This window comes from Balaenoptera acutorostrata, chromosome 11, assembly GCF_949987535.1.
Source record: "Balaenoptera acutorostrata chromosome 11, mBalAcu1.1, whole genome shotgun sequence".
NCBI lineage: Eukaryota > Metazoa > Chordata > Mammalia > Artiodactyla > Balaenopteridae > Balaenoptera > Balaenoptera acutorostrata.
This window is the reverse complement of record NC_080074.1, coordinates 46,019,411-46,596,126: the sequence shown is the minus strand read 5'-3', so window position 1 is coordinate 46,596,126 and position 576,716 is coordinate 46,019,411. Positions and strand designations below refer to the sequence as shown.

General features: G+C 37.1%; 2 protein-coding genes and 1 long non-coding RNA gene across 3 annotated transcripts; 2 read left to right on the top strand and 1 right to left on the bottom strand.

The window, feature by feature from the left end:
* Nucleotides 1–97,900: 97,900 nt before the first annotated feature.
* LOC130709275 (uncharacterized) lies at nt 97,901–139,624 on the bottom strand. Its single transcript, XR_009009798.1, has 3 exons — nt 139,091–139,624; nt 100,795–101,028; nt 97,901–98,304 (listed from the first exon to the last, which is right to left on the bottom strand). It is a non-coding gene; the product is annotated as an uncharacterized LOC130709275 (long non-coding RNA).
* Nucleotides 139,625–139,764: 140 nt separating this feature from the next.
* On the top strand, nt 139,765–551,789 carry TRHDE (thyrotropin releasing hormone degrading enzyme). The gene is made up of 19 exons (XM_007195005.2): nt 139,765–140,830; nt 152,500–152,773; nt 284,905–285,031; nt 371,656–371,810; nt 374,593–374,706; nt 394,329–394,466; nt 440,372–440,437; nt 459,125–459,190; nt 459,864–460,051; nt 465,248–465,336; nt 478,870–479,003; nt 479,110–479,165; nt 514,113–514,260; nt 516,134–516,231; nt 516,698–516,805; nt 536,517–536,684; nt 537,223–537,363; nt 543,526–543,607; nt 548,850–551,789. Exons 1-19 carry the CDS (start codon nt 139,923–139,925, stop codon nt 548,991–548,993), a joined length of 3,204 nt encoding a protein of 1,067 aa, XP_007195067.2. The 5' UTR covers nt 139,765–139,922; the 3' UTR covers nt 548,994–551,789.
* On the top strand, nt 316,873–317,724 carry LOC103006083 (FXYD domain-containing ion transport regulator 6-like). Its single transcript, XM_057557483.1, has one exon. The coding sequence runs from the start codon at nt 316,875–316,877 to the stop codon at nt 317,160–317,162; it is 288 nt and encodes a 95-aa protein (XP_057413466.1). The 5' UTR covers nt 316,873–316,874; the 3' UTR covers nt 317,163–317,724.
* Nucleotides 551,790–576,716: the final 24,927 nt, after the last annotated feature.

Genomic DNA, 576,716 nt, shown 5'->3' with positions numbered 1-576,716 from the left:
AACAAAAAAAGCACTGCTCTGAACCCAGCCTGAACCATAGAATCATCAGGGGAAGCTGTTAAAATGCTGGTCTCTAGGCCTTGCCCCAGGCCAGCTGAGTCAGAATCTCTCAGGGTGGTCACTGGGCATTGGTACTCAGATGAAACCAACCAACCAAGCAAACAAACAGAACTCTCTGGATTTTTCTAATATGCAGCCAGGGTTGAGAACAAGTAAAACTGGGAAAACCCAAGACCATTCTGATCTGGGAGGGGGTAATGTGTGTACTTGGAGGAAGTATTTGGGAACTGAGATCAGGAGACTCCATGGAGAGGATCAGCTTCAGCTTGAAAAACTGTTCAACCCCATCTTCTGCTAATATCAGGGAGCTGTGAGATTGAAGCAGCATCCACAGGCCGGCGATACTGCCATTTGAGTATGTGACTCTCTGATGGGACACATTAGCCATGTCCCTCACTCTCTGGGGAGGACCTTTCATGATCTAGTGCATGTAGTTCATCCTGAGTTGAACAGCAGAAGTGGCACTCACGTGTGCCTGGACGGTGCTGAGTCCTATCCACACTTCTCTGGTAGACATTCCCATTTTCAGTGGCGCTGAAACAGAAGGAAGGTAACCTGGAGAAACACCTGGAGGTTTGGTGAGGTTATGCAAAGGGCAGCACCTGGACTTGGAGGACATGGGGCTAGACCATGTTGAAACTCATCCTCATTATATGAAGAAAGGGTGTCTCAACAAAATCAAATGCTGAGCACTAGGTGAACTGTTTGAGTGGAGCCTTTGACGTGCATTTCTTTCCACTGATTAGTGGTTACCATGGTGATTTTGAAACAATGCTTGATGCACCTGGACATATATTAGGACTTGGCTCTCCAGTTGGGTGGAGATGAGATGTTCTTTTTAAAAGAACATTTACGTGTGAAAAGATTAGAAATTTGATACATAATAAGCACTTAATAGAGGTTAGCCTCTATTAAAAAAAAAGAAAGCATTTAAAATTATAAATTGTTGCAGAATTGAGTGTGAAAAGAAGCAATACAAACAAAGATGCTGGCAATGTTTCCCCGTCTACCATCGAATTTTAAATGGCAGAACTAATTTTTTATTTTTAATGTGGTAAAATGAATTTTAAGAGTGAATTCAAAAAGATTTTTTTTGCAAACAACGTTTAGGTTTTTGAAAAATTTATAGTGATAAAATTCATAAAGATGATAATAGTCATGCTTTCATCTTAATAGGGTGATAAAATAGCAAGATGTGCATTTTATACAGAATACATCTAAAGAAAGACATGAAAACCTTACTAGGGGAACTTGGGGATTACTGAATCCTCCTCAGTGTCCATGTGTAACCATTATCAAATAGAAATGTTTTCAGCCTGAGCAGGAGATTGAATTTTCATGAAGAAGGAACCTTAGGAATTTCACAGGTGGTGGTGATGCTGAATAGGAGAAGAGAAATCTCTGTTCCGTGTGCCAAGTGGGCTGCCATTGAGATCAACAGCACCGTGCTTTCTAAAGCACTGCTGGATCAGGTCCTTATTGGAGATCAAATTAGGCTATTATGAGAAAGAGTCCTATTTAATGAGAATATAATTATCCTTACTGTGACTAGTAACAACCATAATACGAGTGACAGAGTGTGTGAAGCAGCTGCTGGCTTGGTAATCAGGCTGGGAGTTCTCTCCTGCCTACTCCCCTCGACCCTTAGTTTTCTCAGCTACACGCTAGGATAGTCATTTCAATGGATATCATGGAGTTTTGGCAGAAACAGTCAATGAACATGGTGCAGAAAATAAAAGTTTTTAAACTTTTAATTAAACTGGGGAGAGGATGAAGAAGGAATGTTAACTCTTGACGTAAGAGGCTAAGCTTCGATGAATTAGAAAACTCCTATAATGTAATAGTATGCTTTTTTCAAGTTTTTTTTTTAACCAAATGAAAATGTAGGATGCCCATAACTTTGAATTACAGATAAACAATGATTTTTTAAAAGTGTATCCCATGCAGTAGTTGGGATATACTTATATATTTATGTTTGGGGCATACTTATACTAAAATAAAGGGCATTTGTATTTTATCTGGTGACCCTAAACAGTGGTCACTTATGAAGTAAGACTTGAGCAAAACCCCAAAGAAGGTTTCTATGTGTAAAATATTTTCTCCCATTTTCTGCTCTAGTGCCTGAAATGCTACTCTTTTTTTTTAAAATTAATTCTTATTGGAGTATGGTTGCTTTACAGTGCTGTGTTAGCCTCCACTGCACAATGAAATGAATCAGCCATACACAAACACATATCCCCTCCCTTTTTTTTTTTTTAACATCTTTATTGGAGTATAATTGCTTTACAACGGTGTGTTAGTTTCTGCTGTAAAACAAAGTGAATCAGCTATACATATACATACATCCCCACATCTCCTCCCTCTTATGTCTCCCTCCCACCCTCCTTATCCCACCCCTCTAGGTGGTCACAAAGCACCGAGCTGATCTCCCTGTGCTATGCGGCTGCTTCCCACTAGCTATCTATTCTACATTTGGTAGTGTATATATGTCCATGCCACTCTCTCACTTCGTCCCAGCTTACTCTTCCCCCTCCCCGTGTCCTCAAGTCCATTCTCTACGTCTGCATCTTTATTTCTGTCCTGCCCCTAGGTTCTTCAGAACCTTTTTTTTAAATTTAGATTCCATATATATGTGTTAGCATACGGTATTTGTTTTTCTCTTCCTGACTTACTTCACTTCCCTCCCATTTAGAACACCACAGTGCAGTAGGTAGAGCTCCTTGTGCCCTACAGTATGTTCCCATCAGTTGTCTATTTTATACATAGTATCAATAATGTATGTGTGTCAATCCCAGTCTCCCAATTCCTCCCTTCCCACCCCTTTCCCCCTTGGTATCCATATATTTGTTCTCTACGTCTATGTCTCTATTTCTGCTTTGTGAAATGCCACTCTTAAACCATTTCTATGAGTTACGGAATAAATCCAAGATGTCTTTGTTTAAATGCAAATGTGTCACACATTATCACATTATTTTATCTTGGTTTACCAGAGACTCATGTTGTGAGTCCCCTCTATACTATAGCCTCCGAGAGCTACAAAGAAAGTCTCTTGTGACCTGTAGGCTTAGCTCTGTCCATTTGTTAACTAGTCCTGACAAAGACAGACAATTTGTTTGAAGTCTTAGAATGACCAGCAGTGGGTTCTGGAATTATTTTTGTGGTCATGATCTCAACTTTTGGGGTGCCTTGGCTTCTTTTTTTAAATATTTATTTTATTTATTTATTTGGTTGTGCCGGGTCTTAGTTGCAGCAGGTGGGCTCCTTAGTTGTGGCATATGAACTCTTAGTTGAGGCATGCCTGTGGGATCTAGTTCCCTGACCAGGGATTGAACCCGGGCTGCCTGCATTGGGAGCGTGGAGTCCCAACCACTGCGCCACCAGGGAAGTCCCTGCCTTGGCCTCTATTTAGCAGTTTTGTGCCCCAGAAACTGCAATCACTCACTCACTTACCACACATTTGTTGAGTCTCTCTCTGCCTGGCCCTGTGCTTATTGTGGATAAGAGGACTGATGTTAATGGTACTGCTGTTTAATGAGTTTACAGTCAAAAACATCAACAACAGATAACTCTGCTACAATATAGGGGCTACGATAGAAGCTGGCTCTGGGTGACATGGGAGTATGTGAGATGAGCCCCCAAACCAGATTGGGGTTATTAGGGAAGATGATGTTTTAATAGAGTTAAGTGATATTTAGGAATTGGCCAGGTGAGGGGAGTGGGAATAGGAAGGAATGGGTTTCTAAGCAGGGATTAGCACACGTAGGAAAACAAAAAGGAGAGAACACCATGTGTTCAGAGAGTTACAAGTAGTGGCTTACGCTGAGATCTAGGGTGTCTATTAGGTTTGGGGCACAGGGTGTTGAGGGGTAACTCTGGACTAGCAGGAAGTAGTAGTCATGAGGGTGTCTTTGTCGTGGCGAAAATTCTTCACCAGCATTCCCATGTTAAATTGAATGACTAAGCTTCTGTCTCAGTTTTCCCTTCAGCATTCTTGGCAGTTTTCATGGCGACTAGAGTGTTGTTCTAACTCCTTTGGCAGGAGCTGTATCATCCTGCTTGGCTCTTTTCTAGTCTGTCCTCTGTCATGATGGCAGTGGTGGTGATGGTGTGTATGTGTGCAAGGGGAGAGGCTTAGGAGTGAGCTAGGAGCCTATCCTGAATTACTGGATTGCGTCCTGATACCAACATAGTATTGAGAAACCCAACACAGCATCCCACATACCTTTCATGTGTTTTCACTGGTTTACTGCTTGCCACTACGTTCAATTTACTAGACTGAAAAATCTTTGTTACTGTTGATGAATTAACTGATACTTAAACTGATCACCCACTTTGGAAACTAGAGATTGGACACATTAACACTTTTTAAGGAACCAGCCTGTAGCTAGTTTCCTTGACCCGGTCCCATGCAGATCAAGTTTCCTATAAGGTCTTGACCTCTGGCATCTTGTCATACTTCAAAGCTGAGTGTCTGGAGCAGCCAGGTGAGAAACAGTGGGGTGGGAGCAGGCCCTTCATTTCTAGAGGGCCGCGGCAGGACTCAGTAGGATGACAGTGGTTTTTGTCAGGCTCTCTTTGTTGCTCCCTCTCTCTCTCTGATCTCCCTGCTATGGTTCTGGATGGTCTGTCTCTCTTGGTATCACATCCAGCTATTAGCTTCAATTAATTGCTAGCCGATTGCTCTACTGTTTTTGATAATGCCCTAGGCACACCTTACTCCAAGGTCTAATCCAATTAAAGTCAGACCTTTTTGCCTAGGTAGTCTTCCAGGCCTTCTCTGGCCCCAGGAGGGTTCCCCTTAGCCTTTTCTCTTCCTGGTTCTCTGTTAAACTTTTGGCCAGTCTAGAGTTTTACCTATGGCTGTCAGGGAGCTACCAGCCTCTTAATTGCTCACCACCAAGATTTCCATTGTTTTCGATAATGCCCCCAGGCTTGAATTCACCTCTATGTTGCAGATAAAGTCAGTCCCCTTACAGAGAGCGACAGAGCTCTCTGTTCTAAGGCCTGCCTCTCACTGGGAGAATGTCCACACTGCTGTTCTGGAGTTGGGGTCAGGGACTGAGGCCCACTTCTCTCAGGGGACAGTCCAGTTCTACAAGTGGGCACAGGGGATGTGTGGCAGTGCCTGGTGTTCTCGGCTTGCCCCCCCTGGACATTGTGGAGTGTCCCCCTTATGAGAGAGCTGAAGTGAGGGTGACCAGGTCCCAGCATTTTCCACCTGCCATGCCTGCGGTGGAGCTTCTGCATATACTGGTGGGTGCTGGTGGAGGAAGAGCGCCTCAGACCACTGTGCCTCTCTTTCTTGGAATAGAGTTTCTGCAGTGCAGATCAGGGGACAGGGGATGGGTGTGATAAATGCCGACAGACTCCCCTTTCTAGGGAGAAATGAGCCTGGAAGCTGGGGAAAAGGGAGCCCTGTTTTCTTGGTTGCATCTGCTTGGAGTAGAGCTTCCATCACACTGAGCTGTTCTTACTAAGATTTATTGGATTTTCTCGAATAAATGTTTCTCCACTTGCTATATGCCCTTAGGGCAATTTCCACAGACTTTAAATTGTTGTTGTTTTTTAATACAGTTTTCTCCAGCTACAGTTGTTTTGCTAAGGAGAAGTTCCAGAGAGATTCTCATATGACCATTCAGAAGTGTTTCTGTTTTATATCATTTAAAAAAATGGCGTGGATTCTGTCTTGAGGAAGAACCATAATCTATTCAAGCTCTCTTTTTATTTTGGGCATTTCAGTTACAACATTTATAAAAATACTGTGGTGGTCATCAGTGTAGTTTGATCTTTGCATAAATCTGGAATTATTTTTTAGGATTGGTTCCTTGAAGTTTCATAGATGGTTCTAAGCTAGCAGCTGGCTTGATTCCTACTGACGGTCCACGTGGACTTGATGGTGAATACCATTTTTTCTGAAATTCTGTTTTTACAATATTAATTTTATATTACAGCTGAAAGAAGACCCCTGGGCTCCTCCTGTTTCAAAGATCCCAGTCCCTTCTGTATGATGCATTTCATTCTGTTTCCTTTAGGAAAGCCTCTTTCAGTCTTCAGCTCATTTGGGTAGCAAAGGTGAGTTTTGAAGTCAGTAAGTGATTAGACTTCTGTAGTTCTGATAACTAATTCCTTCCAGTTCTAGAATTTCTCTTTGATATCTTTTTTTCTCAGCTGTTCCCCCAGTCAAGTAGTACCCAAGTATCTTAAACAAAAAAACTTAAAACATATTATTTCCATCAAAAGTAAGAATTGTTTTTTCATAGGTTTGGGGAGATGAACTGGGGACTCCTAAAAGTAAACTTTCCTACTTTAAAACTTCCTTTAGGACATTCCTGGTGCTAATCATATTTTTAAATTCTTCTCTCTTATCGTCAGGTATTTATCACTACTAGAAGTGGGCCACAATAATAAGGAAACAATTTACAATAGGACTGTGTGCTACTAAGTGTATTTAGGAGTGAGGTGTACTTGTGCCTTACTTATATAAGTGGCTAGACTAAATTGAGAAACCAAATTTCTTGTCTTGTTTAAACATTCAAGAAAACATATATATTCAGCAGTAACCCTTGTCCATATTGCTTACTCTTGGACTGTTTTAACAAGCTGCATTCTCTTTTGATTTCTAAATTATTGAGGAAATAATAATATAGCAATGATCTTCACAAAGCGCCTTTTGTCTTGTTGGCACCCTATTCAAAAACCTTCAGTGTCTATAGGGTATCATCACTTACTCGGTCACATTACACTGCGGATACTGCTCTAAGCTGATTGTTCACAACTCCCTTGCAGAAACTCTCTTCTCAAGCTAGTGTGGTCCTTTCATTTTCTCTGAGGATGTAATGTCCAGGCTCACCTCTTATTCCTGCTTTGCCGCCTCCCCACCTGGATTGCCTCCCTAATCTATTTCCATCTGTTACTCCTAATTATCTTTAAAGGCGTAGCATAATAACGTGGGGAAGCTAACTTTTCCAGATATGAATATATTTAAAATGAGGTAGAGCTAAGTCAATTGTACAGAAGAAAGAGGTAAGCAATAGATATAAATACATAGAAAATTTGGTGTCTGAAAATTTGGTGGCTTTCAAATTAAATGGAAAAGATTGGGTTATTTACATGGCTACTCATTTGGAAAAAAAGGAAAGCTATAATTTTACCTCATCCTTGTGCTAGCAAGGAACCTCTACTGGTCAGGACTCCTGTTTCCATGAGAGGATTTATTTCTATAGAGTAACCCTCCTGGCGTCTTTTGGTTGTGGCCTCACTCACACCTCCCTGTGGAGGAAGGTGTGACTTACCTGATTGAGGAATTTGGGGGAAAGAACTAAGCAGGCCCACTTTGGCTCCTTTAGGGCTCCTCTCGTTTGTGGAAAGCTCTGTTCTTGGGATGTGCAAGTTCCATTCTGCCTTGCTACCGTTAGGGAGGCCTGCAGTTGCCCAAATCTGCTGGAGCTGAGAAGTTTACTTAAGGGGATGTCGGGTGGCCAGAGGCCAAACTGCATTTTATAATTTAATCTTATCTGCAGTAAAGCTGATGCAAAAATATATGCTTCTCTCTGATAACAGCATCTAGTTATCAATTGGCTTTGAACTTGGAGTAGGAAAGGAATATGATTATTTATGAGTTTAAAATCTCAGTATCTAAACCCTGAAAGCCATGAAAAAGAAAAAATAGAATAAAACTGCTGTCCATCAAGGCTCAACGCTTCTCTCATCCTGGTAGTGATGAAATCTTTCACTTTCCATCTCCCGACACTACCCATTGCTATCTGTCACTTGGCATTTATCTGTTGCTGTGTGTTTTTATAGCTTTAGTTGTGTTAAGTAGTCTTCCCTAGGAAGACAGTGTTGTCGTCATCTTTGAGCACCTGAAGTGCTTTCCAAAGAGTAGATGCTCAATAGATTTTGAGTGATATCAGTTGTGCTGAATAGCTCTTTTATGATCGCTTCAAACTAGTTCCTGATACCGGGACTTCTCTTAAATAATAATGTTATTGAATTTGTTTTGTACTTTAGAATTTTCAAACTGCATTTCAAATGACATGGGCTTACTTTATTTAATCTTTAAAGAATCCTATGAGATGGGAAGAACAAATCTTATTTCCATTTCTTAGATATGACAGAAAGATCTCAGAGAGGTGAATTACTTGCTCAGGGTCACGGTGTTTATAAATTACAAAATCCAGTATTTCTAATTCCTGGGAGATAGATCTTTCATCCTGCCACAGCTGTCTCCTGTATGATGGTGAAAACCTCAGGTGGCTTTCCAGAAATGTAAAGAATCCCATAGCATTAGAAAATACATGACATTTCCAAGCCCCAGTTGAAATTTGATGTGAAATTCCATCTGACATGTTTGTAGCAACTTTAATTATTTAATCAATTTGGTAACAGAATATTTAAAGCAGCCACAAAAATCATGGGTCATAACAAATTTCATCCTTAAGTCAGACATTTTGCACCTCAATTTTCACTCTTCAGTTCTGTTTGTGAACTAATTGGCAACACTTGATGAAAATTTAAGATCGAGACAGACGATAACAGGTGGAGCAATCACATCTTCACAAGGAACTTAATTTACACACACACACAAATACACACGCATATTCATAGGCTCGGATCCTGCCAAGAAAAGAGCCCCAGCAGTGCGGTTAGCTACAATTATGGCTAAGTGGCATAAAGCAATTTTGGCATATCATGGTGCCCAAAGGAATCGCAGTGATCTCTCAGTTCTTGGTCTTCCAAGCACGTTTCAATCTCATATGAATTCATCCTTGCAAGTTTTCTTTTTTTCTGTTTCGTTTGTCAGAAAAGTAATTTGACTGTATCCTGCTACTTGTTTTGTGATCTGGGGATGTCATGAAAGCAGCTCTCTTGCAAGCTGGACTAGAACAAAGTGTGTCAGTGTGATTTATAGGAATGGCTGTGATTCTGCTTCGATGCACAGACAACTACATTTATGACAGTGTATATGCACAAATGCCTTTTTACAAGAGGCTGAGATTATCTTAAATGCTTCCATAATTACATGGTTATTATTGAATGAATAAAAGCAGTCTTTGATTACTTTGTGCCTTCTTTTTGGTGACTGCTGACATGAATTTTTCTGGCTTGACAATCGCAGGAAATAAATAAGTAAGTACAAGAAAGCCTCTCTGAGTTCAGATTAGACTACAGACCTGGCTGAAAAGAGTCTGGGGACTAAACATAATTTTTTCCAGCACGGGATTTGGAGTGTACTAGGTACACTGTTTGAGGTAAGATGTGGGATGTGTACTAAGTAAAAAAACTCAAAATTGGTGATAAGTCCTCATAGTTCATTCTTTCATTGGGCAAGATTGAGAGGAAAAAAAAAGACTTTGTTATTGCGAAATATTCTATTCAGCTCTTCAGTCAGTATAGATTAGGAAGAGGACACTGTACTTGAGCCATCCAGTAATTGTTTAATTTTGAAGCTAATATAGTTTCGAATAGAAAATGGTACATGTTTAAGAAATTTCCACTGCTGTTTCTCTATTTCCAAAAAATCAGTCACTCAGCCTGGCATCTGTATGTTGTTTTAAAGCAAGAAGATTAGTGTTGTGCTGTCTATTCATGGAGAAGAACACCTGTGTTTCCCCCTCTTCAAAATAAAAGCTGATTATAAATAATAAATGTTCACTGTAAATGAACAAACAAATTCAGACTATACTACATATATATGGAAGGTAAATAGTATGTAACAACAATTGCTAATATTTTGGCAGATATCTTACAAGACATATAACTATACAGTCACAAACACAAGCATATTAACTGAAATTAGATCAAACAAAATATGTGATCTTTTTTCATTCATTGATGTATTATGGTCATTATCCATATCAATAAATATAGATTTGTATTATCATTATTAATGGTTGCAAAGTATTCCAGTGTATGGATACTCCACAAATACTTTACTTCTCCATTGATGGATTTTAGCTTATTTTCAGTTTTGAGTTTTATAAACAACACTGGTCCAAAGACACAAATGTATATGTATCATTGTACAATTCATTCAATAAATTTTTACTGGGTGTTTTCTAGGTGCCAGATAGTATTCTAAGTCCTGGTGATATACCAGAGAATAAAATATTTAAGACGTCTGCTTTTATGGAACTAACATTCTCAGGAGGAGGTCAAACAAATAAGTAACCGAGATAATTACACATAGTGATATGTGCTTGAAGAAAACAAAATAGGTAAATATGGTAGTACCTGAATGAGAGAGAGACGTAACTTTAGCTAGTGTAGTCAAGAAAGACTTATCTAAAGAAATGGGATTTTATCAAAAACCTGAACAAAAGGAGCCAAGAAGAGAGAATTTCTCAGGCCATTGTCTCAGCCCTAATTTGGGATGAACTTGAGTGTTTGAAAAACAGAAGCATGATTGGTACAGCTCCAGTGCACCGAGCTGCAAAGAGCGAGTGTCAGAAGAAGAGGAAGAGGGCTTCCCTGGTGGTGCAGTGGTTAAGAATCTGCCTGCCAATGCAGGGGACACAGGTTCAAGCCCTGAGCTGGGAAGATCCCACATGCTGCAGAGCAATTAAGCCTGTGCGCCACAACTACTGAGCCTGCGCTCTAGAACCCACGAGCCACAACTACTGAGCCCGCGTGCCACAACTACTGAGGCCCGTGCTCCTAGAGCCTGTGCTCCGCAACAAGAGAAGTCACCGCAATGAGAAGCCCGCGCACTGCAACGAAGAGTAGCCCCCGCTCACCGCAACTAGAAAAAGCCTGCGTGCAGCAACGAAGACCCAACACAGCCAAAAATAAATAAATAAATTTATTAAAACACACACACACACACACACACACACACACACACACACACAGAAGGAGAAGAGGAAGAAAAAAGAATGGAGAAGTCCACAGAGATTGATCCTTTAGGGCCTCGTGGGCTACGATTAGGAGTTAGATTTTATTGTAAGTAGGATTTTTTTTTTAAAGTTCTCAATGCTGTTTGGGGAAATTGTGTGGTAGAGGTGCTGATTTTAGGTGAAGGAGCAAGGGAACCACTCATTTATTCAATCCATTTTTCATCAAGTATTTATGGAGCAATTGTCTCATACCAACCATGTTCCAGGCCATAGAATATAGGGGATGCCACTCATTCAGTAATGACCAAAACAGAGGAAGTCCCTGCCCTTTTCAAGCTGACATTCTAGCTTCCTAATGTCAGGTAGAAATGTATGTGAAAACTAAAGCAGGGTAGTGGGGTGTGTGTGTGTGTGTGTGTGTGTACATGTTATTTTAGGTAGGGTGGTCTGGAAGCTCTTTTAGAGGAGATGACACTTGACATAGATCTACAAGAAGTGAAAAGTAAGCCAAGCCAATAGGTGAGGGATAATTGTTCTGGGCAGAGGAAATGGTAGGATCAGCAAGGACAATGGTTTTCTTCTAAACGGAATGGGAAGAGATTGGAAGGTTTCGAGCAGGAGAGCGACATGATATCACATTTTTTTAGGAAGGTTACCTTAGCTGCTGTATGAAAAGGGAAGTAATGGAAGTAAGGAGGAGAGTTAGGAGACTCTGAAATTAGTCCAGGCAAAGATGATGGTGGCTTTGAGGTGGGTGATAGTAACAGAAGTGGGGAAACATTGTCTGCTTCAGAATGTACTGAAAAGGAAGAGCTAATAGGATTTACTGATGGATTGGATATGGAGTCTTTTTTTTTTTTTTTTTTTATAAATTTATTTATTTATTTATTTTTGGCTGTGTTGGGTCTTCGTTTCCGTGCAAGGGCTTTCTCTAGTTGCGGTGAGCGGGGGCCACTCTTCATCGCGGTGCGCGGGCCTCTCACCATCGCGGCCTCCCTTGTTGCGGAGCACAGGCTCCAGACGCGCAGGCTCAGTAGTTGTGGCTCACGGGCCCAGTCGCTCCGCAGCACGTGGGATCCTCCCAGACCAGGGCTCGAACCCGTGTCCCCTGCACCGGCAGGCAGACTCTCAACCACTGCGCCACCAGGGAAGCCCCTGGATATGGAGTCTTAGAGAAAGCAGTCAAGCTAGAATCCAGTGGCTTTGCCTTATGTATATGGTGAGTGGTGGTGCCAGTTTTGAAAATGTACAAGACCAGGAAAGAAGAAGTTTTGAGGAGGAAGATAAGAGTACATTTTGTATACGTTAAGCTGTAGATGCCTATTAGATGTCTACGTGGAGACGCTGAGTTGGCAATTGAATATACAAGCCTGGATTCAGGGCAAGGGTCAGGTCTGGAGACATAAATTTGGAGATATTAACATTTGGAGGATATTTAAAGCTGTAGCAGTAGATGAATGCATGTAGGGAGTGAGTAAACAGAGGGAAGAGAAAATGTCTGAGGAAGGAGTTTGGGGAACGCTGACGTTTAGAGATCCCATGGAGAGAAGTGCTAGTAGGAACGGCCAGAGGTAGGAGGAAGCTCAGGAAGTTGTGGTATCTCAAAAGCTAAATGAATAAAGTATTTGAGGAAGGAGGCAAGATCAACAGTGTCAAATGCTGCTGGGGAGTCAAGTAGCAAGAGGACTGAGAATTGACTGTTGGGTTTAATACTGTGAAGTTCATGATGTCCACGAGGTTTTTGGTAGGAGGTGTGGATGAAAGCCTGAAGGGAGAGGGTTTGAGAAAGAATAGAAGTGAGAAAATAGAGATGGAGGTTATAGACAATACGTTTTTTTTTTTTTTGCTATAAAAGAGAGCAGAGAAAAAGCTAGAATAGGATGTGGAGTAGAAGAAGGTTTGTTGTAATTTGGTAGTCAGATTTAAAGATGAGAGAAATTTTAGGACTTTGAGCATTTACTTTAAAAAATACAATGTTTTGATTAAAGGGCTTAATTTTGGCTTCAGTGTTGGGGTCAGATCATGAGAGTAGAAGTAAGATTAGTCAGGAAGCTATTTGCAGGGATGCAGGGAAAATATGATAGTGGTCTGGACTACAGTGTGGACAGTGGAGAGGAGAGAAGAGGATGGATCTGGGATAGATTTTGGAGGTAGAGTTGAAAAGACTTGTTGAGCTGGCTGTAGGAAGTGAGAGAAAGGAGAGATCAAGGATAATCAAGTTTCTTTCTGGAGCGATTAGGTATCTGGAGGTACCATGTAGTAAGATGGGAAAAATTGGGAGATTGATAAGTTTTGTTGGGAGTATGAGTTTTCTTTTTGTTTTGCTGAGTTTGAAATTGCAATTGACACATTATTTTCTTGGGAGAAATACTTTGAAGAGGAACTGCTAAGTCAAAGTGTTAATTTTTTAATATATACTTCTAAACTAAATCCTCTAACAGTATTTGAGATGGTCTATTTCTCTACATTCTTGTCAGCTTTGGATATTGTCAATCTTTTTAATCATTGCTAATCTAATGGGTAAAAAAATGATATTTCAATGTACTTTATGTATTTGACTATAGTTAACACCATATACCCTATATATTTAGGGTTTTATTTGGGGGGGATGGGAGAGTAGGATCATTACTTGTTGTTGTTGTTGTATGTGTGTGTGTGATTGTCTCTTTGTGTCCTTCAGTAATTTTCATTTTCTTATTGATTTATGAGAGTTATTTGTATATTACAAACAATAATCATTTCCCAAATATGTTGCAACTTTTCATTTGGGTTGTTATTTATTGTTCAGTCTTATTTGTGGTGACTATTACTTTTGTAATATAAGAGGTTTCAATTTTTACAGAGTCAAAACTATCCATTTTTTTAAAGTTCTTGCTTCAGTGTTATGTGTATGTAACCCAGATATCAGTTTCTCTTTCAGAATTAGGTAAGATTTGTATAATCCTCTATTCCAAGTCATGGGTGAAGCCTTTCCTAAGACATCTGCAAATTCCTGATGGCTTATATCTTATAGTGTTTTCTGAGATCCTGTCACACTAAACTTTTGACTTCATGCGTATCTGATTTTCTGAATCTGTTTTCTTCTTTTTATTCTGTGCTAACTTATTCACCATCCCCTGACTTCCTCAAAAGCCATTCACATAGGGGATTGTGCCTTATTATTTTTCCAAATGTCCAGTCAATGCCTCAGGTACTGAATACTGCTCTGCCAACTTAAAATAATAATGCATGTATGCTTGGGTCTAATTCTAGACTCTAGTTTATACCATTTGACCTTACAGTCTAAAATGTGCTTTTAATTGTATTAATTTTATAATTCTTTATTAATTCATTTAACATATTTTTTGATTAACTACTATGTACCAATCACTGTGGTAGATGCTAGGAACACAGCAGTAAACAAGACAAACATGATTTCTCTCCTTGTGGAGTTTAAATTTTATTGGGAAGTTACAAATAATTAAAGACAGAATAATGTTTTGAAAATTAAAAAAGCCAAGGAACAAATAATTAGGTTGAAGTGGTAATAATTCAAAGTCTGCTTTATAGAAGACGGTCAGGAAAGGGTTCTGAGAATTTGACATGAAACCTGAAAACAGAAGGATGAGAATGACCCCGCCATTGGAATTGTTTCATCAGGGCAGAGATGAGGTGAAGGCAAAAACCCTCAAGCAGCACTTCAGTCATGTGAATTGAGGGGACATGATTCTTCTTTTTTTAAAAAATTATTGAAGTATAGTTGATTTACAGTGTTGTGTTACTTTCAGGTGTACAGCAAAGTGATTGTTTCATTCATATATATATATATATATATATATATATATATATATATATATATATATATATATATTCTTTCTCAGATTCTTTTCCATTATAGGTTATTACAAGATCTTGAATATAGCTCCCTGTGCCATAGAGAAGGTCATTGTTGTTTATCTATTTTATATATAGTAGTGTGCATATGTTAATCCCAAACTCCTAATTTATCTCTCCCCCCCACGTTCCCTTTTGGTAACCGTAAGTTTGTTTTCTATGTCTGTGAGTCTGTGAGTCTCTTTCTGTTTTGTAAATAACTTCATTTTTTTAGATTCCACATATGTGATATCATATGGTGTTTGTTTTTCTCTTTCTGACTTACTTAGTATGTTAATCACTAGGTCCATCCATGTTGCTGCAAATGGCACTATTTCATTCCTTTTTATGGCTGAGGAATAATCTCAGTAATATACCGCATCTTCTTTATCCATTCATCTGTCGATGGACACTTAGATTGCTTCCATGTCTTGGTTATTGTAAACAGTGCTGCCATGAACACTGCGGTGCATGTATCTTTTTGAATTAGAGTTTTCATCTTTTCCTGATATATGCCCAGGAGTGGGATTGCTGGATCATATGGTAACTCTGTTTTTAGTTTTTTAAGGAGCCTCCATACTGTTCTCCATATATTAACTCGAACTTCCATTTCTTCAAGAGGCTATGTATTTTTTTTTATCATATTCAAGATTTCTCAAATCAGAAACCTAGCTTCAATATAACATATGGAAAAAGTTTTCATTTTCCAATTATTTCATTGTTTACTTCAGGTGAACATGTAGCATAACCAGAGGGAATGCCCCCCAACTAAGGAATAAATGGCAGAGAAAAGAGAAAATACACATTGAATTTATGCAAAAATCCTGTCCCCCAGAAGAAGGAAAAATAAAAGCGTGGCATAAAAATGACACAAAAATAGCACAATTGAGAAGAGATAATTCAAGTAAAGAAAGAAGTGTTTAATAACTAATTTGACCTCTAAAGGAAATTAGAGAAATCAAGAACTCTATAAAGCAAGAGATGAAAGATGAGATGATATGACCTAAGAAATGAATAAATAAGAAGAAAAGAGAAATGGCAAAGGAAGTTCGGAAATTAAGGAAAAGAAATATCATCGGAGAAATCAGAGCATCTGAAGCAGTGAAAAGCAAGCGAAACGTAGAGAAAACAAAATCCATAATGTAGAAGACAGGCTTGAGAAAGCCATGTCGAAATAAAGAGGAAAGGGACAATGAGAAAAAAATTAAAAGGGAAAATAATGGATACGAAGTAAAAGCAATAGAAATCCAATATTGTCAATTAGGACACCTGAAGTAAGCAATGAAACAGTTGGAAAATGAAAAATTTTTCAACATGTTCTGCTTCTATGGCTCCCATTGACTACTTCCCCTGGGAATTAAACTAGAAGTCTAGATCAGTCGCGGCTCTTATAGTGTGGTCCACAAACCATCTGCATCGGCATCATCTGGGCACTTATTAGATATGTTAATTCTTCGACCCCCACCTGAGACCTCTTGAATCAGAATCCCTGGGGTGGGACTCAGCAGTCTGTATTTTATGAAGCCCCCCAGGTGATTCTGAGGCATACAGAGTCTGAGAGCCACTGGTTTAGGTGTGTTTTTTTCCCCTCCCAGTGGCTTCTATCCTATTTATGTTCATGTCACATTTCTAAATACTAGAATTTGGGGGCGATATATTTGAAATGCATTACACTGTTCCCTTGGTAGCGTCTAATGTTATGTTGCTGTTTGAATAGAACTGTTTACTACCCTGGCATTCTTTCTCATATACTTAACATCAGACATTTTTCGGTTTGTTTTAGTAAACACAAAATCCTTTTTGGTTTCTCTCATCTCTCATTTACTGTACCTTTTATGTCTCATTGGCTGCAAATTGTACCTGTGTTTTATGACATGCTCATCTCAGTTGCTGATAGGCATTGCTATCCGTAGTATGTGTTCTCCATTGTAGCAAATAAAATTTCTTCACACTGATCCAAATTTGGAGAGACATTTGTGACACTAACTACACATCAGTATTCTGTTATACACATTTAAGAACCAATGGTTTATGTTATCTGTCTCGTTATATTAATTTCTGTGGTGGGTAAGGAGAGAACTAGGGCTATGCCCCAACATGTTGATTTTTTTTTCTGGATTATCTAAGAATGAACTTGAATTGTTGTACTGAAAGTTTAGCTTTTTGGATTTGAGAAAATATCCTTCTTTGTTGGGAGGGGGTTTGGTTTGTTCCTCTATTTAAGAATGAGTTGGGGACTTAACCTCATGGCTCAGTGGTTAAGAATCCACCTGCCACTGCAGGGGACACGGGTTTGAGCCCTGGTCTGGGAAGATCCCACATGCAGCGTAGCAACTAAGCCCGTGCACCACAACTACTGAGCCTGCGCTCTAGAGCCCGTGAGCCACAACTAGTGAGCCCACGTGCCACAACTACTGAAGCCCGCGTGCCTAGAGCCCGTGCTCCACAACAAAAGAAGCCACCACAAAGAGAAGCCTGCACACTGCAACAAAGAGTAGCCCCTGCTTACCGCAAATAGAGAGAGCCTGCACGCAGCAACGAAGACCCAACACAGCCAAAAAAAAAAAAAGTAAAGGTGTGTAGTTTTCTTAAAAATAAAAAAAAGAATGAGTTGGCTAATGATGTAATGTCAAATTAAAAGAACCCCTATATGCATGGGTTATAAAGGGACCTGGGAAAACTTTCCAGGCTGATGGGTATGTTCATTATCTTGATGTGTCAATGTTTTCATGGGTGTGTACATATATCAAAACTCATCGTGTTGTATACTTTATATATATATAGTATGTTGCACATCGATTATACCTCAATTAAGCTGTTGAAAAAGCCCCATGAATTTTTGTAGGCCTGTCAATATAGTTTGCCTTATAGTATAATTTGTGGATGTGGATCATTGGTTCTAACTATGGCTCTTTGTAAATTTTACCTGTCTTCCCACCATTCAGGGCAGAGAAAAAATAAGGCAAACTGTGGTGTCTTTTCTAGGCCTATCGTTACGATTTTGAACTTTTTCTGATATACAGTGAAAGGAGAAGCTACAAGTGTTAATGGCTAACTCAACATCCACCCTAAATCCTTCTTAGTATGCGAACACTGCATTCCCAGATCTCCAGAAGTCAGTTTTAGATAGGACTTGTGTTTCATCAGTGAGATGCTATTGCATGAGACTTTGATTAAAAAGTGAACACAGGCAGGAGAGGGAGAGTGTGAGGGCAGAGGTTGTGGGGAGAGGTGACACGGTTCTGGAGCCAGCATATGAGAGGGTGACCCCCTAATGTGGCAGATGGTTTTCCTATCAGCTGCTTCCTGTCACGGGGTGGTGCCACTGTGTTCCCAGGGTGTCCATGTGTCCTGTGGTGGCAGTGTCCTCAGTCATGGCAGAGATAGTATGGTTTTGCAGTCATCAGTAGTACAAATGGACTCTTGATTTGTTACCTTTCTGTAGTGGTGGTGGTCACTTTCTCAATCACAGCAGAGGCAGAGTGGTTTTAAGGGCTAAGAGTCAGTCCTGGGATATTAGCATGAATCCTGCTCCTCTACCTCTATAAAATTTATGGAAGCACATAGTTCCCTATAATAAAGACTTTCTGCTTAAACTGGTTAAAGTGGATTCTGTTGTATGCGGCTGAGACCTGAGTGATAACCTGAGTAATTAGTACCAGAAGTGGTTATAGACAATAAAACAGGAAAGAAATGGACTTGATTTTGTTTAAAGGCACTTGCAGCACAGAATGAGCAATTACTTAAGTACTTAAGCAATTACCTCTGGTCATCCACTGTGATAGACCACTATGGAGGACGTGAGGAAGAAAAGGACTTGGGAGTGGGTTGTTTTGTTTTTTTATAAATTGTGCCGGTGAGCTATGAGAAAAAGGTAGGCTCAATATTTTACATTCTCAGCCCTAGCAACCATCTGAGAATCAAAGAATTTTTACAACTGTCCTTAAAGAATCTCTCATCTTTTGTAGCCTCAAGACTAATTTAGATGGAAATCAGATGGAAAGTCTGATGCTGCGGATTGTTTGTTGAATTATAAGGTAGGTTGAATTGACAGTTTTTCCATTTATTTTTCACAAAATTGAAAACATTGACTCAGAAGTTGGACCCCATCACTGAAATGATATCATTTAGAAAGACTTGGATAAATCTGTATACTCTGTACCCCAAACCTCACCAAGTCCTCTATTGCTCCTCTGTTGCCTAATGATGTTGACCTTGCTTTGCTTGAAGACCCTGTAACAACCTTTTGTGAGGCAAGTCCCTTGCAAAGAAATATCAGTTCTCTTCTTGTAGCACCCTCCCTACCCTTATTGCTTCCACACTTATAGCCAGATCAGATCTCTGCATGTCCTAGGGAACAATTGCAGCATCAAGCCCTAGAGGAAAAGGCTTACAAGCAAAAGGAGTTAAATGATTTTGCTAATATATTTATAACAGCCAAAAGCTGGGGATTATTTGTGGGAAATAGATTTTGAAGATACTAGACCAATGCTGTGATGGGGTGAATTTATTGGTATGGACACAATTACCAGAGATTTGGGATTCAATGTGTAGTCTGAGCATCTGAGAGTGTTTCTGTGGTCTGATGGCTGATTGACTCCTAGACTTAATGGTGGCTTAAGCTAATAAAATTGAAATGCCAGAAATTCCTTAGTATCATGAAAAAGAAGAAATTTAAGTATTAGGGAATTAGGAATGTTAGAATGGATTTAACGTGTGTGATCAACTCGACTGCCCCTAACTATGTCTCTCAAGATCACTCAGATCATTGATAAATACATCGATGTGAGATAGCCATGGCCGTTCTCTATAGGTTGAAAGTGAAGACAGAACATGCCATTCAATCAGAATCCCTACTTTAGTGGGAATGATGGAATTCTATGTAGCAGAGGCCAGTGTGGCATTAACTATGCCAGAATGGCTGAGCATGGTTATCTCAGTAGGTAGAAGTGGTTTGATGGCAGAAATTTTTAGTGGTGACTTACTGATCTTGGGGCCCTAGGAATGAAATAGATGGGCAGCTCACTAAAAACTCAAGGTCTGGGAACAGAGGCCTGACTTGAGACACCATGGTAATCACGGTCTCCCTACCAATTCCCAGACCTAAGTGAGTACATAGACCCAGAGCCTTTTGAGTGAAAGGGCATCATTGTTTGCTCTCCCTGCAACTTTGGATTCCTCCTTCTTTATTACAACAAGAAATTTCTGGGATCTTTATTCATCCTGGACCACCATTAAATACAAATTTTCAGTCAACCAATGATCAGTATTCTTGAAGAAAGACTACCAAAACATCACAAGTACATACTGTAAATCTTCCTCCCATTGCTGATAACAAAGGGATATTTTATGGGGTAAAGAGAGATACTGGACCTTTCAGTGACTATTGATACTGGTTTTGAGATAGCACTAATCCATGGGGACCCAGTCACCACTATGGTTTACTGGTCAGAGTGGGGACTTACAGATTCTAGTGATAAACAGAGTTTTGGTCAATGTCCACTGCAGACTTTTTTTGGTAGGTCCATGTGTATGTATTGTGTTTTTTTCCAATTCCTGAGTATAGAATTTATATAAAATAAATTAATATATATATAATATGTATAACTACATGTATATTCATATATGTTCAATATATTCAATAAGTAGCAGAATTCAAACATGCCACATTGTCTTTGGCAGGTAGCTATTCTCCTTTTGAGAAACAGCTCTTGGTGTGCTATTAGACTCTAGCAGAGACTGAATATATAACTGGAGGACACAGATGTACACACAGACTGAGTGCTGAATTCATGCTTCTCATAAAACTGAGTGGTGTCTGATTTGCTAAATCATAAATTAGGGCATGTCTAGCAGCACTCTATCATCACGTGGAAGTATAATATATGCCATAAGGTTTGTGCAAGTCTTTCTACTCCATTCTTCCCTCAACCCAGCCCCAGGACCTCATGGGAAGTTCCATATAACCTGAGAAAGAAAAAAATTCAAGTCTGTTTATGGATGGTTCCTCATGATATGTGGCCTAAGCTGGAAGTGGGTTGACTGCTGAAACATCACAGCTTTGCACAGGGTATTATTGAAAGACAGGGGGGGAAGGAAATCCTCCCAATGGGCAGACCCTATGTTCTAGTGGTGTACCTTGTCCAGAGTGAAAGATGGTTGAATGTAGTATACATTTTGATTCATGGGCAATGGCCAGTGACTACTGGGTTGGGAAATACAAGATTGGATGGGTTGGGAAATACAAGATTGGAGGATTTTTGACAAGGAGGTTTGAAGAAGAGATAAGTTGATGAACCTTTCAGATAGACCCAGAGGCTGAGTCATGTGTTCTTTTATTTTTCCTTAAAAAAAAAACACACTTTATTAAGGTATGATTGATATGTAAAAAGCTGTACATATTTAATGTGTATAACCTGATGAGTTTGGGGGTAAATATACACTGTGAAGGCATTACCACCATCACTTCCCCAAAACATATTCATCACCTTCCAAAGTTTCCTCCCACCCCTTTTATCATCATCATCATCATCATTGTCATCATCACTACTATTTTGTGGTAAGACTACTTAATATGATGTCTATTTCTTAGCAAGTTTAAGTGTAAAAAGTGTATTAAAGGACTTCCCTGGTGGTCCAGTGGTAAAGAATCCTTCCTGCAAGGCAGGGGATGCGGGTTCGATCCCTGGTTGGGGAACTAAGATCCCACATGCTATGGGGCAACTAAGCCTGCATGCCACAACTACTGAGCCCACATGCCTCAACTAGAGAGCCCTGCATGCCACAAACTACAGAGCCCACATGCTCTGGAGCCTTCGTGCCACAACTAGAGGGAGAAAACCTGCAAGTGCACACCACAACTAGAGAGAAGCCTGTGCGCTGCAGCGAAGAGCCTGCACACTGCAATGAAAGATCCTGCATGCTGCAACGAAAGACCCGATGCAGCCAAAAAAAAAAAAAAAAAAAAAGTGTATTGAGAACACATACTTAATATGTTCTTATCTACTACTTTTTTTTCACTTTTTTTTTAACCACACTTAAAAAAAAAAAGGAAAAATGCACAATCTCTGGAACACAAGAATCAATGGTAGAAATTTAAAGAAAAGATACATAACCAAAGAACACAGTGAGATATAAAAAAGGGTTCTCTCTTTTTTTGTGTTTTGTTTGTTTTTCTTCTTCATCTTGCTATAGAGTTCCTCTACTGATAAGTGTATAAAGCATACAAAGTATACGGTACAAATTATACAGTATTGATAGCTGTAGGTACTAGTCTTACAGTAGATCTCCAGACTTATGTACTGTATCTTATTTATCCTGAGCCATGTGTTATTTATGACTCCCACTTTTCGAGAGCAGGTTCTCAAAATCATGTGAGCATCATGGTCACTCAGTGTATGACAAAGGTAATCTTTCTCCAGCCACTCCAGTGTTTGCTCATTGGGCTAAAGAACAAAGTGGTTGTGGTAGCACTGATGGAGGTTCTACATCAGCTCAATGACATGAATTTTCTTCCACTATACTTGAGATGCAACTAAGTGTCCAAACTACCAGCAACAGAATAATGCCCAGGTGATAGATTATATTAAGCCACTTCCATCATGGAGAGATCAGTGATTTTCCTCACTGGAAATGGATTACTCAGTCTGGATTTGGATTTGCCTTCTCTGCTTACTGTGTTTCTGCCAGCAAACATCTGAGGACTAACTAAATAGCTATTCACAGTATCCAACACAATACTTTTTCTGATTAAAGAACTAATTTTAAAGCAAAAGAAATAAGGCATCATGTTCATACTTAGGAGATTAAATGGTAATATCCATTCAGAAGCAGTTGTCCTTAAGAAATGGTGGAATGAACCACTGAAAGCTCAGTAATGGCAGCACCTAAGAAATAACACCTTGTGAGATTGGAATGCTGCCTTATAGATGTGGTACTTACTCTGAAACTCTGACCAACATATTTCTCTCATCGCTGGAATAATAGGGTCTGAAAACAGAGTAAGAGACTAGGGAATGGTATCTCTTACTATTACACCAATGTAGTACCGAATGACCTACTTAGAAAATTTTGCTTCTTATTGCTGAAATTTGGGGCTCTCCTAGGTTAGAGCTCTTGTATCTAAGAGAGGATTGCATCCTCCAGCAGATACAAGAATTTAATTGGAATATGAGACCATCAACTGGCCATTTTAGGAAAAGGAGACTAATCTTGTTTTATCTGCCATAATTGATCCTAATTATCAAGGGGGAAATAGAGAGATGAATATGCCTGGAATGCTAGTAATCCTCTTGAATGCCTCCTATGACTACTTGTCTACAGCTAGAAAACTGTACCTGATAGCCATGTTGTGGAGGTTGTTTTGTTGTTTGGAAATACAAGTATGGAAAGTAGGTTGTATATGGATGCCAAGTATATAGAAAGTAGCTTTATAAACAAATATTCCAATCTTCTTCTAGAATCAAAGGCTGAAAAACTTAAAGATCACATTTCCTAGGCTCCCTGTAGGTAGGGTTCTGGACATGATTTAGATACATCAAGCAGAAGCATTTTTATGATACGTTGATTAGTGATTGAGTCACACGGGTAAAGAGGCAGGATGTAGGGCATCCATTTTTGTTTGTATGGATAGAGAAAGACAGAGGGTGCATGGTTCTGGGGTCATCTGTTAAAGCTTCTTAATTCAGAATGTGGCTTCCTGATTCAGCAGGTTCCTGCAGAATCAGCTTTCCTGATCATAGCAGAAGCTGTTTGGCTTTGGGAGCTGTCCAGATTCAACCCCATTTCTACTGATCTTCCAACAATTTTGTAAGAACTTAATTTCCTTCATCAAATCCTGTTCCGCTTCAAGTAACTAGAGTGGATTTTATTTTCTGCAGCGGAACCCTGTAGAATATATTTCCCTCTAATTTGGAGATATTAGTGGGATCTTTTTTTTTTCAGAAAAATTTACACTTACCTTCAACCAGGCTGTACTATACTCTTGAGAAGGTGAATTATGTAGATTACTGGCAACTTCTTTTAATTTAGTACAAATTTAGACAGTGTTTCTCAAATGTTGTGCTCTCAGGTTAGGACCCTGTCTTGTTTACAGGGTTGTTAAAGGTTTCTTTACTTATTTTGTTTCTTTCTTTGAAAGTTGTTTCCAACAGAAAAATATATCTTTAATAATTCATTCAATAAAAATCTTTGACTGATTTATTCTAAAGTTATCTTAATTTCAAGCTCAGTTTATATTCTGTTATTCAAGCTGGCAAGCTATAACCATGTCTTCCTTATCTATTTGGGGATTCCTTGAATAGGAAAACAGATATACAGATATGTCTAAATCTAAAGATATCATTTCAAATTATGTTAATGGGACAGACTTTAAAAAATAGGCCTAAGTATTCAATTTTACAAAGCAGGGACAGCCCCAGTGGTTCTCAACCTTGGCTGCACATGCAATAATCTTGGAAGATTCTAAAAAGTGAAAATGTGAGGACCATACCTCAAACAAATCGAATCATTCTTTTAGGGATGTGTGATTTTTAAAACCTCCCCCAGATGATTGTATTAGTCTGATCAGGCTGCCATAATATCACAGACCAGGTGGCTTATGTGACAGGAATTTATTTTCTCATAATTCTGGAGGGTAGAAATCCAAGATCAAGGTGCCATCAGGGTTGGTTTCCAATGAGGCCTCTCTTTCCTGGCTTGTTAGATGGCCACCTTCTCACTATATCTTCCCTCAACCTTCTTCTGTACACTTGAGTTGAAAAAGAATCTCTGGTGTCTCTTCCTCTTCTTATATGGATACCAATCCAATCAGATTAGGGCCCCACCCTTATGACCTTGCTTAACCTTAATTACTTCCTTAAAGGCTTATCTTTAAATACAGTCACATTGCAGGGTTAGAGCTTCACCATATATATTTTGGGGGGACACATTGCAGTCTATAGCAGTGATGATTGGCAACCACTCATTTAGTGGAATCATTTGGTCATGGGGGCTGGATTTTAGGAAATAGGAAAAAGCAGACAAGTCAAAATGATATACCAGGTTTAGTTTATGTGGCAACCTGGCAACTTCTGTTGGGTAAATGGACAGAAATAGCACTAAATAGGGAAAGGAATGAGATGGGGGCAGGAGTTGGTCAACCAGAATATTTAGTCTGATTGTAGGCTCAACTCTAATGCAAACTGGCATAAGGTGTTTGAGGCATTATATCCCAGAGTGGGTTACAATATGGAGACTTGTTTAGTGCTAGGGTTCTTTTTTTTGTTTTTAACATCTTTATTGGAGTATAATTGCTTCACAATGGTGTGTTAGTTTCTGCTTTATAACAAAGTGAACCAGTTATACATATACATATGTTCCCATATCTTTTCCCTCTTGCATCTCCCTCCCTCTCACCTTCCCTATCCCACCCCTAGGGTTCTTAAAGTCACGAATCCTGAAGTAAGTAACAAGAATTTGAGAATCAGGGTCCCACTTCAGTGATAGGAGCAGTAGGAAATTGATGTGTGGTCCTGTGAACTGGCTTTCAGGACAAAGTTCTTGACCTTGCGTGAAAACTGGAAAGTAAGTCTTGAGTCCTCAAGAGCCAACCAGGGCACACCTGGGGAGGTTAGAGAGAGAGCCTGAAGAAGACGAAATCAGTCCCTATGGTTAACTGATGTGGGAATAGCTGACTGTTGTTAAATCTCATTTGTTGGTGGAGTGAAGAATTCTTTTTAATCTTTGATATGACTTTCATTGGTCTGGTATTTAGAGCAGTGGTTCTCAAACTTGAGCAAACATCAGGATCACCTGGAGTGGTTTTTCAACCATGGATTGCTTGGCCTCATCCCCAAAGTTTCTGATACGATAGGTCTGGGGTGAAGCCCAAGAATTTGCACTTGTAACAAGTGTTCAAGTGATACTGGTGCTGCTAGTTTGGAGACCACTTTGAGAATCACTGATCCTGTTTGCATGTAGTAGATATTTTATTTTTCATGTGAACACTCTAAAATGTAAATCTGCCTCATATATGAATGCTTGTCTCTGTAATTTCTTTCTCTTTCTTTTGAATAAATAGCTAAATAGCAAAACTCAGAGAAGGCAGGAGAGTAACTTTTGATAATGGGAGACAGGGTGCTATATAGATGCTCAGGAAGCTAAATCCAGCCTAGGAGCTTCTGAGTAATGGGAAGAATCCTCCAGCTACCACTCAACTGAGAAGTTATTGTTTCTCCCTAAAGCTAGGGAAGTCAATAGAACCTCTTCCATCTCAACAATGGCAGCATGTTTTAGCAGGTTTTACAGGCACTGTTCAGAGAACATATTATCAGAATTATTTGATATAAGTTAACTTGTGTTTGTTTTGCCTCCATTCCCCTTTTCACCTCTAAACCACCAAAGGTAGACCCCCTTTGAAGAGAAGGTTAGGGATTTAGAGAAAGCAACTTTGGAGAAAGAGGCCTTATCCAATGTCCAAGATTAAAAGAATGGGATTAATTTTGTTGGTCTAGGAGTTTAAAGAAGAGGAGACAAGACCCAGGGCCTCTGCTTACAAATGAGCCTGTCTGCTTTGTGCAAATGCAAGGGCTGCTCTATTAACATGGCTGAGGTTTAAAACATTACTGGATAGTTTTCTGATAGATGACAGGAAAGTATCATGAGGAAAGGGCCTTTTCCTAACTTTCATGAAGTCTCCATTTGGCTAGCAGGCCCCCCAAATTATCTCAGGTTAAGGAAGAGAGGTGAGACAAAAACAGAGAAGAGTAGAATGTGGTGTGACAGTCCAGATGCCTAGGCCCCATTCTTGGACTGTGCTCATACTAGTTTTTCTGCTCAGAAGTTGCTGAGTAAATGGTCTGAGAGGCGGACCAATGAGAGGGACTCTCTCATGCTCCAGAGCTGAGCAGGACCAGCGAAGCCACACAGATCCACTGCCTTGGGACAGCTTACCAGAAGAGGGTGTCCAGAGTGACTAAGAATTACATGGCTTATGTCTTCCAAGATCTCGCCTACTGATTGTCCTGTGTCTGAGTCATGCTATTACCCTGCTCATGTCTGACCACTTGTTTACCAATTTTCTAGTTGTTCAGAATGTGAGACCTTAGGCTGCCCATATTCAGAGTCATCAAGTGAGTGGGAGTGATATCCTGTGTGAATGTTTAGTCTTCTCATAGCCACTGTTCAGCTACCCTGTGAGGATGCAACACCCATTTGCACTCTTAAGCCACAAGAGGGCCCTGGACATTGGTAGAGCAAAGGGGGTGGGAAGGACACACTGTATCTCTACCATTGGGCAGGGTCAGGGCACATCGGTCCTTTCTAAGAAAGGCAGAGAGAGAGGAGGGGATAGCTCTGTTATACACAGAGAGCCACATTGCCAGTGTCTTGGTATTTCATTCATTCATTTAGTAGCAAAGAGAATAGAAATATTTGGTTCTGTTGAAGTACAGGTAATGTACTGACCTTTGCGTGATTACAGACGTAAAGACTGACAACCCTTCGTGAGGGTGAACATTTATTGAACAAACTTATTACATGCCAGACACAATGCTAAGCCTTTGACGAGTATTATGTCATTAAAATTTCCAGCAACTGCATAAGATATTATTTTAATTTTCTCATCTTAAATATGGGAGAACTGAGGTTCAGGTCATGTAATCCACCTAAGGTCACACAGCTGGGGACAAGTGGAGCCAGGCTTCAGGTCTGCCTGACTCTAGAGCATTACGCTGACTCGGCTGAGTAGAGTTATGCAATTACTGTATTCCAGTAGAGTCAGGGGTGTGGCTAACATGACACTGACTGGTATTGATGAGAGAGGGACACAGATAAGAATGGGAGGTGGGAGTAGGAAAGGAGGTTAGCAGTCCAGAACATGAAAGGACAGAGTGACGTGGAGTAGAACCAAACCTGACATCATACCGTGGCATCCTAAGTCCCACAAGATGCTTCACACACACACAAAGGGTTCCATTGTCAAATACACTTACTGGGTGCTGCAGAGGCTAGCTGCTTCTTAAAGATGCACAGTGTAGATTAGCTTATTACCAGAACCTGTTTAGTGTTGGTTTTACCCAACATTTTTCAAACATATTTGGCTGTAGATCTCTTTTATGTGTAACAACAAATTTTCCAGCATGGTCTACTTGGTCTAGTGAAATGAGATTACTTGTCAACTGCAGCAACGCACTCAGGCTATATCAGAGTATTATCTTTTGTTATTGTATTACATTTAAAATTTTTACTTTTAAATTTATATTTAGACTCCTGACTAGTGAACTATAAGTAGTTCATTCCAAAATAAGTTATTTGAACTGTTTCTTTTATTGTCTCTATAATACTTAGTTAAATAAGTAAATAATATCTTAAAGTATTAGTAATTAGAAATACATGTTTAGGGGTCCCAATGCCATTTGCAGTCATTATTCTGGTGCCACAGTTGGGCAGAATCAGGTAAGATGGAAATGGTATGACTTTGTAGCCAGATTGACCTGAAACTGAAAGCTAAGAGAGGTTGGTGTGACCTGATAATGGGTATAAAGGATTATCATTCAGGTGCTCACCACTTATTTAACTAAAGATTTTAACTGACATTAAAGAGAAATGGTACAACTTCCTATGATGCAGAATTCATATAAGGAAAACTATGCAAATATGAGTTTAACTAAATAGGAAAGTTTGCAAAACCTAGAACATAGGACACTCTTGTTATTGTCTCTCCAGAACTTTCCTTTAAGGACCTAACCTCTCATCCCATCCACATTGTTCCTGTATGTGCTGTCATTCTATTATAACCCTGTGGTCATACTGAGGTGATTCAAGACTTCATTGAGATTTAAATAACTTTTTATTATGAAATAATTATAAACTTAAAGATTTACAAGAATAGTACAAAAAAACGCCCATATACCCTTTATACACATCATGCAGATTCAATAATTGTTTCCATTTTGCTACATTTGCTTCTCTCTCTGTGCTCATGCACACCTATTATTTTTTCCTGAAAGCTGGATATCCACATGCAGATTAACGGAATTGGACCCTTATTGTACTCCATCTACAAAAATGAACTCAAATATGGATTAAATATTTAAGTGAAGACTTGAAACTGTAAAACTCCTAGAAAAGCTCCTGAACATTCATTCACCTTGGCAATGATTTCTTGGATATGACACCAAAATCACAGGCAACAAAAGCAAACATAGACAAGTGGGATTATGTAAAACTAAAAAGCTTCTGCATGGCATAGGAAATAATCAACAAAATGAAAAGACAACCTACAAAGTGGGAGAAAATATTTGCAAACCATATATCTGGTAGAAAGTTAATATCCAAAATATACAAGCAACTTACACACTCAATGTCTTTGATTTTCTTTAATCTGGAACTCTTCCTTAGCTATTTTTAGCATGGCTGACTTTTTTGAAGAGTACGGAGCAGTTGTTTTAAAGAATGTCTTTCACTTTGAGTTTGTGTGATATTTCCTTATGATTAAAGTAATGCTTTGCTTTTGCAAGAGTACTACATAATGATCTTGTGTCCTTCTTGGTGCTTCATATCAGAAGGGACAGGATGTTAGTTTGTCTCATTATTGGTTATGTTAACTTTGACGTTTCATTAAGATCACATCCATTAGGTTCGCTACTGTAATATTACCATATTTCCCTTTGCTATTACTAGGTATCACCACTTCAGGTAGGGAATAAAGCAGTACATTAAGGAAGAACAAATTAGGACTGGTACTCTCAATTCATCTGATATTATCAATACTCATCTAGAAACCTGGCCTGTAGCACACAGTATCAATGACACTGAGCATGGGTATTCTTTTTCTGTCAATCAAACTACACAGGCAACCCGTCAAACTGCTGACTTGAAGGGTCCTAAAAATACCCCCATTAGAGCCATGGGTGTGGCTACACTCAGATGTGGGATGGGTTCACGTGGCTCACACCAGATTATGGACGTTTGAGCTCCTACGTACGCCTATGTTGGGAACAGAAAAACTGCTCCAAATAGAACCAGCCCAGCTGTACCAGGAATATGGGATGGATATCACTGGAAATAGGCCTTCTGTTACATTCTGGAGATTAAAGGATCGTGACTGGTTTGGCACTGATGGTTGCACCACACAGGTATTTGTCGGGTAGCCTTGAATGGGACCCAATGGTTATGTAGCACAAATCTTCCACTTGGCTGGTTGGGCTGCTGCACCTTGGGTTTTCCTGGGCACAGGGGAGAATCTGTCCCACAGTAACAAAAATTGCCAACCTCCCTTTTCTCAGGACCAGATGGGCATGTTCTGATTTCCACTGGTACGACCATGTGGCCACTGTCTTTGTCCCCTCGACTGGCCTGGAGGACATTATAGCACACATAGAAGCCCTTGCTACATGCACCCAGCAAGCCTCAAGTGATAGTCAGGAAAGCCTGTCTTTACTGAACACTGATATGTCTCTATTGAGGAAAGCTGTCCTATAAAATAGGGTGGGCCTTTGATATTATTACTTCTTGCAAGGAGGAACCTGTGTCATTATCCAAACAGAATGTTGGGGGGTCATATCTGATGAGTTTGCTAATATATCATCTTTATTAAATCATGTGAGGACACAACGGAACCCTCTGAATGACCCGACCGCCAATGTAAGGGACTTAATAAATCAGATCATGGGGCTGTTGGTGGGAAAAATTGTCACTTATGTTGGGAATCATTATCCTAGTCTGTGTTTTCTCTTGCATGTGCCTATATGGTTACTATGCCATCTCCCTCCAATGCAACCACTTCCATGCTGGTGGAACCCCTTGCTGACTGCTCAGGACATGTTGTATCAATAGAAGAGGGGGCTTATAAGATTATAAGAGCCGGTCCCGAGGGGTGGAGTGTTGGAGGAGCTTATGGAGAGGATGTGACTGCTAGTTGACCTATGCAAGCTGGACCCAGGTAACCTGAGGCTCTCTTCTCCCTCCTGTCCTTGGAATGTATGTTCTGCCCACCATTCCCAAATGAAAGCCATTTTCAGAGATGTAGCCTAGAGAGAGCAATGTGTTGTTGAAACCATCTAGAATAGACAGTACATGTGCTTGAACCCAATTAAGGCCTCTGTATCAACTTTGAGGATTCTGGTGGACAGGCACAGAGGTCTACTCACCTTGTGGCCGTTCAAGACAAGCCTTGTACCTAAGTTCCCTTGTTTGTTAAACTTGCCAGCTACCAGTCTAGGGTGGTCTGCCTCTTTCTTGGGTCTCTTCTTGCCCTTGGTGCATGGAGGCCAGTTTCAGATTTCACCCAGGGAGCTCCTGAGGGTGTGAACTAACAGCGTATTGCCTATCAGAGTGTCCTAGGTCTGCCTCAAACGGCCTACGCTCTGTACTCTCGCTCTGTGTGAAATATGGCTGGCCTGAGAAGGCTGGCTTCAGTCAGGCTGAGTGACTCTGCAGTTGAGGCAGACCCTAAAGGAGCTGACAGTTGGAGGCTGTCTGCTGACACCCTCCCCGTACCTGGGTAGCAAGTCCTTCTGGGCGGTTCATCTCTGCATCTACCACACCAAGATTCTCAAAAGGCGAGTGATATGTATTTCTGTGAGTAAATATAAGCTGTCCTCAGTTAGTTAAAATCAATTGTGTGCATTAATATAGTGGTATGTTTTTTTCTAAAGAGCTGTTATTAAATTTATGATGCATGCACAGCCAATGTCATCTTAGAATGGAAAAAATACAGCAATTGAGATTGAGTCGTTAAATGAAAAGTGGTCATTAACTTGTTTGAAAAGTTCCTGTCCTATTCCATTTATTTCATGAAACATAAAGGAACTTTGAAAACTTTACTTTCAAAAGAGTTATGTCTCATTCAAAGGAAGTGATAGTCGCAAAACCCAAATGGTCATTTTGGTATTTTGATACCAAGGTTCTTATGGATTTATTTAAAAGAACGAGTTGAAAAATACCTTACAGAGAGGCAGAAAGCATGCAAGAAGAACAAGATAAATAATGGAAAATAAAAAGTTTTTTTTCCAGTGGTAAGGAAGGTTGGACAGTCCAATACATCATGGTGACAAGTGAGTGTTGATAACAATAAAAGATATTCTTGGAATGGATATTCCCACAATTCAAGTGACTGGCCTTAGTCCAGGTCTTTATTTCTAAGTCTTAAAAATGATATGTGTCTGAGCATCACCCAAGTTTTTTTTTTTTATTGGAAATTGCTATAACTAAGAACAGATATGATTGGAATTTGGAAGGCAGTATTTATCATTGCTAAATTGGATTGCTTATATTTATAGTTCTTTCAAAAGTACCAAACATGGAAGGTTTCCACTTGCAACAATTCTACAATATTGTATGTTAGCTTAAAAAATATGAGATGAGGTAATTTTGAGACTTGATTTTATAAATACAGCTTGGCAAATACACATTGTACCTGGAAACCTGCTACCAAGAGGCCTAATCAGTTCAGGTCATTCAGTGGCATTTATCTAGGAATGTATACAAAACACAGGCATTTAGAAGAGGAAATAAATAGCTATGATAAAAATGCTCCAAACCCCAGTCTAGCAAAACTATGACCAATAGGAATAAAATTATGAAATTCTATAAATATTATCATAGGTTAAAGATACATTATAAATTCTACACATGTGTAATAAAGACTAAATGCCAAAATGTTTTCTACAAAACTAGGTTTATAGAATGCCACGATGAGGTGTGGGCTTAGACAATGAAAAGATTTTTTCTCTTTTAAAAAATGAATATTTTATACTGCATAGCTGCCTGAAACTTCAGTTATTGAACTGTGCCCCAAATGTGTAAAATGATGAACTATCATCAACCAGCAATCATGACTTCTAGGCCTATGAAAGGAAAATAAACATATACAAAGGAATACTTAGAACTGTGTTTTAACCTTACTCCATATTGAATTTTGTTAAAGTAAGCTTCAAGATATATACTCCAGTCATTGACAGGGGAAAAGACCACTGTTTTCTTTTGCAAAGGAAAAAACAGGATGCTTTGAGGGCTAAGTCTGGCGGCTATAATTGCCAAATATATAAATGGAAAGTGTTAAATAGTTTTTTGAGGATGGTTGTTAACATCCATTTCAGAAAATGAGCAATTTTAATGATGTTAAGCACCATTAATTGAAATGTTTGTGCCCTTGCTTTGATAAATTTGCCTCACTGACTTGATCCAGAAACTTTTTAAGTTAGATAGCTTATGCTTCTAAGTTGAAAAATACATAGGAGAAGTATTTATTTTGGCTTAGTTTAGCAGAATGGTGCTGTAAGTAGAATACTGTACTGTGATCAGGAAATTCAGGCTCAGATAGTGAATCGTCAGATAATATATTGCTATCATAAATAATAATATTTAAAATAAGAGTAATGGCAACAGCATTGATAATATCAAACCCCAAATTTAAAGTGCCAAAAGGTATAATAATTAATATATAAAAAATATAAAAACTGATTTAAAAACTATAAAAACTGATTTAAAAAAGTCTTGCCCAATAGACCAGGCAAATAAAGCTAATAATATAAAGGTGCTTACTCTTATAACTGTTGTAAATAGAAACATCTCAGCAACAGAGGGGAACAAAATTAGTGTAGCCTGTGGGTCTGATACAAGATTTGATAAGAGATGAAAATTGAGGAATATTAAAACAGAGGTAGTTATCTTTCTGAGTGGAGTGGTTTCAGAATGGCTGATAAGAAATCTTACGCACCTGGAAAACAGATCACACTTCAACATCAGTTTAAAAAGTTACTACTTCTAGCTACTTGTCCAGGATATTTATAACCCCAGTAGAAGATATTATAATGTATCTGGCCAGTATTGTTAAATTGACTTGAGAACAGATTTGCCTGAACTGCAAAAACAAATATAAAATACAAATCCAGGGCAAGAAATATACAAATGTTTCTTTAAAATAAACAAAGGAAATATCTTTGAGACTACTTATCATGAGAAATTGACTACAGACGTAATTTCTACCAACTGAAGATATATAGAAGCCACAATTTGGAAGGTTCCCAAATGTCGCTGAAGCAATATGGCCTTGAGAAGAGACAAATTAGACAGATGGAACCATGCAAATGTCACCTATTGGAAATCTGAATGGGAGGTGACTGATGTAATAAAAGCAGCTTGTAACCAGAAAGGTCAGGTCCTGACTTATTGCAGATTTCTGGTACAGGAAGTTCATGACAGTACTTGGACCTGGTGCAGGATATGTCATGAGTAAATCAGACAAATACTGGATTTAAGAAGACTTGAAAACAAGTAACAATTGTAAATAACATGGTTTTGATGTCACTAAAATTTAGATCAATAACATTTTACATATTTTCTATAAACCATGGGCATCAGTTTTGTCATAGAAGATTTGTCTTGTTGAGAGGGAAATATCTCCATTGATGAGCTTCAAGGGTGTTAATAATTATTAAGGAATAAATGATTAAACTATTATAGAGTTTATTTGCCTTTAGGTACCTCATTTTCCATCTAACCCACCACCCTCCCACACCATCTTTACTATTCCCAGTTCCATGTCTTTGCTAATGCTCTCTGCTTTTTATTTTTCTCTCTACCTCCCCATTCTACATATCCAAATCTTACTTTCACGTGCTTTCACATACCACTTTCTTCATGAAGCCATTTCTAATCATCCCTAGCCAGATACAATCTCTTCCTTGTTTGAAATTTACAGTCAGAACTCATTTATGGCCCTTTTGCTCATGTTATAGCTCATTATGTACTTATACTATTTCCTTATTAAAATATAAATTCCTCAAGGGAAGAGTTTAATCTGAATCATTCCTATTTTCTCTGCAGCAGCTAACAATATCTGATACATATAATAAGCATTTGTTAAATGATTAAACATATCATAGTCTAATTTCCAAATAATTAATAAACTAAGAAGTATGATTGAGTCTACTCATGCTTCTTCTAGTTACTTCTAGGATTTATAAAGGTCTCTGCCATTTGTCTCTTTGCATTAGGTTGTGCTTACTACCCATGAAGTTCATGGAAGCACAATGAATACTATCTAATACTCATGACTTCATTCTGAAGTTTATTTGTCCTTTTGTTAGCTTCAGCCTATGTAAACATGCATCAAGGTACTAAGCTGTATCTTTTGTTAAAAAGTTAGTTTGTTTTTAGAGCCCAGTTAAATTTTTAAAGCAGTTTATGTACTTTTGGGTCAAATAGGGCATGCAAAAACATTTGTGTCACCTGCATATTATTTTTTTAAAGCATTGAATAGTTGCCAATATTTTAATGTTGGAAGAATTCACACTTAAAAAACTGCCCTAGATTTTTGGCATTTCTTGAAAAATTAAATCTGATGATACTCTGTCCCCATTTTTTCAGAGCCACCATCTCTTGGATTTGAATATGGGGACATGGAGTGCTTTCCAGTTTTGGACTCTTCCCATCAGGTCCCTATCACTCACTTATGTTCTTTATTTGGCCATTTTAGGTCTCTGAGTTCATTATTCCTATTTTAAAGCTTTTTTTGAAAAGATAGGGTGTGGCAGAGACTACTGGCTGTTCACTGAAGTTGGTTTCTTTGTCCTGGGCATAGAGCTAGACTATTTTTCCTAGCTTCCTTCGCAGTTATGTGTGGTCATGAGGTTGAGTTTAGCCAATGAATGAAGCTGAAGGAATATGTGCCACTTTCCAGCCTCCTCCATGCAAACTTTCCATGCAGACTTCTCCACTGTCTTTCTCCTTCTGAGAGCTGGATGCAGGTGAACCTAAGTCCCTATGTATTGGCAGAGCCACAAAATTGGAAGAGCCTGGGTCCTTCAGTGACTCTGTAGGAGAGCCAACCTACTGGATTTCTGTGGCCCTGTTATGTGAGCAAGAAATACATCTCCTTGTTTTTTTTAGTTTTTTGTTTTTTTTATTTTTAAACTTTAATTAAATCCAAGAGATTGAATAATATAAAGACATTTTTCTAGAATTGCACTGTGAATTCTAATCTTTTAGTTTACAATTGTTGGAGTCCTATATAGGTTTATGGTTTGAAGTAGACTAGAAGAAGAAATATATTTCTCTGGTAAAACTTTATTCATTTAGGTCTCTTTGTGATGGTGGTTAGCCCAGCCTAGATACTCCAGTACCCTAATGACCTGGTGATTGTTTATGGCAGCTGATCCTTGGTAACAAACGTCAACTAGGAAGTGGAAGAGTGAGAATGAATGGCTCATCTTTCCTGGTGGTGCAATTGGTTCTGAGTGCCCGAGTTACTGGGCCTTGTAGATAAAATCTGGTAGTAGAAAAGAGTGAGGGAGAGAAATGGTGGGTTATTCCTGACCTTTAAAATGCTTTCTACTCAGAGAAGCTCTATCATCAGCATCATTACAAATCTTTACTGGGCACCTGGTTTAGTGCTTTGAGTTCATCTCCAAAGTCAGTAGAATGATTTTGAATTTCTCTGCTAGATTTATTGAAATTTGTTGAGAGAGAGAGAGAAAAAAAAAAACAACCCTCAGTTTTGACTTCCATTGTGCAGCTTCTTTGGGAGCCCTGGGCTAGTCAAATCATTTCACCACGTCTTTCTGAATTACTAGGTTGCAAGCAAAATTAATTTAAATTAAGTATTTGATATTTATTATAGTTTGCATATTAGTTTTAGTCAAATTTTGAGGCCATAAAATTATTTACATACAGCATGGCTTAGAATTATATAGTTATATGCTAACAATATATTGGTCCTAGCATAATCATTGTGTAGAGAACATCATACCCACTTATAAGATTTGAAGCATAATTTTAACTGACCAGACACTAGTTTCTATGATCATTGTCTTTGAAGTATTTATCAGGGCAGGTTTCTGTGGGGAGAGACTTGGAAATTTCCAGCTGCTCTGCTTGCTACTGTGCAGGTATCTTTGACTTGGGGGATAAGGACAGGGAAGCCAATCTATTTGACCTTTGATGCACTGCACATGGTCATAATGTACTTGATGGCATACCATCCCCACTTGTACTATTATTTTTATAGTTTGCTTAATGCCGGTCCACTTTATGACATAATTTCCAGGAACACATTGCAATAAAAGCGGAGTATACCTGAAATCCTTTAAATGTAGAGTTTGGATGGAAAGATCTTATATCTGTCAAATTGAGAGCCATCCGGTGAGGCCCATTAAATAATAACAGCTTTGGGGGTGAATGCTATTTTAGAGTCCTGGGATGTTAGAACTCAAAGAGAACTTTGACCCTTGGTGGGGCTACCGAACTTACCATCCTTCTTTGAAATTTCCCCCATAGTTCCTGCTGAAGAGATAGAACTGGGTTCAATTTACCTTACTCCTTTGGCCAACACTGAAGTAACTGTCCATAACAGGAATAGACAGTTGATTTAAACTGAACCAATCAAATTATCTCAATCTCTTTTGCTTGAACTAAGAGCTCTAGAGACTGAAGCAGATAGTTGGAGGCTCCAGAGATATTTGTTGTTAGAGAATGAATGGTAATTATAAGTAATTCTACTAAGAAAGAGACTCAGGACTTAAATAGGTACCAAAATGTTAGCTTTGTTATTAGTAAATCTAAGCTGGAAAATATCATCTGGATCCAAGGCCACAATGGGCTGGCTAGCTTCCTACTCCTTACTCCCTGTAGTTGAAGTTTCCTTCCAGTTGCAGAAAGAGCAGCTAGAATTCTATAGGTCTCCAGCCCTGGAGGCAGGGGCTGCCTGGATGAGCATTCTGTACAGAGATGACAGATCCCTGGAGGAGAGCGAGCACCCAAGGGTTGTGGACAGGACAAGCCCCCAAAGAAAAATAATTAAGAAGATCCTGGGTTCTACACCCACAAGGACCCTCTTCTCAGCCTCACCAATCAAAGAAGTCACTCCCAGAAAAGAAATGAGAGAAAGGGGTAAAGAGGGAGGGTGTATTTCCTCTCTAATATTCCCTAAACAGGGAAAACTTCCAGTTTTATAGACCAAGACAGGAGTCTGGGGAGTGGGGGAGACTTATTTCCCCAATATGGCCTTGGTATCACGTTAGAAGCCAGTGTTCTGGGGAGTAGGAATTAGGAGTCTCCAGAGAGAGAGAAAACATAGGGCAGGAGAAAAAGTGGGGGAAGTAGTTGCCTAACATCTCTATTCCCATGAAGCCAGCCTCTTCTTATTATGGGTTCTATGAGGGCCCTCCAACTCGATACAACAAACCGCTATTACTTAACTTGATTTAAGAGCTTGCCTCTCATTTTAACTAAACCCTTCCTAAGACACTAACTAGCCTTTAGTGATTTAGAAAGTTTATTATGTGCTAAACACTGTGGTATGTACCTGATAATCTTTAGATAATTTGGTGAAAGGCTGGTTTGTTATATAATGAATGTAAATAAAGATCAAGTAATTAAAGATCTAATATTTTAAAGATTTAGCATTTTAATAGCTCCGTTTGCCCCAATATAGACTTCTAGCAACTGTGCAGAACATGGTAAGCAGCCCTTAAGAAAAATTTCCCCCCAAAAAACCATGTTCATGTGTGCAGAATTATTAAATGCTTTCTTCAGAAGAGATGTAATGCCACAGAATTGCTGTGAATACATTTGTAATAGTTCTAACATTTATTTGACATTATAAAATGGTCAAGTGTAGACAAAAAGATCATGATAGTAGGTTGAACCACATAAAATTTTCTTTTCTTTTTTTGGTAGGTGGAAATGGTCGAATATGGGCAATTTTCTCTGAGTCAGCCCTGTTATACACCGTAATAGTGTTAATGGTTTTGTGTATCTGAGAGATGAAGGGTTTCTTTATTCAGAGAACTGTTTAGGTACTAGTCTAAAGTCTAGGGAAGTGGTTCACAAACCCCAGTTCATAACTAAGTTGAAACTTTATGGGCAAAATGAAAGCAATAATAATAGTGTGAAGAATTTTTTTAAAAAAAGTTAAATTTCTTCAACTTAAACATCCTGAGATTACAGGATTTTGGAGAGTTAAACTATTTTTTCTTTCATAAAATGATGTTATAGTAGATGGTACTTTTAAAATTTACTTACTTGGAAAGAAATAATGGCAAGTGCATATCAGCCTTCAAAATTGTTTTCATATTTTATTATTCTGTGAAAATCCAGATGTTCAGGAACCACCCCAGGGCACAAAATAACTGGAAAGAGTATGACACAAGTGTAGGCAAGCAGGGAAAATCGAAGACCTACAGGCCATCCATTCATTGTGGATTCTTTATTCTTTCATTTATTTAGGTGAAGACTTGCAGAGCACCAAAGGTTATTTCTTGCTACCCTTAGGGGATGAAGGTCTTCGGTGCCTGGGGTCTTCTCTGCTGCTGTCCCCTGTATCTCTCCTTTGCTTGATAAACAGGTGTAGCTCCACCCTGTAATCCATTGTCAGGGCAGTATCTCTCCTGCTGCTTCTCCCCTGAAGCCTGAGCAAGATGATTCCAGAGAAGTTACCATTCTATCCTTGGTCGGTACCTCCTACCTTCTCTTCTTCCCCAGCACAAGCACCTCTCTCATTATCGTGGATCTCTAAAACAGTTGGCATCAAATCAGAAAATAGTGTTCCTGTGTCTCAGCTAACAGGATCTATCTTTGACTGAATGTTTATGGCCCTGCTCTTCTCCACTCCTCCAACTCTGCGCCTAGTAGAGCTGGGATAGTAATTGTAAATTTAAGTGCTTGTAAGAGTGCAATAGGCTACTTAAATGAGGGAGATGGGCCAGGTGTAAACAGAGACTGTTGGGCACTGTACGTGACCTTGGTATCTTTCCCATCTATCTAGCCCAGACTCGCATTCCTTTGTCTGTGCTACGAGCTGCAAATCTCGTCCCATAAAGGTCAAGAGAAAAGCCTTTGGTGACAGACAGACCTGCCATTCAAGGAACTTACATTCCTAGTCATTTTTTCTCCTGTCTAAAATGGGGATTATAAAACTTAACTTCACTGTAGCTACTTTTATTATGCAGGGTCTTTATTATTTCACCATCTCAAATGTTCTGGCCTATTTCACTGCTGACCTCATAATGGCAGGACGTGGTAAATAGGCAGTGACCGGTACTCTAGATGCCCTGGTAGGAAATATGTGATTTGAGAGTAGGAGAAAAATCCAAAGGGAATTCAAGGCCAGTGACTTTGGTAAAATTTCTTGGAAACTAGTGATCTGGGATGTGAAGGGATATCCCCTCCAAAGTACTTCTAAGAAGGAGGCACATTGCATTGTGGGGCACATTGAATTTTGGAGGCAACATAGCCCACATTTGGAATCTATTTACTGAGGGAGCCCCTAAAGTTACCAGGTATGAATGAGGCCAAGAGTAAGACCAACCTTCAGTGCAGAGCTCTGTCATTTAGTCCTTATGGGTCAGCAGCTCCAATGGCGCTTGAAATATCTGTGGCAATTTGGAATGCCCTGTGTAGCCTCTAGCAAGCCCTTAGAGGAGCATGATATACAAAGCAAGCCTGTAGTATTTGGAAGAAAATAAATATTATACTGTTGAGAAACTGCTCTTGGCGTGCTAATGGGCCCTGTTAGACACTGAACGTCTGACCATGTGAACTTAGTCTCCAGCGATGACGTAGGTGTTTTCTACTCCACCAGGTACGAATGTTGTCTTCCATCATCAGGTGGGAATGGCATATATGAGATCACACCTACTCATGTTCTATTGGCACTAATAAGTGTTAAGAGCCTGTGGCTCACATTCCCAATAAACTTACTTCCATTGCAGTGTCATCTCTCTCTCTCCTCACAAGTGCCCTCATGTTGAGTTTTCTGTAACTAGCTAACTGAAGAAGCAAAAGTTCAATTCTAGTTTCCAGATGGCCCTGCCTTACAATAGAGCGTTGGAAAAGTGACCTGCTGTAGCAATATAACCCCACAGAGGGTGTGGGCCTGAAGGACAAGAAGGAAGAGAAATCCTTCAAGTGGGCAGAAATTTGGAGGATATAACTGATTTTCCACTTTGTTTGTGTGGAAGCAGAGATGGCCAGAATCATGGGTCTATACCAATTCACGGACAGAGGCTAATGGTTTGGCTGGATATTCAGGGATTTAGAAAGATCATAATTGGAGGATTGGTGATAAGTAGGTTTGGGGAAGATGTATGTGGATAGACCTCTAGTAATGGGCTCAGAATATAATATTGTTTATATCTCATGTCAATATTCACATTAGTGCCCGTTCTGTGAAAAAATTTTTTTCTATAACCATGTGGACAAGATACTTTTATCTATAGATTTTATTAAGTTACTAGCCACCCCAGTGCTTGAACAATGGGCTAGTGAGCAAGTGACTGTGGTGACAAAGATAGAATTAAGGTATGGGCTCCAAGACGTAGAATTCCCTTCACTAAGTCTGATCTGGCTAATGCCATAGTACTGTGTCCAGTCTGCACCATATTGAACAGAAATCTGGTAGCCACCTAGGGGCAGGTCAGTTAGATCAGACCCTTTCTGTTTTAGAAGGAGAGGCAACTTGTTCTCACCGGAATAGTTATTTTTTCTGGATTTTGTTTTGCCTTCCCTGTTGCCATCTTTCTGCAAGCACTATCATCTGTGGGCTTTCTGAATGCCTTAACCTCTGTTATGGTATTCCATAGAACACTGAATCTGACTAATTTTACATAAAAAATTAAGACAGTGGATGGACTTTCATGGAATACACTGATCTTAACATGTACTCCATTACTCACAAGACAGATGGCTCTTTTTATCAGCTTTACTGAGGTATAATTGACAAATAAAATTGTAATGTATTTAAAGTATATAACGTGATGATTTGATACACATACACATTGTGAAAGGATTCCCCGCCATCGAGTTAATTAACACATCTATTACCTCATGTATTTACCTTTATTTTTGGTGAGAACATTTAAATTCTGCTATCTTAGCAAATTTCAATTATAGAATGCGGTGTTATCAACTATAGTCGCTGTGTTATACATTATATTCTCAGACCTTATTCATATTTTAGGTGAAAGTTGGTACCCTTTTACCAACCTCTCCCTATTTCCCTCATCCCACTGCCCCTGGCAACCTCTTTTCTACTTTTACACTCCACGTCTATGAGTTTGACTTTTTTTTTAGATTCTATATTTAAGTGTTACCATGCAGTATTTGTCTTTCTGTCTGGCTTATTTCACTTAGCACATGCCCTCCAGGTTCATTCATGTTGCAAGTGACGGGATTTCTTTCTTTTTTTTTTTTAAGGCTGAATAATATTCCATTGTGTGTATGTATATACATATACATATATATATATATATATATATCACGTTTTCTTGATCCGTCAGACAATGGCTTTATAGGACGCTTAACAGGCTCTGTTGAAGACTGGTTAGTGTGGATCGTGGTAGAAGTGTTATGGCTCTGGAGCTAGTCACTATTGCAGTGGATTCCTGATTCGATAGGCAGCTTCTTCATTATACAGTTCCTTGATTTTTGTCAGGACCAGCACCTTCCTTAGAGTCCAAGTTCTGTGATGTAATTTTGGGAGTCACTCCATTAATCCCAGCCTGCATTCAGTTTCTGCAGCCCTCCTAAAGACTAAGTCACTTAATATCCTGTAATAATTTCCGTACTGCTTCAGTTAACTAGAATGTATTCTATTTTCTGCACCTGAATCCTGTCTGATACAAGCAGGAAAAGTCTCTCTGCAAATCCTAAAACTATGTGGACTCCTGACTCCATGCACAGGTAAAGACAATTTTAACCTGTGCCTTTCAACATGTAGCATTTTGAGAAAGTTTCTATAACAGCTGATTATAATGTACCCTGCAAATATTTCATTGTTGTCTTAATACCAAGCAAATTTGGGAATGGTGAAAAAAAGTGTTGGTATGAATTCTTTGGGAGTTTAAGTAAAAAATGTAAAGTTAAACTAGCAATAATAATGATGTTTACTTATTATATAACCATGTGGACAAGTCACTGAATATTTTGTAAATTCAGAATAGCAATTTGTTCTCTTAAACATGTCATAAAACTACTGGAGATGTTAATGTGGTATTTTTGTGACTCATGACAGCGTGCTACAGAATAGAAGTATAAACAAGCCTTAATATAATGTGAAAATCATCTCTATTCATTAGTTTTTAAAATCAGTGACTGACATACTTTCTGAAAACAGAATCCTCCCACTGAAGTTCAGCAGTAGTAAAAGCTGTCTGCCTACAAGTCTCTAAATAGAAGCTTTTCTGGGTTAGTTTTATAGATTGGAAAATTTGGGGGAATTTCAAAACCCAGTGAAAGCACTTCCTGAAACTCACCTGGTGCATCTGATGACCTTTTCTCACCATTATCATCAAGCACTAGAAGTTTATAGTGTCGACTTGCAAATGACACTTTTGCAAATTCATTGCACTGTTTTAGAATTTTAAAGATTAGTGCTGTGTGAACCTGGATGATCTATTATTAATAGCAGTGCTTCTCAAACTGGGGACTTGTTTGGCAGTGTAGGGAGGGGCCTGAATTTCTGCATTTCCAACAGGGTCCCAGGTGATGTTGATGTTTTTGGTCTGCAGATCACACTGAGTAAGAAGGATTTATAAGCTAAAATTTAAAATCTCAGTTTTTTTTTTTTTAATTAACAGCAAATAATCGGATTGATTCCTTCTTCTAATTCAGACATTATTTGGCTACTACACTTAATCCAGTCTCAGTGTCAACTCAGGATAAATATTTAGAAATGAAGAAAAAAGGCAGAGAAGTTAAGGTAGTGATTTAAAATACTGGCAGATTTTCAACTCTGGGCTAATTTTAAGGCTTTTCTTTCTACGTTGCAAAACTCTTCTATCATCTACTTAATAATGTGGACTCTGGAGTTAAGACCTGGATTTGGATTTTGGATCTACCTTTAGTGTTGTTGTATGAACTTGGCAAGTTAAAAAAATTCCTAAGCTTGGTTTCCCCATGTGGTTGTCATAGTGTCATAGAGTCGCAGTGAGGTTAAAAGGACAATACGGTACTATGTTTAGTAGAGTGCCTGCACATAGAAAGTGCTCAATAAATAGTACCTGCTTTATTGTTATTATCTTCAATGAGCAAGTGAGCCTGGATCCAGTTTGATTGTGACTTTTATTGGAATAGGAATCCTTGACTAAGAATCTATTGGCTATAAAAATAAATAAAATAAAATTCAGGAAAAAAAAAGAACTGCAAAAATCAAAAACAAAAACAAAACAAAACAAAAAAGAATCTATTGTCTATAACAGTTAATGAGGTTGCTTTGTGAAAACTAGTCCATCACCATCATCAACATATCATCATGTTATTATCAAATAAGAAGCTGATAGTTGCATATAAACTACTTTACCTGGAGGAAAAATTGTGAGTGTCAAAATTGGATAAATGTCATTTTCAGATTATTTGTAATTGGAGGCTGTCTCATTTATAACTTTTGGCTTAGATCTTTAAGTATCAATATAATTATTTTTGTCATTGTTATTAATATATAAGGAAAATAAAGTATGTATATTTTGTCTTTATGAATATTTAGTTGGTGTATTTGCCCTAAAGCTGTGTAATGAGTTCTATAAACATACAGATTAATATTCAATACCTTAAATGTTCCATATTTATCCAGCATGTCAGACGCTTTCATTTCAACCTCAGAAACTTTTTTTTTCCATTGAGGAGGCATTTGTACAATTGTTCATATCTGTAGAACTTCTAACACTGTATTTAGGTAAAATTACACTTCAGGATAATTGCCTATGTAATTAACATTCAGGAAGAAATTATTTATTCAGGAGAACATTTCACAATTCAGTTTCAGTCTGTGACAAAGGCTTTTTTAATGTTAATCTTATGAAAAAAAAATGGAGCAAATAGTAAAGGCCGTGGATTAATGCAAGAGGCAGCTATTTATAGCATAACATTTTCCCTCACTGGGAATTACCTATTTTCTACCAGAGAATCTAGGCATGTTTCAAATCTCACTGGGAAGTATGGGGTTGAGTCTTATATTTTGTGCATGTTAGATGGTTTCACATCAGGTGACTAAATAAAAGAGTAAAATGGTTACAAATACATTTCTTGTTGAAGCTTCAAAAGAGAAGAATAAATGCATATTATGGTAGGGTTAAAAATGATCAAGAATATATAGAAAATAAAAATAGGAGGGGTATTTTTTCAGTCTCAATTCTATGGAAATTTTCTGCCTTGGCTAATAATTTTTTCAGAGTTTATGAACAGGTTCACACCTCCCTTCCCATCAGCTAGCTGTTAATTTCGGTAACATAGTAACATCTCTTAAAAAAACAAAGGAACTATTTCTGTAGCATATCTATTATTGTGGAAATTGGTGAAAGTGTGGGGAGACAAGATTAGTCAGAAATATTGTCATCTATTATTTGTATTTTTTTCTGATTACAGAATATTATGTTGAAATAAGATTAAAGATTGACAAACACCCAACAGAACATTAAAATGTATGGGAAAGTTATTTTCTAGCTGTATGATAAAAACTTAAAATATTCTTTGTCTTTAATCATTCTTAGATATAATTTAGAAGTTTGAGTTTATTTGAAAAATAAATGTATGAATAAATACTTGTGTAGAAAGATTATTGATGATGATACAAAGAAATGAGAAAACATATATGCTTATTTAATTATAATATAAAAATTCATCAGCATTGCCACTACCTTAGTCCACTCCAACGAAATCTTTTGTCTGAACAATTACACCAGCTTTCTTTCTGGGCTCCCTACCTTCATACTTGTCCTATTGCCCACAGAGCAGTCAGAATTAACTTTTTTTGTTTGGCTGTGCCTTGCATCATGTGGGATCTTAGTTCCCCGACGAGGGATGGAATCCGTGCCCCATGTAGTGGAACTGCAGTCTTAATCATTGGACTGCCAGGAAAGCCCCAGAATTAACTTTTTTTTTTTTTTTTAAAGAGTTAGCTTTTATTTATTTAATTTATTTTTTATTTTTGTCTGCGTTGGGTCTTCGTTGCTGTGCATGGGCTTTCTCTAGTTGTGATGAGCGGGGTCTACTCTTCCTTGTGGTGCGCAGGCTTCTCATTGCGGTGGCTTCTCTTGTTGTGGAGCATGGGCTCTTGGCACACGGGCTTCAGTAGTTGTGGCGCGTGGGCTCAGTAGTTGTGGCTCACAGGCTCTAGAAGGCAGGCTCAGTAGTTGTGGTGCACAGGCTTATTTGCTCCATGGCATGTAGGATCTTCCTGGACCAGGGCTTGAACCCCTGTCCCCTGCATTGGCAGGTGGATTCTTAACCACTGTGCCACCAGGGAAGCCCCAGCCCAAGAATTAAATTTTTATTTTTAAAATTTTTTAAATTTTAACATCTTTATTGGAGTATAATTGCTTTACAATGCTGTGTTAGTTTCTGTTGTACAACAAAGTGAATCAGCTATATGTACACATATATCCCCATATCCCCTCCCTCTTGTGTCTCCCTCCCAACCTCCCTATCCCACACCTCTAGGTGGTCACAAAGCACCGAGCTGATCTCCCCGTGCGATGCAGCTGCTTCCCACTAGTTATCTATTTTCAATTTGATACTGTATATATGTCAGTGCTACTCTCTCACTTTGTCCCAGCTTACCCTTCCCCCTCCCTGTGTCCTCAAGTCCATTCTCTACATCTGTGTCTTTATTCCTGTCCTGCCCCTAGGTTCATCAGAACCATTTTCTTTCTTTCTTTTTTTTAGATTCCATATATATGTGTTAGCATACAGTATTTGTTTTTCTCTTTCTGACTTACTTCACTCTGTATGACAGACTGAAGAGGTCTGTCCTCTACCTCTGTAGAGGTCCATCTACCTCACTACAAATAACTCAATTCCGTTTCTTTTTATGGCTGAGTAATATCCCATTGTATATATGTGCCACATCTTCTTTATCCATTCATCTGTTGATGGACACTTAGGTTGCTGCCATGTCATGGCTATTGTAAATAGTGCTGCAATGAACATTGTGGTACATGTCTCTTTTTGAATTATTGTTTTCTCAGGGTATATGCCCAGTAGTGGGACTGCTGGGTTATGTGGTAGTTCTATTTTTGGTTTTTTAAGGAACATCCATTCTGTTCTCCATAGTGACTGTATCAATTTACATTCCCACCAACAGTGCAAGAGGCTTCTCTTTTCTCCATACCCTCTCCAGCATTTATTGTTTGTAGATTTTTTGATGATGGCCATTCTGACTGGTGTGAGGTGTTACCTCATTATAGTTTTGATTTGCCTTTCTCTAATGATTAGTAATGTTGAGCATCCTTTCATGTGTTTGTTGGCAATCTGTATATGTTCTTCGGAGAAATGTCTATTTAGATCTTCTGCCCATTTTTTAATTGGGTTGTTTGTTTTTTTGATATTGAGCTGCTTGTATATTTTGGAGATTAATCCTTTGTCTGTTGGTTTGTTTGCAAATATTTTCTCCCATTCTGAGGGTTGTCTTTTCGACTTGTTTATATTTTCCTTTGCTGTGCAAAAGCTTTTAAGTTTCATTAGGTCCCATTTGTTTATTTTTGTTTTTATTTCCATTTCTCTAGCAGGTGGGCCAAAAAGGATCTTGCTGTTATTTATGTCAAAGAGAGTTCTTCGTATGTTTTCCTGTAAGAGTTTTATAGTGTCTGGCCTTACATTTAGGTCTTTAATCCATTTTGAGTTTATTTTTGTGTATGGTATTAGGAAATGTTCTAATTTCATTCTTTTACATGTAGCTGTCCAGTTTTCCCAACACCACTTATTGAAGAGGCTGTCTTTTCTCCATTGTATATTTTTGCCTCCTTTATCAGAGATAAGTTGACCATATGTGCATGCGTTTATTGCTGGGCTTTGTATCGTGTTCCATTGATCTATATTTCTGTTTTTGTGCCAGTACCATACTGCCTTGATAACTGTAGCTTTGTAGTATAGTCTGAAGTCAGGGAACCTGATTCCTCCGGCTCCGTTTTTCTTTCTCAAGATTGCTTTGGCTATTCGGGGGCTTTTGTGTTTCCATACAAATTGTGAAATTTTTTGCCCTAGTTCTGTGAAAAATGCCATTGGTAGTTTGATAGGGATTGCATTGAATCTGTAGATTGCTTTGGATAGTAGAGTCATTTTCACAATGTTGATTCTTCCAATCCAAGAACATAGTATATCTCTCCATCTGTTTGTATCATCTTTAATTTCTTTCATCAGTGTCTTATAGTTTTCTGCATACAGGTCTTTTGTCTCCTTAAGTAGGTTTATTCCTAGGTATTTTATTCTTTTTGTTGCAGTGGTAAATGGGAGTGTTTCCTTAATTTCTCTTTCAGATTTTTCATCATTAGTGTATAGGAATGCAAGGAATTTCTGTGCATTAATTTTGTATCCTGCTACTTTACCAAATTCATTCATTAGCTCTAGTAGTTTTCTGGTATCATCTTTAGGATTCTCTAAGTATAGTTTCATGTCATCTGCAAACAGTGACAGCTTTACTTCTTTTCCGACTTGGATTCCTTTAATTTCTTTTTCTTCTGTGATTGCTGTGGCTAAAACTTCCAAAACCATGATGAATAATAGTGGTGAGAGTGGGCATCCTTGTCTTGTTCCTGATTTTAGAGGAAGTGGTTTCAGTTTTTCACCATTGAGAATGATGTTGGCTGTGGGTTTGTCATATATGGCCTTTATTATGTTGAGGTAAGTTTCCTCTATGACTACTTTCTGCAGAGTTTCTATCATAAATGGGTGTTGAATTTTGTCAAAAGCTTTTTCTGCATCTTCTGAGATTATCATATGGTTTTTATCCTTCAGTTTGTTAATATGGTTGATCACATTGATATGCGTATATTGAAGAATCCTTGCATTCCTGTGATAAACCCCAGTTGATCATGGTGTATGATCCTTTTAATGTGCTGTTGGATTCTGTTTGCTAATATTTTGTTGAGGATATTTGCATCTATGTTCATCAGTGATACTGGTCTGTCGTTTTCTTTTTTTGTGACATCTTTGTCTGGTTTTGGTGTCAGGGAGATGGTGGCCTCACAGAATGAGTTTGGGAGTGTTCCTCCCTCTGCTATATTTTGGAAGAGTTTGAGAAGGATAGGTGTTAGCTCTTCTCTAAATGTTTGATAGAATTCTCCTGTGAAGCCATCTGGTCCTAGGGTTTTGTTTTTTGGAAGATTTTTAAACACAGTCTCAATTTCAGTGCTTGGGATTGGTCTGTTTATATTTTCTATTTCTTCCTGGTTCAGTCTCGGAAGGTTGTGCTTTACTAAGAATTTGTCCATTTCTTCCAAGTAGTCCATTTATTGGAGTATAGTTGCTTGTAGTAATCTCTCATGATCCTTTGTATTTCTGCCGTGTCAGTTGTTACTTCTCCTTTTTCATTTCTAATTCTATTGATTTGAGTCTTCTCCCTTTTTTTCTTGGTGAGTCTGGCTAGTGGTTTATCAATTTTGTTTATCTTCTCAAGGAACCAGCTTTTAGTTTTATTGATCTTTGGTGTTGATTTCTTCATTTCTTTTTCATTTATTTCTGATCTGATCTTTATGATATCTTTCCTTCTGCCAACTTTGGGGTTTTTTGTGCTTCTTTCTCCAGTTGCTTTAGGTGTAAGGTTAGGTTGTTTATTTGAGATGTTTCTTGTTTCTTGAGGTAGGATTGTATTGCTGTAAACTTCCCTCTTAGAACTGCTTTGGCTGCATCCCATAGGCTTTGGTTTGTCGTGTTTTCATTGTCATTTGTTTTGAGGTTTATTTTGATTTCCTCAGTGATCTCTTGGTTATTTAGTAGCAGATTTTTTAGCCTCCATGTGTTTGTGTTTTTTACAACTTTTTTCCTGTAATTGATATCTAGTCTCATAGTCTTGTGGTCAGAAAAGGTACTTGATACGATTTCAATTTTCTTAAATTTACCAAGGCTTGTTTCATGACCCAAGATATGATCTATCATGGAGAATGTTCCATGAGCACTTGAGAAGAAAGTGTATTCTGTTGTTTTAGGGTGGAATGTCCTATAAATATCAATTAAGTCCATCTTGTTTAATGTGTCATTTAAAGCTTGTGTTTCCTTATTTACTTTCATTTTGGGTGATCTGTCCATTGGTGAAAGTGGGGTGTTAAAATCCCCTACTATGATTGTGTTCCTGTTGATTTCCCCTTTTATGGCTGTTAGCATTTACCTTATGTATTGAGGTACTCCTATGTTGGGTGCATGAATATTTACAATTGTTATATCTTCTTCTTGGATTGATCCCTTGAGCATTATGTAATGTCCTTTTTTGTCTCTTGTAATAGTCTTTATTTTAAAGTCTATTTTGTCTGATGTGAGAATTGCTACTCCAGCTGTCTTTTGATTTCCACTTGCATGGAATATCTTTTTCCATCCCCTCACTTTCAGTCTGTATGTGTCCCTAGGTCTGAAGTGGGTCTCTTGTAGACAGCATATATATGGGTCTTGTTTTTGTATCCATTCAGCCTGTCTATGTCTTTTGGTGGGAGCATTTAATCCATTTACATTTAAGGTAATTATCGATATGTATGTTCCTATAACCATTTTCTTCATTGTTTTGGGTTTGTTATTGTAGGTCTTTTCTTTCTCTTGTGTTTCCTGCCTAGAGAAGTTCCTTTAGCGTTTGTTGTAAAGCTGGTTTGGTGGTGGTGAATTCTCTTAGCTTTTGCTTGTCTGTAAAGGTTTTAATTTCTCCATCAAATCTGAATGAGAGCCTTGCTGGGTAGAGTAATCTTGGTTGTAGGTTTTTCCCTTTCATCACTTTAAATATGTCCTGCCACTCCCTTCTGGCTTGCAGAGTTTCTGCTGAAAGATCAGATGTTAACCTTATGGGGATTCCCTTGTATGTTATTTGTTGCTTTTCCCTTGCTGCTTTTAATATTTTTTCTTTGTAGTTAATTTTTGATAGTTTGATTAATATGTGTCTTGGCGTGTTTCTCCTCAGATTTATCTTGTATGGTACTCTCTGTGCTTCCTGGACTTGATTGACTATTTCCTTTCCCATATTAGGGAAGTTTTCAACTATAATCTCTTCAAATATTTTCTCAGACCCTTTCTTTTTCTCTTCTTCTTCTGGGACCCCTATAATTCGAATTTTGGTGTGTTTAATGTTGTCCCAGAGGTCTCTGAGACTGTCCTCAATTCTTTTCATTCTTTTTCTTTATTCTGCTCTGCAGTAGTTATTTCCACTTCTTTGTCTTCCAGGTCACTTATCCATTCTTCTGCCTCAGTTTTTCTGCTATTGATTCCTTCTAGAGGATTTTTAATTTCATTTATTTTGTTGTTCATCACTGTTTGTTTGCTCTTTAGTTCTTCTAAGTCCTTGTTAAACGTTTCTTGTATTTTCTCCATTCTGTTTGCAAGGTTTTAGATCATCTTTACTATCATTACTCTGAATTCTTTTTCAGGTAGGCTGCCTATTTCCTCTTCATTTGTTTGGTCTGGTGGGTTTTTACCTTGCTGCATCACCTGCTGTATATTTCTCTGTCTTCTCATTTCACTTATCTTATTGTGTTTGGGGTCTCCTTTTCACAGGCTACTCGGTTGTAGTTCCCATTGTTTTTGGTGTCTGCCCCCAGTGGCTAAGGTTGGTTCAGTGGATTGTGTAGGCTTTCTGGTGGAAGGCACTGGTGCCTGTGTTCTGGTTAGTGGGGCTGGATCTTGTCTTTCTTGTGGGCAGGGCTGTATCTGGTGTTGTGTTTTGAGGTGTCTGTGAACTTATTGTGATTTTAAGCCGCCTCTCTGCTAATGGGTGGTTTTGTGATCCTGTCTTGCTAGTTGTTTGGCATGGGGTGTCTAGCACTGGAGCTTGCTGGCCATTTGGTGGAGCTGGGTCTTAGTGTTGAGATGGAGATCTCTGGGAGAACTCTCACTGATTGATATTACATGGGCCTGGGAGGTCTCTGGTGGTCCAATGTCCTGAACTTGGCTCTCCCACCTCAGAGGCTCAGGCCTGACAGCAAGCTGGAGCACCAAGACCCCAGGTACTTGGGGATTTTCTTGCCTTTTGGGAAGTTTGAGTTCTTCTGCCAGCATTCAGTAGGTGTTCTGTAGGAGTTGTTCCACATGTAGATGTATGTTTGATGTATTTTTGGGAAGGAAGGTGATCTCCACATCTTACTCCTCCTCCATCTTGAAGGTCTTCTGGCCCAGAATTAACTTTTAAAACCTAACTTTGGTTATATCCATAGGCTCCCACAACTACATCTATCCACCTACCAGTATCTGTGTCACTCCAATCTCCTTTTCCTCCTATTTTTTTGGATGAACTCTTTATATCCTATCCAAAGCCAACCCTCCGCTTGTGGGTGAGATGCTAGGAGATGCTATCTCATTTCACTTACTAAATAAAATACCCCAGATATTCTCCCTTCTTTCTCCAGCATCATCACTTTATCCTTCCCATTGTGTCATTCTTATGAGAATATCTACCCAAAGCCCCCTCTTTCTATTGTCCCATTTCTTTGCTCTCATTTACAGAAAACTTCCTCTCCATGGTAATTTATACTCAGTTCCTCCAGTTCTCCCATTCTCTCTGAATACCTTCCAATCAGGCCAATACCCACTATTACCTTACTGAAACTATTTTTATTAAAGTTTGGCAATGACCTCCACATTGAAGAACTCAACAGTCAATTCTTAGCCCTCATCTTAACTGAGCTATAGCCAGAATTTGGCACAACTGATTATTCCTTACTCCTTGAAACAGTCTCTTCAGTAGGCTTCTGGGAATCACAATTTCCAGTTTTTCTCCTACCTCACTGGCAGTTTCTTCTTAGATTCCCCTACAAACAGTCATGTCTTGTTTCCTCATTTCTTCCAAATCTCTGCTTAAATATCACATCACAGTGAGGTCTTCCTATTTCACTTGTATTAGGATTCTCCAGAGAAACAGAACCCATAGGATATATATATATATATATATATATATATATATATATATATATATATACACACACAAACATGTTTATATGTGTATATACACGTAGGATATATATATATATATATATACACACGTTTATATGTGTATATACATGTAGGATATATATATATATATATACACACGTTTATATGTGTATATACATGTAGGATATATATATATACACACAGGATATATATATATACACACACACACACACACACACACATGTAGGATATATATATATACACACACATAGGACATATATATATACACACATATATATATATATACACATTTCTACAAGAGACAGAGGGAGAGAGATATTTATTATAAGGAATTGGCTCACATGATTATGGAGGTTGACAAGTCCCAAGACCTGCACTTGGCAAGCTAGAGACCCAGGAGAGCTGGTTGTGTAGTTCCAGTCTGAGTCAGAAGATCTGAGAACCAGGAGATGGTCTATGTTTCAACTCAAAGGCAGGAGAAGATCAGTGTCCTAGATCAAGCAAAGCTGGACTTTAGGCAGGTGAAGTTTTCTCTTACTCAGACTTTATTATTCTATTCAGTTCTTCAACTGATTGAATGAGGCCCACCTGTATTAGGAAGGGCAATCTGCTTAATTCAGTCTACATATTCAAATGTTAATGTCATCCAGTTAGACATACTCAGAATAATATTTGACCCAGTGTCTGGGCAGTCCATGTCTCAGTTAAGTTGACACATAAAATTAACCATTACACCACCTAGTTTAAGATGGCAGCCCACACTGGCACACCCTACCCTTTTCCTGTCTTGTCTCCATAACACCCATCACCATCCACATATTGCTGTGCTTCACTTATTCACTGATTGGGTGACTGGTCCTTCCATGGGGTAGTCCCATGAGGGCACAGAATTGTGTGATTGTTTATGACTGTACCTCCTGTTCCACAGCAGTGTTTGGCACATAGTAGATGAAAATTAAATTTATTGAATGAGTGAACAGGTGTCACCGCCTTGCTTAAAACTTTTCAATGGCTTTTTACTGCATTTAAAGTAAAATCCAAAATGTTTACCGTGTTCTGCAAACCCAGTGTGGTCTGCTCATTCCTTCATCTCTAGCTTCCTGTGTTCTCTCTCATGATCTCATAGATCTCATGCTCTATGAGGTCAGGGATCATGCTGTGTTATCCACCTCTAAATCCTTAGTGCCTCGCACAATTCTCGGCACACAGGAAACACTCAGTATATATTTGTTGCATGATGAAGGCTTGCAAGTTAGAGGTTGTATAACCAGAGGCAGCCTGCCATTTCAACTATAATTCAGTGTGTGGAAATCATCCATCCACAGTGAATTATAATGTCAGCATCTGATCCTGAACTTCAGTATTGTGGGGGTACTGGGATCTGAGCTAGGACACCTCGCTAGAAAGCTCTATCTCTGCCTGAATTAGGTATGTGGCTTTGGGTAAGTTCTGAATATCTGTGAGCCTTACTTCTCTCCTAATTTATACAATGAAGAGATTGGACTGGATCAGGTATTTTCCAAATATGTTCTGTAGAGATGAGTGTGTGGGGTTGCCTCAGGCCCCATTCCCTGCCTTTGACCAAAGGGACTCCAGTCCCATATGGTTTTTAGAGTAATAGGTTCCCACATACGATTTCATGTAAAAATGGTCATGGGAGGTATGCCAGTGCTTTAAAAAATAGCTAAAAAAAAACCATTGGACACACCAGAGGAAGGTCAAGCTGCTCTCAGCTCTGACTTTCTGTGATATTAAGTGCATTTGGAAGTCAAATGAGAGGGGAAGGGTTGAGTGCCATTGGCTGGGAGGAGAGTTCTCAGCCAGATGATACCTGGGTGGGGCCTGTTGGCAAAACTGTGTGGAAACCATGTGTGCCAAGTAGTGGTGGCTTGTTGGAGGGACAAAAAGAGACCACATGGAGGGTAAGAATATGATATGGATTGGGGCTAGATTGTGCAAGGTCTTGGATGCCATTGCCCACAAACTTCTGTAAATGTTAAGGAGTCACTACAGTGGTCTAAACAGATGACTTGATAAAAATGGCCTTTAGAAAGATAAGACATAGCACACTAGCAGGCCACTCCAGGAACTGAAATAAGCCTTCAAGAGGCAGGTAATCTGATTAAATTACTTTGTTTATTGTTCATTCAGTGATTTGAGGGCTTGCCATTTAATTCTTGAATTATGTGAAGATTCTCCTGGTCTCTGTACACCAGTGCATTCTGATTAGGGAGCTAATACAATTTTGGTGTTCAGATTCTAGTAGGAATTTAAATTCTAGAGAGCTAGTCTGTTTGAGATTCCTTCTTTTTTGTGCTAAATGTCATCAATTGTGGTAAAATTAAGCTTGAACTCCTTATAGTCCTTTTAGTGTTTGTCTGCGTGTATCTTTTTTGGTGAGGAGGGGGTGTTCGTCTCTCATCTAAATACAGGGTGCCCCTGAGTAGTTTTACTGAAATCCAAGGTATTCTGGATGAATAACAGAGTGACCTGAGAAGCCCTCTGATCTCTAGTATATTGATGGATGAAGATGTATTTCATATTGACTGTGTTCCTTGAATGGAATAGGAACAATGTCATCCCTAATCCATTAAGCTGACATCTCTTGTAATCGAAAGCCAAACGGGTTTGTGTAGTAAAGATTGCTTGTGGATTTGTGTATGTGTTGAGGAGAGGCAAAGTGAGGTAGAAGAAAAAGTGAGGAGGGAAGACTGGAAAGTAGTTGTTGCAACCCCAGTGTGTTTAAGGGGCTTGAACTCTGACATAAGAGGGCTCCATTGAGGGAGCGGCCCACAGATGTGGGCTAGAACAAATACCTGCTGCCTGAGAATATAGGCATCTCATTTTTTTTTTTTTTAAACTTTGGGTTTATTTTATTTATTTATTTATTTATTTTGGGGTGTGTAGGGTCTTCGTTTCTGTGCAAGGGCTTTCTCTAGTTGTGGCAAGTGGGGGCCACTCTTCATCGCGGTGCGCGGGCCTCTTCACTATCGCGGCCTCTCTTATTGCGGAGCACAGGCTCCAGACGCGCAGGCTCAGTAATTGTGGCTCATGGGCCTAGTTGCTCCGCGGCATGTGGGATCTTCCCAGACCAGGGCTCAAACCCGTGTCCCCTGCATCGGCAGGCAGATTCTCAACCACTGCGCCACCAGGGAAGCCCCCAAGGCATCTCATTTTGAGTTACATTTCAATTGTGATAAGGGTTTATATCATTTATTATGAAATAAAAAATTTATTCCCTGAGCCTAAGTGGAGAGTATTGACTACTGGGATAAAAGAATTAAGATGATAGAAAGTTCACTTTGGGGATGGGATTGGGAAGTGCAGGGAATGAAAAGGACATAAAATGGAGAAATCACTTTTAGGGTCCAGGTTGTGTTATTAACACCTAGTACAACCGTGAAGATGCAGTTGTCTGAATTGACAGCCCAAATTAAGCTTTAGGTATTGATTAATTCAGTCTCTGTGTGGCTTATCAGACTTGCAAGGGTCTGGCTGCTGAGTGGAGAAGACAGAAAAATAAACAAATGCCTATAATACAGGTAGGGGCTAATTGTATAGGCTATTTTTGAGCGCACAAGGGCAGCACCTAACCCAACCTTGTGGGTGTGGGAAGCATTGGGAGTGGCTGTGAGCTATACAGAATATTAACAGGGAGTTTGATGTAGGACAGTGATAAAGGAAGACTTCCTATTTATATGCCATTAACTACATTAGTTTAGTATTCCTGGAGATTCTCTGTCTCTGCCTCTGTCTCTCTGTCTCTTAATGTGGAGGAGATCACTGTGAGAATGGAACTATGGAAGAATAGAAAGAGATGCAGTGGGAGTAGTAAGCAGGGTCCAGATTGTGAAGGTCTCATAAAGATTAAGGAATCTTAGTCCGTGAAATGGAAATAATTAAGGGAGAAAAATAAAATGCTACAGCTGTAAACAACAACAAAAATAGTTGTAAAATCCAAATCCAGGAGCTTGGTACTTAACAATAAATGTTTTTAGAAAACAATTTTAGGGGAGCAGAGAAAGATTTAAAAAAATGAAGTAAAAAAGTGGAATAAAGAGAGGTCTATATTTTGGGCTGTTTTTTAAAATTAATTAATTTATTTTATTTTTGGCTGTGTTGGGTCTTGTCACTGTGCGCGGGCTTTCTCTAGTTGCAGCGAGCGGAGGGCTACTCTCTTTGTTGTGGTGCGCGGGCTTCTCATTGCGGTGGCTTCTCTTGTTGTGGAGCACAGGCTCTAGGCGCATGGGCTTCAGTAGTTGTGGCATGTGGGCTCAGTAGTTGTGGCTTGTGGGCTCTAGACCGCAGGTTCAGTAGTTGTGGTGCACGGGCTTAGTTGCTCTGTGGCATGTGGGATCTTCCTGGACCAGGGCTCAAACCTGTGTCCCCTGCATTGGCAGGCGGATTCTTAACCATTGTGCCACCAAGGAAGTCCCTTGGGCTGTTTTTGATGTTAGTTTCTCCTCCAGTTTAAGCTGTTGAGCTCCTAGTTAATTCCATGAATTATCTCTGGCAGTACAGGATTTGGAAACACAAGGGATCTCTCTGGGACCTCTCTAGGCTCCAGGCCCTCTGAGATGAATTTCAGATGGATTACAACAGGGGCCACCTCAAGTACTTGTAGGAATGGGGTAGTTAACCTAGTGGAGTGCAACGTGCTAGGATGGAACAAACTGGGATCAGCATCCCCCAGTAAAGGGAGAAGCAGCTGCTCAGCTCCAGCTGATTGCTGCCATACAGCAACCTTGCCCTGGTGTTGCCACAGCTTCTGTTTTGTAAAATGTCGACAACTAAGTAAAATTTCCTCTGGTCCTTGTCTTTGCTTATATCACAGATACCGCATATCATTTGTAATGTTAGAGTCATAAAACTGTGCAAGCTATTATGAATTTTCACTAAGAAATAACCAACAGTTCATAAAGTTTCCATTTTTAATAACTCCAGAACACTGTCTTATTAATTTTGAGTGAGAATATAAAATGCTAAGTGGAGCAGATATTTGCATTGGCCTCAACATTGCTGCCTCTTTCTGCAAGCAACCTATATGGGAAGCCAATTACTTATGATGGTTGCTAAACCAGATTTGGAGTGTAATTTGCATCCATCTCTGTGGTAGACCTAGGTCTTGGATGTGCCCAGGCTCTACGACTCTCCTTTTTCTATCGGTGTTTTGCCTTGTCCTCTGACTGTTGGTTATGGCCAGTGGGAACACAAGTTCTGAGGGAAGAAGAGTAGGGTCATGGTATTTATTCCCTTGGTTGCCTCAGGGAGTATCTACATCATAGAGTTGCTGAGACATTTAAACGATGTAAACTTAGTACAGTCCCTAGCACGTGTAAGCTGTCAACAAAACTTCTTATAATTAGTTTTTGTTCTTATAAACATAATTGATGTGGTTTAAGAAGTCATATAATATTTCTCTGTCTCTCCTGTGGGAAGTGGATCTTCCAAGGCAATCTGCTTTCCCCAGCTCTCTTTTTGGATTTTGGTACTCCATCCATCCCATCTTCTTTTGAGTCTAATGGGGAGGTTCATTTTAGCTTCACTGCTTCTAGTTTCAGATTTCTGCTATTCCCACTCAGAGGGTAAAAATGAATTTCTTTTTGAATAAACCCCCCTAGAATTGTCTTAATGTGAGCATGACATCCACTTCCTGTTGGAACCCTGACTATTTGCCATCTCTTGCTTGGACTACTGCTCTATCTCCAGTCCTGTTTCAGGCAGAACCAACATAACATGCAGTTCTGAATAAACCACTTCCCTTCTAAATATCTCTCACAATCTACCCCTTTAACTTAGCTTCAATTTATATCTTCTATTTAACTCTTTTTTAATTATGACTTTACCTATATCTTTACCTGTCCTTGTCTTTCTCCAATCAGGTGGAACTAGAGCCTTACTCTTAAGCAAAGCTAACCTCCTTATTTGAGTGGTGAATTCAAGCTTTCCTCCCCGCAGTCCTCTGAATCAACAACTTCCATCTTACCAAATTCAGTGGTTAATTCTCTACATCTGTCTCATGTTCTCTCTTAGGAGCATTTGAGTCAGTTGATTAATTCCTCGTTCTTGAAACACTTTTTTTTATTGCCTTCCTTTTCAGTACACTTCCCTGGTTTTCTTTCTCCTTCATTGTCTGCTTCTTTTCAGTCTCCTTTAGTGGCTTTTCATCTTCTTTTCTTCTAAATATTGAAGCACTTCAAGGCTCTGTCCTTGCCTTCCTTTTTTATATAGACTCTTCCTCTGGGTAACCTCACCCATTGCCTTGACTTCAAATAGCATCTTTATGGAGAAGATTGCCACATTTATCTTCTGAGACTTGAACACTTCCTTAAGCTCTAGACTTCTATACTTAATTTGCTATTTGGCATCTCTACCTAGACATTGCATACTTATCTCAAACTTAACAAGTCCAAAAGAGAACTTTTTATTTACTACTTCTGCTAATTTAATTCAAAACTTTCTCCTTTATTTAATACATATTTAAGACTCTAATTTTTCCTATAAATACTACTATAGCTAAATTCATAAATGTTAAGTAATGATTCATTATTTTCTCTTCTAAATATTTTCTAGGATCCTTTATGAATTATTTTTGATCCATGAATTGTATAGAAGTTTATTTCAAATATTTCAAGTATACGAGTCTTTTGGAATTAAATTTTGTTCTTCATTTCTAATTTTATTGCATTTTAGTTAGAGAAGGTGGTCTGGATAAAGATATCCAATCATTATTTTGTGTTGAGATTTCCCTTGTGGCCTAGTGCATGGTAAATTTTTATAAATATTTGTTGTTTGCTTAAAGCAAGAGAGAAAGACTCCATGGTGCAGATTGCGGGAGAGTACCTGTAAAGCACGTGATTCTCTGAGGGGCCCCAGAAATATCAAAAGTCTGAAGCTCATTTTATGTTAATTTCTTGGCTTTGGGCTTCTGGATACCACATACTACACAAGCCTGTTGTTTTGATTTCTCAGAAGAACTTTTTTGGTTGTTCACCTGCTTAGAGCTCAGTAAGAGTCAAGTTCCATCACTATCTCCCTGTGCTGGTGGGTGCAGTTTTTCTAGACTACCCTTGAACTGAGCTTACAATGCTTGGAGTGCCCTGGGTTTACAAGATTATCTCAGTAATCTCCACAACACACAGGCCAGATGCATTCTTTTCTCCTTGCTTGCGTGTAAGATCCTAAACTGGTTTAGTATGATTTAAAATTTTTTAATTGATTTTTAAAAATATATTTTATTAAACAATTTTTGACAAATATAATTGTATATGTTTAAAGTGTACAATGTGGTTATTTGATATACATATATATCCATTGTGGAAACATTACCAAGATCAAGATAATTAACACACTCACCTTACATAGTTAACTCTTTTTTTCTGTGTAGTGAGAATGCTTAAGATCTATTCTCAGAAATTTTCAAGTATATAATACTGTATTGTTAACCATAGTCATCATGCTGTACATTAGATCCTCAGAACTTATTCTTCTTAAAACTGAAAATTTGTACTCTTTGATCACTATCACCCCATTTTCTCCTCCCCCTAGCTACCGGCAATCACAATTCTATCCTCTGTTTCTCTGAAATTGGCCGTATTTATTTATTTATTTATTTTAGATTCCACACAGAATTGATACCATACAGTAAATTTGTATTTCTTTATTTGGCTTATTTCATTTAGCATAATGCTCTTCAGTTTCATCTATGTTGTCGCAAATGGCAGGACTTCCTTCTTTTTTATGGATGTATGTATGTATATATATACATATGTATATATACACAATGGAATATTATTATATATATATAATAGATATATGCTTCATTTTCTTTATCCATTCATCCTTTGAAGGACACTTAGATTGTTTCTATATCTTGACTATTGGGAATAACACTGAAATGAACATGAGGGTGGTGCAGATATGTCTTTGAGTTGCTGATTTCAAGTCTTTCCAGATGTATACCCAGGAGTGGGTTTGCTAGATAATATTGTAGTTGAATTTTTAATTTTTTGAGGAAGGACCTTACTGTTTTCCATAATGGCTATACCAAATAACATTTCCACCCACAGTGTTTATAAGGGTTTCCTTTTCTTCACATCCTTGCCAACATTTGTTATCTCTTGTTTTTTTGAAAATAGCCATACTAACAGGTGTGAGGTGATGATATCTCATTATTGATTTTGACTGGCATTTCCCTGATGATCAGTGATGCTGATTGTCTTTTCAAATAACTTTCCCTCACCTGGTTCTTTGTTAATGCATTTCCATACATTCTAGTACACCAAAATTTTACTTATTCTTCAAAACTCATGTCAAATGCTGCCTCCACTCTGAAGCTGTGAAATTACTCCTTACTTTATGCTACTAAAGCACTGATTCTTTTTTTTTTTTAGGACTCTTTTTAACTGCAGTAAAAAACATAACATAAAGTTACCACTGTTGTACAAAGATCTCTAGAATTTTTTATCTTGCATGATTGGATTTCTATACCCACTGAACAACATCTCCCCATTTCCCCCTCCCCCCAATCCCTGCCAACCACAATTCTACCTTCAGTTTCTATGAGTTTGATTACTTTAGATACTTCATACAAGTAGAATCATGGAGTGTTTTTCTTTATGTGATTGGCTTATTTCACTTAGCTTACTGTCCTCAAAGTTCATTCATCTTGTAGCATATGACAGTATTTCCTTCTTTTATAAGGGTGAGTAATATACATTGTGGATCACATTTTCTTTATCCATTCATTCTTTGGTGGACATTTAGGTTGCTTCCACATCTTGGCTATTGTGAATAATGCTGCAGTGAACACGGGTGTGCAAATATCTCTTTGAGATTCTGTTTTATCTTCTTTTGGATAAATACCCAAGAGTGGGATTGCTGGATCATATGCTTGTTCTATTTTTAATTTTTGAGGAGCCTCCATGCTGTTTCTTTCCATAGTGGTTGTATCATTTTACAATCCTACCAAGTGTATAAGGGTTTTTATAAGGTCTAATTTCTCCACATCCTCACCAACATTTATTATTTTCTGGTTTATTTGAAATAGTGTTCATCCTAATGGGTGTGAGGTGATATCTCATGGTGCCAAAGCACTGATGATTGTTTAATTCTGTCTTGCACTTTATTTAGTTGTTTACATGTTTCTTGCTTCCCTAACCATAGAGTAAGCACTGCCTGCTAACAGTAACCTCATAGTGTCTTGTTGTAGATGCTCAATGCATACTTACTAACTTAATTCCTATTGGCAAGTAAATAATATTATACATCTTATTAATTATACCTCTGCTAGCATATATAGAAAGGGTTTATCTTTTTAACACCAGCCATACCCTTTATTTTTTAAAGTAGAGGAACATGGACTATGTTTCAATATTATTCCTTTTCCCATGGAATTTGATTGACTTGTGGTGGAGCTATTCTATTACTATTCCAAAATAAAGATTTTAAAAAGAAATAAATATAATTATATCATAATAATAAAGTAATAGCTTTAAGATAATATTATATGCTATAAATTAATGCCTAAATGCTTCCTTATATGTAATGTGTATACCTATATATAACAATGTATGTGGGAGAAAGTATTTTGCATATGAAAAATTGGACCTACTAACTAATGGCAACTCATAGTAAGTGAATAACCTTCTTGAAAGCAACTGGAACTACATGATTTATTGAACACAGTGGGCTGAAAAGAAGACTTTTTACCTTTTTTCTTTTAGTGTTGTACTCTAAGGTCCTCAACATTTTCTATTACAGCTTGCTAAAGTGTGTCAATAAATCTTTACATTTTACTTGCAAGGTTATTTTATCTTCCTCTTGGACATCTGCTCATACCTCATCCTTTTGAGAACTTTTTAAAGGCTGTTTCCCCCCTAAGATTGCCTGCTACAGCTGATGACTGAAAAAGATATGTACAAAATAGAAAGTAGAAGAACAGCATGGCTATTACATATGGTCCAGTCATATTAGCTTCGATCGAAAGTGCTTATTCTGTTTTTTACCCCTAATGTCACCTGGTCCGCGGAATCTGACTTTAGGAGAGTAAAGCACAAGTGCAGTGAGACAGTTAAAAGGTCATAGTTACATTTCTTAGGGCTTGAATGCAACCACATCTAGAGGGACAAGCTCAAGTACCAAGTGTCGGTATTAGTGGCAGAAATGCACAAAGATTTGTACATTGTGAGACAAAATTCCGTAACAAAAAGGAGAGCCACTTTAACATATGGTTAAAATTCAATGTTTATAAAAGTGATTACAAAAATAAAACCCCAACAGAAAAGGCCTTGATAGATTTTAAGCTATTCCAGCACAATGTTTGTGTTCCCCTTTATTAGTAGAATAGCTTGGTAGCTGTGTGCAACATGACTGAAGGGGCTGGTGTATATCGCATCGCTCTTGCCCTTCTCTGTTCCTGAGTATCCAGCCAGCTAGGATGTCACTCCGGGCCTTCCATTCTCCACAAGCAGTGAGGTCACATTAACATGAATATCTGCACCTTGCTGCTTGGTGGTGCTCACCTGCACAGCTGTGGGGTCACAACGTTTTCCTGCTCCCATTGAAAATCGCCCCTGTTGATTTCTAGGCATCTCTGGGAAAGTTCTCAGCAGATCTGAAGAGCAAGATCATTAATCTGCTGGTGTCTCTTTGCTGTCTGCTGCCTGTGAGTCACCCGGGGAAGCATCTCACCACTGTCACTTGCCGGTGCTGTGCTGAATGTCTCAGTCCCTTCTGTTGCCCTTTCCCCAACTGTTCCACATTTTATCACTTGGGCTCCGCTCAGCCTGTATAAGTCACAGTCTCAAGGAGTTCCTCCTCAACACAGCCCCCTCCAGCTCCACCTTCAACCTTCAGCTATTCTCCAGTCTCCACCTTCTAAATCCTACCCCTGCCCTTTACACACACACACACACACACACACACACACACACACACACACACACACAGTCCTCATGTCCTTCATGCAGTTCTGGCACTCAAAGGCCAAACCTCTCCAGCCAAAAAACAAGAGTCTTTCCTCATTTCAACTTAAGCAAGTGGGTTGGGAGGAGGAGGAAGAGGGCATGCTCTGTATAATTGCAGTCATTTGCTCTGGTTCCGCCATGAATATCCAACCTGATATTCATGATATTAGAGAAAGGGGAAATCAGAGTGAAAGAGGTTAAATAGGGAAAGGGGGGTATAAAATAAGAAAATAAGAAGAGACGAGCTCAGCCACTGCAGTTTCTTGGAAGGTGAAAGGAAATGAAAGGGGCACACAGCAGTGGTGAGAACAGAGGCTGGGTTTCATGTGCAGCTCTACCACTTATGTGACTTGGGGCAAGTCACCAAAATCCTCTGCACCTAATTTGTCTCACATTCAAATTGGGAATAATCATAGTATCTACCTCACAGGATTATGTTGAGGACTGCATTAGTTAATATACGCAAAGTACTTGTTAAGTGTTATGTAAGTATTGGCCATTATTAATTATTATTATTATTTGCCATTGAGGCTATACATGAATTCTAGATTCTATATCTTTGTCTCAATCAGGAGTTAAATTAATCTATACGTATCTGTTTTGAGGCCACAATCCATGTCTCTCAGAAATACTTGTGTTCAGCAGGCCATTAAAACAACCCATTCTGCCCAGGGTCTAAATCCCCAACCCAGCTCACCAGGGCTGCTCTTATGGCTTCTCTGAATTATCTGAGCTCCTGGGCTCCTGCCTTTCTGCTTTTCCAAGCCTGCTATCTCTGTCTCCCTTGACCTTTCCAAATCAACCCCCTTGTCTATTTCTCATCATGGGTATCTTCTAGGCATCTTCTGCTTAGCTGGACTTGTAGTCTTGGCCTCTCTGAGTCAGTCGTCTCCTGTTGTCAGTGGTACCCTGCCATGACAGGGTCGGATATTTGGAGACTAGAAACAGATGGATTATGATGAGTACGATATATTGTGCCCTTGCTCATCTCGGTAACAGGTGGCTGCTCAGCCAGCTGGGCTCTTTTTGAGAACATTCTCCCAGGCCTTCTTCTGACCATATGCACTCCAGTCCAGACGGTGACATGGTTCTCTAGAGTCCTGAAGCAACTTAACGGGAGATGGCAGAGCTCTACTGATTTTGCCTAGGGTCTAATACAAGCACTGGCTTTTCAAAATTTTACTTTCTAATTCAGGAAAAAGGAACAAGCCTTATGTGAAAGTCATGTTCACAATGTGGTTTCAAATTCTCTCACAGGAAGTCTAAATTTATGTGATTAAATAAGCAGTCATAAATGCCAAGGCAAGAAAGCAAATTAATTTGTTTTTACTATTGGAAAAGAGTAAAGATGACTTTGGATAATCTAATGTATGAGGTTATTCACTTTGTGTCTCTGATTTCCCTTTGTAAAGATTCCTGCTACATTAAGATGGTGGCAAACGTATTTGTTATGTTAAGATACATTGAGTACAGGTTCACCTCGGTCAGAGATGTTGGCAAGTGTGTCACCTAAGGTTAAAACTCCTTTACACTGTATTCTGGAACTATCCTACTTTCCAACAAATTGTGGCTTATAAGAAAGTACATGTTTGCTTAAAGTTCTCTCTGCTTATCCAGTGCTTTCTGATGCATTTATGCAAGTGTTGATTAAACCCTTCATGTTGCTTGAATGCTTATGATAGCTGAATTGTTGGTTAAGGAAATCAAGGAAAAGTGTTCCAAGACCAAGGCATAGACATTTTTGTGGTTTAAGAATAAAAATAATATGACATCATTTAAGACTGGTTAAGAAATTTATAATAACCACAAAGGAATTAGCTTCTGGACTTTTCCCAGCTAATTAAAATATTTTAACTACTTAAAATCTTGATCTTAATATTTAGATATGAACTTTGGAATATCTAGAACCACAAAGATTCTAAGTTCTAGAAGATAAATTTAAATTACATATATATATTTTTTCTGATAGAGTAGCATACCTATTTTATGGATGTGTGTATGTACCATTGATCTATGACATTAAAAGCTTCAGTAATGTTCTTCTCAGTAACATGGCTCCGAACTGAAACATGACAGAATTCTGATGGGGGCCTCCATCATTTCCTTGTTCATCATCAGTGTTAGATATGCCTCCTATTTCCATTTCTAACCCCGGAGATTAAGTTCGGTGAAGAGGAAAAAAAAGTTAGGAAAGGGAGGAAAACCAATGAAGGACAGAAAAATCAGGGCAGCAGCAATAATACTGCCCAAATAATCCTCAGTATTTTGGAGGATCACATTTTTAAAAAGGTAAAATCATGATCTTCATACTAATATAAAATGAACATGTGTCAAAGATTTTATTTAACTCATTAACTAATGAGGGAACCAGTAAGATGTTACAACTGGTTAAAAAAAGAGTTTAACTTACAGAGATTTACATTCTCTATTGGACAAAATCTCTTTGTCTTTGTGTGAAGAGGATTCATTCACACTGACTATGGGCAAGACACATTTTCATCATGATCAGTTTTCTAAACAGGCTAGTCAAAGATAACCAAAAGTGGAGATAACCCTAATAACTGAGCTAGGCCCAACACCAATTTCTTTCTTTTTTAAAAAATTATTTTGAAGTCATTCACAATTTTTCCTGACATTTGTATACATAATACCTATTATGAACTGAATTGTGTCCCCCCAAATTAATATGTTGAAGCCCTAACCCCCAAAGTGAATGTATTTTGAGATAAGGCCTTTAAAAAGGCAGTTAAGGTTAAATGAGGTCATAAGGGTAGGGCCCTAATCCAATATGACCAGTATCCTTATAAGAAGAGGAAGAGACATCAGGTTTTCTTGCACACAAAGGAAAGACCAAGTGAGGACACAGTAAGAAGGTGGCCATCTACAAGCCGAGGAAAGAGGCCTCAGGTGAAACTAAACTTGCCAGTACCTTGATCTTAGACTTCGAGCTTCCAGAGCTGTGAGAAAATACATTTCTGTTGTTTAAGCCATCCAGTCTGGTATTTTGTTACGGCACTCCTAGAAAACTAATACAATACCTAAATCCCACTATAATATAAGTAGAGCAAAAAATTTCAAAGGGAGTACTGCTTTATTCCCAAATGAATGAAACTGTGAAAACTTAGAAGCTGACTGACCAGATAATTGATACTGATCCATTGGTGCCACCTCCCTGCCAGCACATTTGTCCCCTCCCACTTAAAGGAATACTATGGAAACAGGAACCCTCCTTCTCCTTACTTCTTCCAGAGACAGCTTTGCCTGTCAGTCCAGCACCCTCCTCTCTTATTCTCCATTTCACCCTCCTCACCTCCCAACTCTTCTTCTCTCTAAAAACTTAGCCTTTCCCCAGGGTCTAAGCAGAGGATAGGCACCAAGGTCTATAGGTTATATGTCACTAAACTGAGTTGTCTTGGATTTTGTTTTAATTTGGTTTCTGTTTGAAAAAAGAAAGAAAGCAAACAGAATCTTGTTGGCTGCTATTCACTACCCAGTGAACCTTGAAGGTCCACCTCAGAAACAGGTCTGAGAGCAGCCCAACCCCCGGACAACTTCCGATCGTAACTGTCCTGAAGATGTTATCAGCACAATCTGAAACTCTCCTTGTTATTCTTCAAGACTTCAGGTTCTTTTGGTACCTGCCTGAAGCCATCAGCATCCTTATTAGGCCTTTGCCTCTAGGCTCTTTTTTTTTTTTTCTTCTCTTCAACTCCTTCCTTATAAACCAAGAATTTTGAAATCTTCTAAGGGGATGTTTCTGAGCTCATAATGCTTTTTGCCCTAAAAGTTTACACTGATAGAAATTTCAGTAACACTTAAAAAAACCATTATAATGGGAATAGCAGGGTAAGCAAATCAATGGACCCTAAACAACAGTTAACTGGTGAAAATTATAAAAAACAGTCATTTAAAGTCTCTGTGAATTATCCTGAGGGTATACAGCGAATGAAGAAGCATGCATTTAAGAAAATCTTCTAAATCTTGGTAAGAACAGCTAGAGTCTCTGGTATTTCAACTACAACCTGCTCCATCACCACCCCTGTGTTATGAAAATCTACTTGGTGTGCTCTAATCTGGGCAGGTGTGGTCAAGGAGGTGGGAGTTCCCTTTCTCCCCAGCTCCCAGTCTGGGGGTACAGTTTTGTCCCCAGAGGGGCAGGCTGCCAGCATTTCTCACCTCTCCTTCCCCACCAGCCCCAGCTCTATTCCAGACAGGCAACTGCCGAGAGGACCAGGTCACCCTTACCCCATCCAGCCCCCATTCATAGGGTAGAAAATCTATCCCAGGTGTGACAGGCCTTGAATACTGGGGCCTTAATCACCACCTCCCCAGCAATCTCATATAGTAGAAGTTCCACACCAGCAGTGGTGAACTGAGAAGTCCAGAGGCTGTCACCATAAAACTGAATTTACTGAAATTCCTGAGAGCCAGTTGAAAGAATTACATATAAGTTGAAGAAAACAATTGATATTGTCATGATATAACCCACATTATATGGACCACCTAACCAGGAACTGAGGCAGAAAAGAAAAATCTTTATATAACTAATACTGTTTAGATCTTCTTTACTTCTATATGCATATTTACTATGCTAAAATTGCAAAATCAAGGGCAAATTGAAAAGTGAATGAAAACAATAACAGCTTTTATAATCCTTGGTCACTCATATCTATAACCAGGCATTTATATTTTTAAATAATTTAAAACTTTATACACTGCAGTCATGCAGATGGAGAATAAATGAACAACCTTGATAATTTTAATACAGTTTGTGGGAAAGTGCCTGAGAAATAATGAAGGGTTAATGCACTTAATAATCTCATATTTTTTGGAGAGGGCATGCTGGTCTCCTGATCTCTGCTGTAGCTCTCTTTAGAGAGCACTGCCTTCTGAATGCTGAAACACAACACTTCCTGCAGTGTAAAGTAAAACCATTAGTTCTCTTTGACCCTATTCCAGGATAATTTGACTAGAAATTAATAACTGTCAACTGGAGATATTTTGCTGGCACTAAGGCAAAATGATGCGTGATTCCTGCTTTGGGTTACTTACGTTGTACACATTTACGTCGGAAGAGTAAGTTACTGGCTGGAGTGGGGAAAAGGATCTTAATTTTCAAAACAATTATTGTTTTTTCTGAGGTCATGAATTTGGTTTTCTAGATGTTTTTGATGTTTTAAAGTGCTGTCTCACTTAATAGCAAAGGTTTTGGTTTTGGTGACTTTGTGATAAAGGGTTCAATGTTTTACATTGAACTGGGTTTTAACAAAACATTTTAAACAAAATTATCCCATGACTACAATATAAAGCAATAAAAACAAACAAACAAACAAACAAGTCCGTGACACATGTTTACCAACGCTGAATGTACTGGCATTTTCTTGAAGAAAAGAAAAATAGACACTGTAAGATAAAGTTTCAATTGTGATTGAAATCATGTAACTATACTTTTTGTCCTCTCAGATAATTTATCTTCATCCTACCCCTGGCAAAAGAAGCAAGTTATTTTTTTCTTTCTTCATACACATTCTCCTGTGCTATTCATTTACAGTGGCAATAGTCTTGAATCTCTGAAAGCTTTGGAGACATCTCAGGGAGCAAGAGTTTTTATGTCTTTTGACTTTTTCATCCCACCAAATTCTCATTCATTGAGTGCCTTCTTTATGTTAGGTGCTTCTGGGATGTGACCTCACTGATCTCCTAACACTTTGAGGTGCTATTTTAATCTTTATAGGAGAAAAATAAGGCTCACAGAGGTCTGGTAACTGCCTAAGGTCACAGAGCTAGTAATGGGAATCACATGGGTTAGAGCCAGCTCTGGTTCCTAAAGTCATTGCACACTTTCTGCCATGATATTCAACAACTGTTTGCCCATCTTCAACGCTCTTACCAAATTGTTATGACAGTAGTGTAGTCTGATATCGCTCAGCTAGATTCTCAGGGCCCATGAAGATTTAGATAATTTGGGCTCATGAGGCAGGTTTGTTTTGTGTCTTCAGCAAGAGTTTAAAAGGACAGGTGGAAATGTACACGTGGCCCAGCAGTGCCCTGGAATTCATTTGGATGGTGGCAGTGACACCTGAATTCCCTGGGGGCCTCAGAAATGATTGGAGACTGACAATCTGGAAACTAAGTGGCAAACTTTGAACACAGAAGAGGACTGTGGTTGTGCTTATATTTCACTTCTGAATCTTCCACTCCAATTGCACTTTAGCCAGAAGGAGAAATTTGGATGGGCTACTGATTTAGGTGGAAAAAAGTTTGGGCAGTGCCCCAAGACGTAGCTGGGTTTGCGTTTCATCTCTGCTGTTATTACTAAATGAAATTAGGCAAGTTAGTCAATATGAGTCTCCTTCTTCATTTGTAAAATGTGAATAGCAAAACTTGTTTCTCTGAATTATCATGGGGAACTATATAATTAGGCTATATAAAGACTAGATAGTTGGCACTCAAATATCACTAGGCTTCCTACTTCCCAGAAATCCAGCGAATAAGGACAGTCAAGGAAAGACTGCTTGGGTAGATTTTGTACTTGATTCTATGAGACTCTAGTCTGGCAGCCAGGGACTCATGGGTAGCTACTAAGGCGTGCCAGCTCTGTAGTGTTTTATAACTTACCAAGCATTTTCAACCCATTACTTCATTTGATTCTTATAAAATCCTTGTGGTAGGGGCATGATTGGCACTTTATATGTCCACTGTTTAAACCCCATTTAATACAGATGAGGGGACTGATGCTCAGAAAGGTCACACAGCTTAGTTAAAGTCACAGAATTGTCAGGTAGAAAAGCCAGGAGAAAGGCCACATTTTCTGTCTTCATTAGGCGGTCTCTCCTGAGAGGTAGGGACATGATAGTGCTATAAGGTTCATGGCATTCAGATCAACTTGAACCCACAATTCCTACTTCTCTCATTCCCTTGTGAAATATGTGCTTTAAATATAAACATACCTTTTAATGGACAATGCAGAATATATTTTCGTGATATTTTTGTAAGCTTGACAATTTATGCTGATTGATTTGTTGTATCACCAAAACAAATGTCATTTCTATACTTTCAATTACCATTTGCATTTCCTCTAAGGTTTTATACCAGTCTAGTCATCTAATGAATTAAATCTGTATTTATTTCACTTCAGAAAGGTGAGAGAATTTCCTATTATAAATAATTTAACTGAAAAAATTTACATAAATTGAATTCTGACATTTTATTTTAATGGTATTGGCCATGTAAAATAAACAGCAACCTAACTTGATGGGGGTTTTTTGCACTTTTTCGTTGAAAAGATTTTAAGGTAATATTATTTTTTTTTTTAAGTAAGATTGCATTAAGGGAATTATTCAGATGAGCAATTATAGTTTTCTGATTTCATTACATGTACCATAAATGATTTCTTTTGGCATGTCTGTTGGTGTGCTTTGCTACCTTAAGAAAACAAAATAGGAAGAGGATAATATTTACTGATAAAAAACATTGAAAAAAAAGCACTCAAATGAAGGTGTAGGGAAGGTAGTCATATACACAGTATCTCTACCATTTCCCACTCAGGAAATCAGACCTGGTAATGCACTTTGATTCTTCCATTCAATTTCAGCCTGTAGCCATAATGAATCAAATTACTCTATAACCTCATTAATGCTAAGTAGCTCTCTTTCTAGCCTTTGGTTTCCTAAATAACTATCCATCCACGTCTTGGTTAAGGACTTTCCCTAGTGCCTTTAGTAATTAATGGATGGTAGCATTCTTCAACAGATTCTTAAAAAGCCAGAGATCATTTACTGTATTTGGAAAAAGCCAGTGGATGTCTGACAGGACATGAGAATTCCTTACATCTGTCAGTCTCTTATTTGGTCACCAATGTATAGCATGTCAGTTAGATGGTCTCTGTAGGAGGAAATAAGCATTGTTAATCTCTGTAAAAGCCAGAAATTGCTGCTCCATCAGTCCAACTTAACAGCTGATTTTTATGCTGGAAGAAAAGTGCATATACATTTAAAGTAGCAAGATCTCTGCAGATTCAACAGTATGCTAAGTGAGAGAGAGATGCTTTCGTTGCACAATATAATGAATCAGATACATGAGAAGCATAAAAAAAATTTAAAAACATAAGCTTAAATGTCAGATTGCAGAACAACTCAACTTTTTTTACTATGTTTGATGGGAAACTGTTAGAACCAAATATTGGACTTATCTTGCAGAAACCCAGAGTCAAATATATTCATTACTCATTTGTCTGCATATTATTAAAGTAAACTTTAAAATGAGTTTTAATTTCCTTTGTCTACAACAAAGAATGTGCATATGATTATGAACCATGATATAGCTCAGTTCATTATATAACAATGGCCAAAAGAGTAGTCTACTACATCAGTAGCCCTGAATTTTACTTTCATTCATAGGTCAATAATGAAATTATATTATATATCTATTCAAATAAAGATACCAATGTAAGCTATAGGCAAGATAGGTTTAGGAAAAAATGTGAAGTTACTTTCTATATCATCATTATTTTATGTCAGTGAGTTTTTTTTTAACATCTTTATTGAAGTATAATTGCTTTGCAACATTGTGTTAGTTTCTGCTGTATAACAAAGTGAATCAGCTATACATATACATATATCCCCATATCTCCTCTCTCTTGCATCACTCTCCCATCCTCCCTATCCCACCCCTCTAGGTGGTCACAAAGCACCGAGCTGATCTCCCTGTGCTATGCAGCTGCTTCCCACTAGCTATCTATTTTACATTTGGTAGTGTATATATGTCCATGCCACTCTCTCACTTCGTGCCAGCTTACCCTTCCCCCTCCCCGTGTCCTCAAGTCCATTCTCTATGTCTGCGTCTTTATTCCTGTCCTGCCCCTAGGTTCTTCAGAACCCTTTTTTTTTGAGATTCCAGATATATGTGTTAGCATACAGTATTTGTTTTTCTCTTTCTGACTCACTTCACTCTGTATGACAGACTCTAGGTCCATCTACCTCACTACAAATAACTCAGTTTTGTTTCTTTTTATGCCTGAATAATATTCCATTGTATATACGTGCCACATCTTCTTTATCCATTCATCTGTCGATGGACACTTATGCTGCTTCCATGTCCTGGCTGTTGTAAATAGTGCTGTAATGAACATTGTAGTACATATCTCGTTTGGAATTATGGCTTTCTCAAGGTATATGCCCAGTAGTGGGGATTGCTGGGTCGTACGGTAGTTCTATTTTTAGTTTTTCAAGGCACCTTCATACTGTTCTCCATAGTGGCTGTATTAATTTACATGCCCACCAACAGTGCAAGAGTGTTCCCTTTTCTCCACACCCTCTCCAGCATTTATTGTTTGTAGGTTTTTTGATGATGGCCATTCTATGTCAGTGAGATTTTAAAAGCAAGTAATTAAAAATTTTATCACTGTGGTTTCTGGATCAGGTATAAGTTTGGTTAAACAAGTCTGATTAACATTCAGCTTTTATAGCTGCATATAATTATCAGCTTTCAACTAAACGAGTTAGGAGTGCTATCACTTTGATACTCTTCTTCTAGAATAAAATACCAAATACAGTGTCATTTCTCAGACTGCAGATTCTTCCCCTTTCTTAAATTTTCATAATGCCATTTTTTTGTTACTCTCCAATTTGAATAATTCCCTGTGTTAGTTTCCTAGAGCTGCCGTAACAAATTACCACTAACTGGGGGGTTCAAGATAACAGGAATTTATTCTCTCACAGTTTTGGGAGCCAGAAATCTGAAATCAATGTGTCGGCAGGGTTTGTTCCTTCCAGAGACTCTAAGGGAGAATCCGTAGCATGCCTGGCTCCCAGCTTCTGGTAGCTGCTGGCAGTCCTTTGTGTTTCTTATGGCTGTGCATAACTCCAGTCTCTGGTTCTGCCTTCATATGGCCTTCCCATCCGTGTCTCTGTGTCTCAAATCTCCTTCTGCCTTTTTCTTATAAGGACTCCCATTGTTGGGTCTAGGATGGCCTCATTTTGAGCCCCTTAATGTAATTATATCTGCAAAGACTCTTTTTCCAAATAAGGCCACAGCCACAGGTACCATGGACCAGGACTTGAACATATCTTTTTGAGAACCACTATTCAACACACTACAATCCCTAATGCTCTAGTTCCATGAACTGGTTCAAGTCTAGCCTAAGTTTTATCAGCAGAGAAGTAAGAGAATCAATCACAATGAAATGAATTCTTCATAAAGTCAAATGAATTAAATATAGATAATGGCCTTTTGTTCTGAGATTACTCCTTCTTAATTTCTTCTTGTTAAAATGTGATGATAATAATAGATGGCAATTGTTTAAAAAACTTTTTTGGGGGGAGGGTCACATTTTGGTAAAAACTGTACTAATGTAATAAAGCTCCTAAACTGATTCTTCATGTTCAGGGAAGGATCTCACCTGGCTCAGCCTGGATTATGTTCCTTGCCCACACTTGAATCAATCGCTGGGACTGTGAGTGAGGTACTATGATTGACCCACTTGGGTCACATGCCCAGCACTGAGGCTCACATGATAGGCCTATTGCTAGCAGGAGGTGTAGACAAAAATAAAACATATCGTTAGTCCTCTGCTATTGGGACACTGAGCATTGCTAAAGGGCATCACAAAACCACTTTGGTTTTGTGCACTACAAATTCATGGGATTCAGTCCCAGGTCTTCACTGATAGTCTGTGGTCCTTTTGCCCAGTTTGGTATTGATTTTGTACATTCATTCACTGGGGACCTGCTGAGATGTTGTGCTTGATGCTGGGGATATAACAACAAATAGTTTGCAGGCCCTTCCCACAAATAACTTGTGGGCAAGAATGATTTTAAACATTTAATTAAAATATAACTACACTTACTGGGGTATGGGAAAAGTACCATTTGCAGAGATGAAGAAATAACTAACCAAGCTTGGAATAGGTTAAGATTTACAAAGGAAAGGATAACTGTGGAGTGGGCCTTCCAGGCATAGATAATAAATGAGATGTAAAAAGGCATGGGCGTTTGAAAGGGCACCACATGTTTGCCCTTTAGGATGGTTTAGAAAAAGGATGTGTGGTGGGGAAAGTGCCAAATGAGGCTAGAGGCTACAGAGTGGAAGCCTAATATGACTTGGATTGCATCTTTTAGCAAGCCTCTTAAATGTCTCCGCAGCCTCCAGATTCCCCTTTTTCAGTCCTGAAAGTTGTTATCAAGTTATTCTTCTTAAAGTTTGCTTTGCTCATTTTCCTGCTGAAAAGCTAACATAGACATCCATGGCCTAAAACATATAGTCTAAGTTTGTCACTGTGTTTTAGGGTTAATACAGGTGAAGCTCTTGAGACAATGCTTGGCACATGACAAGGGTCCATTTCATGTTAATTACTCTTGTGCTTGTTGTTAGCCTGGCATTCCTGCACTCTCCAGGCTATTCCAGTTTTTTCTATCATTTCCCACTCTGTCCAAACCAGGCTACTCACTGTTCCCCAAGTACTTGTTTCTCTCCACCTTTGTTGATCTTCTGTATTATCTTCATGGGTTGGAATCTTAGCCATACGTCAAACTCCCACTCAAAGGTCATCCCATTTCCATTAGAAAATCAGAAGTTATTTCTCCTTTCTTCTCATAGTGTTTTGCTTGAACTTCTTTGATGACATTTAACATGGAGTCTTATACTGTAGTTATTTATGCACATGGCATGTTCTACATCAGCTTGGCTCTAACTGGTTCATTTTTATTTATCTGCTTTCTCTTCTGCCAAGGAATGTTACTGGATATTTTTGATGGGGGTCTTCTTGTTGCCTTTTCTTATTGTGAAAGACAGTAATAGATAGGATTGTCTCTAAGAGAGTCATAAAGAAATCTAACAACTTTTATTTTTTTATTTAAAAATGTATAATTATTGATTAATTTTTTCCCCTGAAATCTTTAACTAATGCACCAAGACAAGAAAATGAAATGAGGAGCAAGGAACATTGGAAAGGAGGCAGCAAAATAATAATTGTTTGCAGGAGATATGATTATCTAATTGGAAATATCAATCCAGTTTATTTGTGAGAATGAACTGAAAAACTGTTGGGATTATTTAGAAACTTTAGTAAGGTAGTCATGAACAGACAATACTTTTACAATATGCTTGTTAGAAAATATGTATGTGTATGTGTTTGGGGGGAGGACAACAAAATCTAATAGTACTAGCAACAGAAATAGAAAATGCTTGAGAATAATTCCAAAAAATGTTTAGGACTATGAGAATAAACAAACCCAAGAATTACTGAATAATGTGGAAGAAAACTTAAATAAGTTGGAAAATATACCAAGTTCCTTGGCACTTCTTAATATTGTGAAACAAGCTAATCTACCAATTTAAGACAAGTTCAATTAAAATTTCAGTGGTTTTGTTATTTATTTATCATTAGACCTTGAAAATGGTTCTAAAATTCATCTAGCAGACTAGAGACTTTTGAAAAAGGCCATTCAGGGTGGGAATAGTCCTACTCACTACTAAAATATATTAGACAGCTATATTCAAAATAGCATTGAAAAGGTGCAGGGGTAGGGGCACAGATTAATAATTTAGAGGAAAAAGTCCAGAAACAGACCCAAGAAGATGAAAGCATTTAATATTGTAACCATGGCTTTTACAATGAACAAAGAAAAGTTGAATTATTTCATAAATGGCATTAGGACGACTGGCTAACTTTGGAAAAAAATGATTTTATAGCACCAGAACAGCATATGTTCAGGTATCTTCTAAATATCAGTGACTTAAAACAATGACAACCATTTTATTATCTCTCACAGTTTATGTGGGTCAGAAATTTGGGAAGGACGCAGATGAGTGGGTCTGGCTCAGGTTCTCTCAGGCGGTTGCAGTCAAACGGTGGTGCTTGGATCTGGAATAGTTGGGTATCGAAGCAACTGGGCTCTGCCCGAGCATCTCCAGTCTCAGGGCCTCTTGATAGGATTTCTCCTTATGAGCTAGTCTGGGCTTCTTCACAGCATGGAAACCTTGGGGGCTAAGATTGCTTACTTTTTTTTTACACTGGAGTTTAGTTGATGTACAATATTATGGAAGTTATAGCTGTACAATATAGTGATTCACAATTTTTAAAGGTTATATTCCATTTATAGTTATTATAAAATATTGGCTATAGTCCCCATGTTGTACAATATATCCTTGCAACTTATTTTATACCTAATAGTTTGTACCTCTTAATCCCCTACCCCTGTATTGCCTCTCTCCCTTTCCCTCTCCCCACTGGTAACCACCAGTTTGTTCTCTATATCAGTGAGTCTGCTTCTTTTTTGTTATATTCACTAGTTTGTTGTACTTTGTATATACGTTCCACATATAAGTAATATTATATAGTATTTGTCTTTCTCTGTCTGACTTATTTCACTTAGCATAATGCTCTCCAAGTCCACCCATGATGCTGCAAATGGCAAAATTTTATTCTTTTTCATGGCTGAGTAATATTCCATTATATATATATATCTCACATCTTCTTTATCCATTCATCTGTTGATGGACACTTAGATTGCTTCCATAAAGATTGCTTACTTTTTTGGCATAAAGAATTATTTATTGACATTAAAATTTTACACATCACTGTATTATAAGGGTCTTTTCACACTGTGGAGGTTAAACTGACATTTAGTGATTATAGAATTTTATACTGCTATAGTGACGGTGACATAGATTTTTGCATGCTCTGGGAGCATACTTTAAACTTAAGGGTCTACATGTAATGTTCACCCCTGCTCCCCCGCTGTTCAACCCACACTGACATATAAGTCAGTGACTGGAGATTTTTGTTTTAATATCTCTGATTTATTATGATTAGTAATTGGTTACATTGGATTCCTTAAAAATATTTAGGATTGTGCTTTAGGTTAAAAAGATAAACATAAATGTTTTCTTGAATATGAAAATATGTAGCATATCAGTCTAAAAACAAAATATTACCCCAATAATTATTTTTTAAAAAACGAACGTTTCTTTTAATTGTGGGAAAGGGAAAAAAATGTTTGGAAGGCTCTAGGTGTGAAGGCATTTCTATTTTCAGTTTCCCAGAGCTGTAAAAGTTATTAGATTATGTTCAGACTGCTAACACATTGGCTGAAGTCTTAAGAGCAAGTATTATAGCAAGCAACACAGAAGTCGAATTCCTTTAGTGACTGAGCTGTGGAAGTCACATAGTATCTCTTCTGCCACATTCTATCATTTAACACTGAAAGACAAGCCCATCCAGGTTCAAGGGTAGGGGCCATCGACCCAGTTTCCTGATGGGAAGATAGTCAATATCATTGTAAGTAGAGCATGTGGGATGGGAGGTATTGTTCCAGCCATCTTTGGAAAATACAATTTGCCACATTCTGTAACTTGTTGCTGATTGAAGCCTCATAGAATAATCTGGGGGAAAGTTTCCCCATCTCTCTACTCTGAGAGCCAGCATCATAGATCCATGGTTTTCAAACTTTAGCATGTGTCAGAATCACCTGGAGGGCTTCTTAAAACACAGATTTCTGGATCCCACCCCAGAGTTTCTGATTCATTATGTTCTAGGAGTAGGAGGGTTAGAATTTACATTTCTCATAAATTCCAAGGTGATGCCGGTGCCACCAGTCTGAGGACCACTTTTGGAGAACCATTATTCTAGATGATAGCATTTGTTCTTTGCTTACTACTGTCCCTTAGATGAGTACTGTGGGTCATGTTAAAGCAATTTTTTTCTATGTATTGAATCACTCTTCAGAATTATTCTAGACCCCATCTGCATTCATGGTTGGCCTGATTAGAGGGCTGACAAAATTAAGAGGGATTTTCAGTCTTTGTGAGTCTTAGTGGGCTAGTCTGCATCCATCCCCTCTGGAGTGGCAAGGATTCTTGAGTTTTTGGTGGAAGGGAATATCACAGAAGATAATTGTTGTTTTCCGACCACTTAAAAAAATTTTTGCCTCAGGTGCCAATGATGAAACTTCTTCACCCGGGGGGCTGCTGATAGCCTAAGACAAGTTCTATTCACATAGGTATGGATGACATCCTTGTGGGGTCCTGTGTGACAAGGGTTTCTTTATTGCCAAAAACTCTTTATCAAGTCAGCATAGTGACCTGAGAAACAAATTAGAAGAGGCAGTCTGGGATCTCATCAAATTGAAATATTCTTATAATCTCCTTTCATGGCTTAAAAATTTCAAGTATAATTAATCCATGTGGGGGAACCCGAGTATAGCTGTAAAATCAGAAAATGAGGACAGATTGTACAATATAGTCTCCTGAATTTGGTGTTGATTTCTTGGAGGCTCAGCATCCAGAGGACATCTGGAGATATATTTTCCCTAGTTTTGCAACCCAAGGTTAACAACTCTGAATTTTATAGAAACCAGGATTCTCTGACAGTAAAACTTATGCACAGTTGACTTAAACACTCAAACCAAATAAAGCAGGCACAGAGGAGTGTCTTTTCCCATGACTGTTCAAGGACAACTTTGAATATTGGGCTCTGATACTTGTCTGTATTAATCTAGGATTATAGTCCTGTCTAGCTGGACTAGATAAAAAGTTGTTGAACTTTGTTTTAAAAGGATGAATAATTTTTAAAAAAATTTTTATTTATTTATTTATTTATTTATTTATTTATGGCTGTGTTGGGTCTTCGTTTCTGTGTGAGGGCTTTTTCTAGTTGCAGCAAGCGGGGGCCACTCCTCATCGCGGCGCGCGGGCCTCTCACTATCGCGGCCTCTCTTGTTGCGGAGCACAGGCTCCAGACGCGCAGGCTCAGTAATTGTGGCTCACGGGCCTAGTCGCTCCGCGGCATGTGGGATCTTCCCAGACCAGGGCTCGAACCCGTGTCCCCTGCATTGGCAGGTAGATTCTCAACCACCGCGCCACCAGGGAAGCCCAGGATGAATAATTTTTAACCTCAAGTTATAGAGCTATTAGCTTAATAGAAATGTATCTCCTACCTATTTGCCTATCTATTATCTATCTATATCTATCTATCTATCTATCTATCTATCTATCTATCTATCTATCTATATCTATCTGTCTGTCTATCTACCTGCCTTAGTCAGTATATTCAGCAAAATGAACTCAGTAAGATGTAGATATAAAATATCTTAATTTTCTCCTATAATAATCCTATAATTTTCACCCATATCTACAATTGGACAGATTCCATTGTTTTCTAGTCTCTTCTAGGTATACAAAGTTCACTTTAATGATTCTATCTTATATCCAAAGATATTCAAAGCCCTACCTATTCTCTAATTTGCCCTTGACCAGGGAGTGATCCTTGCTAGGGAAGGGGGAGGAGCCTATCTTCTTCCTTCCCCTCTTTTCTGGGCTACTGTGTATCCTTTGGGGTGTTCAGGTCTGGCAAGAAGAATAGGAAAAGGGGAAATTAAGTAGCACTGCTATGGTCCTCCCTTGATGGCTTCTGTATAACAAGTACTCAAATCCTGGCTTCCCTAGAGGATGTGTGTGTTTGTTCTTCAAGGGCTACATGGGAGAGTCTCCACTGCATCATCCTGACATGGGACACGGACTCCTGCAAGACCTCTCCCATGTCCCATCAGCCTTGGACCCCAGTGGTACAGCCTAGAGCCTCTCACTGCTGGGGCTCCCTTGCCTGTCAGGCAGTCGCTTTAGTTGTCTTCTGCGGTGTTCCCTCCCACTGGAAACTCAAGCATCCTCAAATCCTTGCCGCTTCAAGTGGTAGGGGTGCAGGCTAGTGCACTGACCCTGCTCCCTCATTTCGCTTTATTTCATTCTAATTCCTTTGCCCCCGTCCACCTAGGCATGGGTGCAGATCACCTCATGTGCTGTGTAAGTAGATATCCCATTGGGAATTGTGATACTAGTCTATCTTCTTTGCAAGCATTTCCCATCCCTACAAGTGGCTTTTACCTCTATCATTCTCAAAGGTCCCTTTTCATAACAAATACTTTGTATTTCCCTCTTTTTCTTTTATTATGAAATGAAACTCAGAGATGATAAAATATCATAAAAGAACATAATTTTAAAAAAGAACATAATTTAAAAAGCAATATGATACTTTAACTATAAATAAAGGAAAAAAAAGGAATGTAATTTATAATAAAATAACGTGTAATGCATATTAATATGTAAGTGCTCAAGCACGATTATACTAGAAAACATAACGAAGTAGTCAGATGCTTGCAGCTACTTATGATGAATACTTGGATTAAAGATAAAAAAGTCAGAAGCCATTCTGTATACAGGCAGGAAAATTAAAGGGCAGAGAAGCAAGGGAACCCTAATTAAAACTAGTGAAATGTTAAGTAATGATAACCTGACTTATATGTAAATGATAAGAAAAAAAGGGAAGAGCCTTTGACAACGTACGATAAGAATGCCATGGCAAATTACAAACTGTCAAATGGAGAAAATGAATTAGCGAGGAGCTAGTCTTAGTTATAAGTGTAATGTAAAAATAATTTCTTTCATATGACATAGGTTGGGTCAGTGATGAAATAACAAAGAAAACATATTTCCTATCTTGAAATGCTACCACATGTCCAAGCATGTATTTGGTAGTTGAATGTCTGGTAAGACATGTTAAAAGTATGGAGGTGTGAAGCAAATCTTCATTGGGTGGGACTCTCCCATGCTTTGAGGATGTCTGACACACCTGGCTTTTTCCCACCAAATGCCTGAAGTGTCCCACAAACATAGCAAGAACAACCAAAAAAAAAAAAAAAATCTCAAAATTTCCAGAATGCTCCCTTGTGGGAAACGTGTCTTAAAATCTTTTTTTGTTTGTTTTTTAAAAATTAAGCCAGATTATCTCTTTGATGCATCCCAGTAGGAACTGCTTTTGCTGAATTAAGCTTTAGTGTGGTGCCACTGGTCTACCCTGAAACTTGACACTGCATTTTCAACAAATGTAGTATTGAGGATGCTATTCACATCACAGAGGGTCTTCTGTGCAGGAAATGAGATGTATTTCTTTGTGACTCAATACTGGGATACTTCAACTTCTCTTGAGTACTATTCACTTTGAGTCATGTACTACTCATGTTTTCTTCTTCGTGTTGGGCAAATGAAAGCTTAGAGTCAAATTTTTGACCTATGTTCACAAGCTGATGGGATGGCATAGAATGCCTTGTATGTACTAATTTCGTTCTTAATTTTTAACTTATTCTCTACTGTCTTTCCTCTTTTACTTTTATCGCTTCATGAATGTATCTGTTTTTTAAAATACATTTATTTGTTTATTTTCGGCTGCGTTGGGTCTTCATTGCTGCATGCGGGCTTTCTCTAGTTGTGGCGAGCAGGGGCTACTCTTTGTTGTGGTGCACGGGCTTCTCGTTGCAGTGGCTTCTCTTGTTGCGGAGCATGGGCTCTAGGCGTATGGGCTTCGGTAGGTGTGGCATGTGGGCTCAGTAGTTGTGGCTCGTTGGCTCTAGAGTGAAGGCTCAGTAGTTGTGGCGCACGGGCTTAGTTGCTTCATGGCATGTGGGATCTTCCTGGACCAGGGCTTGAACCCGTGTCCCCTGTGTTGGCAGGCAGATTATTAACCATTGTGCCACCAGGGAAGCCCCCTGTATCTGTTTTTAAAATAAATATTTTCCCCTCTTGGAACAAAATAACTCAAAATTACCAGTTTTAAGATTGCAGACTGAACACATACTATAATCTCCCCATCCTTGCACCAAATCCCTTCATAACTGTGGTTGCAGATAAGAAAGGCAGCTTTGGTAGACCAGAAGCTGTGAGGATGGAAACCATTAAAAAGCTTGGGACCTTTGCAGGTGATGTCTATCCAAGAAAGGACCATAGAATGCAGAGCCCAGGGATAATGGGTGTGGTGCTATGGGGAGGCCAGCTGGTCAGACTGATTTTTCAATATCACCTAATATTCCACAACAATTGCTATATATCACCAATTGGACTTCAGTGAATGCAAAATATTATTTTTGCTTGGAATTTGGTGTCAGAACATCAAGACCACGTGGTTCCCCACTGGAAGGTTGTTGGGAGGGATTACTTTTTTTGTGTAGTACTAAGTTCTGTGTCCTTAGGAAAGAGTGGGTTTCTCTGTAGATTTTCATCACACTGGTGGTTTCCCTAGATTGCCATCATGAGCTGCTCAGACAAAGACAGCAATCAATAAGCTTTACTACAGTAACAACAAAACTGACTGATAGGATGGAGTGTCATACTAATGAAGATTTTGCAGCATATGTATCTTATAAGCCATCTTAAAATATTAAGGTGGGTCATAAACAATCTTAATGGTGTGATTATTAGTCATATCTCTCCGTTAATGCAACTACATATAATGGTTACATTTTACTCATCTTCATTCTTTTTCTTTTTAAAAATCCTGTTAGCTCCCTCAGCATTTCAGCATTTAATTCTAATGTTTATTCTATTTTGTTTATTAATGCTAGGTGTAAGTAATTTTAGGTTTTCTTTGATGTTAATAATTTCCCCTGAATTTAAGTCAACTTTCCTATTCCTATTGGTAATTCTCTGTAAGAAATTCTGCAGAGAAATACACCTCTTCCTAGTGAATAATAATATAACAGTAGGCTGTGTGTCATATAGCAAAATGATACAGTTGACCAACTGTATCAGGAAATGTTCTCTGAAATCTGAATGACTCTGCTGGCTCTAGTTAGGGAGGAAGTCTTGTTGTAAAAAGAATTTTCTCTCTGTGAAGTCTGTTGGCTCAGGTAAGGACTGAATGTGCAACCTTAGCCCCCCACCCACAATAAGCATCACACCCTCTAACCAAGTGAATTGCTTATATAACATTTATTACTATTACATACAGTAATCTATTCTTTATTAAAAGCCTGATGCCACAGCTTTTTGCATAGTGTTAATTTGGCTCCAACTGTCTTGGGAGGTAGGGAAAAAAACCTGTGGAAGATAGAAGACAGCCAGGAAACAGGAATGCGTAATAGGATGAAGTGTAAGTTAGCTTTAAACACAGGCACTGAAATTCATTCAAAAGCTTTTTGTCTCTGTTTGGAAAAAACAGCTGTGTTCGTTTCCTTATGTAAAAGGTGAGTTATTAAGCATCTGATGTAGTAATATATGAAAATTTAAGTGTATTGTGTCTTTTTTTTTTTAACTTCTTTATTGGAGTATAATTGCTTCACAATGGTGTGTTAGTTTCTGCTGTATAAAAAAGTGAATCACCTACACATATACATATATCCCCATATCTCCTCCCTCTTGCGTCTCCCTCCCACCCTGCCTATCCCACCCCTCTAGGTGGTCACAAAGCACCGAGCTGATCTCCCTGTGCTATGCGGCTGCTTCCCACTAGCTATCTATTTTACATTTGGTAGTGTATATATGTCCATGCCACTTTCTCACTTCGTCCCAGCTGACCCTTCCCCCTCCGCGTGTCCTCAAGTCCATTCTCTACGTCTGTGTCTTTACTCCTGTCCTGCCCCTAGGTTCTTCAGAATCATTTTTTTTTTTTTTAGATTCCATAAATATGTGTTAGCATACAGTATTTGTTCTTCTCTTTCTGACTTACTTCACTCTGTATGACAGTCTCTAGGTCTATCCACCTCACTACAAATAACTCAGTTTTGTTTCTTTTTATGGCTGAGTAATATTCCATTGTATATATGTGCCACATCTTCTTTATCCATTCATCTGTTGATGGAGACTTACATTGCTTCCATATCCTGGCTATTGTAAATAGAGCTTAAATGAACATTGTGGTACATGACGCTTTTTGAATTATGGTTTTCTCAGGGTATATGCCCAGTAGTGGGATTGCTGGGTTGTATGGTAGTTCTATTTTTAGTTTTTTAAGGAACTTCCATACTGTTCTCCATAGTGGCTGTATCAATTTATATTCCCACCAACAGTGCAAGAGGGTTCCCTTTTCTCCACACCCTCTCCAGTATTTATTGTTTCTAGATTTTTTGATGATGGCCATTCTGACTGGTGTGAGGTGATACCTCATTGTAGTTTTGATTTGCATTGATCTAATGATTAGTGATGTTGAGCATCCTTTCATATGTTTGTTGGCAATCTGTATATCTTCTTTGTAGAAATGTCTGTTTAGGTTTTCTGCCCATTTTTGGATTGGGGTGTTTGTTTATTTGATATTGAGCTGCATGAGCTGCTTGTATATTTTGGAGATTAATCCTTTGTCAGTTGCTTCATTTGCAAATATTTTCTCCCATTCTGAGGGTTGTCTTTTCGTCTTGTTTATGGTTTCCTTTGCTGTGCAAAAGCTTTTAAGTTTCACTAGGTCCCATATGTTTATTTTTGGTTTTATTTACAGTTCTCTAGGAGGTGGGTCAAAAAGGATCTTGCTGTGATTTATGTCATAGAGTGTTCTGCCTATGTTTTCCTCTAAGAGTTTTATAGTGTCTGGCCTTACATTTAGGTCTTTAATCCATTTTGAATTTATTCTTGTGTATGGTGTTAGGAAGTGTTCTAATTTAATTCTTTTACATGTAGCTGTCCAGTTTTCCCAGCACCACTTATTGAAGAAGCTGTCTTTTCTCCGTTGTATATTCTTGCCTCCTTTATCAAAAAGAAGGTGCCCATACATGTGTGGGTTTATCTCTGGGCTTTCTATCCTGTTCCATTGATCTATATTCCTGTTTTTGTGCCAGTACCATACTGTCTTGATTACTGTAGCTTTGTAGTATAGTCTGAAGTCCAGGAGCCTGATTCCTCCAGCTCTGTTTTTATTTCTCAAGATTGCTTTGGCTATTTGGGGTCTTTTGTATTTCCATACAAATTCTGAAATTTTTTGTTCTAGTTCTGTGAAAAATGCCAGTGGTAGTTTGATAGGGATTGCATTGACTCTGTAGATTGCTTTGGGTAGTATAGTCATTTTCACAATGTTGATTCTTCCAATCCAAGAACATGGTATACCTCTCCATTTGTTTGTATCATCTTTAACTTCTTTCATCAGTGTCTTATAGTTTTCTGCATACAGGTCCTTTGTCTCCTTAAGTAGGCTTATTCCTAGGTACTTTATTCTTTCTGTTGCAATGGTAAATGGGAGTGTTTCCTTAATTTCTCTTTCAGATTTTTCATCATTAGTGTATAGGAATGCAAAAGATTTCTGTGCATTAATTTTGTATCCTGCTACTTTACCAAATTCATTGATTAGCTCTAGTAGTTTTCTGGTAGGGTCTTTAGGATTCTCTAAGTATAGTTTCATGTCATCTGCAAACAGTGACATCTTTACTTCTTCTTTTCTGATTTGGATTCCTTTTATTTCTTTTTCTTCTCTGATTGTTGTGGGTAAAACTTCCAAAACTACGTTGAATAATAGTGGTGAGAGTGGAAAGCCTTGTCTTGTTCCTGATCTTAGAGGAAATGGTTTCAGTTTTTCACCATTGAGAACGATGTTGGCTGTGGGTTTGTCATATATGGCCTTTATTATGTTGAGGTAAGTTTCCTCTATGCCTACTTTCTGGAGGGTTTTTATCATAAATGGGTGTTGAATTTTGTCAAAAGCTTTTTCTGCAGCTATTGAGATGATCATATGGTTTTTCTCCTTCAATTTGTTAATATGGTTTATCACTCTGATTGATTTGCGTATATTGAAGATCCTTGCATTCCTGGGATAAACCCCACTTGATCATGGTGTATGATCCTTTTAATGTGCTGTTGGATTCTGTTTGCTAGTATTTTGTTGAGGATTTTTGCACCTATGTTCATCAGTGATATTGGCCTGTGGTCTTCTTTTTTTGTGACATGTTTGTCTGGTTTTGCTATCAGGGTGATGGTGGCCTCGTAGAATGAGTTTGGGAGTGTTCCTCCCTTGGCTATACTTTGGAAGCGTTTGAGAAGGATAGGTGTTAGCTCTTCTCTAAATATTTGATAGAATTTGCCTGTGAAGCCATCTGGTCCTAGGCTTTTGTTTGTTCAAAGATTTTTAATCACAGTCTCAATTTCAGTGCTTGTGATTGGTCTGTTTATATTTTCTATTTCTTCCTGGTTCAGTCTAAGAAGGTTGTGCTTTTCTAAGAATTTGTCCATTTCTTCCAGGTTGTCTATTTTATTGGCATAGAGTTGCCTGTAGTAATCCCTCTTGATACTTTGTATTTCTGCAGTGTCAGTTGTTACTTCTCCTTTTTCATTTTCAATTCTATTGATTTGTGTCTTCCCCGTTTTTTTTCTTGATGACTCTGGCTAATGGTTTATCAATTTTGTTTAACTTCCCAAGGAACCAGCTTTTAGTTTTATTGATCTTTGCTATTTTTTCCTTAATTTCTTTTTCATTTATTTCTGATCTGATCTTTATGATTTCTTTCCTTCTGCTAACCTTGGGGTTTTTTTGTTCTTCTTTCAGTAATTGCTTTAGGTGTAAGTTTAGATTATTTATTTGAGATGTTTCTTGTTTCTTGAGGTAGGCTTGTATTGCTATAAACTTCCTTCTTAGAACTGCTTTTGATGCATCCCATAGGTTTTGGTTTGTGTCTTTTTCATTGTCATTTGTTTCGTGGTATTTTTTGATTTCCTCTGATTTGTTCAGTGATCTCTTGGATATTTAGTAGTGTATTGTTTAGCCTCCATGTTTTCTTTTTTTTACAGATGTTTTCCTGTAGTTGATGTCTAGTCTCATAGTGGGGTGGTCAGAAAAGACACTTGATATGATTTCAATTTTCTTAAATTTACCAAGGCTTGATTCGTGACCCAAGATATGATCTATCGTGGAGAATGTTCCATGAGCACTTGAGAAGAAAGTGTATTCTGTTGTTTTAGGGTGGAATGTCCTATAAATATCAATTAAGTCCATCTTGTTTAATGTGTCAGTTAAAGCTTGTATTTCCTTATTTATTTTCATTTTGGATGATCTGTCCATTGGTGAAAGTGGGGTGTTAAAGTCTCCTACTATGATTGTGTTACTGTCGATTTCCCCTTTTATGGCTGTTAGCATTTGCATTATGTATTGAGGTGCTCCTATGTTGGGTGCATAAATATTTACAATTGTTATATCTTCTTCTTGGATTGATCCCTTCATCATTATGTAGTGTCCTTCTTTGTCTGTTGTAATAGTCTTTATTTTAAAGTCTATTTTGTCTGATATGAGAATTGCTACTCCAGCTGTCTTTTGATTTCCATTTGCAGGGAATATTTTTTTCCATCCCCTCACTTTCAGAGTGTATGTGTCCCTAGGTCTGAAGTTGGTCTCTTGTAGACAGCATATATACAGGTCTTGTTTTTTTATCCATTCAACCTGTCTATGTCCTTTGGTGGGAGCTTTGAATACATTTACCTTTAAGGTAATTATCAATATGTATGTTCCTATAACCATTTTCTTCATTGTTTTGGGTTTGCTATTGTAGGTCTTTTCCTTCTCTTGTGTTTCCTGCCTAGAGAAGTTCCTTTAGCATTTGTTGTAAAGCTGGTTTGGTGGTGCTGAATTCTCTTGGCTTTTGATTGTCTGTAAAGGTTTTAATTTCTTTGTCAAATCCGAATGAGATCCTTGCTGGGTAGAGTAATCTTGGTTGTAGGTTTTTCCTTTTCATTACTTTAAATATGTCTTGTCACTCCCTTCTGGTTTGCAGAGTTTCTGCTGAAAGATTAGCTGTTAACCTTATGGGGATTCCTGTGCATGTTATTTGTTCTTCCCTTGCTGCTTTTAATATTTTTTGTTTGTATTTAATTTTTGATAGTTTGATTAATATGTATCTTGGCGTGTTTCTCCTTGGATTTATCCTTTGTGGGACTATCTGCACTTCCTGGACTTGATTGACTATTTTCTTTCCCATATTAGGGAAGTTTTCAACTATAATCTCTTCAAATATTTTCTCAGTCCCTTTCTCTTCTTCTTCTGGGATCCCTATAATTCGAATGTTGGTGCCTTTAATGTTGTCCCAGAGGTCTCTGAGACTGTCCTCATTTCTTTTCATTCTTTTTTCTTTATTCTGCTGTGCAGTAGTTATTTCCCCTATTTTATCTTCCAGGTCACTTTTCCGTTCTTTCGCCTTAGTTATTCTGCTATTGATTCCTTCTAGAGAAATTTAAATTTCATTATTTTGTTGTTCATCATTGTTTGTTTGCTCTTTAGTTCCTTTAGGTCCTTGTTAAATGTTTTTTGTATTTTCTCCATTCTATTTCCAAGATTTTGGATCATCTTTACTCTCATTACTCTGAATTATTTTTCAGGTAGACTGCCTATTTCCTCTTCATTTGTTTGGTCTGATCTGTTTTTGCCTTGCTCCTTCATCTGCTCTGTGTTTCTCTGTCTTCTCATTTTCCTTAACTTACTGTGTTTGGGGTCTCCTTGCAGGCTGCATGTTTTTAGTTTCCATTGTTTTTGGTGGTTACCCCCAGTGGGTAAGGTTGGTTCAGTGGGTTGTGTAGGCTTCCTGGTGGAGGGGCCTGGTGCCTGTGTTCTGGTGGATGAGGCTGGATCTTGTTTCTGGTGAGCAGGACCACTTTCGGTAGTGTGTTTTGGGGTGTCTGTGACCTTATTATGATTTTAGGCAGCCTCTCTGCTAATGGGTGGGCTTGTGTTCCTGTGTTTCTAGTTGTTTGGCATAGGGTGTCCAGCACTGTAGCTTGCTGGTCATTGAATGGAGCTGCATCTTATCACTGAGATGGAGATCTCTGGGAGAGTTCTTGCCATTTGATATTACATGGAGCTGGGAGGTCTCTGGTGGACCAATGTCCTGATCTCGGCTCTCCCACCTCAGAGACACAGGCCTGACACCCGGCCAGAGCACCAAGACCCTGTCAGCCACATGGCTCAGAAGAAAAGAGAAAAAAAGAAAGAAAGAAAGAACGGGAAGATAAAATAAACTGAAGAAGTTACTAAAGTAAAAACTATAACAATTATTGAAAATTAAGAAAATTTAAAAGTAATTAAAAAAAAGAAAGAAAGAAGAGAGCAAGCAAACCAAAAAAATCAATCCACCAATGATAACAAGTGCTAAACACTACACACACACACACAAAATCGACAGAACCCTATGATAAATGGTAAAAGCAAAGCTATACAGACAAAATCACACGAAGAAGCATACACATACACACTCAGAAAAAGAGAAAAAGGAAAAAAAAATCTATAAAAAAAAAGGAAGAGAGCAACGAAATCAATAAATAAATCTACCAGTGATAGTAAACTCTAAATACTAAACTAAGATAAACATAAAACCAGAAACAAATTAGCTGCAGAAAATTAACCCCTAGTCTACATTTGCTCCCAAAGTCCACCGCCTCAATTTTGGGATGATTCGTTGTCTATTCAGGTATTCCAGAGATACATCAAGTTGATTGTGGAGATTTAGTCTGCTGCTCCTGAGACTGCTGGGAGAAATGTCCCTTTCTCCTCTTTGTTCGCACAGCTCCTGGGGTTCAGCTTTGGATTTGGGCCTGCCTCTGCGTGTAGGTTGCCTGAGGGCATCTGTTCCCCACCCAAACAGGATGGGGTTAAAGTATCAGCTGATTCGGGGGCTCTGGCTCACTCAGGTTGGGGGGAGGGAGGGGTACGGACCCGGGGCGAGCCTGTGGCGGCAGAGGCCAGTGTGACATTGCAACAGCCTGAGGCGCGCCATGTGTTCTCCCAGGGAAGTTGTCCCCGGATCACGGGACCCTGGCAGTGGCGGGCTGCACAGGCTCCCAGGAGGGGAGGTGTAGATAGTGACCTGTGCTTGCACACAGGCTTCTTGGTGGCTGCAGTAGCAGCCTTAGCACTTCATGCCCATTTCTGGTGTCCATGCTGATAGCCACGGCTCACGCCCGTCTCTGGAGCTCGTTTAGGTGGTGCTCTGAATCCCCTCTGCTCACGCACCCCGAAACGATGGTCTCTTGCCTCTTAGGTAGGTCCAGACTTTTTCCTGGACTCCCTCCCAGCTCGCTGTGGTGCACTAGCCCCCTTCAGGCTGTGTTCACGCCGCCAGCCCCAGTCCTCTCCCTGAGATCCGACCGAAGCCTGAGCCTCAGGTCCCAGCCCCCACCTGCCCCGGCAGGTGAGCAGACAAGCCTCTTGGGCTGGTGAGTGCTGGTCGGCGCCGAGCCTCTGTGCGGGAATCTCTCCACTTTGCCCTCCACACCCCTGTTGCTGCGCTCTGCTCTATGGCTCCGAAACTTCCCCCCTGCACTACCCACAGTCTCCGCCCGCGAAGGGGCTTCCTAGTGTGTGGAAAGCTTTCCTCCTTCACAGCTCCCTCCCAGAGGTGCAGGTCCTGTCCCTATTCTTTTGTCTCTGTTTTTTCTTTTGTCTACCCAGGTACGTGGGGAGTTTCTTGCCTTTTGGTAGGTCTGAGATCTTCTGCCGGCATTCAGTAGGTGTTCTGTAGGAGTTGTTCCACATGTAGATGTATTTCTGATGTATTTGTGGGGAGGAAGGTGAGCTCCACTTCTTACTCCTCTGCCATCTTGAAGGTCTCCCCTCTGTATTGTTTCTTTTTTTCTGTTTATCAGAAGCATGTCATTCATCCTTGGCAGATGGGAGAGCTCTTACTGTATTTCTAAAGAAACCAGGGAAATGAACAATTTCTTTTGTGGTCTTGAGGTTTGGCACTTGGCTGTCTTATTGTCCAGTGTTTCATGGTGTGCCACCACCAACAACAAAAAGAACCAGAGTAAAAAGAGTATTTTTTCCCCCTAGGGGCTGGAGAAATTAAAGCTCTGAGGGGGTGGGAGAGTTCCTCAGAGAAGAAGAGAGCAAAGGCTGACTGCTTCTTGGGTTGTGGAGACCAGTGTCTCCCGAAAGTAGCCTAGGAGGTGTCATAACTCCCAGGGAGAGTGCTTTAAGGGTTGTCACATGGGCAGTGATGATACGGATGCTACCTGCAGAGCAGTCCGCCTTGGCATGTGAGTGGGTATGATGAGCATCTCAACTGTGACCAAGATCTTTCCTCCTAAGAGAGGGATGGGAGCTCTTTAAAATGACTGACAGTGCTGACCATGGCAAGTGGGGGCCCAGAGGTAGAGCTGGTTTGATATAATAAGGAAAGGTGACATTTCTTAGCACTTTGAGCATGAGGGGCAGTGATTACACTATCATGCACACCTTACCTTGTTCACTCCTGAGAGTTTCTAGGGGAATTGGTACAAAGGTGTGGAAACGGTCCTTTTATTTTGTGAAAACTCTTTAAAAAAGGGCCAATTGACTTTAACTGCAGTGTATTTGAAGTGACAGTTATATTAATAAATAGATTATATAAGTCAAATAGAAATTCCTTCTAATTAGTAGAAATTCAGGTTGCAATCTGCAGCTTATCATATAAAACAAATAGACTGTAAACCTCATTGCTGATTTGTGAATTTCCAGAGGCCAACTAGTAATTGTTCGACTTACCGTTCTAAAGAATGTACCCAAGTGACAAATAGAATCATCATTTAAATATGCTGAGGCTGGCATAATTCAATTTGTTATGGAGTTGGTGTAAACTATTAAAAAATACTCTAAAATGGATGACAAACATAACCTCTGATTGAATTGGCACATGCTTCAGAAACTGCAGATTTTTCTTATAATTGTATCAAGAAATAATTAGCTGAAAAGATGACAATGGAACTTAAGATTAATGATAACATCAATAAGCTATTTGAACTCAATAGGCTAAGAAGGAACACATGGAACACAGCAATTAAGCACATTTGGTTTAAATAAAGCACTCTTACTTGCCAGGAAAATTACCCACTGCGTTTATGTTTCCATTGGGAAATATTTCTTGGGATTGGGACAACCAAAGCATTTCAAAAACAATGGGAATAATAACCGAGTTAAAAATACTTCAGAAAGAAAGAAAGGAAGAAAAAAGCCCTCCTGGCCATTATTATCTTAAGTTCTTAGTAAAATAACAGAGTGGATATTAAGGGAAAAAAAGTATTATATATGCATCAAGAGAGCAGTGAAAGCCTGGGTGATAAACAGCATGGGCTTATACAGAACAGATCATGCCAGACATATTCAATTGCATTCCTTTGATCAAATTACAAAGTGGATGAAAGGAATTCAGTAGGTATAATATATCTGGACTTTACTGAATCATTTGATTTATGCCTTATGAAACTTACTTAAAATTTTAATTAAAGTTAGCTTACCTATTTACACTAACACATAGCCTGAAATAAACTCATAAATTAAAAAAAGGAAGATGAGATTTAGCAGCAAAATATATGAGTTAAAGAAGAGGGAGGTGGAAAGCTCCAAAATGGGCACTGGAGAAACAATTTGTCCCTGAAGACCAGGAGAACTATTAAAAGAGTAGAAAGGTGAGATGCTAATACAGAGTTACAGAATGGAATGGAATTCTCAGTATTCATTTTCAATTTATTTATTTATTTATTTATGGCTGTGTTGGGTCTTCGTTTCTGTGCGAGGGCCTTCTCCAGTTGCGGCAAGCGGGGGCCACCCTTCATCGCGGTGTGCGGGCCTCTCACTATCACGGCCTCTCTTGTTGTGGAGCACAGGCTCCAGATGCGCAGGCTCAGTAGTTGTGGCTCATGGGCCTAGTTGCTCCGCGGCATGTGGGATCTTCCCAGACCAGGGCTCGAACCCATGTCCCCTGCATTGGCAGGCAGATTCTCAACCACTGCACCACCAGGGAAGCCCTCAGTATTCATTTTAATGGATCTGGAAAAAATGGATATGTTTGCAATACAAGAAACAGTGTAAATAATTGTCAGTTTGTAGATGTGCTAGCAAGAGGGTCTCTGGTCTGCCACCACCTGATAGTTTTGTTCCTAGAAAAATTTTAGCTGTCAAAAGTTGTGTTATAAAACCTGTTGTGTCAGTGAGAAAAAGGGCCTCAGGTCCTAAAGAGTTTGAAAATTACAATAATGAAATATTTCATCTAGAATGTTTAACAAATATTGCCCCAGATCCCACCTCGGTTTTGGTCATTAATAATAGGCTTTGTGTTCTCATTACCATTAACCCTGCCATTAGCACAGTGCTTCCATACATTCCATTCATCCTTATTACCCCATTATGATAAAGAAAGCAGCTGTTGTAACAGTTGCTTCAATTCTTTTTCTTGCATGAATGTAAGAAACATGAATGTGTTGGTGTCCAGGCATTATCCTGATATAACTGATAATCTGTGTTTTGCAAAACATGTTTTCCAGTTTATCAATCACATCATAACCAATTCAGAATATGAAAATTCACACTGTTAAATAAAACCTGTGTATGATAGTAAATTGTTTAGAAACACACCCAAAAGGCATCTCATTCAGGGTAACTGGCTATAATTTTCAGTAGTTGCCGCTAGGTGGTGAAATCCTATGATGCTATAGTGCAGTGACATTCTCACAACTTCCAGAGCTCCCCACTCAGAGCCCAAAGCTTTCCCCAGAGTGGCTGATAGCAAAAGCTCTCAGAGCACCCTAGCAGGATGACCCATTGACCTTGTCAGGGCAGGGAGGTGTGTTTTCCCTCTACTCTCCTTGCTGTAAAATTCTCCCCAAACCCCAACATATGCTTATAAAAGTTGGCTATGCCTTATAAACTGCCAAAGCTTATAAACCAGAAAATATGGTAATGTATTAAACAGATATGTACTCTTTTCCCTCCAGTAGCACAAAACTGTTTTTAAGGCAAGCATATTGTTACTATGAATCATGATTCTGTTTTTATCACTCTATAGAAATGTAATTGAAAAATAACACACTGGGGTTATTTTAGGGCCAAGAATTAACATAAAATGTAAAAAGAAAATGGGTAAAAGAGATGATATTTTCATTTTTGGAATTTGGACATTTATCAACACTTGGAAGCCAGAAATCTGTTGTTGCCATGGAATTAATTCACATACTAGACAGAATTTTAGCTGATTAAGAGTTTTGACTGGTTTTGAGATTAAAATTAAAAGTAGATAAAAATATATGTCTATTTGACAACCAAGAACAAACATGAAAATTAACAAGAAAACATCAAACCCCAAAACAAAGCATTTCATGTTTCACTAGTCATTGAGATGCCCACAGTATTGGAGATCAGGTTTTTACTGACTCTAGCATATATTTACTTTTTTTTCCACTCGAATTTTACAGTTAGCATAGTGTAATGTGCACAATCACCAGGGTCATGGAGGTGGGATATATTATTCAGTATTTACAAAATTTACTTGTCCAAGGAAACACGCCCCCATCCCCTTTTGGAGGAATATCAAGTTTGATGAGATTTCTTTTGTCCAACAGCTGGGAAAACCAGCTCATTATTAAGTCCGCAGCCAAAGGTAAGGGTGGCCCATGAGGCCATTCCTGCCTTAGATGCCTTTGTCTTATCAAATTAGACAAGTGGTTTTCTTAGAGTCCAGACAATGCAGAACCTGGAGTCTCCAGGGAAACCAACTTGTTATGGTCTGTAGATGGTTACCTCTGAAAAAACTACAAGATTTTTGTGCCATAGGGTCTTCTGGGCAGGATATTTTTGGCTTGGATTTGGTCACTTCCTTAGTGAATACACTGCTCACAATTAGGTGGTAGATTATGTCTGACTTAGGAGGCATCACATATATTAAGGAGTTAAATGGTGTGGACAGTTGGACTGAGGCTATGGAGTGATGGCAGGGGATTATGATCATATAATCAGACATAAAGTAGAATTTTTGTGAAATAGGAAGACTTTTATTTTGCGCGGGAAAACTAAGTAATGTGCCTATTAGTTAGACCAAGGTAGACCTAGCCTGAATAGGAGCCATTACTAGAAAGAAGACTACCAATATTTCTATATTGAGGAATAAAAAGAATTCATGAGTTGTCCACTGGATGCTTGGTAAGAATTTATTTTAAACTGTACTTGGGATTTTGGTTTTATTCAGGTATAATGTGGTCAACAGATCAGGAGATGATCGCCATTGAAAAGATAGTTTGTTATAGTTTCCAAGAGAAGAGAAGAAGCCATCCTGTGTAGGGCCACATGAGCAAGCACCAGGACCAGTCAGGAGTAGAAGAAGCAAGGGTAAAGCATGAGCAAAAGCCTCTATTGTGGTTTTCCAAAGAATGAGTGGGTGAGGCAGGATAAGCAGCTGAGCAGGTATTGAATTGGGTAGTTTGAATAAGTGGCTGGGCTCTGGGGCATGAGGGTAGTCCCTAGTTGTCTGGCACCTGGCCCTGGGGTGATTAGGGTAGAGGAATATTGCCTCCTGGAATGTAAAAGACAGATAGTGGAGATGGTCCTGAGTTTGGGCTCTGGATTGGATAATTTGCATGTGAAAAGTACACTTCCTGGAAAGTAATTTGCTCTCTCTAAGGACTGGCTAGCCCTGGCAGGGCAATCTTCCAGTCAGCGAGGCTGCAGATGCCAGAACTTCAGGAATACAAAAAAATAAAGAAATACAGTTAATATAGGACTCTGGAATGAGGAGAAGGGTCTAAGTAGTGAGAAATTTAAGAGCTTAGCCCCAGTATTCTCTTTGCTATAACTCTAGCGTTCCAGGGAAGCTCCCACCTCAGGGCCTTTGCATTTGCTGTTCTCTTTACTTAAAGCATTCTTTCCAAACTTATCTCCATGGCTTCTTCCCTTATTTCTTTCATACCTTTACCTAAGTAACACTGTTACAGTAAATCCTCTACCACTCTACTTGAAATTGCACCCTTCCCAAAGGTCCCTCTACCTTCCCTGCTTTATTTTGCTTGATAATATCACTCTGTGACATATATTTTACTTGTTAATTTTATCTTCTCCCATAACTAGAGTGCAAGCCCTATAAAAGCAAGGGTTTTTTAAAATATTTTGTTCACTACTGTATCTCTACGATCTTGACTAGTACCTGCACATGGTAGGTATTTAATAAATATTAGTTAAATGAATGAATAAATGAATGAACAACGATGTTCAACATTAAACGTAAAGCTGTTTTATGTTCCCTGAGACCTCCAGTAGCACTCTGTTGTCCACACAACCTTGGGTAGTGGTGCTTTGAACAAGGACCCAGAAGTAGAGTCCAACTTGGGATGAAGTGGTACAGAGAGAAAGAGGTATAGTTCCAGGAGGAGGAACCACTGATAGGCATCAAGAATTAAGCAAAAGAAGGAATTCAGAGTAAATCTGAAGAGTGAGAGGTATCCAGGAGAATTGCAAGCAACTATACCCCAATTCTCAGGGGGCAAAGAGGGATTTGGATTTCTCAAAGCATGTGGCATGAGCAATCAAATCATGTTTTCTGAATATTAAAAAAAAAAAGTGACTCTGAGAACTACAGGGCTGGGGTACACATGGGTTTCAATGACAATGCAAGACAGTCTTTGGTAAAAGAAACATTTAAAGAAAAAATATTTAAAAATAAGAAGGAAATCTGACTTTCTAAGATAAGTATAATTCACAGAAGAAAGGAAGCACATTGCGTTTTGTTGAAGAGTAAGGAGACAAGGCGATTACTAGCATCATTCTCTGTACTTCCTTGACGATGTTCTCAGTGCATTTCACTGATACATAAGAAACACAAAAGGTCAGCATAAAATTTCAGTTTGTGAGTCAACAGTGCAGGGACATATGCAATAACGCAGCAGCCTTTAGATAAAGGAGAACACTGCTATTGTTTCTAACTGCCATGGCAAAGTTATTCCCTTTTACACATTTTCAAGATTCCACTTTGCAGGTATTTTTCCCCCTGTCAGTGCAGTACTTGCTTTGTTTTGTCACCTAATTTTTCAATCACCTACTTCTAGCTGATAATGAAAGAAATGAATAATATCCTGAGTGTATGCTCAATTCCGTGCTTGTATTTCCAGTGGTAGGAACTACTTGTACATAGCAATAGCAGATCATTTCTCTAAACTGAGGATAATTTAAGTAATTTTTATTTGTGATGTGACAAGTGTACTGTATACCTGTGGAACAAGGAAACACTAAATTTTATTGTAAAGCTTGCTGATGAGATACAGTATACTTCAAACACATTTTAGTGTAAGTAAATAAAAGAAATAATTTTTTCTGTAAGTGATACAAAGAAAATATTTAAGCGTTGAGTAAAGCCTTGTGATTTTTATGTTCACAGCTTTGTCAAAAAGATGTTATCTTCCCAGCAGCGTCGTGTTATCAAAGATGCAAACCTTAAATCAACAGCTGTTACACCCCCGGCAAGTTATGAATTTTTCCTGATTTGTAGCAATCGTTCTTTTTACTTCTCTTCTCAGTCAAGCAAGGAAATTAAGGTTGTTTTCATGTAGAAGATACACACATTGTGGCTTAGTATCGCATATAATCCACATCTCTTACCTTTTAAGTTAAATTGCTATTAAGTTGAATGTGGTCTGAGGGCTCTTTTTGATTAATACCAGAAATATTGTTAGTAAATAGAAGGTAGAGACAACATTATTTACATAAAAGTAAAGAGAAGATAACACAGACATAATAACAGGCATCATTTTATGATTTTCATGATTTGTATGATACTGATACATCAAAACAAAATGAAAATAAAAGCGAAAAAGATTTATGGTAGTAGAGGAGAGAAACTGCTGCGGTTTTAAGTGCTCATTTATTTATTTATTTGGCTGCGTCAGGTCTTAGTTGCACATGGGATCTTCCTTGAGGCACGTGGGATCTTTCGTTGGGGCGCGTGGTTTGTTCGTTGTGGTGCGCGGGCTTCTGTCTAGTTGTGGCGTGTGGGTTTTCTCTTCTCTAGTTGTGGCGCATGGGCTCCAGGGCGTGTGGGCTCTGTAGTTTGCAGCACACAGGCTCTAGTTGAGGCATGCGAGCTCAGTAGTTGTGGCGCGCAGGCTTAGTTGCCCCGCGGCATGTGGGATCTTTGTTCCCCGACCAGGGATTGAACCTGCGTCCCCTGCATTGGAAGGTGGATTCTTTATCACTGGACCACGAGGGAAGTCCCTTAAGTGCTCTTTTGAAAAACATCCTCTGCCTTAAAAACATCAGAGAAGGTAATCTTTTGGTGAGTTTAGATAAACAATACTTTGAAGTTACTATCCACTTCTTCACAAGCTAAAAGTGACCTGGTTGTTCTTAAAATTGTTTGCCCAAATGAAGAATAACTAACATTTGTTAAGTGTTTATAAGCATTATTTATTGCACTAAAATGCTTTCTGTAGAGCAGCTGCTATAATACTGACTACTCTGCTGCGCTAAGTGCTGTTAACAGTCCCTGTTTACTGGTGAGGGAATTGAGACCCAGTGATCAGCACAGTGTCCAAGGTCCCAAATGGTGGAACAAGAATTCAAATCCAGGCCATTAAACTCATCAGAAGGAAGCCTCAACCGATGGAATTCTTTAAACATTTTGTAACATGGACTCCTGATTACAGGGAAGAATGTCTCCGGGGAATTCAAGCATCCGTTGGCAGCAGCCTCTTGTTCTTGTTGGGGGTAATTTGCTGAAGTATCTATGGGTTACTGAGGTTTATTTTATCTCATATACACTATTGCAGTGGCTACTATGTGCCAGGCACTATTCCAAGCACTTTATAAATATTAACTGTATGAGTTAGGTCCTACTACTACTACTACTATTATTAGGTACTATTATGAGATAGGTACTATTATCTCATTTTATAAATGAGGAAATGGAGGCATGGTTTAAATAACTTGCACAAGGAAACGTAGGTAATAAATGATACAGATTTGACATGAAGTGTTTGGTCTTATAGTCTGCACTCTTGACCACACTACACTAAGGCTGCCTGACTGTATCATCAGCTATTGCTTTAACAAACCACCCTGAAACTCCATGGTTTACAATAAGCGTATACTTTTCTTGCTCACAGATCATCAGGTTAACCATGGTTTGGCTGGATGGCTCTGTTCTGGGTCAGATGACCTTTGATCCAGGAGTGGGTTGGGTTCAGCTCTGCTGCATATGTGTTTTTTGAGGGGCTTATGCTCAAGGGGAGCATCTACCCAGGGCACGCTTTTCTCAGGCAAATCAGCAGAGTGCTGCAGCCAAGCCCAAACTGCACAAGCATATTGAAGGCCTATTCGCATCACATCTACTAACATACCATTGGCCAAAGCAAGTTGGGTCCATGCACAACCTCAGGAATTCAGGAAGTACATTCTTCCCACCTTGGGAGGGAGAGGGTCGTGAACGTTTCCTGCATAGCAATCCCAGTGATCACTCTCTACCCTGGTCACCACTCAACCAGATTTTGGAGTGGGAGTGTTTATTAGTTAAGGTTACTCTAGTGACTAAGTTAGATACGTCCCCAAATCTCAATTGTCTAACATAATAATAGTTTATTTTTCACATGCGTGGCATTTGGACAGCATTCCACATGTTCACTTATGAACTCAGCTAGGTCCTAAGGTATCCTGTCGCTACCTTCCTCTGTGTTCTGAGACCTCTTCATTCAGCCAGCAGATGCAGAAGAGCTGGCATGAAAGCTCATTATGGATGAAATCTGGAAGCCACATTCATTACCTCTCCACATTTTATTGGCTGGAACTCAGTCACATGGTCACTCCTACCTCCATGAAATAGAGTCGTGAGCTCAGAAAAAAGGATACATGGATTTGGTGAGAACATCTAGCCGGTCATTGTCATAGATGGCAAAGTACTGTTGAAAATGCAAAGGCATCCAAGTGACTTTACAACAAAACATGAGTATTTGAACTTGTGCTTCATGTTACCATAATATAGCCTAAATCAGGAAAGCTTAGATGTATTTAATCTATCTCTAAAATCAGGATAAAACGTTAGTATGAAAATCATAGCTTTTTTATAATGGAATCGATAAAATATTGGCTTTTGGGGGGGAATGAGGTGGGAAGAATGGTCATGTAAAAGGAGGAAGCCATCTCTACCGATTCCTACCTAAATTTGACCTGTAAAAATGAGCTTGGAGTCTGAAAGCTAGAGTTTGCATCAGAATGAAGCAGTCAATATATGCAAATGGGAAGTTTTGAAATCCCAAAGCAGAGTATGAGTCATTGGATGAAAATATTTTGTGACGGCATGATTTTTCTGGAGCCATTCAGAACAGACATTTCTCTTTGGCTTTATGAAAGTGTACTGATATTTTGCAGGGTTTGAGATAAGTCATACCTTCCCAAATTAATCTTCACTGTTTCTGAGGACCGTGGCTAGTTAAAACTCTACATCGTTACTTAACCTCATGGTTTTTCTTTTCTTTCCCTCTTTGTGTATTTTTAAAAATAAAATTACTCATATAAGACAGGTGGAAGATGAAAGATTAAATCTATTCTTCCATAGTGCCAAATCGAACTCAATTTTGAGGCAGAGCTGTAGCTATACTATGAAAACAAGTATTCAATTAAAGACGTTATTCATTGTATGACTCACCAATTACTAATACAATTATTATAACTCTTGTTGCCATGAGAAGTTCAATTACATTACAGCAAAATTACTATAGAATACAAAATTGATATTACTTACCTTTTCATCTTGACGAATTCAGAGCACCTAAATCACATCTTGTAGCTGTCAGTTTTCAGTCATTATTTATGTCAGATGTATTATTGACTGAAGAAAGCCAGATTTTCCTTCTTCCCTTTAAAACACTTAGAATAGCTGCTTTTGTATCTTGCATTTTTGACAAGTACTTTTTGTGTCAAAAACATATTATGTCACAGCATAAATCACTGCTTCGGTCCCTGTATGCATGATTTTCTAAAAGGAGATAAAATCTGTTAGATTTCTTTAAAGTGAAAAACCCATAAAACAAAAACAAAATGAAAAAAAAAAAGTCTTCCACATGTCATCCACAACATTTTAGTTCAATTTATAGCATTTGCTTTGCACAAGTTATACAGCAAATTTAATTGGGAATGAGGATGAGGCATTTTTGTGTCAATAACATGATAATACTAACAGCAACTCTAATTACGGGAATTCAGGCTTTCATTGATTTTGTTGTTCTCCTGGGAAATTCTGTATCTTGTACCTTAACAAAAGGAATCTTGCAATGTTGTCAAAACTTAGGTAGTTTTTTTTGCATCGTTCGTTTATTTGGTTTAGGTGGTCCTGAGAAAAGTTTCCTTATGTTCTGTCTCCCTCCTCTTTTAAGTGAAATTGTTGGTTCATGGGAAATAACTGTTCTCTAGAGTTGAAGCAGCTGGTGCCTCAATATCCATATTTTGAAGCTGAAATAGCACAGTAAGATCATTGTGGATAGAAAAGAAGGAAATAAATCAGCTCGTGAGATATTATCATTCACTTTACATCGTGAAAAACAAATACAGCTGTCATATTCTAACATTCACCATAGATAAATTGAAAATGTATATCATTATTTAACACAGTGAAAAAAGAGAGACTATCTCTGACTATGCGATGTGCAGTATTTTGATAATGTGTCTTATTAAAGCAGAGTAAATTGGCTACTGGATGGTAAAATTGCAGAGTTTATCAAAGTGCTGAATCAGAGACTCAATGTATAGAAAGCAATCTTACACATTTATGAGTGAAGAACGTGTTGGTGTTTATTAATCTCCGGAATAGGTTAGAGCAGAATGTGGCATTTTAAAAATATAAAAAGCTATCGAATTAGACTTTTATTTTTTGTCTTCTGAGTGTCTCTCATTTCCTTTGGGAAAAGGACTCGATTTCTTTTGAGGAAGTGCTTCTCCCATTTATATGGGAAGAGTTGTTGTCATTTTGGGGCAGGAACCTGCGTTTTTGACGTTAGTGACTGCTCCGGGGGGTGGGGAGCCATCACAGTATTTCATCCTCTTTCCACAGTGGATGTGATTCAAGCTGGGGACAATAGGAATCAGTTCATCTCTGGGATTTTTCTTCCAACTACAGCTGGGAGCTGGGAGCAAAAGTACTTCCATAGTCAGTCTGCAATAGGAGGGAATAAGGCCAACGTGCAGGAAGAGCAGAGAAGAGAGAAGAAAGAATCTTGTTTGTATTTGAATTCTTGTGTCCAGGCTCTAAAATCCCAGAAGTTGCTGTGCTAAGGTTTGGTCCTTCATTTCTGTGAGACTTTGCAGTATCTTTGCAATAAACACTCTGCCTCTTTTTTCCCCTTACTTCTGGAAGTTCAGCTTAAACTTCTATCACTTTCAACCAAAGGAATAAAGGAATCCTGACATTATATATATATATTCAATATATACATAAGGAATGTTTTATAGAATATTTATTTTTCCTCAAGGTCCCCAAATATAAACTTTTATTTTATTTCATTTTGATATCTAGTGAGAAAACAAGTTTCTAGGCACTCATTTGTGCATTCATTTATCAATCAACATTTATTGAGATCTCCTCTATGCTAGGCACTGTTCTAGGTGCTGGGGATATGATATTGAAAATGAAACAGGCAAGATGTCTGCCTTCATGGAGCTTATGTAAGTAATGACAGCATACAGACAGTAAACATAATCAATAAGAAGGTAATATAGTATATCAGAAGGTGAAAAGAGCCATAGGGAAAAAACACAAAACAAGGAAAGAATTTAAATGTGCTGGGGTAGGGCTACAATCTTAAGTCAGGTGTGAGAGAGTCCTCAATGAGAAGTTGAGACCGAGCAGACTTGAAAGAGATGGGGCTCTGAGCCATGAGTAGGGCGACCATATTCATCCAAATGGGGACACTTTTAAGATTGTGTGTGTTAACGCTGGAATATCAGGCACAAATGGGGACTCTCTCAGGCAAACCAGTATACATGGTCATCCTAGCTGTGGGGGGATCTGGAAGTAGAGAATTCCAGGTAGAAGAAAGGGCAAGTACAAAGGCCCTGAGGCCAGAGAGTGCATGGCTCTTTCAAGGTCCAGCAAGGAGGCCACTGTGGCTAGAGCCAGGTGAGCAAGGGAGAGAGCAGGAGGAGGAGAAGAAAGGGAAGCATTTCATGAGGGGTCCTGAAGGCCATGGTAAGGACCTCGGTATTTACTCTGAGAGAAATGGAGAGTCATTTTATCATAGGAGTTCCATGACCTGACTTGCGTATTAAAAGGATAGTAGAGTGTAGGTGGTCAAGAATAGAAGTAGGGATTTCACTCAGCTGCTTTTGTAATAACCCAGATGAGGGGAGATGGTGAGTGGGACTGGGTGTGGTCATAGTAGCAGCAATGTGAGAAAGTGGTCAGATCTTTGGTTTATTTTAAAGGTAAAACCAACAGTATTTTCTGATGGATTTGAAGGTGGAGTGTGAGAAAGAGAGAGAAGTCAGGGATGATTCCAGAAGGGTTGGCCCAAGTAACAGAAGGTTGCAGTTGCTATTTCCTGAGATGGGAAAGACAGTAGAAGGACCAGGTTTTAGAGGAAAAGATGAATTAACCATTGGACATGGTAAGTTTTAGAAGTCTATTAAATAGCCAAAGTAGTTTCCCAAAATAAAACCAGGCTGCTGTCATCAGAAAGAAAGAAGTGTTGAACAGGTCAAATCTGAGGACATAACAGCCATCACTTCTAGTAGTAACTGTCTAGTAAAGGAAATGAGGTTTGTCTGTCATGGCTTATTTTTAGTGAGCCTAAGTTGGGATCCTAGTAGTGTTTCTTTTCTGAATTCTCCAAATCTGTTCTTCCAATTATTAGGTGTAGAATCTTGCTATAGTTTTCAGAAGATGACATTTCTTTCTTGAAGACTGGAACTACTTTTGCATATGTTCTCTTCTATAAAATTTCTTGCAGTGCTCTGGGATGTATTTCATTGTAACTCATAAAATCTATGTGTTCTTCTAGGACCTCCTCACCTGGAGATTCCATTTTCTTAAAGTTCCTTTTACCATCTTTTCCATTTTAAAATCACTTACTTGTTCTGTTTTATTTTAAAAGCAATACGTGTACATTATGGAATATTCATGGAATACATATGCACAGCAAAAAAAAAAAATGAAAATCTTACACCTAGAAATAACAACTGTTAACATTTTAGTGTATGTCCTTCCCATATTATTTCTATGCACATACATATATATCCTTCCCATATTATTTCTATGCACATACATATATATCCTTCCCATATTATTTCTATGCACATATATATGTCTGCTTATCTATTTATCATCTATCTAAAATTGAATTATGTTGAAAACATTCTGTTCTTGTAACTCACCATTTTCACTAATATAAAGTCATCTTCTTGACAGATAAAATGGAGGCATAATAACAATTAGATAGTTCCATGTTCTCTCTGTCATCTGTTAACCTTATACCATCTGCCCTTAGCAGAGGGCTTATTGCTTCCTTGTTTTTGCTCCAAACAATTTTAAAAAATCAAATTTATTTTTATATTATTTTTCACACATCTCAATTCAATCTAGAATTTATCCATTGCGACAATTTCTAACAGATCTAAGCCACTCTCTTACATTTATTTGTCTTTTATTATATGCTGATAGTTATATACATCTTCTTTGGTGAAGTGTCTGTTCAAGTCCTTTGCCCATTTCTTAATTGGGTTATTTTACTGCTGAGTTATGACATTTCTTTATTTGTTCTGGACACAGGTCCTTTGTCAGATATACAATTTAAAAATATTTTCTCTGAGTCTGTAGCTTGTCTTTTCATTATTTTAACAGTATCTTTTATAGAGCAATTAAAAATTTAATGAAGTCCAATTCATCAGTTTTTTATGGATTTATAACTGTGTGTCATATCTAAGACCTCTTTGCCTAATTTCAGATCATGAAGAATTTCTCTTATGTTTTCTTCTAAAAGTTATATAGCTCTGTATTTTATTTTTATATCTTTGATCCCTTTTGAATTAAATTTTGTAATAAGTGTGATATTTAGATCAAAGTTCTTTTTTTAATGGATGTCTAATTGTTCCATTTTATGAAAAGTCTATCCCTTCTGCACTGAATTGGCTTTCCACCTTTGTAAAAAGATCAGTTGGCCATATTTGTATGGTTCTGTTTCTGTTCTCTCTATTCTGTTCCATTGACCTATGTGTCTTTTCCTTTGCCAGTATCACACTATCTTGATTACTGTATTTTATAGTAAGTCTTAAAATTGAACAGCATGCTTTCTCATACTTTATTCTTCTTTTTCAAAATTGTTTTGGCTATTCTAGTTCCTTCACCTTTCCATATGAATTTTAGAATTAGATTGTCTATAGCCAAGTAAACATTCTTCTGGGATTTTGACTGGAATGCTTGCTTTGAATCTGTAGATTGATTTGGGGAGAATTGACATCTTTACTAGGCTGTGTCTTCCAATCCAAAAACTTTAAATGTTTTGTCATTAATTTAGGTTTTCTTTGATTTCTTTAATTAGTGTTTTATAGTTTTCAGAATACAGATTCAGTACATATTTTGTTAACTTTATACCTAATTATTTCTTTTTTGAGATATTTTAAATGGTATTACTTAAAAAATTTTGATTCTAATTGATTATTGCTATTACATAGAAATATATGTATTATTAACCTTGTATCCTGTGACTTTGCTAAACACTTATTAGTTCTAAGAGTTGGGGTTTTTTGCCTTTTTTCTGTAGATTCCTTTGGATTTTTCTACGTAAGCAGTTGTGTTATCTGTGAATAGGGCCAGTCTTATGCCTTTCTTTCCCATCTGTAAGCCTTTTGACTCTTTATTTTTTGCCTGATTGATCTGGCTAGAAGTGATGAAAGTGGATATATTTGCCTTATTATTACCAAACTTACGGAGAAACCATTTAATTTTTTCACCGTGTAATTATGATATCAGTGATAGGGTTTTTGTAGATATTCTTTACCAGGTTGAGGGAATTCCTATCTATTCTTAGTTTACTATGGGTCTTTATAATGGATGTTGAATTTTTTCAAATGTTTTTTTCTGCATAAATTGATGTAATCTTATGGTTTTACACTGTTAATATGATGGATTACATGGGTTGATTCTTGAGTATTGAACTAGCCTTACATTTCTGAGATAAATTCCACTTGACTGTGTTTTATTATTTGCTTTATATATTGTTGCAATTGATTTGCTGATATTTTGTTGAGTATTTTTGCATCTATTTTTATGAGGAATATTGCTCTATAGTTTTCTTTTCTTGTATTGTCTTTTCTAGTTTTTGTATCAGGGTAATGCTGATTTCATAAAATGAGTTGGGGAGTGCTCCCTCTTCTCCTATTTCCTAGAAGAGTTTGCATAGAATTGGTGGTGTTATTTCTTCTTTAAATATTTGTTATAATTCACTGATGAAACCATATGGGCCTGGAGATATTTTTCTCACAAGGTGTTTCACTGTGAATTCAATTTCTTAAATAGTCATAGGACTACTTAAGTTGTTATTATGCATAAAAAAGTTCATAGTATTTCCTCATACTTTCAATTGTCTGGAGTGTTATCTGCTTTATCATTCCTACTATTACCAAAATATTTCTGATTCATTCATTCCATATTTCATTTCTGATACTTTGTGTCTTTATTTTGGTCGGTCTTTATAGAGGTTTATGTATTTTATTGATCATTTCAAACAACCAGTTTTTGGTTTGAGAGTCTTTATTGTTTTTCTGTTCTCCATGTCATTGGTATCTGCTCTTATCTTTATTATTTCCTTTTGATTGCGTTGGGTTTACTTTAATTTTTTTTCTTTTAGTTTATTAAGTTAGAAGCTTAAATGATTGGTTTAAAACCTCTCTAATACAAGCATTTAATGCTATAAATTTCCCTCTAAACACTGCTTTAGCAGCATCCCTGATTTTTTGACATGTCAATTTTTATTTTCATTATGATCAAAATATTTTCTAATTTCAATTGAGAATTTCCCTTTGAATCATGGATTACTTAGAAGTGTGTTGTTTAATTTCCAAGTGTTTGGGTATTTTCTTATTGTCTTTTATTAATTTCTAGTTTAATTTCATTATGATCAGAAAAATACTTTGCATTATTTTATTTCTTTAACATTTGTTTAGGTATTTTTATCTTGGATATGATATATCTTGACAATATTCCATGTTTAATTGGAAACAACATGTATTCTAATGTTGTTGAGTGGAGAGTTTTATAAGTGCCAATTAATCCAGTTTGTTAGTGGTATTTTTCAGTTCTTCCAAATTCTTGTTGATTTTCCGTCTACTAATTCTATCAGTTTCTGAGAAAGAAGTGTTGAACTCTATCTGTAATTGTAGATTTGTCTATTTTTCCTTTCAATTCTGTCAGTTTTTATTCTTCATGTATTTTTTTTGTTTGTTTTGTTTTTTATTTATTTACTTATTTCTTCATTTATTTGGTTGCACCGGGTCTTAGTTGTGGCAGGTGGGCTCCTTAGTTGTGGCTCACAGGCTCCTTAGTTGTGGTTCCAGGGCTCCTTAGTTCTGGTTCACCAGCTCCTTTAGTTGAGGCATGTGGGCTCCTTAGTTGCGGCATGCGAACTCTTAGTTGTGGCATGCATGTGGGATCTAGTTCCCTGACCAGAGATTGAACCCAGGCCCCCTGCATTGGCAGCGCAGAGTCCTATCCACTGCACCACCAGGGAAGTCCCTCTCCATGTATTTTGAATATCTCTTGTTAGATACTCACACTTTTTGGTTTGTTATGTCATGGTGAGTTGACTCTTATCATTATGTAATGTTCCTCTTTTATCCTGTTAATCTCTCTATTCTAGGTTTAATTTGTCTAATATTAACATAGCAATACTAGCTTTTTTTTGACTAGTGTTTGCATAATATATCTTTTGTTTCCATATTTTTATTTTATTTATTTATTTATTTATTTATTTATTTTAGTTTTGGCTGTGTTGGGTCTTCGTTTCTGTGTGAGGGCTTTCTCTAGTTGTGGCAAGCGGGGGCCACTCTTCATCGCGGTGCACGGGCCTCTCACTATCGCGGCCTCTCTTGTTGCAGAGCACAGGCTCCAGATGCGCAGGCTCAGTAGTTGTGGCTCACGGGCCCAGTTGCTCCGCGGCATGTGGGATCTTCCCAGAACAGGGCTCGAACCCGTGTCCCCTGCACTGGCAGGCAGATTCTCAACCACTGCGCCACCAGGGAAACCCTGTTTCCATATTTTTACTTTAAATGTATCTATAGCATTATATTTGAAGTTAATTTCTTATGGACCGCACATAGTTGGATCATAAAGTTTTTCAATTTTTTCTGACAATCTCATCTTTTGACATTTTGAGATCATTAAACATTTAATGTAATTATTGATATATTTGGTTAGAAGTCTACCTTTTTTTCTGTTAGTTTTCTCTGTTTTTCATTCCTCTGTTTCCCCTTTCCTGCCTCTGTTTGGGTTATTTGAACATTGTTTTAGTGCTCCATTTAAATTTTTTGATTATATTTTTTAATATATATCTTTGTTTAGATTTATTTTTAATGGATGTTCTAGGCATTATAATATACATATTTAACTTCTTATAATTTATTTAGAATCAATATTTCAAGCAGGGTATATAAATCTTAACACAATATAGGTAGCTTTATCCTACCCATTTGTGATATAATTGTCATATATACCACATTATTGAAAACCTGTAGATAATGTTATAATATTTGCTTTCAACTATCAATCATATTTTAAGGAACTCAAGAGGCAAATAGTATATTACATTTACCAAATTTTTTTTCATTTATGATACTCTTTCTTTATAAATAATGTTCCAAGTTTCCTCTGGTATCACTTCTGTCTGAATAAGTTTCTTTAGCAATTCTTTTACAGCATGTCTACTGGCAATGAACTCTCTTAATTTTTCTTCACTTGAGAATGTCTTTATTTCACCTTCATTCCTTAAAGAGGTTTTCAATGGACATAGAATTCTGGGTTGACAGATCTTTTCTTCCAGAAATTTCAAAACGTTGTACCATTTCCTTTTGGTCTCTATGGTTTTTAATGAGAAATCCACAGTCATTCTAATTGTTGTTCTGCTACAAATAATATGTCATTTTTATCTAACTACTTTCACGATTCTCTTCTTTAGTTTTTAGTAGTGAGAGTATGGTGTGTATGAGCATGGATGTAGAGATACCAAAGGTTTTTTTTTTTTTTTTTTATCCTGTTTGGGAGTCACCAAGCTTCTAGAATCTGTATGTTTATGCCTTTTACCAAATCTAGGAAGTTTTCAGCCACTACTTTTTCAAATATTGTGTTCTGCACTACATTCTTTCTCTTCTCCTTCTGGGGTTCTGATGGAATGAATATTAGACCTTTCGGTATAGTTTCATAGATCTCTGAGGCCCTGGTCAGGTTTTCAGTTGTTTTTCTCTCCATTGCTCAGATTGGATGGTTTCTATTGTCATTAATTTCACTGAATCTTGCCTCTGTCGTCTCCATTCAGCTATTGAGAATATCCAATGAGTTGTAAATTTTGGTTTTTGCATTTTTTTTGTTCTAAAGATTCTATTTGGTCTTCTTTACATCTTCTATTTCATTGCTGAGACTTTCTATCTTTCCACTCATTTGAACAGTGTTCACCCTTAATTGTTGAACATTTTTATATCTTAAATTCCTTGTCAGATAATTTCATAATTTGTGTCATCTCAGCATTGGCATCTGTTGATTGTCTCTTCCCATGCAGGTTGAGATTTTCCTGGTTCTTCATATGTTGAGTACTTTTGGATTATAACTTAGGCATTTTGAATATTAAGTTATGAGACTTTGGGTCTTGTTTAAATCTTACAGACATTGTTGATATTTTTATATAGCAGCCAGTTGACCTACTGGGTTCAAGCCATTAGTTCCAGTTAGCTTTCTATAAGTTGTGGTTTCAATGCCAGTCTTGTCTCAAAACATTTGCTGAGCTATGTAAATTTGTCCCATATCCAGTGGCCAGTCTGGGACCTGGATCTCTCAGTTCAGTTATCAAATCTTTGGTATGCTGTTTAGGGTCAGATCCATGTGTGTACAATTCCAGGATGAGTCCAGGAATTCATAAATAATCTTATGGTGTTGCTTTCTCAAGCTCCTCCCTCTCCATTATCTCCTCAGTATTTTAGACTCCCTGTGGCTCCCTTTTATAGTCCTCTGGCTGGAAAGCTGGGGTTTTATTATCCTCCTCTGCCACATAGTTCCTCTAACTGTACCTAACTTCAGGACCAAACTGAAACTTGTACCAAGTTTTCAGAGAATTCCCCCTGTGGTCATCTATTTTCATCTGGAGGACACAGAGAGAAAAAAACAACAGAGTTTCTTGTTGCCTTCTTGGAACCACAGCTCCTCTGGTCAGAGAGGAAAGTTCCTCTTCCTCAGTGTGTTAGGTGCCTGTGGACTCCTGCTGCTATGACTGTTGCTGCCAGTAGTCTTTTTTGCTCTTTGATCTTGAACTAGAGGGCTTCTTATTGAGATCTCTCTATCCACACCAAAGTATACATGAGGTTCTTGGCCTGCCTTAAAACCAGGCTGTGGGATTCTGGAGGAAAAAGAGAGTGAAACTCACTGCTGGTTCAGGGGTGATTTGAATCCCTATCTTCTTCCCAAATCTGCCTGCTGCTGTTCACTTTTAAGAGTCCTCAAATATCTGTTTCATTTATATTGCCCTGGTTTTATTACTGCATTCAGTGGGAGAGACAGGTTGGAGAATGCCTATTTCATTTTATTCAGAACCCCCCATATTCACTTCTTGACAGTGGTTGGTTAAAGGAATAACATTTAACTCAACTCTGGTCAATAAGATATGAAATGAATCCTACCGCAGGGGTGGGGTGGGTAGGGTGTCTCTTGGTAAAGTTTTATCACTACCAAGAGAGACACACAAGAACTGATGCTTCGTTTATTTTACTTCTGAATGTTGTTGTATCAAGATGTAACATCTGGGACTGCTACTGATGTTTTGCTACCAGTCTTGGGATAAAGGCAACACACAGATGACAGTGCAAAAACATGAAGAGAACCTGGGTCTTTGATGACATGACTGAGTCCGCCCCACTTCAGAACTTCCTCTGATGGCTGATACATATTTTACTTTAAGCCTGTTTGAGGTTTGCTGTGAGGCTTTTACTTGCTGCCAAAATATCTTAAAATACAGTATTATTCTTTCTATAATTTGTTCAAGATTTTTTTGTTTTTTGTTTTTTGTTTAATCTGCTCTCCACACAGAGCAGCCTCTGTAGTCATCTATTTTTTTAAACCTCTGCTGTCCAATAAGATAGCTGCCAGTCACGTGTGGCTATTGGGCCCATAAAATGTGGCTTTTCTGAATTGAGATGTGATGTATAGTGAAAAATATAGACCAGATTTTGAAAACTTAGTTTAAAAAAAAAGGTAAAATATCTTGTTAATTTTTACATTTAATACTTGTTGAAATGATAATATTTTGGAGATATTTTAGTTATAAATATGCTACTAAAATGAAATTCACTTGTTTCTTTTAAGTTTTTAAAATGTGGCTACTAGAAAATTTAAAACTACATACATGGCTTGCATTATATTTCTACTGAACTGCACTAAATCCCAATTTTATTATATGTGCTGCCAAAGCGAGCACTGCACTAAATCCCAGACTCATATATCCAACTGCCTATTCAACAGTTCTACCCGGAAGTAATAGGCATCACAAACTTAGCATGTCCAAAATCAAATTCATAAACTTTTCTTCAAATCTGCTTTTTCTGTAGTCTTTCTCATCTTAGTAAATAGTAAGTCAGTCCCTTAAGTTGCACAGGTCAAAACTTTAAATTTGTCCTTGGTTCCTTCTTTGTCTTACATTTCATACCTATTGTTTCAACATTCAAAAAGTATTCATTGGGCTTCCCTGGTGGCGCAGTGGTTGAGAATCTGCCTGCTAATGCAGGGCACACGGGTTCGAGCCCTGGTCTGGGAAGATCCCACATGCCGCGGAGCGGCTGGGCCCGTGAGCCACAATTACTGGGCCTGCGCGTCTGGAGCCTGTGCTCCGCAACGAGAGAGGCCGCGATAGTGAGAAGCCCGCGCACCGTGATGAAGAGTGGCCCCCGCTTGCCACAACTAGAGAAAGCCCTAGCACAGAAACGAAGACCCAACATAGCAATCAATCAATGAATCAATTAATCAATAAAAAAATAAATCTTTAAAAAAAAAAAAAAAAGTATTCATTATCCAGACGCACCCACCGCACTCTCTTCTGTATTTCCTCTTGAATTCATCTACCGTCACGTATTGCCTGTATTACTGCAACTGTCTCTATTTTAAACAGAAACCAGAATGGCCCTTTTAAGAGGTAAGATTCTGCCACTCCTCTGTTAACAATCCTCCAATGGCATAACTTCTCACTCAAGAGTAAAAGTTAAAATCTGGATCCTGCTACCTCTCTGGCCTTATCCTCTGCAGCTCTCTCCCACATTCACTTCACTCCAGTCACATGGACTTCATGCTGATTTTAACTTGTCCAGCGAGTTCTGCATGGTCTTTGCACTTCATGATCCATCTACTTGGAATGACTTTCTTCCAGATATCCATAGAACTTGCTCTCTTATTCCCTTTGGCTCTCTACCCAAAAGTCATCATCAAATCCCTCTACTTGGCCTTGCCATCTGTGGTATATTTTAATAATAATAATATCATTTGAATTCATGGTCTCTAGGATATTTTTCTAATGGTTTCTCAGTGTGCTCCCACAGTCAGGTGTATAGGGTATGTATGGCATACAGTCCTACCCTGCCTTCCTTCAAATATCTTTGTTCATTTAGAATACATTGTAGTTTCCATCATTTCACATCATTTTCTAAGCCTTGATGTTTAGAATGAGGTTCTATTTATCACACTATGTTATTAGATTTATTTTATTATCCATTGTTTACACATTGGTATATAGATATCTGAGACTATGATGTTACTGTTCCCTTTCCTAGTGACTTTCTCATGTGACCTATTGGACCTTCACTATCATTTTATGTCATCCTGACATACTCTGTAACAGTGACTTTCAAACTGGGGCGCACATAACCCTGGAGGTACATAAGCTTTTGCAAAGGATATGGTATTAGAGGTAGGTAGTTCAATAGAAATGCGTTGTGGGTTCTATTGTAAATGTTGCATTTGACAACACTGTTTCTAAGTCCAGCTCTAATATATCTCTTCTTTGGCAGTTAATTTCCACTTGGCCTCTCATTATAGATGAAAGTAATAAATATCCATGGGTACATAAACTAATTGAAAAATAAAGGGCACCTTTATTGAAATGAATTTTCAGTAAAATTTTACTTTTTTTTTTTTACTAATTATAATAATTTTTAATATATTTGTTTCAATTGATAATGTACTAAAAGTTATTTTAATGATAATTCAATCCAGAAGGAAGGTTGTCATACTTAATGGTCTCATAAAGTTTTTGAAAATTAAAAATATAATTTATATATATTTTATTGAAGAGAATATGACAGGTTGATCAATAAGAGACTTTCAAGCATAGCAATATATTGCATTAAGATCAAATTCTTTGGTGATTGGAGAATGAAAATGTAAGTTCAGAGAGAAAAGGGAATATGTAAGATTTCTGACTGACAAAGGAAAGCTTGTTCATGTATTCTTCAAATTATTATGGCATTTGGATTCATTTGACTCAGATTAAACATGATAGAACAGTTCTATTTTGAAATGTCATTATTTAAAATTCACAAGAAATTATATCTTTTGCAACCATTTATACATATAATAAAATTTTTAGATGTTAACCCAACAGTGTGAAGGGGATGTCAGTAATTTAAAAAATTCTTTTACAGGGTTCAGGAAAAACTGATGGTCTAGAGTAAAAATTGTCAAGTTTTATCTGGGCATTTTTTCCCCCAACTCATCCTATTCAATATAAATTTCTCTTGAAGAAGTCAGACGGTGTGTAGGTCAATATCTCACCAGTTGTGTGACATAAATACATTCCTAACTCACCATATCTGTAGTTTAGAAATCTAAATTCCATTATTTGATTTTATACCTATATTTACATCTATATCTATCTATTTAGCTACTCAACCACCATATACTACTTTTTTTCTCCCAAATCCCAACCTTCATAGAGAAAAAACAATGAAAGTACTCCACCATTCTGTAAGGCTACAAATCCTTAAGTTTTCTCCCCAAGATTTCATAGTCCCTCCAGAAGTCCCTCGTCTCTTCTGTGGGAATCTTCCATTCTCTGACCCCTATAAGAAGCAGCAGGATATTGCTTTCTTTTCAAAAGATTCACCTTTACTCATTTGGGTGTATTTATATATCCACACATATGTCAATATATCCATTTATCCATATATCTGCATATCTATATACATTCAGTATTCAGTATCTTTTCCCCACATTTCATGCCCCTTCATAGGAAATTATTAAAAAATTTTTCTATGTATGTAAATTCATACACACACACCTACATATATTTAGTTGAGGTATCTTTATACAATTGGGGGCATAGTATATATTCTGTAGACCTGCCTCATTATTAACTACAACAAAGTACAAAATACCACACTGTATTTAACCATGTCCATATTGGTGGTCATGCAAGAGATTTTCAGTGTTTAGTCTCAGTCACAAGGTTCCAAAGAACATTCTTGTGAATATATCTTCTTGCTCATATTTGATTATTTCTCAAGGATAGATTCCTATAGGTGGTATTACTTGCTCCAAGACTACACATTTTAACTTTTAATGGATGTTATACTCCAAAAACTGTGCCATTTTACATTCAGATAACAATGAAAGAAATATGTGTTTCCTTATACTTTCATCAGAATGCATATAATCAACTTTTATAATGTTTTGCCAATTAAACAGGCAAAGAATGATTTCTTGTGGAAATTTTAATTTGCATTTCTTTGACTTCTGGTGCATTACTCTGTGAAAAGTAGCATGCACTTAATTTGAGTTCCAGCAATGCTAACTTATTATTCTTTCTCCCTCAGGTCATATTTATCTGCTCAGTATTATTTGGATATGGCTTTTGATCCCCCTCTGACTCCTAAAAAACATATTTTTCAGTTTCCTGTTCTGGATCATTTCCTCTTTTCTATTTTTGTCTTCATTTTTCTTGATAAACTGTATAGAGAGGTCTTCCTCAAGCCTGCTTGCTTTCACCTCAAGCAGCTGACTTGCTTAACATAGCTGGATATTGCTTCTGGTAAGAACAGAAACCTAGGACACTCCCTGAAGGGCCAAAGGAATAATCACCTCACCTTCCATTTCCATTCCTCCTGCTTTGGGTTAGTTTCTTACACTTTTGTTATTAAGTGTTAGAAAAGTCATCTTCTTCCTTATATTAAGGTGGTGTTTTTGAAACTTTTCCACTTAGTTGCTTTTATAAGCAGAGAGGAGTGAACTTGGAAATAATGATTTGTTTTCTTATTTCAAACCTCTGAGTAAAAGTAAAATTGAAGGTACAGGAAAATTTGCTGTTTTATTGTAAGTTCTTTTACACTCTGACAAAAGTATCTTGGTTCAGAAACATTGTATTAAGTTGGAGGTTCAAAATCATGATTAATTCAGTTCAATCCAATTTTACAAAAATGTATATATTGCATGCTAACGTTTTATTCAGTTGTTATATAGGACCTAGGGGAAAGTTTTGACTTTTGCCCTAGTAGATCCACTGAAAGGGTTGCAGGGACCTCCAGTGGTCCATGGACCACATTTTGAGAACCATTAATTTAGAACAATGGCTCTCCATCTGGCTGAACATGAAAATCATTTGGTTACTCTGTGTCTCAGCCTGAGATTTTGATTCAATTAGTTTGAGGTAGGCCTGGCCATTGGTATTTTATCAAAACTTCCCAGGTTATTTTAACATGCAGCCAGAGTTCAAGATAGTGCTATAGAACATAGCATGGTGTCTTTTGCATTATAGACACTCAAAATCTATTTTGAGTTTATATTGAGAAACCTGCAAGCACAAAAATATTTAAAAGACATGTAAATTACATAATACAATATTAGGTCATATTGTATAGACCAGGCTTATTCTGTGTGGAGAATGAGCCAGAGCAATTTCAAGAACCTCTTTCTTGGTATTGCAGATACCAGAATGGTGTTTTGGAGCCTCATTTTTGTTAGGTACAGACCACTGGTATTTATCTGTCTATCTATTTATCTATCTATCTATGCATGTTTGTATATGTAAAACTAATGGAATGAATATTTAAATCAAAGAGAGAAATGCTTATTCACATGCATTTTCATATTGCTTACATTAAAAAATGAATCAATATTATAAGATGCTTTTCCTAAGTCATTATGAAACTCCCTCTGACTTCTCCTGAGACCATCCTTTTTAGAGGATAAATCACTGGAAATATATTAGACTATTAGGGAAGGAGAGCAAAGGCAGCTTTAGAATTTACTAGTTGTATAGTTTTTTCCCCAACTCTTCAAATATGAGAGAGGGTGGAATTGTTATTGGGCTCTCCTTTGGTCACTTTTCCTTGTAAGATCTATTGTGCTGGGGGCATTTCAAGAGTAAAGAGAGGACCACGGATGGAGTTCATAAGAGCATGATTAAGGTGGAAATTCTCATAGTTAATGCTTTTACCTTGGTAGATGTGAAATATGAATGTTTTGCTAAGAAACTAAGCAGTTTATATATTTGGAACTCTCATTAATAGATATTAATATTCTTATTTATTACATTGATGGGTACATTTATTAATTCTTTGGGTTTTAAAATAAAACACTGAATCACTAATAAGTTCAATTTAAATAAGTGTAATATTAATGGAGACAGAGGAGTTGAGTTCTGGTTTTCATTATTATTTTTAAATCAAAAGATAATTAGAATGTATTATAGGCCTAAATATAAAAGATCAACTATAAAACTGCTAGGTAAAAACATAGGAAAAAATCATCATAGCTTTCAAGTGGGCAAAAATTTCTTAGGTAAGACATTAAAAGCACCAGTCAAAAGATTTTTTAAATGATAAATTGGATCTTATTAAAATAGAAACTTCTAATCTTCAAAAGACATTTTTAAGTAAAATGAAAAAGTAAGCCGTGGATTAGGAGGTAATATTTACAATCTGTGTACCTGACAAAGGCTTTTATCCAGAATACATAAACTCGATAATAAGACAAATAATCCAATTAAAAAATGAGCAAAAGACTTAAGCAGAAACTGCATAAAAGAAGATACATGAAGGTTATTAAGGACATAAAAAGATTTCAACGCTATATGTTATCAGGGAAATGCAACTTAGAACCACATGTTCTGCCACTACACACCCACTGGAATGACTAAAATTAAAAAGACTAAGCAAGTGTTAGAATATGGAACAACTGGAACTCTCATATGTTGCTGGTGGGAATGTGAAATAGTCTGGCAGTTCCTTATAAAGTTAAATATACACCTACTGTTTGATCCTAGGAGCCATTCCACTCCTAGGTATTTACCCAAGAGAAATAAAAGCATATGACCGCATACAAAGACTTGTACATGAATATCCACAGCAGCTTTATTTGTAATAGTTAAAAACTATAAACAATCCAGATGTCCATCAACAGGTGAGTGGATAAACTATGTGTAATAGAATAAAAATAACTACTAATACACACAACTGCCTAGATAAATATCAAAAACAGTATGCTGAATTAAAGGAGCCAGAGACAAAAGAATACACACTTTATGCTTTTATTTAAGTAAAATTTTAGAATAGACAAAACTAAAATATATGGATGGAAAGCAAAATAATGGTTGCCTGTGCCTGAGGTCTGGAGAAAGAGGCCAAGGGAACTTGTTGGGGTGATGGAAATGTTCTGGACTTTAACTGTGTTGGTTATACAGTAGTGAATTCATTTCTCAACATGTATCAAACTTACACTTAAAATGAGTGCTTTTTGTATTTATTTTGCATATAAATATGGCTCAATTTTTAAAAACACATTAGCATACATAATAAATGTTATAGAAGTTCAGAGATAAGAGAGATCATTAGGGGCTGGCAGTTTAGAATGTAGAAATGTCAGGCCTGGCGAAACTCCGTGAAAGGCAGCAGAAGATGGCAGGAGGATCTCACTGGTCTGGGAGTCAGATAATCCAGCTTTGAAGTTGCTTTCTCTCGTCTAAATTTTGTTTTTTTGGATTTTAAGGGGCTGAAAGATGTTTCTCTGTTATGCTAAAGGTCAGAGAGTAATTTGGAACTGGATAAAATGAGAATTCATTGTGCATGGTCAGAAGGCAACTTAAAATTTTTTTCTAATAAGTTGCAAACAGACTCTTAGAGGATAGTCAGATAATGTGTGACACTAAGCTGCTCTGAAAAGGTATCAGAGGCTTCTCAGTCTAAGAAAGTCTTCAGAGTGGATCTGAAGACTTCTTTCCTTTTAGCCAGAGAAAAGGCCAAAGATAGTCTAAAAGATTAATGTTAAAGCTAAAAATGTTTGCTGCTGTTTTTATTTATTTTGCTTTTGCCCAAAATGGTCTGTGACTTTTTAACATAAGTCACAGCTTTAAAATTGTTTGATTTTTATTGCATACTTTCCCTTTCTAAAGCATAAGATTGCTCAAATGATCTGTTCTTCATAGGAAAGCCTCCCTGCCTCTCTCTCATTATAATTTATTTTTTTAACTTTTTATTTTGAGATAATTGAGACTTGCATGCAGTTATACAGAAATAATGCAGAAAGATCCTGTACATCTATCACCCAGTTTCCCCCAACATTAACATCTTAGACAACCACAGTATAATATTAGAATTGGAGAATTGACATTGAATATAATCAATCAACCTATTCAGATTTTACCAGTTTTATACACATTCACTTGAATGTGTGTATATGTGTGTATTTAATTCTATATGATTTCATTACATGTGTAGATTCATGTGACCACCACCTGTCAAGATACAAAACAGTCCCATCACCACAAAGATCCCTTGTGTTGTTCTTATATAACTGTGCCCACTTCCCTCCTGCTTGCCCTTACCCTTGTATGTAACACCTGGAAACCATGAGTCAGTTCTTCACTTATATAATTTTGTCATTTAATGTATGTTGCAGAAATGAAATCGTATGCAACATGAGAGTATGCAACCACTTGGGATTAACTTTTTTTCCACTCAGCATAATTCCCTGGAGATAATCCTAGTTGTTGTGTATATCAATAGTTCATTTTTTTTAATTGCCCAGTTCCAGTCCATGGGATGGATATATGACAATTTAACTATTCACCCCTTGTAGGACATTTGGATTGTTTCCGATGTTTGGCTACTATGAATAACACTGTTCTGAACACTGATATACAGGTTTTTGTGTAAACATATATTTCCATTTCTCTGGGATCAATGCTGGAGAGTAGAATTGCTGTGTTGTATGGGAAGTGCATGTCTAGTTTAAAAAACCCTGCCAGTGTAACAGTATTATCTTACATTCTTACTAGCAATGTTATGAGTTATTCAATTTCTCTACATCCTTGTCAGCATTTAGTGTTGTCACTTTTTAAAAATTTTGGCCATCTTGATAGGTGTGTACTGACAACTAATTGTGTTTTAATTCACATTTCCCTAATGGCATTGCATTAAGGCTACACATCAACTTGGGGAGAACTGACATCTTTACTATGTTGAGTCTTCCAATCTATGAACATGGTATGTCTCTCTGTTTATCTAGGTCATCACTCACTTCTTTCATTAGCATTTGCAATTTTCAGCAAGCAGAGAGTGTGCATATATTGTAAAGTTTATACCTACATATTTTATTTTATTTTTGAATGATTGTAAGTGTATTTTAATTTTGGTGTTCGTGTGTTTATTGCTACTCTATAGAAGTGACATTAATTTTTCTGCATTGATCTTAATCCTGTGACCTGGATGAAATAACTTTTTAGGTTCTAGGAGTTTTATTTTTATAGAATCCTTGGGATTTTCTAGATAGTCATGTCATCTGCAAATAGGAACAGTTGTATTTCTTCATTTCCAATTTTGTATGCCTTTTATTTCATTTTACTGCCTTAATGCAGTGGCTAGAACTTCTAGTACTATGTTGAAAAGAGTGGTGAGAACTGAATCCTTGCCTTGTTTCCTATCTTAGAGGAAAGCATTCTGTCATTCACTATTAAAAATGACAGGTATAGTTGTTTTTTAGATGCTCTTTATCAACTTGAGGTAGTTCTGGTCTATTCCTAACTTGCTGAGAGTTTTAAAATTATGAATGAGTATTGGATTTTGTCAAATGCTTTTTCTGTATCAGTTGATACAATCATCTGTTTTCGCCTGCTAATTCCTCCTCATACTGTAAGTTGGGGGCTTTCGATGATGAGGCTTGCTATGAAAATGGACTCTTGGTGGAAAGCTAGGTGTCAGTCATGGCTAGGAAAAAGTAAGAGTACTGGAGGAAAATACAGATCAAAGATTGCATTCATAATAGTACAGGAATTTCCTACTGTACATTAAAGTTGAATAAAGTATTGAATTCTTAATAAATGACAGCATAGAAAAGGATACATATATGTCTGAGTTCTGGAGCAAAGGGGATGTATTACCTATTAAGATACAAGAGGCATGACTTTCTGGGATTCACTGTGCCTTAAGTGCAGTAGCTTCATTTCGATAATTAATATTAAGCAATAATATTTCTTCAACTTTACAGGGACCTACAATCTGTTCATTCTACCTCACTTTCATTGTCTTTAACCTTTATGTCCTCATTTTCCTCCCTACCAGTTTTGATTCCATGGTCTATGTTTAAAATTGCTCCCTTGCCAATACCCTTTATCTCCCTTGCCCCACTCTCCCTCCATGGCCGTTGCCTGACTCTGAATCCTATTAAATCCAACTCTCCAACTACTCCAGGCCTACACCTACATGGCAGAGAGTAGCTTCAAAAAACTTTAAATTTGTGTCCACTCAATAATAATAATGCCCAATAATCTCAACGCCCAACATTTCCATTTTCTATTTTCTATTTACTCACCCTCTCAGATTACTGTAGCATATTTTTACTTATTTCCTGAAAGGTTCAACACCTTTTTTACCCATCTTTACTCAGCTGATGACCTTGCTTCCTATTTTCACTGAGAAAATAGAAACCATTGAGTGAGAATTTTCACAAGAATCCACCCATTTTCACAATGTTCCCACTTAACCATCTTCCTACTGGTTCCTACAGATCAATTGTCCTCAAATCAAGGCCCTCCCCTTTACTTCTGGAACCCACCCCCTCCCACCCATTCTAGGACATAACTCGAGCAACTCTTCGCATTCTCTCCTACATTAAGATTTTCTCTCTGACTGCATCATTCCCATCAGCATGTAAGTATGTTATAATGAACTCCAACTTTCCCCTTGAAAAAAACCCCATCTCTTAATCCTATATCCTCTTCTGGATGATGCTCCAATTCTCTACCACCCTTTACAGAAAACCACTGGAAATATTTGCCTGTACTCACCACTTACCACTGCTCTCTTCCCATTCACTCTTGAACCCTCTCCAGTTAGGCTTTGCTGCCAGCGCTCTCCTGATCTCGTTCACGTGAAGGTTACTAATGGTCTTCACATTGCCGAATATCATGACCAATTCTTGAACCACATATTTTTTTTTAATTTAAAAAAATTTTTTTAAAGTTTTATTGAAGAATAGTTGATTTACAATGTTGTGTTAGTTTCTGCTGTACAGCACAGTGACTCAGTTATATATATATATATGTATTCTTTTTCATGTTCTTTTCCATTCTGGCTTATCACAGGATATTGAACATAGTTCCCCGTGCTATACAGTAGGACCTTGTTGTCTATCCATCCTATATATGATAGTTTGTGTCTGCTAATCCCAAACTCCCAATTCTTCCCTCCCCCACCACCCCTCTCTCTTGGCAACCACAAGTCTGTTCTCTACGTTGGAACACGTAGTTTTGATGATCAGCAATGCAGGCACGAAAATCTGATCTTGCCTTTTCCTAAGTCTTTGTGTTATCAATAAATGTCAATTCCAACCTTCTAGCTTCTCAGATAAAATGTCATAGTGTCAACCTTGAGGTCCCTCACACGTACCCCACGTACAGTCCTTTAGAACACCCATCACCTTTCACCACCTCTGCTGCTACCACCCTGGTCTAAGCCACAATCATCTCTTTCACAACAGATTATGTCATGCCTCACCTCAAAACTTTCTAATGGTTTTCCATCACTCTCAGAATAAAAGCCAAAGTCTTTGCAATAGCCTGCAAAACCTTATCCAATCTTGCTTCCCCATTATCTTTCTGACCCCACCTCTTCTCCCTCTCTCCCTAACTTAACGCTATTCTAGCCACACAGTGCTCTTGCTTTATCTCAAACACACAAGCCACATTCCTGTCTCAGGGCCTTTGCTCATGATGTTCCCTCGCCCTCAGTTATCTATATACCTTACTTCCTACAGGTCTTCATTCAAATGTAAGGCCTTCCCTGTCATATATAATATTGCAACCTATTTCCTGGGTCCAGCACTCTCTATATCCCTTCTTTTACCTTTTATTTTACTTAAAATTTTTTTCATTGTCTGTCCCCCCATTAGAATGTGAGCTCCATGAGATCAGGACTTTTAATCAGTCTTGATCACTATGCCAAGAACAGTACCTTGCACATAGCTGTTTCTTAATAAATTTTGCTGAATAAGTGAATGAATAAATACATAAATAAAAAACAAGGCCGATAATCTTGGGACAATTTTCAGAAAAGTAATCTTGTGATCTAATGCTTGCATTAGTGGCTATGCTGAGGAGAGATCACTGTAAGTCGGGGAACACATCCCAGCCCCTTCCTTGTGGTACCCAGAATATCTCAGGAGAGCTGCAGTCCTTTGAGAGCTGCAGGGCTGATCCAGGGCCAGAAGAACAGAGTCTCAGGATCGTCATCTACACAGAGATGTGGCTTCCTGAGAGTGGCTTCCCTGGATGAAGTCAAGTAACACCATTCACACCAGATGTGTGTGAACACTGCATCATGTGAAATGATCAAAAATGTGGTATGCAGTTCAATTTGCAATACTTCTTCACTTTAGAGATATCGAAGGGAATGAGGATATTAGCAATGGTTTTCATGATGCCACAAATAGTGCTGCCTAGCTGCTCTGTTTTCATCAGCACCACCACCACCACTACCACCGCCACCATCATCACCATCATCATCATCATCATCATCATCATCATCATCATCATCATCATCATCGAATCAGAGTGATTATAACGAGGAAAGCACCGGGCTAACTAATAGCATATTTCCCAAGTTTCTGTGAGGCAGATTCTGGCAAGAAAACTAAAATATCTGCCTCAAAATAACTTGGGGCCATTGTTTTTCAGATGCTTCTGATTGATGAATGTTGCTTGAGGTCTTAGTCTCCTTGATTGTTGTTGCCTTCTTTCTACCTCACCTGTCATTACTCAAGAGTGGTGGCTATTTTAATTGTAGTCAAGGTAATTTGAATTTAGATCTTCTAAGCTTCTTCTCTTTTAACAATTTCCCACATTCCTGACTGGTGCTGTTTAGAGTGGCAGACTGTTTCACAAGCCTGACTTAATGCAGGGGAAGATGGTTTAGAAGGTTAAAAAAAAATAAGAGTTAAAAAAGGGGTAAGTTTACAGTCCTGATTTCCTTTCTTTTTATGTTTTAAGTGAGAGGTTTGAGTACTTTAGATTATAGGGCAAGAACAATTGTTGGAGGTCCACTTCTGTTTAATTAGTTTCAAGGACAGTTTTGATCAAGAACAGTTCAGAGAAGAAAGGAGGTCCATTTCTGTTTAATTAATTTCAAGAACAGTTTTGATCAAGAACAGTTCAGAAAAGAAAGGAGGATAATAGTGATAAAGAAGAAGGGACGTTAAGACTGCTGGGGGATGAAGGGGGAAGAGGGTAAGTGTGTAGTGATTCTTTTCTGTCTCATCAGATGCTACTTTGTCATGGGGGTGGGCAGGGTGAGGCAAGGGGATTTTATGTTTAGAATCGGTTCTTACAGTAGGGTGAATGCTGCTTCCAAAATAAATTAAGGAAGAAAGGGAGGAAGAAAATGAAAGAAAAGAAAAAGAGAAAGGTAGCTGCAGACTCTATTCTCAGAATGTTTTTTGCTGTGTTTAAAATGGGTGCATGGAATATGTGAAGGGAAAAGTGTGGATAAGCATGCTCCAGGATGCCAGGAGAGCAGATAAAAACCCAAACGGGTTGTGAAAAAATTGGTTGGTTGACATCATATGATTAGTTCACCTTCTTTGCCACCTTCCTGATGCTCTTATTACTCTTTTCCAACCAATGTTCCTTTTCTGGCTTGTGTAACTTTAGAGCTGTGCATTGGAAGTTTAAAAGAGTACCAATGAGGATGGAGTTTTTTTAAAAAAACATTTTATTTTCAAATAATTTCCAACTCTCAGAAAAGTTGCATGAATAGCATGACAAACTCCTGAATATCCTTCTCCCAAATTCAAGTTTTGCCAATTGTTCTAACAATGTCCTCGTAACAAAAGGTCCAATGCAGGACCACACATTATATTCAATTGTCATATCGCCCTAGCTTCCTTCAGTCTAGAAGAATTCCTCAGTCTCCTTGACTTTCAAGATCTTGACATTTTGGAAGGTCATTTTGTTGTAGAAGCTAAATTTCTATTTAATATTTCCTCTTGATTATAACCACGTTATGATTTTGTTCTGAAATATTAGAGAAGTGATGTTGTTGTATTCTTCTCATTGTATCCTATCAGGTGGCACATGATATTGATTTGTCCCATTGCTGGTATGGTTAACTTTGAACACAATTCAGATGGTGTTTGTGAAGTTTCCCCACTGTAAAGTGAATTTTTCTTTTCCTTCGTAATTAATAAACATTTTATAGAAAGGTACTTTGAGACTGTAAGATCCTTCCTCATCTTACTTTCACCCACAATTTTGGCATTCATTGATGTGTCTTGCCTGAATTCCTTCTATATTTATTAGTTGGACTTCTAAGAAAGAGGTTTCTTTTCTTTTTGTATATCTGCTTACTTATATCAGTGTGCATTCATGGATTCCATTGTATTCAGTAGGTTATAATCCATTACTTTCTTACTTATTTTGATGCTCAAATTGTTCCAGATTTGGTCAGTGGGAGCTCTTTCAAGGTGGCTCCTGTGTTCTTTGGGCATGTGCCCATCATTCTTTTGAGAACTTCTTTATTTTCTGGCACACGAGCATATTGAAAGCTCATCTTATTCTTTCCCTGACCCACCTTCACAATCTCCAGTGAGCCCTGAAAAGATGTATTTAGAAACCAAGACTTGGGCCTTAAGTTTGCTCATTGCTACTTAGGTTCTCTTAGTGGATACACACACACACATACACACAAACACATTTAAATATCTTTATTGATATATCTATATCCATATCTGTAAAACTGTATGTTTACAACCACTTTTTCAGTTCTAATTCAATGATCCAAGACCACAGGGTTCATCTGACCTTTTCCCCTTTCCATATTTATACCTTCCTTCTCTAGCACTAAAAATCTTGACTTTCTATCTGTAGCCAATCACCTAATTCCACTGGGCTTCTAACCTGCTCAGAAGCCCACCCTGTATGGGCCCCGATTCCCACTAAACTGCTTTCCTGCCCACTCCGACATCCACTTTGTGTGGGCCCTGACACCCATCATACTGCTTTCCTGCTGCAAAGAAAGGAAGGCAGCCATTACCATCACTTTTAACTGAACTTTCTGCATTGGCTGGTTATCTTGGCATCACAGGAACACAGTAGTGAATTGGTAGCAGTGTTATTAAAACAGCATATGGATAGTTTACTCAAATTCAATTAAGTATTGTATATACTGCACACATTTTATACTTAGATCTGTGTGTACATATTGCTGTACATAGGAATGGGTACACAGAACTATGGTTTACTGCCTTTTATGGGTGGTTTAGGGAGCTTTTCAAGGGAAAATTTGACCATAAGTGCTTCCTACCTTATAAGCTTACTTCAGAATGTAGCTCCTGCATAAAGTATGATTGCCACTGTGTGGCCTAAACTGTCTCAACATCTAGTCAAATTCTCCCTCTGGGAGAACACGTCACTTTGGTTTCCAAAACTAAAGCTGAGAGGATCAGAAGCTGATTCTAGATCTTACTTACTTACTACTGGCTTATTCAGGGAAAATGATATAGTTTGTGTTTGTTAGTTCATTACTTCTAAAATGTAGAAATGCTTTCAACAAGTACTCTGATGCCACGTCTCTAGGCCAGAGCTAGGGGAAGGGCAGGGTCTTGGCTATAGGACCAACTCCAGTAGGATGGCTCACTGAGGCCACACATAGGAGCCCAAGCTGAAGAGCACCCTCCCTAGGCATGGAGGCCAAAGAGTGCTGGGCAGGGAGGAGAAGAGAAGCCTTAAATCAGAGAGAGAAGTAATAGGGGCCAAGAAGCTGCTGACAAATACTGAATGGAGCATTCGTTCATTCAACATGTACTTATTAAGAATGCAATATATTCCAGAGACTTTGCTTGCTTTGCAGAGACATAAATGAATATACATGTCTTCTACCCTGAAGAAGCTTTAATTCTAGTAGAAGAGAGTCATGCCAACAGTTGAAATACAGGATAGCTCAGAAGTCTTGCTACAGTTTTTAGATTTGTGGATTTTGCTAGCTCTTGCTATATTATTTTCCATAAAGTTTATACCAATTTATAATTATAAAGTTGGAAAGTAATTTCTAAATACTACTTTTAAAACCCATTTCATACAATATATTATGTCTAAAGGCACAGTTTAAGAAGGATTTAGATAAGAATTTTGACTTTCCTAGGATATTACCTCCCCACAACCCTGCCCTGAGCTGTTAAATAAGTACTGTACCAAGGAAGAGGATAATGGTTTTCTGAGAAGAAGAAAACACAGTGCCCAGTGGCTGTATTTTTCTATATCTTGATGGTCCTGGACTGGATTCCAAAGGATATGAAAATTATCTTTCAGTTAAAGCATCTTTCAGTTAAATTGTTATTTTGTTTACTGTTCATTATCTATAATATTTTTGAATGGCTATTGGGTAAATGAAGGGTATTCAGTTTGCTTCAAGTTGTCTGGACTTTACAAAATCAGGTGATAATTTCAGAAGACATTTCTCCCCAGGAGATTATGTGACTGCCAGAAACCTATTCTGAAGATTAGGAAGAAATTATAGATTCCTCTTAAGTGGTTATCAATAAATAAGAAATGATGTCTGTGACATTTACCATCTGCAGAATTTGATTTTTTAAAATGGGATTTGGCTCTTTCCCCTTTACTTTTACATATTTTGTTGTATATTAGTGAGCCTTCTCTTAGAGTCACTTCTCTTTGCTGACACACTTTCAGTTCTATAGAGTTTGTGGGCAAAAGGTATTAGAAAAACAAATAAATCACCATGAGGTGCTATATATTACCTTTGCAAATAATTGCTTGGGCAAGAGCTCTAGACTAATAAATGAGGGCATGTGTATAATTTAGAATGTTTTTCTTTTTAGAACCAATTGCCTGGGAATTGAAAAATTCAAAGTGCTTTTTCATGGTGTTATTGTTTGAATTAATTAAGAAAAATTTCACTTCATTTGGACCTGTTTCTGTCTTCTCAATTTGTCCTCCTGAGGAAGAACTGGAGAGTGTGGCACTTTGGGAAAAATTTAATTAAGTCAGCTCACCATGGAACACTAGAAGATAAAATTCCTCAGGCCTGATCCTTTTTGGAATTGTAGAAACTGACAGGAGGTGAAGATCTGCAGCCTCCCCCGACCCCCAGGTCTGCAGAACAGAAGCTCCCCTCTCCAGCAGGCAGGGATAGGAAGGCTGGTAAGTGATGCTGAGGTGGGGACCACAGTTCGTTCTCTTCTTTTAATGCCATTTCAATTTGCTAATATGTATAAGGTGTGTCAGGAGCATTAACATTTTGAGCCTTAGGCAATCAGATCTGAGGGCTCATTCTGTTCAATTCATAATATGGATTATATTTTATAGTGTTGCTGGGACTTGATTATTTGCACATCCTAGAAGGTTAGCTCCTGCTCTGAACATTTAGAAGTGAACTGCTATAGAACTCTGAACATTAAACAGAGATTTACTATAGGTAAATCTCATAGAAATAAAGAAATGATCCTATAATCATGGTTTTAGAATTACATATTTGGATGACTATCACATCACAGTTTAATTTGGCTATCATGGCAAGCACTGAAAATGAAAGAGTAACACAGAGAACTATTTGTGTACCTTGGAACACTGCAGCTTAGCCTAGTGACTAATCATACACTTTTATTCAGACCATATGGAAACACAGTATACCTCTTTCTTCTATTTATATCTAGCTCCATATCTTTTGAGGTAGATATAGATAAACAAAGACAATACACCATACACCCAAATAAGACATGATGATCACAGAAAGTATTTGTAAACATTAATGTTAACTTGTGGACATATATTGATTTTAAATACATCCTTTACTTTAAATAGCTTTGATTTTCTGTCTAGAAGACAAAAGAGAACATTAATAGCTATCACTTACTAAGTTTACCTAGTTGAATGTTAGCGCCTCTAAAAATGAGACTAAAAAAAGTAAATATTCATTACTTTTTCACACTGGAAGATTAAAGGAATAAATAATCCTTTGAAACTGAAAATGAGATTCTCAGAAATGTCAAGAAAATATTTTGCTCAGTCTTACTTTAAGAGGAAGTGAATAGAGATCACAAAAGCCTTTTGACATTAAAGTGAAAGGCTGTTGTTACATAATATAACCCAATTAATTAGGATCTGCTTAATTTGGAATCTGTAACAGAGAAGATATGAAATGTGTTTTGCTGCTTTGTAACTTGTTGTAAAAAACCCATCTATTTAAAATGAATACAATAAAAATGAAGAGAGGCTAAAATTCATCCTTGGAGTTAAACTGTGTGGCAAATGGAGGTACCACTTACTTAAATATAGTGCAGCCCCTACCTTGCCAACAGTAGCACGTGTGTCCAAGGAATCTTGTGGATGGCACTATACAGCAGTTTATTCAACTTAAACTGAAGGAAGACACACCTTTATTATTAACAAGCTGAAGCTGAAGCTTAAGTGGAAAAATGGTTGCAAGTTTTCATGGTCCCCAGATTAGAAAGTCCTTTAGCTAGGGTTTTTTGGGGTTTTTTTTGTTTGTTTGTTTGTTTTGATTAAACTCTAAGAACACTGACTTGTTCAATGGTAGCTGTGCAAAGGTTAAATGGAAAAAAAAAAAGGTTAAATGGACTATAGATTGAATGTTGTCATTCTAAGGCACCTTTTGCTCCTGTACCAAATCCACTGGAAACTAAATGTGTATCAGAATATGTCATGGAGAAATTCAAATATCAAAGGGTACAAAAATTAATAATTAAAAAGCATTTCCTGAATTGGAAAACACAACTTATTACTTTTAGAGACAAAGCATAAGACTTGTTCAAGTTAAAAATGACTAGGGAGTTGAATTCTAAGGTTTTCGCAGCCTTACATACTGATAGCGTTTGGCTGCTTTGGTTCTATACTAAGATTTTAGCAAGCCTATAACAACACTTAAAATTTTTTTTGTTCTTGGTGTGCTTCCATCATAGATAACTGATAGCTTATAACATTCAGGTTAGAGGTCAAATCTGAGCTGAGGCCTTATTACACATCCAAGGAAAATTACTCTTTGAATAACACATGGTACAACCTTCTACTCCTAACAGGGAAGGAAGAGTTCAGATACGGACATTTACACTTTCAAAGCGACCAGACTGTACATGATTTTCACTTGCTCTGAAATGACGCCATAAATGCAATTTAGAGATTTATTTTTTCATCATACCACAAAAAAACTTAGCAATAAATTCTAAAATGTTTAGGTGTTTTAAAGAGGAGAAACTATTCTTTTTTGTTTAGCTATTCAAAAGCTTTTTATAGCATCTCCAATATATGGAGTGTTAGGGAATATATAACACATTTCCTGTGTGTCTCTAATAAAAGAAAGCTTTCGACATACTATACTGACTTTTTCCTTATTTCCTTATAACTGCAGCATCATAAAAAATAAACTGAGTAAGGTAACTCAATGCAAATTCAATCTGGTGTTAGAAGTAAGCTGCAAACAAGACTAAATCAGATATGTGAGTTTTTTCTTAACAGGATTAAACAGTGTTTCAAATAACCCAGAATCAATTCTCATAGGACACTATTGTAGAAATGATGATACTGAGTTAAGAAAACATTTTTCTTATGGAAAAAAATCACAAGTCAGAGCTTGCCACTTATGTTATCCAAGATAACTTTGGTGATTATCCTGTAAATGAACATTGATTTTTGTGTAGACTCCAATATTTCCAATCTCTGAGAAACAGTTTTGGTGTCTGGAATGGCCAATTGCAGAATTACGGCAAATATCTTCTAGTGAAGTGGTTGCTTCTCTGAGAAAACAAAGAAATTGCTTCACAGCTGAGTTTTACCACACTACTTTCTAAGACTAGCTTTTTTTTTTTTTTCCACACACACACACTGTATTTTATTTTTACAAGAGATAGATAGACTGACACCAAGCATTGTACATGGATGACCACAACAAAAGCAACAATGATTGCAATTACCAAACATGAAACACACTTATACTATGTAAGACTAGCTTTGACACAGTAGAGGAAAAGAAAAAAAAAACCCAAACTCAAAACCCTATACTGTATATTTATCGTTACTGGCTAACCCACAAGGTGGCACTAAAGAGAAAAGTGACAAAATGAAGATCACAAGCAACTTCTATACTAAATCAATTCTATTATGAGAATTAAACCTATTTTATGACATGATCATCCAAGTTTTAATATGCTAGTAACTCAAAACATTCATATTCACATTCGTTGCTTTTTTCCTACAGACTGTTTTGGAGTAAAAAAAAAGTTTCATTTAATCAAGCAGCCAATTATATTTTCAAAAGACTTAGTAGTTTGAATATTTTTGTGTAGTTCTTTTGTGGGGAATTTTTTTTTCCAGATGCAGACTTCACAACCATTGTGTGGTTATAAATTATGACCATTTTTAAAATGTTTTGTATAGTGCCTAGCACTTAACATAAATGTTAAAAAAGACCGATTTAACACTATAATATTTATAGTAAAATGATGTATTTAGACTTTTAACAAGCATACCTTGTTTTATTGTGCTTCACTTTATTGTGCTTCACAGATACTGCGTTTTTTACAAATGGAAGGTTAGTGGCAACCCTGAGTCTATCAGTGCCATGTTTCCAAAAGCATTTGCTTATTTTGTGCCTCTGCGTCACATTTTGCTAATCCTCACAATATTTCAAACTTTTTCATTATTATGATATTTTTATGGTGACCTGTGATCAGTGATATTTGATGTTACTGCTGCAAAAAGATTACGACTCGCTGAAGGCTCAGATGATGGTTAGCAATTTTTAGCGATAAAATATTTTTAAAGTATGTATTTTTGTAGACATAATGCTATTGCACTTAATATACTACAGTTGAGTGTAAACATAAGTTTTATGTGCACTGGGAAACCAAAAAAATTGTGTGATTTGCTATATTGTGATATTTGCTCTTTTTCGGTAGTCTGGAAACGAACCTGCAATATCTCTGAGGTATGCTTGTTTTTGTAGTAATAGCATATAAATAATTTTTTTAAACCACCAAGAATAAGGCATTTTAGCCAAAGTCTAATTGTTTGAATTCCAAAAATAATTCCTGGATCCCCAAATACATATTTCACCTAACTTTCGAGGCACCTGGAGAATACTTCCTGGATGTGAATGGGGAAATGTCCTCAGAAAACCACATACAGAGAAAGAAAAAATGGTATGACATTGGTGTAGCCTTAATATATAATCCAGAAAGTAAAGAGGCATGGAGTATCCTTAGTTATAGTGCCATGTGGTGGAAAGAACTGGGTCTTCTCTAGCAAACACCTCTGGTTATGAGCAAGAAGGAGGTATAGATCCCAGAAGAGGCTATTCTTCAGTTCATGATTAAGAGATAATGTTATTCATGCACAGGCCTAAAACTTAAAAGGAAATACTATGATTTGGTTTTTTTTTTTTCCCTTGGTTTCAAAGTAGGAATTCAATGAGTTGAAAAACAATGCAATTTTAATTTTTACAGTTATTGTGTAATATACATACTATAGAGCTTGTGAAATATTTTCTAACAGAAGATGTACTTCTTACTCAGAAATGAGTGCATCTTTGACTAGAATACTGACTCATTAAAACTATGTATTACGTATTTTATATTATTAAAAATAAAAAATACTGTAGGTCAAGATCAGCTTTCAAAAACTCATGTACAGGTACATGACCTCAAGATTAGTGACATTTCATTATCTAAAAGAGAAAAACTTCACCCTATTTATCTTTATTTCTTTATCAACCCATTTACAATGATCATTTGCCACTCAAATTTTAAAAAACTATTGTAATTACCTCATTTAATGAGTTAATTTTATTTTATTTTTTATTTCATTCTTAAATTGAGATTTAATTGACACATAACATTGTATGTTTAAGGTGTACAATGTGTTGATTTGATACATTTGTATATTGTAATATGATTACCACTGTAGCATTAGCTAACACCTCTGTCACTACACATAATTATCATTTCATCTTGTGAGAACATTTAAGATCTAGTCTCTTAGCAACTTTGTGGTATATAATACACTATGTAATTACCTCACTTAAAGAGCTATACACATTTATATATCAAACAAATGTCTGTGTATGTTTAGTGATGCAGGTTTTAAGAGATAATATGTTTTATTATTAAATGGAAGAAGGGTGAATAAATGAATGGAAAAGGGAAAAAAATTGGATTAGAACATACATATGGAAGAAATACAACAGGATACTTTATGTCTTTATGTGACTTTAATAACTATATAAGTGTACATTTGAAGCAGACACTTTTCATGGTTTGAAAGAGGTGAGGCGCTATTCTAATCATGCAAGTTTGAATTGTCACATAAGCCTGGGTCAAAGATACATTTATTAATGCCTTCAAGAGGTAGGATTTCTAAGGCATATAAATTGCTTGTTCTGCAGAATGAAAATAAACTACAGTCAACCTCAACTACTTCATTCTCAATCAAGGATGAATAATGCTCTCCTTTTTTCTTTCTATCATTACTTTATAAAATTATAATTATTATTCTGCTCAGGGTCATACTACCTTTTCTCTATTCATTTCATTTAATAAACACTCACATAGCACTTATGTGCCAGGCACTGTACCCTCCAATGATGGGGGAACCACAACTGTTTGATTCAATGCTATACCTCCAGCACTCTGCCTGGAACTGACTTCATAATTTATGCAGCAAATATCAATTATGCAATTGGATAGTTTACATCTGGCTTACCTTTCAGGAAGTACTATGGCATAATGGTTAAGTGTGTAGATGATGGAGTCTGGAATTCTGGCTCTACTAATTAAATGACTTTGGGCAGGGTATTTCATCTCTCTGAGCCTATGCTTCCTCATTTGTCAAATGGGGGAAATAACAGCATTGACCTGATGGGGTTATTTTCATGATTAAATAAGATGACATAAAGTGCTTAGACAAATACTTGGTGCAAGGTAAGCCCTTGAAAAATCTTAGTTATTGTTGTTGTTATTATTATTATTATTTTCTTCCTGCCATATATATCTAGAAACATGGATTTGAACAACTTAAATTCATGGCAAAAACTATATTGGGTGTATATACTATTTCTATTTCTTGAGCTACTAGACAAGTTGACTAGTTCAACAGAAACATCTCTGGAAAGTTACCCAGTTTCTATTCTGATTTTAGGATTTGGTTTATGTTATGTTTGTAGGTTTCATGAATAAACTGTAAACATTTCCATGATGCATTCTTTGCCTTTTTATGAAGCTTTCTTACTGAGATCATAAACCAAAAAGCCCACAGTGAACACCGAAGAGTTTTAACCTAGCATTAGAACCCCCAAATAACAATACAACTTTTTTGAGATCCTAATTCTCTCCTCTCTGGATATAACATTTAATTATAGAACTGGGAATAGTACTATGTATATTTGATTATGCTTTTCCTTATATTTGCCATCTAGAGAGGCCCTTTTTATGTTGTAATACTTGTTCTGTTTTAGCATAATTATGAGACTTTACTAGGTCTAAGAACATGTAGTAATACATTAATAGGTTAGGGAATATTTTCCCTTTAAAACAACTTTATAATTTCAGATTTTTATGTGAGTAAAGAAGACATAATCACATTTAGATATGATATCAATTCAGATGAATCTTTTTAAATAAACAGAAGTCAGATAGCTAACAGTTAAATCAAGGTGTTAATTGTAGTTAGCAAACTGTAGACATTATGGAATTGCACTGTCTCAATTATGGCTAATTTTAAACAGTCCTCTTTCCATCATTAAGCTCTTGAGGAAGGTTCTATCTAGAAGGGTATTTCTTTCTTTTTTTTTTTAAATTAATAGTAATCTTTTATTTATTTATTTATTTTTATATTTATTTTTGGCTGTGTTGGGTCTTCGTTTCTGTGCGAGGGCTTTCTCTAGTTGCGGCAAGCGGGGGCCACTCTTCATCGCGGTGCGCGGGCCTCTTCACTATCGTGGCCTCTCGTTGCGGAGCACAGGCTCCAGACGCGCAGGCTCAGTAGTTGTGGCTCACGGGCCTAGTTGCTCCGCGGCATGTGGGATCTTCCCAGACCAGGGCTCGAACCCGTGTGCCCTGCATTAGCAGGCAGATTCTCAACCACTGCGCCACCAGGGAAGCCCTAGAAGGGTATTTCTTAATGTTACCCTTTAACAATGTCAACAGATGCAGTGGTCAAATGGTATGAAATTTTGAAATTATGTATTATAAAATATTAGAAGTGTGCAATATTGTGAGTTTCCCCAAATTAAAAATTTCATCAAGTTATTACCATCTCAAATTTCGAACTGCTTTTAGTGTCACAGGGCAGCACCACTTTAGCTGGTGAACAGAGATTCCCACCATTCACTGTCAGCATTGGTCTCCGGTTGTGTGGGGTCTTCAGGGACACTTCCCTCTCATAAAATAGATCAGTCCTGTTTCCCCTGCCAGAGTAGCAGGGGCTGTTTTCTTTTCTCCATATGCTTTTGCTGGTACAGGGTATTTTTACGAAGTCTCTTTACCCATTAAACTTTGAGTTTTGAATTGATTTTTTTTGGCTTCTCAATGGAGAATATTAATTAAAAATCCCTGACAGCATAAAGAGACTGTTGTATTAGCTTTGGAATTTCTTTTACAGAATTTGAGAACTGAAAGAGATCTCGGAGGTTACCTAGTCTATTTAACTTCTGTACATGAACCCATCAAGAAACTGAGTCAGGTAAGTAGGTTAGGATAATGCAGGGAGGTGAGGGCAGATTTGTATCTAGTTCTTTCTCCTGAGCCAAGCTGTTTCTGAAAGTGAAGTGCTAATCACACTTGAAGGGGCTGAGTATCAAAGGACACTTCAGTTGTGCCTCTTCCTACAAACCAGTGGGAAGAGAAAAAAAGCAGTTCAAGTGTCAACAATCAAAGAGTAAAGCCTCTGAAGCCAGCACATTCACTGAAAATAGTTCAGTTTGATTAGTCATAGGACTTAGGTGTAGATTTAATTAATAACTTCTGTTTGGCCTTATGGATATTAAACATTCAGACTCTTTTCACTTTTACAAGCACCTAAATCAAATATGGCCACAAAATGGCTTTAAAGACATTTATTAGCTAAAGAAAATAATCATAAATTCTCCCAATAATAAACGTGTTTCTGAGAGGAGCATCAAGCACTTTGGAAAGTCTTACTCCCCTGCATGGCTCTAGCATTGACAAAGTCAAAGTCTCTCCGATTTAGTCATCTACACGCTGAAGGCAACTTCTTTATAGGAATACTAGTGAATCATCTCTTTAAGATTTTTGTTAGGTACACCATCTGAAATTTTCCCTTTTTTTTGTTTTGGTTTGAGGAGGGTAGAATAGACATTCTCTAAAAAATAAAATTAAAAAGTTATTATACCAAAGTACTTGCTTCTTAGAGGTACATTATGTACTTTCAGATATTAACAAAAGAAAAACTCACTGGGACCCTTCTGTAACATTGATATGAGAGGAAGAAATATTTACCCACTTGACCTTGATATTGAGTTTATTGGCTAAATTTGCATTTTAGGGGAATCAGTGTTTTAATAAGTTGTGTTCACTCCAGGTTAATAAGCTTGTGTCCACTCCACTTAGGTCTCAAAAATAACCCATCCACTAATTTAATCATAGCCGGTAGAGACTTTACTAATTGGTAAATATATTTTAATTCTGAAATCTTAGAGAGTTGCCTTGTAGAAATTTTCAAAAGTACACGGATAAAATACAAAGAACAGAAAAAAGCCTTCTTTGAATCTTTTCTTGACTAATATCATTTTAGAGAAAGGTCTTAAAGATCCTTTAGTGGGTAACCTCTTCATTTAAGTAATGGTTCTCAGACTTCTGGGGGGTGGTTCCAGATCCCTCTTATAATGCAAGTGAGTTGAATCCATGGACTTTAGATCAATAATCCTGAACTGCTGGATTAGTACCCTAAGGTCAGAGAAGTTTGGTGAGCTGCTAAGAGTCACACAGCTCTTTTTGCCTGCCTATATTGTTTCCTGATTCTGTGAAAACAAACTAACAAACTGCGACTCCTCAACTCTTAAAATGTATATAGGCAGATATATATGGACAGCAAGAGCACAGAGATTTAAAAACAGAGCATAAAAAAGTAACTTGAACAGAATGTGGCATTTCCCTTGGTCTGTTGCTAACGGCCCACATACAACATGCTTAAGAAAAAAAAAAAACAAAAAACAAAAAAACAAAACACCCTGGCACTTCGTTTTGTCATCATTTAAAAATGATTCAGGGTATATGCCCAGTAGTGGGATTGCTGGGTCATATGGTAGTTCTATTTTTAGTTTTTTAAGGAACCTCCATACTGTTCTCCATAGTGGCTGTATCAATTTACATTCCCACCAACAGTGCAGGAGGGTTCCTTTTTCTCCAAAAGACCCAGACGTAGAGAACGGACTTGAGGGCACAGGGGGGTAGGGGAAGCTGGGACGAAGTGAGAGAGTAGCATTGACATATATACACTACCAAATGTAAAATGGATGGCTAATGGGAAGCTGCTGCATAGTACAGGGAGATTAACTCGATGCTTTGTGACGACCTAGAGGGATGGGATAGGGAGGGTGGGAGGGAGGCTTAAGAGGGAGGAGATATGGGGAGATGTATATATATATATATATATATATATATATATATATATATATATGTATATATATATATATATACACATATATATACATATACACATATAGCCGATTCACTTTGTTGTACAGCAGAAACTAACGCAACATTGTAAAGCATTTACACTCCAATAAAGATACGAAAAAAAATGATTCAAATGGACATTTAGAATGTATGGCATTGGGAATGTATCCCATCTGGGGATAGATGGCAAAGAGCTTCACTGAACATAGGGCTGTGTTTTCAGTAGTTTTCGGGCTGAAGTTGGTGCATATTTTGGGCTCTTGTCTTTGGTCATGCTTTTAAAGCTAAACACAATACCTTAATGTATATTTTCAGGACTCCAAAGCCGGTGGCATTAAACATTCCTTTTTGTAAGAAAATAATTAGGGACATGATTTTCTTTTAATGCCTTCAGGATTTGAAGATGTGAAAGAAATGTGTAAAAAGGAATTACTTCATTCTCTTTTTATTCTGCACTTTTTAAAATTGATTCTGAAGCCCATCACATTTTGTTTCATTAAAAACTAGAGACTCCTGCCTGTGAGCTGTTACCTTTGGAGTGGCTGTTTTCTGAATATTGTTCCAATTAGAGTTCTTCACCCAAATTCTATGGGCTGGATACCCCATATACTCATACATACTCTGCACTATAATTTAAAGCTTCTACAAACTTAGACAAGAATCCATAACCAGCCAATGGTATATGAATCTGTTTTGATGAACCTGCTGTCAGTGGACACTTCCTATTGATAACTGTTCTAAAAAAGTTTAAACGATTTTCATGATAACACTGAAAACAGCAAAAAAAAAAAAAAAAAAAAGTAATTGTGGCTAGGTGAAGTGAAAAACTGACCGATCACGGAATATACTTGTTCACTGTTCTCATTCTAAAGTAATGGGGCTCATGTCCTCAGCTTTTCTCAGTCTCAAGTTTGTGGTCCCGAATATTACACTTTAGGTATTAGATTTTAATCATTTCCTCAATCTAAAAACAGGAATTTTTCGATGGGAAAAAACCCATCTCTATTCTTTAGCCTTGACTTCCGGAGGATTCTAATGTTTCCTTGCTAACCCTTATTTTAATACTGCACACCTGGACACAGCACACAGTATAATATACGTAGTCAGGCTTGGGAGAATTTATTTCAATTTACATACAATCCTCCAAATCCTCTGGCGAGCTTGATGTGAAACCTGAGACAGCTATGTCTCCCCAGCCGGATCTTCCTTTGCTTCTTGGCGTCAATAGCCAAAGGCTCCAGCGATGCCTCAGGGGAAGCGCGGTGGGGCTAAAGAGTCCGGAAGAGGGGTGACTGCGGGGCTTGTTGCGCTGACGATTTACAGGGTACTTCGTGCACGCGGCTCAGCTACCCCCTCTACGGCTGTGTGTGTCTGGTGTGACAGAGCGGAGAAAAGCTCTCTAATCTCCCAGCGCCTGCCTCTGCCGCTCAGCCGCTCCCCTCCCTCCCGCCTTCCCAGTCTCCTCGCGCTCTCTCGCTCGCTCCTTTGCCTTTCTCGGGGAGTTTCAGTCCCTGAATGCAGCCAGAGTAGCTCTGGCAATCTAGACCTGGAGCCTGTGTGTACACGCTCACGCACACACGCGCGCACACACGCACACTCACTCGCACACACGCACTCAGGTTCTCCGCACGGGGATACACAGCAAACCCGGAGCTTCATCTACCTGAAGGGGATGGCCCGGCCGGACACTTCCTGCTCACTTGTCATCTCCGCAGGTCAGAGCAACGTCGGAACTAGGGAGGCTCGCCGTCCGCTGTGCAGCCTCACGCTGTATGCCGCCACCTCTGCTTAAAGTGTCCAGGCTGGAGGAGAAGGCTTCTCCAGGACAGATTTCCGGCGCAGCTCTGCGGCCCTGGCACTTCACTGGGCTGGTTCACCCCGGTCTCTTCCTCTCGGCCATCCTCTCGTCCCCGCCTGCGGGGTGCATGGCTCGGGCGCCTCCGCTGCTGCCGCCGCCGCCACTGCTGCTGCGAGCACATCCCGCCCAGAGGACTGAACGCCGCCGCTGGAGTGGGGAGAGAAAGCGGCAGCCCTAACTTCCTTCTCCATCGCTCCCTGTACTTGCCAGCCGAGGACCCGCGGGAAGGCTCCCGCGGAAAGCCAGGCGAAAGCTCGGCGCAGGGGACTGCGAGCTAGAAGCCGCAGGCGCACAGGGGCGGGGGCAGCACGTGCCCCTGAGCCCGGCGTCCGCCGGAGAAGTAGCGCGCGTTGGGGCTAGCGAGACGCTTTCCAAGTTGGGCGCGTCCCAGAGCTCGCCGCCCCGCGCCTCCGCCGCCCGTGTCCGGAGAGAGGCGGGGCTGATGGGAGGCGCCGAGGTTGCTGTCGCCTACGGCCAGAGCCCGTCTTAAAAGAAGCCGGGCCAGTCTCCCCAGGGTCCCAGCTGGAGTCGCGCCCTCCGCCCGCGTGCGCTCTCTGATGCCTGAGCTGGCGGTGGCCCGGGTGGGCCGCCCGCGGGGGGTGCCGGAGGGGGCGGGGGAGGAGCAGGAGGCGGCGTGATGGCCCTGGACGGCGAGCGGGGGGAACAAGAGGAGGAGAAGAAAAAGAAGAAGAAGAAAAAGAAGAGGAAGAAGAAGAAGGAGGAGGAGGCGGGGGCTAAGAAGAGCAGCTCACCCTTCGCGGCCACGATGGGGGAGAACGACGCCGCGCTGCGGGCCAGCGGCAGGGGCCTCTCGGACCCGTGGGCGGACTCCATGGGGGTGCGACCCCGCACCACCGAGCGCCACATCACTGTGCACAGGCGGCTAGTGCTGGCCTTCGCTGTGTCCATCGTGGCGCTGCTCGCGGTCACCATGCTCGCGGTGCTGCTCAGCTTGCGCTTCGACGAGTGTGGGGCGAGCTTACCGCCCGGCGCCGACGGCGGCCCCGCCGGCTTCCCGGCGCGCGGCGGCAACGAAAGCCTTCCGGGTTCGGCCCGGCGCAACCACCATGCTGGCGGAGACTCCTCGCAGCCCGGGGCAGGCGGGGAGGCCAACCCTGAGACCCCGTCCGCCCGGCCGCCGTCGGAGGAGGCGCGGGAGCCGTGGCAGCCGTGGACTCAGCTGCGCCTGTCGGGCCACCTCAAGCCGCTGCACTACAATCTGATGCTCACCGCCTTCATGGAGAACTTCACCTTCTCCGGGGAGGTCAACGTGGAGATCGCGTGCCGGAACGCCACTCGCTACGTCGTGCTGCACGCCTCCCGTGTGGCGGTCGAGAAGGTGCAGGTGGCCGAGGACCGGGTAGCCGGGGCGGTCCCGGTGGCCGGCTTTTTCCTCTACCCGCCAACCCAGGTCTTGGTGGTGGTGCTGAATAGGACCCTGGACGCGCAGAGGAATTACAATCTGAAGATCATCTACAACGCCTTGATCGAGAACGAGCTCCTGGGCTTCTTCCGCAGCTCCTACGTGCTCCACGGGGAGAGAAGGTACGGAGGGAGGCGGTGCCCGGCACCGCCCCACCCAGCCAGGCTGTTCGAAACCGCTGGGCAGCCGGCCACCCAGGGACCGGGCTAGCTTCGGGTACCCGGGAAGCGAGGGATGGGGGAAGGAAGCGAAGGTGAGGCATGGCCATCACCCAGAACTCTCGGGGTCTCCCAGGTGCCTGGGCTCTCCCTGCGGCCAACTCCACAAACTCACTCACCAGTGCCAAATGCCACTCCTCTTCCAGGCTGGGACCCCCTGCCCCGTCAAAGTTCCTTAGCCAGCCTGGGACACACAGCATTTTTTTTTTTTTTTTTAAGGGTAGTGTGTAATCTGAGCGACGTCGGGCCACGGTGACATCAAAAGCCTGCCTAGTTACCATCGAGGGAAAATTCGTGAGCCCCAGAGGCAGGGCAAGATCCTTCCCTCCCCCACCATGCCCGTTTCCGGAAGGCACAGAGTATTGGATAGGCTCTGGCTCCATGAAGTTTTACAGAACTGGAAGTTGAGATTCTGGGCAGTAAGAGCCAGTCCCAGAGTAAGGGCAGGTGGGTGGTGGTGCTGGCGGCTGCCATGGCCAGTGCCAGCGAGAAATGTTCTTGCCGGTGCTGCCAGCTCTCTCCTAACACAGAGTGACTCCAGTTTGTTCACGAGTTACTGCCTCTGGAAATGACTCCAGCGGTGAAAGGGGGAAAGCTAACCGTCAGTCTCAAATGCCTTGTTAGTGAGTGCCTTTGATGCTTTTTAGATTTGGGCAGTATTCTGTTTCTTCTTATCTTTTTTTTTTTTTTTTTTTTTTGAGAGGCTGTGGGGCTTTCCATCACTTGTTTAGAGCTTAGACTTCAGAGTCCAACAGAACTGGGTTCAAATCTCAGCTGCAACTCTACTTGTGGTGAAGGCTTGAGGAAGCTGATTAAGCTAAGTCACCAATTCCTGACAATAACAGCCTCTAGTGCTTAATGAGCATCCTGTATTAACTCAATCTTACAAGAAGCCCATGAGATAGATGCTATCAACACTCCCTATTGTACAGATGGGGAAATGGAGGCACCAAGAAGTCGAGTAACTTGTAACATCGTGAGCCAGCAAAGCAGGTTTTAGACTCAGGCAGTTTGGCTGCAGAACCTATACTTTTAGTTTTAACTTGGGGAAATAATAATAATAATATCCGCATAGGATTGTTGCAGGTGTCCACGAGTAAATGCATTGAAAAGCCCTTCACTCTGTACTTGGCACATAGAGTGCCCACTCATGTTATGAGTGTCCTGTGGTATAAGCTCTCAAACATGTTGTTGAATGAATAAACAAGTGATTCTTGCTTTTTTGCCCTAGCTCATTGCATTTAAAATAACTTTGATTAATTAAATGGCTGTAGGGCCAGGGAATAACCAAAATGAACTTAAAAATGAAATCAACAACCTTAGGAGTGGAGGCAGGTTGGAGATTAGTAATGATGCCACTGGCAGAGCCTCCCCTGTTCTCAAGAGAGTCTCACAACAGCAGAAAACTTGGGATCAGAGCAGTCCAGGGCTCCTGAGGTCAGCAGGTTTGGCAGTGGAGAGCTGGGACTCAAACTTTGGTTTTCTGATCCCTAGACCAGGGCTTATGATGTCTGGAAACTCTCAGAAGAAGCTGATATAGCATAAGAGATTAGGGAAATTTCAGTGTGTTATAAGAGAACACAAAAGTGTTAGTATTTATAGAGTCCTGTGGTGTAGCCTCATCTAAATAAATTGTCCGGTGCTTTAGTGGTTGTATGATAATTGAAGTCTCCTATAAGTGAATGTATAAATTATTCACTTTCAAACTCCTAAGATCAGATGTGGATAATTTAAACCCCCTCCCACCACTTTCTCTGACATATTCTAAAGAATACAGATTAAAAGGATTAAAAAGAAAATCCACGATCATATCAAATTTGGGGGAAAAGCATAGAAGGCACATTTGCATGTTATGTCAAAATGTCAATAGTGGGAGTTGCATATCATTACTGATAAATCTTGCTGTGGTGAAATAAATACTTCCAGAAAGTCCTGGTTTTTGAGCCATGCCAAAATATATTTGGTGGAACTGAGCTTGTTTTGGTCAGTGCTTTCAAACGAACAGGACTCTTAAAAAGACCAGATGTTCCTGCTTGACCCATAACTGATTTCTTGTACCCTAGTGCATATTTGTATTCAAACTATCTCGTTCAGTTTTCCCCAAAGATGGTTGAGAGTTTAACCTAGTGCACATGTGGCTAAACTCTGCATCGCAATAATTGTGCAGGATTTGCTGTTTCTGGAGATCCCAGGATGATTTTATTTCTAAACAGCCTCTTAGAGAAAGTACTTGTTCCTCTTTTTTCCCCTTCATTCCAAAAGGACATAAATGCAAACTCTAAATTTTCATTTGATTAGTGATTAAATATCTTGGTCTTTAGTTAGTCAGAATTTTTGCCAATTTATCAGATAATTTCTGGAATGAAAATAAATATTTAATCTGGCAATGGGGAGTCACAATGAGCAACCTGAAATATTTAAAAAGAGCTATACTACCATTCAGTCCACCTTACTTAGTCTATGTGGAAACAACTTGTTAATAATCAATCTGATTCTTTGACTCACTCCTCAGAGGTCTGAGAGATGTAATTTGGGTCAGGCAGGAAAATTAGACTTCACTATGTGCTGTATGTCTTTGACCCTTTGAAGGTTCCCTGGTTTTGTTCTATAGGGAAGACTTACCTCTCCTGGTTCCCATATTACAATAAAGGTTGGAAGACAAGCTCCCAGTTAGAACCCAAGGCTTCTCCACTTGAGGCACATCTTTTATTCTCAGTTAATCATTTGGCTAAAGGGAAATTCACCACTTGTTGAATATTGCAAATAAATTCTCTTAAATTTGAAATGCTTACACACAGCAGTAAGTTACCTCTGTTAGGCAGAATATATACTCCCTTTTCCCTCAGGTAGGTGGGCAGCAGGCAGACGCGGAGGGTGTGTATTCATGCCATAATATCCTACAGTAGAATATGCTTGCTTAGAATTAGGCAAAATCTTCATTTACCTGAAGTAATTGCCACTTTGGGGCAGCCAGATGGCGAGCATACCCGTGTTCAAAGTAGGGTACCTTAATTTAGATCCAGATGGCCGGATTGAACGAGGAAATTTACCCAAAGTAAATGAACATTTTATTCACTTTCAAAAGGGAAACTGTTTTTCTGTGACAAACTTTGGGTCTGTGACATGCCACAGTGACAGAAGACAGGATGAAAAAAGGAGGTCTTTTTCTGTCAAGGGTTATTTAGAGAGAAACCATGATCTCCAAGTAAAATGAGAAGATAAAATTGTGGTTCTCAAAGAGAATTGCCAGAAACTCCTTTGCAAAAATCTTGTGGAGAGCATAGAGGATTTTATGGGTAGTCATTGAGCATTTGTGGTATTAGCATACATGGTTTGGTGCCTTGTACTTTTTCTGGAGTGAATTAATAATCATGGTATTTAATAAAAACAAGAAAACCACCGTGTTGTTTTTATGTTGAAAGCAGCCCCATTTCTCCACTTACTCTGCTGAGGAGATATCTTTACATGAGCAAGTTGGACTAAATGGCTTTTTGCCCTTCTAAAGAGGGCTCTGAACTGAAAAATCTGGGAGAATGGTTTGTTTCTTTGAAAACTTTTTATATGATTCCTTAATGGACTTAGCTCATTGTTTTCTTGTCACTGCACACATAACCATATGGCCAAACTGAGTCCAGTGTTGGATTTTGGTCACAATTCAAAATGCCACCAGTAAACTAAATCTAGAAACTATTGGGGGAAAGAAACTTTTAACCATTTAATAATCACTTATTCAGGGAGGAAAATCCATACAATTGGTGTTTGTCTTGCTGTGCTTTTGATCACCTTGGATAGTAATAAAGTATACCTTATTTATGAAAGAGTTAAATTAATTTGCCTGTATTTTTATTTATTCAAAACAACTCTAAACAGGGCCTATATGCTCTGGATCTCTTTCAAGCAAAGATAGACCTGTGACTGGTTTCCCTGTGTTGGATCTGCGTAACATATTTATTTCCTCAAATCAGTTTTTGCCACTGTGTATGTGGATGGGCTTGAGACAACAGTACAAGGCAACAGTTTAGGTTTGCTTGAGGATGATGATGACATTTGGACAATATTTATCTCTTTAAGAATAGGACTCACTTCTTTAAGCATGGCTTTAAAGAATGGTATAAAAAGAGTGAAGAAGAAATAGCCTACCTTTAACACATAAGTGTTTGACAGTCTGTAAAGAAGGGTATCCCTCCGTAACCCAGGCTCATCCTCCTACCCACCAGCCATGATCATCACCTTATCGTCCTTTTAATTCTTTGTGTCTCCTTTACATCCTTTCAAACTTACAGTAGTGGCTGGGTTCTTCCAGAGTTTCTCAAAGACCCATGCAATCCTGCTTTTTGCCACTAGAGAGTGGCTGCTCTCTCCAACAGAATTTTGCTACATAGGATTTGAGAGAATATAAAGATGCAAAACACTTCTTGCCCTTCCTAGTTCTTTGGACAATCTGAAATGATTCACAAACAGGCACAGCTGGATGGTGGTGAGTGGGCTGTGAGAGTGAAATAAGACTGACAAGATCTTACTGAGTGGGGCTGAATTGAGGTGGAGGGTCCCAGGCTCCCCACTCCTGCCCTCCTTGCCCCCAGGTGTGCCTTCTCAGTCTCTGAATAAACAAGGGGCCCCAGGGTTTAAGGAGCTCTGGCAACAGTTGTGCAGGGACAGGGGAGAATGGATTCCTCCCAGTGCAGACCTGTGTTGATTTGCCGGGTGAAGTTTTAGTTTAATTATTCGGATCTTTCCTCATGACTACACACTCAAAAAAAAAAAAAAAATCATAGGATGGAAAAAGAATGAAGTTGTAAAATTGCCACTGTTGGTTACTTTTTATCTCTTTAAGAATAAGGGAGCCACTTTTAGTTGTGTTGCTGGGTGGAAAGGTGTGTGTGTGTGTGTGTGTGTGTGTGTGTATGTTCAGGGACTCTGGAACCAGACTGCCTCGATTTATGTCTTGACTCTGCCGTTTATTAGCTTTATGACCTTGGCCAAGTTTCCTAAATGTTCTGCGTCTGGTATTCTTATCTGGAAAATGGGGACAATGATATCCTCTTTCATGGGGTTATTTGTGAGGATTACATGAGTTAAGTAATAAAGCACTTAGAATGTGTGACAACTGGTAAGCACGTTTGTGGGTATGAAATATGATTATATTGTTATATGACTGGACATCTACTCTTCGAGCTGGTACAAGGTCATTTAGGCTCAGTGTTGTTGCCTTAGGTTTCCCCTTACTAGCAAGACAGTGGGAAATGGTCACTGTGGACATCCCTTCCACTGCTGTTTGTTTTGTCCCCCTAAGCAGAGTTCAAAAGATGGGGGAGAGGAAGAAGCAGAGCCCTTCCACAGTGAAGAAGGAAGAGAAGAGAAAGGCTGTGGTATTTCACAGCTAGAGAAACTCCATGCTTGGTCCAGACACTGAGATGGAGAGGGTTGAGGGAGTGGGAAGAGAGTGTGAAACAAAAGGAACTCACAACTCTGATTATGGCCCTGCTCTCTGTCAGCAGTAAGAAAAGAAAAAACCAGCTACCAAAGGGTCAGGAGGGTGCCCTCCTTGTCACTGGAAGCTAGTACAGGAAAAGAAAAGCTCCCAGTACCAAGGGAAAGGCAGCACATCAGTCGTTAGATACTGTTTTCAAGACTTTGAGTTCCACCAGTAGTAGTACTTTATAATACTTACATAATACTTTTTCTCTTTCCACTATTAAACAAATGAATCGCAGACACTAGTTTATTTATTCTTATGAAAACCTAATATTATGGCACAGGAAAGTAATTTTAGTGCATTCGTAATACTCTTCATCAATGGTGATCAAGTACTCAGTGCTCATTTTCGATAACAGTATTTAGTGCATAAAAATGAAAACAATTATGAATTTTATGCTCTGTTTTTATAACACGATTATTCACATGTGCACCACTTCCTACATACATTTTGCTGGCATTATTGCATTATGTTTTTAGTTTACTAGAATGGTTATTTAAAAAACAATAGACTACATGCTTGCTTATAGCACTGAATATTCAGCAGGAACACTTCTCTTCTGAAATGGCAGAGTTTTACTGACTCATTGAAGTGCATAAAAACACACAGTCTAAACAACGACCCATTTTGGCTTAAAATGTTTTGTCATTGAGTAATAATTTGCATTTTGATTAACAACCTTAACTTTAAATGGGACGTGTAACTTCCATGATCTTGTAACTTTGTTCAGTTTCTGAAAACAGTAGAATAGTAGCTGGATGACCCACTGGATCACTTCTTTCGATCTTGGGAGTTTTTATTACCAATTTTAAACTATTGCAACCGTAGGCAAATTGCAGTTGCAATAGAAGCAAGTTCAAAGAGCAATTTTCACTGTGCTGTATGTGTGGTCTGCATAGATGTGGCCAAAATGGAAACTTCTCAAAAACGCCTTGCCATTTTTGAGGTTCTCTTGGTTTTGGTGGGCTCCTCAATGAAACATGAATCAATCTGAATGCTAGCAGTGTTATGCAAATGTTTGTTTCTTCTGCATATTTTAACTTTATGAAAAGGCAAACAAAATAATGGAACAGAAATTGTATCATATACTGTAATTTGTTGGCAATATCAACCAACGTTAATGCATTACTTCTGCTGAATCTTATAATGACTTGACACAAGTAGCTTGCCTAGTGAACTTCCACAGAAATAAGAAGAAATCAATTCTCTGTATCCTTAAGAGGCAACATAGAGCTTTAAGCTCTACTTCTTAGCTCAACCAAAATGTCAAATAGACAAGTTGTTAAGAAGTCAAGTAATTTATTTTAGATGGAAGAGGATTAAAATACATGTATATTATTCATATTTTTCTGGTTATGCTAAAGTGACATTCTTGGAATAACACTTCCAGGATGTCACTTTTGGAGGTGGAATTTTTTTATGATAATAGAGGGATTCCTTAAAAGATAAAAATGATTTTGTTTGAGAAAGCAGGAGAAGAATAGACAACAAAATGCTTTTCCCCATTACCTTCGGCCTCCTGCTGTTTTATTTTACTTCTGGCTGTATTTACATAGGTATTTCACATCCTTACTCTATATTAAAATGTTCTCTATTTTTAATTAATTTTTTGTATTTTTTTCTACCTGGTGTACTGCTACCACCTCAAACTCCACCTCAAATTTGCTCAAAAACCAAACTCATTATTTTCTGCTCCAAATCCCTTTCTCTAGAGGTCTCTGGCGTTTTAACCGACGGTAAGCAGGCAAGAAGTCTCACTTCCGCCAATTGAAGGCAACCATAAAATATATGCAGCGAAGACAAGATTATGTTTTTGAAATCCAACAGACACTGTTGCTTGTTGGGGGCACTGAGCCTGAAACTGGCTCTCTCTGTTAGAAAGGAGACTATCAAGGGTGAGAGAGGTGTTCGAGGTAGACGGGCAATACTGGGCTCCGAGAAAATCGGAACCTGGAAGAGAGCGGACAGGGTGCGACCTTAATATGTGAGTAAAAACTTTTTTAAAGGTTTATTTCTGTGCTACCAGTAGTCAATTGGCTCACTTCTCCATCTGTCTGTGATCCTTACTACCCAGGAATTTACGCTTCCTCCTTCATAAAGCCTTCCTTCAGTTCTTAAGACGGGTGGTTCTCAGAGGGGTCAGTTTTGCCTCCCACGGGATGTCTGCGATGTCCGGAGACGTTTCGGTTGCCACAACGGGGGAGAGGGGGTGCTACTGGCATCTAGTGGTAGAAGCCAGGAATGCTGCTAAGCCCAAGATGGCCCCGACAAAGAATAGTTATTCACCCTCGTATGTCAGTAGTGTCGAGAATTCCACCACTGAATCGCCAATACTTACATTAAAAAAAAAAAAATCAGTAGTGCCGAGGTTGAGAAACCTTGCTTTGGAAGATGTAATTTCTTCATGCATTTTCCCTCGTTGTCGTGGCTTTTTGTACGATACCTGTTTAGGCATATGTTTTATTTATTTTATCAGAGTATAAACTCTTTGAGGGAAGGAAGCATATCTAGTTATCGTTTTCTCCCCAGTATTGAACACTCAAAAATGGTGACGAAGAGAAGCAAATGCATTATAGATCTCGTAGCAAAAAGCCGTTTAGCAGTAACGTAATTTAATATTTTAAAAACATCTCATCAAATTCAGGGAATATTTTATTTTTAATTTTTGTTCAGTTATAGGATCTCAAGCTTGGAAAAGACCCTAAGTGTAATCTAGCCCAACTGCTCTTCTTTTCCAAGGGGCTTGTTTTGATTTGCTAAATACTGAATTGAAATTCAGTTGCAATCGTCCTCAGGTGCCAGACTGTGAAATTGGTATTTCCTCATTTAGACATTATCAAATATATGCGGCCCTCAGTGCATAGATATATACTGTGTGTAGGAATTCATTAAGAATATTAATTGCAGAAAAAGTCACTAGATGATCTTTATAGTTCCTTTCAACTCTGAGAATTGGCGATTTAAATTGCTAGCCTTACTAACATATTTACTTACTATATGAGGCAAAAAGAGACTTGAGCACAACATGATTCTTCTGCATAAATATTTGGTTTATTAATTTCTCATTAGCCCAGAGGTATTTAGATCTTCTACATCTAATAAATTCCTACCCTTTAATTAATACCAAAGACACCTTTGATTTTTTACTTAATGACTAATACATTCTAAGTACAGCCTCTCTGTTGAACTCTTGCAGAACTTTCCCCTAGTATTATTAGTTGTTTCTTATGTATTATATATATTTCCCTTTTCAGGTAGATTGCAAAGACCTTAAGGACAAAAATGGTTATATCTTTTAAAAAAGAAATCCTACCACACACCTAATAGAGTGAAAATCACACTTAGCAGACAATATGTATTTGCTCAATGAATGGAATTAGATTTCTCAGATACTTGAACGTTAAAAGGGAACACTTTTCCTCGTACATTAAATTCCATAGGTATCTTTTAAATAGCCTCAGTAGAGAAATATGAAGCTCAGTGGACATTTTAATAAGAAAGATAAGATTCAAGAACATATGTAAGACAAAAGCATGTGAAAATTGTAAATGGGTGCATCTTAATTAAAAGTTACTGACACTCCGTTAAGCAAGAACTATATTACTATCAGTAGAAAATAGGAAAAATATTACCAAGATGCCTGCAAGTTTGGAAAGAAGAACCTTTATTACCAATAGTCAAATTAAAACATTGTTTATAAATTATGGCTAAAGATGAATTTTACTGTTTTTGAGATACAATTACCTTTTACTCAGACACAGAAAATGTGAATTCTAGACCCAGCTTTGCACTAATTGCCTGTGTAACTTTGGATAAATCACTTAACCCTACTGGAACTACTTTTTCATTTTAGGAATTTATGAGAGCTGGACAATTTGTTTCTAAGATTGCTTCCAACTTTAACCTTATATTTTTCTGAAGATTTATAGTTAAAACTTCTTTCCTATACATTACCCCATTTTATCATCTCGACAGTTTTGTAAGGGAGGCCTAGAAAATATTGTTTTCCTTCTACTAATGAAAAAATAGACTCAGGTAGTTAAGTGATTTATCCAAGCCTGGTATGCAGCAGCCCAGTACTATTTCAAGATAATTCTCAATTCCCCTCTCTCAGAGTAAATATACAATTAATCTTTAAAATGTCTTATTTTTCTCTGTTTCAAAACTAAACTTTTGAAAAGTAAGCCCTCAATAATGCATGTAAGCTTCATAATTTTAAAAAAGTATAAACATTTACATTTCATGGTTTGAGCCAGGGGTAGCCAGTAAGATTCAATACACATGTCAACACCTACTGATTGGTAGTAACTGCCTGAAGTGCTATGCTGAGAATAATTTTAAGGCCAAGTTTTGGCTCAGCGGGAAAGCGTGCCATGTGAGATTAACCATGAACACTGTGAATGATGGAGAGGGGAGGGGTGGCAGAACTACTATGGGGGAAAGAGCCTTTTAAAGAAATGACTTGTAGCACTCAGTAATGTTTTATGAAGGGTCTGTTATTGACTTATGTCCAGTTTTAACTAGTATTATTTTAAAAGTTTAATTAGTTTATGTCATGAATGTTTTCATAAGTAATGGCCCCATTTTTAAGTTAAAAGTGTGTCCTTCTTCAAGTACTTAGTCTGAGTGTCTTGATTTGTAACCATAACAGTGAAAGAATGTAGAGGGTGCTTCTGGAGTTTTAATGAGATGCAACTTTGCAGCTTGATCTGAAAACTTGAGGGCATTAAATATTATATATGTATATATATGCACACACTGATGTATTTATTATATAGATATTTATTATGTTAATTTACTTTATTATATTAACATATAATAACATGTAATTTATATAGTAAATATATATTATGAGTGGTAAAATCCAATGGTGTCTGGATTATTCTATGTAAATGTATATTATAGCACTTCAAGAAAGGTTGAAGATATTGTGAATCAGTGGCTGCTGCTTATTAACTGCCTTCTGGGTGCTGTTCATCTATTCACAGTGATGGGAGCTTTACATCCCCTTTTCCATTCTACTAAGCTTTACAATGCTTTTTAAGTTAGGCATGATTATTTCCTTTTAAGCAATGAACATGTACACCTTAGGGAAATTTAGTAATCATCCAAGATGATACGGCTAAGAAATGTTGTGGAGCCAGGATGCAGACCAAGTTTTGTCAGATTTCAAAATCCTTTTCCTTAACAAAATCAGGCCATGTCTTACTGAGATTTGAGGACATAGATGTTTCTCAGTGATGGTCTATGCCCTACTTGTATCTGATGACAAGTTTTGGATTTTGATTTCATTGTCTTTACTGGTTGTACAGTTTCAGAGAGGAGACTGAGGCATACCAAAAAGGAGAACCATTATTTTCCAATACTTGCCCATATGATGATGAGTTGTTTTTCTGTAAAGTGTAATATTTTGTCTAATAAGCATGGCTCTGGGTTTAGAGAATTTCCTTTAGTTGAGAGCAAAGTTCCCTGAAGAATTTTCATTGTTGGGGAAATATGTATGAAGTATGCTTCCATGCTATTCATGCACTTAAGTTTGATTCAGAAAAAAACTGTCTCGTAATTTGGCTAAAGCATATTATTTTATTTTATTTATTTATTTATTTAAAATCACACTCCCCCTGTTTTAATCTGTCCCTCTGCCCGTCTGTCCATCCTCCACTGTTTTTTTTTTTTTAAAGTAGAGGGAAGGATTATTTATTTATTTATTTACTTATTTACTTATTTATTGACTGTGCTGGGTCTTTGTTTCTGTGCGAGGGCTTTCTCTAGTTGCGGCAAGCGGGGGCCACTCTTCATCATGGTGTGCGGGCCTTTCACTATCGCGGCCTCTCTTGTTGCTGGGCACAGGCTCCAGGGGCACAGGCTCCAGATTCACAGGCTCAGTAGTTGTGGCTCACGGGCCCAGTTGCTCCGCGGCATGTGGGATCTTCCCAGACCAGGGCTCGAACCCATGTCCCCTGCATTGGCAGGCAGATTCTCAGCCACTGCGCCACGAGGGAAGCCCCATATTATTTTATAAGCAGAAGCATATAAAGTGGTTATAACTTAACTCAAGCCACAAATGTAATTGAGAATGCCATTTTCTTTTTTCCAGGTTCCTTGGTGTTACTCAGTTTTCGCCTACACATGCCAGAAAGGCATTTCCTTGTTTTGATGAGCCAGTCTACAAGGCTACTTTCAAAATCAGCATCAAGCATCAAGCAACCTATTTATCTTTATCCAATATGCCGGTGGAAACTTCCGTGTTTGAGGAAGATGGATGGGTTACGGATCACTTTTCACAGACCCCTCTCATGTCCACGTATTATTTAGCCTGGGCAATTTGCAACTTCACATACAGAGAAACTACCACCAAGACTGGGGTTGTAGTAAGTATTTCAAGCTTAATGTTGTTTCTGGATAATGTACACTGATTTCTGGATTAACAATGAATCATTTCTATTCTCTTCACAACTTACGTAGCTGAATTCTTTCCTTAATCCTTGGAAGGAAAATTATCTTCCTGGTTTCAGAGTCAGAGAGGAGCTTCTCTTCTATACCCAGCCCTCTTATTACTTTAATCACCTCCCCACCCCTGCCATTCCTGTCCTTCTTCATTGCCTGAGTATCTTTGGAACAGCTATTGTCTGTTATGGGAAATTGCCTCTTTTTATTTATATGATGGTAAAGCTTCTTTTTACTGTAAAATATTTCAAATATACAGAAAATGTGGAGAATAATATAATAAACTTCTACTAGCCAGCTGTATAGAATCTAAACATTTTACCATCTTTGCTCCAGTCTAATTTATTTTTTGAGAAAGTAAAACATATTGGATAGAGTTGAAGCCCTCTGTGGACACCTGTCTGATCTCATTGCCTTGCCTCCTACCTCCTCCTGCCTTGCCCTGAATTTGGATTTTGCTATTTCCATGCACCTTATCACACAATTATTAAGTATATTATTAATTATTAAGTATAAATTTATTTACAATACATTCCATGCTTTAAAATTTCATATAAGTGGTTTTATATTATAGATATCATTCTGCAACTTTATTTTATTTTATTTTTTGCTTAAAATTTTGTTTTTGTGGTTTATCTGAATAGAATGGTTGAGTGAATATATCAAAATTTGTCATCCTCCTATAAATGAACATTTTAATTTTTTTCTGATTTTCATTGATTAACAACAATGCTCAGTGAACATTTTTGTACATAAGTTCTTCTGCCAGTGTGCTAGAATTTCTGTAAGGTACGAAGCTTCTCTTAGCCCATAGCACGCAAGTATATAGAAATATGTACTTAGAGAAGGGTGATATAAGGGAAGCCTAGAGAATTCACTCTTTGTGTTAAATTTATAACAAAAATCAGTTGGATTCTTTAGGATCATTACCATTTGTAACAGCATGGTGTTCTAGGCACTCTTTACATGCTACTGTATTGCGTTAGTCAGATTAAGTCAGGTCATGCCTCTTAAGAACTTTTTCCTCATTTCAGTGGCCTACACAATAAATATGCATTTATTTTAATTTTCATGTCAACCCTAAAGCAAGGTATTATAATTCTATTTTTCCAAGTGAATAAAGTAAATTTAGATTTAAAGAGATGAAGTAACTTTACCAGAGTAAAAAGTAAGCAAGTGGTAGGGCTGCAAGAAAATCTTCTATTGGTCTGATCCCAAATTTGGGGCTCTACCCACCCTGCCCCCCTCCCCATGCCCTAGGAGCTCTGTTTCACCATTTCACCTGTGTGTCGATATGAGAATTCAGGTAATGATTCTGTCCATCCGGTGGCCATCGTATTTGGTGTTGCTCAAACATAACAGAAGAAGTGTACAGAAATCTATATTCTTATTCTGTAGGAAGTTCATAGCTCCATAACAGCCTAAATATTGAATAATGGGTTTGGCTAAATAAATTTTTCTCACTGTTACTTTTAATTTAAATCACTGTGGAACCCATTTAAAAAATAAAATCTGCCTGCATACAAAATTAATGCCATTATTAAAGAACTGTGTATAGTGAATTAATCTACATAATCATTAAAACAGTACCTTAAATGCTGGCTGTAGAAGGCTAGAAAAAAGATATTTTACTCTTTTGGACTTATTTAGTATGTTGAATTCCTCTGATGTTTGTTGATGTCTCCTAGGGATACTTCAAGGCTATACATGTTGGACCATACACAGAAAAGGAATACTAAGACATATCATTCCCTTTTACATCTTCAAAAGTTGATGACTGACTACTTGATGTGGGTCTGTTAGGAGCATAGGATACACTGGAAGTGTTTTTCCTAATATGATTTCTTTAAAATATCCTAAAACTATTCTCAGCTGTACACAATTATGCTTGTTGCTAAGTGATCCATATTTAAAACCAGATACACTCTAATTATTTAGATGTGACTTTTATTAGAGTTAAGAATTCAAGTAATTAGTAAACATTAAAAAATTCCTACTTATTTTTATGTAGAAAAGATAAAACATGCTACCAGAGAACATTGAAAGGTCAACTGAAATAAAAATTTGCTCTACAATCTAAAAATACTAAGAATAGTAAAAAGGAAAACAAAAATTGCTGTTGGGAACCCTTGTTTATCAACTGTGGAACTAAAGTATAAAACCTGGTTTTCTGGGGAGACCTTCAAGTTGGCGGAGGAGTAAGACATGGAGATCACCTTCCTCCCCACAAATACATCAGAAATAACGTCTACATGGGAACAACTCCTACAGAACACCTACTGAACGCTGGCAGAAGACCTCAGACTTCCCAAAAGGCAAGAAACTCCCCACGTACCTGGGTAGGGCAAAAGAAAAAAGAAAAAAAAAAAGCCAAAGAATAGGGACAGGACCTGCACCAGTGGGAGGGAGCTGTGAAGGAGGAAAGGTTTCCACACACTAGGAAGGCCCTTCGCAGGCAGAGATGGCGGGTAGCAGGGGGGGAAGATTCGGAGCCACAGAGGAGAGTGCAGCAACAGGGGTGCAGCAAAGTGGAGAGATTCCCACACAGAGGATCGGTGCCGACCAGCACTCAACAGCCTGTGAGGCTTGTCTGTTCACCCACTGGGATGGGTGGGGGCTGGGAGCTGAGGCTCGGGCTTCGCAGGTCAGATCCCAGGGAGAGGACTGGGATTGGCTGTATGAACACAGCCTGAAGGGGGCTAGTGCACCACAACTAGCCGGGAGGGAGTCCGGGAAAAAGTCTGGACCTGCCTAAGAGGCAAGAGACCATTGGTTCGGGATGCACGAGGAGAGGGGATTCAGAGCACCGCCTAAACGAGCTCCAGAGACGGGCGCGAGGCGCGGCTATCAGCACGGACACCAGAGACCGGCATGAGATGCTAAGGCTGCTGCTGCCTCCACCAAGAAGCCTGTGTGTGAGCACAGGTCACTTTCCACACCTCCCTTCCTGGGAGCCTGTGCAGCCCTCCACTGCCAGGGTCCCGTGATCCAGGGACAACTTCCCTGGGAGAACACACGGTGCACCTCATGCTGTTGCAATGTCATGCTGGCCTCTGCTGCCGTAGGCTCGCCCCGGGTCTGTACCCCTCCCTCCCCTCCGGCCTGAGTGAGCTGGAGCCTCCTAATCAGCTGCTCCTTTAACCCCGTCCCGTCTGAGGGAAGAACAGATGCCCTCAGGCGACCTACATGCAGAGGCAGGGCCAAATCTAAAGCTGAACCCCAGGAGCTGTGCGAACAAGGAAGAAAAAGGGAAATCTCTCCCAGCAGCCTCAGGAGCAGCGGATTAAATCTCCACAACCAACTTGATGTACCCTGCATCTGTGGAATACCTGAATAGACAACGAATCATCCCAAAATTGAGGCGGTGGACTTTGGGAGCAACTGTACACTTGGGGTTAACTTTCTGCATCTAATTTGTTTCTGGTTTTATGTTTGTCTTAGTTTAGTATTTAGAGTTTATTATCATTGGTAGATTTATTTATTGATTTCGTTGCTCTTTTTTTTTATAGATATATATGTTTTCCTTTTTCTCTTATTCTGAGTGTGTATGTGTATGCTTCTTTGTGTGATTTTGCCTGTATAGCTTTGCTTTTACCATTTGTCCTAGCATTCTGTCTTTCCGTTTTTTTCTTTCTTTCTTTTCTTTTATTATGTTTTACTTTTTTTTATTTTTAATAATTTTTTTATTTTAATTATTTTATTTTATTTATTTTTCTTTCTTTTTTTCTTTTTTTCTCCCTTTTCTTCTGAGCCATGTGGCTGACAGGGTCTTGGTGCTCCAGCTGGGTGTCAGGCCTGTGCCTCTGAGGTGGGAGAGCTGAGTTAAGGACATTGGTCCACCAGAGACCTCCCGGCTCCACGTAATATCAAACAGCGAAAGCTCTCCCACAGGTCTCCATCTCAACACTAAGACCCAGCTCCCCTCAATGACCAGCAAAATACAGTGCTGGACACCCTATGCCAAACAACTTGCAAGACAGGAACACAACCCCACCCATTAGCAGCGAGGCTGCTTAAAATCATAATGAGGTTACAGACACCCCAAAACACACCACCGGCCACCGTCCTTCCCACCAGAAAGACAAGATCCAAACTCATCCACCAAAACACAGGCACCAGTCCCCTCCAAAAGGAAGCCTACACAACCTACTGAACCAACCTTAGCCACTGGGGGCAGACACCAAAAACAACGGGAACCACGAACCTGCAGCCTGCAAAAAGGAGACCCCAAACACAGTAAGTTAAGCAAAATGAGAAGACAGAGAAACACACAGCAGATGAAGGAGCAAGGCAGTGACCCACCAGGCCAAACAAATGAAGAGGAAATAGGCAGTCTACCTGAAAAAGAATTCACAGTAATGATAGTAAAGCTGATCCAAAATCTTGGAAATAGAATGGAGAAAATACAAGAAACGTTTAACAAGGACCTAGAAGAACTAAAGAGCAAACAAACAATGATGAACAACACAATAAATGAAATTAAAAATTCTCTAAAAGGAAACAATAGCAGAATAACTGAGGCAGAATAATGGAAATGTGACCTGGAAGATAAAATAATGGAAATAACTACTGCAGAACAAAATAAAGAAAAAAGAATGTAAAGAATTGAGGACAGTCTCAGAGACTTCTGGGACAACATTAAATGCACCAACATTTGAATTATAGGGGTCCCAGAAGAAGAAGAGAAAAAGAAAGGGTCTGAGAAAATATTAGAAGAGATTATAGTTGAAAACTTCCCTAATATGGGAAAGAAAATAGTCAATTAAGTCCAGGAAGTGCAGAGAATCCCATACAGGATAAATCCAAGGAGAAACATGCCAAGACACATATTAATCGAACTATCAAAAATTAAAGACAAAGAAAAAATATTAAAAGCAGCAAAGGAAAAACAACATATAATATACAAAGGAATCCCCATAAGGTTAACAGCTGATCTTTCAGCAGAAACTCTGCAAGCCAGAAGGGAGTGGCAGGACATACTGAAAGTGATGAAAGGGAAAAACCTACAACCAAGATTACTCTACCCAGCAAGGACCTCATTCAGATTTGACGGAGAAATTAAAACCTTTACAGACAAGCAAAAGCTAAGAGAATTCAGCACCACCAAACCAGCTTTACAACAAATGCTAAAGGAACTTCTTTAGGCAGGAAACACAAGAGAAGGAAAGGACCTACAATAACGAACCCAAAACAATTAAAAAAATGGTAATAGGAACATACATATCGATAATTACCTTCAATGTAAATGGATTAAATGCTCCAACCAAAAGACACAGACTGGCTAAATGGATACAAAAACAAGACCCATATATATGCTGTCTTCAAGAGACCCACTTCAGACCTAGGAACACATACAGACTGAAAGTGAGGGGATGGAAAAAGATATTCCATGCAAATGGAAATCAAAAGACAGCTGGAGTAGCAATTCTCATATCAGGCAAAATAGACTTTAAAATATAGTTTGTCTCATATGATCACCTCAGTAGATGCAGAGAAAGCTTTCGACAAAATTCAACACCCATTTATGATAAAAACCCTCCAGAAAGTAGACATAGAGGGAACTTACCTCAACATAATAAAGGCCATATATGACAAACCCATAGCCAACATCATTCTCAATGGTGGAAAACTGAAACCATTTCCACTAAGATCAGGAACAAGACAAGATTCTCCACTCTCACCAATATTATTCAACATAGTTTTGGAAGTTTTAGCCACAGCAGTCACAGAAGAAAAAGAAATAAAAGGAATCCAAATCAGAAAAGAAGAAGTAAAGCTGTCTCTGTTTGCAGATGACAATGTACTATACATAGAGTATCCTAAAGATGCTACCAGAAAACTACTAGAGCTAATCAATAAATTTGGTAAAGTTGTAGGGTACAAAATTAATGCACAGAAATCTCTTGCATTCCTGTACACTAATGATGAAAAATCTGAAAGAGAAATTAAGGAAACACTCCCATTTACCATTGCAGCAAAAACAATGAAATACCTAGGAATAAACCTACTTAAGGAGACAAAAGACGTGTATGCAGAAAACTGTAAGACACTGATGAAAGAAATTAAAGATGATACAAACAGATGGAGAGATATACCACGTTCTTGGATTGGAAGAATCAACATTGTGAAAATGACTATACTACCCAAAGCAATCTACAGATTCAATGCAATCCCTATCAAACTATGAATGGCATTTTTCACAGAACTAGAACAAAAAATTTCACAATTTGTATGGAAATACAAAAGACCCCAAATAGCCAAAACAATCTTGAGAAAGAAAAATGGAGCTGGAGGAATCAGGCTCCCTGACTTCAGACTATACTACAAGCTACAGTAATCAAGACAGAATGGTACTGGCACAAAAATAGAAATATAGATCAATGGAACAGGATAGAAGGCCCAGAGATAAACCCATGCATGTATGGTCACCTTATTTTTGATAAAGGAGGCAAGAATATACAATGGAGAAAAGACAGCCTCTTCAATAAGTGGTGCTGGGAAAACTGGACAGCTACATGTAAAAGAATGAAATTAGAACACTCCCTAACACCATACACAAAAATAAACTCAAAATGGATTAAAGACCTAAATGTAAGGCCATACACTATAAAACTCTTAGAGGAAAACATAGGCAGAACACTCTCTGACATAAATCACAGCAAGATCCTTTTTGACCCACCTCCTAGAGAAGTGGAAATAAAAATGAAAATAAACAAATGGGACCTAATGAAACTCACAAGCTTTTGCACAGCAAAGGAAACCATAAACAAGATGAAACGACAACCCTCAGAATGGAAGAAAATATTTGCAAATGAAGCAACTGACAAGGGATTAATCTCCAGAATATACAAGCAGCTCATGCAGCTCAATATCAAAAAAAAAAAAACCCAATCCAAAAATGGGCAGAAGACCTAAATAGACATTTCTTCAGAGAAGATATACAGATTGCCAACAAACACATGAAAGGATGCTCAACATCACTAATCACTAATCACTAGAGAAATGCAAATCAAAACTACACTGAGGTATCACCTCACACCAGGCAGAATGGCCATAATCAAGAAATCTACAAAAATCTACAAACAATGCTGGAGAGGGTGTGGAGAAAAGGGAACCCTCTTGCACTGTTGTTGGGAATGTAAATTGGTACAGCCACTATGGAGAACAGTATGGAGGTTCCTTAAAAAACTGAAAATAGAACTACCATATCACTACTAGGCATATACCCTGAGAAAACCATAATTCAAAAAGAGTCATGTACCAAAATGTTCATTGCAGCACTATTTACAATAGCCAGGACATGGAAGCAATCTAAATGTCCATCAACAGATGAATGGATAAAGAAGATGTGGCACATATATACAATGGAATATTACTCAGCCATAAAAAGAAATGAAACTGAGTTATTTGTAGTGAGGTGGATGGACCTAGAGTCTGTCATACAGAGTGAAGTAAGTCAGAAAGAGAAAACCAAATACTGTATGCTAACACATATATATGGAATCTAAAAAAAAAATTTTAAAAAGGTTCTGAAGAACCTAGGGGCAGGACAGGAATAAAGATGCAGATGTAGAGAATGGACTTGAGGAAACGGGGAGGCGAAGGTTAAGCTGGGGCGAAGTGAGAGAGTGGCATGGACATATATACACTACCAAATGTAAAATAGATAGCTAGTGGGAAGCAGCCACATAGCACAGGGAGATCAGCTCGGTGCTTTGTGACCACCTAGAGGGGTAGGATAGGGAAATGGGAGAGAGACACAAGAGGGAGGAGATATGGGGATATATGTATATGTATAGCTGATTCACTTTGTTATACAGCAGAAACTAAGACACCATTGTAAAGCAATTATACTCCAATAAAGATGTTAAAAAATCCAAAAACAAAAACCTGGTTTTCTTTTTTTTTTGTCACCCCTTGGAAATTCAATCCATTTTCTTTTTATTGTCATTCCTCTTTATTACCGAGAACACATGGGAATGACATTTCTGAACTCTTAACATCTAAAAGGAGTTGAAATTTAGCTTTAGAATATTGGGTGTGGGATGGTTATATGAAGTCCAGGTGATCATTTTGGATGAAATGATCCAAATGATTTCATCCATTTCAGGTGAAATCCAAGCCTGTAGACATGTTTTGTTTACCCATCCCCAAAATGTCTTAACATTTTTCTAATCAGTTGTCAACATTTAGAAATTGCGAAATTGCTCATAACGTGATTTATATCTGGCTTCTCTTGAAAAATTGGAAAATCCCTTGACACCAGGCTCACATTCTCACTTGGCAGTATTTGTTCATTCATTTATTCCTTCAACAAACTATCACAGAGTTTAGTGCCATAAAACAACCGTTTTATTAGTTTCAAAGTTTCAGTGGGTCAGGAATTTAAAGGACCCAACGGAAACAGTTTGTCTTTGCTCAGAGATGTCAGGGGCCTCAGCTGGGGAAACTTGATGATTGAGGTTGACTTGACAGCTAGAAGCCAGAATCATCTGGACCATATTCACTAATGTGCCTGTTGATTGTTCTGTCAGTCTTCTGGGATGTTAAATAGGGCTTTTGGCCACAGCATCTATGTGTGGCCTTTCCATGTGGTCTGGGCTTGCTCAAAGTCTAGTGGCCTCAGGATGGTTGGATTTCTTATGTGGTTGTTCAGAGCTCCAAAGATGAGTGTTGTTTTTTTTTTTATAAATTTATTTATTTATTTATTTATTTATTTTTGGTTGTGTTGGGTCTTCGTTTGTGTGCGAGGGCTTTCTCTAGTCGCGGCGAGTGGGGGCCACTCTTCATCGCGGTGCACGGGCCTCTCACTATCGCGGCCTGTCTTGTTGCGGAGCACAGGCTCCAGACGCGCAGGCTCAGTAGTTGTGGCTCATGGGCCCAGTTGCTCCGCAGCATGTGGGATCTTCCCAGACCAGGGCTCGAACCCATGTCCCCTGCATTGGCAGGCGGATTCTCAACCACTGCCCAGGGAACCCCAGATGAGTGTTTTAAAAGAACTAGGTGGAAGCTGTATGACCATTGGTGACTTATCCTCAGAAGTCGCACAGCATCACTCTATTGCATTCTAATAATTACAAGTGAGTCATAAGGATGGCTTTGTTCTCTAGAAGAGGGCATAGATCCTACCTATTGATGGGGAGTGTCAAAGAATTTGTGGGCTTGTTTTAAAATCAATACAGTCTGCTCTCTGGCCACAAATTATTTACATTCATTCCATGTACAAAATACACTCACCAATAGGTCTCATTCCATTACAGCTTTAGGCTGAAGTTTGAGGTCCAGGATCTCACCGTCTAATTTAGGTCTAGGTGCAGATGAGACTACTTGGGTTTGGTTTCTTGAGCATGGTTTCTCTTGCTCTGAAGACCTGTTAACTAAAGAGATCCATTATCTATCCTTCTTGCCCCACAACAGACAATGGTGAGATGGAAATCCGATTATTGCAGTAGATCTTTCCATTCAAGAATGGAGAAAATGGGAGGTTATAGCAGCCTCTGGCCCATAGCAATTCTGAAGTTCAAGTGGGCACATATTGGCACTTCCTTAATTATGGCTCAATGCTGCTCCCTGTTAAGTTGTTCTTCCTGGCACTTGGCCCTGCCCTTTGAGCTCTTAGCTTTTTTTTCTAAGGCATCTTTTCTTTTCCAATTAAAAAGTAGTTTATGTCTGCAATTAAATAGCCTTCTCAGCTTGCTTCCTTCCAGTAAAAAGTAGGGGGTTTCAAAAGCCTATTTTTCTTTTGTATTGGTTCTTTTGCTTTAAGTCCAAACAGGTATAATTATGTTAAAAACTGTTGGGGGCTTCCCTGGTGGCGCAGTGGTTGAGAATCTGCCTGCCAATTCAGGGGACATGGGTTCGACCCCTGGTCTGGGAAGATCCCACATGCCGTGGAGCAACTAAGCCCGTGAGCCACAACTATTGAGCCTGCGCGTCTGGAGCCTGTGCTCGCAACAAGAGAGGCCGCGATAGTGAGAGGCCCGCGCACCGCGATGAAGAGTGGCCCTGCTCACCGCAACTGGAGAAAGCCCTCACACAGAAACGAAGACCCAACACAGCCAAAAATAAATAAAAACAAAAACAAACAAAAAAAACTGTTGGCTTTTTATGTATCAAGTTACATCCATTCCATTAGACAAAACTACATATACAAGTCTCTTTAAGATGAGACTTTGTTTACCTTGAGGCTTTGCAGAATAATGCCCATGACATTTTTAGATGCTCTATTATTTAACAGAGAGGGTTTATGAGGCACACCCTTAAGATCCTTAGAAAACCTTTTGTATTTTTAAAAAGGTTTATGGGGCATCACTTTCAGAGTGTCTGAAGTCTTAACAGTTTCTGAAGTCACATCCTTGGCTTCATCATGTGTTCCTGACAGTGACCTGCATTTTTTTCCTAAGGCCATTTCTTACTTTAAGAATATTTTGCCATCTGGAGAGGCTGGGCAGCAGGAGAAAGAGTCTTAATTTCAAGCTCAGCAAGTCCTGGCTCTTTTCTGTTTCTTCTAAATTTTGATTGGAAACTGGACAGTTTGTTCTTAAGCTCATCTCTCTGGTTTTGCATTTTTTCATGGCCAGTAAGAAGCCAGGTGGCACTTTCAGTGTTCTGCCTGGAAATCTTCTTAGCTAGAAAATGCAGTTCAGTAGTTATATTTCTTATTTTCCATGGTACTGCAGGCAACAGGGTTGCCAAACTTTCTTCCACTTAATAACAAAGGTCCCCTTTCCTTCAGCTTCCAATACTATTTACCATTATAGCCTTCAGGCTATCACCAACAGCTTCCTCAAGGGCTATAAATCTTCGGCTAAAGGATCCTCTCAAGGATCTTCCAGCCTTTGCTAACCTTCCCAAGGCCAATAAAAAAAATTACCAATTTTTACGTCCATTGGACTCTGTGGGTCAGGAGTTTGGACAGCATAGAGCAGGGAATGACTCATCTCTGCTCTTCGATGTCCCAGCTGGGAAGGCTCGTCTCACTGGGAGTGCTTGACAGCTCGGGGCCAGAATCATCTGGGGGCAATCTTTACTAACTGTGTTTACTTGTTGTTGGCTGTTGTCTGGGCTCTCACTTGGGGCTTTTATCTGGAGCATCTATGAATGGTCTCCCTATTTGGCCTGAGCTTCTTTGCAGCCTAATGTTGTCAGACTTGTTACTGGTGATTCAGGCCTCCAAAGGTGAGCGTACCGAGAGATGCACACTGCCTGTTCATTCCATTATAAATGGTTGTATAGAATGTATTAGTCACCGTCTTTTTTTCCCTCTCTTCCTTTTAGCAAGGCAGAGGCTGTATTATCCTTTCAGACCTAGCCTAAGAAGTTAACAGTGTCACTGTTGGTGCATTTTGTTACTTACAAACTTAGATTGGTCCGGATTCTAGTGGAGGGGACATAGTCCCCATCTTTCAATGGGAATAGTGTCAAGGAATTTGAAGGCTCATTGGAAAACCACCACAGTTGTTATAAGTATTATAGAGATTATAATATCACAAGCATAGTGCCCGACACATTGTATCCACTCTGTTGATGACAGTTAAGTTGATGATATATTCAGAAGTCATAGAAAGGAGTAGGGATATGTAAGTTTGAGAGGTAGATGGAATCTAGATTATGAAAGGGCTTGATGCCTGGCTAAATTTTAAAATTATTATTCAGTTAACAATAAGATCCACTGGAAATTTAAGAACTGGAAGCATGATATGTATAATTTTTATAATCTCCTGGAAAGAAGCATGCAAAATATGTGGACATGAGGAGACTGGAAATGGGGGTCCATTTAGCTAAGAAAGTCTGGACTAGGGTAATTATAATTCAAATGGATAAGATGGTGTAGTTATGAAAGACATTTAAAAGAAAGAATTGGTAGGACTTGGTGAGGGATAAAAGATAGGAAAAAGTAAACATTGGGGAAGAAGAAGAGCAAAGAGTCAAGAACGACTTTAATGTTTAAGGTAATAACACCTCTATAGTTTCTGTCCTCCAGGTTCAGTATGTATTCTGAACTGGTTATCACAAGCAATGAGAGTTTTCGTTTTTTTTGGCCAATTGGATGCACAACCTACACTACTTGAGTTCCTCCTATTATATAACTGATTATATAGAATTTTATTAGTCAGCATTTTTTTTAATTAGCAAGTGATAGAAATTCAATGTGAGCTTAAGCAAAAAAGGGAAATTTATGAGAAAAATGTCAGAGTATCTCAAAGAATTCCAGGTGAGGGGTGGGCCTGAAACTTTGAGCACTTTGAGAAACTTGGGAATCCTTTTTCAGGTCTTTGTCAGTGCTTCTTCTGCTTTGCTTTACTCTCTCACTGTGGACAGGCTTCCTCTGTTCTTTGAGTCACATGGTAGAATGTTGCTGTCAGAAGTTCCCAAGTTTTGCATATTGACATGCAGGCCCCAGAGGGAAACTGACGTTTATAAATTTCCAAACTCATGGGGAGTGTATTGATGGTCCTTGTTTGAGTCATATGATCATCTCTGGTCACTGTGTCTAGAGAATGCACATCACAGGAACATGACATCTTCTGCTTCACCTTGTGAATGGGAATATACGTTACCAAAAAAACAGGAGTTTCTAGAGGAGAGATGCTGAGCAAAAAGCAACTGCTAGTGCCATAAACATATTTTTCAGGTTTTTTTTTGTATGTGTGGACTGACTACAATAGGAAGGATACACAAAATTTACAGTGATGGTGTATGTGTACATATACCTATACCCAGGAAAGTATACACACTCATACATGTGATGCACATTTCTGATGCTAGGGTTCTAGTGACATTGTGTATACACACTTAAAACATGTGATTATTCAATGTAGTTTCCTACTGGAAATAAAATTTAGGTCTCTTTTTAACAGGAGTAGAAGAGTGTAGGTTAATGTACTCTAAGCTCTTAAAAAATCCATGATAAAAAATCCAGTTAAAAAAAGTCCATGGTAATAATAGGGGTCCTTTTGTTTCGATTGCATTACAAATATAGTAATGGTCCATAGAGAAAGAAAAAGAAGTAGTGACAAAAGAGTTGGGTTACAATTTATTTAGGAATATAAGTGGAGGCTTCTTGACTATCCCTAGAAGAGATAATCCTCCTCCTTCTCCCTACTCTTAGAAGACTTTGTACACTTATCTCTCACAGTCATTGTCTGTCTGTTTATAGTCCTTTCTTGCTGGCCTCTTTGCTCCTCTGGACTGTGAACTCTTTGAAGTCAGGCGCCATACCTTACTCATCTTTGTAAAATCAGCCATCCCTATTGTATATAGAAAATGAGAGGTACTCAGTGAAAGTCCACTGGACACCTAAATAAGTGAATTCCCTTCGGAGAAGTCACAGTGTCAGGAGTTTCCAAAACCTTGTGGTTAGGTTAATATATAGGGCGTGAAAATTCATGAGAAGTAATTTTGACCAATATTGAATGTAAAATAGTGAATGTTGCAATAGAGGTATCTTCACTTTTTAGGCACTTTGTTGGAAGATGTTGTTAAGGAGAGCTGAGTACTGAGAGGTAAAGTTTTACTGCCAAACAGGGAACTGGATTCAGTGCAGAGTCGAGTCTCTGGAGGATCTAGTACAGGGGAGGAGAAATGGGGGTGTTTCTTATAAACCGAAAGACCAGCAATTGTCTCTGTCCTCTAACAAGAAAGGAAAGTCTCTGAGTGCTGTTGACTGGCTGGTGATAGCTGGGCTATTGGCTAGGTGGCCCTGGCTGCCACCTAGGTGCCTGTGATGGAATTTTGGTGCCCAACTCACCTCTGCTGCATGAGGGCTATGCCTGAGGCAGGCTTGGGTCATCCAGTCAGATCTGTACTCTTGTCAGCAGGCTATGTGGTCAGGTCAGTAGTTTATTGGAGTCAAGGAGTTTGAGAAGTTAAAAAGAAAAAAAATGTAATTGATGAACCTCCTTAAATTTCATTAGTGTGGTAGGAATAGAGCCAATGGGTTCTGTTAAGGAGTGAGTGTAGAGTGGACAAATGGATGTAGTGATTGTAGACTATGTCCTTAAGAGTGCTAGTTAAGGGAAAGGATAAGAAAATACATGTATGCAGAGCCTGGTGCAAGTGATTTTTAGATATAGGAGTGCTGAATCTGTAGAAGAGAACAACAACAACAACAAAAAGTTTCCAGACCGTAGCCGAAGAGCTACCAGATGTTTAGTAGTTTGTCTTTGTAGGGGAAATATCCAACACTCCTTTGTACCTTTCTGCAAGTTTTAAGAACCCAGGAATAGGAATAGAGAAAGCAGATGTGGGAGATTCAACCTGGGAGAATGACAAGACACACGTGGCCAGCAATCAAGAGGGTACGACATCTAGAGTGACAATGAAAACATTGTTGAAAGTATAGGCCATGGTTTCCAGAGAGGCAAGGGAACCCAAAGTGGGAGTGATAGTCATGGAAAATGGATTGGGACAGATGAAGAATAGAAGTCACCATGAGAATAAAAAGTCAGAGTAGAGTGATGAAGTGGATGAGGTAGAAAGCTGTCATAGAAAGGAGGTTTCAGATTTCAGGGTGAGTTGGGGGAATTTTAACTGCAGTTTAATTGAGTTGGAGGAATGTTATTGCAAAGTTGGATGGATGAAGGGAATTGACGTTAGAATCATGGAGGGAGCTGAGATAAAATAACGGCAAGGCTGTATTGGAACAAACATCAAAACAATTGAGGGGGAATCCTTGAGAATGTTAATAAGAAAGCTGTAGGCAGGCTTCAGACTTTTGAAGTGTGAGTATCACACTTGGAGGCCTAGATGGGGAAGAGAATTAGTGAATTCCATTAACTTCAAAAGAGAAGAGTTTTTTCATAAAGGTGGAGGAATCATGGTATAAAAGTAGCAGTGGAAGAGTCAGGAAAGTGCTCATCCCTCTCTGGCTCTGAGGGTGGATGAGAGAGGATCTAACTATAGATGAGAATGTGAGTAGAAGTAGCAGGAGTCAGGGGTTTGTGTAAAGGCTAAGAGCTGTTGATAATGAAGATTATTTACACAGAGGGTAGAATGGTAGGCTGGAGGGATGTGTCAACAGCGGAAGGGGGAGAGGACTGAGTAGGCAGAATTTAGTTAGTGGAGGAGCTTATAGAACTATCCAGCTCCAAGGTTCCCATTGGGGTGTTGGTGTAATGGTGTGTGCCTCAGCAAATCTCCATCCCCTGGTGGCTGGCCTGGGCTGATGGTAGATTAAGTGATGAATGATAATGGGTTTTGTTGCATAATTCACGATTTATCTACTGCCCTGAGGTTTAAGAGTCTACCTATTGAAGAGGCTAATAGAGGCTGAAGGAAAAAGGTTTAAATAAAAATAAGCAGAACAGTTTAGTCATTGTAGAGTACCCATGGCTGTAGTATGTTTAAACTTGATGATGTGTGTGATGGATCACGTGGTGCGTAACCAGGTCCATTCTCTCTTGGTAGAGAGAAAGGAGGTGATTCTGGTGGTGATCCTCTTTCCCTCAATCTTACTGCTAAAATTTTGGGTGGTTGCAATGGAGGCCACCAATCCAGTTGCCTCTTAGGTATGGTCCCGGCATATCTAGAGTAGCATAATAGCGTATAATCTGTTAATCTGAAAGAGTTTGCTTTTCCTTTCTTTGCTGTGTACTTTCCTTATAACTTAAGATTTATTATTGTTATTTTTGATCTTACTTCTTCTTTTTACTTCTAGTTCTTTAGGACTTTTACTTTAAAGAACTGTTTTGCCCAATCCTTTATAATCTAAGGGAGGTAGAGTATTTTGTAATATTGAGGAAGAAAGTGGTGAGAGATGAGGTTGGAGATTTATGCAGGGGACAGATCATGGAGGGATTTGTATGTCATTGATTTTATCCTTTAAGAAGAGGGAAGCATTAAAGGATTTGAGCTTGGGAGGGCTTCAGATCGTATCAGGAGTTTTCTGTAGAAGCATGGGGATAATACGAAATGTCTTATCACCTTTCCCAAAAGACTCTCAGTTCCTTTTGTCCATTATTTACCTGACCAGGATCAGTTTTCCTGTTTGATTAAAGCTGTCATGATGGTCTAGCTCAACTTTCCTGAAGATCTAGGAACAGGAAGTAAGTGGAGGTATGGCAAACAAGTGGAGAGTCTTAGATCATGGCTGACACGAAAAGAGTATCCAAACTTTTGCATCTGGTCTCAGACATAAAATGTGCTTCAGTTCAGAGAAAAAATCTCTGGGTAATCATGATATAAAACAAATGATGAAACTAAATTATATTCTAAAGATTGATGTTACTGAGATTCAAATGATTCTTACAGGATCTGATGTCAAATTTCAGAGACTAACTAGGGTATTTGGTCGAGATATATTAATATTTCTGGGGGTGGAACTTGCATGAAACAAAGAGGAAAATTCTTTGCTGAAGAATCAAATACTATTCCTGGAAGGTCTTTGTATTCAGTTGGATATATAAAGCTGAATATTCAGAGTGGAAGAAGACATCCAAGTACTAATAGAACTGTCTGTCTTTAGCCCCTGCCACCTACTAATGTTTCTTGACTTCCTTTTCAGACCAGATGGCAGGAGGAAACGTGCTGGGTCTGTGAAATACTGCTATTTTCTGATTAGGTTTAATTGGGGGCGGGGGGATTGGTGAATGCCTAAAACTAATCACTATCCAAATGTACTGTTCACATGCCACTGAAAAGTATTTATTTCTTATATTTCTTAAAACCATAGAAAACCATTGCTTTATCCATTCACAAATCTGTATTAGGCAACTGTGTTCAGTACTAAACTGAGATAATTGGAAAATCCTAGCATAGTTAAGATGACCAAAGAGAGAACAGACTGGGCAGAATTCATAAGAAGTTCACAAAGATGTAAGACTTTGAGTGACAGAGAGGAAAAATTCTCAACTTTTTGCAGTTAATCAATCAGCCAGTTAGTCAATCAGTTAATCAAAAGCAAACAGTAATCAACCAGGTTAAATACTGCTGTAAACCAATGTATAAGGTATAGATTTCATTTCCAAAGGGTTTAAGAGCCAGTTGATTAGACAAGATAAACACATTACCACATACTGGATGGTACAAGGCAGTATTTTATAAAGGAAAGGTAAATTCAGTGCTATGTTAGATGACAAGGAAGAACAGAGAAGGAGATCAATGTGGACAGATACTTATTGAAGAGTATTGGAACTTGAGGGAGGGGTGAATATGGGAAGGTGAAAGGCAAATTAGAGAGCCTTCTTTGTGAGATGAAGAGAGTGTCTAAGGAAGGGATGACCATGGAATTTTCTTCAGAGTGAGAAGATTAATATATCACTTGGTTGGTTGTAAGTACCTGAAAGCAACTCAGGAAAACTTAAGCAAAAGAGAAAATCAATGGTGGGATCCTGGCCAGCTCACCGGAAAGAATTAAATAATTATGTCTTGGGAAGAACAGACTTGAGCATCTAGACAATAATTACCAATTACCTATCTTCTTGGGGCGCTGTCATCCGAATGTTTTGGCTGCAGTCCTCAAATTCCCAGGAGAGAGAGAGGGAGCAATTTGTATTGCCTGAATAGAGTGCCCATCTCCAGGTATGATGTAGATTCTGGGATTCCTTCATAGGGGCAGATGGAATCTGGGGAGGGGTAATTTCTCAAAGGAAAACCAGTATAACATTATCAAGAAAGGGAAGAAGTATATCCTTTCAGCAATCATCAGATAAATATATATTTCATTTATTGAGTACTTAGCAGCTGCCAGGCACTGTTCTGTTTAATATTTCATTTAATGTTTTGAGGCAAGAACTGTTGCATTTTCTAGATGAGGAAAATGAGGCACTGAGAGAGCGAATACCTAGCTGGCCCGTGGTTGCGTGGCTCACAGTGGCAGAGCCAGCATTCACACCCAGGGAGCTGAGCTCCTGAGCTGGGCTGGATCCCAGGGAAGATGAAAGGTGGAGTCACAGGAAGGGAAAGTGAATAGGTGGAGTGGGGTCAGAAAGACAAGTTTAGATTGGAAATGGAAAGAAGTCAGGATCCCCAAAGGATAAGGGAATGACATGATACAAGTGCGGTTTAAGAAATATTAATCTTGAAGAAGCATGCCAAATACATTGGAAGGGAAGAAAGCCTTGAGTTTTGAAAGCCCATCTCCAGAAGGTCCTGGCTGAGTGTGGATAATGGTGCTTCAGACCTGGTGAAGGCAAATGCATTGACTGTTCTTATGTCTTTTTCACATGGCAGTGAAGCTTTTTTTTTTTTTTAATGTAACTCCATGAAGTGCTGTACTTTAATTACTGAATTACGATTTTAAAGAATATTGGTATGACAAGAAAGAATTACCCCAGCACAAGAGCTTAACTGTTCTTCTAGGCAATTTTAGGTTTCATTTCTGCCACAAAGCCTTGCCCTAGCTAGATTCTTTCTCTTCTTTGAACTGTAATAGCCCTTTAATTATAACTCTCTTTGGATCATTGTCCTAATAAATTTATTATGTTGTTTTCTGCACATCTTTTTTTTACTTATGAGATTGCAAGATCTGTGAGGATAAGAACTTTGCCAGCAAAAAACACACTCATATACTGTATTATACATATAATCACACAACACATATGTATATATTCTGGGCAGCTTACAGAAATTATATGTTTAGTATATACTATATACTCCGTGGTATATAGCATATTTCCTTGCCCATAGCAGTCAGTCAGTAAATATTCAAGGCATGGGTGTTATAAGATGCGCTTGAAGGAAAAATCAGTAAGTCTTGCTGAGTGTGTTGATTTGGGTGACAAGGGAATAAAAGTAATCAAACAAAACCTCAGGGTTTCAGGTTGCTTGACTGAGAGGACAGTGCTTTAGTACTGTGTCTTTACTTCTTCGTTTTTCTCTTCGCTTTCTTTCCCCTCCTCTCTTATTTTCTCTCCCTCTTCTCCATACAGTTCTAAGTTCAGGTGGAGGCTTGGCCAGAGTGAGGCATTTCATGTGTTCTTCCCCTCTGACTTAACACTACACACGCCTGTCATGCCAGAGAAAGAAAATGAAGACATACAGTGTTCTGTTTTTTTATATGGTAAATTTATTATATATGTCTCTCTGATGAAATGTAAATCTTTTAAATGGCAAGTCAGGCTGAAAGTTAGGTTATCTCCACACATGCCTAGAATTAATGCAGATGTGTCTCTGAGCATTTCAGAGAGGAAAAAAACAATCATTTGAATCAGGAACCCTTTTCCTGAATGGAGAAGTGTTCTTATTTATTTATTTTTCAGTAATTCATTAAACAATGAGAAATTTCATCAGAAGGACCTCGTGGAAATGTCTGAAATGCTCATGGTGAGAGCAGTTCTTTTACCTCCCCTTTCCCTAGGGCAGTGGTCCCCAACCTTTTTCGCAACAGGGACCGGTTTCGTGGAAGACAATTTTTCCATGGACCAGGGCAGGGGGTGGGTAGTTTCAGGATGATTCAAGTGCATAATGTTTATTGTGCACTTCTATTATTATTACATTGTAATATATAATGAAATAATTATACAACTCACCATAATGCAGAATCAGTGGGAGCCCTGAGCTTGTTTTCACTTGCCACTCACTGATAGGGTTTGGATATGAGTCTGCAAGCAGTCGATTTATTATGGTCTCTGTGCAGTCAAACCTCTCCGCTAATGATAATCTGTATTTGCAACCACTCCCTAGCGCTAGCATCACTGCCTCAGCTCCACCTCAAATCATCAGGCATTAGATTCTCACAAAGAGCGTGCAACCTAGATCCCTCGCATGCGCAGTTCACAGTAGGGTTCAGGCTCCTATGAGGATCTAATGCTGCCACTGATCTGACAGGAGGCGGAGCTCAGGCGGTAATGCGAGCGATGGGGAGCGGCTGTAAATACAGATGAAGCGTGGCTCGCTAGCCCGCCACTCACCTCCTGCTGTGCGGCCTGGTTCCTAACAGGCCACAGACTGGTAGCGGTCCGTGGCCTGGGGGTTGGGGACCCCTGCCCTAGGGACAGGCAGTGTGAACAACGAGTGCGTGGGGTAGTCATCAGCCGAGAGTGGAGGGATTCTATTACATGATGTGTGTTTTCCAGGAAGCCATAACGGAGTCAAGCGCAGGTTGGGCCAAGAAGGATAGTGAAAATAGAATTGGTATTTAGCAGATGGGGGTTAGATTTTGGATTCCATCACTTACTAGAGGCAGATATCTCAACTAGAGCCACATTCTCTGATATGAATGGGATAAAAATGCATGCCTGGTAATACTGTTGAGAAACTTAAAGGAGACAATGGGAGTGAAACATCCACCACAGTGCTGGGCACATAAGGATGTTCAATGCACGGCAGCTATACTGACAAGGCTAAGTTTCTGTCTCGCTAGTGAGTAAGCTAAGGCAGGCTGGATGGAGAAGGAGCACAGGAGGGTAAAATGGGAGCCTTTGTGGCAGCAGCTTAAAAAAGATAGTTTTCAAAGGCCAAGGAGGATTATTCAGAGGGGGAAGACAAGAAACACTGCTATTTCATCTTGACACCCCAGCATAATGCCACTGTGAAAAAGTGTTGCAAAAATTTGTGGTGGTTATTTTTCCTGGGATTACCAACATTGTGCAAGTGACTTATAAGCTCGTTATTAGAGGAAGGAAGAAGGGTGTGAGGGATATTTCTCTGTGGTACTGTCATATGTGGGAAGATGGAATCTTCTTAGATTTATAGAGGAATTGCTCCTGGAGGTGGGGGGTGGGAAACCAGGGAAAGAAAGGTATTTGAAGACATGGAGATCCTATGTCTATTATCTATGTTCATATATTAAAAAATAAAGTTATTTCCTACTACTTATCAGGATATGATTTAAGGTGGGTTGTAACAAAAGGACATAGAGGTTGAAAGATGGAAAAGATGGAAGAGATTTTCTGCACTATTGGGGCATCATAAAATTATTCATTCCTTCACCAAATTGTCTTATTTATTACTTTATTTTAAAATAGCATTATTTTATTAATCATTTATTATGTGTCAGACACTGTTCTAAGAACTTTACATGGATTAGCTCATTTAATCTTCATAATAATTACCTTAGGGAATTTTTGGTAAGTGGTCTTACTGCAGAGCCCATGCTCCTCACTGCTACGCTGTACTGGCTCACAGATGTTAAGATTGGATGTCTACAGGGCAGACACAGGGCTGTGCACAATAAGCATGGCCTCTTTCTTCACAGAGCTTATGTCCTAGCTAGATGTGAGCTGCTTCTCAGAGACTGTGTATTTGGGCATTCTAACCACATGTCTGTAGGGGAAGGGGTTCTTTCAACACCCTTTGAAACAGTTTCTCAACCTTCGGCACTGTTGATTTTGGGTTGGATAACATTTTGTTGTGGAGGTCTGTCCTGCGCATTATATGATGTGTAGCAGCATCCCTGGATTCTCCCCGGTTGTTGCTAGCAGCCCCTCCAGTCATGACAACTGCAAATGTCTCCAGACATTGTCAAATGGGCCCTGGCAAAATCACGCCTCATTGAGAACCCCTGATCTAGAAGAATGACATAGTGATTGATGACTGTATGAAAGCTATGGAGATGACTCCATCTGGAGGTGTGCAGCCAACTTGGAGCAGGTATTCAAGAGGTGACAGAGGGCTCATCAAGACTCCTTTCACTAACTGATATCTACTTACTTCTTCAGATAAATGTGCGCACAAATGCAATTAAGGGAAATCTAGACTACATTATTAGAGACTTTGAGGTTCTGGATGGGAAATGGATTAAGAGACAAAGTTTTTCATAATTAAAGGACATAGCTCACCATGTAGAAAGAACAAATGAGCAGGAACTTTTTATGCTGTGTTCTGTAGTCAGGCATTGTTTGGCTGTTTTAAGGATAGTCTGAGTCTTGTTCAGTTTGCGGTGTTTCCAATGTACTGTTTGATTGATATTCACTTAGTCTTCATATTCTAGATGTAGGAGACTTGGTGGAGACTCTACAGCAGTGGTTCTTAAACTACATGTTCATATAAGAATCACCTGTGGACTGTTTTTCAGGTTCACATTTATGGGTCCTACTGTACAGACATGGTGAATTTGAACCTTCAGACATGGGGGCTCGGCTTCGAGAGGATATTAAAAGTGCTCAGATATACACTCCTAAATGAGAAACATGGACTCAGGCTTCTCATGCTTCTTTATCTGGGATGATCTTTTGTGACTCTGCTCCCTCCTTTTGAAGGCATATCCTGAAAGTCACACATAAAGCATTAAAAAAAAATTTCCCATTGGCCTTATAACTTTCTTACATGCTATACCTAAGTGCAAAGGATGTTGGGAAATGTAGTCTTTATTCCATAAAGCCATGTGTTGAGCTAAAAACGAGGGGTTCCAAAACTGAAGAACAAGGGGATTGAGCATTAGTAGACAATTAGCAGCCCCTGACACAGATTATTATCATTAAAACATAATGAGAACATTGGACATTTATTGAATATTAAATGTGTCAGGAGCAGTGAAAAGCAACCATGTGATGTTGCTGTTACCATTATCCTTATTTTATAGGTGAGGAATTGGAATCTCGAAGGGCCTACCAACTTGATCCTTGTCACATAGTTGGTGGATGTTAAAGCTAAAATATTCAATGGATTCTGTATACAAGCATTTTCTATGAGACAATCTAATTACACTACCTCAATTGCCCCAATGAACCTAGTAGTTACAGATTTTAGATTCTCTAGCTTTAGATATGAAACATGTTTGACCGTTATTGATAATAGTAATGTCAATAGTCCTTTCTCCTTCAGATTTTATTAGAATTTTACTACTATATATATTTAATTTAGTATCTACTTTGTTTTCATAGTTCTAAATGAGAACAGAAAAATAGTACCATAAGATAGGATAGCTGCAGAGAGAGCCTGACACTATTTAGTAAATTTGGCAACATTTTCAGTTTATAGTGCCCAATAATCCAGGGGATCATTGATAAATATTAGGAAATTTTGGAGTGGCAGTGATCCCACCAGAGTGTGATTCATAGAAAATCTGAATCGGACTTATATAAATATATAGGCCTCTCTCCATGATAGCTAGTTCATGAATCAAGTAGGATAATACCTGGTTAGGCTTATTTATCCTCTTGAGATGACCCAAACAGCAGTCTCTGAGAAGTCTTAGTGCAGTCTGTCGGTAATCAAAAGGCCAGTTAATAAAGAGTTCCTCATAACCAGGTCCAAATCTGAGATGGTTATTCTCATCAAGAGTCTTTCCTTAGATTTCTTTTGACTCCCAGTATCACTGAAACAGATTATACACATAACTGAACCAGGAATGTTTTAGGAAATTATTAATATAAGGAATATATTTTTCCAAGTCCATGACTGACCTTTTAAATAGTAAGTCATTCATGGCATGCTGGTCTCTTTAGGGAAGTATTTCCTCTGTAAGCAGTTGTATAGGGTTGTAGGTAAGCAGAAATCAATCTTATTGTCCCATGTGTCTGTCATCTTATCCTGTGGTTAGATAAATATTCTGAGAGAGAGATTGAGATTAACTTTTTATTAGAATACCCCACCAAAAAAAAAAAAGAACCAAGACTCCAATAAAATCAATGTCCTTTTGGTAGTTTTTGTTCAAAAGTATCCAAACCTGAACAATAACAACAGAATAACTCTGACAAAGTTTTAAACATGACACGTGACATTCTCATTAGAAAATAATAAATGTTATTCCACAAATTAGACTAAATCATTTTCAAAAGTTTATCCTTTCTGAAAAAATAGATTACTAAATCCCACTGATAGGCTCTAGGCTCAGTCATTCTGGACAATTACTGAGGAAGATATTGGAACATTGTTGGTGCTCATGATATGATTTTTGCAAATGAGATCATAGAGGCATAAACTGCCATTGATGACAAGGCAAGTAATTAATCACCAAATGATGACTAAGAATCCCAGAGGATTTGGGCTGCAAGAATCATTTGCCTCCTCAGTAATAGGTCCTAATATTTTCAGTAGGATATACCCGAAATGTGTGAGGACAGTTGTATCAGGATGTATCTGCAACTAGAGAAAAGGAATTTCCCAGTCTGGTTTCACATAGGGGCAGGACATTACCAAGCCAGGCATAAAACCCCAACAGAGATGAGATTTTATTGCTGAAGATGCAAGGTCTGTCTAAAGGTATAGATGCAATCTGGCAAGAGTAAATCATTTTCTCCAGTAATTTTACTGGTTCCACTGACTCTGTGCCTAAAACTCCTTTCTTTTCAAATATGGCTACATTACACTCCAAATACTCCCTGCATACACTCCAAATCTTGGAAGACATTCTTGGATTTCCCTCTTGGTATTCTTCCCCTCTCTGCCTTGGCTGTTATTACTTTTTAGCCCATTTGGATGTGACATCTCCATCTTACAAAGAACTCCATCTTGTTGGGTTACTACTAGTGAGAGACACTGGTACTAAACAGGTCCTGTGCAGTTTGGGTTGTTCTGTCATCTCCCTTTTCCCTGCTTCATGGCCTAGAGTTTGTCCTCCTGGTGGATATCTAATTGAAACTCTCTTTTGGTTTCCTTCTAAAAAAATTATGAGATCAGATGTCTAAATCTAATATTTTGCAGGAGAAACAAGTAGGCTTTATACATATTTATCTCTTATGAATGTTTTCCATATCAGTAATATTCACTGAAAACACACTAAAGGACAGTATTCATCAAACCCCCCCATCAGTTTTTGATTCCGTGTCAGAAAGTAATTGTGGACTAAGCATAATATTTCTGTAAATAACAGCCTAGAAAATGCTTTTTGAAAATCTTCATAATGCTAACATTGTTAAATCAGGGAGGGTAGGAATCATTTTATGATACACACAATTCCAGTACTCAGCCATGTAAAGCAGACTTTTGCCCTAATTTCTCATTTATTTTAAATTTACATTAAATGACTTGGCAACAGTACTAGAGGAACAGTACATATTTCAGCTGTAGCAAACAAGAAGATAAGTATTCTTCTCTGTGTAGATGTTAGGATTTCATTCATTCAGTCATACAGTAATGTTCACTCACCAAATATTTACTTGAATTTTCCTATGTTCCAAGCACTGGGAACAAAGCAATGAATAAAGCAGATAAAACTTTATAAAGCTTACATTCTATTTCACTGGGGGGAGATTGACAAGAAAATAAAATACATAATATGTGAGATTGTGATATGTGCTAAGGAGAAAAACAAAACAGGGAAAACAGTGATGCAATTTAAAATAGGGTGATTAAAGCCTCTCTGAAAATGAATATTTGAACGAAGGCTTAACTGTAGGAGTGAGAATTGGGGTATCTGGGGAAAGGATTCCAGGCAGAGGGAACAGACAGTGCAAAGGTGTTGAGGCAGGGGAATGCCTGGAGTGTTCCAGGTGCTGGAAGAAGAGCCCTGGGGTGAAGAGGAGAATAGTAGATGATGAGGTCAGGTGTGTGTGTGCGTGTGTGTGTGTGTGTGTGCGCACGTGTGTGTGTGGTGTGCTGTGTAGGTAGGGTCTTACGGGTGGTTATAGAGACTTTTGCTTTCAATCTGAGTGTGATGGAAAGCCTTTGGAAGATTTCAAGCAGAAGAATGACATATCAGACTTATATTTCAATAGGGCCCTTCTGGCTGCAGTGTGGAAATATACTACAGTTGGGTAAGGATGGATGCAGAGAGACCATCTAAGTGGTGACAGTGTGTGGGTAGTGGAGTGTAGCAAAGTAGTGGAATATGGGCTATATTTTAAAGGTAGAATTGCTGGGATTCATGATATATTGGCTATGGGTTGTGAGAAAATGAGAATTCGAGGAATACTCTCAGTTTGTTTTATGCTGAGATGATACCTACAGTTTCTGTGTTATACAGGGAATGGCTGAGTTAGTTGCTCATTGTCATCAGAGAGAACAGTTCTGAATTTGCGCAACTGAAACTAAAATCGAAATGTTTCCATTTTCTGAATGGATAATACTAAATAACTCTACCCAACAAGGTAATTATTTGAGCTTTTGAGAGTGCATTTTGCAGCTAACACATTTTATGTGCACCTATAAAAATGTAGCTTTTATTGAAAAACAAATGCTTTATGGTCAAGGTACTTATTATGGTCATGCCTGCTTCTTCAATATTATATGGTGTAGAACTCTTGGGATTCAACCAATAACTGCCTGAAGGCAATAGAAGTAAGGTTGATCACATATTTTTTGCTTTCTTGAAATTCCTCCTCTGGTCCACATCATTTGAGAGGACTGAGAGAGAGTACAGGTGAGCTCTCAGTGTAGAGACTCTGACTTCCGCATTTCTTGGTGGCTAAAGCACATTTATTTCTCCTAGTCCATTTCTCCACAGTTCCATAGTCTGTGCACGCATCAGTGAATGTGAGGACAAATTGCCTGTGACCCAGCATTTGCCAATGACTTCCTCGGGCAATTGATATCTGCGAGATCACTTAATGGGCATGTTGACAACCCACTCCTGTAGGTGATTGGGTGTGTATGGCATAGAGGAAGGGTTTTTTTTTTTTTTTTTTAATTTATTTATTTTTGGCTGTGTTGGGTCTTCGTTTCTGTGCGAGATCTTTCTCTAGTTGTGGCAAGCGGGGGCCACTCTTCATCGCGGTGCGCGGGCCTCTCACTATCGTGGCCTCTCGTTGCGGAGCACAGGCTCCAGACGCGCAGGCTCAGTAATTGTGGCTCACGGGCCCAGTTGCTCCGCGGCATGTGGGATCTTCCCAGACCAGGGCTCGAACCCGTGTCCCCTGCATTGGCAGGCAGATTCTCAACCACTGCGCCACCAGGGAAGCCCAGAGGAAGGGTTTTAAGCTTGATAGATTCTGGAACTGATTCTGGTTCTACTACATATTAGCTGTGTTATTTAACTGCTTAAATAAGTGATTTCATTTCATCTAACAAGCTTTTATTATGCATGTTAGATGAAATGAGATTATATATGAAGTATCTGGCATGCAGAAGATGATTTTTCTTCAATCCTTGTCTGTTTCTGCAGTGTATTATACTGTCAGAAAGTAACAAGCCCAGTCCAGGCTTTTTATCGGTAGCTGTAGAAATTCTTTCATTGAGTATAATTTAATGTTATGCACTTATTTTTTTTTTAAGGGTGGAATTTAATCTTTATTTACAGGACACTGCAAGATATGAAATTCCACATAGAAATAAGAAACCCATTGAGAGGAGAAGCTTCATACAGTATGTACAGTTTGGAACTGTTCAAGTATAGTTTCTTTGTAAAAAGTGCTATAATAACAAACCACTCTGTAAAAAGAGTTCTTAGTAGAGAAACAGTAAGACAAACTTCTACCAAACATAGTACACAACAAACAACTTTATGCCTCAGATGTACAGTCTAAAAGTTGAAGGTCCCAGCAGTGCCATCCTGAACTATGCACTTATTCTTTTTTTTTTTTTAATTTTATTTATTTATGGCTGTGTTGGGTCTTCGTTTCTGTGCGAGGGCTTTCTCTAGTTGTGGCGAGCGGGGGCCACTCTTCATCGCGGTGCGCGGGCCTCTCACTGTCGTGGCCTCTCTTGTTGCGGAGCACAAGCTCCAGATGCGCAGGCTCAGTAGTTGTGGCTCACGGGCCTAGTTGCTCCGCGGCATGTGGGATCTTCCCAGACCAGGGCTCGAACCCGTGTCCCCTGCATTAGCAGGCAGATTCTCAACCACTGCACCACCAGGGAAGCCCTGCACTTATTTTTAAAAAAATAGAAGGTGATACATAAAATATTCAACTAAATATTATATCTATATTTCTAAAAGCTGTTATGTTACCTAAACTCTAACTGTGAAGACTAGGTGATACATTCCTTGTTTAATTCTAGTACCATGAAGTGGTTTCTCTAGTCTAATATTATTCCTTTTCTTATTTGATTGAGAAGAAACTGACGTCTCAATTTAGTATCTAGTTGCATAATTTATCTTATTTTACCTGTTGATAACTCTAGTCTACTTCCTTTTAGTTCATTTCTTTGTTCTTTGTTTAACCTTAGAACTCATCACACTGAGTTTATTTTTTAATCAACTTTATTAACGTATAATTTAGGAACAATTAATGGCACCCATTGAAAGTGTAAATTTCATTGGGTTATGACTGATGTGACACTGCTGACACAGTGAAGATACAGATTGTTTCCATCGCCCCCAAAATGTTTCCTAATGCCCCTCCCTTCACCCAGCCCCAGACAACTACTATACTGAATTTAACTTTGCAAGCCTTTGCAAAGTCATTTTTGAGGTAAAAGACATATGACACTGTTTGGAGAGACACAGAGGAGGTGAAGAAGAGGAGACAATGAGCATCTCCTCTTTCAAGATGTTAGATTGTGAAGAGAAAGTCTACGAGAGGTAGTCAGACACAAATTAAGAGAGAATTTTTAAAAATAAAAAAAAGACTTTAGCATGTTCATAGGCTAAATGGAAAAAAGCAGTGGAGAGGGAGATTGCAAAGCTACTGGAGAGGCTGGCGACCAATGATGAAAGAAATCCCGAAGAGTTGAGAGGGGCTGGGATGAAAGGTATAACTGGGGGAATAACTGGAAACAAGAGGAAAAACAGCTTTTCCCCAAAAAGTGGAGGTGAGGTGGTACAAGATAAAGCAAACAGGAATATTACTGTATGTGGAGACAAAGAGTTGAAGATTTTATATCAGCTGGTTCAGCTTCTTGAATTAAGTGCCAGAAACGTTCTTGTGTTGAGAGATAAGGAGAAGTGAGAAGGTACCCAGGCAAAATAATGAGGCTTTGCAATAGCAGCTGTGGAGGAGTGGGCGAGTGGGAGAGGGAGTTGTCTTGTATGACAGAGATCACTGAGTGGTCCTAATGTCTAGCTGACACTGGAGGTCAAGACTTCATGGAGACTCTTTTTGACTCTTTTTGAAGTATGGTTTTCTCAGGGTATATGCCCAGTAGTGGGATTGCTGGGTCATATGGTAGTTCTACTTTTAGTTTTTTAAGGAACCTCCATACTGTTCTCCATAGTGGCTGTATCAATTTACATTCCCACCAACAGTGCAAGAGTGTCAAAAAGAGTCATGTACCAAGATGTTCATTGCAGCTCTATTTACAATACCCAGGACATGGAAACAACCTAAGTGTCCATCATCGGATGAATGGATAAAGAAGATGTGGCGCATATATACAATGGAATATTACTCAGCCATAAAAAGAAACGAAATTGAGTTATTTGTAGTGAGGTGGATCGACCTAGAGTCTGTCATACAGAGTGAAGTAGGTCAGAAAGAGAAAAACAAATACCGTATGCTAACACATATATATGGAATCTAAGAAAAAAAAAAAAAGGTCATGAAGAACCTAGGGGTAAGATGGGAATAAAGACACAGACCTACTAGAGAATGGACTTGAGGATATGGGGAGGGGGAGGGGTGAGATGTGACAAAGTGAGAGAGTGGAATGGACATATATACACTACCAAACGTAAAATAGATAGCTAGTGGGAAGCAGCCACATAGCACAGGGAGATCAGCTCGGTGGTTTGTGACCACCTAGAGGGGTGGGATAGGGAGGGTGGGAGGAAGGGAGATGCAAGAGGGAAGAGATATGGGAACATATGTATAACTGATTCACTTTGTTATAAAGCAGAAACTAACACACCATTGTAAAGCAATTATACTCCAATAAAGATGTTAAAAAAAAAAAAAAAAAAAAAGACTTCATGGAGAAACCAATCTCATGGTGATTTGTTTTTTTTTTCAGTTGCTCTTTGTGGCTAGGCTGTAGCAGCAAAGGACGTAGAAGATGAGGTTTTTCAAAGCTGGGGAGAAGTTGCAAAGAAGGTGTAGAGGAAGGACAGGAAAATCAGGAAGAGTATATAATAGAGTAGTTATGCACCATGGGGTTTAAATGGATTAGGAACGTGGTCAGTCAGGAGACAGGATAGGGTGAAAAACAGTTCACTTTCTGTCAGATCTGAAGCCCTACAAAAAAGGAGTGAAACACCGATCATTCTGATTTGTTGCTTGTTAATTTAATGCAGTTTCCATGAAAACAAACTTATCGGTTAGAGGAGACCTTATGCCTAGTGCAGAAATAATAGAAGATGCTGTGACACACAATATTCCAGGGTGTTGGACTGTGGAATCTGGAACCCTGTTGCCTGAGTTTGAATGCTGCTTCCTCAATTTTCTAGCTGTGTGACCTTGGCCAAGTTACTTAACCCCTAAGGAAACTTAAGTTTCCACACTTGTTAAAGGGAGACAATAATAGTGCCCAATTCATAGTGTTGTTGTGCAAATTAAGTGCTTTAATATGTGCTAATAGGTAAGTCTAGATATTATTATTAGGAGTCAGAAAACCTGGGTTCAAGTCCCATGTCAAAATTCAGAACCTTAGATCTGAGACTATGGGCAAATCATCGAACCATTGCCAGTTGCTTTTTACTTACCTCTTTTGTAAAATCAGTTTAATAATCTTTACTGCATATGCTTTAGTGACAATTGAAGGAGATAGTATACATGTAAGTCCTCTGCGACTCTGAAATACTATACAAAATAAAGAAGTCTTATTATTCCCACATAATATACTACATTGTGTGTCCAGTTACGCAGGAATTATATAAAGTAATGAATGTGAAAATGCTTCAAAATGTGAAATGTTTACATAAATGTAGAGCAGCATTGGGAATTGGAAATGTTTTTAGGTTTTAATTATAATAATTTTAATTATATATTTGATTATATTTTTAACCTACAGCTCTGAAGAAAAAACTAATTAGAGGAAAGGGAGCCATTTAAATTCCTAATTAAAATGAAGTTTTTGCTTTCCGCATGGATTTTATTTCCTTCCTTTGCCTTAGCATGTGGAGTTGAAATTTGACAGTACTTAATCAATACCAATTTCAGTTGATCCTGACCTTTAATGGTATTGAGTCCAAGAATTTATTCATGTATAGAATGTTGTAGGTTCTTTTAAAGATTTGTGACAACTCTGTGTTTTAGCTTCATGGATCATTATTGGAGGATAAATTATAGCATTTGTTGTCAGGAAGGGTCCCTCTACTTTCTTTTCCCTATTCCAATTAGCTGGCTTTTATTTATTTATTTTTTTTTAAAGGATTTTCTTATTTATTTATTTATTTATTTATTTATTTATTTATTTTTGGCTGTGTTGGGTCTTCGGTTCGTGCGAGGGCTTTCTCCAGTTGCGGCAAGCGGGGGCCACTCTTCATCGCGGTGCGGGGACCGCTCTTCATCGCGGTGCGCGGGCCTTTCTCTATCGCGGCCCCTCCCGTCACGGGGCACAGGCTCCAGACGCGCAGGCTCAGCAATTGTGGCTCACGGGCCCAGCTGCTCCGTGGCATGTGGGATCTTCCCAGACCAGGGCTCGAACCCGTGTCCCCTGCATTAGCAGGCAGATTCTCAACCACTGCGCCACCAGGGAAGCCCCAGCTGGCTTTTATTAAAGTCGGGTTTATTGGTCTATAAGTTATAAACAGCAATATTCACCCTTTTTAGGCGTATAATTCTATGGATTTTGACAAATGCATACAGTCATGTAACCACCACCACAATCAAGATATAGGATATTTCTATCACTCCCCAAAGTTCCTTTATGCCTCTTTATGGTCAACTCCTTCTCCTGACCTCCAGCCCCTGGCAACCACCGATATTTTTTCTTTTCCAAATGTTTTGTTTTTTCCAGAATGTCATTTATATCAATTAGCTATTTTAAAATAGTGTCTGGAAACCTCTTACTGGGCTTCATTACTAATTACACCCTAATTTATTCATCATCTATGCATGTGTGGTGTATGAATGTATGTGTCTGTGTATCTGCCTGTGGAGTGGAGATGGAGCTAATGAGTCCACAGATGCAGGTTTCATTATATACAGCACCTAGTGTGAGAAGTGCAATTGTCATAGGTGGGCTCAGTGCATTAACATTGCTGAAAATGCAGGGAAAGGAAGAGGTTGTCTTTCTCAGTTCCTACTCAGTAAATATTGTTGACTATTCATCAAATCATCATCATCAAATCATACATCCAATCATACATCATACGTGTATGATGTATCATACCTCATCAAATGTATGATACTTTAACGGAACATTAATGAAATTGCTAACACTAATAACTGCCATGGAGAAACTCAGTTAATCTGTATGATAATATAATAATAAGGGAATTTAATTATATTTCGTCCATTACACTAGCCAATCTGGAGTGCCATGCTTGAGTCAGTACATTTTGGTAGGTGTCCAGTAACACAACCAGAGAAAATTGAAAGGCTTATATAAGCTCTTCCCATAACATAGGGGGGAGAATGAAACCCATTATTTAACTGTCTGCTATGATAGCTTGGAGTCATTTAGTACCTTCCTTGGAAAAAGGCTTCTTTTTACTCTTCTTTGTTTTTTTTCTTCCTATTTTCTTCATGAGGACTATTATATAGATTTTGAAGTCTGGATTGTAGCATTAGTATAGATGTAAATAGATGGGGAAGCAAAGTGAGCCAACATTTGTTGAGTGAGATAGACACTTTAAATACCTCTCACTGAATCCTCACACAAACCTAGAAGTAGGTATTTTTATCACCATTTTACAGGTAAATAAATCCAAAAGGAGCTTGCCCCGGGTCATACAGCTAGTAAAACCAGGTCTGCCTTCAAAGGCTGTAGTCAAAGCACCTCACCTTGCTGATTCCCCTTCTTGCTGCTTATTATGCTGTATGATGACTTTTCAGTGTCATCACTTAGGCTCCATTTATCTGCTGGCTAAATGTATTGATATCGTTCACAGCACATCACCTTTATGATTGTGTGCAGTTGTTCAACAAATAACAGGAATTGCCTTTTATTTTCTATATTTAGGAGTTTAGAATGACTTATAATAAAGATGATGACCTAAGGTCAGACATTTCCTGTAAAGTGATGACCAGACCTTCTCCAGCCTGCTATTAATTATGACCCAACAGCACTCAGCCATTGCTTTAAAAATAATAAAAAAATAAATAACACAACAAATGATACTCTGGTTATTATGTAACAGTGTGGTGGGTGTTAAAAAGGTAATATTTGTAGCATGTGACTATTTCCTGTTACTCCACTTCAGAGCAGGTGCACACACTTTGCGGTAGGTCATGAATTTACCAGATTTCATTAAGCTATGTTATCCTCTCAAACCTTAATAAAATTTCATGAAGATTATAATTCTGTGAACTTTTTAAGGTTATGCCACTTAAAAAAATATGAGATAAACATCAACATCAACTTCTTAGGCTAATGAGAAAATATTGTTCCAGAAGTTTTAATAAGTAATAAAGTAGTGACCCATACGTCTGCTGTTATTTCCCTTTCTCCTTTTTTTTTCTCCATCTCTATGGATATACGTGAAGAAACCTCTATCTAGTTTTAGAGGGTCTTGAAGCAAACAGATTTTTTTTCTTTTAAAGGAGGCTTGTCTTTCCTTCCCTCCCTCCCTCCCTTCCTCCCTTCCTCCCTCCCTCCCTCCCTTCCTTCCTTCCTTCCTTCCTTCCTTCTTAGCCATTTGAAATATTTTTGCTCTTGTAAGACTTTAGATTATCTTCAATTAGATTAGAAACATTAAAATTCTTCTGAGCTATCAAATTTTATGATTTTATTATTTTGGGCAATATTTATAGTTTCAAACAACTAGGTCAGGTAGGCAGATAATTTTGCTACTCTTTTCCAAAACCCAAAATATTTGGCTACTTCCAGAATATTGACTGATTTAAAAATATTCTACAGATTTTGTTGATATTGTAGAGCACCTGAAAGACCAGATATTAGCACAGGTTTCTGTATAGTCTCTTTGTACTTTTCCCCTTTTCCCTTACCTTTTAACTTTAGTTAAATTTATTTAAATTAAATAAATTAAATCTAATTTAAATTAAAACATACAAAATATTTGTAATACTTGTTAAATGTTCTAATGAATGTTTTTAAAAGGTTCTTTTATGAGAATAAAATATAATTGTGATAGTATAAGATATAGGCAGAATATATATTAATTGTACTGAAATTAATCCTACCATCAAAAAAGCATTATTTTTCTTTCTGTTTGTCAAAATCGAACTTCGTACAGTTTTATCATTGGAAAAATGTTCTCATAGAACTAGGGCAAACTTTTTATTTTTAGATGAAGTGTGGAACTCTCTAGAAGAAATAATTTTAATAAAGGATGGAGTACAGCGCACAAAACCGTTGGGGGACAATTAATTATCCGTGGTGTTTCTACAAGTCTTGTGACAGATTTTGTTTTGGACTATCTTTTCAAGGATGTTGGCATAGCAAACAGCTTTAGAAGCTAGAGGTAGTGCCTCCTAGGGAAGAAGGCAGATTTGTTTCCTGACCAGGATAAATTCCCTCCGGGACAAAGGGTAGGCAGCTTTGCTTGCAGTTCTCTTTGGAAGGTCGGCAGTTTCCCGAGCTTGGGACCCACTGTGTGTGCAGCCTCTCTCTTGGCCACTTTGTATCATCCACGTTGGACTTGGGGCCAAGAACTCATTTGAACAGGAAACTCATGCTGCCTGCTTTTCTATGGGAATAAACTCCTTTGCCTCTGACCCAGGCATGTCTTTGCCAAAATCTATGAAACTGTGGCAGGCTAAACTGTTAGCTTGCAAGCAGGATAAAATTTCTGACCCTTCTCAGTTTTTGACAAAAACCTATTTTATCACACGTGATCTGAATGTGAAAGACCAGAGCATCAGGTATTTCTTAAAAAAAAAAAAGAAAAGAAACAAAAACACCTTACAAATTGCAAACTTGAAATCTGTTACTCCTGATTTCTGGTTGATTTTGCAAATTAAATGCACTGGGAATGAGTTGTTCCTATATAATATTTACCTTATAAAACATAATCCACTATGGCAGCATTTATCATAGACACGATACATGAATATGAAATTAATTTTATTTGCATAAAACTGCTACTGTTTCAAATGAATGTCATGGAAGGAAAAATGGTAGTTCTGTGGAACCCTTCGCCCCTACTAAGAGTTGCAGGTGAAATTTATATCTGAATTGTAGCAACTGCATAAAAACATTTCAGAATTTTAAAAAGTAAAGATGCCCGGTTACTGTGATCTTGTTTTGCTTTCTGGTATTGTGTCTTTTTTTTTCAGACTCAGCTCCACTGATTAAATGAAGGAATTAGGGATTAGGATTTGAAATGTGGTTATGTTTAAACATTTTTTTAAACATTACTTTTAGGATCAGTGTTCAGACAATGAGGTGGCAAGTTTGTACTCACTGAACCACAAATACCTGTTAATATAATTCATATTTTCATTGCAAATTGACCAAACTAACTCGGTATTACTTATTTAAAAATAGGAAGGTATATCTACATAATTTACATTAGGATGGTGTCTTAAAGGTTAAGTTTATTTAGAGTATTTTTACCCTTAGGTTTTTTAATTGAAATATAGTGGAAGTCCACTATGTTAGTTTCAGGTATACAACATAGTGATTTGACATTTACATACATTATGAAATGATCACCATGATAAGTCTAGTAACCATCTGTCCCCATACAAAGTTACTACAGTATTATTGACCATATTCCTTATGCTGTATATTACTTCCCATGGCTTATTTATTTTATGACTGGAGGTTTGTACCTCTTAATCGCCTTCACTTATTTCACCCCCTACTCCTTCCCCTCTGGCAACCACCCATTTGTTCTCTGTGTCTATGAGTTTATTTTTGTTTTGTTTTGTGTGTTTGTTTTATATTTTAGATTCTACATGAAAGTGGTATCATATACTATTTGTCTTTCTCTGTCTGAGTTATTTCACTTAGCCTAATACCCTCTAGATCCACCAATGTTGTCACAAATGGCAAGATTTCACTTTTTTATGGTGAAATAATATTCCATGGTATACATATACTGCATCTTCTTTATTCATTCATATATTGATGGACACTTATGTTGCTTCCATATCTTATCTATTGTAAATAATGCTTGAATGAATATTGATATGCATATAATTTATAATTAGTGTTTTTGCTTTCTTCGAGTAAATACCCAGAAATGAGATTGCTGGATCACATGGTAGTTCTATTTTTAATTTTTTGAGGAACCTCCATACTATTTTCCATAGTGGCTGTACCAATTTACAATCCTACCAGGAGTGCATGAGGGTTCCCTTTTCTTCACATCCTCACCAGCCCTTGTTATTCATTGTCCTTTTGATGATAGCCATTCTGACAGGTGTGAGGTGGTATGTCATTGTGGTTTTGATTTGTGTTTCCCTGATGATTAGTGATGCTGAGTATCTTTTCATGTGTCTGTTGACTATCTGTATGTCTCCTTTGGCAAAAGGCCTTTTCAGGGCTTCTGCCCATTTTTTAATTGAGCTGTATGTTTTTTATAAGTTGAGCTGTATAAGTTATTTGTATATTTTGGATCTTAACCCCTTATTTGATGTATAATTTGCAAATATCTCTTTCCATTCAGTAGGTTGCCTTTTCTTTTTCTTGATATTTCCTTTGCTCTGCAAAAGCTTTTTAGTTTGATATAGTCATTTGTTTATTTTTGCTTTTGTTTACCTTGCCTGAGAAGACATATCCAAAAAATATTGTTAAGATCCATGCCAAAGAGCATACTGCCTATGTTTTCTTCTAGGAATTCTGTGGCTTCAGGTCTTACATTTAAGTCTTTAATCCATTTTGAGTTTATTTTTGTGTGAAAGTAGCCAGTTTGATTCTTTTGCATGTATCTGTCCAGTTTTCCCCATACCATTTATTGAAGAAACTGTCTTTTCCTTATTGTATATTTTTGCCTCCTTTGTCCTAGATTAATTGACCATATGAGCATGAGTTTATTTCTGGGCTCTCTGTTCTGTTCCACTGATCTATGTGTCTGTTTTCATGCCAATACTATACTGTTTGGATTACTATAGCTTTGTAGTATAGTTTAAAAATCAGGGAGTGTGTTACCTTCAGCTTTTTTCTTTCTCAAGATTGCATTGGCTATTTGAGGTCTTTTGTGTTTCCATTAAAATTTTAGAATTATTTATTCTAGTTCTGTGAAAAATGCCTTTGGTATTTTGATAGTGATTGCATTTAATCTATAGATTGCAATGGATAATGTGGACATTTTAACGATACTAATTCTTCTAATCCATGAGCATGTTATATCTTTACATTGGTTTGTGTCATCTTCAGTTTCTTTCATCAGTGTCTTATAGTTTTCAGACTACTTGTAGTCTTTTACCTCTTTGGTTAGATTTATTCCCGGGTACTTTATTATTTTGGGGTAATTATAAATGGGATTGCTTTCTTAATTTCTCTTTCTGATAGTTCATTGTTAGTGCATAGAAAAGCAACAGATTTCTGTATATTAATTTTGTGTCCTGAAACTTTACTGAATTCATTTATTCATATATATTTGTTCTAATAGTTTTTTTGTAGCATCTTTAGGATTTTCTATATATAGTATCATGTCATGTGCAAGCAGCAACAGTTTCACTTCTTCCTTTCCAATTTGGGTTTCTTTCATTTCTTTTTCCTGTCTGTTTGCTGTGGCTAGAACTTCCACTACTACGTTGAATAAAAGTGGTGAGAGTGGGCATCCTTGTCTTGTTCCTGATCTTGGGGGAAATGCTTTCAGCTTTTCACCTTAGAGTATGATGTTAGCTGTGGGTTTGTCCTATATGGGCTTTATTATGTTGAGGTAGGTTCCCTCTATACCCACTTTGTTGAGATTTTTTTAATAATAAGTGGATGTTGAATTTTGTCAGAGCCTTTTTCTGCATCTATTGAGATGATCATATGATTTCTATTTTCAGTTTGTTAGTGTGGTGTATCACATTGGTTTGTGGACATTAAACTATTTTTGCATCCCTGGGATAAATCCCACTTGACCATAGTGTATGATCCTTTAAATGTATTGTTGTATTTGGTTTGGTAACATTTTGTTGAGGATTTCTACATCTATGTTCATTGGTGATATTGGCCTGTAATTTTCTTTTTTTGTGGTGTCTTTGTTTGGTTTTGGTATCAGGGTGATGCTGGCCTCATAGAATGAGTTTGAAAGTGTTCCTTCCTCTTCAATTTTTTGGAATAGTTTGAGAAGGATAGGTGTTAACTTTTCTTTAAATGTTTGGTAGAATTCACCTGTGAAGCTATCTGGTCCTGGACTTTTGTTTGTTGGGAATTTTTAAATTACTTATTTAATTTTGTTACTGGTAATCAGTCTGTTAATATTTTGTGTTTCTTTCTGATTCAGTCTTGGGAGATTGCACTTTTTAAGGAATTTATTCATTTCTTCTAGGTTGTACATTTTATTGGTGTATAATTGTAGTAATCTTATGATCCTTAGTATTTCTGTGGTGTCAGTTGTAACGTCTCATCTTTCAGTTCTGTTTTTATTTATTTGGGCACTCTGTCTTTTTTTCTTGATGAGTCTGGTTAAAGGTTTATCAATTTTATTTATGTTTTCAAAGAACCAGCTCTTAGCTTCATTGACCTTTACTATTGTTTTTTTAGTCTTTATTTCATTTAATCCTCCTCTGATCTTTATTGTTTCTTTTCTTCTATTAACTTTGTATTTTGTTTGTTCTTCTTTTTTTCTAGTTCCTTTAGGCATAAGGTTAGATTGTTTATTTGAGATTTTTCTTGTTTCCTGAAGTAGGCTTGTATAGATATAAACTCCCCTCTTACAACTGCTTTTGCTGCATCCCATAGATTTTGGATCCTTGTTTTTCTATTTTCATTTGTCTCCAGGCATTTTTTGATTTCCTCTTTATTTGTTGACCCACTGGTTTTTAGTAGTGTGTTGTTTAGACATGATGTGTTTGGGTTTTTTGGCAGTTTTATTCTTGTGTTGATTTCTGGTCTCATGATGTTGTGGTTGGAAAATATCCTTGATTTCAGTCTTTTAAAATTTATTGAGACTTATTTTGTGTCCTAACATGTGATCTATCCTGGAAAATATTCCATGTGCACTTGAAAAGACTGTGTATTCTCTGTTTTGAGATAAAATTTTCTGTATATATCTATTAATTCAATCAAATCTACTGTGTCATTTAAGGTCAGTGTTACTTATTGATTTTCTGTCTGGATGATATATCCAGTGATGTAAGTGAGGTGTTAAAGTCCCTTCCATTATTACTGTCAGTTTTTCCCTTTATGTTTGTTAACATTTGCTTTATGTATTTAAGTGCTCCTCTGTTGGGTGCATATATATTTTTATAATTGTTATATTCTTGTTGGATTGATCTCTTTATCATTATGTCTTGTTACAGCTTTTAAGTCTATTTTGTGTGATATAAATACTGCCACCCAGCTTTCTTTTTGTTTGCACTTGTGTGGAAAACCTTCTTCCATCCCCTCACTTTCAGTCTGTGTGCATCTGTAGATCTGAAATGTGTCTCTTTTAGGCAGCATATATATGGGTCTTGTTTCTTTATCTATTCAGCCACTCTATATCTTTTTATTGGAGCATCTAGTCCATTTATATTTAAAGTAACTATCAATATCTATGTATGTATTGACATTTTAAAAGTTGTTTTTTGATTGTTTATAGTTCTTTTTTGTTCCTTTTTCATTCCCTTGTCATTTGATGACTGTCTTTAGTCTTATGTTTGAATTCCTTTTGTGTGTGTGTGTGTGTGTGTGTGTGTGTGTGTGTGTGTGTGTGGTTTTTGGTTTTTGGTTACCTTGAGGTTCTTATATAACAATATGATATTTTAAGTTGATTATTTTAAGTTGATGATCTCTTAAGTTCAAATGCAATCTAACCACCATACATTTTTACTATTTTTACTCCCCCCTCAATGTTTAATGTGTTTGACATCATATTTTCCATCTTTTGGTTTTGTGTATCTCTTAACTACTTATTGCAGATATAGATGATTTTACTACTTTTGTCTTTTAACCTTCTTACTAGCTTTATAATTGGTTGGTCTCCCCCCTTTACTATATGTTTGCCTTTACCAGTGAGATATTTCCTTCCATTATTTTCATATTTCTAGTGTGCTTTCTCTTTTCTGCTTAGAGAAATCTCCTTAACATTTCTTATAAAGCTAGTTTAGTGGTGCTGAACTCTTAGCTTTTGCTTGTTTGTCAAACTCCATATCACTCCTTCAATTCTGAATGATAACCTTGTCAGGCAGAGTATTCTTGTTTGTAGGTTTTTTTCTTGTTTTGTTTTTTGAATATATCATGCCATGCCCTTCTGGACTGCAAAGTTTTTGCTAAAAAGTCACCTCATAGTCTTATGAGAGACTTCTTGTATATAACTAGTTGCTTTTCTCTTGATGCTTTTAAAATTCTCTCTTTATCTTTAATTTTTGCCATTTTAATTATAATGTGTCTTGGTGTGAACCTCTTTGGGTTCATCTTGTTTGGGACTCTGCTTCCTAGACCTGGGTGTCTGTTTCCATACTCAAGTTAGGGAAGATTCCAGTTATTATTTCTTCAAATAAGTTATCTGCTCTTTCTCTCTTCTTTTTCTCCTATAATGTGAATGTTAGTATGCTTGGTGTTTTCGAGAGGTCTCTTAAACTATCATCATTAAAATTTTTTTTCTTTTTTTCTGTTCAGCTTGGGTGATTTCCACTACCCTGTATTCCAGATTCTGTTCCAATTCTGTATCATCCAATCTACTGTTGATTCCATCTAGTGTATTTTTTCATTTCAGTTATTGTATTCTTCAGCTTTGTTTGGTTCTTCTTTATATTTTCTAACTCTGTTGAAGTTCTCACTGTGTTCATCCATTCTTCTCCTGAGTTCAGTGAACATCTTTATGATCGTTACCTTAAACTCTTTATCAGGTAGATTACTTATCTCCACTTCATTTAGTTCTTTTTCTGAGGTTTTGTCTTGTTCTTTCATTTAGAACGTATTCTTCTATCTCTTCATTTTGCCTAATTCTTTGTGTTTATTTCTCTATATTAGGTAGGTTGGTTACATTTCCTGGTCTTGGAGAAGTGACCTTGGAGATGTACTATGAGGCCTAGCAGTACACTCCCCTCTGGTCACCAGATCTATATGCTCCAGAGGTGTGCCCTATGTGGATTGCATATGTCCTTCTGTTGTGGCAGGGATGACTACTTTGGGTGTGCTGGTAGATGGGGCTGGCCACTGGCCCTGTTGGCTGCGAGGCTGTGCCTTGTGCAGTGGCTGCGGGTCCACTGGAGGGTAGGGCAGACTCCCTGTTTGGCTCTTTGGGTGGCCATGGGAGGCTCAGGGCTAGTGCTGGCTCACTAGTGGCTGGGGTGAGTTCCCTGGAGCTAGTGGGCTAGAGCGAGGATTCCAAAATGGCACTTGTCAGCACTGGTATTATTGTGAGAGAATGAGCTCCCCCAAATGGGTACTGCCAGGGTCTCTACCACCAGGGGGAGTCCCAGTTGCCTCCTGCCTCTCTAAGAGGCTCTGTAAGATCAGCAAGTGGGTCTGACCCTGGCTTCTTTCAAACTGCTGTCTCTGCGTTGGAACTCAGAACATGTGAGATTTTGCACACACCCTTTAAGAGTGGAGTTTCTGTTTCCTGCCCTCTGAGTCTCCTGAACATAGCCCTGCTGGTTTTCAAAGCCAGACATTCTGACGACTCATCTTCTTGGTGTAGGAACCCTGGGCTGGGGAGCTTGATGTGGCTCAGACCCCTCACTCCTTGGGGAGGACCTCCAAAATTGTGATATTCCTCCAGTTTGTGGGTTGCCAACCTGGAGGTGTGGGTCCTGACTATACCACATTTCTACTCCTCTTACCTGTTTCACTTCTTTGTCTTTAGTTGTGGAAAATCTCTTCTGCTAGTCTTCAGGTCATTCTCATAGATATTTGCTCTGTAAGCAGTTGCAATTTTGGTGTGTCTGTGGGAGGAGGGAGTTCAGGGTCTTCCTCCCTCACCGCCTTGGCCAACTCTGACCTTTGCTTTTTTAAAGGATATTTCTTTGTTCCATTTAAAGGAAAACTGTGTCTTTTTATTTTTTATTTTTTTTAAGTTGACTTGTTTGAAGGTTTTCTCAGCTACTTCCCTCAATATCTTTCATTTGCTTAGTCTATGTGAGGAAGATAAGCCATTACCTTAGTCTTTGGTGAGATTAGGAAGTATTTCAAAGTGATATTTATGGGTTGCTTTCTACTAATTTTGTAAGAAAAAAAATGAACAAACTGATAAGTCTTACACAAGTTCCTCAAGGTGGCAATATTTTATGAAACAAGTAGTTTAGTTTTGTAAAGTCCATATACACTTTAGATTATTTTCAAGCAGCCATCTGTACCATAACTCATGACTTCTTGTGCATTTTTAATCAGCATCTAGTTATGCATGGGCCCAGCGTTATTGCCGACTAAATACTTAAAATAGTAAAGTGCTGCAGGATATTAGGACTCGTAGCTGTAGAATTATGGTGTGTACTTTTTCTCTGTACCTGAGCAGATGATCTGCAAATCAGGGCCTCTCAGAGGCACATCTGCTGAGCTGCCAGAGAGTGTGGCTGGCAACAGAATCCCTGGGCTCGTGTTTGTGGCTACCAGGGGGCCTGGCCTTCTTGTGGTTCAGCCTTGGGTTCTCCCATTAGGGATGACGGCCTTGTGCACTCTCACCCCTGGCTTACTCTGACCAGCCTCTCAGTACTGATGGAAGAGGAGAGCTGGCAATGCAGCATTATTGCCATGTAGCCTGATTTTCTGCAGCATTTTAATTGCATTGTGTGGCCTTGGAATTATGGTTGCCTTAAATGGATATGTAACGATTTTTTTCCTCCTTTATGTGTAATTTAGCTGGGAAAAACAGAACGCAACTAAATTTCATTTCAAACAGAAATGTGTTGCACCAGCTGTGGATTGAGGCCTGGCCTTGATTTGCAAATTTTCACAGATTCAGAAGATGTTCTGCCAGCAGCCAGTGTAATAGCTGGGATATGGCCAAAGAGCAGCTTTTCATCGAATATATTATATTCCAGCTTCCGAATGAACAGATCCAAGGAACTTTTTCCTTGAGAAGACATTGATATATTTACAGGGAGTGACATTATACACACATAAATCAAGAGCCCTGGCAAGAAAATCAGTATTGCAGGTTTTAGTTCTGAGTCATGGATTTGTTATATGACTTTCAGATCGTCACTTATGCTGCCCCACCCTTCTCATTTTAAAAATGAGCGCATTGCCTATAGAACAGGTATCACTGGGAGCCTGACAGCTACCATGGAGTATGGCTAATACTTGGCGCTATCATTCTTTTAATAATAAACATTTTCAGTAAAGTATAACAAATGTCAAGAAAAGTGGCTAAGTCATATGCTTATGTCTGAATGAATTTTTACAAGGTGAAAACAGGCATGTAACCACCACCCAGATCCAGATCAAGAAATGGAATCACCAACACCTAAGAAATCCCCTTCAGGCTTCCTCTTAGTCACTAATCCTCTTTCCCAAAGAAAAGCACTATTCTGACTTATAACAGCATACTTCAGTTTTTGTGTGTTTCTTAACCTTTCGTGAATGGAATCACCCGTATATGCTCTTTGTTTCTGACCTTTCACTCACGTCTGTAAAATTCATTCATGTCTGTAAAATTCATTCATGTCGATACGTGTGGCAGAATTCCATCATATGAATGTACAGTTGATCCTTGAACAACAGAGGCTTGAACTGCATGGGTCCACTTATATGCGTTTTTCTTCAATATATACATGCAGTGCTACATGATCTGCTGTTGGTTGAACCTGCAGATGTGGAACCATAGATACAGAGGTCTGACTAAAAACTATAAGTGGATTTTCTTTTCTTTTTTTTTTTCAGTTAACAACAGCCTGTATTTATTTATTTATTTTCTAAAATTTTTATTTATTTATTTATTTATTATTTTTGGCTGTGTTGGGTCTTCGTTTCTGTGCGAGGGCTTTCTCTAGTTGCGGTGAGTGGGGGCCACTCTTCATCGTGGTGCACGGGCCTCTCACTGTCGCGGCCTCTCTTGTTGTGGAGCACAGGCTCCAGACGCGCAGGCTCAGTAGTTGTGGCTCATGGGTCCAGTTCCTCCGCGGCATGTGGGATCTTCCCAGACCAGGGCTCGAACCCGTGTCCCCTGCATTGGCAGGCAGATTCTCAACCACTGCGCTACCAAGGAAGCCCCTATAAGTGGATTTTCGACTGAGGGAGAGTCGGTGCCTCTAACCCCCATGTTGTTCAAGGGTCAAGTGTACCACAATTTATTTATCTATTTAAAAAACAAGAGTGCATTGGATTAAATAACTGTAGTCTCTCCTTGGTCTAAAGATTATAACTGTATGATCATTCAGAGAAATGTTGTGATGTATAAGTTACACGGTTATCTTGGACTAGCTCGTATAGGATAGCATTTAATGCAAACTCAGATTCCTGAGAAAGTAGGTTATGGCAACTTAAAAATAGAGGGGTTTGACATAATACATATCAAAAGAAGAGTTACATATATTTTGTCTTGCTCTGTATGTTAAATTCATTAAGCATGTCATGTATCCCCTGCTTTTCGAAAGTTTGCTTTACAGCACTTTGCTTTTATGAAAGATCTACATTAGTACCTGTTTTTGCTAATTGAAAGAAATCCAAGGAGGATATTCACTTTCATGGAAAAAAAAGGTGAAAAGTGGAACTAGCACTCAGTGTTTGTTTCGCAGCGAGCTCTTATAGAGGCAGCACACACCCTGAGCTGGAAGACTGGCACCACCAAGCTCCTTCCCTGGAAACTATACTCAGTATCTTGGCATCAAGCCGCCATAGCTTTCAACTGTGTCTGTGAGCATCTGTGCTTTATCTCGATTTATTTTGTACATCCGTTAGCAAGATGTGTTCTAAGGTCATTGTTTTTTCACTTTATGCTGTTTTGGCTTACGAAAGTTTTCATAGGAATGCTCTGCTTTCAAATAGCAGGGGAACCCTGTATTGAGTGTCAGACACTATACTAGGTACTTTCAATTTTTAAAGCAACCCTACATGGTATTATCATTTCTTTTTTTTTTTTTTTTTTTAATAGATGAGGAGACTGAGTCTCAGAAAGTTTGTTAGTTGTCTGTTTTTATACATGTTCTAAGTAATTTAGCCTGTTTAATCCTGCTTTTTCTACTGTATCCTCTTAATGAATTACTTAGGCATGATACTTGCATGCCTGGAACTTATATTCTGGTGAAAGCTGGAGCTACAAGTGGGCAAAGCAGATCAGTTAAATTAAAAGTTTAATCTAGTGGAGAAAAGTTGTATTAGAGGTATGGGAGCTGTAGGTACATGGAGGGGGAATGCCAATGGCAGCCTGTATAATGAGGAAGGGGTTGCAGAAGCGTAGGGAGTTGGAGGATGGAATGGGCAGAAAGTATTCAAGGCAGAACAATGGCATGTGTGAAAGTGTGGAATATTTGGGAATGTTGCTATAGTAAGACGTCAAGGTGAATGTTAGGGGTGGGGTGGCAGAAGTAAGGATGTGTTAGGAGTGAGGCTGAAGAAAGGCAAGGATAAGAGCATGGAGGAGTGGGTTTTCCTCCTAATGAATTTTTCTACGTAGGGGATGTGTAGCCACCAAAAGGCGTTTTTTGTCATGGAAAACATCATGATTAGAGGTAGTAGAGCATTGTGGTGTCACTGTCCTTTAGCCAAAGACATAATCTGTAAGGGAAAAATTGAATTTATTGCTTATTACAATGAGGGACAATCCATGCTATTGGCAATAAGGGGACATCTCAGTAAAACGGTGTTAGAAAGGACTTACTAGATCTGGGTGATTTGGGGGAGTGTCCAAAAAAGTGGGGGTTCATTCTGGATTGGGGTCTATCAGGAAATAGGAGTAATAATATGATTTGGTACCTTAATCAATCTTATCCATAAGAAGTGTAGACTAGAGGGATTTAAAGCTGTAATTGGTAGAGAGGCAGCAGTCACTCATGTTAGTTGGAGAGGGGGATGTTTGCTATTTCTGTCATTGGCACAATGACCTTATTTGTGTGTGCGCTTAGACCTGATTTTGAAGTGGTCTTGGGTTTGGTCTCACTTCATCACAGTCATACTGACCATGGCTGATGTTGGTGTACTTTGAGATTATTTATACCAACAGCAGAACACTGTGGCCTAACTGTGAGTTTCAAGCCAATTTGCAGATGTCAGGGGCTGCTTTTCTGTTTCTCAGTGGTTAGGAGTGCAGTGTATGAATTCAGACTGGTCTTTCTTGTATCCTGGCTTCATTATGTCCCAGCTGAGTGAACTTTGAAAAGGTATTTATTTTCTTTGTGGCTCAATTTCCTTATGTGAAAATGGGATGATTTCAAAGAGTTATGAAGAATAACATGTATGCACTCAACATAGGAGCACCTAAATATATAAATTAAATATTGACAGACTTGAAGGGAGAAAGAGACAGCAATACAATAATAGCAGGGGATTTCAGTACCCAGTACCCCACTTTCAACAATGGATCATCCAGACAGAAAATCAATAAGGAAACGTTGTATTTAAATTACCTGTTAGACCAAAAGAACTGAACAGACATTTACAGAACATTTCATCCAAATGTAGCAGGATACACATTCTTTGCCAGTGCACATGGAACATTTTGTAGGATAGATCATATGTTAAATCACAAAACAAGTCTTAATAAATTTAAAATGATGGAGATCGTATCATGCATCTTTTCCAATCACAATGGTATAATTACTGTATGTTAAATTAGATAAAACTAGTTCGTGAAAGATCCATTCACTGAAAACTATAAGACACTGATAAAAGAAATCAGAGAAGACACAAATAATTGGAAAGATATTCCCTGGTCATGGATTGAAAGAATCAATATTGTTAAAATGTCCATACTACTCAAAGCAATGAACAGATTCAGTGCAGTTCCTATCAAAATTCCAATGGCATTTTTCACAGGGATAGAACAAGTAATCATAACATTTGTATGGAACCACAGAAGACATTCTTGAGAAAGAAGAACAAAACTTGAAGCATCACACGCCCTGATTTTAAACTTTATTACAAAGCTATAGTAATCAAAACAGTAAAGTACTGGCCTAAAAGCAGACACCAAGATCAATGGAACAGAGGAGAAAGCCCAGAAATAAACATACACAAGGATGGGCAATTAATGTATGACAAAGGAGCCAAGACTGTACAATGGGGAAAGGATAGTCTTTTCAATAAATGGTGCTGGGAAAACTGGACAGCCCCATGCAAAAAGAATAAAACTAGATCACTATCTTACACTATAAACAAAAATCAATGAAAAATGGATTAAAGACTTGAGTATAAAACCAGAAATCATAAAATTCCTAGAAGAAAACTAGGAAGTAAGTGCCTTAACATTGGTCTTGGAGATGATTTGACACCCAAAGCAAAAGGAACAAAAGCAAAAATAAAGAAGTGGGACTACATCAAACTAAAAACCTTCTGTGCAGCAAAGGAAATCATCAACAAAATGAAAAGGCAACCTATGGAATGGGAGGAAACATTTGCAAACCATGTATCTAAAGGGGTTAATATCCAAAGTATACAAAGAACTCATACAACTCAATAGCAAAAATTAAACAATCCAATTAAAAATTGGGCAGAGGAATTGAATAGACATTTTTCCAAAGAAGACATACAGATGGCCAACAGACACATGAGAAAATGTTCAACATCACTAATCATCAGGAAAATGCAAATCCAACCCACAATGAGATATCACCTCACACCTATCAGAATGCTATCATCAAAAAGACCACAAATAACAAATGTTGGCGAGGATATGGAGAAAGGGAACACTTGTGTACTGTTGGTGGGAATGTAAATTGGTGCGGCTACTATAGAAAACAGTATAGAAGTTCCTCAAAAACTTAAAAATATAACTACCATATCCAGCAATCCCACTGCTGGGTATATACACAAAGGAAATAAAAATAATATATGGAAAAGATATCTGCACTGCCATGTTCCTTGAAACATTATTCACAACATTATTCATTTAGGAAGCAGCCTAAATGTCCATCAACAGATGAATGGATAAATAAGATGTGGTATAATTTGCAGCTACATGGATGGACCTAGAGATTATCATACTAAGTGAAGTAAGTCATAAAGAGAAAGACAAATACCATATGATATCACTTATATGTGGAATCTAAAATATGACACATGAATTTATCTGTGAAACAGAAACAGAGTCACAGACATTGTGAGTCTTGGCAGCCACAGGTCTATGGAGAGGGAGGGGAAGGCTTGGATTGGGAGTTTGGGACTATCAGATGCAAACTGTGTAGAATGGATAAACTGAAAGGTCTTACTGTATAGCACAGAGAACTATATTCAATATCCTGTAATAAACCATAATGGAATAGAATATGAAAAAGAATATATATGTATATGAATTACTTTGCTGCACCAGAAACTAACACAACATTGTAAATCAACTACACTTCAATTAAAAAAAAAGAGATGTGGTGTGTATATATATATATATATATATATATATATACAATTAAATATTCAGCCATGAGAAGGAAGGAAATTCTACCATTTGAGACAACATAGATGGACCTTGAGGGCATTATGCTAAGTGAAATAAGCCAGAGAAAGCAAATATTGCACAGTACCACTTATATGTGGAATCTAAAAAAGAAAAAGTGGTTGCCAGGGGGTTGGGAGTGGGGGTGGGGGAAATAGGAAGAGGTTTGGTTTGTCAAAGTATACAAACTTTCGGCTATAAGATGAATAAGGTCTGAGGATCTACTGTAAAAAATGCTGACTAGAGTTAGCACTGTATTGTATAAGAGACATTTGCTAAGAGAGTAGAACTTAAATGTTCTCACCCCCCCCCCAAAAAAAAAAGATATGTGAGGAGATGAATGTGTTAATTAACTAGATAAGGAAAATCCTTTCACAATGTATATGTAGAGTAAATCATCATGATGTATACTTTAAAGACCTTATCATTTTATTTATCAATCTTTCCTCAATAAAGCTGAAGTTTAAAAAAGGTGTATGAGATAATATACATAAAGTGTTTGGAGCAGTGCCTGGCATGTGGTAACGTCTCAATAAATGCTGCTATTATTATTATTATTATTATTTTGGAAAGATTACTCCATCAGAATGAAAGAGGATAGGTGTGAAGAAGGAGAGACAAGGAAATGATTAAGAGCATAATTCAGGAACCTCCATGAGAGGTAGTTCTCTCCTGAACCAGTGCAGCAGAAGTAGGCGTGGAGAGAGGGCACAGTGGGTGAGAGCTAACCCTGGAAGACTGGGTCACCCATGGTTGGGTGAAGGGAAGGAGGGGAAACAGACAATCTCCCTGTGGTTCTGGTTTGGATGAATGGGTAGGAAGTGAGGTCATCACTGAAGATGGGGAATACAAGAATAGAAAAAGCACACTGAAGGACACATTATGACCAGATAGAGATGTTCAGCAGGTTGCCAATGATACAGGACTGAAACTCAGGAGAGAGGTCAAGTGCCATAGCCTGTGTCACTTTCTGATCTCTCATAGAGGGGCCAGCTGTCTAGGTGAGAAAAGAGGTGTCACTGACCTTGCCCTCGGTGCCTCCCTTGGCTCCCCTCCATAGGACTGTGGGAAAGGGCTTCAATTATTTCATATGCAGTGTCAAGCCTAGACCCACCTCGTTCACTCTCAAAAGTTATGGATTTGTCTTAAATCAACAAACATGAAATTTTTCATTACCAAGATCTTGTCAGAGACTTTTAGCCTTGAACTCTTTTCTGCACAATACATAATCAAAAGCTTGAATTGGAAAAATAGTACGTATGGAATGACTGAAATGTATGCTGCTTATAGATACTTTCTTAGATATTCTTTCTATGTATCTACGTATCTACGTATCTATCTACCTATCTCTCTATCATCTATCTTTTTATTACTCTGCACGTAAAATTTGCTAAGTTACTAGACTATTTTATATTTAGTAGGATTGCTTTTACTGAATTATGATTTGGCATTATGCCATCAGCCTGCTTTGGGAAATATACGAAATAGCCAAGGGAAGCATGGTTTATTGTTTTATTCACTGTTTTAATATTGTGGAGAATCAGGGTCTTTATATTGCATCAAAGGGAGTTTATGAGGACTCTCGGGGGAAAATATCTCTCAGACATCAGTAACATATTTTTTTCCTTGATATGGTGAACTGGGTAGCTGATGATGTTTCCCTCTGTGCGCCGGAAGCTCGGAGTAAAATATATGGTCTTGAATGAAGCATCTGATTATTATGGCATGTACTCATGTACCAATCATACCTCTAGTTTTATTTTCTTCTACTTTTATTTTTCCTTAAACACAATCTTCTTAATTGTTCTAGTCTTGTTGTAACGGTAGCTTGCTTCAGTTCTTGTTTGGAATGAGGAGTGTATATGCACACTGGATCATGCACACACAGAATCATATATTTTTTAGTAGCGTTAGTGGAGTGATGTGGACAAAAGTATCCTTACTCAAGTGAAGTTGACTCTTCTGTGTGGAATATAAAAGCAACACCTTAATTTCTATCACTTTGGAATTTTACCTTGATGACAAGAATATATTTAAAAAGGGAAATATGCAATAAAATATGGATCAGCCCTTTGGCCCATATGTAGACTATAGTAGGAAAAGCTCTGAATTTGAAATTAGAAGATGATAGGATTTCACCTTCCTTAGTCTGTTACTAGCTCTGTGGCCTTGGACAAGCTGCTTAATAGCTATGGGCTTTGGATTTCTTGGTAGAGTGAGGATGAAATTACCTGCTCTACCCACCTTACCTTTCTTGCAAAGATTACATTAGATAATGCATGAGCCTCTGTGAACTGTAAAAAGCTACAGGTAAGATCATTATCCGAGCTTTGATTCCATAGGGAGGATATTTTAACTTCTTAGTCAGAAGGGTGTCTACCTTAGCTTTAGAATAGGAATCACCAACTCCAATGCTGCTGTGAATAAGCAAGATGCAAGAGAATGAAAACTGTGATTCTCAGCTGTTTTTTGGTCTCAATTTGGAAAGATTAGTAAGAGAAATACTTAACCTACCTCTTAATTTTATAAAAGGAAAATGCAACTGACATGTAGCCATAGTGTGAGGGGTAATAGGAAGTTCCAGAAGCTGAGGCCAACAGGAGAGGGCAGCTGCCCTGCGCTGGAGGCAGCTACTCTTCAGTGCTGGCTAATGGCTTCCAGGCAAGAATGGGGAGCAGTGTTAGCACACAATGTTTTTTTCAAGAGAATTCAGAAAATTACATTTTTTCTAATTAGTAAGTTCTCCTAATTTATAAATTTTGGCAATTAACTCAAATTTTTAAAAAATACATTGAGTGGATTAACACTATTCAGGAAAAACAACATGATATTCAACCTTTGGGCTACTAGTTCATGATCTCTGCTCTAGAAACTTTTCAGAGGTCACCTTGTGTTTGAGGCTATATAGACCCAGGGAAGAATACATTTGTATGTTGTTACTTTTAGAAAGTAAATGTGCATCTATTTTACCAAGCGTTTGAAGCCTTTTCTTTAGTGAATATTCATTAAAGTCTATACGTGTTCTAAATGTATTCAGTTTTGTTTCTAAAAGGCACTCTTTACTGTGAATGCATTACAGAGGTATATGTTAAAATGCAAGGTTAATAGTTATAAAGTACAAAAGTAGCAGTACTTAACAATTATTTGTAAATAATGTACCATTTTGCTTAGTGTTGGTGCTCTCTGCCTATTTGTAGGTAACATAATATTATCAAAGAACAGTAGTCCTGGAGGCTATATTCCACTAACATCAAAGGAACTGTTGACTACTCATTTTATTATAATAGTCTCTATGGCTAGGAAATCACAAAATATCAGGGAGAAAATGGAATGCAATTTAATCACCTAGGTTATATATAAATACAGCCAATCCTTATTGTTCACAGATTCTGTATTTGCAAATTTGTTTACTTGTTAAAATTAATTTGTAACCTCAAAATCAATACTCATGGCACTTTCATGGTTATTCTCAGGCATGTTCAGAATGGTGAAAAATTTGAGTAACCTGACATAACTGTTCCCAGCTGAGGTCAAACAAGATGATGTTTTGCCTACTTGTTTCAGCTCTTGTACCATAGACAAGTGTCCTCTTCATGATCTATTTAGTGCCAGTTATTTTTTTCCCCTGCATTTCTGGGCTTTTTGTTAGAGATTTCACAGTTTAAAGTGGCCCCTAAGCATAGTGCTGAAGTGCTGTCTAGTGTTTCTTAGCACAAGAAAGCTGTGATGCGCCTTGTGGAGAAAATGTGCGTGTTAGGCAAGCTTTGTCTGGGCACGAGTTATAGTGCTGTTGACAGTGAGTTCAATGTTAATGAAAAACATGTAATAAATAACTTGTCTTTAAGTAGAAAAGGACATAAAACAAGGCTGTATATTGCTTGGTTGATGAAAATGTGACCAAGGCTTGTAGGAACCTAATCCTATATTTTCCCTAGGAGCAATGGGTCAGTATTCATTAGTTCAGTGTTTGCAGAACATAACTACTGTGAATAATGAGAATAGACTGTATATGAAAATATTGATTGTTGACTATTTGTTCAATACGTACACAGACTTATAGATACCTCTCAAGTATTGAAAGAAGTATCTGACAAATTCAGTAATAGCTCCATAACTTGTAAATGAGTTTTTAGTATTTGAGATATCCATGTGCATGTATCATATCAGCAGTAGATATAGGGGATGCGTGAGCTGTGGGTAGGACCTTAGCCTTGTTACTGATTAGCTGTGTGATCTTAGACAAACTAGTTTCCCTGTCTTGGACTCTATTTTCTCATCTCTGAGACAATGAGAGGAGTGCAAATTTCCAAAGTTCTTTCCAATTTTAAAATTATATATGTCTACGAGAGTATTAATTTAGCACTTAGGTGGTTACCCATGATCTTCAGGGTAGGGGAAAGAGAAAGGTTACAAAGATGTGTCTCTATAAAGTACAATACCTATAATTAAGAAGGTCACAATCAATTTGGGGTGACTCAATAAATTTAAACAGTAAACAATATGAAAAGAAGTATAATTAAGAGATAAATTAGGTCCTATTGAGTAGTGGTTTTCAACCTGGATGTGGATGGTAGAGTGTGGCTTATTAGAATTACCTGGTGAGGAGCAGAATTTTTGAGACTAACTACACATAACCCTCTTTTCCACTTTGTGCTGTCCCTCTGAATGTGTTCTAAAATAAGATTTAGAACCCTTGGTGATTAGTGTTGTATGAGTTTCTAGAAAAGGACAACAGTCTGTTTGCTGCTGTTCTCACGGTTTGGCCTTCCCACAGCTCCACTTACATGGTCACACATCGAAAGGGCTGTTCTTTTGCAGCCATGTTTGTTCCAAGTGCTCCTGGCTCTGCCTTCTCACCCCAGTTCCACAATTGATTGGATTATGTGAGGGCATCTGACCCAAAGGAAGCCAGTTCAGTGGTATGGGTTGGTGCAAAAAGATGAACTGGGGCAGTCAGATTTCCCCTTAGCAACTTTGAACCAGGAAATAATTATGAAAGGAGGCAGATGTGGGAATGAGGCTGAAAGTCATGATGTAGAGAGAAGTTGGGTTGGTCATGATGGATCTCTTGCAAGACAAAATTATAAGAGAGAAGAGAGATAGAGATAGAGACAGGGATGGGGTTAGGCATAGGGATAGAAATAAGGAGAGAGAAAGAGAGAGTCGGGGAGGGAGAGGAAGGAGGAGAAGAAGGAGAAGAAGAAGAAGAAGAGAGGGGGACTTTCAAGCTGGCAGAGGAGTAAGACGTGGAGATCACCTTCCTGCCCACAAATATATCCGAAATATATCTACATGTGGAACAACTCCTACAGAACACCTAGTGAATGCTGGCAGAAGACCTCAGACTTCCCAAAGGCAAGAAACTCCCCACGTACCTGGGTAGGGCAAAAGAGAAAAGGAAAAACAGAGACAAAAGAATAGGGACGGGACTGGCACCTCTGGGAGGGAGCTGTGAAGGAGGAAAAGTTTCCACACACTCGGAAGCCCCTTCACTGGTGGAGATGGGGAGTGGGAGGGGGGAATGCTTCAGAGCCATGGAGGAGAATGCAGCAACAGAGGTGCAGAGGGCAAAGCGGAGAGATTCCCACACAGAGGATCAGTGCCAACCAGAACTCACCAGCCTGAGAGGCTTGTCTATTCACCTGCCGGGGCGGGCAGGGGCTGGGAGCTGAGGCTCGGGCTTTGGAGGTCAGATCCCAGGGAGAGGACTGGGGTTGGCTGCGTGAACACAGCCTGAAGGGGGCTAGTGCGCCACAGCTAGCCGGGAGGGAGTCCAGGAAAAGGTCTGGAACTGCCTAAGAGGCAAGAGACCATTGTTTCTGGGTGTGCGAGGAGAGGGGATCCAGAGCACCGCCTAAATGAGCTCCAGAGACGGGCGCGAGCTGCGGCTATCAGTGCAGACACCAGAGACAGGCATGAGATGCTAAGGCTGGTGCGGCAGCCACCAAGAAGCCTGTGAGCAAGCACAGGTCACTATCCACACCTCCCCTCCCGGGAGCCTGTGCAGCCCGCCAATGCCAGGGTCCCGTGATCCAGGGCCAACTTCCCTGGGAGAATACACTGCACGCCTCAGGCTGTTGCAATGTCATGCCGGCCTCTGCCGCTGCAGGCTAGCCCTGTACTCCGTACCCCTCCCTCCCGCTAGCCTGAGTGAGCCTGAGCCTCCTAATCAGCTGCTCCTTTAACCCCGTCCTGTCTGGGCGGGGAACAGACGCCCTCAGGTGACCTGCATACACTGGCGGGGCCAAATCCAAAGTTGAACCCAAGGAACTGTGCTAACAAACAAGAGAAAGGGAATTTTCTCCCAGGAGTCTCAGGAGCAGTGGATTAAATCTCCACAATCAACTTGATGTAGCCTGCATCTGTGGAATAACAGAATAGACAATGAAACATCCCAAAATAGAGGAGGTGGACTTTGGGAGCAACTGTAGGCTTTGGGTGACTTTGGGAGCAACTGTAGGCTTTGGGTTTGCTTTCTGCATCAAATTTGTTTCTGGTTTTATGTTTAACTTAGTTTAGTATTTAGAGCTTATTATCATTGGTATATTTGTTTATTGATTTGGTTGCTCTCTTCCTTTTTTTTATATATATATATATTTTCCTTTTTCTCTTTTTATGAGTGTGTATCTGTGTGCTTCTCTGTGTGATTTTTTTGTCTGTATAGCTTTGCTTTTACCATTTGTCCTAGGGTTCTGTCTGTCCCTTTCTTTTTTTTTTAATTTAGTATAGTTTTTAGCACTTGTTATCATTGGTGGATTAGTTTATTGGTTTGTTGCTCTCTTCTTTCTTTTTTCCTTTTATTACTTTTAAAGTTTTTATTTTTAATAATATTTAAAGATTTTTTCTATTTTAATAACTTTATTTTATTTTATTTATTTTTCTTTCTTTCATTTCTTTGCTCTCTTTTCTTCTGAGCCTTGTGGCTGACAGGGTCTTGGTGCTCCAGCTGGGTGTCAGGCCTGAGCCCCTTAGGTGGGAGAGCCAAGTTCAGGACATTGGTGCACCAGAGACCTCCTGCCCATGAAATATCAAACAGGGAATGCTCTTCCAGAGATCTCCAACTCAGTGCTAAGACCCAGCTCCACTCAATGACCAGCAAGATACAGTGCTGGACACCCCATGCCAAACAACTAGCAAGATAGGATCACAACCCCACCCATTAGCAGAGAGGCTGCCTAAAATCATAATAAGTTCACAGACAGCCCACAACACACCACCAGACGCGGTCCTGACCACCAGAAAGACAAGATCCAGCCTCATCCACCAGAACACAGGCACCAGTCCCCTCCAACAGGAATCCTACACAACCCACTGAACCAACCTTAGCCACTGGGGGCAGACAGCAAAAACAATGGGAACCACGAACCTGTAGCTTGTGAAAGGAGACCCCAAATGCAGTAAGTTAGGCAAAGTGAGAAGACAGAGACATACACAGCAGATGAAGGGGCAAAGTGAAAACCCACCAGACCAAACAAATGAAGAGGAAATAAGCAGTTTACCTGAAAAAGAATTCAGAGTATTGATAGTAAAGATGATCCAAAATCTTGGAAACAGAATGGAGAAAATACAAGAAACGTTTAACAAGGACCTAGAAGAACTAAAGAGCAAACAAACACTGATGAACAGCAAAATAAATGACATTAAAAATTCTCTAGAAGGAAACAATAGCAGAAAAACTGAGGCAGAAGAACGGAGATGTGACCTGGAAGATAAAATAGTGGAAATAACTACTGCAGAGCAGAATAAAGAAAAAAGAATGAAAAGAATTGAGGACAGTCTCAGAGACCACTGCGACAACATTAAACACACCAACATTAGAATTATAGGGGTCCCAGAAGAAGAAGAGAAAAGGAAAGGGTCTGAGAAAATATTAGAAGAGATTATAGTTGAAAACTTCCCTAATATGGGAAAGGAAATAGTCAATTAAGTCCAGAAAGCACAGAGATTCCCAAACAGGATAAATCCAAGGAGAAACACACCAAGACACATATTAATCAAACTATCAAAAATTAAATACAAAGAACAAATATTAAAAGCAGCAAGGAAAAAGCAACAAATAACATACAAGGGAATCCCCATAAGGTTAACAGCTGATCTTTCAGCAGAAACTCTGCAAGCCAGAAGGGAGTGGCAGGACATATTTAAAGTGATGTAAGGGAAAAACCTACAACCAAGATTACTCTACCCAGCAAAGATCTCATTCACATTCGATGGAGAAATTAAAACCTTTACAGACAAGCCAAAGCTAAGAGAATTCAGGACCACCAAACCAGCTCTAAAACAAACGCTAAAGGAACTTCTCTAGGCAGGAAACATAAGAGAAGAAAAGGACCTACAAAAACAAACCCAAAACAATTAAGAAAATGGTATAGGAACATACATATCGATAATTACCTTAAATGTGAGTGGATTAAGTGCTCCAGCAAAAAGATACAGGCTCGCTGAATGGATACAAAAACAAGACCCATATATATGCTGTCTTCAAGAGACCCACTTCAGACCTAGGGACACATACAGACTGAAAATGAGGGGATGGAAAAAGATATTCCATGCAAATGGAAATCAAAAGAAAGCTGGAGTAGCAATTCTCATATCAGACAAAATAGACTTTAAAATAAAGACTATTACAAGAGACAAAGAAGGACACTACATAATGATCAAGGGATCAATCCAAGGAGAAGATATAACAATTGTAAATATTTATGCATCCAACATAGGAGCACCTTGATACATAAGGCAAATGTTAGCAGCCATAAAAGGGGAAATTGACAATAACACAATCACAGTAGGGGACTTTAACACCCCACTTTCACCAATGGACAGATCATCCAAAATGAAAATAAATAAGGAAAAAAAGCTTTAAATGATACATTAAACAAGATGGACTTAATTGATATTTATAGGACATTCCATCTAAAAACAACAGAATACACTTTCTTCTCAAGTGCTCATGGAACATTCTCCAGGATAGATCATACCTTGCATCACAAATCAAGCCTTGGTAAATTTAAGAAAACTGAAATCATATCAAGTATCTTTTCTGACCCCAATGCTATGAGTATAGACATCAACTACAGGAAAAAATCTGTAAAAAGCAAACATATGGAGGCTAAACAATACACTACTAAATAACCAAGAGATCACTGAAGAAATCAAAGGGGAAATCAAAAAACTACTTAGAAAAAACTGACAATGAAAACACGACGACTCAAAAGCTATGGGATGCAGCAAAAGCAGTTCTAAGAGAGAAGTGTATAGCAATAGAATATTACCTCAAGAAACAAGAAACATCTCAAATAAACAACCTAACCTTACACCGAAAGCAATTAGAGAAAGAAGAACAAAAAAACCCCTAGTTAGCAGAAGGAAAGAAATCATAAAGATCAGAGCAGGAAAAAATTAAAAAGAAATGAAGGAAATGATAGCCAAGATCAATAAAACTAAAAGCTGGTTCTTTGAGAAGAAAAACAAAATTGATAAACCATTAGCCAGACTCATCAAGAAAAAAAGGGAGAAGACTCAAATCAATAGAAATAGAAATGAAAAAGGTGAAGTAATAACTGACACTGCAGAAATACAAAGGATCATGAGAGATTACTACAAGCAACTATATGCCAATAAATGGACAACCTGGAAGAAATGGACAAATTTTTAGAAAAGCAGAATGTTCCGAGACTAAACCAGGTAGAAATAGAGAATATAAACAGACCAATCACAAGCACTGGAATTGAAACTATGATTAAAAATCTTCCAACAAACAAAAGCCCAGGACCAGATGGCTTCACAGGCGAATTCTATCAAACATTTAGAGAAGAGCTAACACCTATCCTTCTCAAACACTTCCAAAATATAGCAGAGGGAGGAACACTACCAATCTCATTCTATGAGTCCACCATCACCCTGATACCAAAACCAGACAAAGATGTCACAAAAAAAGAAAACTTCAGGCCGATATCACTGATGAACTTAGATGCAAAAATCCTCAACAAAATACTAGGAAGCAGAATCCAACAGCACATTAAAAGGATCATACACCATGATCAAGTGGGGTTTATCCCAGGAATGCAGGGATTCCTCAATATATGCAAATCAATCAATGTGTTACACCATATTAACAAACTGAAGGAGAAGAACCATATGATCATCTCAATAGATACAGAAAAAGCTTTTGACAAAATTCAACACCAATTTATGATAGAAACCCTCCAGAAAGTGGGCATAGAGGGATCTTACCTCAACATAATAAAGTCTATATATGACAAACCCATAGCCAACATCGTTCTTAATGGTGAAAAACGGAAACCATTTCCACTAAGATCAGGAACAAGACAAGGTTACGCACTCTCGCCAGTATTATTCAACATAGTTTGGAAGTTTTAGCCACACAATTAGGGAAGAAAAAAATAAAAGTAATCCAACTCAGAAACGAAGAAGTAAAACTGTCACTGTTTGCAGATGACATGATACTATACATAGAGAATCCTAAAGATGCTAGCAGAAAACTACTAGAGCTAATCAATGAATTTGGTAAAGTAGCAGGATACAAAATTAATGCACAGAAATCTCTTGCATTCCTATACACTAATGATGAAAAATCTGAAAGTGAAATTTAGGAAACACTCCCATTTACCATTGCAGCAAAAAAGAATAAAATACATAGGAATAAACCTACCTAAGGAGACAAAAGACCTGTATGCTGAAAACTGGAAGACACTGATGAAAGAAATTAAAGATGATACAAACAGATGGAGAGATATACCACGTTCTTGGATTGGAAGAATCAACATTGTGAAAATGACTACACTACCCAGAGCAATCGACAGGTTCAGTGCAATCCCTATCAAACTACCAATGGCATTTTTCACAGAACTAGAACAAAAAATTTCACAATTTGTATGGAAGCACAAAAGACCCCGAATAGCCAAAGCAATCTTGAGAAAGAAAAACGGAGCTGGAGGAATCAGGTTCTGTGACTTCAGACTATGCTACAAAGCTACAGTAATCAAGACCACATGGTACTGGCACAAAAACAGAAATATAGATCAATGGAACAGTATAGTAAGCCCAGAGGTAATCCCATGCACATATGGTCACCTTATTTTTGATAAAGGAGGCAAGAATATAGAATGGAGAAAAGGCAGCCTCTTCAATATTCAATAAGTGGTGCTGGGAAACCTGGACAGCTACATGTAAAAGAATGAAATTAGAACACTCCCTAACACCATACACAAAAATAAGCTCAAAATCGATTAAAGACCTAAATGTAAGGCCATACACTATAAAACTCTTAGAGGAAAACATAGTCAGAACACTCTATGACATAAATCACAGCAAGATCCTTTTTGACCCACCTCCTAGAGAAATGGAAATAAAACAAAAATAAACAAATGGGACCTAAGGAAACTTAAAGGCTTTTGCACAGCAAAGGAAACCATAAACAAGACGAAAAGACAACCCTCAGAATGGTAGAAAATATTTGCAAATGAAGCAAGTGACAAAGGATTAATTTCCAAAATGTACAAGCAGCTCATGCAGCTCAATATCAAAAAAACAAATAACCCAATCCAAAAATGGGCAGAAGACCTAAACAGACATTTCTCCAATGAAGATATACAGATTGCCAACACACACATGAAAGGATGCTGTACATCACTAATCATTAGAGAAATGCAAATCAAAACTACAATGAGGTATCGCCTCACGCCGGTCAGAATGGCCATCGTCAAAAAATCTACAAACAATAAATGCTGGAGAGGGTGTGGAGAAGAGGAAACCCTCTTGCACTGTTGGTGGGAATGTAAATTGATACAGCCACTATGGAGAACAGTATGGAGGTTCCTTAAAAAACTCAAAATAGAACTACCATAGGACCCAGCAATCCCACTACTGGGCATATACCCTGAGAAAACCATAATTCAAAAAGAGCCATGTACCACAATGTTCATTGCAGCTCTATTTACAATAGCCAGGACATGGAAGCAACCTAAGTCTCCATTAATAGATGAATGGATAAAGAAGATAAGGCACATGTATACAATGGCATATTACTCAGCCATAAAGAGAAACGAAATTGAGTTATTTGTAGTGAGGTGGGTGGACCTATAGTGTGTTATACAGAGTGTTGTAAGTCAGAAAGAGGAAAACAAATACTGTATGCTAACACATATAAATGGAATCTAAAAAAAATAAATCATTCTGTAGTACTTAGGGGCAGGACAGGAAAAAAGACGAAGATGTAGAGAATGGACTTTAGGACATGGGGAGGGGGAAGGATAAGCTGGGACGAAGTGAGAGAGTGGCATGGACATAGATACACTACCAAATTGATAACAGATAGGTACTGCGAAGCAGCCGCATAGCACAGGGAGATCAAGTTGGTGCTTTGTGTCCGCCTAGAGGGGAGGGATAGGGAGGGTGGGAGGGTGGGAGGGAGACGCAAGAGGGAGGAGATATGGGGATATAAGTATACGTATAGCTGATTTACTTTGTTATACAACAGAAACTAACACATCATTGTAAAGCAATTATAGTCCAATAAAGATGTTATAAAAATTAAAAAGAAGAAGAAGAAAAAAGAGTAGAGAGAGAAGGGGTATGGGAAAGAAAGGAATCTGGTCTATAAAGAAGACAGACAGAGAATAGATGCAGAAGAACTGAGTCACATTAATGGAAGAATATATTCATTGTAAATCCCAAAGTTCAGCTCTATCACATAGTTTTGTGCTAAGACCAACATATACTGTAATTCCTGCCCTTCCTCCTACCAGGTTGTTCAGTACTTCCTGCGTATGTTTATCCTTAGAGTAGCCTCTCTGGTTGTATCAGCCCCTTAGCACTGACTTTCTCTTCCTTGGAACCAAGGTGTCTAACAAAAGAGAGTAGTGAACCTGGAATAATCAAAATATTCATGTTTAATGAATACCCACTGGATACTTTCTATTTGTTGCATCAATTTAAAACCAGCAAGATACTGAGAGACATCGGAGGCTCAGCGGGGTTAAACAACAGACACGTGTAAATGTGTCAAAGCCAGGACTAGAACCTGCATCTCCCTCATGTGACAGTTACTGATTTTTATATACTGACCCTGTGGATGTAGAAGAGGCCTCATGCAGGAAGTAGGGGTGCTGGTGATGGGGAGGATATACCATTTGTTGATCAAATGGTATCTGTTGCCTGTTACTATGAGTAGACGTGCATAAACAACAATTTCATATTGAGGATAACTTCCTCCTGAAAGAGTAGAATTTTTTTTTCTCCTGTGAATCTCTGCAGACCTTCATTTACATCTCTAGATTTTTGTATCTGAAAGAAGCCTCTTACATAATCTTCAGTATTATTTTATAAAACTCCTTAATGGGTCATGCTAGTTAAGTGATATTTTTTCATCTTTCTGTCATCAACATCATTCTAGACCTTGGGTATAACTTGACATTTCAGAAAACATGGGTGATAATAATGGTAAATGTACAATAAGTTGTGCTTCTAAAGGTGTTGCTCATCAGTTGGGAGCTCTTGAGCTAAAATATTCCTCTCAGGGATAGCACAAGAAAGCAGCAAATTGTTTGAAACAAAATGAAAAACAAATTAAAAGAGAAAAACAAAACAAAACTCAGCGGAATTCTTTTGGCATAAAACATTGCCCATAGCCATTTGCTCCATATTTTTAACCTGAAAAAACTCTTCTTATTGGTTATGTAGACATAACATTGTTATTTTAAAAAAGGCTTAATTCTAAATTAAATCTTATTTTCTTCAGTTTAAGCCTGCACACTCCAGTTTTCTTCTCACGAAGGCACCATTATCCAACAGGATAATTGTTAAACATTTTTTCATGCACTTTAAAGCACTGCACACTAAAGAGATTTAGATTTCATCTTCAGAGATTTACGTATTTTTACATGTTTATTTAAATCCCAGAAAGGAAAAACCTGAGAAAGAAAATCAGTAAAACAAATGAACATTTTTGTTTACCAAACAGCATTTTGTAAAGAAAAACGACAATGGCAATTGTTGTTGTTGTAACTGGAATTTGATGCTTTAGGAGCAAAGAAGCTATGCAAATATAACGAATAACAAAAACAACAAAATAAGGGATTTTTTCCCTAGGAACAAGAAGCTAGGAAAAATACAGTATTGTCTTTTTACCTATATTTTATCATTTTTACCTATATTTTATCATTTCCCGTACCTGTAAATCTCTGCTGTTTTCAGTCTTTCAAAGATTATAATCAATGATTTTGAAGCCAAGTCCTTGTCTGTGTGAAGCACCACAGTGAAACCTTTTCATTATAAAGATGAGTTTAATTACTCTATTTTATTTTATTTTTTTTAAACATCTTTATTAGAGTATAATTGCTTTACAATGGTGTGTTAGTTTCTGCTTTATAACAAAGTAAATCAGTTATACATATACATATGTCCCCATATCTCTTCCCTCTTGCATCTCCCTCCCTCCTACCCTCCCTATCCCACCCCTCTAGGTGGTCACAAAGCACCCAGCTGATCTCCCTGTGCTAGGCGGCTGCTTCCCACCAGCAATCCATTTTACGTTTGGTAGTGTATATATGTCCATGCCACTCTCTCACTTTGTCCCAGCCCACTCCTCCGCCTCCTCATATCCCCAAGTCCATTCTCTAGTAGGTCTGCATCTTTATTCCCGTCTTGCCCCTAGGTTCTTCTAACCATTTTCTTTCTTTCTTTTTTTTTTTTAAAGATTCCATATATATGTGTTAGCATACGGTATTTGTTTTTCTCTTTCTGACTTACTTCACTCTGTATGACAGTCTCTAGGTCTATCCACCTCACTACAAATAACTATGTTTCATTCCTTTTAATGGCTGAGTAATATTCCATTGTATATATGTGCCACATCTTCTTTATCCATTCATCTGTTGATGGAGACTTAGGTTGCTTCCATGTCCTGGCTATTGTAAATAGTGCTGCAGTGAACATTGTGGTACATGACTCTTTTTGAATTATGGTTTTCTCAGGGTGTATGCCCAGTAGTGGGATTGAGGGATCCTATGGTAGTTCTATTTTGAGTTTTTTAAGGAACCTCCATACTGTTCTCCATAGTGGCTGTATCAATTTACATTCCCACCAACAGTGTAAGAGGGTTCCCTTATCTCCACACCCTCTCCAGCATTTATTGTTTAGATTTTTTGATGATGGCCATTCTGACTCGTGTGAGATGATATCTCATTGTAGTTTTGATTTGCATTTTTCTAATGATTAATGATGTTGAGCATTCTTTCATGTGTTTGTTGGCAATCTGTATATCTTCTTTGGAGAAATGTCTATTTAGGTCTTCTGCCCATTTTTGGATTGGGATTTTTTTTGATATTGAGGTGCATGAGTTGCTTGTATGTTTTGGAGGTTAATCCTTTGTCAGTTGCTTCATTTGCAAATATTTTCTACCATTCTGAGGGTTGTCTTTTTGTCTTGTTTATGGTTTCCTTTGCTGTGCAAAAGCTTTGAAGTTTCATTAGGTCCCATTTGTTTATTTTTGTTTTTATTTCCATTTCTCTAGGAGGTGGGTTAAAAAGGATCTTGCTGTGATTTATGTCATAGAGTGTCCTGCCTATGTTTTCCTCTAAGAGTTTGATGGTGTCTGACCTTACATTTAGGTCTTTAACCCATTTTGAGTTTATTTTTGTGTATGGTGTTAGGGAGTGTTCTAATTTCATTCTTTTATATGTAGGTGTCCAGTTTTCCCAGCACCGCTTATTGAAGAGGCTGTCTTTTCTCCACTGTATATTCTTGCCTCCTTTATCAAAGATAAGGTGACCATATGTGCGTGGGTTTATCTATGGGGTTTCTACCCTGTTCCATTGATCTATAGTTCTGTTTTTGTGCCAGTACCATACTGTCTTGATTACTGTGGCTTTGTAGTATAGTCTGAAGTCAGGGAGCCTGATTCCTCCAGCTCCGTTTTTCTTTCTCAAGATTGCTTTGGCTATTCGGGGTCTTTTGTGTTTCCATACAAATTGTGAAATTTTTTGTTCTAGTTCTGTGAAAAATGCCAGTGGTAGTTTGATACGGATTGCATTGAATATGTAGATTGCTTTGGGTCGTAGAGTTGTTTTCACAATGTTGATTCTTCCAATCCAAGAATGTGGTATATCTCTCCATCTATTGGTATCATCTTTAATTTCTTTTATCAGTGTCTTATAATTTTCTGCATACAGGTCTTTTGTCTCCTTAGGTAGGTTTATTGCTAGATTTTTTTTTTTTTGGTTCCAGTGGTAAATGGGAGTGTTTTCTTAATTTCACTTTCAGATTTTTCATCATTAGTGTATAGGAATGCAAGAGATTTCTGTGCATTAATTTTGTATCCTGCTACTTTACCAAATTCATTGATTAGCTCCAGTTGTTTTCTGGTAGCATCTTTAGGATTCTCTATGTATAGTATCATGTCATCTGCAAACAGTGACAGCTTTACTTCTTTTCCGATTTGGATTCCTTTTATTTCTTTTTCTTCTCTGATTGCTGTGGCTAAAACTTCCAAAACTATGTTGAATCATAGTGGTGAGAGTGCGCAACCTTGTCTTGTTCCTGATCTTAATGGAAATGGGTTCAGTTTTTCACCTTTGAGGACGATGTTGGCTGTGGGGTTGTCATATATGGCCTTTATTATGTTGAGGAAAGTTCGCTCTATGCCTACTTTCTGGAGAGTTTTTATCATAAATGGGTGTTGAATTTTGTCAAAAACTTTCTCTGCATCTACTGAGATGATCATATGGTTTTTCTCCTTCAATTTGTTAATAAAGTGTAGCACGTTGATTGATTTGCATATATTGAAGAATCCTTGTATTCCTGGGATAAACCCCACTTGATCATAATGTATGATCCTTTTAATGTGCTGTTGGATTCTGTTTGCTAGTATTTTGTTGAGGATTTTTGCATCTATGTTCATCAGTGATATTGACCTGTAGTGTTCTTTCTTTGTCTGGTTTTGGTATCAGAGTGATGGTGACCTTGTAGAATGAGTTTCGGAGTGTTCCTCCCTCTGCTATATTTTGGAAGAGTTTGAGAAAGATAGGTGTTAGCTCTTCTCTAAATGTTTGGTAGAATTCGCCTGTGAAGCCATCTGGTCCTGGGCTTTTGTTTGTTGGAAGATTTTTAATCACAATTTCAATTTCAGTGTTTGTGATTGGTCTGTTCATATTTTCTATTTCTTCCTGGTTCAGTCTTGGCAGGTTGTGCATTTCTAAGAATTTGTCCATTTCTTCTAGGTTGTCCATTTTATTGGCATATAGTTGCTTGTAGTAATCTGTCATTATCCTTTGCATTTCTGCAGTGTCAGTTGTTACTTCTGCTTTTTCATTTGTATTTCTATTGATTTGAGTCTTCTCCCTTTTTTCTTGATAAGTCTGGCTAATGGTTTATCAATTTTGTTTTTCTTCTCAAAGAACCAGCTTTTAGTTTTATTGATCTTTGCTATCGTTTTCTTCATTTCTTTTTCATTTATTTCTGAAGTGAACTTTAAGATTTCTTTCCTTTTGCTAACTTTGTGGCTTTTTTGTTTTCTTTCTCTAATTGCTTTAGGTTTAAGGTTAGGTTGGTTATTAAAGATGTTTCTTGTTTCTTAATGTAGGCCTGTATAGCTATAAACTTCCCTCTTAAAACTGCTTTTGCTGCATCCCATAGGTTTTGGGTCCTTGTGTTTTCATTGTCATTTGTTTCTAGATATTTTTTGACTTGCTCTTTGATTTCTTCAGTGATCTCTTGGTTATTAAGTAGTGTGATGTTTAGCCTCCATATGTTTGTATTTTTTACAGATCTTTCCCTGTAATTGATATCTAGTCTCATAGCGTTGTGGTCGGAAAAGATACTTATATGATTTCAATTTTCTTAAATTTACCAAGGCTTGATTTGTGACCCAAGATATGATCTATCCTGGAGAATGTTCCATGAGCGCTTGAGAAGAATGTGTATTCTGTTGTTTTTGGATAGAATGTCCTATAAATATCAATTAAGTCCATCTTGTTTAATGTATCATTTAAAGCTTGTGTCTTCTTATTTATTTTCATTTTGGATGATCTGTCCATTGGTGAAAGTGGGGTGTGAAAGTCCCCTACTATGACTGTGTTACTGTCGATTTCCCTTTTTATTGCTGTTAGTATTTGCCCTATGTATCGAGGTGCTCCTATGTTGGGTGCATAAATATTTACAATTGTCATATCTTCTTCTTGGATTGATCCCTTGATCATTATGTAGTGTCCTTCTTTGTCTCTTGTAATAGGCTTTGTTTTAAGGTCTATTTTGTCTGATATGAGAATTGCTACTTCAGCTGTCTTTTGATTTCCATTTGCATGGAATACCGTTTTACATCTCCTCACTTTCAATCTGTATATGTCCCTAGGTCTGAAGTGGGTCTCTTGTAGACAGCATATATACGGGTCTTGTTTTTGTGTCCATTCAGCCAGTCTATGTCTTTTGGTTGGAGCATTTAATCCATTTACATTTAAGGTAATTATCGATACCTATGTTCCTATTACCATTTTCTTAATTGTTTTGGGCTTATTATTTTAGGTCTTTTCCTTCTCTTGTGTTTCCTGCCTAGAGAAGTTCCTTTAGCATTTGTTGTAAAGCTGGTTTGGTGGTGGTGAATTCTTTTAGGTTTTGCTTGTCTGTAAAGCTTTTAACTTCTCCATCAAGTCTGAATGAGATCCTTGCTGGGTAGAGTCATCTTGGTTGTAGGTGTTTCTCTTTCATCATTTTAAATATGTCCTGCCACTCCCTTCTGACTTGCAGAGTTTCTGCTGAAAGATCAGCTGTTAACCTTATGGGGATTCCCTTCTGTGTTACTTGTTGTTTTTCCCTTGCTGCTTTTAATATTTGTTCTTTGTATTTAATTTTTTATAGTTTGATTAGTACGTGTGTTGGCATGTTTCTCCTAGGATTTGTCCTATATGGGACTCTCTGTGCTTCCTGGACTTGCTTAACTACTTCCTTTCCCATATTAGGGAAGTTTTCAACTATAATCTCTTCAAATATTTTCTCAGTTCCTTTCTTTTTCTCTCCTTCTGGGACTCCTAATAATTCAAATGTTGGTGTGTTTAGTGTTGTCCCAGAGGTCTCTGAGACTGTCCTCAATTCTTTTCATTCTTTTTCCTTTATTGTGCTCTGCAGTAGTTATTTCCACTATTTAATCTTCCAGGTCACTTATCCGTTCTTCTGCCTCAGTTATTCTGCTATTGATCCCTTCTAGAGAATATTTAATTTCATTTATTGTGTTGTTCATCTCTGTTTGTTTGCTGTTTAGTTCTCTAGGTCTTTGTTAAACATTTCTTGTATTTTCTCCATTCTATTTCCAAGATTTTGGATCATCTTTACTATCATTACTCTGAATTCTTTTTCAGGTAGACTGCCTATTTCCTATTTCCTCTTCATTTGTTAGGTCTGGTGGGTTTTTGCCTTGCTCCTTCATCTGCTGTTTGTTTCTCTGTCTTCTCATTTTGCTTAACTTACTGTGTTTGGTCTCTCCTTTTCACAGGCTGCAGGTTTGTAGTTCCCATTGTTTTTGGTGTCTGTCCCCAGTGGCTAAGGTTGGTTCAGTGGGTTGTGTATGCTTCCTGGTGGAGGGGACCAGTGCCCGTGTGCTGGTGGATGAGGCTGGATCTTGTCTTTCTGGTGGGCAGGTCCATGTCTGGTGATGTGTTTTGGGGTGTCTGTGGCCTTATTATGGTTTTAGGCAGCCTCTGTGCTAATGGATGGGGTTGCGTTCCTGTCTTGCTAGTTGTTTGGCATAGGGTGTCCAGCACTGTAGCTTGCTGGTCTTTGAATGGAGCTGGGTCTTGGCGTTGAGTTGGAGATCTCTGGGAGATTTTCGCTGTTTGATATTACATGGAGCTGGGATGTCTCTTGTGGACCAGTGTCCTGAACTTGTCTCTCCCACCTCAGAGGCACAGCCCTGACACCTGGCTGGAGCACCAAGAGCCTGTCCTCCACACGGCTCAGAATAAAAGGGAGAAAAGAAAGAAAGAAAGAAAGAAAGAAGAAGATACAATAAAATAAAGTAAAATAAAATAACGTTATTAAAATAAAAAATAACTATTAAGAAAAAAAATTTTTTTAAGTAAAAAAAAAAAAGAAAACAACCAAAAAACGGACAGACAGAACCCTAGGGCAATGGTAAAAACAAAGCTATACAGAGAAAATCACACACAGAAGCATACACATACACACTCACAAAAAGAGGAAAAGGGGAAAAAATAATATATCTTGCTCCCAAAGTCCACCTCCTCAATTTGGGATGATTCGTTGTCTATTCAGGTATTCCACAGATGCAGGGTACATCAAGTTGATTGTGGAGATTTAATCCGCTGCTCCTGAGGCTGCTGGGAGAGATTTCCCTTTCTCTTCTTTGTTCGCAGAGCTCTGGGGGTTCAGCTTTGGATTTGGACCCGCCTCTGCGTGTAGTTTGCCTGAGGGCATCTGTTCCCGCCTGGATACAACGGGGTTAAAGTATCAGCTGATTCGGGGGCTCTGGCTCACTCAGGCCGGGGCGAGGGAGGGGTACGGAGGAGGCGGGGCGAGCCTGCGGCGGCAGAGGCCGCCATGATGTTGCAGGAGCCTGAGGCGCGCCGTGTGTTCTCCCGGGGAAGTTGTCCCTGGGTCACGGGACCCTGGCAGTGGCGGGCTGCACAGGCTCCTGGGAGGGGCGGTGTGGACAGTGACCTGTGCTGCACACAGGCTTCTTGGTGGCGGCAGCAGCCTTAGCATCTCATGCCCGTTTCTGGTGTCCACGCTGACAGCCGCGGCTCGCGCCCTTCTCTGGAGCTCGTTTAGGTGGCGCTCTTAATCCCCTCTCCTGCGCACCAGGAAACATAGAGGTAAGAAAAGTCTCTTGCCTGTTCCGCAGCTCCAGACTTTTTCCCGGACTCCCTCCCGGCTACCCGTGGTGCACTAACCCCTTCAGGCTGTGTTCACGCCGCCAGCCCCAGTCCTCTCCCTGAGATCCGACCGAAGCCTGAGCCTCAGCTCCCAGCCCCCGCCCGCTCCGCCGGGTGAGCAGACAAGCCTCTCGGGCTGGTGAGTGCTGCTCGGTACCGATCCTCTGTGCGGGAACCTCTCCGCTTTCCCCTCGGCACCACTATTGCTGCGCTGTCCTCCGCGGCTCCGAAGCTTCCCCCCTCCGCCACTTGCAGTCTCTGCCCACGAAGGGGCTTCCTAGTGCGTGGAAACCTTTCCTCCTTCACAGCTGCCTCCCACTGGTGTGGGTCCGTCCCTATTCTTTTGTCTCTGTATTTTCTTTTTCTTTTACCCTACCCAGGTACGCGGGGAGTTTCTTGCCTTTTGGGAAGTCTGAGGTCTTCTGCCAGCATTCAGTAGGTGTGCTGTAGGAGTTGTTCCACATGTAGATGTATTTCTGATGTATTTGTGGGGAGGAAGGTGATCACTGCGTCTTACTCTTCCACCATCTTGTAGCTCCTCCAGAGTTTAATTACTTTAAAATGAGGAATTATTTAGTGAAATTGACAATACAGCTAGCCAGTTCTTTTTTTAATAGTAGGTTTGGGGCTTTTTGGTTCAATTAACTGGATAACTACCTGTTGTGCAATTCACTTTGCTTCTACACAAAATTTGATTCTTGGTTTATGGGACTGTAAACCAAGCATTTGATGTAGTGTATTCGATGAAGTAACTTGCCAATTTGTTTGTGGGCATGGGGGTGAGTCTTATTCTTGTAGACCACTCAAAACAATTCTCAATCCAGTTCTCTAAGTAGTTGACATTGTTAACAATTAGAACACAGAGACAGAGCAACTAGAACCTTTGGAGAGGTTTCTGCTTTCTTCTTAACCACCAACCGTTCCATGTTATGGGGAAGATATTCTTTCTTTTGTTATTATTATTTTTAAAGAACACCTATACAGTTCAAAAGCAGAAGGCACTGACTTGTCAAGACACTAATACTATGTCCCCTCCTGGCACTTTATGTTACTGTGTTCTGGTTTCTTTATCTCACCAGCCTTCATCTATAAAATAATAATGTTTGGATTAAATAAAATTTAAGCTTAGGGGATTCATAACAGAAAAATGAAGAAACCAATATCCTGGACCAACACAAGTTTCCTAACTTTTAACCTTACGAGTAAACACAAGGACCTCTTCCCCCAGCAAACCAACATCCTTACTGCCTTCATCTCATTAAAGAGTGTATTTTAACACCAAAAAAGTAGGAACTGCACTTTCAGAATGACAGACAATTTTTCACATTGAACAAATGAAGCTTTGTGATAACTTGGCACATTGCTCTGACTTTTCTCACTTTGACTAAATGGTGAATACACTGAGAAAGAGCGGTAGCAACCTTGCGACCCTTATCTGGAAACTCCGGCTTAGATTATTACATATCTCTAGCTTTGTGTCTATCCTGAGAAGCTCTAAAGTTCTTTGATTTTATGATTCTAAGTTTTATTCCTTTAAGCATACATTTATAGACTAGAGAAAAAAATAAGTTCTATTAACAGATTTAGATTTTGGGGGATACTCTTTGTGAGGACTTTTATCTTACTCATGTTTTTTTTGTACAAACTGAAGGTTATTTCAGAAAATGGCTTGAGCTGACCTGTCCAGTGAGAAGGAAGGGCGCAGAGGATGGAGACATGGAACAGGAACTCTAATTAGTGAGAATGAAATCTGAGTGGGGGGTCCCTTCCTTATAACACCTTAATTCATATTAGGACTTCTACAGAGAAAATGGGGCATAGGGGTGAGACCTGAGGGCTGGGCAGTTGTAGGAGTCTGGTGTAGATTTCCCAAATTAATAAGTAGTGGGTGAGAAAATGAGCCAATGAATGAATGAATAAATGAATGAATGTTCTTTCTCACATCATTAAGTCTTCTTCCTGGTTAAAATACTTAGGTTAGGTCCATAATGGTCTAAAACTATTCATATTTGGGACATCATTACGATTTAATGGATCATTTAGTAGAAAACATTGAATCACCAGACTGACGATAGAGATTTCTTTTCATAATTCAACATAGTATTCACAGTGACATTGTCAATAGAGGAAACTGCTCTGAGACCACAATGAAGAGATGTTCTATATCATTTTAGGGGTGATTTATTTATTTATTTTTCTGCTTGCAGACTTGAACAATTTTTTTTTTTTTTCATTTGAAGCTCCTTAAATCCCAGATGAAACTACCTCTTCGCAGTTGTTCTCTTTTACGGGATTAATTTTAAAAGAGAAAAAAAGGTGTAGCATAAAATTAACACCTAAGCTATTTGATTACATATCAGACTGGAAATATAAAAGAACTAACTAGCTTTGACTTTCAAAAGATTGCTGTGGGAATTTGTTCTGCTAAGACTTCGTTTTGTCATTGGTCTCTCACTTACACATTTGCTCCTCAGTTTTCTCACTAGGAGTGTGTACAGGGCAGTCAGCCCAGTTTCAGTAATTGTCCTTGCTTGGCTTTTACCTAATCAACACCAGTCACTCTGGTTTTTGCATACTGACAAACATTGTAAATGGCCCAGGGGTATCAGAGAGAAAAACCTGGCTTACCAGGTTTAAACAATGTCAGGTTATGAACTATATCAACCAAAGTCAAAATATTTAAATCTGAGTCCCCAAAAGTACATTCTGAGTTTGATGCTAGCTTGGTGTACTTCCGTTTTGCTGTGTACTGACACATACTAAAATTAGATCTCTACGTTGATAGGCATTGATACGGTGGGTGAGGTGTTCAGGGACAGTTAAGACAGAAGCTGAGTGTTACGGACACATTATAAGTAATTGCGTAATTTGGAATTTATTTTTTGTGGTAGGTCATCTTACTACAATTTAATGGTTCAAATTTAAGTTTGATCGACATTCTTTTCATAAACAGTGTTCACATTGTCTACTGATTTTCTTTTTAAAAGCTTGTTCATAAGTCTAAAGATAGAGATATTCTTACGTTCACCTTTGGATTATCGATGATTTAACTCATCATGGTTTTAGGAAGATAAAATAGGAAACCGATTTGTGTTTTTAAGATTTGGGGGGCCTTGGGGGGCAGCATGCAGATCATCTTTATTCTAGATACTTCTGAGATTTTAGTACATTTCCACCATACTATATTTTAGAGAGAAACTATAGTATACTTGCATCATAAACCAACTGAGCCAGAAAAAATTTTGCTGAAATGGTTTAAAATGAAAAGATTTAACTTTATATGGAGTGAAATAATTTTACAGTGAGGAAAAGTTTCTTTGTTGCTAACTTTCTTTGCCCTGTCATACTGTTAGTTTTCTGGTGGCATAATTTCAAAGGATTTTCCTAATTGACATAATCCTAGTTGAGTAAATAATTTATTATTTGTTTTAGCTTATCCTATAATATCTAGTTTATTTTAGCAGCTAAATCACATAAGCTTCTGTATAATGACTTATCCTTCTGGCATCCCCATTTTTATCTGGTCTCATTTGTCTGATGTCATTGAAAATAGGTCTGTATAAATATACAAGAAATAGTTTCAAAGTTTTATGGACTTCTTATTCATTCACTTCATTACAAACATACTTATGGAGAGTTTGCCATATTCTTAACTTTTGCTAGACTCACGTTATAGTGCATGCTTCCCAGCTCACAGTCACCTGATTAGGAGACAGATAAGAAAACCAGTGTTTATCATACACTGTCTAATGTGATAAACCAAGCAGAGGGCATTATCGGAGCATTAAAGGTATATTCTTATTTTTGATATTAAATAAAGTGTTGGTGGAGTTCATCCACTTCAGATAAACCAATCCTTAAATGTTTATATAGTTGACAACAAACTCAACAATTTTAAAACAAGATTTAGGCTACAGGAAAATCTGATTTTATTTGGAGACATGAATTAGGTATATCTAGTGCAAATCATGGGAAATCAGAGAATTACTATAGTGATAGTAAATGGTTGAACCCATTTTTTTTCCCCTTCCTATTGGTAATGCGATACCTTTTTCTATCAAGTTTTTGAAGTGGATGCTGTCCCATATTTTAAAAGCAAGCAAGTGGAACTTCTTAAAGAACATTGATATCTTTGGTTTTTGAGGAAATTTCTGGCTTATTTCAATTTTGTTTCACTATTACAGTACAGGTTGCATTGATAGATGGCAGAATCATGTATCTCCATTTTAAAGAAGAATACATGGTGGGAGTAGAATATTTTCTTTGATTATTGTTTAGACTATTTGGATGGACAAAAAGGCTCTTCTCTGGTTTATACCATGAAATGATGGCTTACTTATCCCATGCTAGCTCCCTCAGAGAGGAAACGGGTAATCTTGGGGCTTGTTACCCAAAGGAATCATTTGTCTTGGATTCTACCAGTTTTTCATCTTCAGAATTCAAGAACACTGGTACCACAGGAGGGGTGGGAGTGGGGGAAGCAAGAGACACATAAGGAAAGCAGAGAGATGAAAGTGGGATTCCAACAAAGAGAAATGGTTTAGCTGTCAGTGCAGTGTAATAAAAATGAACTCAGAGTAGGCAGTGCCCATTTCCCTCATCAAGACTAGCCCCAAGCACTGCTTTAAATAAAACATATTTCTTTTCTTTCCCATTTCTTGCTCGCTAACTTAAAGATAAATGACTTGCTTGTAAGTGCAGTGAAAAGGAAATAAAATCGGTAACAGGCAGTGCCCAAAATGCCCCAGCTGCCTAACTGTCTGGCCTTGAGCAATACACAGTTTTTATGGAAAAGTTTGACTGTTCTGCAGTTAAGGAAACAAAAGCAACTCTCCCCCACCCCTGCCCCCCCCCAGTTCTCAAAAAATAAAAGCAAAGAAAAATAGGAAACCAACATCAAAGCTTAAAAAAGGCAAAGCAGTTCAGAATCCCGCATGTAGTTGGTCCTGGGAGTAGCTCAGAGCTGGGGGGCGCAGCTCAGCGCTCAGCCTCCAGTGCTGTTCTCCCAGGCGATGGGAGAGCTCCCGGTCCTGCTCCGCCAGCCAGGGGTCAGCCACTGGTAATTAGACCCACGGGGGTTTCTAGGTAGGCAATTGGATAAGCAATTAAATAGTTTGTGAGCAGCAGTTTGGGGCACTCTCAACACTTGGCAATTAGGCAGAACTGTTACTGAAATGGCTAGGTAGTTCAACACACTGGCGCAAGACATGTTAGTGTTAGGAGGTAGAATAAAAGCACTTTTCGAGCAAAAATCATACCCTATTAAAAATGATAGGAACCATTTAGTATCTCCTCTTGTGCCTAACACTAAGCTTAGGTGGTTTACACCTACAGTTCCTTTAATCTTTAGAACAGTGCTTCTCAAACTTAGTGAGCATCTGATTCATCAGGAGGGCTTGTTAAAACACAGATTCCTGGGCACCACTTCCAGAGTTTCTAGTTCAGGAAGTCAGGGGTGGGGCCTGAGAATTTGCATTTCTAACAAGCTCCTGGATGATTTTGCTGCTGCCTCTGTGAACCACGTTTTGAGAATGAGAGCCTATATAAAACCCTCTGTGGAAATGGCCACAGTAGCAAACTTTGGGCACCTACGGTGTGCCAGGCACTTGGCTAAACAGTTCACATCTATTATCTCATTTCATCTTTACAAACATATTATTGGGTATCATTTCTCCCCTTTAAATGTGGAGCTTTGGGCTCCCACAAGCCAGAAGACTTGGCCAAAGCCATAGATATAACAGTGATGGCGCCAGGATTTACATGCTCTGACCATCATACCACAGCACGTCCGGATGTCTTGTCTTTACATATAGCTTGACTCAAATTTTTCACTTGTTCCTGTGTCCCAGGTAAAGAATGGAAAAAGCCTCTGAAGACGATTAATATTCTTTATTTACTTAGCAGGGACTGTGCAAATATAAGACAGCTCTCTCAGTGAATTTTACTCTGATATAAGGACATTTCGTCACTTTGTCCTCAGAATGACGCATTATGTCTGCTGTGGAGGTGCTCATGCGTCATTTTGCTTTACTTCCAATGTCCAAAATGAACTGTGAGGTGCAGACTTGCCGGAAGGTGGCTGAGGAAGCTGGGCAGAGCTTCATGGAAGAGGTGGGCCTTGAGCTGAAGAGGTTGGTGGCCCTAGGTTCATGCGACCATAAAGGGGAACAGGTTATGGGGAACTCTATCAGATGGGCATGCATTTATGTACCTGCAGTGGGGAAAATGGCCCAGTCTGAGGGGAAGGTGTGCAGGAAGAAGCAGAGGGATAGGGGCGATGAGTCAAATATGGATCAGTTTGATGGCCAGGATGTGAAGTTGCATTTAACAATGATTTGACGAACTGTATACAAGAGAAAAATTGAGTTGAGATGAACGAACTCCTTTCCTGTACTCTTTTCTTCTTCTTTAATTATGTCTCTTCCGCAACTAATTATTTATTGCAACGATAGCTGCTGAGCATTTACTACATGCTAGGTAGCAGGCTAGGCACTGGTCTAGAGTGAGGCTGAAAGACAGACAAGACACTGCACTCAGAGACCTTCCAGTGGAGCCCCTTGCTACTCAATGCTCTAGCAGCAGTGGCATCAGGCATCATCTGGGAGCTTGTTAGATATGCATAGTCTCAGGCCCAGCCTAGATGTACTGAGTCAGAATCTACATTTAAACAAGACTCCCAGGCAATTTATGTGGACGTTAACGTTTGAGAAGCACTAGGCAGTTCAGCTTTTAACACTTTGCCCTGTTCTTCTCATTCACTGAAATTACTGTCTGTGAAGGGTAGTCTGATTTAGGAGAAGACGAATACATTTCCTGGAATGATCAAAGTAAATAAGAACATATGAAAAGGCAAAGGACATTAAATCCCTGACTAATGGTTGTTAGGTGCTTGATTAAATGTCTCTAGTAATGGGGAGGGCGCTCGTTACCTGTTTATCTCTTCTTCAGCTCCTGACTCAGGGCCAAGCACTATGATGATGCCCAGTGAGGACTGATGGATTGTTCAAATGGTGGAGAAACTAATAAAAATTAAATCAGAAAATATAGGTTGTTTCTGAGTGTTTACCAATATGTATTCATGTCTTACTATGAGATCTAAAGCCAGAATACAAACTGTAAAGGAAGCTGCTTTTAGCAGATTTGAAGGTTGCCTGAATATGGAAATGTTAAAAATTAGGAATTTGAAATTGGAGAGAGTGATAATCCAGGTGAAGATAATTGAGGTCTAGTTTTAGAAAAGAAGGTGGTTTGGGGAGATATTGTGAAGAATTTGTGACAGTAATGGGATTAAAATAATAGCTCTGCACTACTGAAGAGTTCTTTTTCTATGCATTAAAAATGGATAAACATGGGCTGAAGGGACCCAGTAGGTGGAAGTTCACAAACCTCGATGATTAGGTGTGTATTAGGTCAGTAATGCATGCCTGTGCCATTAGTAAATCTTGTTTGAGCCTCTTGCCTATGTAGCCTGAAGATGGAAATACACTTCTGAAGATGGAAATGGGGACAAAAATATCAACACACCAGACTGAGTTAGTGATTTGGGTTTGGAATTGAGATGAGCTGTTACTTTGGATCTTGGTCATCTGCGTACTTTTTTCCTGGGGTGGATAGACTTCCTATTGGAAATTATGTTGCTCAAGAAACATAGGTGTTTTTTTTTTAAAAAAACACATTATTGCACTGTAAAATTCAAATTTAAGCGACAGTGCATGGAAAGAAGTGATGTTTTATGGTCCAGCTATTTGGGGGTTAAAATCAACCTTTGATTTTCTATAGTTAGTGGAATGGGTATAATTTTAGGTTTATTGAGAGTCCTCTGAATGGCTTTCCTAATTACTCTCTCTTCTTTTAATTCTTTTAAAGTGTAAAGAGAAAAGCAGCAGTGGCTTCCGCTGCTAGAATTGTATTTCAAGGGGCACGGTGTAAAATAATGGCATTACAGTGCTCACAGGGAGCAAAAGTCTCTATGTAATATATTGTTCAGCAAATCATTCATCATCATAATTGCCATAGTCGATACTTTGCTCATTTGTAGATTTTTCCTTTCTTGCCAGAAAATTTCTTCAGTAAAAATGATTTAAATAGTAGCTATAGGGTTCGATCGTATTCTTCAAGATAGAACAGGAGCAAGAACAGTGTATTTTCCAAATCCACTCCCACCTGAATTCTAGTTCATGGTGATCACACATTCCTTAGGAGCTTGCCAATCACAGAGCATTTTCTTTATGTTCTCTTGGGGGCAAATTCCATGTCTTGTCAAGAGATTTCAGGGAGTAGACCCTATTAGTACTGTACAGTCCTTACATGCCATTTTGTAGCTATTTTAGGAAAGCTTAGCCTTTGAGCTGCAGACATTAAGTTCAAAGGAACCACGGGGCACACATATATGATATTAGAAATTACTTTGGCATTTAAGCATCTATTATTTCAGTCTTTTCTTTTATGGGCCAGAGAGGTAAAGAAGATAGACATTAAAACAAGCAAGTGACTTGGCAGTAAACACCAGCCTTGGGTGCATGTACTTGGGTGTGCATATATCATATAGACCTTCTCCCACCTCCTGCTAGCCACTGCCCTGCACATACACAATCACACGCTAGAGTGTGAACAACTGGAGGGCAGGGACAGTGTCATAACCATGTGGGCTTGCCCCAGAGAGTCTCACATGTAGGCATGTAAAAATAGACATTTATCAAATTGAGCTTATTGAATTAAAAAAATTTAATACATTCAGAATATTCTGTTTTATATCTCTGGTGACCATATTTTGAAGCCAAAAATTGGAGACGATTGTTTGATGAGTGGGCAGACTATTTGAAATCAGAGCTGCCTTGAAAAACCCAGGGTGTACGATTGCCATATCTTTATTTCTGTTAAAGAATAGATTCATGAGAAATTATTTTTAAAATGCTGAGTGAGCAAGTGGGATAATACACTTAACACATTAAAAAAAGGAGCAAAATTTGTAAATTCAATGTGATTTTCCTTAGACATAAGCACATTTAGTGTAGTCAGGAATGGAAACAGTTACGTAGAATGTGGGGAAAAAGCATTTATAGTGACTCTGGAAATGCAGTTTATTTTAGGTGTCAGTAAAAGGGGAAAAGAGTTTTAACATTTGTTAAGAACTTATATTTGTTATCTCCTCTAAAACCCTGGAGGCAGGTTTTATTATACTTCTTTTACATAGGGAAACTGAAATTCAGAGGGGTTATTTGACTCAAAAACCTATGCTATTTCTACTCCACACTGTCTTAGGTTAAAACACTGTAAAATCTTATAGGCCAACCCAAGAGAATTAACAGCTAATAGAATCTCTCCTGATCCTCAAACTATCTGTGTTAATTATCTATGAATGAAGATCATGAGAATTTCCAGGGTGCTCTTTCCTGATATTTAATCTCACTAATATCTTCTAGACTCAGCTCAAGGATTGCCCTCTTCAGGAAGCTTGTTTGTTCTGTGTCTCTCAGGCTGGGTTAGGTGCCTATTGCATGTTACCATACTGTATATTAGTTATTGCTGCATCTGTCTACACCAAGGCACTCTGAGATCTTAACCCCTTGCTACTCAAAGCAGCATCAGCATTACCTGTAAGCATGTTAGAAATGCAGAATCTCATCCTGGACCTACTAAATGAGAATCTGCATTTAAGGAAACCCCCGAGTGATTTGTATGCACTTGGGTTGAGAAGTACTGTCCTAGCACATGGTAAACATGCATGCGAGCAAACAGATGCAACAATAAATATTTAAAATACATGTAGCCCAGTTCTCTGAGTTTTAGAAGAGTGTGGAGTACTCACTTTGGAGTGGCAGAGGCATGTGCTGAGAGAGGTTCTATCCTGCTCCTGCAGTTGCTCTTTTCGGGCAGGTCTGAGCTGCCTGGCTGGAGAGAGAGAGAGTTAGTCGCGCTTCTCAGGCAGGGCAGACTAGCTACAGGCACCCACCTGTCTAGTGCTCTGTCCCAGTACATCCCAGGCAAGAGCAAAGGGCTCTCACTACAAACATGTTTTGATGCCACGAAGAAAGGAAGGGAGATGTAAATCTAAAGCTTCATTTTCAGACCTCCTTCAGAGACAACGAATAGTTCTTCTTCTTAATTATTAATGGTGTTACCTTGGTGGTATTTATAGATTATGATCAGGTTCCCTCCTTGAAGCTCATTCTCTAGACTGTATAAATTTAGTTTTCCTGAGTGTGTCTCATATGTCTTTTCCTCCAAGCCAAGCCTGAAATGCATTCTATTCCCCTTTGCTTGCTCTGTGATTTATGTGCATTATTCCTAAACAGCTGGACTTAGAAGAGTTCCTGCTTATGGTCTTTGGCTGGTTTAGGTTCACTGCTGCCTGCCTGGTTTTACATGATGTTCCTAATATGCATAACTGAAAGTTACATTGAAATTATTATTATGTTTTTATTGTCAGCCCAGTGCAAACGTTTAAATGTAGTAAGGTGGATAAATACGCCGTTTTCCTGCTGCATGCACTTGGCTATGGCTAAGCATGATACTAACAACTTTTTTAGGGAGGAACTTGAGATCTGTGAAAACATATCAACGAAAGCAAATAAATCCTCAAACAGATCCCAGAAAAAAATAACTTGTAGAAATTTCGGATTTGCAGGAATTTTCTGCTAATTGGAACTTAAAAATATGTTTCAGATGACTTTTTGAATACGTGTCACTGTGCCTACTTCTGTTTTCACACAGAGTGTTGGAAAGGAATGCATTTTCTTTTTCTTCGCTATACTTATTTATACGATGGATGCCAGCTCTTTCCTCTGAAGCTTTTTGTTGACAGTTTGGGGCTGTATTCTACCATCTTGCCTCAGGCAAAAATCCTGTTGTTTTCTAATGAAGGATGGTAGTGAAGATTGCTTTTCTTTTTGGCAGTTATGCAAAAATTCCTGATTGATTTTGTAGATAGATTGTGACTTCTTCAATCGGGTATTTCCTACTTGTGGCACTTACCTGGTAAATTTCAAATAATTCAAGGACAGTGAAGAAATAGATGCTTAATAGCTACACTGAACTTCAGAATTTGGAATTATTGAAAGCAGAGGAAAGAAAATATTTGAGTATCAGTGTGTGAAGGTGACAGAAGAAGTAGTGGGTCAAGCGAGTTGGAGAGTGTAGGTTCTAGCTTTGGATCTACCATGTACTAGTTATATGACTTTGCCCAAGTCACCTGTTTATACTGAGGATAAATTTCTTCTGCTTCACAAGTCTCTAAGGAGAACTGAGTGGTTGATGTATGTAAAGCCTTTGGCAAACAATGATGTACCATAAATATATTAAGTAGCAGATGATGATGAAGATGCAGCTGCTGCTGCTTATGGTGATATAACTCATGTCCTATGAGGAAGATGTATTCTAAATGAATTTTGTGAACCTACAGCATCTCTTTAGAAAGACATACTAACAGAAGAATAGTAATGCACAGTTTTTTTTCTCTAAGAATGCCAGGATTGAACAATCAACACAGTTTTTCTTTAAAGAGGGAAAAGCCTTTAAACTTTTTCTCTATTAAAGTTAGCCTTACGCTTATTCATAATGGCCAAAACCTGGAAGCAACTAAGATGTCCTTCAGTAGGTGAATAGATAAATAAATTGTAGTATCTCCAGACAATGGGATATTATTCAGCACTAAAAAGAAATGAGCTATCTAGCCATGAAAAGACATGGAGGAATCTTAAATGCATATTACTAAGTGAAAGAAGCCAATCTGAAAAGGCTACATGCTGTATGATTCCAACTATATGATAGTCTGGAAAAAAAAAAAAAAACCCATGGAGACAATAAAAAGATCAGTGGTTGCTAAGGGCTGGCAGCGGGCAGTGAGGAGAAATGAACAGGCAGAGCACAGAGGATTTTTAAGGAAGTAGAAATGTTCTGTATGGTATTATAATGATGGATATAAGTCATTATACATTTGTCAAAATCCATAGTATATACAACACCAAGAGTGAACACTAAGGTAAACTATGGCATCGGGTAAAAAAGAAATTGGCCTGACATTGGAGAAAATGATCATATTAAATATTTTCATCTTGGAAAAGTGTTTTAAAACCTTCAGAATTAGCTGAATAGGAAGAAGTTAAGATTGGAATCAGAGAGAGTTCTAAAATTAGTGCATTGATCTAGATGAGAAGTGGTGAGGGGCTGGATTTAGAGATACCAATAAGGATGGAGCCAAGAGGCAGTATTAAAAAGCTATTTGGAAGGTAGAGTCAACAGGATTAAAAAACTATGGACAAATAATATCCATTAGTAAAAGATGAATCTGAAGTTTACAAAGGCAGTTCTAAAAGAATCTCCTAAAAACAAACAAAATATTGTACTTCTTGAAAATCCTGAGCTGGTAAGTCATGGGTATATGTTCAGAAGGAGAAAATATTTGAAAAATGTTTTGGAAGAACTAGTCTGTGGAAGTGGTAAGCTACAAAACAACAGGAAATAGATAAGTGGTAGAAAGTATTGAAACAATTCAAAATCAGTGTTCAAGATTTAAATAAGAAAAGACCTTAAAAACTCCCAAATTTCTGTGGATCTAGAGCTATTTGAAATAAAATTGGAGCTCATTTAGAGAAAGAATTGCCAATATTTGATATTTGTCTTCCTAAATTTTTAGCATGTTTTATTGTTATATTTTGATTCTATTCACTTATTTGCATCATTATATAATAATTTAAAGAAAACTGGGGATATAACCTTTTTCTTAGATTGGAAAATACTTGAAAAGTATGGTATAAGTGAAACAAGTTAATTCTACCAGAGCTAAATTCTACTTGTTTTAGTTCTCAACTAATCATTTCTTTTTAGATGTGTATGTCAAGCTAATTTTCTGTGTTTTCAACTCTCAGAGAACAGAATAGGTTTTCAAGAGGAGAAAGTTCCCTGTATCTACTGAAAAAGTGTATTTCTCCCAAAATAATATCTTTGAGAGCACTCTAGCTTCTAAAGAAAGCAAAAATGAAGAGAATATGGTTCATGTAAGTGATTAAGATGTGGAATTGGAAGAAGCAATCTTTTAAATTTTCATTAACTAGTGAAGTAGGCAATTAATGAATAAAGATAACACCATTGGAGCATAATTTATGTATTTTATAAGTAGATTTAACTAATTCTCTGAGGAAGAGTTAGTTCTATTGTATTTCTTAATATTAGAAGAAGATGGAGTTGGACATAGAGGAAGTAGAACACATTCATTGATTTTCTTTCTTCATTATAGTGGCATGTAATATAGTTCCACAGATGTGATTCACAGATAGAGATTTTTTTTTTCATTTTTTTGAACTCAGCCATGTAGCAACTAGGCTTTGAGATATGTCTTAGTCATTCTGGGCTGCTATAATAGAATACCATAGACTGGGTGGCTTAAACAACAAACATTTATTTCTCACAGTTCTGAAGGCTTGGATGTTCAAGATGAAGGTACTGGCAGATTTGGTGTCTGGTGAGGGCCTTCTTCCTATATCCTCACATGGTAGGGAGAGGGAGAGAGAGAGAGAGAGAGAAAGAGAGAGAGAGAGAGAGAGCTAGCTCTCTAGTCTTATCTTATAAAGGCACTAATCCCATCATGGGGGTTCCACCCTCATGACCTCATCTAAACTAATTACCCGCCAAAGGCTCCAACTCCAAATATCATCATGTCAGGGGTTAGGATTTCAACATATGAATTTTAAGGGGAACACAAATATACAGTCTATAATAAGATATTATTTAATTTCAATGAAAATGCTAGTAATCATCGCCACCATATAGCGTTTATTATGTGCCAGGCACTATTGCAAGTGCTTTACATATAATACTAACATCCCATGAAGTGGGTTTTATTACTGTCTCCATTTTGTAGATGAGCAAACTGAGGAGCAAGGAGGTTATATAACATAGTTAATAACTGTCAGAATCAGGATTCTAATCCAAGCAGTCAGGCTCTAGAGTCTATGCTCTTAATCACTATGCTATTTAAATAACATATATTGGGGATATCAACAGGAGTAACTCAAAGAAGAAATCAACGAAAGTCACTTCTCCATGTAACTATTGATTTGAAAATTTAAATATTAAGATTTACATTATTCTGACTATGATCAACAGCAATCCAAGTTTTCTTGTCTTAGGCCAGGTATAATTGTCAATATTGTTATTGTTACTTTAAATTTAATTTTATGTACCCTCCTGCTTATGGTGCCAAGAGTTTATGTTGTCAGTGTTAAAGGTAATTCATGTCTGATGATTGGTACTCCTTTTAATTAATATACTTTCTTGTAAGTTTTTTTGAAGCAAAAAAAAGTAGTATGACTAGTACAATTAAGGATATGATGTAGGGAAACTTAAAGGATCTAAAGAAAGGTTTAAACTTCCTAAAGTATCTTCTTGCTCATTGATTCTAAAAGAAGAGAGCCCTTCTCTCCTTCTCCAGCCAGTGGTTCTCCAGTGGTTGGAGAACCACTAGCTAGTTATAACTTGTAATAAATCATTTATATTGTGTTGTTTTCACTGAAAATTTACCTTGTGATTTTTATTCTTGTCTGTCTAAACCAGCTTTATAATAGGATCATATTAATCTCCTTTGACTATATTAATTACTTTTCTTATAATTTGTTTTCATTGAACTCATTAATATTACCTTTTCAGTACAAGATTTACTAAATATATAGGAGGCAGATTATATGGGCTACTTCTTTATTAATATTTTAATAATTTTTTTATTGGAATTTATTGTAAGTTAAACACTGACCCAAATATATTATTGCTTTTGTAGGCGTAAAGAGCTATTATTTGAGTCCTATTATGTGAACATAAACTTCTTAAGCCTCAGTTTCTGCCTTTCTAAAATGGGTATAATAATAGTACCTATCTCCTAGAGTTAAAATGAGATAGTGTATGTGCAGCAACAAGCCCAGTGCCTAGCAAGTAAGTGCTTAATAAATGTTATTGATATATTTATCACATGTAATATCTTATTTAATCTTTACAACAAGGTGAGATTTATTTATCCTCACTACTGAGAAAACTAAAGCCTGAAGAGCTTAACTAATGCCACATAACTGATAAGTAATGGACCAAGCACTGGTGCCCATAAAATTCATTTATTCATTAATTCCAATCAAATTTTCAAGTCCTACTGTGTTTCAGGCCTTTGGGTTAGGTTCTGGTGATAGGATGATGGAAATAAAGGGGCCTCCCATGCAGGTGGGCAACACGAGCAAGGGCTTGTTGGTGAAGACAACGTGGTTTGGGGGTGCGGAGAATTGCAGGCAGTCTGATGCTGTTGGCGTCCAAAAGGCAAGCCAATCAGAGAGAGTGGTATGGTGTCTGGACTGCCTCTAATGCATGTAGAGTTAGGTCGGAGTAGAATTGGAAGCTGTGCCCAAGTCCCCATGTGGAGGTCTGACCAGCTGCAGTCCTTGTGTCCTCCCACTCCTGGCTTGGTCAACCATCATGAGGGGCACTTTTCCTACAAGTAAACACCCCTGGCTGCACGTCTGTCCCTACAGGTGCACCCCCCAGGTAGCATGGTCCACTCTTGGGAGGAAGGATCAAAGAAAAGTCCAGTGTTGGCCTTGGAAATGGCTTCTGGGCCTAGTGGTATATAAATGTGTAACAGCTACATTTCTGAGTATAGTCCCTACATGCATGGTGGTTGATATTTTTATTTACGTTAATGAGTAAGATGAAACTGAAACAATGAAGTGGAACTTCACTCTCTCCTCAATGACATGGGTGACTTCTTTGCTAAATTATATAATAGTTCTTGAATACTAGACAGATGTTTCTGTAATTTTTTATGCCTATGCGTAACAGCTAGAGACACAACACATTTCTAAGTTTAATCTACGTTATTAACATTTTCTTCAGCAGTTTCTTATGCCTAAAGAATTGAGAAGACAATAAGTCAAGTCCTGATGTATAGCATTTGCTGATTTTTGTGGTGTAAATACTGTTGCCATGGCCAATTTCAGGCTAATAACATGATGTCACTGAATGCAGATTAAGAGAAGCACAGTAGCCTACCATTGTACTTCTATGTATGTATTTCTATGTATGTATTACTATCATACATAGTAACTTGAATAAATGAACTTGAATAAATAACTTCAAGTTCATAAATAATAGTGAAATAATTAGAAAGTGAGGAGTTTTTAATGTTTATTAAATAATAAATATAAATAATGAATATTTACTTTGTTTTCAATATAACTTTTTAAGTTTATGTAATTTATTTTAAATAATGGCCATGTTTAACATCCAGCTTGCAAAATTTCTGCAAATTTAACAGTGGACTTTTGTGAACCATTAGGAGCCAGTTCCAGAACACCACTGTGTGTGCTGTTTGGACATGGAATTCTGGATCCTTGGGTATCTGGAGCATTGTCTATTGTCTATGGGGTGGGGCAATGTGTGGGCTCCACCTTGTCACACCCCCCTGGGCTCCAAGGATTCTTCATCCCTTGGGGAGAGACTCAGCTGGAGAAGAGGAAGAGCAAGGTCCTCCAAAGCCTGGGGCCAGTGTAGAAGCCCTGATGCCTCACATTGAAAGACAATTGAGGCCAGATCACAGGATGCCTTCTAGTCTGCTTTCTGTGCTTCTCAAATAGTGTCAAGTGTTCCTCAGTTGAAGCGATAGAATTAGCATAACACATCTTGATATAACATCAATTTGACTCAGATGTTGGAGAGGAAAACCCATTATTTTTCTATTAAAATAAGAATGTATATATCACAGAGTAGTATGCAAAATTTGCATATATTTTTCAAAGAAAATGCCATGCAGAACAGAAATTTCATGCTTGAGGTGGTCTGTTTCTGGATACCTCTAGAAGATTCTATCATTCTTCTCTCTATTATGGGTCCTTCAGTGGACTTTGAGACCTATCAATATTGTAGGAGCTGGCTCCAGCAAACCCCTGTCTGGGATGTTTGAGCATGAGCTTCTGGGTTCTTGTATATCCCCAATAAAGAACGGATGGAGAGCCATGAAGGAAACTAAGATTTGAAAGATCTGTGAGGGTTGAGAAGTAGAGTTCTTTACTCAAGTCTGACTTTAATGACTGTACAAGTTGTCTCCTCACAAAAGCATACAGCCAAGAGGGTGGAAATGCAGGCCAAAATCCAGTAGGCACACCCTTACCAAGTGTAATCCTTCTGCCCAGATAAAACCAATGTCGTCCCCATGTTGTATTTTGTCTAGTTGTTCCTCTAAGAGGAGCATATTTAAGTTAATTCATTCTTTAGGAGAGAGTACCATTTTTCAATATTCTACCTGGAGATGCCCCACTTTTCTCAAAAACCAGGACACCCTGTGTGCTAGTGTGTGTTGCAGCTGTATTTCTTGTTTACTACTGAATGTCTAGTAACTAACTTAGAGCCTGGCATGTAGGAGGTACTGAGTAAATATTTATTGAATAAATGAATGAATAGATGCAATGACATGGTGAGATTTGTATTTCACATAAATATCTTTTGGCAAGCTGTGTAGAAGATGATGTATTCGTTTGCTAGGGTTGCTGTAACAAAATACTACAAACTGAATATCTTAAGCAACAGAAATTTATTATCTCACAGTTCTGGAGGCTAGAAGCCTGAGTTCAAGGTGTTGGTACCCTCTGAAGGTGCTAGGGAAGGATCTGTTTTAAGCCTTTTTCTTAGCTTCTGGTAGTTCCTTGGCATGTGGCAGCTTAACTCTGGTCTCAGATGTCATTCTCTATGTGTACGTGTCTGTGCCCAAATTTCCCCTTTATATAGGAACACCAGTCACATTTGATTAGGGGCCCACTTATTCCGGTATGACGTCATCTTAATTGATTACATCTGCAATGAACTTATTTCCAAATAAGGTCACATTCTGAGGATTAGGACATCAACATAGGAATGTTTGAGGGACATAAACCCGTAACACATGGATTCAGAGGGACAAAACTTGAAGCAAGGAGACAAGTCCACGTGAGAGATACCGAAGTTCTGGAATTGGGTAATAAGAATGGGATGGAAACAAGGATCTTTCCATTCTAAAATCAGTACTATATTTATTCAAAGATGAAGTCATGAAGGTGTTATTTTTGTTGAATACTGTATGTTATTTTTTGCTGTGTAACAAATTATCTCAAAAATTTGGTGGTTTAAAACCACAACATTTATTGTCTCACAGTTTCTGTGGGTCAACAATGTGGATGCAGTTTAACTGGGTCATCTGGCTCTGGGTTTCTCATGCAGCTGCCATCAAGGTGCTGGCAGAGGCTGCAGTCATCTCAAGGCTTGATTGGGGAGGAGCTACCTCCAAGTTACTGCCATGATGTTGGTGGGGTTCAGTTCCTTGTGGGTTGTTGGACTAAGGGCTTCAGTTCCTTGCTGGCATTGGCTGGAGGCTGCTCTCAGTTCTTTGTCATGTGGGCCTCTCAGTAGGGCAACTCACAACATGAAAGTTGGCTTCATGAAAGTGAGCAAGCTAGAAGAGCCCGGTAGGGTGCAAGGCCGAAATCATAATCTTTTGTAACCCCGTCTTGGAATTGACATCCCATTATTTTTGCCATATCTGCCTATCAGTGGCATGTTGCCGGGTCTAGCTAATACCCAAGAGGAAGTGATTACACAAGAACCTGAATACCAGCAGGCAGGGATCACTGGAGATCATCTTAGAGAGGCTTCCCACACATATGCTTTATTGTTTGTAGTAGTTGAGCAACTTTTTAAAAGTTTATATGTGTCAGTCATCTTGGAATTTTTCTTTTTTTAAAATTTTTATTTTATATTGGAGCATAGTTGATTAACAATGCTGTGTTCGTTTCAGGTGTTCAACAAAGAGATTCAGTTATACATGTACATGTATCTATTCTTTTTCAAATTCTTTTCCCATTTAGGTTATTATAGAGTACTGAGTAGAGTTCCCTGTGCTATTCAGTAGGTCCTTGTTAGTTATGTATTTTACATATAGTAGTGTGTATATGTCAATCCCAATCTCCTAATTTATCGCTTCCCCCTTTCCCCCTAGTAACCATAAGTTTGTTCTCTAAGTCTGTAAGTCTGTTTCTGTTTTGTAAATAAGTTCATTTGTATTTTTTTTTAAGATTCCGCATATAAGCGATATCATATGATATTTGTCGTTCTCTGTCTTACTTCACTTAGTATGATAATCTCCAGGTCCATCCATGTAGCTGCAAATGGCATTATTTCATTCTTTTTAATGGCTGAGTAACATTCCATTGTATATATGTACTACATCTTCTTTATCCATTCATCTGTCAGTGGGCATTTAGGTTGCTTCCACGTCTTGGCTACTGTAAACAGCGCAGCAGTGAACATTGGGGTGCATGTATCCTTTCAAACCATGTTTTTCTCCAGATATGTGCCCAGTAGTGGGATTGCTGGATTATATGATAGCTCTATTTTTAGTGTTTTAAGGAACCTCCATACTGTTCCCCATAGTGACTGTACCAATTTACATTTCCACCAGCAGTGTAGGAGAGTTCCCTTTTCTCCACACCCTCTCCAGCATTTATTATTTGTAGATTTTTTGATGATGGCCATTCTGACTGGTGTGAGGTGATACCTCGTTGTAGTTTTGATTTGCATTTCCCTGATGATTAGTGATGTTGAGCATCTTTTCATGTTCCTCTTGGCCATCTGTATGTCTTCTTTGGAGAACTGTCTATTTAGGTCTTCTGGCCATTTTTTGATTGGTTGTTTGTTTGTTTGTTTGTTTTGATATTGAGCCGCATGAGCTGTTTGTAAATTTTGGAGACTAATACCTTGTTGTTTGCATTGTTTGCAAATATTTTCTCCCATTCTGCGGGTTGTCTTTTTGTTTTGTCTGTGGTTTCCTTTGCTGTGCAAAAGCTTTTGAGTTAAATTAGGTCCCATTTGTTTACTTTTGTTTTTCTTTCCTTTACTCTAGGAGACGGCTCAAAAAAGATATTGCTGCAATTTACGTCAAAGAGTATTCTGCCTTTGTTTCCCTCTAAGAGTTTTATAATCTCCAGTCTTGCATCTAGGTCTTTAATCCATTTTAGATTATTTTTGTGTATGGTGTTAAAGAATGTTGTAATTTCATTTTTTTACATGTAGCTGTCCAGTTTCCCCAGCACCATTTATTGAAGAGACTGTCTTTCCTCCATTGTATTGTCTTCCCTCCTTTGTCATAGATTAAGTGTCCACAGGTGTGTGGGTTTACTTCTGGGCTCTCTATCCTGTTCCATTGATCTATATTTCTGTTTTTGTGTCAGTACCATACTGTTTTGATGACTGTAGCTTTGTAGTATAGCCTGAAGTCAGGGAGCCTGATCCCTCCAGCTCTGTTTTTCTTTCTCAAGATTGCTTTGGCTATTCAGGGTCTTTTGTGTCTCCATACAAACTTTAAGATTTTTTTGTTCTAGTTCTGTGAAAAATGCCATTGGTAATTTGATAGGGATTGCATTGAATCTGTAGATTGCTATACTGTCCAAGGCAATCTACAGATTCAGTGCACTCCCTATCAAATTACCAATGGCATTTTTCAGGGAATTTATTTCTTTAATCCCATTAAGGCAGTAGAAGACCTCTGTTTGCTGGTTTAATTCTCTGTGTATATATGCTTTGCCACCTCTTTTCTGCATCACCCTGGACCACTGGAGAAATAGTTAATTACTCTGATTGCTGACAATGGCATTGATCTTTTCCATCTGAGAATTCTGCCATGTGATAACTCTTTAATGGATGCAGGTCATCTTTTACTTTTGGGTGTGTAATATTTTAAAAAGATTGTTCTGGAAGCCGTTACAAATCTTAGCAAATTTAAGTAGGCTGAGAGGGTCAAATCTCTCTGATTTGTCTTACTCTTCCTATTAGAAAGGCTAGGACTTCTTTTCCAGATTAGATGTTGTTTAGAATAATTTCACGATGGAAACATAAACTTGGAATGCTTCACATGAAATCTGTGGTAGCTTCTATGATAATTTTTAAATTAAAAATGTGTTTAAGTACACTCCAATCAACATGCATTCTTCTGAGATCAATACACTCAAAGAAGTATATTGGTACTTTGATGGATCTATATGGCCAAAATAATATCAACCATATAAATTTTCTGGAATTTTTCTTGACTTTAAATCATTTATTTTTATATTTGTTTTGCATTGAAAACATTTTGTTTAGTAGAGGTCTTTTTCTCTAATAGCTATTTTTCCAGTAGGATATGGTATATGGAAAGTTTGATTTTTTGTTTCCCTATTTCATGGTTAATGGATTTTGCTTTTTCGAGCTGAATTGTATGTCTTTCCCCTCTGACATGTTTAGCTTCAGGGAACATAGTCCCCTCTGGTCCATTAATATTAGCAATCATCAGTGATGTAATCCTGTTTCATTTCTACTATGGATTTTATATGGTAGTTATGATTTCTCATACCTAAAGTTGAGTTTAGCTAAGTGTGCATTTTTACCATCTTTTCCTATGATTATCTTTACATTCCTAAAAATGCTAACCACATGTATCAGAAATTCATTTACTGACACAAATATTCTACAGTCATCATGGAAATACCTAGTTTTATTTCTAATCTGCCTGACTTTATTTTATTTTATTGGCCTTATTAGACAAATAGGTGTTCTTTATGCTTCTGAAATTTCTAATCATTATATGGCAATCTTGAAAGGAATGTCACCAGAAATGCTGTAATTAGAGTGACTTTATTTGATGCCTGGGAACAATGAATGCAAACATGGTTCAGTATTTCTTTTCTCTGTTTTACTTTTAGTAAGAGAATTTCCTTAAAAGGTAATTGGCATACTCCTTGGCTCTTTGTCTCTTTTTGGCTTGTAGACAAATACACACCCTTACAGTATCCTGAGTAGTAGACCCTGCTTACTTTACACTAAGGTCTAAAAATATCGGTTATTGTTGAGGATGGTAACTTGTGACTATAGCTAATTGCATGTGCAGTTTTGGTCAAAAAAGGCCAAGCTGTGTGGCCTTGGGATTGACTTTGGTGCAGTAAAAAGGGCACTTTGAAGTGGACTTAGAAGTTAGGAAACCTGGTTTAGGTCTGGGCCTGTTATTTCCTAGGTGTATGATTATAAATGAGTCACTACTTCGAGACTTCATTGCCTCATCTATAAAATGGGAATAGCTGTCATGCATTTCTTATGCGTGGCATTAGTTATAAACCAGAATATGCTTGTTCTTATACAAGTCTAAAAGGTAATAAAAAACAGAGATACTAGATTCAAGTCTGTGCTGCCATCTTTTGTCTTCAATTGGTGGTATATACCATTTTTTTTAACAGCTTTATGGATATATAATTTACATATCACAATTTTTGCCTTTTTAAAGCATACAATTCATTGGTTTTTGGTATATTTACAAAGTCATGCAATCATCACCATTACCCAATTTTAGAACATTTTCAACACCCCAAAAAGAAACCTTGTACCTATCACCAGTCACACCTCCATACCCTCAACCTTCCTGCATCCACTCCAGTCCTGGGAACCACTAATCTATTTTCTCTATTTATAGTTTTGACTATTTTGAATATTTTATATAAATGGTGTCATACAATATGGTCTTTTGTGACTGGCTTCTTTCACTGAGCACTTTTTGAGATTCATCTATGTTGTAGCATGTATTAGTAATTCATAAACTTCATTCCTTTTCATTGCCAAATAATATTCCATTGTATGGGTATACCACTTTTATTTATCCGTTCATCACTTAATGAACATTTGGATTGTTTACACTTTTTGGCTGCTATTAATAATGCTGTTATGAACATTCATGTATAAGTTTTGTATACAGTATGTTTTCATTTCTCATGGGTGGATACCTAGGAGTGGAACTGTCGAGTCATATGGTAACTCTGTGCTTAACCTTTTGAGGAATTCTCAACTGTTTCCCATAGTGGCTGCTCTATTTTACATTCCTACCAACAGTGTACAAAGATTCCAATGACTCCACTTCTTTCTCAGCACTTGTTATTGTCTGTCTTTTTTATCATTGCTTTTCTTGTAGGTGTCAGGTAGTAACTTGACATTTCTTAATGTTTTGATTTACTTTTCTATAATGGCAAAAGATGTTGAGCATTTGGCCATTTGCATATCTCCTTGGGGAAAATGTCATTCAAATACTTTGTTCATTTTTTAATTGGATCATTTGTCTTTATAATTGAGTTGTAATAGTTCTTTCTATATCTGGTTACAAGTCCCTTTAGACATATGATTTGCAAATATTTTCTCTCATTCTATGTGTTGTCTTTCATTTTCTTGAAGGTAAAAGCATACAAGTTTTTAATTTTGATGAAGTCCAATTAGTTTTCTCTTTTGACCTTTATATTTGGAGATCATATCTAAAAACCATTGACTAATCCAAAGTCATGAAGATTTGCTCCCACATTTTCTTCTAGGAGTTTTATAGTTTTAACTCTTACATTTAGATCTATGATCCATTTTAAGTTAATTTTTGGATAGCGTGTGAAGTAGGCTGCAACTTCATCCTTTTGCTTATGGATATACAGTTTTCCCAGCACCATTTTTTGGAAAGATAATTATTTTCCCATTGAATTGTCTTTGCACTCTAGCCAAAAGTTAATTTACAATAAGTATAAGGGTTTATTTCTTGACTTGGAATTCTATTCTATAGATTCATACGTCTATAATGCACAGAAATCTCTTGCATTCCTATACACCAGTGATGAAAATTCTGAAAGAGAAATTAAGGAAACACTCCCATTTACCACTGCAACAAAAAGAATAAAATACCTAGGAATAAACCTACCTAAGGAGACAAAAGACCTGTATGCAGAAAACTATGACACTGATGAAAGAAATTAAAGGTGATACAAACAGATGGAGAGATATACCATGTTCTTGGATTGGAAGAATCAACATTGTGAAAATGACTATACTACCCAAAGCAATCTACAGATTCAATGCAATCCCTATCAAACTACCACTGGCATTTTTCACAGAACTAGAACAAAAAATTTCACAATTTGTATGGAAACACAAAAGACCATGAATAGCCAAAGCAATCTTGTGAAAGAAAAACAGAGCTGGAGGAATCAGGCTCCCTGACTTCAGGCTATACTACAAAGCTACAGTAATCATTTTCCATACTCCATGTACTTTTTTCTTTGGAACAACAACTTACTCCTTCATTTAACCTACACAAGAGACATGCAGATATGATTTTACATCTTATCTCTCCACCTATTCTTTTTTTTTTTTTTTTTCAGTTTTCAATTGTTCTTTCTTTTTTTTTTTTTCAAACATCTTTATTGAAGTATAATTGCCTTACAATAGTGTGTTAGCATCTGCTTTATAACAAAGTAAATCAGTTATACATATACAATATGTTCCCATTTCTCTTCCCTCTTGCATCTCCCTCCCTCCCACCCTCCCCATCCCACCCCTCTAGGTGGTCACAAAGCACCGAGCTGATCTCCCTGTGCTATGCGGCTGCTTCCCACTAGCTAGCTATTTTACATTTGGTAGTGTATATATGTCCATGACACTCTCTTACCCTGTCACATCTCACCTCAACCCCTCCCCATATCCTCAAGTCCATTCTCTAGTAGGTCTGTGTCTTTATTCCCGTCTTGCCACTAGGTTCTTCATGGCCTTTTTTTTTTTTCCCTTAGATTCCATATATATGTGTTAGCATACTGTATTTGTTTTTCTCTTTCTGACTTACTTCACTCTGTATGACAGACTCTAACTCCATCCACCTCATTACAAATACCTCCATTTCATTTCTTTTTATGGCTGAGTAATATTCCATTGTATATATGTGCCACATCTTCTTTATCCATTCATCTGTCGATGGACATTTAGGTTGCTTCCATGTCCTGGCTATTGTAAATAGAGCTGCAATGAACATTTTGGTACATGACTCTTTTTGACCTATGGTTTTCTCAGAGTATATGCCCAGTAGTGGGATTGCTGGGTCGTATGGTAGTTCTATTTGTAGTTTTTTAAGGAACCTCCATACTGTTCTCCATAGTGGCTGTATCAATTTACATTCCCACCAACAGTGCAAGAGTGTTCCCTTTCCTCCACACCCTCTCCAGCATTTATTGTTTCTAGATTTTTTGATGATGGCCATTCTGACCGGTGTGAGATGATATCTCATTGTAGTTTTGATTTGCATTTCTCTAATGATTAATGATGTTGAGCATTCTTTCATGTGTCTGTAGGCCATCTGTATATCTTCTTTGGAGAAATGTCTATTTAGATCTTCTGCCCATTTTTGGATTGGGTTGTTCGTTTTTTTGTTATTGAGCTGCATGAGCTGCTTGTAAATCTTGGAGATTAATCCTTTGTCAGTTGCTTCATTTGCAAATATTTTCTCCCATTCTGAGGGTTGTCTTTTGGTCTTGTTTATGGTTTCCTTTGCTGTGCAAAAGCTTTTCAGTTTCATTAGGTCCCATTTGTTTATTTGTGTTCTTATTTCCATTTCTCTGGGAGCTGGGTCAAAAAGAATCTTGCTGTGATGTATGTCATAGAGTGTTCTGCCTATGTTTTCCTCTAAGAGTTTGATAGTGTCTGCCCTTACACTTAGGTCTTTAATCCATTTTGAGTTTATTTTTGTGCATGGTGTCAGGGAGTGTTCTAATTTCATACTTTTACATGTTCCTGTCCAGTTTTCCCAGCACCACTTATTGAAGAGGCTGTCTTTTCTCCACTGTATATGCTTGCCTCCTTTATCAAAGATAAGTTGACCATATGTGTGTGGGTTTATCTCTGGGCTTTCTATCCTGTTCCATTGATCTATATTTCTGTTTTTGTGTCAATACCAAACTGTCTTGATTACTGAAGCTTTGTAATATAATCTGAAGTCAGGGAGCCTGATTCCCCCAGCTCCATTTTTCGTTCTCAAGATTGCTTTGGCTATTCGGGGTCTTTTGTGTTTCCATACAAATTGTGAAATTTTTTGTTCTAGTTCTGTGAAAAATGCCAGTGGTAGTTTGATAGGGATTGCATTGAATCTGTAGATTGCTTTGGGTAGTAGAGACATTTTCACAATGTTGATTCTTCCAATCCAGGAACATGGTATATCTCTCCATCTATTTGTATCATCTTTAATTTCTTTCATCAGTGTCTTATAATTTTCTGCATACAGGTCTTTTGTCTCCTTAGGTAGGTTTATTCCTAGATATTTTATTCTTTTTGTTGCAATGGTAAATGGGAGTGTTTTCTTAATTTCACTTTCAGATTTTTCGTCATTAGTGTATAGAAATGCAAGAGATTTCTGTGCATTAATTTTGTATCCTGCTACTTTACCAAATTCATTGATTAGCTCTAGGAGTTTTCTGGTAGCATCTTTAGGATTCTCTAGGTATAGTATCATGTCATCTGCAAATAGTGACAGCTTTACTTCTTCTTTTCCGATTTGGATTCCTTTTATTTCTTTGTCTTCTCTGATTGCTGTGGCTAGGACTTCCAGAACTATGTTGAATAATAGTGGTGAGAGTGGGCAACCTTGTCTTGTTCCTGATCTTAGTGGAAATGGTTTCAGTTTTTCACCATTGAGGACAATGTTGGCTGTGGGTTTGTCATATATGGCCTTTATTATGTTGAGGAAAGTTCCCTCTATGCCTACTTTCTGCAGGGCTTTTATCATAAATGGGTGTTGAATTTTGTCAAAAGCTTTCTCTGCATCTATTGAGATGATCATATGGTTTTTCTCCTTCAGTTTGTTAATATGGTGTGTCACATTGATTGATTTGCGTATATTGAAGAATCCTTGCATTCCTGGGATAAACCCCACTTGATCATGGTGTATGATCCTTTTAATGTGCTGTTGGATTCTGTTTGCTAGTATTTTGTTGAGGATTTTTGCATCTATGTTCATCAGTGATATTGGCCTGTAGTTTTCTTTCTTTGTGACAGCTTTGTCTGGTTTTGGTATCAGGGTGATGGTGGCCTCGTAGAATGAGTTTGGGAGTGTTCCTCCCTCTGCTATATTTTGGAAGAGTTTGAGAAGGATAGGTGTTAGCTCTTCTCTAAATGTTTGATAGAATTCGCCTGTGAAGCCATCTGGTCCTGGGCTTTTGTTTGTTGGAAGGTTTTTAATCACAGTTTCAATTTCAGTGCTTGTGATTGGTCTGTTCATATTTTCTATTTCTTCCTGGTTCAGTCTCGGCAGTTTGTGCATTTCTAAGAATCTGTCCATTTCTTCCAGGTTGTCCATTTTATTGGCATAGAGTTGCTTGTAGTAATCTCTCATGATCTTTTGTATTTCTGCAGTGTCAGTGGTTACTTCTCCTTTTTCATTTCTAATTCTATTGATCTGAGTCTTCTCCCTTTTTCTCTTGATGAGTCTGGCTAATGGTTTATCAATTTTGTTTATCTTCTCAAAGAACCAGCTTTTAGTTTCATTGATTTTTGCTATTGTTTCCTTCATTTCTTTTTCATTTATTTCTGACCTGATCTTTATAATTTCTTTCCTTCTGCTGGCTTTGGGGTTTTTTTGTTCTTTTTTCTCTAATTGCTTTAGGTGCAAGGTTAGGTTGTTTATTCGAGATGTTGCCTGTTTCTTGAGGTAGGCTTGTATTGCTATAAACTTCCCTCTTAGCACTGCTTTTGCTGTGTCCCATAGGTTTTGGGTCGTCGTGTCTCCATTGTCATTTGTTTCTAGGTATTTTTTGATTTCCCCTTTGATTTCTTCAGTAATCACTTCGTTATTAAGTAATGTATTGTGTAGCCTCCATGTGTTTGTATTTTTTACAGATCTTTTCCCGTAATTGATATCTAGTCTCATAGCATTGTGGTCGGAAAAGATACTTGATACGATTTCAATTTTCTTAAATTTACCAAGGCTTGATTTGTGACCCAAGATATGATCTATCCTGGAGAATGTTCCATGAGCACTTGAGAAAAATGTGTATTCTGTTGTTTTTGGGTGGAATATCCTATAAATATCAATTAAGTCCATATTGTTTAATGTATCATTTAAAGCTTGTGTTTCCTTATTTATTTTCATTTTGGATGATCTGTCCATTGGTGAAAGTGGGGTGTTAAAGTCCCCTACTATGATTGTGTTGCTGTCAATTTCCCCTTTTATGGCTGTTAGTATTTGCCTTATGTATTGAGGTGCTCCTATGTTGGGTGCATAAATATTTACAATTGTTATACCTTCCTCTTGGATCGATCCCTTGATCATTATATAGTGTCCTTCTTTGTCTCTTGTAATAGTCTTTATTTTAAAGTCTATTTTGTCTGATATGAGAATTGCTACTCCTGCTTTCTTTTGATTTCCATTTGCATGGAATATCTTTTTCCATCCCCTCACTTTCAGTCTGTATGTGTCCCTAGGTCTGAAGTGGGTCTCTTGTAGACAGCATATATATGGGTCTTGTTTTTGTATCCATTCAGCCAGCCTGTGTCTTTTGGTGGGAGCATTTAATCCATTTACATTCAAGGTAATTATCGATATGTATGTTCCTATTCCCATTTTCTTAAATGTATTGGGTTTGTTATTGTAGGTGTTTTCCTTCTCTTGTGTTTCTTGCCTAGAGAATTTCCTTTAGCATTTGTTGTAAAGCTGGTTTGGTGGTGCTGAACTCTCTCAGCTTTTGCTTGTCTGTAAAGGTTTTAATTTCTCCATCGAATCTGAATGAGATCCTTGCTGGGTAGAGTAATCTTGGTTGTAGGTTTTTCTCCTTCATGACTTTAAGTATATCCTGCCACTCCCTTCTGGCTTGCAGAGTTTCTGCTGAGAGATCAGATGTTAACCTTATGGGGATTCCCTTGTGTGTTATTTGTTTTTTTTCCCTTGCTGCCTTTAATATGTTTTCCTTATATTTAATTTTTGACAGTTTGATTAATATGTGTCTTGGCGTGTTCCTCCTTGGGTTTATCCTGTATGGGACTCTCTGTGCTTCCAGGACTTGATTAACTATTTCCTTTCCCATATTAGGGAAGTTTTCAACTATAATCTCTTCAAAAATTTTCTCAGTCCCTTTCTTTTTCTCTTCTTCTTCTGGTACCCCTATAATTCGAATGTTGGCACGTTTAATGTTGTCCCAGAGGTCCCTGAGACTGTCCTCAGTTCTTTTCATTCTTTTTTCTTTATCCTGCTCTGTAGTAGTTATTTCCACCATTTTATCTTCCAGGTCACTTATCCTTTCTTCTGCCTCAGTTATTCTACTATTGATCCCATCTAGAGTATTTTTAATTTCATTTATTGTGTTTTTCATCATTGCTTGGTTCCTCTTTAGTTCTTCTACATCCTTGTTAAATGTTTCTTGCATTTTGTCTATTCTGTTTCCAAGATTTTGGATCATCCTTACTATCATTATTCTGAATTCTTTTTCAGGTAGACTACCTATTTCCTCTTCATTTGTTAAGTCCAGTGTGTTTTGAGCCTGCTCCTTCATCTGCTGTGTGTTTTTCTGTCATCTCATTTTGCCTATCTTACTGTGTTTGGGGTCTCCTTTTCACAGGCTGCAGGTTCGTAGTTCCCGTTGTTTTTGGTATCTGTCCCCAGTGGCTAAGGTTGGTTCAGTGGGTTGTGTAGGCTTCCTGGTGGAGGGAACTAGTGCCTGAGTTCTGGTGGATGAGGCTAGATCTTGTCTTTCTGGTGGGCACGTCCACGTCTGGTGGTGTATTTTGGGGTGTCTGTGGCCTTATTTTGATTTTAGGCAGCCTCTCTGCTAATGGATGGGGTTGTGTTCCTCTCTAGCTAGTTGTTTGGCATAGGGTGTCCAGCACTGTAGCTTGCTGGTCGTTGAGTGAAGCTGGGTCTTGATGTTGAGATGGAGATCTCTGGGAGATTTTTGCCGTTTGGTATTACGTGGAGCTGGGAGGTCTCTTGTGGACCAGTGTTCTGAAGTTGGCTCTCCCACCTCAGAGGCACGGCCCTGATGCCTGGCTGGAGCACCAAGAGCCTTTCGTCCACACGGCTCAGAGTAAAAGGGAGAAAAAATAGAAAGAAAGAAAGAAAGAGGCTATAATATAGTGAAGTAAAATAAAGCTATTGTAAAGCAAAGTTATACAGACAAAATCTCACCCAGAAGCATATACATATACACTCACAAAAAAAAGGAAAAGGGGAAAAATTAATATCTCCTGCTCCCAGAGTCCACCTCCTGAATTTGGGATGATTCGTTGTCTATTCAGGTATTCAGCAGATGCAGGTACATCACGTTGTTTGTGGAGCTTTAATCCGCTGCTTCTGAGGCTGCTGGGAGAGATTTCCCCTTCTCTTCCCTGTTCGCACAGCTCCTGGGGTTCAGCTTTGGATTTGGGCCCGCCTCTGCGTGTAGGTCACCTGAGGGCGTCTGTTCCCCGCCCAGACAGGACGGGGTTAAAGGAGCAGCTGCTTCGGGGGCTCTGGCTCACCCAGGCCGCGGGGAGGGAGGGGTACAGAGGAGGCGGGGCGAGCCTGCAGCGTCAGAGGCCGGCGTGACGTTGCACCAGCCTGAGGCGCGCAGTGCGTTCTCCCGGGGATGTTGTCCCCGGATCCCGGGACCCTGGCAGTGGCGGGCTGCACAGGCTCCCGGGAGGGGAGGTGTGGAGAGTGACCTGTGCTCACACACAGGCTTTTTGGAGGCGGCGGCAGCAGCCCCAGCGTCTCACGCCCGTCTCTGGGGTCCGCACTGATCGCCGTGGCTTGCGCCCTTCTCTGGAGTTCGTTTAGGCGGCGCTCTGAATCCCCTCTCCTTGCGCGCAGCGAAACAAAGAGGGAAGAAAAAGTCTCTTGCCTCTTCGGCAGCTGCAGACGTTTTCCCAGTCTCCCTCCCGGCTAGCTGTGGTGCGCCAACCCCTTCAGGCTGTGTTCACGCCGCCAGCCCCAGTCCTCTCCCTGCGATCCGACCGAAGCCCGAGCCTCAGCTCCCAGCCCTGCCCGCCCCGGCGGGGGAGCAGACAAGCCTCTCGGGCTGGTGAGCGCCGCTCGGCGCCGAGCCTCTGTGCGGGAGTCTCTCCGATTTTCCCTCTGCGCCCCTGTTGCTGTGGGATCCGCGCTGATAGCCGCGGCTCGCGCCCTTCTCTGGAGTTTGTTTAGGCGGCGCTCTGAATCCCCTCTCCTTGCCCGCCGCGAAACAAAGAGGCAAGAAAAAGTCTCTTGCCTCTTCGGCAGCTGCAGACTTTTTCCCGGACTCCCTCCGGGCTAGCTGTGGTGCGCTAACCCCTTCAGGCTGTGTTCACGCCGCCAGCCCCAGCCCTCTCCCTGCGATCCGACTGAAGCCGAGCCTCAGCTCCCAGCCCCACCCGCCCCGGCGGCTAAGCAGACAAGCCTCTCGGGCTGGTGAGTGCTGCTCGGCGCCGAGCCTCTGTGCGGGAACCTCTCCGCTTTGCCCTCCGCACTTCTGTGGCTGCGCTCTCCTCCGTGGCTCCGAAGCTTCCCCCCTCCGCCACCCGCAGTCTCTGCCCGCGAAGGGGCTTCCTAGTGCGTGGAAACCTTTCCTCCTTCACGGCTCCCTCCCACTGGTGCAGGTGCCGTCCCTATTCTTTTGTCTCTGTTATTTCTTTTTTCTTTTGCCCTACCCAAGTACGGGGGGAGTTTCTTGCCTTTTTGGAGGTCGGACGTTTTCTGCCAGCGTTCAGTGGGTGTTCTGTAGGAGCAGTTCCACGTGTAGATGTATTTCTACTGTATCTGTGGGAAGGAATGTGATCTCCGTGTCTTACTCTTCCGCCATCTTCTCCCCTGGCGATCTCTCCACCTATTCTTGATGAACTTACCCAATTCTTTGAATTTATTGCTAATTTGCTATATGGCTTACTCAAGTTTGCATCCTTCCATATGCCAGGAGAGAAATCTTTGACACAACCTTTACTTCTTAAACATCTGTCCTTCTTTGGTGGATGGCCATGGCTGGAGGAAAGCAGGAAACAGGACAATTATGCTAGCAGTCATAGCGATGATAGCTCCCACACTTTTCTCTGTGCCAAGCATTTTATGTATTATATCCCAACGTATTATATACTATATCATATAACATAGAACACAACATATTTTGTTATACTCTTCTTTTTTATGGGAAAATGAGGCTTATGTAGGTTAAGTAACTTGCCTAAGGCCATACAGCTAGTAAGTCATAGAATATCAGACTGATACCAAAGTCCATGTTTTGAACCAGTGCCTGTCTGTCCTGATGTATGGGCCCAGAATTCCAGTGGATGGCTGATATGGCTAGTTCTACTTGGCTAGGTTTTCATCCTGCAGGTACCAAACTATCTTATTGAAATTGCTAATGAGAAATGAGGTTTGATAGAAAAATGGGAGGACAGATATATTCTAAAAATTAAAAATGGATGTATTTTCTGAATATGTGAATGGATGTTAAGAAATAAATCTGATAGTCCAATTGAGAGAGAACATGGCAAAATCTCATAGCATCCTCATAGCAAAATTTAGAAAAGGTAAAATTACTCTGAAGGGCAGGATCATGGTCAATGTCACTATGAGAGTTTATAATAAAAGAATCCAGACCTAGCCAAGCAGAACTAGCCATTTGCATACAATTGACTGTGAACTTGAAGGAAAAATTGTTGTGCAATCTTTAAACATGTTTGTATGTCTGTTATACATACCTTGTTCAACTAGTAGCAGATCCAGAAGAAAAGGTTAGAAATTTTTCAAAATTTCTACAAGCTTTCAGATAAAATATTTCATGAACTGGAACAAATCCTTAGAAAGGAATGAAGCCCTGGGAAGTAGGCATCCTATGTATGATAATCAGACACGCTGAGGAAGCAAGCAAAGTTAACAGCAATGAATATAACTTATGTCCCACAGGGTTAAATAGGATCACAGGTTGGTCTGTAAAGTAAGTTCTGCTATGTTACAGAAGTGTAGATTACAGAATATCTGCAGCTAAAACTGTTATTTACTGTAAATGGTGCCAAAGCTATTTCTTTAATGGATGCATGAAAAATTCTGACTGGGTGTCCAAACAGTGGCAAGAGTGTAGCTCCTTTTTAACTTGCAGGGATGTGACCAACTGGCAGCCATAATAGAAAAAGCAGTACAATGCCTACAAAGTCTTAGAGAAATAATGAAAGAGGCTTTTGTTGCATCTGTCCTTTCCTATATAACTTCATTGATTTTGCCTCTTCAATATCTCTAGAGTCCCGGCACCTCTTTTCATCTCTACCACTACCACCTCATTTCAAGATACTTCTGTCTCTCACCTGGGCTATAGAAACATTTTTTATAATTGGTCTCCATTCTTGTTGTTTCCTCCGATTCATTCTCTACATTGGAGCCTCCCTTTTTAAAGCCCATCAGTAGCTTTCCATTTTACTTAAAGATTAAACACCTAAGATAGCCAAATAGCCAGGCACCTTCTGGAAACCCCTCATTTCTCCCACCTATATCTTGCATCTCCTTTATACTCTCCAGCCTAGCCATAGATGTGGACTTACTACAATCTCTTACACCATAGTTTTGAACATGCTGTTCCTTTCACCAGTTTAACTCATTCTCTCCCTACAGATGTTGGCTCAGGGAAGCTTTCTCTGATCTTTCAGACTAGGTCAGATTCTTTTATTATAGACTTTCATAATAACATTGACCGTGATCCTATCCTTCAGAATAATTCCATTTTTGTGTGATTTTAAACTTAACATTTGTCTCCCCTGCTGAGTCATAACCACTAGGGATGTTGTGAGTTTTTGCTCATAATTGTAACTCCAGCATCTAGTGATGTTCATGACATAAACTAAATGAATCTGCATATCCAGTTTGGAATTAGTTAGAAAAGAAAGAGATTTGGCCAATGTTTTCTTAATTGTGTCTGTTTTGCCTACTTAGAATATTACTAATCCATATCAGAACAGGTTACTGTTCACCAAGATGTGACAGACAGAAGTTGGTCAATGGGTGACTTCTTATCTACATCATCTAACCTTTCCATTAAAAATAAAAAAATGGGGACTTCCCTGGCGGTCCAGTGGTTGTGACTCTAGGCTTCCACTGCAGGTGGCACGGGTTTGCCCCCTGGTCGGGGAACTAGGATCCCACATGCCGCACTCCACGGCCAAAAAGAAAAAGAAAAAGAAAAAACTGGAAAAGGCAAGGAAATAGACTCTCCCCTAGAGCCTCCAGAAAGGAACACAGCCCCTGGTGACAACCAAATTTAGCCCAATGATACGTCTGATTTACAGAACTGTAAGATAATAAATTATTTTTAAAAATAATAAAAGAATAAAAAAAAACGTAAAGCAGCATCAGGTATTAGAAGGCCATCCAGGTGGCATGTGGAAAGGGTGGTGACTGATCATTATTTCATTTCTTATTTAGCTGTGATCCCTCCCCTACCCCCTCATTTTTATATAAATTGCACTCTTTCAAGATGGAGATAATTACTTTTTCTTCACTGATACTTTTGCATCTCTGCTTAAAAGTAAGATACAGTAATCATAGTCTTCCTATGTAGATATGAGCTGAGCAGTTGTCGATTTGTGTGTGGTTTTGAGTTGCTACGAAATGAGTCACAAACTTTAGGATTCTCCACATAGATTTTCGTTAAACACTAATTCTTATCAAATGTTTATTGCTGCTCTATTTTGAGACTTTCTAAGATTTTCTGTGTGTTTTTATAAATGACTACTAAGAATTTTATTAAAAGTGCCCCTTTAACAATGATAATAGTTCCTTTGGTAATCTTGCAGAAAATTATTTTGCACGCCCATTTTAAAGATTATTCTAGTTTAATACTGAGCTTGAAATGGAAACAAAGTACTTGTCTCTGAGAAGATTTGACAGACTCTATAGCTCTTTGTACTATCTTTCTACTTTTCTAAAAAATTGCCCAATAAAAACCACAAAGAGAATAGTTTAACTTTTTCACAGTGGAGCTAGGATGTTTCCTCCTGCAATTGTGGATTTGTTTGTTGTTGACTTAGAAAAATGGAATATAAATTAAATTTCATTTAAAATTTATTGACCATATTAAAATACATTAAGATTCAATATTTGTGAACAAAAATGACCCAGCAAGGCAGTGAGCGGAAGAGCAAACAGTTGGAGTTCTGTAAGACAAAACTGGCATGTTTAGTCTCTGATCACTCATTCACTTATTCATTTAAAAACATTTGTAGGAGATTGATATTCAGAATATACAAGAAACTCATGTAAACCAGAAAGGAATATACAGGAAATATAGAAGAAAAATTATTAAAGGACATAAATGGACAATTTACAGAAGAGGATACATGAATGTAAATAATAATAAATAATTATAAAAACAGCCAACATTTATTGAGCACTTCTTTGTATCAAATTTTTTTTCTTGGTGCTTAATTTTTAAGCGTTTAATTCCTCATAATAGAAGTATTATTATCATCCCTACCTTACAGAGGAAGCAACTGAGTCACAGAACAATTAATAATATACTTATAACTACTTGGATACTAAGTGGAAATCTGGCTTCAGATCTCTCATACGTATATGAGAATTCTAGTTGTCAGAGATATGTGTATTAAAGTAATAACCAAATAATACCTTACAACAATCAGATCTTCAAAGATGTGAAAATCAGATAATATCAAGTGCTGGTGAGGATGGAAAAATGAGGGGAGCCCTCTTCCACTATTTGTTGGAGTCTAAGCTGGTGTGGCTGTTTTAGGGAGCAGCGGTAGTTCTTAGGGAAACTGGGTATGCTAACCCTGACATCCTGGCAGTTCTACTTTTGCACATGTTCCTGAGAGAAACTATCAAGTCAGTGCATATGGAGACACGCAGTAGGATGCTTATTGCATTGATGTTGGGGATGTGAGGAGTTGAATGTACCATAGGAGTCCTTTTCTAGGGAAATGGATACCTTGGTATATTTATAGGATTATACTATGGAATGCTTGGAAGAAATTAACTAGATTTTATATTTAAAAACATAGATAGATTTCAAAATAGTTGAATGAACAAACAGTAAAAGTTAAAAAAAAAGAGAATGAGATTGTAACATAATACCATTTATAAAAAAAAAAATACACACACATATAATATTGTGTGTTTTCCTGGATATACTTACATGTAAAAACAGGTATGGCGGGTGGATAGAAAGTGCATAAGAGTAGTTACCAAGGAGTGAGGAATGGTCTTGGAAATAGGGAATAAAGGGGAAAGCAATAGGACATGGGGCAGGGGGAGGGGGAAGCCGAGGCGAAGTGAGAGTAGAATGGACATATATACACTACCAAATGTAAAATAAATAGATAGATGGTGGGAAGCAGCTGCATAGCACAGGGAGATCAGCTCGGTGCTTTTCAACGACCTAAAGGGGTGGGATAGGGAGGGTGGGAGGGAGGCTCAAGAGGGAGGGTATATGGGGACACTTGTATGCATATGGCTGACTCACTTTGTTATACAGCAGAAACTAACACAGCGTTGTGAAGCAATTATACTCCAATAAAGATGTATCAAAAAAAATCAAATCTAAAACAGAAGAGGAAACTTTCACAGATCACTGATGAAAGCATGGCATGGCATAAGCTCCGTGTGGGCCAAAATCTAGTCTGCTTTGTTGGTCTGTCCCTTGAATCTAAATCAGTACCTGGGGTATAACAGGTGCTCAGATAAGTAAAATGGGAATGAAGAATGAATGTATAAATTAAGAAGAATGATCTATTCAGTTCCATGTGCCTGAGAACCAATCAAAATTAGTGTCCCTCTACTAATTTCTTCCTTTATAGTTAAATACATGTTACATATAGGCACCAGGCCAGTTGCTGGAGATATAAAAGTGTACCAAACACATTACCTGCCCCTTAGGGGATCTTAATATATTTGGGAAGACTGAGTGGAAAACTACTAATAGTGTCAAATGTGATGAGTACTGTATGGTAGGAGTTTGCAGATTGGATTGGAAGCACAGAGGAGGAATGCCTGGACAATCGTGCATTTGTTCATTTGACCAATGCTGAGTTGAGTTCCTGCTTTGTGCCAGTTCCTCTTTTAGGCATGAGGATACAATTAGGAGCTTTCTTGGAACTCTTATTCTCCTGGGGAGACTGGCATTTATCAAATAACCACATCAAAAAACTGAAGGTGCAGAATCGCAGTTGTGCCACGTGTTCTCTCTGATAACTTATAAAAAAGGACGAAACCAAACCTTGATCTAGATTTGGATTCCAAGGATGGTTTCCCTAGAGAAGGGATGGGAAAATGCATGAGTCTTAAAAGTCAATTAGAACGTGGTCACGGCTATGGTGGAGGGTATAGGTTGGGGGCAATATCAAGATTAAGTGAACAGTTTATGCACAGCTGGTTAGAGACTGACTACATGGACCTCCTAGACCCTTTTCCTCCCAGAAAAATGAAGGTTTGAAGACAGAGGTTATGTCAGCAAATTTGTATTCTGAAAAGAACTGTCTGGCTACCTTGTGAAGACTGGATATAGAGGGGAAGGAATGAAATGGAAGTTTTGAAGTTATTAACAGTAGTTCAGGAGAGAGATGGGATCACTTGACTTGGATGGCAGTGGATATGGAGAGAAGTGATGGATTAAAAGTCTGTTAAAAAAGGTAAAATTAAAAGGGCTTGGTTGATGGATTAGATTTGGGATAGTGTGTTGTAGTGGAAGGGAGATCAAAAGTGACCTGAGCAGGATAAGGAAAAACAAAGCCACATCAGAAGCATTGCAGTAAAACTATGAAACACCAAACTCAAGGAAAAAAGCCTCAAAGGCAGCTGGAGACCATTTTGTAAGATGTATAATGATATCGTGGTTAAATTAAAAAAACATAGTTTTGGAGATGTATATGGTATGAGTGAAGTGACATAATGTCGTGTGATTTCCTTTAAAATACTTAAGGTGAAAAAAGAAAAAGATAGATGAAGCAAATTCTTGATAATTGTTGAATCTAGGAGATGATAATACAGGGGTTCATTATACTGTTATCACTGTTTCTTTCTGAAAATTTAAAACTATTCATGTTTAAAAAAAATAACCAGAGAGAAAAGAAAGATCACCTATTGAGAAAGGAATGACAAGTAGACATCTCATCAGTGACAACAGAGCCCCCTAGATAGTGTGATACAAACTTTCAAAATGTTGAGAGAAAGGTAAAGTTGTGTCCTAACTGGGCTTCCATATTCTGATATGAGTGAATGCAAAATACAGACATTTCCAGAGAAAGAAGGACTGGAAGAGTTTTCTGTTTACAGACCATTGTGAAAAGAATGACTATAGGATATACCCCAGGGAGAAGAAAATTTAGCCTAGAAAGAAAGAAGCAACAGTGAAGCAAGGATTGGTAAACCTGTTGGTAAATTTAAATAAATACCACCTGTGAAATAATAATAATGACTAACTTTGATGATGTAAAAAATGACTTATAACAATAGTATAATATGAAAATGAAAATCCATAACAGCTAACATATATACTAGCCACTTCTCTCAGCCCTTTCCACGTAGTGACTAATTTAATTCTCATAATTCTCAAGCAATTACAATTAGCATTTTTATCATTAATTTAATTTTTCTGATGAAGGGACTGATGCAGAGTGATGGTTAGTAACTTACCTATTAAATGTTAGGAAGAGATAGAGCCAGGATCTAGATCCAGGTAGTCTAGCTCCAGACATGGTCACTTGAAAACCACACTATACTGAATGTATAGTGTATTCAGGTCCTTGTTCTCAAGGCACGTAGAGATACAGATTAACATTAGACTGTGTAAAGTCATCATGCACTGACATTTAAGTGCAACTACCGAAAGAGTAGATAGAAATATTAGATTATACAATTTTGAAATGACAAAAAGGATAAAAATGGAACAGAGAAAAAATGATAGATCTACTTAAAGCAGGAAAGGAGAAAAAAGAAGCAAAGTAAAAGCAAGATGGATAACAAACATTGAAAAACATAGTAGAACAGAATAGGAGTCTATCTGTAGCTGTATCTATACATCTGTCTACAGTAAATTTACCTATTAAAATATAGAATGAATGAAGTTGTTTTTGTTTTGTTTTAGTTTAAATAAATTGAACAAAAAATTGGATAAAGAAGTAAAATATGATTCTGTGCTTGACAGAAGATGCATCTTAAATATAAAGCCCACAATTTTGAGTGTAAAAGGAAGGATAAAGTCAGTGATATTTGGTGAAATATATTTTAAGGCATTCACATTATTGAGGCTGAAATTATAAGAGGATTTCACCTGGAAGACATGAACCCGTATGCACCTAATAATATTGACTCAAAGTATTGATATATGAGGCAGAAATTGGCAGAACTATAGATGGACAACCAAATCAATGGGCTTGTGGGAGATTTTAATATCTTTCTCAGGAACATAAAGCAAAAAACCTAATAGAGGTTTAGAAGATATAAACAAAACAATATTAATCTCCATATATTTAGAACCATTTACCTAAATATTAGTGGTTAAACATTGTTTTCAAGCATCTAGATCCATTGCTTACCAATTTCATTAATTACTGGTCTAGAAAAAATCTGAAGAAATACCAAGAATCAGTGTCAAATGGGTCAGGCTTTTGGCAATAATGTTGGATAGGAATAATAAAGAAAAGTAACCTGGAAATCACATACATTAGGAAGTTAACAACATACTTCTAAATAATTTATGGGTCAAATAGAAAGTTATGAAATATTTAGAAATTAATGAAAAATGAGAACACTGCTTATTAAATTTCATGGATGCAAGTAAAAGCTATACTTAGAAGGAATTTAGAGCCTTAAAGAATATAGTATAAAGAGCCTTAAGGATCAATATTAAAACATGAATGATTTAAAATTCATCAGCTGATCATTTTATTGAAACATTTAGAGAAATAGCAGAGTATAATGAAAGAAGCAGGAAAATAATAAAGATAAGATTAGAAATCAATGATATAAAAAACTAAGAAATAAGAGAAGGCTTAATGAAGCCATAAGAGAATTCTTTGAAAAGACTATTAGACATACCTCTGACAGTTTTCATCAAGAGAAAAAAGAAAGTACAAATATTATTAGAATTAAAATAACTCTAGATGGAGAGATTTCAAAAATAGAGAATATTATAGAGAAATTCTTTCTCATGCTTTTAAAACTTAGATGAAACGCATAATTTTAAGAAAAGTATGAATTATCAATAACCATAGATATAGTGGATCACTAATCAAAATCTGTCCTCTCACACACAAAACCACCAGGTTTACACAGTTTTATAGGTGTGTTTTAGTTAAAACCCTATCTGGGAAAAGGTAAATCTTAAATGAAAAGCTTCCCAACATCTAAGTAGGTTACCCCGCCCCCACCCTCGCCCCAGGAAAGCAAACGGTTAACACTAGAAAATTTATTATTATGATTCACTACCCTAATGGAACACAGGAAAAAAAGAAGAAAAATATCATCTGAATAGATACGATGAAAGCATTAGAAAAATGCAACACTATTCATGACATAATTCTTGGCAAACAATGAATAGAAGGGAATTTCCTTATCTGGCAGCAAGAATTATAGTTGGTAGTGAAACAGTAGAAGCATTCCAAATAAAGCGAAAAATAAGGATGCCTTCTTTCACTGCTTTTTAAAAAAATTTGGCATTGTTCTAGAAATCTTGACTGAGACCAGCCAACACAAAACAACGCAGAAAAACTATTAGAGTTATTTCAGACAGTTGGCTAGTTTCAAAGTCATTTTACTAAAATCAGTAAGTGGCTAATATCAGAAACAATAGCTTAGAAATATGATTTTTCAAATCCCATTCACAGTAACAACAAACCATAAGGTATCCAGAAGTAAATCTAATAGAAGATGTGCAAAGCTTATATGAAGGAAATTGATAAACTTAAAAATAGGATAAAGACCGAAATAATCAAGATATATTCCTTGGGCATGGGTGTTAAGATCTAACATTTGAAGGTGTCATATTAACATGCAAATCTAGTGCAATTTATCCAAGTCCCCAAGAGGATTTTTTTTGTGTAAATGTGGAAAATGATCCTAAAATTCATATAGAATAATAAGGAAGCTTTGAAAAAAATTAAGGAAAAGTACTGGTCTTATTAGACCTCACAGTTTATTACCTATTTATTTTTTTGAAAATTAAAAAAATTTTTTATTTATTTTTTGGCTGTATTGGGTCTTCGTTGCTGCGTGCGGGCTTTCTCTAGTTGCAGTGAGCGGGGGCTACTCTTTGTTGCGGTGTGCGGGCTTCTCATTGTGGTGGCTTCTCTTGTGGAGCACAGGCTCTAGGCGCGCGGGCTTCAGTAGTTGTGGCGTGTGGGCTCTAGAGTGCAGGCTCAGTAGTTGTGGCACACGGGCTTAGTTACTCCGCGGCATGTGGGATCTTCCCGGACCAGGGATCGAACCCGTGTCCCCTGCATTGGCAGGCGGATTCTTAACCACTGTGCCACCAGGGAAGTCCACAATTTATTATTTAGTTTTAGTGATTCCAGAATGTGCTGTTGGCCCAGTGATAGACATACTGACCAACAGAAAACAATGGAGATCTAAGTGTGTATGAGAACTTTGTATATGGAGAGAGGCATTATAAATCAGTTGGGAAGGCAGGACTCTTCAATAAATAGTACTGAGACAATTGATCATCCACATAGAAAAAAATAAAATGAGATCACCATTTCCCATTATTCACATAAATACATTCTGCATGGGTTAAAGCTCTGACTTTGAAAAGCAGAAGTTTAAAAATCTTAGAAGAAAATATAGGAAAAAATATTTTTTGACCTTGAGGGCAATGAAAGATTTCTTTAAAGAGACCCAGAAAGCAGAAACCCTAAAGGGAACATTTGATATTTGACTACATTAAAAGTAAAACATTTTATTTGATCAGGAACATAATGTACAAGACTAGCACAGACTAGGAGAAGATTTTTGCAAATCATACACAGGCAAATGACTACTGTCCAGAATATACAAAGGACTACTATGAACCATGAGAAAATAGGTAAATGATCCAATGGAAGACTAGGCAAAGGAACAGGGCAGTTTGCAGAACAGGAACATATAAGCCAATATACATTTGAAATGGTGCTTAACACCCGCATTACTAGGATGATGCAAATTACAACTAACAACAAGACACCATTTCATAACCATTGATGAACATACATTTCAAAATTTATGAGGATGTGGGGAAGCAGGGACTATCATACATTGCTGGTGGGATGTAAATTGGTATAGCTCCTTTGAAGAGAAATTGGTAATGCCCATTAAAACGAAGGACAATTATAACATGAATTGAAAATCTACTGAAGCCTGTGCTTCATGGCCATGGTTAATTCTAGAGTGGGAGGGAGGGGCGTGGTAAGAAGGGGTGTATTGCCTCAATGGAATTGTAATGTTTTACATGGTTAAAAAATATCTGAAGCAAATGGGGAAAAATGTCAACATTATTTAAATCTGTTGGGGGTATAAGAATAATGCACTTTTGTACTGTACTTTTCTCTATGATTGGAATATTTTGTGGTTTCTTTAAAGAAAGAGTTGAATGGAGAGGCTTGAGGACTGAAATGAAAGTTTTCAGGACACTCATAAGTAGCTCTTCCTGGAATCTATATCCACGTTGCTCACATCCTTACTTATTTTATATTTTTACTCAAATACCACCTTCTCAGTGAGGCTTTCCATGGCCTTTGACATTTTCTAACTCCTTCTGATTTACTTTAATGTTGAACACTTATTACTGTTTAACATGCTATATATAATTTGTATTTATTTGTATTGTTTACTATTTATAGTGTATTATTTGTAGCATTTATTTGTATTGTTTGTATTTATCCATCTTTCCTACCAGAATATAAGTTTCCATGGTAGGGATTTTTATTTGTTTGGTTTACTTTCTAGAAGAGCAGCTGGTACAGAGTAGACTCTCAATAAATATTTATTAAATGAGTGAATGGACAAAGGAATTCTGAGTTCTGACCCCTAGGTAGTGGAAGGCTGCCTGCAGCATTGAAAGATCCACAAGAGAGGGTTGGTGCATGAGGGATGCTGTGTTTGAACTGGATGGTGCTGAGTTGGAGGAGAAGGTGGCATACATAAAAGTAAGGTCAGCAGGTTGCTGGAAATCAGGGAATAAAAGGACAGATGGGACAAAACGAATTGAAACTGAATCCAACTGAGCCCTGAGCTCCTGTATTTACAAGTAGATGTCCTTGGGTGTCAGTCTTGCTGAAGAAATTTGACCAGGCATAAAACGGATGGCTTAATAAGGAAATTCTCTACATTTATTCTATCTCACTTAAAAAAAACCCAAACAAACTGCAATTCAGTTTACTACAAACGATGTACTCTATCTCAGAGAGGGATTAAATGCTACCGTTTTACCTATGGGGTGTGACAGTATTAAACAACTTTTACTAGTTTCCAGACATTGGATCTGACTCATCTGTTGTTTATAGTTTATTGTGCAGGGGAAAGAAAGATTAGTTTTTTGAGTTAAAAATAATAACAGTCATGTTGAATGTATCTTCATTGAAGACTTTGATGTTGAAAGAGATTTAAGGAATAAGGATATATATGTTTTCCTGTGTGTTAGGCTTCTGCTAAATATTTCTTTCCAGTCTTGAGGCTTGCTTGCTGTGGGGCTGAATGAACTAAAGGTTCTTAGGTGACTCTAGGCCAGTAGTTCTTCAACTTTAGTGTATATATAATTCAATTGGTAAGTTTGTTAAAATGAAGATTTTAGGGGCCCACGGAGAGAGGTGATTCAGAATTTCTGCAGTGTATTGACCCAGGAATCTGAATTTTAAACAATTACTCCAGGTGATTCTGCTGCAAAGCATAATGAGACAACACTTGGAAAATAATTGGTGTAGATGATTCTTATACTCAATCATTTCACTTTTGTGTGTGTGCACCAATTACACGCAATAATGTGTTATGTGCTTGGTAATAATATATGTAAGTAAATCAGGTGTGCCAACATTAGCAGATTGAAAGCTGTAAATAATTATATCTGCAACAGAAAGAGAAGTACAAAATATGCTCTTATATGAAGCTGAAAATCTAACACAAATCAGTGTATTAACTGCCATGAAGATAAAAAAAAGTCATACTAGCTTCCTATTGCTGCTGTAATAAATTACCAGAAACTCAGTGACTTAATGCCATACAAGTTTATTCTCTTCCTATTCCAGAGGTTAGAAATCTAAAATGAGTTTTTACAGGGTTGAAATCAGGGTGTTGGCAAAGCTGCTTCCCTCTGGAGGCTCTGGAGGAGGATCTGGTCCTTGCCTTTCCAGCGCCTAGAGCTGCATGTCTTGCATTTAGTGATTTATGAGCTTTTTCTCCTTCTTTGCATCTTCAAATTTCTCTCTGCTTCTGTCATCCTATTGCATTCTCCTTTTCTGTAGTCAAAACTCCTTCTGCCTCCCTCTTAGTAGGACATTTGTGATGACATTTAGGGCCCACCTGAATAATCCAGGATAATCTCCTCATGTCAAAATTCTTAATTTAATCACAATCAAAGTCCCTTTGGTAACATTCACAGGTTCTAAGGATTGGGACATGATATCTTTGGGGGGCAAGGTCTGCCTCCTGCCCTTGTACCACCTGCTCCAGTCATGCCAGCTCCTTCCCCACCCCGCTTGGAGCCTCCTCTTTATGTTTATTGGCTCGTGCATCTGGGTTCTGGCTCCTTGTTTCTGTCAGAGTTTTGTGTGTATTTATTTTCCTTTTTCTTTGCAAAAAAACCGGTATCTTCCAAATTTTAAAGAAGACTAATACTCTTGGGCTTTTAGCTTCTTGTTTACAACATCCTTCCCTCTTTGTATCGATGTATTTTTCTTCTACATAGTGTCAAAAGCACCTGCTCCCTTCTGCCCGGCTTGTTTTGTATTATTGATTTGTATGAAGAACCCCCAAATCAAATTATATTCACATAGGCAAATTAATACAGCTGTAATGGTGGAGAGTTTAGTGACAACACATCATTGTTTTGCAGTTATTAAAGAAAGGGACTGATTTTTTTCAGTTAGGTGAAAGGAAAAGTAAATTTGTTATTGTTATTAGAGTGAAATTTTAAAGGCGTGAAATAATTTCTGTGTCTTCCAAAGTTCTTAATGTACTCTTTCAGTATGAAATTTTCTCAGAGAATAACTCTGGCAAGCCAGAAGGTTTATTTAACTTAACATACCAAACTACAAACGTCAAATCAGAGCAAATGTTATTCAAGTCTTTATTTAACAGGTGTGCTACAGCTGTAAATTTTTTTTTTTCCCTTTGCTGTATGGTGTAACTACACACGGTTTCACATAATTGTATAGCAACGACCACAATTCATTTTTTTTTTTTTATAGTTTTCTTTCAAGACTTTTTTTTTTTTTTAATAGCTACTTTATTTATTTATTTATTTTTATTTTTGGCTGTGTTGGGTCTTCGGTTCGTGCGAGGGCTTTCTCTAGTTGCGGCAAGCGGGGGCCACTCTTCATCGCGGTGCGGGGACCGCTCTTCATCGCGGTGCGCGGGCCTTTCACTATCGCGGCCCCTCCCGTTGCGGGGCACAAGCTCCAGACGCGCAGGCTCAGTAGTTGTGGCTCAGGGGTCTAGTTGCTCCGCGGCATGTGGGATCTTCCCAGACCAGGGCTCGACCCGTGTCCCCTGCATTAGCAGGCAGATTCTCAACCACTGCGCCACCAGGGAAGCCCCCACAATTCATTTTTAACACAACAAATAATTAAAACAGTCTAGAAGAAAGGCACTAGAGAAATTTAGTTTCACTGTCCTTTAAAATGACTCAGTGACTATAGAAAACCTTCTTTTCAGATTCTTCATCTACAAAATCAGAATTCACTGCTGAACACCATACTGATTCTACAGGTATTTTGTAAAGATAAATAAGAAAATCTGTGAAGTATTTTAAATTATTAGAAGAAAGTCTCCAGAATTATTTAGTGTAAAATTTTATATTTCTGACAACTGCATGTGTTTACTTATTTGCATTATATTACAACTGTATGTGTATTTTTACTTTTCCTTTGAAATCTTTAATACAGTGAAAGTAGAACATTATACGTAAGAATTTGAATAGTTGTTTGCTTCTCTTCACTTCCATGGTTCTCTGTCCCTGTTCTGATGAATCACCATCTCTATGGAGAGAACTTCTTTGAAGAGCCATTGTAAATTAGGTCCACATTGATTTTCTCAATGATTAGACTTAGTTGCTGTATCTCCCCACTGGACTGCAAGCTTCTTGAGAGAAGAGACCATGTCTCTTTTGCTTACCTTTGGACAGTCAGCACATGACCATTAATATATGCTCATTAAATAGTAGCTAACTAACTAAATATCCCATTGATGACATCATTTAACTGTCTTTGATATTCTAAGTTGCACAGCTATCAGAGATAGTCAGTTTGAACTTATCTAAAGTTTCCTGCCATTATGACTCCTTTCCCAAGAATATTCTGTCCTAATAATGGCATATGTCTGGCATATATCAGTGCCACCTCTCCTACCCCTAGCAGCACAGATGGCATTTCACAGATCATGGCACTTTCTCCTGACAAGTGCAGATGTGGTCTCAAGTTTCCTCCTGACGTGTCCTCTAAGAAGCTACTCTCAGTTGTCAGAATAAGTTGAAACTTAATTGCCATCCCTGTTACTGTGAGAAAGTGAGATGACCAATGGGATTGATGGTATCTGCCTTTAGTATTTCCCCCCTTCTATGATCAAAACACAGTTGACCCTTGAACAATAAGGGGGTTAGGGGCACCGACCCCTTGCACAGTTGAGAATCCATGTATAACTTTGGACTCCCCAAAACTTAACTACTAAGAGCCTACTGTTGACCCAGAAGCCTTACTGATAACAGTCAATTAACACATATTTGGTATGTTATATGCATATCTACATGTATTTCATGCATTCATGACATGTCTAACCTTTTTTAAAGTTTTTGGATATTTCTAGACTATGTGGTTCATGGTTTTTTTTTTCAAATTGTTGCAATCTCCAAAAAATTTTCCAACGTACTTATTGAAAAAATTTCGAATATAAATGGATCTGTGCAGTTCAAACCCATGTTGTTCAAGGATTGACCGGACTTAAAATCCTATAAAAAGATAAAACAAACATACTTTAAATATAGAGGGTCCATGAAACTACAGAGTAAAGGCCACTGAGTCAAACAGAAGCCCCCTAGGAATACCTATTTTGGGCATTTAAGTTTTCTATGGGATCAAAAATATGTAGCTCCTAAACCTTAGCTCATTGCTGCTGTGAATTCCCACAGTGGTGACGCCATAAGATCATTTTTTCCAAGGCCAGCTTCTTCTATTTCATATTGGCTGGCTACTATAGTTATGTCTGTCTGATCAGTACCAAGTTCATGGACAGTTCAGGGAAATAAAAAGAGGAACACTCGATTAAAGGATGGAGAATGACAGCTGAGCAGTTGGTATGTATTTTCAAGGGAAGCGAAAAATGTCAAGGAGTTAAACTGAGTGAAGATTAAAAACAAAACCTTTTCATTATTTTCTTTTCAAAATAAGTAGTGACTAGATGAGAACAATTTAGGCAAATTAGTATGATGCACCAGCCTCTCAGGGTTAATATGATATATAGATAATGATAAACTATTATCCCCGGAAGGAACTCTGAACTGAGACCCAGAGAAGTTAACAGACTTTCCCAAGTTGACAGTCGTTACTGAGAAAGCTGAGTCTCACATCCCTGTGTGCCAGTTCCTAGTATAATGTCCTTTCTACTGGACTTAATGTGCAGTTTGGTTTATATTGGTTGTAGGAAGAAGCTACGCAGAGGGAGAGATAAAGCCTGGTTAGCAATTTACATTTTCAGAGCTGGGCTCTTATCGTGGAATGTCAGAAGAGCAAGTGAAGCAGGTGTAATAAAATTATATTTCATTGCTTTTGAGTGATAACTCTGTTTTTGAAGATTTAGTTTCTATGTTATGATTAAGTAGAACCTAGTTGCTCTAAAAGAAGAAAACAACTGTGATTTTTTTCACAGTATAAAATGAATTATTGCACAGCCAACTCTTGATTAACAACAAAGGAATTATCCAGTTTGTGAAATATTTTGGACTTCCCCCGCCCCCAACCCCATCCTTCAGCTGGTCTCGCTTGTTCCAACTGGGCACTGGAGTGAGACAGGTACAGATAAGGTGAATGATTGTTCATTACTAAGAATGTGACTACAATTGGCTTTATTTGGTAACTAAAGGACTTGTTCAATAGAATGTTAGGACCAATTGAATAAATCTCTCCATTTCTCTGCATCCCTTCTGCCATCTCTCCAGTCCAAACCACCGTCAACTTTCACTACAATAGTCTAACTTATTTCCTTTGTTTGATCCTAGTGCCTCCTCATCTATCATCTATACTGCAGCTAGCATCATCAATTAAAACTTAATTCTGATTATGTCATTCTGTGGCTTAAAATCTGTGACTTGCCTATGCCTATAGGAGTGAATTAGTATTCTACCATTTGGTTTACAGGCCCTTCTTTAATTTGGTTTGAAGTTTTCTTTACGTATCCAGTCTTACCTATCACTATGTATCTCTTCACTTTTCTAATTTTATTTCTCTTGGATGTCTTCACAAGCGTCCCCCTATACCTCAGTTCACCTGGTATAGGTCACTGACGTAATCTTTCTGACATGCAAAAGTAATTTCATCATTTTCTGGCTTAATATCCCCCCATGAATTACCACCAGTATTATAATTAAATCCTATTATTTTCTGTTGCCTTTAAAATCACTTATCATTTGGTTAACATTGTTGCCTTAGCACAATGACACTTTTGTATGGTTAGAACTAATAGATAAAAATCTTTGCCCTCATGCAACTTACATTCTTAGGAAAAAGGCAGTCAGAAGCAAAATGAATAAGTAAAGCATACCTTTTGTTAAATGGTGATAAATGTATGGGAAACAATAAAGCAAGGAAGGAGAATAGAGAGTCCTGGGGTGGGAGGGAGGACAGCTCAGAAAGCAAAGATATTTGGAAAAGTACATCTAAAGGAAGAGAGGGAATGAGCCATGGAGATATCTAGGGGAAAACTCAAAGCCTTGATGAGAGAATCTCTCTGGCATGTTTGAGGAATGCCAAGGAAGCTAGTGTATAATTGGCGTAAGGTTAGTGTGGAGCAAAATGGTAAGAAATGAGACAGAGAAGTAAAGGGGATTAGGTTTTTATAGGGATTTGGGAGCCCTTGTAAAAACTTGGACTTTTACTCTAAATGACATGCGAAGCCACTAGAGGACAAAAAGAAGAGTGGTATGATTTGATATTTATTTATTTATTTATTTTTAAATTTTATTTTTGGCTGCGTTGGGTCTTCATTGCTGTGCGCGGGCTTTCTCTAGTTGCGGTGAGCGGGGGCTACTCTTCGTTGCGGTACGTGGACTTCTCATTGTGGTGGCTTCTCTTGTTGCGGAGCACGAGCTCTAGGCGCGCGGGCTTCAGTAGTTGTGGTGTGCGGGCTCAGTAGTTGTGGCTCGTGGGCTCTAGAGTGCAGGCTCGGTAGTTGTGGTGCACAGGCTTAGTTGCTCTGTGGCATGTGAAATCTTCCTGGACCAGGGCTCAAACCCATGTCCCCTGCATTGGCAGGCAGATTCTTAACCACTGTGCCACCAGGGAAGTCCCTGATATTTATTTTAATTGGAACTTTGTTGTTGTTGTTGTTGTTGTGTAGAGAAGAGGCTGAATGGAGTAGGGGATGAGGCATCAGTAGGAAATTAGAGCACTCATCCAGGCAAGAAATGAAGGAAGCTTGGACCAGCATGGTCGTGGTGGGGTTGTGAGAAGTGATTGGATCCTGGGTGTATTTTTAAGGTAGATCCAAAAGGATTTGATGACGAGTTGAACCTGGGAGTGTGAGAGAAAGAGGGAAAACAAGGATGGTTTTGAGGTATTGGGCTTGGGCAGCTGGATGGAAAGGCTTCAGGAGGAGCAGGTGTGTATGTGTGTGAGTGTGTGTGTGTGAGACAGACAGAGAGAGAGAGAGAGAGAGATTGGTATTTGGATTTTAGACGTGTTAATTTTGAGAAGCTTATTAGATATCCAAGTGGAGTTGTCCAGTGGGCAGTTGGAAGTCTGGAGTTATGGGGTAGGTCTTCAGCATCTAAATAATATTTATAACCATGGGACTCAATATTGTCTTTAAGGGACTGAGTGTAGACCGAGAAGTGATGTCTATGGATAAAAATCTGAGATCCTCCAACATTAAGAAGTGAGAGGGATGAGAGAGAGGATGAGGATGAATCAGCCAGGAGGCTGAGAAGGAGTGGTCAACCAGATAGAAGGAAAGTAAGATAGAAGCCAAGTGAAGAAAGTGTTTGAAAGAGGGGAAATGATCAACTGTGTCAAATGCTGCCGATAGGTTAAGCATGTTGAGGACTGGGAGCTGACGGTTGGATGGTTGGATTTGGCATCCTGGGGCCATAAGTGATGCTGATGAGAGCAGTTTTGGTGGAGTAGTGGGGATGAAAGCCTTGTTGCGGTGACTTCAAGAGAGACCAGAAACAGGGAGTATAAATGGGCAACCACCCTACTTATACCTATTGTCTCAGGGTGTTAAGTGCTCTTGTTCATTTTGAAGGTATTCTAGTTTGCATGTTAACTTACGTGTTAATTCTAACTATATAGGAAACTCTTTCAAGGACCATGGCTGGAAACCATAGCTGGAGGAACTGTGGTCAACAAAGATTTTTCTTAAACATAGGAAATGATACAGGGTATGTGTTTGCTGATGAAAAGGATCCAGTATGGAAGCATAAATTGGTGATATGGGAGATAAAGGGGAGAATTTTGAGAATAATGTCTTCAAAAAGGCAGGAGGGGTAGAATGTGGAGGGTTTGGCCGTGGGTAGGAGCTCAGTCCTTTGTAATGGGAGTCCATTCCATTACATTACAGGAGTTCATTGTAATGGGAGGGAAGGCAAAATGCAGTTACATTTCTTACATCGTATTTTGCTGTTGATTTATTTGTTTGTTTCTCCACATACTGTGAGCTTCTTAAGAGCAGTAAGAGTAAATGTTTTGTTTATTTTCTGGCAGAAATTTCTATTGTTCTATTTCTACTCTCTAATACAATGCCTGGCACACAGCAGGCGTGCAATAAATGTTTAAATGAATAAATGAAGACTCTGTGCTAATCATGTGTACGTTTTATCTTCTCACTCAGATTGGATCATTTCCATCAAATCTTGACAACCAGATTGATTTAATTGTGCTTCTCTTGTCTGGGCCTACAGATAGCTTGACTAACAGGTAGAGCTGATTGACAGGAATGGCTGTGTTTCTACTAAAATCAATGATGCTCCCTGGGAGTAAAATCAGTGACCTTTTGCTGCATTATTTTGCAGTGGTCCTGGTTATGGTTTTTTTTTTTTTTTTTTTTTTTAAAGCAATAAAAACTTTATTGAATTTTAAGTAAAAAATTGTGCAACAAGTTATGATAATCTATAAAACGTTACTGAAGCATCTAAAGAAAAACTTAAGTAGAAAGTAAACTATATTTATGGATAGGAATGCTCAATATTGTAAATATTTTAATAACCCAAATTAGTCTACAAGTTAAATAAAATCGCAACCAAAATCCTCACAAGAATTTCTTGGAACTTGATAAAGTGATTTTAAAATTCATATGGAGGAGCAAATGCTTAAGAATAACCAGGACAATCTTAAAAAGGAAGAAAGCAATTGTGTGATGCATTCAACTAGATATCAGAACAAAGTATAGAGCTAAAATTAAAATAGTGACAAAGCAGCATGCATGATATAGCACAAAATGGATTAATCATACATACCGGAGTGAAGTTCTGAACTTTTCATTCTGGAAATACGGAAAATCCGGAATTTTACTAAGGTACGTGTGGTAATTTAATGTATGATAAAGGCCAGCATTACAAACCAGTGGGAAATGATAATGAACTCAATGTTTTGGGTAAATGAAAAGGTATAGAAGTAGAGTCCTATCTCAAATCATTAAATAAAATAAATTTCAGCTCATCTAGAAACTTAAATGAAAATATTAAGTATTAGTAATGAATATGGTGGAGTGTTTATGGTCTGGGAGGAAAGAAGGCCTTAATTAGCAAAACACAAAAAACAAATGCCATAGAGGAAAAGATAGACAAGTTTGTCTAAATCGAAACTAAAAGTAAAGTGAAAGAGTAATCATTACCTTGGGAGCTCATATTTGCAATATGTATAACAGATAATCAATTAATATCCAGGAAAATGTGAGTATATTACATAATTTATATGTATATACCCTTCAAAATCAATAAGCTAGAGACAAACAACCCAGCAGAAAAATGGGCAAGGGATATAAACAGATAACAAGAGGAGACTTAACTGACCAATAAACATAACAATATGTTCTGTTTTGCTGACAGTCAGAAAAATAGAAATTAAAATAAAATGATTTATCAGTTTTTGATCTCACAGGGAGGCAAAATGTAAAATTTTAATAATATCCACTGTCAACAAGGGTGTAAGGCAACATGTGCTCTTTGCAGAGCAGATGGGAGTGTGAATCAGCACAGCCATTTGGGTGGACAACTTGGGAGGCTCTGTTAGAAGTGAAAATGTGCAAACCTTAGCTTTGTTTACAGAACAAAAAATTGGAAACAAGTTGAATGGCCATTACTAAGCAGAGGGGAACTATGGAATGAAGTAGATTTTTATATACTAGCATGACAAATGTCTTAAGTCATGCTTAAGTAAACAAGGAGAACAAAAGATCAAAATAAACAAAAAAAGAAGATTGCAAATTACTACATTACAGTATGATATTTTGGAAAAAATACAATGAAAATCAAAACTGTGTAATTTTACAAATGTAAATACAAGAAAAAGTTCTAGATATACGCCCATGAACTTCATAACAATGTTACTCCTATGAAGGAGGAAGGGACCAGGGCAGAAAAGGGCCAAATATGGAGAGAGACTATATCCTGGGATGTCTGGGACAGTTCATATACATTCTTTTTTTTTTTTTTTTTTCTTGTTTTTTTTTAATTGAAGTATAGTTAATTTATAATATTGTATTAGTTTCAGGTATACAACATAGTGATTCATTATTTTTATAGATTATACTTCATTTAAAGTTATTGTAAAATAATGGCTATATTTTCCTGTGCTGTACAATATATCCTTGTAGCTTATTTATTTATTTTTATTTTTTATTTTTTATTTTTTTTCAAACATCTTTATTGAAGTATAATTGCCTTACAATAGTGTGTTAGCATCTGCTTTATAACAAAGTGAATCTGTTATACATATACAATATGTTCCCATTTCTCTTCCCTCTTGCATCTCCCTCCCTCCCACCCTCCCCATCCCACCCCTCTAGGTGGTCACAAAGCACCGAGCTGATCTCCCTGTGCTATGCGGCTGCTTCCCACTAGCTATCTATTTTACATTTGGTAGTGTATATATGTCCATGACACTCTCTTACCCTGTCACATCTCACCCCACCCCCTCCCCATATCCTCAAGTCCATTCTCTAGTAGGTCTGTGTCTTTATTCCCGTCTTGCCACTAGGTTCTTCATGGCCTTTTTTTTTTTTTTTTCCCTTAGATTCCATATATATGTGTTAGCATACTGTATTTGTTTTTCTCTTTCTGACTTACTTCACTCTGTATGACAGACTCTAACTCCATCCACCTCATTACAAATACCTCCATTTCATTTCTTTTTATGGCTGAGTAATATTCCATTGTATATATGTGCCACATCTGCTTTATCCATTCATCTGTCGATGGACATTTAGGTTGCTTCCATGTCCTGGCTATTGTAAATAGAGCTGCAATGAACATTTTGGTACATGACTCTTTTTGACCTATGGTTTTCTCAGGGTATATGCCCAGTAGTGGGATTGCTGGGTCGTATGGTAGTTCTATTTGTAGTTTTTTAAGGAACCTCCATACTGTTCTCCATAGTGGCTGTATCAATTTACATTCCCACCAACAGTGCAAGAGTGTTCCCTTTCCTCCACACCCTCTCCAGCATTTATTGTTTCTAGATTTTTTGATGATGGCCATTCTGACCGGTGTGAGATGATATCTCATTGTAGTTTTGATTTGCATTTCTCTAATGATTAATGATGTTGAGCATTCTTTCATGTGTCTGTAGGCCATCTGTATATCTTCTTTGGAGAAATGTCTATTTAGATCTTCTGCCCATTTTTGGATTGGGTTGTTCGTTTTTTTGTTATTGAGCTGCATGAGCTGCTTGTAAATCTTGGAGATTAATCCTTTGTCAGTTGCTTCATTTGCAAATATTTTCTCCCATTCTGAGGGTTGTCTTTTGGTCTTGTTTATGGTTTCCTTTGCTGTGCAAAAGCTTTTCAGTTTCATTAGGTCCCATTTGTTTATTTGTGTTCTTATTTCCATTTCTCTGGGAGCTGGGTCAAAAAGAATCTTGCTGTGATGTATGTCATAGAGTGTTCTGCCTATGTTTTCCTCTAAGAGTTTGATAGTGTCTGCCCTTACACTTAGGTCTTTAATCCATTTTGAGTTTATTTTTGTGCATGGTGTCAGGGAGTGTTCTAATTTCATACTTTTACATGTTCCTGTCCAGTTTTCCCAGCACCACTTATTGAAGAGGCTGTCTTTTCTCCACTGTATATGCTTGCCTCCTTTATCAAAGATAAGTTGACCATATGTGTGTGGGTTTATCTCTGGGCTTTCTATCCTGTTCCATTGATCTATATTTCTGTTTTTGTGCCAATACCAAACTGTCTTGATTACTGAAGCTTTGTAATATAGTCTGAAGTCAGGGAGCCTGATTCCCCCAGCTCCATTTTTCGTTCTCAAGATTGCTTTGGCTATTCGGGGTCTTTTGTGTTTCCATACAAATTGTGAAATTTTTTGTTCTAGTTCTGTGAAAAATGCCAGTGGTAGTTTGATAGGGATTGCATTGAATCTGTAGATTGCTTTGGGTAGTAGAGACATTTTCACAATGTTGATTCTTCCAATCCAGGAACATGGTATATCTCTCCATCTATTTGTATCATCTTTAATTTCTTTCATCAGTGTCTTATAATTTTCTGCATACAGGTCTTTTGTCTCCTTAGGTAGGTTTATTCCTAGATATTTTATTCTTTTTGTTGCAATGGTAAATGGGAGTGTTTTCTTAATTTCACTTTCAGATTTTTCGTCATTAGTGTATAGAAATGCAAGAGATTTCTGTGCATTAATTTTGTATCCTGCTACTTTACCAAATTCATTGATTAGCTCTAGGAGTTTTCTGGTAGCATCTTTAGGATTCTCTATGTATAGTATCATGTCATCTGCAAATAGTGACAGCTTTACTTCTTCTTTTCCGATTTGGATTCCTTTTATTTCTTTGTCTTCCCTGATTGCTGTGGCTAGGACTTCCAGAACTATGTTGAATAATAGTGGTGAGAGTGGGCAACCTTGTCTTGTTCCTGATCTTAGTGGAAATGGTTTCAGTTTTTCACCATTGAGGACAATGTTGGCTGTGGGTTTGTCATATATGGCCTTCATTATGTTGAGGAAAGTTCCCTCTATGCCTACTTTCTGCAGGGCTTTTATCATAAATGGGTGTTGAATTTTGTCAAAAGCTTTCTCTGCATCTATTGAGGTGATCATATGGTTTTTCTCCTTCAATTTGTTAATATGGTGTATCACATTGATTGATTTGCGTATATTGAAGAATCCTTGCATTCCTGGGATAAACCCCACTTGATCATGGTGTATGATCCTTTTAATGTGCTGTTGGATTCTGTTTGCTAGTATTTTGTTGAGGATTTTTGCATCTATGTTCATCAGTGATATTGGCCTGTAGTTTTCTTTCTTTGTGACATCTTTGTCTGGTTTTGGTATCAGGGTGATGGTGGCCTCGTAGAATGAGTTTGGGAGTGTTCCTCCCTCTGCTATATTTTGGAAGAGTTTGAGAAGGATAGGTGTTAGCTCTTCTCTAAATGTTTGATAGAATTCGCCTGTGAAGCCATCTGGTCCTGGGCTTTTGTTTGTTGGAAGGTTTTTAATCACAGTTTCAATTTCAGTGCTTGTGATTGGTCTGTTCATATTTTCTATTTCTTCCTGGTTCAGTCTCGGCAGTTTGTGCATTTCTAAGAATCTGTCCATTTCTTCCAGGTTGTCCATTTTATTGGCATAGAGTTGCTTGTAGTAATCTCTCATGATCTTTTGTATTTCTGCAGTGTCAGTGGTTACTTCTCCTTTTTCATTTCTAATTCTATTGATCTGAGTCTTCTCCCTTTTTCTCTTGATGAGTCTGGCTAATGGTTTATCAATTTTGTTTATCTTCTCAAAGAACCAGCTTTTAGTTTCATTGATTTTTGCTATTGTTTCCTTCATTTCTTTTTCATTTATTTCTGACCTGATCTTTATAATTTCTTTCCTTCTGCTGGCTTTGGGGTTTTTTTGTTCTTTTTTCTCTAATTGCTTTAGGTGCAAGGTTAGGTTGTTTATTCGAGATGTTGCCTGTTTCTTGAGGTAGGCTTGTATTGCTATAAACTTCCCTCTTAGCACTGCTTTTGCTGTGTCCCATAGGTTTTGGGTCGTCGTGTCTCCATTGTCATTTGTTTCTAGGTATTTTTTGATTTCCCCTTTGATTTCTTCAGTAATCACTTCGTTATTAAGTAATGTATTGTGTAGCCTCCATGTGTTTGTATTTTTTACAGATCTTTTCCCGTAATTGATATCTAGTCTCATAGCATTGTGGTCGGAAAAGATACTTGATACGATTTCAATTTTCTTAAATTTACCAAGGCTTGATTTGTGACCCAAGATATGATCTATCCTGGAGAATGTTCCATGAGCACTTGAGAAAAATGTGTATTCTGTTGTTTTTGGGTGGAATGTCCTATAAATATCAATTAAGTCCATATTGTTTAATGTATCATTTAAAGCTTGTGTTTCCTTATTTATTTTCATTTTCGATGATCTGTCCATTGGTGAAAGTGGGGTGTTAAAGTCCCCTACTATGATTGTGTTGCTGTCAATTTCCCCTTTCATGGCTGTTAGTATTTGCCTTATGTATTGAGGTGCTCCTATGTTGGGTGCATAAATATTTACAATTGTTATACCTTCCTCTTGGATCGATCCCTTGATCATTATATAGTGTCCTTCTTTGTCTCTTGTAATAGTCTTTATTTTAAAGTCTATTTTGTCTGATATGAGAATTGCTACTCCAGCTTTCTTTTGATTTCCATTTGCATGGAATATCTTTTTCCATCCCCTCACTTTCAGTCTGTATGTGTCCCTAGGTCTGAAGTGGGTCTCTTGTAGACAGCATATGTATGGGTCTTGTTTTTGTATCCATTCAGCCAGCCTGTGTCTTTTGGTGGGAGCATTTAATCCATTTACATTCAAGGTAATTATCGATATGTATGTTCCTATTCCCATTTTCTTAAATGTATTGGGTTTGTTATTGTAGGTGTTTTCCTTCTCTTGTGTTTCTTGCCTAGAGAATTTCCTTTAGCATTTGTTGTAAAGCTGGTTTGGTGGTGCTGAACTCTCTCAGCTTTTGCTTGTCTGTAAAGGTTTTAATTTCTCCATCGAATCTGAATGAGATCCTTGCTGGGTAGAGTAATCTTGGTTGTAGGTTTTTCTCCTTCATGACTTTAAGTATATCCTGCCACTCCCTTCTGGCTTGCAGAGTTTCTGCTGAGAGATCAGATGTTAACCTTATGGGGATTCCCTTGTGTGTTATTTGTTTTTTTTCCCTTGCTGCCTTTAATATGTTTTCCTTATATTTAATTTTTGACAGTTTGATTAATATGTGTCTTGGCGTGTTCCTCCTTGGGTTTATCCTGTATGGGACTCTCTGTGCTTCCAGGACTTGATTAACTATTTCCTTTCCCATATTAGGGAAGTTTTCAACTATAATCTCTTCAAAAATTTTCTCAGTCCCTTTCTTTTTCTCTTCTTCTTCTGGTACCCCTATAATTCGAATGTTGGCACGTTTAATGTTGTCCCAGAGGTCCCTGAGACTGTCCTCAGTTCTTTTCATTCTTTTTTCTTTATCCTGCTCTGTAGTAGTTATTTCCACCATTTTATCTTCCAGGTCACTTATCCTTTCTTCTGCCTCAGTTATTCTACTATTGATCCCATCTAGAGTATTTTTAATTTCATTTATTGTGTTTTTCATCATTGCTTGGTTCCTCTTTAGTTCTTCTACATCCTTGTTAAATGTTTCTTGCATTTTGTCTATTCTATTTCCAAGATTTTGGATCATCCTTACTATCATTATTCTGAATTCTTTTTCAGGTAGACTACCTATTTCCTCTTCATTTGTTAAGTCCAGTGTGTTTTGAGCCTGCTCCTTCATCTGCTGTGTGTTTTTCTGTCGTCTCATTTTGCCTATCTTACTGTGTTTGGGGTCTCCTTTTCACAGGCTGCAGGTTCGTAGTTCCCGTTGTTTTTGGTATCTGTCCCCAGCGGCTAAGGTTGGTTCAGTGGGTTGTGTAGGCTTCCTGGTGGAGGGAACTAGTGCCTGAGTTCTGGTGGATGAGGCTAGATCTTGTCTTTCTGGTGGGCACGTCCACATCTGGTGGTGTATTTTGGGGTGTCTGTGGCCTTATTATGATTTTAGTCAGCCTCTCTGCCAATGGATGGGGTTGTGTTCCTGTCTAGCTAGTTGTTTGGCATAGGATGTCCAGCACTGTAGCTTGCTGGTCGTCGAGTGAAGCTGGGTCTTGATGTTGAGATGGAGATCTCTGGGAGATTTTTGCCGTTTGGTATTACGTGGAGCTGGGAGGTCTCTTGTGGACCAGTGTTCTGAAGTTGGCTCTCCCACCTCAGAGGCACGGCCCTGATGCCTGGCTGGAGCACCAAGAGCCTTTCGTCCACACGGCTCAGAGTAAAAGGGAGAAAAAATAGAAAGAAAGAAAGAGGCTATAATATAGTGAAGTAAAATAAAGCTATTGTAAAGCAAAGCTATACAGACAAAATCTCACCCAGAAGCATATACATATACACTCACAAAAAAAAGGAAAAGGGGAAAAATTAATATCTCCTGCTCCCAGAGTCCACCTCCTGGATTTGGGATGATTCGTTGTCTATTCAGGTATTCAGCAGATGCAGGTACATCACGTTGTTTGTGGAGTTTTAACCCGCTGCTTCTGAGGCTGCTGGGAGAGGTTTCCCCTTCTCTTCCCTGTTCGCACAGCTCCTGGGGTTCAGCTTTGGATTTGGACCCGCCTCTGCGTGTAGGTCGCCTGAGGGCGTCTGTTCCCCGCCCAGACAGGACGGGGTTAAAGGAGCAGCTCCTTCGGGGGCTCTGGCTCACCCAGGCCGCGGGGAGGGAGCGGTACGGAGGAGGCGGGGCGAGCCTGCGGCGGCCGAGGCCGGCGTGACGTTGCACCAGCTGGAGGCGCGCAGTGCGTTCCCCCGGGGATGTTGTCCCCGGATCCCGGGACCCTGGCAGTGGCGGGCTGCACAGGCTACCGGGAGGGGAGGTGTGGAGAGTGACCTGTGCTCACACACAGGCTTTTTGGAGGCGGCAGCAGCAGCCCCAGCGTCTCACGCCCGTCTCTGGGGTCCGCGCTGATCGCCGTGGCTTGCGCCCTTCCCTGGAGTTCGTTTAGGCGGCGCTCTGAATCCCCTCTCCTTGCGCGCAGCGAAACAAAGAGGCAAGAAAAAGTCTCTTGCCTCTTCGGCAGCTGCAGACCTTTTCCCGGTCTCCCTCCCGGCTAGCTGTGGTGCGCCAACCCCTTCAGGCTGTGTTCACGCCGCCAGCCCCAGTCCTCTCCCTGCGATCCGACCGCAGCCCGAGCCTCAGCTCCCAGCCCCGCCCGCCCCGGCGGGGGAGCAGACAAGCCTCTCGGGCTGGTGAGCGCCGCTCGGCGCCGAGCCTCTGTGCGGGAGTCTCTCCGATTTTCCCTCTGCGCCCCTGTTGCTGTGGGATCCGCGCTGATAGCCGCGGCTCGCGCCCTTCTCTGGAGTTCGTTTAGGCGGCGCTCTGAATCCCCTCTCCTTGCCCGCCGCGAAACAAAGAGGCAAGAAAAAGTCTCTTGCCTCTTCGGCAGCTGCAGACTTTTTCCCGGACTCCCTCCGGGCTAGCTGTGGTGCGCTAACCCCTTCAGGCTGTGTTCACGCCGCCAGCCCCAGTCCTCTCCCTGCGATCCGACGGAAGCCCGAGCCTCAGCTCCCAGCCCCGCCCGCCCCAGCGGCTAAGCAGACAAGCCTCTCGGGCTGGTGAGTGCTGCTCGGCGCCGAGCCTCTGTGCGGGAACCTCTCCGCTTTGCCCTCAGCACCTCTGTGGCTGCGCTCTCCTCCGAGGCTCTGAAGCTTCCCCCCTCCGCCCCCCGCAGTCTCCGCCCGCGAAGGGGCTCCTAGTGCGTGGAAACCTTTCCTCCTTCACGGCTCCCTCCCACTGGTGCAGGTGCCGTCCTTATTCTTTTGTCTCTGTTATTTCTTTTTTCTTTTGCCCTACCCAAGTACGGGGGGAGTTTCTTGCCTTTTTGGAGGTCGGACGTTTTCTGCCAGCGTTCAGTGGGTGTTCTGTAGGAGCAGTTCCACGTGTAGGAGTATTTCTACTGTATCTGTGGGAAGGAATGTGATCTCCGCGTCTTACTCTTCCGCCATCTTCTCTCAGAGCCCTCCTGGTTATGGTTTTAACATGAATTTACTATTTACTTCACCTTGAACCTTCTGAAAACTATCTGTTCTCCTCAGTATCCACTTGGCACTCATGGCTTTCCATTCATACGGCATGCATCATTATCTGTTATTATCTAATTTACCTTTATTAATGGGAAGCTCTTTGAGAATGGGGATTACATTTTCATTGCTTTTTGTTCCCAATAATGCTTTGTACCATCTGTGGTTAGAGAACATGTCTTCTTCATCACTTAAAAATGCTTAGTCCAGGCCCTGGTGCAAAGCAGATGCCAAATAAATATTTGTTGAATGAGTGAATGCAGGAACGAATGATTCTTGTCTGTGGTGTATGCTATTGGTGCACAGACCAGATCTCCTTTCCTGTTTGGTGTGCTTATCACCCAGCTCTCACTCTTTTGCTTCTAACAGTTCACACCTGACCTCTTCTCCCAAGGACTCTCCTTGGACCACAGGAGTTGCATCATCCAGATCCTTCAAGAACAAGTTCATGGGATTTTATGCCTTCTCCTGGGTAACCAGTATCCAATGACTGAGATGCAGGAATATGGAAGCTCTCTTACCTCAAGGCAGCACAAACTCACCAGTGCAATTTACACTCTAGAGCTCCCTGTAGGATCAGGCCGAGGCCAGGACTTCACTTGAAATTACACCCTTGCTTGGCTTTTTATGCTGCCTTATATTGTTTTCCTTGCTCCCTTGTAGGTTTGTCCTTGAGAACACTTCCTTGATAAATCACCTGTACACTCATACTTTCCTTAGGGTCTGTTTTTTGGCAACTTAAGACATTGCATGTTTATAAGCAGTTGATGTCAGGGGTAGGGGGTCCTAACCACTGTCTCTCTGAGAGTGGTAGTTTCTGCTGTTGCAGGTGGTGTCTCCTGACAGTTTCTGGTTTTATAGTCCTGCCAACCAAAACTGTAGGCAACTGTGAACCACATTTGATATTTCATTTGGTTGTCAGATGGGAAGTCGTTTCACAATTTCAGTAAATAATTGTTATTGAATTTAGTAAACATCTTATTGGATTACAGGTCTTTCTAACAAAGTCAGAATGTGTTTTCCTTGACTTTTTGCTCTTTTTGATTACACACATCTCTGTTGTCTTTCTTTAAGCAAGAATAATAAAGAGCTAATTGTATAATCAATTTTTATATGATTGAGTACAGCTCTCTTTTGTCTTCCTGTTGAATATAAAGATCCATTTCTACACACCAAGTAAACCATTTACTTTTTTAGTGATTTACAAAGAACACAAACTCCCTTATCTGTAAAATGGGATTGGAAGTAATGTGTTTTAGAACTGAAAAGCACTTTGGCAACCAGCTGGTGGCTAACACCTTCATTTTATGAATGAGAACACTTGAGACCCAAAGAGGTTAAGTAATTTGTTCAGTATCTCCCAGCTTGGTTCGTGGCAGAGCAGGAATAAAACCCACCTCCCAGGCTCTCCACTGCTCCACAAAATACATATTTCTTATTCACAGAATTGATATGAGGATTAGGGACCGCATCTGTGAAAAACAGATTTAGCCTTTGGAAAGAAAGATGCCAGATAGCTTTATGAAAGCTTTAAGAAAACTAATCTCATTTTAACCTTTTCTGTACAATTGTTAGTTTTGTTCAGTTTTATGTTATTTGCCTCAGGCTCCTTTTTGGCCAAGGACTAGATAATATACAATGCTTGACTTGAAAATCAATATTAAGTATCCAGATTGTGTTAGAAATATGACTGACTTCAGCTGGTTTTGAAGCCGGGAACGGTTGCAGACAGCCTTCCAAAATGGCAATCATTTATGTACATGAAAAGTTTTCTATCCTACTTTGCATATTGGGAATAAGGACAATTGGATAGTTGCTTCCAAAGAAAAGAAGAAGCCTAAATTATTTTTTTGTTCAGCCTGGTAATACTTCCAAAGCTTGTTGCAATGTAACTTTAACAAACCATGAATTTTCTCTCCTGCCAAGCCACCATATCCCGCCTGCTTTCAGCATAGTCAGGAAACCGTTATACTAATCCACCGTACCTTCCTATCTCTAGCAAGCACATGTAAGTGATAACTTTGAATATTTATTTTGATGCAATATAAATCTTCTCTCTGTCAACTTGTAAAGCTGGGAAACTGTGACTTGCTCAACTTGGTTACTTTAATTGTTTAAGTTTGGTTCTTTCAGCCGCAGCATGCTTTGATAAATGAACAAGAATGCTGCTTAATATTCGTAGTATTCAAAGTGATTTGTATAGGCTCATATATGCAGGGAAGATAAAATTGGAGGATCAAGAGGCTAAAGTAACTTTTCTATATATTTTTAATTAGGTACGCTTATATGCAAGACCTGATGCTATCAGAAGAGGATCCGGGGACTATGCTCTCCATATAACAAAGAGATTAATAGAATTTTATGAAGACTACTTTAAAGTGCCCTATTCCTTGCCAAAACTAGGTAAGAATTTTCTTGGTTATTTTATCGTAAGGGCCCCTTGAAGGTGGAATTTCTTCTTCATGCATTTATTTGAGACATCCAGAAACAGGAAAATTCTAAGGGTTGTATTTTTAGAGAAGATGAGCACAGAAAACAGTTTCTTCTGAAGAGGTAAAATAAAATTCAATGTTTTTGAGTCTTGCCAAAAAGTGCTCATGGGAATTGAGAAAGGCATTACGTGAGTTTAAGATTCCAAAAGATAACCCAAAGAGCTAATTTGTTGAATAAGCACTATGGAGGGGTGCTTGCCAATATCTCGTTTAATCTTCACAACTGCTCTGTGGGTAGGTACCGTTAGAACATTTTCCACATAAGGGAATTGAGACCTGGGAGTCTTTCATTTACTCAGACAGCCAGTAAGAAAAGGAGTTGGGATTTCAAGCTAGGTCTTGATGACTCCCAGAACTATACAATATTTTACACTAAGAAGGCACTCATTGATTAGTTTCTATTTCCTAATTCTCACATGTCAGCCCTGAATGTATTAGTCATCCATTAGATTATTTTTGTTCAGTCATATTTTGAGTACACAGTTACAGTAAATAGAATAAAAACAAGAGAGGAGGAAAATTGCAATGATGGAGATTGTGTTCACCATGAATATGTTTACATTTCTTTCTTTTACAAAGTGAGTAGGTTCAATAATTATTTGTTGAATGAATACATGAATGAGTTCTGTTATCCTAATTCGCATGAAGCTGCTGCTTTTACAGGGAGTGAACTGAGATGTTCCAGGAAGTTAGAAAGGGCATATATATACCCATTAGAAATGCTGAAGCTTTTTTTTTCTTCTCAGAAAACCTGTTTTGAAATATTAATATCACAACCGTTTTTTGCTCCTCACCCCTCGTCCCCCATCCATTTTCCTTCTCAGGAGTGTTGTTAACCAGCATCCACATAAAAGTTATCACTCATTGACAAAAATAAAGTGCTTACCTGGTCAAAAGTATTAGCATTTGAACTGCAGGTTCTTGTCTCTGGAGATGGGCCTATTTCACTAAAGTACCTGCCTGCTGTGTAGCTTTATTGGTCTTATAATCAGTGATTCACAAAGTAGATAGAATGGTTGATATTGTTATCAGTGGGTGTAGCATACAGTTTTAATGAGTGATATTACAAAATTCTGAGGTCTTTTGAAACATGTGCTCTTAGAATCCCTAAGATTTCCTTTCAAATTTCTAAACAAAATTTTATTTCAAATAGGATCTATGTTTTGTTTTGTTTTGTTCTTCCTTCTTTATTTTCCCCTCTACATCAACTTCCCTATTAGAATCTGTTACACTGAAATCTCCCTGGTAGGCACCCAAGGCAGAAAGGAAGTCGTGACTTCATTTGCACGGGGGTGACACTGTTCTCTACACCAGGTAAAACGGGCTGGGAACTTCTCAGCTTGACCCTAATGCAAAATTCACGAGTACTTATGTTGCATGTTCAGCAAGAGAAATAAAATGTGAATCTTTGTCCCCTTCAGACCAGTAATTAGTAGAGGAACCCAATTTATAACTTCAGGGGGTTCCATGTGACTGTCAGCTTGCAGCAGGAAGCATTTCTGTTCCTCTCTTTCACTCACAATTGAACTATGCAGTCTTTCATCTGTAGAAGAGAGCTTTGTTCACTGTTACTATTACTTGTTAAGCTACCTTATGGTGCATATAATTGAATGATTTGACTAATCCCAGCACACTCCTTTTTATGTATCTAGGGGAGTTTCCACATCCCCTGCACTTTGTAAAATTTCTCTTGAAGTTCTACTTATTTAATATACCTTTAAATATTTAGAGCTATATGTTAATGGATTTATAAATATACTTTCTAAATGCTCCCTACATAAAAATTCCGAAGCACAGAAACATTTTGACAAATCCTTACTTTCTACTGTACATTACAAATTATATTTTCAATGAATTCTATGGACATTAACTCAGTCTTTGTACATGATGAATATAGATGTATCCTAGATATCAGCTGTATCTGCCTTGACTTTTTAGATCTAAGATGGTTTCCAAGACACCTATTCTTCCCTCCCTCCCCCTCCCCCTTCCTTCCTCCTGTCCCTTCCTCCCTCCTTCCTTCTTCCTTTCTTCCTTCCCTCTTTCCTCTCTTCCTTCCTTCCTTCCTTCCTTCTTCCTTCCTTCCCTCATTTATTTAATAACCATTTATTGAGTACCTCACATATGCACTTTTCTATGTCATTGGGAGGCAGCTGCAAATAAAAGAAGGCAAAAATCACTTCCCACCTGGGGCTTAACATTCTATTAGGTAGAGCCAGACCTTTAAGCAATTAGTGATCCACATAGCATGTCAGATGGAGATAAGTGCCATTAAAAATAAAGCTAGAATGGAGGGATAGGAAGTGTGGGGGCACATGGGGCATGGGGAAAGGCTGAATGTTTTAAATGAGTGAATATGGAAAGCTTTATTGGGAAGCTGACTTTTGGGCAAAGAACTTAAGGGAGTGAAGGAGTAAGCCAAGTGGATACCATAGGACGAGGACTCTAGGCAGAGGCAACACAGTGCCCAGATGTTGAGATGGGAACTTTGTTCATGTATTTGAGGAACAGCAAAGAGGCAAGGAGGACTGGAGTGGAGTGAGTAAAGGGGTGAGAAATAGGAGATGAGGTCAAGGAGTAGTGGGTAGGTGACAGATCCTGTAGAGCCAGCAGGCTGTGGTAAGGACTTTGGTTTTTTTAATTGTTGTTGTTGTTTTGTTTGTTTGTGTTTTTGAGGGGGGTATGATGGAGATCTATTGGTCAGTTTTGAGCAGAGGTATTACATAATTTGGCTTCTGTTATAAAAGGGTCACTCTTGTCACTAGGTTGAATACACGGTAGGGCAATGGTTCTCCACTGAGGGGTGATTCTGTCCCTCAGAGGCACTTGGTAATATCTGGAGGCATTTTGTTTTTCACAGCTCAAGGGGGACTGGTGGAGTGTGTGCTATTGCCAGGGAAGCTGCTGAACATCCTACAATGCACATGGCAGCCTCCTACAACAAGGAGTTATCTAGCCCAAGATATTAATAATGCTGAGATTGAGACATCCTGCTGTAGGGGGAAAGGGCAGAGTCATGAAAACCAGTTAAGAGGCTATGGCAAAATTCAGGGAAAATTTGATACTGCTTGGACTGGGGTATTAAGTGTGAGGTAGTCAGAAGTGGTCTAATTCTAGGCATATATTGAAAGTAGAGGCAGCAAATTTGCTGATGAACCAGACGTGGGATTTGGGGGAAAGAGCCGTACCATGAGTGATTCCAAGGTTTTGCGCCTAAGAACTGGAAGGATGGAATTACCATTTACTGAGAGAGAAGGATTGTGGAAAGAGATCATTTTAAAGACTGATACGTCTATTAAACATTTAGGTGGCAACTTGATGTCTGTAAGAAACTCAAGTAGACAGTTCAATTTACAAATATGGAGTTTGGCTGAGTAATCCAGCTAGAGATATACATTTGCCGGCATTTTATGATGTATAAAGCTATGAGGCTGGATGGGATCACCAAGGCTGTGAGAGCAGGTAGAAAAGAGAATAGGAGGGACTTCCTGGGTGGCGCAGTGGTTAAGAATCCGCCTGCCAATGCAGGGGACACAGGTTTGATCCCTGGTCCGGGAAGATCCCACATGCCGCAGAGCAACTAAGCCCATGTGCCACAACTACTGAGCCTACACTCTAGAGCCCGCAAGCCACAACTACTGAGCCTGTGTGCCACAACTATTGAAGCCTGTGCGCCTAGAGCCCGTGCTCCACAGCAAGAGAAGCCACCACAGTGACCGCAACGAAGAGTAGCCCCCGCTCGCTGCCAACTAGAGAAAGCCCGCGCGCAGCAATGAAGACTGAATGCAGAAAAAAAAAAAAAGAGAATAGGAACCGTGTAGCAGTTAGAGAGATTAGGAGCTGGTAAAGGCTACTGAGAAGAAGCAAGTGATTAAGGCACTAAAGAAATAGGTATATTAGATGTTCTGGGCATTTGGTGAAGAAAGTATTTCACAGAAAAGCAGATGATAAATTGTAGTAAGTCAAGATAGATGAGGACTGAGAATTGATCATTCATTGAGACTACCGTGTGACCTGGGCAAGAGCAGTTTCAGGTCAAAAACCTGATGGGTGTGTTCAAGAGCAAATGGGGTGGATGCTACAACTAGAGACAGTGAGTACAGATCACAGATCAGCGTTTCTGAAAATTCTCCATGGGGAGGGTTCTGGAAACAGAGGGAAGGAGAAATATTTGTGTTCTAAAAATACTCACTTCTTGAGAAGAACTGTTTCTGTGAACAGATCACACCCTTACCTCACAGGTTGTCCCGTCCCAGATGTCAAGGGAGTTGTGGAACTTGCCTCTTTTTTTTATTTGCATTAGAAAACCCCAAACAGACCTCCACCAGTTGGCCTGACTCTACTGGTGCTCTGCGGGGATGTGCGCATATGTAAATGTCAGGGCATTACATTGCAAAAACCCCAAACAAACCCTTAAAATGTAATATTGAATCCTTCTTTTCTTAAAAATCACTTTGCTGTTCTGTCATAAACTCAGCAATATCTGCTCTCTTCCCAAATTTTTTTTTTCATTTCTAATTCTGAATAGTCTTAACTTTCTCTGCCATTGTATCATCTTATGCTAGCTCAGCTCTAAGGATTTGAGTTTCCGCTCCAAGTAGTTTATCAGAGTAGTTCCCTAAGAGGAATTCTGATGCTTGCAGTTGGGACAATATTGATTCTCCTTGTTGCATAAGGGTATTCCTTTAACATTTTAAAGCCCAAATAGGCAGGAGGGTGTGCTGTGTAAGGATTTGTTTTTAAATCTCTCCATTAGGTAGTTAAAACTATTAGTAGGAGGTTTGTAGAGATTTTCTCTTTCTTGTTGTTAAGTTGTAATGTGAGGTATAGAACCTGCTTGATACAGTACAGCAAGCCTTTCTATAGCTCTGTGCCCTATTTTCATGAGAACTCTCTGAGGCATGGAGGTTTACTTTAAAAGAAGGTTGTTATAGACTTATAATTAACTTATCTTTCCTCTTATCCCCAAAACTTACTGACCACAACTACAAAAACAAATGAGTTTGTGTTTACTAAATGTGGGCCACTCTTAAGGGCTTCGTACGTTCTAACCCGTTTAATCTTTATTACAGCATTTTGAGGTAGTGGCTGTTATTTTCTCATTTTCCAGGTGACGAAATTTCGGCACTAAGTGACTAAGTAATGTACTCAGATCACACAGCAGGAATTAGTGGATTTATAATTCAAACCCAGGTTCTCTGGCTCCAGATTCTTGGGATTCTGATGAAACAGATTCCAGGAACTTTGAGAATTCAGAGATTAAAATATGGGTCACCTTAATAAACTAGGTAATCTAATTGCTAGAGGAATAATGTAGTAACTTTTTTGTTAATTTCATATTGATGTTAAAAAGTAATATATGGTCCTTATAGAAAATTTGTTAAAAAAATAAATAAGCACATGTCTTATAACTCATAATTTCATCAATCAGAAGATATATTTGAGTATTTTAAATGTTTTTTCATGATAGTTTTTTTTTAATAAGTCAATTAGGTGGCAGATAAAGTGACTCAGATTTGTATTGGAATATTTTGTTATTCATCCTATTTAGATTTCAATTAATTATAATAGTTTTCAGTTTTCTTTTGCTGCTACTTTGTAAATCAATACGTTTCATAAAGGAGTTTGCTTGATTGCTTCTTTTCAGGACACCATGCTTTTATGAAGAATTTGTTACTTCCTTGGCACAGTGCTGTAATTGTAGTGGGAGCACAGGTATTTTGTAACAAGAATTTATGGCTTCAAGGAGGTTGTGATTTCGTTAAGGAGAGAATATGATATTTACAGGAATTAATGGATTAGGGACTCACTATATAGAATATAATCAAGCTCCAAAGTTTTGTGGGGCAAAAATGTAGAACCATGTAGTTAAGAATGTGGGATCATTGCACGATGCTGTAGGCATGAAAGGGACATAAAAAGAAGCCTTACCTTTACTAAAGTCCTGAAAAAAGAAACAAATTTAATCAGAGGTGGAAAAGAAAGGGGAGAAATGATTTTGAGAATTGTGTGGTGGGGAAAGCCATGGATACCTTAGGCTCTATGTATCATGTTGATGGAGTCTATCTATTTTTCTATAATGGAATAGGTAAGCTATGGGATAAATTGCCCTATTGAAGTTCATGAATAAGAGAGGCTAGCTTGAATGACTGAGTTTTGTTTAAGCTATAACAGATAGATCCATTTCTTTATTGTGGTGATGATGATGGAGGTGATGATGATGATGATGTTGATGGTGATGATGATGATTTGCTATTTGCAAGTAGTAAAGCTTTGGAGTTTTTTCCTTCAGAAAATATTTGTATTGACTGCTATACATTTCACTCTCTGTGGTTATGTATCTTTTTTCTTTAAGTAATGGGTATATTTGTTGTTTTTAATTTGAGGTGATAATCATATAATACTATTCTCATTTTAATTATACCTCTCATACTTGAGTTATTATTTGAGGCTTAATTTTTTTAAATGATGACTTTTCTTACCTTCCTTTTGATTAGGTAAATATTGAGTGCTATATATATGTTTTGTTGATAGCCTCAAGTTAACACTGCTTTTTAAAATAAAATCTCTAGAAGCTCTTTATATAGTCTGGTCTAATTATGTATAATGTCTGTTCACTCCCAAGATGCTTCCTTCAACCAGAATCCCTAAAAATGTTTGAATATACACTGGAGCTATTTAATGATGTGGTTTCTTGGTGGAGACGAACATAAGGATCTCTGTAGCTTAACATTACTAGTGCATTTCTTAGGAAATCAGATGAGGCAGTTCTTTGCCTTCTAGTTTACCAGGTACTTTAGAGAAATAAGTTTCTTCAAATGACTATCCTTTCCCCCCTCTTTGGAATCAAATAACTATAGTCTCCCAATTTTATGAAGGTAATTTATTTCTGAAAAACCCTTCATGTGGTGATTTTCTCATCAACCCAACAGTTATCATGTCTTTTAATGGAAAATATTTTTTATATGTTCCTACCCTTCACTCTGATAACCATTTGTGCTGAAACACCACCAAACCCTGTTAAAACAGACACAGTTACTTCAATACTTAACAAGTATTTTAACACAATTTAGCAAGGCATTTCCCCCTTCATTAATTATTCTGTAATATGGCCATTTAACTGTTCTTGTTAAGCTGTTTTGCAGCTATTACATGCTATACGCTTCCAAGACTGTACTAGCAAACAAAACATATATATGATGCTCAATGTTTATAATGTTCAGTTACTAATACAAAAAAAGAAATAAACAAATCAATGCAAACAATGCCTTTTAGTGGGAATGATGCATAAGATTATTACTGCTATAAACTAGCAAACCACAAGTACACTGGGTGGAGAATTTTATGCAACACAAACCAGCTGTAGAACTGAATTAACTAATTAATTCAACAGCATTTATTGAGTAGTTACTATGTATATTGTAGTCAGCAACAGTGGCCTCTTCCGCTAGAAGCTTACAGTCTAGTTAAAGAGAAGTTTTTTTATTATTTAGCTAGTTTGCCAATATTGTTACTTGTTCAGTTTGTTTACCGCCCTCCTCCCTCCTTCTCTGGTTTTAAGAATTTCAGAGCTTCACAACTTTGGACTTACTCCTAAGTATATTTTCACGAATTCAGTCAGGGTTTTGTGAAATAGTGTTTATCCTGAAAATGAATGCAACTTTAGAAAGTGCTTAACTTAATCAGGGCTTATTTATAGATGCCTCCAAGGCATTGTTTTACATATTCCAACAGAGGTATTTGGCCCTGACAACTTTGCCATTAAGCTAGGAAATAACTACTTTCAACATTTTCCTATGTAGTTATTGCACGAGTCTTGTGCCATATGCTCTGCTCTCTTTCCTATTAATATGGGTCGAGTGGTGTTGGTCCAGTAATGGACACCTCCTCGTCTTGTGCACCTGATCCCATCCTCTCTCACCTGCTCAAGGACATCCCTTTAGCAATTCTCTCTTCTCTTTCCTGGATCTTCAATTCTCCATCTTTGTTGGGTCTTTCCCCATCAGCATTAAAAACGTAGTGCTATTTCTCTCAGCCTAACCACACACATGCACACTGACTGCAGCTACTATATCATTCTCTCCTTTATTTTACAGCTAAACTGCTTGAAAGGGTTGTCCGTCTCCACTGACTCCAATTTCTTGCTTTCCCTTGTCTCTTGAGTGCACTCTACATCAGGCTTTTGCCCCCAACCCTACACTAAAACTGCTGTTGTTGAGTTCAGTAATGCTTCTACATTGCTAAATCCAATGGCCAATTCTCAGTCTTCATCTTGAGCTGTCAACAGCATCTGACACAGTTGTTCTCTCCAAATCCTTGAAACACATTTTTCACTTGTCTTTGAAGGCAACACATTTTCCTGTTTTGGGGGTTTGTTTTTCTTTACTGGATGTTCTTTCCGAGTCTAGTTTTTCCTCCTCTTCCCCTCTCTAGCTGCTTAATACTGGAGTGCCCCAGGACTCCGGTTTTGCACCTCTTCTCTTTGATACCTACGTTGGTGGTGACCTCATCCAGCCTCATGGCTTAAATGCCATCTGCTGATGCTGGATTCCCAAATTTACATCTCCAGCCTGGTTCTTGCTCATCCATTCCAAATTTCTACATTCTACTGACTATTTGATAGCTACATTTGGATGCCTAATGAATATCTCAAATTAACATATTCATATTTAGCTTCAGATATTAAACCACTATCTTGCTCCTTCCATAATCTTCCCCATCTCAGTAAAGGGGAGCTTCATCCCTTCGAAAGTTGTTCAGGTAAAAAAATCCTTAGACTTGTAATGTTTTTCTCTCATGTTACTCATCTAAACCATCAACAAATCCTTTTGGTTCCACATTCTGAGTGTATTTAGAGTCTGATCACTTCTCCGCATTTCCAAAGCTACTACTCTCATTCTTGCCTGGGTGAAGAGTTCAACATCACTGAGATGTGAAGTTAAAGTGGTATGAGAACGTGAGATACTTGAATTTACTGAGTTCTTGGGAAGGATATTGGACTTACCTGGTGGTGTTGCACTCCTGCTCAAACGTTCCAGTGGCTTCCCATTAATAATAGAGTAGAATCCAGAATTCTTCTTTGGCCTGCAAGACCCTTGAGGATCTGGCCACTTGCTGCTATACTCCAACTTTATCTCCTACTTCTCTCCTTCTCACTCTGTCTGGTTCAGCTGCAGTACCATCCTTGTTTATTCTCCAACATACCAAGCATGTGCCAGCCTTGGGTCTTTGCATTCATTCTTCCCTCAGCCCAGAACACTTTTCCTTCAGATATGTGCATGACTGAAATATCACCTTTTCCAGGGAGGTCTTCTTGGATCCCCCTACTTAAATTGCAGCCTTGCCAATCACTTCCCACCTCTCTTCCCTGATTTACTTTTCTCCATAGCACTTTCTATTATCTTTCTTAATATGTATTTTATTTATGTTTTATTTTATTTATTATCTGTCTCCAAGCTACCTCTCCTCCTTTGCCAAACGTGAATGTTCTATGAGAACAGACATTTTTTTGGTCTGTTTGTCTTCTGCTCTATTCTCTCTGCCTAGAACAGTGCTTGGCCCAAGGTAGGTAATCAATAAATTATTGTTGAATGAATGAGTAATCGCTGACTTCTTTCTCTTTTAACTATCTTTACCACACTAGAAAGGGGAAAAAGGCAAAGCTTTGGCTACTTTGTGAATGAAATAAAATATGATTCTTTTTAACAGAATAAACAACGAAATATTGGTGATGTTCATTTAAACTACCAAGGAAACTCTTTTTTTGGTAAATACAAGTGAAAGAGGTGAAAGTTGAATTAGTTGTAGTTGCAGCCACTTTCCGATTAGAATTTATGTAAAGGAAATATTTGGTGAAAAATGGGTGAGTTGATACCAAGAAGAAGTATTGAGCTTTTGGTTTATTATCTTGGCGACTCTAGACTGAGGCTATTAAGAGGCCATACTTCGTACCTGGGATGATTTTGCTATCTGAAAATGAAATAAGTATCTAGTTGTCTATGAGCTCTTGTTGTTCTTGGAAATGAAAACAACATTTACTCATGGATTTGATAACGTTGTTAAATACCTGTTATATACTAGATACTGTTCTATTAGATACTGAAGAATCTGCAGGTAACCAAAGAGACAACAGTCCCCATCCTCATTGGGCTTATATTTTAATAGGGCAGAGAGGCAAACAATAAAATAAGTATATAATGTTAGAAAGTGATAAGTACTCTAGAGAAAATAAAGCAGAGAAGCAAGTGTCAGAAATATTGGTGGGGGGAGGGGTTGAAGTTTTAAACAGGTTGGATGGTCAGGGAATGCCTTGCTGAAAATGGTGACATTTGATTCAAAATCTGAAAGAGTGTGGGAACTCTAAGGAAGAGGGTATCTGACTTGTTGAAGAACCAGTGTGCCTGATGCAGAGTGAATGAGACAGAGTAGGGTGAGATGAAGTCTGAGAAGTAACTGTGCCAGGTGATGAAGGATCCTGTTGGTTAGCCATTGAATGACATTCACTTTTATTTTGAGCAAAGGCATTGCTCTAGTGGCTTGGGCTGCCATAACAAAATCCATAGACTGGGTGGCTTTAACAACAGAATTTTATTTTCTCACAGTTCTGGAGGCTGGAAGTCTGAGATCAGAGTGCCAGTATGGTTGAGTTCTGGTGAGAGCTCTCTTCCTGGTTTGCAGACGTCCACCTTCTTGGTATGTTTTCCCATGGCAGAGGGAGACAAAGCAAGCTCTCTGGTGCTTACTTTTATGAGAATACTAATCTCATCATGAGGGCCCTATTCTTTTGACCTCTTCTAAACCTGAATACCTGCTTCTTAAGGTCCCATCTCCAAATACCATCACATTGGGAGTTAGGGCTTCAATGAATGAATTTTGGGGGATATAATTCAGTCCATAGCAGGCATGATCTGGCATGACTTACATTTTTAAGGGATCACATTGGCTGTTTCATGAAGAACAGGTTGTTGGGGGAAGGGGAGTCAAACCCAAAGCAGAGAGAAACTATTATATTAATCCAAGAAATTAATACTGTATCGGACCAGAGTCATAGCAGTGGAGGTGGTGAGAAATGGGCAGATTCTGAATATTTTGAAGGGAGGATCAACAGAGTTTACTACTTTACAATAGGACTTCAAATGAAGGTTTGATGTCAGTTTCAAGTACAGTTTAGAAAATTGTGACAAGTTTGAAAAACGAGGTTTCTTTTCTCCCCCCCGTGACTTACTTTTTCTGTGTAGCTACAATGAAAGGGAACAATGTTTTTATGCCTCCTTCTCTTTTTCTTGGTCATTTGAAATTAACGTAGCAAGATAAATAATTTGTATTTTCTGTGTTTGCTAGATGGAGCAGCTGTATTTAGAACAAAATTGTGGTTGTAATAATCCTCTTCTGAGAGTGAGTTACTTCCTCCACTGGCCGTTGGTCAATCTGGAATTAATTATAGCCAAATTGCTATCCAAAGCCCTAGAGAAAAGGAGGACCATTTCATTAAGGTCTAGGCTGGGGATTACTGCTGACAGAAGCACTGCCAATCAGGCAGTTTTAAAAGAAAGGTGACTATTGCCATAAACTTGAGAGCTAAAATAGCTTATATTGAGATCAGAAGGTTTTTCCAAATAGCTTCATTTCAAGAAACTGAGACTGAGGGATAGTTATGTAAAGTAAGGTTAAGTATCTAAAAGTCAATTAAGGCAAAATGCTCTTAGGAGAGAAAGAGTCAAAATACATTTTTTTTTTCTTTTCTTTGTTCCAGTGTAATTGTGATAGTGTTCCTTTTCCAATTCAGAACTTTTCAGATGTTTCCACTGTAAAGATTTGCCATGATTACTTATTGATTACAATTTCTAAGGTTTAGGAATTCTAAGTGGTAATCATAATCAGGGCATCCCTTTGCCGTTGGCCTTAAAGTCTTTTGATCTTATCAGATAATAACGGGTAATAAACATCCTTGCTGTAAACTATAGAATATCTACTTATAATTTTGTAAGGTGAGAAGCAGATGTGCTATTGTAACCTGAGTGAGGTGTACGTATTTTGTTCACTCCCTTGTCAAATATAGGAGACAAATCCTCAGCAAACCATATAAGATTCAACGTGGATGGATATTGGGAGATTATTACAAAGTAAAAAGAATGTTAGAAAAAAAATTCTAGCTAATGTAGAAGTGATATAATCATTTGAATGAAGTATTATCACTGATTCACTTTATTATACAGCAGAAACTAACACACCATTGTAAAGCAATTATACTCCAATAAAGATGTTTAAAAAAAAAAGCTGAAAAAAAATGCCATTCTCATTAAAAAAAAAAATCAGCTATTTTTTAAAGTTTTAACATTATGACTTTATCTACCATGACACTGGGGGATCTAGGATTGAGACTAAAACTTTTTTTTTTTTTAATTTTATTTATTTATTTATGGCCGTGTTGGGTCTTCGTTTCTGTGCGAGGGCTTTCTCTAGTTGCAGCAAGTGGGGGCCACTCTTCATCGCAGTGCGCGGGCCTCTCACTATCACGGCCTCTCTTGTTGCGGAGCACAGGCTCCAGACGCGCAGGCTCAGCAATTGTGGCTCATGGGCCTAGTCGCTCCGTGGCATGTGGGATCTTCCCAGACCAGGGCTCGAACCCGTGTTCCCTGCATTGGCAGGCAGATTCTCGACCACTGCGCCACCAGGGAAGGCCCGAGACTAAAGCTTTTTGAGAGATTTCAAATGTAAAATGGACCAGTGGTCCATCTTTTAGTCTCAAAATTATTCATTCCTGTCTCTTTGAGAATCTTGATGCTGCTGCTTATGGACTTTGAAATGTAAAGCAGACTGAAGTGTAAAACAAACTTTAGTAAGGGAGGTTGCAATATACAAGCAGAGCAAATCCAATATGGTAGTTGTAAATATTACAGGTAGTTGTAAATATTACGCCTTAAAGCTTAGGGCGTTTAAGCTTTTTAAAGGGTAATTTTGAGAGCCGTTGAGTCCCAAATGCCATTTTTCAGTTGGAGGAATTTTAATGGTTTATAACTTAGATGTATTCTTTATTGGCTTTATTATTTTTCCTTGTGGGTTCTATATTCGTATGGGAAATAATTCATGAGTGACCTAGAGTGTGTCTTCAATAGTATAAAATAGGATGGTTTTAGCTTTTAAATAGTTTAGCAATTCTTTTTATTTTACAGGCAGAAAAATATTCACTAAGCTGTAAAATAATTGGTAGGTTGATAACGTTTAGGATCATTTAGCTTCTTAAGTACATTGAGATATAACCTGTTAATTTTTATTAATACTAATAAGCCAGCTGGTAAATGGTATGAAACTTGATGAGCAAAATTCCTCTCCTGGGCAGAACCAATACTCCATGTCTGTAGCGGAAATTTGGATATACCCCAAATCATGAATTCTTATTGCTATGGATTGACTTGTATGTCCCCCAAATTCATATGTTGAAGATTTAATTCTCCTTGTGACTGTATTTGGAGACAGGAGGTAATTAAGAGGTAATTGAGGTTAAATGAGGTCATAAGGGTAGAGTCCTAATCCATTAGCTTTGGTGTTTTATAAGAAGAGGAAGAGAGAGAGATCTCTATCTTCCACATGAGGACACAGCAAAAGGTGGGTGTCGACAAGCCAAGAAGAAAGGAAGAGAGCTCTCGCTAGAACCTAACCATACTGGTGACCTGAACTCAGATTTCTAGCTTCCAGAACTGTGAGAAAATGAATTTTTGTGGTTTAAGTCTATGGTATTTTGTTATGGCAGCCCAAGCTGTCTAACACTTCTGTGCATGGGTTTGAGTCATTTACAACGCTGTTTGCTTAGGCTGAGGTGGGGATGACAATGAGGAATAGGCCAAAATAAAGACTGTAGCAACCACTTGAATTATGCAGGCCTTTCCATTACCATTCTATTTTGCTTCAATTACTTTGACTACTTAAGAAGAAATTATTGCTTTACCTTTTAAAGTATCGTTACTTTGCCTCTCCCTCTTATCTGTAGTGAAAAAAATCTGTGATTAGAAAGAATTTTAATCATGTAAAGAAGTCTCCATAATCAATATCATAGTGGTCAGCAAACTTTCTCTGTAAAGGGTCAGGTAGAAAATATTTTCAGCTTTGTGAACCATATGCCATCTTGGCTGCAACTTTTCAACTCTTGCAAGACAGTGGCAACCATAGACAACATATAAATTAATCAACATGGCTATGTCCCAATAAAATGTTATTTACAAAAACATATGACTGGCCAGATTTGGCCCATAGGCTGCAGTTTGTTGAATCCTATATTACTCGATAACCTCATTGTTCAACAACGTAAAAATTACAAATCCCTCAAACCAGCAGATCCTTATTAGGGATTTGTTTTTTTCTTCATTTTTTATAAATGCTTAAGAATTAAACTGAATTGGTACATTCAAAATACTTGGTACACTTTGTTCTTCTTAAGGGCATTTGTTTTGATCCTAAGTATATAAAGAATATGTACAGTAATGGAATTTAAATTTGTATTAATAAACAATAATTATATACTATATTATTTATACACTATATATCAATTTATCAATATATACCTTTAAAAACTAAATACAGTATATTTGTATACAATTTATTTATTTATATATACTGATTACATACATATTGACATCTTATATATCACACACTGTATTCATATCCTATATTCACATGAAGGCTTTATATCAAATACCCTTATATAATTTATTTCACATTGTCACCGAAAATGAGTAATGTCTGGAAACCTTGATTTTGTCGGTATTAAGATGTCCATTTTTCTCTGCAACCTCTAATTTCAAATTAAGAAAGGAGATAGTAGAGAATGGCTGAGATTGAGAAGAGGAGAGTTGTGAGATAATTGTCTTAGAGGGTGGGAGAGCAAAATCATAACAGAAATACAGTATGATTGCTGCACAGCAGAGGGGCCCACTTAACTATATGGTCATAAATGTAAAACTTATACCATTAGCAAGTCAGTGCAGGCACGGGATAGGCATAGAGTAGTATGGAGGTTTTGCTGAGTGAGAATGATGGAGAGAGGGCCAGGGAGTTGAAGAGAACAGGAAGGAAATTATTAAATAATTGCAGTGATGCCCATATCATCTAACCTGGGTGAAATGGGGACCTAGGATATGAGAGGAGGAGTGGCTGTGAGAATGTGTAGAATTAATAGGTTGGAGATCCCAGAGAGGAGGGTGAAGTATTGTTGAAGCAGAAGAAGTGGCAGAACAAGGCTGTACAGATAGGATGTTACAAGCAAGAAGTGGACTGCTTGACATGAAGACATTTCCGGGTGGTACAGTTATTGGGAATGACAATGTCCAGCGTATGACTATGGTCTGGATGTGGTCGATGGAAAAGAACACTAGAACTAAGGAGATCAAGGCCTCTCAAGCGTTTTGAAGGATTATCCATGTGGCTATTGAGACATGCAAGAAGGATGACAGAAGAGTGGTGGAAACAAAGTCAGTGTTTCCTGATCATCAATGAGGCAGCACTTAATGAAATGCGATGCCTGGGAGGCAACAGCAGATGAATTCGGGAAACAGGCGGTATCACTTACTCAAAGCTGGGATTTTTAGGAAGGTGGTATAAGTAGCTTTAAACAAGGATGACACTTCCAGGCTTGTATGTTGTGGGGTGTGAAAGAAAAATCACCCCCATTTGAGGAGTGTCCTTCAAGATATAGCCAAGTTTCAATTAGAGCTAAAACACTCAGGAAAGAAACAAAGAAACAAAACAAAACACTCAGAAAAGAAATTAAGGAGATAGGAGAATTTGCTAACGATGCCTAGGGAGTTCCAGAGGGTAGAATGAAAGAGCTTGGAACAGATGTGAATTTGAATCGGATTAGGGAATGTACACATACAAATATGGCAAAGACTCAAGTTGTTGAGAGATGCCCTGGATGCTTGGGATTATGATGGTTGAATAGGCTTCATTGTCTGTTAAGAAAAGCCAATAATCAAATCTAATTATGACTTTCTTCTCTGTACAATTGTTTTCTTAGGAAATTTGTTATTCCTAAGAAAAAGAAGAGTTGTGTTGGGAAATGAGAGGGGTAAAAGTCACAAATACATGCTGCTCTGTGGATTTCCTTTAAATCCTGTTGAAAGTGGCATGTTTAGAATCTACCTGTTATCTGAGCTATGAGTCAAATTGCTCAGTGTTTAGAATTTGAGAGCTCAGGAAATGTTGTCTTGCCTCATTTATTAGACACTGGTGACTGTTAACACATTTAAGTTAAGCACATTAATAAGGTAGGCCTGAAAATAGTTCATCTTAACATTTCTAAGTCTATGCAGTTAATTGTCTAAACTAGTATTTCTTAAATTTTACCACCTTAAGAGCACCAATGGTTAGTGTATACCTAAGCACATTCACACAAGCCAGATGAATTACTAATTGTCATTCCAACCCATTCATTCTCTCCCAGTGAAGCACTGCAGAAAGCAAATGTATGGGAATTGTATCGATATATTAACCCTGATTCAAACAGAGCAAAGACTTATTAATAGTAAACTTTAACACTTTCATGAAATTTGTAGTAATATCTTTGTAATACTTGTGACACATTTCACATCTGAGCTCAGCAATCTGAGATTCACTGTCTAGGCTCAGTAGAAAAAACATGTCAACTATAACACAGCACTATACTGTTCAAAATAAATCAACCACTGTCTAAGAAAGAGGATCAGCGTATTTCCTTTTCTGTAATCATTTATTTGTAGTTTTTTTCATCTCTTATCTTCAGTGACTGATATGTTTGACAACAGATACACAAAATCTGACACTGTCAGAGCAGACCCTCAATTTTGCTATTTGCTAGGTTTAAAAATGTGACAGATTCTGAAACATGAGATGTGTTCCCTGAAATTGACTGTTTGCTTAAGCGCTCTCCTTCCCCACCGTTTCCTTGTTCCCCCTTTCCTTCTCGGGAATAACTGCATCGCAACATGAGGGCCACCTTCTTGTGGCCCAAGTTCTGAAAAATGTGGGCCGTGTAGGCATGAGGCTTACTAAGTCACCTCTGACCTTCTGTGAGCTCTAACTTATTTGACATTTGTGATGTTAAACAGGTAAACATTCCCACCATAGAACCCTTGTTTCCCCCACCAAGCCTGCTCCATCTTCCATCTTCTTCATTTTAACAAATGGCAGCCCCAGGTAGAGGGATGCTTAGGTAAACTATTGAAGAGTCAGTCTTGATTCTGTCTTCTGTATAGCCTTCATGCAACTCATCAGCAAGTCCTCTAGGCTTCTACCTTCAACATGTATACTGTGTTTTACTCATTCTCCCTATTTCTACTGCTACTCCCTAGTCCACGTCACCATCTTCTTCCTCCTGTATTATTGAACCAGCCTCTAAACTACTCTCTCTCTTGCAACTTTTTTACAACCTTCCCTGCTGCCCGATTCTATTGTCTAAACAACAACCAAGAGTGAGCTTTTAAAAATATAAATCACATTTACATCAGTCTCTCCCTGTATGACCAGGCCACCAAAAATGGCTATTCTCTTGCTCTCTGTACATCTCCTGCTCGACCAGTCCCTGCTTCACCTACACCGTACTCATATGACCGACCTTCCCTCTTAATCATGGAGCCTAACCAGTAAATGCTTATGTACTTGACCATGGCTCCAAGTAGTGATTGCTCTAATCGTCAGATCAGAAGAGCTCCACTATGATAGTTTATCAAAGGGGAAGACATATGCCCAGTGAAGGTCATTAGCCCGAGGGGCTAAGAGGGACATGCCCCTCTGCTGGTTCACCTGGTAACTGATGAGCTAACCTGAGGTCAGTTCCCCCTATAACTGGTAGCTCCCTCTCCTGCCCCAGAGGGAAGGCTGCTGCCATGTCCTGCCTGCAGTCTGCTGTCCACGATGGGGTGTCAATCCAAGACCTTCTTTCTTCATACGTGTAAGATCCCCCACCTATTAAACCACTGATGTCTCTGTCACTGACTGCAGGGCTCTTTCTTCAGTATTAATGCTGGGCAAGTACAAGGCTTGCAGGGCTGCGTGGTGCAACCCAACACTCCCTCTGTTGCTTCCCATCAAATTTAGAACAAGTCCTTATGTCAGCCTATGAGGCCCTCCATGATCTGACTCCTGGTTACCTTTCTGACCGAACCCACCATTGCCTTTGTGCTTATTCCTCTCTATTTATATGATTTTTTAAATGCTTACTTGAATACACCAGTCTCATTTCGTCCTTTAAATTATTGCTCCTTCAGTCTGAAGTGCTTTTTCACTAGCGACATATTTTGGGAATATGTTCAAATGCCACCTCCTATCAGAGATAGACATTCCCTGATGATCTTATCAAAAGTAACTACCCATTAGATCCTATCTCCTTGTCCCTCTTTATTTTTCTTTATAGCATGTATATATGCATTGTATTGTATATTTTGCCATTTATATAATAATGTCTACTTATTCAACTGGAAATTTCCTAAGGGCAGGAATTTTATCTTGTTAACCATGTATGATTTCTCAGTGCCTGATGTAAGGGAACAAAACTTGCCACCCCCAAATATGTCTCTTTGTCTTGAGGATTATTTGGGGCTGATTGTCTTTAAGAAACAAAAGGCTCAGGAAGAGCTTTTACTTCCTCCACTTTACTGCCTAAAAGAATTTAGATAAAGGGCCTGTTCCAGGAAGAGGCACTATCACCATAAATAACTAAAGTATAATATGAGCTAGGTGTGGTAGACTGGGGGAAACTTAGCTCTGCCTCTTTGATCAAAGTCCTCTCTGGGTCCTATTGACTTTGCATGGCCCAGCAAATATTTATTTACTAGCAAACTTTTGTTCACCAAACATTTGCTCTTTTTCATCTTCCTGTAGTTGCCTTTCTTTCTTTTGAAGTCCCAAACCCCTACCCTCTTCTCCTTCTCTCAGATGGCATAATAAGCTTCAATTGTCTAACTTGTCCTTGGGCCCCATATCTTTATGGAATCCCTGAATGCGTGTAATTAAAATTTGATTTTCTCCTATTAATCTGTCTAATGTTTCTTTAATTCTTGGACCAGCCAGAAGAACCTAGAAAGGTAGAGGAAATTATATTTTCCTCCCCCATCCTGATGTACAATAGATGCTCAATAAATATGTACTGGATAAGTGAATTATTGAAATATCAGTGTTTGATTGTAAATTACCCCTAGTTCACTATTTTTTTCTTTCTCTAAGTTTAGACAGTCTCAATTATTTTAAGTCAGCAGAACCCAATTTAAAAATTAAATCTGAAATGGGATAGGGCGGAGTCAAGATGGCAGTGTGGGAAGACAGAGTTCACGTCTTCCCACAACTAGGGCGCCTGCTGGACGCTGGTGGGGCACCCTGACGCCCAAGGAGACAGGAAGAACCCCCAAGCGAACCAGTAGGATGTGGGGGAACTGAGGGGGGAGGAGAAGTGGAGGCCAGACAGGACCAGCGCCCTGAGGGGTGGCTTAGAGGGGGGAGGGGTTCCCACGCCTGGAGGGGCCTTCTGGGGCTCAGATCAGGGGGAGCTGGCCCAGCGTTTCCCCTGCCCAGTCGGCTGGGGAAGTCTGCCTGGCTCTGGGACCGGGTCCTATGCCCTCAGAGGTCCCCTCCAGACCCAGTTGGGCCTAGGGATGTAGGAGGGAGGCCAGGAGAGAACAGAAGAAGCAGGCAGCAGGGGCCCTCTAGGACCAGAGGAGCGGGAAAGGAGTGGAGGGTGTTTGCCCTGCCCACTCGGGCACGGGGAGCCTGCTGAGCTCCCAGGCCAGTCCCCCATCCTCCAAAGCCCCCTCCAGGCTGAGTGGGTCCTGGGGACATAGGAGGGAGGCCAGAGAGATCAGGAGAGGCAGGTGGGACAGGACCTCTGGGACCAGAGAAGCAGGAGAGGAGCAGAAGGCATCTGCCCCACCTACTCGAACCCAGGAAGCCTGCTGGGCTCCCAGGTGGGGTCCCCCACCCTCTGAGACTACAGGTGGGAGGCACGCCTGGGCCCCTTCTGTTCCGTTGGGCCTAAGTCACACCCCCCACATCCCCCAGGGCCTTTTCCAGCATAGGCCCCACCCACTGCCCAAACCTTGTCCCTACTTAGGCCCTGCCCTCCACAGCCAAGGCCTTTTCACCTTTTTTTTTTTTTTCTCCTCCTCTTTCTTACTATTGTGGTTCCATTTTACCTTCCGATTGTTGTTTCATCTATATTTTTATTTTTATATTTTTTCTAACATATCCATTAGTTTCCTAGTCTAATTTTGTTTTTTACTTTCTTATTGTTCTCCTTTTTTTTTTTTTTTTTGCTGCGCCATGCAGCTTGTGTGATCTTGGTTCACAAGCCAGGGATTGGACCGAAGCTCCTGTGGTGGGAGCTCCAAGTGCAAACCACTGGACTAACAGAGAACCTCAGACCCCAGGGAATATTCATCTGAGTGAGGTCTCCCAGAAGTCCTCATCTCAGCATCAAGACCCAGCCCTACCCAACAGCCTACAAACTCCAGTGTTGGAAGCCTCAGGCCAAACAACCAGTAAGACAGGAACACAATCCCACTCATGAAAAAAAGGAAAAAAAAAAATGAGATGGCAAAAAAAACAGTCACACATGAAGGAGCAAGGTAAAAACCTACAAGACCAAATAAATAAAGAGGAAATAGGCAATCTACATGAAAAAGAATTCAGAGTAATGATAGTAAAGATGATCCAGAATCTCAGAAATAGAATGGAGGCATGGATTGAGAAAATACACGAAATGTTTAACAAAGATCTAGAAGAACTAAAGAAAAAACAAACAGAGATGAACAACACAAAAACTGAAATGAAAAATACACGAAAAGGAGTCAAAAACAGAATAACTGAGGCAGAAGAAAGAATAAGTAAGCTGGAAGACAAAATGGTGGATATAACTGCCGAGGAGCAGAATAAGGAAAAAAGAATGAAAAGAATTGAAGGCAATCTCAGAGATCTCTGGGACAACATGAAACACACCAACATCAAATTATAGGGGTCCTAGAAGAAGAAGAGAAAAAGAAAGAGCCTGAGAAAATATTTGAAGAGATTATAGTGGAAAACTTCCCTAACATGGGAAAGAAAATAGTCACCCAAGTCCAGGAAGCACAGAGAGTCCCATACAGGATAAACCCTAGGAGAAACACACCAAGACACATATTAATCAAACTAACAAAAATTAAATGTAAAGAAAAAATATTAAAAGCAGCAAGGGAAAACCAAAAAATAACATACAAAGGAATCCCCATAAGGTTATCAGCTGAATTTTCAGCAGAAACTCTGCAGGCCAGAAGGGAGTGACAGGATATACTTAAAGTGATGAAAGGGAAAAACCTACAACCAAGATTACTCTACCCAGCAAGGATCTCATTCAGATTCGACGGAGAAATCAAAAGCTTTCCAGACAAGCAAAAGCTAAGAGAATTCAGCACCACCAAACCAGCTTTACAACTAATGCTAAAGGAACTTCTCTAGATGGGAAACACAAGAGAAGAAAAAGACCCACAAAAACAAACCCAAAACAATTAAGAAAATGGTAATAGGAACATACATATCGATAACAAACTTGAATGTAAATGGATTAAATGCCCCAACCAAAAGACACAGACTGGCTGAATGGATACAAAACAAGAGCCATATATATGCTTTCTACGAGAGACCCACTTCAGACCTAGGGACACACACAGACTGAAAGTGAAGGGATGGAAAAAGATATTCCATGCAAATGGAAATCAAAAGAAAGCTAGAGTAACAATACTTGTATCAGATAAAATAGACTTTAAAATAAAGACGGTTACGAGAGATAAGGAAGCACACTACATATTGATCAAGGGATCCATCCAAGAAGAAGATATAACAATTATAAATGCTTATGCACCCAACATAGGAGCACCTCAATACATAAGGCAAATGCTAACAACCATGAAGGGGGAAATCAACAGTAACACAATAATAGTAGGGGACTTTAACACCCCACTTACACCAATGGACAGATCATCCAAACAGAAAACAAATAAGGCAACACAAGCTTTAAATGACACAATAGACCAGATAGATTTAATTGATATTTATAGAACATTCCCCCCAAAAGTGGAAGAATACACTTTCTTCTCAAGTGCACATGGAACATTCTCCAGGATGGATCACATCTTGGGTCACAAATCAAGCCTCGGAAAATTTAAGAACATTGAAATCGTATCAAGTATCTTTTCTGACCACATCGCTATGAGATTGGAAATCAATTACAGGAAAAACATTGTAAAAACCACAAATACGTGGAGGCTAAACAGTGCGCTACTAAATAACCAAGAGATTGCTGAAGAAATCAAAGAAGAAATTAAAATATACCTATAAACAAATGACAATGAAAACACAACCACCCAAAACCTATGGGAAGTGGCAAAAGCAGTCCTAAGAGGGAAGTTTATAGCAATTCAGTCTCACCTCAAGAAACAAGAAAAATCTCAAATAAACAATCTAACCCTATACCTAAGGCAACTAGAGAAAGAAGAGCAAAGAAAACCCAAAGTCAGAAGAAGGAAAGAAATCATAAAGATCAGAGCAGAAATAAGTGAAATAGAAATGAAGAAAACAATAGCAAAGATCAATAAAGCTAAAAGCTGGTTCTTTGGGAAGATAAACAAAACAGATAAACCCTTAGCCAGACTCATCAAGAAAAAAAGGGAGAGGATGCAAATCCATAAAATTAGAATGGACAACCATGAAGAAATGGACAAATTCTTGGAAAGGTACAATTTTCCAAGACTGAAGCAGGAAGAATTAGAAAATATAAACAGACCTATCACAAGTAATGAAATTGAAACTGTGGTTAAAAATCTTCCAACAAACAGAAGTCCAGGACCAGACGGCTTCACAGGCAAATTCTATGAAATGTTTAGAGAAGAGCTAACACTGATCCTTTCAAACTCTTCCAAAAACAATGCAGAGGGAGGAACACTCCCAAATTCATCCTATGAAGCCACCATCACCTTGATACCAAAAGCAGAAAATGATATCCCCCCAAAAAGAAAATTATAGAGCAATATCACTGATGAACATAGATGCAAAAATCCTGAACAAAATACTAACAAACAGAATCCAACAACATATTAAAAGGATCATACACCATGATCAAGTGGTATTTATCCCAGGGGTGCAAGGATTCTTCAGTACATATAAATCAATCAATGTGATACCCCATATTAACAAATTGAAGAATAAAAGCCATATGATCATCTTGATAGATGCAGAACAAGCTTTTGACAAAATTCAACACCCATTTATGATAAAAACTCTCCAGAAAGTGGGCATAGAGGGAACCTACCTCAACATAATGAAGGCCATATATGGCAAACCCACAGCAAACATCATACGCAATCGTGAAAAACTGAAAGCATTTCCACAAAGATCAGGAACAAGACAAGGATGTCCACTCTCGCCACTCTTATTCAACATAGTCTTGGAAGTCCTAGCCATGGCAATCAGAGAAGAAAAAGAAATAAAAGGAATCCAAACTGGAAAAGAAGAAGCAAAACTGTCACTGTTTGCAGATGATATGACACTATGCATAGAAAATCCTAAAGATGCCACCAGAAAACTACTAGAACTAATCAATGAATTTGGTAAGGTTGCAGGATACAAAATTAAACCACAGAAATCTCTAGCATTCCTATACACTAACAACGAAAGATCAGAAAGAGAAATTAAGGAAACAGTCCCGTTTACCATTGTAAGAAAAAGAATAACATACCTAGGAATAAACCTACCTAGGGAGGCAAAAGACTTGTACTCAGAAAACTGTAAGACACTGATGAAAGGAATGAAAGATGACATAAACAGATGGAGAAATATACCATGTTCTTGGACTGGAAGAATCAATATTGTGAAAATGACTATACTACCCAAAGCAATCTACAGATTCATTGCAATCCCTATCAAACTACCAATGGCATTTTTCACAGAATTAGAACAAAAAATCTTACAATTCGTATGGAAACACAAAAGACCCCGAATAGCCAAAGCAATCTTGAGAAAGAAAAAACGGAGCTGGAGGAATCAGGCTCCCCGACTTCAAACTATACTACAAAGCTACAGTAATCAAGACAATATAATACTGGCACAAAAACAGAAACATAGATCAATGGTACAGGATAGAAATCCCAGAGATAAACCCACACACATATAGTCACCTAATTTATGACAAAGGAGGCAAGAACATACAATGGAGAAAAGACAGCCTCTTCAATAAGTGGTGCTGGGAAAACTGGATAGCTACATGTAAAAGAATGAAATTACAACACTACCTAACACCATACACAAAAATAAACTCAAAATGGATTAAAGACCTCAATGTAACACCGGACACTAGAAAACTCTTAGAGGAAAGCATAAGAAAAACACTCTTTGACATAAATCACAGCAAGATCTTTTTTGATCCACCTCCTAGAGTAATGGAAATAAAAACAAAAATAAACAAATGGGACCTAATGAAAGTTCAAAGCTTTTGCACAGCAAAGGAAACCATAAATAAGATGAAAAGCCAACCCTCAGAATGGGAGAAAATATTTGCAAATGAAACAACGGACAAAGGATTAATCTCCAAAATATACAAACACCTCATGGAGCTCAATATCAAGAAAACAAACAACCCAATCAAAAATTGGGCAGAAGACCTGAATAGACATTTCACCAAAGAAGACATACAGATGGTCAAGAGGCACATGAAAAGATGCTCAACATCACTAATTAGAGAAATGCAAATCAAAACTACAGTGAGGTATCACCTCACACCAGTCAGAATGGCCATTATAAAAAAATCTAGAAACAATAAATGCTGGAGAGGATGTGGTGAAAAAGGCACCCTCCTGCACTGTTGGTGGGAATGTAAATTGATACAGCCACTATGGAGAACAGTATGGAGGTTCCTTAAAAATCTAAAATAGAACTACCATATGACCCAGCAATCCCACTACCGGGCATATACCCTGAGAAAACCATAATTCAAAAAGAGACATGGACCACAATGTTCATTGCAGCACTATTTGTAATAGCCAGGTCATGGAAGCAACCTAAGTGTCCATCGACAGATGAATGGATAAAGCAGATGTGGCGTATATATATATACACTGGAATACTAGCCATAAAAAGAAGCGAAATTGAGTTATTTGTAGTGAGGTGGATGGACCCAGAGTCTGTCATATAGAGTGAAGTAAGTCAGAAAGAGAAAAACAAATACCGTACGCTAACACATGTATATGGAATCTAACAACAACAACAAAAAAAGGTACTGATGAGCCTAGTGGCAGGGCAGGAATAAAGATGTAGGCATAGAGAATGGACTTGAGGACACGGGGTGGGAGGGGTAAGCTGGAGCGAAGTGAGAGTAGCATGGACCTATATACACTACGAAATGTAAAATAGATAGCTAGTGGGAAGCAGCAGCATAGCACAGGGAGATCAGCTCGGTGCTTTGTGACCACCTAGAGGGATGGGATAGGGAGGGTGGAAGGGAGGCTCAAGAGGGAGGGGATATGGGGATATATGTATGCATATGGCTGATTCACTTTGTTGTACAACAAAAACTAACACAGCATTGTGAAGCAATTATACTCCAATAAAGATCTAGTAAAAAAATTAAATCTTATTTGAACTCCAATATAGACAAAAAAAAATGCAAGCAGAACTTTTTAATGGAGTGGGGGATTGGTGGGGTATCCTTCACTCACCCCTTTCTTCAAGAGGTGCAAACTGAAGTATTACATACTTACTGTTAATAGGAACATTTTACCAGTCTAGACTTGAGCTGTTTCCAAATTAATAGAAAAATTAAACTCCAAGTATTACCTGAAGACCAGTGTTAGAAAAATCTTCACAGAGTGGCTGAGGAGAATCTCCTAAACATTAGATCATGAAATTGAGTATTTAAGAGAAGAATATCTAATTCTTGTTAAGAAACCATTTTATCCAGCAAGTGGGTCAAGTTCTAATTTCTGGACTAATCCTATGTGGAACTTGATAACTGTTTGCTTATTTAATAATGATAATAATTATAAACCACACCTTTGCTGCTTAATAAAATAAAGGAAATAGGGATGATTTATTTATTGTATTATTCACATAGGAACATAAATGTCAAAGCTGTGAGTTACTAGCAGTTTTTTTTAAATCATGAAAACCACTATAATTCATGGCAAAAGCTAAAATTTGCAAGTAGGAAGTTCAAATTAAATCCAGTTTGTAATCGACAAGACATATCAACTGCAAAAATAGCTTCTTTTCAGCGGATTTTAGAGGACTCCTGCACAAGTTTAATTTAAAAAAAATTCTTTTTATTCTTTATTAAAGTGTAGTCATTCTTATGACTTTAAAAACAAACTACTTTTTAAAATAAGAGTGAACTTTCAATGATATAGGACTGACACACTTCTAGGTTCTTTACTGCCTCTGTATCTCAGTTGTCTGTGGTCTATTTTAAAATGTAGATGAATAAGCTATCAAGGGAGAAAATGGAGTGCAATGATTTCAGTTTTAATTTCTCACTCAACCACTAACTCACTCTTTAATCTTGGGCAAAAATCTCCCTGGACCTCAGTTTTTTAACCTAGTAAACGAGAATCTTACTGTTTGTCATTTTCATTTTTTGTTAGCATATTGACAGATGAATATCAAGCCTTTTGAGTCAGAAAGTGACTTATTTGGTGAATATAGATGAGAGACCTATGGAAGTGTGTTAAATTCTTCTGTTCAATTAAGCAGATATGTCTTCCTCTGTATTAGTAAAATGAGTCATTTTAAATAGTGAAAATTGACTTATAGGACACTGTAGCAGAAAGTATTTTGCAAGGTGTTCAAGTTTATTGGTATTAATTTCCTGGTTTTTGAGAGTTTTTCCATGGCAATGTAGAAAACTAGTTATTGGTATTAATTGCTTCTGGTATGAGTAATTCTTTTTTTTCCAAAGGAGAGATACATGTTAGACTACACATATATTTATTTAACATGGAGGTGTAAGCAAAATCAGATTTCACATATTGACAAATAAAAACTCTCAGGATAAATGTGTTTGTTATACACTTCAGCAGCTATGCACCTCAAGAGCTTCCATTTAACAAGTATTGCATATTCTCAAACCTTGGGTGAGTGAGGATTTGGCAGAGATACTGGCAAAGATGTCTTTCAAGTTATTACTTTATATTTCTAAGTAACTTAAAAGTAAATCACAGCCCTTGCTTATAGTGACGATTTTAAGTAAACCATATCAGGACCGGATTATAGATTACATACATTTTGTTAGATCGCATGTCTGATTTCACTGTATATTGTATGCTATTCAGATTTGAGGGAATAAAAAAGTCTTAATTAAGGAAGCTATGATTACTGAAACATTTTGCATGTTGAGTAATGTTCTCTTGAATCTTACCTAGAGCATTTTATGTCTTTATTTGAAGAAAGTAATTTTCAATTAGAGAAGGAGAACATTAATGGACTAAAATAATTTCTATCTTGAATTATTATATTTTGTATACAGTTAAGATAATCTGCTGAGAATATTTAGGCGATTTTTTTAATATAAATTTATTTATTTATTTTTGGCTGTGTTGGGTCTTTGTTGCTGCATGCGGGCTTTCTCTAGTTGCAGCGAGGGGGGTCACTCTTCGCTGCGGTGCGCGGGCCTCTCATTGCAGTGGCTTCTCTCGTTGTGGAGCACGGACTCTAGGCACGCGGGCCTCAGCAGCCGTGGCTCATGAGCTCCAGAGTGCATGCTCAGTAGTGGTGGCGTACGGGGCTTAGTTGCTCTGCAGCATGTGAGATCTTCCCAGACCAGGGATCGAACCCGTGTCCCCTGCATTGGCAGGCGGATTCCCATCCAGTGCGTCACCAGGGAAGCCCCAGGAGATTTTTAAAGATAAAGTATTTTGGGAAGTTTCTACTCAGTCACTTTTTTCTTTTTTTGTATGCATACCACTATTTTTCAGCTTCACTTTGTTATAAATGACATATATACTAGGGAAAAAATTAACATTCAGAGAATACATCGTAGCCTTTTTAGTTTTTATTTTTAAGTGATATTATTTTTTAAGTGATTTTCGGCTTTTGGGGGGGTTGTCTTTTTTTAAGGCAGACCTCCATGACAGTTATAATTTTTCCAATGTATCATTGGGAAATTAATACATACCTAATACTAAGGACAGCAAAAGTGATAGCTGACATTCACTGAGGTCTTACTATATATGAGGCATTTATTAAGCATTTTACATCTATTTTCTCACTGAATTCTGATCTCCTTGTGTGGTTAGTATTACCATTATTGTTGCCAAAATTCGGCCTCTGTGTACCGGGGCCGGATTAAATCTCGGAGACAAGAGTTTTGGGTGAAGTAGAGAGAAATAGTTTTATTGCTTTGCCAGGCAAAGTGGGCCACATCGGGCTAATGCCCTCAAGACTGTGTGCCCGCCCTGGAGGAGGTAGTGAGGAGTCTTACAGTGTTCAAAGAGCAGGGCGTGATCGGCTCGTGGACGTTCTTCTGATTGGTCGGTGGGGAGGTAATGGAGAGTCAGCATCAACAATCTTCTGGTTCCAAATGGTTTGGAGGGTCTACGTGCTTGTGGGCAGCATACAGTTAACTTCTTCCACCTGCTGGGGGGTTCAGTATCTGCAAAATAGCTCAAAGGATATGGCTCAGAATATTATCTATAGTCTTTGAGGAAGAACTAAATGTCCTTGACTTTGTTTAATGGCCAAAGTATTATTATTTTGTCTTGCTTGACTGTTTTCCTTCCTTTCTGCATTTTCTCACTTCTCTGATTAAATTTATTCTTTGACTAAAGTTTTTCTACAGACGAAAAGCAGGTGGAGGACATGGGTGGAGGTCTATTCTGGGAAGGCCTTGTAGGGTTCTCCTCGATTACATTATCCTTATTTTACAGAAGGGAAAACTGAGCCTTGAAAAGGTTTAGTGGCTAGAGTCACTGTGGTACTGTGATTTATAATAAGAAATATATATTTGGTCCTTGTTCCTTTCTGACACAAAGCTCCTAAAACCCTTAGGATTCCCTAAGTGTTGAGAGCGATAAAGTGTCTTTTGTTATGTTAATAAGGTGACTTCCAGCTGACACCTAGGGATGGGGGCTGGTTGCCAGACAACCAACCCAGTGATTAGAGGGTTGAACTTTCAGTCCTACCCGTTGACCTTTGAGGGGAAGGGAGGAAGGGGGAGGGGAGAGGACCTGGAGGTTGAATCAATTACCAGTGGTCAGTAATTTAATCAATCATGCCTATGTAATGAAGCCTCCATAAAACCCAACAAGGACATGGTTTGGAGACATCTGGATTGGTGAACATGTGGAGATGGGGGAGAGTGGCTCACGTGCAGAGGGAATGGAAGCTCTGTGTCCTTTCCCCATGCCTTACCCTGTGCATCTCTTCCATGTGGCTGTTCCTGAGTTATATCCTTTTATAATAAACCCATGATCTAGTAAGTAAAATGTTTATCTGAGTACTGTGAGCTGCTCTAGCAAATGAATCAAACTTGAGGAGGGTGTCCTTGGAACCTAGCCAGCTGGTCAGAGGTAGAGGTAACAACCCTCATTTAGGATTGACACCTCTGAAGTGGGGTGGGGGCTGTGCGGGGTGGGGGGGGCAGTCTTGTAAGTCTGAACCCTTAACCTGGAGAATCTGGTGCTATCTCTGGGTATATAGTGTCAGAATTAAGTTGAATTGTAGGGCACTCAGCTGGTGTCCTAGAGCAGGGGTCCCCAACCCCTGGGCCACGGACCATTACTGTTAGGAACTGGGCCGCATAGCAGGACATGAGTGGCGGGCGGGCGAGTGAGCGAAGCTTCATCTGCCGCTCCCCATTGCTAGCATTACCGCCTGAACCATCTCCCCCGCTTCCCCCGGTCCGTGGAAAAATTGTCTTCCACGAAACCAGTCCCTGGTGCCAAAAAGGTTGGGGACCTCCGTACTAGAGAACTCCTACTTGGTGTAGGAACCTTCTCCGCCATCACTGGAATTGGTACCAAAACCTGTTTAGTCACATTCACAGCAAGTGGAAAAGTAAGGATTTGCCCCCAAACAGTGTGCTCTAGAGACTGCAGCTGACCATTACACATAGAAATTGAGGTTTTCCTTTAAACTGGAAAATGGCAGTTTAAATATAAGAAAAGTTTAAGATCACATTCACATTAACAACAGATTTTATAAAAGCAGTAGGAATATCATTAATAAATCTTTGAATCTGTATTTGGTGTCATTTAATAATCTACTTGAATCATTTTATGTATTATCTTAAAATAAACTTGACAAGTGCTCTTAAAGTTCAGTTGAAAGAATAGAAATAGATGAGCAAGAATGGACCACAAACATTTGGAAAGAGAATAGTAATGGGTGGGGCTGAGGAGTGCTTTCCTTTCTAGACGTGGATGAAAAGCTGCTAAGTGGAATTGTTGGCCTGAGATAAGTAACACTTTTTTTTCTTTGTTTCAGTCTTTTGGTTAAGATGGTTACATTTACTTATTTTCTTGACTGAATTCTATTATACTTATCTTTTAATGAGATTTCCTTATTGCTTCCCAAATAAATCTGTATTAGTTTGCTAGGGCTACAGTAACAGTACCACAAACTGGGTGGCTTAAGCAAAAGAAATTTTCTTGTCTCACAGCTCTGGAGGCTAGAAGTTCCAGATCAAGGTGTAGGCAGGTTTGGTTCCTTCTGAGGGTTGTGAGGGCGAATCTGTTTCGTGCCTCTCTCCTAGCCTCTGGTGGTTTGCTGGCAATCCATGGTGTTCGTTGGCTTGTTAGGAACATCACCCTGATCACTGCCTTTGTCCTCACATGACATTCTCCGCATGTGCATGTCTTCCTTCTGCATGGGTCTGTCTCTGTGTACAGACTTCCTCCTTTTTAAGGATATCAGTCATATTGAACTAGGGCTCCCCTAATAGCTTCATCTTGAGTTGATCATCTGCAAAGAACCTATTTCCAAATACGGTCACATTCACAAGTACTAGGGGTTAGGATTTCAACATTTTTTTTTAGGGGACGCAATTCATCCCGTAACACTATCCCATTCTAGTTTTGACGATGCTACATTTCCTATGAAGGATCCCCACTGACATATTCAGCAGGACACACTTTCATCCTTCACGTCCTAAGATAAAAGGTGATTAGTACACTTGGGGAGACTGCCTGATTCAGTGGGAGGGTGGAGGTTCAAGGTGCCTACAGTCTGCCTTGGAGCTGAGAAACAGTTGTAAGCTGATGATTGCTTCTTCACTAATCTCCCTCTGCTTCATCCAACCTCATTATTTTGCCAGTTTTTACCTTCTCATTTGGTAGTTCTGGTATAAGATCATATACTCAGTTTACTTAAGTCCAGAAAAAGCTGGTGCCTATGATGGGAGAACAGAAGTAAGTAATATGTAATCACCCCAGACACCCCTCCCTGCCACATACCATCTTCTCTCAGGAACCTGAAAATCTAGTGATATAGGCAAAGAAACACATGATACAGAATGTGGCAAATACTAAGATAAAAGTTTGTTTAGATAGTTGCGAGAGCAGAGAAAAGAGAGGCACTTCCTTGAAGACAAGAAGAGATGATGATTGAGCTGAGTCTTGAAGAATGAAGGGGAAGTCAAGAATAGGAAGGACGACCTCACACCGTGTGGAGAGAGCTCAGAATCGGGGTGGGAATCCGATTGGGGCCCTTGCCGGGCTGAGGGTTAGAGTGGGGGGTCTCCTACCCAGAGAGTCATTTTCCTCCCTCCGTCCCCAGACGCCATGGAGGTGGCGCTGCTCTTCCTGTGTGGCCTGCTGGCCCCGGCGGTCCTGGCCAATGCAGCTGAGCAGGAGAAAGAAAAGGACCCTTTTCACTATGACTACCAGACCCTGAGGATCGGGGGATTGGTGTTTGCTGTGGTCCTCTTCTCGGTGGGGATCCTGCTTATCCTAAGTCGCAGATGCAAGTGCAGTTTTAACCAGAAGCCGCGGGCTCCAGGGGACGAGGAGGCCCAGGTGGAGAACCTCATCACTGCAAATGCAACGGAGCCCCAGAAAGCAGAGAACTGAAGTGCAGCCCTCAGGCACAAAGAACCTGAAGGCAGCTGCTTGAACCTTTAGATGCAAATGCTGATGCTTAAGAAAACTGGCCACTTCAGCCACAGATCTTTCCCCAGGAGAAGCCAAGAACTTGTGTGTCCCCCGCCCTCTCCCCAACCCCTAGACACCTGTCCTCAACTTAATGATGCAACCTCTGCCTCCCTGCAGCCTGTGGTCTCGTCCACCTCCTGTGACGTGTGTCTGTGTGTGTGTTTGTGTGTCTGATGACTGTGGTCTTCATGGCTGCTTGTTCGTGGATGACACTGTATTTTAGTGAACCTGGCCCCACTTTCCTGGGCAGGAGCTCAGCCATGTGGCTGTCAGCTCGTCTCTGCTCTCCATGGCCCCATCACCTTCCACTCCTGGGAGTCTGCTTTGTCCCTAAGAGACCAGTTCCTTCTCTTGATTTAGGGGTGGATGGAGGGGTTGGGCACAAGCGGGAGTCTCCGATTGGCTTGGGACTTGGGAAGGTTTACATCACCTTCGTTATCCTTCTGCATGGCCCGTCTTCACTCCTTTTATAAGAACCTTGCTTCCATATTTGTCCCTGGACCAGGTCTGTTCCGAGGTCCCTTGGCAGTGAGAGGTTCCCAGCAAGGAGCTGATGAGCCCGCTTTCCCCTCGGGCAGCTACACCCCTTCCCTGGTGCCCATCTGCCCCACCTCACTCCGCCCCTGGGGAACGTGCCCCTTGCATATCTTCTCAGCAATAACCCCGTGGTCTCTGGAACCCTACCCCCTTCTCCAGCCTTCCCTGCTCCCAAGACGCCCATCTCTAGCCCAGCTCATCTGGACTCAGACTCCTGTCCCTGACCTGGGGCTCTGGCAGGTGATGGCTGAAGGGGTGCATTCAGCTGGGGCCAGTGCTCTGGGGAGGGGCAGCTGGGAGAGCAGGGGTCCTTTGCTTCTCTGCCCACATCCCATTGGCCAGGCAGCAGCGGGGGCTCCTGCACCCTCTGCTCGCCTGTCACTGGCCAGAACGGCAAGTGCAGCGTCTGTGCTGCGGGTTAGGGACCCGGCAGGGCTCCGCGCAGCCCTGCTGGGGGGGGGAACAGCACGAGGTCGAAGCTGGTGAAGAGAGTGGAAAATCAGACCCTGCCCCTCCCGCTCATCGTGTTCTCGTGGAAACTAACCAAACCGTGCCGCTGTGACCAGGACTGCTGTTCTCTGTGTCGTGATGTCTCCTCAACAACGATGAAAGGAATAAAAATACCACTTGCTTCCTAAAAAAAAAAAAAAGAATAGGAAGGACATTCAGGTAGACAAAATAATAAAAGCAGACTGAATTATCCTGTTCTCAGCCTTCTTTTCATTCAGTGCACCTTTGCATTGTTTGCTGTGTAGCAAGTTCTAAGTGCTTGACATATATGATTTTATTTCGTTCTCATAGCAACCTGGTGAGACAAATCCTAATAGTTTCCAATGAGGAAACTGAGAGATTAAAAACTTGCCCAGGGTCATTGGAGTTCAATCCCAAATTGGAACCTAAATATTCATACTTGCCTTAAAGGAAAGATGGGTTTTAAAATAAGGTCCCAGAGCGGATTCCCAGGAGCCTGGATTGGACACAGGAGTAGGATAGACCATATCCAAAGATGGCAGAGTTTCAAGCTGAAGGGTAATCTAGATTCTGGAATGAAGCCAACATTGAAATTCAGCTAGGAAGTCCAAGTCGGACTTGCATTGCAGAAGATAGTCAGAAAAGTAGAACCCAATAGGACAGAAACCAGAGTTACCAGAACAGATCATGGGGGCTTGGAGTGGAGTGAAGGAGGTAGGTCCTAGTTGAACTTGGTTTGAGCAGGCATTTCTGATTTTGACTATGGGTAGAAAGGAAAATATTAAGGAGATGAAGTTGACTCATACTTGACTTCTGTGCTATTTATAGCTAAGCAGGATGCACACAAACATATGTGTGTGTATGTGTGTGTGTTTCTATAGTATCTGTACTCAGTGTGTTGTACTATCTATGTGCCAGACTACCTGGGTTAAGTCTTAGCTCTGCCATTTCCTAGATAGGTGACCATGGGCAACTTAGTTATTCTGTCAGTGCTTCTGTTTTCTTGTCTGTAAAATAAGGATAACAATAGCATCTACATGTAAAACACATAGATCAGTGCCTAGTATACAGTAACTTCTCAATTAACAGTAGATGATAAATTCTTCAAGGAGATTGTAATGAGGGAGACAGATCTAAGTAAAGATATTTAGAGTAGAATCTTAATGGTCATTTGTTGAGTGCCCCCTATGTTTAAGGCATGTGCTAGGAACATTTAGGAGTTATCCCGTTTCATCCTTAAGATATCACTAGTTCTTTTTTACAGAAGACAATACTGAGACAAAGAGAACAATATATGAGTATAGATGGTAGAACACTATCCCAGGACACTGTAATGTCTCTATCTGGCGGTAGGTATGGGGGAAGGTCACGGAACACCTCATGGAGGTGTTAATTTTTATCTACTGACTTGAAAATATTGTATATAACTTGTCTGTTTTTGTTCATTCAAAATGATCTCTATGTAGATCAGAACTCTAGTTGCTATTGTTTGAGATGTCTCTACTCTCTTCAGTGGTCCTCTTTCATGATTTGATTTGGTTCTCTAGTTGTACATTGGTATATCGTATCTCTAATACTCAGTTAATTCCTAATTATACTTTTCCCCAAAGTCATCTCCTATCTTAAGCCTAGCTCGCTGAAGTCTACTGTTATTTTTCTTTTTCTCTACTGCATCTGTTCTCCGTGTGTGCTTGGACCACAGAAGGGAAAATAAAAAACAAACCAAAGAAACAAAACACTCACTTGGCTAATTCACAGAGGTTTTATGCAGATTCATTCAAAGCCTCACACAAAGTCCTTTGTGATGTTTCTAAAAGGGTGAATGCGCTTGGTCAGTGTAAAGGAAAACATAACATTTCATGAGGATTATATTTGCAAGCAAGTTGGCAGTCTGGCAGATATGGTGCAGTTACTGAGGGCAACATTTTGGGGTATAAACATCAAATAGATGGTCAGTGTCCTTGTCTTTAATTCATATCACTATTACCTTTGCAGGAACCTTTGCTTTGTAAGACTTGCCAACTGCAACAGCTCTTTTTTTGTCTCATTAACTCCTCTCAATATTCAAACATTACTTTGCTTACTGGCCCATAGCACTTTCACTTCTCTCCTGCTTAAAAAAAAAAAAAAAAGAAAGAAGCTTAAGTAAGTTACTTGGCTGTTTCACTAGAAAGCTTTCAGGGATGCGGGACTCTGAAGGCTTCTGTATAAAATAATGTGTAATATTATTTCAAATACTGTGTTTACAGAGCTCATACTGCTAAGGATTAAAGGAATGTGCTGTGACAAATCTGATTCTGAGTAGGATTGCCTTCCCTAAAATAGATCAGTAGAATTCAAGTAGAACTTTTGATTTATGAGAATTAGGGCTTCCCAGGGCATTGTATAGTGCTCTATATAATGACAACAGATTGTTGTTTCCACTGAGACTCCCAGTGGAATCCAGCAAAGATCTCTCTGTTTGCAATATCATTGCTTCTGAGCAGGGACCAGGATATTCAGGCTTCTTCTCATGTGAGAGGCACACAGCTTTTGGAGGAAATAGAATTTTTTCTGGTAGGTGTTGGTTGCCCTAATGAGAAATGAGTGGAGGTGTACCTGGATGTTTTGGGTGAGGGTGAATTTTTCTCCTCCTGAAGGAAACTTTAATGTAACTACTTCTCCCAAGTATTATTGAAATAGATTTTGCTATTTTAGAGAGTTCTAAAGTTCTCCCTCCTACTTCTTTGTGAGATGCATATTTATTGCTTTCATTTTTTTCTACCAGAATTTGGATTTTTTCCATCAATTAACAATTTTGAAATTCTAAAAATCCATTCAGTTGACTATATCATGTAGTTTTACTTGTCTTAAAAAATTATTAAAGAAATGGTGCAAATAGGTATGAGACTTTTCACTATAAGCATCACACAGATCATGGCTAAGTGTGGGGTTAATAATTTTAAAAATTTTTGATAATTTGTTTTTGATTATAAAACAATGATATCAAAGTGTACAGAATGTCCCATTTTTGATTGAGGTGTCATTAAAATCATATATAGAAGGATGCCAGGTAGGAGTAAGATGGTTCATTTTTTGTGCAGAGAATGAATGATAAGCTGCTCCATGACACTTGGATCCCTCATCAAGGCCTTAAAGAGTCGGGAAAGATTGGGGGAATGAATTGCCAAAGATATTTCTTTTAGAGAGCTATTGTGCTGTCGTGAGTCACCATTCCACTGACTTTAGGAGAAGGATGGTCTGTTCCCTCCCTCTCAGAGCTGGTTTGGGAAGACTTAAGTGAGGCGACCAGAGCTCTAAATGTGTCTTCTACAGTTGGAAACCATAGAGGACTTATGTTTTCTTACATGTGGGAAAAACTAAAGCAGATCTAAGACTGAGGTCTGCCTCCTGCCTGAGAAATCTGGAGATGATGAAAGTTGACACATTGCTTTTTGACAAAGAGTGCTGATGTGTTTTGATTGACTTGTACTTGCAGAGTTTGTCAGGGCACATTTCCCATAGACTGAATATGGGCTACACAGGAGAAAAGTGGTATGGAATCACCTGAGGATTTATCCAAAGGTTATCGTCAGAGAAAAGAGTCTGGAAATGTACCATTAATAGCCAGGGCTTAAGGAAACCATCTCAAATGACCACCAGGAATAGAATCACATGTGCCCTGCAGGAATCATCCTCTAAGTCCACAAAGTACCTCATCAAAAGTCAGCTTTCATTATTTGCCAGGTTCAGAGAGCACAAAGCCACTCATGCAAGTAAGTACAGTTTTGTTCCCTTAACTCATGTACCTCAATCCCTTGACTCAACCTCTTGTTTGCCACACACAACTTTAATCCTGGAGACAGGCTAATTAGCAGCTAGTGAAAGGGGAAGACATTGCATATAGGGAAGTACAATAGAGTAGAATAGCAAAGGGATCAAATGGGAGAGAAATTGAGTAGAGAGTGTGGAGTAGAATAGCAAAGAGATCCCTTTCAATACAGCAGACTCCAGACCAAAGCAGGCTAAAGTTAATGAGGGTGGGTGGGCGGAAGTGAAACAATTTAATGCTAATTGAGGTTTAAAACTTATTGTTGTCCAGGGCTGGATATCCAAAACATGAGACCTATTGCGATTTTTATCTAGGACGAGGAATATTCATTCCACTAAATAAAGTATAAAATGAAAGTGGGAGACAAATATTATTTGTGTTTTGTTTGCAATGAATATGTTTCTGTTACAAAAACATCAATGAAATATTAAATAATGTTAAATAAAGATACATCTTGGAATTTCCCTTTTTGGAAACATGATGAGATAGATTATTTGGACCAACCTTTGCAGTGGAATAATAACAACTAAAAATGCTCCATAAAATAGAAAAAAAAATTTTTTTAAGCACCAAAGATCTAAAAAGACAGTAAAGATCAACCAAATTAAAATGTAAATAAAAGCTGGAACCAGAAGGTTAAGAGGATCATTGAATCCCCCACTTTTCTCTGAGGAAGTTTGCCAAATGAGTTAAATTCAAGTGCAAATAGGATAACGTGGACAGGAAACAAACCTGGGACCCACTTGAGGTGGAGAGTCTAAAAGATAGCACTCCTCTTGTAGAGTTGGGAACCCCAAGGAATGTGGGAGGAGTAAAGGTAAACTGGCCTCATTCTTCCAGTACAGGTCTGTAAGGAAGATCATCTTGATGCTCTCCAAAGCAGAAGTGGAAACTCTCAGAGAGGTTATAGCCACAATCTGGTTCTCATGTGTATTTGAAACCCAAATTTACATATGTTGATGGCTCCCCAAAATCTGAATTCTGTTTAATTGCTTCTGAACTGGGGGTATCCTTAAGGACCTGATAGAAGGAAATTAAAAGCTTTTCTGCAGAAAGTTACCTTCATGTTAGCCTCAAAGAGTATCTATAAATATTTTTCTAAGGAAAATTACTCAGTAACACTTACTAGCAATCACAGAAGGAAATAGGGTATCAATAGCAAGAACCAACTAACAAAACATAAAACAAAAACAAATGTGCAAATACTATAGTTATTGTAATTATAGTTATAAGTTATAAAATAGTCATGCTAACAATGTTCAAAGAAATAAAAATGTCTCTGAAGTTAGAGCATTCTAAACATACCCTAGCATATTTGAAAAGGAAACAAATATATGTTTTAGAAATGAGAAATCCAATAATTGAAATTAAAAACTCAATGAATCCGTCAGAATAATTATCCAGAAAATCAGTCAGAATAACTTTCCAGAATTTAGCTTGAAGAGGCAAAGAAAAGAAAAATGTATATATGAAATATTTATATGAAAGAAACATTAAAATTCATGGAGGAGAGAAAAAGAAAGTCTAGTATATGAGGTATAATACATGTCTAATTGGAGTTCTAGAAGAAACGGAGGGGAAGTATGGGGAAGAGAAAATATTTGAGGAGATATTGGCTGCAAATTTTTCAGAACAGAACAATACAGTCTGTGGACTCAAAATGCCCAACAAATCCCAAGCATGATAAATAGAAAGGACTACACACCTGAATATATCATATTCAGTGCACCAAATACAAGTTTAGATCTTAAAAGCAGCCAGAGATTTAAAAAAAAAAAAAAAGATTGTCTTCAAATTGGTAACAGACTGACAGCTAATTTCTTAATAGTAGCAATGAAGTCAGAAGAAAGTGGAATGATATCATTATTGTTCTGAAAGGAAAAATACCCAGAGAATTGCATACCCGGAAAATGTCAGTAAATGAAAGACATTTTTCAGGCAGACAAATACTGAGTTCGTCATCAACAGACACTGTCAAGTGGAAACGTCAAAAAAAAAAAAGGTTGGGAAGATCTTATTAATGTCAGAAGGTTTTCCCACTGTTTCTAATCGACTCTCATGCCTCAGTGTTATCAGATTTAACCATATCACTTTACTAACTGATTGAGTGTGATTGGAAGTGACATGTCACTCAGAAGTGATACTTCTGAGCAGAATTTTTAAAACTGTTGTTCTCGATAGGAGTTTCTCCTTTAACTTTGATCCTGAAATGAAGAGTACAGTAAACATAGCTGTAGTTGATCCACCATACACATAAATGTGAGAGAAAAAGAAATCTTTGTTGTTGCAAGCCAATGAGATTTTGTAGTCATCAGTTATTGCAGCATAATTTAGACTAAAATTTCAATCCAGATGTCATTCAGTCTGAAGGAAAATAATCCCAGATGGAAGGTCTGGAAAACAAAGAGAAATGACAAGAAAAAATTGGTAAATACCTAGGCAAATATAAAGTAACATTAATTGTTTAAAATAATAATAAAAGTGTATCATGAAATTTAAAATAGAAATAAAGTAACTGGTAGTGATAACCTATCTACTGGGAGAGGAATAAATGTGGTTAAATTGCTCTAAAGTCCTTGCCTTATCCAGGAAGAAGGCAGAAATTAAAGAACTATAAAACAATCCAAAAACAGGTCATCACAAGTTGATTTCCTGAAAAGAATAATAAAATTTACAAATATTTGTTGAGATTAATCAAGGAATAAAAAATGAGAATGTGCAAATAATCCATGTACAGAATAAAAAAAGAGTATCACCACAGGTACTGTATATGTTAAAAATAATGTGAGGCTTTTATTAATATTTTATGCTATTAGTTTTGACAGTTTAGTAAAATGGACAAATTCCTAGAAAAAATAAACTTATTAGTGTTGAGAAAAGTTTAGAAATATATGAATAGTTCTTTATCTCTTAAACAAATTGAATATGCTAAAATGCTCCTACAAAAGAAACTCTGGTTCTAGCTGACTTTATTGAACTCTATCATATTCTAACAAATAGTAAAAAAAAAGAATAACATCAATTTAAAAAAATTCTTAAATTCAATAGAAAAGCAGGAATGCTCCCCAATTTATTCTATGAGGCCAGCATAACTTTAAAATCAGAACCTGACATGGCCATTATAAAAGGGAAAATTGCAGATATTTCTCATCCATGAACATAGATGCAAAAATCCTAAACAAAATAAATAGCGAGTATAAAGTACAGCACTACAAAGTTGAGTTTATTCCAGAAATGTGAGATTGGTTGAACATTTGAAAATCAGTCAATGTGAACATGGATAATAAAAGAATACAAAAGAGAAAATATATTATTTCAATAAATGGAGAAAAATATTTAAACAAAATCAGTATATAATTCATGACAAAATTTTTTTGCAATCTAAGATCAGCATTTTTAATGTGATAAAACTTCATTTGCAAACATCGTATAGCCGAATAGAACTTAATGATGAAACATTGAACATTTTCTTTTTTGGGTCAGGAATCAGATAATGATGCTGGCCAGCTGTCCACCACTTCTATTTAACATCACACTGGAAGCCTTAGCTGGCGAAGTAAGGCAGAAAAAAATCAAAAGATGCAAGGATTAAACACAAAATACAAAGTTGCCATTATTTACAGATGACATAATTCTACATAGAACAACCAAGAAATTCAATTATTATGATTAATAAATTTAATAAGATTGCTAGTACACATTCAAATACAATAATAAATTGTATTTATATGTATGTGTGTATATATATATATATATATATATACACACACACACACACACACACACACACATACACCAGCAACATAGCAGGTAAAATAAAATAATACATTTTAGTCTAGTTTAAAAAATATGAAGTACCTGGGAATAAATCTAAGATATATGAGTTCTGTGGAAAAAATATAAAAATTTATATTAAAAATGACCCAAATAAATTTAGAACAAAAACATTAATAGAGTGAAAGTCTTAATTCTGTCTCAATTGATCTGTAGAGTCAATGAATTCTAAACCAAATCTTAGCAGACTCTTCTGTTCAACTCAACAAACTGGTTCAGAAATTATATGGAAGTTGAAAGAGTCAAGAAGAGAGTCACAAACTCTTGGAAAAGCGTTATGAGGTGAGGGAGAATTGCCTTATCAAATAGCAAGATATTTTGTATCACATATAAAATATATGATAAAATATATATCAAATATATTATTACTTTTTCTATCTATGTTATCCTACAATAATAATAAAAGACATAGGCAATAAAATCCATGCATGTCATTGCTACTTTGGTCTAAGATAATTTTACAACATAATGCTTTTTTGATTCCCTTCAGCATCTGAGGATATTTTGCAAACTATAGAATGATAGGTCTCTAGACTTTGAGGGTAGAAGAGAACTTGAAGGTTGTCTAGTGCTGTATTGCCCAATATGGCAGTCAATAGACATAGGCGACTATTGAGCTCTTGAAATATGGCTAGTTTAAATATGGCTAGTTAAGTATGCGCTATAAGTCTAAAATACAAACTGAATTTCTAAGATTTGAAAAAATAATGTAAATACCTTATTAATAATTTTTATATAAATTACCTGTAGGAAAGATGTTTGGGATATATTGGGTTAAATATTATTAAAACTAATTTTACCTATTACTTTTCTAAACTTGGCTACTAGAAAATTTTAAATTATATATTCGCTCACATTTTATTTCTAATAGATAGTGCTGATAAAGACCATTTACCAATGAGAAAATACATCCCAAATATAGTAAACTACTTGCCCCAAATTTGTCTACCATAACCAAAACATGCAAAACCTAAAACTTTCCTGAGGGTCTGGAAGTCAGGAAAAGATCCAGAGGACCACAGTCCTCCACAACTCTTTATAGTGCTACACGATTGTGGTAAAAATACAAAGGATGTTGGCCTTGTCATACAGACATGGGTTCACATCTCAGCAGCACGACTTAGTAGTTATTCATAAAGTTATTTAATTTAATCAGGTCTCTTTTTGTCTATAAAATCATATAATATTACTTAATTCACTGGGCAATTGTGATAATAAAATGAGATAAGCTACATGCCAGTTCTTAGCAAAGTGACTGTTTTTGAATAAATCTTTTAAAAATTAATTCCCTTTAGCATTTATATGAACTGCCCCTGTCATAGTAGTTTCCGTTTGCTTATGTATTGTCTTAGGGTTGAGGCCTATTATATTTTTGTATTTTTCTTTTATTCTTTCTATAAATGGATTCTAAGTTGTTGTGGGCATATCTGTGAGATACATGCTGAAAGAAAGTTTCAAAATATGAAAAATTATTTCAGTGACCAGGGTCAAATTTTAAAATCAACACTTCATAAAATATGTCTTTTATAAACACAGAAGATACTAAGTTTGGTAATTACCTGGCTTCCTCTAGTAGCCTTTTGGGGGAACAGATTCTCTTGTGGTTACTCATTCTGTGTGATATTGCCATTCCCTTATGTTGGTTGGTGTGATATTTTATACATAGGGAAGTGAATAATTGCATGATTTTGACCAGGATTATAGCAAATTGGTGACAAAGCAAAGCTCAAATTTCTTTTTCTTTTTCTTTTTTTTAATTTTTACTTTTCTGCCGCGCTGCGTGGCATGTGGGATCTTAGTTCCCCGACCAGGGATTGAACCCGCGCCCCCTGCATTGGAAGCGTGGAGTCTTAACCACTGGACTGCCAGGGGAGTCCCCAGAGCTCAAATTTAGACTTAGAATTTTTTAAGGAATTAATGAAACTGGTTTCTTTATAAACTAGAAGCGGGGAAAATAAAAGTATCATATTGGGGGAAATCAGGTATCCATGGACACCTTTGGATAAATTTGCAAGACTAGTAAAGATAGACAGTGAAATTCATGGGCTGTAGTACTAACCCAGTATTCATTGTTAGCTACTTGATGTGATTGTTCATTTGCATAGAATTAGAAGGAAGAACAAAGAAAGAAAGGTTAAAAAGACATGAATAGATTTTAGTTTTAGACAATGAATTTAAGAAGGCAAAAAGTTTCTCAGTAACCACCGTCTGTCTAGAAGCCTAGAATTAAGAATGGAGTATGGTAATTGAATAAGGTCAAGATGAAAGTGACTTAGTTTGTAGTTAGGTGAGTAGTAGGGACCAGCATCTTGGCAGTAAGGTTGTAAAGCACTGTCATAACCTACAAGAGACGGGTAGCTGTAAAATTGCTTTCCGTCTAAGTTTTAATATGGATAGTGTTTAGTTTTGGTAAGAGACATTGGGATGTATTAAATGATCCCTCCTTAGTATCTTCTGGGGTGAGGAGGGGGAGGACATAATTTATTCATTTACTACTCTCTGCTGATCTCTTTACATACATTAAAACATTTAATCATTCCAATAGTTCCTGTGAAGCTGGTGTTAAAACGCTTTTATTTTTAAAAATTAGTGAGGGTCTGAACAGGCTTTGAATTTAGTTATATTTGTCTGATTCTGAGCCCAGTGCAATTGACTCTATGGCAGTTTCTCCTACTATTTATTAGTTCATGAATCTGTATTTCAGGATTTTAGCAGTGGAGTCCTTTCCATAAATGAGATCTCTGCATGTGATATAATGCTGCCTCACACTGCCCAGCCTCTCAACACCTTGCTTGGAAAACCACTTCTATAGTTCATTCCTTTATTATTTAGTTCTTAATTCTTTTGGTTCTGCCGCTAACATGTAAAAGGCAAATGTAGTAACCACATGGAGGCTGGAACATGACTTTAATAGTCTTAAATTTCAATTGTGTTTTCCCAATAGATATATAATTGGAACCAGTGGGAGATTAGCCTTGGTGAAGATTATAGATTTAGACTCTTATTCTTGGAATTTCACATCAGCTTTGGCTTATTTGATTACTCTGGTTTTCTTTTCTGCCCTGTGCAGTCTGGGGCAAACCAAGACATTACTGAGTCTTCGTAAAACAAATTGTGTTTTGCATGTTGGAGTTACTATAAGCAGTGATACTATCGGTATCAAGTATTTATAATGATGATTTTGGATTTGAAACTCTTTTCCAAGGAAAGGAAGAATACTGGAGAGGTGGTCTTTAGTAATGTTATTTACTGGATTTTATTTGTATTAGTGCTCTGTGATGGATTTTTCCACCTTGTTTTCCAAAATCTCTAGGCAGTGAGGTTCTATTTGGTGCATACAATTTATATTGTTATTGAAGTTTTTTTTCCTGGTTTGATTCCTTAGTTTCCTAGATGACATGACTTCTGACTCTAATCATCTAAATAAGCCTTTGATCTAGATAAGCATAATTTCCTTCCCACAAATATTAATAATATATTTTATTCTTATAAGTCTACTGACCAGTTTTCATGAGTCTTTCTCATATTTTTCAATATCTTTCTCAATTACATGGGAACATTCACTGTGTATATTGTTTACCAAATGTAGTAGAAAAATGAAAATTTCATATATGGGAATTATCTGGAAATAGACTGTGAACTCAGCTAGGGTATCTTGTGTTTTCAGATGTCCTAGGTATTATTTTTAAAGATATTTCAGAACTTATGCTAAAGTTTAAATCTCTCTATAATTCCTACTTTATTAACTCTTGTTATGAAAAATAACTGGCAGAGAGAGTGTGTTGCTCAATTTCTTTGAGGCATAAAGATGTGAATCACAAATAATTCTCAAGAGTAACTTTTAATTCCCACATTTATTCAGGCATGACTCAAAAGTTTTTATTACTTCAGTGTTTCTCTTTTTGTACTCTATTGTAGTAGCAGAATGTAAGATAAATACTTTCATGGATGATTGAAAAATATGTGATACTTACTTGAAAAATGCCTATTTACTCTTTTAGGTAAATGCATATTTAAAATATTTAAAAGCTGTCAACTGCATATAAAATTTCTTAAGTCGAATATGTTTCATGGTTCTGATGACAAAATATAGTACAACATAATTGAATCTGTATCTTTTCCTAGGTAAACTTCTTTCTCTTCCAGCTCTGTTAGAAAAAGTGAGCAAAATGGATTTTTTAAAACTTTCTATAGAGACTGGTGAATTAATTTCTCTATGTTTTAAGGGGAAATCAAAGTAATAATAGAGCAACTTTCATCGGAGGTGCTCAAAGCTCTTTACATTGTCTCATTAATCCTCACACCAATAATGGGAAAACATTATTGTCCCAGTATTTCAGGTGAGAAAAAGAAAGTATCAAGAGGTCTTCTTGTTTCAAATCAGATGCTGAGTCAGAGATCAAGTCTATAACAGAATTTTGTCTTTTGTTTTTTGCTTCCAAGAAACATTGCTGTCTCCTATGCATTTTGTTGCTAAAGAAGAAGAAAATGCTTCATTATAGTCTCTATTTTTTTTAAAAAGTTATAAAGGAAATACAAGGATAATGATGATAAGCAAAAGTTACTTTATTTTCTTGGAGGATAAACTAATTGAGTAGAAGTACTGCTATTTTGACTTAAATCTGGCCAAGGAGACACTAAAGGGAACGGATAGGAAGTAACTCTCGGAAAAAGCAGCTGTGTCATCCAAGAAGTAACCAGAGAAGAGGTATTTGAACACATCACAAATCAAAATTAGTAGATGAAAATCTGTGTAGAATTCTTTTGATAGAGACTTAAGAATGAGTTGATGAACAAAGAGGAATGGAAAATAACTCCCAATAAAAGTCTGATGGTATAATCAGTGTTTAAAGAAATTAATGGGTCTATCCAGGAAGCTCCTCAATGGATTTGTCAGAGAAAAGATTTAAAAGGATGTGCACAAAAAGATGTAAGGAGAGGTGGATGACCACGGATGATGATAGAAGTAATAGATGACATTTGCTGAGCACTTTCTACAACCACACTGTGTTTTAAACCTCACAACATACTGTAAGTTGGATGCTATCGTTATTTCATTTTAGAGATGAGACAACGAGCTTCAGAGAGGTTAAGCAAGTTTGCCTCAGGTCACACATGAATATAGAAGAGCAGCATGGACTTAAATGAACTCGGTCTGAAAGGTAAAAACAGATTTAGATGAGGCTTTTTAAAAGAAAAAAAGTGGTAGTAATCATCAAAAGGGCAAATTATGTTTGGGGCAAGCAAAGAAAGAGAGTAGCTGGTACTCCTTGGGTCAGATGGCAGGAAGAAGAGAAATTTCTCAACTTCAATTCTTCCTTCCTTTTCTCTATGAAGGAAAATAATCCTCAGACCAATGAGAGAAACATTTATAAAGAAAAATTAGACATCCTGGATTGAGGAGATAGGAGACGAATAACTGCTCCAAACAAGTTTAACCTTTATGGTGGAAGGTGCAGGGGCTTTGGAGTCAGCCAGATGTAGGTTCGAATCTTGACTTCTGCCACTTTCTTGCTTTAGAACTTCAGCAGGGTATTTAACCTGTCTGGGTCTCAGTTGCCTTATATAGTAATTAGGAAAAACACACTAGCTTCTGGAATTTAGGAGATTAAAGGCGGTGACTGATATGAATAAAAGGTCTGGTAAATTGTAGCCACTTAATAAATTAATGTTACTTGCCTTACATTTCCTTCCCAGACCTTGATGACTTGTGTCCCAGTAAATTCCAGTAGAATCTGCTAAACTACTATGGGTATATCTTTGAAAAATCATGGAAAATAAGAATGGAAATGGAGAAATGTCCCGTTTTCCAAAGAAGCATAAAGGCAAATTAATAAAACCACAGCCAACAAATCAACAAATTAAAAAAAGGTACAATTCTAGAATCCATTATTTCAAAGATTGCCATCGTGAACTGTAGAGGAAGTATCATCTCTATTAAGAAGTGCCCTTTTCCTGGCCTCTACATTCTGCTGTGTCTTACCCTTACTTGACCTCATCTGTAGATTGAGGCCCACCTCATATCCAAAGGTCAGGTATGGAAATAGGTTGAATGTAATTAAGGAGCTCTAGCTTAGAACCCTGAAAATCAGGATCCAGGTAGTCCATCCCTAATTTTGGAAACTGCAGCCTTGTCTCGTTTAATGTTCTTGATTCTTTAATTGCGAGGCCACTCCTAGTATCCTAATTTTCATAGGATGAGGATCAGGAGCTGAGGGGACAATCTTAGGGCAAGATTGGGACTCATGCTGGAAGGTACAAACTGTATACATAAGCAAGTCCAAGGGACTTGGGACCTTTCTGATCCAAGCCAGCATCAGGTACACTGAGTCCACATGACGAGATACATACTAATACCCATGGTTCTCTGCATTAGATGGGTTCTCATTCATAGTAAGGGGAACCTGAATAATTTTCTGGGAGCAGAGTTCAGTCCAGGAGAAAAGGTCCTGAAAAAAACCCAAGGGGATTAATGTGCCATCTAAGTAGACTCAGTTCAATTCCACCTGAGATAATTGCATAGAGCCAGTCACACAAACTGGCCACACAGAAGATATGTAGGGAGACTCTAGATCAATTTCTCATGTACTGAGATTGTCTCCAACTTTGGCATGTCAGATGTGGGGAAGTAGATCCCAGTCTTTACTGGAGAAACAATTCCTAATATACTCTCAGGCTAGGTTCTCAACTTGGTCTGAGGGCTGGGCATGGGTCTGAGCCTGTAGGTGTAGACTTTTAGTACATGTAGCCTGATTCCTGTATGTCTTATATGTCCAATATCCTATATTGGATTCCTTTTTTTAACAGACTAACTTTGGGATTAGTACAATTTTTATACAAAATATGAACTAGAATGACTGTTCAAGTTATCTATACTGCATAACAAAGGAAGTCAAACTCAGTGGTATCATGCAACAAACATTTTGCTAGGATCATGGATTGTGTGGCTTGTGTCTGCTCCACAATATCTAGCCTCAGTTGGGAAATTCTGAGGTTGGGGTGACTCTTGGACTCATTCGGGAGCTTCTTACTCACATGTCTGATAACTGGCTGGTGGGGGCGGGGGGGATTGAAGGCTGGGCTCAGCTGTGACTGATGACACAAGTGTACATACACGTGACCTCTCTGTGTGGTTTGGCCTTCTCATTGCATGGCGATTGGCTCTGAGAGGTATTGGAAAAAGGAACACATAGAAAGAACCTTCCCAGAGACAAAGGCAGGAGCTGTAGCTCTTCCTCTGACTTGGTCTCTGAAGTCATGAAGCATTATTTTGCTACATTCTATGGGTGATAAGAGGGTCTCTAAAGCCAGCCTGGGTTCAAGGCAGTAGGGAATTTGCGAGATCACATTGTGGAAGATCCTGTGGGCTGGGACATATTGTTGTGAGCATTTTTTGAAAAATGCAATCTGCAACAGTGTCCCGTTTTGGTTCTTGGACAATGAGTAAAGTGGGAAAATCTAGAGAAATCTTTGCGTTATTTCCTGCTAGGTATGTACGCTTCTTAAGGCTCATCTATGGTGGTAATGGCAGTTCCATTATGACTTCAAAAACTTCATTGCCTCAGGACATTTTTGTAAAAGCTATGATAGGTATGTATTCCAATACTCAATTAAATAGAAATGTTGTGTAAACCAGAATGCCAAATATTTTATGGTACAGAGACAACAGATATATATGTCCACCCTTATTCCTTAGTATTGACATAGATTTATTGTTATAAAGTCTTGTGTCTTTTTCATAGCTACAATGATTCATTATCTCTCATCTTGAAACAATTGTTTTAAAATGTTCTGGGGCTGCTACTGTTCATCTCTTATATTATAATTTTTATCTCTACAAATAGTTTCTTTTTCAGGTGGGATTTTATGTTTCCTAGAAATAGTGACAAGGGTATGAAAATCTCGCCAATTTTATAGTGTACTTTGAAACAATGGCAGGAGTTTGAAAATTGGTTAACTAGCAGTTAGCATTATGTTGAATTGGAAAAGGCTAACATTTATTACAACTTCTACCGTTTAATCTTTGCATTCCCTGTGTAATCTTCTGAGTCTATATTCATCAGCAGTGAAAGACAAGATACTATGATCTGGTTATATACAGTGCCAAGTGACTGAAAGATTTTGATTAGCAATCTATCTTTTCAGTTCTTGCCAGTGATTTATTCTTGGAGAAAAATGGATTAAGATAGGAATAGTAAAAAAAAAAAAAAAATTATGGCCTCATAACTGAATAATACAAAATGGTATTATTTCAATATTTTATCTTCAAAAACAACTGGTTGTTTTTATTTTACTCTTCCTGGTATAAATTACTTTCTGGGGAGAAAGCAAATGTGTCCAAGAAATAGGTATCTATCTCTATAATGTCTTTGGTTTCTTGACCCCCCAGGTGAAGTTAATTTAAACTCACTTAAATTGACCCTCAAAGTTCTTGAAGCTCTGGTACCATCCTCATTTCCAAACTTATTTTTCACGAATCTCCTTTAGATTATCCTTCCCTATGGTAAAACTATACTATGTGTCCATGATCGCCATCTTCAGTTTCCTCTTTTTATACATAGACTCAAATCATTTTTCCATTTGAGATACTTTCTTCTCTAAAGACCACCAATCAGAAATCCTGCTCAATTTTCAGTGTCTGGTCCCCACTTACAAGGTAGCAAGCAAAGCCTAGGAATCAGACACCAAGGTGATTCTGATAGAGGTCGTCTGTCCACCACACTTGGAGGAACTCTGCTTTATGGACTCTGGTTGGCAGAATAATGGTCCCCTAAAGATATCTTCATCCTTACCTCAGGATCTATGAATATGTTATGTTAAATGGGAAATTAAGACTGAAGATAGAATTAAGGTTACTAAATCAGTTGACCTTTAAGTAGGGGAATCACCCTGGATTATCTGGGAGTGTTGTATGTAACCACAAGGGTCTTTAAAAGTGGAAGAGGAAAGCAGAAGACAAGTCACTAAGAAAAGGAGATGTGACAATGGAAGCAGTGCTCAGAGTGGTGCAACATGGGAAGGACTAGATCCATCCCTGCTGGTTTTGAAGGTGAAGGAAAAGAGCCATGAGACAAGAAGGTAAAGTGGCCTCCAGAGGCTGAAAAAGGCAAGGAAACAGATTTGCACCTTGTATTAGTTTCCTCGGGCTGCTGTAACAAAGTACAGAGAACTGGGTAGTGGTGTTTTTTGTTTTTTTGTTTTTTTTTTGGCTGCGTTTTGTCTTCGTTGCTGAGCGTGGGCTTTCTCTAGTTGCGGCGAGCGGGAGCTACTCTTCATTGCGGTGCACGGGCTTCTCATTGCGGTGGCTTCTCTCTTGTTGTGGAGCGTGGGCTCTAGGCGCGTGGGCTTCAGTAGTTGTGGCGCACGGGCTTAGTTGCTCTGCAGCATGTGGGATCTTCCTGGACCAGGGAGCGAACCTGTGTCCCCTGCATTGGCAGGCGGATTCTTAACCACTGTGCCACCAGGGACGTCCCGAGAACTGGGTAGTTTATTAAAAAAAAATTTTTTTTTCACATCTTTATTGGAGTATAAATGCTTTACAATGTTGTATTAGTTTCTACTGTACAACAAAGTGAATCAGCTATATGTATATATATATATATATATATATATATATATATATATATCCCCATATCTCCTCGCTCTTGAGCCTCCCTTCCACCCTCCCTATCCCACCCCTCTAGGTGGTCACAAAGCATCGAGCTGATCTCCCTGTGCTGTGCAGCTGCTTCCCACTAGCTATCTATTTTACATTTGGTAGTGTATATATGTCAGTGCTACTCTCTCACTTCGTCCCAGCTTACCCTTCCCCCACTGTGCCCTCAAGTCTGTTCTCTACATCTGCGTCTTTATTCGTGCCCTGCCATTAGGTTCATAAGAACTGGGTAGTTTAAAACAACAAAAATTTATTCTCTCAGATATCTGGAGGCTAACAGTTCAAAATTAAGATGTTGGTAGGACCATTCTTGCTCTGGAACTCTGGGTAGAATCTTTCCTTGCCTCTTCCTACCTTCTGGTGGTGGCCATTGATCCTTGGCATTCCTTGGTTTGCAGCTGCATCACTCCCATGCCTGCCTCTGTCATCACATGGCATTCTTCCTGTGTGTCTCTGACCTTATGTGGGATTTTCCTTTTCTGAAAATACTAGTCATATTAGATTAGGGCCTATACGGATGAACTCTTCTTAACTTGATTACATCTGAAAGGACCCTATTTTCAAGTAAGATTTCATTTATAGGTACCATGGGTTAGGATTTCAACATCCCATTTTTCAGGCGATCACAATTCAACCCATAACACCCTTAGAGCTTCCAGAAAAGAACCCAGCACTACCAATGCCTTGCTTTTAGCCCCGTGAGGCCCAAGTTAATCAATTTGTTTTAAGCCACTAAATTTGTGATAATTTGTTATAGCAGCCATAGAAAACTAACCCATGGACTAACTCAAACGCTGTCTCATCTGTGAAGTCCCTTGTCTCCCCTTGCTAAATTCCAACTCTCCTTCCCATACTAACTTGTGTATACTTTTCTAAATAAATATTAACCACTAATCATCTCCTTTTTACTTTGTTATGCTTGGATCCCTCTAATTCTAAAGTTTTTGAGGGAAGAGCCAATTTATTTCTCATCTTTGTATCTCCTTGAATGACTAGCACCCAGCAGCTATTCAATAACTATTTAGTGAAAGAGTGTTAAATTCTTTTCCAGAACATAATTCCTATTGTCATAGTGTCAAGGAGTTCTTCCAAAACAGCTATTTTTAAAACTAAAATGAGAGAGAAGAAATCTAAGAAAGAGGAAAAAATCCTTTAAAAATTTACTATAAAACCATTTTATAGTAACTTTTCAAGTCACTATAAAAACTTTACTCCTGTAAGAGAAATGAAAGCAATACTGGCCTTGTGTTTTACATTAAACTTTATTGTGGGTTTAGAATATCTTGATCAAAAAAAGCAATGGAATATGCATTTTGTTGTGGTTAGTGTGGCTTAGACTTACCCGAGTGCTTTTCAAGTGTAGCACAGGAAGTGTTGGCACTCAATGGACCAGCAAAACCATCCGTGTTTTCCCTTGAAAAGTTATGCTGGATCTGTTTTACTTCTCTGTTTGGTTCACATTCTGCAGCTAATGCAACTTGCATATTCCTGGTTAAATATGCCTACAATATATAGTTACTGTCAAACTTTGTTTTATAGTTCCCGACTATTTCATAGTACATTTAATGTTTTAAAATTCTTACTTATAGAAGAGTTTGAGAAAGTTTTTAACCAGATCGTCTGCATGTATGTGTGTTGGCTTCATTTAGTTTAGCAATTCTACTGTTATCAAATCAATTGAGTTTCTATAATTTGCCTTCAGTTAAGATCCTCACTTCATGACGGCTGATGGAAAGGCTCTTGAAAGAAATTTTGATTACAAGCAAGATTGAAAATAAATGGAAAAACAAGATTTTTCTCTTCTCTCAATTCTCAGCAACATGAGAAGTTTCTGTGCCATTTTTCTGCTTCCATCCCCAGTTGAAAGAAACCATTTTAAGAGGAAAACCTTGACACTGCCTCATATTATCCATGGAAAGAATTTATTTATTTATTTATATTTTAAAATTTATTTAACTGTTTGCTTTTTACTGTGGATCTGTGATAAAAAAAAAAACATACTTGGATAACAATAGCAACAACAAAAATTTTTGCTAAAGAAATTAAGAAGCCCAGGAACCATTAGAGCTACCGAAACTTGTAGATATAAAGTCAGAGGATCTAGAAAGGAAAAGTAAGACACTAAGCGGTCACGCCAGTAAACACTGATGATGAATCAAACAATCAAGCTAGTGGTAGGGATGGAGCTAACATTATTAAGGAATCATTTGCTATAGTGTGAAGTAAATGCAATTACATGGCAAGTGAATATAGTATGTATAACCTCTCAATAATTCAAGACTTATATGGTTTTAAAGTACATAGTGATGTAGTATTGGTACATGTTTGATTGTACATGTTTGATTGACTGAAGAAATAATTACATTGGCACATGCTATTTTCTCATTGAATATAATAAATTTTTTAACGTATCTTAATGGGCAAAATGTTTTCATAGAAATGTGTAATATATATGTTGGGCTTTCCTTCTCTACAGGTTTATAAATTGCAAATTCTTTTCTTTTTTTAATTGAAGTATAGTTGATATACAATACTGTGTTAGTTTCAGGTGTACAGCATAGTGATTCAGTTTTGAGTTTTGTTTTTTGTTTTTGTAAATTATATTTCATTATCGGTTATTACAAGATATTGGGTATAATTCCCTGTGCTATACAATAAATTTTTGTTGCTTATATATTTTATGTATATTAGTTTGTATCCATTAATCCCATACTTCTAATTTGCCCCTCCCCTTTCCCTGTCCCATTTGCTAACCATAAGTTTATTTCCTATGTCTGTGAGTCTGTTTTGTATCTAGATTCATTTATATTATTTTTTATATTCCACATATAAGTGATACCACACAGTATTTGTCTTTCTCTGTCTGACTTATTTCACTAAGAATAATATTCTCTAGGTCCATCCATGTTGCTACAAATTGCAATATTTCATTTTTTTTTATGGCTGAGTAATATTCCACTATCTATCTATCTATCTATCATCTATCTATCTCACATCTTCTTAAGCCAATCGTCTGTTGATGGATTCTTGATTGCTTCCATGTCTTGTCTATTATAAATAGTGCTGCTATGAACACTAGCATATTTGGGGTGCACGTATCTTTTCAAATTAGAGATTTCATTTTTTCTGGATATATACCCAAGAGTGGAATTGCTGGTCATATGGTAGTTCTGTTTTTAGAACTTTGATTGGCTACTTTGATGGCTACTGAAAGTAGCCATAGGAAATATGTAAATGAATGGATGTAGCCAGATTTGGCCCTAGAGGCTGTACTTTGCCCAACCCTGATCTAGAAGGTGGGATAACCAGGAGGACTAGGCCCTTTCTCTAATTTGCATATGAGTGCCATGGCGCCTGAGCTAAAAGGGACCCTGCTTGTGTTCACTTCTTGGAATCTCTCTACAGCCCTTTAACCTCTCTGCACCCTTTCCCCAGGGTCCAGCCTCTCTTTGTCAGCTTCTGGGTAGAGCTGTAAGTCATTTCATTCTGCCATATTTCACACTGTGTAGGATGATTTCCTGTTAGAATAGCTCATGAAGGATATCATGCCAGAAAACTTATTTTTGTTCACTCTTTCAATCTCAATGACAGTTTGCTTCATCTGTGCCCCTGGCTTTTGTGTGCATGCATGGGTGGAAAGGGTGGGAAAGAGTAGGGAAAAACATCCCTCCATAGGATATATCACTCTCCCACATGATTTTATGCACCATTATTATAATGCAGATAAGACTAGCACGAATGGGTGGCTTTTAATATATTGAGACAACACAAAGGGAACATACTAACAAATAGAGCTCTCTGATGATAGAATAGTCTGCCATCTGAGGTTGAGGACTCCCTTTCCCTTTATGTATTCATGTATAGCTGTATGGCCATGTGTTCGAGAAGTTGTGGAGGCCATTCTTTTATTAGGTCAGAAATTATATAGACTATTGATATCTAAACCTCATAGCTGGGTACTGTGGGGCTGCGGATACAACCAGAAACATCACAATCTACCTGTTTATATCTTTGTGTGTGTTTTTTTTTTAACATCTTTATTGGAGTATAATTGCTTTACAGTGGTGTGCTAGTTTCTGCTTTATAACAAAGTGAATCAGCTATACATATACATATATCCCCATATCCCCTCCCTCTTGTGTCTCCCTCCCACCCTCCCTATCCCACCCCTCTAGGTGGTCACAGAGCACGGAGCTGATCTCCTGTGCTATGCGGCTGCTTCCCACTAGCTATCTATTTTACATTTGGTAGCGTATATATGTCCATGCCACTCTCTCAATTCGTCCCAGCTTACCCTTCCCCCTCCCCTTGTCCTCAAGTCCATTCTCTACGTCTGCATCTTTATTCCTGTCCTTGAATTATTTGGATATATTGCTTATTCACAATATAAATAATAAAACTTTTTAATAAAAAAATAAACCGCACAACGGTGCCAGATTGGCTATGTCTAAATGACCTGGAGAACTTGGGGAAACTCATATTCCCTAGGGCATACCTCCAGAAGTACAGTAGCTTTAGGGTGGGGTTAAGTGATCTGTTTGTAAAGCACCACATCATTGTTAAACTTTCTGACAACAGAAAGTTTAAAGAAAAAAATAAAAGAAAAACAAATGTTAGCAGTAATCCCAACAGCCAGATATTACTGCTGTTAACATTTTGGGTTATACTATTCCTCATATATTGAATCAATCTTTACATATTAAGTTATAACCCTTATAAATTTGTCTTGATATATTGGGGACACATTTACAAGTCAACACATAAGAACATATGTATCTATGTGGAAGTTTTTGATGACAACCACAGGATACTGTAGGATTTGGATGCATTCAATTATTTAACCAATTCTATAAATTGCCATTATAAAGAATGTGATAAGTGTGATGGTGAGCATTCATGTTTATGTTTATGATATATATAGACAGATTTATGTATAAGTAACTAAATATATATATATCTGTATTTATGAACTTGCTGGAACGCCTGTGGATAAAATATTAAAAAGGACCGAGCATCCTGTCTTTAGCTGACAAAGGCTACATTAGATTTTTAAAAATATAATAACTTTATTGAGCTTTATTTTTTAATAGAACAGTTTTTTAAACTTATTTTGTTATTAAGAGGAGGGGGTGGATGCTGTAGAGGCAATTGAAAAATATCTGTACAGTTCACACACCAGACTATTCACCTATTTGAAGTGTACAATTAAATGGTTTTTACTATATTCATAGCATTGTGCAACCATTACCAACACAATCAATTTCAAAACATTTTCATTAACCCAAAAAGAAACATTTCCTTCATGACCCTTTCACTCCTAAACCTAGGTAACTACTAATCTACTTTCTACCTGTATAGATTTGCCTATTATGGACTTTTCATAAAAATAGAATCATACAATGTGTGGTTTTTGTGGCTGGCTTCTTTTAGCATATGTTTGCAAAGTTCATCCAGTGTTGCATGAATCAGTATCTCATTCATCTTTATTGCTGAATTATATTCCATTGTATGGGTATATCACATTTTATTTATCAGTTTATCAGGTGATGAACATTTGAATTGTTTCCACTTTTTAGCTATTATGAATAATGCTGCTGTGAATATTCATGTACACTTTTTTCTGTGGGCATATATTTTTATTTATCTTGGGTATATAATTAGGACTGGAATTACTGGGTCATATGGTAACTCTGTATTTAATGTTGTGAGGAATTGCCATACTGCTTTTCAAAGGGATGGACCATTTTACATGCCCACCAGCAGTGTGTGAGTGTTCCAGTTTTTATATGTCCTAGTAAACACTTGTTAATCTATTCTTTCAATTATAGTCATTCTAGTAGGTGTGAAGTGGAATCTGGTTGTGGTTTTGATTTGCATTTCCTTGGTGGATAAGGATGTTGAGCATCTTTTCATATACTTATTGGCCATTTGTATATATTCTTTGGAGAAATATATATTTAGGTCTTTGCCCATTTTTAAATTGAGTGGTCATTTTATTATTGAGTTATAAGAATATTTTATTTTATTATTATTATCTTTTTTTAAATTCTAAGATTGTATTTTCTTTTTCCCCTTTTCTCTCTTTTTTAAAAAAATAAGTTTATTTATTTATTTATTTGGCTGGGTCTTTGTTGCTATGCACAGGCTTTCTCTAGTTGCGGCGAGTGGGGGCTACTGTTCATTGCATCATGTGAGCTTCACATTGCGGTGGTGTCTCTCGTTGTTAAGCATGGGCTCTAGGCACGTGGGCTTCAGTAGTTGTGGCACGCAGGCTCAGTAGTTGTGACACACGGGCTTAGTTGCTCAGCGGCATGTGGGATCTTCCCAGACCAGGGCGAGAACGTGTGTCCCCTGCGTTGGCAGGTGGATTCTTAAACACTGTGCCACCGGGGAAGTCCCAAGAATATTTTATATATTCTAGATACAAATCCCTTATAAGATTCACAGATATTTTCTTCCATCCTGTGGGTTGTGTTTTCACTTTTTTCATGATATACTTTGAAGCATAAATTTTTTTATCTTTGATTAAGTCTTAGACTATGTTTTCTTTTGTCCCCTTTGCTTTTGGTGTCATATTTAGGGAGGTTTTACTTAACAGAAGGTCACTGTATTTTCTTCCGAGAGCTGTACAGTTTTAGCTCTTACATTTGGACCTATGATCCATTTTGAGTTAACTTTGGTGCATGGTGTGAGAAGGGGGTCCATTTTGCATGCGAATATCCAGTTGTTACAGCATCAGTTGTTGAAAAGACTAATTTCCCCATTGAATTGTCTTGGCAACTTGGTCAAAAACTAATTGACCATAAATGTTAGGGTTTATTTCTGACTCTTCATTCTATCCCATTCATCCATATGTCTATCCTTATGCCAGTACCAGAAGTGTTTTGATTTCTGTAACCTTGACTTGGTTAGTACTCTAACTTTGGTTTTCTTTTTCAAGATTGTTTTGGATATTTTTGGTCCCTCAAACTAACATACGGAATTTAGGATCAGATTGTCAGTTTCTGCTAAAAAGCCATTTGAGATTTTTTTTTCTAGAGAAGTGTAGACAAAGAGTTGGAGTCTGAATTACTCTGGAAGCAATGGACCACCATTTCAGAGACGGAGCAAAGAAGGGGCAATGATTGGATTTGTGAAGTTTTTGTTTCATTCACTTTTTTTTTTTTTTGGCCTCGTGGAGGCATGTGGGATGGAACCCACGCACCCTGCAGTGGAAGTATGGAGTCTTAACCACTGGACCGCCAGGGAAGTCCCACCAGTTGAGATTTTGATAGAGAATGGTTTGAATCTTTAATTCAATATAGGGGGTATTGTCATCTTAAAATTGTCTTTTGATCCATAAACATGAGGTGTCTTTCCATTTATTTGGTCTTTAATTTTACTCAACAATGTTTTGTAGATTTTGGTGTATACATTTTGTATTTATTTTGTTAAATTTATTCCGAAGTAGTTATTCTTTTTTATGCCATTGTAGATGGAATTATTTTCTCAATTTCATTTTTTGGGTTTTTCATTACTAGTATATAGAAATACAATTGACTTTTGCATATTGAACTTATTTCTGGTAAAACTGCTGAACTCATGTATTAGTCCTAATTGTTTTTAGCAGATTCCTTAGAATTTTCTGTATAAAAGATCATGTCATCTGCAAATAGACTCAGTTTTACTTCTTCCTTTCTAATATGATGCTTTTAATTTTTCTTTTTGCCTAATTGCTTTGGCTATAACATCTAGTACAATGATGAATAGAAGTGAAGAGAGTGAAGATCCTTGTCTTGTTCTTGATCTTAGTAGGAAAGCATTTAGTCTTTTACCATTAAGTATGATGTTAGGTATGGGGTTTTCATAGGTGCCATTTATTAGACTGAGGAAGTTCCCTTTTATTATTATGTTTAATTATGAAGTGATGTTAGTTTTTTTTCAAGTGCTTTTAATGCTTCTGTTGAGATGTGTGGTTTTTGTCCTTTGTTTTATTGGTTGGTGTATTACATTACTAATTTTTGGATATTACACCAACCTTGCATTCCTGGAATAAATCTCATTTGGTCATGGTGTATAATCTTTTTTATATATTTATGGATTTGCTTAACTAGTATTTTGATGATTTTTGTGTCTGTATTCATTATAATTCCTTTAATTTTGATCTCTTGTCTGGTTTTGACGTCAGGGTAATGCTGGCCTTATAAAATGAATTGGGAAGTGTTCCCTCCTCCTCTGTTTTTTGGAAAGAGTTTGTGATAAATTAGTATGAATTCTTTAAACTCTAGTCCAATGAAACTCAGGCCCTGTTGTGGGATTAATTTAAGGCAGTCTTTGAGGTTTGTTTTGACCCTAGGAGGGCTCTTCTTAGCTATTTCTTTCTCTTATTCTCTATGGTAAACAAATTGGCCTATGGTTTAGCTTGTTGCTCTTACGGAGCTACGAGCCTCCTTTTAATTGCTTACTACCAAAATATCCATGGTTTCTGAGACTATTTTTAGGTTTTGATTTTTCCCCATTCTGTTTCAAATAAAGAAATCTATGGGGATAGCTTCTGAGTAGTCTGTTCTCATAGCCTGCCTTTCCCATAGGCAAAATCTCTGAGCCACTGTTTTGGAATTGGGCCTGGGGATGATGACCTGCTTCTTTTGGAGTAAAACCCCTGTTTTATGAGTAAACCCCTGCTTTATGAGAGTGGTTCCAGGCAGGAGCAATAGCCTCTAGTCTTCTTGGCCTGCCCCTCCCAGTATGGAACCTCTGCCCTATGAGAAAGCTGAAGCAAAGGCAATTGGGGCCATGGTGCTCTCAACCAGCCATACCTGGGGTCAACCAGCCATACCTGGGGTAGAGACTCTACCATACAAGTGTCACTGGGTATAGAAAGGAAGCTTCTGATCTCTTTTTACACATGCCTGGGATTTAGTCTCTGCAGCGTGGAGCTGGGGGTGGGGAGAAATGCTGCCATCCTTTCCCTCTAGGAGAGACTGTGTTTGGGAGCTGGTCGGAGAGAGTTTCCTGAGCCTCGGCTTCTTGGTCACAGGTGACATAATGGAGTTCCCATTATGGTGACCTGGGGACAGGAGTGAGTGAGTGGTTTGTGGCTCAGGTGCCACAGACTCACACTCTTCTTACTGAGAACTTAGTAGATTTTTTGAAACAAATGTTTCTTCATTTGTTATATATCCTTAGGGCATTTCCAAAGATTTTATTTTTGTTGTTTCTGTCATTCACACCGCATCTGTTTTGTTGAGGAGTGGATCTGAGAGCTCCTTATGTCACCATTCTGGAAATATTTGGAATCCCTGGATTGGACTTTCGGTTACTACTGAAATTCCTATCAAAAATAAATGTTTTTCAGTGATTCTTGTGATAGGCCAGTTTAAGGGAGCCATGGACAAAATGACCTCATAGGTTCTTTCTAGTATTAAGGTCCTATATTTTAATGTATTCCTCTATACCTCTTAACTTCCAGGCTACATCAGTTATGGGAAGAATCAAAGGCTCTGGTAAAAAATGAAACAAAACAACAAAAAAACCAACAACAAACTCTGTCTACCAAAGCACTCTCCATCCCCAACAGCCTCACACTTTGTGGGAATGAATCCCACTTCTTGTCTCCTTCTGTTGCCCCCTTCTACTCCAGAGCAGAAGAAGAAAAGTAAGATGTGGTCTTTGGACTATAGAGCAAGGATGGCAAGTTTAAATAGCTTCATTACGCCTTCACGGGTCACATGTGTAATAGGAATTAGAGAACTGGGCACTGAGGTAAACTGGAGGAGATATGCCACCCTTTAAGAGTTCTTACTCATCAGCAGAGGATTGTTTCCAGATGGATGTCATTCCTGTCATTCTTCAAGAGATCTTGTCATTCTTCAAGAGGAGCCAGAAATTCAGACTTATTTTATATGAGAAAGCACTGAAATTTTAAACTGCTGACAACTAATTAAAAAACAAACCAAAAACAAACCTGTAGGTCAGCAAAACATGACTGTCATCTGTATCTGACAGTCAGATAAAATTAGAAACCACTTTGATAATCCATCTTCCCAAAAGGATGGAAATCTTTCCTCAAAGTGCAATAGCTTAATTAATCTTGTAAGAATGGATCTTTATGATATGAGCTCATTAGTATTGGTGTTCTTTTAGGTTGAGAGCTCCCTGAGTTGGGGAATTAAGCCAAATTCCCCTAAAATGGGGTCGAGAGCTATTCAGGAATGAATGATTCTCACCTCAGTCTCTTCTAAATCAGGTTATTATATGCTTCTTCTAATTTTATGACATTAATAACATTGTCCTGCTTTTCTTGCATTCATTCAAAATGCACTTGATTTAATTTTGTGGATACAATACTTGAGTGAAAATAGAGTCAAAGTTGGGCATACTTTTTTGGTCAATATTTCCCCACTCCATTGTTGCACTGTGTTTGCTCTGAATGAAGTGGTATTAGGAATTTTTTCATGGTTCTTTTGGGATGCAATGTAAAAATTTATTTTTATCAGCTGTTACAAGAGAAACATATAATTTTGAACTAATGACCTGATAGATAAGGGAATAAATAGCTGCAATATAAAAAACAGTTCCCAAGGACATAATTATGTTATTACTAGTAAACAGAGAGTTTCTGGTTCATTAAGTAGGAAAGGCAAAAAATAAGTATAGTTGATATAAGGTGAAATTTTAATTTTTTTACTTGTCCACATATTTTCCCCTCTGACCAATAAAAACAAGAGGGAGGTTTTTTACACTAAATGAAAGTATAAATGATGAAGCTTCTCTTAAAGTCAGGGCCATGAGTCTATCCTCAAGTGTTTTATTATGTGAAGTTTGACCTTTATTTAAAGAGCATCTCTGTTTGATGATAATTGATGGTGCTTTGAGTGAGAGTTTATGACAGTACTTCTACTTATTAAAAATATTTTCCTTAAGGTGAAGATGCTTTTTAACTTTTGTCCTAGCTTAACCTTTGGAAATGCCATGTCAGTTTAGCTGCATTTATAGATTTAATTAACATGGTGTGGGCTTTTTTCAGGTCATTAATAAAGATATGGGGTATGACCAGACTTATTTCCAATCCCGATAATTCACCAGCGTTTTTTCACTAAATCATTGACTCTTCCTTTTTGTCATGTTGATTTTTAGTGTAGTTTGATGATCATAATTCAAACCCATTAAAATTTTAAAATGTCCTGTATATAAAGACATTATCCTGATTACTTCACTGGGATTATTTCTGAGGTGTTTCTACAAAATAATGATGTTTTGTTTTGTCTTGTTTACTCAGGCATATGCCATCTGCTAGGCTTCACAGGGTTCCTGTGAGGTCAGGCCCGGTAATAAGACATGGCCCGGGTACAAGTATTAATGCTTCCTTTACTTATATTCCAAGAGAATCAGTCCAACATGCCTTACAGAATTAGGATGCTTGAAAGTTCAGCAAAGTTGAGGTATTGAAGAATAGAGAGCTATTTCTCTAAATTTTCTTGCTCTCTTGCTTCTAGAATCCCATTCTGTTTGACACTATCAAGGAAGAATCTGGACAGGTGTAATGCAGTATGAACTCCCATCTTAAGTGTGATAATCAAACATTCCTGTGAAGCTCACAGATTCTATTATATTAACATCTAACATTTTAACATGTAACCCCCTATCATCTACATATTAACTTTATGTGAATATCTCATTGAATAAACACACCATGAAACATACCCTCCATTATCTATTTTCTGATATTTATAATTTTGGCTTATGCATGACCTAGTTAAATTAAGCTAAACATTTACATCACTTTGTATTTGAGGGAGGCAGTACAGTATCATGAATAAAAGCTAGACTGTTTGGGCCCAGTCCTACATATACCACTAATTGGCTATAGTATGACCTTGGGCAAGTGAATTACCCTCTCTCAGTTTCCCTGTATACAAAGTGAGAATGATAATAGTACCTTCCTATTAACTTGGGTTGTGTGAGGGTTAAACAAGTTCATATGAGTAAAGCACTTAGAACGTTGCCAGATGGAGAGTGAGCATTCTATGAAAGTAATTATGATTGTGTCTTCTTCTAACCTCCCCTTAGCTCTAAGTCAGTTCAGAGTCTATCCTTCTCTGGCCTCCTGTCACCCATTTCTCAGCTGCATGTCACATGGTAACACTTCATGTAACACTTCAGGTGTTAAATCAGCCCTGTTACACCATTCTCATGTCCTCAGGACCTCTGTAATTATTGTCCAAAAACATCAAATAAGAAAAATATTAGAAGTCAGGTTCAGGCAAGTTTTGAACTACCGTTGTCCCTTTCTACTTATATGGTTTGATAATTTTTATGGAATAGAGCATGGTAAGAATCTTCAGAAGTCCATTTTTAATTCACCTTTATACACATGCAAAATTGACTCTACTCAATTTTTACATATATGTTTTTGAGAATAAGCTGACATCTGACATGAGTTTTTGACAAACTTTTTATTCTGTAGAGGGATCAAAAATATATTTCCTCTTTAAATTCATGTTAAAAATGCTGGATAAGACCTATTAAGCATGCATTACATGCTAACACATGTACTGACTTATTTAATCTTTTTAACAGTCCTATGACATATATATTCATATTATCCTGCTTTGACCAAAACAGGAACCGAGGCTCAAAGAGACTCAGCAGTGGCAGTAAATGGCAGATTCAGGATTCAATTCTAGGCAGCTGGCCTCTGGCATCTGAGGTCTACACCCTTCCACTAGTCTCTTAGTGGGAGCTACAGTGTAGTTAGAACATCAAGAGTAGATCTCAGCGCAGTGTCTGTCACAAATAGATGCTTGGTGAGTATTTGTTAATAATGGCAATCAGGACCTCAATTATTAGGACTCAGATGACATTACACCTTTACCCTGACTATGAAGGGTAGTGTGCACATGCAAAATGGATTTTAATCCAGGAACTAGTAACAAGTGACTCAATTAATAAACGATACACACTTGGTGATGTTTCTGGGGTGAGGGATATTCATGTTTGTTATAACTTTCTGAAGTTAGGAAAATTAGGGAGGATCAAAACATTGCTTGGCTCAGTTCCATGTTATTGCTTTAGATTTTAGAATATGTAAGGTGATAAGGGCTTGCAGAAAAAAAACAGATAAATGTTAACCTCTTGCAGTTCAGAGTGGCTATGCTGTGACAGGTTCCTCTTACTTTATTTTGGTTGTTGTTGGGGTTTTTTTTCTCTTTTAATTGACACTTGTTCCTCCTCTCAGATAAAAAGTTTTTCCTTTTTCGTCATCGAAGTTATGTAGTCGTTTGCAAGAAAAAAGGTAATTTGTTGTTTGGCTGAAGCAGAAATAAAATTGCCTGATGATGACTTTTCAATTTTCCCTATATTCCCTTTGCTTCCTTCCCTCCTGCCCCCACGATGACTGACTTTTCTCTGTCTGCAGAAGCCACCTGTGACAAGTCTCTCTGGATAAGGTAGTCCATCATTGCTCTACACAAAGTTGTTGACATCGAGCAGGACAGGCAGGGAAGGGAAAGCAACAGGAGGTGTGGGAAAAGTCTGATGAGAAGTACAGCTTCCTATTAATCCTCCTAGAGAAGAAGAATCTCTCAAAATCTCTTTAAGTGGTTTACTGTTACGAGAAGCATCATAAAATATGTTATACCGGGTTCAAGTTTAATGAAGAGAGCTGTTATAGATGCATTCTCATTTCCAAAGAACTAGAAGCTATTTCATTCCTATTGATGTTGTTAGGCCAAATTCATCATGTACATGTTGAATCTAATCACCAAATTACAGCAATAAACAAGATAATAAAGCCAGTGCTTGCAAGAATAGAAAAGAACAATAATAATTCAGTGGCAGTGCTTGAAATATATATATAAAAAGAAATAAGTTAATTTGCATGAGAGTCCTCTTCTTTTCTGCCACCCATTTTCCTTGAGTAAGTTTGGGAGTAATAGACTAGAATTCTCTAGAACATTCCCTGTAAACACTAAGCAAAAGAGAGGGTGGCTTAATTGAAGCTGCATGTCTCCTTATGTTCTTTATAATTTTTGAGGTGTGTTTAGGACAACATTCCAGCTGGCAAAGAGGGTCGAGTTCCTAAATGATGCTGGGATTATTAGAGATTTATGGGTTGGCATTCTGCCTCATCCCACCCCTCTACAGGAGATTTATTAAGGTGCTTAATAACTATTATTCACAATGGCTTTTAAATGTGATTAAGGCTTTTCACTCGGTCTGAGGAAAATAATTCTATTATTAAGCCATCTTGATGGAGATCCTCAGTGTTATGTGATAACATACAGAGAAGATTTCTGCTCAAAAGAGGAAGCAGAGATGCTTGGGTAAGTCTCACCTATCTATGTGGGTTTGCAATCTCTGGAAGATTTGCTGCTGTCATTTCTTTACCACTGAGTCCCTCCTCAGCCTACAGAGGTCCGGCTCTCATTCCCAGTAGTCCACTGAAACTGCCTGGCAAAGGCAAAATCACCAAATCCAATAAGCACATTTTTGGTACTTATCTCACTGCATCTCCTTGATGCATTTGGCATTACTGATCCTTCTTTCATTCTTGGAACTTTATTTCCTTTGATAGCACTGTCTCCTATTTCTCCTTCTTCCGCTTTGATTAATGCTTACTGAATCTCCCCTCATGGATTATGACTCATATTTTTGCAACAGATCCAAACAGAATTCAGCTTCCCTGCTCCCAATTTTGCACCCTCGCCAGCTCCAGTCTCTTCCCATGTATTTCATATCTCAATTGTTTGTACTCCTATGTAGCAAATTGGCCCTAAAGCCATAAACATAAGGAGAGTATTTTTAGACTCTTTCATCTTGCTGTCTCCATATTACTCCTCTGATTTTAAATCTTAAATATTTCTTAATTCTATCCACTTTTCCACAGTTCTGTTAATATCACACAACATAGGGACTCACTTGTCACTGATTTTCTTGCCTTCTGTCATTTCTAGCTCAGATCCATCTTTCAAACGCCATATAGGCAAATCTGGCGATGCTATTCTCCTGCACCCTCCGTTGGTTTCCCATTGCCCATAGGATAAAATCCAAATTCTTAGCCTGACATGAATCAAGGTCCTCCATGGTTTAGTACTGACTGCCACTACAGCTTCATTTCCCCATGCTCTGCTACATCTACTCTACTACAGTAATACCTTACGACTCTTTTTCCACCGTACTGTGCAACTTTACCCCTTGTGTCTTTCTTTTACTATTCCCTCTGGGTGAGATGCCTTATGCCTTCTTTTGCTTTTTGTCCTACCCCTGTTTTGTCTTTAGGGGACCTACTCAAGCATCATTTACTCTAGGAAACCTTCCTTTGACTCTCTGATTGAATTAGACACCCTCTTTTTGTGTTTTCTTGGCATCCTAGGTATATTGCACTTATTATGTACTTAAACTATTTGTTTTAATACCTTTTTGAGTCCTAAGAAACAAGGGCTTGGATTATTATTCAACTTTGTTTTCCTAGGATTTAGCATAGTATCAATAGCTCAGTATGAACATAGCAATGTTAATGAACTGCTAAAAATAAAAAAAATTTTTTTGAGTATCATTAGGAAAAATGGAGAACCATTTGGAACCTTTTGCGCATATATATATGTATATTTATATTATATATATATACTTTAAACCCCTCTCTAACATTGTAATGTACCTTGGCAATGCTGCCAGGAAGAAAGGCATCTTGTTTGGTTGCTATGTAGGTTCTCTCTATAGTTCTGGATTTCCTACTAACAAGTAGATAAAGGAGTTATTCATTATAGTTGGGTGAGGCTGCGACAGAAAGAGAATGGATTCCAAGAGAACACTGGTCCTTGTGTGACTTACTGTGATCAGGATTTACATGTGATTTACATATCAATTTACTCAAATATTCCATAGAATGAGGTAAGTTTTCAATTAAAAGGGCCGTAAAGATTGTCTAGTTCACCCTCTTATCTGACTGAGTGTGCCGAACACAGAGTGTGGCACTTATTAGGACTTGATTAAATGCTAATTTATTTCTTTCCTCCTTTTGTATATAATGAAAATGGTGACATCAGTTTAAAATAAAGAAACTGAAGTGCTTTGGTCTTGAGTCACATGGTTTCTTTCTGGCAAAGGTAAAAAGCAAAGTGCTTCTGATTTTCATGGCATTCCTCTTTTATATCATGTTCTAATTTCAATATTTTTAAAAGAATCCCAAAGATGAAAAGTTATCTTATAAATACAGATCCTAGCATATATAATCTCTAATCTTGGCAGCTTCAAGTACAAATTCCCTTTTTTTGATAGGGCTGTAAAAGTCTGTCCTTTATCTGCTCATATATGTCATTTAAGATGTCAAATGTAGTTTGAGGTGCTACTTACATTTTCTTTGAAAAAATAATTACCTAATATATCTTTAGTAGTTAAATGTCCTTGGCATGCCCAACATTTTTTTAAACAGGCTGATGAGAGAATAAAGTAAGAGATGATGGTGGTTCTCTCAAATATTGGACCAAGAAAGGCATCCAACTAAACTTCGTTTCATTATTTTAACAGCAAAAGCTTGAAGGGTTTATAAAGATGTATTTAAGAGTGCAGAAAAGTATCTGTTCTCTTAATTGTTGGCCTAATTGAGGGGATTTAGAGAAAAGTGTGAGGTAGTATTTAATAATTTAATGGGATTAAAGCTAAATTATATTATGAGTGCCTTTTATCACAGGCTAAGAAATGTGGTAGTCATCCTGGAGAGAGAGCCTTTGGAGGTTATGGAGTTCAAGATCCCATAGTGAAAGAATTGTGTTAGGAAGGACGGCCTGGTTAGGAGAGATTGGATATCACCTTAGACCTTTTTTCTATGCTGTTCTTAAGTCCTTTATGAAACTTTGCTTGTTTACTGGTACTCCAGCACAGTAATAAGCAGTTTTCGTAACTTTTCTTTTCTCTTTTTTCCCACTCAGCTATATAATTTGACTTCCGTGGTTCTTTTCAGCTTGCTTAACTACTCCTTTTGTGTTTTTTTAGTCCTATGTGACCTTTCTCAAAGGTACCTTCTTGTTATTCTCTAGATAGCTTCTGAGATGACTTTAATAAGTGATTGTTCAAGGTTTAAAGAAAAAAATACTCAATGACCATTAAAATGTCATACATTGAGAGTACTGTGTGCCTCCATTAGAAAATTTTTTCAAACTGCTTCACAGTTAAAGGAAATGATACAATTCAGTGCCGTTAAACAAAGGTGGAGAGGAAGTATGGAACTGAGGTTGTTTTACTATATCTTCTTTTACAAGGGAAAATAAATTCTACCTATATAATACAGCCACTTTTCTCCTACTCTCAAAGGCTTATGATGAGAAATTTTGCTGTGTCCATAGGTGTACTTATCAGTAAACACAATCAAATGTCTCTCCTGTCTCGTTTTGAGATTGATTGCTTGCACATCTCATGTTCTTCAGAGGCACTCCTGAGACGTTTCCGCATCCTCTCTTGCTGCCTACCTTATAAGCTGCATATATTTTTTCCATAACATATTTCAAAGCTGCCCTGTCTAACATTTATTTCTGATGCTTTACTGAGTTTGTGTCAGGCAGAGGTATGCCCTATGGAAAATAATTAACTGTGGCCAAATATATCATTTATCTTAAGCTTTTAAAGGAAGGGTTCTTAGGAGATTTCCAGTGATTTATCTCAAACTCTAATTCAATTTATGATTGACTCTTTCTAGATCAGAGGTCACATACAGGCAAGCTATGGGCCAAATACGGCCCACAGACATATTTTATTTGGTCTTAATGGTGTTATAAAACCTTTGAATGAATTGCTAATATTTTACGGTTGAGGGATTTCACATAAAAAAACAGATTACTAACCATCTTGAAAAATTAGAATATCTGGTAACAGTGAGTCCGCATGCCCATGTGGGCACTGATTGATTAGAGCTGAAGTTTTTAGAATATGAGCTTTTTCATTATTCACAAGTCCCTATCCTATTTCATCCCCATTTATATTCCTTCTTATCCCAGTAGACTTTTTAATTGGTCTGTGGTCTACACTAGTGCTCCTCAAATTTTAATTTCCATATGAATCACCTGGGAACCTTATTAAAATTCAGATAGCCATTCAGAAGTGGATGGGGCCTGAGAGTCTGCATTTCTAACAGGTTCCCAGTTAAGTCAAAGTTGCCATCCCAGGACATTTTTTTTTTAAATAAATTTATTTATTTTATTTATTTATTTTTGGCTGCGTTGGGTCTTCGTTGCTGCGTTCGGGCTTCCTCTAGTTGCAGCGAGCTGGGGCTACTCTTGTTGCAGTGCGCGGGCTTCTCATTGTGGTGGCTTCTCTTGTTGCGGAGCATGGGCTCTAGGTGTGCGGGCTTCAGTAGTTGTGGCTTGTGGGCTCTAGAGCACAGGCTCAGTAGTTGTGGCGCATGGGCTTAGTTGCTCCACGGCATGTGGGATCTTCCCGGACCAGGGCTCGAACCCGTGTCCCCTGCATTGGCAGGCAGATTCTTAACCACTGTGCCACCAGGGAAGTCCCCATCCCAGGACATTTTGAGTAGTAAGGTTTTAGACCAATGGTCCTCAAAATACAGGTGTTGACCAGAAGCTTCAACACCTAACCAAATCATGACCTCTGGAAGTTGTGCCTAGCAGTCTGTTTAATGAAACCCTCCTGGTGATTCTAATGCACACTAAAATTTGAGAACCACCATTCTAGTCTATGTTATGTAGGAACACTGTTTGTAAAATCATCTAAGTTGGAGGTTTGAAACCCTAGCTGGACGTGAGAAATCATTTGGGAAACTTCCAAAAAGATTGATGCTTGAGCCCCATCCCTAGAGATTCATACAGAATTGGTCTGGGGTTGAGGCCCAGCCATCAGTATTTCCAAAGCTCCTCAATGGATTCTACTGCAATGCAGAGCTGAGAACTAAGGAGACTTTCTTGGCACATTACCTAGATGTACAATATCTCTCTTGTCAGAAAAAAATTATAACTCTAACACTTTTAAGTCCATTTGTCTTTTGCTATGTCCTCTGTAAAGCAAAACAGCTTTCCCCCATCACATTCTTAATGATCACTGGGTCATTTAATCAAATATGATGATGTAGGGGAACAAAACTTTGCCACCCCAAAATATGTCTCTTTGGCTTGAGGATTATTTTGGGCTGTATGTTTTTAAGAAACAAAAGTCTCAGGAAGAGCCCTTATTTCTTCCCCTTAATTGCCTAAAAGAATTTAGATAAAAGACTTGTTCCAGGAAGAACTATCACCACAGATGACTAAAGTATAATGTGAACTAGGTGTGGTAGACTGGGGGAAACTCAACAAGGTCTGTTTGATCAAAGTCTTCCGTGTCCCATTATCTCTGCATGGCCCCAGCAAACTTTTGTTTACCAAACATTTGCACTCTTTCATCTTCCTGTAAATTGCCTTCCTTCCCTTTGAAGTCCCAGACTCCTATCCCCCTCTCCTTCTCCCAGGTGATATATAGCCTTCAATTGTCTAACTTGCTCTTGGGCCTCCTAGTCTTATGGAGCTCCCATATGTATGTAATTCAACTTGATTTTCTCCTACTAATCTGTCTCATGTCAATTTAATTCTTAGATGAGCCAGAAAAAACCTAGAAGGGGAGAGGAAAGGTTTTTTCCTCCGCAACGGTGTTTCATAAATCATCTCTTCACAAATGGACTTGTTATTTTAAAAGCTTGTCTCAATATCTCCTTGCAGAGTACATTAGGCTTCTGAGCTCTATGGATCAGGAAACATTTCTTTTTAATTCTTTTGACATAACTTAATAGATTAGGTTGTACATTGCACAACTCTAGAAGGACACCGTTCATGTTTGGAGCCATCATAGATTTGTAGATTTTTTAAGACTGTTTTCTGGCACATGTCAGTATAGTGCCTTGAGGAAGAGGTGGCTTTTTTGTAATTTGTATAGTGATGTCATTTGGGTTAGCAGTAGGGCTGTATTTAGTCTAACAAATAAGACCACTAAAAATTCATGATAAAACAGATTTCCCTCAACTGAAAAACATTCTGAGTAATCAATAATTTGGCAAATAAGCATTGGTTCAGTTTAGTATCAGTGTTAAACAGTTAATACGTTTTCATTAGCTTCCATAAACTTGGGGTGGTAGTGTTCCAGTAAAAATTTATTTGAAAGTCAGATCCTAATACCTAATACATTTGACTTAGAACTGTTTTTAAAAGTTGTGCTGTGTTCTGAATTATGACATTATTAAGAAATAATACTTAAGGTCACTAAAGCATCTTAGATAAGTGAAGAGCTATTGTAGGTTAGCCTAATGATTTGAACCACAGCCTTATAGAAAGCAATCTAGAAAAAAAAAAGAAAGAAAAAGAGACATATTATCAACTAGTCATTTTGTTTGCCTTTGGAGATAATGGAAATTTTTTTATGTTCACTTTTCGTGAGTATATGTAGGTATAGAAGAAACAACAGAGTAACTTAAGCTAACTCTGCAAATAGAATGGGTCCTTTGCCTTTGGGCTTAAAGTGAAAGTGACTGTCTTGTAATGCCACTTTACCACCTGCTGTTGCACTCAGCCAGAGTGGAAATGAAACGTTTGTATATTGTAGCAGTCAGTACCTTGCCATATATATTTTCTTAATTTGAGAATGTCAACAGAGCATGGTTTGCATCTGATCCCAAGTTTCCCCTTTTCTCTAAGGATTAAAATTCATTTGTTCTTGTTATAGGGTGTTTGTATATGGGGGAGAAGGTTTTGATGTTTTTCATTAACACCAGATACTATGCCATACTAAAGAATGCCGGCTCTCAGCTGACAACAAAATTATGTTTAAAATAGAGACTGAACTATGTTTTTACACGAACTCATTGGCACTTAAGCAAAAGCATTTAGAGCAAGTTTACTCAGTCCTGACTGTACAATTCTATAAGAGGGGATTAAACATTTGTGGAAATCAACATTGGTAGTCTAGAATAAAATCTGTAAATAATATTTATGTCTTCCTAGCTATTAGCAGAAGTCCATATGATCTGAAATTTCAACATTATTTTCATTGCGTTGCAGACACACTGCCTATATTGTTTTGTTTTGTTTTTCTTCAAAAAGCTTTTTAAAACAATAGACTTAGTTCAGACTGCTCATCAGGAATAAAAAGATAGACTAGGGCAGGCATCATCTTTTTAATGTTTCAGGGCTTTGGGTACTAATCCCGACTACTTTTGACTTATTGTTTGGCATTTAATTGAGTCCTATTTCCATCAATATAAAAACAGAACAGGATGCAGCATAGAGTAGAGATTAAGAACATGGATTCTGAAGCTAGGCAGCCTAAGTTTTAACTGCTGGGATGATTTAAGGAAGTGTATGCTGTTAATGGAAAGGAACTTTTGTATCACTTTTCCATTACTAGCAAAAATGGACTTTTGAGGTTAGCATTATGAAAATAATTTGTTCTATTTGTACTATAAAATTATTTTCCCTTTCTCTTCCTCTTATTCCCCCCTCCCCTTTCTGACTCTCCCCCTTCTGGTTCCCTGGATTTATAATCATGGTTAATGGAACACCATAATTCGATTCATTACCCATTCATTCAACTAGGTAGCATGGTCTATGCCTCTTTGGTGGGTTTCTTATCTTCAATATTTAATTAATTAACAAGTACTGTCTGTTTCCACCTCTGAAACACTTTTGTATTTTAGTTAGGATTCTATTACTTTGAACCAGTCTTTCTGCTTTTATTTTCCCTCTACCTAAAGCAGTGATTTCAACCCTTGCTGTACATTAGGGCCATGTAAAGAGTAAGGAGGCCGAGTTCCCTCCTTACAACAATTTGAAGAGTTGGGAGAAGCATGAGGCATTAATATTTTTAAAGGTTTCCCAGGTGACTCAAATATATGACAATATTTGAGGTCTTCTGTTCTAAATGCTCCTTTATAACAGTGATTCTCAAAGTGTGATCACCTGACCAGCCGCATCAACATCACCGGGAACTTGTTAGAAAGACAGATTCAGGTCCCGCCCCAGCTCTACTGCATCAGAAACTCTGGACTTGGGGCCCAGAAATATGTATTCTAACCAGCCCTACAGGGGATTCCCATGAATGCTCAAAGTTGAGAACTACTGCTTTATGGCAAAAATCTCCTATTTTTCTTTTCCTGGTTGTGCACCACCACTATAAAACTTTTGAGCATGTTCATCTCTATGTAGCTATATTTATTTAGTTTTGAAATAGTACACATAATACTTTCAGTAGCTAAATTTCAAGACACAATATACACTTCAAGTGAAGTTCAAAGTGAAGTTTGTTAATGAGAATGGATGTGAATCAATAGTGCAAGTATTCTTGTTGATAAATTTGTTTTCTTTTCGATTTTTTTGTAATACATAATTATATCGGTGTTTTCACCTTACAATGCAGTTGGAATAGAATGAATGGAGTGTAGTGGTTGGGGGATCTAAGCCAGTCTGCCAAAGTTTGAACCCCATCTCTGCTAATACCAGACTGTCCTGGGCAATTAACTTAATGTCTCTGTGCATCAGTTTCTCATTTGCAAAATAGAGCTATGAATAGCATCTGTCTCAAAGAATTGTCAGGATTAACTGAGTTATTAATACATATAAATCACTTAGAAACTGACTGGCCCTTATATGTGCTCAAAAATGGTAGTTATTCTTACTTAGAATTGAAAGACTGTCAGCTCTATCTTTTTTTTTCTGTTTTTTTTTTTTTTTTGGTGTCTTTGTATTATTAGTATGAACCTCAATCTATTATTATTTTTTTTCCAGGTGTCTTTTTAAGTCACCTATTTATTTTGTGAGGGTTGGTTTAGTTACACTAGATAATATAATCCATAAATCCATTTAACTGGGTGCTTCTGTACTGTCACATGCCCTAATCCCTTGAAAGTGAACTAATGAGAAAGATGTTTGTCGTTTTGATGTCTATGGAACTTCTGCTCTCTTTTGATGGACCTTGATAATTCAACCAGGGAGAGTATCTGTATCAGACTAAAATAAATACAAATAAAAGTTCTAATTTACTTTCACACCTTCATGGACAGTCTTATACAACCCCTGGGGGAAAGCACCCTGTCTTAGAAGATTCACGTCTCAAATTTTAAGCTATACATGCATCATTTGAAGATCTTGTTAAAATGCATATTCTGATTCACTAGATCTGGAGCTGGTCCTGAGATTCTGCTGCCTAATTGCATTAAATATGAGAACATACCTAGTAGTCAACAATTGATGAAACTTGAGGTGTGGTAGAGATCAGGAGGTTAGGAGTAAAACCAGCAGCAAAGTTACAGTTAGTGTATTTGTATAGCTAATCTGGAGACCTTGAGGCTAATTTTTGGAAAGTATTATTAGCTATTATTATTATTATTTTTTTAAAGATTTGTTTATTGATTGATTGATTGATTGATTGCTATGTTGGCTCTTCGTTTCTGTGCTAGGGCTTTCTCTAGTTGCGGCGAGCGGGGGCCACTCTTCATCGCGGTGCGCGGGCCTCTCACTATCGCGGCCTCTCTTGTTGCGGAGCACAGGCTCCAGACGCGCAGGCTCAGTAGTTGTGGCTCACGGGCCTAGTTGCTCCGCGGCACGTGGGATCTTCCCAGACCAGGGCTCGAACCCGTGTCCCCTGCATTGGCAGGCAGATTCCCAACCACTGCGCCACCAGGGAAGCCCCAGCTATTATTATTAAATATGACGCCTGGGGATAAAACTCAAAATTGTGGTCTGGTTTTCATACCTCCATCTGCCTGAACTTACATAGGATGAGATACAAAGCAGTCTACTTCTAGCATGAATTTAGAATGATAGACTCATAAAATTTAGAATGATAGACTCATAAAATTCAATGAATTCATCAAACTTCAGCTAATTTCTATTATATATAGTGTGTATATGTATTTTTGTAATATTATATAGAGTAGACACTTATGTACACTCAGTATGTATATTTATATAATGTACACATATTATCATATAATAAATACTTATACACACATATACACACATACACACATATATACATACATACATAATGCCCTGAGATCCAGAGCGGTGGATACAAGTTCCTTGAGGTAGTTACCTCTTAGAACATGCCAAACACTTTGTAACATTTTCTGCCCAGGCTGTAAGGTGGTCAGGCTCTAAGGATGCCATCCCCCACCCAGCAGTGGAATATCCCAAATGCTCCTGCAAAACATGAGCTGTAGTGTCCTTGGACCTGTACCTTTTAGTGTAACACTCCACAGAATGCTGGCTTTCATTTTAATAACGATTCAGACAGGTTCCAAGACACAAGTGCAAAATTTGCATAGTGTTTTAGGAGGACAAGAAGAAACAGAAATCATGAGAAGGGTGTTACCATTTTCTGCATGGTAGTTTCCCTGCTGCACGTGTACAGTGATCAGTTACACGTCGTGTTGAGCTGTAGAACCCTCATGCTCTATTAACTGTAGTGTTAGGAAAATGGCTTCTGGCAATTTTCAATTATGTCAATTCTCTGAGTATTTACGTTAGGAACAACATTTTTATGATGGGTACAAAAAATATCCCCTCTTTTCAGCATTTCCCCATTAGAAGTACAAAATATTTTCTTTCCTATAAAATACACTTTAGGAGTATAACTTAGTGATGTGCATTAGATACTGGAGCTTGGAGAAGTAAAGGGTTCAGTTCAATCTCTGGCTCATTATTAGTTCTTCCTGTATTTCATTTCTTGATCTAATGTAAATTGAACTAGGGAATATTTGCAACACTAGTAATGGGTTTTGAAAAAAAAAATCATTGAATAGAAGCTCTCAGAAACTCTTCTGTAGAAAAATTTGGAAAAGGCGGTTTCTTTATACTCTCAGAAGATATTTATAACAAAGCATCAGGTACTTTCAGTAATGAAAGACGTGGTTCATATTTTGATCAATACCTCCCATCAGATACATAATTCAGCCTGAATGGGACATGACATTCATTTTCTTCATGGCGTTGAGTGACCTGATGCTGTTTAAAATGGTAAATCTATATGTTTGGGTTATACGAAGGTAGAGGCTCTTAGTAAAACACCAAGGGCTAAACTGATACGGTTCTATTTTAGTTCTCTTAAAGGCAAATTAGCTTCGAATTAATGTTAAAGTTTAGTAAAGTAACACAGTGTCACTGCGTTTTCTGTTTCTATAATTGTGCTATTTTTTAACTCTATTTTCTTCCTTTTTCTCTCTGCCTTCATTACCCCAAGCACCATCAGAGATTTCCCTTAGGAACCTTTAAAATTCACATTTGGAATCTTCTGTTTAGACTACTATAGCTCTCTGAAAATTCATCCATTGTTTAGATGCCAGTTAACATCAGATAATACTTTGTACTGCAATAAGAAGTGATTTTAAAAAATCAACAACTATTGGGCTTCAGTGATTTTTTTTTTCCCTCTGGAGCTTCAGCAAGTATTTGATTTTTTGCTTGAAAATAATGCTAGACAGTTTTAAGCTAAACATCCAACATTGGTTCCTTTGAATGATATATTTGCATTTTTTTATTGAATGGTGTGTCTATTACTAGTACAGTTTATACTAAGAAGAATTGGCCTTAAGGAACAATGAATCTTTGTTTCCGCTTTACCAAACTTACATAAATTTCTTTTAGGAGCAACCACTCTGTACTCAGACTGTCTGAAGTGCATATGAATTTGGAAATATATTTTACTGACAACTCCAAGTTTCAAGAGTTAAGAATGCTCATTTATAAACAGTACTATTTTTATACTCTCTTCTGCTGGAAATGTGAATCTGTCAATTAAAGAGTGTCAAAGAGCTATCCAAGCCTCTAAAATGATTCCCAGCTACCTCAGACTTTTGAAACAAAAAAGACTCCTGAGTTCCATGCTGTGGGATGGGCCCAGTCCAGCAACTAACACTCATTAAATAGCTGATTAATGAAAGCCCCTAACAGAGTATTGGTTTTTTCCCTCCTTTGGGTGATGATGCTAACACATATAATTAGACTTTGTGTTGTATCTGTGTAAGCAGTTCTATAATTCATTTTGAAAATCTGTTGAAAATGATATCGAATGGTAAGTTAGTATTCTTTAAAAGCATTAATTAATATTTAACTACTTCAGTGTATAATATCTGTGTTTTATAAATAAACCTAAGATATTCATAGACACTGTCGACTGCATTAATTAATACTTAACTACTTCAGTGTATAATATCTGTTTTATAAATAAACCTAAGATATTCATAGACACTGTCGACTCTTGCCTCACTACTGTAGAATGATGTGATGTCACATTTCTGGCTTCCCCCCACCTCTTATGACAGTGCCTGTTAGTATCCTTTGTGGGCCTGCTTCATTTGCCCCCTTCTTCTGCCTGTTTCTTAAATCTCAGTGCTCCTCAGATATCTTAGTCTTTTTCTATGCTCAGCATGGGTCATAGTCTACTATATACATGCTGATGACTTCTTAAATCTGTTCCCCCAGCCCAAACCTCTCCCCAACACATCAGACCTCTATATTCAGCCTCTTACTGGATATCTCTATTTGGATGTTCCAGAGGCAGCTCAAACTCAGCACGTCCCATACAGGATTTGTCACTATATGCTTCAGCCATATTGATCCAGTTTTTGTTTACTGCAAGTTCCATGTTCTCTCTCACTTGTTTGCAGACACCCTTAGCCTGAAATATACTTTCCCTCCAGCTAACTGAATAAATCTCACAACTGACTTTCTCCAGGAAGCCTCTCCCAGTTCTTAGGTTAAGATTTGGGACCTCTTTTATATGGTAATAATGACAGTAATATAGTAACATTGTTGTAGTAATATATTATAGTAATATAATACAGTAATATTATAGTAATATAGCATATTTACCAATATAGTAAAAGTGATAAAGGTAATGATGATGATGATGATGATAATACTCTATTAGTTTCTTATTGATGCTGTAATAAATTACCACATCCATAGTGGCTTAAAACAACATAAATTTATTATCTTACAGTTCTGTAGGTTGGCAGGTTGACACTGCTCTCACTAAAGTCTTTTCTTTAGGGGAGAATCTCTAAATTTTCTTGCCGTTTCTAATTTCTAGAAGCCCCATGTTCCTTGGCTTGTAACACCCTTCCATCTTCAAGGCTAGCAATGGCCTCCAGGGTCTTTCTCTCATTTCCTCACTCTGACACTGACTCTTCTGCCTCCTGCTTTTCAGGACCCTTGTGATTATACTGAGTCCACCTGGATAATCCAGGATACTCTCCCATTTTAAGGTCAGCTGATTAGCAACCTTAATTCCATTTGTGGCCTTAATTCCCCTTTGCCAAGTAATCTAATATATCTACAGGTTCTGGGAATGAGGGCATGGACATCTTTGGAGGGGCTTTTTGTCTACAATAGCTAACAGCTATTGAGAACTAGGTATTGTTCCAAGCATCTCACTCATAGTTGTCAAGAACTGAGAAGAGTCTGAGATTTTATCTTACCCTATTTGCAAGCTTGACAAGTCAGCCTGTCATTGTTTCTTGAAACTTGGTGGAAGACATGAAACTCTGGGATTAGAGACAATAAAACTTCATTCCTTTAGCTATAGCAGTAGCCAGAGTATCAACATTTTTTGAGCCAGTTCCCTGAGCCCCAATTCCCAAGAGCAACGCAAAGAGGTCCAGGTGATACCTGCATACGCAATGGATTATATAATAGGTGAGGAACTCTGACCCTGAGGGATCTAGTTATTTTATAAATTATGGTATGTACTCCTGTCCTTTGCTTTTCAGAGGACACTATCTCTGTTTTTTCTATACAAATATCCTTAAAAAGATAGTCTGGAACAAAAACCAGTCAGTATCTGTGCTCTTAAGACATACAGAAATGTGAAAGATACTTGAGAGTTGTGTTCCAACAATAGCCCTCGCAGTAACGCTGTGAAATAGTAGCAATTATAATCATCTTCTTTCTACAGGTAAGGAAAATGAGGGGCAGAAATGATAAGTAACAAGCCTGCTAAGTAGCAGGATGGAGTTTTGAACCTGGGCTACCTGACCTCACAGCCCATGTTCTTAGTCTCTGCTCTGTGCTGCTTCCATCATACCATGTACTCAGGTTAGCGCATGTACTACCCTACGGTTTCCTTCATGTGTGTCTATAATATGTATACTTTTAAACTTGTTTGTATTCCCCATTGGTTTTTAAACTCCATGAGGGTTTAATGGGACTGTGTCTTATCCAGTGTTCGGATCAGTCTGGCCTATGTTAGGTAATGAATAAGTATTTTAGGAATAAATGAAAAAATATAGTAAACGAAACCTTCATAGAAAGGAACCTTACTTACAACCTACATTCTCTTAGATAACACCAAATCTTTGTTATATAACAAGCATTAGTCAAGTTGGCCTGTCACCAAATGATGGCGATAGGAATCATTTAGTGTGTTTTTGATGTTTATGCCTAATCATGTCCATTAAAGTGAAGACCGTAAGTTTTGAAAGTGCTTGAGAGAAGATGCAAAATGTGATGATGGCAATCAAAGTAGAGCTAATTTTAAAAATTAAATGGGTGAGAAAATGACAAACGTTCCTTGTGCATATGGGATAAGTCCTTTGGCATAAAAATTCTTTTTCAGGGAAAAAAGGAATTAGACAAACCATGAAAAGTGTTCCTCCTTTGCAATTGACAGTAATCAGGAAGTGTCGAGGAAAAGTGATTGCAGAAATGAAAAAAAAAAAAAAGTCTTTTGAGTGTGTGCAGGAGCATCAGCAAAAACATTGAGTGCATATTATGGCCTAATGCTAATTCAGGAGAATGCTAGGAGTTTGAGAACTTAAATGCTAAGCTTGTGAATACAAGTGGTACTGATGAAAATTCTGTTACAGGCTAAAGTATGTAGCTGAAACTAATCTTTTTTGATGGAAATATGCCCAAATAGAAAGTCCATCAGGAGAAAGTGTGTTCTGTTTTAAAGCTTTGAAGGACCGATTCACTCTTTTTTTAAAATTTTTATTGGAGTATAGTTGATTTACAATGTTGTGTTAGTTTCAGGTGTACAGCAAAGTGAATCAGTTATACATATACATATATCCACTCCTTTTTAGATTCTTTTCCCATATGGGTCTTAAATTTGGTGGAAATGTATCCAAGGATAGCAAAGCTTCAACTCCTCTTTGTCAAATGAACTTAAAAACAGCCATTCAGTACCTAATCTGTTTGTGAGGAAAAACAACTTCAGAATATTCACTTGAAAGGAAAACATTGGTTCTCATTTTATAAATACCAGTAATAGATGACTTCTATGAACTTTATCTTGTCAATATTACTATTTCAAATGCAATTTATATTTATACTAGTCACATGTGGTAATTGTCAGAGCAAGGAGATTTAGTTTTTAATACTTAAGCATGACTGCTTATGTAAATAGTATCTTCAAGTGCCAGTCATGGCATAATCAAAACACAACTTTTTTTTTTTAACCTGCTATACCTTTAAAACTTATTTAGGGTCCCTGAATAATAAAATGGGAATGTCCTATGACTTTCTTTTTATAGTTTGTTCTTAGGTAAGTCCTGTATTGCGTTACATCATAAGCAACATTTTCAATTCAGAAATCAGAATGCCTAGCATAACACATTAGCCAACATTTCATCTTTGTTAGAAGACAAGATTCCTCCTCTCTCAAGCTAAGGCCTGTCATGAATCTGATTCCCCAAGGTGAGGATGAACTGGAAAGATCCCAAATAGCGATGGCATTGATTTATCATGTTTTGTGCTTAGGACTAAGTGCTTTAAACGGACCATCTCATTGAATCTTCACAACAACCTGCAAGGAAGTTATCCCCGCTTTTTCAATGAGGGGATGGAAGCTGAGAGAGATTGAACAATTTGTTTGAAGTTCCGTAGCCAGTAAATGTTAGACCTGGGTTTGGATCCCAAGCAGTGTGGACTCTAAAGCTCCAACTTTTAACTGCTGTGTCTACTGCCCTCTGCCAAGAAGGGCAGGGTTGCAGTGCTGGGAAGGTAACGTGGATTGTGATTGAGGTGCTGCTAGGACACAGCATGGAAGAGAGTATTGAGGCTGAAATTTAAAGGGTGAAGGAAACAGAAGGAAGAGTTAGTGTGTAAGTCTGGGGATTTGAGAGCAGGATAGATCTGGGGTGGAAGAACCAGGGCAAGGTTCAGAATGTGTCTGTCAATCTGGAGGGAGTGCCTCTGAGTGATACTTAGCAGAGAAGTTTAAAGGAGCAGAAGAGCACTTCACACGGCAAACAGTGAAACCATGGAACTGGTGACCAGAACTGCAGAATTTCACGTTCTTTCTTGGATGGAACTTGGTAATGGTTACGTATCTGTTTGGTTTGTGACATCAGGCAAAACTAGTTGTAAGCTATATTCAGCATGACTTGTCATCAGAGGGGAAATGATTCTGGACAACGAACTCTGCTGATCTGTGAGCTCAGAATCTGACTGTGGCAGGGAGGAGAGGCCTGATATTGCACATGGTTTTTTTTTTTTTTTTGCTAGTGATTATTTAATAATGTAGAATACATTAAAGTCTATTTCTAGTTTATGAAGTTATACATCAGAACATTGCCCCTAATGCTGGAGACTGGATTTCGGTTTGTATGTATTATGAGACCCTGCTTGATGATTCTTTGAACATTTCCACGTGGTTTCAGGGTTCCTTTTAGCATGGTGTTGTTAGGGTAGTGGGACATTTTTCTTGGTGACTGACCTTCCCCAGAGTCCAAAAGAGGAAGCTGCAAAGCTTTCTTAAGGTTTAAGCCAGATTACAGGGGAGAGGATTATTCTAGAAGGAATAGTACATTAGTAGCTGTGGAGGGGGGACTATCAATTAACAGTCTACTACTAAGGTGCTTAGGTATTTTCCTCTGGAGCTCAAAGAGAGCTATCTGGGCATGTGGGTGGTGACAGATGACATTGGAGTGGGTGAGAACACTCAAAGAAAACTAGTAGAATGAGTTAAAACACATACACACACACACACAGAGATGGAAATCCTAGAACTCTGGTTTTCAAAAATCAGATGACAAGAAAATAAAACAAACAAACAAGAACAAAAACAACAAGAAGAAAGGCTAATCTGAGAAGTGGAGGAGAAACACGGATATCTTTCTATGACAGACCCTAATTAGCAGTGTGATAAATCTCAGCAGTATCAAAAAAGTAAGAACTCAGAGGTCTCCATGAGATTTTGTGCTCTTAGTTAGCGAGAGCTGTTTCAACATAGTGTTAAAGATAGAAGGTAAATTCTAGTGCACTGAAGGGAACAAGTAGAGAAAGTCAGATTTTTATGGTGATTTATGTAATCACATTCACTAATATTATATGAATATTTGTTATGTGCCTATAGTTTTAGGACTAGCGTAATTAATTGGGAGCAGACTCCTATGCATAATTTTAACCAGGATTTTCTTTAAATTTCCAAGTAAATTTGACTCTGAAACATTTGAGTTTTCTTACTTCTGTTTTCAAGGCATATTAAAGAGTTGTGGTTGCACAGGTTAATGCATATAGCCTCATGACAAATTATTTTGCAAAAATTGAAACAATTTAATTCAGTGTAAATAAATCTTATTATCTTCAAAGTTAAGCAAAAGAATATTTCAGTTACTGAAGATATTAACAGCTTCATTGAGGTATAGTGACATACAGTATGCTGCACTTATGTGAAGTGTAAAATCTGATGTTTTAACATATGTATACACCCATGAAATCATCACCATAATGAGCGTATCCATCACCCCCAAAAGTTTCCTGTTGCTATTTTTTTTATTTATTTTTTTAATCGAAGTATAGGTGATTTACAATGCTGTGCCAATCTCTACTGTACAGCAAAGTGACTCAGTTATACACATAGAGACATTCTTTCCTGTTGCTATTTTTAATCCCTCCTATCTGTGTCCCCAGGTGACTACTGATCTTCTTTTTGACATTATAGATTAATTTGCATTTTCTAAAATTTTATGTAAGTGATATGAATCATACAACATATATATTTTTTCTTCCTTTTTACTCAGTATAACTATTCTGGGGCTCATTCATGTTGTTGCAAGTATTGATAGCTCATTTCTTTTTATTGCTGAACAGCATTTTATTGTATGGATATACCACACATTATCCATTCATCTATTGATGGACATTGGAATTATTTCCAGTTTGGGCGTATTGGAAGTAAACTGTTATGAACATTTGTGTACAAGTCTTTATGTGGATATATGCTTCCTGAAGGTGTTCTTAAAATATAGAACTGTTTATGAGATAAAGGTATAGAGCAGAGAGACACAGTTAAATTATCCCTCAATAGTTGTTAGAACAAAATCCAAGTTTCTTCAGTACTTTGATAGAAGGTTATTATGTCTGTAGTAGCGTAATCTAATTTTTTAAATTTTCTTTTTTTTTTTTTTCCTTCTGCCAGCCATAGACATGGTTCCCTGTATTTTTTGTAAAGCCTGTGAACATCTGAGAAGCTGCCTCCTGTGCTTGATCCCTCTGTGTTTTACTCTGTTCTCAATCACTTTATCTGAATCTGACTCCATTTGCTCAAGAGTCTTTGTCTGAGTACAGGTTTCTGGTAACTGACTGTACTGCTGAACTGAATGAATAAGCATTTTCAGAACTCTAATGAAAAACTGATGAACTCATAAAAGTGCTAACAAAAGATCAAGATGAAAAAAAAAATTAATTACATGGGACTGAGTGAACTGATGAGGATGAGTATAATTTTTGTGACTTTCTGTCTGAATTAAAAAAAAAAAATCCCACAAGGACTCAGAGGCAAAGAATATACAAATCAATTTTCACTGCAAAGTAAAGGAGCTGTTACAGTGGAGGATTACTGGACTGAATGTCAATATTATGGCATAGTATGAGTGTGTTTCATGTTTGGTAATTGCAATCATTGTTGCTTTTGTTGTGGTCATCCATGTACAATGCTTGGTGTCAGTCTATTTATCTCTTGGAAAAATAAAATACAGTGTGTGTGTGTGAAAAAAAAAAAAAAAAGAGTATTGGTCTGGTTGAAGTACAGCTTCTTTACTCGGGTCTGACTTCTCTGCCCTTAGACCTCTGGAAACCAACCTGTCATCAGCTGCCTACTTAGGTCACCATTGCCTGAGATCATTGGCACCAACCTTCAGCTGCCCCCTCACCACACCTCCTTAGGCTGCTAGTCAGGTTTTTGCTGTCTGATGACTGCCCCTGGCTGTACCTTCTTTATTCCAAACTCTTAGACTCGCCTCTGGCCCATGCCTGGAATTTTCTCTCTGTGCCGTTTGAGCCACTCCATATCCCAGTGTGAGGCCTGATTTGTTGACTTAGTCTTGGGGACCTGACTACTCTCGGCTCTTGGAGAACTTCAGCAAACAGAAGTGCCTCTGTTTTGCAACAGGCTTGTTCATAAGTCCCCGTGTTCCTACAAGTAAATGGCCCCAGACCTGCTACTGCTATTGCCATCTGCTGGTGGCAGGCAGAGTTGGCGCAATGTTGTTCTATTGCCTAGTTTGTTCACATTTAAGGAAGGTCTCAAGGTAAAATCTTAAGCAGAAGTATGTCTGTTTGTTATGTACTTGCACTCTGTATAACTCTCACATCTATACTCTTCTCCTTTATATGCTTCAGCCACACCAACCTTCATTCTGTCCAATATGCTAGTCTCATTTCCTCCTTAGGGCCTGTGCATTTTTTGTCCCCTCTTCTTAGAACAATATATCAATACTTCCACAGATCTTCAGACAGCTAGCTTCAACCATTATTCACATCTCAGGTGAGATGTGATTACCTTAGAGATGCCTGCTTTGACCACACTCCACCCATTTCACCTTACCAGTCAATCACTGTCTTACTCTATTATTTTTTGGTAGCATTTATCATTTACTAAATTTCTTTCATTCATTTATTACTTGTTAATTAACCTCCTCTTCCTATGCGCACCCACAAATAAATATAAGTGCCATGAGAGCAGGGAGCAAGGAGCTTGGATGACAGAACAAACAATGCTTGTATTGAGCAAAAGAGATGCTCAATAAATACATACTTGCATAAATGAATGCATATAGTACCTCTGTCTGCCTGTCGAAATCCTATTTATCTTTGGAAGTCCAACTCAGATACTATCTCTTTCAAGAACTTCTCCAACTAAATCTGTTTTCTCTCTCTTTCACAGGACTTTTTATTCTTTATTTATTTTTTCTGTTAAGCTGTCATGTTTCCGTGTAGTGGATACAGGGGCCATACTTGACTTATCTTTAGTCCATAGGTCAGAAGCACAGGTAACAACCTGGGCTTGGGACTGGCTTTTGAAGTAGGGATGGAGAGTGCAGTGTTGTAGGACTGAACCCTTAACCTGTGGAATCTGATTCTTTGGGTAGATGGTATTGGAATTGAGTTGAATACTGGGTCACTCTGTTGGAATCCAAGAATTACTTATAGATGGTGTGGGACAAACCCTCCCACGTCCCCACCCCACATGCACACATGTTGAAATTGGCTCCAGGAACCTAAGAGACTGTCCCTCATTCCTTCTTCCTTCTTTCTTTTCTGAAGCAATCATAATTCTGAATCTGGTGTTTATCATTCCTATATGTGTGTGATTGTGTGTGCATTTTACCATGACTATCTGTCTGAGTATATGTGTGAATGTGTGAGTATCCATTTGCAATCTATGGTACTATTCTGCTTGTTTTTAAGTAGTATATGGTAAGGGTCATTCTACACCTTATTTGTTCCCTCAACATTATGTTTTTCAGATTATCCGTGTTGATACATGTAGTGTTAGAATCTAGTGGTAAGACTATTTCAGTGGTTGTATGGTATTCCTTTTTAGAATTATTTCACAGTTTCTTTGTCAGTTATCTTGGTGGAAGGCTTGTCGTTTTCTCTTTTCACTCTTACGAAGAATACTGCAGGAAACATTTTTGTACCATTATTTTCTTAGCATCCTAGGGAGTTAGTCCAGGGTTTACATGGGGAAGTGGAGCCAGGTTGCCTGGGTTCGAATCCTTACATTGCCGCTTGCTAGCTTACCCAAGCAGCATTGAGCACCAGCTATATTCAGTGCTTCTGCACGTGCATGCCCTACCTCAGCCCCTGGCAACAAGTTGTCAGCTTGGCTTAGATGCCTTTGGCTCCGGTGGACCCTGCTGGATCCAGTTCCCAAATGCCACTGCCTGCGGCTTCACATGCAATCACTGCTTTGCATTTATGTACCATTTCTGGTCCATGGAGAGGTTTATAGAGGTTTATTTTCAAGCCTGGAGATGATTTGCAGTTTTTCCTTTTAATATTTTACTTATCATTGCTATGTGTTTGAGCAGAGGGAGTGCATCAAAGCATGTACTTACTGTGTCACCTTAGGCAAACGTTGATAATACCTCTACAACCTTTTAAAATAAGCACAAATCTTAGAATCATCTAATCATAGATTTTCGGAACTGGAAGGGATTTTAGAGATCATGATGTCCAATAACCTTATTTTATAGGTGAGAGAATTGTGGTCTTGAGAAATTAAAGTGATTTACTGATGTCATATATTTAATTAATGGTGGAGACAGGACCAGAACCAGAGTCTGCAGGTTCCCTCAATAGTCCTTTTGACACTACATCTACTTTTTTAGTTTTCTCTATCTGAGCTATATTTACATGTAATATTTTATTTTTAACAGAACTCAAAAAATACATTAGAATTAAGCAATTAGAAATATGACATGTCAGATTTTTAAACTGATGTGAGACATTTTCTTTTGAACAATATTGTGGTAAAAGCAAGAGTACAGCATTTACTGCACTGAGCTGAATATATTTTCATTAGAAGGCACAATGCCTTTTGACTCTGTAGATTCCTGCTGCATTTGGTTTCCTTGACTTTCTGCAACTTATTAGGATAGGCCCATCAATACTGGTGCTGATACTTCCAACCTCCTACCGCACTGGGTCTGAAAATGGACTGTGATGGATGGATATGGCCAGCATTGACAGTGATAGCCTATATTTCTGCTGTCACGTAGAAATGGCAGGTAGTTTAATTTAGAAAAAAAAATTACTGAGAAAGAGCAAGTATTTCTTCTAATTAGGATTTCTGGACTTTTGTCGGATATGAATTTAGAATCTGACATGTTTGTTAAAGCCTTTGGAATTGTTTTATTCTATTTCTAGATCTTTTAGCTGTGCCTAAGCACCCGTATGCTGCTATGGAGAACTGGGGACTAAGTATTTTTGTGGAACAAAGAATACTGCTGGATCCCAGTGTTTCATCTATTTCTTATTTGCTGGATGTCACCATGGTCATTGTTCATGAGATATGTCACCAGGTATGAGAAAAAGGATCAGGTGTAAGTATAATTGCAAACTATCGAGAACGTAGAATGATTTCAAATACTTAGATTAGGAGCTAAATTATTCTCCTCCCAATTAAGTTTTAATTGTATAGAGCACCGTGTAGTTCTTTTTGGAAGATAGGTTGTCCTTCTCAAATGACGGCACAAACGAAGGCAAACACACGGATCGTATTGAATAAGTAACTGTCATTCAGTTTAGTGGAGGAGTGAGATGGCACTGCTACCCAGCAGCCTCTTTGGAGACCCTATCCACTCACTATTCTTTGTCAACCTTGCTCTATTTTCTTGTGATGATTGGTGTGTATATATGGTGAGTGCAGTGATGGCAATGATTTATTGCATTGCTGAAAGATGCAGCTGAGTTCTGTGTACATGTCAAAATTTGCTTTTGCTGAAATCAATTTGTTATTCCCCTTCTCCCATCACACAGACACTTAGGAAGTCTTTCACTAACTCCGCGACAGCCTCTTTGTTCTCAAATGATTGATATTTTTTTGTCTTGGCATGTTTAGAAATTCATATGTAAATTAGCCAGCTTTCTCGTGAAGCTAAGATAAAATTAATTTCATTTTGATTTTATGTACTTTCTTACAATGAGCAGAAGGTATTACAGAGATTTCACAATGCTTATTAGAATCTTGATTCTAGTGAAAAAAAAACTGAAAATAAACGTTCGTGCTAATAAAAAGCAATCCTTGTCCTGATTACCAGAAACTATGGATAGTTTTTAAGTGGAAACACCAGAAATCTCAGTGTGATACTGTACAACTTCAATTTGTTACCAACCCAAAATCTTTTTAAAAAGCTTGAAAACCTTAGGAAAGAGTGAGGTGGAAAACGTTGTCAGTAAAAGAGGCTGAACAGCTAAATGATAATACATGAATAGGGACTTCGTGATAAATTGTTCTAGGCCATATGACCATTTACCTATGTGTCAGCCTTTTGCAGTGAACCTGTAGATGTTTGTACCTGTCATGCTGGTCAGCTTGGGCATGTGTTCCTTGCTGCAGAGACTTAAGGGGATCCATTGCAGAGATAACCAGGGCTCCTCTATTGTGCTAAAAATGGTTTCCAGCTAAACATACAATTCTTTGACGCAAATCAATGTCCTTTTTGAACGTTCCTAGAAACGAGTTACATGTAGAGTTCTGTTGAAATAAGAACACACTGATGATAATTGTTTCTAGAACTGGATTTCATTTGTTCCAGATTCTCAGTTACTTTCTTGTTCTAGCTTAGTGGTGCTCGGCTACTTACTATGAGGAAATGAGCCAGAAGCTGGGAGAAACACATAATAATTTCCACTATCATTGCCAAATTATTTTCTACATTACCGTTTCTCCTCACCTATTTATTGCCACAATTCTTAAGACAGGCTTTCAATTTAAGGGAGAAGAAACATTACTTTCTGATCAAGAACAGAAAATGTTTTAAATATCATTTGTTTTGTGGTCATCAGCATATTCAGAGTTATCTCTTATTTGTATTTCTATTAGAGATCCTCTTGAGTAAGTGATACTTTATTAATATTGAAATGCTCAGCCGCCAAGCTCTTTCCTCTAGCTCCTAAAGCTGTAAAGCTATGATCTGATACTTGTCTGACTGCCTTTTCCTTCTGCTTCTTAAATAACTCACTCCCACTTAGAGTCTTCACACTAAGGGTTACTTACAAATGCCTATAATCCTCTTGCCTAAGGCTTTCTCATGGCTCCTTATCATTAAAGTCTGAGCTCAAATGTCATCTGCTTAGAGAGAATCTTTTTGTTTTTACAGTCTAAAGTGACCCGTCCCCCATTCCTATCACACTTTAATAAGATCTGAAATTGTATTTTTCATTTGCTTATTTTTTATTTTCTATCTCACCTCATTGTCCCTTCCTCCACAATAAAGTGTCAGCTGCCTGAGAAGGGACATTGTCTGACTTCTCATCATTAAATCCCAAGTCTGTAGGATAGTTCCCGTATATAATGTTTTTTTTTTGTTTGTTTTGTTTTTTAATGAAAAAAGAATTCCTTTAAGCTTTGGTGAACTCAGCAAGGATTTCAGAGTAATGTATCCTGATCTAATCAAAACACCAATTATAAATTACAACATTATTTTCCTGAAGGGATCTTAGAGATTTTTTTGGTCCAACCCTCATTATCATAGAATCATGGAGAGTCAGGTGTGCACGAGCATCTTAAAGCCCTTATTAGTTCCTTCAGTCAGCCAATGTCGTCTGTGAATTGCCTCTGCCACTGGAAGGCGCTGCTTCAGTACTTCCTGTGATGAGCTCACCACTTCTCGAGGTAGTATTTTCCATCTTCATCCATTTCAGTCTGTTAGAGGGTCTCCTGCATTTTTAGCAATGTCTACCAATCTACAACCCTAATTTCCATCCATTAGTACTGATTTGTCCCCTGTAGGGCCATAAGATGCAAGCCTTTTCTTCTTCTATATACTAGGTCTTCAAATATTTGAAGACAGCTGTTGTCAGTTTTTTTACCCTGAGCCCTTTCTTCTCCAGGTTAAATTTTCTTGTTGTGTTCCTTGAACATTTTATTTTTGTTCTTCCCTGAATGCATTTATAGAAAATTAGTGTCATCCAAGTAGTCAAATAAATCAATGGTGTTGCCACAACGTATTTTAAGATCACAAAATCAATTGGGGAATGAATTCCAGTTGTGATAATCATAGTTTAATACATTTAATTTTAGATAAAATAATTCTGGGATAGATGCGATTTTATCTGATGCCCATTCCTTTGTCACGGCAGTGGTTTGGTGACCTCGTGACTCCTGTGTGGTGGGAAGACGTGTGGCTGAAGGAGGGATTTGCTCACTACTTTGAGTTTGTTGGTACAGACTACCTCTACCCCGGCTGGAACATGGTAAGTGCACTTTTTAATTGTTTGGAACTCTAAGTGAAAGGTTGATCCTGTGTTACATTGGGCTTATCTTATCATCAGACGTGACTGAAAATACCAACCGATGCATGAAAAAAAAAAATTAGCTATCCAATAAAGGAAAAGTAACCCAAAATGTAAACAGTAGTATTCCAAAAGATTTTTGTTTATTAGAACTAAATAGAATCTGATTGGTTATACGCTGATTTCAAAATGGTACAAGTTTTCTAACTAGAAATATTTTAGATTGCAGTATTTGAAAACAAAGATAAATTATCCCTTAAAATAGAGAAGGTAACAGTAATCAATAAGTTATATTTTAAGTGTATAGGATGTTTCAATATATAGAAAAATGAGAACTTAATATTTCTTCAATGTGATGAACTCAAAAATTAGCGAAAATTTTTGATGCATTATTGCTGTTTTTACTTTAGGATTAAATGATTTAATAAGAGGTTACTATAAAGAGTTGTACACGTTATACCCATACCTGTACGTCAGAACCTGAAGTAGGATTTGTTGTACCTTAAGCAGTGATGTTCTAGAACATCCTAGAAGAAAAAGTGGAGGGAGGGTATGATTTCTATATGTCATTTAATGTAAGTTTTTCATTTGGTATAAGCTTCCATTAATCAGTAAGTGACTATGTTATTATGGAATAGAACCCAGGGTATATGTTGTTTTGGAACTTGAATTTTAAATTTATTTTAAGTGGCACTATGTAAAAGTTGCAAAGTACTGACATTTGTCAACTTCCAGAAGCTCAAAAGCTTTCACCTGTGACATAGCATGAGTGATAATATATATTTATTTCACACCACTCTTTTTTGATGTTTAAATTATTATGTGATTATCTAGTTATCTGTCATGATTACAAGTATGATCTGAATAGTATTTAAACCAAGGTAAAATATAAAGATGTCTGTAAGTCATGATATAACTTCTCTACCATAAATTCAGCCAACTCCTGCTGAGTAAGAAAGGTGATCTTACATATCTCAGAAGAAATGTTACAATTGTAATATCATATTGATATGTTTGAATTATCCAGTTTTGCTTATATTTTATAAAGGCAGCATGGTTCATTTGCACAAATGTGTGAGTTAATTTTACTTAGCCTTATGTATCTAGGTATGCATGTATATATTATACAATTTAAAAAATCTTATTTGAACTCTTTTATTATGGCATTAAAATTAATTAAAAATGCCTTTAAAGAACTTTGAAGAAAAATCATCAATACCATCAATATTAATTAAGTAATTTTTAAACAAATATGACATTTGAAAACTGAAATGTTTAAGGATATTTTAATATTCGTAAAACTATCTTTTGGTTTTTAGTTGACTTTCAACCAAATTTGTTTAAAATTATCATTTAGTTTTCACTATGTTGTGGATTATTACTGATTTATAATTCTATTATGTTTCAATACTAAAAGATGTTAGTATTACAAATGGCATATTACTCATATAGGTAAGTTTTTCTTTTTTTTTCAGCTCATTCAGCTATCTATGACAAAATCCTTTCTATTCATCATTATAAAAATACATCTTAGGTTAAAAAGGAATCAACAGAATTATACTAGAGGTGAAAACTGACAGCTTTTGATGGTTTTAGCATGGCAGTGAATCCCAAGTTTCAATGTCCTCATACTGGATTTTGTCTTTGAATAATTTTGTATATTCCTTCATTATCTTTATCAGTTAAGTTATAAATGGAGAACATTTTTATAAGAAATATTGAAAATGAATATAGAGTGTAAATAACACATCTGAGACTTTGTCCTTAACAGAATACATACCATGCACTGGAAGTATAAAAACCTTGGGCTGGTAGGATATTAATCCATATGTTATCATCAAAAATAGGAATTAATGATGGATTAAACTAAGAAATGAAAGAATAAGGTCCATCACAATTAATTAGGCAATAGTGAAAACAGGTTATATTATTTTGTCTCCTTATGTTTGGATTTTAAAGATTACAAATACTGTCTGATCATTGGCTGCTTTTGCTTTTTTAGTAGTTTTTTCAATTTAGGTTGTAGAGTACCTCAATATACTAAATTTATAAAACCTATAAGAAGAGACTCTAAACAAATTCTCCTCCAAGGATCGTTAATATCTTCTTTGCAAACAACATTTTAGGACTAAGCCACATAAGTAAGAAACGATATTAAGTGACTTTAAGTCTGTGTCAGCACTATTTTTCATAATGGCATCAGCAAAAGAGTGAAAGAAATACTAGGAAGAACACAGAGTGATGGCTGTGTTAGCAGTAACTCGTACTGTTGTGATAAGCACAAAACCTCACCTAGGAGAACAAGGCTTGGGCTTCACTAGAACTTTGCCTAAATTAGAAAAACCAGAAGTCAGGCTTGTGTCAGAAGTAAAGAAATTCAGGAAGCTGACCTCTTTTGCCTCTAATGTCAAAAACAGTGCTTTAATTATTTTTAGACACCAAGGCTCAAGCACTGAAATGCAATTTCAGTTTGCTAGGGAGATTACTATGACAGTCTACCTTCGATGGAATAGCAATAGGGAAGCCCAGAATTACACTGTATTGTTAAGGAAGCTCTTGTTCTGATTTAGGATAGTATACTTGTGTAGCCTGCTTAACTGTTAGTAAAATCTTAGGTTGTATATATATGTGTGCATGTGTTTACAGTCAGTTTCTGCTAAAGCAATAATCAGTTTTTACATTAAAAACACTACATGGAATAAAAACTACTATAAAATTTTGTTCCCCAGTAAACTGATCAAGTATACCATTTTATAGATATGAGCCTTTACAGGTAGTATGATATAAGGTCAGGAAATGGATAGGCAAGAAGAAATTCAGATTCCAAGAAAGGCATTTCACTTCTTTGACTCACCCTTAATATTTGAGAAATGGGGGCGATTATACTGACTTGGTAAGCACACATAATTTTTGTGAAGATAAAATAACTTTTGAGGTCTTTGAAATGCATGAACCGCTATACAAATGTGAGTAGGTATCATGGACCTGGAAAATAATAAATGCTCCATTACAAAGGGGCATTGATTTTATGTTTAAATACCCTAACATTTCCAACCCTAGCGATCTATTTTGACACCCTAGATTTCTAACAATTATGTATAGATTACAAAAAGTTTTCTGTAATCTTTGTATCTAGACTTAGTCTCCCCAAATCAATGCTTATCTATATTGGCAATGTGGACTATTCTATAGGAACATAAGCCTTATATCATGTTTCATTCATCAAACAGAAGTGTCAAGATCAGCAGAAGCAACTTCTTCAGCTCAGGGCTGGGGTTAGATTTCATAGGTTGAGTAGTCCTTTTGCTTGATGTTGTTTGATAAAAGTTGGTTGTTAATGACAACATTATTGGATGATTAAGTTACAGTATGCTGTTGATGGCCATCCAAAGAGAGAAAAGAAGAGACTCATGCTGCCTAGTTACTATTCTTCAACAATTCTTTATCATTTAAGTTTGAAAAAGTCTATGATAAAAGAGCTTTAATACAGGAAAAGGATGAATAGTAAAATGATACCATGAAGAACTCCTTATTTTACAGACCTGGTGCCGATGCAGGCAAAATCATATCCCTTGTGCATATTGCACAGGTTTTCACTATAATTTGTATCTATATGATAGGTGTAACCTTTAATTTCCTGAATGTAGCCTTGTAAGGACGTACTTGCTATAATGAGAATTATTCAACATGAGTGTATGTTCTTTTTTTTTTTTTTTTTTTTAAAGAAATTCACGTTCATTTATTTATTTATTTATGTATGACTGTGTTGCGTCTTCATTTCTGTGCGAGGGCTTTCTCTAGTTGTGGCAAGTGGGGACCACTCTTCATCGCGGTGCGCGGGCCTCTCACCATCGCGGCCTCTCTTGTTGCGGAGCACAGGCTCCAGACGCGCAGGCTCAGTAATTGTGGCTCACGGGCCCAGTTGCTCCGCGGCATGTGGGATCCTCCCAGACCAGGGCTCGAACCCGTGTCCCCTGCATTGGCAGGCAGACTCTCAACCACTGCGCCACCAGGGAAGCCCGAGTGTATGCTCTTTTATTAAATGATTTGGGATGCTAAGGAGGTTTACACAGCAATAACTTTATGCACTGATAAATTCTGCAGACTGGGAATTCTTCCTAAATTTTTATGAGGGCACATACCTGGGCATAAAGATTACTATTAATAGAGAATCGTGCAACTAAACTTCATTATGCTAAATACTTAGGATATCTCAAAGTGTATTGCCCAAAACTTTGATAAATGTTCTCAATTGTTTTTATCATGGGCAGGACTAAAATAGTAAAAGTGAATTCTGCCATTAGACTCAGTATCATTTTAATGTGCTCCAACAAAAATTGCCTGCTAAATTTAATAGGCATTGCAATAAAATTACCTTTACTTCTTAGATTATTTTGTTTTTATTCAAAAAAGAAGTTGAGAAAATCATTGGTAAACTGAAATAGATACAGAGTTTATTGAATTCAATTTTTTTTCCAGTTTAAATGTAAAGATATACTGCTTAATTATTCTAAACAATAATAAACACTCTACTACTCAAGAGAAGGAAAAATAGAAAATTAGAGAGAGAAAACATTGTTTTGGTTAATATTTTACTTGTTCAGCTATTCATGTCTTAAGTCCATCTTTGATTTAATGTCTGTAGGGAAAAAAGCTTTCACATGCTTTTCAAAGTTAGTTAATATACATTTTGACAGTAGTTGGTACATTGGTACTATTGCCTGTGATTCATCAATATCAAAATATATTTGCCCAGGAGGGCTATGGTGTCAAAGATAGACCATTTGGAAATTAAATATTTATTTTAGAATCTTACTTTATAAATACTGAATACCAAATAAATGTGTATATGTATATACACATACATCATATATATGTGATTTTCCATAGAGTTGTATATTGTCTATTATGATAAAAAAATCCACATATAGTATTCTACTCCTGAGAAATCAGTAAATTAGAAGGTGATCCAATTGTTTTCAACTGGTAGATGATATTTTATTCTCAGATGACTGACATATTGAATGTGAACCTTTTAAAAGCTTCTTATGGCTAGTCCCAAGGGTCTGTGGTATTTTTGATCCTTCTCAGTAGCTTAAAAGTGACATTTACATTGAAAGACTAGAAGAAAAGTAGGAGTGCTCGCTTGGGTCTCCTGGGGGTCACGGTCTTCAAAATAGACTTCTTCTTTATGCTCTCCCTTTACTCTTCCCTCCAAACCCCTCTGCAAGTCATTTCTCTTTGTGCTGAAAACATCAACTTTTGTTTTTTAAAGAAGAGAAAAAATTTTTTTTCTCATTTGAGAGGATCTGGGGAGCTGTAGCCTTCTATTCTGGGAGAATGGGTTGCTTTTTCCTTATCATTAGTTGTTAGAAAAGTTTGGGGCTTTGGTGGACAATAGGCCTATAACAAACACAAAGAAAGTCCACAGGGGAAGTAAGAGCTGCAAAGAGAAGAGCAGCTGGTACCATTAGAGGAAAGGGTCTCATAGAATTCAGGTCTGAATTCTGAGTAAATATAGGAGGAGTTCTGAGGTGCATAGGCCCAATGCATTGAGAATGAGACTAACACTCAGAGTATACAAATTAGGATAATCCAAAAAAGGATGTCCATGTTAAGAATCAGCCCAGAGACTTGGGTTCTAACTAATGGTGACTGAAGAGATACCAAGAATTTCTAGCAAAGAAGAACAGTGAAAACAGGAAGTGCACCTGTTATACTAGCGTGTTAAAATAATTCTCACTAAGGCTAATACAATAACTAATTGGGTTAATATTTTCTCATTTTAGGACTCTGTGCTTTATACAAGCGATCTTACTGACGCTCTGGTAACCCTGTTATGAATATCTATTATAATGAATAAGGCCAGTCATTTGTTAACTGTTGATGCACATTAACTGACTTAGAAATTTTTGGCACAAATATATTTTTGAGGATAAAACAACAGTTGAAGTATTTCTAATATATTCATACATTTGTTTTGTCTACACTTACAGTTCTTATATAAGAATCAAGACATTGTTGGCTTCACAGTTGTTTGGGAAATTGAAACTTGAAAAGCTTGTTATCAAGGTGTGTTAAGTCTCAGAAAATGTAAATCTGCTTCATTTACTGCTTCAAATGGAAGATCAGGTTTTATTAAGTAAGATATCTTTAGAAAGGGAAGAAAAAGCAAACATAATTCATTCATATTCACATATATTCACATATACTTCTATACATTCAGGTACATGTCTAGGAGGTTCTTCTTAGTCACATTACCTCATTTTTTTTTCTTTTTTTTTTTTTACTATGTGAATTTTTAAAATTTAAAACAAAGCTGCAAATTGAAATTTCATGTATGTTCTTAAAGGATGACTTTTTAAAAAACCATTTATATTCAGAAAGACACTAAGTGTTTCAGGTTTTGTATATTTTAAACTTGGAGATAAAAGATAAATGAGCATTCCCTTCAGAATAAAGTATTTCTTCCAAAGACTGTGTTCAGGTTTGCATGGTGTCAAGGTCTTTCTGCATTTCCTTAGGAATTTCAAAAGCAACCAATAAATTGACAGGATTAGACGCTTCCTAGGAAGAAAACTCTTCTGAACCTGGAGCCTAACAATAATGCAAGGCTGTCCTTTCTCACATCTAGAAATAATGTAGGAAAAGTTAACCCATTCATTCCCTTTTTAGGTAAGAGCAGTTTGCAAGCAAAATATTCCAACTTGCTAAAAATGGTCAGACATCACTTGATAAACAAAAAAATTGATGATGCCAAAAATTTATATCAAAATGATGAAATGTTCTGTTAGACATCATTGTTCTCAAATACTTGTGATTTGCAATAACAGATTATACCAATTTAATCTGTCCCTTTTACCACGCTTGGTAAAAACGTTTATCTTCTTATGATAACATGAATTGTTCAACACTTGATATCATTCAGTATCATCTCAGATATGTTAAAGAGAATTTGCTTTGCAAAATCTGTAACATGAACACAACCAAAAAGGAAAGCTGGGGACTAAGAGGGCAACCAAAGAATAATTCATTAATTTTCTAATTATTAATCATCCTTAACCAGGCAGCTCTATGCTTTAAAAGATATTAGAACACACTCATTTCTAAGCAAGGAGTAATGGTCTCAGTCCATAACACTTTATGGGACTTTTTTTTTTTTTCCATTTCATCAAGGTTACTTTAACACTCTTCAGATGTTGCTAGACAAGGATGTGATAAATGAAAGTAGTGAGTTCAAGTGATATGAGTCAAAAAGTATAAAGGAGCTTCCTGTCAAGAGAAAGCAAAAAGCAATAATTTGAGGTTGATGAGGATTTTGCTTCAATTACTCCAGTAACACTTGCAATAATAAAGACTTACGTAGCATTTACTGTGTACCATTAAACACTTTACGTATGCTAATTCGCTGTGAAATAGAGTAAGACCTTCTGATAGGTATCTTGAGAGTAGGCATCTTTGCTGTCATTTTTCTTAAGAGCCTGAGAGTGTGGTAATGTCTAGACTACCATACAGGCCATCACTCAGGCAGCTCTCTTCAACCATGAATCCAAAAAGATGATTTGGGGTAGAACATGTTTTGACACTGAGCTGAATAACCTCTGTGGATCTACCGTTCACAGATTTAAGTAAGCCCCTTTTGAAACTATTTATATTTTTAGCTTTTTACCTTTCCCTGGGACGAATGAAATAAAATTCTTTCTAATGATTGGAGTGTTATCTTTGTCATATTTGTCTTTAAAAATGAAGACATGTGGGGATGCTTTCTTTTCTCTAAGAACCTACTTCAAATCCACCTGTGTCCAATTAACTCCTTTAATCATTTAAAATTGTCTCTTCTCAAGATTTTATTTATAGTTCAGTGATGTCTTTCCTGAGTGCTGTTAACATTAATTTTATATAAACTAGTTTGATGGATTGCTGCCACTTTTTTGCCATTCCATTCAGTTATACATTTCATTCATTCTGTTTAATTAATTCATTCAAAGAATTATCAAGTACCCAAAATGAGACATTCATTTTGCTAATTTCTATGGAATAAACCTCATGGCTTATTAGCAGAGACCTGCTATATATCAGCTTCTTATACACACTGTATTTTATCTTTAGTGTGGTGGTTTCAGTTAGAAGGTGTGGGTAGATTGTGGAATTTTTTTTTTTTTTTTGCTCTTAGTTGACCAACCATGCCTCTGTCAGAAGTTGTTTTGTTTATGCAGTAGCTCAACAACACAGATCCATAAACTCAATCAGACTGTTCATATTCATAGATATGTTTGGAAAATAAAATTTAGCATAGTAAGTCTCAGAGGATTAGCCAAATAATGGAACAGGAAGAAAATTTAGCTACCTATTATTATTTTTATATTACATGGATCAAACATGTTCTCTAATATTTGCTTAGATTTACAGTAGCTATTTATTTTTATTTAGAATTTGAGTATCTTTCTGCTCAGTTAAGTTCTGTTCTTTCCCTAAGCTTCGCAGCTTTGCTTGGAAGATAAGTGCTTTGAAAAGAATATTTCTGTACTTTTGGTTGTAGTGGTGCTTGTGGTGATGGTGCGATATTTTCATCTATTTATTATTTATTTCCCAAGTTTTCTGATTAAAGAGAAGGTTAGTTTGATTGCTCCTAAAGAGCAAAACTTGGCATTAATTACATTCTCTTCCCGACTGTCCACTCGATCAGTCCAATGTGAAGGACGTTAAACACAATACAATGTTGAAGATGACTAATTAAAAATAAAAACTCTCCGTGTTTCTTTGTCTTACTTTTTAAGACCATAAGGTGCTTTTCTTGGAACCTTTGGCTTCTTCTGAGAGATGATGGTTTATATCACTTCCTAGGCCTGAAAATGATTTGGCTTCTCACAACAAAATGATATTATTCTATTAGTAGCTAAGCATTTTGCTGGCATTTTTAGGGCCCCTAATTTACAAAATATTTCCAGGGATTAATCTATATTGACGCACTCATTTTGCATTATGTAACAAACATTTTTTGGACGCCCAGTCTTTGCAAGTGTCTCTGTTAGAGACGAGGAACACACCTGAGTATGAACACCAGAGTCCTCAGAGTCTCATAGATCTATTTTACCAATTAAGTTAAATTATTTTTTGTCAGAGTAATGCTACTTTACAGTTTCCTAGAATGAATCGATTCCTTATTTCTACCTATCCCGTGGATTAATGTTTTTTTTTTTTTTGGCCGCACTGTGTGGCATGCAGGATCTTGGTTCCCTGACCAGGGATCGAACCCACGCCCCCTGCGTTGGGAGTGTAAAGTCTTAACCGCTGGACCACCAAGGAAGTCCCAAATTTTTGACTCTCTTGACACTTAATAGCTGTGTGGTCTTGTTTCTTCATCTTCAAAATATGTATGAAATACCTGTACTGTTTTTGTCACAGAATAGTTTTAAAACTCTAAGACATTTTTCTTCTTCTTCTTCTTACTACAAATATTACTATTACTATTAGGTACTTAAGTATAATGGTATTACTCTTAGGGTCCAAAATATGTTTTCCAGTGGAGTATCTTGTGAATCACATATTAAAAATTAATAAGAGCAAAGAAATTGCCTTCACATAATACTTTTGAGTACACCTGTTCCATTTCAGAATGACTTTGGAATGCTAATATTTTAATATTTTTGCACTTTATAAATGGATTGCTAGTCCAGATTTTGCATTTTGAATAGTAAAGATTTTCTTTGCTAATTTTATAATCAGTCTGTAAATGTTATAGTAGCTTACTTTGAGTTACAGTAATATATAGGGTCTGGGAATAAATGTGGACTTTCCTTTCTGAATTGGTTAACTTTTTGGACCATAGCACTCTATGTATTCTGGAGTTGTTTGTTATGAGTTAGTAAATCTTTTAAATTTGAAAAAATTAATGCTTTTTATTTTCATTGGAACTATACAGACTTCTGTGATCTGGCAACAAGTATAAAGTTTTATTTAGCTAGATTATTTGATGAACTGATCATTTATATCACTAAATATTGAAATTAAAGTACAAAAATGTTATTTAATAAATTTCATTATCAAGTTAATAAAAAATTTTGTTACAGAATTAAGGTCATTTGAATTATTATTTATTTCATAAATTGAAATAACATAAAATAAACTAGCTACTTGGTAATCATGTTAATGACTTCTGGGAGTTGGCTAGCCTATTTTTGGAATTATTCCAGACCTGAATGGTATAAGAAAGTTTCTATTAAGATTTAAGTAGAAATTGAATCTGTTTAAGATGATTAGTCAGTGTGTGTTTAAAAATACTCTGGATTACATTTTATCAATCAAATATTATAGGGCCTTTTTAGCTTATTATTGATGTGTCTGAAAATATTAGCAACTTCTTGTGATGGATGTGAGAAACAGGTGAGTATCAAAAAAAACCTGGCAAATTTGATTTTATTGAAATGTCTTATCAGCTACTCAAAACAATTAAGCATAGAGATAGAGGAAAAGATTCTTACGCCAAAGTAGAGAGAGGAGTATTGAAAAGGTGAAGAAGCTTACCTCTCTATGCAGAGGATGCTGAAGTGACATGTACAAGAGTGGGTATGAGTTCATGTTAATTAGCAAAGAAGAGGAGGTAAATCTCCCCCACTAAACAATATGCTTCATCAGTTAAGGACTGTTTATTTACCATCATTTCTCAGCATTTAACCCAAAGTATAGCATCTATGAGGAATTCAAATAATAAAATTCTGGTCAAAAGTTAACAAAAAAAAAAAAGAAATTATGGGCAATGAATAATTTATGAAAGATTATAAGCAGTTTCTATGTCTATATAAGAACTCATTCATTGAAATAAAAAGGATATTGAGCTTAAAAGTATATAAAACTACATTGGATAAGTGTTTGAAGGAAAACAGAAGGAAAAAATGTCAAGAAATCTGAAAAAATATATGATGTGAACATTTTAAGAGGGTTATATAAAAGCACATGGCATATGGTGATTGTTCACAGTGATTTTTTTGGGCTGCTAGAATCAGAATGAGCTATGTAATTAGACAACCTGTTCATAATTATTACTGTGATTGACATTATTTGAAGCACATTCAAGGTTGTTCTGTAAGACCTAGGATTATCATAATTAATGAATATGTAAATGACTGATGGTGACTTCTACCATATCAATATTGCTATATCTTAAAGGTTCTTGAGTAAGTATGCAGAAGGCTCAGAATTTGGTTGACTACATCGCAGTACATTTTGTGTTTCATCTTAGCATTTTCCCTTAGCTGTGTCACATCTTGGATAATATTAGACATGACACATTCAGGCTGGATATTACAAACAAAACATAAGGCAGCTGAAGGATGTAGTCATTGAAGAGACTCACAATTTAACCCACCTTCTCTCTGTGTTAGCCATGTTTGAGAGTATATCAGTTCATAAAAACCTGTGCAGGGAGTTATTTGGGGTTATGAGAGCCTTATAAAGTCATCCAAGATAGTCTTCTTATAGAGATATAATTGCTTTTTTAGTTAGTGCGTTGACTAAGGCATCTTAAAGCGTTTGTGGCTTGGCAGTGAATGAAATGTAGTTGATAGTTAAAAGAAATAAGAGCGTATAGAACACATTTGGTTACTTATTGTAACGCTCATGTGAAATCACAGAATAATGCTATATCAATAGAGATCTGCGCAGATAATTATGTTCATGTACCACTTACTGTAAAAGGTTATGTGGACAAAAACAGAGGTAAAATTTTCAATACAGTGCTTGTTTTATTATAGGCATTAATGGTGATTATTTCTAAAATTATTCTTTAATGCCTACTGCATATATGTGTGTTTACATAAGTGTGACTTTAATATAAGTGGTCTGTTTTAACAAGCTGCACATGAAAATGATTATCAACATCTTAGGCATGTGTATTTTAAACATGAGATTTTGAAATGTTAATTTTTAAGAAATACTATATAGAAGCAACACTTATTTTCACTACATCTTTAGTTTTATTTCATTTATCAGTATGATTTAGCTATCTACAAAATGTTAACTAATCAGCTAAATAATGACATTATATTTCACAAGTACATCTAGCTAACTTTCAACTGAGTAAAGCTTAAAATACTTTTGGACATTTTAGAACTTTATAAAAGTAGGATGAAATATAAACTTACAGAGTAAAATTCTTTTAATATTTTAAGAGACTTGGAATCCAAATAATTTATAATTTTTACAAATATGGCATTGTGTTGTGTGTTTACAAAAGATGATAATTGCAGCGTCACAGAGATACCATATCACATAAATAAAACCTGATGTATATTTTCCTCCAATATGTTTGCTTTTCTTGTTTGAATTTTTGATTGTATTCCTCTCCTTTAATTTGTCCTGATTTGAATAAGTCATGAAGAACAAGAGTGAAAAAGCCAAAATATGCAATGCTAGGTATACCTGTATCCTTGTTCTAGTCTTATGCAAGCAAGGGGTTCAGATTAGTAATGACTCATGTGGCATTTTGTTTAACCTATGAAATCTTAAAAGGCTTTATCTCATGGTAGTATAGATTTCCAAAGACACAAAATATGAATGACATATCTAATTTCTTCTCTTTATGATAGATCAGTTGAAATTGAATCAACATGGTCATAGACACTGAAAGCATTCTTACCCATAACGTTCCCTCTGTTCTCTACTCCCATAGTACTTTGTTTGGTTACTAATACGTTACCCATCAAATAGCACAAAGGATTTGTACGTGTGTCTATCTTCCCTATCATAATGGGAGTTGCTTGGAGGCAGGAATTGTGTCCCAAGTTCGTTTGTTTCCCCAGCCTCTAACATATGGAGGTTGCGTGTACAAAGCAATCAGTAAACATGTGTGGAATTAGATTGTATTGTTCAAATAATTTTTGTCAGACATTCTTGTTCATTTGACTCTATGGATTAGAAAAGTGCCTTTATATTCAGGAGGATGTTGTCAATATTAAAAACTGGAATAAGACATTGCTTTAAATAAACTAATGAAAATACTGAAAAGGAAATATTTGTATCTATTTGGTTATCTTTATGTGCATCTACATACATATCTATATTTATGCCTATGTTTATATTTATGTCTAAATCTATATTTGATTCATACATTTTGGAATTTCAAAGTAAATACCTTGTTGGATCACCATTGGTCATCACAAAATTGAACTACATTTTAGAAAAATAATGGTATAATATTTTGTGATCACAAAGATAAAGCCCATATTGTGTGCTATTTTTGCATAATTGTGCTGTATTGTCCTATTTTGTTTCGAGTTGCTCCTCACTCTAATCCGCTTTCCAGTATTCATAGTCATCTTTCTAAATGTAGGTCTGGTGATGTCACTTCTTAATTCTAGCTTCCTAACTTGCCATGGAGGATCTTGATAATTCTGTTCTTGTCTGTCTCTATGCACTAATCACTAGTCATTTACCCCATTATACTCCCTGCCTTCTGCCACGCAGAACTCTGGAGTCCCCCAAACAGGTCAGGCTGTTTCATACCTCTATGATTTTCCCCAGATATTCCTTTCTGTCCAAAATGCCCCTTTCTGTGGTATTCTCCTAGAGAACTCAATCCCCCTTAAAGATTCAACTCAAACTATCAATTCAGGAGCTTTCCTTCCTTTCTCCAGGCAGAACAAATCACAGCCTTCTCTGTGTAGTCACTCTATATCCTGAACCTACTTCCATTTCTACACATAGTAGGTGCTGTTTCAATATTTGTTTTCATCTTTGTCTCTCTTTCTACTAGGATAAAATCTCTGAAGGTTGGATCCATGTTTTTCTATCTTTTTATCCCCAGAACCAGACATACCATTTGGGATATAGCAGGTGCTCAATAAATATTTGTAGAACAAATTATCTTTAATCTTCACAACCACATATGTTTACAAATGAGGATGCTGAGGTCTGAAAAGATTAACTTGCTCAAGGTCAGACAGCTAGTGAATGGCAGATATTTTTCTTACAGTCTAGGACTCTTTCATCAATTTTGCAGCAGTGTTCCTGTCTTTTCTCCCAGGAATAACGAAAGAGCCATTTATATTCAGACCCATCCTCCTAGATATGTGGAATCTAAAAAATGGTACAAATGAACTTATTCACAAAACAAGAGTAGAGTCACAGATGTAGAAAACAAACTTATGGATACCAGGGTGGAAGGGGGGGAAAGATAAATATAGGAGGTTGGGATTGACATGTACACACTACTATATATAAAAGAGATAACTAATAAGGACCTACTGTATAGCACAGAACTCTACTCAATACTCTGTAATGACCTATATGGGAAAAGAATCTAAAAAAGAGTGGATATATGTATATGTATAACTGATTCACTTTGCTGTACGGCAGAAACTAAACAACATTTTATTTTTTTTAATTTATTTACTTAATTTATTTATTTTTGGCTGCGTTGGGTCTTCATTGCTGCACGGGGGCTTTCTCTAGTTATGGCGAGCGGGGGCTACTCTTTGTCGCGGTGCGCGGGCTTCTCATTGCGGTGGCTTCTCTTACTGTGGAGCGTGGGGTCTAGACACATGGGCTTCAGTAGTTGTGGCTCGTGGGCTCAGTAGTTGTGGCTCGTGGGCTCTAGAACGCAGGCTCAGTAGTTGTGGCACACGGGCTTAGTTGCTCCACGGCATGTAGGATCTTCCGGACCAGGGCCCGAACCCATGTCCCCTGCATTGGCAGGCAGATTCTCAACCACTGTGCCACCAGGGAAGCCCATAACACAACATTTTAAATCAACTATACTCCAGTAAAAATTTTAAAAAAGGAAATTAAATTTAAAAAAAAAAAAAGAAAATTGAGTCCTTGTGGCTGCTCTGATGTAACCCATGTCTGCCCAGAGAAAGTTTTTCCGCTCTTTTCATGCCTGTGAGCGCCTCACCACTTCTTGAATTGGCTCAGGCTCTGCTCTCATCTTTTTTGTCTGGTTTGATGTATCTGACTTTATTTGATCTCGATTCAAATTACTTGATCTTTTTCTTTCTTTTCTGATGAGAAGAGTCAAAGTGTCTGCCTGGTATTGCTCTTCACTAAAATTAGTCAGCCTTTCTATAGGAACTTGCCGACAGCCCTCCCTTCCAATAGTACTTCCTCTTTTCCCACCATCACCATGAATCTTCAGATCTTGACATGTTCAGGCAGAAGCCATTTGGAGACATCAAGGAACTGATTTTTTCAGGTGTATTTAATGATGTGTTAAGAATTTTTAATAATTCCCTTCACATATATTTCTAAATACCAGTGTATGAAGTGTTAATATTGTAAGAAATAATTTTTAAAAAGAGTTGCTTCTCTCCGAGACTTCGTTTATATTTGTATACAGATTACTGTTTCTTGACAAAAGTTGTTTAGCACTTGCCCCTTATCTTAGACCTAGGCTTTTACTTTCAGTTGCCTGTGACATATTGCTTTTTAAATGTTCACTGTCACGTTCCTTGCAATATGTTTAAAACTCATCTTTTAACTTGCCCTCCAAACCAAAGTTTTCTCCACTTCTCCATTTCTGTCAGTAGCATGCCCCCTACCTTTTAAAACATTCTGTCAATCTAAAATCTTTTAAAATTCCGTCACGTCATTCCATGTAGTTATTTGTTAGTACTTCCTCTTCATCATCCACTAAGGGGACCAAGGCATCAATGTCAGTTGATTGTTCATTCAAAATATCTCTCAGAATCAAAAGTTCTTCAGCAACACCTGTTGTAATACATCATCACCGTATCGCCTCTTGGTACAATAGCCACTTCCTGTCTCCCGTTTCTGCATACATCAAGCCACTCTGTATAACTCAGATAAGTTTATTTTCCTAAGACACTACTCTTATTATGTCATTATGTCTGCTACTGCCTGTTTATTAAGACCAAACTCTTCAACCTGACAACTGAGGATTCAAACAGACGAGCTTTTTTTCATGTTTCCTCTGCCAGGATTTGCCCTTTTAAGCTGCTTCCCCCATTCATCTGAGTAACCTTTCATCCTTCAACAACCCACTTTAATGTCACTTCCTCTGTGAAACCTTTTCTGAACTAATTAATCATTTCATCCTCTGCGTTTTTATAACATCCATCATATTATAATACAGATAGCTGTTTACCTGTCTTTCTCATCTACTTTTGAGTTCTTTCAGGTTGTGGACTAGATTTTAGTCATATGTTTATTCCCAAAACACAGTACAGTATCTGGCATTGAGTAGGAATTTAATACATGTTTGTTAAATGAATGAATGAATAAAACAATAGTGCCTTTCTTCTTTTCCATGTGTTATTCTCAGCTCTGAGCATTCACTCACACTTTGTTTACTTTTCTGAAAAGTCTTTACACTGTTCTCCAAAAATTCAAACACAACATATTTTTGAAAATAGTTCAGTACAAAATGACACACATATTCAATATTATTAGAACTGGTTAAATGTAGGCATGTATGCAACATCTCCAAGAGGTGTCTGTATTAGAGTGGTAGGATTTATTGTTACTGTTAACAATAAACTTCTTGTAAACAGATGTTAAAGTTCTCCATTTTACCTTATTGTTTTGCATTTTGAAAGTTGTAGAATGGCCTATCATGGTGTCCTTAAAATATAGAGTAGAATAAAAACTGTTGACTATGCACCATAAATATATTCTTCCCTGTACACAAACACATGAGCATGCACGCAACTTTAAAGTTACTTGAAGGATCAGATCAAATTCTACCTCTTCCATTAAACTTTCCATAAATAATTCTGTTTTATCGTGTTTTGTCTCAAAATTCTTTAGCATTTCTAGTGTGTAAGAGAAAACTATTATTTTGTTCACTGTGGCGGTTTTGTTTGATCTTTTATCTCACGTAAGAGCCAGGATTTCTTTTACTTTATTTTTAAACTTTCATAGTCTCAGGTCAACCATAAGCAACTAACCAACACTTAATAATTTCTGCTGTAATCGTTATTGTTGTTGTTGATGAGGAGGAGGAGGAGGACCCTAGCCTGGGACTGACAAACTAAGATTATTTCTTCTTTTATAGTGATGCGGGTCTTTTATAAAAAATTAGCACCTTCTCTCCTGAAAACTCTTTGTAATTTTGTTAAATTGGGTTTGCCTCTGGTTAGAATTTTCTTTTTCTCCCCCTCAATTTAAGTTATTGTCTCTTCTGAGCTTTGTGTGTATCTTCTGCCAGGCTTTTCTTTCTTTCTTTTTTGTTTTTCCTTCTCTCTCTCTTAATCTCTCTTAATGCCCTTTTTCTCAATTAGGCAATATCATCCTCTCCAAAAATGTAGAAGACGAATCTTTTGCTAATGACCTAACACTACTAAATTTAAACTCTCCTTTTTGAAATTCCACTGACCAAAGGTTTGTTTTTATTTTTCTCCAGAAGCATGAAGTAATATATCATGTATAACTTATATTTTCTTAAACGAGAAATTTCATTTTTGAAATTTACCTTAGATTTCATGGCCATTGACTTTATACCATTTAAAAAAATCACATCTCTAGCAAACCAAGATATGTTTACTAGATTTTAATATTGATCAATATATATTTATTGTTGCTAAATATTAAAAATTAGGATTCAAATAAATCATTGTGTTAAGTTCATTTTACACTGTGATTTTTGATCAGATGTTTGAGTGACATAATGGAGCAAGCAATCACTATTTGAAGAGGTGAATATTATTTGACCTTCAGAATGGATATCACACCTTCAGTTGGTAGTTTTTATAAATAAAAATGTTCATTGATCAAGTTGAAGTATCATTATACATTTCATGATTCCTCTCATTAATTCCAGTGTCAAATAGCTTTAATGTGCATTTTAAAACTGAATGACTAACAAGATTGCATACTGGCTTAAAATTTTTATTTTGGAAATACACAATTTTCTCTTATTCTCTAAATCTAGGCCATTTGTCTGAGATCTTGTCTTTGCTTTTTAGCGGACTTAAAATGAGCAATGTAAATACCAATTTTTTTTAATTTAAAAAATTTTAAATCACAGGGTCCAATTTCAGTCTTCTTAATCTTCTTAATTCATCTTGAATTAGGAACTCGATTTAAGAAGAAATACAGTATCACTTTGTGTAATATTTGTCACTTAATTCATTGTAAGTTTGTACTTTTTATTGTGGTCTCTCACCGTCTGGAGCATCCTTCTGGGACTTAGAGTGACTTTTGGTTCAGTCACTGCAACAAAGTCCTTTTTGATGGAGCACTGACGTGAAATTCGTAGACCGAAAAAAGAGGACCAAAGAAATTAGATATATAGTCCACAGACTATAAAAATAAGCTAGTAGAAAATAAACCTTACAGTATATAGTTGGATGGCCAGTTAAATTATTGATTAAACATACTACATTATTGAGCAAGGGATGATGAACAAAAATGTTTCTTTAAAGCCAGATTTAAATTAACACAAACGTATGTGCCTAGTTAACTATTCTTTTCTTAGTATATTTATTCTCTTTCCAATTTTTAAAGTCCAGGATTGGTGTACTCTCAGCTTGAAATTACAACTCACTCAGAAATAAAGTGCAGTTTATCTGCTGGCCCAAAATTTGGAGGCTCCAGGAATGAGTTAAGAATTAGCTAGAGCAATTAAAGTGTTGCAGTCTTATCTCTATAATGATACCTCTCAGGTCCCAACTATCTAAGGGCTATTTAGCCCTTGATATCTCTTGCAACTTCTTTTTCCTCTCCTTCTCCCTCAGTGAAGGCAGGAGACTAGGAGGACTAATAGCTGCCAGCATTTTTATTAACAGAACCTAAGCTGTTTCTTTAAAGCAGGCTTCTTAAAGCAAAAACAACAGAGAAGTACGTTTTTCTTTACAGTTTATTACTAACATTACAAGTCAGCTTTTATTAAAGCGAATACTAATGTCTCAACAATGCACAGAAGTCTCACGATTTTGTTTGCTTTCACAAAATGGATTGTTGCTACCTATTGCTCTCCACTTTCTGAATTCACGTATCACATCCACATACACAGATATTATAGTTTGATGTCAGTAATGCCTTTTATTATTTGTGGTGGTCTCCTGAAATTCTTTTAGAAAATAAGTGTGTGTATGTGTGTGTGTGTGTATTAGAGAGAGGATAAGTGAGAAAGAGAGAGGGAAAGAAAGGAGGGAGGAACAGAAAGAGAGGGAATGTGTTGTTTAAATGGACTAGAAATAAGAAATAGCAATGGAACTCTGAAACTTAGTTATTATTCTTATATTGGATTAACTATAAAAAGGTTATTTGGGACTGGAATTTTAGTTTTGACCCTGCAGAACACATAAACAAGCTCAGTCAGTTTCATTTATGTGCCCACGCTCCAAATTTGTTTTAACCACTGTTAAAACATAGAGTCCATTGTTTCTATCTATTTAGGGCCCATTGTAACCCATTGATTTTGTTTCATGTTGTGCTCAAGTCAACCACTGTTATTTTAGAGTGACTTAAGGAGCATTTTATTTAGCGGTTTCTCTTTAGAGTTAAGTCTCACCATGTAGGTTGATGACCATCATCAATTAAGTAACACACATTCTGTTCATATTGTCACACATATTCCGTCATAACCAGGAATCACCTATGATGTTGTTCCATCTACTATATTGCAGGAAAAACAGAGGTTTCTGACAGATGTTCTACATGAAGTGATGCTGCTTGACGGCTTGGCCAGTTCCCATCCAGTATCACAGGAAGTGCTACGGGCAACAGATATTGACAGGGTGTTTGACTGGATCGCATATAAAAAGGTGGGAATAGATAAGACCCAAGTGCCAATTGGATATTTCACTATCCTGGGGTAGCCAAACTATTTCATGCTAGATGTATAATATCTTTCTCTTCTCCCTGGCAAATAGAAATGGGCTGTGAGTTAGAAAACATAGAGTCACTAGGTTCATGTCATTTTATGAGTTAGGGTTTTGCTTTATAAATCAGTAAGATGGAGATGAATGTTTGCCAAATAATGCCTAGAAATATTGGAAGTATTAATGAATAAATCTTTGGAGTCTTGATATGAAATTGCTATACAAATGGTGTTATGTCAGTTTTTATTATTATTAATAAGAGAGCTGACCTATATAGTGACAAATTATTTCCCACCAATGTCCCTTAAATACTTATTTTGTTTGGCTGCTGCAAATGGGTATAGGCAGTGACCTGACATATGTATTTTATAAACATTATTTAAGGGAGATTTGGGGAATTAAGCATGTTTCCTGGATAATAAGCATAATAAATGAAATCTTAAAGACTGGACTTTGAATGGCAAAGATTTTGGACCGATGACTAGACATCTGTAGCAATAAGGTATATTATGAATTTTTTTCCATTGTTACTTGGATTAGGATTTTTCCTTATATCTGTCCCTTTGTTGTTCTAATTTTAACATGAGCATGTACATCTCAGTGTATAACACTTAGCAGCCACTTAATAATTGTTAAAATAGTGTTAAAATCTACTTTGTCTTTGGTGCAGATTGAATTGCATTTATTAGAATTTCTATATAAATACTCTATTGATTTAATAACGTTTTAAGCTTAAAAACAAGTTGCTAATATTCTTTCTGAAAAACAAGATATTCCTCTTTATAACTAGAGATCAAATGATTCATCAGAATTTTTTGGTGCAGTAATTTGGTTGTTTGGTTTTGCACCCAGGAAATGACTATCTCAATGGTTATTAGTTAATATTGTATGCTATTAGTTAACATTGTATGCTATAATATGTAAAGATGCAAATTGTGTTAGAAAATCTTTTCAAGTCACTGATCATTGCATTGGCTCAAAAAGGATAATTTTTGATGTTTTATAAAGATAAGTGGAAGTGTAGTACCATATTTAAAGTAGGTAGTGTTAATATATTTATTTTAAATGTTAAATAAATATTTAAAGTACATATTCACTTTTATATATGATTTTTTTTTTAATTAATTTATTTATTTATTTATTTTTGGCTGTGTTGGGTCTTCGTTTCTGTACGAGGGCTTTCTCTAGTTGCAGCAAGCGGGGGCCACTCTTCATCGCGGTGCGCGGGCCTCTCACTATCGCGGCCTCTCTTGTTGCGGAGCACAGGCTCCAGACGCGCAGGCTCAGTAATTGTGGATCACGGGCTTTGTTGCTCCGCGGCATGTGGGATCTTCCCAGACCAGGGCTCGAACCCGTGTCCCCTGCATTGGCAGGCAGACTCTCAACCACTGCGCCACCAGGGAAGTCCAATATATATGATATTTTTTGGCTAGATTTTGCTGGATGCACATCTGGTTCACTCAACTGTATTGATTCTTAAAATATAATGCAGAAAGTAATTTATTAAGTTAGCTTGAGATGCATTTGGAGACATGTCTGTGGTTATTTCCCACCTAACCACCAATTCTAAAAGACTATTTGTAAATACCAGTATTATTTCTGCATGAATAATATCAGGAAAATATTACTTTGATTAAATATGTTATAGATGTGCTTTTACAGGTAAGTTAACATTTATTCCAGATTTCATATATTTGGGTAATTTTTAATTCATTCAAGAAGGTTAAGAATTAAAACAGTAGGAAAGAAGGAAGTTACAATGATTATTATTTTACCCTCTCTACATTTTGGTGCAAAGGCTTACCAGTTTACAAATGTGATTCATGAGCAAACTGTGCCGTGACGCTCAGGGTCATCATCATAAAGGACACTGGCTTATTTGTCTCTAGCCATGTACCTTTATTTTTTAATTTTTTGAGGAATAACTGACAAATATAATTGTATATATTTAAAGTGTACAATGTGGTGATTTGATACACATATACATTGTAGAATGATTACCAAGATCAAGATAATTAACACATCTGTCACCTCATCTAGTTAACTCTTTTTGGAGGTGGGGAGTGAGAATGCCTGAGATCTACTCTGCAACTTTGAAGTATGCAGTACTGTATTATTGACTGTAGTCACCATGCTATACATTAGAGCATTAGAATTTATTCTTCTTATAAGTGAAAATTTGTACCCTTTGACCTATATCACCTCATTTCCCCCTTCCCCTAGCCCTTGGTAATCACTACTCTATTCTCTGTTTCTATGAAATTGGCTTTTTTTTTTTTTTTTTTTTTTTAGATTTTGCATATAAGTGATACCATACAGTATTTATCTTTCTCTGGCTTATTTTACTGAGCATAGTGACCTCCAGGTGAATCCATGTTGTCACAAATGGTAGGACTTCCTTCCTTTTATGGCTGAATAATATTCAATTATATATATCACATTTTCTTAATCCATTCATCTGTTGAAAGGCATTTAGATTGTTTTTATACCTTGGTTATTGTGAAGAAATGCTGAAAGGAACATGGGTGTGCAGATATCTCCTTTAGATACTGGTTTAAATTCCTTTGGATATTTAGGATTGGGATTGCGAGATCATATGGTAGTTCTATTTTTAATATCTCGAGGAACCTCCATACTGTTTTCTGTAATGGCTGTACCAATTTACATTCCTACTGACACTGCGTAAGTGTTCTCTTTTCTTCACATCCTCACCAACATTTGTTATCTCTTGCCTTTTTGATAATAGCCATCACAATAGGTATGAAGTGATATATCTCATTGTGGTTTTGATATGCATTTCCCTGATGATTAGTGATGTAGAGCATCTTTCCATATAGCTATCGGCCATTTGTATGTATGTTGGAAAAATGTCTATTCAGGTCCTTTGCCTATTTTTTAATTGGATTATTATTATTATTATTTTGCAATTGAGTTGTATGAGTTCTTTATATATTTTGGATATTAACCCCTTATCAGCTATATGTTTGCTAATGCTTTCTCTCATTCTTCACGTTGCCTTTTCAATTTATTGATTGTTTGCTTTGCTGTGCCAAAGCTCTTTAGTTTGATGTAGTCCAATTTGTTTATTTTAACTTTTGTTGCCTGTGCTTTTGATCTCTTATCCAATAAATCATTTCTAAGACCAATGTCAAGGATCTTTTCCCCTATATTTTCTTCTAGGAGTTTTATGGTTTCACATCTTACATTTAAGTCTTTGGTCCATTTCAAGTTCATTTTTGTGAGTGGTGTAAGATAGGAGTCTGGTTTCATTCTTTTGCATGTGGATATCCAGTTTTACCAACACTGTTTATCGAAGAGACTAACCTTTCTCCACTGTGTGTTCCTGGTGCTCTTGTCAAAAATCAGTTGACCACATATGTGTTGATTTATATATGGAATCTTTGTTCTGTTCCACTGGTTCCATGTACCTGGTGCCAGTACCATAATGTTTTGATTACTGCAGCTTTGTAATATAGCTTGAAATCAGGAATTGTGATGCCTCCAGTTTTGTTCTTTCTTTCTCAGGATAACTTTGGCTATTTGGGGTCTTTTGTGGCTCCATAGGTTGGAGCTCCATACAAATTTTAGGATCATTTTTATCTATTTCTGTGAAAAATGCCATTGGACTTTTCATAGGGATTACATGGACTCTCTAGATCATTTTTCGGTAGTATGGAGAATTTCACAGCATCAATTTTTCCAATCCAAGATCATGGGATATCTTTCCATTTATTTGTATCTTCCTCAATCTCACCAGTGTTTCATGGTTTTCAGTGTATGTCTTTCACCTACTTGGTTAAATTTATTTGTAAGTATTTTATTGCTTTTGATGCTATTGTAAATGGGAATGCTTTCTTAATTTCTCTTTCAGATAGTTCATTGTCAGTGTATAGGAAGACAAATGATTTCTGTATGTTAATTTTGCATCCTGTAACTTTACTGAATTAATTTATTAGTTGTAACAGTTTTTTGGTGAAGTCTTTAGGGTTTTCTATATATAAGGCCGTGTCATCTATAAACAGAGATAATTCTACTTCTTCCTTTCTGATTGAAGGTCTTTTATTTATTTACTTTTTTCTTGCTTAGTTGCTGTGACTAGGACTTTCAGTACCATGTTGAATAGAAATGGCAAGAGTGGGCATCCTTGTCTTATTCCTGATCTTAGAGGAAAGGCTTAGCTTTTCACAATTGAGTATGATGTTAGCTGTGGGCTTGTCTTCATTCTAGCCATGTATCATTATTCTTAAGTACCACTGGAAATACTGTCCTTACTGAGTTTTCAACTGATGATAGGATCTACACATTTTTAATGAAGACTTATCAAGAGAAAATTTTCTTTTTAACAACTATATTGAGTAATAATTAAAATACAATAAACTGTACATGCTTAAAGGGTACAATTTAATATGTTCTGACATATGTGTACCCAGTGAAAACATCGCCACAATCAAGTTAATGAACATATTCATCAAAAGTTTCCTCATGCCTCTTTGTAATACCTCCTCCCATCCCTCCTCACTCCCCCATTGATCAACTTCTCACTGTAGATTAATTTTCATTTTCTAGAGTTTTATGTAAATGGAATTATACAGTATGCACTCTTTTTTGTCTGCCTTCTTTCACTCAACATCATGATTTTGAGGTACAATTCATGTTGTAGAATATATGGATATAATATAATTTGTTCTTTCACCTGGATATTTGTTTTTTTCCAGTTTTGGGCTGTTACAAATAAAGCTACTGTGAATATTTTTGTACAGGTCTTTGTATGTGTATCTGCCTTTATTTCTCTTGGGTAAATACCTAGAACTGGAATGTCTAGATGATGATAGATATGTTTAATGTTTTATGACACTGCTGAACTGTTTTCCAAAGTAGTTGAACCATTGTACCATGGTACATTCTCATTGAAAGTGTGCCAGAGTTCTTTTTCCACATCTTCACCAACACAAACTAGGTATAATCAATTTGTTTAATTTTAGATACTGTAATGGTATCTCATTGTGATTGTAATTTACATTCCCCTAATGACTAATAATATTGACCATTCTTTCATTTGTATATTCTCCCTTATATATCTTCCTTGGTGAAGGGTCAATTCAAATCCATTGCCCGTTTTTTTTAGATTGGGTTGTTTTCTTATTATTGAGTTTTGAGGATTCTTTATATACTTTGAATGCAGGTTATCATATATATGATATGCAAATAATGTTTTTCCCAATTTATGACCTACTCTTTATTTTCATAGCAGTATCTTTCTAAAAGCAAACTATTTTAATTTTGATTAAGTATGTTTTATCATATTTTTTTAAATTGATAGTTCTATTGGTGTCAGAGTTAAGAAATCTTTGGTTAATTTAAGGCCATGAAGGTTATTCTTTTGTTTTTTCTTCTAGAAGTTTTATAGTTTTAGGTTTATATTTAGATCTATATTCGATTTTGAATTAATTTTTGTATATGGTGTGAAGTTTGAATTGAATGTTTTTCTTCTTTTTGCACATGGGTATCCAATTTTTCAAGAACCATTTCTTGAAATGTCTGTTATTTACCCTGTTGAATTGCCTTTGCACATTTGTTGAAATCAGTGAACTATGTGTGGGTCTATTTCTGGACTGTTTATTTATTCTATTGATATATTTATTTATCTTGGCACCAATACCATACAATCTTGATTACTGTAGCTTTTAATAAGCTGTGAAATAAGGTTGTTAGTCCTCCAACTTTGTTCTTTTTTTTAAAGTCTTTTGGTTATTCTTGATCTCTTGAATTTCTATATGAATTTTAGAATGAGTTTTTCACTTTCTATAAAATTCTGTTGTAATTGCACGGATTGCATTACATTTGTAAAATAATTTGGGAGCATTGACACCTTAGCAATACTGAGTGACCCATGAATACTGTATACTGTTCCATTAATTTAGGGCCTCTTCATTTTCTCTCAGCAATGTACTTTTTTTTTTTTTAATGTTGAGTTTCTTTAGGAGTTTTTGTTTAAATTCCTCTACTTTTTTTTTTTAATTTATTTTTTTATTATTTATGGGTGTGTTGGGTCTTCGTTTCTGTGCAAGGGCTTTCTCTAGTTGCAGCAAGTGGGGGCCACTCTTCATCGCGGTCCGCGGGCCTCTCATTATCGCGGCCTCTCTTGTTGTGGAGCACAGGCTCCAGACGCGCAGGCTCAGTAATTGTGGCTCACGGGCCTAGTTGCTCCACGGCATGTGGGATCTTCTCAGACCAGGGCTCGAACCCGTGTCCCCTGCATTGGCAGGCAGATTCTCAACCACTGCGCCACCAGGGAAGCCCAGCAATGTACTTTTCAATGAATAAATCTTTCATATCTATTTTCAGATTTATCTCTAAGTATTTCACATTTTTAGGCTATTTTACATGGTATTCTAATTCCCATTTATGACTTTTTGTTGTTCTATATAGAAATACAATTTATTTTTGTATACTTATCTTGTGCAATGTTAAATAGAAGTGAGAGCAGACATCCATGTATTGTTCTGGATTTTAGGAGCAATACATTCAGTCTTTCACCATTAGATATGATATTGCCTTTAAATTTTTATAAATACTCTTTATCAGGTTGAAAATGTTACATTCTACTTCTGCATTGGTGAGCGTTTTAATCCAAAATGGATGCTGATTCTATCAAATACTTTTCCCCATCTATCAAGATGATCATATTTTTGTTTTTGTTATTTTAGTTTGTTAATATGGTGAATTATATTGATAGATTTTTCAATTTTAGGCTTTCTTTACATCCCTGGGACAAATACCATTTGGTCATAATATATATATATTTTTTGCAATGCATTTTATTTTATTTATTTATTTTTTTAACATCTTTATTGGAGTATAATTGCTTTACAATGGTGTGTCAGTTTCTGCTGTATAACAAAGTGAATCAGCTATACATATACATATATCCCCATATCTCCTCTCTCTTGTGTCTCTCTCCACCCTCCCTATCCCACCCCTCTGGTGGACACAAAGCACCGAGCTGATCTCCCTGTGCTCTGCAGCTGCTTCCATTAGCTATCAGTTTTACATTTGGTAGTGTATATATGTCAATGCCACTCTCTCACTTCATCCCAGCTTACCCTCCCCCCCCACCCGTGTCCTCAAGTCCATTCTCTACATTTGCGTCTTTATTCCTGTCCTGCCCCTAGGTTCTTCAGAACCACTTTTTTTTTTTTTTTTTTTAGATTCCATATACATGTGTTAGCATACGGTATTTGTTTTTCTCTTTCTGACTTACTTCACTCTGTATGACAGTCTCTAGGTCCATCCACCTCACTACAAATAACTGAATTTCATTTCGTTTTATGGCTGAGTAATCTTCCATTGTATATATGTGTCACATCTTTATCCATTTTTATGTGTTTTTATATACATTGTTGGATTAAGTTTGCTAAAGAAATGTTTAGAAACTTTGTGTCTATGTTCATGAGGAGTATTGGTCTTATAGTGTTCTGTTTTTGTAATGTCTTTGGTTTTGTTCTCACTATAATGCTAGCCTCACAGAATGGAAACTATTACCTCCTTTTCCACTTTATAGGATAATTTATGTAGAATTTATATTCTTTCTTTGTTAAATATCTGATGGAATTTACCAGTACAGCAACCTGGGCCTAGAATTTCCTTCATGGGAAGATATTTAATAATTTAAGTTCATTAATGTATAGTGAGTTATTCAGGTTATTTATGTCTTCTTGCGTGAGCTTTCATAGTTTATATCTTATCAAGGATTTGGCTCATCGTACATGTTATATTCTTTTATTATCCTTTTAGTAATCACATAATCTCTAATAATGTCCCCTCTTTTATTCCAGATATTGTTAATTTTTGTCTATCCCTTTTCTCCTGATTAGTCTAGCTAGAAGCTTTTACATTTTATTCTCAAAAATTCAGCTTTTGGTTTAATTGATTTCTGCTCTTACTTTCTATTGCATAGATTTCCTCTCTAATCATTATTATTTCCTTCCTTTATATGCTTTGGATTTAAATTGTTCTTTTTTCCTAGTTTCTTAAGGTGCAAACTGAGGTCATTAATTGGAGACCTTTCATCTAATTCAGGTGTTCTAATTCAGGTGTTTATTCTATCAGTTTCCTCCTAAGTGTACTGCTTAGGGCATGCTCTAGATTTTGAGATATAGAAGTTTCATTTTCATTCACCTTAAGATACTATTTTCCCATTTGATTTATTAATTGTTCCATGGGTTATAAAAAGTATGTTATTTAGTTTACAAATATTAGAAGATTTTCCAGAAATTTTTCTGTTATTCGTTTCTTATTTAGTTTTATTGTGGTCAGGGAAGTATATTCTGTATGACTTGAATCTTCTTAGAGTTACTGAGGCTTATTTCATGGCCCAGAATTTGGTCTCTGTTGATAAATGTACTGTATGCACGTCAAAAGAATGTGTATTCCACTGTTGGCTGGAGTGTTTTATAAATGCCAATTAGGTCAAGTTGGTTGATAGAATTGTTCAAGTCTTCTTTATCCTTATTGATTTTCCGTCTACTTGTTCATTATGCTTTCTTGATGAGCCCTCATTGTTTGGATTCACCTACATGGTGTCAAATCAAACTTCTAAAAATGTGGTGAAAAACAGTGGCCCAGGTACCTGCTGGCATGTCTGAAAAATAATCTTCAGTGCGAATGTGGAAAAACAAAGCTCAGAACAATTTGGCTATAATCTCAGGGGCTTCAGTTTGATAATCTCTATATCAGGCCTTGATGTATATTTAGAGTTTTAGACTACTTCTCCAATTCGGCTTCTCTCAGACTCTTTCTGTCAGCAATTAGTATGTGGGTAATATACAATAACCAATTTAACTCTGTGGATGGAATGGATCAACTGTGTCATTCTGGGATGTGTATGACAGGTAATATAGATAATTGTACAGCCATAATATCAACTGCTAACATTTATTGAATGCTTACTCTGTGCTAGGCACTGTGTTAAACTCTATACATTCATTAACTCACTTAATTCTCATAATCCCCTTTAGGGGTTTTTATTTCATTATCCTCATTTTAAAGATGAAGATATTGAATCATGGTCAATCCAAGGATATGTTTCCCAGGGAATCAGGTTCCAGAGCCAACGTTCTTAAACACTGTCATATTTGATCAATAAACTTGGCTGGAACATTCATTCCAAAATCATTTGTAAGCCCCAACTTATGTTCCAGGCACTGTGTGCTGAGTGCTTAGGATATAACAGTAATAAGACACAAAGGAGGAATAGCATATAAATAAGTCAGTGTAGTCGCATTTGAGTATTAACAGAAATGTTTCCATTTTAAATGTAGAAACTTAACTCAAACTATCTTAAACATTAAAAAAGAATTTGTTGACTGAAAAACTGGTAAGTCTGAAGCGTTGTTATGTTTAGGAATGGTTGGATCCATGCATTTTAACAATGTCATCAGAAATCTGCCTCCCATTGATTTCTTGGCTCTTTGTCTCTGACTTAATTTCTAGATGATTCTTAGATAGGTGGCCTAAAAGAAGTTTAGGTGGATAGAGTCCTCAAGCTTGTGATCCTAATGAGCTTGGGGAAAGAGTAAACTGCCTCCCTCACGACAGAATTCGTTTCTCCCCAAAGCTATGATTTGTTCTGATTAAGTAATAGAGCGCCATTGGCCAATCCCTATGTCCATGGGATGGACAGTCCCTATGGACATTCTGAATGGCTAGCATGGGTCATAAGCTCATCCTCTGGTGGGAAAGATAGGTCATACAATTGACAGGTCCAATGGGATCACTTGAAGTAGGGTTTCCCAAAGAATATGATGGCTGGATAAAGGTAAGAACTTGGAGGACCTGTTATGCAACACTAAGAAGTCTGAACTTTATCCAGCAGATGAAGAGGAACCAATGGAGCGTTTCAAGCAAAGGAATAACATTGTATAAATAAATTTGTATTCTAGAAGGAACATTCCTGTAGGTGTGGTAGAGATGGAAGTAATATGATAGATCTGGACATTTCAGAAAAGATTGTAGCAACTAGAGTTGTAGCATGTAGCCCATTTTTTTTCTTTTGATTGTCACTTCTTGCCACTGCTCTTCTGTGCTCTCCTCCCTGAAGATCCCTGTTAGTAGGCTACATTAACCTCTGCCAACAGTCAACCTCTGATTGCATCAGTGCTTTGCTTGCTTATCATCTCTTGTAATTATTCCCTTAATAATTATTCTAATTATTCCCACTTCTGTTTTTTGTAATTTTTCCTGCATAGTAATTTTATTACACTTTAAACAACTTTTTATATAGAACTGTATTATAGGGGTAGAGAAGATTATAAAGAAATATAGGTTAGGAACCAACAAACCAGATACTAATTTCTGTGGATTTGAATTTAAGAACCAAGTGCTTTTGAAGAAATAGTGAGTGATGTTCAATATGGACCGTCTCAAGGCCAGTATTAAAAGAAAAAAAAAAAACCAACTCCTGGGCTTCCCTGGTGGCGCAGTGGTTGGGAATCTGCCTGCTAATGCAGGGGACACGGGTTCGAGCCCTGGTCTGGGAAGATCCCACATGCCGCGGAGCGGCTGGGCCCGTGAGCCACAATTGCTGAGCCTGCGTGTCTGGAGCCTGTGCTCCGCAGCAGGAGAGGCCACGATGGTGAGAGGCCCGCGCACCGTGATGAAGAGTGGCCCCCGCTTGCCACAACTAGAGAAAGCCCTAGCACAGAAACGAAGACCCAACATAGCAATCAATCAATCAATCAATTAATCAATAAAAAAATAAAAAAATAAAAAAATAAAAAAAACCAACTCCTAAAATTACATATATATTTTTAGAATGGGAAGAGAAAAAAATGAGAACTAGTTTTTTAAAAAAGAGAGAGAGAGAGCTAGAGTTACATCCTGGGAAAAAACAAAATTTCCATTTTAATAGTAGGTTGAAAATGAGGATGCTTTTATCGTAAAAGTGCAATGGAAACAGGAAAATACTGTCCATAGATAGGTAGACTGGAAGAGCTGGATTGAGAGAGTCTCTTTACTCTAAAAGCACAAAGGGAAATAAGAATCAATGACCCAGTGACCTGGATGATGAAAGTGAGCGAATGCTCATTAAATTTACATGTGGTACCAAGTTGGAGAGGATTGCTACAAGCTTGGGGGAGAGGAACAGATTTCAAAATGACTTAAGCAAATTTAAAGAGGATCCTTTAAAAACAAGAACACTTTTCAGCAGTTCTTATAACAAGTTTGATATACTTTAGAGACCAAATGAAATTACATAGAGTAAAAGGAAAGAATTGGCAAGCAGAGAAAAACCCACAAAGGGTCATAGCGAATACAAATAAAAAAAGTGGGGGAGTGGAAATTCAACTTTTGTTATTACTCTACCAACGTATTCCAGACTTAATTTAAAATTCTTTTATGGCTAAAGAGGAAAATATGTATGATTTCTATTATCTTTAGAAGTGAATATGAAAGGGCCAATCCGCCATTTGCATCTTTTGTCCCTTCTGATACCAGGTTCCCCACCCACAGTGTGGTGTCAGCCAAGCCACAGTTAGTACAGCGAGAGAGCCCATACTAACTCTAGATACAGGACAGTGTTACTCTGTAGAAAAAATAAATAAATAAATAATAATAATAATAATAATAGGACGGTGTCTTCTTTCAAGAATATAACCCATAAAACATATGAAATGAAAACAGTAATTATACTAAGAGTCACAGTAAAGCACATCTTTCATTTAACAAGCATTTATTATGTACGAGGCATTTTGTGAAATGCTTTGCATGTATTATCCCATTTACTCCATACAGAAAACTTGGGATTTGGCATTTTTAACCCATTCTACTGATGAGGAAACTAAGACTTAAGAAGTTCAGTGATTTCCACAGGGGCAAACATCTAACAAGTGAACAAGCAGGATATGAAGTCAGATCTGTGTAATTCTAAATACTGGGCTCTTATATATAAAACTTTTCATAAATAAATATATTTCAAGGCAAAATACGATATGAGCCGTCTCAGTGGATGGCAACTCTAAGTTCTCAGGCCACATTTGAGTCTCTCTTTTTCTCATCCTATTCATCAGGAAATCTTATGGTGTCTGCTGTAAAATATTTCCGGAATTTGACTCCTCCCCACCATTACTGTTGCTATACTGGTCGGAATCACCACCATAGTGCCACAGTAGTTTCTTAAAAGCTCTCTCTGCTTCTAGTCCTGCAACCCTACAGTATATTTTTAACCAAGCACTCAAAGTGATCATTTTTAAAACCTAAACCAGAGAGTGCCACTTCTTTGCTAGAAACCCTACAATGATTCCCCACCAAAATTAGAATAAAAGATAAAGTCTTTATAGTGACCCATGAGGCCCTACCTGATCTCCACTCACCCTATTCTTCCCAAGTCCTCCATAGACCCCTGACCCTTATTCTCTTATCCCTCTGACTTTACCTCTTCTTATTAGTATCCATTCACTCATGGTAATCGTGCTCCACCAACTCTTCTGCTTTTCCTGAAATCCAACTAAACTCCCTCCCACCCTAGGGCCTTTGATCTGGGAATGATGTTATTCTGGATATCATCATAGTTCTAACTTGTTCTCCTTGAAAACTTTATTTAAATGTCACCTTCTCAAAGAGGCATTTAAAATGTCAGCTGACACCCTCACTCCTTTCTTCATCCATTTTTCTTATTCTGATCCACATACCGTTTGATCACCTTCAAATGTGTAATACAGTTTATTCATTATTATGTTTATTATATGATCTGGCTTCCCACTTTCCCCCATTGAGTGTGAGCTTCACAAAGGGAGGGATCTGTGTTTGTGATTTTCACTGTTTTCCAGTACTCATTATGCTGCCTGCATATAGTAGGCACTTAATAAGTATTTGTTGAGTTAAATTAAAGTAAATGTCAGAAAAGCAATATAAGCAAAACACTGTGGTGTTTCAGAGGGAAAGATACCATCTGTTTATAGGAATTAGGAAAAAGACTTGGCACTTGAAATAGGATTAAAGAGTTTCAGATGTAACGCCATATGAATTCTGGAGGGGGTGGGGGAGGAAGAATTTGTTGCCCATTCACTCTGCTTTCTAATGGGTTCTGTCACATGTGGCCTGACCCCACAGCCCTGGACCACCTGGGACCCTTTCCTGTCAGCTCAACTCTTCTCCTGCTGTCTCTACACTTTCCTGCCTCAGGCACAGTCAGCCTCCTGTTCTGCAAATCTTCCCAGCTCTTACTCTTCTAAACATGTCCTTTGTAGCCTTTGCTTTCTCAATTCACAGTCTACTACATACAGGCTCTCAAATGAATGTAACGTTACTGTTTTGTCCTCTTTGACACATTTGTACATACTTTACAGGTTCTGGTATATGATATATATTGTTTTTGTATTTTAACATCTTTATTGGTGTACAATTGCTTTACAATGGTATGTTAGTTTCTGCCTTATAACAAAGTGAATCAGCTATACATATACATGTATTCCCATGATATATATTGCTAAACTAGCTCTTGTGGTCATTTCTGTAAAACAGTTGGGCAATAGGCTTTTGGTCAGGTGTATAATGGCAATAATACTAGTAGTAGGAAAAATAGTATCAATCGTTCTTTGAGATTTTATTTTGCCACTGGACATCCACATAATTATCTCATTAAATTTCCTATCCTTGTAAGGTAGATATTATTGTCTTCAATTTACATAAGAATAAATAGATGTTCTTGGATTGGAAGAATCAACATTGTGAAAATGACTATACTACCCAAAGCAATCTACAGATTCAATGCAATCCCTATCAAACTTACCAATGGCATTTTTCACAGAACAAGAAATTTCACAATTTGTATGGAAACACAAAAGACCCAGAATAGCCAAAGCAATCTTGAGAAAGAAAAACAAAGTGGGAGGAATCAGGCTCCTGGACTTCAGACTATACTACAAAACTACAGTAATCAAGACAGTATGGTATTGGCACAAAAACAGAAATACAGATCAATGGAACAGGATAGAAAGCCCAGAGATAAACCCATGCACATATGGTCGCCTTATTTTTGATAAAGGAGGCAAGAATATACAATGGAGAAAAGACAGCCTCGTCAATATTCAATAAGTGGTGCTGGGAAAACTGGACAGCTACATGTAAAAGAATGAAATTAGAACACTCCCTAACACCATACACAAAAATAAACTCAAAATGGATTAAAGACCTAAATGTAAGGCCAGACACTGTAAAACTCTTGGAGGAAAACATAGGCAGAACACGCTATGACATAAGTCACAGCAAGATCTTTTTGACCCACCTCCTAGAGAAATGGAAATAAAAACAAAAATATACAAATGGGACCGAAATTTAAAAGCTTTTCACAGCAAAGGAAACCATAAACAAGACGAAAAAACAACCCTCAGAATGGGAGAAAATATTTGCAAACAAAGCAACTGACAAAGGATTACTCTCCAAAATTTACAAGCAGCTCATTGCAGCTCAATATCAAAAAAAACTAACAACCCAATCTAAAAATGGGCAGAAGACCTAAATAGACATTTCTCCAAAGAAGATATACAGATTGCCAACAAACACATGAAAGGATGCTCAACATCACTAATCATTAGAGAACTGCAAATCAAAACTACAATGAGGTATCACCTCACACCAGTCAGAATGGCCATCATCAAAAAATCTACAAAGAATAAATGCTGGAGAGGGTGTGGAGAAAAGGGAACCCTCTTGCACTGTTGGTGGGAATGTAAATTGATACAGCCACTATGGAGAACAGTTTGGAGGTTCCTTAAAAAACTAAAAATAGAACTACCATACGACCCAGCAATCCCACTACTGGACATATACCCTGAGAAAACCATAATTAAAAAAGAGTCATGTACCAAAATGTTCATTGCAGCTCTATTTACAATAGCCAGGACATGGAAGCAACCTAAATGTCCATCGACAGATGAATGGATAAAGAAGATGTGGCACATATATACGATGGAATATTACTCAGCCATAAAAAGAAACAAAATTGAGTTATTTGTAGTGAGGTGGATGGACCTAGAGTCTGTCATACAGAGTGAAATAAGTCAGAAAGAGAAAAACAAATACCGTATGCTAACACATGTATATGCAATATAAAGGACAAAAAATGATTCTGAAGAACCTAGGGGCAGGACTGGAATAAAGACGCAGATGTAGAGAATGGACTTGAGGACACGGTGGGGGAAGGGTAAGCTAGGACGAAATGAGAGAGTAGCATCGATATACATACACTACCAAATGTAAAATAGATAGCTAGTGGAAAGCAGCCACATAGCACAGGGAGATCAGCTCGGTGCTTCGTGACCACCTGGAGGGGTGGGATAGGGAGGATGGAAGGGAGACGCAAGAGGGAGGAGATACGGGGATATATGTATATGTATAGCTGATTCACTTTGTTATAAAGCAGAAACTAACACACCATTGTAAAGCAATTATACTCTAATAAAGGTGTTAAAAAACAAACAATCAAACAAAAAAGATTCCACTGGGGAGATCAAATAAAATATTATATGCGGGGGGGAAAAAAAAAAAGAGTAAACAGAAATCCAGGGAGTTAATGCTGTTCTCAGGCTTCTAGGTGTCAGAGGTAGGATTCTCACCTCTCTGTTTCTAACTCATGCTCTTTTCACTCTACCAGGATACTTTCTTTAACTAATTGCCTATTATGCCACTGTTTCAATAGGAAATATGATTTGGGTTACAGTCTTTTGACATATACTAAAGTTAGAGATTTTCCCTGAACGAAAAAGTGCAGTGTTTTTAAATAAGTACTATACTGGCATGCAAATAAAAAATAAAGGTTATAAAGTCTGGGAAATAATAATCAATGGTTATGATCATCTCATAAGGAAAATGTGAACAAGCTTAAGAGATTGAGGAAAAGTAAGCAAAGAAGAGAGAGCCAGAGAGAGAAATGGAGAGAGAGAGAGATTGATTTAGAAACAATTGGAGGTAAATCCTATCAGAAAAAGCTAAAGAACTTACAAATGTCTACTCTGGAATGTAGAGGGCTCAGAGATGACTTAATTATTGGCTCTAATATATAAATGGTCATTATAGGAACACTGTTCACCACTTCTCTGTCAACGTCAAGGTCAGAGTAAGATAAATGGCCTTAAATTTTAAGGAGAAATTTCAGTTCATCTAAGAAAAAACTTCTTGACATAAAACAAATTAAACATTTCAATATAAACCACTGACAGTGATAAAATCTGCATTCTTTGATATTCTTTAAAGATAAAATTAAAAATCTGCTCCCAAATTAGCAAACTAAATTGTAGGACTACTAAAAAAGTTTCTCCTGAATCTTGCCTCCATAGTATATCATAGTCAAATAATGTAATATAAAATACATAATTTATTAGAAATTAATTTTGCATGCATATGTTTATGTTTGTATCATTCAATTTCTCCCTTCTTTTAAAAAATTTTTTTAAAATTTATTTTATTTATCTATTTTGACTGTGCTGGGTCTTCGTTGTTGCGTGCAGGCTTTCTCTAGTTGCAGCGAGCTGAGGTACTCTTCATTGCGGTGCCGGCCTTCTCATTGCGGTGGCTTCTCTTGTTGCAGAGCGCAGGCTCTAGGTGCACAGGCTTCAGTAGTTGTGGTACGTGGGCTCAGTAGTTGTGGCACATGGGCTTAGTTGCTCCGCGGCATGTGGGATCTTCCCGGACCAGGGCTCGAACCCATGTCCCCTGCATTGGCAGGTGGATTCTTAACCACTGAGCCACCAGGGAAGCCCAATTTCTCCCTTTTTATTTATTTATTTATTTATAAATTTATTTTATTCATTTATTTTTGGCTGTGTTGGGTCTTCATTGCTGTGTGCGGGCTTTCTCTAGTTGTGGTGAGTGGGGGCTACTCTTCATTGCAGTACGTAGGCTCCTCAGTGCTGTGGCTTCTCTTGTTGCAAAGCATGGGCTCTAAGCATGTGGGCTTCAGTAGTTGTGGCACGTGGGCTCAGTAGTTGTGGCTCATGGGCTCTAGAGCACAGGCTCAGTAGTTGTGGCACATGGGCTTAGTTGCTCCACGGCATGTGGGATCTTCCTGGACCAGGGCTCGATCCCATGTTCCCTGCATTGGCAGGAGGATTCTTAACCACTGCACCACCAGGAAGTCCCCTCTCCCTTTTTAATAAATGTAGAAGTGTGAATGATAAAAGAAGCAAACTACTTGCTTCTTAGGTAAAATGGGAAAGTTTAGAGATAAGTCCCATCCATCTCTGAATCATCTGTTGATATCTGTAAAAAAAATTATGAAAAGAATGTCTAGGATATAACTTACTTTAGTGGCTCTCTTTATTACCAGTGAGTCTTGTCTTTGCCTTTGGCCTTGAAATAACCATTATTCTAGGCCAGAGGTGATTTTAAGACATCATGTAAAGGAAATGCTTTTTTGCCCTTGTAAAGAAAATGTATATGGTGGGAGGAGATGATTTTATTGACATTTCTGTGATAAATGCCTTTACCACTTACTGGTAAATTATTAATTTGTGCATTTTGCTGATGGAGGCAAGCTTTCTTTTGCACATGTGTTTGACTGATTCGTCACCATTTGAATGATTGCTTTCTTTTTTTCTTGCTCAAATCTTAATACTTAAAACAGCTTGCTTTTTTCTTTCAAGTCACTTGTACTTCGCCCTGTTAGCTGTTCTTCTCTGATTTATTTGATGAAATTGAAAGAAAAACTATGTATTTAATGAAACTAGGTAGCACATACTCAGTAGTATAAGGAACGGATTAACTCTGTTCAAAGGATTCTTACCCTCTCTTGCCCTGCTTGTGTCTCATTGATTTATTATTATCAACTAATGATTGAATATACTAGTTTTGAATTCCTCTGTTGCACACAGTTTCTTTTTTACTTTGCTGAAATGCTTAAGAAAGTGCAATGTTGGTTTTGACTTTATCCTTCTGTTCTTTTTGTGAAAGCCAGAGTGGTGATCACACAATACAAGAAGCTTAAGAGGCAAAGCTGTGTATAAGTCTTAGCTTGCAGAACTTGGCTATAGTGAGATCCCACTTCTAAAGTAGCTTTATGAAATATTTTCACAGCTACAGTTGTTCTTAGTGTTTTGCTTATGCAAAAAGCCTAATTCTAATGACTTCTGCAATGGTTCACTCATGCCAGACTTCATCAATAACCATAATTAGGAATAAAAAGTACCATTTCAATAAGTATAAATGGTAATATACAAAGAGTACTCCATTCCTGTAACTTGCTCACCCTGCAACTGTATGTGACTTTAATTCCATTAGCCTAGGAGGCAGCTACAACGCATCTCAGAAAGGAACGGGGCTTCTGTTAACAGTACAAGTTCAGTTCAGTCAGGAGACTTATGAATCTCAAAGTTTTATACAGGATATTCAGAGAGAAATAGCAACTGAAGATAGAACCTAAAAAGTGTTGGGAATCAGCCAATGCATACTCCCCTAGCACATAAGGAGATTACAATATTTTGAATAGATTTTCTGGAATAATGGGATTCTGTGGTAGTTAGGAAAAGGACAAGTAAAGTTAGGAATAAATTAAGATTTAAAGGATGAACAAGAAAGGCAACTAGAATTAAGGGTTGACATTTTGACAAATGGGAAGTAAAGTAGAAGGAAAAGGAGAACAGAGATAAAACTTCATTTTTACAAAAAGCATGCTTAGAGAAAGTGAAGAATAAAAATATTCACAATGTAAGTAGTTTATATACTTATAACAATAGAATAGTTTGGAAGAAGTTGAACTGAATGAATTTTCCAGTAGAATAATCATGATTGGGTACTGTTTTAGCATCTGATGGATTCACTGTTTTACTTACTATAACAGCCTCCCATTTTTAATCAACCACCCATGTATATTGATGTAATATAGAAATCTTCAAAAGCCCTATATGGTTACCAGTCTTAATATAAAGTGCAAAAGACTTATCCCCCAATTATTTTATCATTAGCCAAGTATTAAACAATTCACTCTATATTAATCAAACACATACATAATTCTCAGAGTTTTTGTTTCATATAGGCCAAACTGTATTACTTTGCAAGGTAAATACAATTCTAGTCAAACATACAAACAAACAAAAAAACCTTTCTCTTTGGCCCCTTTTGAAGGTAAATATGGCATTTCATTTGAAATAATGAAAATATTTCTTTGGATACACTTTCACAGATATTTTCATGGATTATTTCAGAGGAGGCTAAGGGTCATTTGATGACCTACTGAGAAAATTATCTAGAGACTACATGTTTTATATATCCTTTATCATTCATGCTATTGCATATTTTCTGATAGCACTGAATCAAGTTTTTGGTTTTTCTGCTTTTTAAAAATAGAATAGCTTTCTTTCAGCTTTTTTTTTTCTTTTGAATTGTCTTTATATCAGTATTAGAAGGCTTGACTGTGATTTCATACAACATATTCTTACCTTTAAAAAACAGAGATTAAAAAAAAAATACTGAAGCTGGCTTTTGCCTTGAGGTCATTTTTCCAACCAGTAGTATTTGAGCACAGTTTTCAAGGTTTTACAAAGCTAGGAAAAGAAGACAAAGCTGAAGGTGAGAAGTTTAATGGGAGGCCTCCCATAAAGCCAGGACCTTAAAATGCTGCACCTTTAGCACACAGATGAACTAGAAATAAACCTGTCCCTTTCCTCAGGAGACTACAAGGAAACTGTCTGTTCCAAACTATGACAGCAAATGGAGAGGGAAAGAAAATTCTCCTGAAAATTTGCAGTCACGAGCAACTCTTGCATAGCATTGTAGCTCAAATGAAAACTATCTTGGTACACTGTGAACATCAAGCCAGGATTTTGATTTAAAATGCTTGGTCCTGGACTAGTGGTACCCCCAGATGCCACACAGAACTAAAACAAACCCTTTCCAGAAATGCATGCCTTCATATCACATCTCAAAAGATTTCCACAGATAAATCCCAAGGAAAAAGAGCATCTCCCAGTCAAAAATCACCAGTTACGAAAGGAAAGAGGGGTCCATGAACATGAGACAGCTGAAACAATTGAGAGCAGAATCACCCATGCATATGATTAAAACATTGAATATGTTAGACATAGGGTATAAAATCGTATATTAATAAATTTGGGGAAATAAAGAGGCTTGAAAATATAAGCACAATGCAAGCAGATTAAAAAGAATAACTAATGAGGATTTCTAGAAATAAAAATGTAATAATTGAATTTAAAAATGTATATGTATAGCTGATCCATTTTTCTGTACAGTAGAAACTAACACAACATTGTAAAGCAACTATACTCCCATAAAAATTAATTTAAAAATAAATAAAGGTTGTTTATCAGTAAAGTAAAAAATAAAAAGTGAATAAAAATAGAGTACATATATAGAGGGTTTATCACAGACTAGAATGAGCTGAAGAGAGAATTTTAAATGGGAATAGAGAACTGAAGAAACTATCTAGAGTGCAGCACAGAAAGACAAAAACATGGGAAATATGCAAGAGGGGTTAAGAGACATAGGAGAGCGAACGAGAAGGTCTAACAAATGGGCAATGCATACTCTCAAGACTTAGCTTCACTTATTTTTTTCCATCCTTTATTTCTTTGTCAAATTATTGCTTCTTAGTTTCAGGGACTAAAGTTTTTTGCTTTACACAGTGCATCATTCTTAGAAACAGAGCTCTGAGTTTGATCTAAGATTTTCTTTATTTTAAAGTAGTAAGTTTTACCCATCAACAAAACACTGTTTTATTATCTTTATTCTCTTTTATTGCCATCTTAAAAGCTTGAACAAGATATTAATTTAAAAACTAAACACAGTGCACTTTTTATGTTAATAGTTATTATTTACTGAGTGTTCACTTTGTTCCTGGAGTTTTACATCATTCCATTTAAACATTACATCAAGCTGATGCTTATGGTAGTTACATTTTATGGCCCAAGTTCTTGCAGCTCATAAGTAGAAGAACCAAGGTTTTAACCCAGCCTACTGATTCTAAATTCTATTCTCTCACTGCCTGATCGTATAGTCAAATAAGTGTTGACTTTCACAGTAGAAAAGGTTATACATTTATTCAAATAACTCTGCCTCTCATCTGACCATTTATTTCATCTCTCTTTTGAAAGGTCTTTCAGATACAATTTCTTGCCTAAGCAAACCAGTGCCATTATTGTATAGTTCCTGGAGAGTCTATCTTGATCAGACAGATACTTCTATTTTCTTTGTCCTTCATTCTCATCCAGCCTTATTTTACACTGCTCACCTCTTCCCAGTTTACACTCCTTCGCAATTGAGCCAACAGCCTAAGGATCCTCGGAAAAATTCTATGCCAAGACTGTCTTGGAGGTGAGAGACCCTGAGTAGAGATGTGCATGGGCTGGAATGGAGCTGTGTGGGTCTCGGTGTCTCAGAAGCATAGTTAGGCTTCCACAGAGTGGAGCATATTCAGAAGCAAACCGACTGGTGCAGTTCAGTTGTGCACCGACTTTTTGTTGTAATTTTACAGTAGGATGCAATTAGTTCAGAGCCATAAAAATATCTGACCTGAAGCAGAGAATTTTGGGTATGTATCCCCCTGGTCAGTACTATAAGCCAAAGCAGAGCAATGATCAAGCAGCTGAATATCTATGTTTTGCGTTTTCCAGCCCCGCAATTTTAAGATGAAATGTGCAAACACATATCATTTTCCTTCTGGAAGGGCATCAGTCACAGCAGGAACTTTGCAACTAAATTGGAGCAACTAAAACTATTTTAGTGGTCACATCATTAAGTGTAAAAGTAAAAGTTTTCCGTGCTATCTAATATCTAAAAATGTTTTTCCAGTTTGAAATGCGTGTGGTTGTAGTGTTGGGGAAAAGTTAGCATGTTTAAAGGTATTTATGTCTGAAATAATAACCTCAACTAGCACTTCTATGTACTAGTTACTTTTATATAAGTTCTTTAGATGTATTAAGTCATATAATCCTTACAGATACCTGGTGATACAGATACCCTTTCCATCCCCAATTTATGGACGAGGAAACTTAGGCAGTAACCTATCCAAATCACCAATGTTGGAGTTAGGATGCATACACTGACAGTTCTGTCTGTGCTCTTCACCAACTACACTTGACTGGTCATCCTTCTATTTCTTTTTATGTTTTGAGAACATATTGCACATAAAACATGAAGAGACAGTCACTTCTTTTCTAGTAGATCTCTTATTTTTAAATTACTTGTATATGTCTGTTTAATTAGTTGTCTTAGAATCAAAGCTTTAGCGATATCCTTGTTATTACCTAGTTCACCGCCTTACAGATAGTGAGTGCACAATAAATACTTGTAGTTTGAATGATTTTTTTTTTTTTTTTTTGGCTGCACGGTGCAGCATGCGGGATCTTAAGTTCTCCAACCCGGGATTGAACCTGTGCCCCCTGAAGTGGAAGCCCAGAGTCTTAACCACTGGACCGCCAGGGAAGTCCCTGAATGAATTTTAACAGAGATTAATTCTACCTTCCAAACCCTCAGAGGCTTTAAGGTAGTGATGCACATTTAATTTCGAGTTGGCTCAGATTCCTAACAGCAGTGACTTTTGAGATATCTCTGGGTTTTATTTTAAACATTTAGTATGAAAAAGGGAAGTAAATATGGTCTGTACCATTAAGCAGAGTCATGCTTTATTAAATGCTAACATTACCTTTTTAAGAGTTCTTTAGTTTGAACTACTCACACTTATCCTGAAAAATAATGCAGAATAAAACTTCTGCTCATCCTGAATTACTTTCCTCAAGCATTAAGTGATCCTCCCTGGGTCTGACATCCTGTGATTCCTTCCCCAAGCCTGATGGAGAAGTTAGGAAAGTTCAGAACATACCCTTCACCTCTGAGATGAGGGTCACGGAAAACAACGGGCATACCTGCTTCTCAGCGTCCCTTGGTGCCTCTGTCAGAGACAGACTGCAGTCTGACGGACCACTGATCTGCCCCTTTATGACATTTTTGTTCCTAATTCCACTCTTGTTTACTTGAAGAGCCAAATCTTTTTCCACTTCTGCTTGAGAAAACATGTTTATAGCTTTGGGACCAAATGTTTTTCATCAGCTCATTGTAATGTCCCTTTTCGGTGAACTTTTTGCCAGTGGAAGCCATGATGTTGCTGGTGGAATGCGGGAGAAATTTGCTATGATCAGAGTAAAGCACTTTTTGCTTTTGTCCCAGCAGTAAGGAACTAAGAGTCAATGTTAAACCACAAGAAAGTTAAGTCGATCTTTAATTGCTTCTAAAGTGAAAGGTTGCTGGATCACCAGGTATTTAAGTGGTTTATTTCTTCTAAAATTCTTGTGGTGGCAGCAATCACTATTTCTTGTTTTGGCTGATGATTAAGAGAATGCAGGAAAGTTAGAGGTAGAAATTTGCTGCCACATACAAGAAGCTAAAGTTTGGGAAGGTAAGAAGAGAACCTGTGACGTATATGTTCGCTTAGAGTGTCAAATACTTCCTTATAGATTCCTAGGAGAAAGGGCGGTATGCATTTTTATGTATGTGTCTTGGGAAGTCTAATCGTACAAAAGTGGTGTTTCCCAAAGTGTGATCTGTGGAATATCACATGTTCTCTTAAAATTATTTTCCACCCCTTCACTCAGATATTGAAACTTCAGATTTTATTGATCTGGCTTGACGGCATTACGCAAAAGTGTACCTTACACGAAAAGTTTAAAAATGGGCTGATTCTTTGTGCTCCTGATCCACCACTGTCAGAAAGGTTTGCTTCGTGATAAACGGCTTGCTGATTTTGTTCCCTAGATGATATGTTTTTGAGTTTTGAAACTCTCTTGGGACAAAATGCATCTGTGCTTTGCCACACTGAGAACAAAAATCAGTTTGAGGGAAAATCTGTCCTCATTTTTTACAAGAGGGGATGGTGATGAACACTTACCTCGTTGACTGGCTTCTAGATGTTATCAAGTCCTCAAATACTAATCTGCTCCCCATTACACTCTGCTACCCACAAGCATCCAAACGAAAGTTACAACTTCTGCCTTTCTAGAGGAGAAGGAAGGAAAGAAATAATCCATCTCTCAATGAAATGGGCGAAGAGGCTAATTTACTTTCCTGAGAACAGCTGAAGGTGGTTTGATGAAACTGTAATTTGGGCATTTCATTCTCTCTGTAAACTCACCCTGAAGTCAGACTAGCAGAAAGGGAGATAAAGAAAACCTTACTCAAGCAATTATTTCCCTTATCCTGCAAATATTGGCACAGTAAAATAATTTCCTTAGCTTCCAGGAAATCAGTCATATCATGTATGAATGAATTCGACAGTGAAGATTAAAAGATGTCATTCAGTTATCAAGCTCATGCCCTAGACAAGATGTTTTTATTCTTTGCTTTTCTATATCATCTGAATGATAAAATGATGTGCAGATTTCAACTGATCCATTTCCATCGTGGATTAGTTGCAGTGATCGAAACATTAGCTATGCTAGTATTCACTGATGATACATGTTTTATTTATTATGAATTTGGTAGGTTGGTAAATTCAGTTTATAGCCCAGTGGTTTGAGAAGCGTGACTTTATTCAACATTTTTCTTGAACTCTGTAATGGCCCATCCATGTAAATAATCCCATCAACCTCTTGTGTGAGCCCATCCTTGAAGAGTTCCTCATATGGATGCTTAATGAAAAAATAAGCTGTGCTTTTGTCCTTGTCAGTGGTGTCAGAACATATGAGATGTTCAGCACAACTGCTAAATAAAGCGTCTGCTATAAGAGGAGTCCCAGCAACATTTTGTCTGGATGAGTAAGCAGCATCCTGGGTTTCACAGAAAAAAGACAATCCTGAGCCCAAATGAAGGGCATAGTTATTTATGGTCATGTCTAGTGAGTTTTCTTCATGTAGGAAGTATGCCTAAAAGTTCAGAGAACTGACCTCCAAGTCTCAGGTCTTCTGGACTTTAACTTCCTTAATTTTCCATGGAGACTTCTTTTAATACCTGTCCCCAAAGATGCATTTATACCACTCAAGACAAAACTTATACTAAGATATATTTAAATCTAGAGTTTCTGAATTAGACTAACAAGCTAGGGATGCTTACATAAAATACCCTGTGAATATAGTCAGTGCACCAATTTACTTCACTGTAAAGTCATTTGGAAAAATATCACTTGACTATATAAATGTTTTAGAAAAAGCAAGTTTTGAAAATCTGAAATCCCCTTTTAAAATAAGAATAAAATAAATTTGCCCTTTAGGCATGTGCATTATTTTTAAATTGAAAAATATTATATTCTTAGGTCAGACAGAGTTATTTTCATTAAGGTTACTTATTTCTAAACATATCAACTCTTTCAAATCTAAATAATAGTACAATATAGTGAAATACTTAAATATTAATTAGCCTGGTGAATTACAAAACAAAAAGATTCTGTCCAGTATATTTTGAGATTATATTATTGAAATTTAGGCTTGGGTTTTTTTGCCTTTACTATATATAATATAGAATCTTCAGATAATACACTAGGCTTCTTCTGTTTCTTATTAGCATGTGTGCGTGTGTGTGTGTGTGTTGGCAATTTTTAGGCTATTAGCTTCTTCCCAAAAGGAATACCAGTGAGCTATGGGAGAGAAGGATTTTGGAGCAATACCTGTATTAGTAGGAGGCTGGGTTAGATGGATATATTGTTTAAATGAATGAATCAAAGAATGTGCCAGTTTGGAGATGGACTAAACAAGAGTCCATGCATAGCTGCCTGATTGTAGCAGGTCTTTCGAAAGAATATTCATATACTTCCTGGCAGATTAATGCTTAAATCCTAAATACGAAAAGAAAATACAGTTTATTGAAACTAACTTTTGAAGGACAATCTACGTATTCCATTGATGGTTAATACCAAATGGTAAGTCCTTCATGGTTAAGAAATATTTTCTTTCTTTCAGTCATTTCTTTTTTTCAAGTGGTTGCTGTTTAACTCCCAGTGGACCTAAAAATCAACCAATCACATCTACTTTATGTGAAACTTCCCTATATTTGAAAATTATTATTAAGTGTTTGGCTAGCCTTCTTTTTTCCAGGAAAAAAAAATTTTATATCTACTTTTTAAAAACTTTTTTTCCTATCTCTGGATTTTATCTGATGTTCCTCTGACATTTTTACCTATACCCTTTTTTTTCAGCACACAGTTATTTCAAATCATGTTCAATATAAAGGTTTTATTTTTCCTGCAATATATTTTACATCCCATTGTTGTACTCACTCTGAACAGCCCTTCCAGGGCTCAGGATACTGAGGAGCAAAGGGTCATGCATTTTATTGTTGTGCTTCCACTGGGTTGATTTCTTTATACTGTTTTTCAGATAACATTGCTAAAATCCTCTTTTTTTAGCAATTCAGACAATAGCAATTGCTTCCTTTTTGTCAGCTATTGGTAGACAATTTAGAAATGTTACCTCAAGCCTCCAGCTTCTTTTGGTTTGGTTATTAAGCTTCTAATTGATATTTTGTGTTGCTGGAATAATTGTACTTTGTAAATACTCTGTTGATGACAGGTAATAGTTCAAAATTATTCTTTAAAAGATATGCAGAGACATTTTCCCGTTACTATAAGATCACTTTGTTTTTTCCAAACTTTTAAAAATATTTATTTATTTATTTATTTATTTATTTTTATACAACAGGTTCTTATTACTTATCTATTTTATACATATTACTGTATATGTGTCAATCCCAGTATCCCAATTCATCCCACCACCACCACCCACCCCCCGCTTTCCCCCCTTGGTGTCCATACGTTTGTTCTCTACATCTGTGTCTCTATTTCTGCCTTGTAAACTGGTTCATCTGTACCATTTTTCTAGATTCCACATGTATGCATTAATATATGATATTTGTTTCCATCCACGTCTCTGCAAATGACCCAATTTCGTTTCTTTTTATGGCTGAGTAATATTCCATTGTATATATGTACCACATCTTCTTTATCCATTCATCTGTCAATGGGCATTTAGATTGCTTCCATGACCTGGCTATTGTAAATAGTGCTGCAATAAACATTGGGGTGCATGTGTCTTTTTGAATTATGGTTATCTCTGGGTATATGCCCAGTAGTGGGATTGCTGGGTCATATGGTAATTCCACTTTTAATTTTTGTGAGGAACCACCATACTGTTCTCCATAGTGGCTGTATCAATTTATATTCCGACCAACAGTGCAAGAGGGTTCCCTTTTCTCCACACCCTCTCCAGCATTTGTTGTTTGTAGATTTTCTGATGATGCTCTTTCTAACCAGTGTGAGGTGATACCTCATTGTAGTTTTGATTTGCGTGTATCTAATAATTAGTGATGTTGAGCAGCTTTTCATGTGCCTCTTGGCCATCTGTACGTCTTCTTTGGAGAAATGTCTATTTAGGTCTTCTGCCCATTTTTTGATTTGGTTGTTTGTTTTTTTAATATTGAGCTGCATGAGCCGTTTATATATTTTGCAGATTAATCCTTTGTCCATTGATTCACTTGCAAATATTTTCTCCCATTCTGAGGGTTGTCTTTTCATCTTGTTTATAGTTTCCTTTGCTGTGCAAAAGCTTTGAAGTTTCACTAGGTCCCATTTGTTTATTTTTGTTTTTATTTCCACTACTCTAGGAGGTGGGTCAAAAAAGATCTTGCTGTGATTTATGTCAAAGAGTGTTCTCCTATGTTTTCCTCTAAGAGTTTTAAAGTGTCTGGTCTTACGTTTAGTTCTTTAATCCATTTTGAGTTTATTTTTGTGTATGGTGTTAGGGAGTGTTCTAATTTCATTCTTTTACATGTAGCTGTCCAGTTTTCCCAGCACCACTTGTTGAAGAGACTGTCTTTTATCCATTGTATATCCTTGCCTCCTTTGTCATAGATTAGTTGACCATAGGTGCATGAATTTATCGCTGGACTTTCTATCCTGTTCCATTGATCTATATTTCTGTTTTTGTGCCAGTACCAGATTGTCTTGATTACTGTAGCTTTGTAGTAGAGTCTGAAGTCAGGGAGTCTGATTCCTCCAGTTCCCTTTTTTCCCTCAAGGTTGCTTTCGGGGTCTTTAGTGTCTCCATAAAAAATTAAGATTTTTTTGTTCTAGTTCTGTAAAAAATGCCATTGGTAATTTGATAGGGATTGCATTGAATATGCAGACTGCTCTGGGTAGTATCGTCATTCTCACAATATTGATTCTTCCAATCCAAGAACATGGTATACCTCTCTATCTGTTTATATCATCTTTGATTTCTTTCATCAGTGTCTTATAGTTTTCTGAGTACAGGTCTTTTACCTCCTTAGGTAGGTTTATTCCTAGGTATTTTATTCTTTTTGTTGCAATGGTGAATGGGATTGTTTCCTTAATTTCTCTTTCTGATCTTTCATTGTTAGCGTATAGGAATGCAAGAGATTTCTGTGCATTAATTTTGTATCCTGCAACTTTACCAAATTCATTGATTAGCTCTAGTAGTTTTCTGGTGGCATCTTTAGGATTATCTATGTATAGTATCATGTCATCTGCAAATAGTGACAGTTTTAATTCTTCTTTTCCAATTTGTATTCCTTTTATTTCTTTTTCTCCTCTGATTGCCGTGGCTAGGACTTCCAAAACTATGTTGAATAATAGTGGTGAGAGTGGACATCCTTGTCTTGTTCCTGATCTTAGAGGAAATGCTTTCAGTTTTTCACAATTGAGAAGGGTGTTTGCTGTGGGTTTGTCATATATGGCCTTTATTATGTTGAGGTAGGTTCACTCTATGCCCACTTTCAGGAGAGTTTTTATCATAATTGGGTGTTGAATTTTGTTCAAAAGCTTTTTCTGCATCTATTGAGATGATCATATGGTTTGTATTCTTCAATTTGTTAGTATGATGTATCACATTGATTGAATTGCATATACTGAAGAATCCTTGCATCCCTGGGATAAATCCCACTTGATCATGGTGTATGATCCTTTTAATGTGCTGTTGGATTCTGTTTGCTAGTATTGTGTTGAGGATTGTTGCATCTATATTCAGCAGTGATATTGGTTTGTAAGTTTCTTGTTTTGTAGTATCTTTGTCTGGTTTTGGTATCAGGGTGGTGGTGGCCTCGTAGAATGAGTTTGGGAGTGTTCCTTCCTCTGCAATTTTTTGGAAGAGTTTGAGAAGGGTTGGTGTTTGCTCTTGTCTAAATGTTGGATAGAATTCACCTGTGAAGCCATCTGGTCCTGGACTTTCGTTTGTTGGAAGATTTTTAATCACAGTTTCAATTTCATTACTTGTGATTGGGCTGCTCATATTTTCTATTTCTTCCTGGTTCAGTCTGGGAAGGTTATACCTTTCTACGAATTTGTCCATTTCTTCCAGTATGTCCATTTTAGAGTTGCATGTAGTTGCATAGAGTTGCATGTAGTAGTCTCTTATGATGCTTTGTATTTCTGCGGCGTCCATTGTAACTTCTTCTTTCTCATTTCTAATTTTATTGATTTGAGTCCTCTCCCTCTTTTTCTTGATGAGTCTGGCTAAAGGTTTATCAATTTTGTTTATCTTCTCAAAGAATCATCTTTTAGTTTTATTGATCTTTGCTATTGTTTTCTTTGTTTCTATTTCATTTATTTCTGCTCTGGTTTTTATGATTTCTTTCCTTCTGCTAACTTTGGGCTTTGTTTGTTCTTCTTTCTCTAGTTCCTTTAGGTGTAAGGTTAGGTTGTTTATTTGAGATTTATCTTGTTTCTTGAGGAAGGACCGTATTGCTGTAAACTTCCCTTTTAGAACTGCTTTTTCTCCATCCCATAGGTTTTGCATCATCGTGTTTTCATTGTCATTTGTCTCTAGGTATTTTTTGATTTCCTCTTTGATTTCTTCAGTGATCTCTTGGTTATTTAGTAACGTATTGTTTAGCCTCCATGTGTTTGTTTTTTACGTTTTTTTCCTTGTAATTCATTTCTAATCTCATAGCGTTGTGGTTGGAAAAGGTGCTTGATATGATTTCAATATTTTTAAATTTACCGAGGCTTGATTTGTGCCTCAAGATGTGATCTATCCTGGAGGATGTTCCATGGGCACTTGAGAAGAAAGTGTAATCTGCTGTTTTCGGATGGAATGTCCTATAAATATCAATTAAACCTGTCTGGTCTATTGTGTCATTTAAAGGTTGTGTTTCCTTATTAATTTTCTGTCTGGATGATCTGTCCATTGGTGTAAGTGAGGCATTAATGTCCCCCACTGTTACTGTGTTACTGTCGATTTTCTCTTTTATAGCTGTTAGCATTTTTCTTATGTATTGAGGTGCTCCTATGTTGGGTGCATATATATTTATAATTGTTATATCTTCTTCTTGGATTGATCCCTTGATCATTGTGTAGTGTCCTTCCTCGTCTCTTGTAACATTCTTTATTTTAAAGTCTATTTTATCTTATATGAAAATTGCTACTCCAGCTTTCTTTTGATTTCCATTTGCATGGAATATCTTTTTCCATCCCCTCACTTTCAGTCTGTATGTGTCCCTAGGTCTGAAGTGGGTCTCTTGTAGACAGCATATATACAGGTCTTGTTTTTGTATCTATTCAGTGAGCCTGTGTCTTTTGGTTGGAGCATTTAATCCATTCACATTTAAGGTAATTATTGGTAAGTATGTTCCTATTGCCATTTTCTTAATTGTTTTGGGTTTGTTTTTGTAGGTCCTTTTCTTCTCTTGAGTTTCCCACTTAAAGAAGTTCGTTTAGCATTTATTGTAGAGCTGGTTTGGTGGTGTTGAATTCTCTTAGCTTTTGCTTGTCTGTAAGGCTTTTGATTTCTCCATCGAATCTGAATGAGATCCTTGCTGGGTAGAGTATCTTGGCTGTAGGTTCTCTCCTTTCAACAATTTAAATATATCGTGCCACTCCCTTCTGGCTTGTAGAGTTTCTGCTGAGAAATCAGCTGTTAACCTTATTGGAGTTTCTTTGTATGTTATTTGTCGTTTTTCCCTGCTGATTTTAATAATTTTCCTTTGTCTTTAATGTTTGTCAATTTGATTTCTATGTGTCTCGGCATGTTTCTCCTTGGGTTTATCCTGCCTGGGACTCTCTGTGCTTCCTGGACTTGGGTGACTATTTCCTTTCCCATCTTCAGGAAGTTTTTGACTATAATCTCTTCAAATATTTTCTAGGGTCCTTTCTGTCTCTCATCTCCTTCTGGGACCTCTGTAATGCGAATGTTGGTGCATTTAATGTTGTCCCAGAGGTCTCTTAGGCTGTCTTCATTTCTTTTCATTCTTTCTTCTTTATTGTGTTCCACAGCAGTGAATTCCACCATTCTGTCTTCCAGGTCACTTATCTGTTCTTCTGCCTCAGTTATTCTGCTATTGATTCCTTCTAGTGTACTTTTCGTTTCAGTTATTGTATTGTTCATCTCTGTTTGGTTGTTCTTTAGTTCTTCCAGGTCTTTGTTAGACATTTCTTGCATCCTCTCGATCTTTGCTTCCATTCTTTTTCCGAGGTCCTGGATCATCTTCATTATCGTTATTCTGAATTCTTTTTCTGGAAGGTTGCCTATCTCCACTTCATTTAGTTGATTTTCTGGGGTTTTATCTTGTTCCTTCATCTGGAACATAGTCCTCTGCCTTTTCATTTTGTCTGTCTTTCAGTGCATGTGGTTTTCACTCCACAGGCTTCAGGATTGTAGTTCTTCTTGCTTCTGCTATCTGCCCTCTGTAAGATCACTTCTTTATAACCTGCAAATAGATTTTTTCTTCAACATGAAAATTACACAAGAGTGCCTGTCTTCTACCAAAGTTCATTTTTCTTCAAGTGTCACTTTCAGTCAGGCTACACTTGACAGTACTCTGGCTTGAGTACAGAGACAGCAAAGTGTCTGCAAATGGGTATCTGAGATTTGGAGGCCTCTCTGTTTATGACATTAATATAATACCAAAAGGACCTTTTATAACTAAAGGTTATAATTTAATGTTTGAATGAACGAGATTACTTAAGAAAAAGTATCAAGAAATATTGAGAAATATTAGAGTAAATCTATAGAAGGGAATCCTGAATTTGGGAATCCAGAAAAAGAAGTCAGTGTAGATGAATTATAAAATCTGTATTTAGTTTTATACAATCATTTTCTTCCTGGCGTCTCCACCCGGGATAGTCTTTGTCCCAAATAAGACTGCTGTCATACTTATTTACTGTTTTCTTTTTTTTCCTATTGTTTTCTGCTAATATTTCACACATTGATACGTTTACTTAGTCATCTCATTTAGTAGACATGTATTGAATGTATAGTCATGCAGAAAGATGCTGGGGTTTGTGGATCATGACCCCTCCCCTCCTGACTCCCAGTGGTGTGGCAAATAGTTGTTAATATGTAAATTCTCAAAATAAGACAGACTGTGCTTTACGTCAACATAGATGTAAGAATAGATATAAAAAGCAACTTCTCTAGGAGAATTGTAAGAACAATTTTAATTCTGGATTTTGAGTTAGGAAAGATTTCTTTTTAAAAAAGTGGCATTAGACTTAATAGAAGACTTAAGTCATATTTGAGTTAAGACGATTTGGGCAATTGGAGCATTTTTCATGCATGATGAACTTGTTCAAATGCAAGGATAATGGGAAGTGCAGGGAAACCAGAGAGACTAATCTTTACATAGTCTCTCAAAAAACAATACAGGTCACAATGTGGGAGAGGAATTATAAAGAAGAAAGAGACAGACGTAAGAAAATACTATTCTCCTAAGAGTCACATGCCCATTCATTTTTCTTTCTGTCAATATAATTTTATATTATATAAAAAATATAAATGTACTGATGTATACCATATATATTTTATACACCTCACTATTATATGCATCAATATGCATAATAAAAATAAAATTTAGCAAAGAAAAATTAGAAAGAAGAATGAATTGAACCACATAACTATATGTTATGCATATAAACTTGTTTATAGATAATTATCAAATATCTGAATATTTTGCATGATGAAAAAGCAGATGTTTAGATTACTCAGAAAATACGCAATTTAGTAATTTATTAGAAGTTAGTGCTGTACTCTAATTTTCAGACAAAATGTCCAACTGACACTAAAGTTTCATTACACTAACATATATGGTTGTTTGCATAATAAACCACATTTACTTAACTTGTCAGCATTCAACTTAATTCAGCAATGTCTGTTTAAGAAGTACCATGTCATCTTTTATATTAGACAGAAATTGGGGAAGTATTTTGTATTCAAAACATATCAGAAGCATAATTTGGAGTGATTCTGTTAAGTATTTAATTTGTGACATTTGCTAGCACAATATTATGCAAGTGTCTCTTAAAGGTCTTATTTACGTAGCATGTTTGAAATGCCTTGTTCACTATTATAAATTCATGTTGTATTTTTCTTAATAAGCTAAATTTCATATGGGTTTCCAGCTGTGATAGTTTAACTCCGACAAGGAACAATTGTTCTGCAATAAGTGACGAGGATACCATTTGTTGGCCAATATTTAAGAAAGCCTGTTGTTTGTAAATTCTAAAATGAATTTGGGATTAAAGAGTATTTAGAGTCCTACAAACAAATGCTGTTTCCTGAATTCTTAAAACAAAATTAAATTAACTTAACTCATTCAATACTGTTATTGGTTTGGGACATTTTAGCCTTCCATTTGGTTCAGAAATTTAAACAATGTAAGTATTTTTATCACTTACTCTTAAACCATTGCTCTGGTAATACTTTTATACTACTTTAATGGGAATTACAATATGTTCATGAATAATTGGATTTTTAAGAGAAAATTATTATTCATAAGATCTTGTTTAAAGCATACTCTAAATGTCTGGCTAATTAAATTCAACTTATTTCATTTTTCTTCTATTAGATGTTTCTGTTAAAAAATGGTAGCACCAAAATATTCCTAGAAAGCTCTACAGATACATCATGGAATAAGGGGTTTTCCACCAGCAAGATTAAGACAAAGAGGGATACAACATCTGTTGACTCTGCATTTATTTCACTGAGAAATAGCAATCAGTGTTCTCCCACCTTCAAACCTCTATATACATCTCACCTGTTGAATCCCTTGCTCTTGGTTACAATGGATAAATGTCTATGCTTCAATCTAGGCCAATGCCTCCACTGTGTACTGGGTTTCATCCTCTTGCCTGTTTGGGGAGGTTGCTTAAGCAGAGCTGTCTCTTCTCTCTTGAATCATCAAATTTTCCTTCTCTACTTTATTACCCTTATCTGCATAGAATATTATATTTTATTCTTAATAAACACCCCTTGACTGACATCCCCCCCAGACTATTCCCTTATGCCTTTTTATTCTTTTAATGTAAAGCCCCAATTCTTTTTTTCCCCTTCTCTTTTAAAACCACTCTAATTATATTTTCATTCTCACCATTTGACCTAATCTTTCCAGTCAGGTCAAATATTAACTCCACATTGCAAAATCCAATTAGTCTTCAACTTAGTTGACTTGCTTTCTCAAGCACATTTTATAGCAATGATCATTCTCCCCTCGAAACACTTTCTTCATTTTATTTCCTAGATGCCATATTCTTTTTGTTTGTTTGTTTGTTACCCACTCACTTGTCATTTCTCTTTCATCTTTTTTGATGAACTCAACTTTTCTCAACTTCTAAATGCTGAAATACTCCAGAACCCATTCTTCAGATATATTTATACTCATAAGTTATAATTTGACATATATATATATATACACACACACACATATATATATACATATATATACATATATATGGTTATTATTTTCAGTCTCCTTGTGGGAGCCTGAGGCTTCTAGGCTTCTAACCCCAATCTCTCTCCTGAATTCTAGGTTTCAAAATTTAACTATGTGTGTTCTATCTGCCTGGAATGTTCTTCCCCAGTTGTAAACATGGCTTGCTTCTTCAATGAATTCATGTCTGTGCTCAAATGTCAATTTATTAGAGCAGTCTTCCCTGATTATCTTATGTAAAATTTGAGAGTCCATCTTCCCCAGTATTCTCTTTTCCCTTACCCTGCTTTATTTTTCTTCATAGCGATAGTCAGTACTTGACATGATTGTATTAAGCTGTTTCTTTGTTTATTAACTGCCTCTTCTACCTAGAATGTAAACTCCATGAAATCTTTATTTGGTTTGTTCTCTGCATCATTTTCAGTTCCTATAGTAATGCCTGACACAGTGAGCCCTCAATAATTGTTTGTTAAATTCACAAAATCAATCTTTAAATTTACCTTAGTGTGACAGTTTTCCCCCAAAGTGTTGGTACCTGTATTCATACTCCCACTGGAATGTTTGAGAGATAGTTTCCTCACATCCCTATCTATAATTGGTATTATTAAACTCCCAAAGTTTTTGCTTGGCTAATGGCTGTGAAATGCTATCTTCCTGTTTAATTTACATTTCTTTGTTTATTAGTGAGATTAAGACTCTTTTATGTGTTTATTGCCCAGTTTCTTACTTTTTAAATTTTCTGTGTATATCCTTTCCCCATTTTCCAATGGGGTCTTTGTTTGTTTTAAAATTTGGTTGCTTATGTATTTAATCATTGATTAATGGAAGGTTTTCTTTGTATTCTGGATACTAATCTTTGGTTGCTAATAAGACTGTAATTTATCTTTTAATTTATGATGTCTTTTATCACGCAGATGTTTTTAACTCAGATGTAGTCTACTTGTCCATTTGCTCTTTTATGCTTCATGCTTTTTGCTTTGTTTAAATGTCCTTCTTTATCCCAAATTCTTAAAGCTAGGCTTTGAGATTTTTTTCTAATATTTTTAAAGTTTTATATCTTATATTAAGTTCTTTAATCCATTTGGATATTTTTTGTTGTTTCTTTTTGGTGTGATGTACAATGTAATGTCATTTTGGTTTAGATAATCAATCTTCTCAGTGCCACTTATTGAATTTCCTGCCCTACTCCCACTCATGTGTGATACCATCTCTGTTGGCTATCACCAGTATCAGCTTTGGTGCATTTGCACCAAAATTCTGATCCCTGGTTTACATGTGCATTCCTGCTTCAATAATTCTGTCTAAGGTCTAACCACTATAGCTTTTTAGGTTTGATATCGGATATGATGATTCTCCCTGTCTTGTTCTCTTTCAAAATTGCTATTGTTAACTGTTTGCCAATCCATATGAATTTTCAGATGAAGACAGTTTCTAGAAAAAAAAAACTTTGAAGATGTTCTACATTAATTTTGGAATAACTGACATTTATTTGTAAAAGTTTGACATTTTTAAAATTGTAAAAAGATTGTAAAATTGTAAAAAATGCCATTTGTAAAAATTGAGATTTTTACAGTAACAATTCTCTTTAGCTTTGTGAGGAATATATATAGTTCTTCATTTGTAGGTCCTTGAGTCTTTGGATAATTTCTGTAATTTTCTCCATGAAAACTCTGAACAAACTTTTAATTTCTCCCCATAATTTTTGGTTTTTTCATATTTGTTTGTATATTTGCTCTTGAGAATAGGATTCTTTCTAAATTAATTCTTCAAATTAGTTTTTACTGATTTATGTTAACTTTCTTGATATTTATGTATTAGTCTGTGTCAGGCAAACATGCTGCACTTTTTTATTGATTTTATAGATTAGTTCTATAGATTCTCTTGGATTTCTGTAAGGACTTTCACATTATCTCTATATAATACTAATTTATTTCTTCATTTCTAGCTTTTGCTTATAATTCTGTTATTTGTTCATTTATTTTATTGTGTTTTTGAATATAAGTATTAATAAGGAACATTCTTGTCTTATTCCCATCATAATGGAGAGGACTTACAATGTCTCACCACTCAGTATATTTTTGGAAGAGGGCCTTTAACATGTTAATGAATTCCCTTCTCTTTCTAGTTTATTGACATAATATTTTGAATGAATGCTAAGTCATAACAAATGTTTTTCATCTTCTCAATAATTTCTTTATTTTCTATTTCATTAATTTCTGCTCTTAATAAGTTATACTTTCATGAACATTCATTGAGTTTACAGTATTGTTATGTTTCAGATTTCTTTAATTGAATGCTTTCATGTAAGTACTATTTCTGGCACTGTTGAAAGCTCCCTGTTTTCTTGTCTCAGATCTGTGGTCCTCTTTTTTGGTTTCCTATTGACTTAAATATATATTACCCTGTTTGAATACCAATGCTTGAGAATACTAAAAAACAAAAGGCTGCAGTGTAGGATATAAGCTGACTTTCATGGTAGGGAAGATTGAATAGCCATGTGTTGGCTACAAGCTCATGGTTTGGATTGCTGATTTGAATCTAGCAAGTTGTTGGTGGATACTTTTCTTAGCTAGGACCATCTTTCACTGGCAATGGAAAAGTTATGGCACTGACAACTAACAGGTGTGCCAATAATAAGTCTAAATGTTCTGACCTACATCTAATTGTGGAAAGAAGAAATGCTCATATGAAACAATTAGTGAGTGATGTAAAATAATTTGATAAATTATGTAGTTTAGACATAAAGGATTTATGACTGCAGAGGAGAGAAAAGCATTGAGGACTAACATATTTGTAGGAAGTTTCATATTATAGTATGGACTTTCCCTGTGCTTTTGAATAATTTATGGGGCTTAGAATATAAGATTGAAAAAGAATGTCATTGCAGTTGAAGTAAATAGCATGATTAAAGCATGAAGGTATAAGGTATGCTCGTGGGATATGAGAAGTTCAGCTTAACTAGAGGCTGATTATTTGGCCATATGGAAAAAGTATTGGTAGGTAATGGTGAGTTTCACTGTGTATGGCCTTGATTTACTACCATAGGAATTGTTTTTAGAAAGGAAAGAGTTTGAGGGCAGGGTGCTAACATAAAAACAATGGTAATGATAAAGATGATGGCAATAACTACAAACTTCGGTTGAAGCAAATTATATGCCAAACACTGTTCCAAGTACTTTATATGAATGATTTAAATGAATCCTCAGAAAAATCTTGAGGTAAGTATTATCACCATAATCATCATCGGTAGAAGTAATCTTTGTTGCTGTTGTTCTGTTCTAATTGTAGACACTTAGGCAGCTTCTATAACATGCCTAAGCTCTCACATCCAGTAGATGACAGAACTTGGACTTTTAGCAGACATTATGCTTCTTCAGAAGTAATTATTAAAATTAGTCTGATGTGGTCCATAAGATGGACTTGTGAAAGTGAGAATGCTTCTGAGGTTGTCACTGAGAGGCTGTGAAATAATTCAGCCGTGTAGTGATAGAAACAGCCTCAGGAAGTAATAAGTCAAAGAGGACTCCAAGTTTCCAGGTGCGAGTGACTGGGGCAGTGGGGCATTAATTCTGCTTTCTTTGTCAAATTAACTTCCTTTTTTTGTCCTTTTTTCCCCCTCTTCCTCTTCTCTCTCTCTCTCTCTCTGTATTTCTCTCTTCCTTTCATTTGGGTAATCAATTTGAGCTATCATACTCTTGTAAAAAATAAAGGAAAAAACATGTTTTTGAAAAACCATGGAGGATTTAAGATATGCTTTTACTCCAGACCGAAGACATTCTTTAGTAACAAATCATGTTAGAACATCACATAATTTCCACACATGTCCAGATATAGTGCAAAGACATCATTTAGAAATTTACATTAAAAAAGTACTTTAATTTAGGATCAATAAACTAATCCTTTCAGTAATTTAGAAAGTAACAAGAAAGTCTCACCTTGTAGGTTTCTGTGCTAATCAAAGAACAACTGAATGAATGGAGACAATTTCCGGTAACTACTATACCTGTGTCACTTTGAACAGATTACCTGTTCCTTTGTCTCAGTTTCTCCCATATGTAGACTGAATATAATGATACCTTTTTCCTTACCTGCTTCTATCCTTGAGAAGAGCAAACACGTCTGTAATGTGGAATATTGGAATATAAACGCTAAAGGACTTCTTTTATATCTATATCTATATCTATCTCTCTCTATATATATCTTTATCGGTATATAGTTGCTTTACAACGCTGTGTTAGTTTCTGCTGTACAACAAAGTGAATCAGCTATATGTATACACATGTCCCCATATCCCCTCCCTCTTGAGCCTCCCTCCCACCCTCCCTATCCCACCCCTCTAGGTTGTCACAAAGCACCGAGCTGATGGCCCTGTGCTATGCAGCAGCTTCCCACTAGCTATCTATTTTACATTTGGTAGTGTATATATGTCAATGCTACTCTCTCACTTCGTCCCAGTTTCCCCTTCCCCACCGTGTCAAGTCCATTCTCTATGTCTGTGTATGTATTCCTGCCCTGCCACTAGGTTCATCAGTACTGTTTTTTTTTTTTTAGATTCCATATATGTGTGTTAGCATATGGTATTTGTTTTTCTCTTTCTGACTTACTTCTCTCTGTATGACAGACTCTAGGTCCATCAACCTCACTACAAATAATTTCATTCTAAAGGACTTCTTGAGAAGACTAAGAAGGAAAAGGTTTTATTTGGGTGTGTGTGTTAATTAATATTAGCGTATACTCAGTACCAACTTATTCCAGTGACCTACCATCCAACAATTTATACTTATTTGTACTTCAGCATTTAAAGTCGCCCTACTGGGTTAGGTCTTCTGAGAAGGAAACACAATGGTGTGAGATATTTACCTGGGAAAAGAGCCAGAGAAGGAAGCGAGAGCTCCTTGAGACCACACTGCAGCTCACAGCCTGTGCAAGGAGAGAGGGAAGGGAGAAAGTCATAGGCTTGGAGTGAACTGAGGGAAGTGCAGCCTTCATGGTGACAAATGCAAAGGAGCAATAGTAGGAAATCTAAGCAGTGCCTTTTCACAGCTGCCACATCCATGCACAGCACCTGATAAAAATATCACTATTTTCGGGCTTCCCTGGTGGCGCAGTGGTTGAGAATCCGCCTGCGAATGCAGGGGACACGGGTTCGAGCCCTGGTCCGGGAGGATCCCACATGCCGCGGTGCAACTGGGCCCGTGAGCCACAACTGCTGAGCCTGCGCGTCTGGAGCCTGTGCTCCGCAACGGGAGAGGCCGCGATAGTGAGAGGCCCACGCACCGCGATGAAGAGTGGCCCCCACTTGCCGCAACTGGAGAAAGCCCTCACGCAGAAACGAAGACCCAGCACAGCCATAAATAAATAAATAAAAATTAAAAAAAAAAAATCACTATTTTCAACTTTGCTAGCCCTTTGTTCTTACTGAACCTGCCTGAACTAGCTTTATGTCTCCTAGTCCATCAACATGTTCTATTCTGCTAGCCTGTTTATGTCTTCTATTCATCCTCAATCCTGGGCATATTGATCAGCTATTTCAACTAGGTCTCTTCCATTAGGTTTCCCTTTGTCCTCTTCTGGGAACACCTATTGATTCTAAGCTCTGAGTAAGTCTAAGAATTTCTTTTCTTTTTCCAAGTTCTTACTATACCCAGTGTTTCTGAAGAGTATCATGTAACTATTTTGATTTGAGATCACAAGAAAGTCATCCAAATTGGTTAAGATGACTGACTTTGGAGTTGCACATGACTGGGTTTCTAATCCTGGCTCCCCTGCTCACTACCTGTGTTAATTTGGTCAAGTTACACACATCCGTTCAAGTCTCAATTTTATGATCTGACAAATAAGGATAGTAGCATTTTCCTTACAATATCGTGAATATGGCATATAACAGTTGCTTAATGAATGACAGCTATGTCATTAATAACTTCAGTTAGGACTTAGGACTTTTCTGCACATTTCCACATGTTTTGGACTCCTTTTTACCTTCTCACTGGAGTTAATTCAAACCTAGTTCTACTCTTTCAAATCACATAATCTTGGGACCACATCTCCTTCTTTACTGAACAGTGACAGGCCATCTCTCATTCAGTAGTTATTGAGAACCTACTATGTACCAGAAAGTTTTTTGCAGTGAATCTACAGTGGTGAGTCACACAGACCAAGTCTCCACCTCGATGACGCTTACAGTCTATTTCGTCAACTTCATTGTTTTATACTTCAAACACTTTAACTTATTTTTTACTTCCATTTTCTGTCTTAGGCCTGTCTCAGAGGAAATTTGTCCTTATCCTTTTCCAAGACTAACCCTAATTCTCTTCTTATTTGGCTATCCTAGAGTTTTGTTCCAGCAACCATCTCTCGGACTACTGTGTATCTAGTAGTACCTATCTCTACTAGATTATCTTTTTCTTTGCATGAAATTTTCTCCCACAGTTTTAAGAACAAAAACACAAACAAACCTCATGTGAACATGCTTATTGCTTTCTCTTTTCTTCCTCTGTTTCCATTATTTTGCAATCTGGCTTTCACTCCCAGTCTATTTAAATAGCTCTCTCTTAAACGTGACCACTTTGGTCTTCTCTTAGCTATCTTTTTTTCGTTAAAACTGAAGCACTCATTCTTAAAATATGTCTTCTTTGCCACCACGTATACCCAGTTCTCCTTCTATTTGTTTTTTCAATCACAGCGTGCCATCCTTTGCTCTTTATTTCATTTTTTTTCATTGATTTTCTCAACAGGTATTCATTGAGTGCTTATTACAGGCACTCAAGTGCAAGTCATACAGAGTCCATAGTTTCTAAATTCTGTTTTCTATCTCCCTCACTAAAACCTCAGAACTCTTCTCTTGGCAATCTCACCCCCTACAAATCCTAATTTATGTCTTCAGTCAAAACCTTCCAGTTAATTTCATTCCTATGGTCACATTTTCCTTCTGTTCCTCTGGTTCCCTATTTGTTCCTCAAACTCCACCTGTTTCAAATGAATCCTACCATATTCACCTAACACTTTCTTTTAAATTCCAAATATCTGCTAATATCATCTTCTAGTCACTCAAGCTTTCAGATTTAAAATGATTTTTGTTCTCTTGCTTAAACCTATCTCTGGTTTTTATCCTCACTGCTACCATTTGCTCCTGGTTATTTTACTTCCTCCTTGGAGTATTATAGATGAGTCCTCACTTTTTTAACCACTTTTCCAAAAATTCTTCCTGATCCTCTAACAGAGTTCAAATGTCTTAGTCCTGGTATTCAATCTTCTCTAGCAACTGCTTCAATCTTATATTCCATTGACTCTTCTATCACCTAGTTGTAAGCCCTTTGTCTTTCAGTATTACCTTAGCCACTTGTGCTTTTCACTTTCACACCTGCGTGACATCACACAAAGGCTGTTCCTCCCATACCATGCATGCTCTGTGTTTACCTTTGCTCGTGGAATCCCATCCATCCTTCAGAGTCCAACACAAGTGACACTTCTTTAGATCCTCTTTACCCTTCATCCTCCCTCTCTTCTGAAACACTGTAGAATATTTTATTTCTTTTGTCATTCATCTTATACTACATTGTATATTCTCATCTCACTTAGGAGGGTTTGAGGTCCTTGAGGATAGAGACTTGTGACATTCCTATTTATGCTTTACAGGATCCTGAGCATGCAGCCTTCCTCAGTAAGCATAGGTTAAAAGAATAAAGTAGTGGAGAAGATCTTCCTCTCTTCAAAGTGATTACTTATCACTGAAGTACAAAGATAAGATAAAGTAATAAACTGTCTATCCTGGCTGAGTAGTCTTCTAGAATGGCAAATACAATAAGTAATTGCTATGTGTGCAACTAATTTCTCTTCCTCTCTCATCCAGGTATTGTGTTAAGGAGAGCTTTCTCAGCCAGGCAGAGGGAACAGGGGTACCAAGTCATAAGGACACAGTCCTTTCTCTGGAGATGTTTACTGTCTTTGAGACTGACATGCATGCAAATGATCGCATGTAAAATAAAAGAAATTTTAGCTACGAACTTATATGAAAAAGATACTACAAATACAAAAATTACTAACTGACTAATGGGTTTATAAGCATACTCTTGTAGAATATTCTTTATGAAACCTTAAAAAAATCAGGTAGTGGGACTTTCCTGGTGGTCCGGTGGGTAAGACTCCACACTCCCAATACAGGGGGCCTGGGTTCGAACCCCGGTTGGGGAACTGGATCCCACATTTATGCCGCAACTAAGAAGTCTGCATGCCTCAACTAAGAGTCTGCATGCTGCAACTAAGACCAGGCAGAGCCTAAATAAATAAATAAATACTAAAAAAAATTTTTTTTTAAATCAGGTAGTAGTTTCCATCCTAATATCTCTCTGAACTTTAGTATAGCAAATATAGTGATAAGTTTTCTTGATTAAGTTTCAGAATTATACAAATCTTGCAGAAATAGTATATTTATTTCCCATAAAGCTATTTAGGCTGTGTAACATCCAGTTTGCTTGATTGGGGCTAGAATTTTGAATCACAAGTGAGTATAAATTACAATGTTGTAAATTATATTTACTTTGGTGAAAAAATATTTTAAAGACACAATGAAAGGGGATTCATTGTTTTCTTTTTTGAACAAAGGTTTACAATGAGTTTTGCCTGCATTAAGAGGTACGATCTTTGTTATAACCCATATATAATAGGTACTTAGTATGTGTTGGCTGCATGATGACACTTGGAGAGCCCATCTGCCTATGAAGTTCTATGAAATAGAGATTTTTAAAATTGAGCTTTGGAAAGAAAAGGCTAGTTAAATATAGAAGAATGCATGCATACTACTCTGGAGAACTTAAAATGTTCAAATTGGCAAGACAGACATATTTTTGAAAAGTTAATTAAATTATACAATATAATAATAATAGGGAGTTCAGTAATATTATATAACTTTTAAATATTGATTATATTTCCAGATTTTCTTTCCTGTTAGTACTCTGCTACAGCTCAACCTAGACAGGAAAATGGGTACATTCTTTTTTCTTTTTTTATAAATTTATTTATGTATTTTTGGCTGCGTTGGGTCTTCGTTGCTGCGTGCGGGCTTTTCTCTAGTTGTGGCAAGCAGGGTATACTCTTCGTTGCCGTGCACGGGCTTCTCATTGCGGTGGCTTCTCGTTGCAGAGCACAGGCTCTAGGTGCATGGGCTTCAGTAGTTATGGCTCGAAGGCTCTAGAGCGCAGGCTCAGTAGTTGTGGCTCACGGGCTTAGTTGCTCCCCGGCATGTGGGATCCTCCCGGACCAGTGCTCGAACCCGTGTCCCCTGCACTGACAGGTGGATTCTCAACGACTGTGCCACCAGGGAAGCCCGGTACATTCTTTATGGTTAGGAAGAACTCTTTTGCCATTAGCCCATGCTAAATTCATAGTTTTTACAGCCCGACAAGAGACCAAGTCTTTATTACCTAGAGGGAAACACTTAAATCATCTGAAGATGGCTGTTCTATACTGAAGGAAAGTTTGAGTTGTCTGCTCGAGATTCTGTCTCACGCCCCAGGTGGCAAGGGTTAGTTTTTCTGCCAAACTAACAGTTTCCACCCTCAGGGTGGGTAGATTAGATTGGAAAATATATAGGAGGGGAGCTTGTCAAGGAAATTCAAGGAGCAGAGTTGATAAGTTCTAAAGGGAATTCTAACCTGGTCCCCAGATTGAATCATAAATGCTTATATTTTATGGATTTATACAAGTGTGCAGAAGATACAGACTAAGAAGCAAAAGAAAGAGCAAAGAGTAGAAGGTGTGGGAAGAAAATATACCAGAAGAGGCATGCAACTCTATGGCTTGTCCAGCTCATCATTTGTTGAGTTGTGAATAAAATACCAATTTTGAGAGCAACTGTGGTGATGACTGAAAGTTTCTGAGACATTTCTTTAATGGTGATTCATGGAGCCTGAGTACTGTATTGCATTAAAAATTTGGAATTACAGGAAACAATTCTGGTAACAAACAATGGAAATTCATTCTTGCATTTCTGTACTGGCTGCTGCAGTCCAGCCCCAGGCAGGATGAGTCTATATGTGGTTCTTATGACTCTTTTATAAAAAAGAGACACCTGGTAAGAAATTAGTGGGAAATGTAGTCATAAAGGGATTTATTTCCCTTAAAACCAGGCTATCATTTATACTTAAACTTTTGCTGCTTATAATTCACTGCTTCATAGTTAAAACAATTTGGTGCAGATTGAAATATCTCCTTGAAGGCTTATTTATATTTTACATACAGATTTGTGATCATCCAGGCTTAGCCATCATTTCTTGGAATGTTTCGTATTGATTACATGTCAGCCTTTTTGCACTGATAATGCTCTACAATAAAATAACTGTTCTCAAAGTGAGATAGACTCTTAAATTAGTATTTTCTTCTATTATTCTAAATATTTATATCAGCCACGTAAGTGTTCTACTTGTATGTGGATTTATAGAAGACTCTAAAAGGAAAAAAAAAAAAACGAGGAAATAAAAATCATTAGCTTGATATAATACTGACAGCTAATACTTCTATCATGGTTACTGTTTTTCAAACCCAGCTTGAACTACCTTACATACAGTAATATATTTAAATTTCAGAACAACCATAGTAAATTGGGACTATTATTGCCTACACTTTACAAGTGAGAAAAGTGAGGAACAGAGGGGTTAAATGCTTCTTCTGGGTAAACATGGAGGGTAATGCCAGCGCCAGGAATTGAACCCAAGCAGTCCGACTGCTTGGCACTCCTGCTGTCCACTTCTATGGCTAAATTATTCTTGATTGAACCAGGGGTAGAGTATGTAGCTGTGTTACTTCAAAGCTATGTTTTAACATGATTATTTATTAACATGGTTGTCCCTCCCTTACTAGATTATGAATTTGTGAGTACATGAACCATGTTTTATTAACTTTGTCATATACAGTGCTCAATAAAATTTTTATTATTCCTGAATTACAGCTTATTATTGCTCTGAGAGATTTTATCCAAGAGACTTCTATTTTGAAGTCATTGGTTTTAGATCCACAAAACAAAAAATGCAATTGTTACCTCTAAGTGAAGTATTTCATTCATAATGCTCTTATTTCTTAACTATTTTAAAGAATAAAATAGCATGAATGAAGCAAATTATTTTTTATGGGTATGGAATAATTTTATAATCATGTGACTTGGTTGAAATGTTTTTTTCTTTCTTTTAAAAAAATACTCTTTCTTACAGGGTGCTGCTTTAATTAGAATGCTGGCTAATTTTATGGGCCATTCAGTATTTCAGAGGGGTTTGCAAGTAAGTAAAATGCTTTCTATTTTCTCTTACACTTTTCCTTGTTCCTGCATTTATTTTTTTTTTCAAATTTATTTATTTATTTATTTATTTATGGCTGCTTTGGGTCTTCGTTGCTGCGCACGGGCTTTCAAGGTCCACTCCTTGCTGTGGTGTGCGGACTTCTCTTGTTGTGGAGCACGGGCTCTAGGCACGCGGGCTTCAGTAGTTGTGGCGCACAGGCTTAGTTGGTCCGCGGCATGTGGGATCTTCCCAGACCAGGTCTCGAACCCATGTCCCCGGGATTGGCAGGCGGATTCCCAACCACTGTGCCACCAGGGAAGCGTCTCCTGTAATTATTTTAAAGATATTTCACAGCTTGGGAAATTGCTAATACAAAAATGCTGAATTTGATGGAAAACTTTAAGATGAATAAGGTAAGCAGTGTCTTTCCACATGACAAATGAAAGTGGTAGACAAGATTCCATACCAACCCACAAAACTCCAACTGTTATACCATTTAGAATCTCTTTAATATGCATTTTAAAACTGAAGTAATTTTCAAATATATTATATCCTAAATATTCTATACAAGATTTTATGAAAGTCTGATTCCCTTTTCTTCCATTTAAAAGTTCATATAAAGTGAAAACAAGTTGTGTTAGCCTTCTTAGAATTATGTATCTGAGAAATTCTTAACACTTTTTTTTTCAGATATGTTCCTTTTATGTTGTTTGCTGTTTTAATGTTGACATACATAGACTGTTATTTTTTCCAAATATATTTAAATGTTTTTTAAATTATAAAATGCACTGTTTTAAATAAAGGGGGAAAAAAGAAACAGTTTTATTATAATACATTTATAGTATAAAGTATGGAATCTGGGAGCAGATTCTTAGAAAAGGAGGATTCTTAAATTCTTGAAAGCAAATACAAATATAGAAAAATAGAACTTTTATTCCATTGAATCTGTTGGAGTAAATCATGTTACTAGCAGCTGTGATTGATGAATTATTTATGATGCATTCTACTTAGAAGTGTCCTTTAAAGTAAATTGATGTTCACCTGAAATACAATTATGCTAAGACAGAGAGAGCAATCAATCTTAGCTGTTCTTAGTAAGCTTTTCATTCTGAAATTTAAATAAACTACATATGGAATCAGGTCATATTTTAGTAGTGTAATTCTATCTTTACCCAAAATAAACCAAAAGATAAAATACAAAGCAAGAGTTAAATATGTTATGACAAAGCTATAAATACGTTAATACAACAGAGAAAAAAATATATAAATTTCTTGAAGAAAAATTTCCCTTAGAAAGTTTTTTTACCGAATTGTCCCAGCAGGGGTTGAAATTTACTTTAATCAGCTCTTCCCATTAGGGACACCTTCAGAGTAGCTGAATTCCATTGAACCTGTTTGCCGGGTGCTAAAGTCTCTATTCTGATCACATAGTTAGGAAAATCTTTTTTCTCCAGGTGTGCCCTCCATGAATATCAACTGTGTGGAGAAATGTCCTTCCTTATCCCCACTCCTTTGTTTTTCCCAGTGAAGTTGTAGCATGACAGTACAGTTCCAGAAAATATGTAAGCTTTCATAAGGGCTACACAAACTGAATTTGATTTCCTAGTAGCAAGTTGATGTGAAATCATTTTTTGTATACAATTTTTATTGGTTTTTTTTCTCACTTGTGTGTATAGATTTGCTTGGCAGATTGAATAACTATAGTTATGTTATCTGGAAAGGATTATTGTTTTGCAACATTTTTCTTTATCTTGTCACAATTTCTATAGTATGCAAAATACATCAATATTTAATACACCCTTTTCTACTGACCCAGTCTGTTCAGTTTTATCTGAAACAGTTAGACTGTACCCTCTGACTCCCATTATATTAAACTTTCATTTGAAGCTTGTTTTAATGTGTGTGCCTTTATGCTCTGATACTTGATTTGGTTAATTTTCAACTGTGGGACTCTATGTTTGTCAACATTGCATTTCATTTGCCTTGTGACATCTCATTGATCAGATAGATCTTTATCCTTCGATACTTCCCTTGCAGCTTTATTTATACTCATCACTCAAACTGATTTAGTGTATCATCAGCAGTTTGGATTAGTTTACAGTAGATCCCCCTACGTCTAAGTGATAAATTATCATCTCTTGTGCATGAAGATGTATGAAATACAGTTTGGAAATGACCTCCTGAACAGACACTTCATGTCATGGTACCGAGTGGTCACAGAGTTGGTATTAATATATTTCCCATCCACGAGGCTCTGGGGAGTCTTTGTTTACATGTTGTTGAAAAAGCTAATCTGGACTGTCAGCGCTTACCTCTGCTGGAAAATCTATTAATTGCCTTTACATTAACCATGGATATTTCTATGTTGACAAATGGAAGTTTATATTTGCAGACAGAGCCAGGGTTAGATTTATAGGTGTAGGCATCCCAAGTTGCAGATAGTATATTTTTCGTATATTTTCCCCTCCCTCTCTCCCTCTTCCTCCCTTCCTTCCTCCCTCTCTTCCTTTCTTTTTTCTTACCTCCTCCATCTTTCCTTTCCTTTTTTTTTCTTTTTGTTTTAGTGCTTGGACTTTAGCCCTGATGTTTCACACAGAGACAATAGTATAATGGTGGTTTCTTCTAAAACTTGTGTTCTCTTGTATTTTTTAATATCCTAATTAACCATCTTAAGCTCTTTTGAGAACAAGGCAAACATTTTTTACAAATACAACCACAAATATATAAAATATGATATATTTACATGATATAAATTTAAAATATAATATAAATATATGATATATCATAATAAATATACATAGATATAAAATAAACTATAAATATATTTGTATATTAAATATGATAATAATATAGAAAGATGGGTCAGTTCACATGTTTATATTTAACTTAGCAAGTATTTGAGTATGGATTCAACTACATTTTCCTAACTTTTGTAATATTTTGTATTGGACAACATATTTCAGGTTTCAACTTACACGTATATCCTTCAGTAGGAAGGGACTCCTAGTGCCCATAAATCCATTCGATCAGCTATCAGAAAGTCTGGTGGCAAACACTTTTATAGTGAATAATCACAACTTTCCTTGGTCTGATCTTCTTGATTTTTTGGTCCACTTCCCTTATTTCTTGAATTTTGTCTGATGCTTAAATGGTTCAGTCTTGCATACTTTTTAAAATAAGTTGCCTCAAAACTTCTTACAGTATGTAATAGACAGAACATACATTCTATCTATTTAGAATGTAATAGACAGTATATACAGTCATAAAAATTAGTCCTGACTGCCATTAATGTCAGCTTCCGTTTTGTTTTGATGTTTAAATTGAAAGCGAAACACAGCAAACGAAGCTTGAACCCTTGTTGGATCATGTATGCCACTTGTAAATAATACATTTTTTAAAACATAGAAATATTTGTATTTTTGCAAACTCTGTATAGCTATTGTTCTTCCGTAATCGATTTCCCAAATCAATAGCTGGCATATTTTGGGACACAAGAGGCAATGGAATAAGTAGGGAGAAACAATTCTTATTCCTGTTTCTAATTAATGATGGGCTTTCTGCTAGTCACTAAACCTTTCGTGGCCTCTGACTTTATAGTTACAAAATGCAAGAGTAGAATTAAATGCTCTCTAAGATTTTTTTCGTCTTTCAAATTCTCTGCATCTAAGACATTTAATGCATTTTACTAGCTAGACAATTTGGGTTTGATACTTTAATTTAGGACGGCTATTTCAATTTGATGGGAAAATTTGTTAACTAGATGTGCAAAAGTGTCCTTGAATCTTCAGTTAATCATCTGAGTATTACGACTATTTGGCTTTGACCCTGTTGGGAGGGTTAGTGGAGCGAAAGTCAGGAAAGCCACCGCTAGATTTCAGAAAATCAAGGAATTTTGGTGTCACAAAGAAACAGCACCCATACACTCAATGTAGCTCTAGTCAGGTTTTGGAAGGGAGTGAACTTAGATGTGGTTGTTCAATTCACCATCGTAATCCAGAAGTCCTTGAATCACTTTCTTCAGGTGGCTTTGGTAGCACTGTGTTCCGTGTGTCATCTTAGTTCACCTCATGTTCAAACCCTATTACTGTAAGAATTGCTGAATCTTTCTGAAATTCTCACATTTTTAATTTCCTAGGCTTCTTATTGTTTAAGTACATATATATTAATTTTCACCCATATGTAGCAATGTTTATGTGTATAGATCCAGTAAATTAGGATCTATTTCTTTTACCTTGTTTTTATAATTTAAGCTTCCACAGCTCAAATCCTCATTCTTACATAAGTATTCTAGGCTTATTTTTTAAGTAAATAATTTGGATAAGGATTCTTTTAGATAGAATTGTTTCACATGAACTTAACCTTTCTTAGTTCATTTTTACTTGTTTTAATCTCACTAGTAACATTTTTTAAATTTTTCTTTGAGTTTTTTGGAAATAAAAGAATAAAGCTATAATTTTGAAATCCTCAGATAACATTGATTGGCTCAGTAGCTATTAAAAAATAATAGTACATAACTACTGCTTTTTCTTCTCAAACAAAACAATATTGTTTTAATGATTTGAGCCTGGCAGTACCATTCTTCATGTTGTTATGAGGCAATACCAGGGAACTGAAATTATGAAGAAAGGTCATTGCTAAACTTGATATAAACTCACTCTGAAATCCATGTCAGAAAGTGAGTCACTCTCCTGCTTATCCAATGAGGGTAATTCAATATCATTTAAAATATGGTTGAATAAAGAAAGATTTCTCTTGATTAGTATTTAACTGCTCTTTTCCATAAGGTAACCTACAAAAAGATGTTTGCCTCCAATTATCAGGGTGGAAATTGCTTATGCAAATCAATTTAAGGCAATGAGGTGTGGATAAAAAGCAAAAGGGAAATATCATTATTATTGGTTTGTGCTCATAAAATTCTGATAGCCTGAAGGTAATGACAGCACAAAGCTATAGGGATTATTAGTAGCAACAACATACTCAATAACTTGTATTCCAGTGAGAAGTTATATGTTAACGTATGTACACAGGATTTTTATTTGAAAACTGCAAGCTTATGTTTGTGAAAGAGTGTTTGCTCCCTTGCATGTAGGTTTTTAGATAAATGAAAAGTCAGGAATAACAGAGGAACAGAGACCATGTGTCAAAGTTAATTTCCTTTCTGAAGAGATAGTACTGTGCTTTTATCCAGGTGGTAGCTGAATCATGCTTAATCTAAAATTAAATGACCATAGATAGGTTTTGTTCAATTTCTCCGTGTTTCACTTAAATCACTGTGCAGTTTTAGGTATGGTATAGGTCAAAAGGTTAATTCATCATAATAATTTTTTGTGATCAGTCAATACCATATGATAATAATACTATCATTGATGATGTTTAGTCATTGGATTTGACCTAATTAACATTTAACTTATTAAAGACCAACTACAAAGCTAAAATTAATGAGTACGCTATAGAGAAAAGTATTAATTTTAAGGAAAGATTCCATGGATTTGAGAATCAAGAATACTATCTCTAATAAAAATCAAGTACTTTAAAAAATTAAATAGCAATAGCTATTCATATTTCTCAATCAGAGAAAATAACTTCTATTCCTCAATTTCAATTAATTTGTTTGTATACAGCTACTGACTGAATCCTTATCATTTTGCCTCTGAATTAAATGTTGTTAGTTGACTACTGTGACTATATAGCATTAACTAAAAAGCCTTCATTAGTAATGACATATATCTCTATTTGTTCATCCCACAAGCATTTACCCAGCTTAATGGGAGGCTTTAGAAACTTATTCTTACTGGTTTTCTGTTGCCTGTTAGTTAAGAGCTCAAGATATGTTACTCATTTTAACTCATAGGGTTGATACTATAAAATGATGTTTTTGATATCTTTAAAATGTATTGTGAAATGATTTGACACATTTGGCTAATGGGTGATATATTCGTATATTGGTATGTGTGTAAATGCATACAGATCAGTGAATTGTACACACTGGGGTATGTATACCTATCTGCAAACACTCTCTCCCTCCTTGTAAATGTTACCATTTGGTTAGATTGCTAGTTCAGAGGTACAATAAACTTGCCTTAGAGGCATTTTTCTCTAACCTATTTAGCTCTTGCATCAGCAGTTTTCTTTCGTTTCCTTTTTTAATTTATTTTTTCTCTTATTTTATGTTCTCTTTTCAGAATGTTCATGTAATAGCCTAGAAGTATATATTTGGCAATGTTGAAAGTTTTGATGCTAAAGAAACCTTCTAGGTTGGGAAGTTTTTTTTTCTTTTTTACTCACATTTTCATAATTGCTTGGTGGTTCTAGTATATAGTTTAATACTAGTATTATGGCATAGATGTACATAATATTTTTAGCTATTTCCTTGTTGGCAAACATTTAGATTGCTTTCCAATTTTTGTTAAATAAACAACACTGTAATAATTTTTAAATTATAGATTTTCCCATTATATTTTGATTATCTTTTCATCTACATTTCTTGAAGCATATTATCAATTTTTCTTCTGAAATATTAAGCCAATATATAATGGTAGAAATAAAGTTTGAAAGTTCTCTCTTTATAACACACTAAGCAAACAACATTGTGTCTTATTTTCAAAATAAATTTCTTACTAATTTAATAAGTAAAAAATTGCTATTTCAGTGTATATATTTTTATCACACTGAGGTTGAAAACTTTTCATATATTCTCTTGCATTTCACTCTTATCACTTACTTTTTTATGACATATTTGTCCATGTGTTTATCTGTTTAAAAAACTGAAGTTCTACTTTTTTATAACATAACTATTTATAAATATTCAATAGTTATAAAAATAATGAACCATAACATATTTATACAACTTCTTTTCCGTATCATATCTAAATGTCAAAATTATTGTTCTGAAAAACCGTATGTTATAAATTAGTGGCTTAAGAGGAGGGCTATAAAGACCTATCCTAAGTTATGTATTTAGAACCTATCTTACAAAAGGTTCAAATGTATTCAAAATTCCATGTTGATCTACCTCTGTGTTTCTGTCTATGGAAGAGAAGGCTCTGTGTTAGTATGACACACAAAGAAATGGGGATATCCATTTGTCATCCTGCATCTCATTTCCTTTTGCAATCAGTCTCTCGTATTCATCTTTTCTCTTCTGCTCAAGGTCTCTCTCTATGATTATGTTACAGATCATTTTTCCCCCCTTAAGAGCAATAACTCATTTTAGTGTTAAAAACTTTTCTTAGTGCTTTGTGCTAATAAACCAAAATTGTGATTTCTCTTGCTGCATCAGCTCTCTTTAGTTTTATTTCCACGTTGTTCACCCATCAGATATGTTCAGTTACTCATTTATTCCACACATATTTATTACATAGCCACTCAATGTTAGACACTATGATAAATACCAAGCATTCAGGGCATGCTACACACAGCAGATATGCCCCCTGATCTCATGAATCATATCACTGGATAAGATAGATGCTAAAAAGGAAAAAAGCAAATACAGGTCTATTTACTAAGTGTGATAAATGCTAGGCAGGAGAAAAATAGGATGTTGTGTGATAACATACGGGTGGGTGGGTCAGGTAACTTTAGGTTAGGTGTTTAGAAAATCCTTCTTGGGAAGAAGGCATGTGTCTTCAGTTCTGAAGCATGAGAAAGAGGTGGGGGTCCCGGGAGATCATTCCAGAAAGATGGAAGGGCTTGTGCAAAGGGCTGAGGGAAGGAACTGAGCATTTTCAAGGAAAATAAAGAAACTAGCGTAGATGAGCAGCGTTAGTAAGGACAAGAGATGAGGGGGGAGAGGAGGGCAGGAGCTAATTGTGGGATGCCGAAGTGCACTGTGCTTAAGAGGGTTGGGTTTTATTCTGAGTGCAGTGGGAGGCTATTCAACAGTTTTAAAACTGGAATGTAACATGGCTCTATTTATATTTAAAATAGTTATCTGGCTAATTGTAATAATACATTGGGATTGGAGCAATCAGCATACCAAGAGAGGAGGAATCAGGTAATAAAATTAGGAAGATATTTTAATATTCGGGTGAGAGATGACAGAGGCTTAAATAGTTAGTAGATGTACAGAGACATGGATGGATTCAAAATGTTTTTTGAAGGTAGAATGAAATGTACCTTGGGATAGATTGGGTGAAGAGTGTGGTAGTTGAGAGATGAGGAAGAAAAAGTACCTAGGAATGATTCTGAGGTTTCTGGGTTGAAGGCCTGAGACCAAGCCCTGAAGGGCTGTAGCAGTTAGAGGTTGAAGGAAGAGGAGGGGGCTGGTAAAAGAGGCCGAGGTGGAATAAATAGTCAGAGAGGCAGGCAGAACACCAAGGGTATGGTGTTACTCGTGTCAAGAAAAAAGCCTATTTCAAGAAAAAGAAAGTGATTAAGGAGGTTAAATGCAGCCAAGGGGTAGAGCAGAATAAAGACTAAAAAGTGTTCCTTTTGGCAATTTGCAACTTAATGACTTTAGTGGAATGGGTTAGTGTCATACAGAGTGAAGTAAGTCAGAAAGAGAAAAACAAATGTATATTAACACATATGTGGAATCTAGAAAAATGGTATAGATGATCTTATTTGCAAAGCAGAAATAGAGACATAGATGTAGAGAACAAATGTATGGAGACCAAGGGGGAAGAGGGAGTCCGGAGGAATTGGGAGACTGGGATTGACACATGTACACTATTGATACTATGTATAAAATAGACAACTAATGAGAACATACTGTATAGCTCAGGGAACTCTACTTAATGCCCTGTGGGGACCTAAATGGGAAGGAAATCCAAAAAAGAGGGGGTATATGTATATGTATAGCTGATTCATTTTGCTGTACAGTAGAAACTAACACACATTGCAAAGCAACTATACTCCAATAAAAATTAATCTAAAAAAAAGAGTGGATGGGAAATACCTCAGTAGAGATAGTGTATGTAGGATAAAATTTTTTAAATTTGCCAAGGAAGGAGATCAGAAAAACAGGGTAGGTAGTTAGAGGAGGATAAGGGCAAAGGAAAGTTTCTGTTTTGTTTTTTAAAGATGGGAGACAGTTGTACTCATTTTAGGCTGGTAGAGAAGGAGTCAGGACAGAAGAGTTTGATAATGTTGCAGAAGAAAGAGACAACTGGGACTTTGGTTCTTGAGACAGTAAAAAGACTGGTCTTTGATAGGAGAGACCTTTCCAGTAAATTTGGAAATTGGAAAATAAAGGAGTTCATTTTCTGATGAATTCTATCTTTTTTTAAAAATTAATTAATTAATTATTTATGCCACACCTTGAGGCTTGTGGGATCTTAGTTCCCTTACCAGGGATCAAACCTGAGGCCACGGCAGTGAAAACGCTGAATCCTAACCACTGGACGGCCAGGGAATTCCAAATTCTATGTTTTTAGTGTTATCTGAGGCAAGGTCAATAGCTGAAAGTGAGGTAATGCTGCCCAGTAGACAGATTTGAAGATTGAGGATTGGGAAGAGTAGGAAGGCACGGCTGCCTGGTTTTATTGAGTGCCTATTTGAGTTTGGTGCTTATGAATTTATAAGAAAGCACAGGGGCTTCCCTGGTGGTGCTGTGGTTAAGAATCCGCCTGCCAATGCAGGGGACACGGGTTCGAGCCCTGGTCCTGGAAGATCCCACGTGCTGCGGAGCAACTAAGCCGGTTTGCCACAACTACTGAGCCCCGTGCCACAACTACTGAAGCCCGTGTGCCTAGAGCCCGTGCTCGGCAACAAGAGAAGCCACCGCAGCGAGAAGCCCACGCACTGCAGTGAAGGGTAGCCCCAGCTCGCTGCAACTAGAGAAAGCCTGTGGGCAGCGATGAAGACCCAACACAGCCAAAAATAAATAAATAAATAAATACTGTGAAACAATTTCTATTAAAAAAAAGAAAAGAAAACACAACTGCTCAATTGCATTATTTTTTCCTGTGATGTTCAGCTGTATGGGTGCAGGTTTGAAGAAGGCAAATACTTGAATTCATCCAGGAATGGGATATTTGCCAGCTAGTCTAATTGAAAAACAAAGCTGCAAAGGAGATGAGGCTGTTTGTTAGGAATTAAGATAAACTATGAGATATCAGCTGGATAACCAGGGAAACAAAGGCAGGAAGGATCTGATAGACAAATACCCGCCATTAATAATGTTAACAGTAAATAACGTATTAGTAAGTGTATATTATTTTAACACTGAATAGAAGAAATCCCCCATGCTTCTGAGCATATGGGAAATTTAATCTGTCCTTATGGAATTCCCCCTGTGTCATGCCCATTAATAGGAGAATGTTCCAGGGAACTTTATCAGGCCGGAACATACAGCAAAGAACCGTCTGTTCTCATCCACACTGATCGTCAGTCGTATTAGTTTCAGGAAAGAAGAGAGATAGTGCATGCTGCTTGAATGTTTGGTATGTATCTTGTCCAAGCCTTGCCTTTCTGGTCACCTGAAGATTAGTGTCTTTGCTGCTTTAGTGCTCCCTTAGGTATGGCTATTTTGTGCTGAGGAACCTAACTAGTGCCCCCATTTCATGGGCCCCTCCCCCCATTAGTGGTCTTGTCACCTCAGTAGACCTCTGGGAAAAACAGAGTTCTAGACCTCACGGTCTCTTTCTTTCTCCAGACTTGGATAAGGGAAGGTTTCTAAGCTTTTCTCAAGTCTAAAGAAGCTTTGATCTCAATTTTTTTTCCTTGCAATTTTACTTTTTAAAATTAAAAAAAAATGTCCTCTGAGCACTTTCCTCCTACAAGTTAGTCCATTTAATCTCCTTGGGCCTCTAGAACATTTTGACCTCTCTTGGAGGTAGGGTTGAAGAAGAAGATGTTGACTCTAGACTTTTTTCCCTTGAGCTTGATCTTAAAATAACTAAAGTTTCTTGGTTTCTTTGTGTGGCAGGCTTTTTTCTTCCTAAGTGCTTTACTTGTTTTATGTCATTTTCTATGCACACTGTTCTCAAGTAAGTGCCGTATTATCTACTTTTTCCAGTTGAAGAAATTAAGGTTTAGAGAAAATAGATATCTTACCCAAGATCCCATGGCTGGTAAGGATTGGCCTGAATTCTTAGTTTTTCTGAATATGCACACTACCTCTTTCTCAACTGAGTTTCATTTTCTTCTCAGTGAGTCACCAGCACGGGGGGCTGAGTGAGAGAACTCCATGTACATGGCCTGCAGTCAGTGGGTATCTTGATTTACAAAAGGCAGTATATTCTTACCGGCCAGGATATACTTTATCTGTTTTGTGAGCTTGCTGTGGTCCAAACCCATTACCAGGGCATTCAGAAAAGGCAATTCACAAACTTCAGTTTTACCAATAGATTCATTTTATGTCTCAGTAATATTTCAAGCTAGCAGCAGAAGTGAGAGGTGGGGATATTTTAGTACCCCAGAACACCCCTATAGACTTAACATTCACGCTATTTTGCTGACAGGTGTAGGACCCTGTCAGGTTGTTCTGGGATGGAGTATAAATTCAACAGTGGCAATATTGCGCCTCTGGTGATGCTCTTGCATGTTGGGGCATTGATGGTATGATCTATAATTGCTAAATAAAAGGCAAAAACAGAACTGAAGTGAGAATACGCCATTGTCTGTAATTTCAGGCAAACAGGCAAAAAAATCTTTCATGGGCTAGCAGGTTGTTTTGATTTAAAATTTTCTGGCATATTTCACAGCCCTTTAAGAAAGTATACTGATTTTACAAAATTTACACTCATTAGGCGGAGTAATGGATTTTTAAAACATGTGAAATGCCCTTTTGTTCCTATGGAAATATCTGAATATTCCTATATCTAAGTAAGCAACTTCTGAAAGTAAATTTAAGTTAAACACACATTTAAAAACTCAAAATCAAAATGGCCTGCAGACAATGATATAACTGACTTTTCAACTATTATCATCGCAGCTATTCAAACAACTTTCCTTCCTAAATTCCACCTCTTTTTTATTGTATTGGTCAGAAACTGCTGTACCTCAAAATGTTTGCTAATGGTTTCTATGATTTCCTCCTTGGAAACTTGTTATAATTTAATAATAAAAATTTAATAATTATTTATTCCTTTTATCCTTGGTTCTTATCTAGTAGAATTAAAATGTAAACATTCTTTTATTTTGCATAATGCTTTTTCAATACTTGGCTACTCGTTTTTACTTAATTTCATAATCTCCAACCAGTATTCAGGTATTAACAAAAATAATATTTTGATCTATAGCCTAGCTTTCTTGTGTTTTAGTTGGTCATCTGTCACTGTTTTCGTCTTTTACTTCTGTTTCTCAAGGTCAGGGAATGTAGAAACATCCTCTGAAATGCATGGCCAGGCTTCAAATGGGTTTTATCCAACCCTTGTGTGGCATTGCTGTGATCTGGCAGCTTTTAATCTGCTTTTGTTGTGTCCATGGATCCCTTTAAGATCACTTTACCCTAATAATGCCCACACTTACAAATATTTAATTTTAGACCTTATAGTTCCCAATTTAAAAGCGTCTGCTCTAGAAGCTTCGTTTAAGACACAAGTCTTGCAGAGTTTTATTTTTTATTCTTGTCACTCTCTGTGCACTCCTCTCTGTGGAACTTTCATATCTTTTTTTCCAACCTTCTTATCTGCCTCTTTTTTTTTTAAACTACCCACCTCTTTCCTCCATACCTAATAATACAAAAGCCCAGTTGATTTACTAAGTAGAACTGGTTGTTCTTTGTTTTACAGTTTGCATAAGTCCTGAGAGATTGTTTCTATTTTTCTTGCTGAGGAAACCAAGAAAATGTAAGACATCTTTGTTTTGTATCACCCATTAGTGTTGTATCAGTCAGGATTTGGGGTTGCAAGCAACAGAAACAAACTCTGACTAAATTAAGCAAAAAAGGAATTTTTTGGAAGGATGTAGGGCAGTCCTTGGAATCATTGGGAAGTGTGGAGAATCAGGCTTACAAAACAGATAATAGGAACTAAAGGAGACGCAGAAATTAAGAAACCTAGCCAAGGTCATGTCATAGTACTGGCTGGTTCGTTTGCTGCCATTAGCATGACTGTATCTGGACCCTCGGTGTCACCATTACAGGGGATGTAATTTCAGTGATTGCTGCTCCTTTGCATTGATCCTGTAGGAGTAACAGTCCTGGGATGAAGTATCCACTTGTGTCCAGGTTTTAGCTGACAGGGAGAGTGGAGAGGATTTAGAATTTTGTCCCTTCCATTTCAAGTGAGAGAGCCCTCACTCTCCTCTAAGATTCCATGATGAGTTATCGCCCTCATATAAAAGTGGTGTTTAAATACCAGAAAGCCAAAAGAATGACAAATGCCCAGTGCAAATATTTTGAGGTACAATTATTCTTAATAGAAAGGAACAATATTTTAAACCCTTGCTTCAAACTTCTTGTCACATAGTCAGAAAAATCAATGCTCGATTTACCTGGCATTTCCCAGACTATTCTTGCAAGTAGAAGGGATCCTGCTTCCCAGTGTCACTGAGGCCTGGACTTGCATCCCTTGTCTCATTGGAGAAAACACTGTGGGTGGTCTACCCATAAGCTAGTCTCCTCTTCTTCCTTATTAACCAAATTTTGATTTTGTTTGCATTCTCATCCTCATCTATATAATCATATACTTCATAGGACTGGGTCCTGACTTGTGCAATCCCCCCCCCCCCAAAAATTTCACTAACAGATTTTGATTAGAGCACATGATAGAATTCGGCTAAACGGGAAACGTGGGGAGTTTGATGTAGGATTTGAGGGAAAGTTTTTCTGATTCTTAAAAAGAGACTCTCAGGAAAAATTTCCATATTTTCCTCTGTGCGATGTTACATCTGAATGCATGGGATTGCTACAGCCATCTAACCCCAAATCTGAGGATAAAGCCAAAACTTAAGTAAAGATGGGGCCAAAAGAATTCCATAGGAAAAGAGCTGCGGCTCTATCTTACCTTCTTATAGTAGGAAAGAATAAATCTTGTTATTAAAAAAAGTCATCCCAGGGTGGATTTTTTGTTATTTGCAGCTGAACACATACAAGCCAGTCCACACCTCTTTGATTTTTATCAAACTGTCCCTCCGTGTCCTGAGGAATAAACCATTTATATGGTTGATCCTCTGTTTCAACATGCTGAAGCGCTCGTTAATAGTAGAACAAGTATTCCATAATTATTTCCACATAAATCTTAAAAGATAATAGTGCTTTACTTCCTCAGCTCACTTTTCACTTTTCCCCTTGTCTTTATTAGTCCCATTGGCTTTTATATATAAAATGTTATGAACCGTGTCACTTGTTAGCAAGGAAAGTTAAACAAAAAACGGTCTCATACCCAATAGTTTACAGTCTTTTGATGACATCAGAGCCAATTGCACATATCATTGCAAGTTATATATCCGACAAATACTGAAATAATAAATTAAGTATTTAGTGTTTAAATATGACATTTAGGGGGAACATGATAGGTACAAGAAATCTCTCTTTACTGCATTGTCAGCTGTCAAGAGAAAGGCATATTGCATAAGGAAAGTCAGAAATCACACAAATATATTGAGCATCTACTGGGTACCAGGCTGGGCACATAGATGCTGGTTAAATAGTGGTAAACAGAAATCACAGGGTCCTCACTCTCATGGAGTTTACAGACTATGTGGGCAGTCAAACTAGTAAACAGGCAATTATAACAGTGTGATAATTGCTCTTATATGGTGACACATGTAAGAATATAAGAGGGGTGCTTAACTCAGAATTAGGAAGGGGGTGGGAATGGGCAAGAAAGGATTCCCGAAGGACATGCAGACTTGAGTCCTGGAGATTGAATTGAATTTAAATGGGCAAAGGGGAAAAGGGTGTGTAGAGAACTGCTTGTGCAGGGAACTAGAAAAGGGAGAAAATATGCATTAGACATCTGCAAGAAAGTTGAAAATGGTTAAGTTGAGGCAGGGGGCCAACAAAGTAATGGATGAGATTGGAGAGGTACAGAGGGACCAGACTCTGAGGGACACCTTTAAGTTACATTGAGGTATGTTTGGACTATATTCTTAAGGCAGCAGGGATTCATATGTATATCTGATGAAAAGTATTCATGCATGACTGCGTGAAAGAGATTAGATTTGAAAGGGACAAAGCAGAAGTAGTAGCAGTCGTAGTCATCTGGGCAAAATACTGTAGAGTGGCTGTCAAACAGCTAAAAGGAAGGGGGACTATTAGGGGGCTATTTAGGATGTGGATCATTACCTGAATGTGGTGGAAGGGGAGAGAAAGGCATCAAAGATGACTCCTTGGTTGAGGTGGATGGAAGGGTCATCCCTGGGGAAGGGCTCCCAAAAGGAGCTGATATAGGGGAGGACAATGAGTTCAGCTTTGAACATGACTCTTAGTCACCTGTGTGTCATCTTGTAGATATTGGATTTGGGTCAGCAGTTGTGTGCATAGATATGGGGTTTGGACATGGGCTGGAGTCTCTGAGTTCCAGTGTTTTGATTTATCAAGTGTTGATGATAACATCTAACTCATAAATGTCATCTTGGGATGGAATGAGATAAAATATAAAGCAACTTACACAGTGCTAAAAGGGAGGCAAATATTGTTTTCATGTACTATGTTCTTTAATTATTATCATTAATGATGCTTTTGCTTTTGTTACTCAGTTTTCCAACCTGTAACCTGAAATGATTAATAAGATTATAGCAGCTACTGTCTATTGAATAGACATTACTGTGTTAAGCACTCTTCACTTTTTAACACTGTACAGATATTGAAATCATTTATTTCTCAGAAAAATTCTATGCAGCAGGTACTTTTATTATCCTTATTTTCTAGATGTGAAGACAGGCATAAAGGGTTAAGTGACTTGCCAGAGATCATACAGCTAGGGAGTGTTGGAGTATGGATGTGAACAGACTCCCATTCCTGCACTTTATGTATCAGAATATACTTTTGCTTAACATGCTTTTAACTTTTTTTAAAATAAATTTATTTATTTATTTATTTGGCTGCACTGGGTCTTCGTTGCTGAGCGCGGGCTTTCTCTAGTTGCGGTGAGCAGGGACTACTCTTTGTTGTGGTGCGCGGGCTTATTGCAGTGGCTTTTCTTGTTGTGGAGCACGGGCTCGAGGTGCGCAGGCTTTAGTAGTTGTGGCACGCAGGCTCAGTAGTTGTGGCGCACTGGCTTAGTTGCTCCGCGGCATGTGGAATCTTCCCGGACCAGGGCTTGAACCCGTGTCCCCTGCATTGGCAGGCGATTCTTAACCACAGCGCCACCAGGGAAGTCCCTGCTTTTAACTTTTAATCAGTTTATATTGTTGGTTATGTTCCTTAAGAATATTCTAGTGGTCATCTTTGTTTTACTCTTTTCAACAACTCTACTGTTTCTGAAATACTTTGTACAGAGAACCCACAATTCTCTTTACAGTGTTAATATTAAATCATTCTTCTACTTTATATTATGTCAAATCTACTGCTGATTGACTTTCATACACATAAATATAAATATAAATTTTCATTTCAGGTTCATAACTCCAGCCATTTCCATATTCAGTGACTTGTAGGTTTGACCAGAACTTAAAATCTTCTTATTCAATCTCATACCAAATATTTGATTCATCTTATCAACTGGTTATTGTATCAAGACTTCCCCAGTTTCAGTCACAGAAACCTTCCTACACAAATCTCATCTCAGTATTTCTAGTTATTCTCAGTAAACTTTTCTCCACCACTGGTGCCCCAGCACCTGGTAAGCTGCCTGGCACACGCAAAGTGCACCATACATTTTGTGTAATGGACAAATAAATAAATGATTGATCATCAAAAAACCACACTCACTATTGTTTTAAGTGGTTTTGTTTTTCTACAAAGACAAAGCAAAATTTCCTCAATTCAAAATATGACTATATTTGTGCAAGAGAAAGGCTAAAATAACTAAGGAAAACATTTGTGTTTTATAACGGAGAAAAGAGGTGACATATGTAGGATTCCAGTAACACCCGAAAACTGGGGCTGCTGGGAGTACAAGAAGGCATGCGATCTGCCCTGAATACTGAGGCAGACAAGTTGGAGCGCCTTCCTAAACGTGGATAATTGCCATTTCAGCCTGCTTGAAATGTAAATTTGAACTTTATTCTGAATTGGGGAGGGAACCAAGAGCTCAAGTTGATGATCAGTATTGGGCCAAGGTCAACTCATGTCATGAACCGTTGGATTTTTATGATCTGTCTGTGAAGAGAAACCTGTAGTTATGTATTGGACCTTTCAAGGTCTATGTAGTATTCCTTTGTTCCCTCTTTTGGAATATCCTAGCAGCACTATACATAAACAGAACCCAATAATAAATAGTTCTAATGTTAAAACTTTATTATTATAGCATTATTATTATTTATTTAAAATAAAATTTTAATTTATGTTTCATAATTCCTATTTTCCCCAAATTTATTCACTTGAGTGCTAAACAAGCATAAAAAATAATTCTGACAACTAAATCTGAAATAGCCGATTTAAATCCTGGTCCTTGAGTTCTAATTCGAAATGCCTCATGTGGCATGTTCAAAGCCAAAGTTAGGATTCAGATTGGTCATTCAGGCTTGTATTTTTTCAGTAAAGTTATTCCTAACACCTGATGACGATGATGAATTTGTGGTTGCTAAGTTAGTGTTGAGTACTGCATCTCTAGGAGTCTGATTAAGTGGGAGTTGCCATTTGCTGTGCTGTGAGTTACCGAGAAAGTTGAATCTGTCACAGGTGCTACAATTTGTATTTCAGAAAATTTGCTTCCCCAGCTTTAATTATCCCCAAAGTATTCCACTCTACATAAAGTACTGAAAGGAGTCAGCAAAAATTTTTCAGTTTTAGTACTATGATGTAAATTAAGATTTTGTCTACTACCTAGGTGTTGTAGAGATAATGGAATTTCAGATGAAGGAGGGGACACTGTTTCATTATATAAAACACTGTTTTCTATTGATTTTTCCACTTTGGATTCAGAAAAAAAAAATAATGCCAACTAGCCATAACTAAATAACACATTCACAGTGACATAAACCACGCTTCTTAGAAGGGAACAGACATGAATCAGATAGAAAGTATGTACGTTAAACTACTAATGATTGAAAATGGGAAATGTGAAGTCCTAAGCTTAAAAATATTAAATAAACTTAGGATTGACCTTTTCTTATTAAATATTAATATGTGTTTCAAACTCATGGAAATATGTATATATCATTTTTGTATTAGGCAGCCTGTCCTTTGCAGAGAGACAGGGAACTGCATGAGTTGTGGAGATAGTCATCACCTTTTTGGCAAAACAATCCCTCTTCACATCAGTATATATCGGTCAGGTTGTTTTTTTCCTTTTTCCATAAAACAAGATATTTTTTTCAACACTTCAACATGAAAGCCTAATGAGAAAGTTTCCCCTAAATATTTCATTGCAGAGGTAGTTTCTTCAAAACTGCCTGAGTTTGACTTGCTAAATTAGAGGAAGATCTTTGACCCTGGAAATCCATAAGAAGTGATTATGGCTATGAAAATAAATTTTAAGAGATTAGTATTGTTTGATGATTTAATTAAGAAATACGCTATAGTTCAATCTCTTTGGAATATTTTAAAATGAGATTCTTCATCTTTTTTGCACGTCTTTATCTTTGTGTTAAGGCAGTTCCAACAAATAGAAATGGTTAACCGAATTGAGAAATAAATGTGTTTACTGGAAATTGCTTAGCCTTTGAATTATAATTACAATTTTATATTCTTTGTAGGATTACTTAACTATTCATAAGTATGGCAATGCAGCCAGAAATGATCTCTGGAATACACTATCAGAGGTAAAGTATAGGAAGCTTGAAAGCCAAAGCCTCTTCTTGAATATTTGAATTGAGTTTATAAAACATTCATAACTTTTATTGACACTGATGGTTTGTTTTTACTTTTTATATTTCCCTTTTCTTGATATTGGTTTCTTGTTTTATATTTGATGTATTATATTATAAGGATTATGAGGTTTAAAATTAATTCAGCTACAATGGTAGTTAAAGATACCTTGCCTACTTTCAAACATGATAATACTTCTGAAATATAATTTTAATAGGGTGTCAGATATTCATGTTTGAGTGAAATATGGATGGTAAAGAATTTTTTCTCTATAAGTGAATAACAAGTATTTAAGTTTAATACTAGACACACCGGGGATACTTAAAGATGCTGCAAGTAAGTACTTGCTTTAACAATAAAATATATTTTATCTTCCATTAGGTAAAAACTTTAATGTTAATAAAGTTTTTATTTCTATGTATATATATATATATATATATATATATACGCATGAAGCTTAAGCTAAGGCAAGAAGATTAATTTTACTAACACATTATATTAGTTTCACTGATTTTAAATGTTTTCATACTTAAGTAAATCATAAAAGTAAATATGAAAATGGTTTAATGTTAATTATGTTGATAGTTTATGTTTATAAAATTAATTTTTACAATTTTGGTTATAAAGGCTTTAAAAAGGAATGGAAAGTATGTAAATATACAAGAAGTAATGGATCAATGGACACTCCAGATGGGTTATCCTGTTATCACCATCTTGGGAAATACAACAGCAGGAAATAGAATAATAATTACCCAGCAACATTTTATTTATGACATCAGTGCTAAAACTAAAGCACATGAACCTCAAAATAACAGGTACAACTCTGTTGTTTATGTGAAAAAATTGCTTTTGTTTTTTATGTTTCACTTTGCATTTTAACATTTTAAAAATAATTGATAACAGAATTATGAAATGTACTTGAAATATAGTTTTCATTTCTTTATTTACATATGGTATTTTCATTTTGAACCCTCTTTTACTCCCATTTCCGGATATTTTAACTATCAAGGTGGCAGCATGCTAAAGTTATTTTGTTTAAGAAGACAGGATTTAAATTATCATGGTCATTTAAAACAATAGTGTGTGATTTTGTTTTTTACTTTTCCCTGTAAACATTTGTTGAATTAAATTTAAGAAAGTTAAAGTACTTTAAAGTGGATTAAATGGTATTGAGAAAACTGAGATTTGTAGAATAGACAAGAACAGAATCTAACAATCCAGAAAGATTAGTTAAACAATCAAAACCCCACAACCAGACTAAATAGTGTCTGAGCCAGAGGAACTCAAACTAGATCCATTTAAAATGGTCTAAGTATCAATGCCACTTAGTATCAAAATACATTCTCTTCCCTCACTTTTAGTGTTTAAAAACCATTAACACAACATACATAGAATTTGACTTGTTGTTACTTTAACTTTCATTTGAAATTCTTATTTCATTACTGAAAATTCAGCATGTAGTGATTCTTTTCTAGTTCATGTTTTCCCACTCTTTTGTATTTTATTAAAGCTGAGCGAAGGAAAGATAGCAGTTAAAACATTTCATTTCATTTTTTTCTACGATATCCGGGTAAGATGTTGGGAGCAGGACAGGGAGGGATGGAGGTCAAAATTGATAAATAAAATGAGGTGTTGGGATTAGACTGCTCATGCTGTCTCCCATCTGGAATATTAGGAATCTGATTTTATCATCCATCAGTATCTAGGATATATGAAGCACGCATTAAGCTTTCTTTGTTATCTCTAAGAGGAATGAAAATCATACCTAAGTAAGGTAGCTCCAAGGCAGGGTCCAGGTAGAAGTGACTGAGAAATTCATGAATGTTTTCTGGTGACTAAATTGGGAACCCACTTAAGAAAGTATTGTCTTAAATCTCCTGCTCATTATATACACTGCCCTTCAGCAGACTGCCCTTGTAATCTAACGGTTTGCACCTGTGGAATACAGGGTATTATCCTGCCACGCTGTCAGGATGTGACTCTGTCAACCCTTCACCCAGCCTGGATTCCTCACAGCTGCCAAACACTGCTTCTGGTCAACCACCGCCTGGCCCCAGGTGAAACCTGCTTAGGCATCAACCCTGGCCTTGTCAGGAAGTACATAAAAACTACTTGACTGTGGCAAAGTTAGAGAGACTCAGGTCTTGCCTTTGAGAATGATCATTCTTACACAAGCATCACTGATGCAGAAAAACATAAAGGACATGCAGATGACAGAACAAATTTTGAACAAAAATACTTGGTCAACCTATAATATGAGCCAGATGTATCGGCCGCAAGTCTGACTCTTTAAAGGAAGACTTTCTCCCAGGCTGTATAGGTATATATACCTATACAAAGCTTTTACAGAGCTTTGCTTTTGCTGGAGTTATAAAATCATATGAATGGTTTTGAACGCTGAGAACTTGGCATAGAAAATATTGAGTGAGATAATGCATGGCATTCCATCAGTCTCAAAATTTATTTTATATCTATTTTGAAATAATAAAGTTTGCAGTTGAAATTTTAGTATTCAGTTTTATATTATTGATAATTTAATTCACTATAACATTGTGGTCAAAGCTTCAATACCAATTCTATCTGCCCTTTGTCTGTAACCTTCTTAGATCTTTATCATATACTGCAAATAGTTAATGCAGTAAAACATAGTGCCCATTTATGCCAGGAAACCCATGAATTGTGGATATTTTCTGTGACAGTATAATCAATTCTTTGTCTTCAATTTTGTAGAGGACACTGGAATATCACTACAACATGCCTAGAACATTTTTAATGTATATAGTAATCATATTTTTCATATGTGGTAGCTATATTACAGAATAGAAAGGAAAGATCTTTATATAATAATTGCATAAAGTTAGTTGATATGTGAAAGTGAGTAAAATATTTGCTAGCATTTTGGTATTTGGGAAATTGTGAATTTGTTTAGCTTTTTTTTCTTTATAAAGTTAATACATTGTAATGTTCAGTAATGTCTCCTATACGTATGGAGCTTCTTGGAGTCCTGTGCTACAGAGAATTACATTTATCTCCTTTTGTTTTGGGTCCGATGATAGCAACCACGGAACCATTTTTCATGGCATCTACATTAATGCTTCACTAATATTGGTACCATTTTTTAAAAAGTTTTTTCACTCCAGCTAAAATAAGCACCTACGCTTTTCTACCTTAACATAATCATTAGAATAAACATTGCTTTATTATAAAAATGTGACCTACGATGAAGAGAGGTAGTCCCAGGGACTGTTAAATAAAAAATATCTTGAGGGTCTTTTGAAGTGCATTGTTTTTGTTTTTTTCTTCTTAAAATGAGATGACTAAAATTCAAGTTAACCTTAAGGGGCGGGGGCACAATTTAATTTCACAGGTTCTTTTTGCTAGTTTCTTTTTTAACATAACTCACTGCAGTTTTGGATTTTTTTACAGCACACCACACAGAGCTTTTCACCCACAATGTTTAAGGTCTTCTAGCCTTTTAAGTTGTAATCATAAAGCAACATAATTGCCATGCTTTCTTTGATCTTAATGAAATTGGTGGGAAGATCAAATATGTGTTGTTTGGAAAGTTAAGGAAAATAACTTGTATAGTATTGATAGTATAGCAATTCAGAAATAGTAGAAACTTCAGATGTGCTTGGTGATTTGTAATTTTTACTTTGTCTTTGTGACGATGTATAGATTTTGTGTGTGTGTCTCTGTACATGTATATACATACATATACACACTCACACACACACACAGAATAGAGGCCAAAAACATTCTTAGGAAAAATATAGAGGGTATTTTAAAAGTTTTACAAAATGCCCCAATGTTTGTATCGCAATACCTTAAAGTTAACTTCTTTTTTTGCATCTGAACATTGCTATACAGTACAGTGTCTGCCATTTAGGAAGTTTCTTGTATGTGGAATTGTCTGTTAGCAACAATGCAGGTATTGATATGAATCCCTCTTTCTTGACTTTAGAGACTTTTGCTAAAACTCAAAATCAAAACATCAATTTTTATTGTAATTTCTAGTTTCATTATTTAGAAGGATACAGTTTAAATAAATGTAAAATTATAAGTATGTTTATATTAGGGGCAAATACTATTTCATAAACATTTTATGATCATGCTACAAAAAAGACACATTTATCCTTGAAGAGTTTTAAACATCTTCAATTTTATATATTTCTGGCCGTTTAACTGATATTTATTTGCCTTCAAAATTTAGTTGCCCCAACTCAATATAGATGATCTGTACTAAAAAAATCAATTTCATAAAGTTAATCTCTGTCTTATTATAGACTGATATAGTTCCTTTTATTTTACTTCAATTCAATCTCATTCAATCCATTTCAACAGCAATTTATGGAAGCATTTCATTTCCAGGCTTTTGAAAGATCTTAGGTACACAAAAATGAGTTCATAGTTTAATTCGAGAATCAGATGCAGAGTTAGGCATTGTTGTCTCTTACCTAATAATTTCAGTTAATCATAAAGATTCATTATTTTTAGAGAACAGCTATATATATTTATATATACATTTATTATATAAATTCTCTGTATCTTCCTAACAGTAAATCCATTATTAAATACTTGTAGCATATTCTTGGTATCATGTTATGAGCTTGGGGATGTTTGTTAAAGAGTGTACATGGGTTGGCGTTCACCAATGTCTACCTTACAAACAATACCTGTTCCACTACAATAGGTTGTTTATTTCCTGACCAATTGTCCGGAGTCCATTCAGTATAGCAGCATGTCTCCACATAGTTGGCACTCAGAAATGTTTGTCTGATTAAGTATAGCATATACTTTTAAAATTTAGAATCTTAAACATATTAACTTTCTATGTTGGAGATAGCAGTTGGTATAACACTAGGAATTTCTTCCAGTCTTCCATTTGGATTTTTGCTATTACTAAATTCTGATTATTGTGAATGGGAGACGTGAAATGATAAAATAATAATCAAATTCCATATGACAGTGGAGATGTCCTCCCCCCATCAAGAGACGTATTCATTCTATTTTTAGTTACATAGCCCCAGACATGTTCCCTGAAAAATTCTCAATTCTCCATTAACTCCCATAGTTACTGAGCTCATAGAGTATTCTTATAGTTTTCAGGTCAGAAATATTTTTCTCATACTGCATATTGTTGACTATCCCTGTTGCTAATGGTGCAATGATTGGTTAACATAACCTGGCTATATTTTAGGGGAACAAAATGTAGTCATTGGATTTTATTGTAAGACTATCCAGTTTATCTCCGGTTGCTCATTTGAGGTTAAATTAATATTACTTCATGTACAAGTTTAGGCCTAAATTTTTATCCTATAAAAAGTCATGTTCTAGAAAACGCTTCTCTTTAATAGCTGAGACTCATGACTGATCCCTGCACACTGGTGGTTGATTTCACACATCAATTTAGAAATTCCATTTCAGAAAACAAAGCATTGTGTCCCACGGTGTTCTTTGTATTGATCTGGATTTTAGGGGGATCTGATCAGCTTTGCTTTTTGCCCCTACTTTGCTGAATAACTTTATGTGTGCTGTATTATCCTTTCTATAAAATCTGACAAAGGTGTTTTTTAAGAATAGTTAAACAAGTAAATGAGGAGAATGTTGAAATGTAAATGCATGAAACCACTGGAACGGGCATTAATCTGATGCAGAATCAAGTAGAAAGGAGTTATTTTAAGACTTTACTCAATATATAGTGCAGCTCAGATTTATAGATTTTAGCTACTTTTTATCCCTCATGTAAAATGCAAATCTTTTTTCCCAAGATAAATTGTTTTGTTGGTAGTCCACCTTTTGTGTTGAAATTAAAACTCTTAGAGGCCAAGTCTGCTTAGCAACATTGAATGAGTGAATTCATCTTCTTGGCCTATTCCTTACATTTATGACTGGGGAATTTAAAAAATTCTCCTAAAGAGACTAAGAAAAATCACATAGGAGGTGCATAGGAAATGTTGTTTGTTTGTTATAACCATTTTTTTTCTTAAAGTTTCTCTTTTATTTTGCAGTTACCTGTGGCAGATCCCATTAACTATTGTGGTAGGAAATAGAAGCCATGTGTCTTCAGAAGCAATTATTTGGGTGTCTAACAAATCAGGTAAAAAATATATTCTCCCCTGAGAATTTGGTTTCAAATAATTGTTTAGCAACTTAACCTCTTGTATCAGCTGTTATAAAAATGTGAATAAAGACAAATTAGAGAGAGAATATAGAGGAATTACCTCTATAAATTTAAGTATAATATAGTATAGTTTCTACATAGTCTAATTTCAGTCCGCTGATATAATTATTAAATTTATTTGTGTCTCTGATGGTAAAGAGAAAATTTAAATCTAAGTACTTGTAGTACTAATCTTAACTGCTTTAAACTGTACCATTTTATAATCCTGAATGTAATAGAATTACAATCATAACTCCCAATAGAACAGTATGCCAGATACTGAAACACAGGCCACATTTTTTAATTCCATTTTCCAGCTATCTTCTCTTTACCAGACTGGCTCTTTAAAGAATGGGTGAGGCAATATTCTCTGTAGAATTAGATAATTATAGGGCCAGAAGGGAGAGGCTTGCTAGGTCATGAAACCATCCCTTAGGTAGGGTCAACTCTCAAGGAGCAGAGAAAGATGAGATTCTATTCTATTTCTAAATATCTTCAAATAAGATAGTTACCTATTTCAATTCACTGTGAAAGCTATTTCTTGAATCCAATCTAAATGCTTCATACTAGAGTGTGAAACAGGTCTCTTTTATTTCTGTTTTCCATTGAATTGAAGAAAAGGCCAATTATCATCTTTTATGTAACATTTCATTTAGATTTAAATGGTCAAGTATGCCCACATTTTGTTTTTCTTACTCCTTTCTCACATTCTGCTACTTTATGTTTTCTTGCTATTTTGTAAGCATAATTTAAACAACCACAAATCTGTTTTTGAAGTAAGGTGAAGTATAAATAAACAGCAAAAATATTGTTTCTTCTCCTCAGTCTTGCTCCTATTAGGGAGATGTAAGTGCTTAAAATACATACACACATACATATAAGAAAAAGGTCTCACAGCAGAATCTAATCTGCTTACCAGAAATATAAACACTTGTTTTGCCAGTTGAATTTTTATTCAGATTTTCATGTTGTTGTATTTTTAACACATCATCACATATTATGAAACTATGTGCTTTCATTTATATACATTGTGTGTGAAACATTCATATGTAATGTAGTGATGCATTGAAATGCTTACTTTAAAATGTATTGGTGTTTCTCCTTTAAATTGCTTACTATAATCTATTCTTTTCATTTCTTCAAATTAGTTTTTATACCATGATTCTGAATTCACACTTACTCTATTGTCTTTATACTTCTCTTTATCTTCATGTAGTTGTTTTATTTATCTACATAATTTATTATGAAATGATGAGTGAAAGCAGTGAGCTTCTATCGTAATGATTCAGCTATTAGAATGAAGTCATCGCTCCATAGGATTGCTAGGAACACGAAATAGAACAGTTTTCAGAAATAAAATATTTCTCACTGGAAGGTAGAATGAAAATGGGAACTTAGAAGAGTGCAAAGACACTGATCAAATGTCAGGATCAGCCCCAACTTTCACTTTTAGGCAATGCAGGGATTCAGGGCAAGTCTGATTCTTCTTGAATACTTTTCCCAGGTCCATTTCCTCTATAACTCCCTGGTTATGTCTATGCTGTTATTCATGGTACCCGCTTATTCCACACAGAGTATCTAGAATAGTATCATGGCTTTTCTTTTTTTTTTCTTTGTTTTTATTGAAGTTTGGTTGATTTACAACATTATATCAGTTTCGGGTGTACAGCATAGTGAAACAGATTATACTCCACTTTAGGTTATTACTATCATGGCTTTTCTTGACCAATGACAACAGGTTGTATTTGAGAGGTTGCTTTTATTTACAGTCTTTTATTATTAATCAGGAATAATAGCAACATGATATTTCAAACCGTATGTTTGCCTAAAACGTCCCCTATGGTAATACATTTAGGTGTTATACCCAGCTGCATAGTTTGTGCGGTGTGTAACTCTGGGAGATGATATTTACGTGGACTGTGATATTACTTGCATGCTCCCTCACCCCAAAGTTGTGTAGTGTGCAACCTGCAGAGTGTAATGTGTCATATTTCATTAAATCATAGCAGAGTCTTCTGGTTGATAAACATTATCTTAGTCGAAATGTTAAGGCTTTTGCATGGAATGTTCATACCGAGTAAATGTTTCTTGAAAACTTTATGAATACATAAATCTGGAAGAATTTTCTAAGTGGGACCTAAAAGAAAGGGAACCTTTCTATTTTCCCTGTTTAGTCTCGTTCTAAATATATTTAGTTCTGTCTCGAACTCCTTCATTCTGATGACAAAGAGAAAACTGACACCAGACAAGGATTAGGAAAAATAAAAGATTGTTAAATTTGTCACCTTTTAGATCCCCTTTTTTTCAAAATATAGTCAACTAATAGTAATGAAAAATGTTTCTTCACAGAAACAGTAAGAAAATATTCTGATCAATTCTTATCAACATATATAAAAAATTCCACCTTTTACTTATAACAATCAGATCAATGTTTTTATAATTTTTCATTATCAGTAATATCAATTTGATGTCACATGATACTAAGGTGAAGTCATTGGTGAACAATATAAAGTATGAATTTTATTTGAATCAATAAATGCTCTTGACACTTCAATTTTTTGTGGTGTCAGATGATTAATTCATTCCAAGTTGAGGCACAGATAATTTTAGTCTAAAAATTGTTTTAAAACAAATTTTTAAATTATTGAAAGTAGGTAGAAGGATTTGTCTCTTTTGTTTTTACTATGAAACTGCTGAGAATGCAGACATTCATATATGTAGTAGCCTGCATGTTGACTGGCTATTAATTAAGTTGCAATGGAAGGGAATAAATTTAATGCCAAATGTTAGGAAAAGAGAGGACTTTCAAGATGGCAGAGGAGTAAGACGTGGAGATCACCTTCCTACCCACAAATATATCAGAAATACATCTACATGTGGAACAACTCCTACAGAACACCTACTGAATGCTGGCAGAAGACCTCAGAATTCCCAAAAGGCAAGAAACTCCCCACGTACCTGGGTAGGGCAAAAGAAAAAAGGAAAAACAGAGACAAAAGAATAGGGACAGGACCTGCACCTCGGGCAGGGAGCTGGGAAGGAGGAAATGTTTCCACACACTAGGAAGCCCCTTCACTGGCAGAGACCGGTGGTGGGGGGTGTAGCTTCAGAGCCACGGAGGAGAGTGCAGCAATGGAGTGTGGAGGGCAAAGTGGAGAGATTCCCACACAGAGGATCGGTGCCGACCAGCACTTAACAGCCTGAGAGGCTTGTCTGCTCACACGCCGGGGCGGGCGGGGGTTGGGAGCTGAGGCTCGGGCTTCGGAGGTCGGATCCCAGGGAGAGGACTGGGTTTGGCGGCGTGAACACAGCCTGAAGGGGGCTAGTGCGCCACAACTAGCCGGGAGGGAGTCCGGGAAAAGGTCTGGAGCTGCCTAAGAGGCAAGAGACCATTGTTTCAGGGTGCGTGAGGAGAGGGGATTCAGAGCACCGCCTAAATGAGCTCCAGAGATGGGTGTGAGCCGCGGCTATCAGCACGGACACCAGAAATAGGCATGAGACGCTAAGGCTGCTGCTGCCGCCACCAAGAAGCCTGTGTGCAAGCACAGGTCACTATCCACACCGCCCCTCCCAGTTGACTGTGCAGCCCTCCACTGCCAGGCTCCCGTGATCCAGGGACAACTTCCCCGGGAGAACACATGGCACGCCTCAGGCTGGTGCAACATCATGTCGGCCTCTGCGCCGCAGGCTCGCCCCGCATTCCGTACCCTGCCCTCTCCCCAGCCTGAGTGAGCCAGAGCCCCCTAATCAGCTGCTCCTTTAACGCTGTCCTGTCTGGGCGGGGAAAAGATGCCTTCAGGCAACCTACATGCAGAGGCGGGTCCAAATCCAAAGCTGAACCCCGGGAGCTGTACGAACAAAGAAGAGAAAGGGAAATCTCTCCCAGCAGCCTCAGGAGCAGTGGATTAAAACTCCACAATCAACTTGATGTACCCAGCATCTGTGGAATACCTGAATAGACAATGAATCATCCCAAAATTGAGGCGGTGGACTTTGGGAGCAACTGTAGACTTGAGGTTTGCTTTCTGCATCTAATTTGTTTCTGGTTTTATGTTTATCTTAGTTTAGTATTTAGAGTTTATTATCATTGGTAGACTTGTTTATTGACTGGCTTGCTCTCTTCCTTTTGCTTTTAATATATATATATATATTTTCCTTTTTCTCTTTTTGTGAGTGTGTATGTGTGTGCTTCTCTGTGTGATTTTGTCTGTATAGCTTTGCTTTTACCGTTTGTCCTAGGATTCTATCTGTCCTTCTTTTCTTTTTTTTTTTTTTAGTATAGTTCTTTGCCCTTGTTATCATTGGTGGATTTGTTTATTGGTTTTGTTGCTCTCTTCTTTCTTTTTTTCTTTTGTTTTTTATTACTTTTTATTTTTAATAATATATATATTTTTTATTTTAATAACTTCTATTTTATATATATGTATATTTTTTTCTTTCTTTCGTTTTTTTTTTCTCCCTTTTCCTCTGAGCTGTGTGGCTGACAGGGTTTTGGTGCTCCAGCCGGGTGTCAGGCCTGAGCCTCTTAGGTGGGAGAGCCGAGTTCAAGACATTGGTCCACCAGACACCTCCCAGCCCTATGTAATATCAAACGGCGAAACTTCTCCCAGAGATCTCCATCTCAATGCTAAAACCCAGCTCCACTCAACGACCAGCAAGCTACAGTGCTGGACACCCTATGCCAAACAACTAGGAAGACAGGAACACAACCCCGCTCATTAGCAGAGAGGCTGCCTAAAATCATAAGTTCACAGACACTGCAAAACATACCACAGGACACAGCACTGCCCACCAGAAAGACAAGATCCAGCCTCATCCACCAGAACACAGTCACCAGTCCCCTCCACCAGGAAGCCTACACAACCCATTGAACCAACCTTACCCACTGGGGACAGACACCTAAAACAATGGGAGGTAGAACCTGCAGCCTGTGAAAGGAGACCCCAAAAACAGTAAGTTAAACAAAATGAGAAGACAGAGAAATACACAGCAGATGAAGGAGCAAGGTAAAAACCCACCAGACCTAACAAATGAAGAGAAAATGGGCAGTCTACCTGAAAAAGAATTCAGAGTAATGATAGGAAAGATGATCCAAAATCTTGGAAATAGAATGGAGAAAATACAAGAAATATTTAACAAGGACCTAGAAGAACTAAAGAGCAAACAAACAACGATGAACAGCACAATAAATGAAATTTAAAAATCTCTAGAAGGAATCAATAGCAAAATAACAGAACGGCAGAAGAACGGATAAGTGACCTGGAGTTAAAATAGTGGAAATAACTACCACAGAGCAGAATAAAGAAAAAAGAATGAAAAGAATGGAGGACATTCTCAGAGAGATCTGGGACAACATTAAACACACCAACATTCGAATTATAGGGGTCCCAGAAGAAGAGAAAAAGAAAGGGACTGAGAAAATATTTGAAGAGATTATAGTTGAAAACTTCCCTAATATGGGAAACAAAATAGTCAGTCAAGTCCAGGAAGCGCAGAGAGTCCCAAAGAGGGTAAATCCAAGGAGAAACAAGCCAAGACACATATTAATCAAGCTACCAAAAATTAAATACAAAGAAAAAATATTAAAAGTAGCAAAGGAAAAACAACAAATAATATACAAGGGAATCCGCATAAGGTTAACAGCTGATTTCTCAGCAGAAGCTCTGCAAGCCAGAAGGGAGTGGCAGGTCATATTTAAGGTGATGAAAGGGAAAAGCCTACAACCAAGATTCCTCTACCCAGCAAGGATCTCATTCAGATTCGACAGAGAAATTAAAACCTTTACAGACAAGCAAAACCTAAGAGAATTCAGCACCACCAAACCAGTTTACAACAAATGCTAAAGGAACTTCTCTAGGCAGGAAACACAAGAGAAGGAAAAGACCTACAATAACAAACACAAAACAACTGAGAAATGGTAATAGGAACATACATATCGATAATTACCTTAAATGTAAATGGATTAAATGCTCCATCCAAAAGATGTAAACTGGTTGAATGGATACAAAAACAAGACCCGTATATATGCTGTCTACAAGAGACCCACTTCAGACCTAGGGACGCATACAGACTGACAGTGAGGGGATGGAAAAAGATATTCCATGCAAATGGAAATCAAAAGAAAGCTGTAGTAGCAATTCTCATATCAGACAAAATAGACTTTAAAGTAAAGACTATTACAAGAGACAAAGAAGAACACTACATAATGATCAAGCGATCAATCCAAGAAGCAGATATAACAATTGTAAATATTTATGCACCCAACATAGGAGCACCTCAATACATAACGCAAATGCTAACAGCCATAAAAAAGGAAATTGACAGTAACACAATAATAGTAGGGGACTTTATCACCACACTTTTACCAATGGACAGATCATCCAAAATGAAAATAAATAAGGAAACACAAGCTTTAAATGACACATTAAACAAGATGGACTTAATTGATATTTATAGGATATTCCATCCAAAAACAACAGAATACACTTTCTTCTCAAGTGCTCATAGAACATTCTGCAGGATAGATAATATCCTGGGTCACAAATCAAGCCATGGTAAATTTAAGAAAACTGAAATCGTATCAAGTATCTTTTCCGACCACAACGCTATGAGATTAGATATCAATTACAGGAAAAATCTGTAAAAAATACAAACACATGGAGGCTAAAGAATACACTACTAAATAACCAAGAGATCACTGAAGAAATAAAGAGGAAATCAAAAAATAACTAGAAAAAAATGACAATGAAAATACAGTGATCCAAAACCTGTGGGATCAGGTTTTGGATCATTGTGCCACAAAAGCAGTTCTAAGAAGGAAGTTTATAGCTATAAAATCCTACCTCAAGAAACAAGAAACATCTCAAACAAACAACGTAACCTTACACCTAAAGCAATTAGAGAAAGAAGAACAAAAAATGCCAAAGTTAGCAGAAGGAAAGAAATCATAAAATCAGAGCAGAAATAAATGAAAAAGAAATGAAGGAAACAATAGCAAAGATCAATAAAACTAAAAGCTGGTTCCTTGGGAAGTTAAACAAAATTGATAAACCATTAGCCAGAGTCATCAAGAAAAAAACGGAGAAGACACAAATCAATAAAATTGAAAATGAAAAAGGAGAAGTAACAACTGACACTGCAGAAATACAAAGTATCAAGAAGGATTACTACAGGCAACTCTATGCCAATAAAATGGACAACCTGGAAGAAATGGACAAATTCTTAGAAAAGCACAACCTTCTTAGACTGAACCAGGAAGAAATAGAAAATATAAACAGACCAATCACAAGCACTGAAATTGAGACTGTGATTAAAAATCTTCAAACAAACAAAAGCCTAGGACCAGATGGCTTCACAGGCAAATTCTATCAAACATTTAGAGAAGAGCTAACACCTATCCTTCTCAAATGCTTCCAAGGTATAGCCGAGGGAGGAACACTCCCAAACTCATTCTACGAGGCCACCATCACCCTGATATCAAAACCAGACAAACACGTCACAAAAAAAGAAGACCACAGGCCAATATCACTGATGAACATAGGTGCAAAAATCCTCAACAAAATACTAGCAACCAGAATCCAACAGCACATTAAAAGGATCATACACCATGATCAAGTGGGGTTTATCCCAGGAATGCAAGGATTCTTCAATGTATGCAATCAGCTAATGTGATACACCATAGTAACAAATTGAAGGAGAAAAACCATATGATCATCTCAGTAGATGCAGAAAAAGCTTTTGACAAAATTCAACACCCATTTATGATATAACCCTCCAGAAAGTAGGCATAGAGGGAACTTACCTCAACATAATAAAGGCTATATATGACAAACCCACAGCCAACATCGTTCTCAATGGTGAAAAACTGAAACCATTTCCACTAAGATCAGGAACAAGACAAGGTTGCCCACTCTCACCACTATTATTCAACATAGCTTTGGAAGTTTTAGCCACAGCAATCAGAAACAAAAAAGAAATAAAAAGAATCCAAATCCAAAAGAAGTAAAGCTGTCACTGTTTGCAGATGACATGATACTATACATAGAGAATCCTAAAGATGGTATCAGAAAACTACTAGAGCTAATCAATGAATTTGGTAAAGTAGCAGGATACAAAATTAATGCACAGAAATCTCTTGCAATCCTATACACTAATGATGAAAAATCTGAAAGAGAAATTAAGGAAATATCCGATCTACCCTTTCAAGAAAAAGAATAAAATACCTAGGAGTAAACCCACCCAAGGAGACAAAAGACTTGTATGCAGAAAACTATAAGACACTGATGAAAGAAATTAAAGATGATAAAAACAGATGGAGAGATATACCACATTCTTGGATTGGAAGAATCAATGTCGTGAAAATGACAATACTACCCAAAGCCATCTGCAGATTCAATGCAATCCCTATCAAACTACCAATGGCATTTTTCACAACTAGAACAAAAAATTTCACAATTTTTATGGAAACACAAAAGACCCCCAATAACCAAAGCAATCTTGAGAAAGAAAAACGGAGCTAGAGGAGCCAGGCTTCTAGACTTCAGACTACACTAAAATGCTACAGCAATCAAGACCGTATGGTACTGGCACAAAAACAGAAATATAGATCAATGGAACATGACAGAAAGCCCAGAGATAAACCCATGCACATATGGTCACTTTATCTTTGATAAAGGCGGCAAGAATATACAATGGAGAAAAGACAGCCTCTTCAATAAGTGGTGCTGGGAAAACTGGGCAGCTACACGTAAAAGAATGAAATTAGAACACTCCCTAACACCATACACAAAAATAAATTCAAAATGGATTAAAGACCTAAATGTAAGGCCAGACGCTATAAAACTCTTAGATGAAAACATAGGCAGACCACTCTATGACATAAGTCACAGCAAGACCCTTTTTGACCCACCTCCTAGAGAAATGGAAATAAAAATAAAAATAAACAAATGGGACCTAATGAAACTTGAAAGCTTTTGCACAGCAAAGGAAACCATGAACAAGATGAAAAGACAACCCTCAGAATGGGAGAAAATATTTGCAAATGAAGCAACTGACAAAGGATTAATCTCCAAAATGTACAAGCAGCTCATGCAGCTCAATATCAAAAAAACAAACAACCCAGTCCAAAAATGGGCAGAAGATCTAAATAGACATGTCTCCAAAGAAGATATACAGATTTCCAACAAACACATGAAAAGATGCCCAACATCACAAATCATTAGAGAAATGTAAATCTAAACTGCAATGAAGTATCACCTCACACCAGTCAGAATGGCCATCATCAAAAAATCTACAAAGAATAAATGCTGGAGAGGGTGTGGCGAAAAGGGAAGCCTCTTGCACTGTTGGTGGGAATGTAAATTGATACAGCCACTATGGAGAACAGTATGGAGGTTCCTTAAAAAATTAAAAATAGAAGTACCATATGACCCAGCAATCCCACTCCTGGGCATATACCCAGAGAAAACCATAATTCAAAAACAGTCATGTACCACAATGTTCACTGCAGCTGTATTTACAATAGCCTGGACATAGAAGCAACCTAAGTGTTCATTGACAGAGCAATGGATAAAGAAGATGTGGCACATATATACAATGGAATATTACTCAGCCATAAAAAGAAACGTAATTGAGTTATTTGTAGTGAAGTGGATGGACCTAGAGTCTGTCATACATAGTGATGTAAGTCAGAATGAGAAAAATAATACCGTATGCTAACACATATATATATGGAATCTAAAGAAAAAATGGTTCTGAAGAATTTAGGGGCAGGACAGGGATAAATAAGCAGATGTAGAGAATGGACTTGAGGACACGGGGAGGGGGAAGGGTAAGCTGGGACGAAGTGAGAGAGTGGCATGGACATATATACACTACCAAATGTAAAATAGATAGCTAGTGGGAAGCAGCTGCATAGCACAGGGAGATCAGCTCGGTGCTTTGTGACCACCTAGAGGGGTGGGATAGGGAGGGTGGGAGGGAGACGCCCCAGGGAGGAGATTTGGGGATATATGTATACGTATAGCTGATTTACTTTGTTATACAGCAGAAGCTAACACACCTTTGTAAAGTAAATATACTGCAATAAAGATGTTAAAAAAAATGTTAGGAAAGAAAAGACTTAAAATAAAAGGGAAATTGATGCTGCAAATTCGAAGTAAACATTAAAAACGGCATAATGGTATAACGCTTTCCTTAAATATTGGCTCATATGAAAGTTACAAGCCGTTAAAGAGAGCATTTTTTTTAGTCCCCTCTTTACAAATGAGAAAATTAAGGCTTGAGAAATAACTTGCCAGAAGTGTCTTAGGAGCTTGATTTTCTTTTCTAAGTTTATTTACAACACACACACACACACACACACACACACACACAAGATTTTAATACTTTGGTAGGTTACTTTGCAGATCTGTCAGTTTTGACACTTTGCCACTGGATACACAGGAATCGTTCTCTATAATCTCTACAGAGCATTATCTAATTTGATTCTCCCAAGAGTCCAGTGAGAAAACTAGTATGTGTTATTATACCTGAATTTGTTTCACACTGTTACCCTTGTTATCCTGGTTCACTTTTTTATTTGTTTTAAATTCTGATTGTTCTGCAACCAGCCAACATTGAGTAGAAAGATCTGATATCCTTTCTCTTTTTATTCCAAAAGGAAGGATAAAATATAAAGATATAAAATACTATAAAATGACAACTACTTTGTGCCTTAATATAATCTAAGTCTTGTGCCATTTTAGATATATTCTAAATATAAATTTTAATTGTTATTACGAACACTTGAAACATAACTTCCATACTTTTTATTATGGTACTCATCACATACTGTACCTCATTAGGCTATTGAAAAAGATCTCTTTAAAATTCATTGCTTGCCGTTAGTTAATTTGAAGAACATTTTAGAGATATAATTAAGTAGAAAGAAAAAGGTATTTAAAAATCTATTAGAAAACCTTTCAGGGAATCATTTCTCCAAAGATTTCATTTATAACAAAGGTGTAAAAATATTCATGAACAGTAATAACCTTCAGGTTTTAGTTATTAATTTAATAATAGAATACTGAAAAACAATAGATGCCTGCCTTTTTCTTCTCAGACTACACAGATGGTATAGGGATTGTTTTCCTATTTTAGTTGGTCTCTATTCTACCTATACATTGTTGAATTCAAAAGTTCAAAAAACTAGAACCAAGTGCATCACATGAAGTTAAGTTATGCCATCTATCTAAAATGTCAGGAGGAAGTAACTTTAAAAAACAGATTTAATATCATAGAAATCGATGCCCATTTCAAAATTGTAAAATGTTTAATCATGTGTTCATATATTAAACCCAATCCTTTAATATTGTAATTTCTTTAAATAATAATCACTTCTTAGATGAAAATGATTAAACTTGTTCTTAACCTATGTGAATTCAATAACAATTTAAATATGTTTTGCTATAAAAATCTTATTCCTGAAGACAGAGTTAGGGTTGCTCAAGAGAAACAATATCCTCAATATTTCAATCAATTTTTCTTCAGTGAATTCAGACATGATTAACTAAAATCTCTCTTTATGAGGAGCTGTTTTTTAAATGCCATTTTTTAGATTATTGTTTTTTATTTTTACATCTGTAAAATTGGGTGACATTCATTCTAAAGCTTCTCAGAAATTGTGTGGATAAACACATTAAATTTTTTTAAAACCTGCAGATATAAAGTATCAGAAACTTGGGAAGCTATAAATATTTTAGAGCAATATCTGACAGATTTATTTTCCTAAGTACCACAGATTAAGCTGGGTAAAATTTCAAACTAAAAAAACTATCCCTTTCTGCCATTGAATCATAGAATTAGAAGGGGCCTTAAATGCCATTACTTGGCCTTTAGGTTATAAGTTCTACTGAGGACAAAAGACGATCAGTGGCGTAAGTTCAACATTTATATATAGGAAAATTTTACAAGAAGTTTTCGTACTCCTTTTATAATTCTTGTTTCCCAAGTTATTTCCCCCTTTTTCAAATTAATATAAGAATATGAAAATGTATACAGTATCATATACAATAAAAATGTTATACCATCTTGTATCAACAGAGTATGCGTGGTAAAAAGGGCACGGAAGTCAGGATACCTGAGGTGCACCATCTCAGGCAATTCAATTAACCTGTCTGAGCCTCATTTCTTTATCTGTTCTAACACATACTGTTAATAAAGGTGTCAAGAAGTTGAAGTGCTCTTTGAAACATTAAAGATTAGATTTTTATGTTTAGTATACATTTATGTTTAAGTATTTTTTACTGTATTTCTGAAAGTTGATAATATGTAACATGCGTTGGTTACATTAGCCCACCCCATTCTAGACGTGAACAATTAATGATCTTTAACATTCATTCATTATTTTTTGTGGTATAACCTCTTCTTGTATGGTTTTTACTTAAGAGAAAGTACTCTGTAAATTCAGCGCTTAAGAAAAGTAAAAATAAAATTTGTTTTGTCGTCTGATGTGTAAAAACCTGGATAATAGAGTGAGAATTAGAGGTTGTGCCTCTTACTCAGAACTGACATGAATGGTTTCCATGATGCATTTTGTGGTTTTGAGTCACTGTGGAAATTAGATAGATGTGTGTGTGTGTATGTGTGTGTGTGTGTGTGTGTGTATAAAATATGAATTTTAAGTAAACTTCATACATTATGCAACTTCTATGAACCATGAGTCCTGAGGGCAGCAGCAACAAAATAATTAGAATTGTAAACTATGGTTCTGGGAAGTCAGTAAAGGCTGCCAGTAAAAGTGAATGAGTTCTCTATCTGTATCATATTTGAAGGGGTTAAATATGTAAGTTATAAGATTGCTTTTACTGGCTTCCTTTAATTGAATTAACCAGTGAATATAATCAAGTTACCATTTTCCAAAATGATTCCAATAAGCAGAATTTATTATCTTTGTTCTAATTATATGTAGAAATATTAGAGTCTTAAATAAATGAGGTTCCTTTTTCCAACATTATTGATGATGCTGTAAAGTCTGTTATTTATTAGCACATCCAAGAAAGCACAAGGAAAAGGGTAAGAAATAACAGTGACTTTCAAATAAATGAGCCCTATTATTTGAATCACTTTCTTGCTGAATAAAATAAGTAGAATGTGCACCTGAAGCCTTTTCCACAGATACATATACAATGTAACTGGCAGCCACATGAATACAGTAGTAGATTTCTTGGTTACATTTATCTTGAGAAAGAAAATTATATATACATAACAGGGTTTTATCAAGAGTAATAATGAGTAAGCTACTAAAGGTTTTCTAGCAAATTCTAGCTATAGTGATTAATTGACTAAAGAGTAGATTTCAATTAGGTATTTAGGATGGTGTCCTCTTTTAATTATTGGTACTGTGATATCTGGTATTAAGAAAACATAATTCATTCTATTTTAACACTTAAAATTGCAAATCTCTCTTACCCCCTAAAATGCTGTTTTCAGAACACCGCAGAATAACTTCTTTGGACAAAGGAAGCTGGTTACTGGGGAACATCAATCAAACTGGCTATTTTAGAGTCAACTATGATTTAAGGAATTGGAGATTATTAATAGATCAATTAATCAGGAACCATGAGGTAAACTGGATTTACTCATCAAAGATCTGTTTTGACATATGAACATCTGCCATTTTAATCCTAAGTGATTCCATTTTTTTTTTTTTTTTTTTGGTTGACCTCATAGGTTCTCTCTGTCAGTAACCGAGCAGGTTTGATCGACGATGCCTTCAGCCTAGCCAGGTATGTTTTCCTGTGGCTCTCCACAATAAAACTAATGCCCTTAAGACTTCCTCTATTAAGCTAAATAGTGTATATGTTTTGAATAAGAAATCTTTTAAAAATAATTTCTGTCTCACACCCTTTGTGTTTGGATATGAATTATAATCAGTGTCCCAAACTCTTGGTCAATAGTAGCCATGGGGTATTTCTGAGTCAGGAGAAGCTTGATCAATTTTCGCCACAAGTTCAATTTAACACTCAAGATTAATACTCTCTTTACAATTTCATTAATGAACTCTACAAAATGACCATTGTGCCGTATTTAATTTTTGATGTAAAGTACCTTGAAGCATCAGCATTTTTTTTCATGACATATACTAGTATATCTTTTTTTAAATATATTTTTGAATGTGATTCATTATGAAAATCTTGCGCTGCAAGACAGAAATAAATATTCTACTGGGTAAAGCTGTTCTGGACAAAATATATATCAATCTTGTAGCAGAAGTTATAGTACTAGTTATAGTAATATTTGTGTTATTTTCATAGTTAGATTTATAATGTTAAAAATCAGTTATTCTTTTGAGTAGTCATTAAATAGCTATTCCTTTAAAGTAATGTTGATCGTAAACCCAAGCTATTTTACTCAATTTTGAGGCTAAATAGTAAAATAACTCCGTCCTTTTAATATTTTGTATTGTTCACATCAAGTATAGTTTTAATTTTAATAATCTGATATTATGAGATAAAAATTTAGAAATGATAGAGGTGGAGGAAAGCCTGACAAGATAGTCATATGTGGAGATAAAGATTAAGTAAGATATGAAGACTTTGAAGAAAGCATTAGATATAACATGAAGATTATTTTGACATAGAAGTTTAGAGAGTTCAGAAAGCCAGTAAGATAGTGTACTTAACGTAACATTGCCCTGAGAGAGAAGCAAGCAAAAGAGAGCTATGTTAAGAGTTCCACAAGGAAAGCTTAGGGAACTAGAAGAGAACTAATATTACCAGTTAATTAAACACATAAATTTCCAGGCACTGTTCTGTTTTACATATAGTAATTTGTATAATTTTCACAACAACCTTATGAGATAAGCAGATCTGTATTATTACTTATTATTCCCATTATATAGATAAGGAGACTGAGGGTCAGAGAAGTCAAGTAACTTACCTAAAGTCATATAGCTAGTAATTGACAGGGCCAAGGCTTCATATATATGCAGTAATAGAAGAGCCAGGTAATATAGGAAGATTGAGGGGATTTGAAGTGGTAGTTCATGTGGATCCTTACGGGTTTGAAATGATGGTGAGAAAGCAAACAAGTAGTGATATCCTAAAGAGAGAGGGCAGTTGGAAAGATGGAAATTGAAAGGATCTTTGACTCATCTACATTAAATGATAGAAGCTATTTTTTAATGAAATATTTTAATTTTAGTAGATGATTTTTTTTTCCAAAATTAAATTCCTTGTTGTCTAAGACAGAACATTGCTTTCAATAACAATTTTGGAAGCCTTAAACATTTGAAGTAAACAGTTCCATTATCATTTATACAAATTTACCAGGGGAATGTGCAAATCTCCTTGAATATATATTGAAATTTGTTCTATTGATCATGAGATAATTTTCCTATTAGCATGGAAGTAAATAAACACAAAATTAGATTTATCCTGCATGTACTTGGAAACACCCTGCAGTCACTTGGAGTTAAGTGTTATTCACATTTCAGTGTATTCTAGTAAATGTTTCAAAGTTTTGCTACCAACCTGTATCAGTCTTCTTTCAGTTTCCTGAACACACCAAGCTCCTTTTGGCTTCTTTATAGATAACAAACAGAAGAGTAGCAAATATTTATCAATATGTATGTTCCAGGTACTGTACTGAGGCTTTTATGAATGATTTTGTTCAGTCTTCTCAGTAAACCCATGGAGTGGGTGTGGTTACTGCAGCCATGTTATAGCTGAGTCGTGGAGGTTGAGAGGGGTTAAGTCTCTTAGCTAAGGGTGCACAGGTTTTAAGTGAGGGGTGGAGGGGTGACATTCAACTGCAGATAGTAGCACAGCAGCGCTTATGACCTCAGGTCAGGGTGACTGCCCATGATATGAAATTCCTTTCCACTCCCCTTGTCTGTTGCGAATATTGCTATTCACTTAAAAATAAAATTTCACTTGCACAACCTTACCTGAAACCTATCTGTCCTCCCCAGAAAGAATAAGGTGACATCCTGTGGATCTGTACTTTAGCAGTTGTAACCTTGTAGTTCAACTACTTTTCTGGGTCCCTGTGATTTGGGGATGATCTTGAGGGTAGGGCTTTGTCTCATCCTTGTATTACTACTGCCTAACTTAATCTTTGGTACAGGATTATACCAATATATATTTGTTGAGTGAATTGCTAATTAACTATTAATTATTCAAACTATAAACTTTCAGGCCCACTATCTTTTTGTGCAATTAAGTACACATATTCTAGGTATTTTTTTATGGTTGTTTTTTAAATATATAAAAACCACATGAATGCATTCTAGTTGTAGTGATTAAAACAAGAGATAACAATGTGAAAATTTTCTTTTACTCCTTCCATGACATCCTATAGCTCTTACCCTCCCTCTTCACAGGTAAAATTAATATTTGATGTATATAAATCCAGCCATTTTTAAACATTTCCATACAGTTTAATTTTTTTTACATGAACAGAAATACATTCTGTTTTCTACTCATTTATAAAAATAAATCTGAGGAGCTTTATTCCATTGTTGCTAAATTTTCATTATTATAATCAAGACTGCACTGAGGGTTCTTGAACAGTCTTTTGTCGTACATATACGTATTTTTATAGGATTGATTCCTGAAAGAGGAATTTTTGGTTTAAAGAGTATAAAATTTTTGATAAATATTACGAATTGTATTCCAAAGGGTTTCCCAGTAGCACCCTCCATCAACCACATACGAGAGGGCCCAATGCCCCCAAACCCTTCATGATAATAAAGGGTATATACATCTTTTACATTTTTGACAGTATGGCAGCAAAAATAATTTTTTTGAAGCTGTTACAGAACTAGTTGAATTAACTTGTGCATCTTTTCATATACATCTGCCATGTGTATTTTGTTTTCTTCTGTGAATTGTTACCTGGTTAAAGGAAAAACAAAAGCCTAATAGAAGATGGGTGAGGTATTTTTCCTACCCTTTTCCTATATATTTTGGATTTTTTTGGATTTTACTCCTTTTTGTAGAAAACAATTTTACAGTATTTTCTCTTAACACTCTTTTTTTTTTTTTTTTTTTTTACTTTGTGGTGTATTTCATCATCTCAAAGGCTTTTAATTTATATGTTAAATCATTCCTCTCATAGATTTCTGTTTCTTTGGTTCTGACTTCCATAGAAGACCTTCTCTATATGAACATTTTGAAAATATTTCATTTTTTATTTGAAAGCTATTTTGTTTTTACATCTATCTCTTCACCCTTCCTTCTCTACTTAGTTTTTATGTATAGAATGGAAGAGTGGTCTAATTTTCTTTAACATTAATATAGTTATAACCAATTATTTAATCCTATTTGTTTAAAGGACTTTCTTATTCATAGATTTGAAATGATATCTTTATCTTAATGCAAATGCTTATATTTTAGGGAATTGATTCAATTCTGTTTAACTGGTCTCTGTTCTTTTTGGCACTAGTACCATGTTGCTCTGATTAGCTTTATAGTATGTTGTAGTTGACAACATTTTCTCTTGTTCTTGTTCAAAATCTTACGTGTTTTCTCTTAAGTATAGATTTTAAAATCAGTTTGACAAAGCCCATTAAAAATCCTGCTGCAGTTTTGACTGAATATGCATTGACTGGATTTATAAGTTAATTTTTAAAGAATTAACATCTTTTCAAAGGTGAGCTTTCCAATATCAAAACATGTTGTTTCTCCCCATTTTTTTAGGTCCCTAAGTCAAACTCTATAGCCTTATTTACATTGGTTCTGGAAATGTCATATTATTTCCTCATTTTTTATGGTATACGCTTCTATAGGAAATGGTACTGCTTCTGCACTTAGATGTTCTAATTTTCATTATTTGTGTGTAAGGAATTAATCAATTGCCTCACAAATATCATCATTGTGTTATGACTTGAACTTTGAAATTAGTGACTAAATGCCTAGATATTTTTTGTTGGGTGTTCATGTTTGTTGTTGGTTTTTGTTTTGACGAAGCATTGCTAGATTGAGAGATATAAAAATGAACAAGATACATTTCTTGTTTTCAATGAATTCATGGTCTAGCAGGGACAATACACTATAGACAATTAACTATATTCAGTATGTTAATACAATGAATAAAATATTATGCAAATGTTGTAATATAAAGAATTAATGTGGTCTAGAAAGATTATGGAGGACATCATATAGGAAATACCATCAGAAAAATGAAAGTTTGCTATGGAAATCTACTAAAGTTTTAAAAGTAATGAAATGACAGAAGGAAAAAGTGTAAACTAGAGGATGGATTTAGGGCAAGAGAACTGTTACCACAGTGATGCTCATGCAACAAATTGATTAAAACATAGATTTGAGAAGGAGTGGAATTGGCAGCTAGATAATGTAAGAACTCTTATTGAAGTTATTTATTAGCTTAATATGTAGTAGAAACTGGAAATTTGGAAGATTCGCTTTAGGAAGTGTAATATCCACTGGATTTGGATATTTAAGTTCATTAACATGCTCTGAGTATGATTTTAAAAAGCTATAAAAGTGTGTAGAACTGGATTGTAGACCTATGTGGTATTTTGTCTGAAAATCGTCAAAACACATGAAAATTGTTTGGAACATTTGTTCATATCCAGAAGAGTTCCAGAGATAAATCATCATCATCACCACCCTTGCCCTGGGCAGTTACTGCATTGACTTATTTATTTAGTCACCAGTTTCCTGGAAAATTCAATTATGTATTGTAGAACACATGCCAGATTATTGCATTATTAATGTCATAACATATATTTTTAGCCTGCAGAGCATACTTTAAAAATTCTGTTATAGGCTATTCCATTAAGGACCCAATCACCTAAAAAAGCCTAACTAGGGCAGAATCTTACAACTTGGTTTGCAAATTTTGTTAAGAAATAAGATAGCAGTTATATCTTTTAAAGTATTAGTGTTTTATTAACAATAAGCACAAGAACCTGTACTTGGAGATTATGAATGTCACACTTAGAAGTGCTCTAAGTACTGGTGAGCTGTCATCCGTGGTAGTTAATACATTTTTGAAGACTGTATAAGTTAAAAAATTAATAAATACATTTTTATCAACTTGTTTCTGAGTTTATGAATCTGCGATATGTTAGGAGAACTGGAAATTCAGTATGTGAGCCAGTGCAAATATAACGGCTCATGAAGAAGCAGACTATGAGAATACCCCAAACCTACCCTCATGCATTGTTTTTGTTTCTGGGCTTTAGTTTCAGGACTGATAGCAGCATTGTTAAAACTGCCTTAACAATGTTTGCAAACTGATTGGTACTAATCTGCTCCTTGTGAGACTTCCTCTATCACAGTTTTTATTAGAAGTTCTGTGTCTTCTGGATGGCTCTCCTGTACGTTGTTTAAAGTTTCCCCTGCCAAACATGTGTTCATTACTTCTTTGCTCATTGCAGAAAATAGGAGCATTATGTACCTAAAAAGCGACTTCATCTTGAACTGGGCTAGAGGAAGAGTAGCTTTTCCTATGTTGATGGCTGGACCTTTAGATTGTAATGTGTTGACCTTTTGTAGGGGACATTGAGAAGGAATGACTTAGAAACGTTTTATGAGAAATACCTTGGCAGACTGGACATTTTGTCCTGATTTCCCCACTCGGTTATGAAAATAACAGGACTGCTTCACTTCACCTGAACATGGCTATGCAAAACCTGATTAAGAATCCTGGATCCCTCTGACATTGTCTACTGTTTTATAAATTCTGATTTCAAAAAGGATATTTAGTTTCAGAATTCTTTCCTCAATTCCTGCCTTTTTCTTTTTTGAAAGTGCTATATAATCTCAGTATAAACATTTTTCTTCCTTAGCTGTGTTTTATAATGGAATCATAAGAGTTATTAATAATAGAATACTGGGAATACTGATTAAAATGGATTTTATATTGTACTCACTGGGCAGGGAGAGAAGGATTCTTTAGCTGTTTATATTAGAATCATTTGGGAGAAGTAACCATGTGTAGATTATGTTCTTATTTATCTTTTGTTAAGGCACTAGAATGTGTGTGCAAAAGGATTACAATTAAATACTTATGAAATCCTGAAAGTGATAAAATTGTTTATTGCAAAATAAGATTTATTGTTAGCTATATGCTTCCAATCTTCTGCCATTGACCAAAGGCTATTTAAAATTAGCTTGTAGTTATGCTTTTGGACTTTCTGGCCAGGGCAGATCTTTCCATGCTCTGAATAGTGACTCATAATGAGTTCATTCAGGAGCTTTGTGGCCATCCCTAAGAGATCACAATATTTCTCACATCTGAGAGGCTGGGGATTTAATTATTTGTCTTTATCAGCTAACGTTCCTCTTGAGATATACAAAAAAGTCACCTTGAAGCCCTCTCATTTTATACCTTTCTGCATGCAATTACTTAAAAATTCATATCCAAAAGGCCTCCAAATTGGTCTTAGTTTACGTAACACTTTGTCACAGTAAATGTTAAAAATAGTTTGAAAGCATTTTCAGGACATTTACTATAATGAGCTGGGAGTCTTCAGCTTTCTTTCTGTGATTACCCAGTAAAAGGCTAGAGTAGATTCCTGAATTTTCAAGCCACTCTGTTCCTACAGGGGTACGCTGGTTTGCTCAAGGTTAGAGAGTGAGGTAACATGTTCCTTTGAGCTATCTTTAGAAACCTTTTGAGGGTGGAGTCACAGATGTTGTCCTTGAGATAAGGATTTAGGGGGAGCTACCATACATTCCAGGTACTTCTGAGAAGCTCAAACCACCTGGGGCATAAGGGCAGGCCTGTGGCTCTTGAGGACGACAAACTTTCTTAGAGGCATTTCAATTGTACTGCATTAAATCAAAAGCAAATTTGTAACCTTCCAGTGCAAAATTTGTGTTTCAGCTCTGTAGGTGAAAATGTTTTAATATTAATGTCTAATGTCTGAGAGTGCTGAGTAGAAAGTAGAAGAGAGATATTTCGACATCCTTCTGTAGGTTTGATCCATTTTCATAAGAAACAGCCTGCACTCTTGAGTTACAAAAGTATGGGTGATGTTTGTAGCTTACATGGATTTGCATAAGCCATTCTTTTTAAAGAATAAATAGTCTAAATTTCCAAATGCAAGTACAAATTTGTTTGAATAAGTGTATATATGCTCCTTAGTGCCTCACAAATTTAAAAAATTAGAATTCACATTGTAGTTAGTACTGTCTGGTCACATTTGACACAAAGTTATGATTCTTTTGATTTTATAATTGCTTTGAAACCTAAGCCTGAGATTTCATAAGAATTTCTCTAGGATTTCTCTAAGCTTCCCAATAATTTGAAATACCTGTTCACACATAATTTAAATTATTTAGGTAAAGCTTCCTCCAAAATGGTCATTTATACCATCAACTTTACTTGAATAGATATTTGTAATATGTGCTTTTAGCATGAAGACATAAATATTCCTCTGATGTTAGATTCTTGGACTGTGATAGTATTATCTTAGTGTTTTTCCTTCCATGAATTTGAGTTATCTCTTCTCCTGCTTGCTGGGAATCTTTTGCATATTCAGGTGCAGTGCTTCTTTGAGTATGAGCTGAGAGGCCACCTGCATCAGGACCACCGCACCTGAGACGTTTTATTAAAAATTGCATACTCCCACCACTACCTAGGAGTCTGCATTCTATGAAGCACCTCATGTGATTCTGACACCCACAGCAATATGAAAGCCACTGCTTTTGAGGCCCAGAAGGTATTTATGGCATCAATTTAGACAGGCAGGTGCTCCTGTGGAGCTAAAAGGCCTTAGATCTGTATCCTTAATAGCAGTGAGGGTGGCTTTCTTTGGATCATAGTGTCATGAACTGATCATTCAACAATCAGGACATCAGGGATTTAGTTTTAACTATTCAAAAACACTTTTTTATTCTTGTTATTAAATATGTTACCATTTCGGATATGCCATCTGATAGCTGTGAACAAAACTCAAAATCTGGGTGTCTTAGAAATTTTCCCAAGCATGGAAATCTCCTGGAGGGTTCTCATATAATTAGGAGGCACCTTTATGTTTATTTTATTTATTTATTTTTAAATTGGAGTAAAATTGCTTTACAATGTTGTGTTAGTTTCTGATGTACAGTGAAGTGAATCAGCTATATGTATACCTATATCCCCTCCCTCTTGGACCTCCCTTCCACCCCCCATCCCACCCATCTAGGTTGTCACAGTACTGTGCTGAGCTCCCAAATGAGCATACTAACACAGGTCAATACACACACATATTGAATTCTGAGGTGTTCAGTAGTTTTCCATGGTGAACAACATGGCAGAATTTTCTTGCAAGTTAATCTGGCATCTAAACCTGGAGTAATTTGTAAGTCTATTGACAGTGCAAGTAGGCAGGAACAGTTGAGCTACCTGGAGCAAGTGTTAACTGTGAGAAGGAGGCATCTTTAGCTTTTGTAGTTATTCTGTGATAGTCTTTGAGTGACTCAGGAACTTAGAAAGATGAGGAAAAGGAAAGGAAAGGAAAGGAAAGGAAAAAAAGTAAATAGGTTCTTTCAGCAAGAAATAATTGATAAGAAAGAAGGAAACAAGAGTTTTGTGGTAGACTTAGTCTGTGGAGAAAAGTAAATGAGTCCTCTGGCATTTAGTCTGTTAATGTAAAAGCCTAATTTTCAAAGAACTCTCAAAAAACCTCTTTTCATTTTTATTATGATAAATTAAATTATAAAGAAATTTTTTAAATGAGGAATATATGAATATAGGTATTCATGCAGGTTTTATGCTAGAATAATTACTTTATTGTCTTGTAATGATATTTTCCCACTTTGGAACAGAGATTCTTAGGGGCCTTTCTGATCGCAAGCTTTCTTAACAAACATACTAATCAGCCAGTTATAGGAACTGCTCGTATTTTTCTCCTAGAACTCATAAAATCTATTTTGGGCTTCAATAACTTATTTACCTGAGGTAGCAATGCTATCTGGATAAGGAAACTAGAATAAAGGTAATGGAAAATAAGTGTTTTACGTTAGTTTCTACTTGCCATGAAAATATAGAAGATTTCATTTTTATACTTGAAGAGACAATGATTTGGGAAAGAGCGGAAAGGAAAGGAAATTTAGTTCCAACATTTTGTGCAATGAAGGTGAGTGATTAATTCAAAATAGCACACACTTTTGCTTATATGGCAAATCTTAAAGCCTTGGGAGATGATTTTAAATACATGAGGTTCTCCCTTAATTGCATGCAATTTCAACTAGCCTGTGTGGAATGCTTCAAATGCCCTTATGTGAAATGGAGTACTAGTGAAGAGGCCTTCACTATTTTGGATGTGAGAAAACATCAGATTAGGAAAACTTGACTTGTTGCAACTGTGCCAAAGCCTATTTAATGTTATTTAAAGATATGGGTACAGGCCAACTCAGAAGCCAAGAAGTAGCACGGGGCCCTGCGGAATCAGACCACATTTGAATCGCAGATTGACTTCTTCCTTCCTAAAGTGGAATGGCCTGGAGTATAGTGGATTTGAGCCTCAGAAGGGAGGGAGGCAGGGGTTTCCGGTTGCTCAGCTGCTTCAGCTAATTAGGGTGAGGATTAAACAGAAGTTCAGTATCAGCGCTCCAGGTCACCAGGTGGTAGTGCTAACCAAAGGGGAAAAAAGAGAGTTTTCATAAGAAAGATAATGTTACTCTAGCAGTCCATATGCGACAAATTCAAGTAAGGCTAATAGGCTCCAAAGAGAATAATGATTGAGTATCAGAGAGTTTTATGTGGATGCTGACTTAAACACACTCTAAATTCGTGGAGGGTTCTTGGGAATGCTGTCAGAAATGCCAAAATAGAAAGGACTCCGGGTGAAAATTACTTGGTTTTGCATTCCCAGGGTGCAAATGCACTGGAAGTTAATTGCATAAGCTGAGGGCAGATCATGGGCTTTATCTAGGCCGTATCGAGGGAAATGTTACTTCCCCTGTTTCAACTGATAGTGAGACTAAAATTATTATAGAAATATAGTTAATATGCAGAGCAATTAAGCCCCTTGCCTCCTAGCTTACCACACTTTTTAATTTCCATCTTTGTAGAGTTTCTCAGGTTTCCTATTTCCATTTTTAAAATGTTACTGCAGTCTGTTGAATTTTGACATTGATAGACTATCAGCTATTTCATAGAGTGTGAAGAGTTGAGAAATCCATATGAAAATTTGTGTTTCAATAAATGCAAAAGTAATACATAGGGTATTTCAATAAATTATATATATAGTGTGAACGTTAATGAGTTTGTTGACAGGTAGATAGATGATGGATACATGGATTGAAAGGTAGGTGGATAACAAAGACAGAGCCGTAATACTTATTTCATGCTGTGAGGAAATCATTATATTTGGCCTCGGAAAGATTAGTTTGTCATGTCTGCTTTTCACATGGGAAAAGTCATACAGAATTTTATTTTTTATTTTTTTATTATATTTATTTATTTTATTTATTTATTTCCTGTGTTTTTTTGGCTGTGTTGGGTCTTGGCTGCGGCATGTGGGGTCTTCGTTGAGGTGTATGTGATCTTTCGATGCGGCACAGGCTCTTTGTTGTGGTGCACAGGCTTCCCTCTAGTTGTGGTGTGTGGATTTTTTCTCTCTCCAGTTGTGGCGTGCGGGCTCCAGGGTGCGTGGGCTCTGTAGTTTGTGACATGTGGGCTCTCTTGTTGAGGCGCATGAGCTCAGTAGTTGTTCCACGCGGGCTTAGTTGCCCCACAGCATGTGGAATCTTAGTTCCCCGACCAGGGATCGAACCCGCGTCCCCAGCATTGGAAGGCATGTTCTTCACCACTGGACCACCAGGGAAGTCCCCAGAATTTTAAAAGTCAAGAATCATAGCCGATGTTTACTTAAAATAAATTCAATTGATTTTCTTAGCGAAAGGAAGATATTGAGATAAAATATGAACATGAATTATATACTAAATAATTATCACATATAACAATAGAAAGTTCCAAGTGTTGGTGAAGACATTTTCAAATATTTATTTACTTCAAAGATATGCCAAATTCAGAGTAACGTAGAAACATATGTTCTTTATTTGTTAGTCTGTATTTTATCTTTATAGAATGTATAGAAACTAGTAGGAAAAACTTTCAATAGCTGTTTACCTGGTTTGTATGTCATCATTCAATATCTATTTTTCATTCCAGATAAGTTAATCATTTTCTAAAGCATATATACATGACATTAAAATGAACTGTGTGTTCTTATTCTCAACAGGTAAGTGATATGAGAACATCTTTCACAAACAGACAAAATGAAAATAATGAAAAACATGAGAAGCAAGTACGTCAAAATAATTTTAGTGGGTTGACCTTTTTTATTTCAATTTCTGATGCTCATTAGTAAGAATAATTCACAAATGGAAAGTTCTGTAATACAAAATTAGTCAGCAATGTCTTCCAGTTGTATAGTAACAGCTTTGCACATTTGAAGATACATGGGAGTTAAAAATATACATAGATAGGGATGGAAATGGTGACCCCATGTGGCCTATCCACAATGTGACAGTTCATTAATTCAACAAATATTTAGTAAACACCTACTATGTACCAGGCACTATTATAAACACTAGAGTAAATAGTAGTGAATAAAAGAGCCAAAGTCTCTGCTTATGTTACAGACTTTGGCTCTTTTATTTTGAATATTTTATTTTGAATATTAAATGAGATCATGTAATTAAATTAAAAGTTCTATGTAGCTCCAGGTCCAATAAACGCTCAATCAATATTTTCTGTTATTATATGACATTCCATAACAGACTGGGATCTGTCATGACATTCAAGAGACATATGATATTGAGTTGAGACTTTAGGGCTAGAAAAGTAGTTAATCCAGGATAGGTCCTTTTACCTTAGTTTTACCTCAATTTAAAACAAATTATTTAGGATATATTTTATTAGAAATGCATACCACTGTACTGAAGTATAAAATGTATACCCAAGTTTTAATCTGAATGTAGTTTGTTGAAGTTGTTGACTCAGTTTTCATCTTAACTTGTCTTTGTCTATAACATTCTCTTTCTTAGCTTTCTTTTGAGAAAAAATATTACTGTAATTTAGAATAATTCTTCCAATATGAAGCATGTAATTTTAAATATCAAGGTTGAATGTTAATATTAAATTTAGTAGTTATGGTAATTAAGGAGATCAAAGAGGTACAAATATATCTGGATAAATGCAGCTTCGTGATGTTGACAGCAGAAAGGAATCTCTTAAAAACAACATTCACAACAAAATTAATTTTTTATCAAGCAATAGCTGTTAGAAATATATGTATTTCATTTGTTCACTAAGCAATTGTTTATGAGGAATCTACTGTAACAGTGCACTATATTAAACATAATGAACTACATATATTAAACATATGAACTACAAAATTTAACAGCATATTCTCAAATGCCTTAGAATTTAGAGAGAGATTATAATCTCACAATTATCTAATGGAAGATTTTATCTAATGTAATGCATTAAGGTCTAAAGGATTTAATGTTTATCTAATATAAATGTTAGATGGTTTAAGGGCACAGTGTTTTTAAGGAAAGAGGGATCACTTTTGGATGGTATACTCACAATCTCCTAATGCTTCATGGAAGACGCGGCATTTGAGAATTTAGGGTGAGCTTTGAAAAACATCTGGAAGAAGGAAACAAGTAACATCACACATGTAATATCATGACACTTGTGTCCACCATTATCTGGTAATAGATCTCAAACATGTTAGCAGTAGATGGTATTTCAGGATAATCTTCAAAGAGATCTCAAAATAAAGTGACTGCAACAGATCCACGTAGAAGAGGAAGACAAACATGAAGAAATCAAAATGGAAAAGTTAACGTGGTAGCATCTTTGTGAAATTTAAACTTAAAAAGTAATTTCTTGCCATTATGAAAATTTGCTCCCAATTTTGAATTAAGAGGCATGCTCAGATTTCAAATCTCTAGATAGAAAAAGAATGTCCAAATTTTGGCTTCACCAAGTTACAGTTACCTGCTAATACAGAAAAGCCATTTCCTGCTAATACAGAAAAGCCATTTAGAAATATTCCCTTTGCCAACCAGTTTCACTTTTAATGTGATCCAGTTTTAAACCATGTTTATCTGATTAAGTCACTAATGGGGCAGCACTATAGGAAAGTAAAAATCTGTCACTCTGGAGAATATAACATGTCTCTAGTTATGCACTGCTATGTGGGAACGTACTGATACGTGGAAATACAGCTGTTTCTCTCTCTCCATCAAGCCTCATTGAACTTGAGATCTTTTGGAGTTTCTTATTGTTGGATCCATGTTTAGAATATTACAGTGCATACATTTCATTTTTAATTATTAACAATTTTTGGGGGTCCTTTTTATATTTTATTCATGAGTCAATAGCAGTTTGTACTTTAGGAAAAGTAAGAGAAGGGTGTGTGTGTGTGTATGTGTGTATATTCTAAAATATAAGTTATGTGGGACTTTTTAATATATATTTTAAAATAGAAGTTATAAAAAAGGCTTATTTAAAACAACTAGTGTGCTATTCTTCCTAATCTACATGCCTCAACTGAGGAGGTAAAGGAGAGAAAAACTGTTCTAATCTCTTCTTGTTCTTGAAATACAGTCTTCTTAAAAACACTATTTACCTCAGAAAATTACCAAGTAATAATTATTTAATTGTACAAGCAAAATTAAGTATACTTAACCACCTTTTGCCTCCACAAATGGATTGTGTAATATACTTAGCATGTGGTGGAAAACACATTGATTGATTTACAATTATTAATTACCAGAGCTTAACATCAGTGACCATATCTCTATATTTAACTAGAATCAACACGGTCTTCAGCCACTTTTGTTTTCCAAATGTTTCAACTAAATTCCTACACTGCTTCTTTACACTGGAAAATCTTCAAGAAAACTTTACCTGATACCAGAGAAAAATTCCTGATAGATGGGATTGCCATCTATTTTCTTTTTTCTTTTTAATAAATGAAATGCTGATTTTTTTGTTTGCTTTATATTCTTGGTCAGCAAATGGGGCATTCAAATGATACCTTCTGAAATTTTATCTTTTGAATCCAAACCAGCTCCAAGTCCAGTATCTCCAAGTGAAGGACAGATCTCTACAAAATAAAAAAAGATCCGAGGAAATAATAAGTTGATTGTCTCTCACACAACTGATTCTCAGTGGTGGGGCTAAGGATAGAATAAAACCTGCCATTCAAGAGAGGGAAAAATGGAAAAATAGGAGCCATTGCGAAGAACTCTTGGGGATGGACAAAGTTTCTTGATTAAATTCTTGATTAAATTCTGATTTTGCTTTTTGAGCATAGCTTCCTGGTCAGTTTTTCTTAGTAGTCTCTGGATCTGCCCTTTGAGAGACTCCTCCTTTTCCATCATCCTCCATGAACATATGTGAGGTGAGTCGTGGGCACATAGTTTCCTTGGGCACCACGCAGTTTTATCATTCCACTTCCAAGCCTGTAGAAGGTTGAGTGCCTAAGGGTTGTTTCAAGTCTTAAACAGTTACACATGCTTTTAGTCTAAGATTATATCATCTTTGGAAGCAGAGCCCCCTTAAAACCTTAGTAACCTTCTTATTTTTTTTTTAGGCAATTTCACGTATGAGTACCCACTCCCACAATATTTTTGAGACTTAGTTCTCAGATTCTCTGTATCTCTTTGATATATTGGGGATTGTCTTGTGTTCTTCAGCCTTCAACAGAAGAACTGGATTTAAGCTCATCTCCTGAGTTATATTCCTATTCGAAAAGACTTACTATCAAGTAGACCAAGGGTTGTTATCCTTAAAAAGCAGCCCATTGGTGAACTTGTGTTTGGCTCTATTTCAGCAAGACAGAATGGGACAGAGCATGGAGAAACATACAATAAGCTTTAAAATGCCAGTCTGGATATGCTCACTCTCTTTTGGTAGAAATCAATTACATGGTAATACCTAACTGAGAGGGAATCAGGTAAATAAAATCTAGTTGTGTCCTCAGGATGAAAAAAGAAATTGACTTGGTCAAGAGCAAGCTGAATAATCAACAGATACCAATTGAATATGCTACCAGAAATACATGTGAACACTGGCTTCAACACCACATTCTCAAGACCCAGATTAGCAGGGCCAGTTTTTGTTTGTTTATTATGCTTTTGTTTAAAACAATGTTCAGTTGAAGGAAATGAAATATATATATTTCGACTTCCCTGCTTCCCCAACACCAACTGCCAATAACCAAAAAATGGAAGAAAAAAAGTAAAGAATGATTGACCAATACACTGAATTATGGGCCCAAATACAGAAGGATTCTGAAAATGGATGAAAGTATTTACAGACCTTCTATGGGACACAGAAATCTTAAAAATGAAAGGCACATCCATGAAGGGACGGTCTTATTTGGAATAATGGAATCTGGAGGCATGATGGGTTACATTGCCTAATCTTTCTCTACATGGAAGAGCAGGAAATAAATTCAGGCCTGAAAGAGAAGACATGCAAACTCCCACTTTTTGCAGGAAGTAGGGGCCAGAAATAGTGGGGTGGGGAAGAAATATATATGGCAGTTGGCTTGGCAACATTAATTGAGACAGCTGGAGAGAGACAATTAAATGCTAAATCTCCACAACAAGAACCTTCAATATGCAAGGTTGAACTATGAATCACACAGCTCTCCAGCATATTCTGAGAGAGACTATGGAGCAGAAATATACCCCTAAACAGATGGAACCACTGATTTGATTAGAACCAGGTCTGAAATAACAACACCACTAAGTGTAAACTGCTACTGTCCCAGTCTACTCACTATGATTGCTCTTTAGCCACAACCTATCAGCAACTACTTGTTAGATAGGACTACCCTTTTCAAATATGAGTGAAATTCAAACATATGCCATCCTGAAAGCCATAAAACTATGGAAGGATACCATAGGAAAGATAGTTAAGAATCATAGTAACAACAGAAGAACTATAACGTCAAGCAAAAAGTTCACATATGCTCATCTATGTGATTTCCAAGAATGAAAACAAAGACATGTGGTTTCTTCTGAGGCAAGAGTTTAAAGAAAACATGCAAGAAAATAGAAAAAGAGATAAGGCAACAAAAAGAATAAAAGTGATCTGGCATTACAAGAAAGAAAGCTATATTAGAAGCAGGAAAAATTACATAGACACAGGGGAAAACATAGTCAGGGACGACATGGAGAATAAGCTGGAGATAATTTAGATAAATGAAATGGAAAAAACAATGAAAATGATAACGTAAACAAGAAACATGCAGTGTGTTTGTGTGTTGGTATATGTGTGTGTGGTGTGTGCACTTAATATTTATGAAAAAGAAGCAAGCAAATAAAAAAATTTGAAAGCATAGGAAGAGTAAACTTTCTTACAATAAAGAAGTGAACATGTAGATCAAAAGGGAACCCTGTGTTTAAGGAAGAAACTTACACAGAGCGATTAATATTAAGACATATTTTGGTGAATACCTTAGGCTTTAAAAATTAAACAGAACAGGTTACCTAGAAAGTGGAAAATTCAGACTGGCTCAGATTTCTGTAAGTAAAGTACATTTCAGTGGATAGAATACAAAATGTTTTACGTAGTCAAGTTAACCTTTGAATGCAAAGGAGTGGTGGTAAGTCTTGAATCCACTTGCACATGGAACAAAGGAAACAAGGAAATTAAGGTTACACAAAAGAGGCAAATCTTTAAACCAAGAAAATTTAGAAGTAATTCAGCCAGTAAAAATCCAGAAGGGGCATAAAAGTTAGAAAGTGTAAGTCTCATGATTTTCTTATTTTTCCTTATCAGGGACTCAGTGGATACAGATTTAACTATGGATAAATCCATAGAAAAAATTCTTTTAAGATAGTTACTTTGAAAGAAAAGAGTAACAAGTTTAAGTTTTTAAAGAGTGTTTTAGTCATATGGAGTGTCCTAGTTTTCTGTCATTTTTCTAAAACTCTCTAAGTTCTTTAAAAGATTTTGACACTTCGTCATTTTTTCTCCTAAATTTTTACTTTTTAATATTAAATATGTGATTCTCATGAAAATTATTATTGTACTATAATTGTACATTAAATAATAATGATAATGAGTTTTATTAAATTAAGATTCCAGAATTATCTTCTCAAAAAAGTGGTTCTCTTACTGGAGAAATATTTCTAATTTTTACAATTATATATCAATTTCAATAATGTTGGACTACATGTGATCATTTTAGCAGAATAGAAAAAATTTTAAACATATTATTCTTGTAAAAAAGGTATATATAATATTTTAAGATAATGTAAATATATATATTCTGAATTAGCTAGCACTTTTTGGTATCGTTTGTATTTTTCTTATTATTTGCTTTATTTTTTTTTAATTTATTTATTTATTTATTTATTTATTTATGGCTGTGTTGGGTCTTCGTTTCTGCGCGAGGGCTTTCTCCAGTTGCCGCAAGTGGGGGCCACTCTCCATCGCGGTGCACGGGCCTCTCACAATCGCGGCCCCCCTTGTTGCGGAGCACAGGCTGTAGACGCGCAGGCTCAGTAGTTGTGGCGCACGGACCTAGTCGCTCCGCGGCATGTGGGATCCTCCCAGACCAGGGCTCGAACCCGTGTCCCCTGCATTGGCAGGCAGATTCTCAACCACTGCGCCACCAGGGAAGCCCGTATTGTTTGTATTTTCATTAATGCTTCAACTTTTAAAAATTACTTCCTACAAGTGGTAATGAGGGGTAAATTTTCAGACAGTAAGCAAGAACTTAACTATAGGACTGTTATTAAAATTAATGAGTGTCATTGTTAGAACACAGTAAATCTATACCATTAATGTCCTCTAATTGCTAATCATCATTAAGGAGTTAGAACATCATTATCGTTACTTTTCCTAAGTTTTTTTTGAACATCTTCAACATTAAAGAAAATCAAGGAAAGGTTAAGGTCACATATTTCTGAGTTGGGGATCCAGATTAATTAAATATTTCTATGTAAATAGTATATCTTCAGAATTTTGTGACACTGGAAGTTAAAGCTAAAATTGACAGACAGGACAGCTATGTAGCTATTAGAGGAAGCTACTTCCCCCCCTAACTTCTGTCTCTGGAGGTGTTATAAATTGTCTACAAGTTAGTGTCCCAAAGGATAAAAATTATCTGTTTTAATATATAGTTGTTAGATGATTTCAAAAGTATTTCAACGTGTTTTAATTCCAAGAATTGAAAATGTCTCAAATCTAAAATTCCTTTTGGTACGAATTCTCAAATAAATTGATAGCATAGTTTCTTTAGTTTATCCTGTTTATACTCTTAACAGTTTACACTGTTTATACTCTTTCTACCCATTGACTTTGTACTCTTTGTGGCTCAGCAAATTTGTTTAGCTTTGTCCTTACTTTAAATTATCATTTAGTATTCTTATGATGGAAACAAATTATCAAAAATCTCACTAACATGCCTGCTTCCCCAAAAGGTGATTTCAAGGGGGCACAACTATCTTTTTCAAGGTATTAATCCTTTTTGCTATACAATGAATTATAGAGTAGACGTCCTTTTTTCTATCTCATTGGTAGTAAAAGGTATTTTTACCTTCCACATTTCATCTGCAATGGCATTGAGTGGCTTTTAACTCTAATTTGCAATAGGGTATAATATTATGAGAGGCAGGAAAATATCACTTTAAATCATAAAGACTTAGATTAGATATTTCATTTCTCCATAAGATGAATATCTTTTACTAAGATTAGAGAAGGAGAAAATGCATGGCATGAGCAGAAGGTGTGTCCTTCTCTCTCCCTTTTCTCTCATTCACTATTGTTGCTTGAAATTGTTTTTTTGACATGCTAGTAGCAGCTATGATTGAATTTAAGAGAAATGTGGATGATTGTTATCATTACCAAATGAAAAGACTTTTTTTCCTTTGATGCAACAGAAAATGTTTAATGAAAAACAAAATGCTTGTCACGTGTTGTACAACCTACGTAAGACAGATGATGGGATATTTCTGTAGCTGATAGCTGAGTACATCACCTCATTTTCATTGTTTCCACAATGTTGACCAACAGGCTGCCAGGCTGGCTTCCCACTTCTGATTTAAACACATGATTCAGAATGACTTTGGAGGGTTGGGATACTCACAGATTTGTGGAGCACTCACATGTGGGATTCTCATCACTGTACAGCAACCCCATCATTTTCGTGACAGAGCCTGTTTGACTGGTTTGGGATTTATGAAGGAAATAATTCAGAACAGAGTAATAACTTTCCCTTGGCAATTACACTACCATTTGGTACTTTGTCCCTAAGGGAAAAATGAATGTGCTGGGATCTATCCATGAGTTTAGTGGCTCTGTGTAAGGAACAAATCAAGGTCAGAATACAAGTGCGGAACATGTGGTTGCGGAATTCTAGTTCTGGTTCTTCAGCCTTAAGGCTCTCCACATTTGTGTGACACTTTATGGTTTACAAACTACCTATCCATTTCTCTTCTTTTAACCCTCACAATGACCCTGGGAGGTAAATACCATTTCTCCCATTTGTAAAGAAGGAAACCGAGACTAAAAATGTTGCCTTCCTTGATGAAGTTCATTATTCAGCAAATATTTTTAAGCATTTGCAATGTGAAGGTTTTATGATGCATGCTGGGGATACAAAAATAAATAAAACTTAGTCCCTGCTTCAGTTTTTTAACTATTTATTATGAAGAATTTCAAATATATAAAAAACCCTCTAGAGCTATGTACCAAAGCCCCTGTATCCATTGCTCTGCATCAGCAATTATTAACTCATGGTCAGTCTTATTTCATTCATGTCCCCAGCAAAACTTTCATACTATTTTGAAGTAAATTCTAGACATCAAATCATTTCTTCAAAAAAATCTTCATTATGTGTATCTAAAAAATGACATTATTAAACATGATGACCTAAAATTAGTATTTCCTCAATAATATCAAATATTCAGGGGAGTTCCCTGGTGGCCTAATGGTTAGGATCCCAGGCTTTCACTGCCGTGACCCGGGTTCAGTCCCTGGTCAGGGAACTGAGATTCCCCTAAGCTGCACAGTTCGGCCAAAAAAAAAAAAAAAAAAAAAATCAAATACTCAAGAAGTGTTCAAATTTCCAGTTGTCTCATAAATGCCACTTTTTTTTTTTTTTTTACAGTTTGTTTGAATTAGGATTCAAATGATATTACTGCACTGTGGTTGGTTGATATGTTTTTTGATCACTTTTAAACTATTGGTTTTCTTCTTCACCTTTTAAAAAATTCTTTCCAAATTATTTGGTAAAGAATGAGGCTGTTTGTCCTGTATGATTTCCCACAGTTCGGATTTTGCCGATTGCATCCCCACTCTGCATTTCTATGTGTTCCTCTGTCTTCTCTATCACCTATAAATTGGTAATCAAGTCTACAGGCTTAATTTAAGGCCTTTTAGCAAGTTAGCTTCAGAGTTGACTCTATATGAACACATAAAATAAAGAGTAGTCTCTCTTTTTATGATATTTGCAGCTACAGATTCAGTAGATTCAGTGCCTAAATCTATTGTCACTAGAGCTGGCAAATGGTGATTCATTCATTCCTTTTCCGTTTATAAAAGAAATAGCTTTTCAAAGAGAAACTTGCTCTCATTTACTATTTGGTGACCCAGTGATACAGTTCTTAAGGAAAGACGGGATAAATGCTTGATTGTTTCCTTGCATTTTTCAGCATCAAAAATAATGAGCCAGTTCTCTGGCATAATAAGCCAGTTCTCTATGTAGTGACCAATTATTTTGTTCTGTTTTGTTTTTAGTTAAGTATCATTTTAACCTATGGATTTAAGTATGTTTGATAAGTTTAAATCCATTGCCGTTTTTATTCCTATTGCTACTCAGAATGTCTAACATTGGCCAGGAGCTTCTTCAAGTTGGCTGCAGAGCCCGGGTTAAATGGGATGCTATCACTTCGCTCTTGTTAGATGCCCTTTAGATTTCAGTTAGATTTCACTTTCGGTGCCTCTTCTAAAAAATCTTCCCAACTGAGTCATCACTGTCTTGTGCATGACTAGATTACACTCTCGGAAGTGTTTTGTTTTGTTTTGTTTTCAGAATGCCTCCACTTTTTGGACTGTACCTTCTTGCTTAATTTCGTGTCAGTCCAAAATTTAGACCTTAGCTGTACACTTAGAAAATTACATAGGGAATTATAGTAGCCGTATATATGTAGCACTACCTCTGTGGATACCCTGGGGGTGGGATTGCCTTGATTTTGAGATTTCCTGTTGAGATTTTTACCTGAGGTGGGCTATCCAGGCCCAGGAGGTGCCCTACAGTTCTGTCCAGGAAGCGATTTCTCCAGTGCTTCATATGCTTTTATTCAAGTCCTTTGCTCTGCCTTCTAAGCCTGAGTTTAGGACCCCAAATCCCTTTCCATACCCTTAATTTGTCCCTTTCCCATAAGACCTTGAGATGGAAAACATCTTCTGTTGTTTGAAGCAGTTCCTCTTATTTACATTAAAGAATGTAATTTTATGTGAGTACCTCTCCTTTTCTTTTTTAGAACACATTCTAGTGCTCTGTTGTTTTTACCTCTGTCAACAATATTTCTGAAAGCAAAGTGTTGTTGCAATGCGTGCTCTTCACGGTAGGTATGTTGCTCCTAACTGGAGTTAGCCTCTCCAGGCCAGTCTGAACTGTGGATGTTCCTTGACTTACTTGATTAGACTTGATAATGAAGAGGCCCAGGGAATGGGGGGCAGCGGTGAAGAAAGTGGTTTTGGCAAAAGAGACACAAATGACCAAAGTCTAAAAGCTTTATCTATTAAGGCCTCCATTTCAAAGTCACTGTCATGGACCAAATCAGTCTCTCCTTCCACATCTGTTCTCTTATATTATTTTTTCCTCATAAGACCCCCAGAGATTACTCCCATTTGATTTCCCCCATATTCCTATCCTCATTTTTTTAACTAGAAGATGGGAAAAAGAATAAAAAATTACTTCCTAGGCCTTTCGGAATAGTGGTTGAGAATGTCACGGGCTCGGAGCAGGAAGATTGGATTCAAATAACAGCAACATCCTTATTTGCAGTATGACCTTGGAGAGGTTAAGTAATCTTTTTGAGCCTCAGTTTTGATCTGTAACATGAGGATAGTAATGTTGCTAATCTCAGAAGATTGTCACGAGGCTTTAATAACATAGTGTATGTGTAGCACTTGGCCTAGGGACTGGCACATAGGGAGTGCTGACTCTGTGTTGGCCACCACAGTTACTGCCTTTTTTCCTTTGTCTGAGACCAGTGGCTGATTGATGATGCCTGAAAACATGAACTCAGATTTGCCAGGAACCACAATATGTTATAACTAGTAACATGAGAATTCGAATTTGGGTGTTCCATCCAAAGAAAATCATCCAGAATATGTAAAAGCATTGTGCACAAAGATGTTCATAGGTCTGTTACTTAAGATATGAAAAATGTATATACCCAAAATACTCAACAATGGTGAACTGCACGTATCTCCCCAACAGAATAGTCTTAGAACTAATTTGAAAGTAATTATGAGGAATTCCTAATAATATGGAAAATTACTTTAAGTTAAATATATAAACTTACATACAATGTAATAAAATCTATATAAAAGACAAAACTTTGACATAAATGTTAGACAAGAGGAGATATACCCAGTTACTTGGTTTGAGTGATGTTTTTCTCTTTCCTAGTTTCCTATTATTCACACATTTCTCTAAGAAAACAGCCTTATAGGAAGTTAGAAGCTCCACTGATTTATGGACCTTTAGGTTAATGATTTGATATCCTGATGTCAGTAAACTCAAACTCTGCAAAGTCATGCTGTAATTTTTATTCGTCCTACTCCCATGTGGCTCTGTAGAGCATTGGAAAATTTCACTGTCCAGAAAGCAGAATTCCATACGAACTTTAAGCATTGTATTTTCCATGGAAATTATAAGCTACATGGATAATTTTTCTGGTGTTCTTTCAGGCTATTTTCTGTATTTAAATTCTGGAATAAATCTTCTAATTAACTCAAAATGGAATATACAGTTCCCTGTATATACACTATATATTCTTTTAAAATGTGTTCATTGTTTAAATGATTTCTCCATGACCTTCCCATATCATCTGATGCTGTTTTTAGCAATTGAGCAACAACAAATAATACATGGATAAGCTTTTGGAATTTTTTTTTTCTGATACCTGCATAAGAAACTGTTTCTAAAACAAATCGCGTGCATAGCCTACCTTACAAACAAAACAAAACAGAGCATTATGTCTGTTTTCATGTCATCGATTTCACTCAAGAGGTTATATATTTCTCATAAGCATAGTCTGTGTAGTGAGAGAGAGAAGATCAACTGGAAAATCATATTTCACTTCATTCTCATCTTGGAAGACCATGTGGCAATTTGAGTTTGCTCTCTCTTCCAGCTAGAGTCACCCTTTTAGAATATAAATCAGATCATGTCATTTCCCAGCTCAAAAACTTTTGGTGGCTTCCCATCACCTGTAGAAAAATGATCTGAAGCCCTTATTATTTAGAGCCTTCATGATCTGGCACCACCAACCTCTGCAAACTCAGGCCCTACTATTTGTCTCAGGCTTATTCCACTTCAGCCACAAAGTCCCTTTCATTATCTTTCAAGATCCCAAATTTGTTCCTGTCTCAGGACTTTTGAACTTGCTGTTTCCTCAGTCAGAATTCGCCTCCTGCCAGATTCACTTAGCCTGTTCTCTCACTTCATGCAGGTGTCTTCAGGGAGGCCTTTCCCTAAACACCCGATTTAAATTGTTCCCCCATAAATCTCCTTTCCCTAATATTGCTTCATTTCCCTTCATAGCCCTGAGATTTTATTAGCTGTTTATTTGCGCTTCTGGTCTAAGGGTGATGAGTGCTGTGATCATGACATGTAAACAGATGTTAAAGAAAGGGAGAAAGAAAGCCTTTAACCCTATTTCAAATGGGATTTGTGGAGGCAGACTCATGCAGGGGAACCAGTGGGAGCTTTCTTGTCAGTTCTGGCTTTGAATTCCATCCCTATCGCTTATTAGCCAGGTGAGCTCAGCAAGGTGCTTCTCTTCTGTAAACTTTAGCTTCTTTATTTAAAAAAAAAAGGCATAATAGTACTGATCTTGAAGCTTTTAAGGATGATAAACTGAAACAAACATGTCATTCCATAACAACGCATTGTAGGTGGAATACAGTAATTCCTCAATATAGCTTATACTAATTGATAGTTTTCTAAAAAATAAAATTAAATAAATTAGTTGACTTTGGTTGTAAAGCTAAGGACTTTTTCATTTTTGGGGAAAATAGCTAACATCTGTTGACTTTTCCAACTAAAGGCCAAACATTGACTTTGCTTCTTAACATTACTGAGTGCCTAGAGGACCCTCGGAATTTAGATCATGGCTGATTTCTTGAGAAATTATGTTGGGACATGAAGAAACAAGTTTGTGTGTGGAGAAAAAAGGATGGTTGTGATGGTGGTAGTGGAACTATACAAGTTGCAAAAATTATTTCTGGATGCTTTATTTTTAATTATTAAATGCTTACAGAAAGAGGGAACTTAGAGATCACGTAATTCACTCTTGTCAATTTACTGACCAGGAGAAAGAGATTTCCAAGCCCTCCCTCAATTTATTTAAATACATGGTATAAAATAACACATAAAGGAGAGTAGGAGAGTTATTTATTAATCAGAGAAATAAAGTATAGAGATGTTGTGTAATGCCTCTGCTTTCTCACTGGCTATAAAGCTATTTTACTTTATTATAGGCTAACTTATTCAAAGCTATTGGCTAGTTAGCAATGGCCTTCTTGTCTTCTGTCATGTGTATCATTAATAAACAAGATGAGCAAAAATACTACAAAGATCACTCCAATAGAATTTTTCCATCCTTCTGGTATTGTTTAACCTTAGAAAATGCTTAATTTAAAAAATATGGTTCTGTTTAAGTTTTAATATATTTGTAAAACGTGCTTGTTTTTAAGAACTGACATTATTACCATAATTTAATTTAGTTTTGAGGAACATTTATTGAGTGCCTATTTTTTAAAATTTTATTATTATATTTTTATACAGCAGGTTCTTATTAGTTTTTGATTTTATACATATTAGTGTATATATGTCAATCCCAACCTCCCAATTCATCCCACCTTCCCCCCCACTGCCGCTAACTTTCCCCCCTTGGTGTCCATACGTTTGTTCTCTACATCTATGTCTCTATTTCTGCATTGCAAACTGGTTCACCTGTACCATTTTTCTAGATTCCACATACATACGTTAATATACGATAATTTTTTCCTGTTTCTGACTTACTTCACTCTGTATGACAGTCTCTAGGTCCATCCACGTCTCTACAAATGACCCAATTTCGTTCCTTGTTATGGCTGAGTAATATTCCATTGTATATGTGTACCACATCTTCTTTATCCATTCATCTGTTGATGGGCACTTAGGTTCCATGACCTGGCTATTGTAAATAGCACTGCAATGAACATTAGGGTGCATGTGTCTTTTTGAATTATGGTTTTCTTTGGGTATATGCCCACTAGTGAGATTGCTGGGTCATATGGTAATTCTATTTTTAGTTTTCTAAGGAACCTCCATACTGTTATGCATAGTGGCTGTATCAATTTACATTCCCACAAACAGTGCAAGAGGGTTCCCTTTTCTCCACACCCTCTCCAGCATTTGTTGTTTGTAGATTTTCTGATGATGCCCATTCTAGCTGGTGTGAGGTGATACCTCACTGTAGTTTTGATTTGCATTTATCTAATAATTAGTGATGTTGAGCAGCTTTTAATGTGCCTCTTGGACATCTGTACGTCTTCTTTGGAGAAATGTCTATTTAGGTCTTCTGCCCATTTTTGGATTGGGTTGTTTGTTTTTTTGATATTGAGCTACATGAGCTACTTATATATTTTGGAGATTAATCCTTTGTCTGTTGATTCGTTTGCAGATATTTTCTCCCATTCTGAGGGCTGTCTTTTCATCTTGTTTATAGTTTCCTTTGCTGTGCAAAAGCTTTTAAGTTGCATTAGGTCCCATTTGTTTATTTTTGTTTTTATTTCCATTACTCTAGGAGGTGGTTTCAAAACAATCTTGCTATCATTTATGTCATAGCGTGTTCTTCCTATGTTTTCCTCTAAGAGTTTGATAGTGTCTGGTCTTACATTTAGGTCTTTAATCCATTTTTTTTTTCTTTAATCCATTTTGAGTTTATTTTTGTGTATGGTGTTAGGGAGTGTTCTAATTTCATTCTTTTACATTTAGCTGTCCAGTTTTCCCAGCAACACTTATTGAAGAGACTGTCTTTTCTCCATTGTATATCCTTGCCTCCTTTGTCATAGATTAGTTGACCATAGGTGCGTGGGTTTACCTCTGGGCTTTCTAACCTATTCCATTGATCTATATTTCTGTTTTTGTGCCAGTACCATATTGTCTTGATTACTATAGCTTTGTAGTAGAGTATGAAGTCAGGGATTCTGATTCCCCCAGCTCTTGTTTTTTTCCCTGAAAATTGCTTTGGCTATTCGGGGTCTTTTGTGTCTCCATACAAATTTTAAGATTTTTTATTCTAGTTCTGTAAAAAATGCCACTGGTAATTTGATAGGGATTGCATTGAATCTGTAGATTGCTTTGGGTAGAATAGTCGTTTTCACAATATTGATTCTTCCAATCCAATAACATGATATATCCCTCCATCTGTTTGCATCATCTTAGATTTCTTTCATCAGTGTTTTATAGTTTTCTGAGTACAGGTCTTTTACCTCCTTAGGTAGGTTTATTCCTAGGTATTTTATTCTTTTTGTTACAATGGTGGATGGGATTGTTTCCTTAATTTATCTTTCGTTGGTTATTGGAATGCAAGGGATTTCTGTGCCTTAATTTTGTATCCTGCAACTTTACCAAATTCATTGATTAGCTCTAGTAGTTTTCTGGTGGCATCTTAAGGATTATCTATATATATAGTATCATGCCATCTGCAAACAGTGAGAGTTTTACTTCTTTTCCAGTTTGGGTTCCTTTTATTTCTTTTTCTTCTCTGATTGCTGTGGCTAAGACTTCCAAAACTATGTTGAATAATAGTGGCGAGAGTGGACATCCTTGTCTTGTTCCTGATCTTAGAGGAAATGCTTTCAGTTTTTCACCATTGAGAAGGATGTTTGCTGTGGGTTTGTCATATATGGCCTTTATTATGTTGAGGTAGGTTCACTCTATGCCCAGTTTCTGGAGAGTTTTTATCATAAATGGGTGTTGAATTTTGTCAAGAGCTTTTTCTGCATCTATCAAGATGATCATATGGTTTTTATTTTTCAATTTGTTAATATGGTGTATCACATTGATTGATTTGCATATATTGAAGAATCCTTGCATCCCTGGGATAAATCCCACTTGATCATGGTATATAATCCTTTTAATGTGTTGTTGGATTCTGTTTGCTAGTATTTTGTTGAGGATTTTTGTATCTATATTCAACAGTGATATTGGTCTGTAAGTTTCTTTTTTTGTAATATATTTGTCTGGTTTTGGTATCAGGGTGATGGCCTCGTAGGATGAGTTTGGGAGTGTTCCTCCCTCTGCTATATTTTGGAAGAGTTTGAGAAGGATTGGTGTTAGCTCTTGTCTAAATGTTTGATAGAATTTACCTGTGAAGCCATCTGGTCCTGGATTTTGTTTGTTGGAAAATTTTTAATCACAATTTCAATATCATTACTTGTGACTGGTCTGTTCATATTTTCTACTTCTTCCTGGTTCAGTCTTGGAAGGTTGTACCTTTCTAAGAATTTGTCCGTTTCTTCCAGGTTGTCCATTTTATTGGCATAGAGTTGCATATAGTAATCTCTTATGATGCTTTGTGTTTCTGCAGTGTCCGTTGTAACTTCTCGTTTTCCATTTCTAATTTTATTGATTTGAGTCCTCTCCCCCTTTTTCTTGATGAGTCTGGCTAAAGTTTTATCAATTTTGTTTATCTTCTCAAATAACAAGCTTTTAGTTTTATTGATCCTAGCTATTGTTTTTTTTGTTTCTAGTTCATTTATTTCTGCTCTGATCTTTATGATTTCTTCCCTTCTACTAACTTTGGGTTTTGTTTGTTCTTCTTTCTCTAGTTCCTTTAGGTGTAAGGTTAGATTGTTTGTTTGAGATTTTTCTGGTTTCTTGAGATAGGACTGTATTTCTGTAAACTTCCCTCTTAGAACTGCTTTTGCTGCATCCCATAGGTTTTGGATAGGTCGTGTTTCCATTGTCATTTGTTTCTAGATATTTTTTGATTTCCTCTTTGTTTTCTTCAGTGATCTCTTGGTTTTTTAGTAACGTATTGTTTAGCCACCATGTGTTTGTGTTTTTTACGTCTTTTTCCCTCTAATTGATTTCTAATCTCATAGAGTTGTGGTTGGAAAAGATGCCTGATATGATTTCAATTTTCTTAAATTTACCGAGGCTATTTCTTTTCCCATGTTAGGGAAGTTTTCGACTATAATCTCTTCAAATATTTTCTCAGGTCCTTTCTCTCTCTCTTCTCCTTCTGGGACCCCTATAATGGGAATGTTGGTGCGTTTACTGTTGTCCCAGAGGGCTCTTAGGTGGTCTTCATTTCTTTTCATTCCTTTTTTTAAATTCTGTTCTGTGGCAGTGATTTCCACCATTCTATCTTCCAGGTCACTTATCCATTCTTCTGCCTCAGTTATTCTGCTATTGATTCCTTCTAGTATATTTTTCATTTCAGTTATTGTATTGTTCATCTCTGTTTGTTTGTTCTTTAATTCTTCTAGGTCAATGTTAAACATCTCTTGCCTCTTCTTGATCTTTGCCTCCATTCTTTTTCTGAACTCCTGGATCATCTTCACCATCATTATTCTGAATATTTTTTTCTGGAAGGTTGCCTCTCTCCACTTCATTTAGTTGTTTTTCTGGGGTTTTATCTTGTTCCTTCATCTGGTACATAGCCCTCTGCCTTTTCATCTTGTCTATCTTTCTGTGAATGTGGTTTTTGTTCCACAGGCTGCAGGATTGTAGTTCTTCTTGCTTCTGCTGTCTGCCCTCTGGTGGATGAGGCTATCTAAGAGGCTTGTGCAAGCCTCCTAATGGGAGGGACTGGTGGTGGGTAGAGCTGGCTGTTGCTCTGGTGGGCAGAGCTCAGTAAAACTTTAATCTGCTTGTCTGCTGATGGGTGGGGCTGAGTTCCCTCCCTGTTGATCATTTGGCTTGAGGTGACCCAGCACTGGAGCCTACAGGACCTTTGGTGGGCTAATGGTGGACTCTGGGATGGCTCACGCCAAGGAGTACTTCCCAAAACTTCTGCTGCCAGGGTCATTGTCCCCGTGGTGAGCCACAGCCACCCCCCACCTCTGCAGGAGACCCTCCAATACTAGCAGGTAGGTCTGGTTCAGTCTCCTATGGGGTCACTGCTCCTTCCCCCAGGTCCTGATGCGCACACTCCAAGAGTGGAGTCTCTGTTTGCCCCAGACCTGTTGAAGTCCTGCAATCAAATCCTGCTAGCCTTCAAAGTCTGATTCTCTGGGAACTCCTCCTCCCCCTGTCAGACCCCCATGTTGGGAAGCCTGACGTGGGGCTCAGAACCTTCCCTTCAGTGGGTGGACTTCTGTGGTATAAGTGTTCTCCAGTTTGTGAGTCACCCACCCAGCAGTTATGGGATTTGATTTTATTGTGATTGAGCCCCTCCTACCATCTCGCTGTGGCTTCTCCTTTGTCTTTGGATGAAGGGTATCTTTTTTGGTGAGTTCCATCATCCTGTTGATGATTGTTCAGCAGTTAGTTATGATTCTGGTGCTCTCGCAAGAGAGAGTGAGCGTACGTCCTTCTACTCTGCCATCTTGAACTTACAATATTGAGTGCCTATTTTGAACTAGATTCTGCAGTAGGCTATGGGGATAAAAAGATGGGTAAAAAGAATGCTTCATTTCCTTACAGATCTAAGTCCAGTGAGTGAGAAAGATAGTATCATGATAAAATTCTGATTAATATCATGATATTTATTATGAATACGGGTGTTATGTGAGGTCAGAAAATAGGTGCCTAAGTCAGTTTTGGGAGAGGGCTTCCTGGAAGAAAAGCAACAGGAGGACAGGGGACTATGAGACTCCTTTTTGTACAACTTCATGTTTGTAATTTTGTGGTGCTGCAAGTAAGTATAGCCGTCCCTTGGTATCCTTCAGGGACTGGTTTCAGGAACCCCCACAAATACGAAAATCCTCCAGTGCTCAGGTCCCTTATATAAAATGGCATAGTATTTGCATATAACCTGCGTACATCATCCAGGATACTTTAAATCATCTCTAGATTAATACTTATAATACCAAATACAATGTAAATATTATGTAAGTGTTTGTCAGTATGCAGCAAATTCAAGTTTTGCCTTTTGGAACTTTCTGTAATTTTGGCATTTTTTTTCCCAAATATTTTTTATCTACAGTTGGTTGAATCCACTGATGCAGAACCCGTGGATGTGGAGGGCCAACTGTAACTTCCTTTTTTCACCTCTGCTGCAGGCAACAGTTGCCAGTGCCTGAATCATATCTTTATTTTCTCTAAGAAATGACCAAATGGACCCATGGTTGACACAGATAACTCTCCTGTGTAGTTTCCTCTTTATTCTATGGTACTCTGAGGACTAGTGGAATTTTCAATCTCCACCATAGGATCTTCCCACAAAGAGCACATTAAAGTCTTTTAATAATGAATAACAAAGAATAATAGATAAAATAGTAAACTTCTTAATTAAGCATTTCAGTAATTGCTTTAAAAATCTATGCCCTAAGGGACAGTTACAGTATCTTCTCCATATAGGGTGAAATAATGTAGTAGGCTATTTGTTGGCTTTAAATGAATATTCAATTAATGAAAACTGGAATATGATGCTCTGAAAAGTCTGAAGATTGTGCTTTTTATTTTTTCCTAAGTTTCAAGCACCCAGAAACCAATGGCTTTTAAAGAAAATTCATGGTAAAATAGGTTATTTGTGTACATGCCACCCATCATAGTAGATTTAAGAGCTAACATTCACAGGAATTCAGAGCAGCTTTTAAAAAGTAGTTTTGGATCTTAGGTGAAAACAAAGCCAGCTAAGATCAGTGCACTTTAACATCAGTTAATATAGTCTGGTTTTAATCTCCTTCTTATAAAAATATTCTCTTGTATGCCTAAAAATATATTTCATTGCAAGCTCCCGTAAATTAGAGAAGGAGGAGGGGAGGGTATGTGTGTTGGGGGGCAGGGATGGGAGGAAGAACTGTATAGGTGCATATAGGCAATCTTTTATCCATTTATTAAACTTTCCTCATTTGCTTCTCTTCTCCATTGTCTTTTCTTGATTCCTAACTCATTTCTTATGCCAAGCCCCACCTCAACAGTAGAGAATATAAATATCATCTACAATTTCTTCCTAAAAGATTAATAAAACACATTTAGTTATACATGAAATATTCTTTAAATTTGCTAATTCCACACCCCCCCCCCCCCATTTTTTAACAACATTTCCCTGTGATGATGCAAATTTAAGGAAACTGCATTTCAGCATCAGGCCCCTAAGTGTGCTCCCTTCTGGGCTGATTACTTTGAGCTAATGTCATGTTCCATTCACTGGGATTCCACACACTTCCCCTATATTGATTACTTTATCAGTAGTAGTAATCACAGATATCATTACCAGCCAATTACACAAACACATATCTAAACTAGGTAACTTATTCACCAACATTATCTCTTACAAGTCTTAATTTTGTAATGAAGCTGATTATCCTATTATCCAATTGAGTATAGCTACATATTTTGATTTAGTAGGCTAAATGCAAGTATATTGAATTATATAGTAGATGATTACTTACATATGTTTGTAACAGCGCAAAATGAGGGCAATTTGAGTGTAATCTGTTTCTTATTCTATTTGAGGACTGCATTAGAGAAGCTAACTGCTTTAAAAAAAAATAGACCCAAACATATATTTGGATCAAAAACAATAGAAGTGTATTGCCTGCTCACACAACAGAACTGGGTGTGAGAACTGGTACTTGGGGATGCAGTCATCCAGAGACCCAGGTGGTTTCTGACATGTTCAATACAAGAGTTCAATACAAGGTCACCCTGGAAGATTCATTTTAGGGAAAAAGAACATGGAGGAGCTAATGAAAGATGTCTATGAGCTGACCTTGACAGTGAGGAACTCTTATATTCTACAGGCTAGGGCTTAGTCACGTGACCACACATAACTACCAAGGGAATAGTAATTATACTCTATTCCAGGAAGTAGAGGAGAACATGGATTTTGGTGAGCAGTTAGCAATTTTTGGCATAAGCACTCAAAACAGAACCTGCTCCATTTCTTCATTTAATGAATACTTTTCTTTACTTGTCTTGTCATTATTTGGAATATCTATTAGGCTTGCTTTGCTTTAATTTTCTAACACTGTGTCAGATGACCTGTAAAACCTAGATCCAAGCTCTGACTCTTAGAAGATTTGCACATAACATATCAAACAATTGAAGAGTGGGGAATATAAAAATTATAAGGTTTTTTTTTCAAAATTTTAAACAAATACATTATGACCATATTGTGGTAATAATTTTTTCAGCAGGCTAAATTATAGATAAGTAGGTTAGAGTAAAAGGATTTTGGAGCTAAAAAAGATATCTCCTAGTTCAACCCTCTTATTTCACAGATAAAGAATGTGGGGCTTGGAGAGATGAATTTGTTTAATTGTTCAGGAGGCACTCATGGTTCCAGGCTCGTCCTCAGTTTCATGCTCTTTCTTGGGTCCAAGTCTCTTTTCATAACATTATTTGTCATACTTTTAAATTTGTAGTCATATTTCTCACAAAAAATAAGTCATTGAAAGATGTCCATCCGTGTATAGAGAAGAAGTGAAACATAAAAAATTGTAACTGACATAAGGTAGTATGTTTAAATCTGTGAGAAAATAGACCCAAACACCTTTCTTGATTTTCCAAACTTATTTGAAGGGCCCTAATAAATTAGCTACATACTAAAGGTTCTTTTTTTTTAATACCTTATTTTTCTTGTTTCCTTAACAAAAGAATAATGGCTTCAACTCTAAAATTATATAATCCATGGCATGGGGATTACACAATTTTAAGGGAGGCAAATTTATGATCACCATGCTAAAGAATATCTAGAATTAAAAGTTCAGGGGAAACAAATTATGAAACCTGAAATACTGGAAGCTGTGTTACTTTTAAGGAAAAAAACCAAATCATTACTTTTAAAACCCTTGTAAGCAAAATTTAACTGATTTATTATGGTGCTACATTAGCAAAAATAAGAAGTTTCTTATTTAATTGTTGCTGCCTTAGCCTAATTTCATGCTATTTCTGCAAGGATGTATAAAATGGAAACTGTACAAGAAAAGTGGCACACATCTAGGTGGAGTCCAAATCATACAAACTCTAGGAAATTTTGTGGAAATGTAGAAATTTGGGGTGATTTTCATCATTCTTATTTATGTCAGACATTAACTGTGGTTGATCTTATACCAGGAGTGAACCAAAATCATTAGAGTGATGCTCGTTCATTTATTAAATCCAATAATCTTCAGAATTGGTTTGTATTATGAACATTATAAACACAGCCTGCAAGTTAATATTTGTCTTTAGAGTAGTTTTTGCTTATCACACAAGTAAAGACTAAATAATCTGGCAAACTTGTTCGAAATGAAGATGAGAAAAGGCTTTGCTCTCTCCCTGTCCACATTCTACCAAACACAAATAAAAAGGTCCATCTAATTTTGTGATGCCACAAAGAATAATGGTGTGAAATGTAGGTAAAGAAGATAACCAGTCTTTGGTTGCTTTCATATTTACCTATCTCCTGTGTTAAAAGTCTGCATTCAGTTGATTATTAATGTAAAAAAAATTCAGCAAAATACATAGTATCAGGGACATCAAGGCTAAGGCCATCTTTTAATGTACTGGGTACTGTCATTTATATTGCTTTGATTTGCAAGGATTTTATTTGCAATCTACTGTAGATTTTATATGTAATCACTTCTTTTTGGATCCTTTTTTGGATATACCCTCTTTAAATGTGGACAGCATGTGTTCAGATAGCTTTAAAAAGCTACAGTTTCATATTTTCCAAAGAATCTGACATTGGTCCCCACAGTGACACAGCATCTATTGAAAATAATAAATGGGAAGAGTCTATTTCTTTAACATTTTTGTAATTTGGACTTAAAATCTAACTCTGATCTTCATAGGTGTTATAGAAAGCATTTATTTTTTTAAACAGGAAGGTTTGAAGAATGCTTGTATGGTAATGTAACATAGATACAGTCAAAACTGTAAATTGCTATTTTAATTTGATTGTCCTTTTGAAAACAACCTGGATTAAATATCATTATACAGAGCTACATGAAAAGTAAAGAGAATGCATTGAGAAACCAGAATTTCATTTCAGTAATCAATTATTTTCAGTTACTTGTGACTGCTGAAATGTTTCCGTGAAGGAAAATACCCAGAGTTGATTTATTCAAATTCCACAATTCTTTCCTTTTTAAAAACATGCATTCTGATATTTTTGTGTTCATTCAAATTTTTAACTCTCCAACTCTGTATATATTAAGGGACATTGGCATCCTAAGTAGGACTATATTTAAAAAGTGAGTAATTTTATTTTTATAGTACCGAGTATGGCTTCTTTATACTGTGATGAATCTTGCCTTCTGCCTTTTATTTGCATAAGTAAAATCTTCATTTTTGCATCATCATGTATCTTTTCTGCATATAATTAACATTAACTTTTTTGACTGTGCAGAGCTGGCTATTTGCCTCAGAATATTCCCCTGGAGATTATCAGATACCTGTCCGAGGAGAAGGATTTTCTTCCTTGGCACGCCGCCAGCCGAGCTCTTTATCCTCTAGATAAATTACTGGACCGCGTGGAGAAATACAATGTCTTCAATGTAAAAAGATATATTTTCTTCTTTCTTATTTTCAGAAGATAATCTGTTTTCTCATTATCTACTATATTCAACTGATCCTGGGTTATTTTAGTTCCTTCTAATTTGTGCTATTTTTGTCCTGATCTTCTGTGCAACACTAGTGGCAAATTCTTGAAGAAGAAATGTAATACATGCTACTTTTTGTTCTAGCCTAAAAGTGTCAATTAAGCTTAAATGCCTCAGAATTTAAGAACAAATACACATGGCACCTCCTTAAAGTTCAAACTTACTTCCCTAGAGTTAAAGGGCTCTGTGTTCGCAAAGGACTTAACCTGGGGAGAGGGATACAAAGACCTTCACAGAATATAGACGGTTTCAGTAAAGATTCTTAGTCATTATTTTTAACCAAAAGGGCATAGTAAATTCAATTCACTTCCTTAATTAACAAGGATAAGATCAACATTGAGGCAAAAGCCCATTCATAATTGGGTCCAAGGGGATATAGGAGAGCAAACAACAGATAATCCAAATAGACCTGAAGACATGACAAACATTCCAAACTGTTACCTGACCAGATTTTCTAAGCTTGAAGGCTGGAAAACCAGAATTGCACGGCTGACACCACCTAATCTAATGTAATAATCATTTTGAATAAGATTAGGATTAAGTACTGCTAATGAGCTTTTGATTCCAAAATTTCTTATCACCGGTGAAGCTTTGCATATGAGAATATGTCTCTGTAACTCCCGTCACCTTTGGGCACTATTTATTTCCTTTTAGTTATTTTAAGACTCTGACCTATGTCTTATAAAATCATCCTAATTTATGACATACTGGCTCTGCTAATTAACCTACGCATTTGGAATGACTCGAGACTAGATTGCTGTGACATGAAATCTGTTTATTAGAGCCATCTAAACTGTGTGATGTCCGTAAGAGTTGCTTCTTTCTATTTTATCCTAAACCTACATGAAAGCACCTCTGTTTTAATATTTTTTTAAATGGGAATAATCCTGGCTTGACTGTTCATTGTTGTTAGTTTTGTCTAAGCCCTTGAAACAGACATGCGTGGAAATGTATCATTACAGTTATGGTATAATTTTTATCGGCTGGAGAAGGACTTATTACTCTTCTCTTTTCTTCTTAACACAGAGACACTGCAATATTAAACTTATGTAAAGTAAAATACATTTTTGTATATATTTGTACTTTAGAAGAGTATATCATGTCAGACACCTCATTTTCAATAAAAGTTAAGAATTGCTTTTACTGTAATTTCAGTGCTTTCGTTCCATTGACAGAATCCAAGGACCACATTAAAGTGAGGAGAGCATATCTTACCTGGCTACTGATATTTAAATATATCATTAGATGAATGGATTTTGACTTTGAAATACCACATCATTTTACTAAAGAGTGTTCTGTGTACGTCAGGTTCAAAAGGCTAGGCTATTGACTCGGCTTATAGAACAGTTTTGCATTAAATATGGTCTATTGACATAAAACACATAAATATTAGGTGCTCATTTTCATAAACTATATCTACATACATTTGTATATATGTATGTATGGATTCATTATCAATATTCCTCACTTTCCTTGTTCTGCTACAAAAATTATCATCTCAAATATTTAATAGTGCAAATTACTTAATTGTTCAGTAGGAAGTAAAGAGTAGACTTCCGTCATTGCAACTGTATTTTACACTAATTTTCTATATTTGACATATCAAGTTGAATAAAATTATAATAGAGCATTACCATGCCCATAATGTTACTGATATTTCAAAGTTGGTTCATTTAGAAAATATTTTAATTTTACTGTATAATTTTAATTGTCAGCATGGAGCGATTTGAAAATGATATTATCTTTATTTCTCCTACCCCCCATTTAGGAATATATTTTAAAGCAAGTTGCAGCAACGTACATCAAGCTTGGTTGGCCAAAAAGAAATTTTAATGGATCTCTTGTTCAAGCAGCCTACCAACATGAGTATGGTTTTATTTTCTTATTTGCTTTTTTCCCCCAGAACTGTACAGTAATACACCACTAAAACCATTGTGACTTTAGCAGCATGAGACGATCTTTCTTTCATTCTGCATCTTTCGTTTCCCTCTCCTGGGAGGACTTCTGATGGGCAGCACAGTTTCCACCACCTGGTACTGAGAACAAAGGCTTTTCTTTGCCATGTTTTAATTTAAGATCTGCCTCTATTGGTAAAGTTGAGATCTGAACCCATACCCCTCACTATAGTACTGTTTCCAGAGAAGACTTCTTTATGTATAACTTATACCCTGCTTAGTTATCTCTTGCTCAGCAAAATGGAATTTCCATATCTGAAAATTAATTTTGTGCTAATTATTTACTTATCTACTGCAATGTAGTGTAACGAGTTTCCTTTTCTCTCTAGATATTAACACTGTTTGTTAATTTTTCTTTTCCTTTTGATGATACCCAGAGAGCTACGTAGAGAAGTTATAATGCTAGCATGTAGTTTTGGCAACAAGCACTGTCACCAACAGGCATCAACGCTTATTTCAGATTGGATTTCCAGCAACAGAAACAGGTAAGTTGAACCAAATCCTGTATTTCTGATATGATTCATACTGCTTTCAGATTCTCAGTGGACACATTCCATTTATCAACTGGAGAAAAACAAGACAAGAAAAAAACACTGCAAAACTTTGTTTCAGGTTCACAGCTTACAAAGCAGCAGCATGAAAGCCACAATACACGTATCTTTGGAATGTTTTATGTAGTTTTAAACTACCTTTCTTAATCCAGACTTATTCTTCAAATATAGGATGTCACCTTATTTTAAATTTTGATAGCTTTGCTATCCCATGAGAACAAAATAATTAAATTTAGGTCAGACTCTAAGGTTCTTTAGAAAGGTTGCGGTATTTATTTATAAAACAACTGTGAGCATTTGATATAAATGAAGTAGCATAGCAAATGTTAACATTAAAAACTAAATACAAAAAGGTTATGAAAAACCTTTACTCTTTTAGTGACCCTTGACAGAAACCTTAAACTTGTATCTTGGAATTTCACCATACAGTATGTTAATACATAATGTGAGGTTAAAAATATTTAATAGTATTATTTTTGATTTAAATATTATACTAAATGTCAGTTGTTAATGTTAATGAAAAGAATATTAAGTGTATAAAGTAATCAAAGATCGGTGATCTTCTCACTATAGTTTTCTAAACCTTTTTAGGTGTCTTTGAATTTCCAAGGATCATTGTATTCTATTTCTTTTTATGCTTTGGGCAATTTATAATCACTCCTCTCCAGTCTTTGGCCACCGTGTTAAAGAGAGTCCCATCAGAGAATGAGGAGCTAGGGAACAATTTGTTCAGATGATTCTATTTTACGTGCTACAGGGGGCTTGTCCCTGATATGAGTGACTGAGATGACCCCGTGAACCACAGAGAAAGAGACTTGTTGTAGAAGAACATTGAGAACCACAGACAGTGTTATCTGTTTATGGAACAAATTGGTATTTGTCTTGCTGAGAGTTGTTTAAGTTTAAATTTAGTACCTGAATCTAGAGCAAAAGGTAGCTCTCCTGCTTTAAAAGTCTGTGAGGGAAATCTTTCACTGCATTACTTAGTAATTAGTCAGAACGTCTCACCTTCTCTAGAGTTTTCCTGTTTTCTCTTTAAGTTAATCGGTCTTAGTCGTACACTGAGCTAAGAAGGAAAATATTTGATCACTACTATCTCTCAATGGAACCATCATACACTTGAAGACAGTGATTAAATCCCTCATCACTCTTCTTTAGAACTAAAGCAAATTCATGTGTTAAACTTGGACTAATGATTATCCTTTTTGCTAAGCCTTCTGAAATTATTATATTAGACTTAAAATGTTATAAAACATTTTTCCTATTTTTTACCACCTAATTCAGTTCTACCACATTAATTAGGCTATGAAAACTTAAACATTTATCCAAAACCAATACATCCAAAATTTGATTAAGATATATAATCATATATACATTTGAGGAAAAAAAGGTGATATATACTATTTGAAGATTGTGGTCTCAACTTTCCTCCCCTTTGTTTTTTGTTTCATTCTTTGTTTTATTTGGCTACAGACACATGTCTTTTCTCAGAGCTGATAGCTGTTTTTGAACCCTTTCATGAATATACCCATACTCACATATATTCTTGCCATTGTATTAACATTGAACTTATACCATTGCATTACCACAATTTCCCTAGACACTATTCAAGCCGGACATCACTTACTACATTTAAAAATATAGCTATTGGGGAAAATCTATTTTTAAAATAATTCATTCATTTAACAAAATTCTATTGAGTGATTCTCAATAGCAGCTGGTAACCAAAAATCAAAGAGAAGAGGCAGAGCTCAAAATGAATAGGAGATGCTGTTCTATAAACAAATAGTGGTACTTTGAAGCGAGAACTAAGCACAAGACAGAGTGTGAACACACAGCAGGGAGGGGTTACTGCCTTGGAGACACTGCATTCTTCCTCATGAAGGTTGAGTAGGACTTTGTCAGGTGATAGGGCTGAGTGAGGCAGCGGTAGGTGTGTATGAGTATGTGAGGTGGGTGGAGGCAGGTTCCAGACAGAAGGAAGGCACATGGATTGATGTTTAAGGAGTGCAGCAATTTTTGATTTGTGAGTTTGAACCTTCAATCACTTCCATAATTCTCTTATAAATGAAAGTGTCAGCTCACTTCAGTTTTGATAACTCTGCCATTTATTCGTGGTAAAATAATTAAATTGGGGCCTAATATTTTAAGGTTCTTTTGTTATTTCCTTCATCATTTTTATATTCTCCTGCTTTGCTTTCTTTTGTAACTGGGCAAGTAAACCTGCTAAATGAAACTAGCGCTGTGTTTACTAAGGTTTACTCAACTGACCAACCATATGACACGACCCAGCATACACAAGTGACTTCCTGCAGGGAGGGCACATGATACTCACTGAGCTATCTTATCTGTGTGTGAAGATCAGAGGTTTAATCTATATTTGGGGGATGACAGCTCAATAATAAAACAATAATGTACTCCTGTTCTTGGTGCTGAGTTTAACTTTCTTAAATTGAATCAATTAAGGGGAGGGCTAGGTTTCTTTTTAAATGTGCCTGAAGTAACAGACCAGTAAGCTTTGTGTTTGTTTGCTTGGTTTTGTTTAACTGGAACCTTAAAAATCATCTGAAAAAACCCTCCAAGGGTAATGTAGTTGTATACTAAAATATTTTGGTTGGAGAGATGCTATGTATTTATGCTAGTAAATCTAAAGGACAAAGAGTCGTGGAAGTAGCAGGGATTGCAACCTCTGGGGTGCTGTGTTACTATACAGCCTGATCTTGATATACTGGGGATATAGGTCGAATAGGTGGCATTGGATTCAGGAAAATGGAATGGAAAGTTGGTGCAGGGCAGGGTAATGGAACCAAAACGTGCAATGAAAAGCTAGAGATGGTAGCAACAGTGAGAAAAATTCAAGAATTACAGTGGATGATACATTGAATGAGTCGACATTCTGAGCCCTGTTAAAATATTCAAATGCTACAGTGTGTTGAATTGTAATGGCGATGTCATGCATACAGACAGATTGAGCTATGTTCCCGTCTTGTTAGTCTGTGGTTTGGGGACTAAGTTCAGCAGAGTGCCACATTTCAGAAAAGACACAAATCACCAAGCATTCGGTAGAGAACAATACAAATGATTAAAAAATCTTGAAAACACCAGCTACGAGAGGAGGTAGTGAGAACTGAGAATTTCACTCTAAAAAACAAAGACAGAAAAGATGATAGTCTTTTTGTATGGATAAAAAGCATAATAAAAGGGACAGAAATTGGTTTCTTTCACTGGTTGGTGCAAATAAACAAGAACTAATTGGCCTTGGGCTTCCCTGGTGGCGCAGTGGTTGAGAATCTGCCTGCTAATGCAGGGGACACGGGTTCGAGCCCTGGTCTGGGAGGATCCCACATGCCGCGGAGCAACTAGACCCGTGAGCCACAATTACTGAGCCTGCGCATCTGGAGCCTGTGCTCCGCAACAAGAGAGGCCGCGATAGTGAGGGGCCCGCGCACCGCGATGAAGAGCGGTCCCCGCACCGCGATGAAGAGTGGCCCCCACTTGCCGCAACTGGAGAAAGCCCTCGCACGAACCGAAGACCCAACACAGCCAAAAATAAATAAATAAATAAATAAATAAGAAAATCCTTTAAAAAAAAAAAAAAAAAAAAAAAAAGAACTAATTGGCCTGAGCTTCACTGAGTAAAATAGAGGGGATATATTTTTACTGCAAGTGAATTATTATTTGAAACTGTCTGTATTAAAACACTGTTGAGATTGTACAGTTAACTGTCCAGGGGTCTCAATAGAGCAATATGCGATTTTCTTTGAATAAAAATTTAACCTGAAGTTAAATGTGTCCACAATTGACACAGCCTCTTAATTTTGTGATAATGTATTATTTTTCAAATAATGTGAAAAGATACATTTTTTCTTTTTTTAAAAATTTTTATTGGAGTATAGTTGATTTATAGTCTTGTGTTAGTTTCAGGTGTACAGCAAAGTGAATCAGTTATACATATAGATATATCCACTCTTTTTCAGATTCTTTTCCCATATAGGTCATTACAGAGTATTGAGAAGAGTTCCCTGTGCTCTATAGTAGGTCCTTATTAGTTATCCATTCTGTATATAGTAGTGTGTATATGTCAATCCCAATCTTCCAATAAAGCTTTAAGCCAAGACACAGTAAAGATTTAAAGTGTTTAATTTTTAAAAAAGTATTCAATGGTGATATCCATTCCCTAACATATACATTGATAACTGGTATCAATACCCTACTTAAAAGATACCCTAAAAGAGCAGAATACCTTGTACATTGTGGGAAATTAAAAATGTTTAGTGAATTGAAATTAATTGGAAATTCATTTTGAAATTGAAAAAATTAAGGCCATTTTATAATAAAATTTGTAAGTAGAGGAGAATCTCTGGAGCTTTGCAGCATACATAATACTGCAATAATAAGCTTCACTACTCATGCAATTAATTATAATGTTACCAATATTGTTGTCTTTAACAATGATAATCATAATGAAAACTATATTTTATTGAGTATTTATTACATTTCAGGATTGAGCTAAGTGCTTTTGGTGCATGATCTCGTCATTTTTACTTTCATTTTTACAGAAGACAAATCCAAAACTTACAAAGGTTATGCAACTTGCCAAGATTATATAACAATAGGTGGCAGATCTAGGCTTCCGTCCCTCACCTGTCTACTTTCTACCCCTACTGCCGGTGATTCTGTGGCGGTATATCAAATTTCCATACATCAGTAAATAGATGTTTGTTCAAAAATGATCCAAAAAAAAAAAAAAAAAGAGAGAGAAGCAAAAAAGACAGCCAAGAGAACTCAAGTACTCTCTGCAGTGAGTGTAAGCAAAAGTTTTATGCTACACTGTATAAGCCTGTGGTCTCTAACCTGATTGTGCACAAGAATCACTGGGGGGACTTATGCTGAGCCCCACCTCCAGAGTTCTGATTCAGTAGGTGAAATGGGGCCCAAGAATTTGTATTTATAACAAGTTTCCAGGTGACGCTGATGCTGCTGATCTGGGGACCACACTTTGGGAACCGTTGGTGTTAGGAACGGTTATGGTCTTCAGCGTCAAAGACACCGTGATCAGATTGCAGCTGTTCAACTAAATTAACTTAGGAAAATCACTTGGTTTCATCATCTGAAAAGTGACAGTACTACTAACAACCAAACAAGTACTGAGAATTATGTAAAAGAATGCCTATATAATATCTGACCCTTATAGGAAATTATACAACATTAATCATCTTTGAAGTTGCCTGCTATTGAATACTTGTTTTGACCACCCCCGCCCCCCGAGTAATGAGTGGTATGAATTTTAGATGGGGAAAGTAGGAACAGTGTAGAATAGAACAGAATAGGACATTTATAGAATGCCTTCAATATTAGACTTAACTCTCTATAAGTTTTGATAAGGATGTGACCTGTAACATAAAATAAAAAACAAAACATTACCATAGAGACTGTCAATTAGGAGCAGGGGGACGTTTGCCCTTTTCTCCCCGCTTTAAGAAATACTGCCTGTCCTGGCCTCTGGGTAAATATTACATTTTCTTCCCTCCCCTTAATCAGCTGCTATTTACGATACATGTTCCTCCACCAGCCATAGCGTTTTTTTAATCTCATAGTGTAAAGAGCTCCAGTTAAGCTCCTTTCCTTTGTGTCTGCTCTCTATCCATCAATATTTGCTTTACTTATGTGAGACCATAAAGGTGGAGGGACAAAGGGCTCTTTCCATTATGGTCTGTACGTGTTCGGTTCAGAAACCTCATGTTTTCTTCCCTGAAAACATAGATCCTGATTTACTGCCCATGTTTCCAAGTTATTGTGGTCCTATTACCTCTGCTCTTTAACACTTCTTTTTGTATTTTTTTTACTGTACATTGACCTACTATAAGTTTTCATAGGGTAAAGTTATACCAGCCAGATCTGCCATTTTAGTGGTCAGATACCAGCGTTGTTCTGTTGCAGATAAGTGAACACAGCACGGAGTCTATGTGGAGTAGTGGAAAGGGCAGGGCTGCCCAAACCTCCAGTGAGCTGGGGTGAGGAATTGGGTTTGCTCCTAGTTTGTCGTTAGGCAGCTGTGGGTTAAGACAAGTCTGTTAATGGCTCCAAATTTCAACCCTGTTTCTAAAGCGAGAACAAATCTCTAGTGTTTCCATAAGCTCCAACAGTCCAAAATTTCACACTGACTGTGCTTGCACATAAATCATACAGTTTCCTCACAATGTGTCCACTTTGGGTTCTCTTTTGATTATATAGTTAAAGGGGGATATATGTTCATTTATTCATGTATTCGATAAGTATGTATTGAGCAGCTACGATGTATCAGGCACTGTGCTAGACACTTGGAAGGCAGCATTGCTTCATTCAAGCAATGCCAGCCCCTGCTACCTGACTGGCATTGAGAATATGCGGTCCGTGCCCTTACCCATCCTAAAGATGAATGCAGGGGCAAGGAGGTAGTGTAGGAGGGAGACAGAAATTGTTCAAAATAATCACATAAAGCTAAAAATGAAACTCAGGTGAGTGCAACCAAGAAGAGATCTGTGGTGTTCTGAGAGACTGTCCTGTAGGAATTTGACCAGATCAGAGAGATCAGGGAAGACTTCTGGCCCTGAGTGCTGGTGTTGGAAATGAAGTGAAGGGGACATATTTGAACATGACTGAGGAAGGAAGAGTGACAGGAGTTAATATAAAAAGTAAGAGAAAGGAAGGCATTTGATGACAATTGACTAGAATAATCCCTTGGGCTCAAACTTTTATGCATATGAATTGCCTAAAATGACATTTTTCAGTCTAAATCTAAAACTTTCATCGTACATTTAAATAATTGCAAGAGGGGCTTTGGGGCTTCCCTGGTGGCGCAGTGGTTAAGCATCCACCTGCCAATGCAGGGGACACGGGTTCGAGCCCTGGTCTGGGAAGATCCCACGTGCCGCGGAGCAACTAAGCCTGTGTGCCAGCCACAACTACTAAGCCTGCACTCTAGAGCCCACAAGCCACAACTACTGAGCCCACGTGCCACAACTACTGAAGCCCGCGCTCCACAACAAGAGTAAGCCACCGCAATGAGAAGCCCGTGCACCGCAACGAAGAGTAGCCCCCGCTCGCCGCAACTAGAGAAAGCCCGTGTGCAGCAACGAAGACCCAACACAGCCTAAAATAAATAAATTTATTGAACAAACCAACAAATAAATAAATAATTGCAAGGATTTAAATTCCAGCATATTGTAAATAAACATTTTTTTCAATAAAATTCTTTCAAGACCTTTAAATGTATACAGTGGATTTGAAACATCATAGCTATTTTATAACCATCATTAGACATTTAAAAATACGATTATGTTCTTATTTACTAGTCACAAATTTCACATTATTCTTTTCTCCTCCCTCAAATTATGTTCTAATATAATATAGTTTTGCTTGAAAATCTTTCTTGGATCACCCTATCATACTTCTCTGCAGTAAAAAATACACACACAGAACACACATAGACATACACACACACATTTTTTCAAGTCATCATAAAAGCCTGTTACGTTTTTTTTCCCCTAAATTGGGTTTTCATTACAATTGTTTACTGTATATACTTGATCACATAAATACATTGCAAATTTTGGTAAATAATTTCTAAACATGAAAATAAAAATTGTTAAATATAAAAGTAAAAATTGAAATTGGCCTTTTTTCCAATTAGTTTATATACTCACAGATAAATATTACTCACTGCTAGAATGAGAAAGTTTCACCATCAACTCTATTCATATTTTTATGTTAAAGTGCTGAAAAACCTTATACATGAAAATAGATGGGAATGGAAGTTGTTTTGTTACAGGAATGTAACACAATTCTTCAAAATCTTTCCAAGTTTTGTGCCAAAAATCACATAGTAATCTATCACCAAAATTTAATTATCACCTGACAGCTTGATCAGTCCCTTCTTCAAATTTTATGGAAGCAGAGATTTTTAAAAATTGAAAACTCATTTTCTAGATATCAACACCAATATTTAGAATTTTCTCTTTATTTCATACTGCAGTACAATGCACCCTCAGAACATGCAAGATGAATAAATGAGAAATATGCCTCTCTCCTGGAAAGTGAGAGAAAGTGGGAGAAGGGTGTTTATGAAAAAAGAACTATCTATATAAGAATTTAGAATGTGAAAATGGATTACCTTACTACTACCCATATCCTTAGGTACTCCTTGAAAAGTCTTACTTTACCCCCAGAGGTACAAACACCTCATTTTGAAGACCCCTGCACTAAGACGTAGGTAGAAATGGTTAGGATGAGAAGTAGATGAGATTGTCCAGCGAGAGAATAGAAGGGATACTGATATACTGATATAACTGATGCACTTTGCTGTACAGCAGAGATTGGGACAATATTGTAAATCAACTACACTCCAATAAAAATTAGAAACAAAAAAAGAAAGTCACCTAAAAATAAATGGCCTTCTTCCTCAACATCATTTCTCAAGATTAAAGTCTTGGTACTTTCAAAAGTTTAGGTGATTGGGCAGAATCTACACTGACCCAAGAACGTCGTCTGGAGGTTTTATAATTTCATTTTCACTTCATCGGGTGGTTTTGTTTTTATTTGCTGAGAAGAGCAAAAATGCCCGTTAATTGCTTATGCTCCTTCATCAAAGCTTAAGGGGATTTCTCTTCTAAGATGAGAGTATGTTAGCAAATAGAAGTGTTTTGGTAAGCTGTGGAGAAGAAAAGCCATATGTGAAATGTCGTAAGTGGGCTTGCTATCTGAATTAATCCAATTGTGAATTCCTTTGTCAGACTGGAAATCTTTTTCATAACCAGTAGTCAATCACTACCTGACTAACCTTTTGTATAAGGAGAGGTCATGTATAAGATTACTTCAGGAGCGGCTATAACTAAATGTAGAAGAGGACTTTATAATCTCTCTTCTCCCTATGCTTCTCTGGAATCACACTGAAACTACCGCTTGTCCTTGCCATTTGGAGAATTCAATACATGCTAGCTCAGTTCAGTTCGTCACCAGATAAATACTTGACTGAATGACCTACTTGCAGGACTAATTTGGATGTGTTTTTAATTTACTTTTCAGTGTAGCAGGGATTTTAATTGCATTGAGAGCTAATATAAGTGCATAATTCTATTCACTTTTTTACAGTCACATTTAGTTTGTAATCTAAATGCATTAACGATTTTATATTCTAATTTAAAATGCAGAAATAATCATACACTTATTTCCCTTTTCCCAACGCTTTTGGCTTTTCCTGACATTTTACTTAAAAATATTATATTATTGGTCATGCATAGAGGCAAATAGTCAATAGTATTTTTTCAGGGTATTTTAATTTTTAGAGAGGTGTGCTTTTGAAAATAACTTGATTTAATTTAACTTTTTTTTCTTTTCAGTATAATTGGTTTTCCCCCCATTTCTGCCAAAAGTAATTTTCCTATCATGCTAGTATTGTTTGCCTAATATTATACCAATTTCAGGCATAACACTATTGAACTTTTGTGTTATCTGTCAAAAGATACGCCTATTGATTAGTTACAGAATAGCTCTATTTTAACTGCCTGACTTTATCACAGTACAAGTACTAAGTAAATAAAGATTTACGTGGGCAACACAAGGAGCAGTGGTGATTAAACTTACAATAGTAATCATTATTATTTACTAAGCCAGAGCAGAAGCACCAACAAAAGTATTTGCAGCTTCCAAAACATTCTTACATACTCACAGACAATAGATTATACTGATGGATTCAAGAGTCATTGATTACAAGGTTTATCGCAACTACTACCAACCACTATAAAGAAGAAATTTCCTCCGCATTTTCCAAAAATAATATAAGCATTGCTATTAGCACTGAGAAGATTCTTTCAGCAACATCAACAACATTTCCTTTTTATTTTTCCCCCTTGTGATTAAGACTTAGGACTGATTTCATGCATATAAGTTATTCTATCTCAAAATGAAAATAACTCATGGTAGTCTTTCTAATGATAGTGTGATAACATTTACTCAATATTGTGATAATGTTGATGAAAGATCTTCCATAGGCATCAAATATTGTTTTGCGTTACCCATATCTTAAAATATCTGAAAGTGAGAAAGAACTCTGATGACTTGTAATTTCTTGGCAATAATAGGAAAAATAAAAGCACATGCACACACTTCCATGGATTGAATAGTGGCTTCTAAAAGATATGTCTAAATCCTAAACCCCATCTGTGAGTGTGACCTTATTTGGAAATAGGATCTTTGCAGATGTAATTAAATTAATGACTTTGAGATGAGACTGCATGGATTTAGGGTGCGCCCTAAGTCTAATGTTGAGTGTCCGTATCAGAGACAGAAGAGAAGGAACAGAGAAACACAGAGGGAAATCCATGTGAAGACAGAGGTAGATATTGAAGTTATGCATTTACAAGCCAAGGAATGCGAAGGATTGCCAGATCCACCAGAAGCTAGGAGAGAGGCATGGAACTGATTCCTCAGAATCTCCAGGAGGAAGCAGCCTGCTGACACCTTAATTTTGGACTTCTGGCCGTAAGAACTGTGAGAGAATAAATTTCTTTTGTTTTAAGCAACCAAGTTTGTGGTAATTTGTTACGGCAGCCATACGAAACTAATACACACAACTTTAGCCTCTGCCTTGCAATCAAAACTTGGTACATAATATTTTGGATTGTGTTGATGAGATTTCAAGGAGTGCTACCAACAGATAGCAAATAAGACTTCTAACTTTCGCTAACTTCACCCTGTTCTTACTTAAGATTTTCATCATGAAATGGAGGAATAAAAGAAGATACTGAGAAGGGAGGTTCTTCTTGTTCCTCATAAAATTCAGACAAAATTAATATCATGATTCCTCAGAATATTATTTTTTTACTTGTGTAGGAAAAAAAGATGGGAGTGGCCTATCGCATGAAGATAGAATAATATATAGAGATATTCCTAAAATTCACAGCAAAGGACCCATTCTCGTGTTTCAGAATCCCTTCACATCTAAATATTTAGAAAGAGTTTTTTTGTTGTTTTTTTTTTGTTTTACTTTCTAGTGACTTGAGGTTCTTTCTATAATTAAAAAACCAAATAGAAAAAATTGAAGTGACTTTTATTTTCATATATAAACAAACCTTGCTTATTTTATGCTCAAACGAACATACAGTGCAGGCATTCAATGTGCACTGTTTTCCCCTTCTCTTTATACACATGCAACGTTATGACCAATACCTGCCAATTACATGTATATGTGCATACATACATTTCACTTATTTCAGAAAGTCATAACATTTGAGTCGACTCTTTTAAAGTGTGTGTTTTTCTCAGCTATATGATCTCCCAATGCAAAATAGGCCTTCTAGCTTGTTTTCTAACTTTTTTCATCCACTCTTGCCATTGTCCCTTTCTCCAGACCCCAGCTTCTTTTTTTAATCAGTAATTTTATTTTACCTTGTGTAACAGGACTAGATTTTTTATAGCTATATTTAATTATCAGATTTAATTATATACATCCTTATTCCTTAGCATACATACATGTATTATAAAGTTTTTTGTGGATTTCATTGCTTTTTCACAGGAGGATCAAAGCGTATTTCAGTGAAACCATAGAACATCCAGGATTTGACGAGAATAAGAATATTTCTCTATTTTTAAAAAGTACAGCATTTTCTTATGCAGTGAATCTAACAATTAAAATTACGAAACGTACAGAATTACATTTTGGTCAATGCACAGACACAAACACACACACACAGAGAATAGTAAAACTTACTTTAGCCAAATAAAATCTTTTAGTTGGAGACCTTTCAAGTGAGGAAAATATATTAATTATTGCCTACTCATGACGGTTTACTTGTTATGCCTAAAGTATTAACTAAATGGCTGTAGTTGATTCTTCCCAAGCTGTACAATCAGCCTTATTAACCACAGTGACCTTGACAGTGCATTAGAAATGAAGGTAAACCTCATTTGCATAGGCCCATACATTTGTCGATGTAGTAATTTGATGGATACAATAAACTGGTGCAATCTTCAACCTTTGTATGAAGAATTCAAGACAATGACTGTTGCTGTAAGTTATTCCTGGGCAACAAGATTTATTTGTTCAGGTGGAGCCCTATGTCATCCAGTGGAGTTTTCATAAACACTCAAGCCTGGATCATGATTTGAATGGGAATAGTGCTATGGATTTGCTCTTGTGACTAATATGTCGTTCCTATCATTATCTTTCATCTTAAAAGTTAACCGCAAGTACTGATTCCTAATCCTTGTGATTCAGAAAACACCATCTATATTTAGACTTCATATCATAGGAGGCACTTAGATTTACAGTGCTCTGACCTGAGCTAAGTGAAGAAGAAGCTTAAATATTCAAGGATCAGGATAGAGCAGATTTGAAATTCGTTGGGAAGCCACGGATAATAAGCACGCAGTTATCCAGAAACAGTTTATCTCCTCTGTAACACAGGCGTCTATAAATAGGGCAATTTATCAGCCATTTCACAACTTCTATTACAACTGTATACCTCTTAAGTTTTAAATTATGTTTTTAGAGCTATTTATGCTAGCAGCCTGCAGCTCACTGTTTTAAAGTGAGTCATCATGGATATCTTAATTTTTCTACCTTTGTTATAAACCAGTTCAATTTTTTGGAGGTCTTATGGGTATAATTGATTCTGGATGCCATAAGGGTTCTGAGTTGTGAAACGTTAAATAACTTTGTTCTAGGCTTTTCAGTAGAATGTGTTTAAAATCCAGGCCAAAGAAAAATTTTCAACAAATCAAGTCACAAATTCTCCTCTCATTGCGTTTTTTCCCCTTTACCTTTTTGTAGGTCTTTGTCATGCCTGTCTTTGTCATTTTTACTCTGAATTTTTTGGCCACTCTGTGCATGTCTCATGTGTTCTTTCTTTCTTTCTACTTTTTCTTTGATGTCTCCTTCTCCTTGTCCTCTTCTTTTTAATGTTGTCTGAGTCACTTGGTTTCTTTTGTTCTTACGCTTTAGCAATTATATTTTATGAAGTGGTCTTACAGCCCAGAAACTTAACCCTCTCCATCCCTCTCCCTTCCCAGCCAGTAGAAATAATAGCTACTGTATATATAGGGACTTAAAGGTTTAAAATATAATGTAATATATATTATTTCAGCTTAAGCAAAGTGAATGTACATTTATTTTAATTATAAGAGCCATTTAAAAGGAGTGCAGCTATCTTAAAATATACTCTTGATACATTCGGGATATTGAGTTAAAATGACTCACCCATTCCCAGCAATCCTTTTTCTTTCATATAGAAAGAGCAGCATATACCTCTTAGCAAATATGCAAAAATTAAATGTGAAGAGGTTTGGAACATCATTTCAGAACACAGTAATTTTAAATATTGTTGGTCTATTGTCCACCAGTTTTCCCCAACTCTATTTTGTTTTGAGGTCCAGAGGGTATTTTGTTTTGTCGTGCTCCATTTTCAGTGGGAGTGAGCAGGCTGTGTGGGCACCAGTGAGGAGACTCTTCAGAAACAGAGCAGCCCCAGCTGATGCATGAAAGGTGCCAGCTGACAGCGTTGCCGTCTCCTGTTCTTCCAGCCGCTCACCAACTGCATACTTCACTTGGGATTCTGTTCCTCGTTGGCCATGGGCCTTGTAGAGATACTAAGGAACGATATTCCTTTGGTTGCCAGGGTTTTTGTATAGATTCAGCAGTGTATTTGATTGACAAGTATACCAGTAAAGTTAGGTGGAATTATAAAAGTGTATTTTATTGTGATGCCTTAAACTTGAGATGTGGTGTCTGTAGTGACTTTTATAATTACTCATTCACTTTTAGCAAGGTTGTCTAAAAACTTTATTTTTGCTTTCTTTATAGTCCAGTACTCATTTGGGAACGATAGGAATATTTGTTGGCACTGCATCCTAATAATAATAGTAGTAAAAGTAATGAGGAGGAGAGATGTTATTACTACCTATTTAGACAATTTTCTATGTCCCCTGCACTTGGCTATGCACAACATTTATCCAAAATCCATACTGAACCCTTGATATGCACCGTTTTCATGTGAATATCAAATGAAACATTATTTCATTTAATCGTTGTAACAACCCTGTAAGGAATTATGATTCCCATTTTCCAGATGAGGAAACAGACAGGTAGGTGCAAAAAAGTCACACATTCCTTCTAAACAGCTGTAATTTTTATTCAGGATGGCTTTCTTAGCGGCAGTCAAGGGACCAAGAAATCTGGATAGAATGAGAGATGGGGTAGCGGACAAGATGGACACGGTCAGCCTTTGTAAATGCAGGTTATTTTTCAGTCTGATAGTTAAGAGTCTAGGATTGTCTGCCCCAAAAGAAGTAAGAGTGCTTGTACTTATAAGGCAGAGCAAGATACGGAGTGTTGGTGAGGAAGCCTCAGCCAAAGCTGTCTTCCAATTTTTAGTTAGAAGAGGCAAATGATATTTCAAGTGAACTGCAAATTAATTAAAATTAATTAAATGGTGTGCCACACCCTATATCAATGGCATGTGTAGTGCCAGTGAAAGAAAGAGGTATTCTTCGAGAGGCCAGTGATTTGAGATTTTTTTTTTAATTGTCTTTGAAAATAATTAAATCCACATTTCAATGTTAATACCGTCACTAATGAAAAGACACTTGTACTAACAGAGCAGGAAGGGACCTTAGAACTCATGTACTTTAGCCCTTGTCCAATGAGGATTAAAAAATAAAGCCCAAAGCAATGACCTTGACTTGCCCAGTCCTGGAGGCAGTTACTGGTCAAATTAGGTCTACTGAGAACCTGCTTAGAAATAAATAGACCCATATCATGATTAAGCATCAAAACTTATATTTTAAAATAGTGTGTTTTTTTTCTTTTAGCAAGTATAATTTTCCTCTGGGAGATATTTTAACTGTATCATCAGAATTATTTCTCTATATTATTCAACAGCATTTTTTATATTGGTATATATTTTATTCTAAAAGTAACAGAATTTTATCTTTATAAGTGTAGCTATGCTCTTATTTATTTCCAAAGTAACTGTAAAAGTTATTAAATTATTAAATTTGAAATATGTGAGTAAAAAATACACTAGTTACCTATAATCCCCAAACCCAGAGGCTAATGTTGTTAATATTCTTGTTTATCTTTCCAGCCTTTCTTCTAACATACACATTAACGTTTTTCTTTAGACTTAACACAGTCATATTATATATATATATATATTACACTCTGTCCTTAAAAATATATTTCATCATATTAAATAATATATTTTACCATATCATTAAATGTTAATCTGTGATATCATTCCTAGTTGCCATTTATATCTTAAACTAGTCCTTTATTGTTATTTTAGATGAGTCCTGATTTTTAACCTTAAAATACAATGCAGCAATGAAAAATTTCATAGCAAAATCTTTGTAAATTTTCCTGTTATTTATTTTAATTTACCAATCTACTTCACAATTTTCCATTTAATAAATAATTACCAATTTACTATGTTTTAAAATATTAGTCCCACTACATCACCATTATTATTTAACTCAGTAAAAAAGTTTTCCTAAAAGACACATGCCTTTAATTTTTCCACTGCTTAATTTTTTAACTTCTACCCCAAAGCTTTTAGTTTTTAGGCATTTGCTTTTGGCAAGGTAAAAAAGGTTAAACATATCACCAAAATGTAAAAAATAAATTATTCCAAAATGATATACTGAATTTTTATGCTTTCAAAAGTTTTATCATACAAATGAACTCTGTCATCATGCTATTTAAAATGAGAGTAGAATAAAAACCATAGTAGAAGTTACATTAATTACGTAATCATTTCTGCAAAGTTAGTACCTTAGAAAGATAAAGGCACTTCCTTTTGGCTCAGCATTACCCCATTCATCTTGTAGGAAGGCTGCTAGGAGAGACCAGCTCCCTGTTCCTTTATATAATGTATACCATACCCAGCTTTCCTTCCCACATGATAAAATTCCACTAAAAGATTTACTTCTGAGGTAGCAGTTAAAGAGAAATGACCATGGGGGTATTCACATTTTCATAAACGATTTCCATATTCTCTCTCCCTGTAACCCTAATATCAAGAATCTCATAGGACTCATTTGCACTATTCATAACTATGAGTTCTGTGGGTTTTTCAGCTCATGCTTTACAAAAAATGAGCTTTTTCATTTGTTCCTAATGACTTTGGTTTATACAAAGAGATCTTAAACTGTCCCCAGAGCAATCATTTTGCTAAAATGTTGTTAGCACATCTTTACAAATTTAGCAGCAAAAGGGGGTTTCATTAACAATGGAAATCATTAGGAGCCAAGGGCCCTTGGCAAGTTCAGTGCTCACCAATCTTGTTTTATTTTCAGTGATGAGTACAAATAATCTTGTGAACTATACATTGATTCTTTATCTGGTGGGTGAGTAAGGAAGATAAGGAGTTGATGGGTTGGGAGGAGATGCTAGAAAAATCAGAGTGGTATTTTCCGGCTAATCCGCTCTGTCCTTGCTCTTCTAAGGAGCCTTACGAATCTTAAGCAAGTGTACCTCCCAGGATCTGCTGATAGCCATTACTTTCCTGAGAGTTTGGGGATTTGTAGCTGAGACCAAGGGCTATTTTTCAGTGGACCATCAACAGGTTTCAGATTATATATGTAAATATATGTAAGTCTCATTTTCATAGTAATGAAATTTGACACATCTGCTATGCACAGGGGGACAGCTGCTCATGAGCCTGAAACTTGACCTGCAGTTTCTTCCAGAGCACATCCAAATTATGTGGTCTTTCTCTTGTTTGAGGCTGCCGGTTCAAAAACAGAATTTGCCCTTATTCTGGGCAGCTTTGCTTTCAAAGGCCTCCTTTGCCCAGGACAACTTTTGTTAGATTCCTTCAGGATGGTCCGTCTGCCATTTCATCCAGCACTTCATTGCTGGGTGCCCTTTCAAGATTTCTTCTCCTTGCTCTGTGTATGATCAGCTTGCTACACAGCAGCTCCTTAAATACACCTCCAGCCTATGTCCTTTAAGTCAGCCAGAGGCTGTGTTTTAACAAGTGTCATTTCGATGCTGGTGAACAGAATGGAAGCTTATTGTTGGAAAACCATTCTTGCCGCCATTGAATATTTATCAAAGATGACTGATTAAACTATGGACTTAAAAAAAGTAATGAAAAAAAGAGGGTAGGAGTGACATCTGTGGCCAGTTCAGCACTAAGGGAGTTATAGATTAGATGCACTGGTATTACTCTGCAGACTACTAGTTAGATCCAGGGTTTGGTTGTTCTTAATTTCTATAAGATAGTGTTTTATGGAACAACAAAAATCAGCATTCAGTGACAATTACTGATTATTACTACTAACAGAAATCTATATATCTTATTTGCATCATCATTAGCTATGTCTAAGCTGATAGAAATAGGAAAGACATTCATGTATAGCTCATCCTGGTTCTCAACTTACTATATTGTTGTTATAGCGCAAAATATCCTCTCTCAGAACAGTTTCCTCTCCTGCAAAAAGAAGTTTATAATACAGATATCATGATATTATCATATAGACTAAACAAAATAAGATAGGTAACCTGGAATGTAGTATTGTGAAAAAGTGGTATTTTCTACCTCTGATGCCTCTTTAGCCAGTGTCCAGGACTTTGCACTGACCAACCCATTTATTCATTTGTGTCTGCATTTTACACAGTTCAGCATCAGCCAGGAGCAACTACTGAATTGCAAAAATATGGATCGTTGCTAATGACTATAGTATATGACACAAGTTATTTCTAAGGAACAGTTTAATATCTGCCTTTTTCTTTTTTCTTTTTCTTCTTTCTTTTTTTGCCTTTTCTATATTTCCATATGCCTTTCTGCTTGATATTGGAGACTGGTTTCATACGCAGTAACAAACCTTATTCAGTGGGCTCTATCCCTGAACTCTTTGGTATATTAATTGCTTAAGGAATTTTTTTTAGAAAGTAAGCTGTTACTATTAGGTCTAATATGCATTGATCTATGATTTGATGATTTAAGTAGACATTTTATTGTTAGTTTTTGCAAATTTTTAAAGTGATCTCTTGGCCAAAGTCATGACAATAATAATACAGTGTTGTGCCCTGTAGCCTGTAATATTTGGAGGGAAAAAATTCATCCTCTTTCCTGGCTCTTGATTTAAAGGAAGACTTTAAACTTTTAACATTCTCATTGCAGTTAGTAAAGATGGATGCATTTTTGTAATCTTATGTTGTATCTACCAGGACTGACACACTCTTCAACATATGGTGGCAATGTTTTCCCTAGTGATTTCAGCTGTGCCGTGTGGCAAGCTGCTCATAAACAGAGCAGGGAGAAGTAGGTTTCACCAGCCGCTGGGAAGACTATCATGGGTACTTTCGTCACGGGATTCCAGGGCTGAGAGGGAAGACAGGAGAAAGAAGTGAAGCTCTTTTCTGGTTCCTTCTGATGTCTATCTTCCTTTTGTTTCTTCAAAAACAAAACAAATCAAACAAACAAAATGCTTGCCTTCAAATACCACAAAGGAAAAAAAGCTTCAGTCAGCAAGATTGAAGTAACTTTTCTCCAAACATTTTAATTATTGGTAAGAAGAGACAGAATAATATACTTTTAGCCATTTCTGGGAACTGTGAATTTTGTATGATAGTACTAACAACTCTACACATTTGGTATCCTGATACACAATCTTCAATATCCTGATTGTAGACCTACTTAGCTGCTTAACAGAGTAAGATGAAGATCATCTTACTGGTAGTCATTCAGACGCTTCCTCCTGTTTTCCAAATACTCCATTAACCAAAGCAATGTTTTAACCATCAAAGTCTTAAATATTTAAAAGGGACTGTTTCATCTTGTTATCCAGAGAAAACATTTCTTATTATTAACAACATTCAAATTATAAATGAGAAATTTTAATAATAGATCACTAAATATTATACAAAGCAGAAATGCATTTTTAATTTTTTAAAATATTGGAGTGTTCTTTAAGAGAACAGTTTTTTTAAATGTGGGGTATATATCAAAACTTGAAAGAACAATATTTAGTAAAAAATTGCCACAGCGAAGTACACATGAGAATTTCGGCTTATAAATAGCCAAGATTAATTAAATCGAGTAACAGTTTCCCACTGTAACATTTACTTTCTCAAAATTTACTACTTATGTTTTATCTGTTTATTATCTCTATTAATAATCTTCTAGGCTCCAAAATTTGGAGAGCTATTTGAGAAAAATAATTTTAGAAAAAATTGTCTAAGAACTTAGGAGATGTTTCTGTTTTATCCAGGTTAGTCAGTCTCTTCATCCAGTGCTTTCTCATGGTTCTTGGGTCTAACAATTCTGAGAGCAAAATTTTTGATTGATAAATATATGAATGTTGGTGGAAATATAAGTCACCCTGTTTCTATTTTTTTAAGGCTTTATGTTCTGATTCTTGTTTACATAGTTTCAAGAGTGGAAAAAATTTCATTCAAAACTATCTTTAAATAAAATACATTATTTTATTCATTTAGTTGGGAATATTTTTGAATATTGTTACTATATAGCATTATTCTCTTTCAGGTAAATCTAATTAACAAAACCATCTTTTTAAAAACTGACTAGTAGAGCAGCATCTGTCTTTATTTTCAATACTATGAAGCTTTTAATTAACAGAAAACCACCATGGGTTGCTTCTTTAGAATACCACTAAATGTTAGAGACATCGTCTACTGTACAGGAGTTTCACTACTAGATGAGGATGTCTGGGAATTCATATGGATGAAATTCCACTCCACCACGGCCGTTTCTGAAAAGAAAATATTATTGGAAGCCTTAACTTGCAGTGATGACAGGAATTTATTAAATAGGTGGGTCAATTAATTTTTAAAATTCGTGTAATGAGAGTATTCTCTGTTAATCAAACTGTACTGAACTTGTTTTTATTTCCTTAAATATATGCTAGTTACTCTAAAATTTATCTTTCTAGAGCTAAGGAAAACTGCCATATTAATATGACTAAAGCTTGTTGATTTGAAAGGTATACCTTAGTTTCTAACTAATTATTTTATATGTTTTTTCATATGTATGTAAGACAATATTTCATTATAAAAAGAAGTGTTTATTAAAAAGAATTTTTAAAGTGAGTTTGCATCATCAAACCAAAACTATGATTTCTCCACCCACAAGATTGTTCAGACTTTAATTAATATATTAATTACAATATGATGAATTTGATCTTCCTCCTTTTATAAAAACAAAATTGTTCTATTAATAAAATTGTTTTAGTAAAGTTTACACTGGACTATTCTTTGAAGACTGTGATAAATTAAATCATGTAATTTTGGTAATTTTATAAAAAATCTTTGTTATTGGACTAAAAATTTCCCCACAATTCTATCCTTAAAGGCTTCTAAATCTATCACTGAATTCTGAGGTGGTGCTGGATCAAGATGCAATTGATGTGATAATCCATGTAGCTCGAAATCCACATGGCCGAGACCTTGCCTGGAAATTTTTTAGAGATAAATGGAAGATATTAAATACCAGGTAAAAATAAGAGTTCAATCATTCATACTGGAGTGAGTAAGTCAAAGGTGACATATGAGAGATAAAAGCCCTACTTTTTGTGGTAGAACCAAGGTCCAGATAGTAGAATTAGATTTTGAAGTAGTCAGCCAAGATGGGTGTTGCCACTCTTGTGAAACTCAGAATTAATTTAACAGTTCTATAACATTATTCATTTATTAAAGACTGATAACCATAATTATATATGGAAATGAGCAGAGTGAAAAGGTTTAGCATTGCAGCTTTCCTGGAAGATCTATCAAACTGTCTTAGGTTGGAGGAATCATGTCATTAAAACCCTATATCCTGAGTGTGTTGTAGAAAAAATGACTTATGAATCATACGTAATGGTATTATAACAAGAAAACTTTAATTACTTCTGTAGAATTGTTTAAATTCTTTTAAAAATATAAATGTCATTAAACACCTGACATAAAACCATGATATCGAGAAGGAATATTTGAATGGCTGTATAATTCTAGTTGCAGTAGAATTTATTCCTGAGCCATCTTGCTTCACGTTGAGAATAATTCAGCCTCAATTTTAGAAAATATTTCGTTATGTATTTAAATATATTATAATAAATGTTAATTTATTACTCTGATAATCTCTACGGTATTTTAAAATTAAATTCATCATAGAGCATGTAAATGCTGCATGTTCTCCAACTTAAATGTCTCCAGACAACATACCTACTGTTCCGTCTCTTAAAAACTGGTGTATAAACTTTATTTTTTAAAAGCACATTTTTATTGGTTGACCTTGTATAATGAGTTCAATTTGAATGGATATGTCATATTAAAACATATTTCTATCTATAAATATTTCACTGTTAGAAAGCACTGATATTCCTAGAAAGCACATTTTTTCCCCTAGTATTTTCAGCTCAGAAATTGGAATGTTTGAAAGATTAGAACTTGCTTTGCTGTCATGCACATAGTATAATGAATAGTCAGACACAAGGTGGAATTAATATATATATATACAAGTATTTCACTTTAAAAAGTATCAAATATCTACCAAATAAACAGAGTTTCTTTAGGGAGTGGTTTTGTAGATCAGAGTTCAGTGTAATGCATATATAGTCTATAGTCCCTACCAAAAAATATTTGGTTCCTGATATGCCTGTTTTGTTTCACTGAGAGTCCATGATCTCTAATCAAAAGGTAGAAAGATCGAGACAGCATTAAAACCACCTCAGTCTAATGACCTCTTTGTTTTATTAACTGAACATTAATAATAAGGAAAACTCTGAAGAGGGAGGAAGAGGCATTTAGAAACTCAACTTTACGCTCAATTTTTCTGTAAACCTAAAACTGCTCTAAAACTAAAGTCTGTTACTTAAAAAAAAAAAAAAAGAAAGAAAGATTGAGGCTTCAGCATTTCTATAGACAGGGCAGTGTTTATCTTGACAAATAGGATTGTCTCCATCATCTTCTACTCCTCTGTCTATCTTTGAACATGAAAGTTCATGGAGAAACTGTCCAAGGTTCTCCTTGCTTCCTGCCCTGCAGATTCTCCCTGGTTTTAGTTGCCATCAAATCTCGTGGCTTGAATCATTCCCAAATCTACATCTCTAACTCAGACATTTCACCTAAGCTTCACCCTATGATAGACAGTTTCTTGTTGAGATCCCCTACTGGGGTGTACCTGCAAAGCTAAACCATCATTTTCCTTTTGTCTTCCTTTTCTCAGTAAATATATGGTCATCCACCAATTGCTCAAGCCAGGCACCTGGAAATCTACATATGGTTCTCCCTTTCTCTTGACATATGTAACAGTTAGGCTTGAGGTCTTATAATTTAACAATTCCTAAATGTTTCGTGTTTCTTGAATTCTTCCTCTCTTTCCTGCTACCACTGCCCTAGTGAAGGTTCTTATGTCTTGCCAGTACTCTTAACAATAGCCTTCTGTCTCCTGCCTTTATATTTACATCTACCACCACCAGCACCACACACATACACACACTCACACACACACTCACACACACACTCACACAATCTCACACTCACACACACACACACACTCACACAATCTCACACTCACACACACACACACACACACACACACTCACACGTATACCTCTTCCCTTTGTCCCAAGAATCTCTCTGAAAAGCAAAAATATTTTCCTGCTGTAAAACCTTCAATACTCTGTGCTACACTGAAAATCTAAGCTCCTCTCTTCCTAACCCTTCTACCTCTTATTCTATTATCCTCAGCCTCACAATTTATACACTCAATACCAAATGCACGTAGTCGTCGGCATACACCACGTTGTTTCACACCTCCTTGCCTTTGTTTATGTTGGTTCTCGGCCTAAAACTACTTTCTTCCTTGATATTTGGAACTACTCCATACTTAATCTATCTGGCATCATCTCCTGGAAGCCATTCTGAAGACCCCACAGCTAAAGAGAATTTCTCTGAACACTGTATAATTTTATTTTCACCACAGTTAGCCACAATACCTGGGAATGATCTGTTTACAGTACTAGATAGTATATTACCTTCAAGGAAAGGATTGTGCCTTTTTCTGCTTCACATAACTGCAAGCAAAGTATAAGCAAAACACTCTTTGAAGAATTATTCTCATTCCTGTACAGTAGGCCATTTCTGTAACCACATATTTATCACTAATGATTACTTATATTATTATTGAATGTCTATTTATTTTATTTTATTGATATAACTTTTCCCATGGAATAGTTCAATGTTAGAATTATAGCAAATTATGATGGTCATACAGTTTAGCTCCCCTCATTTTACAGATGAGAAAACAGAGGCTCCAGAAGCTAAATTACTTAAGTTCCCACAGGTAAGAACAGCATTAGAAAACCTCTTGTAGTGATGACTGGACCTCTGCTTTCAAGAACTCATAATCTTATCTTTAGAGTACTTTTAGTTTTTGTTTTAATTATTGAAATGTAGTTCATTTACAGTACAGTTCAGGTGTAAAACATAGTGATTCCACAGTTTTATAAATTACACACCATCCAATGTTATTAAAATATTATTGACTATATTCCCTGTGCTGTACATTATATCCCTGTGACTTATTTATTTTATAACTAGTATTTGTACCTCTTAATTCCCTTCACTTCACTGCACCCTCCTCCCCTCTGACAACCACTAGTTCTCTTTATCTGTGGCTCTGTTTCTGCTTTGTTATATTTTTTCATTTGTTTTTTTTTTTAGATTCAACATATAACTGAAAACATACAATATTTGTTTTGCTCTATCTGACTTACTTCAGGTAGCATAATACCCTCTAGGTCCATCCTTGTAGTTGTAAATGGCAAGATTCCTTTTTTTTTTTTTTTTTTTTTGGTCTGAGTAATATTCCATTGTATATATGTGCCACATCTTCTTTATCCATTCATCTGTTAATAGACACTTAGGCTGCTTCCACTTCTTGGCTATTGTAAATAATGCCGCAGTGAACACAAGGGTGCTTATATCTTTTCCAATTAGTGTTTTTGTTTTCTTTGGAAAAATACTCGTGAGTGGAATTGCTGGATCGTATGATAGTTCTGTTTTCTCAGTTTTTTGAGGAACCTCCATACTGTTTTCCATAGGGGCTGTACCAATTTAAATTGCCACCAACAGTGCATGAGGGTTCCCTTTTCTCCATGTACTCACCAACACTTGGTATTTCTTTACTTTTTGTTGATAGTCATTCTGACAGGTGTGAAGTGATATCTCATTGTGGTTTCGATTTGCATTTCCCTGATGACTAGCAACGTTGAGCATGTTTTCTTGTACCTGTTGGCCATCTGTGTGTCTTCTGTGGAAGAATGTCCATTCAAGCCCTCTGCCCATTTTTTAAATGGGTTTTTTTTATATTGAGTTTTATAAGTTCTTTATGTATTTTGGATATTATCCCATAATCAAGCATATCATTTGCAAATATCTTCTCCCATTCAGTACATTGCCTATTCATTTGTTGATGATTTCCTTTTCTGTGCCAAAGCTTTTTAGTTTGATGTGACCCTATTTGTTTATTTTTGCTTTTGTTGACCTTGCATGAGGAGACAGATCCAAAAAAATATTGCCAAGACATGTCAAAGAGTGTATGTTTTCTTTTAAGAGTTTTATGGTTTCAGGTCCTACATTTAAGTCTTTAATCCATTTTGAATTTATTTTTGTATATGGTATAAGAACATAGTCCACTTTCATTCTTTTATATATAGTTGTCCAGTTTTCCAATACTATTTATTCAAGAGACTGGTTTTCCCCCATTGTATATTCTTGCTGCCTTTGTCACAAATTAATTGACTGGATGTGCATGGATTTATTTCTTTTCCACTGATCCACGTATCTGTTTTTGTGCCAGTACCATATGTTTTTATAACTATATCTTTGTGGTATAGTTTGAGGTTAGGGTGTGTGATATCTCTAGTGTTGTTCTTCTTTCTCAAGATTGCTTTGACAATTCAAGGTCTTTTGTGGTTCCACACAGATTTTAGGATTATTTGTTCTAATTCTGTGAAAAATGCCTTTGGTATTTTGATGGGGATTGCACTGAATCTGTAGATTGCTTTAGATAGTATGCACATTTTAACAATATTAATTCTTCTGATACATAGCACTGTATATCTTTCCATTTAATTATGTTGCATTTAACTTCTTTCATCAGTGTTTCATAGTTTTCAGAGTACCTGGTCTTTCATGTTCCTTGGTTAAATTTATTCCCAGATATTTTATTCTTTTTGATGCAGTTGTAAATGGAATTGTTTTCTTGACTTTTCTTTCTGATAATTCAGTATTAGTGTATAGAAATGCAGCTGATTTCTGTATATTAATTTTGTTTCTTGCAACTTTACTGAATTCATTTAGTCTAACAGGTTTTGTTTGTTTGTTTGTTTTTGTAGAGTCTTTAGGGTTTTCCATACAGTATAATGTCATCGGCAAACAGTGAAAGTTCTACTTCTTCCTTTCCACTTTGGATTCTTTTTATTTCTTTGTCTTGTCTGTTTGCTGTGGCAAGAACTTCCAATACTATGTTGAATACTATGTTGAATAAAAGTAGCGAGAATGGGCATCCTTGTCTTGTTCCTGATCTTAGAGGAAATGCTTTCATTTTTCACCATTGAGTATGCTGTTAACTGTGGGCTTGTCATATATGACCTTTATTATGTTTATGTATGTTCCCTTTATACCAATTTGTTGAGGGTTTTTATCATGAATGGATACATAATTTGTTCTCAAGTTCTTTATATAGTTGTATTATGGGCATGTCATAGGAGGAGGTGAGTTCAGGGTCTTTCTACGCAGCCATCTTGATCCTGCCTCCAGTTTAGTCTAGTGTACTTTTTTTATTTCAAAGAGTATGATAACCTGTGATAGGTACCCTTAACACAGTAGACAATAAATGAAATGAGAAATCTTTCCAACTCACTGATACATAGTGTTCTTTGCCTTGGGTCATGAGTTAATTATGCTTGTGGCACAAAGATTATGACATTCAAATGAACAATTTGATGTTTTATTTTAATACTCACATGAGAAAATGCTAATATTTGGGGAGCATTTTTGAGAAATTTGGCTCAGTTTCTAGGAATGAAAAAGGATAATGCCGATGTCAATTTTGACTGACCAGACCAAAGGATCTGTGTGACTTACTGCTAATACCCAAGTTTTTCCTGCAGTTCTATTTCTTTTGGTAAGATCCTTCTTCCTTACAGTGATCTAGGTTGCTTTAAAATGAAAACTTTTAGGGAATTCCCTGCCAGTCCAGTGTCTGGGACTCTGTGCTTCCACTGCAGTGTTCGATCCCTGGTTAGGGAACTAAGATCCCGCAAGCCACGGGGTGCGGCCAAAAAAAAAAAAAGTAAAATTGAAAGTTTTAAAATGTTTCTTTCTCTGGCTTTATATTGGAAATATAATAGTAATTCCTAAATATAATTTTAGAGGGCTCTCTTTAGACCTCTTTGAAACACTGTGAGCCAAATCAGGATACATTTGATGGCATCCCATAGCCACGGCTCTTTGCACCTCCCTGACTCCCTAGGGAAATGGCCTTGAATAGCACTAAGACAACACAGGTCACTTGGAGCCCTTGAGAAGGGTTCTTTAAAAATATGTGTAGTAGTATTTCCTAAATCACTGCCTGCTTTAACATTAAGACTTTTTTTAATCTTTCAAGGTATGGAGAAGCATTGTTTTTGAATTCCAAACTTATCAGTGGAGTTACAGAATTTCTTAATACTGAAGGTGAACTGAAAGAGGTAAATATTTTAAGATGAGTTCTAATGCTTTGCTTTTATAAACATATGAAATTATGCATTTACTTCAACCATTTCTTTCCAATAAAGTCATACCCATTCCTTTGAAGTGCGTGCCCGTGCGCACACACACACACACCCATGCTAAAGACTTTACGCCATTCATTATTTGCAAAGGTATTTCTAACATATTAGTATTGAATATTAAATTCCCGTGAGAGGTGATTGAATGCAATGATTCTCAAGTTGGGAGACTCCAAATACACTCCAGAAATCTTTGATCCAATCAGCTACCCCTCTATTGACTCTGTGAACCCAGTTTGGGATCCTTGGAACAAAAAAACTGTCCTGTCACAATGACTCAGTATTTGGATACAGAGGACCAAGGTTGCTATTGATGTACAGAACTTGAGATTCATTACTTTGTGGTCAGGTCTACACAAAGAATGATAATTGGATATGGTAATAATGCTTCATGCTATTTGGTTTGTTAAATGGAATAAATTCATACATTTGGACGGAAGTGTGTCTGGCAACATATATTGATATTAATAGTTCGTTTAAAATTCTGCTGGATACAATCCCAAGAAGTGAATTTCATTGATGAAACTGAACTTATTTTTTAAGGACTAGTGTCCAGTTTGCAGAGTATCTAACATTTTCTTTTTTCTCTGTTTTATGTCTCTGGAAATTTAAACCAGCTAGTTTCGTGACCATTAATTCACATCTCTAATAGTTAGGGGTATGAAATGGGGGGTGGGGTAAGTAGGTAGGAGGAAGGAGCAAAATATCGGACTGATTAAAGTGAGTTGGGCTTCAAACATGTATTGCTTTTTAGTCTGCTGCTCAACTCCATTATACAATATAGCTGAGATTTGGCATTGAGCATCACAGTGTCCTCAGCTGTCACTGACAGAATGCCCGATGCTGTGACCCAGAGCTCATCCCATTGAGCAGGATTCTCCAGAAGCATCCACCCTGGCACCATCCCTAATATCTCCTAATATTGTCCAATTTTGTATGGTCATCCCCCACGCACTCACTTGGATTCTTTCACACCATGAGCTAAGCTAAGCTAAGTCTCTGATTGTAATATTAGATTTGAATTCAATTTTTATCCCTATGTGTGTTCCCAACGCTGAAGAATTTGAAAGCCCTAGCACAGGTTTTACTATATTTTTTATTTTTAATAAAGGAAGCTAAAAGGGAAGGAATTCTTTCATATCCATAGGAAAGAGAAAGAAAGAACAATTAAGCTAATGAGTTTATGTACTTAAATGAAGTAGTTTTAATTCTTTGATTTTACATTCAATAATCGGAATGAAAGACTCATTTAGTGACAACCTGTGCAGTCATTGAAGTGAACACAGAAGTGAAAGATCTCTCCTCTCCTCCCCTCTCCCCTTCCCTCCTTTTAGCTCCCTTCCTTCTGCCGTCTTCCTCTCCCCTTGCCTCTCTCCTGTTCTCTCTCCCTCTTCTTCTGTTCTCTAACTCTATCTTTCATGTTTTCCTTGCTTCGGTATAATACCCAGCTCATGGAAAACCATCTGTTAAATGGACATTTAAATTGATTTTATCATATGATGGCCATTTTGCTTTACATATTTCACTTGCATATTTAATTTTTTACACTTGAATTAATTGCCATTTGAAATGTTCCAAGATACCCCTATAATGAAAGGTGCCTTTTGAAAACTGAAACTCAGCTGTGGCTTTTATTCCATTATCTGCAAAGCAGCTAACTTCACAATACAGGCTCTCTGTAGCCTGAGTGATGAATCCCTTCATGACACAGATGCTTGCACTGACTTTCTAGTTTACCAACTGCTGCCTGAGGCTTTTCCATACTTTTATTACCTAATCATCGACTGTAGGATTGTGGACCACTATTGTTGGGTGGGAGGGGGGTTAATTTGTGTTGCCGATAACCCCCTTCCATAAATATAAAGGAAATGAGGAAGTTTCAGTCTCATTTTCCCATAACCAATGAGCCTTGTAAGCATAAAAACCAACATGCTCCCTTTGGATATAGCATATTCTTATTTTCAAAAGTTTATAGATCAAAAGTGAATCGGCATCTTTATGAATTCTGAAAACTAATTTGAGATTGTAATGATCCCCATCAACTTTAGGGGCATTCAGCAGAGACACTTACATTGTTCTATGGTCCCTTCCCCAAAACGACATTCTCGTACCTGAAACTGGCAATTTCCTTCTAATGACATAGCTCTAGCAATTTGAACAATATTTCTCCATGAAACAGTACATCACTTCCTTAATTTTAAACTAATGGAAGTACAACCTCATGAAACCTCAGAGGCCCTTGCCATTTTTCCATACTAATGCCCGTTCAGCAATCCTCTTCAGCACTCATTTTTTTGGCCTCTTGAACCCTATATACAACACTGTTGTAAAGAAACATAGATCCTGTGCATTACAGACATCCCATTTACAGTTTTAATGTTGAAAATATAAACCTCATAATCAGGCAATAGCTAATTCGATTCATTTATATAGTTACTAAGAGTATATTGTGTGCTGTACTTTACAAATTATTTTGTGATGTTTGGGGTCTAGAGTATCCTAAATCAAGAGTACTAAATACTAAAATGTTTTTTAATAGAGAAATTAACAAACATGTCTAGAAATTTTATGCTAAGGAGAACAGGGCAACTCTGACATCTTACTAAATGTTATTTTATAAAAATGTCTAAACTTGCAACATTTTCAAATAAAAGCATAAGATGGCATAAATATTTAGGAAGCACAATAATAAAAACTAATAGCAGCAGAACATCTACCAAAGAGCTGCCAAAATAAGCAAACTGGAATGCCAAATGCCTTCCATCTACTCCATGCCCTCTAAAGTGAGGCAGGGGTCTGGAAGGTGCTGTGATCGTGCCCCAGGACCAGTCAGATGGCTGCTCTGACCACAAGTTCGCCAGAAGGGTTGTGGAGCAGTATGAGGCATAAGATCAATTTATGACAACTATGGAAAGTGGGCCACATGTGTTCTGATGAATAAGCTACTCATAAGATGCATGTGAGTCACCCCAAGCTCTGTGAGCTCACAACGGAAGTATTTAGTGCACTTAAATAGTGATTTAAGGAATGAATCCCTAGAGAAGCCCCAGTTACATTTTCTACTGAGAGTTCTCTTGCAGGATAATCTGACCTACTATCTTTGTGTCAATAACACATTCATAGTCAATCCCATAGTTTGCCTTTGAGGAAGACTTAAGGGTTTTACTTCATGGTTCAGGCTGGCTTTCTACCTCGGCAAAAGGCCAAGAGCATACTGCACAGAGTCAAAGCTGCCAAAGGGTCATTTATCACTATCCAGCATATTCAGTGTCTACCTAGGAAAATATGTAACAATGTGGAACATAGTTTAAAAGAAGTAGATGTAACTTTTTTTCCTGATTGACCTGTATTATGTAAATAACGCCACTGTAATGCACAGATGTAATGTACAAATGTACACTGTAATGTACATATTTTTGTAATAAATTAAAACGCAAAATTCAAAATATAGATCAAAATGTACTATTTGTTGCTTTAGGAATATAGATTGAATGACTCTGAACATAAATATGTAAATACAAATGAATCACTGGATTAGTCAGTTAAGTTTAAAAATATGATTCAAATGCTTTCACTAGACTTCCTTTTTATCTATGTGTACGTGTCACAGGTATATGTGTGTGGCACAGTGCCTAGAATATTGAAGGTATTCAATAAATTCTAGTCTTTCCCTTCATCCTCTTTCTTTTGTATGTGTAAATCTGGTCAGGTGTCAGATCAGTTTTAAGGATAGCGCTGATAAATCTTTGTTACATAATACATTGAATATTTTGCATGTTTCTTATTAAAGCATAGTGAATTTGAAGTCTTATAAAGAACATAGCTCTGAGATATGGTTATCCACTGCTAATGCTGCAGGGCACCAGGTTTTGTAGGAAAGTAGAGGATAAACTTGGAAAAAAACCATCAGTATCATGTAATCAAAGTAATATTGTCATAAACAAACCAAGCTACCCATGAACCAATTTCTAGATTAATTCAGAAAGGTATAATTAACTCCATTTTAATGACTCCCCTGCCTCCATATCTCCCTATCCCTGAGTCAAGCTTGATGACATTTCTCTCCTGGCATATTCTCCATGTGGTGCCCACCATGTGATGAATCACACCCCACACTAATTACACGGTATAACACTTCTGTGTTGCAAGTTGATTTTTCACATTTGTCTATTAGCATTGCAATTGTTGGTTGGTTGCCAGTTTCTTAAGACATATCAAACAGAGAGAAAAACTGCTAGTATTTAATCTTGAAATAAAATCCTTGAGCATTCCCAGAGTATGTGGACTCTCTAGAGAAAGTCTTCTATCCGTAAAATTATGACAAAACATTTAAAACTTATAACTTTTAAATTAAAGCTCAAATTCTCTAGCTAAATGAATCGACATTCCTCCTTCATTCTTTCTAAATCTAGTTACTCAGGTGATTGCAGTGTCATTTATCATCCAGTTTTCATAGCATCATTACTTTGTTTTCCACCGCCCAATAATTTTGATATTTCTTTGCTATCAAAGATAGTGTCAGGCACTCATACTATTTATTTAGAGAAGATGAATAATTTTCTCTCTAAGCACAAAAAGTTAACTTTAATCCTTATATTCATTGTTAAGGCTATTTAGTACATTAGATAGCTTTGTTATTAGAACTAGTCTTTACCACAATCCCATCAACCTATTATGAAAAGACAAATTAAATATGTCTTTTAATATTTACTTATGAAACAAGAAGCTGAATTTGGAGCTATTTAAACTGTAATGTCCACTCTTTTTTTCCTTTCAGTTCCAAAAGAAATTACATTACACCTAGTGGGCACAATCTGTTTTATTGCATTTCATTACTAAGCTCACTCCACATATTAATATACCTTCTGTAGTGACTGTGACACTTTTCTTCAAATAGATTCTTGTTTATATGTGTTGGACATGAGTTCTTTTGAAGACATGTGTATTTACCATTTTTAAATTATATTTTTTATTGAAACAGTAGAAATACAATATTATGTTAGTTTCAGGTATACTATATAATGATTTGACATTTGCATACATTATGAAATGATCACCATTATAAGTCTAGTAACCATCTGCCCCCATACAAAGTTATTAGAGTATTATTGACCATATTCCTTATGCTGTCTATTTACTATTTTACTATTTCTATTTCCAGCTAAGGAACTTCATGAAGAGCTATGATGGAGTAGCTGCTGCCTCTTTCTCAAGAGCCGTGGAAACTGTCGAAGCCAATGTACGCTGGAAAATGCTTTATCAAGATGAGCTTTTCCAATGGTTAGGAAAAGCTCTGAGACACTAATGTGTGTCTCTTAAAAACAATTCGACTCAGAATTTTGTGAGAAGACCTGCTTTATGTGGAATGAGGAAAATGGCCAGATTTTCAGTGTTAACGTGTGGGAGGAAATTTTTTTTTTAATTTTTGGTTTTGGGGGATTTTTTTTGTTTCATTCATTCTGTTTTGTTTCTCTACTGGGTGTTCTTCTCTAAAGAAACTCTTGCAAGTGAAACTAGTCATGACTGCTTCAGCTATACATTCCTCACTGTACAGGACCAAATATGATAGTGGTGCATGTTGACGTTGCAGTCAGTATGGAAAAAACATATTCAGAATATTTTGTGCATGGCTGTATGGTCCTGCCTGTGTTCTAGCATGCTTATTTAAAATGTCCAATGTTGTATGTGAATATATGTTACATCGGGATTGACATTATGCAAAAGCACAAAGATTATCTGTGACAATCAGTGATGCAATGACAGAAAAACTAAAACAGGGAATTATATTCTTAGTCCTGGGCAATGTGAGAAGTGAAATAGCCCTTCAAGTGATTGGTGTCACTTATTTCAGCACTTGGATTGTCTTGCAATGATTATTGTACTGCTAACTCATTTTCTTTGAGTTAAAGCTGTGTATACATTAAAAAACGCATATAGATAGTGTATGCATATGTATATGTACATAGGGAGGCCCCATATGTATATAGTATGTTGTACACTGCATTTGTGCAAAGACTCTCTTCAGCTCAAAGAAAATTTATCTCTTTTTATAAACATATGCAAACTTTGAAAAGGCTTCAAAGAATTTATCTCAACACTATCCTTCCTGACAATTTCCTGACTAAATTTCTCAACTGTTATAGATTTTTTCATCTACTTCCTGAATGGTCTATTCTATACATAAAAATGAATTTAAACAAAATTTATGTACAAACGCTCTTCTAATTTTCCTAAGTGGCAACCTCACATCGTAAATATAGATTCTGTCATCATTTTGGTCCAGCTTCCTATTGGATAAAACAGTTATGTATACTTAATGATTATCAGTGCTGAGAAAGTGTTTCTTTTCCATCTTCTTTGTTTCTCCATCTCATGTTAGGTGGTGCAGAGAGTTAAAAACTCTTCCTGTGTGTTGATCTTTGTGTGAATCTAATCTCCCATTAAGCGACCATACCTCAAATGGATTCTTATGACCTTTGATGCCAGGTGTGCCCATTCGTTAAGATGAAAAGTTTCTTTTCTTGAGCAAAGCTTTTCCTTTAGTATTGACAGCTCTGTTCTACCTGGGAATTTTGAATAGTCTTTCCCTGGCTGTTATTATGTAACACAAGTGTTTTTAAATGGTATTCTCACACAGTAGGCCAGCTCTCCAAACATTGCTTAGATGCTCAAAAACGAACATATTTTAAGTTTACCATTATGAAATGCCGATACAATTAACTGTACATAAGCCAAATGCTTGTGGACCACTTTATGTTTTCCTGAGGTTTTCCACTCCTCTACATCTTCTTGCAAATCATTGAAAGAAACGTTCTAGCTCTAATAGTCACTGAACATTGGGAAATAAAGTAGGTATTTTAGAAACTGGAGCCATAGATTTATTATAGGTTTGTAGTAAAGAGGAACAATTTAATAATCCAAAGAACAAGTATCACCTAAGGTTGAATTTTATCTTTTTAGCAATTAATATCTATTACTCATACCTAAATTTTTCAGCCCTTCAATTAATATATGAATTTTAAATACTCTATGTGTTGTTAATAACACAGAGTAATGCTTAGTATAAAATCTAAAAGTCATGCCACCTATCTGAAGTGATGAAATTTAATATAATTTCAAATATGTGTGAAACCCTTAAGGGGTAAGTTCTGAAACATAACAATAATAAAGATCACACTGTCATGCAGGTTCAAAACATGTACTGTATCACCATTGGATTCATGTAATAGAAAAGATAAAAAATTAGAGGTGGATGTCTTGTTTTGTGTCGTGGATTACTGAAAACTCTTAATAGTTGTGACATTCTTTTGAATGAAATCACCATTTCCAGCTTTGAGTTAAAAGGGCTTTTATAGTTCTTTTTTCCTCTGCACTGCTAATAATCTTAATCTTCTTTCAGTATTTTAGTGGCCTTGAACAACTGGTTTAGCTATGATGTCAAATCCTAAGTGTATAATTATGTGCAATGTTTAATACCTCATATAATACTTGTTCAACAGTATAGTGGTATCAATGGCATTGAGATGGAATTTTTGTTCTCCATATTTTTCAATAATTTATCCTTTCCAATGTTGAAGATTATATCAGGCATTAACATTTTTTAGTTGTTTAAATAAGTAATATTTTCAAAACAATAAAATGACCAATGACATCTCTTGGAATATTCTGTAAAATGTAGTTAAGTTATAAAATTCTATTTTCTGCATAGAGTTTTTATCTTTTTTCTCTTCTTTGTCTGTTTTACAAATCATACACATGCATGAAATAACAAATAGTTGAAAGTGTCCAAAATCTAGGCTTAAAAAGTTACTGTGCCATTATATGTACAACAGCAAAACTTGGTTTCAATTAGGAAGGACTAAATATTTACTGAATATTTAGTAAATATTCTGAAGCATTAAATATCTCTAGGTAACCTGTAAATAAAAAGTTTTCCCCATTTTTACACATTTTCCCTTAAAATTTTCCTATAATCTTTGAAGTTTTTTTACATATGCAAGCACAACCTCTAAGTCTAGTATCTACAATGCTAGGTTTATTCTTCAGTTTCAATAACATGGATTTTACCTGGGAGTTAAACTCACTTTGGTTTACATTATTTCTAGGATAATTATATCATAGGACTGAGAATTTTTTGATAGTGCAACTTACAAATATTATAACAGTAAAATCTTACAAGGTTCCTAAGATTATACCATATATTTATAAACTGCATTTAATTTTCAAAGAACTTTTACATATGCTGTTTCATTTGACTCCTCTCGAAAACATAGTAAATTATATTAGCCCTAATAGTCTGATGAGAAAACTGAGACGCAGAGTAGCAACATGAACTTTTTAAAATTACATGACTGTTGTTTTGGGAACAATTACAATAACTTGAGATCTTCAAGAAAACCTTCCTACAACTAAAATAGAAAGACATGTTTGAAATACCTCTATCAGTTGCATTAATTGGAGATTTTCCAAATACCAGAAGCAATATCAAAATACTGATTAAATATATCTACAATAGTTACATTATTTTTAAAAGTCTGTGTTTCTAGTTTGCATAATGTCAAACAACTGGAAGAAATGTTAATCAGCATTCACTTTGGTCAGCATAAATAGCCAAATACTGGGACAAAAAATACAGCCCATTGATAATAGTTTTCTTTTTTTTAATATTTTGGTGAACATTATTTAAATATGACCTTAAAATACTGACAATTTGCTTCATTTTCCACACAGATTTCTCTGATAAACTTTGTAGTAACAGATGGTCAGACCACAGATAAAATGATGCCCATTTAAATCAGTGAAGGTAATATTCAGTAAAATGTTTATAAATCTGTGCAGACTAAGTTATGCAAAAACCATTTTCGTGCAACTGTAGTACTATATCAGATGCAGTAAAGGGATTCCTAAAGAAGTTTACAATAATATATTTAATTCAAATCTATTGGCTATTAAATTTTAAGGAATTTTTTCTAAGAAGTCAGAAACCTAAAATAGTTTATTCTCCTCAATATACCCATGAAGAAACCACATATACTTTATTAAAGAAAAAGCTCATATAATGGGAAATTAGGATTCCCACACCTGTTTTTTTTCCTTTATCAGAGACCATAGCTGAATTATTATCATTTGACACTGCTAATTATGTACTGACAGAATTTAATTAAACATTTATTGAGCACCTTTTATTTCACAAAGCACTTTTTGAGAGGAAAGGAAGGGATGAACAAGGCTTAAAGGAATTTACATCACAATAAATGAAACAAACATAGAGAAATAATGAACCAATAAGGGCAACATGAAAGATAATTACATACTACAAAAAAGGAACTAAATAATTTTTAGGTATAGATAGTATTACACATTATTTTTGTATACTCATTCTCAAAAGATTTGTCGTACTTCAGGATAATTCTCACTGTTTGTTTCACAGCACTTAATTGTGTAACATTTAGAAAGTATAATAAAACCACATAGTTTAAACTTTTATAGTTGGAATATAAATTAGAATAGAATTTATCTTCAAGAAAAGTTGTTTGAGCATTTTAATAATATCGGTAAGTTGTGGAAAAATGTTTAACCTACTTATGTAAAAGTAGCTCAAGTTTTCTAAAATGGTTTTAGCATACTGTTTGTATATTCACAATGTGTTAATTTTAAGTTAATCATATATTATTAAAAACAGGTTCAACAATTCTTATACAGTACTAGGCAATAATGTATTTGTTCAAAATGGTATATGTGAACTTTTGAGTATGAAAATGTCATTGCAAAATATCCTGGAATTCCAAAATTTAATTACATAAGAGTAACTTTCAGTTCAATTGCTTTGAATTAATAAGGTCTTTTTTAAATTAAAATATTGAGTTGGCCAAAAAGTTCGTTCGGATTTTTTCCATATGCTTGAAAAACCTGAACGAACTTTTTGGCTAACCCAGTATTTTGTTTAATATGCATTGTTTATGTTCAGAAAAAATCAAACAAAAGGGTACTCTAGTAGCTTTTATTTTTATTTTATTTTATGAAATTTTACTTTAAAGTCTAGAAAAAATTGTCTTAAATATTAAAAATAAACAATTGGTGAAAATATATGTTCTAATTTTATGTATACTGTATATGAATTTTATTTTTAAAATAGGTTTTTCACAAATAGCCCTACTGGTAGGCAGTATAATTTTACCCAGATTTTGAAAACATAACACTTTACAGGATTTTATGTTGAATATTTGGTACTTTAAGGATAGTACATTGAAAATGTTTATCTTTACACATTCCCAGTTCATGTACCAATCCACAAAGAAAAAAGAAAAAAGGCCCATTCTTCATTTTAATCAGAATTAATTTTTTGCGCTGTATTAGTTAAATGAGTTATAATATCGGGAAAGTACAAAAACTTGAGTGCCTCCTAAATGCTGGGCGTTGTGTAGGTATCATCTCATTTAATAACTCTGTGAAATACCATCAGTTCCAAATCACCAGTGAGGAGACAGAAGCTAAGAGTTGTAATGAGCTTGTGTAACTGGTGGTAGGTTTTGGCGAGAATTCAAAAACCTGCGCACCCAAGCCTTACACGGCTTAAATTAGTCCTTAATCTGCCTCCTACATGCCTGAAAACATAATGATTATCCATACAGACCAGTCTCTGTAGAAGATTTGAATAGATACTTAGCTTACTTTTTCATTGTCACTGGCTAATTTGAGAAAAATGTTAATTAGTACATTTTGGTTTACTACTCATTTCTTAACAAGGTTACTTCATATGGCCTATAAAAGTTTTCATCAAAGTGTTTTACATTAATGTGTTGTGTAGTGGGTTTTAAGCTGTTACAGGTTATTAACAGATAGTCCAGCCAACAAGCTGTGAAAAATAAGGGAAAAGAGAAGATGGACTGCAAAGCTCTTCACCAGTGGACCAAAAGATAAAGTTAAATCTCTACCCTGCATATGGAGGAGACCTATTAGTTTAGCCAGAACTTTCCTTTTGCTTAGCGATGAGGTCAGAGAAATATTTCTCTCTTTCTGCTTAGAACCATATAGATGGACTGCAGCCCCTTAATTTACTTGAAGTTACATTTTCCATTGGCCTCCTCTGTGTAGTTACAGTTTAAGATAACTGCTTTGACCTACCTCTGCACAGGTCAACTTGGTTCTAATCGCATACATTTTTATTATGTCATGTAAGTAATTGAAAGAGTGAAATGTTTTATAGCAAATATTACAGTAGAGTTAAGAACATCTGCCTTGAATGTGCAGTGTATTTACTTTCTTTTTTTTTTAATACATCTTTTTTGGAGTATAATTGCTTCACAATGCTGTGTTAGTTTCTGTTGTACAACAAAGTGAATCAACCATATGCATACATATATGCCCATATCCCCTCCCTCTTGAGCCTCCCTCCCACCCTCCCTATCCCACCCCTCTAGGGCATCGCAAAGCACCGAGCTGATCTCCCTGTGCTATGCTGCTGCTTCCCATTAGCTATCTATTTTACATTTGGTAGTGTATATGTCGATGCTACTCTCACTTCGCCCTTGGCCAGCTTCCCCCTCCCCCCATGTGCTCAAGTCCATTCTCTATGTCTACGTCTTTATTCCTGCCCTGCCACTAAGTATATCAGTACCATTTTTTTTTTTTTTTAGATTCCATATATATGTTTTAGCATACGGTATTTGTTTTTCTCTTTCTGACTTACTTCACTCTGTATGACAGTCTCTAGGTCCATCCACCTCACTACAAATAACTGTTTCATTTCTTTTTATGGCTGAGTAATATTCCGTTGTATATATGTGCCACATCTTCTTTAGCCATTCATCTGTCGATGGACATTTAGGTTGCTTCCATGTCCTGGCTATTGTAAATAGTGCTGCAATGGACATTGTGGTGCATGTGTCTTTTTGAATTATGGTTTTCTCAGGGTATATGCCCAGTAGTGGGATTGCTGGGTCATATGGTAGTTCTATTTTTAGTTTTTTAAGGAACCTCCATACTGTTCTCCATAGTGGTTGTATCAATTTATATTCCCACCAACAGTGCAGGAGGGGTCCCTTTTCACCACACCCTTTCCAGCATTTACTGTTTCTAGATTTTTTGATAATGGCCATTCTGACCAGTGTGAGGTGATACTTCATTGTAGTTTTGATTTGCAGTTCTCTAGTAATTAGTGATGTTGAGCAGCTTTTTGTGTGCCTCTTGGCCATCTGTATGTCTTCTTTGGTGAAATGACTATTTAGGTCTTCTGCCCATTTGTTAATTGGGTTGTTTGTTTTTTTGATATTGAGCTCCATGAGCTGTTTGTATATTTTGGAGATTAATCTTTTGTCCATTGTTTCATTTGCAAATATTTTCTCCCATTCTGAGGGTTGTCTTTTCGTCTTCTTTATGGTTTCCTTTGCTGTGCAAAAGCTTTTAGGTTTAATTAGGTGCCATTTGTTTATTTTTGTTTTTATTTTCATTACTCTAGGAGGCGGATCAAAAAAGATCTTGCTGTGGTTTATGTCAAAGAGTGTTTTTCCTATGTTTTCCTCTAAGAGTTTTATAGTGTCCAGTCTTACATTTAGGTCTTTAAACCATTTTGAGTTTATTTTTGTGTATGGTGTTATGGAGTGTTCTAATTTAATTCTTTTATGTGTAGCTGTCCTGTTTTCCCAGCACCGCTTATCGAAGAGGCTGTCTTTTCTCCATTGTATGTTCTTGCTTCCTTTGTCGTAAATTAGGTGATTATATGTGCGTGGGTTTATCTCTGGGCTTTCTATCCTGTACCATTGATCTATATTTCTGTTTTTGTGCCAGTACCGTACTGTCTTGATTACTGTAGCTTTGTTTACTTTCTAAGTTAATCATTCAGTCACTCTCTTTTTAACCCCGACAAGGTTCACAGTATTACTTTTGCTCCTGTTCACTATTCTGTTCCCACTTTCACATAACTTATGACCTACTGGGTAAAAACATTCATTATTAATTTTTTGCTACTCAGTTTCATTTTAAAAAGGTTTATTATCTGTCACTTAAGTACAAAAAATGTTTCAAGTGAATGTTGTATTTCTACCTTTTAAAATATTGTATAATAGTAATCTCACATTATTTTTTAAATGCTACCTGTGCATTGCCATATATGAATATACTTGCCATTTATCTTTGCTGTATTTTAGTCCCTTTACATTTTGATAGTTTTTTAAAAGAGACCAAAACTATAAAACTAAAACACAGTAGGACTATGAAGCTTATGCACTGTCCACTTACTTGAAGCAAGAAGAGAAATTCTGCCTTTGAGCTTTCATAATTGGCTTTCTGGACACCACTGAATTCATCAGATAATCTTTTTAAAATATTATGTGGACTATTTCTAATGAACTTGAATTTATTCAGCAACAAAGTTTATTTTCCTAGAGCCATTCTCCAAATGAACAGACTTATTTAAAATATGCCAAATGGAAGCACTTTTTTTCATTTCTAATATTTTATGATTTAGGAATAAAAAAGTAACTGTTCTTTTAGTAAATATGATTACTAAAGCATTTACCAAATAACTTTGTGTTAGTTTAGCAGGTTAATGTTTTCTATGGTATGCCTTTAAAATTATTGAGTAAAAATTCAATCAGTATGTGTTCAACATGAAGTTTTTATTCCACTATAACCAAGCACTGACAAAATGGATTTTTCTAAGTGAGAAAATTTGTCTTCTGTACTTTAAGCAGAACAAATCTGAATTTTGCCTCTGATAATAAAATTTTGTACAGTAATGTGTAATTCATCACTGTCTTAATTTTCTGACATGTTCAGATAAGGCCAAGATAAATAATATCTTCTGCTTTTTTAAATTATGCTTCTGTTTTTACATGAGAACCGATTTTTAAAATTCTGAGTAGACACACTGTAGAGGTCCATGAAAAAAGAAAAAAATCACTTCCTTTTTTGACGAGGACTTTTTCAAAACTATATACATGCTGAAGCTGGAATAAAGAAGTACATATTTGTGCTATACTGTAAGAAGGAATAAAAATACCAATTCAGTCTCCTTTCTAATTATATGCCTTTAGAATAAATGAAATGATCTGCACTTTGGGAAAAGTGATTTCACCTGAAATGCATTTTCAGATTGCTTTTTAATAGGTTTCCACGTTCTATAGACTGTCAAGTTCCCTGAATTTCAAGAACAGTTTTCAATAACAACAGGACTATAAAATACATATAATCAGGGTGCATAAGTAGTACTCAAAGTATAGTTTTTCAGTTTCTCTGGGTTTTTCTCTTTCTAAGGATTGTTCAGAGAACATTAGACTTGACTCTGCATAGCCACCCATTTGAGCCTTACCCATGATACCTTATTCAGCCATAGGAAATTCTCCTCCGCCATGAGCATGGGAATAAGAAATAGATGGCCTTCCAAGCCAGAATCAAGAATACTCCTGGGCTTCCCTGGTGGCGCAGTGGTTGAGAGTCTGCCTGCCAATGCATGGGACAGGGGTTCAAGCCCTGGTCTGGGAAGATCCCACATGCCGCGGAGCAACTGGGCCCGTGAGCCACAACTACTGAGCCTGCGCGTCTGGAGCCTGTGCTCCGCAACGAGAGGCCACGATAGTGAGAGGCCCGCGCACCGCGATGAAGAGTGGCCCCCGCTCGCCGCAACTAGAGAAAGCCCTCTCACAGAGGCGAGGACCCAACACAGCCATAAATAAATAAATAAATAAAGAATTCCTATTTAAAAAAAAAAAAAAAAAGAATGGCAGATTATCAATAACTATTGATGTTTGAAAAAAAAAATACTCCTATTAGGATTATGGCCAGTGTCCACATATACTGGAGATATATAGATGCATATGTATGTACATATCTCATATATAGATATCACATATACATTTATATCTATATCTATACCCATATAGTCTATTTATTTCTTTGTCAAATGATTGTTCTCTGCAGAACAATCACATAAATCAGAAAATGGCTATTGCAAAATATAAATTGGGGGAGTAGAGCATGGCTACCATCATTTGAAGAGGCTGTCAAATGACATTAAATTATACAGGCACGATAACAAGAATTCCCTCTAACAATCATGAGGGAGCTTATTAAGACAACAATTCTGCCTGGCCCCCAACTCTAGTGATTCTGTCTTAGTAAGTGTTGGCTGGGATACAGTCGTCTGCACTTTGAACAAGGACTGTAGTTGGTTCCATCTACACTAGAGGCCATCCATCTAGACCACACTTTAAGAAACATTGGGTAGGCGCAGTGGTTCTCTGCCCTGACTGTACATTAGACTCAACTGAAATAGCTTTTAAAACATACTTATGCCTGGGCCACACTTCAATTAAAGAAGACTCTCTGGCCTGAGGTATCTGCATCAGCATTTTTTAAAGCTCCCAGAATGATTCTAATACACAGTTATCATGGTCAAGAACCTCTGGGCAGCACATACCAAATTGAACATTACATAGCGTAAGCAATAGTTACAGAATGTTACTGAAAGTACCTATTTTTTTAGACATCTAAGAATTTCTTACTGTTGTTTAACATTCTTTGAATATAGAAATGCAAAATGTGTTTTCAGTTAGCTTGTGAAAGGCGAATAGGAGGCTTGAACAACTGACCTTAGGGCTATAACACGTCACTGACACAGCGCAGGAAGCTGTTTCCCTGCCATCCACCTAGATGCCTCATTTTCCCTGTATTCTGACATTGACATTCTCCTGTCACCCACTTTGTCTTACATCATTTTCTCTAGTCTTAATGAGTCTCTATAGTCTTGTGACTATATCCATATCTACTATTATCAGAAACAACAATTTTTCAACTTTTATTTTGCTTTGAAATTGGCAGGGCATTCCAGCAAATGACTGCACCTTTGCTCTGCTGAATAGAACAATTTTTTTTTCTGCTGCCCATTTTGCAAGTGCCTGAAATCGGAGCTCAGGCCTGATACATGGGTTAAAATCGTTACATCAGGGAGATAAACACATCATAAGCTATTATTATAAACTGTTATGCTCTGAAATATTATTCTTTTTTCTAGTTCTTTTCCAGTTTCTTTTACTCTCCCTTCTCTTTCTCTTTCTCTTTCTCATTGTGACCTGCCAGCTGAACACTGAGCCTTTTTCGGCAGCAGGCGCTTATTTTCACTTGACACGGAAAAGAGAATAGTGAAAGTTTGGAGCTCTTTCTATATCAGTGTGCATAATAGAAAGTGACATGTGTTCTTGAGATTGTCAAACAAGACCCAAAGGGCATCTGGGTAGATTGAATCTGCTTAGGTGTGCTCTTGAGTCATTGTGCTCATTCGTCAATACTTTAGTTCCTGGCTTCCCTTGGGTTGCTGAAATTTGTTTTCCTTTCCTGAATTATCTAGCTAATTACAGATTTCAGAATACAAGCAATTCATTTTTTTCACTAAAAAGGGAACTAGAAACATTGTCACCTCTGGAACATTTTAGCAAGCTGGTAGAGGGTGAATAATTTAATTGGAGAACTCTTGAGCCATATGTGGCCAAAAAAGTCTTGAATCCCCTCTATCCTGCTTTTGTTATTTTTTTCATTCTCCGTCATTTACCCTGTAGGTTGTTATCTCCATTCGATTTCATATTGAACCCATTTTTCATGGGGAAAAGAAATTTTGTTGTAGAGTAAGATCTTCCAAGTTAGTAGGTTTTTTATTAAGTTATTAGGATTATAATTTGCACAATGACGAACTTCACTGAGACATTTATGACAAATTCAGGTCTACCTCAGAACTTCAACAACTGCCTGCTGGGTAAAGTATAAGAGGGAACTGCTTAATTAGCAAAGATCTATGTAGAAGTCCTAAAGCTAAAGCTTAACAGGAATGGCTTCAATGTAACATTACTAGGTGGACATACAGCAAAATTTAGCACCAAAAAGGGATTAGAAAGTAGGACTGGAAAGTAGGCTTGCTATATTTAAGATGGGGGTGGACTTCAGAAGACAGAGAATATGCAAAATGCAGCAGGTTTCTAAAGGACTACAGTTAAGTATGTCGTGAATATATTATACAAATAACAGTTATTCTGGTACTTGGATCACCTAAATATTTTCCAGTGATATGTGAGAGAAAAAAATTGAGTAAAATAAATGGAATGTTTCATATAATAAACACAGGTTCCAAAATAAATATTAATTTTAATCCTGTTCAAATTACAAAGTAAGAGCAAGTATTGACTAGTGAGCTGTTTGAAGTGTGTCTGTGTGTGTGTGTGTGTGTGTGTGTGTGTGTGTTTTGGATGAAGGAGAAGAGTGAGGAGAGTTGAGAGCAGATGACAGAAATTTTAACCAAGCATATTTCCACATTTAAAAAGTGAAATTATAGTCCCATACTACATATTCAAATCATTTTCCAATCATTTAGACTCAAATTATTCAATTTTCTAGTTTGGAAGTTCTCATCTTGTTGCATATGAGAAAATGCCTGGTGACTTAGAGGAGAGATTAGATTAAAGTGTGATTTTATTACTTTAGGTTCAATAGAAAGTATGTGCATTTCTAGAGCCATCAAATAAGATTCAGTAGATATCTGGGTACATAGATACTCATATCTGGGTGTTCTCTTGAGTAGTTGAAATACTAAAACCTAACTTTGGCTAAATGAAACTGGAAAAAATCAAGCTGCCCTTTCTGGTTAGTAATAAAACACAGGAACTCTAATGTTAGAGGTGATATATGGACGTTTGCTTGTTTTGTCACAAATTCATTTTAAAATAAGAGTTCCCATGTGTTAAGTTTCTAGTCATTCTCAATTACTTGAAAAAAAACTTGAATGAAAGTAAATGCTTTGTCTGACTTTCGTGTGCAAATATTTTATTTGCTTTGACTATGGACACTTACCATAATATTTATCGTCATTTGAGAGGTTTGATTTTGTAATACAAACCTTGTACAGATTGGCCAAATTGCAAGAATAGAGCAAAATATCTCTTGCCATGCTTTAATTACTGTGCTTCTAGTAATGCCTAAATATGTAGTTTTCTTATAAAGATCCGCTTGATCCACATAGCTCTTAGTTTTTTAAAGGTCCAAAGTTTGCATACTGCTAAGAGAAATCTTAGTTAAATATTGGCTATTTTTTTGTACCTAAGTCAAATTAATATTTTGGTTCTTGTTAAATTTTGTTATGTGAGAATTTTGGGATTCTGATACTGTTATCCATTATAACTTCTCTCTATGTATGTATAGGGTGACATCTTTGTCTTCATTTAAATCATGAGATGAGACTGTGTGGGGTTTTTTTTCCCCAGTTATCATTCTGCCCACAGATCTGATACTAACCAGCACTTTCTCACTTAGACGTGTAGATCCCTTGGTTAGTCTATGTTTATGTGGGACTTGTTTGGGGAGAACTCTGCTTATAGACAATGCACTGCTTTCTTCAGACGTCATTAAAGTTGTTAAAATAAGATGGTTACAGAACCCTATGCTCCTATGTTTCTGACAACTCCACTTTACCTACCTCAGAAACATTAAAACGGCAGCTACCAACGTACCATAGAGCCGATAATATTTTTACTCTAATATCTTGCTAAAGCTTTATTAAGTGGTGTAGGGTAGATGTTTTTCTCTCTTGTTTTCAAACACACCTGAATAAAATCAATTGAAAATCTTATAATCTATATTAGGCATTGATGTATTCATAGATACATTTTTGGGGTCATTTTGAAATCTCTCTCCTCTGAACAGATTCTCTCTTTAGTGTATATAGTTCTTATTGACTATACCATCCATTTCACACTTCTTTGATATTTTATATCAATGTATTTTATCTCACAATGAGATTATACATTCTTCAAGGATGGAGATGATTTTTTTTTTAATTTCTTGACAGCAACTTCAAATATAATAAATTCTCAATCACATTTTCTTGATTGAGAACAACTTAAGTGCCAGTATAGAAACCAATGACTTTCCAGTATAGGCACACAGCGAGAAGTGTTTGGGGGATTTAGAGGCATAACTAGAATAAAAAGTGTTGATCATTTTAAAGTATTGCAAAACTAAAGCTTAAAAGCTCACTCCATTCTTTGAATTTGTTCAAAAATATCACTTTAGAGGAACACTTGTGATCGACTTTGACCCTCTTGGTAGAGAAAATAGAAGAACAGAAGGATAATAAGATGCTATTTCATAACACATCTATTACAGTAATTCATTTATAGTGCAGAACGTTTGCCAATGATAAATGCATGTTACTGTGGTGCAATTACGAATGTACCTTAGCTTTTCAACAATAAACCTGCCAAAAGGTTGCAAAATGCACAAGAAAGAAATTTTAGTTGAAGAGCTGAACTAACCAAGAAGTGTAATTTTTTTTAAAGTGTCTATATTTTTTAAAGAGATTTTTGTTCACTGCTAAAGTTAAATCTGTGATAACACAGCACACTTTTCATAATCTGTGAACGTCACATACACTTGACTTTGCATGCATGCTGCCTTCTCAAATTATCTTCTTATAGAAAATATTTGCAGTATTAACTTATTACCACAGAAAGTGAATCTATCCCAGAAAACGGTGCCACTTATGTCCTTGAAATTCCTTGTAAGATCATGGATTGGACTGGGAAAATTGTGTCAAGCTTTTATTCCTCGATATTTTAGTAGGAAATGGAGATGAAGGTGAATTATATGATTGTCTGACTCACATGCCACCGCTATGCTTCATATGTTGCTAAATGATAAAGGTCTAAGCTACAATCACTATGGAGCTAATGAATGGTGAATTTTTATTGCCCTACTGTGCACTCAAACCTGTATTAGATACTAGGCTGACATTAAAGTAATATAACGCATAGGTCTTTGCCTAGAAGAAATTTTTGTGATTGGACAAATGACAATTATGGATAAAACAGAATATCATAAAAGAATATAGGAAAACATATAATACACATTTTAGGTTACTTTTAAGAAAAGGGAAAGTTGGATATGGACTGAACTTTTAGGAAAGACTGTGAAGTCTGTGGAGTTGGGGAAGATTACTGATCATTCTGTGGTTTCAATGAGAGAAAAATTAAGACTTGGGGGTGGGGAGGAGGGTAAAGGGAATATTTAATGACATAGGGGAAAGTTAAATACGACCTTGAAGATCTCTCCTGTTCATCATCTTTATCCACCCAAGTTAGAGAAGATTATCTGATGAAAACAAACAATTTCTATTTTGATGACTTTTTCAGAAGTAGCAATTATTATGGGAAGAACCTGAGATATAGAACAAATGGCTTCTTAAGATTGTAGGTGATGGAAGTATATAGAAGGAAGGAAAATAAACAAATGCATGTATAATCCCTTAAATTTCCATTTCATGATTTTTTCAATTATTTATATAATTTAAGTGATTAAAATTGTATTTTTCTTCTAGAGTGTTCAATAATAAATCCTCTGGGCTTATGCTTTGGATGTTACATGAAAGCTCATTAAGAAAGAAATCGGAATGAATGCTGTAATTGAATTTCTTCCATAGATCAACACCGCATGTTTTAGGGGGCTGACTATATAAGAATAATCCTAACTCTGTGAATCTGTTTAGAGTTTCCTATGTTTGTCTTGCCTTTAGTCAGTTTCTCCATGCTTTGGATACAGTTCAAACTTCCTACAGACCAATTTGAATTATGTGCAATTATTCCCTTTGGTCTGTTGAAAAAGTTCTTTGCCTTAATTCAAGATTTTTCAGTTTGCCTTTGGCATATAATTTATTCCTTGGTTCTCATTTCTTACCATGTACCTCATTTTAACCATAGTGTTCCTGATTCTTTTGCCAGCTTTTTGTGATGATGGGCACTTAGAAAGTTCTCATCTGGTGGAGGCTGGATGTTTACCAACTATACAATGTTCTTCCTTGAGTTCTAGCCCCACCTCTGCTGCTTTAGCCATGTGCCGACACAGATAAGGAGTGCTAGATTCCTCTTTTGGGGGAAGAGGTCATCAATAGGACATGACCACCTTTGAGCTGGACCCAGGCAACTGAAGGTTCCTCACTCTCTCCCCTTCCTTAAAATGTATGTTCAGCCTCTCATTCCCAAACTAGGAGCCGTTCTAAAGATGCAGCCTTGAAAGCATAAGGTGTTGTTGAGACCATCTGGACTGGATACATGACTGAATCCAGTTAAGTTATATAAATGTCTATATAAAATTTTAAGATTCTGGCAGGCAGTTGTGGAGACCTGCTCATCTTGCAGGCACCCAAGATAAACCTCGTCAATAAGTTCCATTGCTTTTTCTGGAGTAGTCTGTCTCTTTCTTCAGTCTCTCCTTGCCCTATGTGTACAGGGGCCAGTTTCAGATTTCAGCCGGGGAGCTCTCCAGTTTGTGAACCAACATTTTCTCCAACATTTTCTGTTGTGTGAGGACAGGTAATATGCAAAGTGGGGATGAGAGTGAGAGTAAAATGTAAATAAAGGAATCTGAGCGTCTGTCCAAAGATACAGGACATAGGGAACTCCCAATCACTTGCAGCTGGACACAGGAGAAAACTAGTTGACTTCCCCACCCTCTGCCCACCATGCCAATCATCAGTGCATGTTTATGAAAACTGCCCATTGATTGGAGGGACAAGTTGAGCCAGGAAAATAGGGCAGTTAGAGCCGGCCCACAGAAAACCAGTACCTGCGTGCTGTTCCAACAGGAGTGCATCACCTCACTCACTTTCCTTGCAAGTTCCCTGAGATGCCTTTCCCTTGGGAGTTCTGTAGCTGTTTAAATGAGCTCACCTGGCAATGTGAGGACTTCTTATTAATATTTTACATACTCTTCATCAACTTTTAGGCAATTTAGGGTTAATTTAGGGGTAGTGATATTAAATGTGTTCTATCGCTGACCTCCAAGTTTCTCCATTTTCTAGAACTGCTCATGGAAACCACTGTTATTTTAATAAGCTAATTGGGGTGGGGAAAGGGATTCCAAAACCCCCCGTAGAGATCAGATAATACATCAAACCTTTCTATCTCCTCATTTATGCTAGCATTCCTTTAATCTGAATTCTTTCTCCTTTCATCACTGCCTTCTCAATGCTATTTATCTTTTTAAGGCTCTAACCATGTGTTCGTAAAGCACGGTTCTTGGGCCATTTTCATCTAAATCACCCAGGGTGCTAGTTAGAAATGCAGACTGATTGTATAAATCAGAATCTCTAGGGATGGTCCAGAAATCTAAATTTTAACAAGCTCCCCAGGCATCTTTTATGAATGCAGAAGTTTGAGAAACACTGTTGTATTCAAACACCGTGAAGTTATTCTCATTCCCCTGGAAAACCAATGTTCTTTCTCTGCCTTCGGAATTTCTGAAAAAGTTAGTTTTTATGCCCTTCCTAGAGTATTTATAATATTCTGTCTTATAATTTGTCATAACATTATGATCTGTGCACTAGTTTTATTCCCTCTATTATAAGTATAAGCTCCTTGCAGGCTATGCCTGTGTATCTCTGGAGCATCTGGCATGGAGCTTTGCTTCTAGCAGATGCTCAATTCTTATCTTTAAGAATGCATGAAATGTTACCTCCAGGCCTTTCTCCTCCTCTTCTGTCAATGCACTGTGAACGAAAGCTACAGTGCAACTCCAAAATGCTTGTACCATATTAAAATAAATGAACTGCTTAGAAAACCTCTTGCTTGAACTAAGCTTAGTTCACAGAATTTAGTCCCAGATAAATACTTGACTCAGGCTTTTTTGTTCTCCGTAAATCTCCTTATCAGCAGAAGGTTTATTTTTGAAACTCATGGCTCAATATAGTGAAAAGTAGTCACTTGAATCAAGAACTAAAGAACGATTCATGGCTCAGGTCATAAAAATTACCTATATGTCTGTCACTGGTGAATCACTTATGATGTCCTCAGTACAGTTTGAATTTTCAAAAGGTTAACTTTGGATATGCATTTTTAGAGTGCGTGTATTTACTTAGAATATGTCAAGCTACGAAAAGGGCATTTTCTTAAAACACCACTGTTTAATTTCTACAAAATCCAAGCCAATGAAGCAAGCATATTCAAATCAAAGATCGGAAGCATGGCTTGAACTTCAATTATTTAGCTACGATTATGATGAGATTGTTACCTGCTATTTGGTTTTCTTTAAATCAGGATATAACCTAACCACTTCAAACATGTGTTGTTATAGATTTAAATGACCTGAATGTTTTGCTTTCTAATACTGAATAGACATGATGATTTTTCTTTTTTTTTACAAGCCAGGTAAAAGCCAGTAAAACTCACACTCAAAATATAATTGAGCTACTTATTTAAAAGAAAAACTTACACAACTAACCTTATTATGGTAATCATTTTGCAACATATACATGAATCAGGCATTACGTTGTACACCTTAAACTTACACACATTTATATGTTAACTATATCTCAATAAAGCTGTGAAAAAAGAAAGAGAATGGGTTTCTCTAAGCTTGCTGTAAGTATTGTTAGGAAGCTTTATCAGCATTCAATACTACATTTAAAGACTGCACTAAGTAAATATTAGTAAAGTTACATTAATAAATTACACTAGAGTCGACATCTAAGCAACATTCATCAGAAAAAGGATATCGCAAATACTTTTATAGAAGTGGAGTAGATACACTTGAATGTTTTATAGATGTATGCCTTTCTCAAATGACAGGGCAGGAAAACATTTTAGGGAGAAAACATTTCAGGCAAGAAAACTTTACAAAAGTCCAAGGCTCAAATAAAAGGTGAATGTAATATTTTGAATTTAAAAGTCACTTATTAGCATGCTATCAAAAAGTAATAGAAATGCAGAGAAATAAACTGTCAAATGCTAGCAAGAGCACATTTTAGAAATACAAAAACTCCCACAATTAGGTATCGTCTGAACAATTCCAAGGAAGCTGACTCTCTCCTGGTCACCTCAATTGGTTACTTTCTCTGTCCCAAAGACCAGTGTTCTCTATCCAAACTTATCTGGATCGTTTGCATGTCCCAGGTGTAAATTGGGGTTGAATTCCTACAGAAATTTTCCAAGTGCATCTTTTTGCTTTGCATCTTCTCCCCGCCTCTCCTCCAATTCTAAGTTTCCATCCTACACACCTGCTAAAATGACTCTTTTCAAACATAGTTTTCATCAAGTCACTCCTCTGCTTGATAATTTAGAGTGATTTTCCATAACTTGTTTTATAAAATCCTAACTTGCCTTGCACTAGCATCTATCACTAACTGGACTGCCCCTTCATCCAACCAAACAAATATTCATCACTCTCAGGAACATGTGAGTCTCTTTATCTTTCATAACCTGCTTGGTATTTTTAGGAAAATCCTGAAAGATTTTTGAAAAAGACTACTGGATGCACTTTCAATGGAATACTGGATGTTATCTAGGGTACGTTTCAGGGATTATCTTATTTTTATGGGGTGTGCCCATCTGATTGTTTCTGGCTGGTGTACTTTGCACCTTTAGAGAGATAAAGATTAACATGTAGATGGCTATTGACAGTGCACTAGTAATGCATCAATAATGTTTCCTGTCCATAGCAATGCAAACAATTCCTGTTAATGGCAGTTTAAAGAAGAATTGGGCTTATAAAGAGTAACTCTACTGGTTTTTAAAAATCTTACTAGTCCCCTCATTAATTAATGAGGTAAATAAAATTGTTGACTTGTGTTCACATTATTTTTTATGAGATTCATGATTTTACCTTTTTGAAAATTATGAAATAACAGGGAATAATATACATAAATCCTGATTGCCCTCCTTGCCTTGTACATCCCCACATGTCAGTACATTCCTACACTCTCTTTGAAACTCAATTCACATCCATCCCTTTCCAGAAACCTTATCAATGTGGATCTTGTTAAAAGATTATTAAGAGGGAACTAGTAGGATGTTACAAATTCTTCAAAGGAACTTAAAGAACCACACATACATAATGTCATCGGGAATGCTGGTATAAATTTTCTTAGATGAAAACTGTCAAACTGGTCAATATCTGCCGGGCAATAATCAACCAAATCTCCAGCAAACCAACTTGCATTTCTATGGACAAGTACCATTTGGATTACTATTGGATTTCTATAATTTGTTGGACACTATTCTAAGCACTGGAGATAAAAGAGTAAAGAAAACAAAGTCCCTGTCTTCTTGAAGCTTACATTATAGTGTGTGGGGGTGGGGAGGGTGGAGTAGAATCAAATGTTAAACAAATAAATATATAATATGGCCTTTAGAGACATGTGCTATCTATGAAGAAGTACAAACCAGGATACTGTTGCTGACTAAGTGCTATAAGGTAGAAGAGAGTACTAATTTCAGTGGAGTCATCAGGAGAGGCTTCTCTGCTAAGGTGATATTTCAACAGAAACTTGAAGGAAAAAAGGGAGCAAATTATGAGGCTGTGGGAGTTGAGGGGAGGGAGAGAATTTTATATTCAGGAAACACTAAGTGCAAAGGCCCTGAGGCAGGAGCGCCGGAATGGAGAGGAAGCCTGATGTAGCTAGAATGGAATGAGTCCCAGGGAGAGGAAGTTCGGAGAAATGGCCATGGGGTGGTTGGATGTAGCATAGGGAGGTGTGAGAAGATGAGAGGAATTCCTTTGTCTTCTTTCAGGACTTTGAATTTTTTTTTTTTTTTTTTTTTATTTCATGGGAAATGGATTGTCAGTGGAGGGTTTGAGCAAAGGAGGAACATAAGGGTAAATCAGGGAAAGCAGATGGGAAGTGTTATGAGTTGAAATGTATCCACCAAAAGGATATGTTGAAGTTCTAACCCCCTAATACCTGTGAATATGACCTAGTTTGGAAATAGTGCCTTTGTAGATGAAATCAAATTAGGATGCGGTCATATTGGATTAGGGCAGTCTCTAATCCATAGACTCGTGTCCTTATAAGAGGGAAATGTAAACATACATGGGGAGAAGACCAGAGATAAGAGTTAATGTTGCCATAATTCGAGAAATGCCAAAGGATTGCCAGCAAGTCCCCGAAGCTGTGCTGAGCTGAGCTTCTAGACCCTCCCCTAGACACTTCAGGTGGAGCATGGCCCTGATGACACTTTGATTTTGGACTTTTAGCCTCTGGGACATGAGAGAATACATTTCTGTTGTTTTAAACTGCCTGGTTTATGGTACTTTTCTTTAAATGGAAGCCCTAAGGAAACTAATACAGAGAGTTACTGCAAATAACTCATGTGAGAGTTGATGGTGACTTGGCCAGATTGGCACCAGTGGAGGTCATGAGGGGCATTGGATCCAGGGTACGTTAAAAAGGTAAAATCAGCAGGATTTGCTGATGCATGTGCAGTTCAATAGAGAAGAGTTAGAAGTAATTCAAGATCAATGTAGCCTGTTATTCTTAAGAAAAGAGCACAGGAAAACTTTGTAGCCACTTTTCTGAACTATGATGACAGGTTATCTAGGATTGTCTTTACTGCAAATTTGCAATGGAAAACACACCTAGAAAGGTCAATTATAATGGGAGCTGTCCATTATCGATCTCATTCTATGCACTAGGCTCTTAGTATACATTGTGCCATTTAACCCTCCCAAGAATTCTGCAAGGTAGATGTTATTACTCTCATTTTACAGATAGAATCCTTTCACCAGAGATGTTTTATATGCACTCAAGGAAGTATTAAAGGAAAGATTGAAACCCAGATTTTCCTGATGTCAGCAACAAATTTTCTATCAAGAAGTGAACAGTGCTTTAAGGGATAAAATAATGTTTCTGAGAAATTTGGATGCTAAATAACATAGTTCTTTTCATTTGTTGCTTAGTTGTAAGAAGCTTTTATATAGTCTTAGAATGCATGGAATATACCTACCCTTGTTTTTTTATCTTTATGGAACCTAATTTGCAGCTAGGTATGCATAGACGGTCAAGGAATACCCACTGGATTTAAATGAATTTACTAATTGGCCCTTGGTATTGAACGCTGTGGTTTTGTTTTATTTCATATGGAGTCACTTGCTTATGCACACTTAATATAGGCTAACATTTCTTTCCATTTGTATAGTACTTTATAATATACTAAGGGCTTTCGTACTTGTTCCAACAATACTGACAAAATACAGAATGGTTTCTGTTACCTATCGCTGCATACAAAATCACCCTAAGATTTAGTGGCTTAAAACAATTTAATGATTTTTTGATGATCCCTCATGGTTCTGGGGGTGAACTGGGTGTAGGTGATTCTTGCTCAAGCTCTCTCATGCAGTCACAGCCATACTCTGTGTCCAGAGTCAGATCAAAGATTTCCTCATTTATACATCTAAGGTTGGTATTGGCTGGAGCTCTACCTAGGCCATTGGTCTGAACACCTACACAGAGGCTTTCCCTGAGCTTCCTCACCCATGGAGAATAGGTTCCAAGAGAGAACATCCAAAGAGACAAGAAGAAGCTGACAGATTTTTAAGGACTAAACATGGAAATTGGCACAGCATCGCCTTAGTTGGGCAATTACAGAGCCTAGATGTAAGGGGAGAAACATACCTCACCTCTCGATGGAAATTTAGGATCAAAGAATTTTTAGGACCGCATTGAAAACTGCCACAAGAAGAAAAACTTAATGGTATTTTATACTGAAAAAGTTGAAAGTTGAGAAATTAGAAATCTTGCCTAAGATCACAGAGATAATTACTGCTATAGTTGAGATTCAAATCAAATTTTCTTTACTTTGTTTTACCTTCTGTCATTAGAAAGCAGTGGAATGGAATGTTTGAGAACTGGGTATATGGGGTCAGATTGTCTGAGTGTGAATTTTAGTTCTATTTTCTAGTTCTGTGACCTTGAGAAAGTAACTTTGTCTCTTTTGCCTTAGTTTCCTAGTATGTGAAATGAGTTCATAACCATACTTCCTACAGGAAATTGGGAGGATTAACTGAGCTAATACACATAAAATCTCACAATAATGCCTGACATATCAATAAAGTTAGCTATTATTATACTTTTCACATCTGACTGGCAGTATTTATGATGGAATTTGGTAATTTCATGGTTAAAGTTTAGCACACATAGATGAAATTTAAGTGGCAAATGACAGGAGTGCACAGGTTTAAATGTGATGAGATGGGAGCTCTGACAAGTGGTTAGCTACTTTTTTGGTGTGCCTTTATTCCACTGAGCCATACCTCGATCATTATAATTTCCATGCTGCATAGAAGTGCTCTGTTTATCCATTTGTCTCCCTACTAGAATGTCAACTCATGGAGTACAAGACTATTCTTATTCACCTTTGATTCTTTGTGACTTGCACAGAATCTAGTAGACAGTAGGAGTTCAATATATTGGTCAAACTGATACCTAACAGGTCAATACATTGGACTGAAAAATAAAAGAAAGGGAAGGGTATTACTTTGTATAAGGATTTTCCCTTGTGGACTTGTGGGTTTATCATAGTCCGGAAATTTCAGGGGAAGGACAGGGGCTGGAAGTGCAGACTGGGATGATAAACAAACAACCCAATTATTCAACATTTGTTCATTCATTCATTCATTCATTCAAGCATTCACCAAAGAGATTAGGTTCTTCTGTATTTTCTTACAAAACAGTATTAATTTTCAAGAGTTTTTATTTTAGAGATAATTTGTTATGCATTATGCAGTCCAGCCACTCTGGTATAGATAGGACTCAGCAGTATATTTATACTCAAGAGAAAATGCCTTACCTTTTGAATTCATTATCAGGTTGGTAAATTTTAGAAACTGCAGTCGTGTTTAAATATACTGAGAGAACTAAAGGACTCCCCTGCTCTAAGTATGTAGTGATTTAAATATATTTTAAAGTTTATATTTTATTTCAATTTATAAAGGCCCTTATCTTCCCCGTGATGTTGGTAACCTCTTGAGAAATAGAATGATTTGGAATTGTAATCCCTAGAGTCACTATGAAAAAAAAAATTATAATAAGGTTCTAAAATTCCCCAGATTGGTCATTGGATGAATGAGATTTTGATGCAAAGATAAGCCTAATGACATATTTCAATGCTATCCTTTTTGGAATGGATGGGAGAGTCCTGCCTTGTTGCATATTACATAAGGTGGCCATTAAACACAGATTAATTTTCAAAGGAGAGGCTGAGATTAATGGGTAAAAACACAGTGAAGCCTTAAATGAGTCAGATGAGAGTTCGCTAAAGAACCAGCAAAAATATTCATAAAATAAGAATAATTGCAAAGTGATTATTGAATGATAAATTTGAGAAGGGCCTTATCCAAAAACAAATATTACTGTAGTGAAACATTCTTATAATACTTTAAGCAATTTTTGGCAATTTGGTTTGGGATGTAAACACTGAAAATGTTTGCGTAGGTATTTTCTTAGTATTTTTGGAGTTTCCATCAACTTTTCTATCTGTAGTCAACAAGTTCTAGATCATAGTTATGCGAAAAAAAATTTTTAAATATCTTACTTCTGGCTCTTTGACGTTGTCTACCTCTTTCCGTCCCACCCACATTGAAAATATAGGGAAAGCTTGATGCTAAAGAAACATTCTTCTTGCATTTGTTCGGTGCAGATTTGTTTTCTTCTGTGAGTAAATACTTGGTTCTCTAGGGGTTTAAAATCTCTCATAAGAAAAATTACTCTACCAGTGAATTAGTTAATGTTATTAGAAGGAGGGCACTGACCAGCTGTTCTCCTCAGGGGACAGAATTGGAAGAAATAGACTTACATAGGAAATGGAACATTATAAGGAAGGAAACCTTCTTGACAACAAGGTTGCTAGAAGACTAGGGGATTCAAGATTTCTCCCCAGAGTAAATATGACCCAGTGGATGAGAGCTAGGCTGTAAACTGAATATGATTCCTGACTCTACAACTTCCAGCCAAGGCTGTATCCTCGGTCGACTTGAACTTTCCTGGCCTCTGTTTAATCAACTGTGGAAAGGGGGTATAATAATACTTAACTCTTTGAGCTGTAGTGTGGATTTTGAAATAATTTATTTTAAATCCTTGCCACAAAATTAACAGTCAATAAATGGTAGCTATGATTATTGTTACTACCACTGATTAGGGGCATGCAATTTCACATCAGTTCAAGGTGATTTCAATTACAATGATTTGCCCAGTCTTCATTTGGAGGAAAGGAAGCTTGCAGATAATATACTTATGGTTCTTAAAAAAAATGTAACTGATAATGAATATTTCCCTTTAAGTATAGGACAGAGAGAGAATTCTCAATATTTCCTGGAGGAAGAAACCCATTTTTCTCTAATGGCATTTCATAATGTGCTGCTACCCATATCTTTGCCATTCTAATTTACATTAATAATATGCTAATTTTATGCTTGTAATCTTAAAACACATTAAGTGCCAGATTTTAGAGGAATACATGACAAAATATATTTCTTTCAGAATATGTTTACACAGAAATATACTTCCAATGACTATATTTGGCATGTACATCTAAACCTTGATCACATTTTTCTCAGCTTAGTCTTTTTGCATGCACTTTTTTTTTTTTTTTTTTTTTTTTATTTATGGCTGTGTTGGGTCTTCGTTTCTGTGCCAGGGCTTTCTCTAGTTGTGGCGAGCAGGGGCCACTCTTCATCGCGGTGCGCGGGCCTCTCACCATCGCGGCCTCTCTTGTTGCGGAGCACAGGCTCCAGACGCGCAGGCTCAGTAATCGTGGCTCACGGGCCCAGTTGCTCCGCGGCATGTGGGATATTCCCAGACCAGGGCTCGAACCCGTGTCCCCTGCATTGGCAGGCAGATTCTCAACCACTGCGCCACCAGGGAAGCCCTGCATGCACTTTTGATGGTAATATATGGATGTTTAAGAGAAAATATTTTTTCTTTTTAAAAAATATTAATTATGAGTTTGTTAGAAGAGCAATGACAAACACCAATTCTCACTTATTTTGGCTTATGTTGGGATTATAAATAGTTTTATTCTTTAAGTTTTGCTTATAATTTTCCTGCAATTAGAACAAACACATAAATTATATCAACACACATTGTGTACAGAACCTAGAGCTACACACGTTGAAATCAATATAGATGCAAGCAACGTGTATTTCCAAGGCGTGGGAACACAAAAGCCTAAATTAGATTAATCTATGAAAGGATCTAATGACTCCCACTGGCTTTTCCTATAAGATAAAAATAGCTGTAGTCTTCTAATCACAGAAATAGTCTTCCCTAACCCGGGTAATCAGTACTTTTTTAGAGAGATTAAAAATGGAAGCAAATTCTCCACCCCCTGGGTGGAAGTTGGTATTTATTACCCCCTATTTTCTTCTGTGAGGCACTCTCCAGCTTTTCTGTCAGAGAAGTTAAATGGAGTGTGCTTTAGATTGCCCTTGCTGACAATATTTAATCAATTAAGAAGTATTTACAATGTGCTCTGCACTGTAATAAGTACTCAAGAGACTAATACAGAAGGAAAAGACATGACACTTGTCAATGACACATTTATTGAAGTATTTCTTGGGAGGAAAAGATTTATTCATAAGAAGTAACTTCTAGGCAACCATTTTTAATCGCTCTATATTTATTCCATTCCTTCAATCATTTCTTCACCAAAATTTATCAAAACATGCCATATGCTCAAAATGTGGTAGCTGTAGGAGTTACAGTAAAGAAAATGGTTTCTGCCCTTGAAGATAAGGTCAATGATTATGAAGGAGTTCATGTACAAAGAATAATGGGCACACGAAGGAAAGAATGCCAGTTCCAAGGAATTCTTAACATAGATGATTAAAGAAAAAAAAATCAAAACTAACTCTTGACAGATGTCTTGGAATTCACCAGACACCTTATGGTCAACCAGAGAATAAAGTTAAGGCCATCATTACCAGGGTAGAGTGACTGGACAAACATGGAAGCATGACACAGGATAGCATATTCAAAAAATGAATAGTAATTCAATGCAGCAGGGACATAGGAACAAAGCAAACCGTAGAAGGTGGGACTACACTGTGGGAAAAACATTGGCCAGATTATGAAGGATCTTAATTTCCTACTGAGGAGTTAGCGTTTAAATTATAGGAAATGGTAAGTAATCGAAAAATTTTATGAAGTGGATTATTATGGCCATATTTGAGTTTTATAAAGATAATACTATTGCCAGTATAAAAAATAGACCAGAAGGAGTAAGGGGGGGGTTTAGACATCAGTTAACAGATAGCCCATTGCATTCATCCATGACAGAGTTGATGAGTTTCTGAATGGGACCATGGCAGCTGAGGTAGAGCAGAGGGAATGCCCTTGAGAACTATTAGGAGGTAGAATATTCCAGAATGTAGCCACCAATAAATGTGATGGCTACAGGACAGAGAAGACTTTATCATAAAATGGTTGCTGGCTTGAAATACAGAATGTTCTCTGTTGATAAGCCAAACCTAGAGCAGATGCAAAGGCACAGAGACCGGCAGAAATAAATGCTAGGAATACTAATAAACTACATGTGGCTCTCAAGTATCCCATAGAATAAATGTATTCATTTCAGATGAATATCCTGGTTTTGGGAGATCTGATGTCTTTTTCATTTTGGTGGACCTTCTTTAAGGAACTGACTACATGACACCAAAAGTAAAGACAGCAAAAGCAAAAGTAAACAAGAGAGACTATATCAAACTAGAAAGCTTCCACACAGCAAAGAAAACCATCAACAAAATGAAAGGCAACCTATGGATTGGGAGAAATTTTTCAAATCACGTATCCAATAAGGGATATTTGAATATTTGCAAACCACAGATCCAATAAGGGGTTAATATCCAGAATATACAGGTAACTCATGCCACTCAATAGCAATAAATAAATAACCAAATTAAAAAATGGGCAAAGGACCCGAATAGACATTTTTCTAAAGAAGACATATAAATGGCCAACAGGTACATGAAAAGGTGCTCAATATCACTAATCATTAGGAAAATGCAAATAATCAAAATCACAATGAATTATCACCTCACACCTGTTAGGATGGCTATTATCAAAAATACAAGAGATACAAAATGCTGGCAATGATGTAGAAAAAAGAGAACCCTTGAAAACTGTTGCTGGGAATGTAAACTGGTACAGCCAGTACGGAAAACAGTATGAAGATTCCACAAGAAATTTAGAAAAGAGCTACCATATGATCCAACAATCCCACTTCTTGGT

Coding starts and splice junctions, on each gene's coding strand:
- TRHDE (XM_007195005.2), top strand. CDS start 139,923: ATGGCCCTGGACGGCGAGCGGGGGGAACAAGAGGAGGAGAAGAAAAAG. Junction 140,831..152,499: donor GTGCTCCACGGGGAGAGAAG/GTACGGAGGGAG, acceptor TCTTTTTTCCAG/GTTCCTTGGTGTTACTCAGT. Junction 374,707..394,328: donor TCTACCCCGGCTGGAACATG/GTAAGTGCACTT, acceptor ACTATATTGCAG/GAAAAACAGAGGTTTCTGAC.
- LOC103006083 (XM_057557483.1), top strand. CDS start 316,875: ATGGAGGTGGCGCTGCTCTTCCTGTGTGGCCTGCTGGCCCCGGCGGTC.